Raw genomic sequence first — 469,915 nt, forward strand, 5'->3', positions numbered from 1 at the left:
CGAATTCCACAAATTTACAACCCTCAGCGAAGAAATTCCTCATCTCAGTTTTAAATGGGCAGCCCTTTATTCTAAGATTATGCCCCCTAGTTCTAGTCTCCCCCATCAGTGGAAACATTCTCTCTGTATCCACCTTGTCAAGCCCCCTCATAATCTTATGTTTCGATAAGGTCACTTCTCATTCCTCTGAATTCCAATGCATAGCGGCCCAACCTACTCAACCTTTCCTCATAAGTCAATCCCCTCATCTCCGGAATCAACCTAGTAAACCTTCTCTGAGCTGCCTCCAAAGCAAGTATATCCTTTCTTAAATATGGAAACCAAAACTGCACGCAGTATTCTAGGTGTGGTCTCGCCAAAACCCTTTATAACTGCAGCAAGACTTCCCTGCTTTTATACTCTGTCCCCTTTGCAATAAAGGCCAAGATTCCATTGGCCATCCTGATCACTTGCTGTACCTGCATACCAACCTTTTGTGTTTCATGCACCAGGGCCCCCAGGTCCCGCTGTACTGCAGCACTTTGCAATTTTTCTCCATTTAAATAATAACTTGCTCTTCAATTTTTTTCTGCCAAAGTGCATAACTTCACACTTTCCAACATTATACTCCATCTGCCAAATTTTTGCCCACTCAGCCTGTCTATGTCCTTTTGCAGGTTTTTTGTGTCCCCCTCACACAATGCTTTTCCTCCAATCTTTGTATTGTCAGCGAACTTGGCTACGTTACACTCAGCCCCTTCATCCAAGTCATTAATATAGATTGTAAATAGTTGGGGTCCCAGCACTGATTCCTGCGGCACCTCACTAGTTACTGATTGCCAACCTGAGAATGACCCATTTATCCCGACTCTCTGTTCTCTGTTAATTAGCCAATCCTCAATCCATGATAATATATTACCCCCAACCCCATGAACTTTTATCTTGTGCAGTAACCTTTTATATGGCACCTTGTCAAATGCCTTCTGGAAGTCCAAATACACCACATCCACTGGTTCCCCTTTATCCACCCTGTTCGTTACATCCTCAAAGAATTCCAGCAAATTTGTCAAACATGACTTCCCCTTCATAAATCCATGCTGACTCTGCCTGACTGAATTATGTTTTTCCAAATATCCTACTATTGCTTCTTTAATAATGGACTCCAACATTTTCCCAACCACAGATGTCAGGCTAACTGGTCTATAGTTTCCTGCTTTTGTCTGCCTCCTTTTTTAAATAGGAGCGTTACATTTGCAGTTTTCCAATCTGCTGGGTCCTCCCCAGAATCAAGGGAATTTTGGTAAATTACAACCAATGCATCCACTATCCCTGCCACTACTTCTCTTAAGACCCGAGGATGCAAGCCATCAGACCCACGGGATTTATCCGCCTTCAGTCCCATTATCTTACTGAGTATCCCCTCCTTAGCGCTTGTGATTGTGTTAAGTCTCCCCCCTCACTCCCCCCCCTCCCCCCTCCCCATAGCCCCTTGACTATCCACTGTTGGGATATTTTTAGTGTTCTCTACCATAAAGAGTAAGACTTCTTTACTCTTATACCTCAATCCTCTTGTAATAAAGGCTTTCATACCATTTCCTTTCCTAATTGCTTGCTGCACCAGCATGTTAACTTTCTGTGATTTGTGTACAAGAACACACTGGTCTCTCTGAATACCAACATTTCCCAGCCTCTCACCATTTAAAAAAATGCCATATTTGTTCATGTTCTACTTTGGGAATGGTTTAAAGGATTGTTTCAAAAATTTACCAGTTCATGTTTTGATGGTGCATGTAAAGTCCTGTTTTGATCTGCCTGAGCTAATGGCTCTGGTTTCTGTGCTACTCTGTTTTTCTTGCAGCTACTCTCATCCAAAGGGCTGCATTGGGCGTTGTAGAGGAGGCCAAGGATGAGTTTCCAAATCTGACATCATTGGTGCAATCCCAGGTATATTATAGCCACCTGAGGAATGAAAATTGGTATTTCTACTGAAATGATCTGTAAACGGGAGTAACATAAATAAATATATGGATTGTAGTGTTCACCCCTAAACTGTTTATTGCACCAACTGTACTTTTTTAAGGCAGTGTTGTCCAATATGTTAGCCACTAGCCACATGTGGCCAATTGGCAAATCAGATGAAGCTGTTTGCATTTTTGATTACCAAATAAAAACCGTTAGTGATAGACACCGTTGTTGGACATGTGGTCTCAATACTCATATCCACACGGTTTATCATGTGTACTTTAATCTTTTTGTGCAATTGCTGGTAAAATAGCAAGATGATGAAAAGCAGAGAGTGCGAGTGTTTTTTGATCCTTATATGTATATGCTTTACTTCCTTGGTTACTGCATATTTGTTATCTGCTAAAATGGTGTGTAACGTGGGTGAAAATGTGTGGCTTCAGCACCATGGAAAAACCATTGACATTGTAAGGAAAGGTCAGTTTGGCCAATCGAATAATCGCTGCAAGCCAGCAGAAAAAAGCAAGCACAACCAATAACTAGCAGCTCCAGCAGGGCAGATCATGGCAAAGAGCAAACAGCATCCAGTCGTGATCTACAGAGATAGCAAGATGGGTCTGCCACATCTTGTTGTGTGAGTCAACATTCTCAACAATGACACAGTCAAAGTATCATTCACAACTGCTGGGCAAAAGATGAGCTTTGTCAAAATTCCAAACTTTGGTGGAAGAGAAAGACTGCAAGGTTTCACACTAAATGGTGGTAGATGTTTGTTAAGTAAATATATATAAACATATATATATATATAAAGTACATTTAGTTGTATAAGACGTTTTCTACTAAATTTAGTGAATGTGACTAAAATGGTGCTGCTATAGCCACAACTGTAGCTGGTCAACAATATCTATTGGACAACACTGTTTTACGGGACTGAGCTTGCTGCAAGCAATGTAAAGATGTATTTGTGAGCCGTATAATGGATGGATGCGCATATTTGTACAGCCAAAATGGCCAACATGCTCCATCCTTTGTTTCTGATTGGTCCCTTTGGAGGATAAGCCACACCCTGAAGTTTCACAGGAATGTGTCACTGGAACTGCCCATCCCAAGGCCTCACCAACTTTGCAAATTGTAACTTGATCCTTGATCACTTTGACTTCCTGAAGCGACAGAGCTCCCCAGAAGACAGCAAGGGCCAGCCAAAGTCCCGTACCCCAGTCCAAGTATTTCCCTCCCCCAGCCCGAAGTACCTTACCCTAGTCCAAGTACATCCGTTCCCCAGCCAGTCCCGTACTCCAGCGCAAGTGCATGCCTGCCCCAGTCGAAGTGCCTTACCTCAGTCGAAGTACACAAGTACATTCCTCCCCCAGCCAAAGTCCCGCACCCCAGCTGAAGTGCCTTACCCCAGCGCAAGTACATCCTCCCCCACAGGCTCTCTCTCTCTACCCCCCCCCTCCCCAATGGGCTCTCTCTCTTCGCCCCGCCCCACCCCACACCAGCTCTCTCTCTCTCTCTCCATTTCACCTCCCCACTGCCGCCACTCGGGATTCGCAGCTCGGGGCCCCCGGCTCAGCGGGAGGCTCGGGCCCGATCGGAAGCTTGGGACTCGCAGCTCAGCAGGATGCCCGGTGAACGGTCGGTCGGAGGAGCAGCAGCTCGGTCGAAGAACCCGTGGAGCAACGACGTGGTGGGACTGATCGCAGGGTCCCACTTCCGGTTCCGGTTCTGGTTCCGGTTTCGGGGCGGAGTCGCAAGAGGACGCAGGTGCAGAAGGACAGAAAAAGTGCAGTACAAATTGTTATGTATTGTCCATGTACATTAAATGTATAGTTACAATGGTGCGCCACAAGGGGCACTGTGGTGGGAGACCCGAAAGTACCTGCGAGACAGAGTATAAAAGGCTGCCCACCACACCTGAGGGACACTCTGGAGTTACAAAATAAAGGACCAAGGTCACAGCAGTTACTACAACACCAGACTGTGTGGAGTCAGTGATTTGAGTGCTATCACAAATTGACGACGAGGACACAGACGAGCTCTTCACGCAACCATGGCTACTTTGGGCACGCTAAAGGATTTCACAGAGGGTAATGACTGGGATGCCTTTACGGAAAGGCTCGAGTACTATTTTATAGCAAACGACCTGACAGGGAACATGAACGCACTGATAGAGAAGCGTAAGGCGATATTGCTGTCCAGTTGTGGAGATGAGGTTTACCATCTTGTCTGGGATTTGCTGGCACCCGCGAGCACCAAGGACAAGTCATATGAACAGCTGATTGAACTCATTCGAAACCAACTGAAACCGAAGGAGAGCATCCTCACGGCCAGGCACAAATTCTACCACCACTGCAGACCTGAGGGCCAGGATGTCACAAAATATGCTGCAGACATCAGGAAACTTGTGGCGCCGTGCAATTTTGGCACACACCTTAACGAGGCGTTGCAAGACATCTTTGTTATGGGGATTGGCCATGAGGGTCTCCTTCACAAGCTGCTATCTACTGAACCTACAGTCAGCCTGCAGCAAGCCATCAACATCAGCCGGGCATTTATGACCTCGACTTATAGCACCAAGCAGATGATCCACACAGTCTCGAACCCGGCAGGTACTATTCACAGGGTAGCGCCCGTCACGGACAAAACTGCAGAACGTGGCTCTGCCCAGGGCAGAGAGCACCGACCTCAGGGTCCTGGAACTCAGAGTCCATGGAGGGGGACTAATCGAGTAGCACCATGCAGGTTTGCGGAGTATACGTGCAATACCTGCCACACGAAAGGCCACCTTCAGCGTATATGCAAAAGAAACACGGCTCACCGTGTGGCTGAGGAGATGATAGATGATCTGTTATCCAGCGAGGAGCATTGCGGTTTGGCTCGACGGGCATCCCAGCCCCAGGTAGAAGAAGATGATGCGTTTGGACTGTATACATGTACCGACGATTCAGCCCCAGTGATTATGGAAGTCAAGATTAACGGAGTCTCAGTGAGTATGGAAGTGGACACAGGGTCGGGTCAGTCGCTGATGAGTCAGGAAACTTTTGATAAACTGTGGATCAACCCAGCTGCACGACCCAAGCTGGTCCCGGTCACGGCGAAGCTGCGTACCTACACCAAGGAACTGATACCTGTTCTTGGCAGAGCGGATGTGCAGGTATCTCACGGTGGCGAGACGCACGGTTTACCTTTGTAGATCATTGCAGGTGATGGGCCGACGCTACTTGGCAGGAGATGGATGGGGAAGGTCCGTGGGAGCTGGGAAGACTTCATTCCTCCACAGACCGCTGTTCCCCGTGTTCACAGGCAGAGCAGGCCTCCACCTTCGGATCGGGTGGCAGTGAAGGAAGCGTGTGTGGGGTTGGGCAGAGCAGCGGTGGCCATCGACTCTCCCCTGCAAAGTCTGAGAGTGAGAAAGAGGCGCTGGAACCAGCACCAGCGCCGACCGAGCTGGAGAAGAGAGAAGGACTTCAACGGGCTGCTCCAGCAGGCACCGTCGGCCCGCAGGCAGAGGCGGCCGTTCACGGGGCTTGCAGCAGGAGGACCGGTGAATCGGCAGTTCCGGGAGCGGGACTCGCTCGGTGACGTCGTGGGGGCCGGTGCGTCGAGAGAGAGAGAGAGGGAGAGCAGGCAGCAGCACAGCGAGTTCTAGATGGCGGCGAGCCTCGTGGCAGCAGAGTTCTGCAGAGAGAGGCAGGCAGGCACCAGCAGAGCACCTAAAATGGCGGCGCCCAGTAGAAACCTCGTGGGAAAAACAAAATGGCGTCTTAAAAGGGAAATGTACCCGGGAGTCTTAAAGGGGCCTTACACTGTTGGTGGTCCCCACAAAGAGACTTTTGTAAGGGCAAGAGTGAGTCAAAATGATTACTGTGATTTGTATGATGACGTGATTTATGACAAGAGTTAATATTTTGATGCTAAAATGATTACTGTGATTAAAATGATTGATATGATTGGTGAAAAGAGTTAATATCACAATGCACAGTTAAAAGGGTTAATGGATCTGCTACTAACATGACTAATGGATTAATGCGATTTCTGATTTTATGTGATTTATGCAATTGTTCAGCGGCTGCAGTCAAGCCGCAAAGGCAACTATTTTCTGAGAACAGAGGTAATGCACTAGTTGCCATACCCTGTCTCAGTGCAGCCCATTGCCTCGGGCAAAAAGGGGCAGTATGCCACCACCATACCTCACCCAGTGGAGCTGGGATTTAATAACTGTTCAGTGTACCTGCAACTTTTTGATATAACTCTTCAACACATCTATATGTATCATACAAATGTACTGTCTATGTGTACCTGCTTTCTACTGGAGATTATGTTTGTGTACTTGTATCACCCGTATAAGGACTGCTAATACCACATGCTTGCACCGGATCGCAAGCATAATCTCTACATGGGGGGGCGGGGGGGGGGGGTAGAGGGAAGTGGATGGTCATGGACTCACACTCACAAATCAACCAGGACGAACAAGGTCGAGGTTACCGGCAATTTGCTTTTGGAACTGGGGGTGGGGGGGTGGCAGAGTGAGATGTTATGTATTGTCCATGTACATTAAATATATAGTTACAATGGTGCGCCACAAGGGGCACTGTGGTGGGAGACCCAAAAGTACCTGCAAGACAGAGTATAAAAGGCTGCCCACCACACCTGAAGGGCACTCTGCAGTTACACAATAAAGGACCAAGGTCACAGCAGTTACTACAACACCAGACTGTGTGGAGTCAGTGATTTGAGTGCTACATACATCACACAAATAGTCAGTCCCATAAAGGAGACTGCTCAGGAGGTTGTTCAATACAATGTTTATTATATGAGTGAAGGACAAATGAATTTACTCTGAATTGTCTGTGTAACACTGGTGAATTTTGTTTGTGAGTTGTATAGTGTATATAGCTGTTTATTTTTTTAAATACCTCTGGTTAGAATGTTATCTTACATAGATGGAATAAATTTAATATTCCATAAATGAGAAAAATAGTAGTATATTAACAGTTTCAGGTAGGAAAATATCCAAAAGCCATCTAGTCCACCTATCCAATATTCCCTTGGTGGATTTGCAATAAACCTGAATCCCATTTGTTGACAAAAGCCTGTCAGGTTTCTTCTTGAAATTCATGAAGGTTTCCTGTTCTTTTTCCACACATATCTGTTCCACCTATCTATCATCCTTCCAGTCAAAAAGTTTCTTAAATTCTGCAAATATGTGAAAAAAAACTAATTTGAATCCAATTTGTTCAAATTTCTCATAATTTTAAACACTTCTAAACTATCCCCTCTCAGTATTCTCTTTTCAAAAGGGAAAAGACCCAGTGTAGTCAATCTTTCCTCATATATCATCCCCTTAATGTTTTGGGATCAACATGTAGCCCTTCTTACCTGCTCCAATAACTGAACATCCTTTATGAAATAGCGAAACTAAAACTGCACGCAGTACTCCTGATGTGGTCTTAAATACAGTTTTAAAATGACATCTCTGGATTTATGTTACATCCATTGCTACACATCTCAGCATTCTGGTCTTGAGTTCCCGCTAGGGGCACAATTAGCAATTTACACTCAAAATGCACCCGATACTGCGCCTGTCTGGTCGAGGTGGAATTACGCCCAATTTTCCACGGAAACTCATTAGCATAAGCCCCAACATTAAAACTCCCATGAATCAGTGCAATGAAGCAATGTAATGGATCGTAATCAATTTGTGGCTGGAACAGGGCCAATGGGCCGAAAGATGCTAGGATAGGGTAGTATATAAGGCAAGGTTAAAAAAAATAGTCCCTCTGAATGAGGCTGTAGAATATAAGGTGTACAGCACTTATCTCATAAGAACATCAGAACATAAGAAATAGAAGCAGGAGTAGGCCATACGGCCCCACGAGCCTGCTCCACCATTCAATAAGATCATAGCTAATCGACAACGTCAACTCCACTTTCTCGCTCGATCTCCATATCCCTTGATTCCCCTAGAGTTCAAATATCTATTGTTCTCAGCCTTGAATATACTCACAGTCTCAGGGGCTGAAATTGCCTCTTTAAGGTCCAGGCAGTAATTGGGCGGTAAGGTCTTTCTGACTGGGGGCAGGTGGATGGGCTGATCCAGCAGAAATTGCTCCCGAGCTGGGGGCGGCAGAAACAGGTTCCCTTACCACCCGGCAGCAACCCCTTTCCGCCCACAAGGTGAAATTGCCCTGCGTGAACAGAGCCACCGCAATTTGGTGCCCCCGACAGCTATTCCCAGTGGGACGCTGCCAGTGGCTGGGCGGCATGTCCGCCCTTAAAGATGAGGACGCACCGCCACGGCCGCCATTTTATTTTAATTGTCGGCCAGCTCTGGACTCTTCGGTACTATTGGTCCAGCCGAAGTCTTCCCTGGTGGCCTAGTGAGTGCCACTAAAGTGGCTGCAGAGCTCGCTGCGGCCCTCCCCTTTACGACGCAGCTGAAATTGCCCCTTTCCTTAAGGCCTGTTACCACCGGAAATCAGTAGCCATGCTGTGGAGTGCAATGGCCGCCGATTTTTCGTGTAATGGCCACCATTATCAAAATTCCGCTCCAGCGGTATCCTATCGGTGACCCGCTCCCCCCCCCCCCCCCCATACCGCTCCGCTACTGCCAAACCGACCCAAGTTTGTCATCAAAGTGCGAATCATCGATGTTGCCGCCCAATGGTGAAATTCTGCCAAGAAAACCTTCCTCCCGCCGGGCGGTGCCAAAACCAGCTTTTTTGTGACAGTGCAGTGAGGCTGTGGCCTTCTAAAATGGCGGTGCAGCTCCCATTAAAGGGGAGGCTGCATTGCCGCTGCCACCATGTGTTTTTTTTGTCGGCCAATTGCCATATCGGGCCGACAATTATGCCCCCGGGTTTGACCGGGCCGCCAACAGGCAGCCCGGCACCCCCTCTTGGGTGCCAGGCCACTGTCCTGGCCGAAATCCTCCCTGGTGGCCCAGTGGACCGAACTTTTCAAATCACGCAGGCTCTCTCCTTGAAGTGAAGGGGAGAGCCATGGTGACGCGGCGCCATGATGACATCATCATTATTGGTGTAACTCACTTGCACCTAAAATTCCATAATTTTCTTTGCACTATTTGACTTGGTTCCACTCTGATTAGCTGTTATCTGGGTGGAAATTAGACGGAAATTCCAGACCCATGTTGGCTTTTTTAACTGCTTGCAATCATTACGCTAATGGTTTCAGTGACCAAAACCCCCGAGATCTCTCTTCTGTTCTGTAACTTTAAATAGCACATAATCCACAGCAACCTTTCCTCGGCAAAATGTTATAACCTTACATTTCATTTAGTGGGAGGGTGTCATCAGGCCTCAGCCAGGTTTCTGTCAAGGTCGATGTTATGTATTTAAGCCCTTGTAACCTGCATCACACCTGACCACCAGAGGGCCTACCTGTTGGAGTCCCAAGGGATCCCAGCAACCCTTGGGAGCACAGTATATAAGCAGGCCACCCATGAGGTACCTGCACTCTGGAATTGTAATAAAGGAACTAAGGTCACACTTGCTCATTACACACAGTACTCAGTGTGACCATTTATTATGAGTATAACAATTGGCGACGATGTAACGAACAACCACGCGAAAATGCAAAGAACAGTCGGCATCCTGGAGAAGTTCTCAGAAGGGGACGATTGGGAGGCCTTCATGGAGACACTCGACCAATACTTCGTGGCCAACGAGCTGGAAGAGGACGAGAATGTGACCAAACGAAGGGCGATCCTCCTAACTGTCTGTGGGGAACCTATAGTCTCATGAAAAAACCCCTGGCTCCGGCAAAACCAACAGAGAAATCCTGCAAAGAATTGTGTCCGGGAACACCTAAATCCTAAGGAAAGCTTTTTGAAGACGAGAAATCGGTTCTACATGTGTCAACGATCGGAGGGCCAGGAAGTGGCGAGCTACGTCGCTGAACGAAGGCGCCTTGCAGGACATTGTGAGTTTGAGGGATTCCTAGAACAAATGCTCAGACTTTTTTGTACTGGGCATTGGACATGAGACAATCCTTCGCAAACTGTTGACTGTAGAAACTCCGAATCTGAATAAAGCCATAACGATAGCCCAGGCATTTATGTCCATCAGTGACAACACCAAGCAGATTTCGCAGAACAGAGAAGTTTCGGCCAGTACTGTGCATAAAGTAACGTGGGTTTTGAGCAGAAATGTACAGGGCAGGACGTACACGCCGGCTGCTGTGGCCCGACTTCAATTGACCTAGAGTCCGCCATCATCTGTTAATGTGAGGCAGTTAACACCCTGTTGGTGCTGTGGAGGTGATCATCGGCCCATCAATGCTGCTTTAAGCACTATGCGTGCAATGGCTGCAGAACAATGGGACACCTCCAACGAATGTGCAGGCGAGCTGCAAACCCTACACACCACCACATCACAGAGGAAGATCGATCCACAGTGGATCAGACGGAATTGGAAACTCGTACTGAAGAGGCAGAGGTGTATGGGGTACACACGCTCACGACGAAATGCCCACCAATAATATTGAAAGTTGAACTGAACAGTATTCCAGTGTTTATGGAGCTGGACACGAAGGCAAGTCAGTCCATATTGAGTAAAACGACCTTCAACAGGCGTGGGGAAAGAAGGCACACAGGCCCAAACTCAGCCCCATTCACACCAAACTAAGGATTTACACCAAGGAACTAATTCCTGTAATTGGCAGTGCAGAAGTCAAAGTCTCCTATGATGGAGCAGTACACGAACTCCCACTGTGGATTGTGCCAGGGGATGGCGCCAAGTTGTTTGGCAGAAGCTGGCTGGGGAAAATCCGCTGGAATTGGGACGACATCCGAGCGCTTTCATCCGTCGATGACACCGCATGTACCCAGGTTCTAAGCAAGTTCGTTATTCGAGCCAGGCATTGGAAGCTTTTCGGGGGCAAAAGTGCAGATCCATTTGGTTCCCAGTACGCGACCCTTCCACCATAAGGCTCAGGCGCTACCGTACATGATGCGTGAAAAAGTGGAAATCGAACTGGACAGGCTGCATCATAAAGGCATCATCGCGCCGGTGGAATTCAGCGACTGGACCAGTCTGATTATTCCAGTACTCAAGGAGGACGACACGGTTAGAATTTGCGGGGACTATAAAGTAACGATTAACCATTTTTCGCTACAGGACCAGTACCCGCTACACAAAGCAGACGACCTATTCGCGACCCTGGCTGGAGGAAAGACATTCACTAAGCTGGACCTGACTCGGCCTACATAACGCAGGAGCTGGAGGAGTCTTCGAAAGACCTCACCTGCATCAACACGCACAAAGGTCTGTTTATCTACAACCGGTGCCCGTTTGGAATTCGGTCGGCCGCAGCGATCTTCCAGCAGAACATGGAGAGCCTACTAAAGTCGGTTCCTTGCACAGTGGTCTTCCAGGACGACATATTGGTTACAGCTCAGGACACCATGGAGCACTTGAAGAATCTGGAGGAGGTTCTCAGACGGTTGGATCCCGTGGGGCTCAGGTTGAAATGCTCGGTGTGTTTTCCTGGCACAGGATGTTGAATTCTTAGGAAGGAGAATCGCAGCAGATGGCATCGGACCCACCGACGCCAAGACGAAGGCCATCAAAAACGCGCCAAGACCACAGAACATGGCGGAGCTGCGGTCGTTCCTGGGACTCCTCATCTATTTTGGTAATTTTCTACCTGGGCTAAGCACCCTGCTAGAACCCCTACATGCGCTACTGTGCAAGGGAGATGACTGGGTATGGGGGAATTCACAAGAGGCTGCCTTTAAGAAAGCCAGAAACTTATTGTGTACTAACAAACTGCTTGTCCTGTATAACCCATGTAAACGATTGGTGTTAGCTTGCGATGCGTCGTCATACGGGGTCGGGTGTGTTACAACAGGCTAATGAATTGAGAATTTTGCGACCAGTTGTATATGTATCCAGGAGTTTGTCTAAGGCTGAAAGGGCCTACAGCATGGTTGAAAAAGAGGCTCTGGCGTGCGTTTACAGGGTAAAAAAAATGCACCAGTACTTATTTGGCCTCAAGTTCGAGCTTGAAACTGACCACAAGCCGCTATCCTTGAAGAGCAAAGGGATTAATACCAATGCCTCTGCCCGTATCCAAAGCTGGGCGCTCACGCTTTCGGCATACAACTATGTAATCCGCCACAGACCAGGCACAGAGAACTGCGCAGATGCTCTCAGTCGGCTACCATTGCCCACCACCAGGGTGGAAATGGCACAGCCAGCGGACTTGCTCATGGTCATGGAGGCATTTGAGAACGAAAAGTCCCCTGTTACGGCCCGCCAGATCAGGACCTGGACCAGCCAGGATCTTTTACTGTCCTTGGAAATAAACTGTGCCCTCCATGGAAGCTGGTCCAGTGTCCCAGTGGAGATGCAGGAAGCGATTAAGCTATTCCACAGAGGCAAAGGTGAGCTGTCCTTGCAGGCGGACTGTCTTTTGTGGGGCAATCGCGTAGTCTTGCCCAAGAAAGGCAGAGACACATTTATTTGCGAACTGCACAACACCCACCCAGGCATCGTAATGATGAAAGCCATAGTCAGATCCCACGTGTGGTGGCCTGGCATCGACTCAGATTTAGAGCCATGCATGCGCCAGTGCAACATTTGCTCTCAGTTGAGCAATGCACCCAGAGAGGCACCGCTAAGTTTGTGGTCATGGCCATCCAAACCATGGTCGAGGATCCATGTCGACTATGCGGGCCCATTCCTCGGCAAAATGTTTTTGGTTGTAGTGGACACTTACTCAAAATGGATTGAATGTGCAATAATGTCTGTAAGCACATCCACGGCCACCATTGAAAGCCTACGAGCCATAGTTGCCACGCAAGGCCTGCCTGACTACAGCGACAATGGGCCATGCTTCACCAGTGCTGAATTCAAGGAATTCATGACCCGCAACGGGATCAAACATGTCACATCTGCCCCATTCAAGCCCGCATCCAACGGCCAAAGAGGGGAGTACGGTGTTCCAGGTCAAACTGACCAATGGTCAAACGCACAGAAAATACTTGGACCAAATCAAATTGCGGTTTACCAACAGCTACGAACAACCTGAAGAGGACACCACCAACTTTGACCTTCCAACACACACACACAAGTGGCAACTGACATCACAGTTGACCACGAAACTGAACTCATCATCCCCAGCAGCCCGACAAGGCCGGCTGCCCAACAGCCCAATGAAGAACTGACCAACCCACCCACACCAGCATTTGTACCAAGACGATCGACAAGGGAGCGCAAAGCCCCAGATCGTCTCACCTTGTAACTAAGTGTATTGTTGACTTCACGTGGGAGTGATGTTATGTATTTAACCCCTTGTAACCTGCATCACACCTGTTCACCAGAGGGCCTACCTGTTGGAGTCCCAAGGGATTGCAGCATCCCTTGAGCGCACAGTATATAAGCAGGCCACCCACGAGGTACCTGCACTCTGGAACCTTAATAAAGGAGCTAAGGTCACACTTGCTCATTACACACAGTGCTCAGTCTGACAATTATTATGAGTGTAACAGTCATAATGTCGAATAAGCTCGTGGATGGCAAGGGCCTTGCTCACAATTGAACTGACATTCTGCAGAGAGGGGCGTTGATGGAGTCCTCAGGGTTAGCATTGGGAAGGGTGAGTGGAGCAGAAAGTATTTAGGAAAGATTAGCCCACAGCTGGCAGGCTGCGGGAGGGGGAGGGGAAGGTCAGCGAAGGAGTAGGCAGTTGGGGTTTCTACTCATAAGGAGGCAGCGACGAGTGCCTCAATGAGCCTTTCTGAGGATACCAAGCAAAACTGCAGGCTTATGTCAGAGGGAGTCAGCCTAAGGCAGCAGTACGGTAGCATAGTGGTTATGTTACTGGATGAGTAACCCAGAAGCCAGAGATGCCAGTTCAAGTGGGGGAACTTAAATTCACTTAATTAAATAAATCAGGAATAAAAAAGCTAGTGTCAGTAATGGTGACCATGAAACTACCGGATTGTCGTAAAAAGCAATCTGATTCACTTATGTACGTCAGGGAAGGAAATCTACCATCCTTATCTGGTCTGGCCTATATGTGACTCCAGACCGACAGCAATGTGGTTGACTCATAACTGCCCTCTGAAATGGCCTAGCAAGCCACTCAGTTGTACCAAACTGCGCTGAAAAACAATAAGAATAAAACCGGATGGAACACCCAACATCAAGCTTGACATCAGCTTTGGAAACGAGAAACATAAAAAGTAGGTGCAGGAGTAGGCCATTCGGCCCTTCGAGCCTGCACCAACATTTATTATGATCATGGCTGATCATGCAACTTCAGTACCCCATTTCTGCTTTCTCTCCGTACCCCTTGAAAGCCACATCTAACTCCCTTTTGAATATATCTAACGAGCTGACCTCAACAACTTTCTGTGGTAGAGAATTCCACAGGTTCACAAATTTCTGAGTGAAGAAGTTTCTCCTCATCTCGATCTTAAATAGCTTACCCCTTATACTTAGACTGTGACCCCTGGTTCTGGACTTCCCCAACATCGGGAACATTCTTCCTGCATCTAACCTGTCCAATCCCGTCAGAATTTTATATGTTTCTATTTCTTCTAAATTCCAGTGAATATAAGCCTAGTCAATCCACTCTTTCTTCATATGTCAGTCCTGCCATCCCGGGAATCAGTCTGGTGAACCTTTGCTGCACTTCCTCAATAGCAAGAATGTCTTTCCTCAGATTAGGAGACACAAACTGTTCACAATATTCAAGGTGTGGCCTCACCAAGGCCCTGTACAACTGCAGTAAGACCTCCCTATTCCTATAACTCAATTCCTCTCGCAATGAAGGCCAACATGCTATTTTCTTTCTTCACCAGCTGCCTTACCTGCATGCCAACTTTCAATGACTGATGTATAAAGACACCGAGGTCTCGTTGCAGCTCCCCTTTTCCTAATCTGTTACCATTCGGATAATATTCTGCCTTCCAGTTTTTGCCACCAAAGTGGATAACTTTACATTTATCCACATTATACTGCATCTGCCATGCATTTGCCCACTCACCTAACCTGTCCAAGTCACCCTGCAGCCACTTAGCATCCTCCTCACAGCTCACACCACCACCCAGCTTAGTGTCATCTGCAAACTTGAAGATATTACATTCAATTCCTTTGTCCAAATCATTAATGTATATTGTAAATAGCTGGGGTCCCAGCAGTGAAACTTGCGGTACTCCACTACTCACTGCCTGCCATTCTGAAAAGGACCCGTTTATTCCCACTCTTTGCTTCCAGTCTGCCAACTAGTTCTCTATCCACGTCAATACATTAACTTCAATACCATGTGCCTTAATTTTGTACACTAATCTCTTGTGTGAGACTTTGTCAAAAGCTTTTTGAAAGTCCAAATACACCACATCCACTGGTTCTCCCTTGTCCACTCTACTAGTTACATCCTCAAAAAAATTTGAAGATTTGTCAAGCATGATTTCCCTTTCATAAATCCATGCTGACTTGGACCGATCCTGTCACTGCTTTCCAAATACGCTGCTATTAAATCTTTAATAATTGATTCCAATATTTTCCCCGGCACATCCAGCCTTTTCGACACTGCAAAGTCCTCCTCACTAACATTTGGGGACATGTGCCAAAATTGGGAGAGCTCTCCCGCAGACTAGTCAAGCAACAACCTGACATAGTCACACTAACAGAATCATAACTTTCAACTAATGTCCCAGACTCCTCCATCATTATCCCTGGGTATGTCCTGTCCCACTGGCAGGACATACCCACCAGATGTGCCGGCAAAGTGATAAACGGGAGGGAGGGAATAGCCCTTGGACTCCAGACCCATGAAGTCTTATGGCTTCAAGTCAAGCATGGGCAAACATAGAAACATAGAAAATAGGAGCAGTAGTTGGCCATTCAGCCCTTCGAGCCTGCACCGCCATTCAATATGATCATGGCTGATCCTCCATTTCAACACGATATTCTCACTTTCTCCCCATACCCCTTGATGCCATTTTTGTCTAGAAATCTATCTCCTTCTTAAATATATTCACAGCCTTCTGTGGCAGAGAATTCCACAGGTTCACCACCCTCTGAGTGAAAAAATTTCTCCTCATCTCAGTCCTAAATTTCCTACCCCGTATCCTGAGACTGTGACCCCTTGTTCTAGACTTCCCAGCCAGGGGAAACATCCTCCCCGCATCCAGTCTGTCCAGCCCCGTCAGAATTTTATACGTTTCAATGAGATCTCCTCACATTCTTCTAAACTCTAGAGAATACAGGCCTAGTCGACCAAATCTCTCCTCATACAACAGTCCTGCCATCCCAGGAATCAGTCTGGTGAACCTTCGCTGCACTCCCTCTATGGCAAGTATAACCTTTCTTAGGTAAGGAGACCAAAACTGCACACAATACCCCAGGTGTGGTCTCACCAAGGCCCTGTATAACTGTAGTAAGACATCCTTGCTCCTGTACTCAAATCCTCTTGCAATGAAGGCCAACTATCATTTGCCTTCCTAACTGCTTGCTGCACTTGCATGTTTGCTTTCAATGACTGGTGTACAAGGACACCCAGGTCCCTCTGTATATCGACATTTCCCAAGCTATCACCATTTAAATAATACTTTGTCTTTATGTTTTTCCTACCAAAGTGGATAACTTCACATTTATCCATATTATACTGCATCTGCCATGTGTTTGCCAACTCACTCAACCTATCTAAATCACCTTGCAGCATCCTCCTCACAACTCACAATCCCACCTAGTTTTGTGTCTCAGCAAACTTGGAAATATTACATTTGTTTCCCTCATCCAAATCATTTATATATATTGTAAATAGCTAGGGCCCAAGCACTGATCCCTGTGGTACCCCATTAGTCACTGCTCGCCAAGCCGAAAAAAACCCGTTTATTCCTACTCTCCGTTTCCTGTCAGTTTATCAATTTTCAATCCATGCCAGTATATTACCCACAATCCGATGTGCTTTAATTTTGCACACTAACCTCTTAAATGGGACTTTATCAAAGGCCTTCTGAAAATCCAAATACACTACATCCACTAGTTCTCCCTTATCTATTCTATCAGTTACATCCTCAAAAAACTCCAGTAGGTTTGTAAAACACGATTTTCCTTTCATAAATCCATGTTGACTTTGTCTAATCCTGTTGATATTATCTAAGTGTCCCGTTATCATATCCTTTATAATAGACTCTAGCATTCTCCCTACAGATGGTGCGGTCTGTAGTTCCCAATTTTCTCTCTCCCTCCTTTTTTAAATAGTGGGATTACATTTGCCACCCTCCAATCTGCAGGAACTCTTCCATAATCTATAGAATTTTGGAAGATGACAATGAATGCATCCACTATTTCTATGGCTACCTCTTTTAGTACTCTGGTCTGCAGATTATCAGACCCTGGGGATTTATCGGCTTTCAATCCCATTAGTTTCTCCAGCACTATTTTCTTACTAATAATCATTCCCTTTAATTCCTCTTGCTCACTAGACCCTTTGGTTCCCTAGCATTTCTTGGACGTTACTTGTGTCCTCTTCCGTGAAGACAGAATCAAAGTATTTATTTAATTGTCCTTGTTTCCCATTATAAATTCTCCCATTTCTGACTGTAAAGGACCTACATTTGTCTTCACTAATCTTTTTCTTTTTACATACATAGAAACTTTTGCAGTCAGTTTTTTATGTCCCTTGCAAGTTTACTCTCATACTCTATTTTTCTCCTCTATCAATCTCTTGGTCCTTTTTTGCTGAATTCTAAATTGTTCCAAATCCTCAGGCTTGCTACTTTTTCTGGCAACTTTATATCCTCTTTGGATCGAATCTTTGTTAGCCATGGTTGGGCCATGTTTCCTTTTGTGTTTTTGCACCTGAAAGGAATGTATAACTGTTGCAATTCATGCATTCGTTCCTTAAATGTTAGCCATTGCCTATCCACCGTCATGCCTTTTAATAAGTCTTCCCAATCTATCATCGATAATTCATTCCTCATACCTTTGTAGTTTCCTTTGTTTAGATTTAGGACCCAAGTTTCGGATTGGACTACTTCACTTCCACCTTAATAAAGAATTCAATCATATTATGGTCACTCTTCCCTAAAGGACCCTGAACAAGACTGTTAATTAACCCCTTCTCATTGCAAAATACCTAATCTAGGATAGCCTGTTCCCTCCTAGGCTCCTCAACGTACTGATCTAAAAAACCATCTCGTACACACTCCAGGAATTCATCTTCCACAGTATTATTACTAATTTGGTTTGGCCAGTGTATATGTAGATTAAAGTCACCGTACTGTAGTACTCTTGTTACATGCATCTCTCATTTCCTGTTTGATGCCATCCCCTACATTACCACTCCCTGATCAACGGATCCATCACAGACCCAATCCACGTCCGGACCGGGGTCAAGCAGAGCTGCGCCATCACGCCAACGCTCTTCTCAATCTGCCTCGCTGCAATGCTCCACCTCACACTCAACAAGCTCCCCGCTGGAGTGGAACTAAACTATAGAACCAGTGGGAACCTGTTCAACATTCGTCGTCTCCAGGCCAGATGCAAGACCGTCCCAACCTCTGTCATTGAACTACAGTACGCAGACGATGCTTGCATCTGCGCACATTCAGAGACTGAACTCCAAGTCATAATCTTCACTGAGGCATACAAAAGCATAGGCCTTACACTAAACATCCATAAGACAAAGGTCCTCCACCAACCTGACCCCTCCATACAGCACTGCCCCGCAGTCATCGAGATCCACGGTGCGGCTCTGGACAACGTGGACCACTTTCCATATGTCGGGAGCCTATTATCAGCAAGGGCAGACATCGACGACGAGATTCAACACCGCCTCCAGTGCACCAGTGCAGATTTCGGCCGCCTGAGGAAGAGAGTGTTCGAAGATCAGGCCCTCAAATCTGCCACCAAGCTCATGGTCTACAGGCCTGTAGTGATACCTGCCCTCCTGTATGGCTCAGAGACATGGACCATATAGAGAAGACACCTCAAATCGCTGGAGAAATACCACCAACGATGTCTCCGCAAGATCCTGCAAATCCCCTGGGAGGACAGACGCACCAACGTTAGCATCCTCGATCAGGCTAACATCCCCAGCATCGAAGCACTGACCACACTTGATGTGTTCCGTTGGGCAGGCCACATTGTTCGCATGCCTGACACAAGACTCCCAAAGCAAGCGCTCTACTTGGAACTCCTATACGGCAAGTGAGCCCAAGGTGGGCAGAGGAAACGTTTCAAGGACACCCTCAAAGCCTCCTTGATAAAATGCAACATCCCCACCAACATCTGGGAGTCCCTGGCCAAAGACTGTCCTAAGTGGAGGAAGTGCATCCGGGAGGGCACTGAGCACCTCGAGACTGGTCGTCGAGAGCATGCAGAAACCAAGCGCAGGCAGAAGAAGCGTGCGGCAAACCAGACTCCCCACTCACCCTTTCCTTTAACGCCTGTCTGTCCCACTTGTGAGAGAGACTGTAATTCCCATATTGGACTGTTCAGTCACCTAAGAACTCATTTTTAGAATGAAAGAAAGTCTTCCTTGATTTCGAGGGACTGCCTATGATGATCATGACTGTTTGGAGGCCTATAGACAACTCTCACCAATGCTTTCCGCTCCTTGGTGCTACTTAGCTCCACCCAGACTGATTCTATGTGTTGATTTTCTGAGCCAATATCCTTTCTCACTATTGCTCTGATTTCATTCTTTACTAACAACGCCACACCACCCCCTTTTTCTTTTTGCCTGTGTTGTGTCCTTACACACTACAGCAAATCAACACGAGGCACACGCTGGAGACAAGGTCACTCTGTGACCTGTACCTTTATTCACAGGACCAAGAAGTGATGACCCTACGTGGGACCTCCCTTTATATACCTGCATGACCAGGTGAGGAGTGTCTCCCACAAGTTCACCCCCTGTGGTCAAGGTGTGCATTTCTCAGGTGTACACAGTGTATAGTGTTGTTACATAAAGGTTACAGTTATGTGAAGGTTACAAACATGACATCACCTCCCCCCAACGTCTTTGGGTCAAAGATTGAGTCTTTCAGGAGGTCGACGCTCTCTCGTGGAGCGCCGCAGTTGGGGCTCTGGTTGTTGAGCCTTGGCATGCGTCTTTGTCACCTGTGGTGATTCCAACCTGTCCGGGCTGACCGCAGGGACTGTGCATGCTGCTGATGGTTCTTGTTGCTCGTTCACTGGCAGTGGTGTGGGCAGCATCTCATGATTTTCCTCAGGTTCCTCAGTGTTGATGCTGAACCTTTTTTTTTACTTGGTCCAGATGCTTGCGGCATATCTGCCCATTGTTGAGTCTGACTACTATGACCCTATTCCCCTCTTTACCAATTACAGTACCCTCGAGCCACTTGGGCCCCACAGCGTGATTAAGATCAAATACAGGGTCATCGATTTCTATCCATCTCCCCTTTGAGTTACAGTCGTGGCACTCATTTTGGGACTGGTGCTTGCCCTCAACAATGTCTGACAAGACTGGATGAATGAGGGACAGCCGAGTTTTTAGTGTACGTTTCATGAGTAGTTCCGCTGGCGGGACCCCCGTGAGCGAGTGCGGTCGGGACCTGTAGGCCAGCAGGAGGCGCGATAGACAGTATTGAAGGAAGGGTCCTTGAATCCGGAGCATGCCTTGCTTTATGATTTGGACTGCACGTTCCGCCTAGCCATTGGAAGCCGGCTTGAACGGCGCTGTCCTGACATGTTTGATGCCATTACCCGACATGAACTCGCGGAATTCATAGCTAGTGAAACACGGGCCGTTGTCGCTAACTAGGATGTCCGGCAAGCCGTGGGTCGCAAAGACCGCACGCAGACTCTCCACTGTGGTGGATGTCGTGCACGAATTCAATATGATGCACTCGATCCATTTCGAGTATGCATCAACAACAACGAGGAACATTTTTCCCATAAATGGGCCCGCGTAGTCTATGTGAATCCGTGACCATGGCTTGGTGGGCCAGGGCCATGGGCTGAGTGGGGCCTCCCTGGGGCCATTGCCCAGCTGGGCACACGTTGTGCACCTGCGAACACAGTGTTCCAGGTCTGCATCAATTCCCGGCCACCATACATGTGACCAGGCAATGGCCTTCATAAGCACGATGCGTGGGTGCTCGCTGTGGAGTTCCCTGATGAATGCTTCCCTACCCCTCTGGGGCATGACTACCTGGCTGCCCCATAGTAGGCAGTCGGCTTGGATGGAGAGCTCATCCATCCGTCTGTGAAATGGTCTGACCTCTTCAGGGCATGCTCCGTGTGCGGGCGCCCAATCCCCAGTCAGGACACATTTCTTAATCAGAGATAGGAGGGGATCTGTTTGTCCAGGTTTTGATCTGGTGGGCTGTGATGGGGGAGCCTGCGCTGTCAAAGGCATCGACAGCCATGACCATCTCAGCGCTTTGCTCCGCTGCCCACTCAGTGGTGGCCAGTGGAAGCCTTCTGAGTGCGTCAGCGCAATTTTCGGTGCCGGGCCGGTGCCGTATGGTGTAGCCATACGCAGCCAGCTTGAGAGCCCATCGCTGTATGCAAGCTGACGCATTGGCATTGACAGCTTTGCTGTCAGACAACAGGGATGTTAACGGCTTGTGGTCCGTTTCTAACTCGAACCTTCTGCCAAAAAGGTACTGGTGCATCTTTTTCGCCCCGTGGACACGTGTGAGTGCTTCCTTTTCAACCATCCCATACCCGCTTTCTGCTTGGGTGAGCAACCTGGAGGCATAAGCCACAGGTTGGAGTTGGCCCTCATCATTACTCTGCTGCAACTCGCACCTAACCCCATAGGATGATGCATCGTATGTCAAAACCAATTTCTTACAGGGGTCGTACAGGGTCAATAACTTATTAGAACAAAGCAGGTTCCGCGCCCGATTGAAAGCCCGTTCCTGACAGTCCCCCCAAAACCAATCGCAACCCTTACGCAGGAGCACGTGTAGCGGCTCCAACAATGTACTTAAGATCAGTAGAAAGTTCCCAAAATAGTTCAATAGTCCCAGAAATGAACGCAACTCTGATGTGTTGCCGGGTCTGGGTGCACGACGGATCGCCTCCGTTTTGGATTCGGTAGGCCGGATCCCATCTGCGGCAACCCTCCTGCCCAAAAACTTGACCTCTGGGGCCAAAAACACACACTTGGACTTCTTTAGTCGCAGGCCTACCCGGTCCAGTCAGTGTAGCATCTCCTCCAGGTTGTGGAGGTGTTCCTCGGTGTCTCAACCCGTGATAAGGATGTTGTCCTGAAATACGATTGTTCCGGGGATGGATTTGAGCAGGCTTTCCATGTTCCTCTGAAAGATAGCGGCCGCTGACCGAATGCCAAATGGACATCTGTTGTAGACAAACAGCCCCTTGTGCGTGGTGATGGTGGTCAGTAGCTTGGATTCTTCGGCCAGTTCCTGGGTCATGTAGGCCGAAGTGAGGTCCAACTTGGTGAACAGCTTGCCACCTGCCAGCGTGGCAAAAAGATCCTCCGCTCTCGGAAGCGGGTATTGGTCCTGAAGGGACAATCGGTTGATGGTGGCCTTATAGTCGCCACAGATCCTGACCGAGCCATCCGTTTTTAGAACAGGGACGATGGGGCTTGCCCAGTCGCTGATTTCAACAGGCAAAATTATGCCCTCTCTTAGCAACCTATCCAACTCACTCTCAATTTTCTCCCGCATCACATACGGCACAGCTCTGGCTTTATGGTGCACTGGTGTGGCGTCTGGGGTGATGCGTATCACTACTTTGGTGCCTTTGAAAGTCCCGACGCCAGGTTGAAATAATGACTCGAATTTTTGTAGGACCTGTGAGCATGAACTTCGCTCCACAGCTAAAATGGCGTGCACATCCCCCCATTTCCAGTTCATCTCGGCTAGCCAGCTCCTCCCCAAAAGCGCGGGACCATTTCCCGGGACAATCCAGAGTGCCAGCCGGTTCTGAGATCCATTATGTGTGACCACCAACATTGTACTGCCTAGCACTGGGATGATCTCTTTGGTGTTTGCGTGTCAATGCGTTCTAGTTTGGGTCTGCTAGCTCTGAGTGGCCACAGTTTCTCGAATTGTTGGACACTCATAAGTGACTGGCTGGCTCCTGTGTCCAGCTCCAAGTGTTTAACAGTACTCTCATCATCATAGGTGGCGTTTTTGTGTATGAGCTGTGGATGTTTGCCACCTGGACCCGCTGAACTTCAGCATCCATTGCTGTGTCCCAGGCATACCCCTGCCTTGCAGACCCCTCTTGTGGTTCATCCACTTCATAAACCAGCCTCGCTGCAGGCTTCCTGCACATCCTGGTTAAATGTCCACTCAAGTTACAATTTCTGCAGATGAATTCTTGAAACCGGCAGGTCTTCGCAGCATGTTTGCCCCCGCACCTCCAGCATGAGCTGAGATTGTTGTGAACAAAAGAGCTGTTACCAGGCATTCCGCTCTGATTGTCTCTTTGATTACTCTTGAACACTCTGTTTGTGCGTGTCAATGGTCCCATCCCGGGACGTATTGTCCCTTGCGATGGTGTACATGTCTGTTCAACCTGCCATTGTCTCTGTTGAGGACCCGCCCTATAGTCTCTTACTGCCTGGTTGATGTCAAATTGCCCTTGCCTGCCTGCGGGGTTCTGAGTCGCGTTTACCATGTTAACTCCCTGCTCCATCGCCACGTTGGGAGCAGAGTTGCGCGCATATATGATCTTAGTTTCCTCCTCCCCCGCCATGAAGGTTTGAGTCATCAACGTCGCTGCTTCCAAGGTCAAGTCCTTGGTCTCAATTAGCTTCCTAAAAATCCCAGCATGACCAATGCTCTCAATGAAGAAATCCTGTAACATCTCCCTCCTGCAGGCGTCTGTGAACTTACAAAGACTGGCCAAGCGCCGGAGGTCCACAACGAAGTCCGGTATGCTCTGCCCTTCCCGACGTCAGTGCGTATAGAATCGGTGTCGGGCCATGTGTATACTACTTGCCGGTTTGAGGTTCTCACTGATCAGTTTGCTGAGCTCCTCGAAGGTCTTGTCCGCCGGCTTCTCGGGTATAAGCAGATCTTTCATCAACGCATACGTCTTAGGTCCACAGCTGGTCAGTAGATGCGCCCTTCGCTTGTCAGCCGCTGCTGCTCCCAGCCAGTCCTTCACGACAAAGCTCTGCTGGAGCCTCTCAATGAAATCGTCCCAGTCCTCACCAACACAGTACCGTTCCTTCGTGCTACCGGTGGCCATTCTCTTGAATCACTGATTCCCGTTTCTCGTCGCCAAATGTTGTGTCCTTACACACTACAGCAAATCAACGAGGCACATACTGGAGACAAGGTCACTCTGTGACCTGTACCTTTATTCACAGGACCAAGAAGTGATGACCCTGCGTGGGACCTCCCTTTATATACCTGGATGACCAGGTGAGGAGTGTCTCCCACAAGTTCACCCCCTGTGGTCAAGGTGTGCATTTATCAGTGTTGTTACATAAAGGTTACAGTTATGTGAAGGTTACAAACATGACAGCCTGTCCTTCCTAAATATTGAATATCCTTGGATATTCAGTTCCCAACCCTGGTAACCCTGCAACCATGTCTCTGTCATTGCAATTATATCGTATCCATTTACACTGTTCATTTGTCTACCTTATTACAGATGCTTCGTGCATTCAGATACAATGCTTTTAGATTTGTCTTTTTAACATTATTAGACATCTTAACATTATTTTTTACTATAGTCCTATTTGTCTTATCGCTATTTTTTCTTACCTGGAACCTATTTGTTAGTGCACTCTTTTGTTTTTATGCTCTGTCCCTTTCCTGACAAAATCTGGTTATCCTTACCACAATCACTTTCCTACATTGCTTCCTTTTCTTTTTCCTTTAGCATTCTAGATTGCTCTCTACTGTGGCCGTCCTCTCACCCCTGCTGCCCCACCCCCCACCCCTTATTTATTTTAAATCCCTGTCTACCTCCCTGCTTAGTCGGTTCGCTCGAACTCTGGTCCCAGCGTAGTTCAGGTGCAGTCCGACCCATGGAACAGCTCTCTCTTTCCTGAGTATTGGTGCCAATGCCCCATGAATCGAAACCCACTTCACCCACACCAAACTCTGAGCCACGCAGTCATCTCCCTGATTCTATTGACCCTATGCCAATTTGCTCGTGGCTCAGGTAATAATGCAGAGATTACCTTTGTGGTTCTGCTTTTCAATTTAGTCCCGAGCTACTCAAACTCTCTCAGCAGAAACTCTTTCTTAGTCCTGCTTATGTCATTGGTACCTACGTGTACCACGACAACTGGATCCTCCCCCTCCCACTCCAAGTTTTTCTCCAGCCCGGAGGAGATGTCCTTTACCCTGGCACTGGGTAGGCAACACAGCCTTCGGGACCCACGCTCTCGGCTACAGAGAGCCCTATCTATCCCCCTAACTACACTGTCCCCTACTACAACCACCTGCCTCTTTACTCCCCCCACTTGAATGGCTTTCTGCACCACGGTGCCTTAGTCAGTCTACTCGTCCACCCCGCAATCTGTACACTTGTCCACAAGGGTTGCAAGAACCTCAAATCTATTGGACAAGTGCAGTGACTGAGGCTCCTGCAATACTACCTCCTGGATCCCCGTACCTGCGTCACTCGCAGTCACATCCTCCTGTCCCTGACTACATGTCAATTCTAAAGTATTTAATTTAGAGGGTGTGGCTGCCTCCTGGAGCAAAAGGTCCAGGTAACTTTCTCCCTCCCTGATGTCTCGTAATGTCTGCAGCTCGGACTCCAGCTTCTCAACTCAGAGCCAAAGTTCGTCAAGCCGCAGACACTTAGCGCAGATGTAGTCATCCTGGACCAAAACGTCCAGAAGCTCCCACATATTGCAGCAGCAACACATCTCCTGTTCTCCCATTATTTAATTTAATTAATTAGTTGTTAATCAAAGTATTTACCTTATATTGTTTATTAAATTAGTTAAATAAATAAAGGTTAGTTTTTAGAATTTAGTTATATTCTGTGTGTTAATTTAAAAGAAAAACTGCGCCCACAATCACTAACAATCACTTACCTGCCTTACCTGTGATGGCACACTGCAGAGTTCTCCCCACCCGGAGCCGTGCAATCTCCTGGGAGAGGCAAAAAACCAGAAATAAACAGGCCAATTGGGAAAAAATCTGGGAAAATTCCTCTCCGACCCAACCAGGCGATCGAAAGTAGTCCAGGAAATCACACTGGCCGTATTAGATTACTTGAAGTTGCAGGTCTGCTGCGGCTTTTATCCCCACTCCCAGACCTCGGTCTGCTCCTGCTCTGGTACGCTGCTGCTCAAACTCTCAGTGTCCCACTCTGTGCTGCTGCTTTTCAAGGTAACCTCCTGTTGATTACCACCTACCACCCTCCTTCAGCTGATGAATTAGTAATCCTCTATGTTGAACACTACTTGGAAGAAGCACTGTGGGTAACAATGGCACAGAATGTACTCTGGGTGGGGGGCTTCAATGTGCATCACCAAGACTGGCTCGGTAGCACCACTACAGACCGAGCTGGCTTAGTCCTGAAAAACATAGTTGCCAGACTGGACCTGTGGCAGGTGGCGAGAAAACCTACCTGATCTCGTCCTCACCAATCTACCTGTTGCAGTTGCATCTGTCCATGACAGTATTGGTAGCAGTGACCACAGCATAGTGCTTGCATATCCCTCACTCTACCATTACCATCAAGCCAGGGGATCAACACTGGTTCAATGAGGAGTGTATAAGAGCATGCCAGGAGCAGCACCCAGGCACACCTAAAAATTAGGTGCCAAGCTGGGGAAGCAGTAACACAGGACTACATACATGTTAAACAGCATGTTATTGACAAAGCGAAGTGATCCTGCAACCAATGGATCAGATCAAAGCTCTGTAGTACTGCCACATCCAGTCATGAATGATGGTGGACAATTAAACAGCTAACAAGAGGAGGAGGTTCGGTGAACACCCCCATCTTCAATGATGGCGGAGCCCAGCATGTGAGTGAAAAAAACAAGGCTGAAGAGTTTGCAACCACCTTCAGCAAGAAGGGCCGAGTGGCTGATCCCCATCAGCCTCCTCCTGAGGTCTGCACCATCACAGAAGCCAGTCTTCAACCTGTAGTGTATATAGGTGTTATGTAATGATGTATGTATCGTCCCAGTACCTTAAATGTAATGTAAGTACTATGCCACACCACAGAGGGCGCTGCGGTGGGAAACCCTGGTAGTACCTGTAACAAGGACGATATAAGGGTGACCACCACACCTGGGAGGCACTCTGGAGCTGAACAATAAAGGACGAAGGTCACAGCAGTTAGACTTACACCAGACCGTGTGGAGTCAGTGATTTGTGTGCGACATACACCACATTGGCAACGAGGAAGCGGACGAACTCCACACAACCATGGCTACTCTGGGCTCGCTAAAGGATTTTACCGTGGGCAATGATTGGGAGGCCTTTACGGAAAGGCTCGAGTACTACTTCACAGCAAACGACCTAACGGAGGACACATACGCAATGAGAGAGAAGCGTAAGGCGATATTGCTCTCCAGTTGTGGAGATGAGGTTTACTGTCTCGTCAGGGATTTGCTGGCACCTGGGAGCGCCAGGATCATACGAGGCGCTGACTGAACTCATTCGTGACCAGTTGAAACTGAAGGAGAGCATCCTCACAGCCAGATACAAATTTTACCATCACTGCAGACCTGAGGGCCAGGATGTCACCAAATATGCTGCGGACCTCAGGAGACTCGCGGCGCCGTGTGATTTTGGGGCACACCTTGACGAGGCTTTGCGGGACGTTTTCGTTATGGGGATTGGCCACGAGGGCCTCCTTCACAAGCTGCTGGCATGGAACCCACAGTCACTCTGACAAAGGCCATCACCATCAGCCGGGCATATATGACCTCGACTTGCAGCACCAAGCAAATGATCCACACAGTCTCGAACCCGGCAGGCACTGACCACAGGATAGCGTCCACCACGGACAAAACTGCAGAACGTGGCTCTGCCCGGGGCAGAGAGCACGGACCTCGGGGTCCTGGAGCTCAGAGTCCGCCGAGGGGGTCCAATCAAGCAGCACCATGCTGGCGTTGTGGGGGAAGCCATGGGGCTCACCGGTGCAGGTTTGCGGAGTACACGTGCAATACCTGCCACGTTAAAGGCCACCTTCAGCGTATGTGTAAAAGAGATCAGACTCACCATGTGGCTGAGGAGATGGGGGATGATCCACTGTTCAGCGAGGAGCAGGTAGAAGAAGATGAGGTGCTTGGACTGTATGCGTGCACCGACGATTCGCCCCCAGTGATAAGGGAAGTAAGAATCAACGGAGTCCCTGTTAGTATGGAAGTGGACACGGGCTCGGGTCCGTCGTTGATGAGTCGGAGAACTTTTGATAAACTGTGGATTAACCCAGCTGCACGACCCAAGCTGGTCCCGGTCACGGTGAAGCTGCGTACCTACACCAGGGAACTGATACCTGTTCTCGGCAGAGCGATGGTGCAGGTATCCCACCGGGACGAGACGCACGCTTTACCTTTGTGGGTTGTTGCAGGCGATGGGCCGACACTCCTCGGCCGGAGGTGGATGGGGAAGGTCCGTGGGAGCTGGGAAGACTTCATCACCCCACAGGCTGCTGCTCCCCGGGGTGCTGCCGTGCCCCAGGTCCCCAGAGAGCAGCGCCGACCGAGCTGGAACTGCAGCCTCAATCCACCCACAGGCAAGTCCCAGGCCCGGACCTCACACAGAGACCCTGCAGCCTTAATCCCCACAGGTAAGTCCCAGGCCCGGATCTCACACAGAGACCCTGCAGCCCCAGCCCCCACAGGCAAGCAGCCCTGCACAGAGGGGCCTAGTGGGGGGGGGGGTGAGCCGGCGGGGCGTTGCGGGTGGGGTGCTGAGGGATCCAGGGGCCGGCGGTTCGGAAGAGCCCCGCAAAGGAAGAGGCCATTGGGCGGCCCCCTCCCCCCGAGGAGCTGGTAGCGTCGGGCGGCCATGGCAGCCGCGGGGGAGGCGGCAAGTGCGGCCGCTGGAGAGGCCACGACGGCCGCAGGAGAGGCAGCAAGTCAGGTGGCAGCGGAGGGGAGCGGAGGGGAGCGGAGGCTGCGACGGCGGAGGGCATTCGGAGCGGCGGAAAAGAAGATGGCGGCGGCATCGTGTCGGAGCTGCAGAGCATCAAAGATGGCGGCGCCCAAGGAGAAGCCTCGTGGAATCCTCCTGCATCAAAGATGGCGCCTTAAAGAGGAAATGCACCCGGGAGTCTTAAAAGGGCCTTAAAAAGAGGTGGTCCCCACAAAGGACTTCTGTTTGGCAGAGCGAGTCTAAAATGAGCAATGTTAATGTGAGATAGTGAATTTATAATAAGAATTACCTTTTTTATGCTGAATGGCCACTGTATTTGTGTAAAATAATGGATGAAGTACAATTAATGATAGCGGCTAACAAGGAAATCAAGGTTCCGCTACCAGTCAATAACCAGTTAATGTACCAGATAAAATGTACCATACTAACGCACTGTCTATGCCCACCTGCCTTCCGTTGGACAAGTGTGATGTTATGTAATGATGTGTGTATCGTTGTCCTGTGTCCAGGTGGGGGGGGGGGGGGGGGAAGGTGATGTTATGTAATGATGTGTGTATCGTCCCAGTACCTTAAATGTAATGTAAGTACTATGCCACACCACAGAGGGCGCTGCAGTGGGAAACCCTGGTAGTGCCTGTAACAAGGACTATATAAGGGTGACCACCACACCTGGGAGGCACTCTGGAGCTGAACAATAAAGGATGAAGGTCACAGAAGTTAGACTTACACCAGACCATGTGGAGTCAGTGATTTGTGTGCTACATACACCACAGTAGGCATCTTTAGTAATGACTCCACGAGGCAGGGTATGATACTTAAACTGTGTAGACCTGTCGTCCTTTATTTGCAGCCTCTGAGTGCCGACAACAAGCTGTGAGTTCCCTTTTATACTGGGTTACCTGCCATGTGCAGGCAACCCCTAGGTCTCCAGCAGCAGCACCCCTCTGGTGTACCGGTGAGGTGTGTACAGTATAAGGGTACATTCAATGTGGCATAACAGTGTTACAGACATCACACAGTAAACAGACATGCATACACAACAATCCTAGTTGACATGACCAGGGGAGGTGATCAGTAGTGGGCTATGGGAGGTTGTGGTGAGGGTTGTGTGGTTGCCAGGTGTGACCCCTGTGCTTGAGGCTGGCCTCGTACGTTTCCCCTCCCTCACACACAAACCAAGTGGGTGTCACTGTTGTGGGATCCCACGATGAGGTAGCCATGGCAGCAGTGGGTGGTGTATATACACTGTGATGTGGGTAGTTGTGGGGTGGTGGGCAGGGCCACAAGACTGGGTGGGCTCCTTGTCCACCAATTGGGATGAGGGTCAGGTCATCCCAGGGTTTTCCAGGAAAGCTGGAGGGTATTGGCCTCATGCTCCTGGTGTTGGCCCAGGTGTCCAGGGGCTGTAGGGCTGGTCTGGTGCAGGTTGCCATTGGTGGTGGCTGGGCTGCCCATTGACCACTGTCCCTGTAGTGGGTTTGCTCCCACTGCCTGTGTGTGTGTCCTGCAAGGGGCATCACATTCATTCCAAAGGTCCAGGCTATATGGTCAGGTAACCTGCTGGACCTGGGGGTCTCCCACAGGGCGATTCCATTGGCATTAGCATGGTCCCTGTAGGACCCAATGTCCTTTGACAGTGTCCTACCGGTATACATGACACCTTGGCTCTGATCACATATAGTCGAGCCTGCATTATACATTTGCATTTGCATCACTTTTGGGTGTCCTGGTTTCAACAGGCATGGTTACATTAGGCGTTTCACAATCTCGATCATTACTGTTAAGCATAATAAACTTATTCTTAAGCTTACTGACACCTGCATTCATATCACTAGTCATATTAGTTAAACCAGCATCACAATTCACGGTCACATTGCATACATTTTCATACTTGCACCCTTTAATCGTATCTTTAGCTTTAAAGTTCGTGTACTCAAATAGTTGAAACTTCCCCTTTAAATTTTTTTGGTTACCGGTCTCCTTTAAGGGAGCCTTCAAATCCGATTGGCCACTCGGTGTCATGTGATGCTCCTCCATGCTCACTGGTGGCATGGCAGTGGCCATTTTGATTACGTGTTTCTCCTTGTGCTGCTGGTGCTGCAGCCATTTCCTGGCTTTCCTGCAGGAGGGCTGTGGTGGTCTTTTCTTCCACAGGGCCACTTCGCCTGATGTGGACCCGATTCATCCAATTCCTGCCCAGCAGCGTGGGACCGTCACTGGCTACAATCCACAGGGGGAGTTTGTTCAACACGCCGCCCTGGGAGACCTGGACGTCTACACTGCCAATGATTTGGATTTTACCTTTGGTGTAGGTGAGCAGCTTTACCTGGACAGGAGACAGTTTTGGTCGAGTGGCAGGATTTCTCCAAATTTTTTCAAAGGTCATTCGGCTCATCACAGACTGGCTCACCCCTGTGTCGATCTCCATGGAGACTGGGACCCCGTCGATGTCCACTTCCATCATCCACGGAGAACTTCCGGTGGAGCAGGTAAAGATTCCATACTCTTCTTCCAGGGTTTGAGCAGCTTCATCTTCATCTGTGTCGGAGCCCCGGTGATCAGCCAACTCATCAGAGACGCGGTGAGTACAGCCTTTTCTGCACATTCTCTGAAGGTGCCCTTTCTCTTTGCAGCCTTTGCATGTATAGTCTTTATAGCGGCACTGGTGAGCCCTGTGGTTTCCTCCACAGCGCCAGCATGGGGCCATCCGGTTTACCTCATGTGGTGGACTCAGGGTTACGGGACTCGTGGCAGCATTTCTGCTTTTAGAAGTGTCCATGTGGTGCACTGCGTTTGCTGGTTTAGAGTCCTGGGTCAGTATTCGCCTGGAGTCGCTGGCCGAAACCATGTAGGCCTGGCTCACTTGAATTGCTTTCTGCAGGGTGACCGTGATGTCAGCCGAGATCAATTTGTGTAGGAGGCCTTCGTGGCCGATTCCGATGACAAATATGTCCCTTCGTGCTTCATTAAGGTGGTCACCAAAATCACACGGTGCAGCTAGTCTTCTTAAGTGTGCAGCATACTTGGCAATTTCTTGGCCCTGAGGTCACCGGTAAGTGTAGAACCGGTGCCTGGCTGTGAGGATGCTTTCTTTCGGTTTTCGTTGTTCCTGTATGATTGTTACAAGTTGCTCTTAGCTCTTGGTGGTTGTCTTCTCCGGGGCTAGTAAGTCCCTGATGAGACCATAGATGGTGGGCCCACAACTGCTAAGCAGGATGGCCCTGCGTTTGTTCGGTAGTGTAGCTGGTGTATCCCCGTCCAGGTCATTGGCTATAAAGAAGTGTTCCAATCTTTCCACAAAAGCATCCCAATCTTCTCCCTCTGTAAATTGCTGAAGGTTGCTGTGGTCAGACATGTTGAGCGTGTAGTTTGTGACCTCGTATTCCCGTCGCCAGTTGTAGCGTATATAGGCACCTTTAGTAATGACTCCACGAGGCAGGGTATGATATTTAAACAGTGTAGACCTGTAGTCCTTTATTTGCAGCTCCTGAGTGCCGACAACAAGCTGTGAGTTCTCTTTTATACTGGATTACCTGCCGTGTGCAGGCAACCCCTAGGTCTCCAGCAGCAGCACTCTCTGGTGTACCGGTAGGGTGTGTGCAGTATAAGGGTACATTCAATGTGGCATAACAGTGTTACAGACATCACACAGGAAACAGGCATGCATACACAACACAACCAATTCAATTCACTCCATCGGAAATCAAGAAATGGCTAAGCTTACTGGATGCAGCAAAGGCTATGGGCCCTGACAAAATTGTCGTGTTGAAGATTTGTGCTCCAGAACTAGCCATGCCTCTAGCCAAGCTGTTCCAGTACAGCTACAACACTGGCATCTATCCGACAATGTGGAAAAGTGCCCAGGTATGTCCTGTCCACAAAAAGCAAGACAAATCCAATCCAGCCAATTACTGCCCATTAGTGTACTCTCAATCATCAGCAAAGTGATGGAAGGTGTCATCGACAGTGCTATCAAGCAGCACTTACTCAACAATAGCCTGCTCACCGATGCTCTGTTTGTGTTCCACCAATACCACTTGGCTCTACACCTCATTACAGCCTTGGGCCAAACATGGAAAAAAGAGCTGAATTCCAGAGGTGAGATGAGAGTGACTACCCTTGATATCAAGGCGGCATTTGACTGAGTGTGGCATCAAGGAGCCCTAGTAAAATTGAAGTCAATGGGAATCAGAGAGAAAACTCTCCACTGGCTGGAATCATACCTAGCACAAAGGAAGATGGTGGTGGTTGTTGGAGGCCAATCAGCCCAGCCCCAGGACATTGCTGCAGGAGTTCCTCAGGTCAGTGGCCTAGGCCCAACCATCTTCAGTTGCTTCATCAATGGCCTTCCCTCCATCATAAAGTCAGAAGTGGGGATGGTCGCTGATGATTGCACAGTGTTCAGTTCCATTTGCAACTCCTCAGATAATGATGCAGTCCGTGCCCACATGCAGCAAGACTTGGATGGCATTCAGGCTTGGGCTCATAAGTGGCAAGTAACATTCGTGCCACACAAGTGCCAGGAAATGACTATCTCCAACAAGAGTTTAACCACCGCCCCTTGACATTCAACAGCATTACCATTGCTGAATCCCCCACCACCAATATCTGAGGGTCACCTTTCACCAGAATCTAACTGGACCAGCCACATAAATAGTGTGGCTACAAGAGCAGGTCAGAGGCTGGGTATTCAGCTGGGTCTCACCTCTTGACTCCCCAAAGCCTTTCTATAATCAACAAGGCACAAGTCAGGAGTGGGATGGAATACTCTCCACTTGCCTGGATGAGTGCAGCTCCAACAACACTCAAGAAACTTGACACCATCCAGGACAAAGCAGTTCGCTTGATTGGCACCCCATCCACCACCTTAAACATCCACTCCCTCCACCACCGGCGCACCATGGCTGCAATGTGTACCATCTACAAGATGCACTGCAGCAACTTGCCAAGGCTTCTTCGACAGCAGCTCCCAAACCTGCGACCTCTACCACCTCAAAGGACAAGGGCAGCAGGCACATGGGAACACCATCACCTCCAAGTTCCCCTCCAAGTCACACACCATCCTGGCTAGGAAATATATTGCCGTTCCTTCATCATCGTTGGCTTAAAATCATGGAGCTCCCTCCCTAACAGCACTGGGGGAGCACCTTCACCACATGGACTGCAGTGGTTCAAGAAGAAGGCTCACCACCACCTTCTAAAGAGCAATCAAGGATGGCAATAAATGCTGGCCTTGCCAGCGAGGCCTACATCCTGGAACAAATAAAAGAACAAGGAGAGAGTAGGAAGGTTGAGGAGTACTGAAGGGTTTGTGTATGGATTTGTGAGGGCAGAGTACCTGAGAGTTGAGAAATTAAAGCAGGCATAATGACAGGGGAGAGAGGTTTAGAAAGAGTAAAGAGAAAAGAAAAAAAAGGGGTGACAAAAGGAGAAATGGGAGTAATTGGCTCAGGTCCGGAGTGGCAGCCAAAACGGCATGTGAGTGGACACATGGAATCTCACCCATTGTAACTATGGTGGGAATATACCAAATTTACCGGAAACTCTTCGGGGACCTTATTACACTGCCATTTGAAGTCCCTGGGGTGGGGAAATCAGGGGCAAAATTGGCCCTTTTTATAGCCCCTTTTTCAGTCAGGGAAGGGGGGCGCTATCGCCATCCTGGGAAATTGCCCCGGAGGTTTTGGGGGGGAGGGGGTGGGCGCTGTCCCAACAGCACCGCACCCCGCGATTAGCGCCCTGGGCCAGTGGGCAACCGGCGATAACATCATCGCCGTTCACGCCAACCCCTTTGCGCCCCACGGTGGAAATTGCCCTGCGGGTCGCGAAGCTGGCAGATGTCCGCTGTCAGGGCACCCTTAAAGGGGAGGCCTTTTGCACCAGATCTCCATATCCCTTGATTCCGCAAGACTCCAAAATCTATTTATCTCAGCCTTGAATATATTCAGAGACTCTGCATTCACAGCCCTCTGGGGCAGAGAATTACAAAGATTTACAGCCCTCTGAGTGAAGAAATTCCTCCTCATCTCTGTCTTAAATGCTAGCTTTCTGTTTTTCTTGCATGAGGACACACAAATCTCTCTGGACATCATCAATTAAAAGTTTCTCACCATTTAAAAAATCATCTGTTTCTCTATTCTTCTTACCAAAATGAATAACCTCACATTTCCTTACATTATAGTCCATCTGCCACCTTGCTGCCCACTCACTTAGTCTGTCTATATCCCTTTGCAGATGCTTTGTGTTCTCCTCACAGCTTACTGTCCCACCTAGCTTTTTATCGTCAGCAAACTTGGATACATTACACTCAGTCCTTTCATCTAGCTCATTAATATAGATTATAAATAGCTGAGGCCCCAGCACTGATCCTTGTGGCACCCCACGAGTTACAGCCTGCCAACCTGAAAAAGACTTGTTTATCCCTACTCTCTGTTTTCTGTCCATTAAGCAATCCTCTAACCATGCTAATACATTAGCTCCAATCCTATGATCGCTGATCTTGTGTAATAACTTTTTATGTGGCACCTTATCCAATGCCTTTTGGAAATCCAAATATACTACATCCTCTGGTTCCCCTTTATCTACCCTGCTAGTTACATTCTCAAAAAACTCTAATACAAAGCAACAAAGCGGACTGGCCAACCCAGCAGCATATGTGGGAACCACCAGGATTATGGTCCAGTAACAGGGCCATCAATCAAGTAGACTGCTTTGCCTTGGATGGCGTTAAACGTTTGAACATTCTGTTGTAGCTGCATCCTTCCAGGTAAATGGTGACTTGAGCCTTATAGATGGTGAAGAGGCATTGACGTGTCAGGAGGTGAACCATTCACCACAGAGTATCCAGCTTTGGTCCTGCTCTTGTAGCCACTGTGATAATATAGATGGTCCTGTTAAGTTTCTGGTCAAAGGTAACCGACAGGAAATTAGTGGTAGGGAATCTGTGATTGTGGTGCCATTCAAAGTCAGGTGAAGGTGCTTGTAGCTTTTGTATTAGTGATGGTCATTGCCTGACACTTATGTGGCACAAATGCTATCTGCTACTTATCAGACCAAGCCTGCAAGTTGTCCAGGTCCTGCTGTAGGCTGGCAATGTTGTGAATTCCTAGGCCAAGCTCAACCTCACTTGTATACCACTCCAACTCTACTTCTATTGGATCTACCTGCCGGTGGGACAGGATATACCCAGGGATGGTAATGGAGGAACTTAGATTGTTGCCTGCCGGATATGACTCTATCAGGCTTTTGCTTGACTAATCAATGAAACAACTCTCCCAACTTAAGCACCAGTCTCTAGATGTTGGAGAGTAGAACATTTCAAGGTCAACTGGGCTGAGCCTTGCCTGAATCTTATATTGATCTGATGCCTGGGACCATTTGATATTTGTCTTACTGCTCTGGATTTTACCAGTGCCATAAGCTCTAGGCTACTGTACTATTAGATACACACACACACAACAAAGTCTGATAAAGTGCACTTCTCTATCAATTGTCAGGAACTATACACATGGAGGAGGTAATATGCACAGTAAGCAAGCAGGAATTGTACTTCAGTTAGAGGCTCTGAAATTACTCCAGTTGAGATCCTGGTGGCTATGCTGACCTTGTGCTTGATGGTGCCCTCCACCAGTGATTCTGCTAGAGATTGCACAAGGGCCTCACCTGCAAGCCACTTTAGAGAGTAATTTTAACCTAATCTGCTTGGCGGGAAACTGATAGGATCGGAATAATGACCAATTTAATGGAAAGTAAAATCAGGTGGAGTTAAAATTACCTCTCATGTGTATCTCTGGCACCTGCCTGCCAGAAACTCTGGCAGCTGCCCACCCATAGGGATAGAGGTTGCCCAGGTCACCCCTCCACCTGACTAGGACCAAGGTCATATCCTATCAGCTTCTTGAGCAAGGGTCTGGGAAAAAGTTTTTTTTTTAAAAACCTTTAAAGTCTGATGTTGCAGGCAGCGTGCCTAGCTTGGACCCCACTGATGGGCACACATATGCCCTTGTGGAGGCTGGTATACCCTCATTCACTCTGTTTTCCTAAACAAAACAGGTGAAACGCCCCACGAAATTTTGGCACTAGGTTTGGTAGAAAGATTTAAAATTTGTAATTGATTATAAAAACAATGCATAAGCTGTCCTTTAAATCAGCTCAAATGTTATCATGTGCAATCCCCATATAGATTTAAAAATCTGAACTTTTACTCTTAAAAAGTTGCTTTTTTAAAAAAAAAAGCATTGTATTGGCTGCTTTTGCTGTATTTGGGAACATTGGTTTAAACTTCTCTCTTGTAACCCAACTTTGTTTCCGATTGTTGTGAATATTTATGATCCAGAATGTTGACATAGAGAGACAGTGACTTTTTCTTTAAACATGTCTCTACTCAAAACACATAGGGCTAGAAATTCAGCTCTCAGCGAAAACAGTACTTTTTCGCCAAAATTACCGTTATTGCTTCGCTATCGCTATCAGGCCAGAAATTCAAGCCTTAATTTGTGCAGAGGTAAAAATTGACATTGCACGAAGATTCGTAGCGCAAACCATGATCCTCGCCAACTTTAGTCCGAGGCCGATACCGCTGCGAGTTGGGCCTTGGGAGGGCGGAAAAACACCTAAAAATAAATTGGAAAAAAAACATTTACATAACACTTTTCTATCGAATCGCTGAAAAAGAATTAAAAAATAAAAACTTTAACTTACCTTTTTGCAGGTCTTCATACTTACCGCTGCTGGCAGGGCTGCTATGAAAGGTTTTTCCCTGTCGGTATTCTGAACGTAGAATACGGGTGCGGAAAGAGCCAAATTTTTAGCGAAAGCGCTACTTTGTGTCTTGCACTGCAGCACTCCTCTCTCCAGCGGTATGTGGAAAGCGTCACCGCAAAATGTCACCGAAATTCCCACCAACTGGGTTTTCGCCAAATATGGTAAAATATCACCAAAAACCCAGTCACGAAGTTGGCGAATTTCTATGTGACCTGTGCAGTTACAGAACTATATCTGCACATTCTCAAAGTTATTGCATCTGCAGCATATTTACATCCACCAGTTGCAGTGAAATCTCACTGAGAAGTCAACTTTTAGTGTTTGCAGTAGATATGGTGATGTGGGAGGTATATCAACAGATTTTACATACGCAAGTGCACTGTCTTATGCGCTTAAACTGTAAATCTTTAACTGATGAGTATTGTTTCATCACAGAAAAGAGAACTAGTATTAAAAAGATCGAGAAGCGTAATGTCTAATGTCATGAGCATACACAAAGGTGAGGACCTTGCTAATGGAATGACCAATATCTTCAAATTCAGCAGATTAACACCTCAACTTCTGCAGACTCAGCACCTTCAGAAAACGGGGAATCTGCACCACACCTCCCATCAACTGATGACAGCCCAAGCACAAGTCAAACCGTCTCTCCCGGTAGGAAATTTGCTTTGTTATGGAATTTATTACGAGACAGATTACTGTTTGTAAGGGTCACAGTGAAAAGCAGAAGAGTGGTCAGTTTGAACACCCATTGCTGGAGGGGGCTCATCAATCTTTCGGTGAAATGAGATGTTTTAGCCCGACTTCAAGGAGGCCATTTCCCATTAGACACTGCAAACTCCTAAAGGAAGACATCAGCTCAATTGTAACTGAGCTGAATTGCGATTTTTGTTAACCTTTGTTTTGTCTAAAAATGATTTTAATTTCAGTTATATCTGCAATTAGGAGATTAACTCAGGTCAAGAGCAGAGAGAAATCACAAGGGGGTGAATTTCCATGCAATGACTTGCACCGCATTTATGCCAATGGAAAAACTTGTGCTGCGAATGGTCTGTAGAGGCAATTACTTGAGATTTTCCTGGGTCAGTTCATTTGCATATCCATTGGAGTAGTGATTAGTGGAAATCCAATGCCAGATGGGTATAATCTGCTGAAGTGCATGGAATTTAGAGGGTAACGTGTAGAAGGAAGAACTTGTACTATATTTCACCTTTTACAACCTCAGGACACCCTAAAGCACTTTATGGCCAATGGAAGTACATTTGAGATAATCATTTTTGTAATGTAATGGCAGATAACTTGTGCACAGCAAGGTCCCACAAACAGTAATGAAAGAAATAACCGATCATCTGTTTTTGTAATGTTGGTTGAAGGATAAATATTGGCCTGGACACATTAGCAACAAGAATAGACCATTCAGCACCTCAAACCTTCTTTGCCATTTAATTAGATGATGGCTGATCTGCATCTCATCTCTTGATACACTTACCTAATAAAAATCTATCAATCTGAGTCTTGAACATTTCAATTGACCCAGCATCCACAGCCTTTTAGGGGAGAGAGTTCCAGATTTCCGACTACACTTTGTGCGAAAAGTGCTTCCTGATTTCACTCCGAAATCGTCTCGCTCTAACTAAGATTATGCCCCATTGTTCTTGATTCCCCTCACTAGAGAAAATAGTTCTCCATATCTACCCTATCAGATCCTTATAACATTTAAAATATCTCGATCAGATCACACCTCAATTTTCTTTACTCAAGGGAATACAAAATCAGTTTATGTAACCTATGCTCATTCCCGGCATCATTGTGGTGAATCTGCGCTGCACCACCTCCAAGGTCACAGTATCTTTCCTGAAGTGCAGTGTCCAAAATGGGATGCACTGCTTCCACATTTTTGTATTCCAGCCCCTTTGAGATAAAGGCCAATATTTCTGATTGTTTTTTGTAACTGTGCTTGCTTTTAGTGATTTGTATAAATGGACATCTAAATCCCTTTGCTCCGGCACATCTACTAGCCAACTATCTCTCACAATACTGGCCCTTAGGTTGCACCTAGGAGAAGTGCTAGAATAGATGAAAGAAAGATCTGTGTAACCACCGAGGGAAATCATGGTGTTATGAAAGAATAAATTGACTTGAATTCACTGTGGATTTTATTGTAAAATAGAATGTACACTGATGTCTTGCTTTCGTTGTCATGGAGTTTAAAGTCGTACAGGAAAGAGAAATTTATTCAGTACTATTTTATTGTATCAGGTGATTACTACTGGCACTTTTATGTAGCGGAGCAGGCTCGAGCAGCCAAATGGCCTACTCATGCTCCTATTTCTTATGTAAAGAGGGCTAATGTGTTACATTGTTGCAGAATTGTCGCTGCGAGTTCTGCAATTTTAGTTGGGCCTGTATTTTATAGTCTCTTGAACAATCTTAGTTCAAATGAACTCTATTTATTTAAGAGATCAGAGACAGCCATGTGCAGATTAAAATGGAGTTCCTCATCAGACAAGCTGCTTTCTTAAAATACAGATCCAGGACTCTAGACCTCCGAGCTAGAGGGCGCTATACATTATATTGTTACACTTTCCTTTCATAAGAAACAAATTGGATTAAAGTGAATAATATAAACTGGTAATTAACTTCTTATGAATACATGTAGTAAACAACTACAAGTTTAACAAACAACAACAAAAATCTTGTCTTATTGTTTCTTTATCCAAGTGTTGCATATTTCACACGTTGAAACATAGGGCCGATTTTCAGCACCTTACCACCCGCTGCCGCCGACTGCCGCCCACATTCCTCTTGCAAATCTGCCCAGTGCCACTTTCGGGGTGGTCTGGAGCGGGCGGGAGGGGAAAGCCGCCGGGAACCGCCCACTGATGTCAGCGGACAGCCGAGTGGTGCAACTGACCTCCCGCCCGCCGAGCTCCCATATTCCTGTGGGCGGGAGTCGGCGGAACTCGGTGGCAGAACAGGGGTGGACTGCTGGCTGGAGGCTGGTCTGTCCCCGACAGTGAGTCTGAAAACCTGAAAAAAAGGTAAGTGAACATTTTTTTAAAACTTTTCAACAGCGACTTACCTGCATGGGGTCCCCTGAAGGTCTTTAGATAGTTTTTGTATTTTTTGTTGTGATTTGTTTCAAGTCTTCGACCCTCCGTGGGCCTGACTCCATCCTCGGCGGCACTTGGGCGGCAAGTGCATCTGCCGCCAAGAATGGGACCTCCCGCCCGCTGACACCCAGATTGGCGGCGTACATCTTCCATTTGCCGCCCGCCGACCTTCGAGGGACCTTCTTCATGAATATCCCGCCCAAAGTACCGTCCGGTACCTCGGCGGCCATTGGCGGTACTTTGGGCGGCACTTGGGGGGGCGGAGGCCTTGCTGAAAATCAGCCCAATAGTCTTTTATGTCACTGTTCAGTCCTGGCCAGTAAATGGATTCTCTGGCATATCGAAGAAAGCTCTCGACGCCAGTGTGAGCAGCATGGAGTTGCTGACGAATGTCGGATCTCAGGGGTTTTGGTATGACACAGCGATAGCCTTTGAAGACTATGCCATCCTGTGTTGTGAGCTTGTCACAAACTTTGAAAATACATGCGTTTCAGGCGGGCATTCATGTGTTGTTTCTGGCCATCCCGTTGTGATTTGTTGTATGACCAATTGTAGTGTGCAGTCGCTTGCAGTTGCTCATTGTATGTTAGTCAGTCCTTGTTTGGAGAATGGGAGAAAGTCCACGTGGATGCATTCCACTGCAATTTCAGTTGGTAATCGCTCCACATTTTCGAGGTATGCGCGGGAGAGAGTATCTGCTCGGTACATTTCTTTTCCTGGTTGATACTTTATTTCTATCATATTGGTTGAGTCGAATGAGCAGACGTAGCCGCTTGGGTGCTGCAGATAACGGCTTGCGTCGTATGGCATCCAAAGGCTTATGGTCTGTCCATAGCGGGATCTTGCGGCCGTATACATATTGATGCTTTTGTTCCATTCCGAAGACTTGAGCAAGCAGCTCCTTTTTGATTTGAGAATTTTGCGTTTCTGCTGGAGTGAGCGCTCGGCTCGTGTATGTGATTTGCAACAGGGACAACCAAAGGACGAACCCAAGACCCTTGCTCAAAGCATCTCCTTGACCTTCGGTTGCAAGTTTGGGGTCAAAGTACTTGAGCACTGGAGAATCTGTCATGTGTTGTTTGATAGCTTCAAACGCTTTGTTCTGTTCTTCAGTCCATGTCTTTATGAGTAAACCATCGCAGAGGCTCGCTGAGGTCTGAAAGATCTGGCAAGAATTTTGCAAGGTACTTTGTCATGCCGAAAAATCGTTGTACACCTGCGACATCCTGTGGTTTCTGCATTTCATTGATTGTGACCACTTTGCTTGGGTCGGCTTTGAGTCCATCACTAGACAGTATGTGTCCCATGTATTTCACTTGGGAGCTCTTGTATTCAAACATCGAAGTTTAGTTTGATGTTTCACTCTGCATCTCTGCATGAATTTGCATAAGTTTGCGTCATGATTGTGATTGGCCTCTAAGTGTCTCACCGCGTCCAATGATCAAGATATCATCTGCAATCTTGTAGACTCCACCTAGACCCTCGAGGTTCTGGTCAGTTTCTGTTGGAAGATATCCGGGGCAGGACTGATGTTAAATGGCATTGTACTATATCAATATCGTCCCCATGGAGTCTGGAAGGTCGTGAGGTAGGAGGACTCTGTGTCTAGTTCACATTGTAAGAAGCCCTCCTTGCAGTCTGCTTTAGTGAAGACTTTTACATTTGACATCTGTGGCAAAATGTCATTGATTACAGGACGTGGATAGTGTCCAAGTTTCAGGGCATTGTTCAGATGTTGAGGGTCGATACATACTCGTATTTTTCCATTTGGCTTTTGTATAGTCACTAGACTGGATACCCAGTCCGTCGGTTCAACAACTTTCATGATGATTTATCCTTCTTCCAAACGATCGAGTTCCTCTTTCCGCGTTTGTTTGATCGCTATTGGCACCCGTCTGGTTACGCATTGTGGACATCAATTTTTGACGCTAACGAGATGTAGCTGTTGGGCAATGCGTAAGCCAATCAGTGGTGCACTTTGGTCCTCAATGATCACAAAGGGCATAATGTACTTTTGCTTGTTCTTTGTATTTCCCAATAGCACATTACAAGTTCCTACCACAGGAATGGTTGCATAGTTGTCATATAGTGACAGTGTTGTCCTAGATTCTTTTATCTTTAAGCCTTTAGTTAAGTATCTAAGAGGTAGCACATTGCATGTGGCCTCACAATCTATTTTCATTTTTACCATTTGACCTTTAATGGAGAAGGTAGCCATAATCTTGTTCGGATACTTTCTGTCAGCTTTGTCCTTGATTGTGCGATCAACTTTACGAAGCATCTTTATAGTCATGACTTCAAAATCAGAATCATCACTGGTTTCATATAGTGCATGAACTTTTGACTTGCCCTTATATTTAGGGTTATGTGCAGACTTCTGACTTGATCCACTCTGTCTGCACTTTTGAAAAAAGAGATTTTGTTTGCCGCAACTTGTGTAGGCCTTCCCATATGCTGGGCATTAAGTTTTTGACCGCTCATGTCTTTTGCCACAATATTTACAGTTGTTCGTGAACTCTTTGTCTGTGAATTCTTTCTTTGTGGGTCAGGGTTTCAGTCTGACAACTTCAGAGTCCAAATCTGGGGGTTCATGGATTTAATTTGTGTAACTGTGGCCACTGTAGCTTTACAGAGCATCACACATTTATCTAGTGTTATGCTTGAATCTTGCAACAGCCTCTTACGCAGAGTGTTATCAGATATTCCGCAGACTATGCGGTCTCTGATGAAATCATCCCTCAAATTGCCAAAATCACAAGTCGATGCTAGCTCCCTCACTTTCTCAAGAGATCTGTCAAACCGCTCGTCCCCTTGTACACGGTTGTTAAACTGGTATTGTTCATAGATGATGTTGGTTTTATCTTTACAGTGCTCTTCCCAAAGCTTTAAAATAATTTCAATTTCGTGTTTGTCTTCCTCTGATTCGTAGGGAAGATTATTGTGGATATCTAGGGCATCTCTGCCAATGTCAGTGATAGATGTTGCAACCTAATTCTATCTGGTATTTTCACAATATTCGTGCTAATTTCATAACTGTCCCACAGCTGTTTGAATTTTTTCCAGTTGGCTTTCAAATCGCCAGTCACCTGAAATGGAGGTGGGAGAGGAATGCACGCGGGAGTTGGCACCGTGGTGGTCATGATAGCTCACTACAGTTTAGGACTTTGAGTTTGTAGGTGCTCGACGGTGTCCCGACCCGTGACCAATATGTCGTGCTGAAAAACCACTCCGTGGTACCGACTTGAGTAGGCTCTCCATGTTTCTCTGGAAGATCGCTGCAGCCGACCAAATTCCAAATGGGCATCTGTTGTAGATGAACAGACCCTTGTGCGTGTTGATGCAGGTGAGGCCCTTCGAAGACTCCTCCAGCTCCTGCATCATATAGGCCGAAGTCAGGTCGAGCTTGGTGAACGTCTTGCCTCCTACCAGCGTCGCAAATAGGTCGTCTGCCTTAGGTAGTGGGTATTGGTCCTGTAGCGAGAAACGATTAATAGTTACTTTATAATCGTCGCAAATCCTGACCGTGCCATCACTTTTGAGTATGGAACAATCGGGCTGGCCCACTGAATTCCACTGGGGAGATGATGCCCTCGCGTTGCAGCGTATCCAGCTCAATTTCCACTCTCTCCCTCGTCATGTGAGGTACCACTTGCGCCTTGTGGTGAATGGGTCGTGCCTCTGAGACCAAGTGGATCTGCACCTTCGCCCCGGAAAAGTTTCCAATGCCTGGCTCAAAAAGGGAAGGAAATTTGTTGAGAACCTGGGTACGTGAGGCCTCATCGACATGTGATAGCACTCGGATGTCATCCCAGTTCCAGCGGATTTTGCCCAGCCAGCTCCTTCCAGTGTGGGGCCATCGCTCGGGATAATCCAGAGTGGCAGTTCATGCACCATGCCCTCGAAGATGACCTTGACCATGGCGCTGCCCAGGACAGTGATGAGCTCTTTGGTGTACGTTCTCAGTTTCGTGTTGATGGGGCTCAGGACTGGTCTGAGTGCCCTGTTGCACCATAGTCTCTCAAACTTTTTACTCATGATGGATTGGCTAGCGCCAGTGTCCAGTTCCATGGCTACGGGTAAGCCATTCAATTTTACATTTAGCATTATAGGTGGACATTTCGTCGAAAATGTGTGCACCCTGTGTACTTCAGCATCTGCCTCCTCTCTCCGAGGCTCAAAATTGCTTTGATCCACCATGGACCGATCTTCCTCTGCGATGTGGTGGTTAGCAGGTTTTGCAGAGCTTGCAGCTCGTTGGAGGTGCCCCATTGTTCCACAGCCTTGCATTCATCCTTTGAGTCATCTGGGTCACCTGAGGCCTGCTGGCAGTTGCAGACTCATGGTTTCTGCCCTGTACATTTCTGCTTCCAAACACAGTTCCAGTTATTTTATGAACATAAACGCCTGTGCTATCGCAATGGCCTTACTGAGAGTCGGTGTCTCTAGTCAAAGTTTTTCATCAGATGGTCTCGTGGTCAATGCCCAGTACAAAAAGTCTCTGAGCATCTGCTCCAGGTAGCCATCAAACTCACATTGTCCTGCAAGTCGCCTTAGCTCGGCGACGTAGCTCGCAACTTCCTGACCTTCAGATCGCTGGCACGTGTAGAACCGATACCTCGCCACCAGCACACTCTCTCGGGTTAAGATGCTCCCGAACCAGTGTACACAGCTCCTCATACGACTTATCTGTGGGTTTCACCGGAGCCAGAAGAATCTTCATGAGGCTGTAGGTCAGTGCCTCGCAGACCATGAGGAGGACCGTTCTCCTTTTTGCAGCACTTCCTTCTCCGTCCAGCTCATTGGCTACAAAGTACTGGTCTAGCCGTTTGACATAGGCTTCCCAGTCCTCACCCTCCGAGAACTTCTCCAGGATGTATCTTTGCGTTGGATTCGTATACTCGTCGCCAGTTATTGTGTTTCTAACACAGATGAGACTGCACACAGGAAGGTTAAAGTAACAGTGATCTCAGTCTTTATTAAGACACTCCAGAGTGAGGAACAGGCCTTAGGGGCCAGCTTATATACAGTGCTCCTAAGGGATGCTGGGATCCCTGGGATTTCAGGGGATGCGCTCCCTGGTGGCGGAATATGGGAGTGGATGCTTTATGATACACAACAATGCCCCCTAGTCCTAGAGTCCTCAACCAGCGGAAATAGTTTCTCTCTATCTACCCTATCTGTTCCCCTTCTTCGATCAGATAACCTTATCAATTCTAGGGAATACACCCCTAATTTGTGTAATCTCTCCTCATAACTTAACCCTTGAAGTAAGCTATGGTAAGCTATAACCAAGTATGACACATGATCTGAAGCATACTGTCTTGGCAAAAAAAAACATGCCTTTAAGACCCCAATTGTCCTCTCAATTATCAATCTTGTGGGGACATGTGCCACACAGTAAATGCTCCTCTGCTACTGTCAGGCCACTCTTTGATGGGAACAAGGAATAAGCTTTGTTAACCAAAAGCCTCTATTGATCTGATTTTCTTCCCTGAAGAGTTCAGGACAGGCCGAATTTCAACAGATGAATAAGAACATAAGATTGAGGAGCAGGAGTAGGCCATATGGCCCCTTGACCCTGCTCCTCCATTCAATAAGATCCTGCCCTATCCCCATATCCCTCGAGTCCTCTCGAGTCCAAAAATCTATCTATCGCAGCCTTGAATATACTCAACGACTCAGCATCCACAGTTCTTTGGGTAGAGAATTCCAAAGATTTCAAAACCCTGAGTGAAGAAATTCGTTCTTATTTCGGTCTTAAAAGATCAACCCCTTATCCTGGGATTACGCCCCTAGTCTAGACTCTCCAGCCAGCGGAAACAGCCTCTCAGCATCTATCCTGCCAATCCCGCTCAGAATCTTACATGTTTCAATGAGGCCCAATCAACTCAATCTCTCCTCATAGGACAACTTATGAATGCATTGTGATAACTTCCAGCATATCTTATATTGACATGTAGGATTCTTTGCATGTTGTCACACAGAATCTATACATTGAGGAAGTCGAAACTCATCTTTTTAAATAATTTCATCCTTGGACAAGGCCAGCATTTCTTACCCAGCCCTCTTTGTCCTTGAGAAGGTGGTAGTGAGCCACCTTCTTGAGCCACAGTAGTCTATGTGATGCAGGTACTTACATAGTGCTGATCGGTATGGAGTTACAAGATTTTGAAGGAATGACAATACATGTTCAATCAAGATGGTATGTGACTTGGAGGTCTTGGTGTTTACATGCACCTACTGCCCTTGTCCTTCTAGGTGATGGAGGTTGTGAGTTTGGGAGGTGCTGTCAAAGAAGCCTTGGTGAGTTGCTGTAGTGTATCCTGTAGATAGTACACACTGCAATCATGTTACACTGGTGTTAGAGGGAGTGGACATTTAAGGTGGTGGATGGTCTGTCGATTAAGTGGGCTGCTTTGTCCTGGATGTGTCGAGCTTCTTGAGTATTGTTGCAACTGCACCCATCCAGGCAAGTGGAGAGTATTCCATCACATTCCTGACTGATGCCTTATGGAGATGGTGGAGACGATTTGGGGAGTCAGGAGGTGAGCCACTCACCACAGAATACATAGCCTCTTACCTTCTCTAGTAGCCACGGCATTTATGTGGCTGGTCTAGTTGAGTTTCTGGGTCAATGGAGAGCCCAAGATATTGATGATGTGGGATTCGGCAATGGTAATACCATTGAATGTCAAGGGGAGGTGTTTAAATTCTGTCTTGTTGTAGTTGGTCATTGCCTGGCACTTTTGTGGCACAAATGTTATTTGGCACTTGTCAGCCTAAGACTCAATGTTGTCCTGTTGAAGGGGTTGTATGTTGAAGCTCACAAAGCATCATAGGTGCTGTTGATTCCGCCCTGGACTTTGAGAAAGTCAACAAACCCATCAAACTAGATGGCTTTATTTCGTTGCTGCCTTGTGGTGTCAAAGCTGATGAATCCCTCAGCTCTTCTGTAAAGTGTTCCAGTGACCCAATAAATCATGCTGATACTGAAAGAGCAGTACAGGCAGATCAGCACTGATTCAGGTTGCTGTGCAGTAAGGGGCAGAGCTCCTCTATTGCTTCTTTAGTAAAGGGCACTACCGTATATGTAAACCTTCACTAAGTCCCACTTTTATTGTATGGGGTCGGGGTGGGGCTAATATCTGGTGGCCTCTATCCTCTTTAAATGGTGCCTGACTCTCCATGGCTCCACCCTGTGCTGCTCTTCCTCCTCATTCAGCATGACAATAGCATATAAGGTATGCTCATTGGGAATGGCATAGCTGTTCCTGAAAAGCCCCACTGCAGGTGGGTGTCGGAGGTGGGGAGGAAATTTGATCTTTTCAGAAGCAGTCAGAAGCAAGTTTACATCTGTGAGGCACAATGGCAAAAACATTGCTTCAATAAGTTGCTCCTAGCTGCAGAAATCACTAGTGAAACTCTCCACACTTTTCAGGCTCAGATTTCCTTGCTTCTGCTTGTCTCAGCTGATCCTGGCAAAGTCATGGCTTATAATTCTCAGTCTAAGTAACCCCGAGTGCTTTGCAAGTGTAAAAACAGGAAACACAGTGCCACTGGTCCTCATTATAATTTATTCAAATGGTGTCACTAGGGAGTCAGCAGGTGGATTGCGCGAGACGGCCAATACGAGGGACAGAATTCAGGGATCTATTTTGGGGTGCAAAACCAACGTAAGTGCTTCTGTCCTATCTTCAGATTAGAAGGTTATTTGCTCCAATTTTCATTGAATTATGCTTGAAATCTCTGCCCCAAAATGCATAAAGTAATTAAAAGATGTTTTTCATGTCATATCGAGATATCAGCCATGAGCCTTTCTTTTTAAGTACCAGAGAAAAGGGTGCTTCTTATTCCTCTATTCTGCTGAGATTTTTGGTGTTGGCTGAGCATTGGTGCTGTATCCAATGCTATCATTCCAGTGATATTCGCAGTCTTGTAGGATATAGTGCCACTTTAAATTTAGTCTATGAGGTGAGGAGTGAGCTTTTGATCTGCCTTTCCCTGAGCCCTTGGTCATGGTTGTCCAGCTGCAGCTCCTCCATTCCCATTAGCTTATACTATCCAGGCTAATGAACTGTCAAACCCCTAAAATTATTTGGCTTGTCACTTGCCACCAGCCCACCTATATCCATAGTGACTGGAACCGACCCAGCAAACCCTCCGCCTAAAATCACCTTTGTCTCCAGTATCCCAGAAAGCTTCCACCAATTGTTACACCCCCCCATTGCCGGTTTCTTTCTTTTTTTCTCCTTGTCTCTAATGGCAGTTGGTCATAATCCCACCATTCACACCCTATCTCGACTAATATTTTTCTAACTCCTGGCATTAGCATTTGAATTTGGGCCATCATCCATTTTGTCTCTCTAATCTCTCTTGTCTTCCAGCCTATCACAGACCTTCCCTTTTGTTCTTTCTTCCTCTCCCCCTTTTAGTGCTTGTTAAGAATCCGTTCTTTCCGAACACTCTCCAGTTCTGATCTGAAACATTAACTCTGCTTCCTCTCCACAGATGCTGCCTGACCTGCTGAGATTTCCAGCATTTTCTGTTTTTATTCCAGATTCCAGCATCTGCAGTATTTTGCTTTTGTGTTACAGATCAAGGTCTGCCTTGACCAAGCTTTTGGTCATCTGCCTTAATATCTCCGTTTGTAACTCAATGTCAAATTTAGTTTGATAATGCTTCTGTGAAGCGCCTTGGGACGTTTTATTACATTAAAGACACTATATTAATGCAAGTTGTTAATAGTTTATCAGGGTTAGTGGCACCAATTGCTCTCGTAAGCGGATCCCACATCCTTTACATACCAGAGTGGACCCGCACTGCCCAATATGACACAAAATGGATATGATGAAAGTGAAATTGATCTTCGGCAATAGCGCAACATGGGCTCATAGCGAATTGGCAGTCTGTTTTACACCACACTCAATTTTCTTTTCCATCGACTTCAGTGAAAAAGAAAATTGGACACCATTTAATATGGTTGATGATTTGCTATACGCACGTGTGGCACTACTGACGAAAACCAGTATCACACCTCATGTCTTTAGTACGTGCCCTCATGTATTCCTCCAATATTTTAGTACACAGACTGGTTTACACTTCAGGGAGATGAGGCCAGAATGAAACATTAATCTATTTTATTTATCAGACAGAAAATTCTGTCCCTCTCTTATCTGCCTGTGTTCACAACCAGAGGGCAAGGCCTAGACAGGCAGCCTTGGCCCAGTGCTCCAGACTAGGGTCTTCCCAATACAATGGTCATGAGGTGCTTATTGATTACTAAGACAGGCTAATGAATTGTTTAATGGAGTTAAGTTTCCATGGGGGTTCTTCCACTTATCCACCGTAACTTTGATGGAAGAGCCACAGAAATCCCGTAAAAAGTGTAAACTGTGCTTATGTTGTTTTGTGGGATTTCTGTGGCTCTTTCTCAAGTTTACACTGGATAAGTAAATGAACCTCTGCAAAAATTCATGCCAATTTGTTTTTAATCATTGGGGAAACAAGCAAATGCCCTGGCCGATAAGCATTTTAACCATCTTTTGTTTCAGTGCTTTTTTAATTACTAAAAAGTGAATACACTTTGCTTTAAAACTGCAACATTTAAATATAACTTTTCTGTGAAAAATGGTTAAATAATTCTGACACGTAATACTGGTACCAGTCAAAGAACTGCATCACTACCCAAGAGCTTGGCCAAATGCTCCATACCAATCAGTTTCAAGCAAGAGAAGTTACGACTGGAATAGTGGTGTTCCTTTCTCATGTCAACAAGCTTGTAATTCTTTTGTCAGTGCCTTTATATGATACAAACCTTCTGGTTCCACGGATCAGATATTCCTACCAATCTATTTCTTAGAGAAATAATCACTTCAACCAAACTCTTTGGATTTATCTGATAAGTATCTACCATTTTACAGGTATGCTTTGAATGCAGGTATCTCATTTGCCTCAAAATGCCCACTCTCATCCCTTGAGGATACTACTATCCAGTAGTTAGGATCATAATGGTATGAGGCAAATATACAAGAAGCAGAAATTGATTACATGAGCTGTAGGTTTGCTTTATTCTTGTGTTTGAGTCCTGACCTTAACAGGGAAAACCCTCATGTCCTTTTAAGTGGTGCAGCCTCCACTAGCCCCTTATAAGTTCAAACATGTTAGAAGGGGAGGGGCTGGGGCCAGGGACCCCTACATTGGAATTTCAGCTTCCCTGGCATTTAAAGGAACGAGCATAGTATTGGAGGTACGCCCAGTGAGATAAGGTGTAAAAGGCAGGAATGGGCTCCGCTGGGGAGAATCCAGATACAACCTACCATTAGCAAACATAACATCAGACCATGGACGGGGCTTTCAGGTTGCTTATTTTAATGAAAAGTAATAACAAATTACACACTGGCATGAATTATAAATTGTACATCCCCAGATTATAAATTACTCATCTCCAGACCACTGATAGTGTTTTTAGACAAATGGTGATTATACGTACTATTTGCATCATTGCAATTACTCATACTGGGGAGTTTGCAAAGGCCATAAACATTTGGGTGAGGTGTGTGGGGGGTCTTAGAAACAACACTAAAACCTCCATTTATTTTGCACTTGAGCAATGGTAAGACTCAAAAGGCAAAAAATAAGTTAATTCAATTTGAAAATACTTTAAAATATGTATCTGTTTACCTGTTATAATTAATGTTAGCATAATGAAGACATTTACCACAATGGACTGTAGATCCACCAACTCATTTAAAGTATATCATAATGTGTGATCTTGTGCTGGAATGCTCTGCCTCAGCAACAATCCACAATATAATGCTGGGAGAAGGCAGCCTATGCATATGGCAAACCTTCACAAAAGACACTTGGTGCTGGATTTTCGTCTTTTCCGATTTTGGGCGTTAATAAAGATACTGCCTGAAAAACATTTGTGCCCTCGACTGGGAAGTTCGGTAAAAAATGAGATTTCATGATCGGGGGCATTAAATCAGGCATTACTCAACAGACTTTGTGCGCCCGAGCCGAAAATCTTGGAGTTAAAAATATTTTGTTGTTGTTTAGTGGCCTGCAACATAATGTTGTATATTGTATGGTTTTATTTTGATGGGGGAGTTTTTGTGATTTTGTTGCTGGAAATTTTATGATTCTTCATTTGCCATTGGTGTCTTGTTCACTGGAGATGTGCCTTTATGGGGGCACATAGCGTGCCCAGTATTAGCTCCATCCCTCAGTTTCCTCCATTTAGGAGAGCCGGTCCATTATGAATTGTGATGTGTGACTTTTGGTCCAGCAGCATCTCCACGCTGCCTCCCCTGTGGATGGTGTGGCTATCCAATGGGGGCCTCGCCAGGCTCCTCTTAGTTGTCCTCCTCCTCCTGAGGTGGGCATGCAATCCCCACTGACAATGCATGGCCCCTCATGATGGCCAAGTTGTGCAACATGCAGCACACCACAATTAATTCGGATACCTGTTCAGGGAAGTGTTGAAGGCTGCCTCCAGAGTGGTCCAGGCATCAGCCTGCCTGTAGGAGATAGCATAACTCTGTCAGCGCTTCCTTTCGGAAGTACAGCCTTCTCACACACTGCTCCTCAGAGAGCTGGAGGTATGAGCATTGGTGCCTGTAAACCCATGGGGGATAATCCCTCCTCCCCTGATGTCTTCAGCCTTTTATCATCCATGGGCCAACACGGCTAAGAGCCCTTCTTCTAGCTTGATGCTGCCTGGCAATAGCATGGAGCATGATATGCTGGCGAACTAGTAATGCTCCCATTAAATTTTCTCACACCAGGTAAGGGCAGATAAACGTGACGTTTGCAAGTCAGAGCTTCACGCAGCGTGATGTGCACAACCGATACAGGTCAATGTATCTGCGATGTAGGATTCTCCTCCCTCCATTTAAAAATGCTGCCAATACCACCTGCTGCACCCTGGGAATGCCTGGTTTTTCAGAGGTTTTCTGGCGTGGGCGTTAAATGAGGCATTGGGGTCGAATTTTGCATCCGGAGCGCAAGCGGAGCGTTGCACGATGACTGATGTCATGATCTCTGTGAAAGTGGCGGGTAGGGCGATAAGTTTTTGTGCCGCTGAAAACCACGAGCCGAATTTACCGGACGGATGTTAAAACCTGGACACCCAGCGTAACACCCAAAAACAGCATTTACCGCCCGGCTGGGGCGCAAACAGAGATGCAAAAGAGCCTAAAATCCAGCACTTGATCTTCCCACCTTCACTTTCAAATTGAACCCTTTGGACTCTGCCACTATTATATGCTTTTCTTTTTCTTTTTTGAAAAGATGGGGAAGGACCGCCTGCTGAACGCAATATTCTTTCCTGCAAGGATTGTCATCACTAACTTAGTGTATGCTTCTTATGCAATAATAATCTGCATGGTAGGTAAGCAATTATACAAATTCATTTTCAACAATCCTCTCTTTTTATTAAATGTACTCTGTTGAATAAGTATTTTTTCTCAATCTCCACATAGGCAACCTACAGCAAAATGGCAGTGGGAGTATTGAAGGAATTGACTTTAGTTCAGTCTGCACAACAGGAAAAAGACAGCAGCAGAGAACAATTGATACGCTTTTTCAAAGCACCACACTACAAAGAATGGTTCTCCATTGGAAACAAGCAATTTAGTTCCAAAGCATTAAACATCAGGCTAGATAAGAAAGCAACACATGTACACAATGGAACTGCTTAAAACTACTTTGTTGTACCAACTAGGAAGATTACGGATAACCAAAAAAGGATCAGCACATAACTTTCTAATTGTAGTGTAGCTTGCAGGGCTGCTTTGTAAGATCTAATTGTTTTCATTGATTGTACTGGCACTGAAAGAAGTAAAGCTGGTTCACAGAATTTCTTTGGTCATGTTTATTTCTAATTGGTCACCTTGGAGGACAAAACCTGATTTCTGATTGGTCCCCCTGGAGGACAAGACACATCCAGCAGTTTCTTTGGACTGTATAATTAGATCCTGCCTGCCTAAGTAATCAATTACTTTGCAAAGTGTAATTCAAGCCATTCTGACTGCTAGGCTCCAGACAGAACAAAGCTCACATAGAACTGGGTAAGACCTTCTCCCACACCCCCCGCCCCAAACAAGTTTCTGCATCCCCTACCCCACAAGTTCCTAACCTACCTCCCACCCCCAGGTTTCTGACCTTTTCCCTCCCCCAAAAATTTCTGTGCGTGAAGAACATGTTTTAATATAATAAAGCAGTGCCCAATTTTCAGCTGAATAAATTTCATCAGATAAACAGTGGTGGGAGAAAGGAAATGTTTTGCTGCAGTGAGAGATCCTGGCACAAATGCTGGGACCTGCCCGCTGGTGATCTCTGATGTTGACCTTGCCAAAGTTGGTCATCTACTTTAAATAGACTGGGTCCAGAGAAGGTTTAAAATTTCAAACTCTTCGGGGATCCACACCTAGACTCCCAAAGCGGACCCTACATAAACCATTCAGCTAGCCAGTATGTCTGCCTTCATTCAGTCTATCAGTGTACCTTGATGTCTCCCTGGCCTGGGAACCCTCGACCCAGTTCCACCACACTCTTTCCCCCACCCCCCACACACCAGAATCCTTTCTTCGGGCAGGCTGAGACTCTGGCCCTAAAATGGCCCCACAGAAACTGTCGGGGAAGGCTCAGATGCGGTAATCCAAATCCTGGTCTAATTCATGCCCCCCTACTCTGGATTTACAGTACGAGTGTGCCAGAAGGGCCTCACTCTGATCAGTATGGTGGTTGCATAAAATGTTGGGGTCTATGAATAGAGAGATTAAGGCAAAAATTAAGTTAAAAAATAGGCTTGTGATAAATATAGGAGGGATGGTCCAGAAGAAAACAATGAGAAATAAAAATAGAAAGGAAGCACAAAGTGAAAAAAGGAGTATAAAAAAATGTTGATGGTCTACATAAAGGTTGAAATAGTAAGGCTGTTTTAAGCACTCAGGAAGTAAAATAATAGTCAAAGGGTTGAAATCATTTAGCGATGAGTCATCTTATAATTGAGTGAAACAATGGCAGAAGCACTTAAGTATTTTGTTTCAATTTTTACACAAGGTGAAAGTGAGACTGTAAGAGTACCTGAGGAGGATGTGGAAGAGTAACGGGAAATAAATATTCAAATGGAAACTGTAGGATGTGTTTAACAAATTGGTGCTCTCTTGTATTAAAACATTTAATAGGAATAGGTTATGAGGCCCAGATATGCATCCCAGAATGCTGAAGAGGGTGGGAAGAGGACAGTAGAGGCACTAATGTAATTACCCCAAACTCTTCAGAACAGAAATAGTGTCAAAAGACTGTCTGGCAGCAAGTTCAAAAAAGAGGAAAGGGAATTATTGGCCAGTTACTTGTGGATAAACTTCCAAGGTTCCAACTTACAAATTCAGAAAATCAATGGGATGGAAATCCTACATGGCCTGCAGACTTCCACAGGCAAATTCATGGTATGTGACCCTGGCATGCAAAGCTCTTCAAGGAGAGCATATATTTGTAGAATCTACCTCAAATCTTTGATGGAGTGAAATGGGGTAATCAGCGACAGGCAACATGGATTTATGAAAGACAGATCATGCTTGACAGATTTACTTGGATCTTTTGAGAAAATTACTGAATATATAGATTAAAGGAATGCAGTGGATGCTATATAGATAGATTTTTTAGAAGGGTTTGATATGGTGCCACACAGAAGACTGAATGATAAAAATGGGGAAACATGGGATGGATTTTCCCCAGATGCCCTCCAGACAGCTGGTTGGCAGAACATGTTGGCCAGTTGCCCAGTAGTCCTGCCAGGAGGCCCAATCCATTTTCAGGACCAGGCCTCATTTGTATGGGGCCGGTGAGCAGCAGCCAGAAACTAAGTGCAGTCAACTAGAAGAAGGTAGGTTTCCAGAGATGCCCTGATTGGTGGAGATGGGAAGCCAGAGTGTCAGCGGCCCTGCTCCTCCAAAAATGAAGAGCAACTTTCCTTTTGTGACCTCTTCGACCCAGCCGCCCACTGATACTGGCCAGAAATATTGCTTCCAGTGGTTGGGGACTTGGTAACAAGAGGACATAGATTTAGGAATATCACTATGCACTATGAGGAATGGGGAAGTTAGAATTTTTTTTTTTCCATACAAAGGGTTATAAGAAATTAAACTAGGTAGCTCCAGTTGAAGAAATCAGTATCAGCACAGGCATGATGGGCTGAATACCTTCCTTCTGTGCTATAATTTTTATAATTATATATTTAGTCAAAACTTGACCAGAAGAAATTTTCAAGGCATGACACAATTTATTCTCTCATTGCATCAAATGGGTGCCAATAAAATGGGGCTTTAAAATTTGGATTTAAAGCAAAACTGGGCTAGGCTCTGAAGTCCAACATAGTTAAATAATCTGCTGATGCTCATTCCCAGGCTAACACGTGAACACCAGCCAGGTAGATGAGTTGCCGGTCTAACTACCCCACCATCAAAGAGGAGAAAATCTGGAAATAAAATTACACAATTTGTTTCATTGTTTACTCGTTACACGTAAAGTGAATGAGTATCAGATTTGATCCCTGGTCTTTGCTGAATTCACTGATTGCACAAGGTCACAATGAAGGCTCTACAATTAACTTCAATTAGGGTGGGAAAGAACTGTCATGGATCCCTCACCTCATTACTATCAAATGACCCTGCTAGAAATTCCTTTGTGTGTTGATAATGGGTGAGCGTAGGATTAGGCTTGGCTGTGTTACCCCGGTCAATTAAATAACCTATCAATCTTCATAGATCATACCTGAGGAATGACCACTTGGAGGAGATGCTGGAGGGCTCATAATACCCACTGCAAGAACTAGTGTGGTTTGGAAATGAGGGGAGTAAAGGGGGCGATATTATGGTCTGGAAAAATAATTGAAATAGCAAAAAAACATTAAAATATTTGTAATTTTAAAAACGTTCATTTTTTACCATCTGCTAAATCACATTAATTTACCACAAATTCACAAGGCAATCGCCCTGCTTCCAAAATATTTAAATAATTTGAAGAAAAATAGCATGAACATTGAGCAAAACTATACATTTTGAGTGAGACAGGTTAAGCTAGACTGAAAGGTCTTGCCTTTCCTGTCTTGTTAAGTTCGAACATCAGTATAGGTTTTAAGCATTTCACATATTCGGCAGATAAATATCTGATGCAACAAACACCAGCAATAGATTTTTAAATTTGGTTTTGTACTTTGTCTATACTTGGAATAAATATGTTTTTTTTTTGCTATATTCTCTGCTTTTTTCAGGAAGATGTTGGTATTCTGATAAATAGCAACGTGTCATCTCTGCAACATGAAGACACTTTCACATGGGATAGCGACTAAAGGATTTCCTTTGATAGAATTATTAGACAAAAGTGGAAAAAAAATGACATTTGCCTTAATATGTGTGCCCATAAGGCCTACGGATGTTTTTATTCTAAGTCCTAGATTGTACCCGGTTAATAGTTTCCATTTCATTTATTTAATTCAGTCTTTCTGTTTCCTTGGCTTTTTACATTTTCCTATATCTCTAACAAAAAATTCAAATTGCTGTAGTACTTGATTATTACCACTGAGTAGCGCTGTAATTAACTTTTTTTGTCAAAATCCAATGTTAGATCATTCTAATGCTCTCTGGTGACTGTCATGGAGCTCCAGTTCAACAGAAGGAAAGCTTTGGACAATAACGGACCATAATTTGCTGCAGCCAGCAATGAAAGGTGCCTGCCATTAGTTAGACCAAATAATCATCATGATATTTTGTGCTGCAAGTTGCTGAAAATGCGAGCTGATAACGTCGCAGCGAGATAACCAAGCATCTGAGACCTGGGTGAACAGGCCAAGCAACCGTGTATCTCATTAACCAATCAGATTGAAGGATTGTGAAATTAACAGCACAAGGAGGAGAAAGAAGTGTAAATATAATGGGTGAATTCAATACCAAATTGGATACAGAAAGAGAAATAAAGAAATATTGGATTAAGAGAGAGAGAAAAAGAGACAGAAAAGAAAAGTTAAGAGTTTTAATTTTAAATTTGCCATTTTTTAAATCTTCAACAATTAAAACCTGAAGGAATGAGACTCCCCACTTGTAATTGTTAATTTTCAGTGTCAGAGAGGTTGACTGGCAGTAATTAACACTTCCAACATCATTAAAAGGGTATTTAGACTGAAATGGACAAGACTTAACTTTTTGTGGCGAGTTTAGTTCGTATCTACCATGCACGTACAGCAACTTCACATCATTCAATGCATTACAATGGTGAGCTGGATGGCGAGATGCCAATTTTGCAAAGCGAATGGGGGAGTGGTACATCTCAGACATCAACTTTTGGATTTCTGCATTTAATCGAGCAGCTGCCCTCGCCTGAAGTTGCTGTATCATTTGCACATGAATAATGGTGAATGCCATTAGCCTCATCGTTATTTTGACAGCAAATTAGGGCTAGACTTTCCACTTCACATCGCCCATCTATGGCCCATATAATCACCCAAAATGGATCTCTATCGCCCATTTTGAGGAAAAAGTGGAAAATAGGCCAGAAATATTGCCGGAAAAATAAGCCCCCAAGTTTCGGCTCACTTCGCTGAACTGATTGCCAAGCTGATCGCCCACACAAGGCCCATCCCAACTTTCGGCACATTGTCATCATAAGGCCGGGCTGATTTAAGGCCGAAAACATCGCTGTGAAATAGTTGCTTTTCCTGAGCTTCACAGAAGGAAATGGGCACTACGGGCACCATTTTGAAGAGCGGAGGAAGGGGGGAGACAGCCACAAAATCGTGCTTAGATAGTTGTGAGTGATTTATGGGTCCTGTATAGATATATCTACTCAGATTATTAATTATATATTGGATTAGGCATTTTTTAGTGAAAAGTTCTTTTATAGCAATTGAAAATAATTATTGATAGTAATGGGGCCTCTGCTTTCTGCGCCATTACTCGTAACTGCTCACAAGCTGGTTTCTGAAAGGATCAATCAAAGAGGTGGCAGAGAAATGCATAGACAGAGACAGAGGAAACAGAGGAGGCGAGCGTACAGCCAACAAAGATACTTGGAAAAGCAATCTTACCTCAACTTGTCTGAAAATGCGAGTCTAAGGAGGCTGTGCTTCCGGAAGGAGGTCATCAAGGGGGATCTGCAGCCTTCCAGCACCATCAGAACCACACTGTCCGTTGAGGTGAGGGTTACTGCAGCCCTAGCCTTCTACGCATCAGGATCTTTTCAGGCTTCAGCTCTCTCTTAGCACGCCACACAGTGCTGTATTCAGCAGATGATTGAAGCCCTTTACGCTCGCAGGATGGACTTTATAAGTTTCCCTCTGACCAGGGAGGCACAGACCGGTAAGGCTTTGGATTTCTCCAGAAAAGCAGACTTCCCCAAGGTGCAGGAAGCAATAGACTGCATGCACATCGCCCTGAAAGCCCCCTTAAAGAACGAGGAGGTGTTTCGTAACAGAAAGGGATTCCACTCCCTAATTGTGCAGCTTGTTGTCGACCACAAACAAATAATCATGACAGTAAATGCTACATTTTCTGGCAGGATCCATGATGCGCATATCCTATGTGAGAGTGTTATCCCTGACCTGTTCGTCAATGAGCCTGAAGGTCACAATTGGATGCAGGGAGATAAGGGATATGGCCTTGCCAGTTGACTGATGACCCCACTGCATAATCCCGTCACTGAAGCAGAGAAACGTTACAATGAACGCCACATAGCGACACGCAATATTGTCAAAAAGACAATTGGAGTCCTAAACCAGCGCTTCAGATGTCTGGACCATTCTGGTGGCAGCCTACAGTACCACCCTGACCAGGTCGCTGAGTTCATTGTGGTGTGTTGCATGCTGCATAACCTAGCTATGGAGAGGACAACTAATGCCAGATGGGGATGAAGGTCCACCTCCAGAAGGAGGGGAGATGGAAGAGCCAGCTGGCAAGGAGCAAAAGGAGGAGGAGGAGGAGCAGGAGGAAGAGGCAGCTGGTGAGGACCTCAGGGAGGACCAGTCTGGCAATGTAGCCATGGTCCTACCGACTCCCGCCACCACCCCCCCAGAAGAACAGTACCCTGTGGGAGTTACGCGGCTGCAAAGCTGTTGCGTTAGCAATTGATAAAGGAACACTTTGCATGAACTTACATTGGAGATCGTCACATTTACATCTAGATTAACAATTATGTTTATACAAAAGTTGCATTTGCATTGAGTTGCGTTGAGTTACATTTTAGCCTTGACTGCACTGGCCTGTCCTTTATAGTGCAGCATTTGCATTAATGTTTAACTTAAATAATGTTATTACAAGAGAATAAAGATGTAAAATTATTCAAAATGCCTAAGTTAACTAACCTTATCAGTGAATGCACAACAATTATTATCAAAATCATTATTATATAAAATCATTAGCAAAATTTATTGCAAACAGAATTCTTTTCAAACACCCTCCTCCCCACCCCCAACTATGAATGAACATTTAAAATAATCTAACATACAATGAACAATGATCTCTCCTCTCTCCTCTCTGCCTTCCTCCACTTTCTATCCTCTTTCTCTTTCTCTCTGCCCCTCCCTGTGCCTTCTGCACATGTGTGGATGACCCCTGACCTCCGCCGACCTCCCACACATGCCCAGAAGCCCGTTGCTAGGGAAGCTTTTTGACTTCCTCTTTCGGTGGGCGAACGCGACTTTGCCGAAAATCACATCGCCAATTCCACATCGCCAGCCTAAGGCCAAGTGGAAAATCGGACAAAAAAAAAAGGGCCTTGTACCAGTGATCAGTAAGGCTGAGATGTCCTACATCGCTGGAACAAGGTCCATTTTTGGGGGCGATGGCCCCCTAGTGGAAAGTCTAGCCCAATGAGTTTGTAAGATCAATTTTACACAAACCAGCACAAGAGAAAATCAGTTGAAAAGTTGTATATAGTAAAATGGAGAGAAAGGGACTGCCAGAGGCCTACAAAAGGAGTGAAATGAAATCCTTAAATGGGTGGAACATGGGCAAAAAAAAACCTGCTGGCGAATGGTTAGTGACCAGTCAGAGAATACTTGCCAATTACACCGCAGGTATAATCGGCAAGCACAGTAGGAACACGCTATGCTCATTTGACCTCATGGATCTGTAGAGTTGTAAATAGTATTGCATTATTAGTGGGCTTATTATTCTGAGGTTCCTCTGTATTGATAATGAATAACTTGACACATAGCTCTTGCAAAATTTAGTACGGTAAGCCAGAGGAGAAATATTATTAATGCTTGGGTCCTGCTCCTTTAAAACATACATTTCCCCAATAAAGGTCATAAATAAAAAGCTTATTTTTAAAAAAACTTCAGTAATAATAGACTGGTTGTCTGTTCAATAGCAGCAACCATAGAACAACATATACCTCTTTAATACTATTATCACTAAAACCTGTCACTAGCTTCGATAAATGTCAAGATACAAGAATGCACAAGTCAGCACAAACTGCACCTTCTAGTCACAGTGCATACAAAAAGGGTAAAGAGAACAAAGAAACAAGGATAAGAAAAGAAAAAGGGAAACAAAAATAAGATGAAGAAAATGATGAGAAGAAAGCAAACCAAAAGAAGAAAGCTAAAATAAAGTGAAATGTAAAAAGAGGAAAGGATTGAGTGTGCAGTGAAAGTACCACTCACCTCTTATCAGACTTGGGGCTGTGTGTTTCCAGTTGCTGAGCCCAGAATACAGATTATGCTTTGCCATCGATCTGCACTTTCAGGGGCTCTTGGTGACCAGCATTACACTGTGAGGGAGAAAGAGAGCCCAACATCATCTCTGGAATTCTGGACCTGTCAGTGGTGAGGAGGTCAGTGAATCCTTCTCCTCTATCTTCTCACTAACAAATTTAGGGGCTTCTTTCAAACACCTCAATCTCCCTGTCCCATAGAGGTTTGTTTTAAAATAATTATTATGTGGACTCTTGCTTTGCATTATTAGGCACTGTTGAGAAAATGAACATCAGTGCTTAAATGTTAACAGGAGCAACAGGTCACAGCTGGAGCTAGAAATTCCTGCTGCTATTGCTTCACTCACAGAGGAAATCGTGTACTGTATTAATTGGCCCTTAAGACATTTAAATCGTTTTTAATTTCCTTTAAACTTTCAGAGCATATATTAAACATCACAGGAAAACTAAAAATAAATATTCCACTCATTAGTGTTTGCTCCCTGACTGCCACTGCCACTAACAATCACGATAATTGGTACTGAGAGCAAATGCGAGCCACAGGTAGGTCATCTACACAGTGCTCAATGTCTAATGACATTCATTGCCTCACCAACTAATTCCTGGTCAGCTAGTCAATTGGGGACAGTATTCCAGCAATCGGTATTTGGCAATGTGTACGTTATAACCAGCTTCTAAACTTAGTATATGCTGCAATTTTTGAAAAAGATAAATAGTATTTGAAAAAGCTACATGGTTTATTTTATGGACCAGTATGAATGTAATTTGAGAATCCAAGGTTGAAATCTTTATTTGGGTGTTTATATATGAATTTATTTAAAACTGGTATGATCTTATTGAAACATATCAGATACTGAGGGGGGCTCAACAAGGTAGATGCAGAGAGGGTGTTTCCCTTCGTGGGGAAATCTAGAACTAGGGGGCATAGTTTCAGAATAGGGGTTGCCCATTTAGAACTGAGATGAAACGCCCCTTCGCGCCTGCACCACCATTCAATAAGATCATGGCTGATCATTCCCTCAGTATCCCTTTCCTGCTTTCTCTCCATACTCCTTGATCCCCTTAGCCGTAAGAGCCATATCTAACTTCCTCTTGAATATATCCAATGAACTGGCATCAACAACTCTGCGGCAGGGAATTCCACAGGTTAACAACTCTGAGTGAAGAAGTTTCTCCTCATCTCAGTCCTAAATGGTTTACCCCTTATCCTTAGACTATGTCCCCTGGTTCTGGACTTCCCCAACATCGGGAACATTCTTCCTGTATCTAATCTGTCCAGTCCTGTCAGAACTTTATATGTTTCTTTGAGATCCCCTCTCATCCTTCTAAACTCCAATGTATAAAGGTCCAGCTCATCCAGTCTCTCCTCATACGTCAGTCCTGCCATCCCGGGAAACAGTCTGGTGAACCTTCGCTGCACTCCCTCAATAGCAAGAACGTCCTTCCTCAGATTAGGAGACCAAAACTGAACACAATATTCCAGGTGAGGCCTCACCAAGGCCCTGTACAACTGCAGTAAGACCTCCCTGCTCCTATACTCAAATCCCCTAGCTATGAAGGCCAACATACCATTTGCCTTCTTCATCGCCTGCTGTACCTGTATGCCAACTTTCAATGACTGATGAACCATGACACCCAGGTCTCATTGCACCTCCCCTTTTTCTAATCTGCCGCCATTCAGATAATATTCTGCCTTCGTGTTTTGGCCACCAAAGTGGATAACCTCACATTTATCCACATTATACTGCATCTGCCACTCGTTTGCCCATTCACTTAACCTGTCCAAGTCACCCTGCAGCCTTTTAGCGTCCTCCTCACAGCTCACACCAACACCCAGCTTCGTGTCATCTGCAAACTTGGAGATATTACACTCAATTTCTTCATCCAAATCATTAATATATATTGTAAATAGCTGGGGCCCCAGCACTGAGCCCTGTGGCACCCCACTAGTCACTGCCTGCCATTCTGAAAAGGACCCGTTTATCCTGACTCTCTGCTTCCTGTCTGCCAACCAGTTCTCTATCCACGTCAGTACATTACCCCCAATACCATGTGCTTTAATTTTACACACCAATCTCTTATGTGGGACCTTGTCAAAAGCCTTTTGAAAGTCCAAATACACCACATCCACCGGTTCTCCCTTGTTCACTCTACTAGTTACATCCTCAAAAAATTCTAGAAGATTTGTCAAGCAGGATTTCCCTTTCATAAATCCATGCTGACTTGGACCGATCCTGTCACTGCTTTCCAAACGTGCTGCTATTTCATCTTTAATAATTGATTCCAACATTTTCCCCACTACTGATGTCAGGCTAAATGGTCTATAATTACCCGCCTTCTCTCTCCCTCCCTTCTTAAAAAGTGGTGTTACATTAGCTATCCTCCAGTCCATAGGAACCGATCCAGAGTCGATAGACTGTTCAAAAATCATCACCAATGCATCCACTATTTCTAGTCAGTCCATAATGAGCAAAAAGGCCTTCGACAGGCTGTGGTGCAACAAGGCACACAGGCCCAAGCTCAACCCCATTCACACCAAGCTAAGAACCTACACCAAAGAGCTGATCCCTGTAATTAGCAGCGCAGAAGTCAAAGCCTCCTATGATGGAGCAGTGCACGAACTCCTACTATGTATGGATCATGCCAGGGGATAGCCCTACACTGTTTGGCAGAAGCTGGCTAGGAAAAATCCACTGGAACTGGGACGACATCCGAGCACTTTCATCCGTCGACGACGCCTCATGTGCCCAGGTTCTCGGCAGAGTTCCATCGTTGTTCGAGCCAGACATTGGAAGTTTCTCGGGGGCGAAAGTGCAGATGTACTTGGTTCTCGGTACACGACCCATCCACCACAAGGCACGCTCGGTACCGTATATGATGTGAGAGAAAGTGGAAATTGAGCTGGACGGGCTGCAGCGAGAAGGAACCATCGCGCCGGTGGAATTCAACGAGTGGGCCAGTCCGATTGTCCCGGTATATAAAGGTGATGGCATGGTCAGAATTTGTGGTGACTATAAAGTAACGATTAACCGTTTTTCGTGACAGGACCAGTACCCGCTACCCAAGGCAGACGACCTATTTGTGACCCTGGCTGGAGGAAAGACGTTCACCAAGTTGGACCTGACCTCGGCCTACATGACACAGGAGCTGAAGGAATCTTCGAAAGGCCTCACCTGCATCAACACACACAAAGGTCTGTTCATCTATAACAGATGCCCATTCGGGAGTCGTTCGGCCGCGGCAATTTCCCAACGGAACATGGAGAGCCTGCTAAAGTCAATTCCATGCACGTGGTTTTCCAGGATGACATACTGGTCACAGGTCGGGACACCATCGAACACTTAAAGAATCTGGAAGAGGTTCTAAGTCAGCTAGATCGTGTGGGACTGAGGTTGAAACGCTCGAAGTGTGTTTTCCTGGCGCCAGAGGTCAAGTTCTTGGGAAGAAGAATCACAGCAGACGGCATCAGACCCATCTACGCTATGGCGGAGGCCATCAAGAACGCGCTGAGACCACAGAACGTGACGGAGCTGCGGTCGTTCCTGGGACTCCTCAACTATTTCGGTAATTTCCTACCCGGGTTAAGCACCTTGCTAGAACCCCTATATGTGCTACTGTGCAAGGGAGACAACTGGGTATGGGGACATTCACAAGAGACTGCCTTTGAGAAAGCCAGAAATCTGTTATGTTCAAACTGCTTGTTCTGTATAACCCATGTAAACGATTAGTGCTAACTTGCGATGCGTCGTCATATGGGGCGGATGTGTGTTACAACAGGCTAAAGAATCGGGGATTTTACAACCGGTCGCCTATGCATCCAGGAGTCTGTCCAAGGCCGAAAGGGCCTACAGCATGATTGAAAAAGAAGCTCTGGCATGCGTTTACGGGGTGAAAAAAATGCACCAGTATTTGTTTGGTCTCAAGTTTGAGCTAGAAACTGACCATAAGCCACTCATATCGCTATTCTCAGAGAGCAAAGGGATTAACACCAATGCCTCGACCCACATCGAAAGATTGACGCTCACTCTGTCGGCATACAAGTGTGTAATCTGCCACAGACCGGGCACAGAGAGCTGCACTGATGCTCTCAGTCGGCTATCATTGCCCACCACCGGGGTGGAAATGGTACAGCCTGCAGACTTGCTCATGGTGATGGATGTATTCGAAAACGAAAAGTCACCCGTTACGGCCCGCCAGATCAGGACCTGGACCAGCCAGAAGGGTAACTTTGAAGGTATGAGGCGTGAATTGGCTAGGATAGATTGGCGAATGATGCTGAAGGGGTTGACTGTGGATGGGCAATGGCAGACATTTAGAGACCGCATGGATGAACTACAACAATTGTACATTCCTGTCTGGCTTAAAATAAAAAAGGGAAGGTGGCTCAACCGTGGCTATCAAGGGAAATCAGGGATAGCATTAAAGCCAAGGAAGTGGCATACAAATTGGCCAGAAATAGCAGCGAACCTGGGGACTGGGAGAAATTTAGAACTCAGCAGAGGAGGACAAAGGGTTTGATTAGGGCAGGGAAAATGGAGTACGAGAAGAAGCTTGCAGGGAACATTAAGACGGATTGCAAAAGTTTCTATAGATATGTAAAGAGAAAAAGGTTAGTAAAGACAAACGTAGGTCCCCTGCAGTCAGAATCAGGGGAAGTCATAACGGGGAACAAAGAAATGGCGGACCAATTGAACAAGTACTTTGGTTCGGTATTCACTGAGGAGGACACAAACAACCTTCTGGATATAAAAGGGGTTCGGAGGGTCTAGTAAGGAGGAGGAACTGAGGGAAATCCTTATTAGTCAGGAAATTGTGTTGGGGAAATTGATGGGATTGAAGGCCGATAAATCCCCAGGGCCTGATGGACTGCATCCCAGAGTACTTAAGGAGGTGGCCTTGGAAATAGTGGATGCATTGACAGTCATTTTCCAACATTCCATTGACTCTGGATCAGTTCCTATGGAGTGGAGGGTAGCTAATGTAACCCCACTTTTTAAAAAAGGAGGGAGAGAGAAAACAGGGAATTATAGACCGGTCAGCCTGACATCGGTAGTGGGTAAAATGATGGAATCAATTATTAAGGGTGTCATAGCAGTGCATTTGGAAAGAGGTAATATGATAGGTCCAAGTCAGCATGGATTTGTGAAAGGAAAATCATGCTTGACAAATCTTCTGGAATTTTTTGAGGATGTTTCCAGTAGAGTGGACAAGGGAGAACCAGTTGATGTGGTATATTTGGACTTTCAGAAGGCTTTCGACAAGGTCCCACACAAGAGATTAATGTGCAAAGTTAAAGCACATGGGATTGGGGGTAGTGTGCTGACATGGATTGAGAACTGGTTGTCAGACAGGAAGCAAAGAGTAGGAGTAAATGGGGACTTTTCAGAATGGCAGGCAGTGACTAGTGGGGTACCGCAAGGTTCTGTGCTGGGGCCCCAGCTGTTTACACTATACATTAATGATTTAGACGAGGGGATTAAATGTAGTATCTCCAAATTTGCGGATGACACGAAGTTGGGTGGTAGTGTGAGCTGCGAGGAGGATGCTATGAGGCTGCAGAGCGACTTGGATAGGTTAGGTGAGTGGGCAAATGCATGGCAGATGAAGTATAATGTGGATAAATGTGAGGTTATCCACTTTGGTGGTAAAAACAGAGAGACAGACTATTATCTGAATGGTGACAGATTAGGAAAAGGGGAGGTGCAAAGAGACCTGGGTGTCATGGTACATCAGTCATTGAAGGTTGGCATGCAGGTACAGCAGGCGGTTAAGAAAGTAAATGGCATGTTGGCCTTCATAGCGAGTGGATTTGAGTACAGGGGCAGGGAGGTGTTGCTACAATTGTACAGGGCCTTGGTGAGGCCACACCTGGAGTATTGTGTACAGTTTTGGTCTCCTAACCTGAGGAAGGACATTCTTGCTATTGAGGGAGTGCAGCGAAGGTTCACCAGACTGATTCCCGGTATGGCGGGACTGACCTATCAAGAAAGACTGGATCAACTGGGCTTGTATTCACTGGAGTTCAGAAGAATGAGAGGGGACATCATAGAAACTTTTAAAATTCTGACGGGGTTAGACAGGTTAGATGCAGGAAGAATGTTCCCAATGTTGGGGAAGTCCAGAACCAGGGGACACAGTCTAAGGATAAGGGGGAAGCCATTTAGGACCGAGATGAGGAGGAATTTCTTCACCCAGAGAGTGGTGAACCTGTGGAATTCTCTACCACAGAAAGTTGTTGAGGCCAATTCACTAAATATATTCAAAAAGGAGTTAGATGAAGTCCTTACTACTAGGGGAATCAAGGGGTATGGTGAGAAAGCAGGAATGGGGTACTAAAGTTGCATGTTCAGCCATGAACTCATTGAATGGCGGTGCAGGCTAGAAGGGCCGAATGGCCTACTCCTGCACCTATTTTCTATGTTTTCTATGTTTCTAGGATCATTTAGTGGTAAAAAACTGTGTCCTCCATGGGAGCTGGTCCAGTGTCCCAGCGGAGATGCAGGAACAGATTAAGCCGCTCCACAAGGCGCAAAGACGAAATGTCCTTACAGGCAGACTGTCTTTTGTAGGGTAATTGCGTGGTCTTGCCCAAGAGGCAAGAAAGGCAGAGAAATGTTCTTACGCAACCTACACAGCACCCACCCAGGCAATGTAATGATGAAAGCCATAGCCCAATCCCATTTGTGGTGGCCCGGCATTGACTCAGATTTAGAGTCATGTGTGCGCCAGTGCAACACTTGCTCTCAACTGAGCAATGCACCCAGAGAGACACCGCTAAGTTTGTGGTCATGGCCCTCCAAACTGTGGTCTAGGATCCATGTTGACTATGCGGGCCCATTTCTAGACAAAATGTTCTTGGTTCTTGTGGATGGTTATTCAAAATGGATTGAATGTGTAATAATGTCTGTAAGCACGTCCACCCCACCATCGAAAGCCTATGAGCCATGTTTGCCACACATGGCCTGCCTGATGTCCTAGTCAGCAACAATGGGCCGTGTTTCACCAGTGCTGAATTCAAGGAATTCATGACCCGCATTGGGATCAAACACATCACATCTGCCCCGTGATGTTCGGGAGGGCATCAAACAGGAAATTAGGGGTGCATGCAATAAAGGTGCAGCAGTTATAATGGGTGACTTTAATATGCACATAGATTGGGCTAACCAAACTGGAAGCAATACGGTGGAGGAGGATTTCCTGGAGTGCATAAGGGATGGTTTTTTAGACCAATATGTCGAGGAACCAACTAGGGGGGAGGCCATCTTAGACTGGGTGTTATGTAATGAGAGAGGATTAATTAGCAATCTCGTTGTGCGAGGCCCCTTGAGGAAGAGTGACCATAATATGGTGGAATTCTGCATTAGGATGGAGAATGAAACAGTTAATTCAGAGACCATGGTCCAGAACTTCAAGAAGGCTAACTTTGAAGGTATGAGGCGTGAATTGGCTGGGATGGATTGGCGAATGATACTGAAGGGGTTGACTGTGGATGGGCAATTGCAGACATTTAGAGACCGCATGGATGAACTACAACAATTGTACATTCCTGTCTGGCATAAAAATATAAAAGGGAAGGTGGCTCAACCGTGGCTATCAAGGGAAATCAGGGATAGTATTAAAGCCAAGGAAGTGGCATACAAATTGGCCAGAAATAGCAGCGAACCTGGGGACTGGGAGAAATTTAGAACTCAGCAGAGGAGAACAAAAGGTTTGATTAGGGCAGGGAAAATGGAGTATGAGAAGAAGCTTGCAGGGAACATTAAGACGGATTGCAAAAGCTTCTATAGATATGTAAAGAGAAAAAGGTTAGTAAAGACAAACGTAGGTCCCCTGCAGTCAGAATCAGGGGAAGTCATAACGGGGAACAAAGAAATGGCGGACCAATTGAACAAGTACTTTGGTTCGGTATTCACGAAGGAGGACACAAACAACCTTCCGGTTATAAAAGGGGTCGGGGGGTCTAGTAAGGAGGAGGAACTGAGGGAAATCCTTATTAGCCGGGAAATTGTGTTGGGGAAATTGATGGGATTGAAGGTCGATAAATCTCCAGGGCCTGATGGACTGCATCCCAGAGTACTTAAGGAGGTGGCCTTGGAAATAGTGGATGCATTGACAGTCATTTTCCAACATTCCATTGACTCTGGATCAGTTCCTATAGAGTGGAGGGTAGCCAATGTAACCCCACTTTTTAAAAAAGGAGGGAGAGAGAAAACAGGGAATTATAGACCGGTCAGCCTGACATCGGTAGTGGGTAAAATGATGGAATCAATTATTAAGGATGTCATAGCAGTGCATTTGGAAAGAGGTGACATGATAGGTCCAAGTCAGCATGGATTTGTGAAAGGGAAATCATGCTTGACAAATCTTCTGGAATTTTTTGAGGATGTTTCCAGTAGAGTGGACAAGGGAGAACCAGTTGATGTGGTATATTTGGACTTTCAGAAGGCGTTCGACAAGGTCCCACACAAGAGATTGATGTGCAAAGTTAGAGCACATGGGATTGGGGGTAGTGTGCTGACATGGATTGAGAACTGGTTGTCAGACAGGAAACAAAGAGTAGGAGTAAATGGGTACTTTTCAGAATGGCAGGCAGTGACTAGTGGGGTACTGCAAGGTTCTGTGCTGGGGCCCCAGCTGTTTACACTGTACATTAATGATTTAGATGAGGGGATTAAATGTAGTATCTCCAAATTTGCGGATGACACTAAGTTGGGTGGCAGTGTGAGCTGCGAGGAGGATGCTGTGAGGCTGCAGAGCGACTTGGATAGGTTAGGTGAGTGGGCAAATGCATGGCAGATGAAGTATAATGTGGATAAATGTGAGGTTATCCATTTTGGTGGTAAAAACAGAGAGACAGACTATTATCTGAATGGTGACAGATTAGGAAAAGGGGAGGTGCAAAGAGACCTGGGTGTCGTGGTACATCAGTCATTGAAGGTTGGCATGCAGGTGCAGCAGGCGGTTAAGAAAGCAAATGGCATGTTGGCCTTCATAGCAAGGGGATTTGAGTACAGGGGCAGGGAGGTGTTACTACAGTTGTACAGGGCATTGGTGAGGCCACACCTGGAGTATTGTGTACAGTTTTGGTCTCCTAACCTGAGGAAGGACATTCTTGCTATTGAGGGAGTGCAGCGAAGGTTCACCAGACTGATTCCCGGTATGGCGGGACTGACCTATCAAGAAAGACTGGATCAACTGGGCTTGTATTCACTGGAGTTCAGAAGAATGAGAGGGGTCCTCATAGAAACATATAAAATTCTGACGGGGTTAGACAGGTTAGATGCAGGAAGAATGTTCCCAATGTTGGGGAAGTCCAGAACCAGAGGTCACAGTCGAAGGATAAGGGGTAAGCCATTTAGGACCGAGATGCGGAGGAACTTCTTCACCCAGAGAGTGGTGAACCTGTGGAATTCTCTACCACAGAAAGTTGTTGAGGCCAATTCACTAAATATATTCAAAAAGGAGTTAGATGAGGTCCTTACTACTAGGGGGATCAAGGGGTATGGCGAGAAAGCAGGAATGGGGTACTGAAGTTGAATGTTCAGCCATGAAATTGAATGGCGGTGCAGGCTAGAAGGGCCGAATGGCCTACTCCTGCACCTATTTTCTATGTTTCTATGTTTCTATGTTCAAGCCTGCATCCAACGGCCAAGCAGCACGGGCAGTTCAAACCATCAAGCAAAGCTTGAAACGTGTGTAGGAAGGCTCCCTGCAGACCCGACTGTCCCGGGTCCTGCTCAGCTACCGCAGCAGACCCCTCATGCTCACCGGGGTTCCCCCAGCTGAGCTGCTCATGAAAAGGGTGCTCAAAACAAGGCTCTCTCTTGTCCAGCCTGACCTCCGTGATCACGTCGAGGACAGGCGGCATCAACAAAGCATGTATCATGATCGCGCAAACTTGTCATGTGATATTGAGGTCAATGACCCTGTGTTTGAACTCATTATGGACATGGTCCCAAATGGCTTGCTGGCACTGTCATAGCCAAAAAAGGGAGTAGGGTGTTTCAGGTCAAATTGGCCAATGGACTAACGTGCAGAAAGCATTTGGACCAAACCAAATTGCGGTTCACCAACAGCTACGAACAACCCGAAGAGGACACCACCAACTTCGACCCTCCAACACACATACAAGTGGCAACTGACATCACGGTTGATCACGAAGCTGAACTCACCATCCCCAGCAGCCCGGCAAGGCCAGCTGCCCAACAGCCCAGTGAAGAACCAACTAACTCACCCACACCTGCATTTGTACTGAGACGATCGACAAGGGAGCGAAAAGCCCCAGATCGTCTCACGCTGTAAATAAGTGTACTATTGACTTTACGAGGGAGTGATGTTATGTATGTAACCCTTGGCAACCTGTATCACACCACCACCAGAGGGCCTATCGGTTGGAGTCCCAAGGGATCCCAGCATCCCTTGGGAGCACTGTATATAAGCAGGCCTCCCACGCTGTACCGGCACTCTGGAGTCTAATTAAAGGATTTAAGGTCAAACTTACTCATTGCATTACAGTATTCAGTTTCATCCTTTATTATGAGCATAATAGAACTGTTCTGAACAAATCACAGCGGTGTGGGCGCCATTTTTAAAATCGCAGGTCGCTTCATTCAAAAGGCTGCTTCAACTTCGGGGGAGTTTGGATTGACTCTGGAGTTCTTCTCAGGTGAAGTGACTATCTCAACAGACATCTTTCAGACTCTAGACTATTGGGGGTTTACTGTAGGTGCATTTTAGTGAGGAAATTACTGCTTCTGATCAATCGCTATTATACTTTCATTGCAATGGGGCCAACCATTTCTCAGCCTGCATCGATTAATACATAGATGCTGCAGAGTGCACTTGGCTTAATGTCTAATGCACATCATTATGGCCCCAAGTTTCCACATGATTTGCTCCTGATTTTTAGGAGCAACTGGTGGAGAACGGACTATCTTAGAAATCGCAATTTTCCACATTTAAGTTTTCTGCAGTTCTAGTCAGGTAGAACAGTTTCACTTTTGAACAGAATTTTTTTTTCAAAAGGGGGCGTGTCCGGCCACTGACGCCTGATTTGAAAGTTTCCACAGTGAAAACGTACTCCAAACTAACTTAGAATGGAGCAAGTGAAGATTTTTGTAGGCTTGAAAAAACCTTGTCTACACATTAAAAAATCAGGCGCAGGTTACAAATTAGGCGTCCGGAACGAGGTGGGGGGGGGAGGGGGGTGGAAGGGAAGTCATTACATTCTACAATAAATCCTTAGTTATACTTATACAAATATTATACAAATAATTCCAACCTGAATAAAAATTTATAAGCAAAGAAAAGATTAAATAAACCATGTTCCTACCTGTGAGAAAGTGCTTCAGGCAGGGAGAAGGCTGCAGGACGCCTCACAAGTTCAGGCAGCCATTCCCGACGGCATGTGGGGGGGAGGAGGCAGTGAGGGCCCGACCGACGGCAGTGGGGGGGAAGCAGGGAGGAGGCAGTCGTTCCCGACGGCAGGCGGGGGGGAGGAGGCAGTGAGGGCCCGACCGATGGCAGCGGGGGGGAGGCAGTGAGAAGGCTGCAGGAAGCCTCAGAAGTTGAGGCAGCCATTCCCGATGGCAGGGGGGAGGCCCCCCCTGCCGTCGGTTGGGCCCGTCGGGAAACGGCTGCCTCAACTTCTGAGGCTTCCTGCAGCCTTCTCACTGCTGCAAGAAGCCTCAGTGCTGATCATGGAAGGACAATGTGGTTTTATTAAAAAATGTTAAAAATTGAACAGCTACAAAGAACGACAAAAATGGCCGAGTGCCAATGTTTTCTTCACACTGCGTGTGCGCGAACGCTCCAATGCGCACGCGCAGGGTTGCCGGCACGAAAAAACTAATTTAAATGGTACCCGCCCCCTCCTACTTACAAAATCGGCGCGAGTGGTAGGCTCCGCCCCCTGGGCGCCGCGCCAAGCTGACATCGAGCTGCAAAGCGCTCGAGAATAGCGCGGTTTTTTTCAGGCGCCGTTTGCGGTGCGAAAAACAGGCGCCCAGCTCAGAGGGGCGCCTGTTTTGCCGCGTGTGGAAACTTGGGGCCAAAGTGCCCAATTTAAGATGTGCCAGAATGAGGAGGAGGTCCAGACCATACACATCCCGCACTTACAGGAAGAGGTCTTACCTCAATGTATCAGAGCACACCTGCCTTCGGAGACTGCACTGTCACAAAGTGGTGATCAATGAAATATGCAAGCTCATCAGGTCACGTATGCAGCCTGCCATCAGGGCATCAGTGTCGGTGGAGGTCAAGGTCATCGCGGCACTGTCTTTCTAAGCATCCGGTTCCTTTCTGGCCACCGCGGTTGAAATTTCCCCTCTGTCTCTCCATGCCACACATCGCTGCATTAGACAGGTCACGGAGGCCTTGTACGCGCGTCGGATGGACTTTATCAGCTTCCCCATGATTATGGAGGCTCAGACTGACAGGGCTGGAGCATTCTACCGCATTGTTAAGTTCCCAGGGTGCAGGGAGCAATACAGTGCACTCACATCTCCATGCGGGCACCTTCTCAGGACGCAGAGCTTTTTCGTAACAAAAAAGGATTTCACTCCCTGAAGGTCCAACTCGTTGTCGACCACAACCAGATCATAATGGCAGTGAATGCCAAATGTCCGGGCAGCTTCGATGAGGCTCACATCTTGTTTGAGAGCGCTGTCTCTGACACGTCTCCACATGTCAGCCACAAGGACAATGCCGGATGCTTGGTGACAACCGATATGGCCTAACCACCTGGCTGATGACCCCCCTGCGTGACACCACACCAGGCCGAGAAGCAATACAACCAGAGCCACAGAGACACACGCTTTGTGGTCCAGAAAACAATAACTATGCTTAAGCAGCGTGTTAGATGCCTGGACCACTCAGGAGAAGCTACAATACACCCATGAGCAAGTAGCTAAATTTGTGGTCGTGTGCTCCATGCTGCACAACCTGGGTATCAGGCGGGGACAAGATTTGCCAGAAGGGACTGATGCTCCACCTCAGGAGAGAGAAGCAGAGGAGGACGAGGGGCTGGACGCTGACCTAGGGCCAGACAATCAGGCTGACAATGCAACCATGCCCCGCCACCCCCTCCAGGCCGCAGGAAAGCGCCCGTGGTGGCTACATAGCTGCAAGACTCTTACGTCAGGAGCTCATAACTCAAAGTTTTTCCTGAAAGAACATTGCTGTGAGTGACAACGCTGACACACTGCTGTGTGTGTGCAGCTCAGATATCAATGGTGCCCATCACCTTGGTGCCAGTTAAAGTTTAAGCTGATTGAAGTTAAGTTTTATTTAATGCTTTCATGTTAAGGAATCACCAGTGTGTAACGGTCTAGCTATCTGAGACAATGCGCAACAAGGTTATGTTGAATAAAAAAACTTTTATGCGAACATTGGTCTGAAATCATAAGTATCACGGCCAAAAACACACCACCTCCGTCCACACCCCACTTTTTAGATGATTGACATCAATCAAATGGTCAACATGTCCAGCAACACAGAATACAAATGCAAAGCAGGAGGGTGGCCCGCTCCCCCATACATTACAACAAATTGCATACACCCAGATGGAGATATAACACAGCCATCACCTGCGGACATACACCTCACTTTCCTTCCCCCCTCCCCTTCTTCTTCCCACCTCTACCCCTTCCCCTCCTCGCTCCACGCCACCTGGCCGAAGAGCTCCTCAGGCGGTGCCTCATTGGGGGGGATGAAGGCAGAGGCGGCAGTTGCACAGGTATGGGAGTGGGGGTGTGCCGAGGAGGCAACATTCTCGGATCCAGAAGCAGGATCCTCTCATCTGTCGTTCGCAGTGGTAGTGCGGAACCTAGGGGTGGAGTGCCGCACTCCGGGACCACTGGGAGGCCTTGCCAGCAGTGGTCCTGGCTATCGTCTCCAGGGCCTCCGCTATCCACGGAGCGAATTCAGTCATGGTGGCCAGCTGTCAGGATGTCAGGATATGCCCCACACAATGCATCGAGGATCTGGTCACCAATGTCTACAGTCCTCCTGGAAAACTGTACCATCTCTCCACTCTCAAGTGGCGCTCGTGGACCAGACCTGCCATGTCCACGAAACCTCCGCGGGGTGCCCTGTGGTGAGGTGCTTGGGGCCGGTACCTCCAGAGTGGAGGCGGGAATGACCGGAGGAGCATTAGATGGCCTTGGGGTAGAATGGCTTCTGGAGCGTGGCGATACAGGTTCCTCGAAGTCTGTGCTCTCATCCGTAGAGAAGACCCAGCGGATCGACGGGCGAGAATCTGAGCTCCTCAGCACCAGATGTAGGATCGTCCGGCGAGTCCAGCCCCGCACCCCCACCTTCTGGCCTCTGTGGTCTTGCCTGTGTAAGCGCTGCTGGCTGAGCTGCAAAACACAAATGAGATTATTAGAGGAGAAGGGGGTGCTAGGGTCACAAGGTGATTCCAGCACTACACACAGCATATGCACGACAAAAGCACCACTGCTATCAAAATCATCAGAGATCACATTTCATGACCATCAACACATTCTGCAGTGCAATGATTTTCATTAGGCCAGCTTTATTTATAGGACAATTTTAGAAACCATCTATCATATATGATTGTTTGGATATGAGTGGGTGTGGCATCTATTGACTTTACATCACGCAATGGTGTAAGCTTTACTCACGTTGCATCACTGCAGGGTCTGCAGATGCTTGCGTGGCCATCCGGGGGTGCTTCCCCACGAGCGTGAGCACCCACTCCTCCATCTCAGTGATGTCACTGGGCACTGGTGGCCCCCCACCCGTTCACCTCTGCACGGATCTCATCGTCGATAGCTTCTTCTGTAAAAGGTAACAGGACAACATGGCATGAGATCATTGTGTGATATCATTGCTAGGTACTGTCACAGAGACCGATACAACACATAACCGACAGATGTAATCTTGATTATTATGATAATTATCATTCTTTACCTAAAGACTTGCACCGTGACCGCAAGCTTTGAGTAAAACATTCCCGGTAAAAGTGATAGACCTCACATCTGCTGATAGTCACTCATGACTCTTACAAATCAAATTATATAAATACATAAGTACATGTAAATCAATGTAATACTTACTCTTGCGGATTCCACAAGGTCGTTCCATCATTTGCGGCATTGGTTGCCCTCACACACCTCGTTGGCCGCCGACGAGACCACCTCTGCTATCTTGGCCCATATCTTCTGGTAGGCCTTTGGTGTGGGTTTCCCATGTCCTCCCTGGGTTAAATAACCCCAGCGTAACTCAACCTCCTGCAGAAGGGAGGCATTTGCCTCGTCCGGGAACCTCCTCGCTCTTTTGCGCCCTCCAACATGCTCCTCTCCCAGCTCACTGCTCTCACCAGCATCAGTCTCCACAGCGTGCTGTGTCGCCTCCTCCTTTCCCTCCATTATAGGCACCAAATTCAGGCAAATATCTGGTTGGTAACAGCTAATTTTTTTTCCCCTATTTGCTCTAAAGCTCGAAACTCTCCCTCTTTCCTCCCAAAGCAGCCACACCAGACCCACACACGCCTTCACTCCCTCTCAGCTCCCTCTCTGTCTCCTCTTCTGCGCATGTCATGTTGACCTTTGACCTCCTGATTCGTGGGAATCGAGCATTGCCATGCTGTTGCTAAGGACGGTGACACTTTACGGCAGAAGGTCAGGGAGATTTAACACTACCGCCCATTTCATATCGCTCATGGTAACACCCAATTTCAAAAATGGAGACTAGGGGCTTTGAGAATGGGTGACAAGCCGGCGATCTGAAAACCCATTATTTACCGCCCACGCCAGAAATACCACCCAGTTTTGGACGATCTGCACAAAAGTGTAAATTCTAGCCCGATGAGTTGGTCTGTTTCAAATTTACCAATTTAACACGGTGATCGCACCAATGTGCACAGTCCCTTTAAACATTCCAAACAAAATTCATAAATGTATCAGTGTTCAATTAACATTACAATATGATCTAATCACCCTTGTGGAATCCCTTGGTGCCTGATTCGTGTGCCCTTTCCTGCTCTAGTGCTCCTACGCAGTGCTCCCCCAGTGGCTGCAACAGGGCTGGTGGAAGGCTGCTGAGTTTCAGTGGGGGAGACTTCAGATGGCCTTGCAGGATGACCTCGACCAGCTATGGACCTAGGAGGCCTGGCTGTAGACTGCACCACCTCGGCATGGATGGCAGCAGTCTGGGTTGGCTGGCTGACAGGCAGTGGCAAGACAATGACAGAGTGGCAGTGGTTGGAATAGGAATGCTGTCATCCTGAGAGAGGACAGCAGGTTCCTGCACCACAGACCCACTGACATTACCTCGGGGTGGTGCCCCATCATTCCTAGCAATCTGTTGGAGGAAAGATTGATGGTCTGCTGCAACAGTCTGCAAGCCCCTTTGGACACTTGTAAATCCAGTGATGACAGCAGCAGGCTGAGCTTGGGTGGCAGCATGAGAGCAGTCTGAGCTTCCACTGCAGCACTGTGGTGTTGGGTCACTGCTGCCTGTGCTGCAATGGAAGCTGCGACATTGCCCATCACACCCCTTATCACACCCTATCACAGACCTTCCCTTTTGTTCTTTCCTCCCTCCCCCTTTCACTACCCTTGCACTTCCTTAAGAATCTGTTACATCTCGAACTTTTCCAGTTCTGACCGAAGTGTTACAGACCTGAAACATTAATTCTGTTTCTCTCCACAGATGCTGCTTGACCTGCTTTCCAGCATTTTCTGTTTTTATTACATCATGTCTGGGTCGACACGGTATCTACTGGAGTTGTTCATCATTTCCAGCCTGAAAATCATGGGCTCCCAGCTCTGCACAAAGCCCTGTCCAATGTTGGAGCCAGATTCCTCCATGCTCCTTGACCGTGACAAGAGGTTCTCTGGCGGGCTTGCCATTGCACCAAGCATTTCCCTGTGCATGGCCATCATCATTCTTCTGAAGGCCACCCCATCAAGGTCATTATCTGAGTCATGTGCAACAGAATTCGTGTGGGAACTCGTCCTCCAGGGAGCTGGCTCCCGAGCTACCCTTTCCCCCGGCTTTGCTGCATCCCACTCATGCCCGGTGTCTCACCATGTGCAGATCCCGCATCCATACTACCCTCTACATTCCGCACAGTGCCAGTTTCTGAGCTAGTGTCTGTGAGTGTCAGATATAGTGACGGTAGTCTTCCTCTCCACTCTCCTCCATGACTTGGGGGACAGGCTGGCGTATTGGCAGTTCTGAAAGCAGAAAGGCACAAGGGTCAGATTGTGGTGAGGGGCGGGGGGCAAGCAAGATATCCATGCATACACCATCAGCAGCTTGTAAGTGAGAAGAGATTGTGGGATGAGGGGCAAGTGGGATGTAAGAAGAAGGATTAGGAATGACCATACTGTTATTGCCAGCGAGGGCTTCAACTTCACCCGTTGCCAAGACCTTGGTGACTTCCTCTCCAATGATGTCGAGCACCATCTCTTACAGTTGGCTGAAAGTCTGTATTGTCGCTTGGCCACCTCCCATCTGCCGCTGCTCCCGGTGGTTGTGAGTCACCTTGGCCTGCAAGAGAAAGGGAAGTATGTCAGTGAGTGTGGTGCAATGTCTTTGGATGATGTCCCTGCCATAGTTGAATAGCTGTCAGTGTGTGCAAGGTGTGAGATGTGGGTGTGATTGTTGCAGCAGTGGTAAAGTTGTGAGGTTGAGGCTATGATTGTGAGGTAGTGAGATTGTGAATGGTGATAGGTAGAGATTGTTGGGGGTGTGGTGCATTGGTGGGATATGGCATTTGCTGATGCCTTCACTCACCTTGACCCGCTGTGTGAGGTCATTAAACTTCTTTTGGTGCTGTATCCAGGTCCTTGGCACAACACTGTTGGCTGTGACATAGGCAGCTATCTCTTGCCAGAGCCTTCTGTAATTGGGCTTTAATGGCTTTCTGCCACCCTTCTCCGTACTGCCACAACCAAGGCCCCAAGAGCCGCAACCGAGAACCTTCAGGCTCTTTCCCTGTGTTGCTGTTGTTGTTGCTGTGTCATGGCTTCTGCCTGCAATGACAATAACATGCTACTGCATCAAATTGTCATTTATGTACTTTTGGGATCACAAGCCACTAGATGGCGTCACTGTTGGAGACCATTGAGCTGCACGCACGTGTGTGCAGCCCAAGTATAAAAGGCCAGCAATTTTGTATATTAGTCACTTTGGGCCTTAATAAAGCAGAGCCAAGGTTATACCTCTTGGAGTTAAACAGTACTCAGTCTAACAGTTATTGCATACATAATATTTGGCGACGAGGCAACAAGAACCTTGTGCAAAAATGAGCACAATTGGATTGTTGGAGCGATTTGTGGAAGGAGAAGATTGGGCAGACTTTGTGAGCTGTTTGAGCCAGTTCTTCGTGGCCAACAAAATGGAGGAGGTCGGTGACGCAGATCGGCGCTGGGCGGTGTACCTCATGGTTTGCGGTCGAAAAATTTATAGTCTGATAAAGAATCTACTCCTGTCTGTGAGTCCAACAGAGAAGATGTATGAAGAATTGTGTACACTGGTACAGGACCACCTTAAGCCAGACGAAGGCATCATCATCTCGAGATACAGATTTTATTTGCATGTTCGCTCAGAGGGCCAGAATGCGGTGGAATTCGTTGCCGACCTGAGACGTCTAGCGCGACCGTGTAAGTTCGGGGCTGTGTTGGCAGACATGCTGCAGGACTTCTTTGTAATTGTCATCAACCACGAGGTGATCCTGCATAAACTACTGGCGGTGGAGACGTTGGACTTGAACAGGGCCATCACAATCGCTCAGTCATGCATGATGACAGATAGAAGTCTAAAGCAGCTATCAGTGAAAAATCGAAACTCGGCAAGTACTGTAAATGTGATTGATTCGGCGTTCAGCAGAGCAGCACGTGGCAGGGCCTACCCGACTGCGTACGCGAAACCTGTGGCTGCCCAAAGTCTGCCAGCGGGAATGCATCCAATTTCTCCATGTTGGTGTTGTAGGAGAAATCACCGGCACCAACAGTGCCGATTTAAGCAATATAGTTGCAAAGGCTGCCTGAGAGTGAGGCATCTCCAGCACACGTGTCCGCAGATGAGCATCCATCATCATCATAGGCAGTCCCTCGAAATTGAGGAAGACTTGCTTCCACGCCCAAAGTGAGTTCTTTGATGGCTGAACAGTCCGATACGAGAGCCACAGACCCTGTTACAGATGGGACAGACATTCGCCGGGGGAGGGGGTCAGTAGGGCTGGTTTGCCGCGCGCTCCTTCTGCTGCCTGCCTTGGCCTCTTCATGCTCTTTGCGTTGAGACTCGAAGAGCTCAACGCCCTCCTGGATGGACTTTCTCCACCTCGGGCGGTCTGCGGCCAGGGTCTCCCAGCTGTTAGTGGTGATGTCACACTTTACCAGGGAGGCTTTGAGGGTGTCCTTATAATGTTTCCGTTGTCCTCCTTTGGCTCGTTTACCATGAAGGAGCTCCACATAAAGCATTTGCTTAGGGAGTCTCGAATCTGGCATGCGTACTATGTGGCCTGCCCAGCGAAGCTGATCGAGTGTGGTCAGTGCTTCAATACTGGGGATGTTAGTCTGGTCGAGGACAATGATGATGGTGCGCCTGTCCTCCCAGGGGATTTGCAGAATCTTGCGGAGACATCGTTGGTGATATATCTCCAGCGATTTGAGGTGCCTTCTATACATCGTCCATGCCTCAGGTCCATACAGGAGGGCGGGTATTACTACAGCCCTGTAGACCATGAGTTTGGTGGTAGATTTGAGGGCCTGTTCTTCAAACACTCTTTTCGTCAGACGGCCGAAGGCTGCGCTGGTGCACTGGAGGTGGTGCTGAATCTCCGCATCAATGTCTGCCTTTGTTGATAAGAGGCTCCCGAGATATGGGAAATGGTCCACATTGTCCAGGGCCGCGCCGTGTATCTTGAAGACTGGTGGGCAGTGCTGTGCGGCGATGACAGGCTGGTGAAGGACCTTTGTCTTACGGATGTTAAGTGTAAGGCCCATGTTTTCATATGCCTCAGTGCATACATTGACTATATGCTGGAATTCAGCCTCTGAATGTGCACAGACGCAGGCATCATCCACATACTGCAGCACAACGACAGAGGTTGGGGTGATCTTGGACCTGGCCTGGAGGTGGCGTACGTTAAACAGCTTCCCACTGGTTCTGTCGTTTAGTTCCACTCCAGCGGGGAGCTTGTTGATTGTGAGGGGGATCATGGCGGCGAGGAAGATTAAGAAGAGGGTTGGAGCGATATCGCAGCCCTGTTTGAACCCGGTCCGGACGTGGATTGGGTCTGTAATGGATCCGTTGGTAAGGATTATGGCCTGCAGGCAAAGGATGTTGACAAACTTTTGGGGGCATCCAAAACGGAGGAGGACACTCCCTAGATCCTCACGGTTGACAGTGTCAAAGGCCTTTGTAAGATCGAAAAAGGCCATGTATAAAGGTTGGCGCTGCTGCCGGCATTTTTCCTGCAGCTGTCGTCGTCTGTCGTGCCTTGTAGGGGATGAAATCCGCATTGTGATTCCAGGAGGAGCTCCTCGGCCACAGGGAGAAGACGAGTGAGGAGAACTCCAGCGACAACTTTCCCAGTGGCTGAAAGCAGGGAGATTCTCCTGTAGTTGCCGCAGTCGGACTTGTCACCTTTTAAAAAAATGGTCACAATCACTGCATCTCTGAGATGTCCCGGCATGCTCTCCTCCCTCCAGATGAGAGAGATGAGGTCATGTATCCGCGCCAACTGCGCCTCTCCACCTTATTTTAGTGCCTCAGCAGGGATTCCATCCGCATCCATAGCATTGTTATTCTTAAGTTGTTTTATGTAACAACATTACAGACGGCTCAAGGCTCAGGTCCAACAAAAAACCCGGGACCTAAAGAACAGGTGGTGGATGGAGAAAGCACAGGAGATACAACAACTGGTCTACAGCCACGATATGCGAGGATTCTTCACTGCAGTCAAGGCCACCTACGGTCCAAACTCCCAAGGCCCCACCCCACTCCTCACCAAGAATGGGAAAACACCCAAGAAGGACACCGAGGCTGTCAGGGCCTGATGGAAGGAGCACTTCGAAGATCTCCTCAATCGAGACTCTGCCTTTGACTTGAGTGTTATCGATTCCATCCCGCAGCATGTGACCAGCCACCAACTCGGTGAAGCTCCAATGTTGCACGAGGTAAGCAAAGCAGATGAGCAAGCGTGCTGTGACACACCACGTGGAGGATGATGGTCAGACTGGTTCGGATCCGGATATGCAATCCGAGATACCAGAGGACGAAGTGTATGGACTGTACTCGTTCCTAACTAAGAGCAAACCGATAATGATCAACGTGAAAGTTAATGTGGTGCCAGTATCGATGGAACTGGACACGGGGGCGAGTCAAATCGATAATGAGCCAGAGGGCATTTGACAAGCTGTGGGATACTAAGGCTGTGAGGCCCAGGCTGTGTCCAGTCAATGCCAAGTTGCGCACGTACACCAAAGAACTCATAATGGTGATTGGCAGTGCCACAGTTAAAAGTGTCGTATGGCGGTGTGGTTCATGAGTTACCGCTATGGATTGTCCCAGGCAATGGCCCAACGCTGTTCGGCAGGAACTGGCTTGAAAAAATCAGATACGACTGGAACCACATCAAGGCGTTGTCATCGGAGGAAGATACATGTGCCCAAGTACTGAGCAAGTTCCCCTTGCTGTTCGAACCAGGCATCGGCAACTTCACGGGTGCCAAGGTGCAGATCCACGTGGACTCGGATGCAAGACCCATCCATCATAAAGTTTGGGCAGTTCCGTATATGATGAGGGAGAAGGTCGAAATCGAACTGGACAGACTTCAGCGTGAAGGGATCATATCACCGGTTGAATTTAATGAATGGGCCAGCCCCATTGTTCCCATGTTGAAAAGTGATGGCACAGTCAGAATCTGTGGAGACTACAAGGCTACGATCAGGGTTTCAAAACAGGATCAGTACCCGTTACTGAAGGCTGATGACTTGTTTGCAACGCTAGCCGGGGGGAAGTCGTTCACCAAACTGGAATTGACATCGGCCTACATGACACAGGAGCTGGTCAAGACGTCGAAGAGACTTACGTGCATTAATATGCATAAAGGACTGTTTATTTATCACAGGTGCCCTTTTGGAATTCGCTCGGCTGCAGCAATATTTCAGAGGAACATGGAGAGTCTACTGAAGTCCGTTCCCAGAACCGTCGTGTTCCAAGATGACATCCTGATCACCGGTCGTGACTCCGAGAAACATCTGAACAACCTGGAAGAGGTTCTACATTGTCTGGACAAAGTGGGACTCAGACTGAAACACTCAAAGTGCGTCTTCATGGCACCAGAGGTCGAGTTCCTGGGGAGGAAATTTGCTGCTGACGGCATCAGGCCCACGGACACGAAAACCAAGGACATCAAGAATGCACCCAAGCCACAGAATGTGACAGAGCTGTGTTCGTTCCTGGGTCTACTCAACTATTTTGGTAACTTCCTACCTAAATTGAGCACCTTATTAGAACCACTGCACATGCTGCTAATAAAAGACAACAACTGGGTGTGGGATGCGTCTCAAGACAGAGTTTTTGATAAAGCCACTAATCTGCTTTGCTCCTACAAGCTGCTGGTACATTGTGACCCATGTAAATGTTTAATATTGGCTTGTGATGCTTCGTCATATGGAATTGATTGCGTACTCCAACAAGATAATGAGTCGGGTAAACTTGAACCTGACGGGTATGCTTCAAAAAGTTTGTCTAAAGCGGAAAGAACCGGAGGTGGAAATGCCACAACCAGCGGACCTATTGTTAGTTATGGATGCTTTTGAGAGTCAAGGAACCCCTGTCATGGCTCAACAAGTTAAGACCTGGACCAGCCAGGTCACAATTTTATCGGTGGTGAAGAGTTGCATCCTCAAAGGTGATTGGTCTGTCATACCCAAGCAAATGTGCGAGGAGACCAAACCTTACATTCATCGCAAAGACGAACTGTCTATTCAGTTGGATTGTATACTGTGGGGCAATTGTGTTGTTCTGCCCAAGAAAGGAAAAGAGAAATTTGTACGTAAACTACATAGCACACATCCCGGCCTCAACCAGCCCCAGCAGGACACACACAGCAGGCCTCAAGCAGCCCCAGCGGGACAACACAGAGCGGACCCTGAGCAGCCCCAGCAGGACAACACACAGTGGGCCCTGAACTGCTTCAGCAGGACAACAAATAAGCGTTACCTTGCAGTTGCCGAAGGAACCCTGCGCCGACCGCTTCTGTCCCGGGCCGGAGCGACCTCACACCAGCCCGCTTCTGTCCCTGGCAGAAAGGACTCCACACCTGCCCACGCCTGTCCCTGTGGTCGCACACGAGCTGTTCATTATGCCGGCAGATTCTGGGATGTCGAACCGGCCGAAGGGACTCCGAGGCCAGCGTTCAAACCAGCCGAAGGGACTTTGGGCTGGCGCTGAACCGGCCAAAGGGACTGCGGCGGCGGCGTTCAACCCAACGTCTTAAACTCCCAACCAACTTTTAATCAATTTTTAAACTTTTAATCAACTTTTAAACTTTTTAAACAATTTGGGAGAACTTTTAAAAATTACATTTTAGACTTTTAATCAAAACACTTTTAAACATCTATTATTGATTTACATCTTTGACTTTTTAACAACCTTTAAAAACTTTTTAAACTGGGGAAACTTTTATAACCTATTATTGATTTACATCTTAGACTTTTTAACAACTCTTCGAAACTTTTTAAACAAATTGGGAATCTTTATCAACTTTTAACTTTTAAAATAACTTTAGAAGTCACCTTCCTAATGCCTGCCCCCCAACCAAGCTTCGGGCCATCTACCATCAATGGCACTACTCGGTGCTGAGCTTGCGGCCAACACTTCGCCGTAGGCAATTAGGCTTATAGAGCTGTGCCTGGTCTCCAGTTGTCTTGGACCCCCTTGCCACTGGACCAAGACCTTGTTTAGCTAAGCCCATGTGGTTGTCAGTGTGCAGCAGCCACTCCATGTTAAAAGAACTTACGCACAGGCATCTTCCACTTCGTCAGTATGAAGTTCCGGACCCAGAACATTAGGACCCTCATGGACAATCCCAGCAGCAACAGGCCAGAATGCCGCACCGCCATAGTTGCCCGGGAACTCAGACGTTTTGACATTGACATCGCCGCCCTAAGTGAGACCCGGCGGGCAAGGGAAGGCCAATTGAAGGAACATGGTGGAGGTTACACCTTCTTCTAGAAAGGGAAACCAGAAGCAGAACGCCACCTTCATAGAGTCGGCTTTGCCGTCAAGAATGAGCTGGTGGACCGCCTCAAAGACTCCCCCTGTGGGGTTAACGAACGCCTCATGATTTTTTGTATTACCCTATCCCAGAACAAATGTGCCACAGTCATCAGTGCGTACGCCCCTGCACTCGATGCAACAGATGAGGCTAAAGAGGGTTTTTATTCCAACCTTGAGACATCCTTGCCCTGCGTACCCACGGGTGACAAATTGATCCGCCTGGGAGATTTTAATGCCAGGGTCGTCAAAGACACAGCCCTCTGGGGAGGCATGATTGGCAGGGTAGGGAAAGCCAATTCCAGCGGTACCTTATTTCTGACAAAATGTCTAGAACATGAACTTGCCATCAGCGACACCCTGTTCCGCCAGAGGGACAAATACAAGGCATCGTGGCAACACCCTCGCTCCAAACACTGGCACCTGCTTGACTATGTCATCATCCGAGCCAGGGATCGCAAGGATGTGCGCATCGCCCACGCCGTGACAGGAGCTGACGACTGCTGGACGAACCACCGCCTAATCCGATCCATCAGCAATATTAACTTTGCCCCAAAGCAGAGGGAACAGCAGAAGCAGTTCCGCAAAAAAGTTAATGCCGGGGCACTTAATGACCCAGCTAAGAGAGCCCTATACAGCCAGCGCCTCACAGCCAATCTGGCGTGCCTTGATGACCCTGAGATGCTGAATGCCCACAGCGCTTGGTCTGCCCTTCAGGCCTCTATAACCAGTGCCTGTGAAGAGACACTTGGTCACTCAACCAGAAAACATCAGGACTGGTTTGATGAAAATGATCAGAAGATCGAAGAACTAATAGATCGCAAGCGCAGAGCATTTCTGAGCCTCAAGCAACAACCCAACTTGAGAGCTGCAAAACAACATTATAGATGGCTCAAGGCTCAGGTCCAACAAAAAACCCGGGACCTAAAGAACAGGTGGTGGATGGAGAAAGCACAGGAGATACAACAACTGGCCGACAGCCATGATATGCGAGGATTCTTCACTGCAGTCAAGGCCACCCACGGTCCAAACTCCCAAGGCCCCACCGCACTGCTGGCCAAGAATGGGGAAACACTCATCAAGGACACTGAGGCTGTCAGGGCCCGATGGAAGGAGCACTTTGAAGATCTCCTCAATCCAGACTCTGCCTTTGACTCGAGTGTTCTCAACTCCATCCCGCAGCATGCGACCCGCCACCATCTCAGTGGAACTCCAATGTTGCATGAAGTAGGCAAAGCCATAAAACAGCTCAAGAATAACAAGGCTACGGGTGCGGATGGAATCCCTGCTGAGGCACTAAAGTATGGCGGAGAGGTGCTGTTGGCGCAGATACATGATCTCATCTCTCTCATCTGGAGCGAGGAGAGCATGCCGGGAGATCTCAGAGATGCAGTGATTGTGACCATTTTTTTAAAAGGGGACAAGTCTGACTGCAGCAACTACAGGGGAATCTCCCTGCTATCAGCCACTGGGAAAGTTGTCGCTGGAGTTCTCTTCAATCGTCTTCTCCCTGTGGCCGAGGAGCTCCTCCCGGAATCACAATGCAGATTTCGTTCCCTGCGGGGCACAACAGACATGATCTTTGCAGCGCGTCAGTTGCAGGAAAAATGCAGGGAGCAGCGCCAGCTCTTATACATGGCCTTTTTCGATCTTACAAAGGCCTTTGACACTGTCAACTGTGACGGTCTATGGAGCGCCCTCCTCCGTTTCGGATGCCCCCAAAAGTTTGTCAACATCCTTCGCCTGCTTCATGATGACATGCAAGCCGTGATCCTTATCAACGGATCCATCACAGACCCAATTCACATCCAGACCGGGGTCAAGCAGGGCTGTGTCATTGCTCCAACCCTCTTCTCAATCTTCCTCGCTGCCATGCTCCATCTCACAATCAACAAGCTCCCCGCTGGAGTGGAACTAAACTACAGAACCAGTGGGAAGCTGTGTAACCTACGCCGCCTCCAGGCCAGGACCAAGATCACCCCAACCTCTGTCGTTGAGCTGCAGTATACGGACGACGCCTGCATCTGCGCACATTCAGAGGCTGAACTCCAGGATATAGTCAATGTATTTACTGAGGCATATGAAAGCATGGGCCTTACGCTTAACATCCGTAAGACAAAGGTCCTCCACCAGTCTGTCACCGCCGCACAGCACTGACCTCCAATCATCAAGATTCATGGCGTGGCCTTCGACAACGTGGACCACTTCCCATATCTTGGGTGCCTCTTATCAACAAAGGCAGACATTGATGCGGAGATTCAACATCATCTCCAGTACGCCAGTGCAGCCTTCAGTCGTCTGAGGAAAAGAGTGTTTGAAGACAAGGCCCTCAAATCTACCACCAAGCTCATGGTCTACAGGGCTGTAGTAATACCCGACCTCCTGTATGGATCTGAGGCATGGACGATGTATAGAAGGCACCTCAAGCCGCTGGAGATATATCACCAATGATGTCTCCACAAGATCCTGCAAATCCCCTGGGAGGACAGGCGCACCAACATCAGTGTCCTCGACCAGGCTAACATCCCCAGTATTGAAACACTGACCACACTCGATCCGCTTCGCTGGGCAGGACAAATAGTTCCAATGCCAGATACAAGACTCCCTAAGCAAATGCTTTATGTAGAGCTCCTTCATGGTAAACGAGCCAAAGGAGGACAGCAGAAACATTATAAGGACACCCTCAAAGCCTCCCTGGTAAAGTGCGACATCACCACTGACACCTGGGAGACCCTGGCCAAAGACCGCCCAAGGTGGAGAAAGTCCATCCGGGAGGGCATTGAGCTCTTCAAGTCTCAACGCAAAGAGCGTGAAGAGGCCAAGCGCAGGCAGCGGAAGGAGCGCGCGGCAAACCAGCCCCACCGATCCCTTCCCTCGATGAATGTCTGTCCCACCTGTAACAGGGTCTGTGGCTCTCGTATCGGACTGTTCAGCCATCAAAGAACTCACTTTGGGCGTGGAAGCAAGTCTTCCTCAATTCTGAGGGACTGCCTATGATGATGACACATCCCGGCATTGTAATGATGAAAGCTATCGCCAGGTCTCATATATGGTGGTCGGGAATTGACTCTGAGCTGGAATCATGTGTGTATCAGTGCAACACTTACATGCAGCTCAGCAAAGCACCAGCGGAATCGCTGCTGAGTCGGTGGTTGTAGCCGTCCAAACCATGGTCCAGGATCCACATAGACTTTGCAGGTCCCTTCCTGGGGAAGATGTTTTTAGTTGTGGTGGATGCATATTCGAAGTGGATAGAGTGTATAATCATGTCATCCAGTACATCCACAGCTACGATTGAGAATCTCAGTGTCATGTTCATGACACATGGTCTGCCTGACATCGTTGTTTGCGACAATGGATCGTGCTTCACCAGTCAGGATTTTCCAAGAGTTCATGAAACTCAATGGTATCAAACATGTAAGGTCAGCACCGTTCAAACCTGCATCCAATGGGCAAGCAGAACGTGCTGTCCAAATCATAAAGCTGAGTATGAAGCGTGTAACCCAAGGGTCACTGCAGACCCACCTGTCATGCATATTGCTTAGTTACAGGACAAGACCACACACGCTTACTGGGGTCTCGCTCGCTGAACTAATGATGAAGGTCTTAAGACCAAGCTATCTCTTGTACACCCTGACTTGAATAATCATGTTGAATATAGAAGACAAAGTCAGCAAGGGTATCAGTCAGCAGCTGTGTCACATGATATTTCTGTAAATGATCCTGTATATGTTCTGAATTATGGTCAGGGTCCCAAGTGGATTGCTGGTACTGTCATGGCCAAGGAGGGCGACAGAGTATTTATTATCAAGCTCAAAAATGGGCAAACATGCAGGAAACATATGGATCAAACAAAGCTGCGGCACACAGACGAACCGGAACAGTCGGAGGAAGAGACAATCGACGACCAACCAACCTACCCCCAGTCACCAGAGGACTCAGTGGTCATCAGTGAATCGGGACTTTCAATCATTGACATGTTCAATGAAAATGGACTTTCAATCCCTGACATGGCCATTGCCACTCCCACCAGGTCAGCCACCCAGCCACCAGTCACAACAGACTCTGAACACTCACCCAAGGCTGGAGTTGAACTGAGACGATCAACCCGGGAGCGTAAAACACCGGACCGTCTCAATTTGTAAAAGACTGTGTTAATATCTCAGAGTGGGGTATTGTCATGTATGTACTTTTGGGATCACTAGCCACTAGATGGCGTCATTGTTGGAGGCCATTGGGCTGCACGCACGTGTGTGCAGCCCAAGTATAAAAGGCCAGCCATTATGTATATTAATCACTTTGGGCCTTAATAAAGCAGAGCCAAGGTCATACCTCTTGGAGTTAAACAATACTGAGTCTAACAGTTATTGCATACACAACACAAAGCATCTCCCCTTTAAGTACAGGAGACTAGGGCAAACATTACTGGCCATTAGACTGCACTCGATATTAGCGCACCTGTTGAGCACTAAGCCAATCAGCAGTCTGCTTAGCACTGAGATCAGTGCTCCAATCATTATAATGAGCAGGCAGCATGAGTTTTGCATGCTGTCTGCACCACTTTGAACGGACGCAGGCATATAGCGCTGGCCTGCGACACTGCCTGTTTTTGGGCCATTTCCAATTTCTTGGTCTCCGTCACTTTAAAGAAGAGTAAACTTAGGGGGAATTTGATAGTGGTTTATAAGATAATGGTGGGATTAGATGGTGCTTGTGTAAACCACTTATTTCAACCGAATAGGTTCGGAATAACCAGGGATCACACGTTATGTAAGGGAAGAACTAGGTTAGATGTTAGGAAGTTCTTCTTTTCCTAGAGATAGTGGAATGGAGGAACAGGTTGCCAGCTCGTGTGGTGGAAGCTGATTCGCTGAATTCCTTCAAGCATGAGCTGGGCCTGTTTCTAGCTGGGTCAGAGATCAATTTGTACCCTCTACGTACCTTGTAATGTGAATCAGGACCAGCGTGGGGGTTTCCTAGACCAGCTTCGATCGCCTAATGGGGTTGGAGAGGAATTTTTCAGATTTTTTCCCCCCCTAATTGGCCTGGGTTTTTATCTGGTTTTTCACATCTCCCAGAAGATTACGTGGCTCCGGGTAGGATTTGGAGTGGATGTAATGTGAAACATAAGGTATGGGACCAGTAGATCTTTTACTGTCTATAATTTAGGTTATGTTCGTAATAGTCAGAGGAGTTGTAAATGGAACTGAACACTGTAGAATCATCAGCAAACAGCTTCACTTCTGACCTTATGGCAGAGGGAAAATCATTGATGAAGCAGCTGAAGATGGTTGACTATGGACACTTCCCTGAGGACCTCCTGCAGTGATACCCGGGGCTGTGACGATGGCCTCCAACTACAATCACCTTCCTTTGTATCAGGTATGACTCCAGCTACTGGAGAATTTGCCTCTTGACCCCTACTGACTTCAGTTTTGCTCGGTCTCTTTGGTGCCGTACTCAGTCGAATATTGCCATGATGTCAAGGGCAGATACTCTCACCTCTTCTCTGGCATTCAGCTCTTGCATCCATGCTTGGATCTAAGAGGTTTGGAGTGGAGTGGTTATGGTAGAACCCAAACTGAGCATAAAGGTTATTGGTGAGTAGGTGCCACTTGAAGGCAGTATTAATTACTCCTTCCATTACTTTGCTGATGATTGGGAAGTGGCTGATAAGGCAGGAATTGACCAGGTTGGTTTTGCTGTTTTTTTTTGTGGATATGGCATACCTGGGCAATCTTCCATTTATAATAGGTAATGCTTATTAAAGTCTTGCCATTCACACTCACCTTACTCCCGATTAGAAGTACTGTTTTAAAGACATTTTAATGTTTAATTTAAATAGAAAGAAAGATTTGCATTTATATAGCGTTTTTCACGACCACCGGAAGTCTCAAAGCACTTTACAGCCAATGAAATACTTTTGGTGTAGTCTTTGTTGTGAAGTGGAAAATATATAAGTATAGTATAATGTAAATATAAGTAGAATAGCAAATAGTGAACTGTGGAATATCGTATTATCTAATTCCTACCGAAGACTTTCATAACTTTTTCCTCGGTTATATAGTTTTATTGCTTGGTTAACATTGCTTTTTGCTTGTTTAACCTACTTATCTATCATTGTCTTGTTTAATACGGAATATATATATTTTTAGAAATCATTGCGAAGCTTTGCCGCAATTTGTTCGAGGGGTAGATCCCTCTATATTGTCCCTAATCTGGTATAATTAAAGGTAAGGTCACATATAAGGTGAACAGGAACTAGATTAATTATACACCTAAATATAATTACACCATCTGAAGTAAATTCTATTTTACCCGAACAACAATAATGTCACCAGATCGTCTGGGAGCATGGAAACTGAAGAATGCCTTTTCATTCACAGCATTTTAGAACAAGAGCAATGAAAACGATATATTTGAATTCAAAAGCAAAATACTGCGGATGCTGGAATCTGAAATAAAAACAGAAAATGCTGGAAATCTCAGCAGGTCAAGCAGCTTCTGACGAGAGAAACAGAATTATACAGATCTGTGACCTGAAGGTCTCTGAAGAAGGCTTGCAGACCTCAAACGTTACTTTGTTTCTCTCCACAGATGCTGCTTGATATATTTGAATTAACTGGCTCAAGTGGTATGTTAGCTTTTCAGCTAACATGCATCTCTCCATCAAGTGACACGAAAAACAAGTGGGCACATTTTAAATTTAGTGTTGCTGCATCCAACAAACACACGACCAGAATTTGCTTTTAAACACTTCTATCAGCATATTAAATTAGCATAGCCACCGTGAAGGAGAATGAGAGTTTACCATGTTAGATAGTTTCCTGTAGTGATTATGTAACAGCGGGCTTTAGAGCATCGCCCCAAATCGGGTACCATTGTAATTCTGAATTTGCAGATACATGTTTACAGTGAGCGCAGTGGAATTGAATTTGTAACACCGCATTATTAAATTTCATACAATATACAGATTATGTAAGAATAACTCTGATTTCAGTTTGATGTTATCCCAGACAACCGGCAAACAAAATATAGAGCCATTTTTTACTCCGAAATCACCAGAAATAAGATAAAAGATGGCTTTTGGATTTCATTCTGTACACCGACAGATTACGTTTAATCAGGATTGCATGTATTATTCAACACAATGGTCGACTCTAAACATATAACTGTTTTAAACTGAAGTAAAAATGCTGACGCTTTATAGAACAATAATCTCATGAACATACTCGAACCTTTATTTGAGGCAGACGTCAAAAGATGTTAAACCTTTAATTCGGGAGACCGCTGCAGTCTGCATCCAAGCCATTTATATTAAAGCTTTTGAACTTATTGCACGACAGCAACAAGTCGACAGAGACGTCAAAAGCGTTGCTTTTAAAAAGGTCTGGAATGTGTATCAGTGTTGAACTGAGATTGCCAGAGAGACACCAATGCATTTCACAGCAGAGACATCAGTCGCGCTCTCCCGCCAACATGAAACATTGAGTGACTTACACTGGTCGTGTCGTCGGATGACGCGGATAATATACATATATTAGTACAGAATCATCTCGGTCTCCGAATCTTTCGGTTCGACCGCACTGATCGAGAAAGTTAAGTTTTACACCGAATCAAGACAAATTTATAACCGAAATTACGCTTTGTGTAATGGAGACTGTGATTCCCTTCGACAGATCGGTTCAAAGAAACTTCTCTTCTCTGGATGTCTGGAGTATGAATTCATCAGGTAATGTGAGCGAAGTTTTTGAGCACCCCCTGTACAACAGACAGATCAGGATCATCTCCATGACCGTCATTTTTGCCCTGGCTTTGGTTGGGAACCTGGCAGTGCTGCATAGAATCTGCTGCAGCAAAAGCAAGAGGCGGAAAATTGATTTCCTCATCACTAACCTGGCTGCGGCGGACCTCTGTGTCTCTATTATAACCCTGCTGTCTCAGATCATTTGGGAAGTGTTGGAAGACGAATGGCTGGCTGGAGATCTTGCTTGCAGATTTTTCAAAGTTTTCCAGGTCTTTGCACTGATTGCTTCTTCCTGCATCATAGCGATCATTGCGTTTGAAAGGCACCATGTGATAGTCAACCCACTGGACGCTCCTCTCCCCACCAAGGTCTTGACCATCGTGGCTTGGATCAGTGCTTTCGTGCTCTCCATCCCCCAAGCCTTTGTCTTCAAACTGGCTGTACAGGAAGACAGAGAGAAATGCTTGAGCACGTTTGGGCACCTGCCCAAATGGCACTTCCAGATGTATATCATATTTGGAGCTATTACTGTCTTCTTTGCCCCCTTTTGCATCCTGTGCGTGGCGTACACGAGAATCCTCTGGACCATTTGGAGGAAAGAACAGCATATCGGAAATTGCAATCCAAGTAAAAACATTGACCAAAAGCAACAGAGGAGACCAGTCCGAATCATCGCTACCAACAGCTTCATTCCAAGAGCCAAGGTAAAGACACTGAAGATGACCCTAGTGATTAGCATACTCTTTATAGTCTGTGGGTTACCTTATTTTATCATAGAGATGAAAGTTGCCTTTGGGGCCATCACTAAAATAGACGCCGAGGTGATTGCAGTCATGGGAATCTTCGTGGTTTCCAACAGTGCCGTCAACCCATATGTCTACCTATTCTTTAAGACCAACAACGTCTATTTGAAACGACTGGAGAAGAACGTGTGCTTCTCCTGTCTGAAATATTACAGAGAAAACACATTCCACAGGGAGCTGTGCGCAGTTGGGAAACGAGTAGAGCACTCCAGCACCACCACATCTGATGCAGACGCCATCCATTCCGTTTCCTTTGGCAAACCTCCGTCTCCCAACAGCGAGCTCGCATCCTGTGATAGTTCTGTCTGAAGAGTGCCCGATTCAACTAACACTGCTGTTCATTGCTGTTGGTGATCGTTGTTATTCACTTTCTTAAAATACATTGATTATTTTTAGAGAACCCTTTGGACTTTTCCAAGCAAGTATATATATCATAAGGAAATGTAAAATAGTTAAACCTTCGATTATTATCATTGTATTAAATTGTTGTTTGGCTTTGAATATTTTGCTCTTTTCAGGACTGTATAGAACAGTGCTGTTCTTCCTGTTAGCGATATGATCCGCTCTCAGGTTGGGCCTCCACGCTGCCCCCTGGGCGGCCTCCACGCTGCCCCCTGGGCGCCGCAGCTCCGCTCCTTTTATGGCCCCGACCTGTGGCTGGTGGTTTCTGCAAAGAGATTGTAGAACAACGTGATCACCAGGAGAGGCGTGAGTTCGGGGCTCAGAAGAGGCGAGGGCCCAAGGACAGCACGGGCCAGCCCACACTGCGATATGTGTGCACACTTGGTCCGTGCAGCAGAGCTGGTCTCCAGTCGTCTTGGTTAATCCTTGCCACTGGACCAAGATCTAGCTCTGTCAAGCTGAGTGGTGGCTGGTGTGCAACAGCAACCGCGTTAAAGAAATCCACGCACAGGCATCTTCCACTCTTCAAGATATAGTTCGGGACCTGGAATGAAACACCTGTGAACTCATCCCTTCTTGGTGTGGAAGAAATGATCTGCTGCTTGGATGGGTTGTTCGCCTTTCACTTTCTTGTAGGCTGGATACAGTCTCCAATATGACCCGAAAGCTCCCGAGTCTGTTTTAATTTTGGCAGAATTAATGTCTACTAATCTCTGCCGCACTTTAATCCAGCACCTCACCGGCTGCAGGTTGCACATACTTGCATTTCATGTTTCAAAGTGTTTATCTAAAATGTAAAGTATGAAATATTGGAATACCTTCAAAGGCTCTGTGCTTTAAAAAATCAGTTTACGACAATGCAAGGAAATTATGCTATTTGTTACAGAATTATTGTCATGCTTCTCTTGCAATTTTTTTCACAGCTTAAATGTAGATCAATAATGTTTCCAAACATTTCATGTAAGCTCAAAAATTGCTATCAAAATAATGGTGAGGCTACTACAGCCTACCATTATTTAAGTGCAAATGCCACAGCACAACAACTTCAGGTGAGGGCAAATGCACAATTAAATGCAGAAATGGAAAAGTTACTGTTGGAGATTCACCGCTCCACAGTTAACTTCAAAAAACAGCATCTCACTGTCTGGATCTCCATTCAAAGGCATTAAACTGCGTGAAGTTCCTGTACTTGCACTGTAGATACCAAGGAAACTCACCACAGAAAGTTAAGTCAAGTCATTTCAAGTCTTATGCACCTTTTTAATGATGTGATAAGTCTTAAATACTGCCAGTCAACCTCTCTGGCACTGAAAATCAACATTACAAGTGTAAGTCTCATTCCTTCAGTATCTAATTATACTATAGAAGGCACCTTAAGTCGCTGGAGATATATCACCAACGATGTCTCCGCAATAGAAAATAGAAAAATAGAAAATAGGCGCAGGAGTCGGCCATTCGGCCCTTCGAGCCTGCACCACCATTCAATAAGATCATGGCTGATCATTCACCTCAGTACCCCTTTCCTGCTTTCTCTCCATACCCCTTGATCCCTTTAGCCGTAAGGGCCATATCTAACTCCCTCTTCAATATATCTAACGAACTGGCATCAACTTCTCTCTGCGGTAGAGAATTCCACAGGTTAACAACTTTCCGAGTGAAGAAGTTTCCCTTCATCTTGGTCCGAAATGGCTTACCCCTTATCCTTAGACTGTGACCCCTGGTTCTGGACTTACCCAACATCGGAAACATTCTTCCTGCATCTAACCTGTCCAATCCCGTCAGAATTTTATATGTTTCTATGAGATACCCTCTCATCTAAACTCCAGTGAATACAGGCCCAGTTGATCCAGTCTCTCCTCGTATGTCAGTCCTGCCATCCCGGGAATCAGTCTGGTGAACCTTCGCAGCACTCCCTCAATAGCAAGAACGTCCTTCCTCAGATTAGGAGACCAAAACTGAACACAATATTCCAGGTGAGGCCTCACCAAGGCCCTGTACAACTGCAATAAGACCTCCATGCTCCTATACTCAAATCCCCTAGCTATGAAGGCCAACATGCCATTTGCCTTCTTCACCGCCTGCTGTACCTGTATGCCAACTTTCAAAGACTGATGAACCATGACACCCAGGTCTCGTTGCACCTCCCCTTTTCCTAATCTGCCATCATTCAGATAATATTCTGTCTTCGCGTTTTTGCCCCCAAAGTGGATAACCTCACATTTATCCACAATATACTGCATCTGCCATGCATTTGCCCACTCACCGAACCTGTCCAAGTCATCCTGCAGCCTCCTAGCGTCCCTCTCACAGCTCACACCACCACCCAGTTTAGTGTCATCTGTAAAGATTTGTCAAGCATGATTTCCCTTTCATAAATCCATGCTGACTTGGACCGATCCTGTCACTGCTTTCCAAAAGCGCTATTTCATCTTTTAATAATTGATTCCAACATTTTCCCCTCTACTGATGTCAGGCTAACCAGTCTATAATTCCCCGTTTTCTCTCTCCCACATTTAAAAAAAAAGTGGTGTACATTAGCTACCCTTCAGTCCATAGGAACTGATCCAGAGTCAATAGAGTGTTGGAAAATGATCACCAAAGCATCCACTATTTCTAGGGCCACTTCCTTAAGTACTCTGGGATGCAGACTATCAGGCCCTGGGGATTTATCGGCCTTCAATCTCATCAATTTCCCTAACACAATTTCCTTACTAATAAGGATTTCCTTCAGTTCCTCCTTCTCGCTAGACCCTCGGTCCCCTAGTATTTCCGGCAGGTTATTTGTGTCTTCCTTTGTGAAGATGGAACCAAAGTATTTGTTCAATTGGTCTGCCATTTCTTTGTTCCCCATTATAAATTCACCTGATTCTGACTGCAAGGGACCTATGTTTGTCTTCACTAATCTTTTTCTCTTCACATATCTATAGAAGCTTTTGCAGTCAGTTTTTATGTTCTCAGCAAGCTTCCTCTCATACTATATTTTCCCGCTCTTAATTAAACCCTTTGTCCTCTGCTGAATTCTAAATTTCTCCCAGCCCTCAGGTTTGCTGCTTTTTCTGGCCAATTTATATGCCTCTTCCTTGGATTTAACACTATCCCTAATTTCCCTAGTTAGCCATGGTTGAGCCATCTTTTCCGTTTTATTTTTACTCCAGACAGGGATGTACAATTGTTGAAGTTCATCCATGTGATCTTTAAATGTTTGCCATTACCTATCCACCGTCAACCCTTTAAGTATCATTCGCCAGTCTATTCTAGCCAATTCACGTCTCATACCATCGAAGTTACCTTTCCTTAAGTTCCCAGTTAATTCAGAAACCCTAGTCTCTGAAATAACTGTGTCACTCTCCATCTTAATAAAGAATTCTACCATATTATGGTCATTCTTCCCCAAAGGACCTCGCACAAGAAGATTGCTAATTAGTCCTTTCTCGTTACACATCACCCAGTCTAGGATGGCCAGCCCTCTCGTTGGTTCCTCGACATATTGGTCTAGAAAACCATCCCTCGTACACTCCAGGAAATCCTCCTCCACCGTACTGCTACCAGTTTGGTTAGCCCAATCTATATGTAGATTAAAGTCGCCCATGATAACTGCTGTACCTTTATTGCACGCATCCCTAATTTCTTGTTTGATGCTGTCCCCAACCTCATTACTACTGTTTGATGGTCTGTACACAACTCCCACTAGCGTTTTCTGCCGTTTGGTATTCTGCAGCTCTACCCATACAGATTCCACATCATCCAAGCTAATGTCCTTCCTTACTATTGCGTTAATTTCCTCTTTAACCAGCAACGCTACCCCACCTCCTTTTCCTTTCTGTTTATCCTTCCTGAATGTTGAATACCCCTGGATGTTGTGTTCCCAGCCTTGGTCACCCTGGAGCCATGTCTCCGTAATCCCAATTATATCATATTCGTTAATAGCTGCCTGCGCAGTTAATTTGTCCACCTTATTACAAAATACTCCTCGCATTGAGGCACAGAGCCTTCAGGCTTGTCTTTTTAACACACTTTGCCCCTTTAGACTTTTGCTGTAATGTGACCCTTTTTGATTTTTGCTTTGGGTTTCTCTGCCCTCCACTTTTACTTTTCTTCTTTCTATCTTTTGCTTCTGCCACCATTTTACTTCCTTATGTCTCCCTGCATAGATTCCCATCCCCCTGCCATATTAGCTTAACCCCCCCCCCCTCACAGCACTAGCAAACACTCCCCCTAGGACATTCATTCCGGTCCTATCCAGGTGCAGGACGTCTGGTTTGTACTGGTCCCACCTCCCCCAGAACCGGTTCCAATGTCCCAGGAATTTGATTCCCTCTCTCCTGCACCACTCCTTAAGCCACGTATTCATCTTAGCTATCCTGCAATTCCTACTCTGACTAGCATGTGGCACTGGTAGCAATCCTGAGATTACTACCTTTGAGGCCCTGCTTTTTAATTTAACTCCTAGCTCCCTAAATTCAGCTTGTAGGACCTCATCCCGTTTTTTAGCTATATCGTCGGTACCTTTATGCAACACAACTGGCTGTTCACCCTCCCCCTCCAAAATGTCCTGCAGCCGCTGAGACATCCTTGACCCTTGCACCAGGAAGGCAACATACCATCCTGGAGTCTCGATTGCGGCTGCAGAAACGCCTATCTATTCCCCTTACAATAGAATCCCCTACCACTATAGCTCTCCCACTCTTTTTCCTGCCCTCCTGTGCAGCAGAGCCACCAATGGTGCCATGAACTTGGCTGCTGCTGCCCATCCATGATGAGTCATCCCCCCCAACAGCACCCAAGGCATTACATCTGTTTTGGAGGGAGATGACTGCAGGGGACCCCTGCACTAGCTTCCTTCCACTGCTCTGCCTGATGGTCACCCATTCCCTATCTGCCTGAGTAACCTTTACCTGCGGTGTGACTAAATCACTAAATATGCTATTCACGACATCCTCAGCATCGCGGATGCTCCAGAGTGAATCCATGCGCAGCTCCAGTGCCGCAATGCGGTCTGTCAAGAGCTGCAGCAGGATGCACTTCCTGTACATGGTCGTCAGGGATACTGGAAGCATCCCTGGCTTTCCACATAGCACAGGAGGAGCATGACATGGGACTGGGCTCTCCTGCCATGACTTAGATCCTGCAAATCCCCTGGGAGGACAGGCGCACCAACATCAGTGTCCTCGTCCAGGCTGTCATCCCCAGTATTGAAGCACTGACCACACTCGATCAGCTTTGCTGGGCAGGCCACATAGTTCGCATGCCAGATACGAGACTCCCTAAGCAAATGCTTTATGCGGAGCTCCTTCATGGTAAACGAGCTAAAGGTGGGCAGCGGAAGCGTTACAAGGATACCTTCAAAGCCTCCCTGGTAAAGTGCGACATCACCACTGACACCTGGGCGACCCTGGCCGAAGACCGCCCGAGGTGGAGAAAGTGCATCCGGGAGGCTGATGAGCACTTCGAGTCTCAACGCAAAGAGCGTGAAGAGGTCAAGCGCAGACAGCAGAAGGAGCACGCAGCAAACCAGCCCCACCAACCCCTTCCCTTGACGAATGTTTGTCCCACCTGTAACAGGGTCTGTGGCTCTCGTATTGGACTGTTCAGCCACCAAAGAACTCACTTTGGGAGTGGAAGCAAGTCTTCCTCGATTCCGAGGGACTGCCTATGATGATGATGAATTATAGTTGGAGATTTTTTTTTAAATTAAAAATTAAAACTTTTCTTTTTACTTGTTCTTTCTTTCCCTTAATCCAACTTTCTTTCACTCTTTATTTTATATTCTGTACCTGATTTGACATTGAATTTACTATTCTAACTTATACTTCCTTGTTCAGACCGTGTTCACAATCCTTCATTTGGTTAAAGAGATACGGTTGATGGTTCTGTTCACTCAGATTCCAAATGCCCTGTAGAGGCCGCCACGTTGTTTCCATCTCGCACTTCCAACAACTTGCCACACAAAATATCACGAGAATAAATGAGCAAAGGCAAGTCTAACTAATGGTGGGTACCATTCGTTGACCAGTTACAGGAATTTTTGGGCCATTATGGCCATTTAAGTCTCCCAACTGAAATGCACAGGGTCATGGAAGACACATAGCCAATACGCACACTATTATTTCCTTCCTTCCTTATGCCAAAGTACAACCACACATGGTTAGATTCAAAGTTTATCTTGTGAAGAAATGCAAGCAGAGTCTCTGTCCTACCAGCCATGGCCACTGTTACTTATAGGTACAATACCATAATTACATTTGATTTTAAAACTTGCATTATTTAATTTATATTTATTTTGCAACACTTTGGCTGTATCATACACCTTTTCCTGGTTTATAATTCGCAGTAATTCCATTACCTCAGGACATCCCAAAGCACTTCATAGCCAATTAAGTAATTTTGAAGTATAGTCACTGTTGCAATGTAGGAAATGCAGCAGCCAATTTGCACACAGCAAGCTCCCACAATAATGAGCAGAAAATCAGATTTTTGTGTGATATTGGTTGAGAGATAAATATTAGTTTGGACACTGGGGATAACTCCCCTACTCTTCTTTAAAATGCCATGGGATCTTTTACATCTAGCTGAGAAAGCAGACAGGACCTCCATTTAACACCTCATCCAAAAGACGGCACCTTCGATAGTGCAGCATTCCTCAGCCTCAATTATGTGCTCAAGTCTCTGGAGTGGGATTTGAACCACTCAATCTCTGACTCAGAAGCAAGAGTGCTACCAATGAGCCATATCTGACACCTCAAGTTGGCCATTATATGCTGATAGCAGGAAAGTTATATGAAGTATAAAAGCAAATAATTTAAAGTCATCTGTTATTCTGTAGCTGCTTTATTCAAAATACACCTCTTAACATTAATATATTTTTTCACAGATTAACGTGGTTAGAAATGTAGTTCAGAGCAGTTGTACAGACATGTATGTATTCTTGAGCTGGTGGAACATTAATGCATAAAGAAGCCCCCACCCAAAGGTATATCTGCAATTTATCCCTTAAGCAGGTAACCTTTCTATAATACCAGTTGATCTCCCATGGCCTTTCATTTAGAGAATCAAGGTCGGTACAGTGCTTTATTGTGATGTTCCCAAAAAATGTGATGAAAATACATGTTAAAATGGTGAACAGAAATTACTACAGTACTATAATACAATGGAAATTAAAAATGAATGGAATAAACAGAAATTAGACTAGAACTAAAAGTTATTATTTTTTGACACCATACAATCATAATAGGATAATTAATCCACAGAAACCAATACAAACCACATGCATCACAACTAAAGGCACACTGCAGCAAAGCTAAGTAGGCACTAGTGAATTGATTAATAATGAAGGACCAGCCATTGTTATCTGAATCGATAAATTCATAGAGTAGCAGACACCAGAATTTAATAAATTAAGATACCAACCACTATAGCAGGGATTTAAAAAAATAATGGAGAAGACATGGCTTTGGCCTTCCAATGTTTAATTGGAGGAAATTGAGATTCATCCACGGCTGGTTGTCGGACAAACAGTCTAACAACACAGAGTCAGTAGAGGGGTCGAGAGAGGTAGTAATGGTGGAGGTAGAGCTGGGTATCGTCAGCTTACATCTGGAATGTGACATTCTGCCTTTGGATGACAAAGCATGTAGATAAGAAATAGGACCAGGCCAAGGATAGATCCTTAGATAACTTCATCAATAATGGTGCGGAGATGAGAAGAGAAGCTATTGCAGGCGATTCTCTGGCTACAACTAGATAGATAAAAATGGATCCAGGCGAGAGCATTCCAACTCAGCTGGACAGTGGAGGAGAGGCATTTGAGAAGGATGGCATGATGAACCATGTCAAAGGCTGCAGAGAGATCGAGAAGGATGAAGAGGAATAGTGCACCATAGTCAGTCACAGAGGATGCTATTTGTGACTTTGATTAGGACCATTCAACATGGAGTTAAGGGAAAGATGGGCACAGATTTTGGAGGTGACAACACATTCAAGGACTTGCGAGGAAAGGGAGGTTGGAGATGGAGTGGTAGTTTGCAGGGAGAGAGGGGTTATGGGTGTTTTTTGAGGAGGCGGGTGGCGATGACAGATTTGAAAAGGGAGGGGGACATTACCTGAGGTGATGAAACCATTTACAATTTCAGCTAGCATAGGCCCAGGAAGGGAAATTGGGCAGTCAACAATTTGATGGGAATAGGGTCGAGAGCGCAAGAAACGGGTCTCATGGAGAAAATGAGCTCAGAGAGAGCATGAGAGGAGATAGGAGAAAAACTAGAGAGAGATGCGAGTTCAGGACTAGGGCAGGAGGGGAACCTTGGATAGGTGAGCAAAGGGAAGGGTAGGATACAGCAGAGGGAGCTAAATGGATAGTCTCAATCTTAGTGACAAAGAAGTCGATTAGTTCCTCGTACTACCTCATTAACTAACATCATACCCTCCAGTGCGCCAGCGCAGCCTTTGGCTGCCTGAGGAAAAGTGTGTTCGAAGACCAGGCCCTCAAATCTACCACCAAGCTCATGATCTACAGGGCTGTAGTGATACCCGCCCTTCTGTATGGCTCAGAGACATGGATCATGTACAGTAGACACCTCAAGTCGCTGGAGAAATACCACCAACGATGCCTCTGCAGGATCCTACAAATCCCCTGGGAGGACAGATGCACCAACATCCCCAGCATTGAAGCACTGACCACACTTGATCAGCTCTGCTGGGCAGGCCACATTGTCCGCATGCCAGACACGAGACTCCCAAAACAAGCGCTCTACTCGGAACTCCTTCATGGCAAACGAGACAAAGGTGGACAGAAGAAACGTTACAAGGACACCCTCAAAACCTCCCTGATAAAAGTGCAACATCCCTACTGACACCTGGGAGTCCCTGGCCAAAGACCGCCCTAAGTGAAGGAAGTGCATCCGGGAGGGCGCTGAGCGCCTCGAGTCTCATCGCCGAGTGCATGCAGAAGACAAGCGCAGGCAGCGGAAAGAACGTGCGGCAAACCTGTCCCACCCACCCCTTCCCTCAATGACTATCTGTCCCACCTGAGGCAGGGACTGTGGCTCTTGTATTGGACTGTTCAGCCACCTAAGGACTCATTCTAAGAGTGGAAGCAAGTCTTCCTCAATTCCGAGGGACTGCCCATGATGATGACCCTATTAACAGTAATGAGGCCTGAGGACCAATTTCAAGCAGTCTTTGGGCCGGCCACTTTAGGCATGCATTGTTGTTTCATGGTCATAGTCAGAAATTAACCAATTTCTTCCTCAAAAGGATATTGGGTGGGTTTCATAGAAATTTACAGCACGGAAGGAGGCCATTTCGGCCCATCGTGTCCACGCCGGCCGACCAAGAGCTATCAAGCCTAATCCCACTTTTCAGCTCTTGGTCCATAGCCTTGTATGTTATGGCACTTTAAGTGCATATCCAAGTAGTCAGCCTACCTAGGACATTCAATTAATATTGAAGTCCTTGATATTACTTAGCTTCGTGCCAATTGGGGAGGGCATGCTGTTCATTTCTTCCTTTGTGAATACTTAGAGGAAGTAATCATTCAGAATATTTCATCTTTAGTTTCACATATTTTTGCATCTTTTAGTGTTTGCACCTCTTTTCTGATTGCTGTCTTACTATTGTAGTACTAGAAAGAACTGTTTTACTAATGTGCTTATCCTCTGCTGTGTTTTTTCTAGGTCCCTCTTTGCCCCTCTGATCACCCTTTTAATGTTTCTGCATTTTATATTCATCCCAGTGCTAAGACTTCTAATTTATATATGTTGTCATTAACGAATACCAAGTCAAGACATCACTGCTTCTAGTGGCTTTCTTGACAGACTTAGTCATGAAGTCTTGCATCACATTGATTAACTCTGACAATATAGCACTTGGATTTTCCTAGTTTATATTTGAGATGTGTAGCTAAAATAATCCATTTTGAAACTTACCCTCCCACAGATCGAGTTAATTTACCTTCCAAATATCCCTGATAATATAGGGCTGCAACACCTTCCATACCGTAATTTCCATCCTTTGGATTTAACCATGTCTCTGTCATTCTGTTTTGATGAGCTAGTTTATGTGAAGGATGAAGAAGATTAGGAGGTTTGCAAGGACAGCACTGGAATAATAAAGACTGGAGGTGATGAAGGCATGTATGAAGGTTTCAGTCATGGATGTACTGAAGTAGAAGTGGAGGTGAACAATGTTCGAGGTAAAAGTAGCTAGTTCTTGTGGAGAAGAGAATATGGGGTTAGAAATTCAGTTCAGTGGAAATCAGAACCTGACACTGCAAACAGTCTGACTGGTGAGGACAATGGAGTCAGTGGTGAAGGAGTGGAGTTTCCGGTGGGGCCAAGGATGATGACTTTGGTCTTTCCAATTTCTAGTTAGAGGAAATTATGACTCAGCCAAGACCGGATGTCAGACAAGTAGTCTGACAGCAGAGGCAATGGACGGGTTGAGAAAAGTGGTGTATAGGTAGCAAAAACAGAAAATGTTGGAACTACTCAGCAGGTCAAATAACATCTTGGAGAGAGAAACAGAGTTAACGTTTCAGGTCGATGACCATCAGAACAGGTATAGGTAGCACTAGATGCCATTGCTTTACATGTGGAAGCTGACCCCACATTTGTGGATAATGTCTGCACGGGACAGCAACTAGATGAGTAAGAGGAGAGGGCCACGGATGGATCTTTGGCAAACACTGAAGGTAATAATACAAGGATGCTATAATATATATAAAACTATACATCAGTAGTTGAAGATAACCACCTTTTAATAGCATTTTGATAAGCTACAGGATCATTTTGCCAGCTCTGGTGCCATCTGAGGTTGGCAATAATATCTGTGTAATTCTTTCCGAGACTTTCTTTCCATTTGACAAACTGAAGTTTGTTGTATTGATGAACAGATTTGGACACTTCTGGGTAATTTAATATAGAGCGAAGTTTTCTATCAAGAGTGCTTGTAACTTCTGAATACTTAGTAGCTACATTTGTCAATTCATCTGGATCAGCTGACAGATCTGGAGAGAGATAGAAAAAATTAACAAGACACTGTCAGGACAAATCCTTTTTAAAAACTTCATGGTAAAAGGATAGATGCCATACTGAACAAATAGAAATTCTCACGCTTCATGTCAGGAGGCCTGTTGATGATAAATGTTCATTAAAAAAAAGTTTTCAGAATATTTACCACACCAAAACATAGCAAGTTTCAGGCAGGAGAAGACCTTCGATCCATCTCAGTAATCTCATGGTGCATTTCTAATAACTCCAAATCTCAGGTTCTTGTCAACAAATATCAGGTTCCTTCTTGAAATCCATTTGCCCAGATCTTGCTGACAAAGAAAATGCCATCTGAACGGCGCACGCCATTATTAATCTGCAAATCGGTCTGCAACTTGTGGCAAGAAAGAGATACTGCATTAATTGCAAGTCGCCACAAGTTACTGACTGATGTGTGCTGCTGCTCCTCCATTAGCTTTGTGAAAACGACATCTCACCCTTAAATTTCATGATTTTCATGAAGTTGCTGCATTTGTACATTAATTGCCCATTAAACTCACCATCATAAGTCAAGTCTAGTAATTAACAGCTCAAGTACCCTTTTAACAATGTGATAATTGTTAATGACTGCCAATCAACCTCTCTTGCCCAGAAAGTTAATCCTTTAATCTCATTGGTTAAGGAGATACACTGTCTGTTCCATTGTTCACCTGCTGCCTTCATTGCACTGTCATCAGCTCACTTCCAGCAACTTAAAAGTGCACAAACAAGTCTAATAGGGCACGTTGCAAGATGCCCTGCTCCAGCAAAATCTGGCCCATTAATCTGTTATATGTGCTGTCCATCCTTTCAGTAAAAAATGCCTTTTCTATTTTCCTTTGTTGTCCTTTATTTGTAAATATTGCCTTTTGCGCTTAAATTCTGTACATGGCAGAAAGTAATAATTGGATCCAATTTGTCCCAATCTTTTATAATTTTAAACACTTCGAGCGAAAAGATCCTGGGTAGTCAATCTTTCTTTATATGTCATTCACTTAAGTTCTGAGGTCAACCGTGTCGCTCTTCTCTGGACCCCCTTCAATAACTGAAAGTGGGCACGCAGGTAAAGCAGGCGGTAAAGAAGGCAAATGGTATGTTGGCCTTCATAGCTAGGGGATTTGAATATAGAAGCAGGGAGGTCTTATTGCAGCTGTACAGGGCCTTAGGGATGGCTGGACTGTCATATGAGGAGAGACTGGATCAACTGGGCCTTTATTCACTGGAGTTTAGAAGGATGAGAGAGGATCTCATAGAAACATATAAGATTCTGATGGGACTGGACAGGATAGATGTGGGAAGAATGTTCCTGATGTTGGGGAAGTCCAGAACCAGGGGACATAGTCTTAGGATAAGGGGTAGGCCATTTAGGACTGAGATGAGGAGAAACTTCTTCACTCAGAGAGTTGTTAACCTGTGGAGAGTTTTGTTGATGCCAGTTCACTGGATATATTCAAGAGGGAGTTAGATATGGTCCTTAGGGTTAAGGGGATCAAGGGGTATGGAGAGAAAGCAGGAAAGAGGTACTGAGGGAATGATCAGCCATGATCTTATTGAATGGTGGTGCCGGCTCGAAGGGCCGAATGGCCTACTTCTGCACCTATTTTCCATGTTTCTATAACAGAATATGTAGCATATAAGAACATAAGAATTAGGAGCAGGAGTAGGCCATACGGCCCCTTGAGCCTGCTCCGCCATTCAATATCATGGCTGATCTTCAACCTCAACTCCGCTTTCCCCTCTGAACCTTCCACCAATCACCTTAAACCTATTGCCCCTCGTAATAGACATAGACCCTTGCTATCCACTATATCCAGGCCCCTCAAAATTTTATACACCTCAATGAGGTCCCCACTCACCCTCCTCTGTTCCAATGAGAACAAACCCAGCCTATCCAATCTGTCTTCATAGCTAAGATTCTCCATTCCAGGCAGCATCCTAGTAAGTCTCCTCTGCACCCTCTCTAGTGCAATCATTTCCTTCCTATAATACGGTGACCAGAACTGCACACAGTACTCCAGCTGTGGCCTAACCAGAGTATTATACAATTTAAGCATAACCTCCCTGCTCTTGTATTCTATGCCTCGGCCAATAAAGGCAAGCATTCCGTATGCCTTCTTAAGCACCTTGCCTGCTACTCTCATCACCTCTTATTCTTCTCAGTATCGACCCAATCTACACAAGCTCTCATCATAGGACAGCCCTCTCATCCCAGGAATCAATCTAGTGAACCTTTGTTGCACCTCCTCTAAGGCAAGTATATCCTTCCTTAGATAAGGAGACCAAAACTGTGCACAGTACTCTGTGTGGTCTCATGAACTATAAATATCAAGAATATGTCTTATCACCTTTGTTTTTGAAGGCTAGCAATTGTAGCAAGAGTTCCTTACTCTTGTACCCCCAACCTTCGAGCAATAATTGTCTGCTGTAACTGCATGCTAAACTTTGTGTTTCTTGTACTCAGACACCTAAATCCCCCTGAACACCAACTAAATAGTTTCTCATGATTTAAAAAAATAATCTGCTTTTCTATTCTTCCTACCAAAGTGAATAAGCTCATATTTCTCCACATTATACTCCCATCTGCCACCTTATTGGTCACTCATTTAAGCTATTTATATTCATTTACATTCTCTTTACATCCTCCTCACAGCTTTCCCACCTAGCTTTGTATCGTTAGCAAACTTGACTACATTGCACTCGGTCCCTTCATCGAAGTCATTAATATAGATTGTAAATAGCTGAGGCCCAAGCACTGATCCTTGCCACTAGTTACAGCCTGCTAATCTGAAAATGACCCATTTATCCCTACTCTGCTTCTGTCCATTAACCAATCCTCTATCCATGCTACTACATTACCCTCAACCCCACGTGCCCTATTCTTGTGCAACAACCTTTTATTGGCACCTTATCGAATGTCTTCTGGAAATCCAAATATACTACATCCACTGGTTCCCCTTTATCTACCCTACGAATTACATCCTCAAAAAACTCTAATAAATTTGTCAAACACTATTTCCCTTTCACAAAACCATTTTGACTCTGCTAATCATATTATGATTTTCTAAGTGCCATGTTACCACTGCTTTTGTAATGGATTCCAGCATTTTCCCAGCTAACTGACCTGTAGTTCCCGTTTTTTTCTCTCCCTCCTATCTTGAATAGCGGGGTTACATTTGCTACCCTCCAATCTGCCGGCAGCATTCCTGAATCTAGGGAATTTTGGAAGATTCCAACCAATGCATCCACTATCTCTGCAGCCACTTCTTTTAGCACCCTAGGATGTAGGCCATCAGGTCCAGGGGATTTGTCAGCTTTTAGTTCCATTAGTTTCTCAAGTACTTTTTCTCTACTGAAATTAAATACTTTTAGTTCCTCACTCTCATTAGCCCCTTGGTTCTCCGCTATTTTTGGTACACTTTCAGTGTCTTCCACTGTGAAGACAGATATTTGTTTAAAGTCTCTGCCCTTTCCTTGTTCCCCAAAATAATTTCTCCTATCTCAGCCTCTAAGGGACCAACACTTGCTTTTGCCACTTTTTACATATTTATAGACGTTCTTACAATCCGTTTTTCTATTTTTTGCTAATTTACTCTCATTCTGTTTTCTTCCTTTTTATCAGTTTTTTGGTCATCCTTTGCTGGTTTCTAAAGCTTTCCCAAGCCTCACGCTTACTACTATTCTTTGCAACATTATGTCTCTTCTTTAAATCTAATACTATTCTTAGCTTCTTTAGTTAGCCACAATGTATCACTTTTCCTGTGGAGTTTTTAATTTCTTAATGGAATGTATATATGAGAATTGTAGTTGAGAATTTTGGAATATTTCTTCAAATGTTCGCCATGCTTATCTGCCGTCTTACCTTTTAATCTAAGTCCCAATCTAACTTAGCCAACTCGCCCTCTCATACTTATGTAATTGAGTTTGTTTAAGTTTAAAACCCTAGTTTCAGATTTAGGATGCACATCTTTCAGACACTTTGGCCGCGATCTCGCCTACCGTGCGTGTCTAGGTCGGCCAGGATCGGTGGCGGGCGCTGAAGCCATTCCTGGCTCCAGCCCGCACTGTATGAAGAATCTTCTGTTGATGGGGCTTGTTAAGCCCGCCCTGCGAGGTCCCTGGCCAATTGAAGGAAGCGGGTCTGATGGCAGCATTTGATGATGCGTCATCAGCCGGTTTCCTTAAAGGGACCATGGCCACATTGATTTGACAGTTATTCTGCCAATGTTCTGTAGCATTGAGAGTTCTGATGAAGGGTCATCGACCTGAAACTTTAACTGTTTCTCCATCCACAGATGGTGCCTGACCTGCTGAGTATTTCCAACATTTTCTGTTTTAATTTCAGATTTTCAGCAACTGCAATATTTTGCTTTTCTAATATAAGATTACTTATTACATGTAGTAAAAATGTTCGATTGCACCATTATCATCAGAAAGCATGGTGGCATGTTCTTTACATAGAAACATAGAAAATAGGTGCAGGAGTAGGCCATTCAGCCCTTCTAGCCTGCACCGCCATTCAATGAGTTCATGGCTGAACATGCAACTTCAGTACCCCCTTCCTGCTTTCTCGCCATGCCCCTTGATCCCCCTAGTAGTAAGGACTTCATCTAACTCCCTTTTGAATATATTTAGTGAATTGGCCTCAACTACTTTCTGTGGTAAAGAATTCCACAGGTTCACCACTCTCTGGGTGAAGAAGTTTCTCCTCATCTCGGTCCTAAATGGCTTACCCCTTATCCTTAGACTGTGACCCCTGGTTCTGGACTTCCCCAACATTGGGAACATTCTTCCTGCATCTAACCTGTTCAAACCCGTCAGAATTTTAAACGTTTCTATGAGGCCCCTCTCATTCTTCTGAACTCCAGTGAATACAAGCCCAGTTGATCCAGTCTTTCTTGATAGGTCAGTCCCACCATCCCGGGAATCAGTCTGGTGAATCTTCGCTGCACTCCCTCAATAGCAAGAATGTCCTTCCTCAAGTTAGGAGACCAAAACTGTACACAATACTCCAGGTGTGGCCTCACCAAGGCCCTGTACAACTGTAGCAACACCTCCCTGCCCCTCTACTCAAATCCCCACGCTATGAAGGCCAACATGCCATTTGCTTTCTTAACCGCCTGCTGTACCTGCATGCCAACCTTCAATGACTGATGTACCATGACACCCAGGTCTCGTTGCATCTCCCCTTTTCCTAATCTGTCACCATTCAGATAATAGTCTGTCTCTCTGTTTTTACCATCAAAGTGGATAACCTCACATTTATCCACATTATACTTCATCTGCCATGCATTTGCCCACTCACCTAACCTATCCAAGTCACTCTGCAGCCTCATAGCATCCTCCTCGCAGCTCACACTGCCACCCAACTTAGTGTCATCCGCAAATTTGGAGATACTACATTTAATCCCCTCGTCTAAATCATTAATGTACAATGTAAACATAGAAACATAGAAAATAGGTGCAGGAGTAGGCCATTCGGCCCTTCTAGCCTGCACCGCCATTCAATGAGTTCATGGCTGAACATTCAACTTCAGTACCCCATTCCTGCTTTCTCGCCATACCCCTTGATTCCCCTAGTAGTAAGGACCTCATCTAACTCCTTTTTGAATATATTTAGTGAATTGGCCTCAACAACTTTCTGTGGTAGAGAATTCCACAGGTTCACCACTCTCTGGGTGAAGAAGTTCCTCCGCATCTCGGTCCTAAATGGCTTACCCCTTATCCTTAGACTGTGACCTCTGGTTCTGGACTTCCCCAACATTGGGAACATTCTTCCTGCATCTAACCTGTCTAACCCCGTCAGAATTTTAAATGTTTCTATGAGGTCCCCTCTCATTCTTCTGAACTCCAGTGAATACAAGCCCAGTTGATCCAGTCTTTCTTGATAGGTCAGTCCCGCCATCCCGGGAATCAGTCTGGTGAACCTTCGCTGCACTCCCTCAATAGCAAGAATGTCCTTCCTCAGGTTAGGAGACCAAAACTGTACACAATACTCCAGGTGTGGCCTCACCAATGCCCTGTACAACTGTAGCAACACCTCCCTGCCCCTGTACTCAAATCCCCTCGCTATGAAGGCCAACATGCCATTTGCTTTCTTAACCGCCTGCTGCACCTGCATGCCAACCTTCAATGACTGATGTACCATGACACCCAGGTCTCTTTGCACCTCCCCTTTTCCTAATCTGTCACCATTCAGATAATAGTCTGTCTCTCTGTTTTTAACCACCAAAGTGGATAACCTCACATTTATCCACATTATACTTCATCTGCCATGCATTTGCCCACTCACCTAACCTATCCAAGTCGCTCTGCAGCCTCACAGCATCCTCCTCGCAGCTCACACTGCCACCCAACTTAGTGTCATCCGCAAATTTGGAGATACTACATTTAATCCCCTCATCTAAATCATTAATGTACAGTGTAAACAGCTGGGGCCCCAGCACAGAACCTTGCGGTACCCCACTAGTCACTGCCTGCCATTCTGAAAAGTAGCCATTTACTCCTACTCTTTGCTTCCTGTCTGCGAACCAGTTCTCAATCCACGTCAGCACACTACCCCCAATCCCATGTGCTTTAACTTTGCACATTAATCTCTTGTGTGGGACCTTGTCGAAAGCCTTCTGAAAGTCCAAATATACCACATCAACTGGTTCTCCCTTGTCCACCTTACTGGAAACATCCTCAAAAAATTCCAGAAGATTTGTCAAGCATGATTTCCCTTTCACAAATCCATGCTGACTTGGACCTATCATGTTACCTTTTTCCAAATGCGCTGCTATGACATCCTTAATAATTGATTCCATCATTTTACCCACTACCGATGTCAGGCTAACCGGTCTATAATTCCCTGTTTTCTCTCTCCCTCCTTTTTTAAAAAGTGGGGTTACATTGGCTACCCTCCACTCGATAGGAACTGATCCAGAGTCAATGGAATGTTGGAAAATGACTGTCAATGCATCCGCTATTTCCAAGGCCACCTCCTTAAGTACTCTGGGATGCAGTCCATCAGGCCCTGGGGATTTATCGGCCTTCAATCCCATCAATTTCCCCAACACAATTTCCCGACTAATAAAGATTTCCCTCAGTTCCTCCTCCTTACGAGACCCTCTGACCCCTTTTATATCCGGAAGGTTGTTTGTGTCCTCCTTAGTGAATACCAAACCAAAGTACTTGTTCAATTGGTCTGCCATTTCTTTGTTCCCCGTTATGACTTCCCCTGATTCTGACTGCAGGAGACCTACGTTTGTCTTTACTAACCTTTTTCTCTTTACATATCTATAGAAACTTTTGTAATCCGCCTTAATGTTCCCTGCAAGCTTCTTCTCGTACTCCATTTTCCCTGCCCTAATCAAACCCTTTGTCCTCCTCTGCTGAGTTCTAAATTTCTCCCAGTCCCCGGGTTCGCTGCTATTTCTGGCCAATTTGTATGCCACTTCCTTGGCTTTAATACTATCCCTGATTTCCCTTGATAGCCACGGTTGAGCCACCTTCCCTTTTTTATTTTTACGCCAGACAGGAATGTACAATTGTTGTAGTTCATCCATGCGGTCTCTAAATGTCTGCCATTGTCCATTCACAGTCAACCCCTTAAGTATCATTCGCCAGTCTATCCTAGCCAATTCACGCCTCATACCTTCAAAGTTACCCTTCTTTAAGTTCTGGACCATGGTCTCTGAATTAACTGTTTCATTCTCCATCCTAATGCAGAATTCCACCATATTATGGTCACTCTTCCCCAAGGGGCCTCGCACAATGAGATTGCTAATTAATCCTCTCTCATTACACAACACCCTAAGATGGCCTCCCCCCTAGTTGGTTCCTCGACATATTGGTCTAGAAAACCATCCCTTATGCACTCCAGGAAATCCTCCTCCACCGTATTGCTTCCAGTTTGGCTAGCCCAATCTATGTGCATATTAAAGTCACCTATTAGGGTCAGGAGGTGCAGTCCTGCTCCTGCTGGCTCCACATTCAGGCAAGTATATTTCAAAAACTTGTTGTTAACTAACAACTGTCTCAGGTCAAACCAATCTAACTGGGAGCCTCAATTGTATGCATGTGTTTGCATATACTAATGATCTAATGCTCGAGGTATGGGCACTGCATGCCGATTTTTGTGTCCTTTCCCATCGCACTTTTGGCTGGAATTAGTAGGCCAATTACTGCCCGAAAAACAGCGCTGCACGGTTTTATTTCTAGTCCATTGTTTCCTAACCAAAACTTTGCCCTCAACCGACATCCCCAAAAGTAGATTAACTGATCATTCACCCTACTGCTGTTTGTGGAACTTTGCTATGCACAAATTGGCTGTTGGGTTCGCCTGCACAACAACAATAGTGATGACACTTCGTAAGCCATTCATTGGCTGTGAAGTGCTTGGGGATATTCCGAAGTGATGAAATATGCTATATAAATGCAAGTTAGTTCTTTGTTTCTCGCCTCAAATTGGCAACTCACTGTTGCGGTGATGTGAAAATTGTTCCCTTCACTAAACTTAACATAATAAGAACATAAGAAATAGGAGCAGGAGTAGGCCATTTGGCCACTCGAGTCTGCTCCGCCATTCAAGAAGATCATGGCTGATCTGATCTTGGCCTCAACTCCACTTCCCCATAACCCATGACTCCCTTATCATTCAAAATTCTGTCTATCTCCACCTTAAATATATTCAATGACCCAGCTTCCACAACTCTCTGGGGTAGAGAATTCCAAAGATTCACGACCCTCAGAAAAAATTCCTCCTCATTTCCGTTTTAAATGGGTGACCCCTTATTCTGAAACGATGCCCTCTAGTTCTAGATTCACCCACGAGGGAAACATCCTCTCTGCATCTACCCTGTCAAGCCCCCACAGAATCTTATACGTTTCAATAAGATTACCTCTCATTCTTCTAAACTCAAATGAGTATAGGCCCAACCTTTCTTTGTAAGACAACCCCTTCATCTCAGGAATCAATCTCATGAACCTTCTCTGAACTGCCTCCAATGCAAGTATATACCTCCTTAATTAATGAGACCCAAACTGTACAGAGTACTCCAGGTGTGGTCTTAGTTGTAGCAGGACTTCCCTTCTTACTATATTTGACTTCAAATTAGCACATTTGGACCTGATTCTTACACATAAGGAATGGTACACAATAAGGTTTTAAGAAAAGTACAAATCTATTCTCACTTTTCACCATCAATTGTACACCTTTTTTGGAGAGTGATCGATCCTCAAAGTCACTGTTAAACATTTATGAGTAGCCTATTGGCCCTTTCTACCAACATTACACCACTTATTCATCTACATTTATTGTTAAAATAACAAAGAGGAATGTCAAACTCCAAAAGGGAACTTTGTCCTTGTACTTCTTCATTAATGTGATTGTCATTTTAAGTAATGATTCAGATAGTGATTGTACCATATTAATACACAAGACAATCTCTTACACCAACAATATTTTTTGACATTCAGCAACATTACCCATGATTTACTTATGGAAAATGATGTAGGATGGCAAATGTTAAAAGTAGAATTGAAAGAAGCTCAGTTATAATCAATACAACCTTTTCACAGTTTTGCATTTGTATAGTGCCTCAGATGTGAGATTATTTTGCACTTGTGATTCATGAGTTCTTTTGGCACGGACCAATGCATTTTATTTTCGTATGCCTCCTTCATAATCTGAAAAATGTAGTCAACAGGAGTTGAATAGAATAGAATGCAAATATGCTGATGGGAAACATCATGATTATTGAATCAGAATTGATGCGAGTGGTATCAGACAGGAAAGTCACCAGCACTATAGCTACCTCACTCATTTACAGTAGCTATCTCAAAGGAGCCAATTTTTGCCTTGTGAATATCCCTTCCATGTGCACCAGTTTATGAGGCATTATGGCTTGGTAAAATAGGACAGAAACCCATAATGCTAGGTCTTATCTTCTGTGTATGACAAATTTCTGGAGGTCCGATGCAGATGGAGAACGCAAAAGCTACAATATAATATTTAAGTGTGGGAGTGATGTAATAATGGCTTCTGTGTACCTTCTCAGCTTTTATGCTAGGCCGATGCCACTTCCAAGTTATGCCCATATAAATGAGTGCCCAGTGCTGCTAGGCACTGAGCTGTACATGATGCAAGCATAAAAGACCTTGTAAGAAGATTAATTCCAACAGTGTGTAGACCATTTCATGCCAATATTTCTTATTTGATTTTATTTGCACTTTAATTCGCATGAGCATTCTGAAAATTGTTTTAAGTTTTGTTTTGCCCCCAGCACAATAACTGGTACAAAAGCAAAATACTGCGGATGCTGGCATCTGAAATAAAAACAGAAAATGCTGGAAATCTCAGCGGGTCAGGCAGCATCTGTGGAGAGAAAGAGAGTTAACGTTTCAGCTCGATGACCCTTAGAACTCTCTTTCTCTCCACAATTACTTGCACCATTTGTTTTGCAATGAGAATACCCCTACTTGAAATGCTTGTTTAAAAAAAAAGTGGAGGGATGCCAAGGTGCTTTGAGCTCGACCACCAATTCTTGCACACCTGCATCTGCAGACAGAGGTGAACATCCCTCATTTGACAGATGATCAGTGCATCTAGAAATGCAAACTCTGAAGCTAGGTTGTGATAGCATACCTAATGGCAGATAGGTATGCAGCCCAATCACAGTACATCCTTTTTTCAGTGATACCGTGTGAAAGAACGCATGCCAGGATGATCATGAGGCAGCAAAGTTACCTCATGAAAATGCCACAATAACTGGCAATGACTGTGGGAAATGCCTCGACAGGATTTTCAGGATAGCCTGATGAGGAACTATCCCATCTGCAGCAAGGACACCTGCAACTACAATGCAGCACAGGGCTACCAGTCAATGACAGTCGTGGTCAGCTGCAGCCAATTACTTGTATCCACCGCCTTATAGACATGCTGCAATGCTGACCTACAGGAATGGAGTACAAAGGGAGCCTTCATTGTAACCACCTCAAGCAGCACCACCCTTCATCTCGGCAGCCATCAAACAGGGTGTTGGATGCTGTACTGCTTTATCACTTGTCTGTTAACTCATGTCTGCAGCTTGTTTCTTTTGCCTTCATTTTTGCCTGTGGCCCTTAATCCTCTGCCCCTTCAGCCTTGGAAAAAGCTGTTAAAGTGAAATGCCTTCTGAGCTTTTCTATAGGCTTTGACATTTTTTAAATCACTATTGTGATACTTCCTTTCAATTGTCCTCATTCCTTTCAATTGCAGTAACATGCATTTTTCTGTTCCATACACCTACCCAAATTTGCACTTGGATCTGTGAATAATTATGCAAAGTTGATACACAAAATTCAAATACATTAGCATATTATCTATCATTCTGGTTTGATTTGCACCAGTTCTTAAACCATTTAAAGCTAACTAAAAGTGGCCCAAAAAATGAGAAAATCTTGGCAAGTTTAGTGCATACATAAATGCTTCAATTAAAAAGATTATTGAGATGATGTATCATCTTCCACAAATGTGTGAAAGGATATATGGACATGCACTTTTTTCCCCCCAAAAGCAACCTAATTTTTGCGACAGTATGGCACTGGTGAAATTCAATTGTTAATTTTATTGAGCTGCCAGGTTATTAAAGGACAGAAATATGGGCATAGAAACAGGAACAAAACATAAATACCACCTGTATCCAATGGTTTTAGGAAGATTTGAAAGGGAAAAGTCTCTTCTAACAGGAAGCTTACGCATGCAAAGATAATCAGATTTACTAGTGCGTGAAAATGTTTCACAAATGCACAGTTTAACTATGTTATGTAATAAAGGTGCTCATGCCAAAAGGAAAAAAAATAAAGAGTGTAGTTCAGAACAAGTCAGATATGATGGCCTGAAATTTTGTGGGGGTTGAGCTGGTCTCCCACCGCAACTCTGACGTAACACCCAGGGAAATGGTGTAAATGTCTGTCCCCTGGGGTTCTGCTGGTCTCCCACCAGAGTGTTACAGTAGGTACAGAATTTCAAGAACCTCAGACATGTGAAAGAGGAGATTGAGTAATATTGCTGAATATTTTTATGAGTGCAATTTTTGCTGCCCTACTTATTATTTCCATGGTGATTACAAGGCAGAATCTGTTGTTGTAACCATGGAAAGTTTGTCAGCTAATTAGAAAATACATCACTACGCTGCATGATTACTGTATGGGCAGTATTTGTATTTTTAAAATGAGTTATAAAGGTCTTGAGCACTGGTGTTTGAGATGAATGGAGATGGTAGTGATGAATTTATGATGGCAAGATTCAGCAGGAATTGGTTAGAAGATACTACTAGCAGTATAAAGGAAGATTTAAGAGTGTACAGAATATGGAAAGGAAAATGTCTTTCTAAGGAGGTTTCCCAACATACAAATGTCTTAAAATAATTGTTTTTGGATTGTTTTTGGCTTTGCTGTGTTGAATTATTTGGTAATTAAAAGTTCATAGTAATAATAAAATAGTGCTAGGAAAAGCCAAAGTTGTACTGAAACATCAAACACTCGGTGTGTGAGGGAGGGCGCTAGTGGGCTTTGAACCTGCAAGACTGAGGTCGGACTGGTTCACTGATGCTCTTTTGTTCTTTTTAGATAGTGAATATTTGGGGGTTGCGGTAGACTTTTCTAATGTGACTTATGTGTCTGCCTTGGAGGCAGTGTAAAGGAGCACAAAATAGTTAGGGACCACTGGAAGATTTGCTCTGTGGTCCGCCCATCTTAACAGTCTACTCTCTTTCTCGCTATTTGATAATTTCAGCTTTTCTTGGTTAGTCTCTTAGGGCTCAAAATTGGACAGGAGTTGCTCTTTTTTTTGGAGTAACTTGGTTTTTCTGGCGTTAAGTTAAAAATCCCCACTTTCCCCAATAAACTTGCTCCAGAGTAACTGAGTTAGTTACGATTTTTTTAGTTTCGTTTTTTTCTTCTCAAAAGGGGGCATTTCCCAGTCACCTACGCCGGTTTTGGCCATTTAGACCACTTTGGCCAGCTAATAGTTACTCCAAATCTACTTAGGCCAGCGTATGTGGCCACTTCCGAAAACTCTCGCGGAGAGTTAAGAAATCAGTGCAGATTTGTACATTCTAAAGCACCAAGAATTACAAAGCACTAAACAATGCACAAAAGGTAATAAGCATTCAATAACAAATAAAAAATAGAAGGAAGCAGAGAGGACCTGCACCTAAAGCACCAAGACCTACAAAGTTTTAAGGAAAGATTAAAAGAAAATAAAGGAACTCGGCAAACATAAACTCCGCCTGTTTACCAAAAACATTGCCTCTTGCTTTACTATAAGAGGTTCCGCCCGACCAAACCCGAAATGAAAAAATTCACCAAACACCAATGATTAAACGTTCTACTCAACCCCAGCAAGGCTTAATTAAAACCTATTTAACACTACTCTTCCTGACATTGACCCTGGCCATCTTAATCATAGTAGTTTAAACTACGAACACAAGCAGCTACTTACACAGCGGGCCGGTGCGGGAGACCACTCGTCCAGGGATAGGGGCGGCAACTGCGAGTATGGGGTCCCTCTCACACAGGCTGCAGGAAGCGCTGGGGGCGAGGAGCTACTGCGCATGTGCGTACACTCGAACGCACATGTGCGCACACTCGAACGCGCATGTGCAGACATCCCGGCACTGTTTTCAGCGCCGGGATGCTGGCTCTGCTCCCAATCCACTGGCCTCGCTACGCCACCACCGAGGAGAGGCCGGACAGCGACCAAAGTCGGAAGGAAGATTTTCGGCGTGCTTGGAGTCGTGGAAAAGCGGCGCACCTTGGGTGAGTGCCAAAAATCAGCAGGGGATAAATTTTGAGCCCTTAGTGCCTGTAACTTCACTCTTTGTTGACTGTATCTATTACTCTTTGAAGTTTCTCTTTTTTCATCTACTTGCGGCCCTCTAACTCTCTCCTTCTCCAAGCTTTTCCCTTCCTTCCTCTTGCAACATTATGTCAAAGATCCAGCACTGTGGAAAGTTGTAAAAGGCAGCAAGCACGAATGTGCTGGATGACCAAGTTAGAGAGGTGGAGAGCACAGGGCAGCTGGAGCTGGCATTGGAAGGTGGGGATGGACAACGTCATTCACATGAATATGTCTGTGTGCCCATGCATACATTCTTCACAGCAAGTCTGTGCTAGGATAAGTCCTGGATGCAGGAATATGGACAGATGTGATACTCTCCGTTAACAGCAAAGGGTTTACCTGAGATCGAGGCAACTGTATAGGGTATTGGTGAGGCCGCACCTGGAGTACTGCGTGCAGTTTTGGTCACCTTACTTAAGGAAGGATATACTAGCTTTGGAGGGGGTGCAGAGACGATTCACTAGGCTGATTCCGGAGATGAGGGGGTTACCTTATGATGATAGATTGAGTAGACTGGGTCTTTACTCGTTGGAGTTCAGAAGGATGAGGAGTGATCTTATAGAAACATTTAAAATAATGAAAGGGATAGACAAGATAGAGGCAGAGAGGTTGTTTCCACTGGTTGGGGAGACTAGAACTAGGGGGCACAGCCTCAAAATACGGGGGAGCCAATTTAAAACCGAGTTGAGAAGGAATTTCTTCTCCCAGAGGGTTGTGAATCTGTGGAATTCTGTGCCCAAGGAAGCAGTTGAGGCTAGCTCATTGAATGCATTCAAGTCACAGATAGATAGATTTTTAACCAATAAGGGAATTGAGGATTATGGGGAGCGGGCGGGTAAGTGGAGCTGAGTCCACGGCCAGATCAGCCATGATCTTGTTGAATCGCGGAGCAGGCTCGAGGGGCTAGATGGCCTACTCCTGTTCCTAATTCTTATGTTCTTATGATCTTATGTTGCCTAGAAATTACGATCGGATGCTTCCCGTGGGCGAAAAATGTCTACGAATTTACCTGGTGGTCCTGGGCCTCTACATGGACGTATTCCAGGGATTTTAGCATTTCGTACGTGTCCCTGGGATCACGCGGGCCGGCCCAACCAATCAAAGTAGAGGAAATTCCCATTCATATTTATGGCGAGTTCCATATATACAGAACTCACCATAAGTACGAATGGGAATACTCCAAAAACACACAAGCACTTAAAATAAATTAAGAAATATCACATATTTAAAATTAGTCAAAATGGAATGTAATTATTTAAAACAAAAATTAAATTTTTTGAAATAAAATGTATATATTTGAAAGGGTATAAAAATAAACTTACCTTATTTAATAGTATTTTAAATGTTTAAATTATTGAAAGTGTATTTTTCTGTCCTTTAAAAGTCTTACACCCCTGCTTTTATCAGTCGTAAGAATTTCAAGGGCATTTGCTGGGCAGAGGTTGGGCAAATAAACAGATTATCTGGTCATTATCACATTGCTGTTTGTGTGAGCTCGCTTGTGTGCAATTTGGCTGGGGCGTTTCCTGCATTACAACAGTGACTAAACTCCAAAAGTACTTAATTGGCTGTAAAGTGCTTTGAGACAGGCGCTATATAAATCCAAGACTTTCAAATAGCCCAACTCTCCGCCTGCGGAGGCCTTTTTCTTCCGGAGAATTCTTGACAGATCGCAAGTTCCAGGTTTAGGCGCATGTGCTTCGCATGCCTAAACCCGAAACTTGCGAGGCCCCTACGGGCACGTGTGCACCTCGTACATGCCCGTAGGGGCTGCGAATTCAGGGCCAATGAGTTTATGCTGACTTTTTTAATGAATTACTGAATTTTTTAAAGCATTGTGATAAAAGCTTATTTTCAGGGATATAAAATTGGGTGGTGAAGAAATGTAATTGTGGTTGTATAGAAAAAAAAACTTGTGGCGGAATAAGATTTGTTCAATTATAAAAATGACCGATCAGAAATAACAAAAGTGATGCTTCTGGGATCGCACTGGTTGAATGGACAAGGTGAAGGGACAGTAAATCGGAGATGAAATTAGTTGACATTCTGGGATATTAAAGGATAGTGGTCTCTGGTTCAATTATCTGATTGATTAAAGGGACTTTACAACACTACAAGACACAAACATGCAATTAATAATTACATATTAATTATTTATTTAACTAAATACTATACCAACGGGAGGAATGGTCAAGCAAAAGAATACCATTTCACATTACTAATTAATGATTTATCACAAACATAATCTTGGGATTCTACTAATTATAAAAAAAGAGAGCAGTACTTCGCAATAGTGTTGCAACCTTATAAACACACTCACAGCCCCCTATTATTTTCTCTACTAATGGATACCTTCAGAGATAATCTAGATTGTAGATTAGTAACCCCTCTATGTTCCATTGATCCAGAACCCTGCTTTGTTTGTAATCACCAACGGGTTATAAGAGTTGATTTGACAATTTTAGCAAGGAAACTGCACGCACTGCGATGAGGTTTAAGACAGGGATACAATACTATGGCCTTGATTTTATAATCTGCGTGCTTTAAGAGTGTTTCCTGCTGGGAGTATGAAAATGCAGAATCACTGCTATAATATTTAAAGATATTGGCCCGGAATTTGCGATGGGTAATAACAGTGAACCAACAGCCCCTTTGAAACTTACCGCAACTTCAGGATGTAGCATGTGCGCATCCCAACACGAAATCCTGAAGTTGCAGTCAGTCATTCACTGCTCTGACATTGAATGCATTGTCACGCCTCCCCCGCTACAGCCAGCAATCAGAGTAATCTATCAAATCAGGGAAACAGATGAAAACATTGCCTCTTCTGTGGTAATACTGCTGTTAAATGCCCCATTAAAAGTTACACCCTTTTGGAGTTGGTGTAACTGGGGTTTGAACAGCATATTGACTACTGAACAAACATGGCCCTGAAAACCGAATTTAAATTTTGTACAGTGTCAAATTTATCCATTTTAATTAAAATTAAAATTTAAGAAACTTGAAAAATGTTTAACTTAAAAAAAAAGTTTGTTCATCCTTATTTCAGGTTTACTTTTTCACCATGTGAGAGCCCCAATTTTGTTTTGCTCTCGCTATCATTTTTAAATAGTTAGAATCAAATGAGCTTACCCACTGCCTAGTTTGCTGTCTGAGAGAATTCTGGCTTTTGATTGACTGCTTAGAAAGCTTGTTGCCATCACTGCAGCTCGCATTAGAGATCCCCCATTAACTTGTGTTGATTTCAACTGTCGGTAAAGTTGAATTTCTCGCCACAGTGATCGCGAGATCTTTGTGGGAATCTTACTTTGGGGCCAGCGGCGAATGCCTTTGCTTCCCGGCTGACCACAAATTACAGGCCATTCATTGCAATGTGTTCGACTGTATGGAAATGGATGACATTTAAAACATTACTGAATCCTTTCATCCTCACTGCAAGTGGTATCAATGTTATTGCCCCTGTAATTAAATATAATAATTAGCACTGATTGAAGTTAAATATGTAGGAACTACAGAGTAGTCCTTTAAGTGGTCAGAAGTCATTACCTTTGCAGGAAATTACTTCAAACAGAATTCTTTTTAATGCCATGATCTTAAATCAGTTTCATATTCAGTCCATTACCATGATACTGGTATAGTACTGCATAATATATGAATTTTATTGATAGTCACCTTTCAATTATTTATTTAAAAGCGGACATTTTTACAAGTACTTTGGACAAAAGATTTGTTACTAATTTCAACTTAAAATCAGAACTTTACAAGCATAGTCTAAATTTTAAAAATTCAACATTTTAAAAATATTGCGCTGAAAGCCGGTCCCGTCCACAAAGCTGACTACGTCCCCAGATCGAATTAATCACCATTGCGAGTTTCTGCTAATTGCGCCCATTTGCGGGCCTTCGAGAAGACTCTTAAAATTAAGCTGTTTTTTTTTTTTAGGTGCAAGGACACTAATAGGTACCTTTTCAAAACTTTTAAATACTAAAAAAAATAATTTATTAAGAAATTGACTACTTTACACCAATGAAACTAGTAAATAGTTTTGTAAAGTCATTTAAAAATAAGGTTACTCACAAATGGTGGACTGGACACTGATTATAAATGCTTATTTTTGTGATACTCATTTTCAGCTGTATTAATTAAACTGCACCAGGTTACCACTCTGAAATATACCAAGGAATATTTTTAATGCAAAAAAATATTAAAATATTACATTCTAAATTGCTGCCCGATTGTGCTGGTTCATGGCAGATTTTACATTCAGTGATATGCAAAAGAGTTTGAGCAGAAAATTGAGTAAACAAAAAATATCACTTCTGAAAACTAGTGCAATTTGTACCCGGATAATCGGTTGCACCCAAAACTCTACCCCAATATGCTTAACATGTCCAACCAATGCAAAGTAGCAATCAACAAAGCCAATAGAATGTTGAAACTGAAAGATATATGGATGATCGACATTTAAAAAGAAACAGAAAAATAGGAAGGAAAGACTTTAAGAGAAGGGAGAACCATCCGTGGCTAACTAAGGAAGTAATGGATGGCATCAAATTGAAAACAATGGCATACAAAGTGGCCAAGGTTAGTGGGAGCCCAGAGGATTAGGAAACATAATAAAACCAGCAAAAGACGACTAAAAAAAATAATAAAGGGCCCAAATTTCCCCATGAGTTGCACTGTTTTTTTTGGTGTAACTTGATTTTTCTGGTGTATCTTTTTAGTTGCAAATATGGCCATTTAATTTGCACCATGTAAGTGAGTTAGGTTTTTTGTAAGATCAGTTTTTTTTCCCCAAAAGGGGGCGTTCCCAGCCACTTACACCATTTATGCCAATTTGGCCAGAAAAAAGTTGTATTAAACTTAACTTAGGGAAGCGTATGTGTCCACTTTTGTCCGCACAGAAAGACCTCCCTTACAGTTAAGGAATCGGCGCAAGTAATTACATTTAAAGCACCATCATGCATCAAACAAGGCACAAAAAGTAATAAGCAATTAATTAATAAAATAGAAGGAACCCTGCCCCTAAAGCACCAAGACCAAATTAATAAGCAATCAATAAATAACAAATAAAAAAAATAGAAGGAACCCTGCATCTGAAGCACCAAAATCAATCAGTAAATAATAAAAAATAGAATTCCTATCTTAGGGAACGCAGTGGGCTGCCGATGAGGGAGCCCATTCAGCCAGGGCTAGGGACGGCATGCTTCAGCCCCTCCCACACAGCCTGCAGCGTGTGTTTGCAGAAACGGCCTGCCAGGAGCTACTGCACATGCACGCAGACTCTAGCACGTATGTGCAGAGATCCCGGCACTGTTTTCAGCGCCGGGACCTGGCTCCGCCCCCAATCCATTGGACCATTCCGCGCCTTGACAGAGGACAGGCTGGGGAGTGGCCAAAGTACGGAGGTCTTTTTTCGGCGCGCTTGGAGGCGGACAAAAGCGGCGAAGCTCGAGTGAGGGCGCCAGAAAAAGAGATTAGGGAAATTTGGGCCCAAACAGAGGGAAGATAGATTATGAGAGTAAACTAGCAAGAAATATAAAAACAGATAGTAAGAGTTTCTACAGGTATATTAGAAAGGAAGAGAATAGCTAAAGTAAACATTGGTCCCTTAGAGAATGAGACTGGGGAATTAATAATGGGGAACAAGGAAATGGCAGAGACTTTGAACAAATATTTTGTATCGGTCTTCACGGTAGAAGACACTAAAAATATCCCGATAATGGATAATCATGGGGCTATAGGGAGGAAGGAAAGTAAAACAATCACCATCACTAAAGAAAAAAGTACTCGGTAAAATAATGGGATTAAAGGTGGACAAGTCCCCTTGACCTGATGGCTTGCATTCTCGGGTCTTAAAAGAAGTGGCTGCAGAGATAGTGGATGCATTGGTTGTAATCTACCAAAATTCCCTGGATTCTGGAGAGGTCCCAGCGGATTGAACAATCACAAATCTAATGCCCCTATTTAACAAAGGAGACAGACAGAAAGCAGGAGCCTATAGACCAGTTAGTCTAACGTCTGTTATTGGGAAAAAGCTGGAGTCCATTATTAAGGAACCAGTAGCAGGACATTTGGAAAAGCATTACACAGTCAAGCAGAGTCAGCATGGTTTTATGAAAGGGAAATCATGTTTGACAGATTTGCTGGAGTTCTTTGAGGATGTAACATAGAAATCTACAGCACAGAGGGAGGCCATTTCTGCCCATCGTGTCTGCACCGGCCAACAAAGAGCCGCACGGCCCTCGGTCAGCAGCCCTGAAGGTTACATATAAACTTATGAACAATCATCATCATCATAGGTGATCCCTCAAACGAAGATGACTTGCTTCCACATGGGTTCACAGATGTTTCAATGAAGGACCCGATGTTCCAGTCCTGAACTCCAATTGAAAGGGTAGAGGATGCCTGCGCATGGATTTTTTTAACGTGTGGTGACCCTGGCCATATTCAATTCCCTGCAGTACTTACCATCATATCTGCGCCAGCCAACAAGAGGTTATCCAGTCTAATCCCAATAACCAGCTCTAGGTCTGTAAACCTACAGGTTACAGCATTTTAGGTGCCCATCCAAGCACCTTTTAAATGTGGTGAGGGTTTCTGCATCCGCCACTCTTCCAGGCAGTGAGTTCCAGACCCCCATAACCCTATGTGTGAAGAAGCCCCCCCTCAAATCCCCTTTGAACCTTCTACCAACCACCTTAAAACTATGGCCCCTTGTAATAGACTCCTCCGCCAATGGAAATGGGTTCTTGCTATCCACTATATTTAGGCCCCTCAAAATTTTGTATACCTCAATGAGGTCTCCTCTCAATCTCCTCTGTTCCAATGAGAACAAACCCAGCCTATCCAATCTGTCCTCGTAACTAAGATTTACGCAGACGCTGCCTGGAATGGAGAATCTTAGTTATGAAGACAGATTGGATAGGCTGGGTTTGTTGTCATTGGAACAGAGGAGGTTGAGAGGAGACCTCATTGAGGTGTACAAAATTTTGAGGGGCCTAAAACTTCTTAATCATACTCCCTATATTCAAATCTAAATCATTGATATATACCACAAAAAGCAAGGACCCAGTACCGAGCCCTGCGGAACCCCACCGGAAACACCCTTCCAGTCACAAAAACATCCATCAACCATTACCCTTTTGCATCCTATCTCTAAGCCAATTTTGGATCCAACTAGCACTTTGCCCTGGATCTCATGGGCTTTAACCTTCGTGACCCGTCTACCATGTGGGACCTTATCAAAAGCTTTGCTAAAGTCCATATGCACTACATCGTACGCAATACCCTCATCGACCCTCTTGGTTACCTCTTCAAAAAATTCAGTTAGTCAAACACTATCTTCCCTTAACAAATCTGTGCTGACTGTCCCTAATTAATGCTTGCATTTCCAAATGTAGGTTTATCCTGTCTTTCAGGAATTTTTCCAATAATTTTCCCACCACGGAGGTTAGGCTGACAGGCCAGTAATTACACGGCCTATCCCTTTCTCCCTTCTTAAACAAGGGTACCACATTAGCAGTCCTCCAGCAACATGCCCAAATCCAAAGAATACTGGAAAATGATGGTCAAGGCCTCTGCTATTTCCTCTTTTACTTCGCTCAATACCCTGAGATGTATTTCATCCGGGCCTGGAGACTTAACTACTTTCAAAGTTGCTAAACCCCTTAGTACTTACTCTCTCACTATATTTATTTCATCCAGAATATCACACTCCTCCTCGATAGCAGTATCTGCATTGCCCCTTTCCTTTGTGAAAACAGATGCAAAAAGTATTAATTGAGAACCATACCAACATTTTCCGCCTCCACACAAAGATTACTCTCATGGTCTCGAATAGGCCCTAGCTACCCTTTCTTTAGTTACCCTCCTGCTCTTAATATAGTTATGGAACATCTTTGGGTTTTCCTTAATTTTACTACCCCAGAATTTTTCATGTTCTCTCTTAGCATTTCTAATATCCTTTTTAATTTTGCCTCTCAACTTTCTATATTCCTCCAAAGTTCTATAGTATTTAGTCATCGGTATAGGACATAAGCTTTGCTTTTATTTTATCCTCCCCTGTAAGTCGCTAGACATCTAGACATAGAAACATAGAAAATAGGTACAGGAGTAGGCCATTCGGCCCTTCGAGCCTGCACCACCATTCAATAAGATCATGGCTGATCATTCCCTCAGTACCCCTTTCCTGCTTTCTCTCCATACCCCTTGTTTAGATAAGGGCCATATCTAACTCCCTCTTGAATATTTCCAATGAACTGGCATCAACAACTCTCTGCGGTAGGGAATTCTACAGGCTAACAACTTTTGAGTGAAGAAGTTTCTCCTCATCTCAGTCCTAAATGGCCGACCCCTTATCCTAAGACTATGTCTCCTGGTTCTGGATTTCCCCATCATTGGGAACATTCTTCCCGCATCTAACCTGTCCAGTCCCGTCAGAATCTTATATGTTTCTATGAGATCCCCTTTCATCCTTCTAAACTCCAATGTATAAAGGCCCAGTTGATCTAGTCTCTCCTCATATGTCAGTCCCGCCATCCCGGGAATCAGTCTGGTGAACCTTCGCTGCACTCTCTCAATAGCAAGAACGTCCTTCTTCAGATTAGGAGACCAAAACTGAACACAATATTCCAGGTGAGGCCTCACCAAGGCCCTGTACAACTGCAGTAAGACCTCGCTGCTCCTATGCTCAAATCCCCTAGCTATGAAAGCCAACATGCCATTTGCCTTCTTCACCGCCTGCTGTACCTGCATACCAACTTTCAATGACTGATGAACCATGACATCCAGGTCTCGTTGCACTTTCCCCTTTCCTAATCTGCTGCCATTCAGATAATATTCTGCCTTCGTGTTTTGCCCCCAAAGTGGATAACCTCACATTTATCCAAATTATACTGCATCTGTCATGCAGACATCCAGGGGTCTCTAGAATTGTTATTCCCAACCTTTTTCTTTAAGGGCACGTTTGACCTGAGCCTTCTGGATCTCCTCCTTGAATGCTTCCACTGTTCCGACACTGATTAGCTGTTTCCAGTCCAGGGTGGATAAGGGAGAACCAGTAGGTGTGGTATATTTGGATTTCCAGAAGGCATTCAATAAAATGCCACATAAAAGGTTACTGCACAGGATAAAAGCTCACGTGGTTGGGTGTAATATATTAGAATGGATAGAGAATTGGCTAACTAACAGAAAACAGAGAGTCAGGATAAATGGGTCATTTTCCAGTTGGCAAACAGTAACTAGTGGGGTGCCGCAGAGATCGGTGCTGGGTCCTCAACTATTTACAATCTATATTAATAACTTGGATGAAGGGACCGAGTGTAATGTAGCCAAGTTTGCTAATGATAAAGATGGGTGGGACACAAAAAATCTGCAAAGGGATATAGACAGGCTAAGTGAGTGGTCAAACATTTGGCAGATGGAGTATAATGTGGGAAAGTGTGAGGTTATCCACATTGGCAGGAAAAATAAAAAAGCAGATTATTTTTTTAAAAGAAGAGAAATTACAAAAAGCGCAGTACAGAGGGACCTGGGAGTCCTTGTGCATGAAACACAAAAAGTTAGTATGCAGGTACAGCAAGTAATCAGGAACGCTAATGGAATGTTGGCCTTTATTGCAAAGGGGATGGAGTATAAAAGCAGAGAAGTCCTGCTACAGTTATACAGGGTATTGGTGAGGCCACATCTGGAATACTGCGTGCAGTTTTGGTTTCCGTATTTAGGAAAGGATATACTAGCTTTGGAGGCAGTTCAGAGAAAGTTCACTGGGTTGATTCCGGAGATGAGGGAGTTGACTTATGAGGAAAGGTTGAGTCGGTTGGGCCTCTACTCATTGGAATTCAGAAGATTGAGAGGTGATCTTATCGAAATGTATAAGAGTATGAGGGGGCTTGACAAGGTGGATGCAGAGAGGATGTTTCCACTGATAGGGGAGACTAGAACTAGGGGGCATACTCTTAGAATAAGGGGCCGCCCATTTAAAACTGAGATGAGGTGGAATTTCTTCTCTCAGAGGATTGTAAATGTGTGGAATTCACTGCCTCAGAGAGCTGTGGAAGCTGGGTCATTGAATAAATTTAAGACAGAGATAGACAATTTCTTAACCGATAAGCGAATAAGGGGTTATGGGGAGCGGGCAGGGAAGTGGACGTGAGTCCATGATCGGATCAGCCATGATCGTATTAAATGGCGAAACAGGCTCGAGGCTATATGGCCTACTCCTGCTCCTATTTCTTATGTTCTTATTTAACTGTACGGGGTATTGGTGAGGCCACACCTAGAGTACTGTGTACAGTTTTGGTCTCCTTATTTAAGGAGGGATATACTTGCATTGGAGGCAGTTCAGAGAAGGTTCACTAGGTTGATTCCTGAGATGAAGGGGCTGACTTATGAAGAATGGTTGAGTAGGTTGGGCTGATACTCAATGGAGTTTAGAAGAATGAGAGGTAATCTTATTGAAACATATAAGATACTGAAGGTAGATGCAGAGAGGATGTTTTCCCTCGTGGGGAGTCTAGAACTAGGGGACATAGTTTCAGAATAAGGGGTCGCCCATTTAAAACTGAGATGAGGAGGATTTTCTTCTCTCAAAGGGTTATAAATCTGTGGAATTTTCTGCCCCAGAGAGCTGTGGAGGCTGGGTCATTGAATATATTTAAGGCGGAGAAAGACAAATTTTTAAGCGATAAGGGATGAAGGTTTATAGGGAGCGGGCAGGAAAGTGGAACTGAGTCCAAGATCAGATCAGCCATGATCTTATTGCATGGCAGAGCAGGCTCGAGGGGCCAAAGGCCTACTCCTGTTCTTATTTCTTATGTTTCTTATGTTCTTGTGTAATAGGAAGGGGAAGGGAAACACACGAGAAAAAAATTAAAATGACCTAAAAAATACTGGTTCAAAACGGGATATGGCAGAAGTTTTATTAGCATGACATAATCAGGCATAATGAGACATCAAAGACACTTATGGGACACAGAAAGTGTGTGAATTGTTGAAGGGAATAAGGGAAGAGACAGGAAGAATTTGAAGCACTAAAATGGTCTATGAACTCGCCTGAAGAAAAAAAAAAATCAGTACGATGTTCGGACAGAGAATCTCCATCCCAAAGCACCATCTGGCTCCTTCCCCTATCCCTGAAATGCTGGTACACCCATTTCAGATTTCTAGCACTTCTTGCCGAAGAGAAAGTGAACGCTATAGTTAAGGTCTGACATTATTAAAGTCAATATTAAAGCCGGAGGGCTGCAAAGTATCTGTTAGAAAGATACAGTGCTGTTCCTGGTATTGAGCTTGGAACAGTGTAGAAGGCTAAAGACAGAGAGGTCAGAGTGGGAGTGGGATGGAGAACTGAAGTGACAAGTGACAAGAAGCTCAAGGTTGCATTGAGGACAGAAGGGAGGTATTCAGCAATGTGGTCACCTAACCTTTGGTCTCTCCGGAGACTGTATAAAAAGTAATTACCTGTATGTTCTTTTCAGTCTTTCTATTATCAGCAACAACTTGCATTTGTATAGTGCCTTTAACATTGTAACATCTCCTTAGACAGGGTAAAATGGACTGAGTGATAGAAGAATTAGATGAGGTGAGTGCTGCATTTGGCATAGCCTATCATTGGCAAAAAACCAGAGGCTGTAGGGCTCAATTTTCCCGTGATTTGCGCCATTTTTTGGAGCAGGCTGCTCTTTTTGGCCTAAGTTGAAAATCCAGTTTCCCCAATCAATTTGCACCAGTGTAACTCAGTTAGTTACGATTTTTTTAGGTCAGCTTTCTTTTCTAGCCAAAGGGGGCATAACCAGTCACGTGTGCCAATTCTGGCTATTTCGGGAAATTTGGCCAGCTGAGAGTTACTCCAGTTGTGCTCAGGCCAACGTTTGTGGCCTCTCCAGAAAAACCTTCTGGAGAGTTAAGAAATCGGCGCAGGTAAGAAAATCGGTGCAGCAGATGACCGGACACACTAAAAGAATTGAAAAACACATAGCAGCAACTTACCTCCAACCCCGCCCAAAGGCTGTCCGGTCCCATTCTCGGTCCCCGGTTCACACACACACACACACACACACTCACAGGCTGTCTGGTCCCATTAGAGTTAGAGAGTTAGAGTTAAAGTTAGAGAGAGAGAGAGAGAGAGAGAGAGAGTCAGAGAGAGATAGAGAACACCGAACTGTGAGAATGGGGACCGAGAATGGGACCGGACCAGCAAGCCCTTCGGGCTATGTTTTTCAATTCTTTTAATGTGTTGGGAGCTGGCTGTATGCTTCACTTTGCAGCCTCAGCTTGCATTGGTGTCCCTGGTTACCATGGCAGCCCGATCTTTTTGGCGCAGATCAAGGCTCCACCCCAAAACTAAAGGTCGGGTTACGCCACGCCAAAATCAAGAAATCCAATGGGTAAACTTAGAATGGGGCAGTAATTCCGAAGAGGACTTCCCACGGGCAAATCAATAAAGAATAGAAATAAAATGCGCACTTAGCTGAAGCTGCTGCGCCCGCTGGAACTCTCGATCTACAGGACTCCTCTCCCTGCGACGCGCAGCACGTGCACGTCGGGACGTCCGCAGGAGTCACGTGTGCCTGGACACCCAATCACAGGTAAGTATTTTCTCATTCATTGTAATAGGAGTTTTGGATGTTACGAAACTCCTATTACAATGAATGAGAAAAACCCCAAAACTCTCAAAAAATACATAAAACATTTAAAAAACACCTCACACAAACTAATAGAAATGTAAAATGTTACACATGTATTTTAAAGAAAAAAACTGCCTATTTAAAAAAAAACGTTAGGGTTAGGGTTTAAAATAACATTATCTGAGTGGGCAGGGTTTTAACATAAATGTGTTTTTTAAATTTTTATTTTAATCATGTTTTTTCTATGTTTTTAAACTCTTGCGCCTGTAAAAGTAGCCTATGCACCTGCTTCTTCAGGTGCAAGCGTTTTGAGGACATTTGCCGTGCAAGATATGGGTAAATAGCCCAAACTTCCATATACAACTGTCCTCGCACCTGATCTGGCTATGATCGGTCAAGCTCCAGCTTGACAGATCGGAAAAGCCAGTTTTCAGCACATGCGCATTGCGTGCTGAAAACCGGCTTTTCCGATGCCTTCCCAGGTCTGTAGAAACTTCGTACGGGCCCGAGACGTCGGAAATTCTGTCTCGTTATTTTTTTTTTGGCATACTTAGGCCCCTAAAAATCGGGCGTAACTCTTCAAGTACGCCAAAAAAATGCTTTGGGAAAAACTGAGCCCGATATTTACTCTTTGTAACTTTACAATGTTTTCACATGGCACCTATTGCCAATAAATGCTGCTATACATTTTGCTCATGAGCTATTCACTGTGATCCACTTTATTTATTTAATAGGTTCAGAGAAATGGGTTAAAGGCTTGAGACCAAAAGTAGCTGCAAGAGAGTTTTTGATTTAAGCACTATTATAGTAACTTAGAGAACAGTCCCACTGATTAAAATTTAAATAGGTCACAGTAAAAGGATACTCAGTCATAAGAATTAGCATTCTGTATCTACTCTAATAGGTAAGTTCATGATACACCTCATCTGTTAATTAGCCACGAGTGTGTGAAATGGCAGGAAAAATGCTTCTTGCTGGGATGATGACAGTTGCATCCACATTTACATTTAATAGGGAAGGGAAATTATTAACACAAAACACATCCACAACTGAATCACCTTGCAGGCTAATACTTTGCAGCTGCAATTTTGTATTTTCAATGTTAATTGAAGTAAAACAATTACAAAAATAACAGGTTTCATGTTATTTAAAAAGTTAAGCTCTTCAAAAACTTTTGATTCTAAATGTTGCTGGTGGGAGACTGGCAATCAATGTTTTTAATAATAGGGTAACTATTATTATCTGTAATCTGATTCCACTGAGAACAATCAATTATAGTTTCAGGACCTTGTTGTGCTCAGTATTTTTATGGTCATCATTTATATATCAGAATTCTTGGGAACAAGAAATAGTCAATACGTATAACATACAGAACATAAAATGTTACAGCATTGTACAGGTATTTTGGCCCATCGAGTCTCAAGTCTACACTATTGTTTTCTCCACATGAGCCACCAATCCAATTCCACTCTCCTGCTCAATCTCCATACATTTTAATATTATTATTTTTCAATCAACTATCTAACTTCCTTTTAAAATAATTTATGGACTCTGCTTCAACAATAACTTTGTGACAATGAATTCCATGTTTTAACCATCCTCTGTAAAGATACTTTTCTAACTTCCCCGTTAAATTTTATTTTTGTGATGATCTTAAATTTGTCCCCTCTCTTTTCTGCCTCACCAACCAGTGGAGATGAGCAATCAATCATAACCTTCATCTGACAAAAGGTCATTGACCTAAAACATCAACTGTTTTTCTCTCCACAGAGATGCTGCCTGACCTGCTGAGTATTTCCAGTATTTTGTGTTTTGATTTCAGATTTACAGCATCTGCAGTATTTGCTTTGGTATAACCCTTCATATCTTGGAGGACCTCCATCAGGCCATCCCTTAATCTTCTCAACTCCAGTGAAAAAGCACAAACATCTGAAGTATATTCAGAACGGTAACTCCTCAACCCTGAGACCTATCTATCTTTCCCACTGATTTGATATTCTTTCTATTATGGATGCTCAAAATTGTATACATTACTCAATGGCACCCTAACTAAGTCAGTTTCTGTCAAATACATTGGACAGTTAAGCTAATATGAAATCAAGAAATAGTGGATAATAGAATGAAGCCAAAAAGGTTTTCTCCCTTTGAGAAGCAGTTACTTTTTCTCCTAATTTTCTCCCTCTTCTGAAAGCATCTCGTCACAGTTCCAAGAAGGTCCTCACAACTGAGCTTGACTACATCCTCACTCAATTCAGTGTTCACAAATATGTGTTTTGTGAACATGATTAAAACCAGGAACCCTGGCTGAATTTTACACTCCTTAATGAAGAGAAGCTATACCCCCATCACAGCCCTGGCTGAAAGCTAATGCATCACAATTAGGTATCAAATTTGGGAACTTTCTGGTCTGTATGGGTCAGTCCTACACCAGGCTGTGCATTTACAGAAATACTTCTATTCCAACCTTTTCCAAAAGGATTTAATTCCAAATCTTGTTCAATGTAGATTGCTAACCCATTTTTGGAATACAGATCAATTCCATCAATGTCAATGAATTTCCAGAGGTTCTTCTACATGTCTGCCATAACTTTGGCGGGGGAGCTGCATAAGCTTCAGGTATGTGTTTCTAGAGATGGTTCAGGATTTCTTCCTTTGCTTCAATTTGTCAAACACCCAACTGAGAAAGCAGTTACTTAATTTCTGGTTCCAATCTTTAGTTAATGATAAGGATTGATAGTGCATTACTCAATACACCTAGCATTGCTGCATATTAGCTACCCATATTATTGGTGCTGGGCCTGCTCAGCACCCATTGTGTATTGCACTTTATAAGGCAATCCAGAAGTGCCTGTGGTGGTGTAAACCTGCATACCTGTTGTGTGCAATGCTCATTAAAGCAATCAAATGATGTAAATGAAGCCATAACTCCAAATGTAGTTAAAAGGTTTGAACAGTGCTCTTAGCATCCATATTAAATGGGTGCTGCATGGGAGTCACGATCGGCATGTTACGTTTTTATCCTTGACGTGGACTCATCCTTTTGTTACTTGTTGCAAGTAGCTAGTGTGCTTGCTACCAACAATTTACAGAAGAACATAAGAAACAGGAGATGTAGGCCATTCTGCCCTTCGAGCCTGCTCCGCCATTCAATAAGATCATGGCTGATCTTTTACCTCAACTCCACCTTCCCGCACTATCCCCATATCCCTTGGTTCCCTTATTATCCAAAAATCGATTGATCTCGGTCTTGAGTATACTCAACGACTAAGCATCCACAGCTCTCTGGGGTAGAGAATTCCAAAATTTCATAACCGTTTGAGTGAAGAAAGCTCTCCTCATCTCAGTCTTAAATGGCCAACCTCTTATTCTGAGACTAGTTCTAGACTCCCCAGCCAGGGGAAACATCCTCTCAGCATCTACACTCTCAAGTCCCTTAAGAATTTTATATGTATCAATGAGATCATCTCTCATCATACTAAACTCTGGGGTATGAGAATAGAATGGCAGCCAACATAAAAGGTAATCCAAAAATTTTCTATAGGCATATAAATAGCAAAAGGATATTAACAGGAGGGGTGGGGCTGATTAGGGACCAAAAAGAAACCTATACATGGAGGCAGAGAGTATGGCTGGGATACTAAATGAGGAAGAAGATGCTGCCATTGACATAGTGAAGGAGGAGGTAATGGAGACACTTGATGAGATAAAAATTGATAGAGGTATTAGAAAGGCTGGCTGTACTTAAAGTAGATAAATCACCAGGAGCGATTGGGATGCATCTTAGGATAGCTGAGGGAATTGAGAGCAGAAATCGTGGCGGTACTGGCCATTATTAAACCAATCCTCCATAGATACGGGGGTGCTGCCAGAGCACTGGAGAATTGGAAATGGTACACCATTGTTCAAAAAAGGGTGTAAAGATAAACCCAGCAACTACAGGCCAGTCAATTTAACCTCAGTAGTGGAGAAGCTGTTAGAAACAGTAATCAGCACCAAAATTAACAGTCACGTGGATAGAGGTGGATTAATTAAGGAAAGCCAGCACGGATCTAGGCAAATCGTGTTTAACCCACTTGATCGAGTTTTTTTGATGAGATAACAGAGAGGGTGATGAAGGTAATGCAGTTGACGTAGTGTACATGGATTTCCAAAAGGTGTTCGACAGAGTGCCACATAATAGGCTTGCCAGCAAGGTTGAAGCCCATGGAATAAAAGGGACAATGGCAGCATGGATACGAAATTGGCAAAGTGACAGGAAACAGAAAGAAGAGATGAACGGTTGTTTTTCGAAAGGTATTCAGTGGTGTTCCCCAGGGGTCAGTTCTAGGACTGGACATGGACTATGTACAGCAGGCACCTCAAAGCACTGGAGAAGTACCACCAACGCTGCCTCTGCAAGATGCTGCAAATCCATTGGCAGGATAGGCACACTAACGTCAAGTGTTCTCACTCAGGCCAACATTCCCAGCATCGAAGCATTGACCGCGCTCGATCAGCTCTGATGAACGGGCCACATCTACTGCATGCCAGACACTAGACTCCCAAAACAAGTGCTCTACTCAGAGCTCCGACACGGCAAGCGAGCCCCAGGTGGGCAGAGGAAACGCTTCAAGGATACCCTCAAAGCCTCCTTGAAAAAGTGCAACATCCCCACCGACACCTGAGAATCCCTGGCTCAAGACAGTTCAAAATGGAGGAGAAGTATCCGGGAAGGCGCCGAACACCTCAAAGTCTCTTTGCGCTTGGCTACCGCGTGCTCCCAGCAAACAGCGGAAGGAGCGCAGGACAACCCAAGTACCCCACCCATTGTCCCTTCAACCACAATCTGCCCCACCCATGACAGAGACTGTAGGTCCCGCATTGGACTCATCAGTCACCTGAGATTACAATCAGTGTGGAAGCAAGTCATCCTCGACTCCGAGGGATTGCTCAAGAAGGATTCTAGGATCACTGTTTTTCTTTATATTTATATATATATATATATATAGTCATGACTTGGACGTGGGTGTACAGAGCACAATTTCAAATTTTGCAGATGTCACAAAACTTGGAAGTATAGTGAACAGTGAGGAGGAGGGTGGTCGACTTCAGAAAGGCAGTCAGGCTGGTGAAATGGGCGGACATGTGCAGCTGAAATTGAATGCTGAAAAGTGTGAAGTGATACATTTTGCTAGAAAGAATGAGATGACATATAAACTAAATGGTACAATCCTAAAGGGGGTGTACGAACAGAGATACTTGTGGGTATCTGTGCACAAATTGTTGAAGGTAGCAGGGCAGGATGAGAAAGAAGTTAAAATGGCTTATGAGATCCTGGGCTTCATAAATATTGATATAGAGTACAAAAGTGTGGAAATTATGATGAACCTGTATAAAACAGTGGTCCGGTCCCAACTGGAATACTGTGTCCAAATCTGGGCACCACATTTTAGGAAGGATGTGAAGGCGTTCGAGAGGGTGCAGAAAAGATTTACAAGAATGATTCCAGGAATTAGGGACTTCAGTTACGTTAATAGACTGGAGAAGCTGGGGTTATTCTCCTTGGAGCAGAGAAGATTAAGAGGAGATTTGATAGAGATGTTCAAAATCATGTATTCTGTCCGTTAACCAATCCTCAATCCATGCTAATATATTACCCCCAATTTTGTGTAATACCTCTTGTGTGGCACCTTATTGAATGCTTTTTGAAAATCCAAATACACTACATCCTCCTTATCGACCCAGCTAGTTACAACCTCAAAAGCAGATTTATCAAACACTATTTCCCCTTCAAAAATCCGTGTTGACTCTGCCGAATCATATTATGATTTTCAAAGTGACCCATTAACATGTCCCTAATAATAAATTCTAGCATTTTCCCTGCTACTGAGGTCAGGCTAACTGGTCTATAATTCCGTGTTTTTTTTCTCCCTCCTTACTTGAATAGCGGTGCATCTTTGTGTTTTGGGGTGTTTTCAAGACTGAACTTACTCAGATTCTTTATAGCTGTACCCTATCTACTCTATGTGCTGGTTTCCCCACAGAACTGTCATTGTGTGCTTCCTATATAGGCATTGTTGGTATCCCTCTAGGCATCCCTCTCTGTATGCAGGTTCTGGAGGAGGAGGATCAGAGGAGGCATGCAAGACCTCAAGCCATCATGCAGGATCTAACCTTGCATCACCACCCACATCCACAGGCCAAGGCAATCATACCTGGACATAATCCAGGAAATCTACATGTGGAGATTGCGATTTCCAAAAAGGCTGCGACAGAAGTTTTCAGCTAGACCCAGAAATCATTTCCAGTATGGGGATGACTATGTCAATGGCAGTCAAGAAACAGCTGGCTTACATTGACAGGGTCATTTTAAGCAACAACAGAAAATTTAGATCACATCTCCCAGTCTGCCGTACACAGCTACATCATGCAGGCCACAGTTGTTTTTCCAGGTCAGTCAATTATCAATTTGCCAATAGAAAACATCTAAAAATGCAAACGATCCCTGCACTTTTACTATTTAGCTTGATTCCCAAAGTACTGGTCATTATTGATGGCACAAATGTGATCATACAGACACTTAACCCAATGTCATGAACAGAATGGTTTCATTTCATGGATGAGCCACTGGTCTGTGACTACTTCCAAATGAAATTCATGTTAAAGTACCAGTTAATCAAAACAATTATTTGCCCCTACAGTGTGTGGTGCAGGTGTTCAGTATGTTTTATCTCAGTGTTTCTCCTTTATGACAGTCCATGGTGTGTGTCTTCTACTTCCTAGCCATATGGTCCCAAGTGATTCCTCAGGGGGAGAAAGAAGCAAGGTGGATAGCTGCAGAATGTCAATGTCTGTTTCTATAAATGGAGATAGCTCAGTATCTCTGCAGTGGACAGCCCTGCAACAACAGGAATCACAGATGAAATATGGAATAGCTGGCTGGGCCTGCATACTAACTGGCATGTCTGCAGTCATTTAAGCAGGACAGTTAGGTACTATGGATTTGGCATCATTGTGCCCTACTGCTAGATATTCCCTTCAACATGTCCAGAGATCTGTATGGAAGCAAACTGCCATGTAGCAATGAGATTATTGAGGCCCTGCTGTATGGCTTTCTCTATCTGATTCTCTAACATGGTGATTCCAGACCAAGATAAACTGCTGTAGTTTTTTGGAGCTCAAGGTCTCTCGCGTCTTAGTTAAAGCATTAATGGTGTAAGCTATGCACAAGCCTTACAATCTTGGTCAAGGGGAGTGTGCTCTGCTACAGAGAGCCCCTGTAACTGTTCTGAAACCCCACACACATACCTCCAATCTGTAACATGTTCCCTACTATTTTTTTGATGAGGTAACAGAAGCTGGATGAGGGCAGTGCAGTTGATGTTGTGTAAATGGACTTTCAAATGGTGTTTGATAAAATACCACATAATGGGCCCAAGTTTCCACATGATTTGCGCCTGATTTTTAGGAGCAACTGGTGGAGAACGGACTATCTTAGAAATTGCAATTCTCCACATTTTTTTTTCTGCAGTTCTAGTCAGATAGAACAGTTCTACTTTGGAACAGAATTTTTTCTTCAAAAGGGGGCGTGTCCGGCCACTGACGCCTGATTTGAAAGTTTCCACAGTGAAAACGTACTCCAAACTAAAGTAGAATGGAGCCAGTGAAGACTTTTGTAGAACTGAAAAAACCTGTTCTACACATTAAAAAATCAGGCGCAGGTTACAAATTAGGCGCCCAGAACGAGGTGGGGGGGGAGGGAACTCATTAAATTCTCCAATAAATCCTTATTTATACTTCTACAAATATTATACAAATAAATCCAACCTGAATTAACATTTATAAGCCAAGAAAAGATTAAATAAACCATCTTCCTACCTGTGTGAAAGTGCTTCAGGCACCGAGAATTCTGCAGCCGTTCGTGCTGCTGAGCGGGAGAGAGAGGGAGGGGGAGAGAGAGGGGGGGGAGAGAGAGGGAGGGGGGGGAGAGAGAGGGAGGGGGGGAGAGAGAGGGAGGGGGAGAGAGAGGGAGGGGGGGGAGAGAGAGGGAGGGGGGGGAGAGAGAGGGAGGGGAGGGAGAGAGAGGGAGGGGAGGAGAGAGAGGGGGGGGGAGAGAGAGGGAGGGGAGGAGAGAGAGGGAGGGGGGAGAGAGAGGGAGGGGGGGAGAGAGAGGGAGAGGGAGGGGGGGAGAGAGAGGGAGAGGGAGGGGGGGAGAGAGAGGGAGAGGGAGGGGGGGAGAGAGAGGGAGGGGGAGAGAGAGGGAGGGGGGGAGAGAGAGGGAGGGGGGGGAGAGAGAGGGAGGGAGAGGGGGGAGAGAGAGGGAGGGGGGGAGAGAGAGGGAGGGGGGAGAGAGAGGGAGGGGGGGAGAGAGAGGGAGGGGGGAGAGAGAGGGAGGGGGGGAGAGAGAGGGAGGGGGGGAGAGAGAGAGAGAGAGAGAGGGAGGGGGGGGGGGGCGGGGAGCAGGAACAGGAGCGCGGGTCGGGTCGGGTCAGTCGGGGGGGGGGTGGAAGCGGGTGTCGGGTCTTGGGTTGGGGCGGGGGAGCGGGTGTCGGGTCTGGTCGGCTGTGGGGGGGGGGGGAGCGGGTGTCGGGTCTGGTCCGGAGGCGGGGGGGGGAGCGGGTGTCGGGGGCGGGGGGGGGAGCAGGAGCTGGCCGTGGGAGAAGCCTTATTCACGCAGCCCCAGTGAGGCCATTCAGCCAGGGCTAGGGGCTGCGTGCTTCGGGCCCCTCCCACACAGTTCGGCGCCTGGAGCTACTGCACTTGCGTGCCGACTGTAGCGCGCATGTGCAGAGGTCCTGGCACTGTTTTCAGCGCAGGGACCTGGCTCCGCACCCCCACAGCTCGTGCTGGCTGCGCCGAGGGCCAGAGGGCCTGCAAGTAGGTGGTGAATACCGAGGATTTTTTTAAGCGCTGTTTTAGGCACGAAAAACGAGCGCCCAGCTCGGAGGGGCGCCCGTTTTTTTTCTTGTGGAAACTTGGGCCCAATAAGACTGGTTAGAAAAATTGAAACCATGGGATTGAAGGGGCAGCAGCAGCATGGATACCAAATTGGCTAATGCAAGAATAAAAGTGTTTATTAATGATTAAAATTGATTCTGTCTATATATAAATGTTAAAAGTGTAGGTTATACGGAAAGGCCTGTTTGTGTTGAAACAAAATGAAAGCCCACAGGGTTGCCGCATGGGTTTTATGTATTGGAAAGCCATTAAACCAATCAAAGGCTGAGCCAGACCAGACAGCCACATGTGTGAGGAGAGCCAATAAGGAATTGCCCTGGAACCAAGGTCCAATCGGAGGCGTTTTGAGGGACAATGGTTTTGAGATGCATAAAGAACTCAGGCAAAGATCTTTTCTCCCCCTCACCATAGATGGGACATTGTGTGTGGGTCACAGATTATTAACAAGTTTATTGGTTATGAAGTGAGTAGTGACAGTGTCGTGACTTCCGGATTTCTGGATCACGTTCTCGCTCTCAACTTCCCACCTTTAAACCTGGATCACGTCCTTCCACCATTCCCACGGTGCTCTCTGTACACTTTACGCCCACCGAGTTCCTGACCTCCTCTCTCCAACCCCTCCGATTCCCCCCTCTCTCCCTCTGATCTCCCCCTCTCGCTCTGATCTTCCACCCCTCTCCCTCTCTCTGATCTCCCCCCCCGCCTTTCCGATCTCCCTTTGATCTTCCCCCTCCCTCCGATCTCCCTTTGATCTTCCCCCTCCCTCCGATCTCCCTCTCCCTCCGATCTCCCTTTGATCTTCCCCTCCCTCCGATCTGCCTTTGATCTTCCCCCTCCCTCTGATCTGGCCCCTCTCTCCCGACCTCCGATCTGCCCCCTCTCTCCCTCCCTCCGATCTGCCCGCTCTCTCCCTCCCTCAGATCTGCCCCCTCTCTCCCTCCCTCCGATCTGCCCCCTCTCTCCCTCCCTCCGATCTGCCCCCTCTCTCCCTCCCTCCGATCTGCCCCCTCTCTCCCCCCCCTCCGATCTGCCCCCTCTCTTCCCCCCCCCTCCGATCTGCCCCCTCTCTCCCCCCCTCCGATCTGCCCCCTCTCTCCCCCCCTCCGATCTGCCCCCTCTCTCCCCCCCTCCGATCTGCCCCCTCTCTCCCTCCCTCCGATCTGCCCCCTCTCTCCCTCCCTCCGATCTGCCCCCTCTCTCCCTCCCTCCGATCTGCCCCTCTCTCCCTCCCTCCGATCTGCCCCCTCTCTCCCTTCCTCCGATCTGCCTCTCTCTCTCTCATCTGCCTCTCTCTCTCTCAGCTCCCTATCTTCCCCCCCCTCCCCACCTCCGATCTCCCCCCCCCCCCCGCTCCGATTTCCCACTCTCCCTTCCCCCCTCCGATCGCGCCCCCCTCTCTCTCTTCCCCCATCTCCCCCTCAGGCCGATCTCCACCCTCCCTCTGATCTCCCGCCCTCTCCCTCGCTCTCGCTCTCTAAAACCCTCTCTATCTCCCTCTGACTCCTCGTCTCCCCCCTTGCTCTGATTTCCCCATCTCTCTCCGATTCCCCATTTCGATCCAAATCACTTCGTAAAAGGAGACGACCCACACAAAAATTCCCTTTTTTTTTCTCCCAACCACTTAATTAGATTTTTTGCGTTATTTACGAGCAAATTTGCTCAGAATTAGAACACTTATTTCAAGTGAGAAATCAAACAAAAGTCAATAATAAATTTCAAAGCTATAAAGATTAAGCCCAGTACTCTTAAACATTTTTATAAACAAAATGTAAAGACACAAACACAAAGGAAAATAAATAAATTAAGCTAAATATTGTATTTCTTGTGGAGGGGGCGCAGTACCCAACACTGTCACAGTTTCTGTCTGTACTGAAATCTTCTTCAAAATTCCTGTTGTTGGCCTGTTCAACAAACATAAAAGCATAACAGCCAGAAGGTTACCTTTAAAGTTGCGTCAGCCCAGATCGGAGGACATCAAATAATTATTAGGGTAGCAGAGAAGATGGTTATAATAATTGACAGAGAAACACCTTTTCAGTTATATAAGCATTCAACTATATTCACTCACACTTAAAACACCACAAGGTTACTGAAATATTAATGTTTGCTGTAAATTCTATGTAATAAATCTATGTCATCTTCAATGGTAACGAATCTTTGAATTAGTAAGTAAATGGAAAATTAGTGGATTTTTGAGAGATCAGAAGACATCAAGATAGGATGGACTGGGAAGGGATAAGGAGTGGGGTGGAGGAAGAAGAGAGCTTGAGGAAGGAGGAGGAGTGAAAATGTAGAGGGAGGAGAGGAGCAAAGATGGCGAGGGAGAAGGGGAGGATGCAGGGTAGTCATTTACTCCAGAGCAGCATAGACATAGAGGAGAACAGATGAGATTTATGAAATAATGAAAGGGTTGGATTGCATGACTATTGATAGATCGCCTGAGGCCTAACCAGTAGTCTATAAAGGTTTAGCATAACCCTTGCTTTTGCAATCTATACCTCTATTAATAAAGCCAAGTATCCCGTATACTTTAAAAAAAAAAGCCTTCGCAACTTGCTCTGCCATCTTCAACGACTTGTGCATATATACCCTCAGGTCTCACTGTTCCTTCACCCCCTTAAAATAGTATAATTTAGATTATATTGCTTCTCCTCATTCCTCCAACCAAAATGTATCACTTCACACTTCTCGGTGTTAAATTTCATCTGCCAACCTGAAGCATATTGTGGCAGCCTGGACGTACAGCATCAAGTGAAGTAAATCTGCCATCCCTGGCCTCCCAGGCAGCAATGTGGTCAGATGCTGATGCTCTCTGTCCTGTGCAGCATCAGGTGATTGTGGAAAAGGTTGGTGGTATTGTTAGTGCTGCTGGTGTGCCTGATACTGCTGATGTTGGGACTGATCGTGGTGGGATTCTGAGAGAGTATAATGGGCACCCAAGCTGATGGAATAGATGACAGGTGAAGTAGAGATGACAGAAGTGATCTGTCCAATCTGTCAATGCTGAGAGAGGTAATGAGGTCAGACTGGTTGAAGACTTGTGAAAAACTTGCAACCTGGTGAATCTGTTGTGGAAATGCAGTGAGTAAGAGTTTGTGGCTGAGGGAAGATATTTCTGCAAGGTGAGAGCTTTTACTTATTTGAAGCTGTCAACTTAACAGCTGATTCAACGGTCACTGAACTCCCACCTCAGCTTGACAGACATGCTCCACGACCAGCGTGGACCCTGTAGGTGAGCTAAAAAATGTAGACGGTAAGCTGAAATTCATTTTTAAGTGGCTCGGAACAAGTCACTAATTACCTGAATTAGGTCACTCGATTTGAACCCGCCGCTACGTGTCAGCGCTGACAGACCAGACATCGGGGAAATGCCTGTGGCAGCGAATTCACAGTGGGCTCCTGACCAGCTGGGAATAAAAAAAACACTTTCCAACCTGACCCCCCCCCCCCACCACCAACGCAAAATCCAGCCCAATGTTTCCGGTCGATGACCTTTGGAAAAGTTAGATATATGACAAGGTTTTAAAAGCAAGCGCAGATGCGCTGAAAGGGGGGAGAGGAGGACAGAACAAAGGAGCTATGGGATAGGGTGGAAGGGAGGATTGATTAAATGGCAAAAGGAGATGGTAATGGGACAAGTAAGGAAACAAAAGATTGGTCTAGAAGAGGTGTAAATGGGAATAGCAGAATCAACAACAGCTGCCATCTGAAAAAATGGGAGCAGTGGTCATGATCTGAAATTGTTGAACTCAATATTGAGTCCAGAAGACTATAAAGATTCTTTGGGTAAATAAGTTTCTGCAGAATTCCCTATTGGATTTCTTGGTGACTATCTTATATTGATGGCCTCTAGTTATGCTCTTCTTCACAAGTGGAAACATTTTCTCTGTATCCACTCTATCAAAACCTTTCAGAATTTTAAAGACCTCTATTAGGTCACTCCTCAGCCTTCTTTATTCAAGAAGAGACCCAGCTTGTTCCTCCTTTCCTGATATGTATACCCTCGCATTTCTGGTATCACCCTTGTAAATCTTCTCTGCACCCTCTCCGGTGCCTCTATATTCCTTTTATAAAATGGTGACCAGAACTGCTCTAAATGTGGTCTAACCAAGGTACGATGCACAACTTGCCTACTTTTCATTTCTATACCTCAAGAAATAAAGTGCTTGTGCTTGATTTGCTTTTTTTTTTATGGCATTGCTAACCTGTGTCGCAACTTTGAGTGATTTGTGTATTTGTACTCCGAGATCCCTTGTTCCTCTACCCCACCTAGACTCGCACCCTCCAAGTAATAAGTGACCTCCCTATTCTTGCTACCAAAATGAAATACTGTACTTCACATTTATTTGCATTGAACTTAATTTGCCAATTATATGCCCATTCTGCAAGTTTATTAATGTCCTGTCATTTGTTGCAGTCCTCCTCAGTATTGCCTATCCCCTCCAATTTGGTGTCATCTGCAAATTTAGAAATTGTGTTTGATTCCAAAATCTAAATCGTTAATATAAATTGTGAACAACAGTGGTCCCAGCACTGATCCTTGTGGAACACCACTACCCATCTTCTGCCACTGTGAATAGCTACATTTTACCCCTACTCTCTGCTTTGTCTTGAAGCCAGCTAGCTATCCATTATGCTGCTTGTCCCCTGACTCCGCATTCTCTGACCTTGTTCATCAGTCTAGAATTTAAGACAGCAAATCTTGTAAGCGCTCAAAAATCTCAGAGACTTTCTAGCTTGAATGAAATGGGGAACATGTGCAAATTGGCAATAAATACATTTTTGTAGATACTCAGTTTGAAAACATGAAATTTATACATAATGTTTTTCAGAGTCAATAATTTTGCTGCATTATAAAAGAGAGTTGAGAATCCATAAAGTTATTTTAACCAGACTCACCAAACAGCTGGGAAGGTACAGAAATGCCATCTGCATAGGCTACATACTTCCATCTGCCAGTTCTAATCATATAGGTGGAGGCATTTACATTGCAGCCATGAAACTCACTGAAAATCCAGTCAGGTCGTGGAATTTTTTGAGAAATTTCCTCTCCAAATCCTTTCAACAATGGGAGCAGAGGATAACCATTTAGATTTCCAGGAAGAGGAATTCCAGCAATGTCTAAATGGAAAATGAAATTGTTGCTTCAAATGAGTTTGAGAGTGACTGTAATGAATTATAATTCTGTGCATAAAGAACTATTTGCATTGACATTATCAGTTAATAGAAATCCATTCAACATTTGGCTAAAAAGGAACAATGAAGCTACAGTTTCTGCTCAATGCCAAATTGGTAAAGGGAACATTTTGCTTGCTGAAAGTCTGTTACATACTGATAAGAGGTATATAAACAGTGTATAAATGTTACTTTCTATTGTGTTATTAAATCACTTTGTACTGCTTAACAAACAATTGAATTCTGCTTCTTCTCAACCTTAGCTGCTTGTATTAAAACAACTAATCGCAAGAAAATTCCACCATCTCCAGGAGCATCTCGCCTTTAACTGATGAGCACAAAACAATTCTAAAACCACACTTTATTTTTTCAGGTAGGTCAGAATTCTTGGAGAAGGAAGTCATTGCTGGGGAATTTAAAAGATTGATACCCAGTGTCCGCATCAGACACTCCCAGGTCAGGTGCTACATGTAATGCAGAGCTCCTTCTACTCTACCCAAAAGGTGAGTTTCCAGGTGTTACCTGATAGGGCATTTAATGGAAGAATTGTTAATGTACATGTGCCAAGCAGCAAAAGCTAATCAGTAGCTTCAAAAGTAGACGCAAGCCCCCAAAAAAGCTGACATCTCCAACAGTTGTGACGTGAAGAAAATAATTACTTGGGCTTTGTACCTTAAGCCATAGGTATATACAACATTCCTTCACTTGCATTGATAGAAAATAAAACATAAAAAGCATGAAAGCCTAAAGAGGAAGTTCAAATGTTTGAGGCACAAAATTGGTGGTACATTGGCTGGGAGTGGGAGTGGGGATGGGGATGCTGGTTTCAGGTGCACAGTGCAGCTGTTCTACCAACTTTACGTTCGTTTCAGGCAGAAGTCGAAAATTGGCCCCAAAGTGGTCAAGGCAGTAACTATTGGCTATACAAATGCTGTATTTTTCAAACTCTATTTCTGTGACAAGATACACAAATCAGGGTGGTTGAAATGAATAAAATGACTTTCTAATCTGGTTGACTCTCAAAACTTGGGCATGGAAAACAGAAGAGCAAAATCCCATTAATAATAAGGTTTATTATTGCCCTTGTTCTAATGAGTAAATTCCGGTCAAATACCAAAATGTTTATATATCTAGAATCTCTGCATCCTTGATGCTAACTTAATGCCAAATTATGGGTGATGTCCAACAATTGGAGCTGGTTTGAGACTAGCCAAATAAAGACCCTTTGAAGTTTAATTCAAGAAAACTTTCATTCTTCAGTTTAGGATGAATTAAAATGCAGATTTCAGAGGTGTATGCTATGGGCATAATCTACATTACCAAACATCGACTAGCAGATATAATTCTATGTAAATTATTTTATTCCTGTTAATCTCAGGTACTTAAATGCTTTACTCACTGAGAAGAGTTGGATAAATGTCCACAAGAGATACCAAATTTGAAATCTGTTGTCCTCCTGAGATGCCTGGTCCAATCATCAGTAAAGGAACATGAGAACTTCCCTCATACATACTCATTTTATAGAACTGACGATGCTCCATTGCCAGTTCACCATGATCAGAAGTAAAAATTATATAAGTATTGTTTTGGAGCCCAGTGTCACGAAGAGCTGTTAAAATCTCACCTGTGTAAATAGAAACAATTATTCAAATGTAATAATTCTAACTTGGCTGGAAAATTCATTATACACAACACAAAAAATAAAAAACTTTAATTTTACTTTGTCGAAAGTCTTATGGGTGGGGGAATTGCCCCCTTTAAGGCCTGGGTGGTAAGGCCTTTCTTACCGGGGGCGAGCAGATGGTCCAATCCATGCGAAATTGCCCCCGGGCCAGGGGAGCGGAAACAGGTTTCTGCCGCACCCGGCGTTCCAATCTGTTGTCGGGCAACGCCGACTCCTTACCGCCCTATCAGTTACCTGTTTCCCCAAAGACAAACCTTCTGTCTTTCATCTTGTGACTAGTGAAAGTGGACATCCATTTTGACCCTAGCTATATTTAAGAAAATCAAAATAAAACAAAACATTTCCCTATTTCCAGAATCAGCAAAACCAATACTATCCCTCTTTGGCTTCTGCCAGCACCTCTGTGCTACCGGCTGCATTCCATCAATCTCTCCACCTTTCTCCTTAGGCTAATCCCAGAAGTGTGGAACCTCAGCAACCTGTTCAACCGTGAGCTGAGCTTTCTATCCCAAATCAAGTTTGTTGCCAAGGCCACTGGCTTTCACTTCCAAAACATTGACCATCTATACTCCTCTCTTATATTCAAAAAGGAGTTAGATGAGGTCCTTACTACTAGGGGGATCAAGGGGTATGGCGAGAAAGCAGGAATGGGGTACTGAAGTTGAATGTTCAGCCATGAACTCATTGAATGGCGGTGCAGGCTAGAAGGGCCGAATGGCCTACTCCTGCACCTATTTTCTATGTTTCTATGTCTATGTCTATGTTTCTTATCCATGCTTTAATCTCTAAGATTGACTTCTCCAATGATCAGTCTTCTCACCAGCCTCTCCAGCACTATCTTCCACAGAACTCTGAGTACTGCATCATCTCCCACACAATGTCCAGTATATCCATCACCCTTTTGACTGTGCATTCTGCCTCTTCCAACTTTCCCTCTGCTGAGTTTTCACTTTCCACCTTAAGCACTCGTTGATATTTTCTTTACACATGGTGCACAAGAGCAATGTTATTTCAGTATTTAACGTTGTGCATCTTTGTTTTTGTTATCTATTAGAAATAATTAATACCGTAACATATGTGGTGTTTAGAAGCTGACTAGATAAATATGGATTGTTCTTAGTGATGGAGGTGGATAGCATTTCAAATGATATATAAATATATTTTAAAACATGAATAGTTTTCAGAAGTTGGGATTTTCACAGTCACAAAATATTTCTTACAGTAATTTTATGTCCAAAAGGAAGTTTATGTTGAAATTCAAATTTTAATTGTCCATTAGGTTTCAAGCTTTACACTGTGGAGGTAAAACATGTCTCAGTTAAAGTTAAAGGGGATATTGCATCTATATTGGTGATGTGTTTGTAGGTGGGCATGTATAATTATTTTTGCTTCAATTTAATTTCAAGAATTCTGGTGTGCCTTGAATTGTATAATGTTCGCAGATAATTGCTATGGCAACAGGTAGCATGCTTACAAATGCTTAAAGCCAGCATGGAGGGATTTATTTTTATTTTATGTCCGTTCTGTAACTGGTATTGACATCACAGAAAGCTCAGATGCTATGGTTACTGTTCACTTGTGCCGAGATCACAGCCGTGACATTTTTTTTCCTCATTAGTCATCAACAATTGTGGGAAATTAGTAACGGTTGAATTATTCTCACATGCATGGAAATTCTAAGCTTGATTTTAACCATGCCACCCTGTGGGAATGGGGGCGGATGGGTGGTTAAAATGGCAGTCAGGTACTTCCTGCTGTATTCCTGACATGTTCGCACCCCCCGCCATTTGAATTATGCCGATTTTGGTGTCAGGAAAGATGCCCGTCACAGGCAGATGAGGGCTTCATAAAATGTAAAAGTCATAATTCTGATCCTAACTCAACTTTAACCCGCACAAGTCACACATAATATAAGATTCGCCACTGAAATCTGGCAGCAAGTAGCAGTGCGGCCCTGGTAAGTATGAATTTAAAAAAAAAATAAAGGTTTCCTTAAGGGCCCCTGCCCTGAACTTCCTTCCTCCTCCTCTGAACATGATGCTTTCCAGGCTACACTGCCTCACTGATCACTTAGTACCAGGGACCATTCCCTCGGGGTCCCAGCCTCCTGCCGCATAAAATCCCACTCCCACCCGCCAGCTGCCTACTGATTCCCGCCAGTTTCAGTTGGAAGTCCATCCTCCAACATGGTAATGAGGCAGGAGAGTTAAAAATGGCCTGGGCCTCATACAGGTGCAGTCATGGATGCTTCCTACCCGCCCGGCCCCCCACATGCCGCATTCATGCCCCGAGTTAAAATCGGGTTTCTGTATTCCACGTATTTGAGATAACCATTTATCACATGTCACTAACTGCATGTTGTAGAAATCAGGTTACCCGGTGTAAAATAATATATTTAAATTAAAAATAAAACTATTACTGCTTTGTACAATAAGCTGCAAATAACAGTACCGACACCCACCAATAACTTGCCATTTTATAATACCTCACATGACAAAAATAGCTCTTTACAAAAGAGAAAGGAGAATAAACTGCACTTATTTGCTACCTTTATTGTAGAAAAATGTCCAATGACATTTTGCAAATGAGAACAATGAACACTAAGCATAAGTGGGAGAAGTGACCAAAAGGATCAATAGAGTGTGAGTAAGCAGCAAGACAGAAGGGTATGGAAGGAACTGGTGCGCTGATGCAGCTGCAAGCTCAGTCCATGATGATAGAGATGTATCATGGATGCACAGGAGGCCAGAGTTGGAGGACTTAAGGGCTCAAGATGGAACACAAGGTCTTGACATAGGGTGGAGCAACACAAGAAGGGTTTGTAGATGAAGATGAAAATGTTGAAGATAGCATGTTGAGGGATAGAGAGTCAATGTAGGTTGGCTAAGATTGGAGTAATGAGCAAGTGGGGTTTAGTGTGGGACAGGATTCAAGGAGAAGAATTCTGGTTGAGCTGAATTATATAGAGGGTAAAATTTGTGGGTGGCCAACAAGGAAGGTGTTTGTGAAAATCGAGTCGAGGTTAGAAAAACATGGATAAAGGTTTTAGTGGCAATAGGAACAAGCTGTGGGCGGAGATGGGTGATATGGTGGATGTACATGCAAGTGACCTTGATGCTGACGAGGAAATGAGGTTTGGAGCTCAGCTCTGGGTTGAGCAGGGCACCAAGGTTGTGCACCATATGGTATGGAATTTTTACTGCTGGCCAAATATGATGGCTTCAGTCTTCCGAATGTTCACTTTGGGGGAATTTGGGCTTACTTACAACTTGCTGTTGGATAGCCAACCTAACACAAAGATAATCGTGGGTCGGGAAGGTAGAGCTGGTGTCATTGGCATACATATGGAAACTTATTCCTTGCCTATAGATTTTGTAATTGAAATACATGTAAATGACAAAAATGAGGAACCAAGGATAAAATTGAGGGGTGACCTTGAGCAAAAGCCATTACTGGAGATGCCTTTGATGTGCTGGGACAGGTAGGAGTGGAGCCACGCAAGAGGGATCATGTGGAGGTGGATCATGGACAAAAGGTGGTGGAAGACAACATAATCAGCAGTGTCGAATGCCACAGGGGAGTTAAGGGGCCAAGGAGAGATTAAGATGTAGTCACAGTCATAAAGAATATTGTTAGCTACTCTGACTTTAACAATCTTGATTCTATGGGTGTGGAGGGAACCAAACTTAAGGTGTTGAAACAGGGAATTGTGGGAGAAATGGGCATGGAGTAGGGAGTAGACAACAAATAGTATACAGTAGACACCTTAAATCGCTGGAGAAATACCACCAACGATGTCTACGCAAGATCCTGCAAATCCCCTGGGAGGACAGACGCACCAATGTTAGTGTCATCGATCAGGCCAACATCCTCAGCATTGAAGCACTGACCACACTCGACCAGCTCCATTGGGCGGGCCACATTGTTCGCATGCCTGACACGAGATTCCCTAAGCAAGCGCTCTACTCGGAACTCCTACACGGCAAGCGAGCCCCAGGTGGGCAGAGAAAATGTTTCAAGGACACCCTCAAAGCCTCCTTGATAAAATGCAACACCCCCACCGACACCTGGGAGTCCCTGGCCAAAGACTGCCCCAAGTAGAGGAAGAGCATTCGGGAGGGCGCTGAGCACCTCGAGTCTCGTTGTCGAGAGCATGCAGAAAGCAAGCGCAGGCAGCGGAAGGATCGTGCGGCAAACCAAACTCTCCACCCACCCTTTCCTTCAACGACTGTCTGTCCCACCTGTGACAGAGACTGTAATTCCTGTATTGGGCTGTTCAGTCACCTAAGAACTCACTTTTAGAGTGGAAGCAAGTCTTCCTCGATTTTGAGGGACTGCCTACGATGATGGATGGAGACAACAAATTTAAGGATCTTGGACGACAAAGGGAGATTGGAAATGGGGTGGGGAGTCGGCGAGGATAGCAGTTGGGCATTTTTGAGGAAATGGAGCTAATGGCAGTTTTGTAGAGTAGGAAGATGGTACCAGAGTGGAGGGAACAATTGACAATGCCAGTGAGCACAGCAGCATGGAAATGCATTTGAGCAGCGAACTACTGGATGAGGATAGTGGAAAATCATCTGTTTACTCCACCCATTTGGTGCAAGAAAAACCCAGCTGCAGCATCCATTGAAGTGACCAGATGTTCTATGGTTTACTGTAAAGTGCCGATGTAATGCACTAGAATCCAACGGAGGTCTTACTTAGCAATCCTGGTAAGGTTATTGCAGTTTTTCTAGTACTATAGCCAGGTTCTGGGATTAATTCTGCAGCCACCCCTCTCCATGCATCCTGACATTTAACAATGGCTGTCTGAGGGAAACGGGACTTCTCTCCTGAAGCCTTGGCTTTTTCAATGAGTATCTCCACCACAGTATCAGAAAAACGGGGTGCCCTGGCCGTTGACATCATGCCTACTGCTCCACAACATGCATCCTTTCCTCCACCTCACCTGTTAAGAGGTGCAAACTGGCTTTAGGAAATGGCAGGCCCACTGGATTTCCAACCCTCCCAAATAGTGAGCTGCCTACATACAGAACAATTAGTGCTGGCAGCTCACCTCTCAAATTGAAATGAAGCCAGTCTCTTGCCCATGTCATTGGGTGAGCAAAGCAGATGCACAAAACAAAAATCTACCAATATTTCCAAATGGCAGTGATTTAAATCTAGATTCAATTGACTTTGTTCACCCCTAGGATTGGGAATGGTGGGGGGAAAAAAAAGGAAATTAATACCACCAAGTTTATAATACAGTGACATCAATGAGTTAAATCCATAACTAATTAATTTTGGTATGAATTTGCAGGATAAGCAAGGTAATTAGTGTGTATTGAATCACTACCACCCACTGCTACACTTCACTGTGTTATATGCAACCTTTCAGAAGTAGTGAATCACTTACCAAGCATCAAGTCTGTTTCAGCGCACATTGCATAGTAAAATGCTCTGATGTTCTGAATTTCCCGATTTGTGAAATTGCCAGTACAGTTCTTGGTATAGGAGGAATAAAAATCTACAGGATGCATTTCGGAGAACGAAAGCCATTTTGGAACCCTGATTGATTTATATTTCACCTGCAATCACAAAAAGATACTGAATTATGCACCCAGAAGTGGGTGAAATTAAGAATGTTTCAACAACTTTATATTGAATGTTTCATTAGTTTAAGTGAAGTAAAATCCATTATAAATGTTGTTTATGTATCTATTACAGATATAAAGAGACGAGCTTGGAAATGAATTTAAAGACATTTGGGCCTGAAATTCCGATCGAGGTCTTCCCGTGGGCAAACTACTGAAAAAAGGTAAAAAAACTGAGCACTTACCTGAAGGTGCTGCGCCTGCTCGAACTTCTGAACCTGAGGCCTTCACTCCTACGCATCGGAGTGCGTGCACATCAGGACATGCACAGGGCTGGAGCTGTAGTCACATGGCTCTGGGCAGCCAATAAAGGTACAGTATTTTCTCATTCATAATAATGGGAACTCCGTAAGTTGGAGTTCCCATTATTATGAATGAGAAACCTCCCCAAACACACAAAACACGAAGAAAAATAGAAAAATACACTACATATTTAAGAATCATTTAAATTAAAGTTCTTATATAAAAAAATATTTTCCCGACTCTCTTTAAAGATGCCTTAAAATAAACTTACCATTGTGGGGAGGGTTTTTAAACAATAAATATGGAAATCTTGCCCTACAAGTGTCCTCACTCCCGATATGCGCGCGATCTGTCAAGCCAGAAACTTGACAGATCGGAAAAGCCCGTTTTCAGCGCATGCGCATTGCACGCTGAAAACCGGCTTTTCCAATGCCTTCCCGGGTCCATAGAAACTTCGTACGGACCTGGGACATCGGAATTTCAGTACCAATATTTATTGCAACCATAAAATCTTAATGTGGTGGCAACCAAGTTTTCCAATGGCTTAAATATTAATATTCATTCCTAAATAGTTGCTGACAGAGTAAAAAGATATATTGGCATAGCATTTGCTGGAAAAATATTGGAGAGTTCATGATGCTCACCATTATTAGTGTACAAGAAAACCAGTAATTTGTGGCGAGGAAGAGATATGGTGTGAGTTGCAAATCATCACTATTGCTTGACTATTTGCATCGATACCCTTGCAAAAAATGGGATCTCATCACCAACCCTTCCCCCCCGCCCTTCCCGGCCATGGGCTTCAAGAAATTTCAGAATTTGCACTACAAATACGAATTAAACTCGCCGCAGAAAATTAGAGCTGTTATTTCATGGTGTAAGGATCCTGTTAATGGAACGATTCATGGTCCTGACGGGCCAACCAACCTTGGAGATCCAGAAAAGGAAAGAACTGAAACTGTGGAGTCTCACTCCTGTAAATTTAAAAAAAAAATCTTACTTTTCCTGTGTCTCTTTTTTTCCCTCCCTCTTAATCCAATGTTTCTTTCCCTTTCTTTATTTCGCTTTCTATATCTAATTTGACTTTGATTCATCCTATTTCCTTCTCTGGCATTTGCTCGGTTTCTTTCTCTATCATTAAATTTCTTTGGTTAAGGAGATAGAGACTATTGTGTGCACCAAGGTCCTAAGATACCCGTTGACCTCAAAATTAGCAATTTGCACTTTCAGTAATTTACGGCGCAAAAATAATTGGAGCTCCTGCAAAAGTTATCGCCTCAAACGCTGCGCTACGCAATTTCTATGTGAATATTGTGCACAGTTTTGGTCTCCTAATCTGAGGAAGGACATTCTTGCTATTGAGGGAGTGCAGCGAAGGTTCACCAGACTGATTCCCGGGATGGCAGGACTGACACATGAAGAAAGACTGGATCGACTAGGCTTATATTCACTGGAATTTAGATGAATGAGAGGGGACCTCATAGAAACATATAAAATTCTGACGGGATTGGACAGGTTAGATGCAGGAATAATGTTCCCGATGTTGGGGAAGTCCAGAACCAGGGGTCACAGTCTAAGGATAAGTGGTAAGCCATTTAGGACTGAGATGAGGAGGAACTTCTTCACTCAGAGAATTATGAACCTGTGGAATTCTCTACCACAGAAAGTTGTTGAAGCCAGTTTGTTAGATATATTCAAAAGGGAGTTAGATGTGGCTCTTACGGCTAAAGGGATCAAGGGGTATGGAGAGAAAGCAGGAATGGGGTACTGGAGTTGCATGATCAGCCATGATCATATTGAATGGTGGTGCAGGCTCGAAGGACCGAATGGCCTACTCCTGCACCTATTTTCTATGTTTCTAGCCCTAATTTTTATTGTTTGGAGATTGAAAACCAGAACTTTAGAGCATGTGGAGAAGACCTAATTGTATTAATTTAAAATTAATAGAAAGTGTTTATTGTAAGGGCAGCAATTTCAAAAGACTTATACTATGGAAAAGTCTAGGTTTGAAACAGACATCTGCAACAACATGGTGGCGCAATGCACTAGGTCCTCCAATCTGAACTTGCACCTGTAATCCTTCACTCATTTCCCATTCTCAGTCAGTTTTGAAGGCACCAAGCAGAAATCCAGTAGTGGGAAATGCTATGTATATCTTTAACTGAACACTAGATGACCCTCACATGGGAGTAAGAACATTGTAACAATTACATTTCAATGTCTTCTCTTGTATTGCTTTTGTTATTCTTTGATATAATATTCTAGAGGGTCTGGAAATAAATTAATTTGAGTGTTTATTCGGACATAAAAAGGAAGATAAAGAAAAAAAGATTAAAATGAATAGACTGTTCTGAAGCACATCCTGTGTGCTTCATAGGTACACCAGGTAGAATAATAAGCTTGACAATATAAAATATATATCCACTTATGAAAGACACATTCTGAAATGGATATACAAGGACAGACCTGGAGACATTACCTCATTAACCTTCCATGATAAGAGATAAGAAATATAGTAGGTATATAGGAAATAAGTCAAGAATAAGGGGGGTGGCATTAATTGATGGTGGGCAATTTTACAATTAACAAAAAATACTTTTTTGATCAAATACAAGTATGACAACAATTGTGCAACACTTGAAATATCAGGAAATTAGGTCTATTTATTAAGAGTATAGCTGGGGCCAGCTTTACCCAAGGTTCTGAATTAAAATATAGTGGCAAGCAAAACATATAACGCATATGCAGATTTTAAAATGTTAAATACAAGTGAACAAGGTTTATTTACAACCACCATAACTATTTTCTTTCTAACATCCCAGTTCAGGAACAGCTGAGAATGCAACTCAAACATGTAACTGAAGGAGAGGAGAGGCTTCTCCTTCAAGTAATCTCTCCAATTGCATATCCCTGTTCGATTGCCTATCTGAGCCAAATGAACAACTCCACTACCATTAAAACTGAAACCAGTTTATTAGCAAGAGAACACCAACTGCTTCCTCAGGGTTGTCTGGTGTGCACAGTACAGAATATTGTTTCAAAACAATCAAACACAACAACCTTAGCAGTTCCATACTTTAACATTAATATAATGTCTTAAAACTATGAACAATAATTTTAAATTAAAAAGTGAGTAACTAAATACACCTTAATAAAGTAGGGGAATTAAGTGAGCTCTGCAGTGTACCTTCTTAAGCCAGTAGGGAGATGTTTTAAATGTGGATCCTCCACATGCGACTCCCATACTTGGGGTTGGATAGGGATGAGGCAAAATCAGACCCAAGCTAAGAACAAATGGTTGATCCAACTGGGTTGCTTTGTATCGTATCCATTCAGTTGCTTTATCTATATTCTGCCAGTCACGGTCCATGATTCTTACAGTCGATTCATTACCAATCAGAACTGTTGTCGGTCTACCTTCCTGTCTGAGCAAGAACTTGACATCCCTTGTCCAGGCTTCTACACGGTTACTGAAGTCAATGAGAAATGGTGTTAGACATATGGAACATATATGGGTACTCCTGTGCTTTTGTTCTTGCCTATGCATGAACAAGTTATTCTCATAAGACAGAATTGCTAATTGTAATACAATACATAAAAATAAACTACAGGGAATTATTAAGAATTTCCATTAAAACCAACAGTAGCATCGCTTGCCTTGAACCAAGGCTTGATGACTTAGAAATAGGTCAGGGAGCTGCTGTTGTGTCTTCCTGTTCACTTCCAGTCTTAACCCATTTCCCTTATCACACATTTTGATAAATACACTTGAATGAGTGCAAAGGTTGGTGGAACTGACAAGTGAAAGATGAGCTAAAAATTAAACCATAACTAGAAGAAAAAAAAAACTTAAAATGGGGACGTATTTGTTTCCTATTGTTTAATGGCAGGTATGCAACTGTTGGTCCAGTGGTGGATATGTGGATATACTCTTTGACCACCTTGATTGTCTATTGGGAGGTGCAAACATATTCCCCAACACTCTAGCAGAAAAATGCATGAGTATCTCCTGCTCGTCAAAGGAGGCTCAAGCACCAGCATGTAATCAGGATCCAGCCTTGATTTCTGAAACCAAAAATCTAAAATCTTAGCCCCAACTTGCTAACCATCAGAAATTAATATTACCATTCCATATAAATATAAATTGCTTTTAAAGTTACTTATTAGCCCTCCTGACAACAGAGAGTAAATTATTTGTAAATACACAAGTGATACAATAAAGATTGAGGAAAAATAATCAAAATATAAACTATAAAGTAGGGAGATAAACTAGACGTCAAAACAGTTAAGTATCAAAAGGAGCTTAAGCAGATATCATACATACTTTCACCATTCAGTAGACTTGGTGTCAATATTGTGGAGTCTGGAAAATCCTCTTGTAGGACCGGCATGAAATGAGCAGCCATTCGGGGGGGGGAGGGGGGTTTCGCAGCATTGCCACGCCCCACGATTAGCGCCTTGGGCTGTTGCAAAACCGCCGATGACGTCATCGCCGTGCGCACCGACCCCTCACCACTCACTTCGTGCCCCGCAGGGGAAATTGCTCCTTGGGTAGCGAAGCTGGCAGACTTCCATCGCTGGGGCGCCCCTTAAAGAGGAGGCTTTTATTGCCCCGAGCCGACATTTTAATTTGTCGGCCGACTCTTGGGTGGACCTGACAATGGTGGCCCTCGCGTCGATCGGGCAGCCAGCCACTCCGTTTTGGGTGGCCCGGTTGATCACGTCTTTGGTGGCCCACTGGTGGCTACCAAAGAGCCTGCAGAGTGCGCAGCGGCCTTCCCCTTTAACTAAAGGGGAGGGGTGTGGTAGCACGCTACGTGGATGGTCCGACTCAGTGGGTGTAGCGCTGGCCGACTCAGTGCCGGGTTGCCGCCCTGGGAGCGCCCCTTCAATGAAGTGGAACGCTGGAGACAATGCTCCGTTTGTTTCAGGGGCGCACAGCCCAATTCCGTGTCGGGGCGGGACTTCCGGGCTGGGCGCAGGAAGTCCTGGCCCCGGAAGGTTACCACTCCCAATCGGGGAGCAGGCAATTTTGGCCCCTGTGTCTCTTAAAGCTAGGAAGATGTCATCTGCATACTTAATAGCTTGGAGATTGTTGGAGAAAGATAATTTGTAAATATGTTGAAGAGAGTTATAGCAAGAATATGTCCCTGGAAGAATCCATTCTTCAAGATCCTCCATGTGCTCAGTTTATTGCCCAGCATTACCTGGAATTGTTGGTCTCAAAACATCATCAACATAGTTATGACAACCCATTGAGGCAACATCTTTTACACTTTGACCAGTAGACCAATGTGCCAAATGATATCATATGCTGCTGTCAAGTCAAGAAACACGACCCTTATCTTCTACTTCTGTTGGAAACAATTTTCTAAATAGGTGCTAAGAGCAAGAGTGTGGTCTCAAGTGTTCCTGTTTGGTCTGAAGCTTACCTGGTCACCCTCGGAGCCTGCTCCATTGTGGGCGTGATACCTTGCAGACGTTTGTAAGCATAGCTCAAAGTGATATCAGATGGTAGCTAGCTGGGAGGCCCTTCCCTGGTTTGGGTATAGCTATTACCCTAGTTTTCTGCCATATCTTAGACACCACACTCTCTTGCATGACACGGGACAAGAAAATTGACAGCCATTTTATGCTCTTTTTAAAAAAAAAAATTGTACTAGAATTGCTGGTCAATGTCGCAAGCTTTTCCTGCTTTCACAAAACACAAAAGTCCGAATCTGGACAACCGAATCTGGTTGCAGTGGTCCTGAAGCAATGAGTAACTGCACCACGTTAGTGTGCCACTCAGCCATACAAATCTTAAAGGTCTCAGGTTTGATTACTGGGCTGTGTGGAGGTGCAATGAGGCTACTTCAATTAGCCTAAACCTCCTTGAGCAAGGGAAGGAAAAAAGATCAGCCACTGGTTCCTTCTCTAGCTACTTGAACAAGAATGGGCCATTGCTACCCGTGGAACCATGCTCCAAGTGCCATCACATTCAGGAAAAGAGTAGTCAGAAGAAATTAGAGGGAAGGAAAATGTCAATATTTTCAACATCTACAAATAAAACACCTATGATTATTACCAAGCTGTATATATTCTCACTTTAATTGTAGATATACCAAATTGATGTTGCATCAGCCTTTCCCTGCACTCTGATATGGACATTATAGTAGACTACAGTATTGTGGGCACATCGTATATGTAATATTTACAGTACAACCTCAGCTATCCAGACAGATTTTATTGGAATGGAGGTTGAACTTTGAAAAGCAGTATGGGAACAAAGGATTTGCTAGATGAAAAAAGACCAAGGTTCATCTAGTTCACCTCATGAGGTCTACCAGAAACGAAATAAAAAGGGCACCTCCCAACATAATCAAGTGGGCAGCCAGTCAATAATATTAAAATGAGGCTCACGAGTTAAATTTAACCGCCCCTCACGCTGGCAACTTGATGGGGTCTTGATGAGCTCTCCAATCTCCGCCTGCCTGATTCCCGCTCAGATTTAAAATTGAGGCTATAGTAATGTCACCAAAGAGGCCATTCAACCCAACTTATTTGTATTAGCTCTACTTACATATCAGAAATAACCATCTATTCCTATTTCTCTGATCTTTCCCTGTACTTACGGGTGCACAAAGCTAAGAAGTACTCCAACTGTGGCTGAACCCCTGAGCCTGAATTTGCGGTCGGAGGCTTCCCGCGGGCGAATGCCTCCGAACCGCAAGAAAAGTACCAACCTACCTGATGGTCCCGGAAGTTCGAACACTTACGCATGCATAAAGGCGCATGTATCCCAGGGTCGCATGCGGTTCGCAAGCGCCTCTGGGATCACGAGGGCCAGCCCAACCAATCAGAAAGGGGAATCCCCATTATGCTCATGGGGCTTCCACTTACGAACGGAATCCCCATAAGCATGAACAGGAATCCTCTAAAAAACACAATTACACACCAGTTAAATAAAAATTATATGTTCAAAATTAATTAAAATACAATTAAATTAAATATTTAAAACAAATTACATTTTTTGAAAAATAAATTTAAATGTTTTAAAGGGGCTAAAATTAAAATAAACTAGTTTTAAAGTTTTTATATGTTTAAATAATTTAAAAAATAATTATTTTTATACTTATTTAAACTCTTAAGCTGGTAAGATCCAGCCAGGGCTCCAGTGGATCGGTCAAGCTGAAACTTGATAGATCACAAGTTCCAGGTTTTCGTGCATGCACATCGCACGCAGAAATCCAGAACTTGCAGGGCACTTAGGGCCACGCATGCACTGCATACGCAGTCATAGGCCCTGGAAAATTCGGGCCAATATCACTATTAGAATGTAGGAATTTATAATAGTGAAGGTGAACACAAAAGTGTGCCAAAAACATGACAACACGAAGATTTTCTGGACAGTAAGTTTGTGCAGACATGAGGGCCAAATTGGATAGCCTCCGAAAACAGCCACGGGGTCGCGATTAACCCGTGCCGTTGATTGAAATGCAGGCAGCACACTAACTTCATGCTACCTGCTCATTATAATGATTTCTGCTTGCAGCCACGCGCTAACCGCGCTGCTCACTTTGCTGCACACATCAGCAGGGGGCCCAAAATCGTAACTTCCTAGTCTGCACTGCTTAATGCTAGCCTTCACCTCAAAGAGGGAGGCGCAGTGTGGCTGGAGCAGGTGCTGGGAGTTGTGCAGAAAGTGAATCTGTCATAGGAGACAGTGAAGAATGGCACAACATGGGAGAGAGCAGCCTCCAAATTTTTGGATGCTGCACTGGAGGTCTTGGTGGAGGAGATGGAAAGGAGGAGAGATGTCCTGTACCCATGGGGGAGTGGGGGGGGGTGTTGGAGGGGGGCCAGGTCTTCCAGACACATGGTCAAAAGGTAGTTGGGGCAGATAGCTGTAGAAGTCAATGCCAGGAGTCAAGCCCCGAGGACCTGAATGCAGTGTCATAAGAAATAAACGACCTCCCACGAGTGGTCAAGGTCAGTGAATGTATCTTCAAATGTCATATCCTACCAACTGCACCACTGCCTCAGCCACTGCTTAATTCACCACACCTCCAGCAGCCACCTACCAACAAACTCTATCAATCAGGACTCATACCTAACATTCATATGCTTCACCTCACCCTCACAAACTTAGCACTGCTGCAAGGCTCATATCCACATTTTACAACTTGCACACATCGACAGCTATTCAACCATAATACCCACATCACACAAACAGATTGCACGACACTCACTGACACACTTCCTTCTTGCAGGGCAAGATGGCGCACAACTGGAGACAGCAGCAGCTAACCAGAAGGGGACAGGCAAACCTGTATGTTGTAACCCCCATGGAAGAAACGGAGCTGGCCATTATTAGAACGGCCTCATACCTAATCCTGCCTCTCACATCTCACTTCCGCCTCATCCCACATTCTCTGATTTACAAGCTGCAGATGGTGTAAGCAGCACCTCTTACTTCCCTCTCCCTTCACCACAGCCTTACCCTTGTACCTTTTTCCTTTCAGATAACCAAGACATGCAAACTGGCCAGGCAGTGGAGGAACACCAAGAAGCAAGTGAAGAAGACACAGCACCATCATTTGATTTCACACTCACAGCCAGTAGTTCAGTTACTGACACTGCGCATATCTTAAAGAATAGATTAAAGGCAGCAGCTGCACATGTTAAGACACTAAGCCACGAGTGTGCTGCAACCAGTGCAAGGATAGCACGTACCAGCTCGCCAGCAGGGAAGTGGTGGCCAACTCTGTTTGCACACTTGTGGGCCCAACCACGATGCAGCGTTTAATGGCTGATGTCACAACTTCCATTGCAGCACAAGCAGTGGAAGCTCAGACTAGCGTCATGCAAGGTCAGCTTGCTGCCATGGAAGCTCAGACTACTGTCTTCATGACTATGGATTACAGTGCTCAAAGGGGCTTACAGGGCATCACAGCAGTCCAGCATTCTGTCCTCCAACAAATTACTAGGATTGCTGAGGCGCTACCCCAGGAGAGTGGCAGCAGCCCCATGAAGCACAAACCCGCTGTCCTCTCTCAGGATGACAGCATTTGTCCTTCCACTCCTGCCACTCTGCCAGTGCCTTTGCTGCTGCCCGTCAGCCAACCAGTCCAGATGGCTACCACCCATGTTGAACTGATGCAGTCTACAGCCGGGCCTTCTAGGCCCAGAGCTACTCTAGGCCATCTGCAGCCTCCTCCACTAAAAGTCAGCAGCCTTCCACCAGCCATGCGGCAGCTACTAGGACCAGACCAATATCCCCAGCATTAAAGCACTAACTACACTTGATCAGCTCCACTGGGCAGGCCACATTGTTCGCATGCCAGACACGAGACTCCCAAAGCAAGCGCTCTACTCGGAACTCCTTCACGGTAAACGAGCCAAAGGTGGCAGAGGAAACGTTACAAGGACACCCTCAAACCTTCCTTGATAAAGTGCAACATCCCCACTGACACCTGGGAGTCCCTGGCCAAAGACCGCCCTAAGTGGAGAAAGTGCATCCGGGAGGGCGCTAAGCACCTCAAGTCTCATCACCGAGAGCATGCAGAAATCAAGCGCAGGCAGCGGAAAGAACGTGCGGCAAACCAGTCCACCCACCCTTTCCCTCAACGACTAGCTGTCCCACCTGTGACAGGGACTGTAGTTCTCATATTGGACTGTTCAGCCACCTAAGAACTCATTTTTAGAGTGGAAGCAAGTCTTTCTCGATTCCGAGGGACTGCCTATGATGATGACTGCGTAGGAGCACCAAGACAAGCAAAGGCACACAGAAGACAGGCACTAAGGGAATGCACAACAGTGATTCGTTTACGTTTGTTTGCAATATGGCAGGATTTCATTTATAAATTATGTTTGGAATGTTTATTTTATGGTGGCTTTCATTTCAGCTTTGTGGCCAAGCGAATGCTGTGATGGTCAGTGACAGAGGGAAGGTAAAGTGTGAGACTGTTGGTGAATGGGGAATTTGGGTTGCAGTTACTGCACTCGAATTAGTTCTTCATGAACAACCCGGGCAGAAAGGAGCCATCGAGATTGCATCCTCCCTTCCACCTTCTCATCCTTCGTCGTTCGCCATATAGCTAGTGGCAAGGGCTGTCCCTTCATAATGGCAAGGTTGAGTAGCATGCAGCAGATTACCATGAATCTTGACACCCGCTCTGCCGAGTACTGCAGGGATACTTAGATGTCCAGGCAGCAGAAGCGTTGGTCCAGGCAGTCGAAGCGTTGTTTCAGTACGCCAATAGTCTGTTCTATCACAATTCGTGTGGCAGCACGGCTTCCATTGTATGCATGCTGCACACATGTGCGTGGGTTGTGCATCGGAAAGCCATGTCATCAGCAGGTCACCCAATAGCCAGCCTCTAGTTTGTCATAGTGGCTCAAATGCAGCTGATATAGTGGACTGCCACAGAATGAAGGCATCATGACTGCTGCCAGGATACCGGGCATTGACCTGTGTAATTCGCTGCCTATGGTCGCACACCAGCTAGTGTCAAGGTAGTGGAATCCCTTTCATTTCCGGTATATGGCAGAGTTGACATGTGGTGCACGCAAAGCAATGTGTGTGCAGTCAATGGCACCCTGTACTACTGGGAAGCCTGCAATCCTAGCGAAGCTGCACGCTTGCTGTGTCTGCTGCTTTCTGGCAAGAGAGAATGAAATGTAGTTAGCTCTCAGTGACTTTTTATGATACAACGGTGGATGGCAAACTGTGAGATGTTGCAAATATCTCCAGCACCGAAGGAACCAGACGCATAAAAGTTAATCGCTATGGTCACCTTCAAAGCCATTGGCAATGCGGTCCTTGCCCTGCTCTGAGGTTACAATTGTGGCTTCAGCAGGTGGCGATTTCAGTGAGGACGTCCTTTGTGAAGCGCAGACGTCTCACACATTGTTCGACGCGGAAGTTGAGGTAGGAGAATTGCTCTCTGATAAGGCCTCTTGATGAGAGCCCTTCTCCCCGCCCTCCCTCTTCTGCAGTTTGTTCTGCATGTGTGGCCTCTGCTCATTCTCCCATTCATGCTGTACTCCAAGAAGAATGCTTACTAGTGCACCCGTGCAGAAGCTTTGAAGTCAGCAAAATGTCCTTCAGCATCTGCCACATCATTCCTGTAGACTTTTGCAACTTGAAGGAACTATGGAAAGCACCAAACACTTGTAGAATCGTAGTTTCAGCCAGAAGAAATCAACCAGCAACCAACATGTAGGTAGTTGATGATCCCTTTAAATAGCGCTGATGGGTGATCCTGCTGCTTAACAAGTGTTCATTTTGTGTGAGGTTAAGAGAGGGCATTGGCTGGAGCATTGCATGCTGATTGACATCATGATCTGCCTGCTTTGCATACTTCTGGTGGATGTCAGTTGTGTGCGCGTCAATGCCCTTACTATGATGGCATCCCGCGTGATTCATGGTAGTAGTGTGCGCACGTGCATAGGACAGCTATTTGGTCCCCAAACGGGCTCTACCGTGCCCAATATTTGTAATGCATAATCATAGAATCATACAATGGTTATGGCACAGGAGGCCAGTCGGCCATCGAGCCTGTGCCGGCTCTCTGCACGAGCACTTCAGTTAGTCCCACTCCCCCGCCCTTTCCCCGTAGCTCTGCAATTTTTTTTTCTTCAGGTAGTTATCCAATTCCTTTTTGAAAGTCACAATTGAATCTGCCTCCACCACCCTTTCAGGCAGTGAATTCCAGATCCTAACCACACGCTGTGTAAAAAAAGTTTTACCTCATGTCACCTTTGGTTCTTCTTAAATCTGTGTCCTCTGGTTCCCAACCCTTCTGCCAATGGGAACAGTTTCTCTCTATCTACTCTGTCTAGACCCCTCATGATTTTGAAAACCTCTATCAAATCTCCTCTCAACCTTTTCTGCTCCAAGGACAACAACCCTAGGAAGGGTATACTTGCATTGGAGACAGTTCAGAGAAGGTTCACGAGGTTGATTCCTGAGATGAAGGGGTTGTCATATGAAAAAAGGTTGAGCAGGTTGGGCCTATACTCAGTGGAGTTTAGAAGAATGAGAGGTGATCTTATTGAAACATAAAATATTCTGAGGGGTCTTGACAGGATAGATGCAGAGAGGATGTTTCCCCTCATGAGGGAATCTAGAACTGAGGGCATAATTTCAGAATAAGCGGTCACCCATTTAAGACAGAAATGAGGAGGAATTTCTTCTCTGAGAGAGAGGGTCATGAATCTTTGGAATTCTCTCCTCCAGAAAGCTGTGGAGGCTGGGTCTTTGAATATATTTAAGGTGGAGATAGCCAGATTTTTGAATGATAAGGGAGTCAAGGGTTATGGGGAGCAGACAGGGAAGTGGAGTTGAGGCCAGGATTACATCAGCCTGATCTTATTGAATGATGGAACAGCTCGAGTGGCCAAATGGCCTACACCTGCTCCTATTTCTTATGTTCTTGCCAAAAATTGGCATGCAATGCCCATACCTCAAACGGGCATTAGATCCTTCGTATATGCAAACATATGCATATGACTGAGGCTCCCAGTTAGATTGGTTTGACCTGAGGCAGTTGTTAACAAGCTAAGTTTTTGAAATGTACTTGCCTGAATGTGGAGCCAGGAGGAGCAGGACTGTTCCTGCTGACCCTAGATGTAAAGAACATGCCACCATGCTTTCTGATGATAATGGTGCAATAGAACATTTTTACTCCATGTAATAAGTAATCTTATATTAGAAAAGCAAAATATTGCAGATGCTGAAAATCTGAAATAAAAACAGAAAATGCTGGAAATACTCAGTAGGTCAGGCAGCATCTGTGGATGGAGAAACAGTTAAAAGTTTCAGGTCGCTGACCCTTCATCAGAGCTCTCAATGCTGCAGAACATTGACAGAGCAACTGTCAAAATTAATGTGGCCATGGTCCCTTTAAGGAAACCGGCTGATGTCGCATCATCAAATGATGTCATCAGACCCGCTTCCTTCAACTGGCCAGGGACCTCGCAGGGCGGGCTTAGCAAGCCCCATCAACAGAAGATTCTTCATACAGTGCGGGCTGGAGCCAGGAATGGTTTCGGCACCCGCCACCAATCCTGGCCGACCCAGACACGCACGGTAGGCGAGATCGCGGCCAAAGTGTCTGAAAGATATGCATCCTAAATCTGAAACTAGGGTTTTAAACTTAAAACAAACTCAATTACATAAGTATGAGAGGGGCAAGTTGGCTAAGTTAGTTTGGGACTTAGACTAAAAGGTATGATGGTAGCTAAGCATGGCGAACATTTAAAGAAATATTCCAAAATTCTCAACGAATATACATTCCATTGATAGATAAAGTGATACATTGTGTAACTAAAGAAGCTAAGGATAGTATTAGATTTAAAGAGGCTTATAATGTTACAAAGAATAGTAGTGGTGGAGATAGACAGATTTTTGAATGATAAGGGAGTCGAGGGTTATGGGGAGTGGGCAGGGAAGTGGAGTTGAGACCAGGTTCAGATCAGCCATGATCTTATTGAATGGCGGAGCAGGCTTGAGGGGCCAAATGGCCTACTCCTGCTCCTATTTCTTATGTTCTTATATTCTCCAGTCTATCCACGTAACTGAAGTCCCTCATCCCTGGAACAATTCTTGTAAATCTTTTCTGCACCCTCTCTAAGGCCTTCACATCCTTCCTAAAGTGCGGTGCCCAGAATTGGATATAATACTCTAGTTGAGGTCGAACCAGTGTTTTATAAGGGTTTATCATAACTTCCTTGCTTTTGTACTCTCTGCTGCTATTTATGAAACTCAGGATCCCGTAGGCTTATTTAACCACTTTCTCAACCCGCCCTGCCACCTTCAACGTTTTGTGCACATATACCCCAGGTCTCTCTGTTCATGCACCCCCTTTAGAATTGTACCCTTTAGTTTATATTTCCTCTCCTTGTTCTGCCTACCAAATTGTATCACTTTGCACTTTTCTGTGTTAAATTTCATTGACCACGTGTCCGCCCATTCCACCAGCGGACACATGGCAGATGAAATTTAACACAGAAAAGTGATATCTATTAGTTGTTGCTCCATGTCCTCCTTTGGCACTCCTGCAATCTTTTCTTCACCTCCTTTGCAAATATAGTAGCAACATACTTAAGTACTCACAGCATTCTTTCCTTCACTACTTTCTGATTAATTTGTCCCTTAGTCGCTCCACTCATATTTTGGTGCTCCTCTTGATTTTAATGTATTTATGAAAGTCAATGCTATTACCCTTTCTGTGAATTGCCAGTCTTTTTTCTATACTCTGACCCATTCATGTCTCCTTTTTTGACTCTTCGATGCTTTTGGTACTTCTGGTTTTCTTCTGTATAAATCACCATATTATATAAATGTAACTATTGTAGCAGCCTTAATTTTATTATATGCCTCCTGAGACTTTATTTTTGAACTAATCTCCTTTTTCATCCACAGTGCACTGGTCTTTGCTGCAATCCCTCTACTCTTGGTAGAAATTATTTAATACGGTACCCTACCAATCTTGTACATAAATATTTCCACTGCTATTCTACCTATTTTTTTTAATACAATTATTGTACACTTCTTGAACATTTGCTTTTAAAAACAAAATCATTGCTTTTGAGTACATTTTTTTTAATTGATTTTAATTGTAAACATGTAAATCTATATTTACGTCACTTGCTTGTTCCAGTTTGTTACCCAGAGCCAAGTCTATTTCCCTTCCTCCTTGCACCTACAATGTCCTAACTTGTAATGAGCAGGGTAGATATGGGGAAACCAGTGGATATAGTATATTTGGATTTTCAAAAGGCATTTTGACAAGGTGCCACACAAAAGGTTTTTACACAAGATAAGGGCTCATGGGGTTAGAACATAAGAACATAAGAATTAGGAACAGGAGTAGGCCATCTAGCCCCTCGAGCCAGCTCCGCCATTCAAAAAGATCATGGCTGATCTGGCCGTGGACTCAGCTCCACTTACCCGCCCGCTCCCCAAAACCCTTAATTCCCTTATTGGTTAAAAATCTATCTATGTGTGATTTGAATATATTCAATGAGCTAGCCTCAACTGCTTCCTTGGGCAGAGAATTCCACAGATTCACAACCCTCTGGGAGAAGAAATTCCTTCTCAACTCGGTTTTAAATTGGCTCCCCCGTATTTTGAGGCTGTGCCCTCTAGTTCTAGTCTCCCCAACCAGTGGAAACAACCTCTCTGCCTCTATCCTGTCTATCCCTTTCATTATTTTAAATGTTTCTATAAGATCATCCTTCATCCTTCTGAATTCCAACGAGTAAAGACCCAGTCTACTCAGTCTACTCAATCTATCATCATAAGGTAACCCCCTCATCTCCGGAATCAGCCGAGTCAATCGTTTCTGTACCCCCTCCAAAGCTAGTATATCCTTCCTTAAGTAAGGTGACCAAAACTGCACGCAGTACTCCAGGTGCAGCCTCACCAATACCCTGTACAGTTGCAGCAGGACCTCCCTGCTTTTGTACTCCATCCCTCTCGCAATGAAGGCCAACATTCCATTCGCCTTCCTGATTACCTGCTGCACCTGCAAACTAACTTTTTGGGATTCATGCACAAGGACCCCCAAGTCCCTCTGCACCTCAGCATGTTGTAATTTCTCCCCATTCAAATAATATTTCCTTTTACTGTTTTTTTTTCCCCCAAGGTGGATGACCTCACATTTTCCAACATTGTATTCCATCTGCCAAACCTTAGCTCATTCGCTTAACCTATCTAAATCTCTTTGCAGCCTCTCTGTGTCCTCTACACAACCCGCTTTCCCAGTAATCTTTGTGTCATCTGCAAATTTTGTTGCACTACACTCTGTCCCCTCTTCCAGGTCATCTATGTATATTGTAAACAGTTGAGGTCCCAGCACCGATCCCTGTGGCACACCACTAACCACCGATTTCCAACCCGAAAAGGACCCATTTATCCCGACTCTCTGCTTTCTGTTAGCCAGCCAATTCTCGATCCATGCTAATACATTTCCTCTGGCTCCGCGTACCTTTATCTTCTGCAGTAACCTTTTGTGTGGCACCTTATCGAATGCCTTTTGGAAATCTAAATACACCACATCTATCGGCACACCTCTATGCTCGTTATATCCTCAAAGAATTCCAGTAAATTAGTTAAACATGATTTCCCCTTCATGAATCCATATTGCGTCTGCTTGATTGCACTATTCCTATCTAGATGTCCCGCTATTTCTTCCTTAATGATAGCTTCAAGCATTTTCCCCACTACAGATGTTAAACTAACCAGCCTATAGTTACCTGCCTTTTGTCTGCCCCCCTTTTTAAACAGAGGCGTTACATTAGCTGCTTTCCAATCCGCTGGTACCTCCCCAGAGTCTAGAGAATTTTGGTAGATTATAACGAATGCATCTGCTATAACTTCCGCCATCTCTTTCAATACCCTGGGATGCATTTCATCAGGACCAGGGGACTTGTCTACCTTGAGTCCCATTAGCCTGTCCAGCACTACCTCCCTAGTGATAGTGATTGTCTCGAGGTCCTTCCTTCCCACATTCCCGTGACCAGCAATTTTTGGCATGGTTTTTGTGTCTTCCACTGTGAAGACTGAAGCAAAATAATTGTTTAAGGTCTCAGCAATTTCCACATTTCCCATTATTAAATCCCCCTTCTCATCTTCTAAGGGACCAACATTTACTTTAGTCACTCTTTTCCGTTTTATATATCGGTAAAAGCTTTTACTATCTGTTTTTATGTTTTGCGCAAGTTTACTTTCGTAATCTATCTTTCCTTTCTTTATTGCTTTCTTAGTCATTCTTTGCTGTCGTTTAAAATTTTCCCAATCTTCTAGTTTCCCACTAACCTTGGCCATCTTATACGCATTGGTTTTTAATTTGATACTCTCCTTTATTTCCTTGGTTATCCACGGCTGGAGGCAAGATATTTATATGGATATGGAAATGGTCCATTTTCAGGTTGGCAGGCTTTTACTAGTGGGGTGCTGCAAGGGGCTTCAGCTATTTGCAATCTATATTAATGACTTAGATGAAGGGAGCAAGTACAATGTATCAAAATTTGCTGAAGATACAACGCTAGGTGGGACAGTAAGCTGTGAGGGGGACACAAAAGGCTAGACTTTCCTCTCAGATCGCTAGGCCCCAGAAAATGGGTGATGTTCCAGCCTTGGCGATGTGTCAGCCTTCATGATCGCTGGAACATCGCCCATTTTTGGGATCACGACTTTCGGCCCAGCGATGCGACATGGGCCTCAGAAATGTGGAAGGCAAAGCTTCCCGAGCAACGGCCTTCTGCGCATGCATTTTCTTTTTGGTAAACAGGTTTTTCCGGAGACCAGGGGGGTCATCCACACATGCGTAGAAGGCAAAGGCGGAGGGAGAGAGAGAGAGGGGGGGGGGAGAGAGAGAGAGAGAGAGAGAGAGAGAGAGAGAGCAGAAAGGAATGAGAGAATAGACTGGGAGTGAGAATTAGAGAGAATTGATATAAAAAAGTAATCTTCAGACGAAAGTGCCCATGATGTGGAGGAGGGGAGGAAAAGGGCTAAGCCGTTCAGTGATGAGGCATTAGTCCAGGAGGTGCACTCCCGATGGGCCCAATTAACTTGGGGTGGGTGTGGGAAGCCCCCACCCTGGCCGTGTCAGAAAATCTGGACCAAGATCACAGACATGGTATCGTCGGCGTCCCATGAGGCGAAGGGGTCCGACCAGTGCCGGAAGCGCTGGAACAGCTTGGTTGCTTCAGCAAGAGTAAGTATAGATTTTATATTGTAATGATGCGAATTGTAATTATAATGTTAAATCTCCAGGATTGAAATTAAGCTTGTTATTCTTACATATATTAACTGCTAAGATCTGGACAGGGCTGTGAACCTGTGCCCTTTTTAAGTCTTTCTGGCTGCTGTCACTTACACAGTGACCCAGTATGGACTGGGAGAATGCTGCCCTTGGGAGACTTTGGGACATTAAGCTCCTGTCATTGCCGAGTTCACCAGCTATCCTGATTCCCACCACCCCCGGTGGCCCTTCAATGGAGATCGTAGTCAAGAGAGAAGTTTGTCAAGCATTAGCTCCTAAACACGATCTTTGTTATAACTGTGCATCCATTGTGGATAAAAACCCTATTAGCATATAACGTTAGCGACTGCTGTCTTTCCATAATAGTAGCTAGTCAATGAGCTTATGCCATGCTCTTTTCATGTTTGCAGAAGAAGTTTGCGAAGAATCGTTCAGAACGCAAGCGAACCGGAGATGGCCCTGCACAGCTGGTAACCCTCAGCGAGTTGGAGGAACGCACTGAGGCACTGGTGGGAGGCCACACACGGTCGGCCACCCATAGTGAGGCAGAGCCCTCGCTTGCATCACGTGAGTAATGTGTCAAGCAGTATTATATTAAAGTAATGCAACGTCATTTCATTATAAGAATGATGTCATGTTATGCATGCAGCTATCCTGATTCCCATGTAGCCTCTGTGCTACCATCAGGTTGACAACATAAGAGATAAGAGCAGGAGCAGGCGATTTGGCCATCTGTCCCCTTTTCTATCCGCTCCCCATAAACATTCACTCCCTTATCATTCTGTCTTTCTCTGACTCCAGAGCTCTCTGGGTCACTGAATTTCAACTTGGATTTACCACCATATGTACTACCGTGTGATGCGTTGTTGTGTAACGTCTCTTGGTCTCGTTTAGTGTAGTGGTGCTGTTTCTCCTTCGTATGCCAACGCAACGCAAGAATGTGTACCCTTCCGTTCTAATGAGCTCAATTGTTTTTTTGCAGGTCCACCAACACTCATGCGCAGTGAGGCCGAGGCATGACCAGAACTCCTCCCCCTTCCGATACAGGGGAGGACGAAGACAGTAGCGACCCTAAGGAGGAAACTGAAGAGGATGCCCCTAACTTCGCCATCTCTGAAAATGATGTACCTACGGGACCTGCAGCCACAACGTTGGTTTCGACGGACAAGGTAGCGGGACCAAGCGATGTGCAGCCGGCGACGCCAAGGCGTTTAGTGCTCACGCCGACCCCATGAAGGTTGGGTCAGCTAGGTCAGCACACGCCTCCTCTGGCCGATTGGATCGAAGGCTTGACCAGACTGTGCGGGAGTGACGCGATAAGTCACGAGGTACTCCAGGCGTTTGTGGTATTCACGAGGGACATGTCACGGTCGTCTGCTCGCAATTCGGAGGATTCCATGGATTCATCGCCAGGCTGATTGTCCTCCCCGAGGTCCTCACCAGCCTCCTCCTCGTCTGCCTCTTCCACCTCCACTCTCCTGAGGTGGACAGGCAGCCCCTTCTGGCAATTGTTGTTCTCTCCTTATAGCTAGGTTATGCAACATGCAGCACACCACAATAAACTCAGCAACCTGGTCAGGGTGGTATTGTAGGCTTCCACCAGAGAGGTCCAGGCATCTGAAGAGCTACTTCAGCACTCCAATTGTCTTTGACAATATTGCGTGTAGCTATGTGGCTTTCGTTGCAACGCTTCTCAGCTTCTGTCTGGGGATTACGCCGGGGGTGGTGGTCATAAGCCAGCTGGCAAGGTCATTTTCCTTTATCCCCCAGCATCTCAACCATTACCTCGTGGCTGACTATTAAACAGGTCAGAGACAGCGCTCTCACGCAAGATGTGCACATCATGGTGCTGCCTGGAAATTTAGCATTAACTGCCATGATTATTTGGTATTTGGTTGTGGTCGAAAACGAGCTGCAATTTCAGGGAGTGGAATCCCTTTTGGTTACAAAACACCTCCACGTTCTGTAAAGGTGCTTTCAGGGCGATGTGCATGCAAGTCTATTGCTCCCTGCACCTTGGGGAAGTTTGCTATTCTCGAGAAATCCAAAGTCCTCCTAGTCTGCGCCTTCCTGGTCACAGATGTCACCAGCTGAAGCCCGAAAGGAGCTCGATGCGTAGAAGGATAGTGCCGCAGTAACCTTTACCTCAAGGGGCAGTGCGGTCCTGATGGTAGGCTGCAGATCCCCCTTGATGAGCTGACATCTCTCATCAACGACCCCCGCATTAGTCTGCCACCTCTTCGATTGGGCCCTTCACTAAACCCAACTTCAGACTCCAGCATGTGAGCATTTACAAGTAATGGTAGAGAAGCTACAGACTCCATCACTATCCTATATATAACTATAAATGACCTTTGTACTAAAATAAATATAAATATAACTGAGAGTGGATAAATCAGTAACTTAAAGGCCCTTAAATAACTCTCAAATTATAAGACCCTTCTTTAAGCACTTCCGATCAGCCCGGCAATGTGTGGGCAATGTGCCAAAAGTTGCACTGGGCGATGTGTGGGTGATCACCTCACCGATATGACACAAAAGTTGGGCCGGCAATTTTCTGGCAATATTCCCCGTCCCAACTTTCCATTTTTTAAGCGAAATGGGCGATAGCCTGCCTTTTTGGGCGATATATGTGCACTAGCCCAACGATCTCAAGTGGAAAGTCTAGATAAGAGTCTGCAACGCAATATAGCCAAGTTAAGTAAGGCAAGAAATTGGCAGATAGAGTATAATGTGGGTAATTGGTAGGAAGACTAGAAAAACTGACTTTTAAAAAAATGGTGAGAAACTATTAAATGTTGGTTTTCAGAGGGATTTGGGTGTCTCAGTACACAAAACTCAGTTAACATGCAGGTACAACAAGCAATTAGGAAGGTAAATGGCATGTTGGCCTTTATTAAAAGGGAGCTGGAGTAAGAAAGCCTTGCTGCAATTGTACAGGGCTTTGGTGAGACCACACCTGGAGTACTGTGCACCGTTTTGGTCTCCATACCCAAAGAAGGATAGGCTATTGAGCTCTGTTAAGGGTTAAGAATGGATCTCGGAATTAAAACGAGCTGACATAGGCTTTTGTAGTGGTCAACTTTATAAGGGTGTTTAAAGGGAAATAACATATCAGAATGATTAATTGTTACAAGCTGCGTAACCTGAGGACAATTACAGGAAGCCCAATTACAGGAGGCCCAACTGTTGAACCACAGGAAACCCAGCGGGGCAGATAAACAGGACAAAGGGTCAAAAGTGACACAATGGAAAAACTCCATCTGGTCAAGGCAAGAGACATAAGATCACATTCCAATGTGCTAATGCACTTTTGGGACACAGTGAGGTTTATGAAAAAGTACTGGAGATAGGCAGGGTCAGGATTGTACCTTTACTTTGAGTGACAAGGGTTTTGATCATTCAAATCAATGTATGTCTCATGTATTGAATGTTTGGCCATTATAGGCCGAGGAACTGTATAAAAACTGTGTTTTCTTTGTTCAGAGACAGCAAGTGAGGACAGCTCAGCAACAGGTTGACTGCAGACTTGTCTCTCCCTTACAAGAAATTAAAGACTATTTGAATCTTCGAATCCAGACCTGGTGTTGAGTGTTAATTTTAAATACTCCACTACAGGATGCAACAAAGGTTCACTAGATTGATTCCTGGGATGAGAGGGTTGTCCTAAGAGGAGAGATTGAGTAGAGTAGGCCTATAGTTTAGAAGAATGAGAGGTGATCTCATTGAAATATACAAGATTCTGAGTGGACTTGACGGGATAGATGCTGAGAGGCTGCTTCCCCTGGCTGAAGAATCTGGAACTAGGGGGCATAGTCTTAGGATAAGAGGTTAGGCATTTTAAATCAGGCTCTCAGTGCAATTGGGAACCTGAATTAAATTTAACAACTACCTGCTGGGTTTCTGAGGGCTTGAGAAAGCCAGCAGTGAAACGGAAGCGAGAGCTGATGGCTCCAGCAGGTCAGTGACTTTTAGAGCACGCCTTGTGACCCAAGAGCAGGAAGAGTGCTGCCCCCGCCCCCTCGAGGAAGCCATTGGCCACCCTTCTGTGGATCACAGCCTCTCCTTGATGCCACAATTGGCGCGCCCCCGCCCCCCACCCACCCACCCCAACACAAAGCATGAATCTCAAGTCTTCTACTGAGCTGTGACCCCCCACGAAGCCCTGATCTCTCACTCTTGCTTCCGATTGCTGGCCTCCGATTCTCCCCCCGCCCCAATCTCTTCCTTCCTCAATTGCTGGGGACCCCTGGCTGCAGCCGCCTGTTGCTGCTGGTTTCCCATCTGGCACCCGGCCAGCCACTCTGGCCAGCTGCTGGGTGGAAAACAAGAGAAGAAAATGAGAATGAGGTCCTGTGTCAATATCGGCAGGAACACTGTGTCCCACCCCCACCACGCCCAACCATCACTATCACCACCACCTCTGTGTCCCACAACCGCTGACACGTCCTGCCAACACAGCTATCTTCGCGTCCTGCCACCGCCACATCCCTCCACCACCATGTCTCACCCCCGCTGCCACCACCTCCACCTGCATATCTCACAACCACCTCCGTATCTCACTACCACCTGGTCTCACCACCAACACCTCCGCGATCCAGCCTCGCCACTTCCCGCCACCATCACCACCAGTACGACGAAGTAAAACATCCCATGCACTTCACAGGGGCGTTTTAAAACAAAATTTGATATCGAGCCACATAAGGAGATATTAGGGCAGGTGACCAAAAGATTGGTCAAAGAGGTAGGTTTTAAGGAGTGTCTTACAGGAGGAGAGATAGAGAGGCAGACAGGTTATGGCAGGGAATTCCTGAGCTTAGAGCTTAGGGTCTTGGCAGCTGAAGGCATGGCTACCAATGGTTGAGCGATTAAAATCAGGAAAGTTCAAGAGGCCAGAATTATAAGAGTGCAGATATCTTGGAGGGCTGTGGGGCAGGAGGAGTTTACTGAGATAGGGAGGGGCAAGGCCATGGAAGGATTTGCAAACAAGGATGAGAATTTTAAAATTGAGGCGTTGCTTAACCAGGAGCCAATGTAGGTCAGCGAGCAGAGGAGTGAATGGCACTTGTGAGTTAGGACACGGACAGCAGAGTTTGGATGACCTCAAGTTTACGTGGGGTAGAACGTGGGAGGCTGGTCAGGAGTGCATTGGAATAGTCAAGTCTAGAGGTAACCAAGGCTTCAGCAGCAGATGAGCTGAGGCAGTTGCGGAGATGGGTGATATTATGGAGGTGGAAGTAGGCTGTCTTAGTTATGTGGTCGGAAGCTCATTTCAGGGTGAAAGATGACACCAAGGTTGCAAAAAGTCTGGTTCAGCCTCAGGCAGATGCTAGGGAGAGGGATGGAGTTGGTGGCTAGGGAACGGAATTTGTGGCGGGAATCGATGACAATGGATTCGGTCTTCCCAATATTTAGTTGGGAGGAAATTTCTGCTCATCCAGTACTGGATGTTAGACAAGCAGTCTGACAAACATTCTGCATTGGAGAGGACAGGGCAGGCAGTCTGCCAACTGACTATCATACTCTTATCTTATAGTCCATAAGCATTCAAGAGGACCCCACTGGAGATTCCTCATCTTATTTTTCATTCTCACAAATTAGACTCAAGAGATTGTTTCTTTCCATTCTGATGCTGCACTTTCATAGATTTGATAAGGCTGACTTGCAGAAAATAAATGATCTAAATGCATCTTATACCTTGTATACTTTGCAGAAATCTGTGGGGCCGAAATTCGCCATCCTTGAAGGGCCGGCTACCGCAGGGTTTGGGCGGCCGATCTGAAAAATTGGCGCTAAAGGAGTTATTGGTACGGTGAGGTCACTGGAAAACGGCCACGATTTTCAGCAACAAAAACCAAGGACTTCTTCAGACAGTGCATCCACAAGGTTTTCCAGTCGGTGCATGAACGCGACACCATTGGAGTTTCGTCTCGATCGGGGCCGTTTGGTAGGTAAATAGTTTTATTTGTTTTGGCTCCATTAAACCTGCTGAGTGCTGTGCAGAGGTTTTCACAGACCTTTGTATAACTTTCGGGTCTGACTCTTTAGTGGAAGCCTGTAGGCCTCATTGTGGGCTGCAGAGACCTGCTTGACAGTGTTCACCCTGAGGATAGGAGGAGTGTTGGGAGGGCGACACCTGGTCAGAAGCAGGGCTGCACGCAGGAGAAGGTGTCGCCGTCAGCTTACCATGCAGAGAGGCAGCGAGCAAGGGAGGCAGCAGCCATGGCTTCACAACAGAGAGAAGGGTATGCAGATGTGCGCAGACCTGCAGCCAGAGAGGGTGGCCAGGAGGGAGACGACATCAGGAGGAGGGTGAGAGATGCTGACCCCCCCTCGCACTCCCCTCTCCAAATACTGGGAGAGGAGCCTTTCCAACAAGAGCCTCCAGAGGAGCCTGATAATGAGGAGGACCAGGGAGATGGTCAGCAGGCAGCTGCCAGGGGAGGAGGACCTCAAAAGGGTCGACAGACCTCAGTTCTCCTTCCGCCAGGTCAGTGATGAGCAATGATTGCGAAGGCTACGATTTCGGAAAGAAGTACTCAGGAGCTCTGCACTGTCCTGCGAGAAGATCTGCAGCCTCAAACAAGGCTCAGGACCGCCCTCACTGTGGAGACCAAGGTCACCATCGCCTTGAAATTTTACGTCATGGGGTCTTTCCAGTCTGCCACTGGATATTGGCAACATCTCACTATCCTTGGCACATCGGTGCATCCGGCAGGTCACAGATGCACTATTGAAGCACTGACCACACTCGATCAGCTTCGCTAGACAGACCACATAGTTCGCATGCCAGATACGAGACGCCCTAAGCAAATGCTTTATGCGGAGCTCCTTCATGGTAAACGAGCTAAAGGTGGGCAGCGGAAGCGTTTCAAGGACACCATCAAAGCCTCCCTGGTAAAGTGCGACATCACCACTGACACCTCGGAGACCCTGGCCGAAGACCGCCCGAGATGGAGAAAATGCATCCGAGAGGGCGTTGAGCTCTTCGAGTCTCAACGCAAAGAGCGTGAAGAGGTCAAGCGCAGGCAGCGGAAGGAACACGCGGCAAACCAGTCCCACTGACCCCTTCCCTCGACGAATGTCTGTCCCACTTGTAATAGGGTCTGTGGCTCTCGTATTGGACTGCTCAGCCATCAGAGAACGCACTTTGGGAGTGGAAGCAAGTCTTCTTCGATTCCGAGGGACTGCCTATGATGATGACAGGAGAAGGGTCCAGTACATCTCCTTCCCGATGACAAAGGACAAACAGGTGGAGCGGCAGGCCGGATTTGCCCAAATGGCAAGCTTCCTGAGGGTGCAGAGTGCCACTGACTGCACACTCGTTGGCTAAGGGCACCACATCATCATCCCGAGATCTTTGTCAACTGCAAAAGCTTCCACTCTCTGAAGCGCAGCTCGTGTGTGACGCAGCTTGAGCGTCGGATCCTGGCAGTTGATGCGAGGTACCCAGGCAGCAGCCTGATTCGTTCATTCTGCGCCAGACCAGTATGCCCGCCGTCTTGACCGGCCCGAATCAGGATTGCGGTTGGCTGCTCAGGGGCAAGGGATATCCCCTGTCCACTTGGCTGCTCACTCCACTGGGGAACCCCAGGACAGTGCCAGAGCATGCATACAATGATGCTCATTGTGCCACCAGGTGCATCATCGAGTAGTGCATAGACATCCTTAACATAGAAACATAGAAAATAGGTGCAGGAGCAGGCCATTCAGCCCTTCTAGCCTGCACCGCCATTCAATGAGTTCATGGCTGAACATGAAACTTCAGTACCCACTTCCTGCTTTCTCGCCATACCCCTTGATCCCCCGAGTAGTAAGGACTTCATCTAACTCCCTTTTGAATATATTTAGTGAATTGGCCTCAACTACTTTCTGTGGTAGAGAATTCCACAGGTTCACCACTCTCTGGGTGAAGAAGTTTCTCCTCATCTCGGTCCTAAATGGCTTACCCCTTATCCTTAGACTGTGACCCCTGGTTCTGGACTTCCCCAACATCGGGAACATTCTTCCTGCATCTAACCTGTCTAAACCCGTCAGAATTTTAAACGTTTCTATGAGGTCCCCTCTCATTCTTCTGAACTCCAGTGAATACAAGCCCAGTTGATCCAGTCTTTCTTGATAGGTCAGTCCCACCATCCCGGGAATCAGTCTGGTGAATCTTCGCTGCACTCCCTCAATAGCAAGAATGTTCTTCCTCAAGTTAGGAGACCAAAACTGTACACAATACTCCAGGTGTGGCCTCACCAAGGCCCTGTACAACTGTAGCAACACCTCCCTGCCCCTGTACTCAAATCCCCTCGCTATGAAGGCCAACATGCCATTTGCTTTCTTAACCGCCTGCTGTACCTGCATGCCAACCTTCAATGACTGATGTACCATGACACCCAGGTCTCGTTGCACCTCCCCTTTTCCTAATCTGTCACCATTCAGATAATAGTCTGTCTCTCTGTTTTTACCACCAAAGTGGATAACCTCACATTTTCCACATTATACTTCATCTGCCATGCATTTGCCCACTCACCTAACTTATCCAAGTCACTCTGCAGCCTAATAGCATCCTCCTCGCAGCTCACACTGCCACCCAACTTAGTGTCATCCGCAAATTTGGAGATACTACATTTAATCCCCTCGTCTAAATCATTAATGTACAATGTAAACAGCTGGGGCCCGAGCACAGAACCTTACGGTACCCCACTAGCCACTGCCTGCCATTCTGAAAAGTACCCATTTACTCCTACTCTTTGCTTCCTGTCTGACAACCAGTTCTCAATCCACGTCAGCACACTACCCCCAATCCCATGTGCTTTAACTTTGCACATTAATCTCTTGTGTGGGACCTTGTCGAAAGCCTTCTTAAAGTCCAAATATACCACATCAACTGGTTCTCCTTTGTCCACTTTACTGGAAACATCCTCAAAAAATTCCAGAAAATTTGTCAAGCATGATTTCCCTTTCACAAATCCATGCTGACTTGGACCTATCATGTCACCATTTTCCAAATGCGCTGCTATGACATCCTTAATAATTGATTCCATCATTTTACCCACTACTGAGGTCAGGCTGACCGGTCTATAATTCCCTGTTTTCTCTCTCCCTCCTTTTTTAAAAAGTGGGGTTACATTGGCTACCCTCCACTCAATAGGAACTGATCCAGAGTCAATGGAATGTTGGGAAATGACTGTCAATGCATCCGCTATTTCCAAGGCCACCTCCTTAAGTACTCTGGGATGCAGTCCATCAGGCCCTGGGGATTTATTGGCCTTCAATCCCATCAATTTCCCCAACACAATTTCCCGACTAATAAAGATTTCCCTCAGTTCCTCCTCCTTACTAGACTCTCTGACCCCTTTTATATCCGGAAGGTTGTGTCCTCCTTAGTGAATACCGAACCAAAGTACTTGTTCAATTGGTCTGCCATTTCTTTGTTCCCCGTTATGACTTCCCCTGATTCTGACTGCAGGGGACCTACGTTTGTCTTTACTAACCTTTTTCTCTTTACATACCTATAGAAACTTTTGCAATCCGCCTTAATGTTCCCTGCAAGCTTCTTCTCGTACTCCATTTTCCCTGCCCTAATCAAACCCTTTGTCCTCCTCTGCCGAGTTCTAAATTTCTCCCAGTCCCCGGGTTCGCTGCTATTTCTGGCCAATTTGTATGCCACTTCCTTGGCTTTAATACTATCCCTGAAGCAGAGGTTCCAGTGTTTGGACCGCTTTGGTGGCAACTTGCAGTACTCTCAACCATAATACTTGCAGACCATAATCGTCATGGTCTGCTGCATGCTGCAGAACCTGGCCATCATGAGGGGACAGCCGCTGGAGGTCGAGCCAGCAGTACCACCTGAGGCGGCGGCGGCGCAGGAGGATTCCCGTCGCCCTCAAGCTAGTAGTCGTCGTCCCCCTCGCAACCCGGGAAGGGAGGTGCAGCTGCGTCTCATAGCTGCTTGCTTCAGATAATCCCATCCATACATGACCCTTCAGGTCCCACTTTCAATAGCCATCGCAATGAGTGCCTTAAAGCAGAATTGCCCACTCCCAAATGAAACACCTGGCCAGATATGTGTGCCAAAAATATTTATTCAATTATCCAAATCACTGAAAAAACAGAACATAAAGAATATAATAATACTGTAATCATTTTTTACCCCTGTGCATCTTATTATAACACCTGTTACGCATGACTACCCCAACACTACACCTAACTGTCATCCCTGATGCTGCATCATGGGTCCGGGAAGACTGCTGTGGTTGTTGTCTGGGACCGACAGCTGTCCTTCTAGGATGCCCAGAACACCTCTGGGCCTAGAAGAGCCGGGTGCAGACTGGCCAGCACCCTCCTGGGAGGATGCGCCCTCACATATATGCCTGACACCTCCCCTGCAATCTCCCTCCAAGCATTTATGTACTGGCGATCTGCCAGGTCTCCCCACGTCAGGACATAGTAGTATTCTTCTGTCCTCCACACCGTCCATCAGTATCTCCAGCTCCATATCAGTGAAACTGTTGGCTCTCCTTGCACCTTTTACACCAGCCATCCTTCCAACCTCTTTCCACCCTTAGGGCCTTGCCGCAAATCCTGGCCTTTTGCTGACTCGTTAGAAACTCTTACCTGCATGCTGAATTTCTCAGTGAGCATAATGCTTAAATTAAGACAGCCACACTGCTGAAAAATCCACTTTGGAAAGGTTCATTAACGCTGGAACCCATTTGTTCACTTTTGGAGCTGAATATGACATGGCCCAACCACGAAAACATTTTGGCGTTAATGGTCCCAAAAAGGTGGGGGGAGCACCAGCTTTCCAGCGGTACTGAATTTCGGGCCCTGTATCTTTTATATTTCAACAGAAATGCATCATCTTTGCAGCTTTTACATCCAAATGGAATTATCAATTAAGATATGAATTATTAATAGCTACTGCCATCAGGGAAGGTACAGCTGGTTGCAACTTAAAAATTTCATTTTTTTTTAAAAAAGAAAAAGACCACTTGATTATAAAAGGAAAGGTAGCTAACATTCTTTCCCTGAATAAGAAATAAATTTCCCCCCAAAATCTTTCCTACCTTACTGAGTGGTGTCCAGAAGTATAATCAGTCTTTCCATACACTTTTGTGTAGTAGCCATAATTCTGCAGGATTTTCATCCAGGTAGGATAATCATGGTCCAGGCACTTGTAATTATTCCAGGATTCCGTTAAATGAACAAAGCGACCACTCCACAAGGCTTAAAAAAAATATGGCTTTTAATATAAAATCTTTATATGCAGCAATGAAATTAGTAAAAATTGGCAATGCACAAGAAAAGCTATAGATATAGGTTTGGCATACATAAATGATTTATAAAGTCAGATCAGATGTTCAAAACTATCTTAAATCTGTGTTCTCTAATTATCAACCCTCCTGTCAGTGGAAACTGTTTCTCCCTATCTACTCTATCAAAACCCTTCATAATTTTGAACACCTTCCTAAAACGTGGTGCCCAGAAATGGACACCATACTCCAGCTGAGGCCTAACCAGTGATTATAAAAATTTAGCATAACTTTGTTTCTTCTCTACGCCTCTATTTATAAATGATTGTTAAAAATAAAAATTGTTCTCATTAGGGCTGTGGATTTGTGCTCTCCATTGCTTTCCATTTCTGGCATTATTAGTGCTGAGAATTTGTGCTCTCCATTGCTTTCTATGTCTGTCATCCAGTCAGTTAGATACAGAACAAAGCTCCTTCCACCTTGCCCCAAACTCATTGTGTTTTTTTCCCATTTCCCACACCAAACAATTTAATGCTCATAGGTCAAAAGTACAAAATTGCTGCTAATTTGCATTCATTGGCTAACAGCAATTTGTCAATTAATGTCAAATTAGCAGCAGTTTTTACTTTGGCCTATGAACACTGGAAAATGGATCGAGTGTGTCCGCGTTTATTTCACAAAGAACACTTAGAATAACATTTTCTCTCTCTGCTAACAGATTGGGTTAGATTTGAATCTAAATCCCAAAGGTTAAAAGGCCAATACCTAACCCACTATGCCACCCACTTCCTGATCAATTCTTTCATCTTGATTATACCACTCCTTGTATCGGTTCTGGAGTGGTATTACTAGTGGAAACCCTTGATTTCCCCAACATCTATCTAGTTAAACTGTTGTATTCCTCAAATATTACCAGTAAACATGAATTTTGCAGCATGAACAAATCAGATGTTGCAGTAATAATGTAATGTTCTGTGCATCACTGACAACTTCCATACTAAAGGAGTGCAATTCCTTCGAGTTAATGTAAGCCACAAGGTTTAAATAAAATGCCCATCTCTGTATACTTATATCTGAATATACAATGTCATTTCAGGAAATCTTACAAGTGTGTAAAACTTTTGCTACTGTACTATCTATTCATCTATTATCTCTGAAAATTTGAAGAATCCACTATCAAAGCTTCAGTTGTCTCCTGTATACTAATATACATGTAAACAGTAGGCCACTAGAAACAGAGTCCAGAGGTGCAGCCTGTCACAAACCGTTTAAACAATATACTCCGCCGGGAAATCCTTATTAGTCAGCAAATGGTGTTAGGGAAACTTATGGGACTGAAGGCCAATAAATCCCCAGGGCCTGATCGTCTGCATCCCAGAGTACTTAAGAAAGTGGCCCTAGAAATAGTAGATACATTGGTAGTCATTTTCCAAAATTCCATGGACTCTGGATCAGTACCTATGGATTGGAGGGTGACCAATGTAACCCCAATTTTAAAAAAAGGAGGGAGAGAAAATAAGGAATTATAGACCAGTTAGCCCAACATCGGTGGTGGGGAAAATGCTGGAATTAATTATTAAAGATGTAATAGCAGCGCATTTGGAAAGCAGTGACAGGATCGGTCCAAGTCAGCATGGATTTATGAAAGGGAAATCATGCTTGACAAATCTTCTAGAATTTTTTGAGGATGTAACTAGTAGAGTGGATAAGGGAGAACCAGTGAATGTGGGGTATTTGGACTTTCAAAAGGTTTTGACAAGGTCCCACACAAGAGTTTAGTGTGCAAAATTAAGGCACATGGTATTGGGGGTAACGTATTGACGTGGATAGAGAACTGGTTGGCAGACAGGAAGCAAAGAGTAGGAATAAACGGGTCCTTTTCAGAATGGCAGGCAATGACTAGTGGGGTGCTGCAAGGTTCAGTGCTGGTTACAATATACATTAGATGAAGGAATTGAATGTAATATCTCCACGGTTACAGATGACACTATGCTGGGTGGCAGTGTGAACTGAGGAGGATGCTAGGAGGCTGCAGGGTGACTTGGACAGGTTAGGTGAATGGGCAAATGCATGGCAGATGCAATATAATCTGGATAAATGTGAGGTTATCTACTTTGGTGGCAAAAACAGGAAGGCAGATTATTATCTGAATGGTGACAGATTAGTAAATGAGGTGCAATGAGAGCTGGGTGTCATGGTAAATCAGTCACTGAAGGCAGACATGCAGGTATAGCCGGCAGTAAAGAAAGCAAATGACAAGCTGGCCTTCATAGCGAGAGGATTTGAGTATAGGAGCAGGGAGGTATTGCTGCAGTTGTACAGGGCCTTGGTGAGACCTCACCTTGAGTATTGTGTGCAGTTTTGGTCTCTAATCTGAGGAAGGACGTGCTTGCTATTGAGGGAGTGCAACGAGGTTCACCAGACTAATTTTCGGGATGGCAAGACTGATATAAAGAAAGACTGGATCAGCTAGGCTTTAAGGCCCCAAGTTTCCACATGATTTGCTCCTGATTTTTAGGAGCAACTGGTGTAGAACGGAGTATCTTAGAAATCGGAATTCTCCATATTTAGGCCCCAAGTTTCCACACGCGGCGAAAAAGGCACCCGAAAACGGCGCCTGAAAAAAAACGCGGTATTCTCGAGCTCCTTGCAGCTCGATGTCTGCTTGGCGCGGCGCACAGGGGGCGGAGCCTACCACTCGCGTCGATTTTGTAAGTAGGAGGGGGCGGGTACAATTTAAATGAGTTTTTTTGGTGCCGGCAACCCTGCGCGTGCGCGTTGGAGCGTTCGCGCACGCGCAGTCTGAAGTAAACATTGGCACTCAGTCATTTTTAAAAGTGCTGCAGAAAAAGTGAAAATTTGTTTATTGAACCCTTGCAAAGGCTTGCATTTTAATTTTCTTGATATTTCTGTGTGTGAGGGAGTGCTTTTAGCAGCACTGATGAATAAATCACCTGCTGAATTAATGTTGGCTCTTTAATCAGTGTTACTGCAGCAACTGTGCATTTTAATTCAGCCTTTACAACTCGTTACCATTTCAATCTCCACCACTCATTCTGTAATTGAAGATAGACTGTGATAAACGGGACACATGCACTTGTTTGAGACTATTCAAATTCTTTGTAGCTGTTCAATTTTTAACATTTTTCAATAAAACCACATTGCTCTTCCATGATCAGCACTGAGGCTGCTTGCTGCTTCTTGCCCCTGCCATCGGGACCGACGCCACACCGCTGCCTGAAAGGCCTGCCTGAAGCACTTTCACACAGGTAGGAACATGGTTTATTTAATCTTTTCTTTGCTTATAAATTTTTATTCAGGTAGGATTTATTTGTATAATATTTGTATAAGTATAACTAAGGATTGATTGTAGAATTTAATGACTTCCCTTCCCCCCCCACCTCCCCACCTCATTCCCGACGCCTAATTTGTAACCTGCGCCTGATTTTTTAATGTGTAGACAAGGTTTTTTCAAGCGTACAAAAATCTTCACTTGCTCCATTCTAAGTTAGTTTGGAGTACGTTTTCACTGTGGAAACTTTCAAATCCGGCGTCAGTGGCCGGACACGCCCCTTTTGAAAAATAAATTCTGTTCAAAAGTGAAATTGTTCTACCTGACTAGAACTGCAGAAAACTTAATTGTGGAGAATTCCGATTTCTAAGATACTCCGTTCTCCACCAGTTGCTCCTAAAAATCAGGAGCAAATCATGTGGAAACTTGGGGCCTTAGTTTCCTCCAGTTCTAGTCAGGTAGAACAGTTTCTCTTTGGAACAGAATTTATTTTTCAAAAGGGAGGGTGTCCGGCCACTGACGCCTGATTTCAAAGTTTCCACAGTGAAAACGTACTCCAAACTAACTTAGAATGGAGTAAGTGAAGATTTTTGTACGCTTGAAAAAACCTTGTCTACACTTTAAAAAAATCAGGCGCAGGTTACAAATTAGGCGTCGGGAACGAGGCGGGGGGGGGGAGGGAAGTCATTAAATTCAATAATCAATCCTTAGTTATACTTATACAAATATTATACAAATAAATCCAACCTGAATAAAAATTTATAAGCAAAGAAAAGATTAAATAAACCATGTTCCTACCTTTGTGAAAGTGCTTCAGGCAGGCCTTTCAGGCAGCGGTGTGGCGTCAGTGTCTCGACAGCAGTGGCAACAAGCAGCCTTCGAGCTGAGCTGCGGTGCTTGAGGCAGGCCTTCATTCCCCGCGAAGATGCAGCACCCGGACGGACTTGAGGCCATTCGGCCACGCTTATGGGGCGGCGTCAGTGGCTCGAAGGCAGCCGAATAATCAGGAGCGGACGTGAGGCCATTCGGCCATGGGATTGCAGCGGCATCAGTGGCTGGCCGGGAACCGAAGAAAGAACAGCAGCAGCCTTCGAGCTGTGAGGGGGACTGACTGAGGTCATTTGGACAGGGAGAGGTAGCCACATCGACATCTTTATATTTAAATTTGCAGAATGGGTGCTGCATTGTCAACACCACATATTATGCAATGGTTTGCTTCCTCATGCAAGAAATTCTTTGTTCTTGGTGGACGTTGATCCATTGCAAAGTTGAATTGGCACTTTTATTTCTCCAAACACACAGTCCTTAATTTGCAGGCACCGGTTCTGCAAGTTTAGCAGTGAAAAGCTGAACTCACTGATTTCAGCAGGTGATTTATTCAGCAGTGCTGCTAAAAGCACTCCCTCACACACAGAAATATCAAGAAAATTAAAATACAAGCCTTTGCAGGGGTCCAAGAAACAAATCTTCACTTTTTCTGCAGTATTTTTAAAAATGGCCAAGTGCCAATGTTTACTTCAGACTGCGCGTGCGCGAACGCTCTAACGCGCACGCGCAGGGCTGCCGGCACCAAGAAGCCTCATTTCAATTGTACCCGCCCCCTCCTACTTACAAAATCGGCGCGAGTGGTAGGCTCCGCCCCCTGTGCGCCACGCCAAGCAGACATCGAGCTCCAAGGAGCTCGAGAATACCGCACTTTTTTTCCGGCGCGAAAAACAGGCGCCCAGCTCTGAGGTGCGTGTGGAAACTTGAGGTCATACTCACTGGAATTTAGAAGAATGAGATGGGATCTCAGAAACATATAAAATTATGACGGGACTGGACAGGTTAGATGCAGGAAGAATGTTCCCGATGTTGGGGAAGTCCAGGGGTCACAGTCTAAGGATAAGGGGTAAGCCATATAGGACCGAGATGAGGAGAAACTTTTTCACCCAGAGAGTGGTGAACCTGTGGAATTCCCTACCACAGAAAGTTGTCGAGACCAGTTCGTTGGATATATTCAAGAGGGAGTCATGGCCCCAAGTTTCCACACACGGCGAAAAAGGCGCCCCTCAGAGCTGGGCGCCTGTTTTTCGCGGCGAAAACGGCACCTGAAAAAAAACCGCGGTATTCTCGAGTTCCTTGCAGCTCGATGTCTGCTTGGCGCGGTGCACAGGGGGCAGAGCCTACCACTCGCGTCGATTTTGTAAGTAGGAGGGGGCGGGTACAATTTTAATGAGGCTTCTTGGTGCCGGCAACCCTGTGCGTGCGCGTTGGAGCGTTCACGCAGTCTGAAGTAAACATTGGCACTCGGCCATTTTTAAAAGTGCTGCAGAAAAAGTGAAGATTTGTTTCTTGGACCCCTGCAAAGGCTTGCATTTTAATTTTCTTGATATTTCTGTGTGTGAGGGAGTGCTTTTAGCAGCACTGCTGAATAAATCACCTGCTGAAATCAGTGCGTTCAGCTTTTCACTGCTAAACCTGCAAAACCGGTGCCTGCAAATTAAGGACTGTGTTTGGAGAAATAAAAGTGCCAATTCAACTTTGCAATGGATCAACGTCCACCAAGAACAAAGAATTTCTTGCATGAGGAAGCAAACCATTGCATAATATGTGGTGCACCCATTCTGCAAATTTAAATATAAAGATGTCGATGTGGCTGCCTCTCCCTGTCCAAATGGCCTCAATCAGTCCCCCTCACAGCTCGAAGGCTACTGCTGCTCCCGACCAGCCACTGACGCCGCTGCAATCCCATGGCCGAATGGCCTCAAGTCCGTCCGGGTGCTGCATCTTCGCGGGGAATGAAGGCCTGCCTCAAGCACCAAGGCTGCTTGCTGCCTGCCCCTGCCGTCGAGACCGATGCCACACCACTGCCTGAAAGGCCTACCTGAAACACTTTCACACAGGTAGGAACATGGTTTATTTAATCTTTTCTTTGCTTATAAATTTTTTATTCAGGTTGGATTTATTTGTATAATATTTGTATAAGTATAACTAAGGATTGATTGTAGAATTTAATGACTTCACTTCCCCACCCCCTCACCCCCCCCCCACCTTGTTCCCGACGCCTAATTTGTAACCTGCGCCTGATTTTTTAAAGTGTAGACAAGGCTTTTTCAAGCGTACAAAAATCTTCACTTGCTCCATTCTAAGTTAGTTTGGAGTACGTTTTCACTGTGGAAACTTTCAAATCCGGCGTCAGTGGCCGGACACGCCCCCTTTTGAAAAAAAAAATTCTGTTCAAAAGTGACCTGACTAGAACTGCAGAAAACTAAATGTGGAGAATTCCGATTTCTAAGATACTCCGTTCTACACCAGTTGCTCCTAAAAATCAGGAGCAAATCATGTGGAAACTTGGGGCCTAGATGTGGCCCTTACGGCTCAGGGGATCAGCGGGTATGGAGAGAGGGCGGGAGTGGGGTACTGAAGTTGCATGATCAGTCATGATCATATTGAATGGCGGTGCAGGCTCGAAGGGCCGAATGCCTGCTTCTGCACTTATTTTCTATGTAAGCAATATATGTGACAAACAAGTCTGCAGTGAACAGAATCACACGTTTCATGCTTTGCTTGATTGTTTGAACCACACGCTCGGTTTGACTATTAGACGCAGGTTTGAATGGAGCAGACCTTACATGTCTGATACCATTGAGTTTCATGAACTCCTGAAACTCAGGACTTGTGAAGCAAAATCTGTTATCGCTCACAACAATGTCAGGCAAACCATGAGTAACAAACATAACACGAAGGCTCTCAATAGTAGCTGTGGACGTACTGGATGACATAATAATACTCTATCCACTTCAAATATGCATCCACCACAACAAGAAACATCTTTCCCAGGAAAGGGCCCACAAAATTGATGTGTATCCTCAACCATGGTTTAGAAGGCCATGACCAAAGACTCAGCAGAGATTCCACTGGTACTTTATTTAGCTGCATGCACGAATTGCACTGATGCACACATTATTCCAGATCAGAGTCAATTCCAGGCCACCAAACATGAGCCCTGGCAATGGCTTTCATCATGACGATACCAGGATGAGTGCTATGTAGTTCACGTACAAGTTTTTCTCTGTCTTTCTTAGGCATAACAACACGATTGCCCCAGAGTAGACAATCTGACTGAATGGATCGTTCATCTTTGCGACAGTTGTAAGGTTTGGTCTCATCACATATTTCCATAGGTATTGCAGACCAATCACCACTGAGGACATAACATTTCACAACCGATAAAATAGGATCATGGCGGATCCAGATCTTCACTTTTTGACCTATGACAGGAGTTCCTTCACTCTCAAAAGCATCCATTACCAACAGTAGATCTGCAGGTTGAGGCATCTCCACTTCAGGTGTGGGCAACGGGAGACGACTCAGTGCATCGGCACAATTCTCAGTGCCAGGTCTATGACGAATAACAATCATAGGCAGACAATGTCAACGCCCTTCTCTGGATACGGGACGATGCATTGGTATTAATAGCTTTGTTTTCCGAAAACAATGAAATGAGGGGCTTGTGATCCGTTTCAAGTTCAAAATGAAGACCAAACAGGTACTGATGCATCTTTTTGACCCCATACATAGGCCAAAGCTTCTTTTTCTACCATGCTGTAGGCTCTTTCTGCCTTTGACAAACTTTTCGAAGCATACGCAACAGGTTGTAGCTTACCCGACTCATTTGCTTGTTGTAGTATACAGCCAACCCAATATGAAGAAGCATCACAGACCAATATAAGACGCTTACATGGATCAGTGAACAAGCAGCTTGTTCAAACAGAACAGATTCTTGGCTTTCTCAAAAGCTCGATCTTGAGATACACCCCAGACCCAGTTGTCACCTTTTCTGAGCAGCATGTGCAGTGGCTCTAATAAAGTGCTCAATCTGGGTAAGAAATTACCGAAGTAGTTGAGTAGTCCAAGGAATGAATGCAGCTCCATCATATTCTGAGGTCTGGGTGTATTTTTGATGGCCTTGGTTTTCGAATCAGTAGGCCTGATGCCATCAGCAGCAACCTTCCTCCCCAGGAATTCAACTTCAGGTGCCATGAAGACACACTTCGAACGTTTCAGCCCGAGTCCCACTTTGTCCAGATGATGTAGGACTTCAAGATTGTTCAGATGCTCAGCAGTGTCGCGACCTATGCCCAGAATGTCATCTTGAAACATGACAGTTCTAGCTAGGAACAGACTTCAGTCGACTCTCCATGTTCCTCTGAACTATGGCTGCATAAAAGGACACCTGTTGTAGACAAACAGTCCTTTATGGGTGTTGATGCAGGTGAGTTTCTTCGAAGTGTCGACAAGCTCCTGTGTCATATAGGCCGATGTCAGATCCAATTTAGTGAATGACTTTCCACCAGCTAGCATGGCGAACAGGTCATCAGCCTTCGGTAGCGGATACTGATCTTGTTTCGAAATCGGTTAATCATAACCTTGTAGGTCTCCACAGATCCCGACAGTGCCATCACTCTTTAACACAGGAACGATAGGACTGGCCCATTCGTTAAATTCGACAATTGATATGACCCCTTCACAGAGTCTGTCAAGCTCAATTTCGATCTTCCTCATCATACGGAACAATTCGAGCTTTATGATAGACAGGTCTTGCATCAGAATCCAGGTGAATCTGCACCTTGGCTCCAGTAAAATTGCCAATGCCCAGTTCAAACAAAGAAGGAAACTTCTTCAGCACTTGAGCACACGAAGTGTCATCCACCAAGGACAACGCTTTGATATCATTCCAGTTCCACTTGATTTGAGCCAATTCCTGACGAACAGCTTTGGACCATTGCCTGGGACGATTCATAATGGTAAGTCGTGAACCACACCATCATACAACATCTTGACTACTGCACGACCAATCACCGGTATGAGTTCCTTAGTGTAAGTACGCAACTTGGCATTGACTGGACTCAGCTTAGGCTTCACAGCCTCAGTGTCCCACAGCTTGTTGAATGTCCTTTGGCTCATTATCAACTGACTCGCACCCGTGTCCAGCTCCATTGCTGCAGGCATGCCATTTAGCTTAACATTAATGATTATTGGCTGGCTCTTTCCCAAGAACGAATACAGACCATACACTTCCTCCTCGGGTTGTGTATCCAGGCCAGAACTGGACTGGTCATTATCAGCAACGTGATGAGCGGCAGCACGCCTGCTCAGTTGTGGGCACATTCTCTGAAGATGCTCCACTTTCGAACAACCTTTACAGATGTACTGTTTAAACAGACACTGACGAGGCCGATGATTGCTCCCATAATGCCAACAGGGTGAAATCAGATTCGTACCAGTTGGCGGACTTTGAGCAGCTACAGATTTCACATAAGCAGTTGAGTAGGCCCTGCCATAAGCAGCTCTGCTAGACGATGACACAATCTTGTGTACAGTACTTGCCGTGGAGCTCCGACCCTTCGATGATATCTGCCTTAAATTATCTTCATTAGTCGCCATGCATGCTTGGGCAGTCGCGATGGCCTTGCTCAAATCCAGCGTTTCTGCAGCCAATAATTTCCGAAGGATCACATCATGGTTAATGCCTATCACGACGAAATCTCACAGCATGTCTTCCAACGCGTTTCTGAACTTACATAGCTCAGCCAGACGCCTTAGGCCGGTGATGAAGCCTGACACATCCTGGCCCTTGGCACGAACGTGTGTAGAAGCGATAGTGTGAGATGATGATCCCCTCTTTTGGCTTGAGATGTTCACGCATCAGAGTGCACAAATCCCCATACTCATTGTCCGTTGGACGTGCAGGCAAGAGAAGATTCTTTGAGGCCATAAATTTCTGGACCACAAACGGTGAGGAAAACTGCTCTGCACCTAACTGCGTCACCAGCTTCCTCCATTTTGTTGGCCACAAAATACTGATCCAGGCGGTCGATAAAATCCGCCCAATCCTCGCCATCCACAAATCTCTCCAGAATTCCAATGGTGCCCATTGTGCATGCGAAGGTTCTTAAGTTACCTTGTCGTCAAATGTAATGTACATAATGACTCAAAAGACTTGTTACTGTATACTCACTCAGGTGCAAACCTGGTTCAACTTTATTCGCACCTAAAGTGCGCACATGACATGGTACTCGCTCTTATATACCAGGGCCCCGTGCACACACACGTACAGCCCGATGACCTCCGGCAGTGGCGCCCCCTGGTGTCTAATGACTCCAAGCATCAATACATAACACATACATAGTAAAACATCCCAAGACACTTCACAGTGGCATAATCAGATAAAGATGGACACCAAGCCAAAAAAGGAGATATTATAAAGGGGTTTTAAAGAGAGTCTTAAAGGAGTAAAGGGCATTTCAGAGCGAAGGGCCGAGACGGCTGAAGGCTACGATTGATGGGGTGAAATCAAAGGACAGTGTTGGAAGATGGCAGTGTTGGGGTAAAATAGCGACCACGGATTCACAGATGAAAACTTCGGTTCACCGGTTTTATTATTCGAACATGCTCGGGAAATGTTCCAATGAACACTTCAAAGTACAAGAGTTCTACAAGCATAGTTATACAATTTTTCGATTTGTGCAACCCTCCTACAAAACCACCGATTGGCCTACGGCTCAGACTGGCTCAGAATGATTCTCCCCCATCTGTCCATCTCTCATGGTGTCACCCTTCTGGAATGTGTTCAACTTTGCCTCAGTTTCTCATGACGTGTTGATGGGTATGCTATCTTTCTAGGATGTTGGTTCTCCACTGCCCTTGTGTTTCAGTACTGAGTGTATGTTTTCATCTTCTATTTGCTGTGTTAAGGGTCAATGCAGTGTTGGCTACTTCAGATGGTTCATTAACCATCAGGCATTGCTGCCTTCCTCTTCTTAATCCAATGTAAGTGAGTGTATAAGCGTGTTTTACATACATAAGCGAGTTTTATATAATCGGTCAATATTACAATCCATACTGTAAGACAGAGGAACTCCCGATTCCTCAGAACCTCCTAATTCCCTTATGCTTCTTACTCAAGTGTACTTTTTTCCCCCTTACAGCAGTATTTGCACTGGAGAGGATGTGTGTTGGAAGCATTGCTCCTTTCCTCCTTCAGCCTCTGCACTGAGCAAACAATTGATGTTCAGTGATTTCAATCTCATGTCATTCAAAGTCATGATGTCAATGCAATTGTCCATAATAAACTCATGGATTGCATAGACAAGCGTATACACATTTTGGAGGGAAATGCGGAGGGGTCGTTCATTTTTGATCTTCTGGTAGAGTCCAAGGGGATGGGATAAGTGTGACGGGAAGATTGGTGAGATTAGCCTTTACTGGGCAAGGTGGGTGGAAAAGTTGGCAGTTAAAGTTGCTGCTCATAAAGGAGGCAGTGATGGGTGCCTCAACGGGCCCTTTGGAAAATGCAGATAGAGACACAGAGGAATAGCTGTGGAATTATCTAAAGGATTTTTCAAGCCTAGGATGGTGGTAGGTGAGTAGGAAAACAGAGGAGTGATGGGTTGCATTAACCATTGAGAGGAAGTATTCAAGAGCAGTGAAATTAAAGGAGGCTTGACTGGATGACAGGACACAGGGCCAAGAAGAAAAAAAGGATTGAAATAATGAATTTGGATTTGGAGTGGCAACCAAAATGCGCATCAGATTTCACAGGCATATCAGGGATTAGGAATGATTTTGTCGTGGTCGTAAACAGAGGACAAGGAGGAGACAATATGAAAGAGTCCAAAGTTAAAGTCTGAGGTCCAGTGGTAGAATACATTAATATTTAGAATAGTTAGTTAATTAAATATTTCTAACGAGGAGATCTGCCATGGCATTAATCAGTCAGTCCAAGATTTTATAAGAACAATGCCATATAGTATTACCAAGCACAATAACTTGTCAGCATTGGGGGTAGTCCTGAGATCTGGAAAAACTGGGAGGGACCCATCTAACATTCCTCAGGTGGGGTATCAAAGTTTAGCAATATTCTGAGGGGACTCTGGGGATTTCTGAGATAGGGGTCCCTGGGTTCCAGGAGCACTGGAGGAGGTGGTTCTAAGAACTATATAGAGCAGTTCCTGAGAAAGATATGCTGAGATCCAGAAGTATTGGGGAGAGAGGTGTTGGGCTCTGGGAATACTAGCTATGGTCCTGGGATCAGGAAGCACTTGGACTATGGTCTAGGGGATTGTTCGCACTGCAAGAGTATCCTGGGATCTTGGTATGGGAGTGGGAAATCATAACATTGTATTTTGAGTTAATATGGGGCATGATTTCAAAGTGCAGCTGATTTATAACTTCTTATGTACCATGATAGAATTAAAGGAGTTAATATGAAGCAAAAAGTTGGACAAAGATGTTTTACCAACTCACTTTTTCCTCGAAGTAAGTACTTCAGCCTGTAAGCAGTCAGGTCCAACAAGTCAATGACCTCACCAGGTTGTAAGAAACCAGAATCACATAATTTGCTGAGTCAGTGGACTCTTCGGGTATAAATGCAGACTAAGCACATGCTCTCTTTGTATTGCGGCCTTTTTTTTGCCCAAAAAGGTCTACATCCATCTGAAGAAACAGGGCCAATACAGCAAAGCTGAGTGATAGAGGTCTGAAGCCAGAGGAATAATAACTGCTAAGCCTTGGGTTGGCTAGATGGCAGATTGTGTTGTAAAAGGTAGAGAGCAAGCCTAGGTGTTTATTAAAGCCTTAGGTTATAGCAGGGCTCAAAGTCAAACACTAGAGATAGGAATGCAATACCACAAAAAAAAAACAGGTATAAGAATGAGTCTTCAAACACAAGGAAGTATAAAGCCCTGGAACTAAGCCAGGACAACAGTAGGATTTTAGAGTGTATATTTGTGAATAAGTACCTATACTGGACTATGCCTTTAAATAAATATTAAGTTTTTGGAAATCAAAGTATTCTTGCCTGTTGTTGCAATATTCGAACCATGGTTTTTTCAGGAGTCTCAAATAAACAGTAAACAATAAATAGTTGAATTAATAATTTTTTTCCCCAGCCAATACCTACATTTCTCCTGAAAATATAATTTTCTGCCTGGGAAGTTCCCTCCTATTTCCTTTCACTTCTTAACAAAGATGTAACAAACCTATGCAGGGGACTGCAATTCAAATTTGCCCACAATTTTTAAATTGACAATTCTGAGGAAGAATTCTTTTCACGCATTTGCCATTTATTTATCCCGTTTATCCCTTCATATGGCCTATGATTTACCTAATAACTTGTCTACTTCAAAAATCCAAAAAAGTCTTTGGATCTTTCTTGTATTAGCAAAATGAAATGTGCAGAAAATACAATGGGATAGAAATTCCGACGTCCCAGGCCTGTACGAAGTTTCTACGGACCCGGGAAGGCATTGGAAAAGCCGGTTTTCAGCCCGCAATGCGCATGCGCTGAAAACCGGCTTTTCTGATCTGTCAAGCTGGAGCTTGACAGATCGTAGACATATCGGGAGCGAGGACATTTCTTGGGCAAGATTGCGGGATTTACGCATATCTTGCCCAGCAAATGTCCTCAAAAATCTTGCGCCTGAAAAAGCAGACGCATAGCCTACTTTTATCGGCGCGTGTTTTAAAATATACAAAAACACAATAATTAAATTATAAACACATAGTTTATTGTTAAAAACCCTCCCCACTACTGTAAATTAATTTTTAACCATAATTAAAAAACCTTTTAAAAATCGGGAAAATATTTTATTTTTAAGACATTATGTAGTATTGTTTTTTCAAATATAGTGTTCAGAATCCAAAAAATAAATTTAAGAAAAAGTCAGTCTACTGGTTTACTGTAGTTAATGTTGATAGAATCTCATAAAATAGAGATGTATGCTGGAAGAAATGATGTCTTTTACAGAAGTATAGAAAACCAGCAATGTATTTAAATAATAGGCATTTTTGTTAGGCTTTGAATGGTTTGTAGTATAGATCAGATAGAATTGAAAGGAAAGGAGGAAAGGTACTCATGGGGAAATACAAATATTTTGAAACTATAATGCTAAGCTGATCTTTCAACTCGTGGAACAATTATCCTATGTGGCAGTAAGAGATGAATATATAAAGTTGACAATCAAACTGGTTTGAAAACTGAAGCATATATTTTTTTCATTGTTTTGAATACCTGTACTTATCTTTTCTGCTTACCAATCCAACACCTAAACTTTTAATTTAGGTTAATGGATAAATGCCTATAATGAATTTGGATTGCTTTTGCTTTGATGTTATCTTATCACCTAAGGTTCACTGTTGACGTCAACAAGGTAGGTGGTGTAAAGGCTAGTGGGATCTTACCTAGCAACACAACAAATTATACCATTTGATGTTGCTGTAAAGGTCAAGAGTTATAAAACTAGCATTTCTGTTGGTTTGCATGAACTAGATTTAAAGATCAGGATAAAACTGCAATTCCACATGTTTTGTGTTCTAAAATTAGTTATTACAGAGGAATTAAACAGTTATGAAGACAACTTTTTAAAAATGAGATCTTCAGTCAAAAATTGCAATGAGGTAGTTGTGACTGTTGAGTTTTAAAACTGTGCAGGTAAATAAACAGAGAAAATCCATTATTAAAAACATGAGAAAGATAATGTATGAATATTTTACATTGGCCCAGAAATTCCTCTGGGAGTCTTCCCGCGGGCAATTGCCTCCTCACGGGAGATTTTTTACGAAAGTACCTGGTGGTCTAGGAGGCGCCCTGGATTCCGGTGGGGAGGCCTTTGTAAAGTCCTTACTCTACTGCATGAAACCACACGAGGCACATTCTGGGGACAAGGTCATTCTGTGACCGTAACTCTTTATTCCAGGACTCCAGAAGTGATGGACCTCCCTTTATATACCTGTGTGATCAGGTAAGGAGTGTCTCCAGCAAGTTCACCCCTTGTGGTCAAGGTGTGCATCTAGGTTGAGTGTATACAGTAATACAGTGGTGTTACCTTGTGGTTACAAACATGACATCACCTCCCCCCCCCCCCCCAAAAGTCTTCTTAGGATCATAGGTTTAATCTTTCAGGTGGTCTACGCTCCCTCGTGGAGCATCGCAGTTGGGGCTGAGTCGCATTGATGATATTGACTCCCTGATCCATCGCCGCGTTAGAGGTAGAATTGCGTGCGTATATTATTCTTGTCTCTTCCTCCCCTGCCATGAACGTTTGAGCCAACAACGCTGCCGCTTCCAAGGTCAAATCCTTGGTCTCAATTAATTTGCGGAAAATCCCCACATGACCGATGCCCTCGATAAAGAAGTCCCTTAGCATCTGCCCACTGCAGGCGTCTGTGAACTTAGAGGCTGGCCAAACGCCGGAAGTCCGCAACGCTCTGTCCTTGACGACGTCGGTGGGTGTAGAATCTGTGTCGGGCCATATATATGCTGCTCGCCAGTTTGAGGTGCTCCCCGATCAATTTGTTAAGTTCTTCAAAGGTTTTGTCCGACGGCTTTTCGGGTGCTAGTAAGTCCTTCATGAGCCCGTAAGTCTTTGGACCACAGCTGGTCAAAAGATGAGCCCTTCGCTTGTCGGCCGCTGCATCTCCCAGCCATTCTTTGGTAACGAAGCTTTGCTGAAGCCTCTCGACAAAATCGTCCCAGTCCTCCCCAACACAGTACTGTTCATCTGTGCCACCGGTGGCCATTCTTGTGGGTCGTGAATTCCCGTTTCTCGAGCGAATTGGACCGGCTGTTGATAGAGGGCATCATCTCGCCTGTTGAATTCAGCGACTGGGTGAGCCCCATCGCTCCCGTTCTAAAAGCGGATGGCTCGGTCAAGATCTGTGGCGACTACAAGGCCACCATCAATAGGGTGTCCCTACAAGACCAATACCCCCTACAAGACCAATACCTGCTCCCAAGACCGGAGGACCTCTTCGCCACGCAGGCAGGCGGCGGCAGTTCGACATTCCCCAGGCAGCAATAGATCCCAGAGTAGGACCTCAACAGAGACAATGGCAGGCTGAACGGACATTCACGCCATCGCAGTGGACAATGCAGCTCGGGATGGGACCATTGACACCCACAATAATAGGGTACTTAAGAGCAGTCAAAGGGACAGTCAGCGCGGAATCCCTGGCCATTGTCCCTTTGTCCCCAACAATGGAAACTTTAACTCATGCTGGAGGTGTGGGGGAAAACACTCAGCCAGACCTTGCAGATTCCAACAGTTTGACCGCAGAAACTGCAATCTCAGTGGCCATTTAGCTCGAATGTGCAGAAAGCCTGCAACCAGACTAATATATGAGGCAGATGGACCAGAAGAGGGTTCTTTGAGGCAGGATGACTTTTGGGGCAAATCGATGGACGCCGAGGTTCAGCGGGTCCATGTGGCGAATATTCACAGCTCATACACCAAACGAAACCGATGATGATGAGGGTTTTATTAAACGGCATCCCAGTATGCATGGAGCTGGACACTGGGGCCAGCCAGTCACTCATGGGCGTTCAGCAATTTGAAAAGCTATGGCCGCTCAAAGCCAGTAGACCCAAATTAGCACGTATTGAAACACAATTACGGACTTACACCAAAGAAATCATTCCGGTGCTAGGCAGTGCAATGTTGGCTGTCACACACAATGGGTTAGTGAATCAGCTGCCACTCTGGATTGTCCCGGGCAATGGTCCCACACTGTTGGGGAGGAGCTGGTTAGCCGAGATGAACTGGAAATGGGGGGATGTTCACGCAATGTCATCGGTGGAGCGAAGTTCGTGCTCACAAGTCCTTCAACAATTCGAGTCACTATTCCAACCTGGCGTCGGGACATTCAAAGGCACTAAAGTAGTGATACCCATCAACCCGGACGCCAGGCCAGTGCACCACAAAGCCAGAGCGGTGCTGTATGTGATGCGAGAAATAAATCAAGAGCGAATTGGACCAGCTGTTGAGAGGGCATCATCTCGCCTGTTGAATTCAGCGACTGGGCGAGCCCCATCGTTCCCGTTCTAAAAGTGGATGGCTCTGTCAGGATCTGTGGCGACTATAAGGCCACCATAAATCGGGTGTCCCTACAAGACCAATACCCACTCCCAAGAGCGGAGGACCTCTTCGCCATGCTGACAGGCAGCAAGTTGTTCACCAAGTTGGACCTCACTTCAGCCTATATGACCCAGGAACTGGTCGACGAATCCAAACTACTGACCACCATCACCACGCACAAGGGACTGTTCGCTTATAACAGGTGCCCATTTGGCATTCGATCAGCGGCCACGATTTTTCAACATAACATGGAAAGCCTGCTTAAATCCATTCCTGGAACGATCGTATTCCAGGACGAAATCCTCATCACGGGTCGAGACACCGAGGAACACCTCCGCAACCTGGAGGAGGTGCTACGCTGACTGGACCGAGTAGGCCTGTGACTCAAGAAGTCTAAATGTGTGTTTTTAGCTCCTGAGGTTGAGTTTCTGAACAGGAGGGTTGCTGCAGATGGGATTCGGCCCACTGAATCCAAAACAGGCGATTCGACGAGTACCCAGGCCCTGCAACACATCGGAGTTGCGTTCATTCCTGGGACTGTTGAACTATTTCGGGAACTTTCTGCCTAACTTGAGCACGGTGTTGGAGACGCTACATGTGCTCCTGCATAAGGGTTGCGATTGGTTTTGGGGGGACTGTCAGGAACAAGCTTTCGATCGGGTGCGAAACCTACTTTCTTCAAACAAGTTGTTGACCCTGTACGACCCCTATAAAAAATTGGTTCTGACATGTGATGCATTGTCCTATGGGGTTGGGTGCGTGTTGCAGCAGGGCAATGCTGAGGGTCAGCTACAACCTGTGGCTTATGCCTCCAGGTTCCTCTCTCAAGCAGAACGGGGATATGGGATGGTCGAGAAGGAAGCGCTTGCATGTGTCTATGGTGTAAAAAAAATGCATCAGTACCTCTTTGGAAGGAAGTTTGAATTAGAGATGGACCACAAGCCATTAAAATTTCAGACAGCAAGGCTGTCAATGCTAATGCATCAGCTCGCATACAGCGATGGGCTCTCACGCTGGCTGCTTATGACTACTCCATCCGGCACCGGCCCAGCACTGAAAATTGCGCTGACGTGCTCAGCAGGCTCCCACTGGCCACCACTGAGGGGGCAGCTGAGCAAAGCACCGAGATGGAGAGTGACACAGTTAATTCAGAAACTAAGGTCCTGAACTTGAGGAAAGGTAAATTCGATGGTTTGAGGCGTGAATTGGCGAGAATAGACTGGCAAATGATACTTAAAGGGTTGACGGTGGATAGGCAATGGCAAACATTTAAAGATCACATGGATGAACTTCAGCAATTGTTCATCCCTGTCTGGAGTAAAAATAAAATGGGGAAGGTGGCTCAACCGTGGCTAACAAGGGAAATTAAGGATAGTGTTAAATCCAAGAGGTATATAAATTGGCCAGAAAAAGCAGCAAACCTGGGAGAAATTTAGAATTCAGCAGAGGAGGACAAGGGTTTAATTAAGAGGGGGAAAATAGAGTACGAGAAGCAGCTTGCCGGGACTGAAAGGTAGCTAATGTAACACCACTTTTTAAAAAGGGAGGGAGAGAGAAAGCGGGTAATTATAGACTGGTTAGCCTGACATCAAGCAGTGGGGAAAATATTGGAATCAATTATTAAGGATGAAATAGCAGCACATTTGTAAAGCAATGATAGGATCGGTCCAAGTCAGCATGGATTTATGAAGGGGAAATCATGCTTGACAAATCTTCTGGAATTTTTTGAGGATGCAACTAGTAGAGTGGACAGGGGAGAACCAGTGGATTTGGTGTATTAGGACTTTCAAAAGGCTTTTGACAAGTTCCCACACAAGAGATTGGTGTGCAAAATCAAAGCACATGGTATTGGGGGTAATATGCTGACGTGAATAGAGAACTGGTTGGCAGACAGGAAGCAAAGAGTCGGGATAAACGGGTCCTTTTCAGAATGGCAGGCAGTGACTAATGGAGTGCCGCAGCGCTCAGTGCTGGGACCCCAGCTCTTTACAATATGCATTAATGATTTAGATGAAGGAATTGAATGTAATATCTCCAAGTTTGCAGATGACACTAAGCTGGGTGGCGGTGTGAGCTGAGGGGGGGACGCTAAGAGGCTGCAGGGTGACTTGGACAGGTTAGGTGAGTGGGCAAATGCTTGGCAGATGCAGTATAATGTGGATAAATGTGAGGTTATCCACTTTGGGGGCAAAAACACGAAGACAGATTATTATCTGAATGGCAGCATATTAGGAAAAGGGGAGGTGCAACGAGACCTGGGTGTCATGATTCATCAGTCATTGAAAGGTGGCATACAGGTACAGCAGGTGGTGAAGGCGGCAAATGATATGTTGGCCTTCAAAGCTAGGGGATTTGAGTATAGGAGCAGGGAGGTCTTACTGCAGTTGTACAGGGCCTTGGTGAGGCCTCACGTGGAATATTGTATTGAGTTTTAGTCTCCTAATCTGAGGAAGGACGTTCTTGCTATTGAGGGAGTGCAGCGAAGGTTCACCAGACTGATTCCCGGGATCGCTGGACTGACATATGAGGAGAGACTGGATCAACTGGACCTTTATACATTGGAGTTTAGAAGGATGAGAGGGGATCTCATAAAAACATATAAGATTCTGACGGGACAGGACAGGTTAGATGCGGATAGAATGTTCCCGATGTTGGGGAAGTCCAGAACTAGGGGACACAGTCTTAGGATAAGGGGTAGGCCATTTAGGACTGAGATGAAGAGAAACTTCTTCATTCAGAGTTGTTAACCTGTGGAATTCCCTGCCGCAGAGAGTTGTTGATGCCAGTTCATTGGAATATATTCAAGAGGGAGTTAGATATGGCCCTTACGGCTAAGGGGATCGAGGGGTATGGAGAGAAAGCAGGAAAGGGATACTGAGGGAATGATCAGCCATGATCTTATTGAATGGTGGTGCAGGCTCGAAGGGCCGAATGGCCTACTCCTGCATCTATTTTCTATGTAATGCGTTTGGGAAGCTAACAAGACAAGGGAATACACAATGGGGGAAAAATTGCAGTCGGAGGCTTCCTTCAGACGAACGCCTCCAACCCGAAATTTTTTTTGCGAAAGTACCTGGTGGTCAAGGAGGCACCTTTGATTCCGGTCGGCGGCCTTCATTCGATGCGCAGCGTATGGGGAGATGACTTCCCTGTACGTAGGGAAATGCTGGAGTCACGTGAGCCTGGACCACCAATCACAAGGTAGTATTCTCATTGATAAAAATGGCATTTCTGTTTGTGCGAGATCCTATTGCAGGTTCAACCTCCAAAATCCGGAGTTCCGGAATTCAGAATGTTCTGGATATCCAGACTCCCCTCGCTCGCCCCCCCCCCCCCCCCCCCCCGCCTCGGTGAACCGACTTCGCACCGGACCAACTTCGCCCGCTCTGACCTCGACCCGGCCCCCCTCCCTTCCCTTTACCTCGGCTGCCCGACCTCACCGACCTCGGACCAGATAAGGAACTTCTCCACGGCGGCGGGGCCCCGCCGGAACAGATCCTCGGTGGCGGGGCCCCGCCGGAGCGGGTCCTCGGCAACAGGGCTCGCCTGAACACTTCCTCGGCGCTTGGGCCTGCCCAACGACCTCATTGACGGGGCCGGCGACCCGAACAGCTCCTCGGCGAGTACCCACTCCTTTGACATTCTGAAATCCGGAAATTCCCGAACCTGTGCTCGGATGGTTCCGGATTCGTGACGTCAGAAAGACGTTCCGAAGTCCGGAAAAACACAAAAACCGGCTCGGCCTCAGTCCCGAGGTTGCCAGATTCGGGAGGTCGAACCTGTATTATCAATGAGCAAACCTTCCTAAAACAAGAAACACAGAATAATAAATTAAAAAAAACCTCATTTAAAATTAATTAAAATTAAACATAATTAAATGTTTTAGAAAAAAATATATAAATTTTGAATTTTTTTGAATGTGTTTTAATAGGGTTAAAAATAAACTTACCTTAATGGACAGGGTTTTTAAACATAAAAATGTAAGATTAAATTTAATTTTTATATGTTTTTAAACTCTTATGCTGGCAAAAGCTATACGCCTGCTTTTACCAGGCGTAAAAGTTTGAAGGACATTAGTTGGGCAAGAGATGGGCAAATAGCCCAATCTCTCCCGCGCGAATGTCCTTCTCCCAGGGATGCGGAGAATCTCGCAAGAGAAATCTTGACAGATCGGAAAAGCCGTTTTTCGGCGCATGTGCATCTCACCCCGAAAACCGGCTTTTGCGAGGCCTCAATGGGTCCGTGAGGCCTGAATTTTCAGCACAATAAATGGTAGGACACTGAAGTGTAGAGGAACAGAGGGACCTTGGCAGAGATCCCTGAAGGTAGCAGGACATGTAGATAAGGTGGTTAAGGCATACAGGATATTTCCTTTATTAGCCGCGGCATCGAATACAAGAGCAGGGAGGTTATGTTAGAACTGTATGAAACACTAGTTAGGCCACAGCTAGAGTACTGCGTACAATTCTGGTTACTATAATTACAGGAAGGATGTGATTGCAGGGTACAGAAGAGATTTGAAGGATGTTGCCAAGATTGGAGAATTTTAGCCGTGAGGAAAGATTGGCTCGGCTGGGGTTGTTTTCTTTAGAACAGAGGAGGCTGAGGGGTGATTTAATTGAGGTGTATAAAATTGAGGGGCCTGGACAGAGTGGATAGGAAGGATCCATTTCCCTTAGCAGAGAGGTCAATAACCAGAGGGCATAGATTTAAAGTAATTGCTAAACGGATTAGAGGAGAGTTGAGGAGAAACGTTTTCACCCAGAGGGTAATGGGGTTCTCATCTGGTTTGAACAGAACCTGTGGCAAGAGTTAATTCATTGTAATCAATAAATAGAGTACATATATGCAGAAATCGCTCTAATCAGATGGATAGAACCGACAATCACATTTAACTGATCTATCTTCTATAGTATGCGAACTCAAGGCATATGCTCCAAAATATACCATTTACCATAATAACACAGAACAATACTTGTATACAGCAAATAAGAGATCCAAGAGTCTAATTATGTGTGTTGTTAAGTGGGGCCTTTATGGGTAGATTCAGTAAACAGTGCCACAACGCTATGGGGGTAATTTTGATTCTGGATGATAAAGTGAAGCAGGCAATATTGATTCAGCAACCCACTATACATCACTCCTGATTGTCATCAATGAAAATGAAAACCAGGAGAGATGTATAACAGGAGGGTGAATCAATATCACCTATTTTACTTTATCACAAATAAATCAAAATTACCCATTACCACTCAAACAAATGATAATTTTTAGCTGGCTTGCCAAATCATTGCAGATTTAACCAGAGGCACGTTTGGAGTGAGCTGTGTTGTGGGGCAGTTGGGAACCCCACCACAGGGAGATCAGCAGGACGCCATAGCCATTTTAACCCCAGGGCCTCCTTTATATAATCCAGGACAGTTTCTATGTTTCCCACCCAAAACCAGGGAGAGTGAGGTTAGAGCTAGCAGGCGGGATCAGAAAATCGGGTCAGGAGCCTGTGGGGACCCATGGGAAAATTAGCACTGGGCTCAGCATTGGCAGCCAATGTCAGCTAGAATTGCCAACCCTCCTGCATTATTCAGGAGTCTCCCGGATTGTCTGGGAGTCTCTCGGAATGGGGCATGGTTCTCCCAGACACTGCTATTAGCAGGAGATCCTTGAGCTTTAAATTTCACCTTGTGACTTCACTGGCTGCACTCAGAAAAATCTCTGGCTCAGTGACATCAGCCACCGCACCACGCACCACGCGTCGCCCCCACCCTCCCCTCCACTTCAGCTCCACAGAGAGCCAGCTCCTGCTTATGGGGTGACTGGACATAGGACCAGCTGGTGTGAGGTGAAAGACAGGAATCGAGTCAGGTCGTGAGAAATAGAGCAGGGAGAGGTGCAGGACTAGGGTGAACACCCTTGCACCATTATCTCCACTGCCCCCCCAAGGTTGTGCATATAGTCAGCACATCTCCAGTAATAGATTCTCTTCATGTCCCCACACCATCACTTCCAGAGTTCATCATCTAAATACTGTCCCTTAGTGACATCATCTGATATCAGTATTAATGTGAAAGCTGACAACAACTGCATTTATGTAGTGGAGTAAAACATCCCAAGGTGCTTCACAGGAGCGTATCAAACAAAATTGGACACCGAGCTACATAAGGAGATATTAGGCAGATGACCAAAGCTTGGTCAAAGGTAGGTTTTAAGGAGCATCTTAAAAGAAGGGGAGAGAGGTAGAGAGGCGGAGAGTTTTCGGAAGTGAAGTCGTGATCTTATGATCTTGGCAGCTGAAGGCGCCGCCAGCAATGGTAGAGCAAATTAAATTGGAGTTATGCAAGAGGCTAGAATTTGAGGAATGCAGAGATTGCAGAGGGTTGTAGGGCTTAAAGAGGTTACAGAGATATGGAGGGGCGAGGCCATAGAGGGTTTTGATAACAAGGATGAGAATTTTTAAAATTGAGTTGTTGCCGGACCGGGAGACAATATAGGTCACCGAGCATAGAGGTGATGGATGAATAGAATTTGGCGCGAGTTCGGATACGAGCAACAGAGTTTCGGATGAGCTCAAGTTTATGGAGGGTGGAAGATGGAAGGCTGACCGAGAACATTGCACTAATCAAGTCTTGAGGTAACAAAGACACGGGTGAGGGTTTCAGCAGCAGATAAGCTGAGGCAGGAGAGGTGTCTGACGGTGTTACGGAGGTGGCAGCAGGTGGTCTTGGTGATGGCACAGACATATAGTCAGAAGCTCATCTCATAAGTAGGAGCAGAAGTAGGCCATTTGGCACATTGAATGGCAGTGCAGACTCGATGTGTCAAATGGCCTACTACTGCTCCTATTTTCTATGTTTCCATGTAGCGGGTGTTGCGGCTAGCGCTTACACGCTACAATGCCCCTGCAGTAAAAAGGAGGCCGCTGCGCACTCTGCACGACCCTTTGATGGCCACCACGGCAGAGTGAGACTGGGCCAGCAGCCTGGCTCCCAAGACAGAGTGCCGGGCTGCATGATGGTGCCATGGTCGGGCTGACCAGAGAGTCGGCCGACAAATAAAGGTGACATCCCGGAGCGCTCCAGGCCTCTCTGTTAAACAGCTGATTATGGAGTTGGGCCAGGGCAGTGAGGGGTCGCTGTGCACGGCGATGACATCCTCACCAGTTGCGCGGCAGCCTGGGGCACTAACCGCGGTGTGCAGCATTGCTGGGACAATGCCTCCCAAACCTCTGAGGCAATTTCAAGGGAGGCGGAAGCACCCCTCTGCCCCAGGCGAAAACTGCCTTGCGGTCCGTTGGCGCACCCCGGAGGTGCTAAAAGGGCGCAAAAAGCAGCAATTTCACCCCCAATGTCTTCTGTTTTCCCAATATTCAGTTGGAACAATTTTCTGCTCATCCAATACTAGATGTCGGACAAGCAGTGTGACAATTTGGAGACATTGGCAGGGTTGAGGTGATGGTGAGCTTGAGCTGGGTGTCGTCAACGTACATGTGGAACCTGATGTCGTGTTTTCGGATGATATGCTGAGGGTCAGCATGTAGATGAGAAATAGGAGGGGGCAAAGCATCGATCCTTAGGGGATTCGAGGTAACAGTGCGGGAGCGGAAAGTGAAGCCATTGCAAGTGATTCTATGGCTAAAACTGGATAGATAGGAATGAAACCAGGCAAGTGCAGTCCCACCCAGCTGGCTGACGGAGGAGAGGCGTTCGAGGAAGATGGTTTAGTCAACCGTGTCAAAAGGCTGCAGACAGGTTGAGAAGGTCAAGGAAGGAAATTTACGACAGTCGCATAGGATGTCATTTGTTACTTTGATAAGTGCTATTTTAGTACTGTGGCGGAGTGGAAACTTGACAAAACCTAGGTCCAGCTTTCCATAAGAAATCGGAGCAGGGGTAGGCCATTTGGCCCCTTGAGCCTGCTCCGCCATTCAATATAATGGCTGATCTGATCATGGACTCAGCTCCACTTCCCTGCTCGCTCCCCATAACCCTTTACTCCCTTATCACTCAAAAATCTGTCTATCTTCACCTTAAATATATTCAATGACAGCCTCCGGGCTCTCTGGGGGAAAGAATTCCATTGATTTACAAGCCTCAGAAAAAATTTCTTCTCATCTCAGTTTTAAATGGGCGGCCTCTTATTCTAAGACTATGGGCTAGATTTTGCATTTTTATACAGATTGCCCAAAAATGGGCGTTATTTCCAGCGTGGGTGGTAAAAATGGGTTTTCAGATCGCCAGCTTGTCGCCCATTTTCAAAGCCCCTAGTCTCCAATTAAAACATTTGGCGTTAGTGAGCGATATGAAATGGGCGTTAGCATTAAATATCTCTGACCTTCTGCCATAAAGTGCTGCTGTCCTTAGCAACAGCATGGCAACGTTCGATTACCGCGATTCAGGAAGTCAAGGGTCTTCATTACTTGCGCATAAGAGGAGAGAGAGAGAGAAAGGGAGCAGAGAGGGAGTGAAGGCGTGTGTTGGTGTGGTGTGGCTGTTTGGGAGGAAGGAGAGAGAGAGTTGAGCTTTATAGCAAATTGTGCCAAAAAAAATGAGCTGTTACTGTTATGTCTTTAATATTCTTATGAATGACTCCACGAGGTCTAGTATTATACTTGAGCTGATGTGACCTTAGTCCCATTTATTGTAATTCCAGAGTGAGGCACAAGCATGGTGGGCAACCTTTTATACTGGGCCCTGCACACCTATGCAGGTGACCCTCAGGTCTCCCACCGCAGTTCCCTCTGGTGGCACACCTTATGTGACGATACAATTAGTATACATGGTCTACATACATGACATCACTTCCTCCCCCCCCACCCCCCAAGTCTTTAATGCAAACTGACTCGTACATTGACGGTGACCTGGGCTTTGCTCTTACTGGTTGACCATTGGAGGGTCGCTTCTAGCTTGGGTGGGTTGGTAGTGAGATTTGTTGCCAGTTGAGGTCCCTGTGGTTTATGGTTGTGAGTCCATGACTACTTCATTCTCTCCACCCCTCCACCCCCCCCACAGAGATCATGCTAACGGCCTGTTACATGCAAGTTGCAATCAAGTTCATCACATGGGTTTTACATTTACACATTGGTACATTTGTTGGGTGGATTACAGTTGCGTTTTTTGTGTGTGTGGTACATTTACATGATCAGTACAGGTATATCCGTACGGGTACACAAGGACAGTCTAGTTCCAGCACAGCCGGATGAGATCTGGGTCATCTGGTGGCAGCGCAATGCCCCATGCTAGTGGGTCTGTGGGCGAGGTGAGCTCATTTTGCTCGATGCCGGAGCTCAGGGCTCTTGCAGTTACTCCTAGTGTTGGGCAAGCCCAAAGACAGCTGATGTGTCTGTGACCTCCCTGTCCTTTTCGTTTGCACAGTGTCGCTGCTGCTCCCTGGGAAGCGGTCTGAATGAGTGAGCGTTTCATCTAAGCGACAGTGGGGCTGCCTCGTCTTGTCTAGCAGTTCACAGGGGACTGCTGAGGGCACTGTTGTGAGCACTCTCTAGTTTGGGATCCTGACTGGTCTAGGTCCCGTTCGGAGGAGCCGTTGTAGGTGACCCTTTGCTCTTGGGCATTGCCGTGGTGGCGATTGGGTTTGTGGGTTGCACCTTTTCCATCCAGGTGGTGGGCGACGGTAGCCGACTGCGAGCATAGGCGCAGTTTACTGTTTCTGGCCCATGGCGGTTCATGCCATCGGGTGCCTGCAACGTTAAATCGATCTGAAGCAGGGTATCGCTATCGGTGCCTCTGCTCTCCGGGAATCATTTACTCTGCGGCTTGTCTACTTCTGTCAGCTATGGGGATACTTTATGATGCATTGTTCTGGTCCCGGGGATGCAGGCTACAGCATTGGGTAGCCCGCTGGACCTGTATACGACCGCTAGGTGTTCGCCCACGACATTGGCTGATTGCAATTTGTACCCGACATCGCTTAACAACATTTTGCTCGTTACAGCTGGACTTTTACATTGGTTACCAATTTCAAGCAGTACATTCAAAAATGGCAGGTTGCTGGCCTCCTTTAAAATGGCCTTACTACTTTTACACGAATCGTCTTCCTTGTGTGGAACCATGTGTCGTTGCTCCATTGGCGCTGCATCCCATGGTTTGGACACCATCTTTTCCCTGTCCATGATGCCGCGCTCTTCTTTCCCAGGGATTCTGCCCCTGAAGCTGGGAAGGCGCCCTCAGATCCAATCTTCCTCCCCAGGAGTCCTGCCACTGAAACCGGGAAGGTGCGTTCGGGTCGTCTCAGCCAGATCATCGCCACGCAATCGTGATGAGCGGTCTGTGCCTCGGGGGCTGCGCGGATCTGCTCTCTGGTGCCTGGTCCAACCAAAGGTGGGGCCTTGCTCTGCCTCTGAGCATGGGGGACGTCAATCGCTGGAGGGATGAAGTCTTCCCAATTCCAATGAATCTTCCCCATCCACCTTCTTCCAAGTAGCATTGGTCCATCACCTGAAACAATCCACAAAGGTAAATTGTGCACCACGCCATCGTGGGATACACTTACATCCGCACAACCAACAACTGATATCAATTCCTTGGTGTAGGTGCGCAGCTTTGCCCAAACCGGAACCAGCTTGGGTCGTTCAGCTTGATCATTTATAGCCTCTCAAAGGCTTCCTGGCTCATTACTGACTGACTCGCTCCCATGTCCACTTCCATGAAGACTGGAATGCTATTTATCTCGACTTCCATCGTCACTGGAGGACAATCTGTGGTGCAGGTATATACTCCCTACACTTCATCCTGGGACTAGCCATCTCCTCATAATCCGCACTGGATTCACAGCCATCTGCTGACTCCTCTTCCAGGTGGTGAGTCAGAGCTCTTTTGCATATTTGCTGGAGGTGGTCCTTTGTGCTGCAGCCTTTGCACACATTGGGCTCAAGTTTCGGGCCGCGCCTAGAACGGTGCAGCTCAGACAGCCACACCTGTTTTCGGCACAGAAAAGCACATCAAAAACTCACCGAGTAATTCTCCGATTCAAAGCTACTCCTTTCCAGCTCAGTGCGGCGTGGAGAGATCTGCGGGGGATGGGGCCAAAGCGTGGCGCCGATTCTGTGACTACAGCGGGGTGGGGGGGGGGGGGGGGGGGGGAGGGCGGGACTAGGTCGGTGAAGACGGCGTCGTGCCGGCAGCCCTGTGCATGCGTGCTGGAGCGTGCGCGCATGCACAGTGTGAGACAAACATTGGCACTCGGCCATTTTTAAAGGCAAATGAGGAAAAGTGCTGATTTATTTTGTGGAGCTGTGGAAAGGCTCGAGTGAATTTTGCTGATTTTTTGTGCCTGAAGGAGTGCTTTTAGCAGCACTGTTGAAGAAATCACCTGCTGAAATCAGTGAGTGCTGCTTTTTGCTGCTAAACTTCCAGAACAAGTGCTGCATAGGTGCATGCAAAATAAGGACCGTGTGTTTTGAAAAATCAGAGTGTCAATTAAATAGAGCAATGGAATAACAGCCATCAAGAAAATAAAGAATTTCTTGCATGAGAAAGTGGAGACATTAGCTAACTTCATTGAGCAGAGATGGCAGGAGCTGGATACCAGCAACAGAGGTCGCATAAAAGTGCCACCCAAAGAAGTGAAGAAACGCTGGAACCAAGTTGCAGAAGATTACTGCGCAGTGGTGCCTACCAGGAGATCTGAAAGCCAGTGTAAAAAGAAATGGCATGACCTTGGTCAAGTAGTTAGTGTAAGTAATATTTTCATTTTTCAATGGAATCGTAATTGGAAATGTGACTATCTGTATATGTCCCACCCTGCAGAAAGATGCACACTGTAAAAAGTTATATTTTAATCTTTGCAGAAGAAATTGGCCCACAAAAGGGAAAGAACTCGAACAGGAGGCCCGCCAAATCTGCATCCACTGACACTCTTGGAACAGAGGGTAGCTGCTATGATGAGTCGTACATGGAGGAAAGCAATCAGTACAGCACAAGCTGGGCCCGCACGCGAGGAAGAGGGTAATTCCTGAAAATGCATCGTGGCCCTTCAAATCAACCTGCTGCCTGGCCTGCTTTGTGTGAGAGTACTCATGCCATCCATCCTGCCCCCTCCTCTGCTGTTAAACATTTGACTGTTCTGATATATTTTGCAGATGATGATGCCAACCCTGAAGATCCAGAACAAGAACCAGAAGAACCAGATTCGGACGATCCAGACTGGCTGCAGGCGGCGATGACTGAAATGTCTTCAGGGCAGATCTTCCAAATTAACATTTATCAGCCCACATTAGCGGGCATCAGAGTTTCAACCCCTTGCATAGGTTCTGGTTCCACCTTCCATGCAGTGAATTGATGACGAACCATTGCATAATCCGTGGTGTTGATAATGCAGCACCCATACTTGAATTACAAATTAAACTTTTAAACTTGCTGGCTGGCTCTCCCTTCCGGTGCTTTGTACGCCTCCCATCTCCTGGCCGAACGGCCTGGCAGCCTTAAAGATAACTTCGCAGCTCGGGAGGCTGCTGTGCTGCTTCAGACAGGTAGGAAAATTCAATTTTTTAATTATTTGCTTTATTTATCATTTATTATCAGGATTGCTCTTTATTTGTACCAGTGAAACTGTTAAATGCTTGTAAAATTTAATTACTTCTCCCCCCCCCATCTCTCGTTCCCAACGCCTGATTTGTAAGTGCAGGCAAGGTTTTTCTGAGCGTACTAAAATCTACAGTTACCCCATTCTAAGTTAGTTTGGAGTAAGTTTTCACTACCTAAACGTGCAAAACAGGCGTAAGTGGCTGGACACGCCCCCTTTTGAAAAACAAATCTGTTCTACAATGAAATTGTTCTAACTCACTAGAACTGAAGCAAACTAAATGCCGAGAATTGCAATTTCTAAGATGCTCCATTTTAAACTAGTTGCTCCAAAAAAATAGCAGCAACTAAGGCAGAAACTTGCCCCCATAGTCTCTGAACCGACACTGATGAGCCCCGTGATTATCTCCGCAACACCAGCATGGTGCTACTCGACTTACGTTTGCACCCCTCGGCGGATTCTTAGTTAAAGGACGCAGGGGCCTGTACGCTATGCCCTGGGCAGATTTACGTTCTACAGTTCTGCCTGTGAAAGGCGCCATTCTATTTCCAGTACTTGCCGGGTTTGAGTCCTGAGAGTGAGTCATCATCTGCTTGGAGCTGCAGCTTGAGGTCCTAAATGCCTGGTTGATGCTGATGGCCTTCTGCAGAGTGATGGTGGTTTCTGCAGACAGTAGCTGTGACGAAGGGCCTTATGACCGATGCCAATTATGAAGACGTCCCGCAACGCATCGGCGAGGGATGCGCCGAATTCACACGGTCCTGCCAGTCTCCTAAGGTCGGCAGCGTACTTCGCGATTTCCTGGCCCTCAGGGCGGCGGTGTGTATAAAATCAATGCCTGGCCATGAGGATGCTCTCCTTCGGTTTGAGTTGGTCCCGAGCACTTTCAGCTCCTTGTATGACTTGGTCGTTGTTTTCTCTGGTGCAAGCAAGTCCCCGACGAGGCCATAGACCGCAGGCCCACAACTGGTCAACAGGATAGCTCTGCGCTTATCTGCCAGCATGGCCCAATCATCGCCTACCAGGTCGTTTGCTACGAAATATTGGTCGAGCCGCTCCGTAAAGGCTTCCCAATCTTCATCCTCAGAGAACTTTTCTATTGCACCAATGTTAGTCATTTTTGCGTGAAAGTTCGTATTCTCGTCGCCAGTTGATATGTCTTTAATACTCTTATGAATGACTCCACGAGGTCTGGTATTGTACTTGAGCTGCTGTGACCTTAGTCCCATTTATTGTAACTCCAGAGTGAGGCACAAGCATGGTGGGGAGCCTTTTGCACTAGGCCCTGCACACCTATGCAGGTGACCCTCAGGTCTCCCACTGCAGTGCCCTCTGGTGGCACATCTTGTGATTATACAGTTAGTATACATGGTCTACATACATGATAGAAACAACCCTATATCCTCTCCATCACAACACCCCCTACTTCCACTTCTGTAACATCGCTCATCTCCGCCAGACCTCAGCTCTTCTGCTGCGGAAACCCTCATCCATGCCTTCATTACCTCGAGACTCGACTATCTGAATGTTTTCTGGCTGGCCTGCCATCTTTCACCCTTCGTTAACTTGAGCTCATCCAAAATCTGTTGCCCATATCCTAACTTGCACAAAATCCCGTTCACTCCATCGCCCCTGTGCTCACTGACCTACATTGGCTCCCGGTCCGGCAATGCCCCGATTTTAAAATTCCCATCCTTGTCTTCAAATCCTTCCATGGCCTCACCCCTCCCTACATATGTAACCTATTCCAGCCCTTTAACCCACCGAGATTTCTGCGCTCCTCTAATTCTGGCGTCTTGCTCATCCCTGACTTTCATCGCTCCACCATAGACAGCCATGCCTGCAGCTGCCAAGGCCCTAAGCTCTCGAATTCCCTCTCTAAACCTCTCCACCTCTCTATCCTCCTTTAAGATGATCCTTAAAACCTTCCTCTCACCTGTTCTAATATCACATGTGGCTCAGTATCAAATTTTGTTTGATAATCGCTCGTGAAGTGCTTGGCACGTGTTACTACGTTGAAGGCGCTATATAAAAATGCAAGTTGTTGTAGTTGTCTTAATCCGATAAGTCAGTGAATAGCTGAGCCATACAGGTCAGAATGGTTCCAAATTTGAACCTCAATCTGTGCTACACTTCCTATTAAAGAGCACGTGTATATGCTGAGTGGTGATATGATTGTGCTTGGCTGTGATGACCCCTCCACTAAATAATTGGTGATATTCAAGCAAGGATTTTCCTCAGCAATGTGATTGCCGCCAGAAGTGGGGCAGGGCAGAATCCCTGCCTGCCCGATTGCACTAGATTATTTTCTGGTGGTGTGATGAAGTAAAACATTGTGGCTCCAGCTATTGGAAATGCTTATCAATAGGAACTCACCCGCTTTTGCGGGTGTGAAATAGCATGCTGCTGCAGGATTTAGATGCTTGCAGCAGCTTAAAGGGCCATCATCATCAGAAGATTTTTTGCTGGAAACCATCAGACAGGTCTGCTGTGACAGGAATAGTGTTATATATGCAGACTATAGATATATTCTCTGTGTAGTCACTGTATAGTTGCATAAGATGGAGACATGTTGCCTGATGTACTATCAATGAGGTTTACACTGTTTATATACTATGCTGGCACCACTAGAGGGTGCAACTGGTGGAGACCGGGGTTTCCTGCCCCTGTGGCAGAGGCTGTCCACCAGAGGGCACTGCAGTGGGAGACCTGAGGGTCACCTGCATAGGTGTGCAGGGCCCAGTATAAAAGGCTGGCCACCATGCTTGTGCCTCACTCTGGAGTTACGAATAAAGGACCAAGGTACCTACAGTTTGAGTGCAACACATTGTCTCGTGGAGTCATTCATAAGTGCATTACAGACATAACCATCAGAACCCCCCTGCTTCACAGGTGCTGATATGGAAGTTGTTCTGCAGTATTTCAGGTACAAGAGGGAGAAACTTTTTGACACTGATAGGTGCCAGGCTCTAAGCAGCGCAGCAGCAAACCAGTGGAATGAGATTGCCAGCAGTCAGTGCCAACTCCAGTATTTGGAACATAGACATTCAATACCACTTCCTCCTCACTGTGTTAAATTGCTTTAAGAGCTTATTACTAATGCCTATGAGGTAGCATGGTGCCCTTTACACCCCCAGCCTTCACTCATATTGCTATATGCAATCATCCCACTAAATGCCTCGCATGGAATGGAATTGTCTGTTTCATCTGCGTGTCAGCACCCCATTATGGGCTGCATGCAGACAACAAGGTTTTGCTGCATCTTATCGTTAGTAAACTGAATTTGGCCATTTTTCCTTCTTTTTCTCGTGCAGTATAGCTCACTACAGTCATTAGGGATGGGTGGTGAACCTTAATGCTCTGCTCTGTCATCCCCTCCGTGGAGCTAGCATTGCAGCTCCTGAGCATGTAGAGGTAGTTGGTGAGAGGGAAGTAGGAAAACAGAAGCTGGCTGCAGGTCAGTGACATTCTGCTTCTCATCACACTGTACCCTGGACAACCTCTCAGCTAACTCCTTCTACAGAAAGTCTCATGTGAATTCTGCTCCTCAGCAACCCACTGTAAGCTCTCTTCCTCTTATAGATGGGCCTGAGAAAGCAGCAGTTAAAGGAAAACAAAGAACCAGACTACTCTGCTCCGGCCCTGTCAGTGGTTTATCTGTTAATCATTCTGGCCCTCCAAGCATCAGCTCAGAGTCATCCCTTGGTGTGGTGAGGTGGCGGGAGGAGGTGGGGTTGGGGGGCAGCTGATTGGAGCAATTCAAGAGTAAGTCAGAAAGGAGTGTGCAGTGTATTACACATAAGAACATAAGAAATAGGAGCAGGAGTAGTCCATTCCATGATCAAACAACTTGACCAAATAGATGAGAGGGCCACATATCTTCACCGCACTTTCTGATAACCACTTTAACCATTTATGGTGATGGTTCTTCACTCTCTCCTTCTGATTCAATGTCACACTTCTCTCTCTTACTCTACCTACATCATGATTCGCTTTCTGTCTTAATTATTTCATTTCTACTGACTGTGCCAAGTATGGCTTTAACAACGAGAATCTGGTTCATGGCTGTTGTTTGAGAAACAACTCTGCTGGTGTTCTACCAGTAATTGTACGAGGAGTATTACGATAAATAATTAGAACATTTTCCAATTTGTGGTCCAACGATAACTGCCATTTCTTTGGATTTGAATCCAACATTTACAATTTTTACTGTGCACTCTGCTGCTCCATTTGAAGCAGGGTGGTACGGTGGAACTTGAGTATGTTTCACACAATTTGAATAAATTTAAGACAGAAATAGACGGTTTCTTAGTCGATAAGGGGTTATGGGGAGCGGGCGGGGAAGTGGAGCTGAGTCCATGATCAGATCAGCCATGATCTTATTGAATGGTGGAGCATACTCAAGGGGCCATATGGCCTACTCCTGTTCCTATTTCTTATGTTCTTATGCAAGATCACCTAAACTCCAATGTGTATGGGCCCAACCTATCCTCATGAGTCAACTCCCTCATCCCTTGTGAACCTTCTTTGAACAACCTCCAATACAAGTTTATTCTTCCTTAAATACAGAGACCAAAACTGTATGCAGTACTCCAGGTGTAGCCTCACCAATACCCTGTACAGTTGTAGCAAGACTTCTCTGTTTTTATACTCTATCCCCCTTGCAATAAAGGCCAACCTTCCATTTGCCTTCCTAATTACTTGCTGTACCTGTGTACTCACTTTGTGTTTCATGCACAAGGACCCCCAGGGTCCCTCTGTACTGCAGCATTTTGTAATTTCTCTCCATTTAAATTATAATTTGCTTTTCTATTTTTTCTGCCAAAGTGGATAACCTCACATTTTTTCACATTATACTCCATCTGGCAATTTTTTTCCCCACTGACTTTGCCTGTTTATATCCCTTTGCAGGTTTTTTGTGTCCTCCTCACAATTTGCTTTCCCACCCATCTTTGTATCATCAGCAATCTTGGCTACATTACACTCAGTCCCTTCATCCAAGTCATTAATATAGATTGTAAATAGTTGAGGACCCAGCACCGATCCCTGCGGCACCCCACTAGTCACTGTTTGCCCACCGGAAAATGAACCATTTATCCAGACTCTTTGTTTTCTGTTAGTTAGCCAATCTTCTATCCATGCTAATACATTATCCCCAACCTGTGAACTTTTATCTTGTGCAGTAACCCTTTATGTGGCACCTTATCAAATGTCTTCTGGAAATCCAAATACACCACATCCACTGGTTCCCCCTTATCCACGCTGCTCGTTACATCCTCAAAGAACTCCAGTAAATTTGTCAAACATGATTTCCCTTTCATGAAACCATGCTGACTCTGCTTGATTGAATTATGCTTTTCTAAATTCCCACTACTGCTTCCTTAATAATGGACTCGAGCATTTTCCCAACGACAGATGTTAGGCTAACTGGTCTATAAGTTTCCTGATTTTTTTAAATAGGGGCGTAACAGTTGCAGTTTTCCAATCCACTGGGACCGCCCCAGAATCCAGGAAATTTTGGTAGATTACAACCAATGGATCCACTATCTCTGCAGCCACTTCTTTTAAGACCCTAGCATGTAAGCCATCAGGTCCAGGGGACTTGTCCGCATTTAGTCCCATTATTTTACCGAGTACTACTTCATTAGTGATAGTGATAGTTCCTTCCTCCCTATAGCCCCTTGATTATTCACTATTGGGAAGTTTTTAGTGTCTTCTACCGTGAAAACCGATACAAAATATTTGTTCAACGTCTCTGCCATTTCCCTGTTCCCCATTATTAATTCCCCAGTCTCATCCTCTAGGGGACCAACATTTACTTTGGTCACTCTTTTCCTTTTTATGTACCTGTAAGAACTCTTTTTTTATATTTCGTGCTAGTTTACTTTCATACTCTACCTTCCCTCTCCATTTTTTTTAGTTGTTCTTTATAGATTTTTAAAGCTTTCTAATCCTCTGGCCTCCCACTAGTCTTGGACACATTGTATGCCCTTGTTTGCAATTTGATACCATCCTTTATTTCCTTAGTTAACCACGGATGGTTATCCCTTCTCTTACAGTCTTTCCTTCTCATTGGGATATATTTTTATAGTTATGAAATATCTCCTTAAGATATACGAGAGCTGGGTGTCATGGTTCATCAGTCATTGAAAGTTGGCATGCAGGTACAGCAGGCGGTGAAGAAGGCAAATGGTATGTTAGCCTTCATAGCTAGGGGTTTTGAGTATAGGAGCAGGGAGGTCTTGCTGCAGATGTACAGGACCTTGGTGAGGCCTCACCTTGAATATTGTGTTCAGTTTTGGTCTCCTAATCTGAGGAAGGACATTGTTGCTTTTGAAGGAGTGCAGCTAAGATTCACCAGATTGATTCCCGGGATGGCTGGTCTGACATATGAGGAGAGACTGGATCGACCGGGCCTTTATTCCCTGGAGTTTAGAAGGATGATAGGGGATCTCATAGAAACATATAAAATTCTGACAGGACTGGACAGGTTAGATGCAGGAAGAATGTTCCTGATGTTGGGGAAGTCCAGAACCAGGGGACACAGTCTAAGGATAAGGGGTAAGCCATTTAGGACTGAGATGAGGAGAAACTTCTTCACTCAGAGTGGTTAACCTGTGGAATTCCCTACCGCAGAGAGTTGTTGATGCCAGTTCGTTGGATATATTCAAGAGGGAATTAGATATGGCTCTTATGGCTAAAGGGATCAAGGGGCATGGAGAGAAAGCAGGAAAGGGGTACTGAGGTGAAAGATCAGCCATGATCTTATTCAATGGTGGTGCAGGCTCGAAGGGCCTACTCCCGCATCTATTTACTATGTTTCTATGTTTCTAAATGTCTGCCACTGCTCATCAACCGTCCCATACTTTAATCTATTTTCCCAGTCCACTTTAGCCAACTCTGCCCTCATACCTTTGTAGTCTCCTTTATTTAAGCTTAGGACACTGGTTTGAGATCCAACTTTCTCAGCCTCCAAATAAATTTGAAATTCAACCATGTTATGGTCACTCATTCCTGGAGGATCCTTTATTACGAGATCATTTATTAATTCTGTCTCATTACACAGTACCAGATCTAAGCTAGCCTGCTCCCTGGTTGGTTCCGCAATATACTGTTCAAGGAAACTGTTGTGTATGGAGAAAGAGTCAGACTGAACACTGTGAGCTCAAAGTAAAGTGTGACCGTAGTCTTTTATTGCAGATCTCCAGAGTGCCTCTCCAACCTGTGAAGCCTCCTTAAATACCTGTGCCCCCAAGGGATTATGGGATCCCTTGGGACTCCGGGGCATGAGCCCACTGGTGGCTGTACAGAGTAAATACAAGTATACATATATAACAGAAACTATCCCGGATGCACTATGAACTCTTCCTCAAGACCACCATGGTCAATTTGCTTTGTCCAATCAATATGAAAGTTAAAAGCGCCCTTGATTATTCTATTCCTTTATTTCTTGACTTATACTCTGCCCAACAGTGTACCTACTGTTAGGGAGCTATAGGTTATGCCCACCAGCGACTTTTTCCCCTTATCTCCAGCCAAACTGATTCAACATCTTGATCCTCTGAGCCAATATCATTTCTCACTAATACACTGATCTCATCTTTTATTAACAGTGCTACCCCACCTCCTTTTCCTTTCTGCCTGTCCTTCCGAATTGTCAAATATCCCTGAATATTTAGTTCCCAGAACTGGTCACCTTGCAACCACGTCTCTGTAATGGCCATCAACTCATCTATTTTGTTACGAATGCTATGTGCATTCAGATGAGGAGCTTAAAAAAAAATGTTAAACCATTTTTTCCTGCTTTGACCCCACTTTCTGATTCACCTTTATGTTTATACATTCTGTCCCTTCCTGGCATGCTCTGGTTTTCATTTCCCTCAGTGCTGAACTATTGCCTTCTCCTTGTTCTTTGACGTTTTAAATTTTCGCTCACCTGAATCCTCTCCCCGACTAATTAGTTTGAAGCCCTCTCTACAGCCCTAGTTATTTGATTCACCAGAACCCTAGTCCCAGCACGGTCTAAGTGGAGCCTGTCCAAACGGAACAGCTCCCACTTACCCCAGTACTGATGCCAGTGTCCCACGAACCAAAACCCATTTCTCCCACGTCAATCTTTGAGCCAAGTGTTTAACTCTCGGATTTTATTTACCCTATGCTAATTTGCTCATGGCTCGGGTCGCAATCCAGAGATTATTACCTTTGTGGTTCTGCTTTTTAATTTGGCCCTTAGCTGCTCATACTCTCTCAGCAGAACCTCTTTCTTTGTCCTATCTATGTTGCTGGTACCCACGTGGAGTGCTGCAAAATGCTATATAAATGCAAGGGATACTTTCTAATTCTGTTTGCACAGAATGTTTGCTCGATAGTTTGATTTAGTATGCTTAGTGCATTCTGGAATTGAAGAGGAATTACTGAGAGTTAAAGACTGCATTAGAGGGAGCAGCGTGGGCGGCCTGGTCTGGAAATCGGCGCGGTCCCGGCCTGCAAGACCATCATCGGGCCGGGGCCATCAGAGGGAGCATGCGGCGGCATACTACTGCAGGAGAGAGATGGCTGCGAAGTCAGGTCGCTCATTGCAGTGCGGGCAGGCACAGCAGGAGGGGCGAAGGAGCGACAAGAGTTTGTAGAAGGAAGTGACCGGGGCCCAGGAGAAGCGCAAGTCTGAGACCCAGAAGAGGCGAGGGCTCAGGTGCAGCACAGGCTAGCCCACAATGCGATTTTGTGCGCGCGCTCGGTCTGTGCAGCAGAGCAGGTCTCCAGTCATCTTGGATAACCCTTGCCACTGACCTAGCTCTGTCAAGCCCGTGTGGTGTCTGGTGTGCAACAGCCACCACACGTTAAAAAAAATCCAAACACAGGCATCTTCCACCCTCCAAGATGTAGTTCGGGACCTGGAATATTAGGTCCTTCATTGAAACACCTGTGAACTCAGTCCTTTTTAGCGTGGAAGCAAGTCATCCTCATTTCAAGGGACTGCCTATGATGATAATGACCCACGTGGACCATGACAACTGGATCTTTCCCCTCCTACTCCAAGTTTCTCCATCCCTGAGGAGATGTCCTTAACCGTCGCACCAAGCAGGCAACACAGCCTTCGGGACTCACGCTCTTGGCTGCAGAGAACTCTATCTATCCCCCTAATGATACTGTTCCCTACCACTGTTTCTTTTTACTCCTCCCACTTGAATGGCCCCCTGTACCACAGTGCTGTGGTCAGTTTGCTTATTCTCCCTGCAGTCCCTGCTCTCGTCCACACAGGGAGTAAGAGCCTCGAACCTGTTGAACAAGAGCAAGGGCCGAGGCTCCTCCATCACTCCATCCTGAGTCCCCATACCTTCCTCACTCTTGGTATGCCACTCGTGTCCCTGATCACGGATCGAATTTGAATTAATTACTCTAATTGATGTGACTAGCTCCTGGATCGCGGCGTCAAGGTAACTCTCCCCTTCCCTGATGCGTCGTAGCGTCTGCAGCTCAGATTCCAGCTCATCAACACTTTACCGAAGTTCCTCGAGCTGCAGATGTGGTCGCCGTGGACCTCAATGGGGTCAACCATCTCCCATATGCAACAGAAACACACCGCCTGTTCTGCCATCTCTAATGTATTCAATTAATTAGATTTAGTTTTTAGTTATTAATCCCAACCCCTAATCTAAGGCCCTTAATTTAAAGCAAGAAAAGAGAGAAAAACTCACCAATCACTTCCCTGCCTTCCTGTGACATTGAACGTTGTCGCTCTGTTCTCCTTTGTCGCCCTCTCTTGCCTGCTCGTGCTGTTCTGTGCGGGGGCTGGGCTGCTCGCTCTTCTATCCCTGCTGCTCCTCCGGTGTTCCCTCCTATGTCGGGGGTGTCGGCGCTGTGTCGTCATCACCTTTTTCAACTGCGTTACTGCTTCTGTGATGTCAGAATGCTTGTCCGACATCCAGTCCTGCATGAGCCGCAATTTCTTCCAGATAAACATTGGAAAAACCAAAGTCATCGTCTTCCATCCCCCTTCCCAGCCACTGTCTCAGAGCGAACCAGACTGTTTGTAACATCGGCATCCTATTCAACCCTAAGCTGAGCTTCCAACATCATATCCTCTCCATCACAAAGACTGTCTACTTCCACTTTCTTAACATTACCTGTCACCGCCCCTGCCTCAGCCCATCGACCACTGAAACCCTCATCCATGCCCTTGCCATCAGGCACCTATTCCAATACTCCCCTGCAGGCTCCCATCTTCCATAAATTTCCATCCAAAATACTGCTGCCGTAACCTATCCAGCGCCAAGTTCTTCTCACCCACCACCCCTGCACTCACTGACTAACATCGATGCCCAGAACATCACCATCTCAAATTTTAAATGATCAATTTTGTGTCCGAGTCCCTCCCTGGACTCGCCCCTCCCTACTTTTGTAACCTTTTAAAACGCTTCAACCCTCCAAAGAACTTTGCATTCTTTCAACTCTGGCCTTGTGCATTCCCCACTCCTCTTGCCCCATCATTAGCAACCGTGCCTTCAGCCATCCAGACACTATGCTCTGGAATTCCCTCCCTATTCCTCTCTGTCACCTGACACTCTCCTTAAAACCCATCTGTTTGACTAAGCTTTTGGGGACCCCTCTTAATATTTCCCTTGGATCGGCAGTGATGTTTGTGTGATTACACTTCTGTAAAGCACCGTAGAACATTTTGCTTTGTATACAAATGCAAATTATTGTTGCTTGATTCAGTGAAATCAATGCATTTATCTAAATAGTCTAGAATCCTATAGTTTATGAAATTGTTGGAAATTTCATATTGTTGCTGTTTTGGTTCTTCAAGATATTTCAGCATATTGTGGTGTCTGTGTTTATAGGTGACACCGTTCAAATCAGGAAGCTCCACAAAAGAGAAATATAATCAGCCAGGTTACAGCAACTGAGCAAGAATGAGGGAGCAGATTGGAAGCTAGATGCAGACAAGCCAGCAAAAGGAAAAGGCTGTTACAAAGGAAAGCGAGTAACTTAATGCTGACAGACAGCCTGAACAAAATTGCCACATACATGTAAACAAGCAAAAATTATTCCGCAAGTGGCACAACATCTCCAAATGATTGTTTACTTAAGAAAAACAGCCGCTGATAAATAAACCCGTGGTATGAAATATACACACATGGACAAATATTTTTTTTAAATGAGACATATTCACTATGAGTCGATAGCCTTAAAGTATAATAAAGTTATTCATGTTCACCGAGAAATTATTGCAGCAAAAATTTCCTGTCTATTACATCATCACCTCTTAACAAGAAGTCTAGTGTTCTATGCTATTTCCAGTCCTGGCAGGTTTACTTAGCCATTTGTTCCAAACATCGATTATGCAACTTTGAATCCTACATCATCCATCTTTCCTTGTTGTTCCGCTGGACATAAAGGGATAAAAAATCCGCAGCCCTTCCCGCATTCCCCTGCCATAACTTTGGCGGGAGTGCACCGGAAGGGCCACAAGTGACTCGAGTACCGGGATACGCAGAGGCCCAGCCTTACTTTGGGATTTCTAGAAGGAAATGTTGGGGTTTTAGCCTCAAACAAGGACATTAGTGTAAAAGGAGATGGGTTTCGGGGTGGGGACTCCCTACATTGGGGGTTCCCACCTAAAGAAACACAGTGTAAGCAGAAATAAAAACAGAAAATGCTAGAAATCTCAGCCGGTCAGGCAGTATCTGTGGAGAGAAAAACAGAGTTAACTTTTTAGGTCAACAACCCTTCATCAGAACTGGCGAATGTTCGAAAAGAACACATTCTTAAGAAGCACTGAAAGAGGGGATTGGAAGAACAAAAGGGAAGGTCTGTGATAGAGTGGAAGGCTGGAGAGATTAGAGACACAAAAGGGATGATGGGCCGAATTGAAATGGTTAGAGTTAGAAAAATGTTAATCTAGATAGGGTGTGACTGGCAGAATAATGACCAGCTGCCACTGGCGACAAGAGAAAAAAAACATAAGCTCGAGAGGGCGGGGAAGGGAGCCAAACATGGGTAGAGGTTATGCTTTGAAATTGTTGAACTCTATGTTGAAGGCTGTAAAGTGTCTAAATGAAAGATGAGGTGCTGTTCCTCGAGCTTGCATTGAGCTTCATTGGAACAGTGCAGGAGTCCGAGGACTGAGATATCAGTGTGGGAGCGGAGAATTAAAGTGATAGGCGACCGGACGCTCAGGGTCACACTTATGGACTGAACGGAGGTGTACCGCAAAGCGATCACCCAATCTGCGCTTGGTCTCCCCAATGTAGAGACCACCACATCGTGAGCACCTGGAAGGAGTATTTGGGGCCCTGGATAGTGGGAAGGGAGGCGGTAAATGAGATAAAAGGGCAGGTGTCGCATCTCCTTCGCTTGCATGGGAATGTGCCGTGGGAAGAGGAGGGGGTGCTTGGGGGTGACTGCGGAATGGACCAGGGTGTCGCGGAGGGAGCGGTCCCTTCGGAATTCTGAGGGGGAGGGAAGGGGAAGATGTGATTGTTGGTGGGATCACGCTGGAGTTGGCAGAAAATGATCCGTTGAATGTGGAAGCTGGTAGGATGAAAGGCGAGGACAAGGGGAACCCTGTCATGGTTCTGAGGGGGAGGGGAAGGGGTGAGAGCGGAGGTGCAGGAAATAGAATGGACATGGTCGAGGGCCTTGTTAACCACGGCAGAGGGAAATCTTCGGTTGAGGAAAAAGGAAGACACGTCAGAGGCACCAGTGTGAAAGGTGACGTCATCAGAGCAGATGCGACAGAGACTGAGAAACTGGGAAAATGGAATGGAGTCTTACAGGATGCGGGGTGGGAGGAAGTGTAATCCAGGTAGCTGTGGGAGTCAGTGGGCTTATAGTGGATCCTCATCGAAAGCTTATCCCCAGAAATGGAGACAGATAAGTCGAGGAAGGGAAGAGATGGACCATGTGGAGGTGAGGGGAGGGTGGAAATTGGATGCAAAGTGAATGACATTTTCTAGTTCATGGCAAGAGCACGAAACGGCACTGATACAATGTACCGGAAAAAGAGGTGAGGGAGGGGACCCGAGTAGGACTGGAACAAAGAATGTTCCACATAACCCACGAGAAGTCAGTCATAGCTAGGACACATGCGGGGTTCCCATGCAACACCTTTAATTTGGAGAAAGTGAGTGGAGTTAAAGGAGAAGTTGTTCAATGTGAGAACAAGTTCAGCCAGGCGGAGGAGGGTGTTGGTGGATGGGGACTGGTTGGGCCTTTGCGCGAGGAAGAAGTGGAGCGCCCTCAGACCATCCTGGTGGGGGATGGAAGAGTAGAGGGATTGGACGTCCATGGTGAAAAGGAGACAGTTGGGGCCGGGAAACCGGAAACTGTTAGTGACGGGGGGCACCGGAGGAGTCATGGATGTAGGTGGGAAGAGAGTGGACAAGGGGAGAAAAAAAAGTCGAGATAGGAAGAAATATGTTCTGTGGGGCAAGAACAGGCTGAAACGATGGGTCTACTGGGGTTTGTGGATCTTGGGAAGGAGGTAGAAGCAGGCTGTGTGGGGTTGGGGGCTGTGGAGGGAAGATCTCCAGAGGAGGTGAGGACAGTGACTGTCTGGGAAATTATGGCTTGGTGTTCAGTAATGGGGACATGGTCCAGGGGAAGGTAGGAGGAGGTGACAGAGTTTTGCCAATCAGCCTCTGCAAAGTAGAGGCGGTTCACCAAACAACAACAGCGCCACCTTTGTCAGCAGGTTTAATGACAAGATTGGGGTTGCACCTGAACGAGCGGAGTGCTGCAAGTTGAGATAGAGGTAGGTTGGAGTGAGTGAGGGGAGCAGAGAAATTGAGATGGCTGTTGTCCCGTTGGCAGTTTGCAGTGAAGATATCTAGAGAGGGTAAGAGGCCAGAGGGAGGGGTTCAGGTAGAGCAAGAATTCTGAAAACGGGTCAGCTGTGCAGGGGGAAGACTCCTGGCCGAAGAAGTGGACACAGAGGTGAAGGCGGCATAAAAAGAGCTCAGCATTGTGCGGAGCTCGAAATTCATTGAGGTGAGGGCGTAAGGGGATGAAGCTCAGGCCTTTGCTGAGGACTGATTGTTCAGGGTCAGAGGAATAGTAAAAACCCGGCAGGGGGTGAGATTGCAAGAAGGGATTGGATTAGCGGGAGTTGCACTCGCCGACACATTCACTTGTACTTCTTTCAATTTAGTACAGGGTATACTGTATTCGCTGCTCACGATGTGGTCTCCTCTAATTTGAGGAGACCAAGGGCAGATTGGGTGACCGTTCTGCAGAACACCTCCGTTCGGTCCGTAAGTGTGACCCTGAGCTTCCGGTCGTCTGTCGCCTTAATTCTCCACTCCCACTCCGATATCTCCGTCCCCGGACTCCTGCAGCTCCAATGAAGCTCAACGCAAGCTCGAAGAACAGCGCCTCATCTTTCGTGTAGGCACTTTACAACCTTCTGGACTCAACATTGAGTTCAACAATTTCAGAGCATAAACTCTGCCCAACTTCGGCTTCCTTCTCCCCCCGAGCTTATGTTTTTTTAAATCTTTGTGTCCAATGGCAGCTGGTCATTATTCTGCTATTCACACCCTATTTAGACTAACCTTTTTCTAATTCCGGCCATTACCATTTCAATTCGGCCTATCATCCCTCTTGTCTCCTAATCTCTCCTGCCTTCCATCCTATCAGAGACCTTCCCTTTTGTTCTTTCTTCCCCTCCCCCTTTCAGTGCTTCTGAAGAATGTGCTCTTTTCGAACATTCGCCGGTTCTGACAAAGGGTCGTCAACACGAAACATAAACTGTTTTTCTCACCACAGATGCTGCCTGACCCGCTGATTGCCAGCATTTTCAGGGTTTTTTTTTCCAGATTCCAGCATCTGCAGTATTTTGCTTTTGTACAGTGTAAGCAGAGGCATGCCTGGTGAGACCACCAAAGAAAAAGGAAATGTGTGCCCATGTATAATTTATTTTGGAAGGGTAGGAGGGAAAGGGGAAAGTCACAACAACTCTTCCCCCAAATTAGCAACCTCCACCGTAATTTTGACCTTTGGTCAGGTCTGCTCTATAACCCCCTGCTCCAGTGACATGACTGAGGTTTGTAATTTGTTGCGTGAGAAGTCAAGTCCACCAATCAATATTTTTCAGTCTGGAGAACACCACTTCGGAGCATAATGTGAAATGCTATGTTGGGCTCAGAATGGCTAGGCAATTTTTGCAGAAGTATGTTTATTTTTAACCATACCTGCTCGAGAAGGGCAACAGATTGGAGAGTTGCTGTAGGCATTGAGAAAAACAGCACCATTGTCTTTCATGAAGTTTATGTTGGGAAGTTTTATTGTCTGGTTCTGTGGGCCAAATGTCAATCTTCCATCCTAGGAGGAGATTCAGGGAAAAATATTAATTAATATCAGTCAAGTAGAATTTTAATCAAATTCCTAATCCTCAAAAGAAAATGTTGAATATTTTTAAGATTCAAAAACAAAATTAAATTCCTATTTGAGAATGAAATATTGCAATGATGTTAAACTTTTATACCATAAAAAGAGTTATTTTTCCATTCATGATTATCAAATAAATAACCAGATAATTTGTTTTTGGTTGTGAGGTTGGAGTGAAGAATGTTGGTCAGGATACCAGGCGAACTGCCTAGTCTTCTTCAAACTGTACAATGGGATCTTTTGCCTGAGATTATCGATGAAGCTTCATTTAATGCATAATTCAAAATATGCCACCTTTTACTAGTTTGAACCTGTGTCCTACTCTCACAATTTAATATAAATTAGAATTGTGGATATACCGTTTCCATTCCATTGAAGAAAAAACTCCTAGATGCCTCCTTTCTAGCCTAAAATCTCAGTCTCTCCAGTCTTTCTATACAACTCAGACTTTCATTAGAGATCAGCCTCATGGTTCTTCTTTTCACTGCCTCCCAAGTTTGAATGTCTTGTTCATTTCTTTGCAACCAGAAGTAGGCACAGTACTCAAGGTCTGATCAGAGCACTGTACAGTTTGATCACGATTTCCTCTCACTTGTATTCTACTGTTTTGACTGTGTATTCAACATCTCATCAACTTTAATACAAAAACAAATTACTGCAGATGCTAGATATCTGAAATAAACAGAGTTAACGTTTCAGGTCGATGACCTTTTGTCAGAACTAGAAAAAGTGAGATGCGCAAGAGGTTTTCAAACACGAGAAGGGAAACAGAAAGCAATGACGATGAACAAGATAAAAGAGACAATGAAAGTCCCGTCGGAGAGAACAGCAGCACCTTTTCAAGGTGGGAAGAAATGTTAACCTGAAATGCTAACTCTATTTCTATTTTCACAGATACTGCCTGAACTGCTGAGTATTTCCAGCATTTTCTGTTTTTAATCGCATTAACTTTGTTGACTGTTGCTCTATATTAGTGGGTCGAGTCCATAAAAACACCTGGATCTTTTTTGGCTTCATCAGTAGCTATTTCAACATCATTTATGGAGTATGTGTTATCCTCATTTTTCCTTATGTGCAATATTTTACACTAGTCTGCCTCTGCTCATTCATATTTTGTCCAATTCATTCTGTAATTTCTAAATTGCCTCCTTCAATTCCACTGCACAATCCAGTTTGGTATCATCTGCAAATGTGATCATTTTGCATTGTGTTTCTGAATCTAAATCAATAATGTTAGTTAGAAACAGCAGTGGTCCTAAGTCAGAGTACTAGGGTACCCCATTCAGTAGTCTTCATCCCCACCTCAGACGAAAACAAACTTGGATTTTTGCAGCAAATTTCATGACCTCACATCATCCCACAGCATTCACAGCCAATGAAGAATTGTTGAAGTATAGTCACTGTTGTAATGGAGGGAACAACAGCAGTCAATTTGCAAATAGCAAGGTTCTACAAACAGCCATGAGATAAATGACCAAATAATCTGTCTTTGGTGGTGTTGGTTGAGGGATAAATGTTAGCCAGAACATGGATGACTTCCTGCTCTTCAAAACAGCCCATGGGGTCTTTTATGTCCACCTAAAAGGGCAGATGGGACCGAGGTTTAACATCTCATCCAAAAGATGGCATCACCAACAGCAGAGTACTCTTAAAGTACTGCATTGAAATGTCACTCTAGTCACCCTGAATTGAATGCTCAAGTCTCTGAAATGAGGCTTAAACCCAAAACCTTCCGAATCAGAAGGAACAGTGCTACCACAGAGTTTACAGCATGGAGTTTAACTACTGGCATTTCATGTGGAACTTTGCCAAAAACCTTTTGAAAAATCTAGGCACGCTGCACTGTAAGGCATACCACAGTCCATTTGAGCAGTCCATTTGAGCGGTCACTATGTCAAGGAAGTTGGTTAAGCAGGATTTTCCCTCTACGAATCCAAATTAACTGCAGTTTATTACAGAAATAAGGCTGAAGTTTCCTCCTAATAAATCGGTTCAGGAATTGAATAAAGACTAATTAGGGGTAATGTCAACTTTGGGCGATGGTGTAAAATGGGTGATATCAATTCAGCAGCACATTATACATTTCTTCCAATTTTCAAAATCAGGAGAGATGTATAACGGGCAGCTGAATCGATATTGCTCGTTTTACACTATCGCCCAAAGTCAAAATCATGTCTTAATTGCATCTGCAGTAGCCTAAGTCTGTTCCGTCACCCCTTTTGAATACGTGCACCACATTGACCCTGAATTCGCGGTTGGAGCCGTACCTCCGGAGTACGCCACCAACCCACAAAACATCAACGAACTTACCCCCCGGCTCCACAGGCACGAAGAGTTTGGGTCTGGGCCTTCAGACTAAAGGTCCACGGCTCCCAGAGACGCAGGGTTTGGAAGCGCCCCTGGGATCATGTAGGCCCAGTCCTCCAATGAGAAAGGAGGATTCCATTTCAGTAATTTTCAAACAGAACCCCTAATAATTAAACAATTTAGACAACTCAAATATCTATATTTTTAATATTCATTCCAGGATGTGGGCATCACGGACAAGGCCAGCATTTAATGCTCATCCCTAATTGTCCTCGAGAAGATGGTGGTGAGCCGCCTTCCTGAACCGCTGCAGTCCTTGTGGTGAAGGTACTACCACAGTGTTGCTAGGGAGGGAATTCCATGATTTTGACCCAGCGTCGATGAAGGAACGCCGATATATTACCAAGTCGGGATGGTATGTGACTTGGAGGGGAACTTACAGGTGATGGGGTTCCCATGCACCTGCTGCTCATCCTTCCAAGTGGTAGAGGTCGTGGGTTTGGGAGGTGCTGCCAAAGAAGTCTTGGTGAGTTGCTGCAGTGCATCTTGTAGATGGTACATGCTGCAGACACATTATGCCGGTGGTGGAGGGAGTGAATGCTTAAAGTGGTGGATGGGGTGCCAATCATCGGGCTGCTTTGTCCTGGATGGTGTCGAGCTTCTTGAGTGTTGTTGGAGCTCCACTCATCCAGGCAAGTGGAGAGCATTCCATCACACTTCTCAAGAGAGGAGATATTTGCCGCAGAATACCCAGCCGCTGACCTGCTCTTGTTGCCACAGTATTTATGTTTCTGGTCAATGGTGACCCCCAGGATGTTGATGGTGGGGGATTCGCCGATGGTTTTTCCGTTGAATATCAAGGGAAATGTTTAGACAGTCATTGCCTAGCACAAGCCCAAACCTGAATGTCGTCCAGGTCTTGTTGCATGCGGGCATGGATGGCTTCATTTTCTGAGGAGCTGCGAATGGAACTGATCATTGTGCAACCACCAGCAAATATCCCCACTTTTGACCTTATGATGGAGGAAAGCAGCTGAAGATGGTGGGCCGAGGACACTGTCCTGAGGAACTCCTGCAGCATTGTCCTGGGTCTGGGATGATTGACCTCCAACAACCACAACCATCTTCCTTTGTGCTAAATATGACTGCAACCAGTGGAGTGTTTCCCCCGATTCCCATCGACTTCAATTTTACTTGGGCTCTTTGATGCCAGACTCGGTTAAATGCTGCCTTGATGTCAAGGGCAGTCACTTTCACCTCACCCCTGGAATTCAGCTATTTTGTCTATGTTTGGACCAAGGCTGTAATGAGGTATGTACTGAATTTCAAATGTAATTAAAAGTCCCTTTTTCACACTAAATACAATAAAAATTTAGTTTTTGGAAAAATAATTTTAACATTTTAAACCGGGCCAATATTTGCATAAACTAATTTTAAGTGTTTGGACATCATTGTTTACTTAAAAAAAATTATTTTACATTTATATTAACCCTTACACTGATGGAAACAGGCCCAACACCTGCTTTTACCAGCGGAACGAATTTAGTGGGTAATTGCTGGGCAGTAGTTGGGAAAATAGCCTGGGTCATCGACCTGAAACGTTATCTCTGTTTCTCTCTTCACAGATGCTGCCTGAACCCCTGCAATTTCCAGTATTTTCTGTTTTTATTTCAGATTCCAGCATCTGCAGTATTTAGCTTTTGTAAAAGTGATTTCTCAGTCGGTTCATATGATCTGTCAAGGCGATCTTTGACAAATCGCAAGTTCCGGGTTTTCGCGCATGTGGAACTTGCGGGGCCATTCTGAAGACAAGGCAAATTCTGGCCCTTGAGCAACTGGTGCCTCTCCCAATGTCTATTGACTCCCACGTAATGACTGTCAGTGCCTCACAAATCTTCGCCCTAGTCTCTGGGATAAATAACTCATCGCCCCCGGGATTTGTTTCTTTTAAGTTCTCATAAAAAAACGATTTAACTTATTAGGACAAGTCACTGATAGGTTCCAGGGAAAAGCACTCCTGTCGTTATAAACCCGCGTACCCTGCCTCACCGTGAACCAGGGTGTAAGCAGGTGTTTTGACATTCCGGAGCTCTGTACGCAGGAAGCACGGGAAATAAACTGATAAACAATCCACAAGTTTGTGCATTTCATCTAGTCCACAATGCGAGCTGGTCGCAAATGATAGCTCGCACTCTTGCCAACGCTGATTCCAACCAAACTCCTTACCAGAGAGTCACAGGTGAGCAGCACTATGTTGGGAGCCGGCACTGGCATTTGCCGCTCCCGTGCGGAACCCCGGCAAGTACCGGAATGGCAGCGCCGGCTCTCCGCGCTGTGAAGGGTGAGCACAATCCAGAGCCGCAGGACGGCGGTTACAATGGAAGGGTTTGAACCGAGCGAACGCTCCATGGCAGCGGGCGGGCAAGCAGACAGGCTTCCAAATACAACTCCCATCGGTCCCCGCGGGATCGCGCTCACCATGGTCACGTGATCCCACCGGCACCTTTATCATTTAAAAACAATTAAAACAAAGGGAAAAGAGAGGCCTGAGGGGGATTCCGACCAACGGATCGATGCTGTAATCTATTATTATAATAAAAGTCCGAGCTTAGCTGGAGTTCAATTTAGCCCCTCCCCCCGTGATTACGTCAGGTGAGCTGCGGAGGATGCTGGGAGCGGGCTGTGGTTGGAGTTGCTGCAAACACTGATCCGGTAAATGTTTGGCATCCCGTCTGCAACTTGCGTTTAGGAATAGTTTCGGGGAAAGTAGCCGTAAAAATGATCAATCACGTTGGCTGTTAGAAAAGTCCTGGCGTCAGTGGGAGTAGTAGTTTGTGCTTCAGGGTCAGTGATTGGAGCAGCAGCCCTTTATTAATTCAGCTTTTGGAGAGACTGAAGAAGCTGGGATTGTACTTCTCAGAGCAGAGCAGAGCAGAGAAGGTGAAGTGATTTAATGGAGGTGTTCAACATTATGAGGGGTTTGATAGGGAGAAACAGTTTCTTAAGAACATAACATAAGAAATAGGAGCAGAAGTAGGCCATTTGGCCCCTCGAGCCTGCTCCGCCATTCAATAAGATCATGGCTGATCTGATCATGGACTCAGCTCCACTTCCCTGCCCGCTCCCCATAACCTTTTATTCCCTTATCGCTCAAAAAATATGTCTATCTCCGCCTTAAATATATTCAATGACCCAGCCTCCACTGCTCTCTGGAGTAAAGAATTCCATAGATTTACAACCCTCTGAGAAGAAGTTTCTCTTCATCTCAGTTTTAAATGGGCAGCCCCTTATTCTAAGACTCTGTTCCCTAGTTTTAGTTTCCCCTATGAGAGGAAATATCCTCTGCATCCATCTTGTTGAGCCCCCTCATTATCTTATAAGCTTCAATAAGATCACATCTCAATTTTCTGAACTCCAATGTGTATAGGCCCAACCTACTCAGCCTATCTTCATAATTCAACCCCCTCATCTCTGGAATCAATCTAGCGAACAGCCTCCAATGCATGTATATCCTTCCTTAAATACGGAGACCAAAACTGTACGCAGTACTCCAGGTGTGGCCTCACCAATACCCTGTACAGTTGTAGCAGGACTTCTCTGCTTTTATACTCTATCCCCATTGCAATAAAAGCCAACATTCCATTTGCCTTCCTGATTACGGGCTGTACCTGCATACTCACTTTTTTGTGTTTCACGCACAAGGACCTCCAGGTCCCTCTGTGGTGCAGTACTTTGCGGTTTTTCTCCATTCAAATTATAATTTAAACAGTGGCTAGTCAAGGGGGTGGGGGGGAGGAACTTCATACAATCACAATCACTAAGGAGGTGATACTCAGTGAGATAATAGGACTAAAGGCTGAAAATTCCCTGGACCTGATAGCTTGCATCCTCAGGTCTTAAGAGAAATAGCGGCAGGGATAGTGGATGCATTGGTTGTAATTTACCAAAATTGCCGAGATTTTGGGGCGGTCCCAGCAGATTGGAAAACTTCAAATGTAACACCCCTATTTAAAAAAGAAGGCAGACAAAAAGCAGGAAACTATAGACCAGTTAGCCTAACATCTGTGATTGGGAAAATGTTGGAGTCCATTATTAAAGAAGCAGTCTCAGGACATTTGGAAAAGCATAATTCAGTCAGGCAGAGTCAGCATGGATTTATGAAGGGGCAGTCATGTTTGACAAATTTGCTGGAATTTTTTGAGGATGTAACAAACAGGATGGATAAAGGGGAACCAGTGGATGTAGTGTATTTGGATTTCCAGAAGGCATTTAACAAGGTGCTACATAAAAAGTTACTGCACAAAGTAAAAGTTCACGGGGTTGGGGGTAATATATTAGCATGGATAGAGGATTAGCTAACTAACAGAAAATAGAGAGTCGGGATAAATGGTTCATTCTCGGGTTGGCAATCAGTAACTAGTGGGGTGCTGCAGGGATCAGTGCTGGGACCCCAACTATTTACAATCTATATTAACTACTTGGAAGAAGGGACTGAGTGTAACGTAGCCAAGTTTGCTGACGAGAAAAAGCAATGTGTGAGGATGACACAAAAAATCTGCAAAGGGACATAGACAGACTAAATGAGTGGGCAAAAATTTGGCAGATGGTGTATAATGTTGGAAAATGTGAGGTCATGCACTTTGGCAGAAAAAAAATCAAGGAGCAAGTTATTCAAATGGAGAAAAATTGCAAAGTGCTGCAGTACAGTGGGACCTGGGGGTACTTGTGCATGAAACACAAAAGGTTAGTATGCAGGTATAGCAAGTGATCAGGAAGGCCAATGAAATCTTGGCTTTTATTACAAAGGGCATGGAGTATAAAAGCAGGGAAGTCTTGCTACAGTTATACAGGGTATTGGTGAGGTAACACCTGGAAGGAATACTGCGTACAGTTTTGGTTTCCATATTTATGAAAGGATATACTTGCATCGGAGGCAGTTCAGAGAAGGTTCGCTAAGTTGATTCCAGAGATGAGGGAGTTGACTTATGAGAAAAGGTTGAGGAGGTTGGGCCGCTACCCATTGGATTTCAGAAGAATGAGAGATGATCTTATTGAAACGTATAAGATTATGAGGGGGCTTGACAAGGTGGATGCAGAGAGGATGTTTCACTGATAGGGGAGACGAAAACTAGGGGGCATAATCTTAGAATAAGGGGCCGCCCATTTAAAACTGAGATGAGGAGGAATTTCTTTTCTGAGGGTTGTAAATCTGTGGAATTCGCTGCCTCAGAGAGCTGTGGAAGCTGGGACATTGAATAAATTTAAGACAGAAATAGACAGTTTCTTAAAAGATAAGGGAATAAGGGGTTATGGAAAGCGGGTAGGGAAGTGGACCTGAGTCCATGATCGGATCAGCCATGATCATATTAAATGACGGAGCAGGCTCGAGGGGCCGTATGGCTACCCCTGCTCCTATTTCTTATGTTTTCTATTATTTCTGCCAAAGTGGATAACCTCACATTTTCCCACATTATATTCCATCTGCCAAATTTTTGCTCACTCACTTAGCCTGTCTATATCCTTTTGCAAATGTTTGTGTCCTCCTCACAATTTATTTTCCCACCCATCTTTATATCTTCTGGCAGGAGGGTCAGGAACCAGAGGACACAAATTTAAGATAATTGACAAAAAAAAAAGTGGGGATGGTGGATAAGACTTTTTTAATGCAGCGCGTTGTCATGATCTGGAATGCACTGCCTGAAAGAGTAGTGGGAAGCAGATTCAATAGTAACTTTCCAAAGGTAATTGGATATATATTTGACAAGGAAAAAATGCAGGGCTATGGGGAAAGAGTGGGACTAATTGGATAGCTCTTTCAAAGAGCCTGGACAGGCAGCAGCCCTTTATTAAATCAGCTTTTGGAGAGACTGGAGATGCTGGGATTGTTCTCCTTAGTAGTTTGTGTGTGGTGTGTTGTATATGCTTACTTTAATGGATCATAAAGATGGTACAGGTACTCGGTTTTCCCACTGTCTTAAACAGATTTGCACATACCCCTTTGATTTAGGTAGGCACAGTTAATAAAAGAATTGGAATAAAGTCATACCTATTGACATTAGCCTGTAAAGCACGAGCCGCTCCAAGTATGCGATGACTTCGAGGTGGACGACTGGGTGATGTCATCAGGATCCAGGTTGCCGTTTGGAGCGTGGGCAGGAGCATCGGCTGGGCCCTGGTAAAGCAGAGGAGCATGGAAGGTCGTGGTGGACTTGCGATGAGTGATCAGAGTGGAGGAGTGATGAGGGATTGTGGCTGAGATGTGGTTGGAGATCGTGGCAGAGGTGCGGCGAGTGTTTTTGTGGCGGAGGAGTGGTGTGGGATCGTGGCGGAGGTGCGGCGAATGTTTGTGGCGGAGGAGCGGTGAGATATCGTGGCGGAGGTGCAGCTAATGAGGGTACGAGGCCCAGAAGAGCCGAGGGGCCAGCCCACGCTGCGATATGTGTGTGCGCTAGGTCCGTGCAGCAGAGCAGGTCTCCAGTCGTCCTGGTTCAACCCTTGCCACTGGCTAAAGGCCTAGCTCTGTCGAGCCTGTGTGGTGGCTGATGTGCAACGGTCACCACACGTTAAAAAAATCCACGCACAGGCATCTTCCACCCCCTCAATTGGAGTTCAGGACTCTTGTGGACTCTTGTGGAAGCAAGTCATCCTCGTTCGAGGGACCGGCTATGATGATGATGAGCTTGTAAATGAGTTTGTCACGGTACTTTAAATGCCTGCAGTTGAGCTATACTACATAATATTGATTCACATAGAGGAAGTTTGGGATATTTTCTCAAAGTATGAGGTTTGGCAAATAAACTCTCTTTCCCCCCACCACCCTCTCTTTCTAAAGCAGTCTTGTTTGTAATTTATTAGGTTATATTTATACAATTATTTTTCCATTTTGTTTCTGGTTAATGGTTCTGTTAGATTTTAGATTGAGGATCAAGTCAATGAATCTTATCGCCAGGTATGTTTCTGTTGCCCATCTTGAAATAGAGGAACTAAATCTTCTGGCTTCCAGGAAATCAGAATTGTCCAGTGTTCATTTAGCCACTAACTCCCAAGTGCATCACACATCTTATATCTTGGAAGTACCCTGAGGTATAGTTAATTTGTCTCAAGCATCAATTGGTTTTCACTCCTTTTGCCTTTTTGGAAGTTCTGCTTCACTGACTTCAAAATACCTGCTCAAACAGAACTTGCATTTGATAGGAATAAAACTGCAAATGGAGGAAATTGAAACAAAAATAGAAAATGCTGGATATGTACAGATGATCAGTCAGCATTTGCAACAAGAAAAGAAGACAAGTTAATGTTTTGGGTGTGACCCTTCACCAGAACTGAAAGATAAGCAAACAAAGGTGCTCCGCAGCATGTCAGTCAATTAATTAATTTTTAAAATGAAGTTACTGTTTAGGTGTAAACATCAACTAATTTACAGATGGCAAGGTCCCACAAACAGCAAATGAGATGAATGACCAATTTATCTGTTTTTGCTGGTGTTGGTTGAAGGAGAAAAGTTGGCCAAAGGACAAGTTTTTCTTTAAATCATGACATGGGATCTTTTAAGTTTATCTGGGCCTTGGTTTAATGACTTGGCTGAAAGATGACACCTCTCAATGTAGTATTCAGTACTACACTGAAGTATCATCTTAATATGTGATAAAATCTCAGAGTTGGGCTTTAACTTATTAGTATGTGAGTTGGAAGTTGATTCATTGCAAAGCATTTTGTGTTTAGTTTTCATTTGTTGCACTTAGATATGTATTTTCCTTTATGTCCCATTTATTATTTTTGAAGGATATCCATTTATTGTAAGGATGTCTTTATTCTTGAGTTTCCTTCCACACCAGACCACATAACATTGAGGTTTATCCACATACAATTGTGTACTAGGATATGGTTCCATGTCAGTGCTGTTTCCCAAGTCAAATTTAAAGTTATTTTATAATGGCGCTATTTCCTAGCTACTTCTATTCCCTGAACAGTAACTTGTTGACTCGAGGATCAAAACCAGAAAAGAGCCTCCTCTTTTGGGCACCTTGAGTCAGGAAAGCAGCGCTCAGTACTACGCTGAAATGTTGAGGAGCTCTTCAAGTCCTTCCCACTTTGGCATTCCAGTTTGCATTGGTTGAAATATCTCTTTCTCCCACAGTACCAGTAATATCTCCTATTTCTTGCTCATCTCAAAATATTGTTAAATTAAATTCAGCCCTAAAATTGAAGTGTAGTACCTGGTGTAAAACCTATATATATGTTGTGCTATAATTCCTGTTCCCTATTTTTGTAGGAAAATGTCCAGTAAAGAAATCAAAGCAACATTGAAAAATGCAAGGGAAGCTATTAGAAATAAAGAATATAAAGAAGCACTGAAGCATTGCAAGGTACTGTCGGAAATTTTTTTGAATGGCATGGTTAATTTCTACTTTAATATTGTTTCATGTATGACATTTTAGCTTTTGAAATTGCACACATTTCTAAATGCTAAGATTGTTATATTATTCTAGTATTGTGCTTTTGTAAAATTGAATGCATCCTTATCAAGATTACATCAAAAAATATTGTGATTTGTACAGCAAACTAATGAATTGCCAGTTATGTTGCTTATAATAAGTCAGATGATGCACTGTTTTATAACGTTAGGAGCACTACACACATGCACAAAATGGGCTCAATTTTGGCCACTAGAGATTTCTGGCATATTTACCAGAGGTGCACCAGTTTTCCACATGTGGAAGTGCGCCAAAAATCTTCCGGCTGATTTTGGCCGCTGTCCCGGGTCTTCTAGCTGCTGGCGTGGCGTAGCGACTGTGGGCGGAGCCAGCGTCCTGCGCTGGAAACAGTGCCGGGACGCTGGACATGTGCGTTAGAATTGGGATTGCTGTGATCGCGCATGCGCAGTAGAATCGGGTCAGCCTCCCGATACTTTGCCACGTTTCTGCCCAGCCCAGCACAGCCTCTTCCTTCACCCTTCTCTTCAGCCTCCCGATACTTTGCCGCGTTTATCCCCAGCCCAGCTCAGCCTCTCCCTTCTCCCTCCACCCCCCCACCCCCCCATCCTTCTTTTCAGCCTCCCGATACTTTGCTACTTTGCCACGTTTCTGCCCAGCCCAGCCTTCCCCTCCCCCCACCCTTCTTCCCTTTGGCCTCCCAATGCGTCTTTGCCGGCCGCCCCTTTCCCAGGCCGAATGGCCTCCCGTACAGGCCAGCCCACTGCCTTCCCCGGCCGAGTTCAATTCAAGGTAGGATTTACTACAATTATTTGTTATTCAATTGTTTACCTGAGTTCTTTATTTTTATTGAGTTATTTCAACTTTTATTTGCAATGTTTGGTGCTTGGATGCAGGTCCGTACTTACTTACCTGTGCCGATTTCTTAACTGCCCGCAAGGTTTTTCAGAGCTGGCCACATACGCTGACCTAAGTGGATTTGAAGTAACTTTTAGCTGGCCAGAATTGCCTAAATGGCCAAAACTGCCGTAAGTGGTTGGGAACGTCCCCTTTTGGAAAAGAAACTTGAACTAAAAAAAAATCTTACCTAACTGAGTTACTCTGGAGCAAGTTGATTGGGGAAAATGGCGTTTTTTAATTTACGCCAGAAAAACTAACTTACTCCAAAAAAATTGGAGCAAATCATGGCCAAAATTGGGCCTTATAATCTGTTGCAAAGGTGCAATTGTGCAACAAAGCTTACCCTTTTTTTAAGATGATTACATTTAATTGCTATAATTAGGAGATCCTGATATCAATTGGGTTAATTGCTGTTGTTGAAGGAAGTTTGTAGATTGGCAAGCGCTTATAAGTTTCTAGGTCAAAGATCAGAAGAAACCAAGGTGAAATGAATGCCGGTGGTGGGGGGGGGGGGGAAGAGGGGCGGTCGGAGGAGGAAGGGGCGCCTCACTGTCCTGTAGCCTCGCCCGACTGGTTTCTCTACACTTTATTTTTGGATCCTCTTGTTGGTATTGAGTTCCTTGTTTAAGAATTGTCAAAAAATAAAATGAGGAGTGGCTTAGCTAGTCACGTGATTTTAGTAAAATCCCAGCCAGTTGATTTTGGGGATCCATGATGAGGCAGTAGTTGTGAGCCTGGTGGATGAACTGGTGCTACAATAAAGACTCTGTGAAGAGAAAGAGAAGCTACCTTTCTGCCTTCAAGCAACCACAACGAGAGCACTTTTTCTCTTTTTCTTTAATTAAACTACTGAGCAGAGGGGAAAAGGCCCCTTCCCCCATTGTTAAAAAACTCAATTAAGAGCTCCCTCTGCTCAAAAAAGGAGGCCAATTAAGACCTTAAGGCCTGAGACTTCAGGTGCATGTAGCCCTTAAAGGGACCCTGCTATGGTGAGCCCATCTTCACCAGTGGCGGGGCCAGCCTGGACCTATGTGCGTGTGACAGCCACTCCTGCTGCCCCGTCACCTTTTAAACTTATAACTAAAAGCATTGGGTCAAGAGTTACACTCACCCCAATATGACCATCGAGGAGTGCATGAAGGCAATGGCTGGGGTTGTTGGCCCCTCGGCCATTGTCGCCGCCTCCAAAATGTATGGGAAGGTTGTGTTCTTCCTGGAGTCGGAGCAGGCCGTGTCCCTAGCCCTTAATAAGAGGCTCATGGTGGCCGGGACCTTCCTGCCGGTGGATCCCCTTGAGGCCACCGTGCAGAGACTTGTCATTTCCAAGTCCTGCCCTTTGTTCCTGGTGAGCTCCTCCTCCCCCACCTACGTCAACTGGGGAAGGTGAGGTCGAGGAAAATGCCCATCCTGCTCAGCTTCAGGGAAGTCGGCCTCCGTCCTCTCCTTCCGCTGCCAGCTTTTTGTTCAGCTGGCATGGGAGGAGGCAACAGAAGGTACCTTTTAATATAGTCTGAGGGGACCGCCTACCGGACGCCTATAAGGAGATGGGGCATGTACACAAGAGCTACCCTGCCTCCAAGGCCGCTAAAACAACCAAAGCTGGTGCAGCCGCCACTTCTCCCCCTATTACTGTCCGCGTGCGGGCGACGTCGGGGGCCAATGCCATTATGGTCTCTGGAGGAGGGGGGGGGGGGCGGGGCGGTGCGGTGCAAGGGAGAGCATCCATGTGGAAGGATGGCGCAGTGTAAGAAAAAATACCTGCAGGCGAGTCCCCTCAGTGAGCCAAACAGCCCCATCACTGTGCTCGGCCCCATTATAACACCGGAAAAGCAAGGCATCTTGGGACCGCTCCGGCGGAGAACTTGCTCCCTGTAGTTGGGTTCGGGCAGGGTAAAGAGAAACAGAAGGAGGGAGCGGAGGTGGAGACCTCGGCAGACTTGGAGGACTCCCTGCCTCTGCGGCCCTCCGGACAAAAAAGGAGGCACCACTCCAGAGAAGCAGAGGTGGACCAAGGTCCCTCCATGCAGGAGGATCTGGCGCGGGTCCCCCACTGGTCCCAACACGTGCCGTAGGCGGGAGTCGTCTGTCCAGAGACAGTGAGAGAGACAGCTACGGCTGTCGAGCCTGTGCCTCCTGGGGTTGGGGAAGAAGCCCTGCCCGTTATGGGGGTCGCGGAGCCGCCAACAGAAAATAAAAACATGATAGTCGCCGGGTCGAGTGTCCTGGGGACTGAAGCGGGCGAGGCTGAGCCTGTGCCCGCCCAGTTGAACATTGACATCCCTCAGGATATGTTCGACCTAGTCTCAAATTTTTCACCAGAACCCCCGCCCACTGGGTCAGAGGGTGGTGGTGGGAAGGGGGAGGTCCCCCTATCTCCATCCCTGACGTTGGTACCGGGTATGTTGGAGGAACTGGAAATGGCTTTCTCCCCTGTTTCTCCATACACCCGGTTCCTGGGGTGAAGTGTGCCCCCGATCTGCTGCTGCCTCCTGACCCGGCACCCCCGGAGGAGCCCAGGGAGGACGACTCTGCTGTCGATCCTGAGGGTGGGATTGGAACAGAGGTTGGGCCAGATGGTGCCCTCTGTAGCGTCCAGTGTTGGGGCGTACGCGCTGATGACCGTAGCACACTGGTTCCGGGCTAGAGTGAGCCGAAGAGTCATGAGACTTTCGCATATCCCGCAAGGGGAGTCTCTGAGACGGCCCACCAGCTCATTCTTGATGGTGAAGCCCACTCCATGGAGGCGGCCTTCTTCTGGTTTGCCTTTCCAGAAGAAGGTGTAACCACCATCTTGCTCTTTTCTTTTAATGTGGGGTGGCCATTGCACACCAGTTACCACACGGGCTTAGCAGAGCGAGGTCTTGGCCCGTGGCAAGAGGATCCAAGATGACTGGAGACCAAGCTCTATTGTATGAGCCGAATTGCCTATAGTGGAATGTGAGCCGTAAGCTCGGCGCTGAGCAGTGCCTTTCGGAGAGATGGTGAGAGATCTGAGGTGTGGAGAGATGGGGGTGAGAGACTTGAGGCAGTGCTTCCCTCTCCCAGGTATTAGCTCCCGGCTGAAGGCAGACATTCGAATGGCCAGAGATGCAGTTCAGAGAAGAAGAAGGCAAAGTGGCCACCGCCATTACACGCACCACGTGCTCGACAGGGGTTATGCCGCGATTCCTCCAGCTGCTTTTGCCTCCGCAGTTGAGCCGGACTGGCGACCAGAGGGAGGCCGAAACGTCACCAGAGTCGGATGCGGTGAGAGAGGGTAGAGCTGAAGCGTCGGGTGTGAGGGCAGTGAGAGAGGGTAGAGTCTGAGATGCCGGCGGGATCGGGTGTGAGAGCGGAGAGGGTTGGGTTCAAACCTGTGGTTGGAGTTGATCGGAGGCTCCCCGATTGCCGTCGGAGATTGAGAGGAGCAGCTGAGTCGGCCACATCCAGTGGGGGAAGCGAAGGTCTTGGCGACAGAAAGGTCCGGTACGCTGGAAGATCAATCTGGGTGGAAAATCCGACACTCATTGATGGAGTTAAGGAGCAGGCGTGGATGGGCTATCTGCTCCACGGTGACGTGCAAGCCGTGATCTTGACCAATGGATCCACCACAGACCCAATCTACATCCGGACAGGAGTCAAGCAAGGCTGCGTCATCACTCTTTTCGATCTTCCTTGCTGCAAATCACCCTTAGCAAGCTCCCCACTGAAGTGGAGCTAAATTATAGAACAGATGGGAATCTGTTCAACCTCCGCCGCCTCCAGGCCAGATCCAAGGTCGTCCCATCCTCTGTCATTGAATTACAATATGCAGACGACACTTGCATCTGCGTACACGCGGAGGCCGAACTCCAAAGCCATCGTCAACACATTCACCGAGGCGTACAAGAGCATGGGCCTTACACTAAACATCAGTAAGACAAAGGTCCTCTACCAGCCTGACCCCGCTACACAGCACTGCCCCCTCCCCGATTATCAAAATCCACGACGAGGCCTTGGACAACGTGGACTATTTTCCATATCTCGCGAGACTACCGTCAGCAAGAGCAGACATTGATGATGAGGTCCAACACCGCCTTCAGGGCGCCAGCGCAGCCTTCGGTCGCCTGAGGAAGAGTGTATTTGAAGACCAGGATCTCAAAGCTCGCACTAAGCTTATGGTCTACAGGGCAGCAGTGATACCCGTCTTCCTCTCTGGCTGAGATGTGGACTGTATACAGCAGACACCTCAAAACATTGGGATAGTACCATCAGTGCTGCCTCCGCAAGATCCTGCAAATCCATTGGCAGGATAGACTCAGCAACATCCGTGTTCTCGCTCAGGCCAACATAACATAAGAATTAGGAACAGGAGTAGGCCATCTAGCCCCTCGAGCCTGCTCCGCCGTTCAAAAAGATCATGGCTGATTTGGCCGTGGACTCAGCTCCACTTACCTGCCCGCTCCCCATAACCCTTAATTCCCTTATTGGTTAAAAATCTATCTATCTGTGATTTTTGAATACATTCAATGAGCTAGCCTCAACTGCTTTCTTGGGCAGAGAATTCCACAGATTCACAACCCTCTGGGAGAAGAAATTCCTTCTCAACTCGGTTTTAAATTGCCTCCCCCGTATTTTGAGGCTGTACCCCCGAGTTCTAGTCTCCCCGACCAGTGGAAACAACCTCTCTGCCTCTATCTTGTCTATCCCTTTCATTATTTTAAATGTTTCTATAAGATCACCCCTCATCCTTCTGAACTCCAACGAGTAAAGACCCAGTCACTCAATCTATCACCATAAGGTAACCCCCTCATCTCCGGAATCAGCCTAGTGAATCGTCTCTGTACCTCCTCCAAAGCTAGTATATCCTTCCTTAAGTAAGGTGACCAAAACTGCACGCAGTACTCCAGGTGCGGCTTCACCAATACGTTGTACAGTTGCAGCAGGACCTCCCTGCTTTTGTACTCCATCCCTCTCGCAATGAAGGCCAACATTCCATTCGCCTTCCTGATTACCTGCTGCACCTGCAAACTAACTTTTTAGGTCCAAAAAGAGTTTCATGCACAAGGACCCCCAGGTCCCTCTGCACCGCAGCATATTATAATTTCTCCCCATTCAAATAACATTCCCTTTTACTGTTTTTATTTCCAAGGTGGATGACCTCACATTTTCCGACATTGTATTCCATCTGCCAAACCTTACTTAGCCCATTCGCTTAACCTATCTAAATCTCTTTGCAGCCTCTCTGTGTCCTCTACACAACCCGCTTTCCCACTAATCTTTGTGCCATCTGCAAATTTTGTTACACTACACTCTGTCCCCTCTTCCAGGTCATCTATGTATATTGTAAACAGTTGTGGTCCCAGCACCGATCCCTGTGGCACACCACTAACCACCGATTTCCAACCCGAAAAGGACCCATTTCCCTGCTTTCTGTTAGCCAGCCAATTCTCGATCCATGCTAATACATTTCCTCTGACTCCGCATACCTTTATCTTCTGCAGTAACCTTTTGTGTGGCACCTTATCGAATGCCGTTTGGAAATCTAAATACACCACATCCATCGGTACACCTCTATCCACCATGCTCGTTATCCTCAAAGAATTCCAGTAAATTAGTTAAACATGATTTCCCCTTCATGAATCCATGTTGCGTCTGCTTGATTGCACTATTCCTATCTAGATGTCGCGGTATTTCTTCCTTAATGATAGATTCAAGCATTTTCCCCACTACAGATGTTAAACTAACCGGCCTGTAGTTACCTGCCTTTTGTCTGCTCCCTTTTTTAAACAGAGGCGTTACATTAGCTGCTTTCCAATCCGCTGGTACCTCCCCAGAGTCCAGAGAATTTTGGTAGATTATAACGAATGCATCTGCTATAACTTCCGCCATCTCTGGGATGCATTTCATCAGGACCAGGGGACTTGTCTACCTTGAGTCCCATTAACCTGTCCAGCACTACCTCCCTAGTGATAGTGATTGTCTCAAAGTCCTCTCTTCCCACATTCCCGTGACCAGCAATTTTTGGCATGTTTTTGTGTCTTCCACTGTGAAGACCGAAGCAAAATAATTGTTTAAGGTCTCAGCCATTTCCACATTTCCCATTATTAAATCCCCCTTCTCATCTTCTAAGGGACCAACATTTACTTTAGTCACTCTCTTCCGTTTTATATATCGGTAAAAGCTTTTACTATCTGTTTTTATGTTTTGTGCAAGTTTACTTTCGTAATTTATCTTTCCTTTCTTTATTGCTTTCTTAGTCATTCTTTGCTGTCGTTTAAAATGTTCCCAATCTTCTAGTTTCCCACTAACCTTGGCCACTTTATACGCATTGGTTTTTAATTTGATACTCTCCTTTATTTCCTTGGTTATCCACGGCTGGTTATCCCTTCTCTTACCGCCCTTCTTTTTCACTGGAATATATTTTTGTTGAGTACTATGAAAGAGCTCCTTAAAAGTCCTCCACTGTTCCTCAATTGTGCCACCGTTTAGTCTGTGTTCCCAGTCTACTTTAGCCAACTCTGCCCTCATCCCACTGTAGTCCCCTTTGTTTAAGCATAGTACGCTCATTTGAGACACTACTTCCTCAGCCTCAATCTGTATTACAAATTCAACCATATTGTGATCACTCATTCCGAGCGGATCTTTTACTAGGAGATCGTTTATTATTCCTGTCTTATTACACAGGACCAGATCTAAGATCGCTTGCTCCCTTGTAGGTTGTGTAACATACTGTTCTAAGAAACAATCCCGGATGCATTCTATGAATTCCTCCTCCAGGCTACCCCGTGCGATTTGATTCGACCAATCGATCTGTCGGTTAAAATCCCCCATGATTACTGCCGTTCCTTTTTCACATGCCTCCATTATTCCCTTGATTATTGTCCGCCCCACCGTGAAGTTATTATTTGGGGGCCTATAAACTACGCCCACCAGTGACTTTTTCCCCTTACTATCTCTAATCTCCACCCACAATGATTCAATATTTTGTTCATTAGAGCCAATATCATCTCTCACAACTGCCCTGATATCATCCTTTATTAACAGAGCTTACCCCACCTTCTTTCCCTTCTTGTCTATCCTTCCAAATTGTCAGATACCCCTGTATGTTTAATTACCAGTCTTGGCCACCCTGCAACCACGTTTCTGTAATGGCCACCAAATCATACCCATTTGTAATGATTTATGCCGTCAACTCATTTACTTTATTTCGAATGCTGCGTATAGAGTGTTTTAATACCCAGCATCGAGCCTGGTGAATGCTTCAATCAGCTCTGTTGGGCGGGCCACATCGTCCACATGCCCAGCATGAGATTCCCAAAGAAAGCGCTCCACGCGGAGCTTCGACTTGGCAAGCGAGCTCCAGGTTGGCAGAGGAAACACTTCAACGATACCTTCAAAGCCTCCTTGCAACATCCTCACCAGCACCTGGGAATCCCTGGCCCAAGACCGCCCAAAATGGAGGAAGAGCATCCGGGAGGGCGCTGAGCACCTCTAGTCCCATCGCCGAGAACAAACAGAAACCAAGCGTAGACAGCGGAAGGAGCGTACGTCAACCCAGGCTCCCCACCCACCCTTTTCTTCAACCACTGTCAGTCCCGCATTGGACTCCTCAGTGACCTGAGAACTCACTTTGAGTGGAAGCAAGTCATCCTCTCCTCCGAGGGATTGCCTATGATATGCTATGATAACCAGGAACTCATCAGGATCTGGAACAAAGTCGCCTCCAAGCGCAGTTCTCCCCCATCTGGAGTGGTGACTATCATTCGGGAGCCACTGCTCAGGAATCCGTACCTCCACGACCACTGTTTTAGGTGGCAGGCGGACGAGAGGGCTGTATTTGGCAAGATGACTAGAATCAGGGACCTACTGGATGGCGGAGGAGCGGGTTGGCTGGTGCCAGAAGAGTTGTCACGACGCCTATCCTGGGCCGACATCCAGCTCACGGCCAATGCCATCGATTCGCTAAAAATGGCACTGGGTCCTGACTCCACTAGGTGCGTCGAGAAAGCTCAAGCACGTGGGGCGATCCTGTCCGAACGGAATTCCTCATTGGCGCCAAGCCCCGAAACCTCCCTCTGGAGTCGGCGCCTCACAACTTGAGTCTCCTCTGGGGAAGTCCCCTCTGTGCCTTTCAGTTCTGCGCGAAGGAGATTCCTGTACAGGCTGCTCTTGCATACCCTCCATTTTGCCATCCTCATCTGCAGTCCGAACATGCCATGGTGCACCATCTTGCCGTCTGGAGGAGGCGGGGGTCCCCAATGGAGGACTCTCTCTGCGGGAGTCCTCCCTTTATTTATTGGCGACTTGGCTCAGTCCCGTACAATAAGCTTTTAAGTCGGTTCACGGACTCCCAGGTCGCCTGCAATTTCTGCGGTCTGGAGAAGTCCATGTTCCATGTGAGGTTGCAGCCTCTGTTCCATTATTTCAGGGGGCTGCTCTTCAGTCCCATGCTCCTGATCTTTGGGCACCCGTTGCGGGCAGGTCGGAGAGCCTCCTCGTAGGACTGCTCCTTGGCCTGGCCAAGGTGGCCATTAACAGATCCAGGCAGCGGGCGGTCGAGGGGTTGTTCAGCCCGACTGCCTGCCTCTCTTCCGTGGTTACATTTGCACCAGGGTGTCTCTGGAACTGGAGCGTGCAGTATCCACCAGTACGCTCGCAACCTTCCGCGAGAGGTAGGGACTGGAGTGCATCATCACCCCCGGCAACCAAATTTTAATTTGACCATTTATTGTTTAAAAGTTTTATTAATTTGTCGGTTCTAGTGCCCCTTTAATAAGGGGGCACTTGATTTAAAGTTTCAACCAAAACAGTTGTAGAGCTGTTAAGTTGGGAGTGGCTTAGCCTGTCATGTGATGTTCACAAAACTCAATAAAACCCCAGCCAGTTGGGTTTGGGGGATCCATGATGAGGCAGTGGTTGTGAGTCTGGTGGATGAACTGGTAGTGTGTAGTATGCTTGTTAAGCCTTTTGCTGATAAATCAACTAGTTCTCAATAGCAATGTGTTTCTATGAATTCTTAAGCAAAGAACCCATGAAGCAAATACATTACAACCAGGATTGTCACTCCTGGTTACTATCCAGCTGGAACTTCAACTCTTGCTGAAAGTTGGAAACATAGAAAATAGGTGCAGGAGTAGGCCATTCGGCCCTTTGAGCCTGCACCACCATTCAATAAGATCATGGCTGATCATTCCCTCAGTACCTCTTTCCTACTTTCTCTCCATACCCCTTGATCCCCTTAGCCATAAGAGCCATATCTAACTCCCTCTTGAATATATCCAATGAACTGGCCTCAACAACTCTCTGCGGCAGGAAATTCCACAGGTTAACAACTCTCTGAGTGAAGAAGTTTCTCCTCGTCTCAGTCCTAAATGGCCTATAACTTATCCTAAGACTGTGAGGTCAAGTTTCGGCCTGAGTTGCTCCTATTTTTTTGGAGCAACTAGTTTAGAATGGAGTATCTTAGAAATTGGAATTCTTGGCCTTTAGTTTGCTCCAGTTCTAATGAGTTAGAACAGTTTCATTTTAGAACAGATTTTATTTTTCAAAAGGGGGCGTGTCCGGCCACTTATGCCTGTTTTGCAAGTTTAGGCAGCGAAAACTTACTCCAAACTAACTTAGAATGGAGTAAGTGTAGATTTTTGTAGGCTCAGAAAAACCTTGCTTACACTTGGAAATCAGGCGTATGGAACGAAAGATGGAGGGGGGGGGGGCTTACAAACATTAAACACTTCACTTTTACAAATAAAAAGCCATCATCAATATTAAATGATAAATAAATCAATCAATAAATCAATCCAAATAAATTTTAAAAAAAATAAAAAATGTAAAAAAAATTAAAAATCACTCAAGTAAATTATTTCTACTCGCCTATCGCAGCATCAGGGAGGGGGCTGGGGGAAGCGGATGATGGGTGGGGGGGGGGGGGAGGGAGGATGAGGTGGGGGGGAGGAGGAGAAGATGATGATGAGGAGGAGGGGGGGAGAAGATGATTAGGAGGAGGGGGGAGAAGATGATGATGATGAGGAGGAGGAGGGGGGGTGGGGAGAAGAAGATGAAGAGGGGGGGAGAAGAAGATGAAGAGGGGCGGAGAAGAAGATGAAGAGGGGGGGAGAAGAAGATGATGATGGGGGGGGGGGAGAGGAGAAGATGGGGAGGGGGGAGAGAAGATGGTGGGGAGTGGGGAGAAGATGATGGGCGCAGCGGCGTGGGGGGGGGGGAGAGAGAAGATGATGGGCGGGGGGAGAAGAGAAGAAGATGGGAGAGAGAGAAGAGAGGAAGATGGGGGGGGGGGGGGGTGGCGGCGGGGGGAGAGAGAAGACGATGAAGAAGAAGCCGGGGCCCACCGAGGACTTCCGGCGGGGCCTGCAAGCAGCCGATTCTGGGCTGCCGAAGCCGCTGACTCTTCGGGCGAGGCCCACCCCCAGCGAGAGGCCGGGCGAGCGGGCCCCGCCACCAAGGTAAGATGCGTAGGCCACTCGACCCGGGATAGGGACGACGTTCCTTCGGCCTGGGATAGAGTCATAGCCCCGGAGACAGGACGCGGCAGCTACTGCGCACGTGCGCAGCTGCCGGCACTGTTTTTGGCGCAGGGCTGTAGCTCCGCCCCCAGCAGCTCCTGCTGCGCAGCGCCGAGGTGGAAATGGGCCTACAGCTATCTGAAAATTGCGAGGTAAGTATTCGGCGCAATTTTTGTTCTATAATTTAGGCAGGCCTCTCCAATGTGCGCCGTTCTAGCGGGCGGACGAAACTTGACCCCTGTGTCCCCTGGTTCTGAACTTACCCCAACATCGGGAACATTCTACCCACATCTAACCTGTCCCGTCCCGTCAGAATCTTATATATTTCTAAGAGATCCCCTCTCATCCTTCTAAACTCAAATGTATAAAGGCCCAGTTGATCCAGTCTCTCCTCATATGTCAGTCCTGCCATCCCGTGAATCAGTCTGGTGAACCTTCGCTGCACTCCCTCAATAGCAAGAACATCTTTCCTCAGATTAGGAGACCAAAACTGAATACAATATTCCAGGTGAGGCCTCACCTAAGGCCCTGTACAACTGCAGTAAGACCTCCCTGCTCCTATACTCAAATCCCCTAGCTATGAAGGCCAACATACCATTTGCCGCCTTCTCCGCCTGCTGTACCTGCATGCCAGCTTTCAATGACTGATGAACCATGACACCCAGGTCTCGTTGCACCTCCCCTTTTCGCAATCTGCCGCCGTTCAGATAATATTCTGTCTTCGTGTTTTTGCCCCCAAAGTGGATAACCTCACATTTATCCACATTATACTGCATCTGCCAAGCATTTGCCCACTCACCTAATCTGTCCAAGTCACCCTGCAGCCTCTTAGCATCCCCCTCACAGCTCATACTGCCACCCAGTTTAGTAGGTGGTGGTATGAGCTGTGAGGGGGATGCTAAGAGATATTACTTGGAGATATTACACTCAATTCCTTCATCCAAATCATTGATGTATATTGTAAAGAGCTGGGGTCCCAGCACTGAGCCCTGCGGCACTCCACTAGTCACTGTCTGCCATTCTGAAAAGGACCCATTTATTCCGACTCTCTGCTTCCTGTCTGCCAACCAGTTCTCTATCCAAGGGGGCCAGATGGAGGGGTACCAGATGAGGAGAGGATTGGGGTTAATTGTGAAGTAGTGTTTTGTCGCTGTTCAAGCTCTCATGATAAATGGCCACCTAACTGAGGAACCACAGGGCAACTATTAATAGAATTGTATCCCAGAGGAATGCTGTGTTTAGCAGCTGATGAATAAAGGAAACGAATTGCATGGAAAATAAGTTTCTCAATTATATGAGTGAATTTTCTCCATTACTTCCCAAATTCCCCTGAAGGCAGTATGTTGTGTTGAGTTAATGATTTCATGACTGCCTGCAACTCTTTAGTACTTCCTCTTCGTGAAGTTTTAAAACAATGCACTGCATCAGAGACACAGGCCCCAATATTAACGGTGAGGTAGAAAAGGTGCGTGGGAGCCCAGCAGTGGGTAAGGAACTTGGCATGGCTGAGGCCTAATTTTGAATCAATTAATGCAGACTGGCCGGTAGCTGGGATCAGAAATTAATGGCAGGAAGCCGCATCCGGGGATCTATGGGAATGGGTGGAGGGAGATATGAGGTCGGGAGACATGAGCGGACAGGATTGTGATTGTTAGGGGGGGGAAGCATAAGAGGTTGGGCCACGATCAGGAGGTGGGGCAGAGGCAGAAGATTTCCTTGTCGGGCCTGCCTGGAGCACTCTTCATCCCCCTGGCCCATAGTAAGTTTAGAAACCGGCAAAGTTTTAAAACTTACCCGGGCCTCTTCTGGTCAGTCGGCTCCTCCTGCCCCATTGCGTGCTGAGCAGCAGACATCACAGGACTTCCCCTCTGGTGAGATTAAAAATAGGTTGCTGTGCCGATGACATCATCGGGCCGTGCCTCTTGCGTGTTAAATAGGCCCCCACCTGCTTTTAGTGGGGTCCTCATCCAGGGCTTGAATTGCCGCTGTAAATATTACGGCAGCTTGGAATGGGGTGTGGTTTGGGTCGGGTTGCTCAAACCTGATATTTTAACCCCTGTCCTGCCGATCAGTTAAAATCAAGGCCGCAACGATTCTCCTTGCATTCAAGCTTCTCGAGGTCCTTTTTCTAGTGTCCAGAGTGAAAGACCACTTTTTGTGGTTTCCTTTGAAGTACTTTTTAAAAAAAAATTGTAGTCGCTTGTGTAATGCTTCCTACAATGCAACAGTGACTACATGTCAAAACGAGTGCTTCATTAGCTGATCTGAGGGTGTGAAAGGCGCTATATAAGTGCAAGTCTTTTGTTTCTTTTGAAAGACTTGGCATTTTGAACTAATGCAAGACCTTCAAATCATAGAAATTTACAGCACAGAAGGAGGCCATTTCGGCTCATCGTGTCCGCACAGGCCGACCAAGAGCTATCCAGCCTAATCCCATTTTCCAACTCTTGGTCCGTAGCCCTGTAGATTACGACACTTTAAGTGCACATCCAAGTACCTTTTAAATGTGGTGAGGGTTTCTGCCTCTACCACCCATTCAGGCAGTGAGTTCCAGACCGCCACCACCCTTTGCATGAAGAAATTTCGCCTCCAATCTCGTCTAAACCTCTTGCCAATTACTTTATATCAATGCCTCCTGGTTGTTGACCCCTCTGCTAAGGGAAATAGGTCCTTCCTGTCCAGTCTATCAAGGCCCCACATATTTTTATACAGCCCAATAAGGTCTCCTCTCAGCCTCCTCTGTTCCAAAGAAAACAAACCCAGCCTATCCAATCTTTTCTCACAGCTAAAATTCTGCAGTCCAGGCAACATCCTCATAAATCTCCTCTGTACCTTCTCTAGTGCAATCACATGTTTCATGTAAGATGGTGATCAGAACTGCACGCAGTATTCTAGCTGTGGCCGAACTAGTGTTTTATACAGTTCAAGCATAACCTCCCTGCTCTTGTATTCTTTGCCTTGGCTAATAAAGGCAAGTATTCCATATGCCTTCTTAACCACCTTATCTACCTGGCCTGCTACCTTCTGGGGTCTGTGGACATGCACTCCAAGGTCCCTTTGTTCCTCTACACTTCTCAGTGTCCTAACATTTAATGTGTATTCCCGTGCCTTTTTAGCTCTTCCCCCAATTCGTTACCTCACACTTTTCTGGATTGAATTCCATTTGCCACTGACCCGTTCACTTATATCTTCCTGCAGTCTACAGCTTTCTTCTTCATTATCAACCACACAGCTGATTTTAGTATCATCTGCAAACTTCTTAATCATACCCCCTACATTCAAGTCTCAATCATTGATATATACCACAAAAAGCAAAGGACCTAGTAGTACTCAGCCAAGTGGAACCCCACTGGAAACAACCTTCCAGTCATAAAAACACCCATCAACCATTACCCTTTGCTTCCTGCCTCCTGAGCCAATTTTGGATTCAACTTGCCACTTTGCCTTGGTTTCTATGAGCTTTTACTTTCATGACCAGTCTGCCACGTGGAACCTTATCAAAAGCTTTGCTAAAATCCATATACACTTCACCAAACGCACTACCCTCATCGACCCTCCTTGTTACCTCCTCAAAAAAATCAATTAAGTTAGTCAGACATGACCTTCCCTTAACAAATCTGTGCGGACTGCCTTGATTAATCCGTGTCTTTCTAAATAAAGATTTATCCTGTTCCTCAGAATTTTTTCTAATAATTTTCCCACCACCGAGGTTAGGCTGACTGGCCTGTAATTACTCAGTCTATCCCTTTCACCCCTTTTAAACAAACTTACAACGTTAGCAGTCCTCCGGCACCATATCTGTAACCAGAGAGGATTGGAAAATGATGGTCAGAGCCTCTGCTATTTCCTCTTTTGTTTCAACACTGTTTCTCTCAACATGGCCCCTCGAGCCTGCTCCGCCATTCAATAAGATCATGGCTGATCTGATCATGGACTCAGCTCCACTTCTCTGTCTGCCCCCCCAAAACCTTTTACTCCCATATCACTCAAAAATCTGCCTATCTTTGCCTTAAATATATTCAATGACCCAGCCTCCACAGCTCTCTAGGGCAGCAAATTTCTTGGATTTACAACCCTCTGAGAGAAGAAATTTCTCCTCATTTCTCCCTAGTTTTAGTTTCCCCTATGAGTTGAAATATCCTCTCTGCATCCACCTTGTCGAGCCCCCTCATTATCATAAGTTTCAATAAGATCACCTCTCAGTTTTCTGAACTCCAATATGTGTAGACCCAACCTACTTAACCTATCCTCATAAGTCAACCTCCTCATCTCCAGAATCAACTTAGTGAACCTTCTCTGAACAGCCTCCAGTGCAAGTATATCCTTCCTTAAATACTGAGACCAAAACTGTACGCAGTACTCCAGGTGTGGCCTCACCAATATCCTGTACAGTTGTAGCAGGACTTCTCTGCTTTTATACTCTATCCCCCTTGCAATAAAGGCCAACATTCCATTTGCCTTCCTGATTACTTGCTGTACCTGCATACTAACTTTTTGTGTTTCATGCACAAGGACCCCCAGGTCTCTGTACTGCAGCACTTGGCAATTTTTCCTCCATTTAAATTATAATTTTCTTTTCTATTTATTCTGCCAAAGTGGATAACTTCACATTTTCCCATATTATACTCCATTTGCCAAATTTTTGCCCACTCACTTAGCGTGTCGATACCCCTTTGCAGATTGTGTGTGTCCTCCTCACAATTTGCTTTCCCACCCATCTTGGTATTATCAAAAAACTTGGCTACATTACACTCGGTCCCTTCATCCAACTCATTAATGCCCCGGAAATTTCGGTCGGAGGCTTCCCGCGGGCAATTGCCTCCGACCTGAAACATTTCTACGAAAGTACCTGGTGGTCCGGGAGAAGCCTGCGATTCCGTTGGGGACGTCTTCTCTTCCCACGCTGTGAAGCGCACTCCCGTCCTCCAGGTTCCCATGCAGAAGGTGCCGTCACGTGTGATTGCTCAGCCAATCAGGTACTATATTCCACAGCTTTCCCGTTAATAGCAATGAGAACTCCATAGCTACGAGTTCTCATTGCTATTAATGGGGAAAAAAAACAAACCCACTAATAAAAAATAAAAAAGACTTCACATCATTAAAATTAATTGCAATTAAAGTTAATAAATGCCTTAGAAAAAAACAATATTTTTCCGATTGTTTTTTTTTAAGTTTTGTAATTTGGGTTAAAAATAAACTTGCCTTAGTGGGCAGAGTTTTTAAACAATAAAATGTGTTTATTTAATTTAGTTTTATTATATTTGTGTGTTTTTAAACACTTATGCCTGTAAAAGTAAGCTATGTGTCTGCTTTTTCAGGCGCAAGAATTTTGAGGACATTTGCTGGGCAAGATAGGGGTAAATACCGCAATCTGGCCCAAGCAAATGTCCTCGCTCCCGAGATTGGAAAAGCCGGTTTTCAGCGCATGCGCATTGTGCGCTAAAAACCAGCTTTTCCAGTGTCTTCCCAGGTCCATAAAAACTTTGTAAAAACCTGGGAGGCCGCGATTTCTGGGCCATTATAAATTGTAAATAATTGAGGACCCAGCACCGATCCCTGCGGCACCCCACTAGTCACTGTTTGCCAACTGGAAAATGACCCATTTATGTCTGTTTTCTGTTAGCATGGATAAAGCATTGGTTAACTAATATATTACCCCCAAACCCGTGAGCAGTAACCTTGTGCAGTAACCTTTTATGTGGCACCTTATCGAATGCCTTCTGGAAATTCAAATACACCACATCCACTGGTTTCCCCCTTATCCACCCTGCTCGTTACATCCTCAAACAACTCTAGCAAATTTGTCAAACATGATTTCTGTCATGTATGCATGTTAATGTATGTACTGTAATACTAGACCACTGAATGTACCTTCACCCTGTATACACTATACCTGTACCACCAGAGAGTAGTGCTGCTGGAGACCTAAGGATCACCTGTGCACTGTAGGTAACCCAGTATAAAAAGGAGCTCACCTCTTGGTGTCCTCACTCAAGGAGCTGCAATGAAGGACTAAGGTCACCACAGTTCAAATACTATACTCTTGCCTCGTGGAGTCATTATTGGAGTGCTTGCATATACCACAATTTCTCTTTCATAAAACCATGCTGACTCTGCTTGATTGAATCATGCTTTTACAAATGTCCTACTACTGCTTCCTTAATAATAAACTCCAGCATTTTCCCAACGACAGATGTTAGGCTAACTGGTGTATAGTTTCCTGCTTTTTGTCTGCCTCCTTTTTTAACAGCCGGGGATACATTTCATCCGGGCCTGGGGATTTATCCACTTTCAAAGCTGCTAATCCCCTTAATAATTCCTCTCTCACTATGTTTATTTCATCTAATATTTCAGACTCCTCCTCTCTGATTGCAATGTCTGTATCGCCCCTCTCTTTTGTGAAAACAGCCGGAATGTATTTATTAATAATCATACCCACATCTTCCGCCTCCATACACACATTACCTTTATGGTCTCTAATAGGTCCTACTCTTTCTTTAGTTATCCTCTTGCTCTTAATATATTTATAAAACATCTTTTGGATTTTTCTTGATTTTACTTGCCAAAATATTTTCATGCTCTCTCTTTGCTTTCCAAATATCCTTTTAAATTAGACCTGCACTTTGTATATTCTGCTAGGGTTTCTGCAGTATTGAGCCTTCGGTATCTGTCATAAGCCTCCTTTTTTTTCTTTATCCTAACCTGTATGTCCCTTGACATCCAGGGGGCTCTAGATTTGTTAGTCCCATCCTTTTTCTTTGAGGGAACATACTTGCTTTGAACCCTCAGGATCTCCTCTTTGAATGCTTCCGCTGCTCTGACACTGATTTACCTTTGAGTAACCTTTTCCAGTCCACCTTGTGTGGAAGTAAAGTGGGATTGGGTGCCCATGGTGAATTATAAACAACTTGTATTATATAGCTCGTTTAACATAGTAAAACATCCCAAGGCGCTTCACAGGAGCGTTATCAAACAAAATTTGACACTGAGTTACATGAGATATTATGGCATTGGTCAAAGAGGTAGGTTTTAAGGAGCGTCTTAAAGGGAGAAAGAGAGGCGACGAAGTTTAGGGAGGGAGCTCCAGAGCTTAGGTCCTTGGCAGCTGAAGGCACAGCCACCAATGGTGGAGCGATTAAAATCGGGGATACTCAACAGGTGCAGATATCTTGAAGGGTTGCAGGGCTAGAAAAGCTTACAGAGATGAAGAGGGGCGAGGTCATGGAGGGATTTGAAAACTAGGATGAGAATTTTTAAATCGGGACGTTGCCTAACCGGGAGTCAATGTAGGTCAGCGAGCGCAGGGGTGATGAGTGAACGGGACTTGGTGCGAGTTAGGACACGGGCAGCAGACCTTTAGATGACCTCAAGTTTGCTGAGGGTCGAATGAGAGCGGCTGCCTAGGAATGCATTGGAATAGTCAAGCCGAAAGATAACAAACACATGCATGACGGTTTCAGCAGCAGATGAGCTGAAGTGGGACGGAGTTGGATGATGTAACGGAGATGGAATTAGGTGATCTTGGCGATGGCGTGGCTATGTGGGCGGAAGCTCATCTCTGAGTCAAGTATGACACCATATTTTGTTTTCCGAATTACATGTAGGATGTCCATCACATCACTTCAAAAGATGGTTGATGGCAATCATACTGGATACTTCAACCAACAAGACTACCAAACAGATTATTCATATGTAGTCATTCACAGAAATAAAGCAGCAACAGTCAGTTGTTGAAGTCAATTCAAATAACTCAGCAGCTTTGAACCAGTTCATGAACAAATTAAACAGTTGAGTTCCTTTGGCTTTTTTGCAGATCTTTCAAACAAATGATAGAACACTTTTAGGAAGTTGCTGATCCCTACTGCTTAGTCTTTCTAAAAATTACATAGGCATTTTGGTCAGAGAGCTGAGTTTTTCCTCTGCCTCTCCAAACTTAAGTCAAAATCTGTATGTCACGCCCATTCTTGTATATCAACAAAACTCCTTGATATAGACCGGTTAAGTGATTGGGCAAGGTGGTAGATGGAGTATAATGAGGAGAAGTGTGAAATGTTCCACTTTGGTTCGAAGAATGGAAAAGCAAAACATTTTTTAAAAGGTGAGAGATGAGTGATTGTTGGTATTCAGAGGGATTTGGGTGTTCCTGTACATGAATCACAAAGTTAACATGCAGGTACAGCAAGCAATTAGGAAGGCAAATGGTATTTTAGCTTTTATTGCAAGTAAAGAGTATAAGAGTAAGGAAGTTTTGCTGAGACCACACCTGGAGTTTTGGTCTCCTTAGGAAGGAAATACTTGCCTTAGAGGGTATGCAACAAAGGTTCACTGGTTTGATTCCTGGGATGAGAGGGCTACTCGATATGGGGAGATTGAGTAGAATGGGTCTATATTCTCTGGAGTTGAGAATGAGAGGTGATCTCATTGAAAAGTATTACATTCTTAGAGGGCTTGACAATGTAGATGCTGAGAGCTGTTTGCCCTGGCTGGAGAGTTGAGAACTAGGGGTCATAGTCTCTGGATAAGAGGTTGGCCTTTTAGGACTGAGATGAGAAATTTCTTCACTGCGGGCTATGAACCTTTGGAATTCTCTACCTCAGAGGGCTGTGGATGCTCAGTCGTTGAGTACATTCAAGGCTGAAATTGACAGACTTTTGGTCTCTAAGGGAACCAAGGGATATCGGGATAGGGCAGGAAAGTGGAGTTGAGGTAGACGTTCTGCCATGATCTTATTGAATGGCGGAGCAGGCTCAAGGGGCCGTATGGCCGACTCCTATTTCTTATGTTCTTATGAAGCAACATTACCTCACTTTTTTGTAATTCCTACCCGCTTGAGATAAAAGCCAACATTCTTTTAGCCTTTTCAATTACTTTTTGTACTTGTACAACATCAGCTTTTAGTGATCTGTGAATATGGGCATTCAAATCTCTTTACTCCTCTGCAGCTAGTCTCTCATCATTAAGAAACCAGGTAGGGAAGGATTTGAAGGTAAGAATGAGAATCTTAGTCAATCAGAAGCCAGTGGAATTTGGCGGCAGTGAGTGGTTGAATTTTGGGTGAGGATATGGGCTTTGGAATTCTGAGTGAATAGTACAAGCGCAGAGTCCAGCAAGGAAAGTGTTCAGAGAATTCCAGGTATGAGGTGATAAAAGATGTGGATTGGGATTTCAGTGACTTATGAGGAGAGATAACACCAGAGGTGAGCAATGTTGCAGAGGTAAAAGAAAGTGGCCTTGGTGACGGATACTATGTGAGGGAGGATGCCAATCTGAGGATTGAGTATTGCATCAAAGTTTCAATAACTTTGGTCAAAGCCAAGGGGGCAGCTGGGGAGAGAGACATGAAGTTGAGGCTAGAGACACGTCGTTCTTTGCAGGAGCCAAAGAAGCTGGCTTTGGATTTACTGACATTAAGCTGGAGGAGTTAGAAACATAGAAACATAGAAAATAGTTGCAGGAGTAGGCCATTCGGCCCTTCGAGCCTGTACCACCATTCAATATGATCATGGCTGATCATTTTTGCAACTTTAGTACCCCATTCCTGCTTTCTCTCAATACCCCTTGATCCCTTTAGCCGTAAGGGCCACATCTAACCCCCTTTTGAATATATCTAACGAACTGTCCTCAACAACTTTCTGTGGTAGAGAATTCCACAGGTTCACAATAACTTATTTTAATTTTTAATAATGCAGTACGGAGAGGAAATGGATAAAATGCAGACAAAACTTTTTGTGTCACAGTCCATACATGTGTACTTTCCAGTAAACTCACTGAATAACAGTTGGAGGAGGAACTGAAATGAAGCTCAGGCCAATTTTAGTGGCCTGATTGCTGGCCAGGATGGCTTATTTCAATCCTGGGTGGTGCTTTTTTAAATTTTTTAATTTTCCTGGTGCATTGTTCTGATCACTTCTGAGAATGGAATACACGTGCATTTGGACAAAACAGAAAATACTGGAAATCTCAGCAGGTAAGGAGAGGAAGCAGAGTTAATGTTTCGGGTTGATGACCCTTCGTTGTGTTGGTATCAGGCAGTTCTAGGTCAATTGCAGCAAAGCTGAATGCAAAGTAAGGTTTGTTTAACCCTGCCGTAACAATTTGCTGTTACCTCTGCCTGAAAAAAGCACTGCCTGCTGCAAGTATAAATGGTTTTCATTTCACATGCCATTCAACCTTGTGAAGTCTGAGTAAGATTGACAATTTATACCGTAAGCCCACACACACTTTGAAATGAGTTGTGATCACTACATGTCATGTATGACTTCTAAAGTCAACAAGTGACTTAAATCATGCGCTTTATCTGATTAGTCTGGCCTGGATTCAAATCCATGCCCAAAAGGGGAAAGAATATCCATTCCGATAGATAGCTGGATTATAGAATATATTTTATTTTTGCATCCATATTGAAGAACAAACAGCAAACTTTAAATTTGCTTCTGTACTTTATCACATATATGAAGAATATATAGGTATCTAAATGAAGAATAACAATCAGATTTCTAGTAGGGACAATCTCTACCTACTCTAAACTGTTATTACTTACACTTATGTTCTAATTGTGCAGGCTGTGTTGAAATCAGACAAGAATAACTACAATGCTTGGGTTTTTATTGGAGTTGCTGCAACAGAGTTGGAACAGCCTGACCAAGCGAAGACTGCGTATAAAAAGGCTGCAGAACTTGATCCAGACCAGTTGCTGGCATGGCAGGTATATATCGGTGATCAAATTGTGTTCTGACAAACAATCCTATTTTGTGGATGTAAAATTGTATCATACAATATGTGGGTTTAAATATTTCCTTTTGTACAAACCTGCTTCAGTTGTGTTACATCGACACAGAAAACTAAGACTTGCGACTAGTGAGTTTCCCCAAAAAAAGGCGTTGTTTATAATGGCCCTGAAATCCCAGTTCCTCCTTCCCGTGGAGTTCGACTCAGTTCTAGAGAAAAGATGTGCATTTACCTTTTACTGCTGCGCCCATCAGAGATCCTGGTCCTGAGGCTGCCTCCTCCGTACGCATCGGAGTGTGTGCACATCTGGACGGATGTCGAGCTGGAGCTGCAGTCACGTGGCACTGGGCAGCCAATCCACCAAAGTATGTTCTCATTCATAATAATGGAAACTCAGTAAGTAGGCATTCTCATTATTATGATTGAGAAATATTAAGTTTTTTAATTATGGTTTAAAATAAACTTACATTAATGGGCAGGGTTTTTAACATCAATGTGTTTTTTAAATTTTATTTTTTATATGTTTTTGTATGTTTTAAAACTCTTACACTGGTAAAAGGAGGCTATGTGCCTGCTTTTACTTGGCATAAGAATTTTAAGGACACTTGCAGGGCAAGAGATGGGCAAATACCACAATCTTGCCCATGCGAATGTCCATGCTGCCGAGATGGTTGGATCTGTCAAGCTAAAACTTGATAGATCAGAAAAGCCGGTATTCGGTGCATGCGCATTGCGCGTCGAAAACCGGCTTTTGTGATACCTTCACGGGTCCGTACACACTTCGTACAGAACCGGGAAGGCCAGGATTTCAGGACCTATGTCACTGTTAGCAGAAACCCAAGTATTAGTCAAGCTACATGATAGTTAACACAGGAACAAAATGCATTTTTCTCATGTGATAGCTTCAGATACCAATCACATTTTCATCCCATGCATGAGGGGAAACTTGTGAGTTTTATTTTATTAATAAGATATTGTATTGTGAAGACTACATACATCAGATCTCCTTTGGTACTGATCAATGGTCTCTGTTCTCTGTGACTGTCATCTTGTTGTTGGTTGTGTGTATGTGTGTGTCTCCTGTTTATGCTTTTCTGTTCCTCTTGTCTTCTGCTTTTCTTTCTCTTTTACCCTGTCAATGTTTCTGTTCTGCTTGGTTTTTGTTTTGCTTTTCATTTCAGATGGAAGGAGCGGGTGGTGTGGCATAAAACAATTCTCAGTTCCCATTGTGGTGCTGGGAACTAGCTAAGAAAAGTGGTGTGAGGCAGCAAGACTAATGAAATGAGAATGGGGTGGATCTTAATGGGGACCATGGTTGGAAGTGGGAAGCAGGAAAAAGAGTGGTACAGATTAGGGCGGGGACTTCAGCAGCAGTTGGGAGCAGGCAGGTTGACCTTGAGGGAATGTATGGGCAGCAACTGCAAAGGGGGAGAGGAGAAAACTTTGAGAGAGGCAAGGGATTTAGCATCTTTGAAAGTGATAAATCCCCAGGACCGGATGAATTGTATCCCAGGCTGTTAAGAGAAATGAAAGAGGAAATAGCAGAGGCTCTGACCATCATTTTCTGGCTACAGGTGTGGTACCAGAGAACTGGAGGACTGTTAACATGGTACGTTTGTTTAAAAAGGGAAAAAGGGATAGACCGAGTAATTATAGCCAGTCAGCCTAACCTCGGTGGTGGGAACATTATTGGAGAAAATTCTGAGGGACAGGATAAATCTACTTTAGAAAGACACTGATTAATCAGGGACAGTCAGAATGGATTTGTTAAGTGAAGGTCATGTCTGATTTTTTGAGGAGGTAACAAGGAGGGTCGATGAGGGTCGTGCATTTGATGTAGTCTATATGGATTTTAACAAGGCTTTTGATAAGGTTCACATTGGCAGACTGGTCACGAAAGTAAATGCCCATGGGATCCAAGGCAAAGTGACAAGTTGAACCCAAAATTGGCTGAGGCAGTAATGGTGGATGGGTGTTTTTGTGACTGGAAGGCTGTTTCCATTGGGGTTCTGCAGGGTCCAGTACTAGGTCCCTTGCTTTTTGTGATATATGCCAATGATTTAGACTTGAATGTAGGGGACATGATTAAGAAGTTTGCAGATGGTAAAAAAATTTGCTGTGTGGTTAATACTGAGGAAGAAAGCTGTAGACTACAGGAAGATATAAACGGACTGGTCAAGTGGGCAGAACAGTGGCAAATGGAATTCAATCTGGAGAAGTGTGAGGTAATGCATTTGGGGAGGGCTAACAACGCAAGGGAATACACATTAAATGGTAGGACACTGAAGTGTAGAGCAACAGAGAGACCTTGGAGTGCATGTCCACAGATCCCTGAAGGTAGCAGGACAGGTAGATAAGATAGTTAAGAATGCATTTGGGATACTTGCCTTTATTAGCCGAGGCATAGAATAATAGAGCAGTATGCTTGAACTGTATCAAACACTAGTTAGGCCACAGTTAGAGAACTGCGTGCAGTTCTGGTCACCACAATACAAGAAATATGTGATGGCACGAGGGAGGGTACAGAGGAGATTTACGAGGATGTTGCCTAGACTGAAGAATTTTAGCTATGAGGAAAGATTGGATAGGCTGAGGTTGTTTTCTTTGGAACTGTGGAGGCTGAGTGGAGAGGTTATTGAAGTGTATAAAATTATGTGGGGCCTAGATAGAGTCGATAGGAGGGGCCTAGATAGAGTCAATAACCAGGGGGCATAGATTTAAAGTAATTGGTAGGAGGTTTAGAGGGATTTGAGGAGAGAATATTTTCACCCAGAGGGTGGTGAAGGTCTGGAACGCACTGCCTGAAAGAGTGATCGAGGCAGAAACCCTCAAAGCATTTAAAATGTACTTGGATGTGCACTTTAAGTGCTGTAACCTACAAGGTTACGGACCAAGAGCTGGAAAGTGGGATTAAACTGGATAGCTCGTTGCCGAATGGCCTCCTTCTGTGCTTTAAATTTTTATCATTCTAAGAGAGACGAACTGGGTAGAAAGTGGGACTGGGAGCAGGTAGGTGTGGTTGAGTGAGGGTAGCTGTGACCACAAGACCTTTCTATATACTGTCCTTCATCCCTGCACATCTTTGGTGCTCATCCTAGTCGGCACCCATTCTACCAATTGCTCCTTAGTAATTAAAGGTAGCCTGTAGCATCAGATTGGGAATTGCCAATTTGTCCTATGGCATTATAAATAGACAATAGTACTATCGCGTTGTCTACATTACAACAGTGACAACCTTTCAAAAGCACCTCATTGGCTGTAAAGCACTTTGGGATATCCTGAGGTCGTGAAAGGCACTATATAAATGCAAGTCTATCTTTTATTGCTGGTTTTAAAATTAGTGCTGGGTACTGGTGAATAGAAAGCTTCACCGGTTGGGCCTGGTGTAGATGTTTTACTCTCAGACTGCTATGGAGCAATGTAACTGGAAATGTTAACTAGAAATACAGGCCTGGCGTTTCTGCTTTAAGTACAGCTGAAAATGGGTTTATCACAAAAATAAGCATTTTTATACAGTGTCTAGTCCACCACCTGTGAGTAACCTGATTTTAAATAACTAAAAATGACTTGAAAAACTATACAGAACCATTTGCTCGTTACATTGGTCAGTTTCTTAAATTCAAAATGTTCCTATTGGCGTTCTTGCGCCTAAAATAAAACAGCGTAATTTTAAGGCCTGCAAATGGGCACAATTATCGGAAACTCACAATGGTGATTCATTTGATCTTGGGGTGTGGTCAGTTTTGTGCGCGGGGCCGGCTTCTAGCGCAATGTTTTTTTTTTAAACTAGTGCAAAAGATCGCAGAAACGCGATTTGGGCTGGACATAATTTACGCTTTAAATTTCTCGATCTTTTGCGCTGGTTTGGCCAATTTTGGGTGAATTGCACTGCAAGTATCAGCACAACCTAGCGGAAACTCCTGCCCATAGTTCTGATCAGTATTTCCCCTCTATTTTTTGGCTGTGTGGATCCTTTAACAGTGATTCATGATTGCCTGAAATATGTTTTTGGATTATTGCACTAGCTGTTTTCTTGGGTTCAGCATCAACAGTTGCTTATATAATTGGACCTCTCGTCTCCTACATCTGGAGTGCACTTTTTTCCTGTCCAATGTCTCAGTAGTCTATAGTGAGAGCCTGGAGTTGTAACATACACCCTTACTTTGTACTGGCACCACATGAATACCCTACATTTAGAATGGTGGACTGGATAAACACGGGCACGGGCTTTGAGCCAGGAATTGGTTTTATTTACATAAGATACATGAATGAACAGTACACAGTTTAACATAGTGAACCGGCATGGGCTCGATGGGCCGAATGGTCTTTTGTGCAGTAACCATTCTATTATGATTCTCTGATATAATTTTCTGCACTCCATATGTAAAACAGCGTGGACACCACACACTTTCTCGCTTAACACAAACCTCACTTACGATAAATCTTCTCTAGGTTACCTCCCTCATCATCATAGGCAGTCCCTCGGAATTGAGGAACACTTGCTTCCACTCTTAACATGAGTCCTTAGGTCGCTGAACAGTCCAATACGAGAGCCGCAGTCCCTGTCACAGGTGGGACAGATAGTCGTTTAGGGTAAGGGAGGGTGGGACTGGTTTGCCGCACGCTCCTTTCGCTGCCTGCGCTTGATTTCTGCATGCTCTCGGCGATGAGACTTGAGGTGCTCAGCGCCCTCCCGTATGCACTTCCTCCACCTAGGGTGGTCTTTGGCCAGGGACTCCCAGGTGTCGGTGGGGATGTTGCACTTTATCAGGGAGGCTTTGAGGGTGTCCTTTTAACATTTCCTCTGCCCACCTTTGGCTCATTTTCCGTGAAGGAGTTCCAAGTAGAGCGCTTGCTTTGAGAATCTCATGTCTGGCATGCGGACAATGTAGCCTGCAAAGCGGAGCTGATCAAGTGTGGTCAGTGCTTCAATGCTGGGGATGTTGGCCTGGTCGAGGACGCTGATGTTGATGCGTCTGTCCTCCCAGGGGATTTGCAGGATCCTGTGGAGACATCGTTGGTATTTCTCCAGCGACTTGAAGTGTCCACTGTACATGGTCCATGTCTCTGAGCCATACAGGAGGGTGGGTATTACTACAACCCTGTAGTCCATGGACTTGGTGGTAGATTTGAGGGTGTACTCACGATAAAATAGCCTTGCTGCTCATGACTGCAAGCTACACACACAGATTAAAAACTGATTCCCACTATGATTCTGTGACAGGAGGGCTCTGACCACTGAACTGTCAATCAGAGGACTTCAGCCAATCAAAGATCCTTCTGTTTTCTCAAAAATCCTATTATCAGCTGTCAGTCAGTACACAAACTGGGCAATTATGCTTTGATTTGTGACTACAGGACATATGAACATCCTGAAAGAAAGGTACCAGATCATAGTTTAACTAAAACAAATAGCAAGTCATCAATATTTAATGAAGGCAATCTCTGACAGTGACCTAAGATGCTTGTCATTGATTGCTTTAGTTTTATCCAATTGAACTTTCTATTGTCCTGGCCTTAACAATTAGCATTTATGAAGGATACTGCAGTCAACTCATCTAGAACTGAATTGATGTATTCTCCTTTGAAAATTTCAGACTGTTTTAGCCTTTACACGCTGATGCTAACAATACAAAAAGCATGTTAAAAATTGAATATCAAAAATACATTTTTGTCAGTCACTAAAATGTCTCGTTCTTTAAAAGCAAGCAATCAATGCCACTTTGTGTAAAAGAAACATTAATTTCACTATCTTTCAATTAAAAATATGTATTCGCAATTTTCCTTTCACTAGAAGGCAACCAGTGAACAACCAGAAAACGAATCAATCCTGCAGGAGGGACAAATTCAATGCCCTATAAATTTTTTTATGTTTGTTCCCCATTACACATAAAAGGAACTATAACCTAAACATTTAATAAAATAAATAATTCTTGAAATAACATCATCAAAACTACCTGTTGTATCTTCAAAATCGCTCCAGCCAATTCTCAGTAAACAAATTGGTGTTGCAGCCTACATATAGGTTGGGAGATATACAGAAAATACCCACAAACTCAGGACAAGAATTGGAGGCAAATAGAGAGATACACGATGAGAGGTGTTTAGAGAGGTGCAAAAAGAGAGGAAGGCAAAGTACAGAAAGTCATACGGAATATGTTGGATAACAGGGCAAGATAAGGAACTCTTGAGGAAGAGAGGGATTTTGTTCCGATCAACTTGTAGTTTAAAAAAATAGATATTTATTGCATTGAGGAATTGAATCTGCTTAATATCTACTTTACAAATTACCTGTTGGGGTACTTGGATTGTGTAAGAGATGTCAGATTTTTGGAAGAAGAAAGGAAAGGAAGTTAAATAATGTTACGGGAGGGCAGCAGCCGGGGTGTGAAAATTGCTGCAGAGCCCTAGGTTAGTGAAGGGAAAATCAGCTTGGGTTCCTGATCCGAATAGCTATACGTACAGTGAACCTTACTGGAAGTGCGTGGATGTAGATCTTGGGTGAGGGCAGAATGGGGCTCGGCTGTAATGTCCTGTATCGTTCGTAGTACATCAGTCATTGAAGGTTGGCATGCAGGTGCAGCAGGCGGTTAAGAAAGCAAATGGCATGTTGGCCTTCATAGCAAGGGGATTTGAGTACAGGGGCAGGGAGGTGTTGCTACAGTTGTACAGGGCATTGGTGAGGCCACACCTGGAGTATTGTGTACAGTTTTGGCCTCCTAACCTGAGGAAGGACATTCTTGCTATTGAGGGAGTGCAGCGAAGGTTCACCAGACTGATTCCCGGGATGGCGGGACTGACCTATCAAGAAAGACTGGATCAACTGGGCTTGTATTCACTGGAGTACAGAAGAATGAGAGGGGACCTCATAGAAACATTTAAAATTCTGACGGGGTTAGACAGGTTAGATGCAGGAAGAATGTTCCCAATGTTGGGGAAGTCCAGAACCAGAGGTCACAGTCTAAGGATAAGGGGTAAGCCATTTAGGACCGAGATGCGGAGGAACTTCTTCACCCAGAGAGTGGTGAACCTGTGGAATTCTCTACCACAGAAAGTTGTTGAGGCCAATTCACTAAATATATTCAAAAAGGAGTTAGATGAAGTCCTTACTACTAGGGGGACCAAGGGGTATGGCGAGAAAGCAGGAATGGGGTACTGAAGTTGAATGTTCAGCCATGAACTCATTGAATGGCGGTGCAGGCTAGAAGGGCCGAATGGCCTACTCCTGCACCTATTTTCTATGTTTCTATGTTTCTATAAGCGTCCCAATGTTTTCACATCGGCTTGCATCCATTGATATCGAAATCCCGATGGAGAAATGTGAAACTTTTTCATAGCAGAGGTTAATGCAAATTTGTCCATTTTCCCAGTCTTCCGCCTCCAATCACAGGGCGTGGAACTGAGCTTTAAGTTTAACAGCTACAAGGAAAATGCTAATTTTAAGGTGGTATGTGCATCTCAACAGGTTAGTGTGCTGATACCTGTATACTCAACGTACATTATGTTCTAGCCAGTCCCAATCAGAGCCAAAGCACTTTTCCTAAAAGAAAATTAAAATAGATCGTTGATTGTCATTGCTAATTGCAGAACGCATTGACATGATCTGAGAGTATTATGCTATCAGTTCTTTTAATTGAACATGAGTGCTTCACATTGGACCAGTCCTTTTGACTGAGTAATATTGAAGAGTTATAATTCAAAAATGTCTTTTTGGCAAATGCGTTCAATTAAAACATAAAAATTGAATATTTTCATTTATAGAGCAGAGGGACTATGAAGATCAATCTAACAGAAATTCAGATGCAGGATTTTTTTTTTTAAGAGATATAAGTTAATTCTATAAAACCAAAGAAAATGAAAATTGCAATCTATGGCATACGTACTGGATTACAATACTGTGCAGAAAGTATACCGCCAGGCCTATCATCTGAGTGCTGAGTTTAAATGGTCTTCCATTTAACATATATCAACACAAATGACATGCATAGTGGTTTTCATTTCTTGCATTGTGACATCATAAAGTTCAATTGAAATGATCTCATAGTATGATATATTTTATTTATATAGAACACAAGTCTCTGACTGTTTATTAAAGGTTAACCATATCCTTTCTTACGGTTTTGTGCCTTGTATTACCTTTTATAGTTACAATTTAGCACAATTGTTTCTGTATAATCTTTTTCAGCTATCCATACAGCATATATATATACAATGTAGATATTTTTATTTATATATAGATAAAATATGTATATTTTTTTGAATATGTATACACACACACACATTTTGTCTCCTACCTGCCTCTTTCCAGTGTGATTCTGTGTTATCCTGAGATGCATTATGATCTTGGGATTTGTGAATGACTTCAGCTAATTGTTGCTCCATATGTCATTCAGGTAGTACCATCCAATCTTGTATCTCAGCTCTTCATAAAGTGCAGTCTCTTAGCAGTCTTTTATTTAATCCCTCAAAATATTTTCCAAAGATTTTTGTAAGTCAAGGAGGATTTAAACACAAGGATGATCATTTAAAGTTGAGTGGGACTTGGTGCAGGATAGGATACAGGCAGCAGAGTTTGGATGAGCTGAAATTTACACAGAATGGAAGGTCCGCCAAAAGAACATTGGGATAGTCAAGTCTGGAAATTATAAAAGTATGGATAAAGGTTTCAGTGGCATGTGGTAGGTGTGTTGGCTGGTGATACGGCAATGGAAGTAGGTCTTCTCAGTGATGGAGAAGATATAGGGTCAGAAGTTCAGCTCAAGGTTGAATAGGACACTAAGGTGACAAACAGGTGTTTCACCCTGATAGTGTCTGGGAAGTACTCCAGCCCCCCATCCCTCCCTCCCTCCCACCCGCGCCCCGCCCCCCCCAAACAAAAAAGCACGCGTTGTTTTAAAGGAGTAAAAATGCGAGTAAACTTTCTTCTATAAATTCTAATAATTTTTATTTGCATATGCAGTGTGAGGAGGAATTAGAAGTTAATACAGTTTTGATTTCTTTTCAGGGGTTGCTAAATCTGTGTGAGAAGAATGATACATCTGATAACAAGCATGAGCTGTTGGGAATTTACCAAAAGCTAATGGAACTGTATGAAAGGTAACCTGGCTGAATTTATTGGACTTGTGTTTGCAGTAGAGATAAGTATAGTTGTCTAGGTTTGCTGAAGAACTGTTGCTCTTTGCCTGTGCCTGCTCCTTTGTCCCTTTTTTAGGAGCACAAAGCCTATGTATGAACATAGAAATGTTGTCTAACGGTTGAATCAAATAAGTGTTTTTTTTTCTTGTGGATCTAGTGCACAGATCATATTTGCATCAACATCGTCTTTATTTTGCATACTGCTTTTTTTGCTTTAATCTCAACTTTATTAAAAAAAAGTTTTCAGACACAAATAAATTGAAGTGTGCAATGTATATTTAAAAGTTAGATATGTAACAGTAAAACCACAATCATAAGCTTATTCATTAGAAATTGATGCAGCATGATCAATCTTAGGTATTACTTGGTTGACTTTATCTTTTATTTAAATGATATATTTTAATTTACTATTCTGAAGCCACTCTCCAGTTCAATTTTTTCCATGGAATAAGGTGGCAAATCTGATTATTGGCCTGTTGCTCCTGATTTATTAACACTTGCCCTATTTATTTCGTGGAACCATTTCCAAAGCAAGCGATATGATTCAATTGCAAGTGTTTCAGATTCTCCTGTTTACGCTGGGATGAATTCACAGACTGGGAGGAACACCTACTATATGCATGTGTGGTTGCTCTCAAATCAAATTTCAACTACCATTCCGACTCTGGACCTTTCCCCAAGACAGAAAGGTCTGTACATGCCTGCAATGTGAAAATTATAATGGTGCCTTGTACAGGTAGCCTGAACACCTGGATTGCACAAGTAGGTTGAAATTTCAGGCATTTCTCGCCTGTATAGACCTTCTCTCAACTTGGGGATAGTTTGTCCAGAATGGGAAAGTCACAAGCATGACTTTGTGAACAGCACCTGAATGATTTTGAAATATAAATGGAGTATTGCATTTCAATTTTGTCTTCCACAAGCGCTGTAATCTGTTTACTCTCGCCAACAAGCGAATAATCAGAAGAAACTCTAAGACAAATGATGTAGTAGCAACATGGTCACGGGAGTGAAATCACTTTCGAGATAGTATCATCCTATGCCTCCAGAAGTAAAGTGATAGAGAAAACCAATTGCTACCACCCCAGTGTGTGGCATCAGATTCAATGTTTTGATTCTGAACCTTCTGCCCACCCGACCTTCCCTCATTAATCTGGGAAAGTCTGTGGCCGAATAATAAGTTACAAAGATGACTTTACAATAATTGTGTATGTAGAAGATCACACACATCTCACAAATGCACAATTCTTTTTGTTACCTAGTCTGTCCCACAGTGTAAACTAGCTGAATTTACTCATGTGAACTGGCTCATGTTATGGACTAATTTACATTGATTAATGTGTGAACAATTTATCAAAGTGCTACAGAAGGTTGGAAAACAATCATGAAAGGTAGGCATACTTACTGTAGCTCATGATGGCGTGAGGTTTTCAATGTAGTTGTGAGGAGGCGGGAAACATTCACACAGCCTACCGTTTTCTCTAGCATGTGGGTGAGAAAATGATTCTGCCCTAGGAGCATGTTATGAGGGGGAATTCCCTGGAAAAAGTTTCATTGCAAGAACTTGGTTAAATTTGATAGTGGAGTAAGAGGATTTTTGAATTATACTATGGACTGTAAATTAGTCAGAAGTATCTTAATACTTGGTTCCATTCTTATCTATCTAATCGTAACCAGAAAAATCTCCTGCAATGGCTTGTCTTCCCACTCCGCATCATTACCTCTGGTGTCCCCCAAGGATCTGTTCTTGGCCCCCTCTTATTTCTCATCTATATGCTGCCCCTTGGCGATATCATCTGAAAACACGGAGTCAGTTTCCACGTAAGCTGACGACACCCAGCTCTACCTCACCACTACTCTCAACCCCTGTTTGGTATCTAAATTGTCAGATTGCATGTCCGACATCCAGTACTGGATGAGCAGAAATTTTCTCCAATTAAATATTGGGAAGACCGAAGCCATTATCTTTGGTTCTAGCCACAAACTGCATTCCCTAACCCCTGACTCCATCCCTCTCCCTGGCATCAATCTGAAGTTGACCAAGACTGTTCGCAACCTAGGTGTCATATTTGACCCTGAAATGAGTATCCACATATCCACAGCATAACTAAAACCGCCTTTATCCACCTCCGTAGCATTACGTGCCTCCTCCCCGCCTCAGCTCTTCCGCTGCTGAAAACCTCATCCATGCCTTTGTTACCTCTAGACTTGACTACTCCAATTCACTCTTGACTGGCCTTCCACACTATGTAAACTTGAAGTCATCCAAAACTCAGCAGCCCGTGTACTAACCCCCGCACTGTCAAGATCACCCATCACCCCTGTGCTTTCTGACCTACATTGGCTTCCAGTTAAAGAACACCTCGATTTCAAAATTCTCATCCTTGTTTACAAATCATTCCATGGCCTTGCCCCTTCCTATCTCTGTAATCTTTTTCAGCCTTACAACCCCACAAGATGTCTGCGCTTCTCAAATTCTGCCCTTTTGAACATCCCTCATTGTAACTGCTCAACCATCAATGGCCGGGCCCTAAGCTCTGGAACTCACTCCCTAAACCTCTCCACCTCTCTACCTCTCTACCTTGCTTCCCTCCTTAAGACGCTCCTTGGAACCTACCTCTTTAAGAAAGCTTTTGGTCATCTGCCTTAATTTCTTTTATGGCTCGGTGTCACATTTATCTGTTTTGTCTTGTAACACTGCTGTAAAGCGCATTGGGACGTTTTACTACGTTGAAGGCACTATATAAATCAGTTACTATTATTAATAATAAAACTGCATTTGGTGTTGTGGGCTGAACGTCTTCGTCCATATTATAATTCCAATGTCCTCTTCTTTCCATCCTCCAACCAGATTCAAATGTTGGTGGTGTTTATTTTCAGGTGCTCCATAGATTATTTGTTTGCACAACCATATAATTTCAAATATCTTTTTCTTGCTTTGTAGTTCTGATAAGCAAAAATGGCATGAAGTCTGCCTAAAATTAGTTGATCTCTATCATCAAGAAAAGAAATATCTAGAGGTGAGTATATTTAAATATCCAAGGATAGGAACAGCTTTAAGTGTATTTTCTACTTTTATTATGGAGCATTAGTATATTGTAGTACATTGGGAAGATCAGCATAAAATGCTTACATAGGGTATACAGCACAGAAGCAGACCATTCGACCCAACAGTCCATGCCAGCGTTTATGCTCCACTCGAATCTCCTCCCGTGTTTCCTCATCTAAATCTATCAGCAATAACTCTCTATTCCCTTCTCCCTCATATGCTTGTCGAGCATCCCCTTAAATTCATCTATACTATTCGCTTCAACCACTCTCTGTGGTAGCAAGTTCCATATTCTCACCTCTCTGCGTAAAGAAGTTTCTTCTCAATTCCCTATTGCAGAAAATAGTGTTTCACTCACGATTGCTCTTGTTATTTGTTATTTTCCAGGTGTTTGGGGCACTGGCAAGGCCACATTTTTTGCCCATCTCTAATTTCCCTGCTGTTAGGCCTTCTCCTTGAATTTTGTGGTGATGGTTCTTCCTTGATGGTATGAGATAGGGAATTCCAGGATATTGACCCAATGACCATGAAGGAACTGCAATAAAAGTCAGGATGATGTGATGCTTGGAGGGGTACATGACGGTGATGGTATTCCCACAACATTACTGCTCTTGTCCTTCTCTGTTGGAAAGGTCACAGGGAAGGGAGGTGCTATTGAATTACTGCATTGTGGTGGTGAATTGGCAACATTTTAATACTTTTTAAGATTACCATAAATTTGTGCAATTTTGTTACCATGTTTCTGATTAGTGCAGTTATCAAATTATAACCTTTCATACTTTTTCACATTATCAGCACCTCTTAATCTTAGTGAATTAGACCTTAAACTCCTCAAGTCTCTCTTAACTGTAATCCCCTCATCCCTGGTAACATCTCTCTTGCAGGTTGCCAAAACATGGAGTCGACTGATACAGCTAAAACAAAAAGATGGGGCTAATAAACAAGAACTCCATCAATTATGGAGGAAGATGATCCAGTTACTTGCAGACAAAGTAGAGAATCAGGATAATGAGACCCAACAACTGGTAAAGACACCTCGCGTTAATAAGATGTTTGTTATCAGTAATTATATTTAATGAGTGTTCAAATGAATAATATACGACGGATTATAAGAAATAAATTCAAACTTTTGTATAGATTTTAGTTTTCCTCCAAAGAGATAAATATAGAAGTTTATCTTTTAAAAGCAAATTTAATTCAATTGTTTTGCTGTACAGAATTGAAATTTGTGGTTACTGTTTATAGAATTAAACCACCAACCATTTGGTACAATAGCTAAAACTAGGGTTGCAAACCCTCCTGGAATGGAGGATTGGTCTGCCGGATTGGAAACCTGGGAGACAAGTACATTGCATTCCATTTGCACTTTCACTTCTCATGGATCAGAGACAGGCCTGAACTGCGAATCAGAGAACTCTTAGTGATAATTAATTTTATTTATTGTTTCCCTGCTCCAATGCCGTTATCCCCAACCCCAATCTTAATAGAAAAGCAAAATACTGCGGATGCTGGAACCTGAAATAAAAACAGAAAATGTTGGAAATCTCAGCGGGTCAGGCAGCATTTGTGAAAAGAAACAGAGTTAATGTTTCAGGTCGATGACCCTTTGTCAGAACTAGTGAATGTTCGAAAAGAACAGATTCTTAAGGAGCACTGAAAGAGGAAGGGGAAGAAAGAACAAAAGAAAAGGTCTGTGATAGGGTGGAAAGCCAAATTGAAATGATAATGGCAGAAGTTAGAAAAGGATTAGTCTAGATAGGGTGTGAATGGCAGAGGTTATCTGAAATTGTTGAACTCGCTGTTGAGTTCAGAAGGCTGTAAAGTGCCTAAACAAAAGATGAGTTGCTATTCCTCACTTACGTTGAGCTTCATTGGAACAGTGTAGGCGGCCGAGGATGGAGATGTTGGAGTGGGAGTGGATCCGTTCTGCAATTCTGGGACTTAAAGATGGATGTATCTACCCAGCATGCACTGCGTGCTAGAATACGCCCTATTATATTTAGAGGAAATTGGCGTGTAGCCATCGAAAGGGCTCTTTGTGTGTCGGCTGGTGTTTTTCTTCGAAGTTGTTTTTCTTCATTCAACAATCACTCTGTTGACAGAAATAAGTAGTCAGTTGAAACCTTGCATATCAAAAAATTCCACTGACTATACTTTAATATAATGTCATATAAAAATGTTACATTTCAAAAAGAGAATTTGAAAATTGTAGAGGAGCATTTAAATTTACTCTTGGGAAAAGGAAGGAGGTAAAGAATTTCTTCAAGGTACTGCCAATGGCTTAAATGGGCAAATGAGCCTTGCCAACAGAAATCTAGCCAATCAGGACTCGCCTGCAATAATATTCATTTTGAACTTCTTTGAAAGTACTTTGATGGCCACTTAACTATAGCATTGAAATTCCACAGCCTGATTAACTGACAGCGACGTTTATCTGATTTTGAGTGAGTTTTATTATCTTGCGTGCTAGATTCCAAGTATTTACTCTCGTATGTAATTGACATTTGAGTTTTTAAATTGGAAACAAAGATTAAACTACAATCCAAGTTTTACAAATTGTATACATCATGTACTTTTGTAGGTTGGATGAAAACTGTGGGGCAATAAGGGATTAACATTTGCAAACTGCGGGCAAATGTGATCAGATGTCACGTGATCGGATCGCCAAGATAATGTTAAAACAGAGTTGGCAACCCTAGCTGAAACTGGTTTTTTTTTGTCATTGTTATGAGTCAGAGGTAAAGCCTCTATGACTTATTATAATGACAACAACAATCCGATTTAGCTACTGTAATACATTTTTACTTCAAACCAGCAAACTCTATAAATTGTGCAATTTAGAAAGAAGATTTGAATGTGGGCGAAAGACCTGCTTCAGGAGGGTGAAAGTAAATCTGATTCTGGTCTTATAACATAGAGTTTGAAAAAGTAATTTATATAATTGAAGACCCTAAATAGAGATTAAAGATTAAGGTAATTAGTTCTTGTTAAAAAATTTTGAGGGTTGCAAGTGCCTTTTCAGCCTCGGCTCAGTGGTAGTAATCCTGCTTCAGAGTTAGAAGGCTGTTCTTGGGTTCAAGCCCCACTCTAGAATTTGAGCAGATAATCTAGTCTAACAATGAATGCAGTACTGAGGGAATACTGCATTGTTGGAGGTGCCATCTTTAGGATGAGACATTAAATGAAGCCCCGTCTGCCTTTTCATATGGATGTAAAAGATCCCATGGCACTTTTTGAGGAAGAGCAGGGGAGTGTTCTCACTGTCCTGGCCAACATTTATCCCTCATTTAACACCTCTGAAACAGATTAAGTCATTTATTTACTTGCTGTTTGTGGGACCTTGCAGTATGAAATTACGCTGCTGCATTTACCTACATTATGACAGTGACTACAATTCAAAAGTACTGCATTAGCTGTGAAGCGCTTTGGGCCATCCTGAGGTTGTGAAAGATGTTATTTAAATGTAATGCTTTTCTTTTTGTTCGAAGTGCATTGCTAACTCTCTCTCTCTTTTTATGTGTAGTTGATAACTGCTTTTGAAAATGTCCTTTCATCCCTGGATAAGATTCCAAGTGATAACCATCAGAAGTTTTCCACTGACTATATTAAATTTCTATCAAAAGTAAGCTTGCTCATCACTAAAATCTTCAACTGAAAGAGAAAGTGGCAGTCGTAATTATGGTTTGTGCTGTACATTATAATACTTAGACACAGACTTTCAAACTTGGATCGGGAAATCTCAGGATTTCTGATGCATCATGAGAACAGTGTCATTTATTTTGCTGTGTAATGGAAAATATTTTCAGCAGTGATGATTTCCTTTGGAAGTTGATGCTGTCTCTTGGAAGTTAAGACAGTGTCTCTGTGAATGTGTCTGTATTTGCAGATCGTCCCTGGAAATGTTTCAATATTTGCAGTGGTCCCTTCCCCAGAAAAGGTTAAATGTAAATAGTATTGTACTTGTGAGCATGCCTTTGCTATTTTATGCTACTATGCAAAAAATAATTAATTTCCAATTTTTTAAGATGCTAACTTCCTCAACTTAATTGAATACATTACTTAAGAAATGCTTTTTTATTTTATTTTTGTTAAAGTAGTATAACATCAGAGGCTCAGGTTTTTGAAAATAGAACTAATATCTTTTTTAAATGTCTTTGTTTCAGCTGCCACATGAAGAAGACAAGCTAAAACTAGCTTGCGAAGTTTTGATAGCCCAGTATCCTAATTCATCATCTTCACTAGAAGTACTTGGAATGCATTTTATCCAGACAGGTAGTTATTTTTGTGGTTTCAAAATAATAGCATGTTTTGTGTAGTTAATGCGTGGTGGTTAAGGTGTCTTTCCACAGCATAAAATTATCCGTATTTTGATACAAATTGCCAATTTCACATAGACAATAAGGAACGATAGCACGAGAAATTAAAAAATTCATATTGATACCGCAAGAGGTACTGTCTTGCAGTTGGGCTAAGAAGCATTGTTGAGATAGAACAGAAAGAGTGTTCCCTCAGGCAATGCTAGATTAATTTAAGTGCATGATCTTGACTCTTAAGTGCAAAATGTGGGAAGGAGCACAATTCCCCAACACTCAGACTTTTCAGCTTGAGGATAGAAATGGCGGCCCAGAAATTGCAGTTGGATGCCTCCGACCACAATAATTTCCATGAAGGTACCTGGTGGTCCTGGAGATTCAGCGACCTGCAGTCCTGGGGCTCTACGCGAAGCCCAGTGTAGGGGCCCACGTGTCCCAGAATCGTACGGATCTCTGGGATCACATGGGCTGGCCTAACCTATCAGAGTAGGAGAATCCCCATTCATTCTTTTGGTAATTCTGTATGTATGGAGCTGCCCTAAGTATGAATGGAAATACCCTCACAAACATTGAAAATAAACTGCTTTTACCAGCGTAACAATTTGAAGGACATTCGCTGGGCAGGAGCTGGGCAAATAGCCCAACTCTCCACCCACGGAAGCCCTTTTCCTTCGCATGCGTGTGATCTGTCAAAAGGAATATGCGCTGTGTATGAGCTTCGCATGCCTGAACCCGGAACTTTCAGGGCTCCCACGGGTGATTTCAGCCCCGACATTTCCTCCGATTCTCAAAAGATAAAGGCCTGGATTTTACGGTCAGCAGTGAAGTGACGGTGCTCGCCGTTGGCCTCTAAGAAAGCTACCCACAAAGATCTAACGATCTCTGTGGCGTGGATTTCATCTTTCTTGATATTAATTTGGTTCTGGCGCCAAGTCTAGGGGATCTCCAATGTTCAGCAACAGTAATGTCATCAAGCTGGCTAAGCAGCCAATGACATTGAAGAATTCTTACAGACAGCAAACCAGGAAGTAAAATGCACTTTTTAATCATTTTACAAGGAGCGAAATAAAGATTTGGACATACACATGTGATTCAAGGTAGAAGCTGAAATATCATAAATTAAAACCATGGAATATTTATCATCATGGAAAAATTTGACATGACACAAATAGAAAATTAGATTTTCAGGGCCAGACAGTTGTTCAGCAATTGTTATGACTCCATACGCTGTTTAAAAACTCAGTCACACCTCATTGAATAAGGCTTAACTTTTTAGGGCGTTTTTAAACAATGATATTACAGCGTAAAAGGGCAAGTTCTCGTCAGTTCAGTGAATTCAATTGATTGCCGGCTGTGGAGAGCGCGTAGAAGAGCAGGGAATGACTTACAACAACTTCTGGATATCTGCGTTTAATTGTGCATTTGCTTACACAAGATGTTGCTGTCAGTTTCACAGTTGTAATGACGCGAACGCTGACAGTTTTGCCGTCATTGCAACTGCAAATTCCGGCCAATGTACTTTGAAAAGAGTAGGAATGTAAATTATTGATCCAGAACTGTGTCTTATAGGTTTTATCTTGAAAATAAATACATGGTATAGGTTAAAGACAAGTATTCCAGGTTAAATTGTGCTGAAAAGCTTCTAGATCAACAAGCTTTAAATTAATGGCGTCCAACATTTTCAGTGCATTTAGTGATGTAATGCTTTGATCAGTTCGTACTTTTGCAGATGTTATTTGTAGTTGGTGCTTTTTCTAAATATGCTCCTGTGCAACAAATATTTGTTCAGTCCTAGTGTCCTTCACACACTTTAGGAGCTTGCCATGATACCGTTACTGGCAAACTTCTACAGTGTACAGAGGATGCCTTTATTTGAAGAATGCAGTGGTGATTAATCTGTGCATTACTGAAGGATTCTGTTACTGTACTGCCCTCTCATTTTAAACAGAGTGCTTTAATGAAGAGGCTTTGCAGTGTTATACAAGACTTAATAAAATGGATCCAACAAATGGGCTAGGCCTTATTGGACTTGGGATCAAAGCTATGCAAGAAAAAAAATATGAAGAAGCAGCAAAGAACCTTACTGAAGGTAGTTATTTTGGGGGGATTACACTTTTTGGGGAATTGTGCTTGTGTGGTAAGAAAAAATCTATCAGAAAAATAGAATACACCATGAATAATGTTTCTGTGGTTCAACAATCCTCTGAAAATGTATCTGATCGCTCTCTTTCCCATGCATTTTAACTGGAATTGCTAATTAAGCAAAAGTTTATATTTTAATGTCAATTTTTTTGTTTACAATTGAGCTGTTGATTGTGTTGACTTTTAGACCACTGCATTTTGTATACTTCCTTTTCACTCTGGGTCCTGTGCTCACATTAATCCAAATTCAGGAGTTATGCGGTCTACCAGCTGTAGGGGTCCCACCTGAAATTAGTTTGACCAGTTCCAACCCAGTTTCTAATGGATTCTGGCTCTAAGCACAAAACTGTCCGAAATGCACGCACGCACGCACACAACAGGTTCATTTAAAGAGAGTGATGCATGCGTGAAGTGGAAAATGAAAAACGTTGGGGTTAAATCAAGCTGTCAGGGCAGAGTATGATGACCTGCACATTATCTGCCTGATGTGGGTATCTGGCATTGAATGTTCCAAGTATACTGTGCACAAGTTACTTGATTTACCCAAGAGGGATTCTGGATCACCTGTGGCAACTACCAATGTTCTAAGCCTCCTTCTGACTGCATGGTTTAATTGCCCTGTCTGTAGTAGTACAGTCGGAAGGTTTAGTCTGCAGCAAGAGTTGGGAGCTGGTACTGATGATCTGAGTTCATCCTGGATGACTTGTATATAAATGGAAATGTGTTTCATTCTTTAGCACTGACATAGTTCATTTTTAATGAGCGCACACATTCACTTCAAATAAAATAGAAAATACATAAAATGTATTTATAACAAATTGGAATGAATTTCAAATGCATATGTGCAGTTTGGGATGTGGTGTGATTGGATATTTGAATGATCTTTAGTACAAATAACAATTTCAAAACATTTTGCAATGTTAATTCTTAGTAGCAAAATTTTAAAAATTAGCATAGAATAGAATGAAATGATGGAGAAAAGATATTTTGCCTTGTGTACTATTCAGAATCCCACAGCTCTGGGATATCCTCCATTTGGCAGGCAGCTACAGAAACCTACATAGACCATTAATTTTCACCACCCCAGAGTTTAGTGCCAAGTCCATGTCTACTCGCTGTTTAGTTAGATTTATTTTCTCTTTGGATGCATCAGTTGAGTCTATAAATGTATCCTTTGGCAATCTGCTTTAAAAAAGATGACACTGTATAACTACTTTCAGTATTTTACTATGTTTGGTTGCTGCTATGATCTACTTTTCATTCTGGTACATATATACACTAGTCATGAAACAGATAAATGTGATAACTGAAACTTGTTTTTTCCTTTTGCCTGTTTTTCTGTGTGCCTCATACGAGATCTGAGAGGAATGTTACTTCTATTGCAGGGTTAAAGCAGGCACGTTCAACAACTATAGCTTGGCTTTATTTAGCAGAGATCCAACTCCGGATGCACAAGTACAAAGAAACAATTATCTCTTGCAGGCAGGGTAAGAAATATTCTTTTGTTTGGATAAAAAAATGAGCATATACTAATTGATCTCCCATAGCGATATTCCTGGATAAAAGTGAACTTTTTTCACTTTCTGTATGTCTCCTATGCTAATTTTTCATTTTCCCTTTCAAGCAGTCGCTCATTGTCCATATCTCTGTCTCAAATTTTTTCTCATTTTATCTCTTTAAGAGGCATATGTACTCATAAGAATATAAGAAATAGGAGCAGGAGTAGGCCATTTGGCCCATCGAGCCTGCTCCGCCATTCAATAAGATCATGGTTGATCTGATCTTTACCTCAACTCCACTTCCCTGCACACTCCCCATAACCCTTGACTCCCTTATTGTTCAAAAATCTATATCTCCACCTTAAATATATTCAATAACCCAGCCTCCAAGCTCTCTGGGGTAGAGGATTCCACAGATTCACGACCCTCTGAGGGAAGAAATTCCTCCTCATTTCTGTCTTCAATGGGCGACCCTTATTCTGAAACTATGTCCCCTAGTTCTAGATTCTCCCACGATGGGAAACATACTCTCTGCCACTACCCTGTCAAGCCCCCTCATAATCTTATACTTTTCAGTAAGATCACCTCTTCTTCTAAACTCCAATGAGTATAGACCCAACCTGCTCAACCTTTCTTCATACGACAATCTCTGGAATCGACATAGTGAACCTTCTCTGAACTGCTTCCAATGCAAGTATATCCCTATATCTCTCCTTTAAATAAGGAGACCAAAACTGTACGCAGTATTCCAGGTGTGGTCTCACCAATGCCCTGTACAGTTATAGCAGGACTTCCCTGCTTTTATACTTCACCCCCCCACCCCCCGCCTTGCAACAAAGGCCAACATTCCATTTGCCTTCCTAATTACTTGCTGTACCTGCATATTAACTTTTTATGTTTCATGTACAAGGATCCCCAGATCCCTCTGTAGCGCAGTATTTTGTAATCTCTCCATTTAAATAATAATTTGCTTTTTTATTTTTCCTACCAAAGTGGATAACCTCACATTTTCCCATATACTCCATCTGCCAAATTTTTGCCCACTCACTTAGCCTATCTATATCCTGTTGCAGATTATTTGTATCCTCCTCACAACTTGCTTTACCACCTGTCTTTGTACAATCAAAAAATTTGGCTACATTACACTTGATCCCTTCATCCAAGTCATTAATATAGATTGTAAATAGTTGAGGCCCCAGCACTGATCCCTATGGCAGTTACAGTTTGCCAGCCTGAAAATGACCCATTTATCCTGAATCTGTTTTCCGTTAGTTAGCCAATCCTCTATACATGCTAATATATTACCCCCAACCCCATGAGCTCTTATCTTGTGTAGTAACCTTTTATGTGGCACCTTATCAACTGCCTTCTGGAAATCAAATACACTACATCTACTGGTTCCCCTTTATCCACCCCACTAGTTATATCCTCAAAGAACTCTAGCAAATTTGTCAAACACGATTTCCCTTTCATAAAACCATGCCGACTCTGCTTGACTGTATTATGATTTTTTAAATGTCTTGCTACTACTTCCTTAATAATGGACTCCAGCATTTTCCCAATGACCGATGCTAGGCTAACTGGTCTATAGTTTCCTGCTTTTTGTCTCCCTCCTTCCTTAAATAGGGACATTAATATTTGTGGTTTTCCAATCCACCGGGACCGCTCCAGAATTTTGGTAGATTACAACCAATGCATCCACTACCTCTGCAGCCACTTCTTTTAAGACCCTAGGATGCAGGCCATCAGGTCCAGGGGACTTATCCACCTTTAGTCCCATTAGTTTGCCTAGTACTCTTTTATATGTTCATCATTATGATCTGGTTAATATTGCTATGGCTCTGCGTGTGGCTGCAAAATATTTTTCACCAATTTATGCACACATCTACAAATTTTACTTGTTTGTTCTCGTTCCTTGATATATTCTGTACCAGTCATGCTGGAAAGGATACCACCAAGCGAACTGTCAAGAGAACCATTTTTTATTTGTTGTTTTCACCTGGAAAAGCAATGTCCTGAGGCCTATACTCAGCCTTGTCGCTGATACAGCTAGATTTCTGAACTGCCATTCCCCCACCCCATCACAAATATTTTTTCCCTCGTTGTGCCATTTTATCAGACTATTTAAACAATTTCAAATGATCACAACCAATAAAAGCTCATCTTCCTCTTCCCAAACTTCCTCTCAGCTTGTTCCTGTACCCACACTGCCGGTGTACTATGCTGCTTTTATTTTATAATGGAAGAGACAATGAGAACGATAACTCCTAGCAAATTATAAAAGCAAAATACTGCAGATGCTGGAATCTGAAATAAAAGCAGAAAATACTGGAAATCTCAGCGGGTCAGGCAGCACCTGTGGAGAGAAAAACAAAGTTAACGTTTCAGGTCAATGGCCCTGTGTCAGAACTGGCGAATGTTCGAAAAGAACATATTCTTAAGAAGCACTGAAAGGGGGAGAGGAATAACAAACAAAAGGGAAGGTCTGTGATAGGGTGGAAGGCAGGAGTGATTAGAGACACACCAAGGAATGATGGGCCGAATTGAAATGGTAATGGCCGGAGTTAGAAAACGGTTAATCTCGATAGGGTGTGAATGATGGAATAATGACCAGCTGCCATTGGAGACAAAGAGAAAAAGCATAGGCTCAAGGGGACGGGGGTGGGGGGGGCGGGGGAGGGATCATTCTGCAGTCACCCCAGCACCCCCTCCCCTTCCCATGGCACCTTCCCATGCAAGCGCAGGAGATGCAACACCTGCCCTTTTACCTCTTCCCTTCCCAAATACTCCTTCCAGGTGAAACAGCGATTTACTTGTACTTCTTTCAATTTAGTGTACTGTATTCGCTGCTCACGATGTGGTCTCCTCTACATTGGGGAGATCAAGTGTAGAATGGGTGACTGCTTTGCGGAATACCTCCGTTCAGCCTGAGCTTCCGGTCGCCTGTCATTATAATTCTCCATTCCCATTCTGATATCTCCGTCCTCGGGCTCCTAGACTGTTCCAATGAAGCTCAACACAAGTTCAAAGAACAGCACCTCTTCCCCAGGGCCCGACCTCCATCCCCGCCCCCTCCCCTCCTCCACCCCCACCCCCGCTGCGGCCCGACCGATCTCCCCTACCCACCTTCCTTGGCCCAGGAAAAGGCGTTCCGAAATCCGGAAATATCCGGAACCGCCTCGGTCGCGAGGTTTCCGGATTTCAGACGTCACACCTGTACAATTTTTGGAGATCTAAAATGAATTGATTAGTAATAAGAATTATTTGTAGTCTGAGAAAATCCATTAACTATACCGTTATTCTGGTGGTTCATGTTACTTTATAATGTGATGTATAAAACAATATTTGTTGAAAACTTCCCTCAGGAAATTGAAACTTGACCTGAGTCATTGTTCCATCATATCCCATGGTGTATTCAGCTTGCTCAAAGCCACTCATTCAATGTAGATTTAAAAACCTATTAGATGATGAGTAGATAGGTTCAATATTTCTGTAACTTTTTTGACTTGTATCTTAAAGTGTGTTTTAATTTAAGCAGTGTTTAAAGTTATTGGTGTGTTGGTACTGTTCTGTTCAGTTAAAAAAATATATTTATCACAATGTACTCTTACAATCTTTATATCCTGTTTATTTGTACTAGTTAGATTATTTATTTCACGCTTTAACCGTAGTCAAGAAGGCAGCAGGTGACCTGTCGCCACCAGAGCCACAATACTGGCCTCTAGAAGCTGCATGGGATTAACCGCCAGTGTCATCTCCTCCTTGCCCCCCACCACCCATCACCATTTCTTCACTCTCCAATCCTAAAAGGAAACACCTAGTGTCTCCAATATGCAAGTGGATGATACTGAGTAGTAAGCCACATCCTAAAATTCTAGAGTTCAACATATTGGTGCGCCATGACATTGCACTACCTATGTGTACAGAGACAAATAAAATTCATTACACTCCTTGGGGCTGGATTTTTGGCTTAAGATTTCGGGAATTTAATGGCGGCGGGGCAGTCCTGATACCACCTAGAAAACTTTTATGCCTCGGTCTGCAAAATTGGGCAGCTGGGCCCCGAGTGTGGGGCAGAGCACTAAGGGAGGCGTTGCACACCTTTCTTGGGACGCTTGGCGGCTTCGCATGCGAAAATCCTGAGCTAAAGAACGGGCCTCGGAGTGCTCTGAGAGGTCTGGGGTGGAAAAAAAACACCAAAAACATTTCCAAAAAAATACTTCACGCCTCCATCACATAAATCTCAAAAAAAAATCACACTTACCTGAGGTCGACATTATTTACCTCTCTGCAGCAACTATAGCTTAGACCACCCGTTTTCACAAGCGGTCCCAGCATGTCACTCTATGCAGTGCTACAGGTTGGGTATGAAGCAAAAATCGATCCGGTGTCACAACCAGGGGCGTTGCACACCAGTTCGCCTCTTCTGGACGGTAATGCTCCACATCCTGCCGAAACTGGCCCCGAAAACTGGAAGCGAGAACGGAGGCGGCCAGGAGCGGAAAATCCAGCCTCTTGTGTTTCTGGTTCGAAATGATCTCATTAAGTTCCAGCTGTAAATTTGTTGATCCAATATTAAGACTTTTGTATATATATTCACTGGAGACAAATTAGGAGCTGAAATTCCCTTGAGTTTTCAGTTTCTCTTGGTTGTGATTCATGCTTGTAGGTCTGAAATGGTTGGAAAGCAGTGTTCATGATGGTAACATTCAGCAAAAATACAAGTTGCTTCATTTGCAAGCAGAAGCTATGGTCCGATCTGGTGGCCCAAATAATGCAAAGGAAGCCTTTGACATCTTAGAACAGGTATGACACTCTGACAGAAAGTCCTGCGCTGTTCCCAATGTGACGTCCTTAAGCTTTTACTATTATCGTTAATATAAATTGCATCTACAAGTTTTGCAGATGATTACTGGTGTGGAGGTGGGGATGAATCTGATTACTTACCCAGTGGATCGCTTGATGTAGTACTTCATATTTTAACTTTCATATTGATTGGACAAAGCAAATTGGCCAGGGTAGCCTTGAGGAAGAGTCCAAGTCAGCATGGATTTATGAAAGGGAAATCATGCTTGACAAATCTTCTAAAATTTTTTGAGGATGTAAATAGTAGGGTGGACAAGGGAGAACCAATGGCTGTGGTGTTTTTGGACTTTCAAAAGGCTTTTGACAAGGTCCCACACAAGAAATTAGTGTGGAAAATTAAAGCACATGGTATTGGGGATAATGTATTGACGTGGATAGAGAACTGGTTGGCAGACAGGAAGTAAAGAGTAGGAATAAATGGGCCCTTTTCAGAATGGCAGGCAGTGACTAGTGGGGTACCGCAAGGTTCAGTGCTGGGACCCCAGTTATTTACAATATACATTAATGACTTAGATGAAGGAATTGAATATAATATCTCCAAGTTTGCAGATGACACTAAGCTGGGTGGCAGTGTGAGCTGTGAGGAGGATGCTAAGAGGCTGCAGGGTGACTTGGACAGGTTAGGTGAGTGGGCAAATGCATGGCAGATGCAGTATAATGTAGATAAATGTGAGATTATCCACTTTGGTGGCAAAAACAAGAAGACAGAATATTATCTGAATGGTAACAAATTAGGAAAAGAGGAGGTGCAACGAGACCTGGGCGTCATGGTTCATTAGTCATTGAAAGTTGGCATGTAGGTACAGCAGGCGGTGAAGAAGGCAAATGGCATGTTGGCCTTCATAGCGAGAGGATTTGAGTATAGGAGCAGGGAGGTCTTACTGCAGTTGTACAGGGCCTTCGTGAGGCCTCACCTGGAATATTGTGTACAGTTTTGGTCTCCTAATCTGAGGAAGGACATTCTTGCTATTGAGGGAGTGCAGCGAAGGTTCACCAGACTGATTCCCAGGATGGCAGGACTGACATATGAAGAAAGACTGGATCGACTAGGCTTATATTCACTGGACTTTAGAAGAATGAGAGGGGATCTCATAGAAACATATAAAATTCTGATGGGATTGGACAGGTTAGATGCAGGAAGAATGTTCCCGATGTTGGGAAGTCCAGAACCAGGGGTCACATTTAGGACCGAGATGAGGAGAAACTTCTTCACTCAGAGAATTGTGAACCTGTGGAGTTCTCTACCACAGAAAGTTGTTGAGGCCAGTTCGTTACATATATTCAAAAGGGAGTTAGATGTGGCCCTTCCGGCTAAAGGGATCAAGGGTATGGAGAGAAAGCAGGAAGTTGCATGATCAGCTATGATCATATTGAATGGTGATGCAGGCTCGAAGGGCCGAATGGCCTACTTCTGCACCTATTTTCTATGTTTACATAGAGTGTATCCAGGATAGTTTCCTTGAACAATACGTTGCAGAACCAACCAGAAAGTAGGCTATCTTAGATCTGGTACTGTGATGAGACAGGATTAATAAATGATCCCGTATTAAAGGATCCTCCAGGAATGAGTGACCATAACATGGTTGAATTTCAAATTCAGTTGGAGGGTGAGAAAGTTGGATCTCAAACCAGTGTCCTAAGCTTAAATAAGAGAGACTACAAAGGTATGAGGGCAGATTTGGCTAAAGTGGACTGGGAAAATAGATTAAAGTATGGGACTGTTAATGAGCAGTGGCAGATATTTAAGGAGATATTTCATAACTCGCAACAAAAATATATATCAATGAGAAGGAAAGACTAAGAGAAGGGATAACCATCCGTGGCTAACTAAGGAAATAAGGGAAGTTATCAAATTGAAAACAAGGGCATACAATGTGGCCAAGACCAGTGGGAGGCCAGAGGATTAGGAAACTTTTAAAAGCCAGCAAAGAACGACTAAAAAAATAATATAGAGGGAAGATAGATTATGAAAGTAAACCAGCACGAAATATAAAAACAGATAGTAAAAGTCTTTACAGGTACATAAAAAGGAAAAAAGTGCTCAAGTAAATGTTGGTCCCGTAGACAATGAGACTGGGGAATTAATAATGGAAAACAGGGAAATGGCAGAGACGTTGAACAAATATTTTGTATCGGTCTTCGGGGCTATAGGGAGGGAGGAACTTAATACAGTCACTATCACTAAAGATGTAGTACTCAGTAAAATAATGGGACTAAATGTGGACAAGTCCCCTGGACCTGATGGCTTGCATCCTCGGGTCTTAAAAGAAGGGGCTGCAAAGATAGTGGATGCATTGGTTGTAATCTACCAAAATTCCATGGACTCTGGGGCGGTCCCAGTGGATTGGAAAATCGCAAATGTAACGCCCCTATTTAAAAAAAGGAGGCAGACAAAAAGCAGGAAACTATAGACCAGTTAGCCTAACATCTGTCGTTGGGAAAATGCTGCAGTCCATTATTAAGGAAGCAGCAGCGGGTCATTTGGAAAAGCATAATTCAATCAAGCAGAGTCAGCATGGTTTTATGAAAGAAAAATCATGTTTGACAAATTTGCTGGAGTTCTTTGAGGATGTAACGAGCAGGGTGGATAACGGGGAACCAGTGGGTGTGGTGTATTTGGATTTCCAGAAGGCATTTGATAAGGTGCCACATAAAAGGTTACCGCACAAGATAAAAATTCATGGGGTTGGGTGTAATCTATTAGAATGGATAGAGGATTGGCTAACTAACAGGAAACAGAGAGTCAGGATAAATGGGTCATTTTCCAGTTGGCAAACAGTAACTAGTGGGGTGCCGCAGGGATCGGTGCTGGGGCCTCAACTATTTACAATCTATATTAATGACTTGGATGAAGGGACCGTGTAATGTAGCCAAGTTTGCTGATGATACAAAGATGGGTGGGAAAGCAATTTGGTTGTGTCCTCTTCACAATCTACAAAGGGATATAGACAGGCTAAGTGAGTGGGCAAAAATTTGGCAGATGGAGTTTAATGTGAGAAAATGTCAGGCTATCCATTTTAGCAGAAAAAATTGAAAATCAAATTATAATTTTAATGGAGAAAAATTGCAAAGTGCTGCAGTACAGAGAGACCTGGGGGTCCTTGTGCATGAAACAAAAAAAGCTAGTATGCAGGTACAGCAAGTAATCAGGAAGGCAAATGGAAGGTTGGCCTTTATTGCAAAGGGGATAGAGTATAAAAGCAGAGAAGTCCTGCTACAACTGTACAGGGTATTGGTGAGGCCACACCTGGAGTACTGCATACAGTTTTGGTCTCGGTATTTAACGAAGGATATACTTGCATTGGAGGCTGTTCAGAGAAGGTTCACTCGGTTGATTCCAGAGATGTGGGGGTTGACTTATGAAGATAGGTCGAGTAGGTTGGGTTTATACTCATTGGAGTTTAGAAGCATGAGAGGTGATCTTATTAAAACAAAAGATAATGAGAGGGCTTGACAAGGTGGATGCAGAGAGGATATTTCCACTCATTGGGGAAACTAAAACTAGGGGTCATAGTCTCAGAATAAGGGGCTGCCCATTTAAAATTTAGATGAGGAGGAATTTCTTCTCTCGAAGGGTTGTAAATCTATGGAATTATCTGCCCCAGAGAGCGGTGGAGGCTGGGTCATTGAATATATTTAAGGCGGAGATGGACAGATTTTTGAGCGATAATGGAATAAAGGGTTATGGGGAGCGGGCAGGGAAGTAGAGCCGAGTCCATGATCAGATCAGCCACGATCTTATTAAATGGTGGCCTACTCCTGCTCCTATTTCTTATGTTCTTCTAACTGGATTTCTACAGTTTATTTGCCAAAAATATTGTAATTTTAAATTTTTCAGAAACTGTCAACCTTTTGGTTTAATATATTGCTCTTTTATAAACTTGCGCGTTGCCATGAACACATGATGAGGTGTCATGGTTGTGTGTGATCATAGTGCTGCTGAATCCTGATCATCTGTTGCACTTAACATTAAACAGCAGAATTTAGTGTTAGACTAATATGTTCCACTTACTGCTAATATCTCCTTTTAGTTCACATACTTAAGGGAGGTTTTATAATCACTTTGAGTTGATTCTGCTACTTTGTATGAACTCAGAAATAAATCAATGGGCTAGAAATTCGGTTCTCAGCGATAACAGAATTTTTTCGCCAAAATTACCGTTATCGCTTCGCTGTCGCTATCGGGCCGGAAATTCAAGCTTCAATTTGCGCAACGGTAAAAATCGGCATTGCATGAGAAATCACGGCACAAACGGCGATCCTCGCCAACTTTAGTCCGAGGTCAATACCGCTGCGAGTTGGGCCCTTGGGAGGGCGGGAAAACACCTAAATAAATTAAATAAATAAATAAATTGGAAAAAGCAAACAAAAAAAATTCTCAAAACATTTACAAGACACTTATGTATCAAATAGCTGCAAAAGAATTAAAACAAATAAAAACTTTAACTTACCTTTTTTGCAGGTCTTCATACTTACCACTGCTCCAAGGGCTGCAATGCAGCTTTTTACATGTCGGTCTTTTTTGAGCAAAATATGGGTGTGCACCGAGCCAAATTTTTTGCGGAAACGCTATTTCGGGTCTTGCATGGTGGCGCTCCTCTCACCAGCAGTATTTGAAATCCGCCACCGCAAAACGTCGCCGAATTTTCCGCCAACTGAGTTTTCGCCAAAAAAGGCGAAATAGCACCAAAAACCCGGTCACAAAATCGCCGAATTTCTAGTCCAATGAATCTACCAATTGAGCAAGAGTTACTTTGTCCAGAGTAGGAATTGATATGTTCCAGATAGGTTAGAAACAATCAATTATCTTTGTGTAATACGGTGGATGTTGCTACCTTTCCAGCTTCCTAACACCAATGAACCAGTACGACTTGCCATGAAAGGACAAGCTTATTTGAACAAGGGTATGATGAAACAAGCATCTCAGGTTGGTTTGTACTTCAAATTGCTAAGTAATGAAATGTAAATGTGCATGAAGTTAATGTTCCAACATTATTTTCATTTTGCGAATGTAACTGCAGCCTGCTGTTTTAAATACTAGCATTTTATTCCTAGTAAATAGGTGGGGAAAGAATTGCAGCACTAAAATTAAAATTATAGTAAAATGATGTATATATAATTGAGATCTTGGTGTTTTTGCTGATGTTTCTTCCCATCAGTAACAATCCAATTATATTACAGATAATCAGCAGAATTTTGAATCTTTGCTGAAAGATTAAGTAATTTTTCCTCCATTCACCTGATAGATTGCAACAGATCTTACCGATTCTTATCCTGATCTGGCTGAGACATGGGAACTCCAAGGCCTTATTAATTATATCCAAAAAAATTATATGCAGGCAGAACAAAGGTAAGAAAGGTCATTTAACTTTGAGCTCACCTTGTGCTTACAAACAACAACTAAGGTACTTTTTTCTTAACAGAATTATGTATGATAAGTTTGATGTTAAAAAGAAAAGTTCCATGTAGTGAAGATGTGGGTTTAATTTTTCAATTTAGAGAATTAGCTAGATCTGAATTATAAAAAATCTTACTAAGGTTAGCAAACCAAAAGCATTAAAAGCAGAATAGTTATGAAGCTTGTATTGCTAATGGCAATTTTTTATAAAGGGGGCACTACTGAATTTAATTTCCCTTCCACCTCCTCACCTCTCCCCACTTCTGCAGTTGTCTCTCTTCTACAGGAGTGCAGACTGCACTGTACCATTGATGCCAGTAGCATTTTGATACCTCACTCAAATAGCCATCTTTCCTTTGTGAATCTGGATAATGAATATTGGCAGTCTGTTTGAACATGAGTGGTCTTCCAGCTAAGGCCAGTCTTGTTCTTGCCTGACATCTACACGTGGTTGCAACCAAGGTCATTCATTATATGAGAGTCAATAGTGCGGACCCCGATTTGTTTTGCCCATCCATTTTCTCAATCTGAGAATGGGTAGCTCAGCCCAGAGATCAAACCTGGGAACGTCCAGATCAATGGTTCAGTAGCGCACCATTGTTCACTCATCCACCAGTTGATCTCCTGTGGTGTTATACATGGGGAGTCAAGATCAAGTACATTATTCAGGTCAAACAATTTAGTGGACGGGAGCATAATTGGAACCGGGGAGGAGAGGGAGACTGTCAAGAGGATCATCGAATCATAGAAATTTACCGCACAGAAATTTACCCACAGAAAGAATCTGGAAAGTGAATATTGGCAGTCTGTTTGAACATTCTGTCTGCCGGCTGATCCAGCCTAATCCACTTTCCAGCTCTTGGACCATAATAGCCCTGTAGGTTACAGCAGTTCAAGTGCATATCTAGGTATTTTTAAATGCGGTGAGGGTTTCTGCCTCTACCACCCTTTCAGGCAGTGATTTCCAGACCCCAACCAGCCTCTGAGTGAAAAAAGTTCTCCTCAAATCCCCTTTAATCCTTTTACCAATTACTTTAAATCTATGCCCCTTGTTATTGACCTCTCTAAGGGAAATAGGTCCTTCCTATCCCTCTCTATCTCGGCCCCTCATAATTTTATACACCTCAATCAAGACTCCCCTCAGCCTCTTCTGTTCCAAAGAAAACAACCCCAGCTTATCCAATCTTTCCTCATAGTTAAAATGGATGGGGGGTGGTGGAAAGGCAGGAAAACAATCTCAGCTGGGTGGGTGGGGAGGGTGCGGGAGGAAGGCGGCCCATTTTCTCTGCTGATAGATCTGCCCTTCCCAACCACCAGGTTTTCATTGAGCATGCTGAGGTGGGGATAGATGTTATATGTGCAGGAATAAGGGCGAAGCAGCAGTCGATTCAGGGATGGAGTGCATTCATGTCGACAGGAATTTGAAATTTTAGGGGATCGACTTGTACGCGAAAAGGAGAAGTATAATCTAAAGGTAGTTTGTTCCATTCATGGCAAGAATAAATTGCGGCCTAAAAGATTCTTGGGAGGGAGACCAGTTGTTGCCATGAAGCCTGAACGTAAATACAGCAGAAGGGTGTGAAGGGGAGTTCACAGTCTCACGTTTGGTGGTGGAGGGAAGGAGTAGGAAGAGACCTGCACGGTTGAGGAGGCAAGGTGCCGGCGAGATTGGTGAGAAGGACAAGCCAAGCACTCACTCTGAGCAGGGATACAGACCTTGAGCAAAAGTGGAATCTGAGGATGGACAGGGAGCTTGGTGGGAAACTGACAGCTCCAAGTGACCTGTACAGCAGCAAAATTTTACTTTACTATCACATTTCCTCTATCTTTTTCACATTTCTTTGCCAACACTTGAGGCTCAGAACCTTAGCTTGCTGATTGGCGCCACCAAGTGGCAAAAGCAAACCAGTCCATGCAGACACAAACTCAATATAAAGTATCAACTATAGTTAATGGTTGCTAACCTCAGCTAAAACTTTAACATCAAAAAACCCTATGTCACACTACCATCTGCAAGTATGTTTAATGTAAAAATGTCATAAAGATAGTTGATGGGTTTTCAATGGATTTTGAAGTTGAATGTTGTGATCTGCCTACCATTTTTCATTTCTAGTAGCCATATACATACTATTACTAAAGACAGTTGAAAATAACACATTTACAAGTAATGTAAAACCATCTGAGTTCAGATGATTAATATAAAATTTGCCCTTGTGCAGTATTATGCACCAATGATTTATCACTATTTTGGCTCAAGGTGAAGCTAAATCGCTGACATGGTAACGTTTCCAAAATGCTCTTTCATTGCTGTCTGATCTGGTGACTTAAAAAAATCGTGAAATCAACTGCATGACAAAATTGCCCAGAATTTTAAAATTTGATGTGATGGGAAGGAACATGACATCCTCTATTGGCGCCACCAGGTGGCGAAAGCAAACTACTCCATGCAGACTCAAACTCAATATAAAGTAGTAGCTACTGCATCAGTTGTAAGGGAATTACTACAGTTAGTGGTTGCTAATTATTTCCTCTTTGGAAAAATAAAGCCGAATAACATTTTGACTTGTATCCCTACAGTTTCCAGAAAGCTGTCAAAATAAAAGCAGACTGTGGAGAATATTACTACTACCTTGGATTAACTTACTGGTTCATGGGGGAGGAAATGAGAAAAGACAAAACTAAAACTGCTACACATTTGTTAAAGGTTTGTGAAACCACAGTGATCTTTTATACAATGTACAAATTCTACAGATAAATACAGGTGCAGCGTCAAAAATCCAGAGTTCCGGAATCCAGAATGTTCCGGAATCCGGATTCCAGACCGATCGGTGGCAAGGTTGTCAGGAATCCGTAAAATATTCCAGAATCCGGACCCGTCGACCTCGGGGCTCCACCCGCTGCCTGACTTCTGGCCTTGCCCCACTTGTCGCCCCGCTCGCCTTGCCTCTTGCCGACGCTGGCCTTACCTCACTGCCACTCATCTAGCCTCGTTCGCCGCCACTGCCCCTACCTCGGGGCCTCCTCCGCGGCAGGGCCCGCCCGGACACCACCTCCGCGGCGGGGCCCGCCCGGACACCACCTCCGCGGCGGGGCCCGCCCCCCCCCACCCCCTTCTGACGTTCCGAAATCCGGAAACACCCGAACCTGGGATCTGGTGTTTCCGGATTCATGACATCAGAAAGACGATTGTAAGCCCGGAATCCGGAACGGCCTCGGTCCGAGGGTTCCGGATTCTCAACACTGCACCTGTATGTACTTGTTTCAATCCATGCTGATAATAATGTATAGATAATGTGTTACCTGACCCATTAAGAACACACCTAATCACGTTGAACGATCTTCCTCCAGCATCTAATGTGTGTAGATAGATACAGAGGAATGCCATTTAATCCATCTTATCTCATCACTTAAAGATGACTCTGCAATCCCTTCCAATTTTGTTATTCTGCTGCTCGTTAAGTAATTCGTCTCCACTACTCTACCCAGAAATCTACATTTTTATTCATTCATGTGGGTGTTGCTGGCAAAGCCAACATTTATTTTCCATTTCTAATTGCTTTTGAAAAGGTGGTGGTGAGCCGCCTTCTTGAACCGCTGCAGTCCATGAGGTGAAGGTACTCCCACAGTGCTGTTAGGGAGGAAGTTCCAGGATTTTGACCCAGTGACGTTGAAGGAACGGCGATATATTTCCAAGTCAGGATCTTGTGTAACTTGGAGGGGAACTTGGAGGTGATGGTGTTCCCATGCACCTGATGCCCTTGTCCTTCTAGGTTGTCGAGGTCAGGAGTTTGGGAGGTGCTGCCGAAGAAGCCTTAGAGAGTTGCTGCAGTGCATTTTGTAGATGGTACACACTACAGCCACAGTGTGCTGGTGGTGGAGGCAGTGAATGTTTAAGATGGCGGGTGGGGTGCCAATCAGGCGGGCTGCTTTGTCCTGGATAGCATCGAGCTTGAGTGTTGGAGCTGCAATCATCCAGGCAAGTGGAGAGTTTTCCATCACACTCTCTACTTGTGCTTTGTAGATAGTGGACAGGCTTTGGGGAGTCAGGAGGTGAGTCACTCACTGCAGAATACCCAGCCTCTGACCTGCTCTTGTTGCCACAGTATTTATGTCCAGTTAAGCATCCCAATTCACCACCCGTTTTTCCTCTGCCTTGTGCGCAGGGAAGAGAGCCGGTCCCAGATCTATGGACAGGCTATTTCATGCAAGTAATAACATTCAAACAAATGTATTATACAGAGAAATTGAGGATGAATGAAAACACACAGTTGTAATCCATCTATCAACTTGCTTATCCTTCAGTCTCTGTTAGTATGTTTAATACTACCTAATCGTGCCTTCAAAATCTTGAAGAAAATTACCATTTTGATGACGTAAACCAAGTTTTTTGTTTCAAACTGTTGCCAGTTTCACTTCTGACTTGGATACAGACTTACTTATCTTAAAACTTTTTTTCCCAACTGCAGGCTGCCAAGTTGGACACATACAATGGAAGAACATTCTGCTACTTGGGCCACTACTATCGAGACATAGTACAAGATAAAAGCAGAGCCCGAGGCTGCTACAAAAAAGCCTTTGAATTAAACAACAGTGATGAAGAAGCAGGAGCAGCAGCAGTTGATCTCAGTGTTGAACTTGGAGATATGGTACTAACCATGCTTACCTTATTTTTTCAGAATACCTTTCACTGCTCAAGGATTTGTGATTGAAACTAAAAGTTAGAATTGTAAATTGGTTTCTTGGATCACAGTACTCCACACTAAATGTATCAGCCTGGCTTAGCAGTAGCATTTTTGACTCTGTTTTGAAGGTTATGGGTTTAAGTTCCATTCCAGGACTTGTGAACATAATCTCGGCTGACATCTCATTGTAGTGCTGAGGGAGTCAAAGATGCAGTCTTTTGGATGAGATGTTGAAGCAAGGCCCTGTCTGCCTGCTCAGGTGATGTAAAAGTTCTGCTCTCCTCTAATTTTGCCCTCTTGAGCATCCCTGATTATAATCACTCAACCATCGGTGGCTGTGCCTTCAGTTGCCTAGGCCCTACGCTCTGGAATTCCCTGCCTAAACCTCTCTGTCTCTCTACCTCTCTTTCCTCCTTTGAGACACTTCTTAAAACCTGCCTCTTTGACTAAGCTTTCAGTCACCTGCCCTAATTTCTCCTTATGTGGCTCAGTGTCAAATTCTTTGTCTCATAATACTCCTGTGAAGCGCCTTGGGACGTTTCACTACATTAAAGGTGCTATATAAATACAAGTTGTTGTTTGTAGGACTTTGCTGTGCATAAATTGGCTGCTGCATTTGCCTACAAAAAAAACTACATTTCAAAAAGTAAATTAGTTGGAAAGTCTTAGTGGTAAGAAATGCAATGTAATTTGTTTTAAACATTTTTTCATTTTTTTAATTTGTAAACAGCATTATTTTAATCTGGTATGATTCAAGTATCTGCATATTAACAGTGACTACACTCTAAAGTAATGCATTAATTTTGAAATGCTTTGGGATATCCTGAAACACATGATAAGATGCTACTTCAATAAAGGTGTTTTTTTTTCCCAAACAACCATCCTTTGTAAGTATAGACAGTGAGTGTTAGTCAGCTGTTCAACGTGAGAGCATTACAGCTGAGAGATATCCTGTCCTAACCTGATATTCCATCGTGTCCACTTCCAGCTGGGTCACTGGATAATGATCAGACACTTGAACTGTAGCTGATTTTTGTTTTTCCTCCCTCCCCACCCTTTAAACAATCTGCTGAGGCTGAGCTTAATATCACTACTGCCACTCCAGTTGACATCAGTTAACTCCGCAGACCCCAGGGATTAAACTGGTCACCTTTCTAGTCTGTATTACACATGTTGCATTAACCAGGGGAGCTCTTATTGTTAAAACTTCTATATTTACCCATATTGTAATTTTTGTATGTTTAGTTTTGTCAGAAAAATGTTGACATTAAATAGGTGTTGACATTAAACTTGCATTTATATAGTGCTTTTAACATAGAAAAAAAAAACCAAAGTGCTTCATAGGGACATAGTCAAAAAATGAACGCTGAACTAAAGGAGATTAAGAAGGGTGATCAAAAGCTTAGTCAGAGATGGGTTTTAAGGACGGTCATAAAGGAGTTATGACAAGCAACTATTTTTAAAGGTACTTTTTCTTTTTCCTCCTCTTCCTTCCTTATTGTATCCCTGCATGGAACTGTGTGAATGTTATAGGGTGACTGTCACTGTTGCTTTATTTCCCTGTTGTGACAAAATAGCCGGATGTGCACTCAGTATCTTCTAATAATGGCACAGCTGATAGCAGTAATCCAGTATTTGTGGGACCAATGCCCTACATAAACCCATAGTGCAACAAGTTCTTTAATACAAATAGAAAATACTGGAAATACTCAGGTCAGGCGTCATCTGTGGAGAGAGAAACCGAGATAACATTTCAGGTCGATGTCAGAACTGTAAAAAGTTAGAGATGTAACTGGTTTTTAAGCAAGTGTGGGGGTGGGGGAAGGGAGGAAAGAAGAAAAGGGAAGGTCTGTTTCTATATGTCACTAACATTGATCGGATAAAGATTGTATAACATAGCCCAGACTATGTTACTGTATCCCCAAACTTCATAAGATCTTTTCCCGTGTGCACCAGTGTGATACCTTTATTTTTCTACATTGCTCTTCCGAGATGCCTCTCTGCAGGACTGTCAATGTGGTGAATTGTTGGTAGTTTTTGTCCTGTAGAAACTGGATTGAGACACCCAAAATAATTTTACAGAAAGACTCTGTCTTATTTTCTTCGTCTGGACTGGATTTGAAACAATACCAGATGCAAAGGACATTAGCTCGGATTTTGCATTAATATTAACGGTAAAGCCTTCAATGCTCACCGTTCTTACGGAGTAAATCAGACAGCAACTTCCGGAGTGTACGCGGAAGTTCGGAAATTGCGGTCAGAGTTATCCTGTTCCTCCACAGGCTGCGCTATAACAGAACCTCGCCAATAGACTCGGCATTGAAATACGTGCAACGGCGTGAAGTTGGGGTAGTTGCCCATTAGGTTCCCACTAAACACGACAGAAAAAGTTAGGACGGGTACATTCAGGAGTAAGTGAATTTTTAATGGCACAATAAGTGATAATTACTGCCAAACAATCTCTCTGGCTCTGAAAACTTAATTTTACAAGTGTGGAATCTCATTCCCTCAGAAGTTAATTAGTGTTGGAGATTTTTTTTAAATTAAAATATTTATTTACTTTATCTGTTTCTTGTCTCTCTCAATCCCTCCTTCCTTTCGCAATCTTTATTTCACTTTCTGTGCATGGTTTAAATGTAATAGATACTTCCTACTTTATACTTTCTGGTTTAAACTCTACGTGTCTCAGTGAGGATTCTTCAGTCTGATTTGTTGAAGAGCCTCACTGTTGCTTGACCAGCTCACAGATGCTCTGTAGAAAGCGTCATGCTGGATCAGATACCAGATTAGAGCAATTCTCTGCTCAAAAGCCTGCAAGAATTTTGTGGCCGGCTGTCAACAAGGTGAACAGCAAGCATTGGTCCTTCACCGCTGACTGCTAAATACAGGCCAAGGTTTTAACTTGCTGCATTGCCAAATTAGCCCAGTATGGCAGTTTGCAAATGTTAAAGCTTACTCTGAACGGTGACCAGTTGTAGAATGGCATTGATCATAACTGAATAAGCCTGAAACCGAGATGTTAATCCTTTTTGTCTGAATGATGGAAGACACCAGGCCAATATTAGGGAGCCTTAAATGGGAGAAAATCGAGATAATTGGTGGAATTGAAGTAGAGGTTTTTGCCTGATTCTTGTTTGTTATTACAGGTCCATTACATGGCTCATCACATACTAGTAGTGATTCTGTTTAGCAAAACATTGGAAAACTTTTCATATTTATTTTTTTTTTCTTCTAGGAAACTGCTCTTGCAATTCTGAGAACAGTGACTGATCAGTCAAGTGCTGGGGCAGCCAAATGGGCTTGGCTTAGACGAGGACTTTATTACATGAAAGTCAACCAGAATTCCCAGGCTGTTGCGGAGTAAGATTTGCTATATGTTTGAGCAATGGATGGTTAGCAGTTTCATTAGAAAGGGATTAAGGTAGCAAATGGGATGGTGGGTCTCCTGTATGAGAGGAGCTGAGAGAGGACATAGAGGGAGATGTGAGAAATGGAGGAGGTACAGGTCTAGCATGGGTGCCCTGGTGAGATGGACGAGGAAGGAGAAAATCAGCAGAGGCAGGTGAGCAGATGATCTCTATTTGTTGGTTATCCATGAGCTCCTCATAATTGTTAGAAGTGAGGGAGGATGAAACAGGCATTTAAGCAGGTTAAGAACATGAGAAATAGGAGCATGAGTAGGCCATTCGGCCCCTCGAGCCTGCTCCGCCATTCAATAAGATCATGGCTGATCTTCTACCTCAATTCCACTTTCCTGCACTATCCCCATATCCTTTGATTTCATATTCAAAAATCTATCGATCTTTGTCTTGAATATACTCAATGACTGAACCTCCACAGCCCTCCAGCGTAGAGAATTCCAAAGATTCATCATCCTCAGTGAAGAAATTTCTCCTTATCTCAGTCCTAAATGGCAGCTCCTTTATTCAGAGACTGTGAGCCCTGGTTCTAGACTCCTCAGCCAGGGGAAACATCCTCCCTACATCTACTCTATCAGGCTCTTTAAGAATTTTGTATGTTTCAATGAGATCACCTCTCATTCTTCTAAACTCTAAAGAATATAGGCCTAGTCTACTCAATCTCTCATCATAGGACAACTTCCCCATCCCAGGAATCAGTCTGATGAACCTTCACTATACTCCCTTTATAGCAAGTATATCCTTCCTTAAGTTAGGAGACTAAAACTGTACACAATATTCCAGGTGTGGTCTCACCAGGGCCCTTTATAATTATAGTAAGACTCGTACCTCATTTTAACCATTGTTTATTTTTCTCCATTTCTGAAGGATATTTAAATAGTTGATGGATGCATGAGCTACCTCAGAATTTAGTCACCATCTTCCAAATGCCATTGAGAGGGATGAACAATAAAACTAAAAATATTGTACAGACAGAAAACTAAAAACATACAGATTGTTGTAGACATTGAGTCACAGCTAGGAAAAGGTTTTAACATTTTTGGCTTTATATGTATTCATAGTGTTAAATCCTCAATCAGGTCTGTGACTTAGTGGTATAGTATATTATTTGGGTTAAAGATTACTCAGTGAATCTATTTTCGCCTCCATCTCTGAGGGATTGAGATTTTTACAGTAGCAGGAAAATAGCTTTGGGAAGAACAGATCTAATGACAGTGTTGTTCTGTGACTGTATTCTATGCATTGAAGGCTACATTTGGTTATAATACCAAAGTTAATGATCTGTCCTTTTTTTCCAAGTTTACAAGCAGCTTTGAGAGCAGACCCGAAAGACTCAAATTGCTGGGAATGTTTAGGGGAGGCTTATCTCAGTAGAGGAGGTTACACTGCTGCCTTAAAGGCCTTCACAAAAGCCAGTGAACTGAATCCACACTCCGTGTACAACATTTACAAGATAGCAGCGATCAAACAAATTCTTGGCAAGTACGCAGAGGCAGTCACAGAGTACAAACAGATAATTAAAAATTCAAAAAATTACGTTCCTGCCCTCAAAGGTAAGTTTGTTTTTCTTATTTCTTCTCTTAACTTATTCTCTGTGAATACACATTGGCCCGGAATTTGCGGTAGATTATGCATTCACTATTAATACAGTACCCCTTTGAAACTGACTGCAACTTCAGGATTTAGCGCATGCGCATCCTAACGTGGAAATCCTGAAGTTCTGACACTGGCTGAGCTGTGGCCTTCCACTCCTGCCCACATAGCCAGCAATCAGTGAAAGTGACAAAAACTTTGGCTTGTCCACCGTAATATCACTGTTTAAAAGTTAAACCCTTTTAGATTAGGTATAACTAGGGGTTTTAACAGTGTATTAACTGCTAAACAAATGTTATGGCCCTGAAAAACTAATGTTAACTTTGTGGAGTGTCAAATGTATCCATTTTAATAATTATAATTTTTTTTAAGTTTCAAAAAATATTCTTTTCTTTTAGAAGTTTGTTCATCTTTATTTCAGGTTTATCTTTTCCCCATGGGAGAGCTACAATCCTTGTTTTGCTCTCTCTAACATTTGTAAAAAAAAAAATTAGAATAAAAGGAGCTTCTTCACTTCCTAGTTCCTGGTCTGTGTGAATTCTGCATTGTGATTGGCTGCTTAGACAGCTTGTTGACATCACAGCAGTTTGCACTAGGGTATTCCCATTAACTTACACCGATCTCAACTGAAGGTTGGAAAAGCTGAACCTCTCGCCACAGAGATCACGAGATGTTTTTGGGAAGCTTACTTCCGGGTCAATGGCGAATGCCATTGCCTCGCCACTGACGACAAAGTACAGGCCATTGTATATTTTATTTCTGGTGCAGGTGCACAAATAAATTAAAAATCCTTCAAAACTAATGATTCAATTTTTATTTGACTTATCTCACTTAATCCTTTTACTGTGTGACCTAGCTTAGACAAGGTGAAGGCTAGTGATACTTCCTATAATGGCCCTACCATGTTTCAGGATTTTTGACTATTTCAACATGGAAGGATTTGGGTATCTTTTTAAAAAAAATATAAGGGTCGGTCTTGACTTTTGGTGCACCAACTGGCAGAGCACACTGGCTAATTGCCTGTACTTGTGGCGAAGAGATGGCTGCAATTTTAAGCTCCGGCCCAGGTTATTTTTATGGCACCAGGAGTATTCGTGCTCTTCTGGGTCCCCCCCAAAAAATACTTTCAAACTTGCCTTTGCTAGGCCTTTTGTGTTCAGTATTTGGGAGTATTTACGAACAGGACAGGCTTTCCCTCGAAGATGTTCCACAACTTGCTTTTTGTGGTATATATCAATGATTTAGACTTGAATGTAGGGATAATGATTAAGAAGTTTGTAGATGATACAAAAATTGGCTGTGTGGTTGATAATGAAGAAGAAAGCTGTAGACTTGAGAACAATGGTAAATGGAATTCGATCTGGAAATGTGAGGTAATGCATTTGGAGAGGGTTAACAAGGCAAGAGAAATAGAAATTAACTGGTAGGGGGCTGAGAAGTGTAGAGGAACAAATGGACCTTGGAGTGCATGTCCACAGATCCCTGAAGGTAGCAGGCCAGGTAGATAAGGTGGTTAAAAAGGCATATGGAATACTTGTCTTTATTAGTCGAGGCATAGAATACAAGAGCAGGGAGGTTATGCTTGAACTGTATAAAACACTAGTTAGGCCACAGCTGGAGTTCTGCGTGCAGTTCTGGTCACCACATTGTAGGAAGGATGTGATTGCACTAGAGAGGGTACAGAGAAGATTTACAAGGATGTTGCCTGGACTGGAGAATTTTAGCTATGAGGAAAGATTTGGATAGGCTGCGTTTGTTTTCTTTGGAACAGAGGAGGCCGAGGGGTGATATTGAAGTGTATAAAATTATGAGGGGGCTAGATAGAGTGGATAGGAAGGACCTATTTCCCTTAGTAGAGGGGTCAACAATCAGGGGCACAAATGTAAAGTAATTGATAGGAGGTTTAAAGGGGATTTGAGGGGATTTTTTTTCACCCAGAGGGTGATGGGGGTATGGATCTCAGTGCCTGAAAGGGTGGTAGAAGCAGAAACCCTCAACACTTTTAAAACTTACTTGGATGTGCACTTGAAGTGCTGTAACCTACAAGGCTACAGACCAAGAGCTGGCAAGTGGATAGGCTGGATAGCTCTTTGTCGGCTGGCGCAGACACAATGGGCCAAAATGGCCTCCTGTGTTGTCAAGCCCGTGTGGTGCCTGATGTGCAACGGTCCATGCACAGGCATCTTCCACCCCTTCAATTGGAGTTCAGGACTGGAATATCGGGTCCTTCATTGAAACATCTGTGAACTCATGTGGAAGCAAGTCATCCTCATTCGATACACTGTCTATGATGGTGATGAAATTTCTATGATTCTGTGAACTCTCCCAGAAAGGAGTGCTTTATTTTTCTCTCCCTTTTAAGAAAAGGAGATTGAGGGAACATCACTGAGGAACTTAGCCCAATGTAATTGAGCTGTTATAAAACTTTCAATATAATGTTGCTTTAGTTATGTTCAAACTCAGTGGTGACCATGCTTTTCTTTATGACTATGTGATTCATTTTAACCATTGTTTATGAAATTTAAGTTATGGTACTATTCTGGTTGTAAGTTGGGGCCATATTTTGGTCATTTGGAACATCATTTGATCAAGTACTTTAAATACTAAGAAGCACTGAGATATACCTGTAAAGCAACTTACAGCTTTTTTAAGAGACAAATAGAAAGGTCCAGATAAAATAATCATCAAAGTTATTATTCTGGCAGCTATGGTGGGTCAGTGTACCAATTTAGTAAAGCAGTCAGTGAGTTCCTAATTTCAGTTATGGGTGAGTACCAATATGTTCCAAGCAGGAGGAAGCGCAAAATTATTGGTGAGTCACCTCAATTCATTCCTGCTTGTTACCTCAAGTCATTTACAAAACAGCCTTCAACAACAACTTATAGTTCTAAGCTCTCCTCACATACAAGAGGTGTTTCAGAGCAATTCATGGGGTGGAGCGAAAAAATTAACATTGTGCAGAATGAAAAACAAAAGTGTTGAAGGTTGGACCAAAAGTAGTTAGACTTTGGGCTAGATTTTCGGTTGTCACTGAAAACGGTAGTTTTACGCTAAAGTTACCGTTTTTAGGCCTAAATTTAGGCCTTTATGGGGCGCTTCGGTAAAGTCAGCGTTGCACGAGTTTTGGCAACTTTAGTTCAGGGCCGGTAGCACTGCGAAAGAGGGTGGGGGGGTGGGGGGAATTGCATAAAACATTCTCAAAACCCTTACCTACTAAATCGCTGAAAAATAATTAAAAAATAAATGGCCTGAATTTGGTCAACCGCCGGCTGCTGCCGAGTTTTCTCGGCGGTCTCCCTGTTTTGTCGCCGCTCTCCCTTTCATGCGAGTTTGGTGAGGCCCTCACGATGACGGTTTGAAAAGATCGCTGGGGATCGTCTGCTGGCGTGCGCCGGCTGCAACGCCGATAAAAGTCCTCCCGCCCGAGATTCATACAAACGGTCCTCCGCTCCAGCAGGAGAAAAGATCACCGCGTGGAAACAGGTCTTACCTGAATGGTAAGTATGAAGACCTGCAAGAAAAGGTTAGTGATATGTTTTGCTTTATTTCTTTTGCAACGATTTTGTTTGGCAGGGTCTTCTGAAGGTTTTGTTGTTTATTTGTTCCGTTTTTTTTTGTGCGTTTTCCCCCCCTCCCTGGGCCCAATTCTAGCCTCGGCAATACTTCGCCGTGGATCGCATTTGCTGCCCAGAAGCCAACCTACCACTCGCTGCCATCCAGAATTGCCGTATGATGCCCATTTTTTCCGCTGGGCGTTTTTTGTCCCATTTCTTTCACCAAACTTCTGCCCAAAGCACCGTCAGGTTCTTAGCGGTCTTTTCGACGGTAAATGGGCGGAGCTTAGGTATGACCAAACTCAGGCCCTTGAACTTTAGCTTACCTTTTTTGCAGGTCTTCATACTTACCGCTGCTGGCAGGGCTGCAACGACAGGTTTGACCTGTTGGTATTCTGGGCGTGGCGGAGAGTGCCGAAAATACGATAGTAATGCAATCTGCGGCGTTTCACGTCGGCGCACCTCTCCCCAGCGGTATGTGGAAGCGCCGCCGCAAAAAGGTGCCCAAAGATCCCACCAACCGGGTTTTCGCCATGAAGGGTCAAATCGCGGCAAAAAACCCGGCCGCAAAGTCGGCGCAAATCCAGCACTAAAAGTATAGTTGAAGGGAAGAGATTTTAGGAGGCTGCGGAAAGCAAAGTGGGAGATGGCAGGATGGAGGAATTTAGAGAGGCTGTTTGGAACTAAAAGAATGGTCACTGTTGGAGCAGAAAGAGTAGGGAATGAGGAATAAGCTATTGTTTGTGGATAGTGCATGTAGGGACATATGGGCTGAGGATGTTGCTGAGCCAAACTGCACCAAGGTGCTGGACAACTTTAAAGTTGAGGTTAAGGATAGTAGAGGAATTGATATAGGACAGTTATTCACACTTGGTCAGAGAATAGCATGTGATGCGAAGAGACAAAACAGGAGGAAGAAAGTTTCTGTGTATCTTGCGAAAAAAGCATATTTAGTAACCGAGTCATGTAATTATTTGAAACATATAAGCTGAAATAGGGGTATTTCTTGTAAGTCTTTAATCAAGAATAAGGCCTTTGCAAAGTTAAGACTGACTGCCTCTAGGAAGCCACTAATATAATCTTCGGACTAAGATGGGGAAGTGGGAGGAAATCTGTGCCCTCTGCAGAAATATAGTAGCATTCAAAATTAAGTGGAAAGATGACAGGAATCCCTTCATTTGAAGGGAGAGAAACAAAATTCCGGCAATTCAGTCTATATACCAAATATTTAACAGGACCTTCATCTCTGTTTTTAATAAATTAGCATCCTCAAATCACATGGCTTACTTGTGCATTTCTAGGTCTAGGTGAGTGCTACTTAATGATGGCACGAAGTGCCCTCAATGATTGTTTAGATGGAAGAGCTTTGGATTCAGCAGAACAGGCACTTCAGTATTTAGCTGGGTGAGTAAAAATAAATGCTTATTTTGGCCAAGTGGTTAAACAAATATAACGGTCTTTGAACTAGGCTCTTTGAATACTTTGTTAGAAGCTGCCAGGCACATAGATCAGTAGTTCAGAACACTACCCTGCGTTCTGGTACCCTTCACACCAGTAGGAAAACAGGATACTTTTATTTGCAAACTATTTTCTTTTTCTTTTATGTCTGCTGTAACAGCTTCAACAAGCAGAGTAGAGGGATGACTGGGTGATACTAAATATTTAGCAAGCGCTCTACTCTGAACTCCTTCACGGCCCCTGATAGGGTGCAACATCCCCACTGACACCTGGGAGTCCCTGGCCAAAGACCGCCCGAAGTGGAGGAAGTGCATCTGGGAGAGCGCTGAGCACCTCGAGTCTCATCGCCGAGAGCATGCAGAAATCAATCGCATGCAGTGGAAAGAGGGTGCGGCAAACCTGTCCCACCCTCCCTTTCCCTCAATGACTATCTGTCCCACCTGTGACAGAGACTGTGGCTCTCGTATTGAACTGTTCAGCCACCTAAGGATTCATTTTAAGAGTGGAAGCAAGTCTTCCTCAATTCCGAGGGACTGCCTATGGTGATGATGACTGTGATGTGGGTTTCCTGCTGCAATTCCTCTCCCCCTTGCTGACTTCCTGATCTCAATTGAAGCAATAAGTGATGGTCAGCGTGCACACACCAACATTGCTTCATTGTAAGTGTTAGTGCAAATTTTTGAGTTTTTTTAAGGGAAACAATAAAGAATAAATGATAAAACAGCATTATTTTTTATTTAGGGAAAGATTCTCATCTATATAGTCCCCTATTGTGTGTCTGAGGCTGAACCAGACTGTTCGCAACCTTGGTGTCATATTTGACCCTGAAATGAGCTTCCGACCATACATCTGCAGCATAACTAAAACCGTCTAGTTCCACCTCCGTAGCATTGCCCGTCTCCGTCCCTGCCTCAGCTCATCTGCTACTGAAACTCTCTTCCATGCCTTTGTTACCTCTAGACTTGACTACTGCAACGCACTCCTGGCTGGCCTCCCACATTCTACCCTACATAAACTTGAGGTCATCCAAAATGCAGCTGCCCATGTCCTAACTTGCACCAAGTCCCGTTCACCCATCACCTCTGTGCTCACTGCCCTACATTTGCTCCCGGTTAAGCATTGCCTCGATTTCAAAATTCTCATCCCTGTTTACAAATCCCTCCATAGCCTTGCCCCTCCTGATCTCTGTTATCTCCTTCAGCCTCACATCCCCCTGAGATGTCTGCGCTCCTCAAATTCTGCCCTCTTGAGCATCCCTGATTATAACTGCTCAACCATCAATAGCTGTGCTTTCAGCTGCCTAGGCCCCAAGCTCTCGAGTTCCCTTCCTAAACCTCTCTGGCTCTCTACCTCTCTTTCCTCATTTAAGGCGCTCTTTAAAACCTACCTCTTTGACCAAGCTTTCAGTCACGTGCCCTATTTTCTCCTTATGTGGCTCAGTGTCAAATATTTGTCTTATAACACTCCTGTGAAGCACCTTGGGATGTTTTACTGCGTTAAAGGCGCTATATAAATACAAGCTGTTGTCTCATTCAGCCCAATGTCTCTGCTAGCTCTTTGCCAAGGCAATCCAAAACTCATTTTACATTCCAGCACACTCCCCCTAGCCCTTTATCTTTCCCTGTTTCAAATATTTATCAATTTCCCCTTAATGATGCAATGGTCTCTGCCTCAACCACTTCCTGTGAAAAAAGCATTCTATGCCTTTGGTAACCTCTCTTCTCTCAATGACTTCCCAACCCAACCAGAGGAAATAGTCTTTCTCTCTTCACTTTATCAAAACTCTTCATAATTGTAAAAACCTCTATTAAATCTCCCCTCATCCTTCTCTGCTCCAGTGGAAATAGTCCCAGTATTTCAAGTCTCTCCTCATAACTATAGTTTTCCATCCCTGGCACCGTTTTGTGCACCTATGCAGTACAGTTTCTATAGCGTTAATGTAATTTCTGTAATGCGGTGCCCAAAATCGTACCCAACATTATAACTGTAAACTTATCAATGCTTTGTACAAATGTATTATTATATTACACATCATCATAGGCGGTCCCTCGAACGAGGATGACTTGCTTCCACACCAAAAGGGATGAGTTTGCAGATGTTTCAATGAAGGACCCGATATTCCAGTCCTGAACACCAGTGGTGGAAGATGCCTGTGCGTGGATTTTTTAACGTGTGGTGACCGTTGCACACCAGCCACCGCACAGGCTTGACAGAGCTAGGCCTTTATCCAGTGGCAAGGGTTAACCAGGATGACTGGAGACCTGCTCTGCTGCACGGACCTAGTGCGCACACATGTCGCAGTGTGGACTGGCCCGTACTGCCCCAGAGCTCTCGGCTCTTTTGGGCCCTGTACCCCCATTTGCCACACCTCCGCCACGATCTCTCGCCGCTCCTCCGCCACAAAACATTTGCCGCACCGCTGCCACGATCTCTCACCACACCTCCACACCAAACATTTGCCGCACCTCCGCCACGATCACTCGCCGAATTTCAGCCATGATCCCTCACCGCTCCTCTGTCCCAAAAATCCACCACATTTCTGCCTCGATCTCTTGCCGCTCATCCGCCCCGACCTTCCCACCCCTCTGCTGTACCTGGGTCCCGCCGATGTTCCTGCTCACACTCCAAACGGCAACCTGGATTTTGATGACGTCTCCCACCTTGAAGCCTTCGCACACTTGGAATGGCATGCTCCAACTCTTATACTCCCGACCTGCAGTGGTATCCTCTCGCAGGTCGAGGTGGCCCACGATGTTGCAGAGCCTGCACTCCAGCTCTTGCACTCCCGACCTGCGGTGGTGTCCTCTTCTAGGTCGGGGTGGCCCACAATTTGTATATATATTACACATATACTCAATGGCCCACAATTTGTTGTCAAAATTTATGTGCAAGCGCTGCAGCAATTTCAGGTGAGGGCAGATGTGCAGTTAAATACGGAAATCCAAAAGTTGCTGTCCGAGATGTGCCACTTCGCCGTTAGCATTGCAAAAACGGCAGCTTGCCGAATGGCTCGCCATTGAAATGTATTGAACGGAGTGAAGTTGCTGTAGTTGCGCGGCCGATACAAACTAAACTCGCCACAGAAAGTTAAGTCTTGTCCATTTTAGTCTAAGTACACTTTTAGTGATCTGATAATAGTTAATTACTGCCAGTCAACCACTCTGGCACTGAAAATTAACTGTTAAAATTGTGAAGTCTCATTCCTTCAGGTTTTGTGTTGGAAATTTTAAAAATGGAAAATATTATTTTTTTTAACTTTTCATTTCTGTCTTTTATTTCTCTCTCAATCGAGTCTTTCTTTCCCTTTCTTTATTTCTCTTTCTGTATCTGATTTGACATTCTTGGTCCTTGCACTGATAATTTCACAATCCTTTAATCTAATTAGTTATGGAGACACACAGTTGCTTGTCCCGTTTGGTCAGATTCCAGGTGTCCAGTTTCTCTCGCTGCTACGCTACCAGCCCTATAACAGCAAATTATAGCCCTATATGTCCATATTTATAAAACACAAATTGCTGTTGTCTTAATTTTAAATGGCTTTATCTACTTGGACTTTCAGGGCATGATGTATTTGAACCTCTGGTTGCTCTGTTCATCCGCACTCCCTCAGTATTTCACTGGCATGTCAGCCTAGATGAAAGAGAGAATTTGCCTTTATATAGTGCCTTTTAGATCCTCAGGATGTCCCACAGTGCTTTGCAGCCAATGAATTACTTTTGGAACGTAGTCACTGTTATGTAAGCAAACGTAGCAGCCAATTTGAACACAGCATGGTTTCACAAACAGCAACAAGCTAATGACCAGTTAACCTGCTTTTGTGGGTGGTAATTGAAAGAAAACTCTCTAGCTTTTCAAATAGTGTCACGAGATCTTTTAGATCCACCTGAACTGGCAGATGGGACCTTGGTTTAAATTTCTCATCCAAAAGACGGGACCTCTGACAATGCAGCACTCCCTCGGTACTGCACTGAAGTGTCTGCCCAGTTCTTGCAGTAGAGCTTGAACCCAGGACCTTCTAACTCATTGGTGAGAGTGTTACCACTGAACCAAGCTGGCACAAGTTCCACCACAACTGTAAGAGAAGGGGACATGGATAAAAACTAGTAAAAAGACAGCTCAGTGTTTGATATTTGAAAGTACCATGCAAAAAATGATGACTACTTGGAATTGTCTTCCAGGCAGTTTAACAGAAGCAAAAACTTATTCAGTTGCCAGATGGATGCTGTTTTGGTGGAACTGTGTTTCTATGAAAGGATCAGCTGGATGGACAAATGGGTTCCTTCATCTGTCATTTTTGTGAGCTGTTAACAGCTTTAAAACTAATCAAAGAAAGCTTCAAGTGTTCTTGTTTTTTAAAAATACATACATTTTGATGGCCTTGAACTTTAGTTAAAAGCAACTACTTGTAAGTGATACTGTATTTAAGTGTTTACATTTTACTATTTCATCTTCCATTTTATTGCAGAGCTGTACAGTGTCGACCTGATGTATCCTGTCTTTGGAAGCTAATTGGAGACACGTGTACCACACTCCATGTTTTGTCACCAGCAAATGTTAACATTCAAGTCTCTGCCATTCTTACTGGAGACAATGAAAAGAGTAATGTGCAGACTTTAAACAAAGATGAACTACTTTGTCTAGGAGCAAGGTAAATTACTTTAAATCAAAAAAGAGGCATATTTTCATCTTTTAAAAGTAGTTTCACTTTTTATAACACTCCCGCCAATATACTTTTTATCCCGCCAATATACTTTTTACAACGCTCCCTGCCATCATAGGCTGTAAATTAACTTAGCAGAAATAAACTTAAAACTTTAAAAATACACTCACCGGCTACTCACCAATCACTCTTGTGCCGACGTCACACTTACAGCTGTGAGAAGGGATGATATGTTGGAAGGATCATCAAATGAGGCCATATGGGTTGAATTCAAGAATAAAAAAGGGACAATCACACTGCTGGAAGTGTATTATAGACCCCCAAACAGGAGATAGAAGAGCAAATATGTAGGCAAATTTCTGAAGTGCAAAACCTATAGGGCAGTAATAGTAAGGGATTTCAACTACCCTAACATTAACTGGGATAAAATTATTATGAATGGGAAAGAGGGTGCAGAATTCCTAAATTGCATTCAGGAGAACTCTTTTAGCCAGTAATGCAACAACCTCAACAAGGGAGGGGGTGGTTCTGGACTTAGTTTTAGGGAATTAAGCTGGGCAGGTGGAAAAGGTATCAGTGGGAGAGCATTTTGGTGCTAGTGATCATAATTCAGTTAGATTTAGGGTATTTATGGAAAAGGACAAAGATAGACCAGGCATAAAAGTTCTCAATTGAGGAAAAGCCAATTTTGCTCGGCTGAGATGGATATTAGGAAAGCAAAGAGGAGAGCATGAAAACATTTTGGCAAGTAAAATCGAGGAAACCCCAAAGATGTTTTATAAGCATTAAAAGCAAGAGGATAACGAGAGAACGAAGGGGGGCCTACTAGAGACCATAAAGGTAATCTGTGTGTGGAGGCAGAAGACGTGGGTATGGTTCTTAATGAATACTTCGCATCTGTTTTCACAAAGGAGAGGGGAGATGCAGACTTTGCAATGAGGGAGGAGGTGTGTGAAATATTAGACAAGATAAACTTAGTGAGAGAGGAAGTATTAAGGGGCTTAGCAGCTTTAAAAGTGGATAAATGGCCAGGCCTGGATGAAATGTATCCCAGGCTGTTAAGAGAAGCAAAAGAGGAAATAGCAGAGGCTCTGACCATCATTTTCCAGTCCTCCCTGGCTACAAGTGTGGTGCTGAAGAACTGGAGGACTGCTAACATTGTACCCTTGTTTAAAAAGGGAGAAAGGGATAGACCAAATAATTACAGGCCAGTCAGCCTAACTTTAGTGGTGGGAGAATTATTGGTAAAAATTCTGAGGGACAGGCTAAATCTTTATTTAGAAAGACACTGATTAATCAAGGACAGTCGTCTCGGATTTGTTAAGAGAAGGTCATGTCTGACTAACTTAATTACATTTTTTGAGGAGGTAACAAGGAAGGTCGATGAGGGTAGTGCGTTTGATGTAGTGTATATGGATTTGAGCAAAGCTTTTGATAAGGTTCCACATGGCAGACTGGTCACGAAAGTAAAAGCCCATGGGATCCAGGGCAAAGTGGCGAGTTGGCTCCATAATTGGCTGAGGCAGGAAGCAAAGGATAATGGTTGCTGGGTGTTTTTGTGACTGGAAGACTGTTTCCAGTGGGGTTCTGCAGGGCTCAGTACTAGGTCCCTTGCTTTTTGTGGTATATATCAATGATTTGGACTTGAATGTAGGGGTATGATTAAGAAGTTTGCAGATGATACTAAAATCGGTTATGTGGTTGATAATGAAGAAGAAAACTGTAGACTGCAAGAAGATATCAATGAACTGGTCAGGTGGACAGAACAGTGGCAAATGAAGTTCAATCCGAAGAAGTGTGAGGTAATGCATTTGGGGAGGGCTAACAAGGCAAGGGAATACACATTAAATGGTAAGACACTGAGAAGTGCAGAGGAACAAATGGACCTTGGAGTGCATGTCCACAGATCCCTGAAGGTAGCAGGCCAGGTAGATAAGGTAGTTAGGAAGGCATACGGAATACTTGTCTTTATTAGCCAAGGCATAGAATACAAGAGCAGGGAGGTTATGCTTGAACTGTATAAAATATTAGTAAGGCCACAGCTAGAGTACTTTATGCAATTCTGGTTACCACATTACAGGAAAGATGTGATTGCACTAGAGAGGGTATAGAGGAGATTTACGAAGAAGTTTGAAGAATTTTAGCTATGAGGAAAGATTGAATAGGCTGGGTTTGTTTTATTTGGAACTGAGGAGGCTGAGTGGAGAGGTTATTGAAGTATATAACATTATGAGGGGCCTAGATAGAGTGGATATTTCCCTCAGCAGAGGGGTCAACAACCAGGGAGCACAGATTTAAAGTAATTGGTAGGAGGATTAGTGGAGATATGAGGGGAAATGTTTTCACCCAGAGGGTGGTGGGGGTCTGGAACTCACTGTGAAAGTGTGGTAGAGGCAGAAACCTTCACCACATTTTAAAAAGTACACGGATGTGCACTTGTAGTGTCTAGGACTACGGACCAAGAGCTGGAAAGTGGGAGTAGGCTGGATAGCTCTTTGTCGACCGGTGCGGACACAATGGGCTAAAATGGCCTCCTTCAGTGCTGTAGATTTTTATGATTTCTATGATTTCTATGATACTCTATTATACTGTACTCATCTGCAAGTCCATAAGGGGTATTTGTAATAGTTTATCCTGCTAGTGAGAAGTGGCAGCACTTAACAGAAAATTGCCGGCACCATGTATTTGTAAAATTACCTCTGCAATTTCAAATAATGTACAATTTCTATTCCTTAAGTATCCGCATACAAATTAAAAAGGCAATCAGTTAACCAAAGAAGAAAACATGTCATTTGGAAGCTATTTCACTCTTGATTGCTTTGCACCTATGGTGGTCCTGGTACTTGGGTGATTCCAGAAGTATGGAATTATTTTTTCTACTTCTATAATTCAATGTAACTATTATCTTCCAACATAATTCCCAGGTGACCAGTTACCCCTTAACATTAGAATTGGTGGGCAAACCATCTGATTGAAGCCTTCCCACCTGATTATACATTCCATCATTTGTCCCACCAAAGTCACTGTACTAGCGTAATCCTAGTTACTATTACACCTTGGCCTCTCCCCACTCCTCAGGTACCTTCTCTTTCAAACATTTTGCCTTGTTCCATCTCTCCTGCCTCTCATTCAAAATCCTTGTTGTATACTGCCCTCCCAAGCTCCTTGCTAACTGCCTCATTAATATTACTTCCTTTCTCTCCTTCCTTAGCCTTTGCACCGAATGACTCCTTATCAGTAACTTCAAACTATAACTAAATTCACCTAACCCTTTTTTTTACTCCGATTTCTCCTCGTTTCTTTACTTAATCTCACCATTCACATAAACTCTGTCATCCATATTCACAGCCATCCCCTTGCCTCACTATCTTTTGTAGCCTCTCTTCATCTAAGGTTTCAATCACTGATATGGCTGTATCTTACCATGTCTTTGTCTACCTCAACATTCAACTGTGGGGGGAAAAAAATGTTTTGCTTGCTCTCTCGTTTTCTTTCTCTCTCCCAATTCTTGCTCTTTTGGCCTTCCTACTGCACTTCTGTCCCTGTTGACCCCACCTATATCATTGCCCTTGGTCCCAGCAAATCAATTATTGTCTCTGACCTTGTCAAGGTGTATACCTGACCTCTTGGGTCTCTGAAATCAGAAATGTTGTAAACTCGAGCATACCTGGCACACAAACAGCCTTTGTCATTCATTGCCAGATTTGATTGACCATATCAGGCTTTCCTTTGCCTCACCTGTGTTAAAACTGCCAACTATTCCAAAATCATCCTTGAGGGCAAGGAAAACCCAAAGATCCTCTTCTCTATGACTAACTACTTCCTGATATAGGTTGTGGCCATAAAAGGAGCGGAGGTGCGGCGGCCTGGGAGCAGCGTGGAGGCATGCAACTTCAGGGAGCAGTGCGAGCTGGTGCAGGAGGGCGACGGCATCAAAGTCCAGGTCGGTGATTGGAGCGTGGGCAGGTACAGCAGGAGTGGCGAAGTCAGGGAGAAGGAGCGGCAAGAGACTGTAGAGAGTCGTGATCGAGGCCCAGGAGAGGCGTGAGTTTGGGGCCAGGGGCCCAGGGCCAGCACGGGCCAGCCCGCACTGCAATACGTGTGCGCACTAGGTCCGTGCAGCAGAGCAGGTCTCCAGTCTTGGATAACCCTTGCCACTGGACCAAGACCTAGCTCTGTGAAGCCCGTTTGGTGGCTGGTGTGCAACGGCCACCACACATTAAAAAAATCCACGCACAGGCATCTTCCACCCTTCAGGATGTATTCGGGATCTGGAATATTAGATCCTTCATTGAAACACCTGTGAACTCATCCTTTTTTGGCGTGGAAGCAAGTCATCCTCGTTTCGAGGGACTGCATATGATGATGATGACGACTTCCTGAAGCTCTCTTCTGCCCTTTCCATCCTCAGCTCCGATATCAAATGCAAGGAGTTGAGAATCGATCTCTAAGATTGAGACCATTCCTGCAACTGGTTCTTCCCCTTTCTGTCCTGGAGATTCGCCATTTCCTCTCTTTCTCCCGCCCCCCCCCCCTGCAATTCTTCCAGGCCTGGTGACTAATCAGTTTGTAGTTTCTGTCCCACCTCCTCCATTGCCCTCTCCAAGCTCTTCTCTTCCAAGCGGGTCAGCTCCTGCTCCCTTAATTTCCTACACCTGACTCCTGATCATTTATTTACTCCTAATATTTTGAACAGTTTTCTTTCATCACACATAATCCTCCTCCCTTTAAAACCAATCACCACTCCGACTAAAACTCCCTGATTATGGGTATAGTGTTGTGGTGGTTAGCAACTCGGAAGTAATGAGTTTCAGTCCCACCATGGCAAGCTGTGAAATTCAGTTCAATTAAATCTGATAACTTGTGAATTGACACCAAACAAAATTGACTATAAAAGCTACCAAATCCCATTTGGTTTACTAATGTATTTCAGCTAAGGGAACCAACAGCCCCTTATCTGGTTTGGTTAACATGTGACTCCAGTCTGACAATGTGACTGACTCATATTGCCTTCTTAAATGCTCTAGCAAGCCAGTCAGTTGTGCAAAATATTGTTACTAAAGGTCCACCATTATTCTGTTGGTAACTAGCGCTGGGCAATAAATATTGCTTGTCAGCCATCGCTCACATCCCGAGAACAGTTTAAAAATCCCTCCAGTCAGCTTGCTCCCACATCACAGACCTGAGTCACGAATTACATCCTGTATAACTGCGACTTTGTGGTGTTTTTCCTCTTTGTTCTTCTCAATCATGCTAACGGGCTAAAATTTACATTACTGACTAACAGTTCTTGAAACTAACCCACCACTAACCTTTTCCTAATATAGCCCACGTATTCATGTCTCAACCTGCCTAGTGTCTCGCATCCTTTTCTGAAAGTGATACTACTTTGCCTCACTGACTTTGAAATTAAAGCTTCTGCTGATTGCATTTGTTCCAGTTAGAGAGGAAACAAAAACGTGATTTTTCCCACTGCTCTGTGTGTTAAGAAATAGATGATTACACGTCAATCGTATTTTCTGGCCAGAATGCCTGCTGATGTCAATAAAAGGAAGCCATTTTAATATCACGTGTGAGAATGTCTAACACGTACTAGCGAACCCTGCTGTCTCAAATAGATACAGTATGCAAGAAACACAATTCTGTTGTCCACTTTTTCTGGTCCCAGCTACTGGATCTAATTTCTAATCCCAGATGGCGTGTATGTTGTGGGGAGCTAACCTCTTCCATGCCAAATTTAATTACATCACAATATAAATTAACCTAAAAGTTATTTTTTGTGGCATGGGAATTTAATAATTGCAATTTATTTTCTCCTAGGTGCTATGGGCGAGCCCTTACATTGATGTCTGCATCTGCCAATCTGTGGTGTGATCTTGGCATGAACTACTACCGACAGGTGCAACACCTGGCCACCGCAGGAAAAGAGAATATCGTGTCTGAGTTACTGGAAAAATCACTGCAGGTAAATGATTAAAAAACATAAATGACCCTAGCTTAGAGCCTGCAAATATCAACAGATTTTCCCATTTTTAAAATGAAAAATTTTGGTGCAGTGAATTTTGTTATTTGATGCTGTTTTTCTGCATAAAATTATATTGTGCACCACGATTGCCACCGTACTGCCAGTGGCCAGCACTCACTTTTTTTTTTACATGAAGAAATATCTGTATTGCTCACTAGTTGCAGCTATATCCACAATAGAAATTTGTGTTTTAATGTATTGCCTTGCCAATGTTAAAATAAACCCCAAAAATCTGTTGAGGTAGGTGTAAACAGTCTTCTGATCAGTTGTTGCCCTCTATACAGTACCTAACACATTTCAGTAGATTGATTCTTCGAGGAGCCTGTCGGAATAGACTTCAATTCAATCTTGCACTTACCAGATTGCATAACTTAAGTCTTAGTCATGGAGCTGCAAGTTAATATAAACTGTGGAGATAAATATAAACTTTGTCTGCTTTTCAATCTTATCTTATCTTCTTTTAATGCTTAACTTATCTTCTTTTAAGTTGGATATAATGATGTGGAGTTTTTTTGCATGATTTCCACCCAGACAATTGCTTAATCTGGGTGGAATCAAATCAAATCGCGCAAAAGATTATCGAATTTTAAGTGAGAGTTGTGCCCATATCTACTTTAAGCTCAAGTATCTACAATCTTTTACGCTAATTCAACAGCACCTTCGCCGAACTAATCCCCGCCCAAAAATCTGGCCACGTCCCCAGGTCGGAAAGAAGAATTTGCCAATTACTCCCCAAGCAGAAACTCCAGGCCAATATGAGTCAGATTTTCCTCTTGATTCGACATAATGGGTCACCTCGATGCAGAGTGTTGGGGAAGATCACATGTACTTCCCGGAGCCCAGCTGATTTATTTTAATGTGCTTAAATCAATGGACAGAAAATCAAATAGACTCTATTAAGCATGTGCGATCCTCTCGATTTTTTCCTTTGCGATGACCAAGTGACATTAGAGGGAAATCTGCCCCTAGGTATTAGCTAACTTATATTTCCATTTTTTAAAGTTTCATGTTACTGCAGTATTTTTTTTTAAGTAGAGTGTATGTTTATCCAACAGTGCCTTAAAAAATCTGTGATGTTGGACAGCAAAAATCATCTATACTGGAATGCACTTGGAGTTGTTGCAAGTTACAAAGGTACTGCCATATAGGGGTCAAGTTTCGGGCCGCGCCTAGAACGGCGCAGCCCCACGAGACACGCCTGATTTCCGCGCTCAAAACCGCGCCTAAAACTTACCTCGGTATTCACCCCGCTGCTGGAATGTTCCAGGCCCTTGGCGCAGCGCAGCACAAGCTGTGGGAGGCGGAGCCAGGTCCCGGCGCTGTGAACAGTGCCGGGACCTCGGCACATGCGCGCTAGAGTGTGCGCACATGTGCAGTAGCTTCAGGCCTCCGAGGCTGTGTGGGAGGGGCCCGAAGCATGCTGCCCCTAGCCCTGGCCGAATGGGCTCGCTGGGGTGGCGAAGATCGGACTCGAATCTCCCTCCTCTTCAGCTCCGGGTCCGGACCGCCCCCCCCGCCCACCCTGTTCAGCTCCCGCTCTGCTCCAGCTTCCCCCCACTTCAGGTCCGGTCTGATCCGCTCTCCCCCTCCCATGCCCAACCCCCCCCTCTCCTGCACGTCCTTGGCGGGGCCCGCCCGCCCGGCATCTTGCTGGGGGCGGGCCCCGCCCAAAGTCTTCGACCCAACTTCCTCTCGTCAGCCAGGCCCGTTCAGCCTCTTTCCCCCCCCCACCCCACTCCTCTCCTCCCCCCCCACCCCACTCCTCTCCTCCCCTCCCCCCCCTCTTTCCCCCCCCACCCTCCCTTCCTCCTCCCTCTCTCCCTCTCCTCCTCTCCCCCTCCCTCCCTCTCCTCTCCCCCTCCCTCCCTCTCCTCTCCCCCTCCCTCCCTCTCCTCTCCCCCTCCCTCCCTCTCCTCTCCCCCTCCCTCTCCTCTCCCCCTCCCTCCCTCTCCTCTCCCCCTCCCTCCCTCTCCTCTCCCCCTCCCTCCCTCTCCTCTCCCCCTCCCTCCCTCTCCTCTCCCCCTCCCTCCCTCTCCTCTCCCCCTCCCTCCCTCTCCTCTCCCCCTCCCTCCCTCTCCTCTCCCCCTCCCTCCCTCTCCTCTCCCCCTCCCTCCCTCTCCTCTCCCCCTCCCTCCCTCTCCTCTCCCCCTCCCTCCCTCTCCTCTCCCCCTCCCTCCCTCTCCTCTCCCCCTCCCTCCCTCTCCTCTCCCCCTCCCTCCCTCTCTTCCCCTCCTTCCCCCCCTCCTCTCTCTCCCCTCCTTCCCCCTCCTCTCTCTCCCCTTCCCCCCCTCCTCTCTCTCCCCTTCCCCCCCCTCCTCTCTCTCCCCCTTCCCCCCCCTCCTCTCTCTCCCCTTCCCCCCCTCCTCTCTCTCCCCTTCCCCCCCCTCCTCTCTCTCCCCTTCCCCCCATCTCTCTCTCCCCTTCCCCCCCCATCTCTCTCTCCCCTTCCCCCCCATCCTCCTCTCTCTCCCCTTCCCCCCCTCCTCTCTCTCCCCTTCCCCCCCTCCTCTCTCTCCCCTTCCCCCCTCCTCTCTCTCCACTCCCCCCCTCCTCTCTCTCCCCTTCTCCCCTCCCTTCCCTCTCCCCTTCCCCCCTCCTCTCTCTCCCTTCCCCCCTCCTCTCTCTCCCCTTCCCCCTCCTCTCTCTCTCCCCTTCCCCCCCTCCTCTCTCTCCCCTTCCCCCTCCTCTCTCTCCCTTTCCCCCTCCTCTCTCTCCCCTTCCCCCCCCTCTCTCTCCCCTTTCCCCCCTCCTCTCTCTCCCCTCCCCCCCTCCTCTCTCTCCCCCTTCCCCCCTCCTCTCTCTCCCCTTCCCCCCCTCCTCTCTCTCCCCTTCCCCCCCCTCCTCTCTCTCCCCTCCCCCTCCTCTCTCTCCCCTTCCCCCCCTCCTCTCTCTCCCCTTCCCCCCCTCCTCTCTCTCCCCTTCCCCCCTCCTCTCTCTCCCTTCCCCCCCTCCTCTCTCTCCCCTTCCCCCCTTCCTCTCTCTCCCCTCCCCCCCTCCTCTCTCTCCCCTCCCCCCTCCTCTCTCTCCCCCTCCCCCCCTCCTCTCTCTCCCTTCCACCCCCTCCTCTCTCTCCCCCTCCCCCCCTCCTCTCTCTCCTCCCTCCCCCCTTCTCCTCTCTCCCTCTCCCCCCTCCTCTCTCTCCCCTCCCCCCCTCCTCTCTCTCCCCTCCCCCCCTCCTCTCTCTCCCCCCTCCCCCCCCCTCCTCTCTCTCCCCTTCCCCCCCTCCTCTCTCTCCCCTCCCCCCCCTCCTCTCTCTCCCCCTTCCCCCCCCTCCTCTCTCTCCCCCTTCCCCCCCCCCTCCTCTCTCTCCTCCCTAAGAGAGAGAAAGAAAAAAAGAAGAGAGAGAAAGAAAAAGAGAGAGAAAAAAGGAAAGAGAGAGAAGAAGAGAACCCCTCCTCTCTCTCCCCTTCCCCCCCTCCTCTCTCTCCCCTTCCCCCCTCCTCTCTCTCCCCTTCCCCCCCCCTCCTCTCTCTCCCCTCCCCCCTCCTCTCTCTTTCTCCCCGCACCCCCTTCTCTCTCTCTCTCTCTCCTCTCTCTCTCTCTCTCTCTCTCTCCTTCCTTTCCCTCCCCCCCCTCTTCCTCCGCCCACCCTCTGTCTCCTCTCCCTTCCCTCTTCCTCCGCTTCCCTCCCCCCCCCACCCCTCGCTGTCAGAAACACAGAGACACAGACAGCGAAAGAGAGCGACACTGGTGGGGGGAGGGGGAGGACGGGCACGCTGTTGGAGGGCTCCCGGTGCTGCAGTCGGTGAGTAGAAACTTAATTTTTTATTTATTGATTTTTTTAATTTAATTTATTATTTTTTACTTTTTTGATTGATTTATTGATTTATCATTTATTATTGACGATGTCTCTTTATTTGTAAAAGTGATGTGTTTCATGTTTGTAAACTTCCCTTTCTCCCCCCCCCCCCCCCCATCTCTCTTTCCCTACGCCTGATTTCTAAGTGTAGGCAAGGTTTTTCTGAGCATACAAAAATCTACACTTACTCCATTCTAAGTTAGTTTGGAGTAAGTTTTCGCTGCCTAAGCTTGCAAAACATGTCCCCTTTTGGGAAAAAAAAAATCTGTTCTAAAATGAAACTGTTCTAACTCACTAGAACTGGAGCAAACTAAATGCCGAGAATTGCAATTTCTAAGATACTCCATTCTAAACTAGTTGCTCCAAAACAATAGGAGCAACTCGGGCCGAAACTTGACTCCATAGAGTTTGGTCTGGAGGTTAAGAACTGACCTTTTTCAAACCTATTTTGAAGTTGTGTTCAGTTTTCTTTTACAAACTAAAACTTTGGTCGGCTAAATTTTGTAAAAAGCTATTTATTTACAATATAGTTTTGTCAGCGTAAAATTAGAAAAACTACATAACCGTTAAATAACATTTTAGATTAGGTTAAGTAATCATTTTTACCATATTTTTCTGATGAAGGTATTGAAAATTATGCCCTTGCACAACATGCATTTGTCAAATCTGTTCAAGTTGAACAAAATGTAAGTATAGTCACAACTTTCGTTTTTACATTTTCCAGTAAATTACTGTCTACTGTTAATTCAAAATCACTTTTTGCTCAAAATATTTGGAATTTAGTCATATGATGTAATTTTAACAAAAACTTTAGGCATTGTTTGCAACAATTGCAATTTGAATTAAGATCATTTAAATTAAGCAACTTTGAGTTAAGAGTTAACTTTTTTTTAAATGTTTCTAATTGTACATGCTTCAAAGTAAAGATGCAACAACAATGCTTAAACATTGACTTTTCAAGTGTGATGATCTCTTGTACTAGAATGTAGTGGCTTGGACCAACCTGGGGGCAACTTATTTGAAGAATGAAAGTATTGAGGTAAATATTGAGAACGGCAGTTATTAAACTACGATAAAAGTGATAGTTAAGCTAATTCGATTTATCTAGTAGTCCTGAAGACATTTAAGGTCTGTCCATAGTATCTCTACTGTATTACACAATCTTAGAAAATATTTATAGTTCAATTGCTGCAACAATATAATAATTGTTTTAAGCATTATCATTACTGTATGTGTTTCTCATATTTCGAATTTAGCTTGCCCATGAAGCCTTTAAGGTAGCCCAGTCTTTGGAGCCCTCATATGTTATGTGCTGGATTGGACAGGTAGATCATTTATATTTGTACAATTTTATATTAATTGAAGTAAGTTAAATATATTGCAATTATTGTATCAAAACTAGTACACCTGGTGTAAAATTCAACTGAAGGGGTGGAAACTGGATAGATTGTGGAATTCATCTATGCTGAACTCCCCCAGGGGAGTTATTCCCAGTGTCCTGGCCAATATTTATCCCTCAATCAACATAACAAAAAAAACAAATTAGCTGATCATTATCACATTGCTGTTTGTGGGAGCTTGCTTGTGCGCAAATTGGCTGCCGTGTTTCCCACATTTACAACAGTGACAACACTCCAAAAGTACTTCATTGGCTGTAAAGCACTTTGAGACGTCTGGTGATTGTGAAAGGTGCTATATAAATGCAATTCTTTCTTTTTTATATGCTGTAGCAGTGGTAGCTTCTCTCAATTTATTGAGGGACCTCTTGTACAATAATTTTTCCACATTCTTTGATCAAGTATTACAGCATTGAGAATCTGTAGACTTGTCATACTTGTTCTGTGGTATGATTGATATTGAAGAATTGAAAGAGTTAAATGAGTCTACAAGTTGGCAATAAAAATGAAGACTCAAATGTAATAGTACTCTCTTTAATGCAGGACAAACAATATGCTTAACCTACCTTTTGAGCGCCTGTCTGCTTCTTCCTATCTCAATAATTTCCACATGGGTCATCATCACTGGTTCCTCTCTTCCTTTGTTGACTACAACCATAAGGGTTATAAAGTTGTATGCTTATACCTCAGTTTAATAGATTGCATACCTTTTGTAATGTCTTTCATGGAATCATAGAAATTTACTGCTTAAAAGGAGGCCATTCGACCTATCATGTCTGCCAGCTGAAAAAAAGTTATCCAGCCCAATTCCACTTTCCAGCTCTTGGTCTGTAGGTTACAGCACTTCAAGTGTATAGTCAAGTACTTTTTAAATGTGATTTCTGCCTCTACCACCCTTTCAGGCAGTGAGTTCCAGATCCCACCATCCTCTGGGTGAAAACATTTCTCCTCAACTTTCCTCTAATCCTTTGAGCAATTACTCTAAATCTATGCCCCCTAGTTATTGACCTCTCTGCTTGGGGAAATAGGTCCTTCCTATCTACTTACTCTATCTAGGCCCCTCATAAATTTTATACACCACAATCAAGTCTCCCCTCGGCCTCCTTTTGTTCCAAAGAAAACAACCGCACCCTATCCAATCTTTTATCATTGCTAAAATTCTCTAGTCCTGGCAACATCCTCGTAAATCTCCTCTGTACCCTCTAGTGCAATCACATCCTTCCTGTCATGTGATAACCAGAATTGTACACAGTACTCTAGCTGTGGCCAAACTAGTGTTTTATACAGTTCCAGCATCACCTTAATTAATTAATTGAATTAATTCATAATTAAATAAAAGCAGCAGACACAATGCTTTGGGTGCACAACACACTATTTAATTGTCAGTACCGTTATGCTAAATACCATTGATTTATGCTATTTATCGGAATATTGTATTTTTACCTTCCATAAATATTCTCTACATATGTTGGCAAGGAATTTGCTTAATTTATTACATATATGTATTTTTGCAATGCCAGTCTCAATTTCCAGTTATTTAATTTTGCAGGCACTTATTGCTGAAGCTGTTGGCAGCTATGAGACAATGGATTTGTTTAGACATACCACTGAGCTTGGCGTCAATGTAAGTATTCTTTTATCTTAACTTTACTTACTCGGCGATAAATGAGCAAAGATAGTCTGTACAACTGTCAAATTAATTTGATCATCCTCAAATGGCACTGATTAGATAATTGTGAGCAAGGATACCTCTAGGTTTCTGAGAACTAGGACCCTTTCATTACCTTGAACTTAAACTTTTAAATTCAGTTAATTAAATAAATCTGTAATAAAAAGCTAGTATCAGTGATGGTGACCATGAAACTACCGGATTGTTGCAAAAACCCATCTGGTTCACTAATGTTTTTTGGGGAAGGAAATCTGCCATCTTTACCTGGTCTGGCCTACATGTACCCACAGCAATGTGATTGATTCTTTACTGCCCCTGGAATGGCCTAGCAAGCCAGTCACGAAGGCGGATTGCCACCACCTGCTTGAGGGCAATTAGGGATGGGCAATAAATGCTGGCCTTGCCAGTGCGCCCACATCCCATGAACGAATAAAAAGAAAATAAATTGGGCCAAGATTTGCGTCAAAATAATGCTAAAGCTAATGGTGCTCACAATTATTTATACGTAAATGGTACAGCAACTTCAGGCAAGGGGCAGATGTACGGTTAAATGCGAACATCTAAAAGTTGCTGTCCGAGTTGCGCTGCTCCGCCATTAGCTTCGGAAAAACAGTATTTCACTGTCTGCCTCACCATTCACGTGCTTTGAACGTCATGAAGTTGCTGTATTTGCGCAGTAGATACGACCTAAACATGCCGCAGATAATTAGGCTTATTAATTAATAGCGTAAGTGCCCTTTTAACAACCTGATAATTGTTTATTACTGCCAATCAACCCCTCTGGCACTGAAAATGAACTATTACAATTGTGGAGTCTCATTCCTTCATGTTTTGAATTTTTCGGGGAGATTTTTAAAAAAATGTATTTTTTCTTGCTTTTCCTTTCTGTCTCTCTTTTATCTCTACTCTTAATCTAATCTTTCTTTTCCTCTCTTTATTTGTTTTCCTGTACCTGATTTGGCATTGCTTTCACCCCTGTTCATTCACCCTCCTTCTCAGTGCTTCCTGTGTTTATTACCCAATCCTTAAATATAATCAGTTAAGGTTGCCCTGTTCACTCAGGTCTCTGATGCCGTTTCCCTCGCTGCACCATTAGCACTGTGCAATTTCAGCAACTATTTAGGCAAATTTTATTGGAACTGAACGATGCAGGGGCAAGCATAATTAACGGCGGACACCGTTAGATTCCCTGCGACTGCAAAATCTGGCCCATTGAGGATTTTTGTATGTGCGTGTATAAATTTAGTCAAGCTTGAAACTAGTTTTATGATTCATTGCTAAGTCAAGTTAAATTTGAGGTCGGAGCAGATGGAAAGGGAATGTTTAAATTTTGCAAGAATTTATTAAACCTGAGTTTATTTTAATTTTACAATGTAATGAGAAATTAGAAAAAAGTTATTTTTTTATACAGACTGAAGGATCTAAAGGTTATGCACACTGGGTGTGTGCAACACTGCAGGATAAATCGAACAGAAATTCAGAACTGTACAAGTACAACATTGTACAGATGAATGCAATATCTGCTGCACAAGTTGTCATGAGCAAGTATACAGGTATGGTAAAATATATTTGACAAGTTGGGGCACTTACTAGTCAATTGATGTCCAAATCTGCTTTATTGAGAATATTTTCTAACATAGCATTATTGCCAAACTATGAATGCATTCATTAATACAAGAGTGTGGTACAACATGATTAAATATTTGACATTGCCGTGGCAATATTCAATGATTGAGGTCTATTGCAAAACTGTCACACATCCTAAAAATGAAAAAACACAGAAATATTGTTGAGTTTGAGAACTAGTGCTAATTTAACTAATATTTACTAAATATCAATAATAATAACTTGTATGTAGAAAAATGTCCCACGGCATAATCAGATAATAATGGATGCCAAGCCAAAATATAAGATAATTGGGGGCGACCGAAAAGTTGGTCAAAGAGGTTGGTTTTAAGGGAATGTCAAATGAGGAGAGGGTTGGAGGAGTTTAGAGAGAGAATTTCAGAGCATAGGGCCTACACAGCTGAAGGCACAGCCTTCAATGATGGGGTGAAGGGAGAGTGTAGATGCGCAAGAGGAACAGAGAGTTCTGGAAGAGGTTGTCGGGCTGGAGGAGATTAGAGATAAGGAGGGGCGAGGCCAAGAAGGGATTTGAACACCAGGATGAGAATTTTAATTTGGAAATGTTGGGGATTGGAAGCCAATGTAGGAGTGATGGGTCAGCAGGACTTGGTGAGGGATAGGATACAGACTTTGAATGAGCTGGAGTTTACAGTGCATGAAGGCTAACAGGCTGGCTAAGAGAAGGGATGTTGAGTTGTGAACAGCTTGCTGAGACTGGGGTCAAGGTGAGCTTTGGAGAGGACATAAGCAGAGATGGAAGAGAAACTGAAGGCAGATTTGGGATTAGGGCGGGGGGGGGGGTGATCCTGGGCGAGGTTTGACTTACTTGGGAAAGGGACGGAAGCAGTAGAGGCAGCTGAAGGCAGTCTCCACCTGACTGACCGTGATACATGAGTTCCTTGCACTTGTTTTTGGAAGTGAGGGTAGAGGAAGCAAATAAGATTAGACTGTTGGTAGTGGAGAAAAGGAGCCGGGGTTATCCTTACTCTCGAGGATTATTAATGTGGTATTCTGGGTGGAGGAGAGTGAAGCCTGATGGTGCTTGATATGTTACAGCCAGATCTGGTGGTGGATGGCGAAGCTAGTTGTGCACCAGTTATGTCAAGTCTGCACCCCTTGGACTTGAGAGTCATCGTCTTTCATATGGTAGTAGCAAATCAAATGTCAAAATCTAAGTTGGATATCTAGGCCAAAGCTTCCGGTGTAACAGCGTGGATATCTTGTAGGCCGCCTGCAAATTTTCTCTGAGGGCAGTGCTCAATGATGTGCTCCAGGATTAGGAGGTCCACAGTCGCGTGATGGGGATGCTTTAATCTACCATCTATGGAGAAGGTGGCAGCATCTACCATGACCAGTTCTGAAGCAGTTGATGGCTGTCCACTGTTTGTGAGGAAGGTTTGATCCTTCAGGTTGTACTATGGGTTCTTCAATAAGGAATCAATTCCATATGTTGCATTTCTTGAGTGAAACAGGAGACCATACCAGGGGCAGCAAACAGGATGGTAGAGAGTAAAAGTTTTATTGAGGACAAGGGAATCTGAGTGAATGGTTGAGCAGATTGACACTTGTAGAATTGTCATGGTGAATGAAAGGACTAAGACTTGGCTTGAAAGTGCAATTGAAAGTGACCTGGGACAAGAGTTTTTTTCCCAAGGGCAATTGCAGAAGGAAGTGGGATTTGAAGGGGGGGTATCTGGACGTGGGTAATGATGGATAAAAGGAAGTGGTTGGAGATGGCCTTTTCTTGATCAAGACCATTGAAGTAGAAAGGCCACATGAGATGGCAAGGTCAAGGGGGTGGCTATGAGTATGGGTAGAGGATTTACACGGAAGGGAGAGGTTACAGGAGGGCAGTAAATTCAGAGGAGAGAAGGCAAGGTGAGATGCAAGGAGGAGGTGCCTGAAAGCTAAGAGAGAGATCAAGGCATGGTGATGAGGACCACACTGCCACTATGGACCAACTGGTGGAAATTACAGCCAGGAGGACAGAATTTAGTAATGGGCAATGGTCCAGAAATTGGGCTACTTACCACCACCCGTTTGTACCGCTATCCTGGCAAAAAATGGCGGCTGGCACTCTGGCGCCCTTCACTGGCTCGGGGCTCGGTGGCCACCATTTTGGTGAGATGTAAATGAAGAGTATGTAACGTCAGTTTGCGGGCGATGCTGATTTAATGCCATGCCTACAAACTCCGACCTAACGCTGAGTTCAATGCTGGGTCTTAAGCTCGCTCTGAAAAGCGAGCATTCAGCAGACTGATTGGAACACACATCTTTCAGGTAAGTTTGCATTTAAGCTTTTAGACTGGATTTTTTAATTTTATTGAAGTAGTAGCTTGGTGCAATACATGATAATTTCTTTTTAAAGTGTGCAGTGAGTGCTGCTGGATGCTTGCAAGGCCTTGGATGGTAAAGGAAGGCCTCTCAAAAGACAGAAAATGCTGAAAATCCTCAGCAGGCCAGGCAGCATCCGTGGAGAATTCACATCTCGGGTCGAGTTGCTGCCTGACCTGAGTATTTCCAGCATTTTCTGCTTTTACTTCAGATTTTCAGCATCCGCTCGCAGAGGGAAGAAGACAACGCAGAAGGAAGACTGCAATCCAGGCATTCTCTTTCTGGCCAGGATATCCGGCAAGGAATCATCCACCTGCGGTCCCAGTGACCATAACTCCAATTATCCTTTCAACATTAGTCCCGCACCTTACTTGGCCACAATGTTGAAATAATAGCCACCACAAAGCAAACTTTCCAATACAACTTTATACATCTATCCATCCAGTATGACATCAAGAAATCAACTCATCACCCTTATGCATTCCCTTAGTGACTGTCTTGCGTGTGCCTTTGCCTATTCTAGTGATGTCACGCAGTGCCACCCCAGTGGTTGCAGCATGGCTGGCGGAAGGCTGCTGATTTTCAGTGGGGGACACTGTAAATGGCCTTGCTGTGGTTAACCTTGAGGAGCTGGTGGTTGGGATTGTGAAATTGAGTGACTATGTTTCTTCTTCACTCTCCTCTCCCTCTTCTTGGTCAACCACTGACTGGGCAGGCTGCATTTCTTGGGTGTATGAAATGAGGAAGGCACAAGGATAGAGTTTTGTTGAGGGGAGGGTGGGAAAGCAAGAAGTGCATGCGAGAAGGAGGATAATTTATGAGGATACCAGCATCTTGTATTCTTTTAGGCCCACCACTGTCCTAGGGCTCAGCCGTGCCCCTGCCAAGAATGGTCTGTACCATTTCCTCCAAGGGGGTGAGGTGAAGCTAGGAATGGGAGGTATACCTCATTTGTGGTACAAATTGTTGGTAGGTGAATGACTGGGGGGAGGAGTCATGGATTGAGATGTGTGTGAGGCTAGTGGTGCAGTTAGTAGGAGACGATACATTCAGTGACCTTGACCACTGGTCTGAGGTCATGAAGCAGCTTTGGGTACTGGAGCCAGGTAGTGAGGGTGACACTGATGACATTGACGACCTTGGTGATCTGGTCCCACATGGTTCATTCTGGAGGGCCTCCTGGCCCTTGTGGGTAGAGTACCTCTCTTGCAGTGTTGATCCCCTGCACAAAGCTGGAGTGCTGCGTGTGAGGTCCTGGGTGGGTACCCCTTCACTGGCTTGCTGAGCCATTTGGGCTGGCGCAGAAGAACTTTTCCAATGTTTTACTGTGTATAAGAATTCAGTTTTAAGAGCTGAAGACTCCCATTTGGGAATTCTTTTTAATGTTAATTTTTTTTTCAGAAGGCTAAATACTGCCTCTTTTGCAGTAATGATTTATATTTTTTTCATTTCAGAAGGCAGTTCCCCTTTAAGAGTTTTCTGAAATGACAGCCTCACTTTCAAAACGGGCTGTTCTTGCTGTACCGACACTGGCCACGCTACATTGGGGCCTCCTGGTGGGACAAATGCCACCAGGATGGCGTTGCACAGTGAGTTTAGCACTGAGCGAATGTTAATTAGTTCCCAGTGCCAATTTACCGGTCCTGCTAGCGCCAGCAGTTTTGGCGGTTGTTAACTAGCAGATTTTTAGCATGTCAAAATTTTTAGCCCAAGGTGTCAGCATCCATCAGCCAATTTTCAGTCAAATCTATGATCATGCATTCATCTACAATAAAGTTGTGGATGAAAAGGGCCTTGTTCACAAGTGAACGGGCATTCTAGAGGGATAACATAAGGGATGGTTTTGTATAGTTTATTTTGTTTGGACAGGATAACGGAAGATTGTTTCATTTTGTTGTTTGAACAGAGAGAATTCAGACTGATGCAACAGCTTTCACAATGTTGGGTTACTTAAATGAGTATCTAAACCTCAAAAAACAAGCAGGAGAGGCATATCACAGGTAAGGATTGTGTTTTAAAGCAAAATATATCTGCACAAGTTTAAAAGAAAGAAGGCCCTGAGACAAACATGCTTAAATGCTACCGAGTTGCTTTAAAGTGGTTTCTCCATAAACTGTAAATAATGAGCAATGCATAAGCCTATCTTGGGAATCAAAAAACCCCACCTCGCATCCATTGTATCGGGTCCCAGGTGCTTGGTAGCGGTTGTCTGCAAAAGCCCTCTCCTCTGCTTGTGGATACGGCAAGATAAAAGTTAACAGAGACACAGGCATGATCAGGTCTTTAAACAGAAAGCTGCAAGGATATGCTTGCAGCAGGTTCAGAAATTTAGCATGCATGAAGTTAGTAAGCAGTTATTTTGTTTAAGTTTAGTAAGGTGACCCACTGATGTAGAGAAGTGTAGAGTATTCATTATTTTGTATTATTATGAAAAGGCAAGTTGTACTGATTGAATTGAGTCTGATTGTAGCTGCTGCTCTGTATGTTTACTCGGTATGAAATAAGCCTGCTTATCGATTCGTATATGATCTCGTCTTACCAGGTGTTTTCTTGGTCTACCTCCAAAAAAATTGGAGAAGCATGTGGGGGAATGTGCAAAAGAAATTAATATCGGGTTCAGTTTACAAGGGGGTGCTATCATTATAGGCATGGGTTACTTTATCGTATAAGTAGCTATTGGGTAGAGAGAGTCTACTCCAGCGAGTATGGGGCATGGGATCCACTAATGGGAGCGGTTGACACCACTGAACCCAAGAAGATATCTACAACAAACTTGAATTCATAAGAGAGGCTACAGATCCTAAATGTAATCACTGGGGAATAAATATTACCTTTTTAACAAAATATTTTGCAAAAGAATTCTGTACAAAAGCAGAATAGAGTCCATTATTAAAGAAGCAGTAGCAGGACATTTGGAAAAGCAAAATTCGGTCAGGCAGCGTCAGCATGGATTTATGAAGGGGAAGTCATGTTTGACAAATTTGCTAGAATTCTTTGAGGATGTAACGAACAGGATGGATAAAGGGGAACCAGTGGATTTGGCGTATTTGGACTTCCAGAAGGCATTTGACAAGGTGCCACATAAAAGGTTACTGCACAAGATAAAAGTTCATGGGGTTGGGGGTAATATAATAGCATGGATAGAGGATTGGCTAACGAACAGAAAACAGAGAGTAGGGATAAATGGTTCATTCTCGGGTTGGCAATCAGTAACCAGTGGAGTGCCGCAGGGATCAGTGATGGGACCCCAACTATTTACAATCTACATTAACGACTTGGATGAAGGGACCGAGTGTAACGTAGCCAAGTTTGCCAACGATACAAAGATGCGAGGAGAACACAAAAAATCTGCAAAAGGACATAGACAGGCTAAGTGAGTGGGCAAAAGTTTTTCAGATGGAGTATAATGTTGAAAAGTGTGAGGTCATGCACTTTGGAGAAAAAAATCAAAGAGCAAGTTATTTATTTAAATGGAAATATTGTAAAGTCCTGCAAGTACTGCACGCAGGTATTCCAGGTGTGGACACACCAATGACCTGGTACAGCCTGTAACAAGACTTCCTGGCTTTTACCAATGGAATCTTGGCCTTTATTGCAAAGGCGATGGAGTATAAAAGCAGGGAAGTCTTGTTACAGCTGTACAGGGTATTGGTGAGACCACACCTGGAATACTGCGTGCAGTTTTGGTTTCCATATTTACAAAAAGATATACTTGCTTTGGAGGCAGTTCAGAGAAGATTCACTAGGTTGATTCCGGAGATGAGGGGGTCGACTTATGAGGAAAGGTTGAATAGTTTGGGCTTCTACTCATTGGAATTCAGAAGAATGAGAGGTGATCTTATTGAAACGTATACGATTATGAGGGGGCTTGACAAGCCCCCTCATAATGCAGAGAGGATGTTTCCACTGATGGGGGAGACTAGAACTAGAGGGCATAATCTTAGAATAAGGGGTCGCCCATTTAAAACTGAGATGAGGAGAAATTTCTTCTGAGGGTTGTGGATCTATGGAATTTTCTGCCTCAGAGAGCTGTGGAAGCTGGGACATTGAATAAATTTAAGACAGAAATAGACAGTTTCTTAACCGATAAGGGAATAAGGGGTTATGGAGAGCGGGTAGGGAAGTGGACCTGAGTCCATGATCGGATCAGCCATGATCGTACTAAATGGCGGAGCAGACTCGAGGGGCCGTATGGCCTACTCCTGCACCTATTTCTTATGTTCTTATGAAGCAACAAGCATGCTCACCGAATAAGCTACTAGCTGTGAATAACTTAACTTCACAAGTGCTCTCAGATGTCTTTGTGTGTAATGAACCGTATAGAAATGTAAAATAATTCAAAGACCATGTATGGAATAGACTCGTGTTTTAGTCAATTAAATCTCAAATTGGAAAACTTGTTAACATGGCTGGCAAGTTCCATTAAGTTTCAACACCAGCCTTGAATTGTGTCTCTTTTCTTCCCCAACTCTCCAAAAAAAACATTAAAGGGCCAGAAAGTGCTTCTAAAGTCTTAATTTTTGATTTTGCTAATTTTTAAGACTCTCATTTCATTGTTGTATTGCACATAATTTTAGTAAAGTGACTCTGTTCTAAATCCAGGAAGTATCAACATTCTCTCATCAACAGGTCTTGGTTTGGAGTTTGGTGCACTTTGAAAACATGCTCTCGTCCTCCTCCCCATTTGCCACAATGTTGTATTCCCCTGCTTCAAAATTTGTTTTATGTGGCCCTGATTTTTAACTTCTGTTAACTCTAATGCTTTCAAAAATAGCAATTACATTTGAAAATTTTCGGTATATTCCCAGCTGTAATGAAAAGTACAGTTCTTTTCTGATTTCTGTGCCAATATCACATCTTAAACATAGGCAATTACAAGTAAGGTAAGTGTAGAGCAGCCATATTTGTGATACAGCCCATAATCCCACTGTGGACCTAGAAGGCCTCTCTTGCAGCCCACAGCAAGTCTACCCATCCTAAACTTTTAGGGGTGTCTCGCTGGAAAACAAAAAAGCAAAATAACCCAATAGAGCTGCTACAATCTGCATTCCCAGCCTGAGTGTGGTTTCTTGAGGCCGTACTGTTCCAGATCAGGTTTCCTGCTGGTCTATCACAGTGGTGGGCAAAATACGGCCCACCAGTCCATTCTACCTAGCTCGCTGGAGCTTGAACTGTACATTCATCTGAGTCTTGCGAGGGGGGCCTCGAGGCGAGCTCGCTCATATTTACTGCGGCCTGGGAGTAGGCTGCAACCCTGAACCGGGGCAACTTAAAAAAAATAGATAAATAATAAAGCAGCCGGGACTGCTGCTGTATCTGATGCAGATGTACTTCCCTTTTGAGTCTCCGAGCCAGCCTAATGTCTGTCTGCAGCTCTCCCGCTCTGGCTCTGTGAACTAGTTTTCTAAAACCCACGAAATCGGTTGCTCATCGCTGGTTTGTGGGGGTGCTGCTGTGCATGCACATAGGATGCTCTTCCTCCATTGAGCCATGGCTGCTCTTACCAAAGAAAGAGACCGGCGCTGCGTCTTTTCTCTCCCAGTAACCAGAGTACGACGGCAGGGCAATTCTCATCACCGTCTCAGACACGGGAATGGATCCTGGAGCACAAGGACTCCAAGTAATGTGATTGTAGTTCAGGTCTTGCGAAGCCTCGGGCTCCCATACTCAGCACACTAAAATGAGAACACCTTTTGCGTCGGAGACCCTACAGACTCGAGCCATGTAGACTTTTAGTACAACATATGATCGATCGATCAATCATTTCATTCATTTAATAATGAAAAATTTTACTATTTTACAGTACGTTTTGTGTATTTAATCTGACTACTATCCGAATTTATGTTCATGCAATGTTTATGTTTATGCAATGTTCCCTCTAAATCTTTTTGCTACAGTCCCTTTAAATTTGCTGCACAGTGTCACTTCCAGCGGCAGGAGCTGGTGAGCAGCCTGTGCGGGACCTCAAAATTGGTGCGCAGCTGCAGACCTTAAGGGGTACATTGGTGTGCGGCCCTCAACAGCTCACCAAAACTTGTTAAGTGGCCCTCCAGCCCAAATAATTCCCCACTCCAGGTCTAGCATCACTGTTTTTTCCATGGGCACACTAGCAGGGTTGGATACCTAACTTGAGGGTCACCTTTCAAGTATTTATTAAAAAAAATTATGCAGAGTAAAGTTTTTAAGGGGCATATAAAATGGGGAATTATTAAAACAAATTATCCCCCTCTAGACTTGCCCTCCCCTGTAATAAGCAGATCATTGAAGTAAAAGTGGTGAAGAAAGGAAAAATTATGGCCCGAAATTTGCAGTGGGTAATAACAACAAATGAACAGCATTCGTTGTTATTACCCCTCTGAAACTTAGGATTTGGCGCATGAGCATCCTAATGCATGAATCCTGAAGTTGCGCTCAGTTATTCACTGCTCCGACATTGACTGCGCTGTGGCCCCTGTCCCCCCTCCCCCACAGCCGGAATCAGTGATACTGACGAAGACTTCAGCTTTTCTGCCATAATATTTTTTTTAATATTCGTTCCTGGAATGTGGACCTCACTGGCAAGGCCAGCATTTATTGCCCATCCCTAATAGCCTTGGAGAAGGTGCTGGTGAGCCTTAAACCACTGCAGTCCTTGTGCTGTTTAGGAGGGCATCCGGATGGTGTGTAACTTGGAGCGAAACTTGCAGGTGATGTTATTCCCATGCGCCTGCTGCCCTTGTCCTTCAAGGTGGTAGAGGTCGCGGGTTTGGGATGTACTGCCAAAGGAGCCTTGGCGAGTTGCTGCAAATCATCTTGTAGATGGTACACACTGCAGCCACGGTGCAGACAGTGAATGTTTAAGGTAGTGGGCGAGGTGCTACATAAGAACATAAGAAATAGGAGCAGGAGTAGGCCATTTGGCCTCTCGAACCTGCTCCGCCATTTAATAAGATCATGGCTGATCTGATCATGGACTCAGCTCCACTTTCCTGCCCGCTCCCCATAACCCTTTATTCCCTTATCGCTCAAATATCTGCCTTAAATACATTCAATGACCCAGCCTCCAGAGCTCTCTGGGGCAGAGAACTTCATAGATTATACAACCCTCAGAGAAGAAATTCCTCCTTATCTCAGTTTTAATTGGCGGCCCCTTATTCTGAGACTATGCCCCCTAGTTTTAGTTTCCCCTATGAGTGGAAATATCCACTCCGCATCCACCTTGTCGAGCCCCCTCATTATCTTGTATGTTTTGATAAGATCACCTCTCATTCTTCTGAACTCCAATGAGTACAGGCCCAACCTACTCAACCTATCTTCATAAGTCAATCCCCTCATCTCTGCAATCAATCTGGTGAACCTTTTTGGTTAGGTCTAACTGAGGTTTTAACAGTATATTGACTGCTAAACTAATGTTATGTCCCTGAAAAACATTTTAATTTTGTGCAGTATCAAATGTATTCATTTTAATAAAAAATACAATTCTTAAGAAACTTTAAAAAAAAAATTATGTTTGTTCATCTTTGTTTCAGGTTTACCTTTACCTCATGTGAGAGCTCCAATTTTTGTTTTGCTCTTTAACATTTTTTTAAAGTTAGAATAAAAGTTGCTTATTAATTTTCTGGTTCCCAGACTATAAGAATTCTGCATTGTGATTGGCTGCTTAGACAGCTTGTTGATGTTTCAGCTGCTCGCACTAGGGGATCCCCATTAACTTGCACTGATCTCAACTGAACGTCAGATCGCGAGATCTTTGTGGGAAACTTACTTTGGTGGGCCAGTGGCAAATGCCTTTGCTTCACTGCTGACCGCAAATTACATGCCTATGAATTTTGTATCTATTATATTTCAGTTGTCCTGTTCCTAAATTTGCAAAATAATGCACATATATGGTCTATGGAAGGAGCTGGATTGATGGATGGTGTCAAGATCTTGTATTATGCTAGCTCTGTGCCCAAGGCTTTTACACAAGGACCTGGATTAAGCAGATCCTCACGGGCTTCTATATCTAGGGTTTCGTTCTTGCATGATAAGGTTGCGGAGAGAAGCAGCTTTTGGTGAAGCTCTGGACTATCATCACCTGATGGAACCATCATTTAATGTGGTATTGTCCATGTACATGCTGGGGCAAGTGGCTGGTGACCATGCACATATGTTTTATGGTGAGCTGTGTTGCTTGCCATATCACTCGTGAGGACCTGATATTCACAAAAAAGGCTCACATGCTAGTCAGTTGTTTAATGGTCATCTAGTAAGTCTGCTTTGGCAAGAGAGTTCTGGAGTTGAGGTGGCTCCAAGACATATTTGATGGAAATTAATAACCAACAAATTTAATTAACTAAGAGTAGGAGGAGGCTCATGTGGAGCATAAACGCCAGCATAGACCAGTTGGGCTAAATGACCTGTTTCTGTGCGGTAAATTTGATGTATATTTTTGCTTTGGAAAACTTTTCTTTGTTAAGACAAATATTTGTTGTTTTCATTTTCAGAGCAGTTGTGCTACTACAGAATACTGAAGATGAAGAAAAACTTAAGTATGCTCGCAGAAATTGGGCTCGAGCTTTATGGTAAGTTATTATGAGTGTGCTGAATAAAGTGTGTTTAGAAGGTCATCTCCCATTTAATTTCTGAAGATCATTCTAATGACAAATTTAGTTAAATGTCATTACAATATATTTAGAATCTAATATCCAAATCCAATTTTTTTCTTAAACAAGCACATAAAATGTTCAGTTTATTTTATGAAAGTTGGCTGCATCTAGTTAATCTTCCTTTTCTGGCATCACTTTTACCATCAACAATTCTCTAAATCTAATATGAAAACAATTCTCTTGTCAGACTGAGTACTGAATTGGTGTTTTGAAGTCTCTTCAGGGATATGTGTATATATTTGTATACGTATAAAACATACTTCCTTTCTATTTAGGTATTACTAAATTTGTGTATAAAAATAGGGGGTCGTTACTCCTACTGCATATATAATACTGTGCATATTCTTGGGCATCTGTGTTCCTGGTTCTTCGGCTGCAATTAAAAAAAGCTTTGGAATATTTTCTAATTTGGTGGTCTCTTACTAATATAGCATGAAAAATAATCCTAATCCATTTTTTTTGGAGCAACTTGATTTTTCTGGAGTATCTTATTAATCCCCATTCTGCACATTTAATTTGCGCCAGTGTAAGTGAGTTAGTTAGGATTTCTTTTAGTTTTGTTTCTTTTTCAAAAGGGGGCGTTACCAGCTGTTTTGGCCAGGTAAGCCAGTTTGGACAGCTAATAGTTGCTCCAAACTAACTTAGGCCAGCATATGTGGCCACTTGTGGCCGCACAGAAAACCCTTGCGCAGAGAAATCAGCCCAGGTAGCCAGAGATGGGGGGGGCAAGGGAAGTGGAGAGAACCTTGCAAAGCACTAAAAATCTTCAACAACATTCAGAAAGCATAAAAACCATCAATAATAAATAAAACTTAAGTCCTACCTTCCTAACTCGGCCCCCTGAGGGACTTGACTTCTCGCCGAGCGACTGGACTTCCCTCTAGGGAAGGCAGCGGCAGGCCACTCGGCCAGGGATAGGGGCGGCGAACATCGGGTCGTCCCTTCGACCAGGGATAGGGGTGGCAAGCATCAGGTCTCGCTCACAGCCTGCAAGACGTGCTGGGAGAGCGAAGAGCTACTGTGCATGCACTCAGACTCCACCACGCATGCGGACATCTGCCGGCACTGTTTTCAGTGCAGGGCTGTAGCTCCGCTCCCCACTGCACTATATACGCCACGCCAGGACCCGGGACACACAGCAGAGCGGCCAGAATTGTGAGTACATTTTTTGGCGCCCATTTGAGCGCACAAAGTCGGGTTAGTGCGTCAGAAAAAGGGGTTGGTGAAATTTGGGCCCAAAAAGAGTACTAAATGATATCCCATACTTCTAGATTTTCTGTGCACCATTCTCTGTATCTGCATCTGCAGATCAAAGAAATCTTTGCTCCTCAAGTGCATGAGTATGCCCAATTGCAATTTAAAGTACAGATTAATATGAAGACATTAGTTGCATGATTAGCTTGGTTATTATTGAATGTTTATGTGGCTTAATCTTTAAAAATAGTGTGTTGTTCTGTTCTATATATAACTGTTTATTAGACTATACCCTGCCTTTCATTTGTGCTCCAGCTTCTATCACAATTCAGAAAAAGATCTCCTTTGGAAACCTGAATGTAAAGATTTAGAGACAAAACTTTTATGAAGATTCAGTATTGCCTTATTTTTAAAAATAACTACTTGTTCTTGGAAAATGGTGCCTGCTTGTTCAATCTCCGCTTATTTCCAGACATCAAATCCCATCTTCCTGAAAACTGAGCCCTATAAAGGCATATGCTCTCTTCCCATTTATTCAATTTGTTCCGGCACTTCTCATATGAACGAGAGTGCACATGTTTGAATCAAGTAACTTTGTGTTAGACATTTCCACACTGCATCTTGTGTACGTGTTAGGCATGCACATTGGCTTTTCACATTTCAGTGGAATCGAAAGCTGCTGAAGTGTTAGACATTTTACCCAACTGTGCACATATTCAAAAAAGCTTACTTGTCTGAGAGGTCAGACTTGTAAGAAGAAGTAAAATGATTTCAATGCACTTTGTAAATCTTGACATACATCGGATTGGGGTGTTGAATGGATTCCAGCTTTTATACCAAAATCATCATACTTCACTCACCTATTTGGGTATACATCTGTGGAGACAGAACTGTAAATCGAAACTTTGCCTCATTTGTAGATGCATTTCTATTTAACACTAATGGCAGTTTCACAGCCTTTTGTCATATTTCTGTTGCAAAGTTGGCATCTGCTTGCTTACTACTGCAATAAATGCACAACGTGTTAAGTTATCAAATACTCTAGCAGACTCGAGTATTCACACTCTATGTTCCAATACTGAGCCTGGTTTAGCAGAGCAGATATTAATCATTACAAGGAAAGTGGGAAATTATAACTATAAACTTGGTATGAATTATTGATTATTAAAAATATTCTTGGTCTTGAGATGTGGCAATTTTGTATTTTTTCTTTTGTAAATTTATAAGCAATATTCAAGTAATCAATCCTATAAAACTAATATAAGGGCAATCTATGAACTTTGTGATCTGCAACTAATTCTTTACATTCGTCAGATGAATGCTTATCTTTTAGCAATTTGAAAAATATTTCCCCCTTATAATACACTGCATTGATGTTGCATTTGGTAGCATGAAGCTATTTCTAAGGCATTTTTTGTGTGACAGAAAACCATCTATCTTTGTATGGGAATAGAGAGAATCAGGAAGGAAGTTAGGGTTTAAATTTGACACGTACTTAATATAGTGAAATCTCTAGCCTAGTTAAAAGTTCTCTGGTTCTGTTAATATGTTAGATTTAATCATATCCCACTGCTTTCTATTTTTTTTAATATATTTTTTTGGTGAATGTTGTGTTTGGTGCTTTTATGTTGGTGAATTAACCAAAGGTCAGATTCCTGCCAGCTGCAGTGTGACTGTCCTGAAGAGCATTGATCATTGCTTAACGTATTTATTTATCTTGTGGTTTGGAACACATGCGGTTTGAAGATGACCTTGCTGCTACATCAAATTCACCCTTTTACTCTTCAGTGCTGCAGGTCAATATCAAGAGGCCATCCAGGCTTACATGTCGAACCGGTTTGTGGAGTTTGATGACATCACTGGTCTTGCTCTGGCTTACTTGAAGAAAGGGCTTCTTCAGAAGAGTGCCAAAGGTAAAGCTCATGGAAAACGAATCTGTCAGCTTGATATTTCTGTGCAATACGTTGTGCATTATTCATTAGTCCAAAAGTATAGGTGTGCATTTCAGTTTAACCAGAATTATTAAATACATAGAAATAAGCTATAAAAGATGTATGAAACAGTTTATAAACAAAATTACAATCTCCAGGATGGGGTGGGGTTCTTAATTAATGGATTCAGTTTACTTACAACAGTGGTTGCCTATGTGACAAGTCACTGCATTTTTTTGAAGTAATTCATTGTGTGAATCCGGTTTAGGCATTTCACAATGGTAAGGCACTATATATATGGCAGCTTGCAGAAAGTGATGTAATATTTTCAATTTATCGCAATAATTTGGATCAATTAATTCTCGCATACTATGGGCCCAAATTTCCCCATGAGTTGCACTATTTTTTTTGGTGTAACTTGATTTTTCTGGTGCATCTTTTTAGTTGCAAATATGGCCATTTAATTTGCGCCAGTGTAAGTGAGTTAGTTAGGTTTTGGTTAGGTCAGTTTTTTTTTTTCAAAAGGGGGCGCTCCCAGCCACATACACCATTTATGCCAATTTGGCCAGAAAAAAGTTGTACTAAACTAACTTAGGGCAGTGTATGTGTCTACTTTTGTCCGCACAGAAAGACCTTACTTACAGTTAAGGAATCAGCGCAAGTAACTACATTTAAAGCACCATCGAGCACAAAAAGTAATAAGCAATTAATTAACAAATAAAATAGAAGGAACCCTTGACCTACAGCACCAAGACCAAAGTAATAAGCAATCAATAAATAACAAATAAAAAAAAATAGAAGGAACCCTGCACCTAAAGCACCAAAATCAATCAGTAAATAACAAATAAAAAATAGAACTCCTACCTTAGGGAAGGCAGTGGGCCGCTGATGAGGGGCTAGGGCTAGGGACGGCGTGCTTCGGCCCCTCCCACACAGCCTGCAGCGCGCATGTGCAGAGGTCTCGGCACTGTTTTCAGCGCCGGGACCAAGCTCCGCCCCCCTCTCTTCTGCGCCACGCCAACTCCACAGACGGCCCGAGAATCGGCCATGATCACGTGGATTTTTTTTGGCGCTGCTTCTGAGTTAAAATGTCGGCGGGGGCTCGGAGGCGCGCTGAAAAAACCAGAGGGCCAAATTTGGGCTCTATAATCCTTTTGTCTTAAATTTTTAACCAAGTAACTGCAATTCCTATTATGCATTCTGTTTGTGTACTTTGTATTCTATTGAGATATATTGATAAGTTGATGTATGTGTATTGTTGAAAGTTTTTTGGGGGAGTTAATTTACTGAAAACTCACATACATTTTGGCTCATTTATGTTTTGCCAGTTTATAAAAAGGCTTTAACTGTTGCTCGCACGGAGAAAGAGAAAGCTCATATACTGATTGCACTTGCAATGATTGAGTTCAAGGAGAGCAGAATGGACAATGCCAAGACTTTACTTTTCAAGTGGTGAATATCTGGGAAACATAATTCATGTTACATTGCCATTTTGAGATGTTTGTATATTTCTAGTTCTGTTTATTGTAGTTTGTAGATATTGGTAATTAGAGGAATTTGAATTACATTGTATCTAATGTACAAAATTTGAATATCTGTAAAAGCTATGAAAGTACCTCTGTTCGAGGTATAAATGCACAGGTGAATGTGTACTTTTGCACGCATGGTATGATGCACTTAACGTAAAGGAGTTGTCATTTCTGCACACGTGAAGAGAAAGAGAAGTCCACCAAATGAAATAATATTTTGCAGATTGCCTCACTACTAGAGTTCAGGTGGAATGCCAGCTTCTCGGCTGAATTTTAAAAATCTAACCTACCAGAACCTCAGTGCCCTTCACAGTATGCAGTATTCCAGATCAAGATTAGGCTTTTCGCTCTATTGCAGTATTTTCCTGTGGATTTTGAGTTTACCTGAGCACTTGTACACTTTAAGGCACAATGTTAAGATGTCTAATAATGTTAAAAAGACAAATTTAAAAGCATTGTATCTGAATGCACGAAGCAACTGTAATAAGGTAGACGAATTAACAGCGCAGATAGATGTAAACGGATACGATATAGTTGCAATTACAGAGACATGGTTGCAGGGTGACCAGGGTTGGGAACTGAATATCCAAGGATATTCGATATTTAGGAAGGGCAGGTAAAAAGGAAGAGGGGTGGTGTGGCGCTGTTAGTAAAGGATGAAATCAGAGCAATAGTGAGAAAGGATATTGGCTCAGAAAATCAAGATGTAGAATCAGTCTGGGTGGAGCTAAAGAGCAGAAAACATTGGTGGGAGTTCTCTATAGGCCTCCAAATAGTAGTGGTAGTGTAGGGGGACGGCATCAAACAGGAAATCAGAGATGCATGGAGAAAGGGTACTACAGTAATTGTAGGTGACTGTAATCTACATATAGACTGGCCAAATCAAATTAGTAATAATACTATGGCAGATGAATTCCTGGAGTGTGTACGAGATAGTTTTTTAAACCAGTATGTTACATGTCCTTACTGAGGATTGGGAGCAGTTTAGAATTCAGCAAAACTGGACCAAAAGATTGATTAAGAGGGAAAAATAGACTATGAGAGTAAACTTGCAAGGAACATAAAAACCGACTGCAAAAGTTTCTACAAGTACGTAAGAAGAAAAAGATTAGTGAAGACAAATGTAGGTCCTTTACAGACAGAAACGGGAGAATTTGTAATGGGGAACAAGGAAATGGCAGAACAATTAAATAAATACTTCGGTTCTGTCTTCACCGAAGAGGACACAAAATGCTAGGGAACCAAGGGTCCAATGAACAAGAGGAATTAAAGGAAATGATAATTAGTAAGAAAATAGTGCTGGAGAAACTAATGGGACTGAAGGCTGATAAATCCCCAGTGCCTGATGATCTGCATTCCAGAGTACTAAAAGAGGTAGCCATGGAAATAGTAGATGCATTGGTTGTCATCTTCCAAAATTCTATAGATTATGGAACAGTTCCTGCAGATTGGAGAGTGGCAATTGTAACCCCACTATTTAAAAAAAAGGAGGGAGAGAGAAAACGAGCCAGTTAGAATGACATCAGTAATAGGGAAAATGCTGGAGTCTATTTATTATAAAGGAGGTGATAACGGCACACTTAGATAATATCAACGGGATTAAACAAAGTCAACATGCATTTATGAAAGGAAAATCATGTTTGACAAACCTACTGGAGTTTTTTGAGGATGTAACTGATAGAATAGATAAGGGAGAACCAATGGATATAGTGTATTTGGATTTTCAGAAAGCCTTTGATAAAGTCCCACAAAAGAGGTTAGTGTGCAAAATTAAAGCACATAGGATTGAGGGTAATGTTTTGGCATGGATTGAACATTGGTTAAATGAAAGGAAACAAAGAGTAGGAATAAACGGGTCTTTTTCGGGATGGCAGGCAGTGACTAGTGGGGTACCACAGGGATCAGTGCTTGGGCCCTAGCTATTCACAATATATACAAATGATTTGGATGAGGGAACCAAATGTAATATTTCCAAGTTTGCTGACGACACAAAACTAGGTGGGATTGTGAGTTGTGAGGAGGATGCAAAGACACTGCAAGGCGATTTAAGTAAGTTGAGTAAGTGGGTAAATACATGGCAGATGCAGTATACTGTGGATAAATGTGAAGTTATCCACTTTGGTAGGAAAATCATAAGGACAAAGTATTATTTAAATGGCGATGGCTTGGGAAGTGTTGATGTACAGAGGGACTTGGGTGTCCTTCTCACCAGTCATTGAAAGCAAACATGCAGGTGCAGCAAGCAGTTAGGAAGGCAAATGGTATGTTGGCCTTCATTGCAAGAGGATTTGAGTACAGGAGCAAGGATGTCTTACTACAGTTATATAAGGCCTTGGTGAGACTGCACCTGGAGTATTGTGTGCAGTTTTGGTCTCCTTACCTAAGAAAGGATATACTTGCCATAGAGGGAGTGCAGCAAAGGTTCACCAGACTATTCCTGGGATGGCAGGACTGTGGTATGAGGAGAGATTATGTCAACTAGGCCTGTATTCACTAGAGTTTAGAAGAATGAGAGGGGATCTCATTGAAACGTATAAAATTCTGACTGGGTTGGATAGACTGGATGAGGGGAGGATGTTTCCCCTGGCTGGAAAGTCTTGAACAAGTGGTCACAGTCTCAGGATACGGGGTATGAAATTTAGGGCCGAGATGAGGAGAAATTCTTTCACTGAGGGTGGTGAACTTGTGGAATTCTCTACCACAGAAGGCTGTGAAGGCCAAGTCACTGAATATATTTAAGAGGGAGATAGATTTCGAGACACAAAATACATCAAGGGGTATGGGGAAAAAGCAGCAATATAGTGTTGAGATAGAGGATCAGCCATAATCATATTGAATGGAGATGCAGACTCGAAGGGCCGAATGGCCTACTACCGCACCTATTTTCTGTTTCTAAAAAGACAAAAACCAGTGGCTTTTAAATAAGATCTGGGCATCCATGCAATTCTTAATCAGACGTCTTTGTTCTTAGGATGTGAGTGATGCTAGCAAGGCTGCATTTATTGCCCATATGTAATTGACCTGATGGGCTTTCTTCTTGAACCGTCAGTCATATGTGCTGCAACCACAGTGCACCAATGATGAAGTAGTTGGTATCGGGTCCCGTGGTAAGGATGCTGATCAAGGGAAGTGCTCTTAGATTTAAGAGCTCCCTGATTGTTGCAGCTGCACCCATCTAGGTGAGTGCTGAGTATTGCTCCACACTTCTGACTTAAGCCTTGTAGTCAGTAGGTTCCGGAACTAAACTACTCATTGCAGAGTATACAACCACCACCCTGCTCTTATTGCCATGCTGTTTACATAGCTGGTCCAGTTAAGTGTCTGGTCAATGATAAACTCCAGGATGGTGGTGGGGGACTTGCCAATGGTGGTGCTTTGAAGGTCGGGCATATGGTTAGGCTTTCTCTTGTTGGAGAGTGTCATTAACTGGTGCTTAATTGGCACAAATATTACCTGCCACTTATTATCCAGGATCCGTTGTAGGCTAGCGAGGGCAGCTTCATATCTGAGGACCTCCAAATGAAGCTGAACGCTGAAATAGTCAACAAACAACCCCGACTTCTGAACTTATGAAGGAGGGAAGGTTATTGGTGAAGCAGCTGCAGATGGTTGGGTCAAGGGCACATTGCTGGAGCTGCGATGGTGGGCCTCCTAACAACCTGTTGTTTGTGCCAGTTATGACCCCAGCCACTGGATCATGAATGGATCTATATTTCCAATGACTACAGGGAGAGGGAGGGAGGGATGGACAACTCTGGGAAGACAGATCACGTTCTTCCAACCTCCCTACAAGGAACATCGTTGGTGTGGATAATATCCAGAAGTCACGACATTGTCACTATTCACTTCAAACCCAACAAACCTGTTAACAATCTGTACACAATGCCCCTTCTATGGTGGTGGGGCGGGGCGGGGGGGCTGGGGAGGATGCATGTGCTGGGGTATGGCACTTTGGCTGGGGGAAGGATGTACTTGGACTAGGATAAGGCACTTTGGCTGGCCCTTGCTGTCTTCTGGGAAGCTCGGTCCTTTGTCGATTCAGGAAGTCAAAGTGGATCAAGTTACAATTTACAACGTCAGTGAGACCTTGGGATTGACGGTTCCAGTTACACATTCCTGTGAAGCTTCAGGTTGTGGCTTGTCCTCCAAGGGGACCAATCATAGACAAAGGGTGGAGCATGTTGACCATTTCGGCAGTACAAATAAACGAGTCCATGATTTAAAAACAATGAAGATTGAGGAAAGGGATTCCAACTTAACCATTTCACCATGGACATATTAAGCTACTTCTGTGGACTTAGCTAGCTTTTGTTTCACAAGATAAGGACCAAAATCTCAAGACTTTTGTAAAGTGAATTAGAAATTGTTTTTAATTTTAATTTTGAATTTTTGTGCTAAATCAAGTCAAATTCACAATTGTGCTAGAGAATCAAACATTTTCCAGTTTCTGGCATCCAGTGTCAATATTAAACACTATTAGATCAAATACAGGACAGCCAACTGCAAAGTAAATTTCCTCTACTCAAACAATGTGCTTCAGCTTCAACCTCAACCTCCAAAGAGCACTCCTAACTGCACGATTGGGACATTTCATTCACCACCTATACTTGTATTCTTTGAATGGGCTTAACAATTGATACCAGTTTGGAACAGTTTTGTAATATGGGCTCCTGTCTACTAAGAACTGATATGAGACTCCCCAACTTGATAGTGTGAAACATTTGCAGCCAGCAAGGTCAGGAAGTCTTTATCCCCATCCTATTAGTTTTGACATCATTTAAACTCCAGTTCCACATATGAAAAGGATGACCACAGCAGGACATAATCTAGGCTGACATTTTAAGTGCTTCAGTCCCTCAGTTCTGCAGTGAAGGATATGCCATTCTTTGGATGAGATAAAAAAGACAATGGTCGGAGTTTTAATCAGGAGGCGGGAAGAAGAGAACATTGAGGGGCCTGGAGAACTCGGGGCCTGATTTGCATTTGAAAAGTCTGTTTCCCCACCCTCAGCCATCCAGATGGAGAGAGTTGCTAGCTGTAGGCCTGCGACACTAGGCCCTTTAGAGGAGGGAGGGATTGGGTGGAGGCCTGGGGGTGGTTGGGGGCTGGACTCTAGCATCGATGGGGTGGAGGGTGAGAACGTCAGGAACCAGCATCAAGGGACCGAGGCGGGGAGGAGTGGTTGGGGGTGCATCAAAGGATTGGGGCTGGAAGGAGAGAACATTGAGGCGCCTCGAGAATGATCTGGGGGGGAGGGAGAGAACATAGAGGGACGCGGAGAATGATTTGAGAGGTGGGGGTGGGGGGGGCGGGGAGGGAGGCCAGGAAAATGATCAGAGGCCTCATGGCGGGGTCTCCGATTGCAGGGGTGGGTTAGGTAGGGACGCTGGATCCAGGAGTTATGTGTAAAGGCACTTGACTCCTGGATCCAACAGTCCTCGCCTTCTATTAACTGTCGGGTTTCCCAAGGCCTGCGGAACCCGACCAGCTACAGTTACATTTAAAATGCTGGTTAAATCTGAGGCATGCCAGCCTCATTATAATATTTAAATGGCCACCCTGCCTCCTGGGAGTGGGTTGGCTGCCCACCCACTGCCTGTCCCTGTTAAAACTGGGTGGATGGGTTGGAGACAGGTTCTGTAGGGATTCAGATTTTTAACAATTTAAATTCCCACCCAACCCACCTGTTTTATGGGGTTAAAATCCCACCCAGTTTTCTTTCCTGCCTGTTCAACTGGTTCAAGTTGATGCTAAAGATCCTTTGGCACTGTTCAAAGAGCAGGGAATTATTCCAGTCTCTTGGCCAATATTTCCCTCATAACCATAGAATTAAATAGAATGTACATCACGGAAACGGGTTCTTCGACCCAACTGGTCCATGCCGGTGTTTATGCTCCACATGAGCCTCCTCCCACACCTCTTCATCTAACCCTATTGGCATAACCTTCTGTTCCTTCTCATTCATGTGTATGTATCTAGCTTCCCCTTAAATGCTTCTTTGCTTTTTGCCTCAATTACTCCTTGTGGCAGCGAGATCCACATTCTAACTACTTTCTGGGTATAGAAATTTCTCCTGAATTCCCTATTAAATTTATTAGTGACTATCTTATATTTATGGCCCCTAATTTTGGTCTGCCCCACAAGTGGAAACATCTACTATCAAACCCTTCAATAATTTTAAAGGCCTCTATCAGGTCACCTCACAGCCTTCTCTTTTCTAGACAAAAGAGCTTGAGCCTGTTCAATTTTTCTGATGGGTATAACCTCTCCGTTCTGCTATCATCCATATAAATTTTACTTGCACCTTCTCCAGTGCTTCTATATCCTTGTTATAATATAACAGAACCGTGCTCACTACTGTGTGGCCTATACAAGTTTGCTTTTTTTCATGGCTCTATCAACCTTCATCGCTGCTTTTAGTGACTTGTGTACCCCTAGATCCCATTCCTCCTCTACCCCATTTAGATTTATTTTCCAAGGCGTATGTGGCCTCCTTATTCTTCCTACCAAAATGCACCACCTCATATTTATATTGATATTAATTTGTCAGTTACATGCCCATTCTGCAAATTTATTAATGTATTATTGTATTTTGTTTCAACCATCCTCAGCATTAATTATTCCCCCCCAATTTGGTGTCATCTGCAAATTGTGAAATTGTATTTCTGATTCCCGAGTCCATATAGTTTATATAAATAGTGAACAATGGTAATCCCAGCACCAGTTGTTGTGGAACACCACTTCCCACTTTTTGCCAGGCATTAAATAAATTCTTCCTCCCTCTTTTCTTTTAATGTATTTAATAATTGTGGTTGTATTAGATAAGTAGATTTTGAAAGAATGCCAGTTCTAAATGCTGACATCTTAGAATAGCATAAACTACAACGTTAATTTTGTTCTGGTTTTATTTTATTTTAACAGCTCGATGCTGAAGGAGCCCAGTATAGAAAGTCTGCAGGCTTTGTGTGCTTTGGGCCTGTCGAAGAAGGATACCACCCTCACTACAGCAGCACTTAATGAACTGTTCAAACATTGGGATAAAAACAATTCAACTTATGAAACCTGCCTTCTTTCTTCAGGGATGTTTTCTTTGCAAGGTAACAGTTTGGCTATACAGAGACAGGCAGCCAAAGCTGTTCATAGGTAAGGAAAATGTGTGTAAAATCCATACTTTAATATATAAACTAAATGCTGTAATTTTTTGCACTTAAAAAGTGATATGATTTGAAATCTTTATCTCCCTATAATATATATCCCAATAACAAAATAATTACCATATATATACCCCTGTGTGCAGTTTTGAATATGTTGTGACAGTAGATCCTGACTTCATAACATCCACACTACTCTCTTGGCATTGCTTTCTATTTTGAAATTTTAATATGTTAGGATACAGTGTAATTAAAAGGCTGCAATTTAATCGGAATTAAAATGATGTTCAGAACTATTCCAAATTTGCCCTTGCAGCATGACATTTGAAACATTTAATTTAATTTACATTTATTACTTCTAATCATTCAGAATTGCATATGTATTTGGCATTCATCATAAGTGACATTAATAGAAAGTTGAAGTTTTCCTTATGATTCATTTTGGAACAATTTATAGAAGATATAAATCAATCAGTGGCTTAAAATAAAAGTCCAGTGGGACTGATCATATAAATCATCATCATTGCTTGAATGAGTTACGACCACTGTAATACAGTGGGTTATTTTGAGTAAAACATTGGCCCAAGCCGGTATTAATGTATTTAACTTAGTTTATCTTTCAAGGATTTAATTATTGGTTCTGGCAGGATGTAGTATTGTGCATTCAGTGAAAGACTGCAGAGATGCAGGATGATGTGGAGTTTTCCAAAATCATTAATGATGATTTAAAAATAAAATGCAAAATTTGAAGCCTAAAAAAATTTGAAATAAGATTTATGTAAAAGAACAGGGTGATTTACAAAAATTAATCAATTTTAAGAACAAGGAAAATTATGTATATCAGAAAGCCAGCTGTACAGACTCAGTTGCCTAAATGTTATAGTTTAGCCATGAATGACTAAAAACGAGTGCAAAGCTCACCTGAAGCTTAGTGTGTTGACTGCATGGTAGTTTTACTTGGTGAGCTTATTATCAATTATTTACAGTTCCATCCTTTGCCAAAGCTGAAAGGGGAGAGGCATAAGAAAGGATAGGAAAAATGAAGTGATAGAAAACTAAAGTGATGGCATGAAATGGAGTCTTCAGGCAAGTGATGGAACAGCCCAGTACCTGACTATCAGTTCGATACCTATAGAAGTGATGCTGCATGAGGTGCGAGGCAAGTGGCCCTGTTTGCCATATCAGGGTACAATCTCCATCGGTCAGCATTGCAGAATTGCTGGAAGGAGGTGGAAACTGGTGAGAGGCCGCTGCTGATCATTGTTATCAGTAACAGTGCCTATTCTGCATGTCCTTACAGCAGATTGCACAGCTCTACATCAGGTCTCTGCTGACCTGGAGCCTGTTGCCTTGAGTCATTGCCAGATGTTGCTGGTGGTATCTTGGTTGTTGTAATATAAATTCTATAAAGGCAAAGTAGATTCGAAATACAAGCTTTATGTTACCCACTTCTTGTTGCTGTGACAAGTGGTCTCCATTTTGAAATGTATGGATTAACCCCTGTAAGAAAGAATATTTGGGGGACTCTTGGTGCTCCTTACAGATCTTGGTATCATGCAGTCTAAACTCTTTTTCAAAAAGTATATTTGTACATTAATAGAAAAAATTATAATTTTATTACAAATTTTAAAAATCATTCTCCTCCAGCAATCCAGCTGACCCTGCCCTTTGGACATTATTATCCAGACTTGTTCCTCAACATACTCCCCAAAAGGCAGAAGTAAGTAGTCTATATTTTTGTTTAAAATCCTATTGCCAAAGGTGAATGTTTTTTCTAATACTTTACTAGCAGGAGAATTTTTTATGTTTTCATATATCTCACTAGGCTACTTATGATCAGAACGATGACGTACATGAGGTAAATTATTTGTGAGTTGCAAGGAATCTTAAGGTTGTTGCTGTCTCAAAGTTGATGGTAACAGATCAGTAGGAAGGCACAGAAGAATGTGATTTGAATGGGCAGGTTTCACATTAGGGACTGATGTAATCTACTTGTGCAGAGGTGGGAATACTCTAATATGAAGTGCACTAGTTGCTAACTATTACAGTAGCAAAAGCACATGTAAAGGGAGAGATACGACACAAACTGTATCTTAGATTTTTCCTTAAGGAATTGTGGTTTGAAGTATAGCGTCCCTGCAAAGTTCTTAGCTGGACATGGAGGCCGAAGTCTCCTAACCAACCTTTATATACAACTTACCCTTCAGAAACACCACACCCCAAAGGGATCCAGAAATACCCACAGTCACCATAATTCTGTTAATATGTTCAACACGGGAAGATTCCAATAGGTCTGTCAGTCCTTGGCACGTCGGAAAACACTCAGGAATGCTAATTATAGTAAAGCTATGGACCCTGTCAATATCTGTGATGAAGCGCATTCCTCCCCCAGTCACGAGCATATCGTAAGAAAGTAATGGAATATATGCCAGTTATAGTGAATGGACTTCAGTCTATGCTGAAGAGCTACCAGGTTGTTTGGGTCCTCTTCCTTGAGGCCTATACAACTAGATTTCCCCCTTCCCCAATAAACAGTTCACCACACCCATAAATGAAGGAAGATTCCCTCATACTTCCAGGCACTGCAAGAACAGTAACTCACTCCCACTACCTTCCCCCATGACCACAGTCAGAAATACCTCCTGCTCTACCATGGGGAACAGGAAAATGGCAGAGATGTTGAACAAATATTTTGTATCGGTCTTCACGGTAGAAGACACTAAAAACATCAAAATAGTGGATAATCATGGGAGGGAGCAGTAGAACTACTAAAGAAGTAGTACTCAGTAAAAATAATGGGACTAAATGTGGACAGGTCCCCTGGAGCTGATTGCTTGCATCCTAGGGTCTTAAAAGAAGTGGCTGCAGAGATAGTGGATGCATTGGTTGTAATCTACCAAAATTCCCTGAATTCTGGGGAGGTCCCAGTGGATTGGAAAATCGCAAATGTAACGCCCCTATTTAAAAAAGGAGGCAGACAGAAAGCAGGAAATTATAGAGCAGTTAGCCTAACATCTGTCATTGGGAAAATGCTGGAGTCCATTATTAAGGAAGCAGTAGCAGGACATTTGGAAAAGCATAATTCAATCAAGCAGAGTCAACATGGTTTTATGAAAGGGAAACCATGTTTGACAAATTTGCTGGAGTTCTTTGAGGATGTAACGAGTAGGGTGGAGGGGAAACAGTGGATGTGGTGTATTTGGATTTCCAGAAGACATTCGATAAGGCTACATAAAAGGTTACTGCACAAGATAAAAGTTCACAGGGTTGGGGGTAATATATTAGCATGGCTAGAGGATTGGCTAACTAACAGAAAACAGAGAGTCAGGATAAATGGGTCATTTTCCGGTTGGCAAACAGTAACTAGTGGGATGCCGCAGGGATCGGTGCTGGGGCCTCAACTATTTACAATCTATATTAATGACTTGGATGAAGGGACCGAGTGTAATGTAGCCAAGTTTGCTGATGATACAAAGATGAGTGGGAAAGCAAATTGTGAGGAGGACACAAAAAAATCGGCAAAGGGATATAGACCGGCTTAGTGAGTGGGCAAAAATTTGACAGATGGAGTACAATGTTGGAAAATGTGAGGTTATACACTTTGGCAGAAAAAATAGAAAAGCAAATTGTAATTTAAATGGAGAAAAATTGCAAAGTGCTGCAGTACAGAGGGACCTGGGGGTCCTTGTGCATGAAACACAAAAAGTTAGTATGCAGGTACAGCAAGTATTCAGGAAGGCAAATGGAATTTTGGCCTTTATTGTGAGGGGGATAGAGTATAAAAGCAGAGAAGTCCTTCTACAACTGTACAGGGTATTGGTGAGGCTACATCTAGAGTACTGCGTGCAGTTTTGGTCTCCGTATTTAAGGAAGGATATACATGTATTGGAGGCTGTTCAGAGAAGGTTCACTCGGTTGATTCTAGAGGTGAGGGGGTTGACTTATGAAGATAGGTTGAGTAGGTTGGGTCTATACTCATTGGAGTTCAGAAGAATGAGAGGTGATCTTACAAAAACATATAAGATAATGAGGGGGCTCGACGATGTAGATACAGAGAATGTTTCCACTCATAGGGGAAACTAAAACTCGGGGGCATAGTCTCAGAATAATGGGCCGCCCATTTAAAACTGAGATGAGGAGGAATTTTTTCTCTCAAAGGGTTGTAAATCTGTGGAATTCTCTGCACCAGAGAGCTGTGGAGGCTGGGTCATTGAATATATTTAAGGTGGAGATAGACAAATTTTTGAGTGATAAGGGAATAAAGGGTTATGGGGAGCGGGCAGGGAAGTGGAGCTGAGTCCATGATCAGATCAGTCATGATCTTATTCAGAGGCGGAGCAGGCTCCGGGGGCCGTATGGCCTATTCCTGCTCCTAGTTCTTATGTTCTTATCTAACACTCACAATAGTGTAAGCTGTACCAATACAGTCTTTGTATCAAGATATGTTCCTGCAAATACTTTATAAACAAATGTAAAATTGTTCATTAATATGGGGGTGGGGGGGTTGGGGGGAAGAAAGGTATTTGAATTGAACTGCTAAGAACTATGGTATTATGTAGTTTAGTTTTGTACAGTGATATGATCAGATGCAGTACCTTGCCCTTCTCAAACAAATCTTTCTCTTTGTAGGGTGGTGCAGTGGCTGGCAATATTGCACAGATTCTAAGTTCTCATCATACAAAGGTAAATTCAAACAAAAACAGTATTTAATCTGCTATTTGTGTTTATTTCTCAGACTAAAATCACCAATTGCAACTCTTAGGGCCCAAGTTTCCACACGATAAAAAACGGGCGCCCCTCCGAGCTGGGCGCCCGTTTTTCGCGCCTAAAACGGCGCCGGAAAAAAAACTCGCGATTCTGGTGAGCCCTGCAACTCCATGTCTGTTTGGCGCGGCGCCCAGGGGGGCGGAGCCTACACTCGCGCCGATTTTGTAAGTGGGAGGGGGCGGGTACTATTTAAATTAGTTTTTTTTCCTACCGGCAACCCTGCGCGTGCGCGTTGGAGCGTTCGCGCACGCGCAGTGTGAAGGAAACATTGGCACTCGGCCATTTTTGTAGTTCTTTGTAGCTGTTTAATTTTTGAACATTTTTTAATAAAAGCACATTGCATCAGCACATCAGCACTGAGGCTTCCTGCAGCCTTCTCACTGTCTCCTTCCCGCCCGCCGTCTGGAACGTCTTCCTCCCCCCCCCGCCCTGCTGCGTTCGGGCGGGCGGGCCCACACTCCCTCCTTCCCACCGTCGGGAACGTCTTCCTCCTTCCCCCCCCCCCCCCCCCCCACCTGCTGTCGGGAACGAACTTGTGAGGCTGGCTGAAGCACTTTCACACAGGTAGGAAGATGGTTTATTTAATCTTTTCTTTGCTTATAAATGTTTATTCAGGTTGGATTTATTTGTATAATATTTGTATAAGTACAAATAAGGATTTATTGTAGAATTTAATGACTTCCCTTCCCCCCCCCCCCACCTCGTTCTGGACGCCTAATTTGTAACCTGCGCCTGATTTTTTAATGTGTAGAACAGGTTTTTTCAGTTCGACAAAAATCTTCACTTGCTCCATTCTAAGTTAGTTTGGAGTACGTTTTCACTGTGGAAACTTTGAAATCAGGCGTCAGTGGCCGGACACGCCCCCTTTTGAAGAAAAAATTCTGTTCCAAAGTAGAACTGTTCTACCTGACTAGAACTGCAGAAAACTTAAATGTGGAGAATTGCGATTTCTAAGATAGTCCGTTCTCCACCAGTTGCTCCTAAAAATCAGGCGCAAATCATGTGGAAACTTAGGCCATTAATGTTACAAAAGAAAAACTGTTACGCTTTATGTCAAACAGCTTAACATTGAACATTCATGGTTTAGGGATTTTGGGCCCAAATTTCCCCATGAGTTGCACCGTTTTTTTTGGTGTAACTTGATTTTTCTGGTGTATCTTTTTAGTTGCAAATATGGCCATTTAATTTGCGCCAGTGTAAGTGAGTTAGTTAGGTTTTTTGTTAGGTCATTTTTTTTTTTTCAAAAGGGGGTGTTCCCAGCCACTTACACCATTTATGCCAATTTGGCCAGAAAAAAGTTGTACGAAACTAACTTAGGGCCGCGTATGTGTCCACTTTTGTCTGCACAGAAAGACCATACTTACAGTTAAGGAATCGGTGCAAGTAACTACATTTAAAGCACTGCCAAGCACCAAACAAAGCACAAAAAGTAATAAGCAATTAATTAACAAATAAAATAGAACCCTGCACCTAAAGCACCGAGACCAAAGTAATAAGCAATAATAAATTTAAAAAAATAGAAGAAACCCTGCACCTAAAGCACCAAAATCAAAATAACAAATAAAAAATAGAAGTCCTACCTTGGGGAATGCAGCGGGCCGCCGATGAGGGAGCCCATTCAGCCAGGGCTAGGGACGGTGTGCTTCGGCCCCTCCCACACAGCCTGCAGCGCGCGTTTGCCGAAACGGTTTGCCAGGAGCTACTGCACATACGCGCAGACTCTAGCGCGCATGTGCAGAGGTCCCGGCACTGTCCCTTGCTCCGCCCCTCTCTCTCCATTGTACACCACGCCATCTCCACAGATGGCCCGCGAATCGGCCATGATTGCAGAGAGTTTTTTCGGCGCTGCTTCTGAGGTAAAATGTCGGCGGGGTCTCGGAGGTGCGCGGAAAAAAACGGAGGGCCAAATTTGGACCCAATGTGCCTTAAATTTTTTTTTTAATCTCTTCTAGAATGCTCTTTTGTTCAGTGCTGTAAATCAGTTGGCAGCAGGTAAACATGCAGCAGACGATAAAAAGAACAATGCATTAAAGACTATCCAAAAGGCAGTCCATCTGTATCCAGGTAAGAATGCCAGTCTATGTTTCAAATTAAAGCAAAAAATAATTAAATAATTTCCCCCTCTCTTTCTCTCTCCAACTGTCCCCCCCCCCCAAAATATGTGTTAAATATTCAAAGATCATACAGGTACAATGTCCCGAATCCGCCAACCTCGGGGCCAAGTTTCGGGTATTTCCTGATTTCAGAGCAGAAAATCCGACGTCCCGAATCCAGTAACCTCGTGGACAATTTTAGGGTATTTCCGGATTTCGGAGACAAGCCGACTTCCTGAATCCGGCAACCTCGGAGACGATTTCCGGGTATTTCCGGATTTCAGAGAAATCTGGCTACCTCGGGGCCAGGCCGGTTTTCGTATTTATATATGAAAAGGTATGTACTCAAAGCATGAAATAGAATAAATAAACAGCACAGGTATAAAACAGACTAAATAAAGGTTTTTATTTGGTAAACAGTACAGGTATGAAACAGAATACAGGTACCCTGTAATGTATAAAGAATAATATTCTTCCTGTGATCCACTTCCTAAGTCAGTTGCACAGAACTAGGTACAGGTTACAATTGGCTGGAGGGAGAGCTTCGGGTAGAGGGCTCGGCTTTGATGTCTGGAGCTGAAGATTGGGCAGCAATAGGATTTTCAAGTGTGGAAATTGCTGGTGAAGTTGGAGGCTGTCGGTCTTGGGCACTCTGCTGCGATAAAACAATTAACAACATTCACCGATATTAATTTTTCATGAAGTTTATTTACCCGCGTTATTTCCTCTTCACTTATGAAGTTTTGTTGCTTAAGGGTGTTAATTAATTCATGACAAAGATTGATAGCTTTGTCAATGGATACATTTTCCACTTGATTATCATCATTAGCATCGTCATCATCACTGCTTTCATCCTTTTCCTCTGGATGCAAAACCATACCCACAATTTCTTCATCTGTCACTGCATGCACAACGGGAGCATCATTGTCTATGACCATGACTTCTGTGACATCGTCCTCACTCAATGTTAGCGCAGCTTCACAAGTCAGCCCTTTTGCGTATTCTAAAAGTTCAGCAATCATTTTCTTCTCTCTGGACACATGAAAACCTTCAAAGTTATCAGCAGCATCATCGTCATCTTCACTAAACATAGTTGCTGGCCAAGCATTATTCAAGATGTTTCTAGTTACCTCATTCCACGCATCCGCAGCTACCCATATGGTGTCCTTCTCAGAGAAACCTTTTGAGAATGCTGTTATTCCCATGCCACTGTTCACAGCAGTATGCAAATACCTCATGAATTCATTTTTGTAGAGACACTTCATTGATCTCAAAATTCCTCGGTCCATTGGCTGTACCAGTGATGTTACATTGGGAGATAAATAGATTCCATGGACATTATCCCTTACTAGAAGTTCAGCATCAGGATGTGCTGAGCCATTGTCTAGCAGCAAGAATATTTTGCAGTTTTCTTCAAGGCCAGCTGCCGTGCAATGAGCACACACCTGGGAAGAGGGTTGGCACAGTGACGCAGCCCTGCTTGATCCCGATCCGGACATGGATTGGGTCTGTGATGGATCCGTTGGTTAGGATCACGACTTGCATGTCGTCGTGGAGCAGGCGCAGGATGGTGACAAACTTTTGGGGGCAGCCGAAACGGAGGAAGACGCTCCATAGTCCCTCGTGGTTGACAGTGTCAAAGGCCTTTGTAAGGTCAAAGAAGGCCATGTACAAGGGTTGGTGGTGTTCCCTGCATTTTCCTTGTGGCTGTCGCGCTGTAATGTAGTATCTCCAAATTTGCGGATGACACTAAGTTGGGTGGCAGTGTGAGCTGCGAGGAGGATGCTATGAGGCTGCAGAGTGACTTGGATAGATTAGGAGAGTGGGCAAATGCATGGCAGATAAAGTATAATGTGGATAAATGAGGTTATCCACTTTGATGGTAAAAACAGAGAGACAGACTATTATCTGAATGGTGACAGATTAGGAAAAGGGGAGGTGCAACGAGACCTGGGTGTCATGGTACATCAGTCATTGAAGGTTGGCATGCAGGTACAGCAGGCGGTTAAGAAAGCAAATGGCAAACCAGTCCCACCCACCCTTTCCTTCAATGACTCTGTCCCACCTGTGACCGGGACTGTAATTCCCGTATTGGACTGTTCAGTCACCTGAGATCTCACTTTTAGAGTGGAAGCAAGTCTTCCTCAATTACGAGGGACTGCCGATGATGATGACCTGCCTGGGGAACAAAATGCTTCTCAAAGCAGTTTAGAAAAATTATCCTGGTTACCCAATGCTCTCTCATTAGCATAATATTGCACTGGGAATACTCTCACGCCCTTGACACATCTTGGACACTGGCTTTTCCTGATGACCGTAAGCTTACATTTCTATGTCCCATAGAAACTAGGTGCAGGAGTAGGCCATTCGGTCCTTCTAGCCTGCACCGCCATTCAATGAGTTCATGGCTGAACATGCAACTTCAGTACCCCATTCCTGCTTTCTCGCCATACCCCTTGATCCCCCTAGTAGTAAGGATTACAACTAACTCCTTTTTGAATATATTTAGTGAATTGGCCTCAACAACTTTCTGTGGTAGAGAATTCCACAGGTTCACCACTCTCTGGGTGAAGAAGTTTCTCCTCATCTTGGTCCTAAATGGCTTACCCCTTATCCTTAGACTGTGACCCCTGGTTCTGGACTTCCCCAACATTGGGAACATTCTTCCTGCATCTAACCTGTCTAAACCCATCAGAATTTTAAACGTTTCTATGAGGTCCCCTCTCATTCTTCTGAACTCCAGTGAATACAAGCCCAGTTGATCCAGTCTTTCTTGATAGGTCAGTCCCGCCATCCCGGGAATCAGTCTGGTGAACCTTCGCTGCACTCCCTCAATAGCAAGAATGTCCTTCCTCAGGTTAGGAGACCAAAACTGTACACAATACTCCAGGTGTGGCCTCACCAAGGCCCTGTACAACTGTAGCAACAACTCCCTGCCCCTGTACTCAAATCCCCTCGCTATGAAGGCCAACATGCCATTTACTTTCTTAACTGCCTGCTGTACCTGCATGCCAACCTTCAATGACTGATGTACCATGACACCCAGGTCTTGTTGCACCTCCCCTTTTCCTAATCTGTCACCATTCAGATAATAGTCTGTCTCTCTGTTTTTACCACCAAAGTGGATAACCTCACATTTATCCACATTATACTTCATCTGCCATGCATTTGCCCACTCACCTAACCTATCCAAGTCGCTCTGCAGCCTCATAGCATCCTCCTCGCAGCTCACACTGCCACCCAACTGAGTGTCATCCGCAAATTTGGAGATACTACATTTAATCCCCTCCTCTAAATCATTAATGTACAATGTAAACAGCTGGGGCCCCAGCACAGAACCTTGCGATACCCCACTAGTCACTGCCTGCCATTCTGAAAAGTACCCATTTACTCCTACTCTTTGCTTCCTGTCTGACAACCAGTTCTCAATCCATGTCAGCACACTACCCCCAATCCCATGTGCTTTAACTTTGCACATTAATCTCTTGTGTGGGACCTTGTCGAAAGCCTTCTGAAAGTCCAAATATACCACATCAACTGGCTCTCCCTTGTCCACTCTACTGGAAACATCCTCAAAAAATTCCAGAAGATTTGTCAAGCATGATTTCCCTTTCACAAATCCATGCTGACTTGCACCTATCATGTCACCTCTTTCCAAATGCGCTGCTATGACATCCTTAATAATTGATTCCATCATCTTACCCACTACCGATGTCAGGCTGACCGGTCTATAATTCCCTGTTTTCTCTCCCTCCTTTTTTAAAAAGTGGGGTTACATTGGCTACCCTCCACTCGATAGGAACTGATCCAGAGTCAATGGAATGTTGGAAAATGACTGTCAATGCATCTGCTATTTCCAAGGCCATCTCCTTAAGTACTCTGGGATGCAGTCCATCAGGCCCTGAGGATTTATCGGCCTTCAATCCCATCAATTTCCCCAACACAATTTCCCAACTAATAAGGATTTCCCTCAGTTCCTTCTCCTTACTCGACCCTCTGACCCCTTTTATATCCGGAAGGTTGTTTCTGTCCTCCTTAGTGAATACCAAACCAAAGTATTTGTTCAATTGGTCTGCCATTTCTTTGTTCCCCGTTATGAGTTCCCCTGATTCTGACTGCAGGGGACCTACGTTTGTCTTTACTAACCTTTTTCTCTTTACATATCTATAGAAACTTTTGCAATCCGTCTTAATGTTCCCTGCAAGCTTCTTCTCGTACTCCATTTTCCCTGCCCTAATCAAACCCTTTGTCCTCCTCTGCTGAGTTCTAAATTTCTCCCAGTCTCCGGGTTCGCTGCTATTTCTAGCCAATTTGTATGCCACTTCCTTGGCTTTAATACTATCTCTGATTTCCCCTGATAGCCACGGTTGAGCCACCTTCCCTTTTTTATTTTTATGCCAGACAGGAATGTACAACTGTTGTAGTTTATCCATGTGGTCTCTAAATGTCTGCCATTGCCCATCCACAGTCAACCCCTTAAGTATCATTCGGCAATCTATCCTAGCCAATTCTCGCCTCATACCTTCAAAGTTACCCTTCTTTGAGTTCTGGACCATGGTCTAAATTAACTGTTTCATTCTCCATCCTAATGCAGAATTCCACCATATTATGGTCACTCTTCCCCAAGGGGCCTCGCACAACGAGATTGCTAATTAATCCTCTCTCATTACACAACACCCAGTCTAAAGATGGCCTCCCCCCTAGTTCCATATTGGTCTCGAAAACCATCCCTTATGCACTCCAGGAAATCCTCCTCCACCGTATTGCTTCCAGTTTGGTTAGCCCAATCTATGTGCATATTAAAGTCACCCATGATAACTGCTGCATCTTTATTGCATGCACCCCTAATTTCCTGTTTGATGCCCTCTCCAACATCACTACTACTGTTTGGAGGTCTGTACACAACTCCCACTAACGTTTTTTGCCCTTTGGTGTTCTGCAGCTCTACCCATATAGATTCCACATCATCCAAGCTAATGTCCTTCCGAACTATTGCATTAATCTCCTCTTTAACCAGCAATGCTACCCCACCTCCTTTTCCTTTTATTCTATCCTTCCTGAATGTTGAATACCCCTGGTTGTTGAGTTCCCAGCCCTGATCACCCTGGAGCCACGTCTCTGTAATCCCAATCACATCATATTTGTTGACATCTATTTGCACAGTTAATTCATCCACCTTATTACGGATACTCCTTGCATTAAGACACAAAGCCTTCAGGCTTGTTTTTTTAATACCCTTTGTCCCAGCTGCATTTGCACAAGCAAGTACAGTCCATCTATCTTTGGCATCTTTTACACCCGTTGGTGTGATTCTTCTGCTATTGGTAATGCCTTTCTCGGTATGTAGCGCCAAAACAGTGCTGTCTCGTTGGCATTATAGATTTGCTCAGCCGAAAGGTTTTCATCAGCAATTAGTTTAACGAACTCATCTATATAACTTTCAGTTGCCTCATGATCTGCTGAGGCTTTTTGACCACATACTTTCAATTGCCTGACGCCAGGACACCTTTTAAATTTGGTTAGCCAACCTGAAGAGTTGTCACATGGAGTTTCAATCTCCAGTTCTGCGTGGAATATCTTGGATTATTGCATCATCATTGGGCCAGACAAAGGAACCTTTTCACTTCTCCTCTGTCGCCATCACTCCATCATTACTCGATCCAACTCATCATTTTTAGATTTATGCATAGTTTTTCTCGTACGCATTTCTTTCTCAACGTCACTTTCTGCATGAAACTTCATGATCTGTTCTTTCGGTTTTTTTATTTCATAAATGGTGGCGATTCCAACACCATATTCTTCACTCACTCTTCTCACTGAAGCGTCTCTATCTAATCTCTGGAGTAACTCTACTTTATTGGCAATTGACAATGAATTATGCTTCCTCTTTGCACTACCTATATTATCCATTGGGGGTATCTGTTGGCCTTTTTGACATGGTTGCAATGGCAAACAACACAAATTCACAATACCTTTAAATTGGAAAAAACACCACACCGCTTGAGTCAGGTCAGGTGGGGCCTGATCGAGGGAAGTACGTGGGTCAGGTGGGGTCGGCTCGGGTCACATATGGGTTAGGTCGGGACGGCTCAGGTCACGTGTCGGTTCGGTCAGGTCAGCACTGGTCACGTGAATCGAGGTCGTGGTTAATTCGGACCGATCGCAGGTCTGTAATGTGCCGCTTTAATGTCCAGTTTTCAGACAAAATTTACGGATTCCGGACAACTCCTTCTGCAATGCGCAAAATGCCCGATTTTCGGACAATATTTACGGATTCCGGACAACTCCATCTACGATGTGCAAAATGTCCAGTTTTCAGACAATTCCGTTTTTTGGAATTCTGGATTCGGGACGTTGTACCTGTATAAGGGGAGATTTTCCATTGCATTCAAGACATTTTGACAGTAGAACAGCATGTTCCATATAATATAGTTTCTCTCTGCCCACCATTTTTTCTGTTTTTATTAGCTTCGGGCATTTTTTCCAAATCTAGTTAGTCATGAAATGTTCATGTCGCCCTTCATCTGGATTCATGAGCTACTTGATATGCTAATTGACTTGATGTGTGTGCCATCAAAGCACAGCATGGGCTTTTGCTCTGGCTTCATCTTTGTTGAAGGTTCAATGAGACACTCAGCATTATTGGAAGGCAATTTGCAAAAACAAATCTGCAAACATTAAACTTAGGATCCTCATGGTAAATTTGAGACAAAATTGACATGCATCTACTAAGATTACTAGTCTCAGAAAAACCTGATAAACCCACATATAGTCCACTAGATCTTCCAATGACTTCACATCCTTGGTTCTGTTATCAGAGCTGATTTTTACTCTTGAGTATTGGTTATCGGTCTATTTGGCTATACACTCAGTATTAAGCATCTCATGCTCGTTATATAAAGATTTCTAGTGCTGATTGAGCAGCCACTCTCCACCAAGAATTGCTGGAATTGAGTCAGCTGAGGCAACAGGTTACCACATCAGCCAACCTCATTTAGTTTCAATCTATCAATAGTATCACAAAATTACATAGAAATTACAACACGGAAACAGGGCGTTCAGAACAACTAGATTGTGTTTATCCTCCATACGAGTGAGTGTAGTCCTAAACCCATCTGCCTGCCCTATTCCCATAACCAACCACCTATTCTAACCAAAATATTGACATGGCCTCTGCTTCAGTCACTAACACTGGCAATGCATTCCATAGCTTTAAAACCTTCTGCATAAAGAAAACATATTTATTTTTCCTATTCTCAGCCCTAAATCTCTTGCATTTAATCTTATATCTATGTCCCATCATTCAAACCTCCCAATCATTGGAAACGGTCTATTTCTATCTGCTCTTTTCCATCCCTTCATAATTGTAAACTCCTTTATCAAATCATCCTGGCCCAGAATTTGTGGTCGGAGGCTTCCTCAGATCGGAAATTTTTTTATGAAAGTACCTGTTGTTCCCAGAGTTTCTGAGACTTCTGGTCCTGGGTCTCTTTGCGAAGGCCTGCGTAGAGGCCCATGTATCCCAGTAGCGTATGCACTTCGTACGCATCACAGGTTGGGCCGGCCCACATGACCCCAATCAGAATAGGAATATTTCCATAAGTATGAATGGGAATACTCCCAAAACACACAAGCATTTAAGATAAAAAAATGTTAGTCACATATTTAAAATTAATCAAAATGGAATTTAATTAATTATTTAAAACAAAAATGGTATTTTTTGAAAAATAAATTTATGGGCTAGAAATTCGGTTCTCAGCAAACAGTATTTTTTTGACAAAATTACCGTTTTTGCTTCACTGTCGCTATCGGGTCAGAAATTCAAGCTTTAATTTGCGCAGTGGTAAAAATCGCCGTTGCATGAGGATTCACGACGCATACCGCATCAGTCTTCCCTGCAACATATATTCCATCCTTCGTGAATATTGGCACTGCTCCTTTTTTTACCTATTCCGTCCTGCCTAAAAATAGTATAACCCAATATTTTTATTTTACACTCCTGCCCAGTTTGCAGCCAAGTTTCTGTTAGCGTTAGTAAATCTGTATCTCCCTGTGATGTAGTTGCTTCAGATTCCCCCAGTTTATTTCCCACACTCTAAGCATTACATTACATTTTTTTTCTTTGTATTTAATGCTACTACTTTTTCCTTGATTTTTGTCCCAAGCTAACAGCTCATTCCTGTCTTAGTCTTTCCTCCTCTTATAACCAATCAATTTGATTTTATTTTTAGTCCTTTCGTCCTTCTGCACGTTATCCATTTTGCTACATTATTTTTAATTGTCTATTTACCTCCCCGCTCTACTTTGCTTTTTTCCCCATCCCTTCCTTCCTAGCTTGAATCACTGCTCACTTCCCTATTTATCTATCTTGCTAGTTTGTGTAGCTTCCTTCTTGTTCAGATGTGACCCACCTTTTGGTATAGCTCCCATCTTCCACAAAACTGATACCAATGCCCCATGAAACAGAAACCCACTTTTCACAACACACTTTTAGCCATCACCTTGAGCTCCCTAATTTTCCTATCTATCCCTGTTCTAGCATGTGACTGGGGGGGTAATCTAGAGATTACCACTTGTGAAGTCCTGTCCTTAACTCCTTTTGCATGACTTCAGGCCTTTCCTTTCATGTATTGTTGGCTCCCTTGTAGACCATGACAATTGGCAACTCTCCCTCCCCTTCCATAATTATTTCCAGTTTTTCAAAAATGTCCTTTATCCCACGCTAGGGTGCAAAAAGCATCCTGAACACTCAGTCTGGACTGCAAAAGACTAATGGCTGCCTGCCTTAGGGCCATCTGGCTGCTATCCAAATTCAGACCCAACAGATGGTTTCCAGTCCCTATAAATAATGGTTACTGTCCTTTTTTCCTGCAGGTTTGCCCTTTTGAGGTTTTACTGTTTCAATTGTTACAAGCGTAAAGAGGATTATAACTAACCATGAAATTCATTTGAATATGATTTTCAATACAAACCACAAATGCAAACAATATGCATAATTTTTAAACCTTGAATTATAATTTAGTAATCGCTTCTATTTTCAAAATCCAGAAATGATCTTATCTGTGAATCAGGCTGTTTGCAATCACTGCTGTGCTTAATTTCCTTCAATTCCTGCTTTGCACCGCTGTAGTAATGTTCTTATCCATTAAATGGCTGTTCAACTACTTTAATAGTACAAAATAAACATTATTGCAGATAAATCCTGATTAGCCTTATTGTAGAAATTTGGCCAATGATATCTGATTGAACAAACTTACCAAATAGAAAACTGAAATAATAAGGATGGCTTGATTCAACATTTTGGTTTCTAAAAGCAAAAACCATTGCCTTTTGTTGCCATTAAATGTAAAATTAAAATTAAGATAATGACCTTGGTATTTCCATGTTTTAGAAATCAAAACAGCAGTAAGGCAGACCATCATTCTGCTATGCTATATGTAGTAGCAAGAAAAAATAATGAATGCTGTTGCCTGGTACTTACTAAGACTTAAGTAATTGTATTTTTTTTATATACTGGACTTGCTTTTATTTTGCAGATGATCCTGCTGTGTGGGCCAGTTTAATGGCAGCCTGTCACATAGAAAAAACATTATCACATTTAAAAGATATGAAACCAAAGCAAACTGCATTAGAGGAGCAGTTTATTACAGTAATCACAGCAAAAGGTAAGTGGTGCATTTTCCAACTTTAATTTACATGGTAGGTTGCCTATAAGGATTCATGTGTATTCTTTCATTTCAGTACTCCATGTACTCTGAGCTGAGCTTCAAATCCAATCTATCGCTTACTTCAATCTCCATGGCATTGCCTAGCTCTGCTCTTATCTTGCTGTAGCTGAAATCTTAGTCATACTTTCATAACCTTAATTAAGATTTGACTTCTCCAATGCCATTCTCATCCGGCTCCCTCTCGCGCCTGCTGGTCATAACTATACTGTTTGTAAATATTTCCGTTGTCTTCTACATTAACCTGTTGTATCTGATATCTGTGCTATTGTTTTGTTTCCTGCTAAAATAAGGGAAATACAGGTACAACATCTGAAATCCGGAATCTTCAACACAGAGTCTGTGCTGGTTTTTGGGTTTTTCCGGAATTCAGACAAGAAAATCAAGTCTGAAATCTGGAATCCTCAACTGAATCCGTGCCGGATTTCGGGTTTTGCCAGATTTCGGACCTCGCCCCTCGCACTGGTGCTCAGGGCTATCCGGAGCCGAAGGGAAGGATTCCCGACCCCAGTGATAGCTCAGCCCCTCCAGGGTCAGTGAGCCCGGTGGCTGGTCATCGATGAGCGGGTCCCTGGGTGAGTGCGGACTGTTGGCGGGGTGCCACACAGAGGGTGGGTGAGGTGCTGAATTTCCATCACTCGCTCATCTCATCTCTACACCCTACATTCACGCCGCTCCTCTGATTCCCGTGGCCCCCCGGCGCTGCGCTTTTTACCTGTTTCCTCATCCCTCGCTGCCCGATGTCGCCATCTTGGCTGCTTCAAAAATGTCCATTTTTCAGACAATAATTCCGGACGACTCCATCTGAGATGCGCAAAATGTCCGGTTTTCGAACATTTCTGGTTTTCGGAGTTCCGGATTCGGGACGTTGCACCTGTATTCAGAGCACCCTCATTTTAATGCAAAGTTAATTATTACAGTTTTTATATAGCTCTTAATAGGCCTGGAAATCCTGACCTCCCCAGGTCTATATGGAGTGTGTATGGACCCGGGAAGGCATCACAAAAGCCAGTTTTCGGCGCATAATGTGCATGCGCTGAAAAACAGCTTTTCCGATCTGTCAAGCTGGAGCGTGACAGATCCTCTATATCTCGAACGAGGACATTTGCAAGGGCAAGATTGCGGGATTTACCCATATCGTGCGCAGCAAATGTCCTCAAAACTCTTGCGCGTGATAAAAGCAGGCGCATAGCCTAGTTTTAAAGGCGTATGAGTTTTAAAAGATACAAAAGCATAATAAAATTAAATTTTAAAAAAAATATTTTATTGTTAAAAACCCTGCCCACTAAGGTAAGTTTATTTTTAACCCTAATTACAAACTTTTTTTTAAAAATCGGAAAAATATTTTTTTTTCCCTAAGGCATTTATTAACTTTAATTTCAACTAATTTTAATTATGTGAGGTGTGTTTTTTTATTTTTTATTGTGTTTAGTGTGTTTGTTTATTTTCTTCTCATTAATAGCAATGAGAACTCGTAGATACGGAGTTCTCATTGCTATTAATGAGAAAGCTGTGGAATACTGTGCCTGATTGGTTGAGCAGTCACACGTGACTGCACCTTCTGCATGGGAACCTGGAGAACGGGAGTGCGCTTCGCAGCACGGGAAGAGAAGGCCTCTGCACCGGAATCCCACGCTCCTCTGGGACCATCAGGTAATTTTGTTAAAATTCTCCGGTCGGAGGCATTCGTCCAAAAGAAGGAATTTCAGAACCATAGTGTTTTTCGAGTGTGAGGAGTTCTCTTTGGTGTATAATTTGAATATTTGTATTACTTTATAGTAGAAACAGAGAAGACCATACCAGCTCTCTATCTTCAATCCCTAGAGAACTGGTCCCTGCAGCAGGCTGCAACTGGACTAAAAGAAATGGGCAGACATTCTGAAGCTGAAGCATTCTGCACTAAAGTACTGTATAATTCAAACAGCAGCTTTAATATATGCAGCAGTTTAATTTATTACTGTGTAGGGTGGTGGTTGTATTAATAATCTTCAGGCCAAAATATTCCAATGTATTTCATTAATTTTTTTTTGAAACTTAAAAAAAATTTAATGTTGAAAATAACTATACAGGTTGAACCTCCCTTATCCAGAACTTCCTTATCTGGAACAACCCCTCATCCAGAACCATTCCCGGCCACCGGATGGCACATACGCAGAACTCTGACATGAACAAATTGAAGTCCTTCCTCGCTGCCGACTTCCGCAATCGCTGGCCTGACCCCGCCATCCACGCCACCCCACAATCTCTCTGCCACACTCGCAGCACCAAGCCAGCCAGCCCTGATATTCACTTGCACAGTACCTGTACCATCCAATTTAATGTGACCACACCTTGTCCGGAAAAATCCCTTATCCAGAACAGGCCCAGTCCCAAGGGTTATGGATAAGGGAGGTTCAACCTGCCTACTCCATTGTCAGGTCTGTCATCTTGAGTAGTGACCTGAGGAGCCATTTTATTCAGTCATTACTGCCACCACACCAGTGAAATTTTAGGTATGCAGTTTCAGATCTTAGAGACTTGGAAGAACATTTCCTGTCACCATCTATAATTCAACTTGCCACTGAAAGTTGCTATATGGTTTAATGTAACAACAACTTGCATTTGGATAGCACTTTTAATGTAGGTGACCACTCTGAAGGTACTTCACAGAAGTGTAATCGGACAAAATTTGACACTGAGCCAAAGAAGGAGATATTAGGAGGAGTGACTAAAAGCTTGGTCAGAGGTTAAAGGTGGTTTTTGAAAGGAGAGAGGGAGTGTATAGATTAAAGATGTTCTTTTTATTTTTAAAAAATGCTTTGTGATTTATTGACAGGCTGCTTTATTTTAGGTTCTGAAGAGGCACCCAGATCACCCTGCGGTATTCTTATTGCTGAGGCAGGTTCAATGTGAACAGCTCTTGCTTTCACAACAGCAGCTTCCAGATACAGTTTTAGAAGAACTAAAGAAGGCAGTGATGTCGAACTTCACATCAGTAACAGCTTGGCATGTATGTTTTGAGTTGTGGCTGTGTGTTACTGTAATGGTCCTTTTTTTTAGTTTGATTTGTTGTTATGGCTGTCTGAGCACTAGTTTCAGGTCAGTAATTTATAAACATTTCCTAGCTTTTCAAATCTGTTCATTGGGCATCCCACTCCAGATAAAAATATCCTTAACTTAAACCATCAGCGCTTTTTAAACCTCAAAGTATTCTCCACTCAATCATTGATTTCTTTTGCAAATGGACATTGAGAACCATCTTGAAGAATCATCACCTGTTACTTTTAAACTTGATTAAGAAGCTCAAAGGGGTTATGCTGATAGTTAGATGAGGAAAGACGGGAGGTGGCTCCAGAGGAGCATAAACACTGGCATGGACTTGTTGGGCCGAATAGCCTGTTTCTGTGCTGTATATTCTATGTTATAGTTAGTGAATGCCTTGTACTGTGTCTTTAGAAATCAAATCGCTGGAGAAATACCACCAGCGTTGTCTCCGCAAGATCCTGCAAATCCCCTGGAAGGACAGACGCACCAATGTTAGTGTCCTCGATCAGGCCAACATCCCCAGCATTGAAGCACTGACCACACTCGACCAGCTCTGTTGGGCGGACCACATTGTCCACATGCCTAACACAAGACTCCCAAAGCAAGCGCTCTACTCGGAACTCCTACACGGCAGGCGAGCCCCAGGTGGGCAGAGGAAACGTTTCAAGGACGCCCTTAAAGCCTCCTTGATAAAATGCAACATTCCCACCGACACCTGGGAGTCCCTGGCCAAAGACCGCCCTAAGTGGAGGAGCGGCATCTGGGAGGACGCTGAGCACCTTGACTCTCGTCGCCAACAGCATGCAGAAAACAAGCGCAGACAGCGGAAGGAGCGTGCAGCAAACCAGATTCCCCACCCATCCTTTCCTTCAATGACTGTCTGCCCCACCTGTGACAGAGACTGTAATTCCTGTATTGGACTGTTCAGTCACCTAAGAACTCACTTTTAGAATGGAAGCAAGTCTTCCTTGATTTTGAGGGACTGCCTTTGATGATGATTCCCATCAGTTTGTGGTCTATTGGGGAAGGTGGGCACCCAAGATGTACCCCAGATGATGCAGATGTCCACCTGATTGTTTTTAAATCCCCAGGACCCTGCTAAATTTGCCAGGGTCGGCAGTGGAGTCCCTGAACAAGCACATTCCTTCCCCCACCCCCCAAATCGGATCTGGATTTTCTTTTTCAGACTAATATTATGGAGGTGAGGCAATGTAGAAATCATGCCCACTCCTACAACACTGATTTCAGATGCCATTAGTTTCCAGCCAAACTTTTAAGTGATTTCTCTTTGGACCCTAATTTCATTATTCTTCACCCAGGGGCTGTGCTTTACTGGACTTGAGTGCTTAATGCTGACCGAGTACTCAGAATGGAAAATTTGTTCATCCAGCACAACTGCTTCCTTCACCTCAAACTCAAAACTAAGTGTGTTTTTGAAAAATAGAAACTGCATGTTGCATTTCATTGGGTGGAACTTTTGTGCATATTGGTAACATTTCTCAGTTAATCAAGAATTTTCAGTGCTGGAGAGCTTAAATTGACAATTTACAGGAAATGACACCTGAGTATAACTCAGAATTTCACTGAAAAATCTTATCATTAAAGACTACAGTTAGCACATACAGATTCACGGTCACCTGTTTTAATTATAGTGTACTCTCCCATTAAGACTTGTATTTCAGAAGCATTTGAGAACCTGATTTACCACAACACAGCACCTAATGCTATTAAATCAAAATCACCAGTGGAATATTTAGTTAAACATATAGACAGCAATCTGTTCATCTTTTAATGTCTGTTTCCCTCTAGTGGCTGGCAGAAGTATATAAATCTCAGGGTTTAATGGTATCCGCAGAGATGTGCTACAGGCAGGGATTGCAGCTATCTTCGCAGCAAGGCGATATGAATGGCAAGTTGTCGAGTCTGCTCCGATTAGCACTGCTTGCACTCTCTCTCAGTACGGTAAGGATTTCATAATTAACTGCAACTGTAAATTGTTTTGGAAGTGATGGCTGCCTTTGGTGTGATGATGCATGCATACCACAAGTGAAGGTTTTCCTGTTTAGTACAAATGACTTTAAGCCCCATTTGTTCCTGCACTCGGAATCTTGTGACTAGATATTCCTTTAATAGAACAATTGAGCTTTCTTTGTCATTTCTAATCTTGAAACAGGTTTGATGTTTTCCACCCTTCCTAGATTTTTTGATGATATAGCACTTTTTATTTTACTCCCTACCTTTCTCCTCGTATAGCTGAAGGGATGGAATATAGACCTGTTCTCCCAACACCACCAGTTTTACAGGGTGTGTGAGAGGGTTTGGGTGACTGAGCCTTCAACTTTGTCCTCCACCCTGTGAAGAAGCAACCTGGGTTTTTTGCTTTACATTTCCCACTATGGCACAATTTAAATCAGGAGCTTGCATCAAGGAGAACCCCAACTCTTAATTTACATGCTACACAATGTACCAGCAGTCTTCAGCCAAGAAATCAAGGGCAGGGAATATTTGCAAAAAATGTATCAGTTGAACTATGACATAAATACTGTGGCCACAAGAGCAGGTCAGAGGCTGGGTATTCTGCAGCGAGTGTCTCACCTCCTGACTCCCCAAAGCCTTTCCACCATCTACAAGGTACCAGTGTGATGGAATACTCTCCACTTGCCTGGATGAGTGTAGTTCCAACAACACTTATGAAGCTCGACACCATCCAGGACAAAGCAGCCGCTTGATTGGCACCCCATCCACCACCTTAAACATTCACTCCCTCTATCACCGGCATACCGTGGCTGCAGTGTATACCATCAACAAGTTGCACTGCAGCAACTCGCCAAGGTTTCTTCGGCAACACCTCCCAAAACGTGATCTCTAACACCTAGAAAGACAAGGGCAGCAGGCATGGGAACACTATCACCTGCAAGTTTCACTCCAAGTTGCACTCCATCCTAACTTGGAAATATATCGGCATTCCTTCATCGTCGCTGGGTCAAAATCCTGGAACTGCCTCCCTAACAGCACTGTGGGAGTTCCTTCGCCACAAGGACTGCAGCGGTTCAAGAAGATGGCTCACCATTACCTCGAGGACAATTCGGGATGCACAATAAATACTGGCCTTGTCAGTGACGTCCACATCCCGGAAAGAATAATAAAAAAAGACTTATGTGGTTGATAAAAAGACACCAGGAGCAGCCTCAAATCAGTCTAACCTATGGTTTTGACATGCACTTAATCAGTTCAATTAAGTGACCAGAATACTCAAGTCACCAACTTGGGTGATTTTTCTTTTAAATAATTTTTTTTAAATAATAAACTACAGGCTATTTTTATTAGTAGGAACATAAGCAGACATCCAATCCAGCAAGTAAATTGTCATAAAATGTGGTACAAATAAACATAAGAAATAGGAGCTGGAGTAGTCCATTCGGCCCCTCGAGCCTGCTCCACCATTCAGCAAGATCATGGCTGACCACCTACCTCAACTCCACCTTCCTGCACTATCCCCATATCCCTTGATTCCCTTAATATCCAAAAATCCATCGATCTCCAACTCTGGGATAGAGAATTCCAAAGATTCACCACCCTCTGAAGAAATTTCTCCTCATCTCAGTCCTAAATGGCTGACTCCTTATTCTGAGACTGTGACCCCTGGTTCAAGACTCCCCAGTCAGAGGAAACATCCTCCCTGCATCTACCCTGTCAAGCCCTGTAATAATTTTGTATGTTTCAATGGGGCTAGAATTTCAAAAAAATCCACCAGCGCCGGATTGCCGCCCAAAATACCACTAAGTTTTTTTTTAATTACCGCGGGTGAAAAATTCCACAAAAAAAGGAAAAAATTCCGTCCGGAGGAAAAAATGGAACTTACAACCCCCATTCTCGACGGAAAACGCGATCCTGGGCCAAATGGACAGTAATTACTAAAATTTAGACCGAGGCTGCAGGTTGGGCCTAGGAGGGAGGAAAACAGAAAAAATATTTTTTCCAAAAAACAGAAAATAAAAAATCAGAAAACATTCTCGGGACCTTTTTCAACTTAATCGCTGTAAAAGCATTTTAAAATAATTATTAAAAACTCTTAACTTTTTTTTGCAGAGCTACTTACCTACCGCCCAGCTCCGGCTGCCTTTCATGGGCATTTTTTTCAATCTTGCCTACGGGTTACCGCTGAGCCCAAACTTGGACGGTAGCGTTTTTTTCGATGGTGCATGCCGGCGGTCTGTACCCCGGCGGTATTTCGAAACCGTCGGCGGAACTCTTTGTGGTTTTCCGCCCAAAACAACCAATAACACCGAGAAACCGGGCGGAGATGCCGTGGAAATTCCAGCCCAATAAGATCACCTCTTATTCTTCGAAACTAGCGAATTAAGAACCTAATCTACTCGAGATCTCCTCATATAAGATGGGGAAAATAGAGTATGAGAGGAAGCTTGCCGGGAACATAAAAACTGACTGCAAAAGCTTCTATCGATATGTGAAGAGAAAAAGATTAGTGAAGACAAACGTAGGTCCCTTGCAGTCGGATTCAAGTGAATTTATAATGGGGAACAAAGAAATGGCAGACCAATTGAACAAATACTTTGGTTCTGTCTTCACAAAGGAAGACACAAATAACCTTCTGGAAGTACTAGGGGACCAAGTGTCTAGTGAGAAGGAGGAACTGAAGGATATCCTCATTAGGCGGAAAATTGATGGGATTGAAGGCCAATAAATCCCCGGGGCCTGATAGTCTGCATCCCAGAGTACTTAAGGAAGTGGCCCGAGAAATAGTGGATGCATTAGTGATCATTTTCCAACAGTCTATCGACTCTAGATCAGTTTCTATGGACTGGAGGGTAGCTAATGTAACACCACTTTTTAAAAAGGGAAGGAGAGAGAAAGCCGGTAGTTATAGACCGGTTAGTCTGACATCAGTAGTGGGGAAAATGTTGGAATCAATTATTAAGGATGAAATAGCAGCGCATTTGGAAAGCAGTGACAGGATCGGTCCAAGTCAGCATGGATTTATGAAGGGGAAATCATGCTTGACAAATCTTCTGGAATTTTTTGAGGATGTAACTAGTAGAGTGGACAAGGGAGAACCTTGTGGTGTATTTGGACTTTCAAAAGGCTTTTGACAAGGCCCCACACAAGAGATTGGTGTGCAAAATCAAAGCACATGGTATTGGGGGTAATATACTGATGTGGATAGAGAACTGGTTGGCAGACAGGAAGCAGAGAGTCAGGATAAACGGGTCCTTTTCAGAATGGCAGGCAATGACTAGTGGAGTGCCGCAGGGCTCAGTGCTGGGACCCCAGCTCTTTACAATATACATCAATGATTTGGATAAAGGAATTGAGTGTAATATCTCCAAGTTTGCAGATGACACTAAACTGGGTGGCGGTGTGAGCTGCGAGGGGGACGCTAGGAGGCTGCAGGGTGACTTGGACAGGTTAGGTGAGTGGGCAAATGCATGGCAGATGCAGTATAATGTGGATAAATGTGAGGTTATCCACTTTGGGGGCAAAAACGCGAAGACAGAATATTATCTGAATGGCGGCAGATTAGGAAAAGGGGAGGTGCAATGAGACCTGGGTGTCATGCTTCATCAGTCATTGAAAGTTGGCATGCAGGTACAGCAGGTGATGAAGAAGGCAAATTGTAAGTTGGCCTTCATAGCTAGGGGATTTAAAGTATAGGAGCAGAGAGGTCTTACTGCAGTCGTATAGGGCCTTGGTGAGGCCTCACCTGGAATATAGTGTTCAGTTTTGGTCTCCTAATCTGAGGAAGGACATTTTGTTATTGAGGGAGTGCAGCAAAGGTTCACCAGACTGATTCCTGAGATGGCAGGACTGACACATGAGGAGAGACTGGATCAACTGGGCCTTTATACATTGGCGTTTAGAAGGATGAGAGGGGGTGTCATAGTAATTCTGACGGGCCGGGACAGGTTAGATGCGGGTAGAATGTTCCCGATGTTGGGGAAGTCCAGAACCAGGAGACACAGTCTTAGGATAAGGGGTAGGCCATTTAGGACTGAGATGAGGAGAAACTTCTTCACTCAGAGTTGTTAACCTGTGGAATCTCCTACAGCAGAGAGTTGTTGATGCTAGTTCATTGGATATATTCAAGAGGGAGTTAGATATGGCCCTTGTGGCTAAGGGGATCAAGGGATATGGAGAGAAAGCAGGAAAAGGGTACTGAGGGAATGATCAACCATGATCTTATTGAATGGTGGTGCAGGCTCGAAGGGCCGAATGGCCTACTCCTGCACCTATTTTCTATGTTTTATGTTGATTGAAGGATACATATTGGCCAGGACACTGGGGATAACTCCCCTGTTCTTCTTCGAAGTAGTGCTATGGGATCTTTTATGTCAACAAGGCCAACATACCTTTTGCTTTCCTAATTGCTTGCTGTACCTGCATGTTAACTTTCAGTGATTCGTGTAAAAGGACACCCAGGTCCTTCTGAACACCAACATTTCACAATCTCTCACCATTTCAAAAAAAATACTCTGCTTTTTTAATTTTCCTACCAAATAAGATAACTTCACATTTCTCCACATTATACTCCAAATATTTTTGCATTCTCTTTTTAATTACCTATCAAAGAAATCAAGGAGCAGTAGCAAAATCAGAAAGAAAGGAAATACGGGTGCTTTAGTATATCCTCCTCCCCCCACCCCACCCCCCGCCCCTCCCCCAATAACTCCCTCATATTCCCTGACTCCAGGACAAAAGGAAGATCCTGGAAAACTATGCAGTAGACAATCTTCCCCCTACAGCATAACAACTCTACATCTTAACCCTGATACAATTCTATCCTCTCCGTATTACAAAATGCCAGTGTCTCCAGATTCATTATTCTCAAGAACCACATTCACAGAATGGAAATACATAGGTGACTCCATTGAGTGTCATATCAAGACAAGGAGTCTGTTTGATTTCACCTCTAACATTAATCTCAACAAGCTTATTTTAGAATCAGTACCAGTAGCGATGCCCTCTGCCCTGGTAACTCCCCCATCCCCCCCCCCCTCCCCCAAAAGAGGGTAATGCTTCAATATTTGAATAAAGGTGCCCTCTTCTGAGTCACAATACCTATGCTTAATCCCTAATTCATAGCCCAATGTGGCCAATGTAAGCAAGGTATAATAGAATCTGTGGTGGATTTCAACTGTATCAACCTCATCTGTACACTGCTGAATACAAAAGATTCATTAGACCAAATTATTGGCCAGTTGAATTATGTGGAATCAAGTGCAAGCTCCTTTTTCCAGAGTTTTGGGGTTCTGTAACTTACACTTTGAATATCTTATAGGGTTTAATCACAAAATGTGGTTTGTTGTTTCTTGCTGGATAAAGTTTTAACATCTGATAGATTCAAATGTTGCCTACCGTCCCAGAAGTGATCATTTAGCATTCTAAACTGACAAAACTTTAAAAATTGATTGAGTTAGCTTAAATCACCTGTCGGAATGCTTGAAGAAGCTATCCTTTGAATAGGTCCTTAATATAATTGATTGCTACTTTCACCCAGTCATGAAACTTTAATAGCTTATAATTTATAATAAGCAACTGTCATAGAATGTGATGAGTAAATCTTAAACCAATGATCATCGGTAAGTAAATGTTTACAAGAGTAGTGTAAAAGTACTGCACTCCCTTCCTGCTCTGACCAGCTCACCATCTTTAATTATGAGACATGTTCACAAGTTTGGATCCAGTAGACAGCAACACATTCCTCGTCATGCCTGTCTGCATTTTGTTTAAACTTAATCTGAGGGTTTTCATTCATGAAGGAAGTTCAGAACATCTGAGTATTATGTTCATCTTGAGAATGTTCACCTTACCTGATGAGATGAAGTATGCAAATACTTGCCATCTCAATGTTTTTGGTAATAGCAACTAGTTAACCCCTAATAACCAATTTGCCTTGTAACAATAATTACGTCCAAGTAAACTGCCTCTTTAGTAGACCTATGTTAAAACTGGAAACTGAAAAATAAGTGAGCCCTTAAACTGAGAAGTTGTGGGTGGGGGAGGAAGGAGAGCTAATTGATAGAATACTTAAGTAGTTGTTTTGAAAAGCTGAAAACTGGTGGTGATCATACAAGGCAAGCGCCACCAGTTTTCATCTCTTTCCAATTCAAGTGGTCAAATGGATTTGCTAATTTTTGTCGGTTCAGTGAAATATCACATTTCCATGATAAGTTTTGATATAATTTGCCAAACAGACTAAGCTCTATTTTAAATGAAGTTCGAGTCTAGCCCTGTCCAATAAGTTTAGCATAAAATATATTGACCACTGGAACAGATTTTACAAACCTGGAAAGTAAGGTAGTAAATTATCTAATTCTTTCGACCTCTTGATGTACCTACCCAATCCAATACCCCATGATTGGGTTGAACAATATTATGTATAATAGTTTCACACTTTGACTCTCTTCTTTGTTAGATTAAACTTCAAAAAAATCGATGGACGTCACTAGTAAAAGAAGCAGCCAGTGAAGCTCAAAAGATCTCTTTCTGTCCTCTTGCTGGCCTATTCCAAGCACTCCTGCAATTTATAGTTAAAATGGGAGCAAGGTAACAATACAACTTTACTAGAATGTGTAGATTTCATGAATGAAGTTTCTTGGATCATTCTGAGTTATATTTTTCAAAATGTTAATATCTTTGTGAAAAGTAAAATGTGTCTTTTGTATGACTGTTCACGTAATGGAAGACCACAACTGTATATTGAGATGAGGCAGTTTGGGTGGGGAAGGTAGTAGAAAGTATAGTCAATCATTAGACTCTAATCTATTGACTTCATTTCCAAACTCTGAAGGGTTTTAGTGCCTAAATAGTACAATTGAGTTGCTCTTCTTGTTTCTATCATACAGGGAGACTCGGCGGCTGCTGGAGAGAGTGGTATATCAGCCAGGTTACACGGAAAGCATTGCATCAGTTGCACGTTGGTACCTCCTCCGACATTTGTGGGCCAAAAATGACGACGAACTTATCACAGTAAGATTAAACTAATTGATAACCTTTTATTTTTCAACAGGCAATATTTTTCAGTTGATGTCGCTAGCATTAATCTTAGTTATAAAGCGACAATGAAGTTTAATGCTAAATTAATCATTTTGTGCTATAATGATCAAGCCATAAAAAAAGCAAGAACTTACGTTTACATGGTACCATCCACAACCTCAGGACATCCTAAAGTACTTCAGTTAGTGAATTACTTTTAAAGTGTTCTCACTGTTGTAATGTAGGCAAACTCAACATCTAATTTACACACCACAAGATCCCACAACAGCAATGAGATAAATGACCAGTTAATCGGTTTTAGTGGTGTTTAATGGATCATTGTTGGCCAGGACACTTACTGAACCGAATATTGGTTTACATGCACCTGGGCAGGACCGGAACCAATATCCTAGGGGGAGTGTTTGCTAGTGCTGTTGGGGAGGAGTTAAACTAATATGGCAGGGGGATGGGAACCTATGCAGGGAGACAGAGGGAAATAAAAAGGAGGCAGAAGCAAAATATAGAAAGGAGAATAGTAAAAGTGGAGGGCAGAGAAACCCAAGGCAAAAAACAAAAAGGGCCACATTACAGCAAAATTCTAAAGGGGCAAAGTATGTTTAAAAAAACAAGCCTGAAGGCTCTGTGCCTCAATGCGAGGAGTATTCTGAATAAGGTGGATGAATTAACTGCGCAGATAGCAGTTAACGGATACGATGTGATTGGCATCACGGAGACATGGCTCCAGGGGGACCAAGGCTGGGAACTCAACATCCAAGGGTATTCAGCATTTGGGAAAGATAGCCAGAAAGGAAAAGGAGGTGGGGTGGCGTTGCTGGTTAAAGATGAAATCAGTGCAATTGTAAGGAAAGACATTAGCCTGGATGATGTGGAATCGGTATGAGTGGAGCTATGGAATTCCAAAGGGCAGAAAATGCTAGTGGGTGTTGTGTATAGACCACCAAATAGTAGTAGTGAGGTTGGGGACAGCACCAAACAAGAAATAAGGGATTTGTGCAATAAAGGTACAGCAGTAATCATGGGCGACTTTAATCTACACATTGATTGGGCTAACCTAACTGGTAGCAATGCGGTGGAGGGGGATTTCCTGGAATGTATTTGGGATGGTTTTCTCGACCAATATATCGAGGAACCAACCAGGGAGCTGGCCATCCTAGACTGGGTATTGTGTAATGAGAAGGGACTAATTAGCAATCTTGTTGTGCGAGGCCCCTTAGGGAAAAGTGACCATAATATGGTCGAATTCCTTATTAAGATGGAGAGTGACAAAGTTAATTTGGAAACTAGGGTCCTGAACTTAAGGAAAGGTAACTTCGACGGTATACGGCGTGAATTGACTAGAATAGACTGGCAAACAATACTAAAAGGGTTGACGGTGGATAAGCAATGGCAAACATTTAAAGATCACATGGATGAACTTCAGCAAATGTACATCCCTGTCTGGAGTAAAAATAAAACTGGGAAGGTGGCTCAACCATGGCTAACAAAGGAAATGAAGGATAGTGTTAAAGCCAAGGAAGAGGCATATAAATTGGCCAGAAAAAGCAACAAACCTGAGAACTGGGAGAAATTTAGAATTCAACAGAGGAGTACTAAGGGTTTAATTAAGAGGGGGGAAATAGAGTATGAGAGGAAGCTTGCAGGGAATATAAAAACTGACTGCAAAAGCTTCTATAAATATGTGAAGAGAAAAAGATTAGTAAAGACAAACGTAGGTCCCTTGCAGTTGGATTCAGGTGAAATTATAATGGGGAACAAAGAAATGGCAGACCAATTGAACCAATACTTCGGTTCTGTCTTCACGAAGGAAGATACAAATAACCTTCCGAAGGTACTAGGGGACAGTGGGTCTAGTGAGAAGGAGGAACTGAAGGATATCCTTATTAGGCGAGAAATTGTGTTTGGGAAATTGATGGGATTGAAGGTCGATAAATCCCCGGGTACTGATAGTCTGCATCCCAGACTGCTCAAGGAAGTGGCCCTAGAAATAGTGGATGCATTGGTGATCATTTTCCAACAGTCTATCGACTTTGGATCAGTTCCCATGGACTGGAGGGTAGCTAATGTAACACCACTTTTTAAAAAAGGAGGGTAATTATAGACCGGTTAGCTTGACATCAATAGTGGGGAAAATGTTGGAATCGATCATGAAGGACGAAATAGCAGCGCATTTGGAAAGCGGTGACAGGATCGGACCAAGTCAGCATGGATTTATGAAAAGGAAATCATGCTTGATGAATCTTCTAGAATTTTTTGAGGATGTAACTAGCAGAGTAGACAAGGGAGAACCAATGGATGTGGTGTATTTGGACTTTCAAAAGGCTTTTGACAAGGTCTCGCATAAGAGATTGGTGTGCAAAATCAAAGCACATGGTATTGGGGGTAATATACTGACGTAGATCGGGAACTGGTTGGCAGACAGGAAGCAGAGAGTCGGGATAAATGGGTCCTTTTCAGAATGGCAGACAGTGACTAGTGGGGTGCCGCAGAGCTCAGTGCTGGGACCCCAGCTCTTTACAATATACATTAACGATTTGGATGAAGAAATAGAGCATAATATCTCCAAGTTTGCAGATGACACTAAACTGGGTCGCGGTGTGAGCTGTGAGGGGGACGCTAAGAAGCTGCAGGGAGACTTGGACAGATTAGGTGAGTGGGCAAATGCATGGCAGATGCAGTATAATGTGGATAAATGTGAGATTATCCATTTTGGGGGCAAAAACACGAAGGCAGAATATTATCTGAATTGCGGCAGACTAGAAAAAGGGGAGGTGCAACGAGACCTGGTTGTCATGGTTCATCAGTCACTGAAAGTTGGCATGCAGTTACAGCAGGCGGTAAAGGCGGCAAATGGTATGTTGGCCTTCATAGCTAGGGGATTTGAATATAGAAGCAAGGAGGTCTTACTGCAGTTGTACAGGGCCTTAGTGAGGCCTCACCTGGAATATTATGTTCAGTTTTGGTCTCCTAGACTGAGGAAGGACGTTCTTGCTATTGAGGGAGTGCAGCGAAGGTTCACCAGACTGATTCCAGGATGGCTGGGCTGTCATATGAGAAGAGACTGGATCGACTGGGCCTTTATTCACTGAAGTTTAGAAGGATGAGAGGGGATCTCATAGAAACATATAAGATTCTGACGGGACAGGTTAGATGCGGGAAGAATGTTCCCGATGTTGGGGAAGTCCAGAACCAGGGGACATAGTCTTAGGATAAGGGGTAGGCCATTTAGGACTGAGATGAGGAGAAATTTCTTCACTCAGAGAGTTGTTAACCTGTGGAATTCCCTGCCGCAGAGAGTTGTTGATGCCAGTTCACTGGATATATATTGAAGAGGGAGTTAGATATGGCTCTTATGGTTAAGGGGATTAAGGGGTATGGAGAGAAAGCAGGAAAGGGGTACTGAAGGAATGATCAGCCATGATCTTATTGAATGGCGGTGCAAGCTTGAAGGGCCGAATGGCCTACTCCTGCACCTATTTTTCTATGTTTCTAATTCATGCCATGATTTGACTCAGTTGATAACATTTTCATCTCTCCCTGTTCCACCCCTCTCCTTTAAAATTCTCATCGTCTATTGTAGTCGATCATGCTTCTTCAAAAGGTGCCGTAGAATTTTTTTACAATGACCTGAACAGATTCATGGGGCCTTGGTTTAACGTCTAAAAGATGGTACCTCTGACAACACCGCACTTCCTCAGTACTGCATTAAACTATCAGGCTAGGTTATGTGCTGAAATCTTCAAGTGGGACCCACAACTTTCTAATGCTGGCAATTGCTACCAACTGAGCCAAATCTGGTCATGATTTCTCCAACAAGCAAAGAAAATAATGTTTACTAGGTGCATTTGAAATACTCTGGACATAGAGGAACTGAAATTCTTGTAGGTAGGAAGGCAAAAAGTGGCTGGATGGCCCAGGAATTTGAGGCGAAACCCAGATCAGCCAGGTTGCCACCACGTGCATTCTGCATCCAAAATTCAGCTTGGGTAGGGCGAGTCTGTCTTCTATCGTCTGTCCATTGGCAGATTTGGGAGCAATCTCTGGCTGCCCCAAGAATTCTGGCCAGCGTGTCTTCTCTAGGTCCAGCAGAAATCATGCCTGCTGAAAGCTGGCATGGGTTCTATTGGAGACCTAGTAAAGGCCTTAGAAACAGTAAGAGGTGATGGTTGAATGTTACTCCTTAGCTGCAGGAGTAACACAGACAAGGAAAACTAGTCCCCAATGACCCCACACATGCACTTGCAGCAGCTGTTGAATCCTTCTCATGAGCAGTAATGCTAGCTTTTTGTTTGCATCTTTGTTTTCCTCATTCGCCCACACCCCCAACACAGGCTGCGGTCAATTGTAGCAACCCTACCACTGCTGCGACTGAGCTTAGTTAATTTGGCACCTGGGTATAGAGCCTGGGACCTTCCTGATCTGTGGATCAGCTACTTACTGGATAAACTTGCATTCCAGGGGTCTCAAAAAGGATCTTCACTGGCTCAAAATTGTTTTTGTTTCAAATTAATCTACTGTACTTCCAGGTTTTACTTCAAAATGCCAAAATGAAAGGAGATTCCAGAATGGAAGAGCTGTACAAGAAGCTTATTGAATCATCCTAATAACTAAACAAAAACAAAGATCTGACCTCGAATGCTTGTACAATTAAGTCTTGCATAGGAATTGTAGCTGTGGCCACCTATTACTTGGACTAATTGTCAAATAGCAGTACCTATGGCTGGCTTTCGTTGGAGCAATATGACTACAGTACCATTCATTGCACTTTTGGTATATAAAAAAACATTGCCAATATCTAGATCTATATTTTCTCTTCTATACTACCATCAGATTGTCCTGCATTTTGTATCTTAAAAGCTGAGAATTTAAGTATACTGTCATGGCCAAGCAGCATGTTGATTTCTTTACTTTTGATTGAATGCTTTTATTGTAACTTGACCAATGATCTGTAATATTTCAGTATGAATACAAAGAAACAATCATGTTTGAACATTTATTGAAGAGGTTCAGTGTAATGTCACAAATAAACTATGCATTGTCATCATGATTTCCTATTGAAACCTGTAGTTTATATTAAAAAATATTTTGCATTTTTTTTCTTTTGGCTATATTATTTAGTTTCACAGAACTGTTGATTACTGTTATGATGTACATGACTGTTAATGTCACCTCTATAATGGACTCAGTTGCTTAAGACAGAAATGTTGTTTGTGCTTTGCATCAAATGTATTCAGGTATGTCAAATTTATTACAGAATAGCAAATATGTAAATTCTGTATTGGACTGAAATAACCTTCAAAAATGCTGCTTCAATAAAGAAAACAACTTGATCTGCAGTAATCCTTAAATATTTTTAAAGATTGATCTTATTGGAAAAATATTACTCTGATGTTTTTTTACCTACAGCTTTTCTTCAATTGGTTCATTATCTTATTGACCCTATAAAAATTCAAACGACTTTCTAGAACAATTGTGCTCTACTCTGGGGCCCATTCTTTGGACCTTTTTTTTTAAAACTGCTGTACAGAATGGATGATTTTCTATTTTGTATTAGAACCAATTCAAAAGTTGAGGACAAGTCAACCTGACCTAATTCATCTCTAGTGGGCAACTGTCAATGTCTGGACACTCTGTCCTTTCAGCTGGGGAATGGCATTTGGCAGGAGTAATCTAGAGGGAGAAACTGTTACCTTAAAATGGAAGAAATGGGAAGTAATTTTTCAATGTTGACTAAAGAACATTCATTCTCCTAATTGAAATCTGATTTCTGGTGAAGCAGTATCTCCAGAAGTGGACTTTATTTTCTTAACTGGATTTTGAAAAATCCAAATATTATGGAGCATTTTTATAGTAGTGTCAAATTCAAATAACATTTACAAACAGGCCTTGTGGACCTTGTTTACCAGTTTTAAAAACTGAGTAATGAAGCCTGCATTTTAACCTGGAGGCTTTAAAGAGGTCAAGAAACATACCATGGTCAGTCATCAGAATATGGGGATTAGTGACTTTGACCTCAGTAGTGAGAGTGGGGGGAAAAAAAGATCGACAGGACTCAAATGGCGTGAGATGGGCACCGAGTTGGGAGGCAATGTCAATGTTCCAGGATTGTGGAGAGGAATGGAAAATGAGATGCTGGGGTCGGGTTGGAGGAGGTTGTTTTTTTTTAAAGAACAGTTTAATTATGAAAACTGTAGGAACAATGCCTGAGATAAGGAACTAGTTTACAATGTTGGTAAGCATTGAGCCAAGGAAAAGTAGTTGAGTAGTCAGGAGGGAGGTTAAGGGAGTGGGTTTTATACAGCCAAGGAGTCGTTTGAGAACTGAGTGGAGATAAGAGAGAAAGTAGAATGTTGTTAGGTTAAAACAGGGTTTGGGGTAAGCTGGGTGTGGTCAGGAAGGGTAGGACGTATTGGGACTGTCCAAATTTTGAGACATGCATGAACTTATAACTGGCATCAGATGTGAGGATAGTGGGGCATCACAATGGTCAGTTTGTAACAGAAATAAATAGTAATACCTTTGTTGATCTCAAATATTTAACACTTGAGGGATACTGTGACATGAGTCGGCAAAATGAGATCGTTCGACCAAAAAAATGGTAGTGTAAAACATTTGGATTATAAACAAAATAGCACATTATCCAGTACTTTCAGCTCAACAATTCTGATTGAGGATGTTTCTAATTGTGATAGAGACTGCAAGTTCCTAGCACTGTGCCTGATCAAAGAACCCAACAATATTAATTGGGAGGAGACATCAGAACTGTAATAACACAACTTTGAAACAGCACATGAGACCAAAATGTGCAATAATTTATAATGCACACTATTGAAAAGACAATTTCTTTAAGTTGTTAATACTACATAGAAAATAGGTGCAGGAGTCGGCCATTTGGACCTTCGAGCCTGCACCACCATTCAATAAGATCATGGCTGATCATTCCTTCAGTACCCCTTTCCTGCTTTCTCTCCATACCCCTTGATCCCTTTAGCCATAAGGGCTATTATTTCTAACTCCCTCTTGAATATATCCAATGAACTGGCATCAACAACTCTCTGCGGCAGGGAATTCCACAGGTTAACAACTCTGAATGAAGAAGTTTCTCTTCATCTCAGTCCTAAATGGCCTCTCCCTTATCCTAAGACCATGTCCCCCTGGTTCTGGACTTCCCCAACATCGGGAACATTCTTCCCTCATCTAGCCTGTCCAGTCCAGTCAGAATCTTATATGTTTCTATGAGATCCCCTCTCATCCTTCTAAACTCCAGTGTATAAAGGCCCAGTTGATCCAGTCTCCTCTCATGTCAGTCCAGCCATCCCTGGAATCAGTCTGGTGAACCTTCGCTGCACTCCCTCAATAGCAAGAACGTCCTTCCTCAGATTAGAAGACCAAAACTGAACACAATATTCCAGGTGGGGCCTCACCAAGGCCCTGTACAACTGCAGCAAGATTTCCCTGCTCCTATACTCAAATCCCCTTGCTATGAAGGCCAACATACCATTTGCCTTCTTCACCGCCTGCTGTACCTGCATGCCAACTTTCAACGACTGATGAACCATGACACCCAGGTCTCGTTGCACCTCCCCTTTTCCTAATCTGCCGCCATTCAGATAATATTCTGCCTTCGTGTTTTTGCCCCCAAAGTGGATAACCTCACATTTATCCACATTATACTGTATCTGCCATGTACAGTAGATATAAATAGACCACATCCACTTGCCTAACCTGTCCAAGACACCCTGCAGCCTCTTAGCGCCCTCCTCACAGCTCACACCGCCACTCAGTTTAGTGTCATCTGCAAACTTGGAGATATTACACTCAATTCGATCATCTAAATCATTAATATATATTGTAAAGAGCTGGGGTCCCAGCACTGAGCCCTGCGGCACTCCACTAGTCACTGCCTGCCATTCTGAAAAGGACCCGTTAATCCCGACTCTCTGCTTCCTGTATGCCAGCTAGTTCTCTATCCACATCAGTACATTACCCCCCAATACCATGGGCTTTGATTTTGCACACCAATCTCCAGTGTGGAACCTTGTCAAAAGCCTTTTGAAAGTCCAAATACACCACATCCACTGGTTCTCCCTTGTCCACTCTACTAGTTACATCCTCAAAAAATTCCAGATTTGTCAAGCATGATTTCCCCTTCATAAATTCATGCTGACTTGGACCAATCCTATCACTGCTCTCCAAATGCGCTGCTATTTCGTCCTTCATGATCGATTCCAACATTTTCCCCACCACCGATGTCAGGCTAACTGATCTATAATTACCTGTTTTCTCTCCCTCCTTTTTTAAAAAGAGGCGTTACATTAACAACCCTCCATAGGAACTGATCCAGAGTCAATAGACTGTTGGAAAATTATCACCTATGCATCCATTATTTCTAGGGCCACTTCCTTAAGTACTCTGGGATGTAGACTATCAGGCCCTGGGGATTTATCGGCCTTCAATCCCATCAATTTCCCCAACACAATTTCCCGCCTAATAAGGATATCCTCCTTCTCACTAGACCCTCAGTCCCCTAGTACATCCGGAAGGTTATTTGTGTCTTCCTTTGTGAAGACAGAACCAAAGTACGTGTTCAATTGGTCTGCCATTTCTTTGTTCCCCATTATAAATTCACCCGAATCCAACTGCAAGGGACCTATGTTTGTCTTCTAATCTTTTTCTCTTCACATATCTATGTTAGCATTGTTGGGTATTATAATTTCAACAAAATAGTAAAATACTTGAGGTATGTGGACATAGTAACCAAACAGAATTTCTGCACTTATTCAATAGTATGATGTAATCAAATTTCAGTTTTTATAATTAAAAAGGACATTTTCTGTCACCCAAAATACACACATCAGCTGACTGCGAAATTAAGTTTTTTGGTAAGATAATTTAAATACTACAAATCCATTTATTTTCTTTTAATTGTGATCTTTTAAATTAAAATACATGTAAATAGTGCAAATGATTATTGCAGTATTTGACAGCTAAATTTAAATGCAAGTGTACTTGCATTTTTAATGCCACTAAATCTGAATGTCATAACTAAAATAGTTTGCTTTTAGAAGTACAAATGTAAAGATCTTGGGTTAATTGTGTGAGTAAAATAAATATTTTTGCATAGATTTTGCAATAACTGCACAATGTATGGATATTCTTTACAAAATTATACATTTAAATTTAGTACCGATGAAGGATTTCTGATCTGACTAGGATTTGACAAGGATATTAAGGGTAAAAGAAAAGTTGGAAATAATTCTTCCCGTGTTTCTAATTTTTCTTTCATCATTTAGTCTTGCTGCAGCTGCAGTACCCTTTTGTATTTCCCACTTCATAAATATACACTTTAAACAAATGTATTCTCATTAGTCCAACAACTCAAGTGGTTCCAATAATAAAGCTATCATTAAAAATCTTGAGCACTAGGGCTGCCTTTCACTGGAACTTAATTGAATTGGTTGAGTATTGACCACTGATTAGTTTTCTGGGATAATTCATCTTTCCATTTTAAATTAAGGGAAAAGTAGCTAAAAATCAGAAAATCCTCTTTCTCTCCTCCGCCTCCCCATATAAATAGATCTGTGGCCATATATCTCTATTCAGATGGGATTTGGCAGTACTAAATGATGGGAAATATCAAATCATTTCTTTCTGGATGAGATGATCCCAAATCAGGTCCATTCTGTGAATTTAAAACCATAATCTTATATCGGAGCTCCAATAAATATAAACTATGCGTTGTGGGCTTGTGGTGCATGAGATCTGAATTCCTCAATGGGTTTGTGGTCTTCATTTGTTTACAGATATCTCCGATCTTATTTGGAATTTTATGCATAGTTTTTAAGGTCAATTATCTGCCGCCTGATTCGGTTCAAGTCTTTCTGGACCTTTTCTTTGTCCATTTTTATCTTCTTATCACTGATTTCGCTCAGTGAACTGATTGATTCCTTAATGGATTGAAATCCTGTCAAAGAAGAAACATTTCATGTATTGAATTAATTCTAAAATGCATTTGTTTAATTATCCATTGATATAATGGCACATAATAAAATATTGAGGTAGACATGCATGTTAAACTCATGACCGGTGTAAAAACTAACCTTTTTAAAAGTTTTGGCCCCACTAAATATCCATATGAAAGACAACTGCATAATTAACTTTTTACTTCAGCTTGATCATTATTATCTAAGGAAATCATGCTGCAGTGAAATTATTTAACCACTGTAGAAAAATAGCTGGTACATAGTTTAAGTATACCCTTTTAATGCGAGAAACTAATCGGCTACTAAAGTTTAATTTTGTATTTGAGGGATGACCACCTTATGTAAATATAGTGGTTACTATGTAAATGGATGATTAGTTAGAATTAAAGATTGTGTCGTGAATTTGTTTTGGACTTGCATATGTGAGCGTCATAACCAAGTCCATATATCAAATCGGAGAAGAGCTTTGGCCCAGATTTTGCTGGAGCGGGACATCTCGCAATGTGCCCTTTTAATTAGACTTGTTTAGGTTTTTACACTTTTTGCCCACAAAGTTGCTGGAATTGCAACCTGATTACGGCACAGCAACAGTGGATCTGGGACTTTGGTGAACAATGTGTATCTCCTTAACCAATGAGATTTAAGGACCGAGAAATAAACAGGAAGGACTGAAGTACGGTGAATTGGAGTGGGTGAATTCAATAACAAATCAAGTACAGAAAAGAAAGGAAAGATTGGATGTAGAGAAAAAAAAAATTTCACAATTTAAAATGGCATTTTTAAAAACAATTCATAACCTGAAGTAATGGGACTCCACACTTTTAATTGTTCACTTTCTGGATGAGAGAGGTTAATTGTTAGTCATTAGAAATTATTGACCCGGAATTTGCGGGCCGCGGCAAAGCAAAGGTGTTTGCCACTAGCCCCAAAGTAAGCTTCACACAAAGCTCTCATGATCTCTCGCGGTTCGGATTTTCCAACGTGTAATTCTAATCAACATAGTATAGTGGGAATCCCCTGGTATGAGTTGCTGTGACATTAACAAGCTGTCTAAGCAGCCAATCAAAATGCAGAATTCTCACAGCGAACAAGGTGGTGAGTAAGTGTAAGGGGGAAAAAAGTACACTTGAGTAAGAAGCACAAGGGAATTAGGAGGTTCTGAGAAATCAGGAGTTCTTCTGTCCTTTATATGGATTGTAATTGACCGGTTATGTAAAGCACTCTTATACTCGCTTACATTGGGCTAGTATTTTAAAGCAGTTAGAGGGAGCAAAACAAAGATTGGGTCTCATGAGGAAAAGGAAAACCTGAAATAATGAACAAACAAGTTTTTTAATTTATTAAAATGTATAATTTTGATAGCACAAAATTAAAATTAGTTTCTCAGGGTCATAACATTGCACCCAATCCCTTTGGGTCAACATTTCAATGGGATATTTAACGGTGTAATCACTGCAGAAGAGCTTAAGTTTTCATCAGTTTCCCTGATTTGAGAGATTTCACCTTCTCCATAGAAGGAAGATTAAAGCGTCCCCATCATGCGACTATGGAACTCCTATCAGACCCTGGAGCACATCATTGAGCACTGCCCTCAGAGGAAATTCACAGGCAGCCTACACGATATCCATGCTGTTACAGCAGAAGCTTTGGCCTGGTTATCTGACTTGGATACTAACATTAGATACGAAATAAGGCTTACTGCCGGCTCTATTGGGGGTGGAGGCATAGTGCAACATGCATCGAAGCGACTGACAGACAACAACTTCAGGATATCCACATTAGGCTGCGCGTGTGCTAAATCCTGAAGTTACAATCAGTTTACAGAATATCCCAGCAATTAAAAAACTCTTATCTATTATCATACCACCCGAACCAGTTCAAATGAAATGAACCACTCACCTTCTCTGTATTCATTCTTTATGCTTTCTAACTCGTACCAGATGTTCTTCTCTACTTTGGCAAGTTTTGCATTTATCTTCGTTTCAGAGTACTTCATTCTGTTGGTGTCAATATCTTTACTTTGTCTGTCTTCCAGTTTTTCTAATCTCACAGAGATGTGGTTAAATCTCTCTAGTATTTTCTTCTCTGTCAGTTCCTATGAAACAATCACAACTAAGCTAACTACGTACTCAAAAAATATTGTTACTGCTAGTTCTCCACAGGTTATGCTTCAGTTCAATACTCTTTAAAATGGATTTGTTCCCCATTTGTAGTTTCCACGCACCATTTATAGGGCTTCTCTGAAAGTTACTGGCAGGAAATGCCTGAGAGCAGCCTAGTAATTACTACCCTAATTACTCATCCCTTCATGTGCTGAAATGCTCAGTTTCTCTTCACCAGCATGGATAAGTTCAGCAACCCAGCAATGTGGGAGATCCCATCTGTTCCCACATAATCCATGGAGCAGCAGCATCTTGGTATACCAGGACACTGCATTGTTAAAATGGTTATTTTTGTTAGAATTAAATTGAGTTGCAAATTTAACGTTCATCAGATGGAACAACTAGAATAAAATGCTTCTATGTATATACAGAAAATCATATTTGGGCACTGGTGCTGGAATCCAACTCTTGCTTGATATTCAAAGCATAGCATACATCCTTTCTCTATTTTGTAATGGTGTGCTCCCATTGGGAAAGGAAGGGAAAAGGGCAGTATCCATCCTACAAGAATGCTAGTACTTCCCACTGAATAATTATGGAGCTGCACTCATGGTAGCAGTACAGGCAGACAGTCTTGCTTACTCTACCTTCCCAGCTCAAGGAGGAAACCTACTAGAACAAGGGTGCCCAAACATTTGAATCCATAAGCTGCATGGATATGCACTATGGAAACTTGGGGACAATATGTAAAGTTTAAGGTGGGACATTTTTTTAGTTTTAAGTTTATTTCTGCTAAGTTAGTTCTTAGTCTATAAAATAAAGGCATGGCAGGGCAGCTCAGTCCCATGGAGTACACATTCTGTGTCATGTGGAAAGTCCTGGACGCTTCGTATAGCTTCCATGACCACATGTGCAGGAGGTGTTACCAGCTGCAGCAACTCAAGCTCTGGGTTTCGGAGGTGGTCCCCCCACAGCTTAAGAGTGTGCAAGCAGAGAGGAAATGGGTGACCGCCAGACAGAAGAGGACCACCAGGCAGGTAGTGTAGGAGTCCCTTGAGTGCATCTCGCTCTCCAACCAGTATTCTGTTCTGAGTACTGGTGGGGGCGATGGTTCCTCTGGGGAGTGCAGCCAGAGTCAAGTCTATGGCACCAAGGGTGGCTCAGTTTCACAGGGAGAGAGGAGGAAGAGTGGAAGAGCAATAGTGGTAGGAGATTCGACAGTTAGGGGAGTAGACAGGCGTTTCTGTGGCCACAGACATGACTCCAGGATGGTATGTTGCCTCCCTGGTGCCAGGGTCAAGGATGTCACCGGGCGGCTGCAGGGCATTCTGGGAAGAGAGGGTGAACAGCCAGAGGTCGTGGTCCACATCGGTACCAATGACATAGGTAGAAAGAGGGATGAGGTCCTGCAGACAGATTTTAGGGAGCTAGGAGAGAGATTAAAAAGCAGGACCTCACAGGGAGTAATCTCTGGATTACTCCCGGTGAGTACAGAAATAGGAGGATAGAGCAGATAAATGCGTGGCTGGAGAGATGGTGCAGGAGGAAGGGCTTCAGATTCCTGTGGGACCGTTTCTGGGGAAGGTGGGATCTGTACAAGCCTGATGGATTGCAACTCAACAGAGCCAGGACCAATATCCTTGTGAGGGAATGGGGCGGTGGGGTGGGGGAGGTTGCTAGTGCTGTTGGGGAGGATTTAAACTAGCTTGGCAGGGGGATGGGAACCTGAGAATAGATTCAGTATGGAGAGAAGCAAAGCTGGAATTAAAAAGAAAAAAGTAGAAAGTGAATTTGGAAGACAGAGGAAACAAGGGATAGAAAATAGACAACAAGGAAGTTTGTCAGTGCTAATTGGTATATACTTCAATTCAAGGAGTATAGGGAATAAGACAGATGAGCTGAAAGCACAGATAGATACAAGGGAGAATTATATTATGTTATAGCTATTACTGAGACATGCCTGAAAGAAAGGCAGGTATGGCAGCTCAACATTCCTGGTTACAGGGTTTTCAGATGGGATAGAGATGGGGGTAAAAACAAGGGGCAGTCGCAGTATTGATTAAAGAAATAATTACATCTGAGGAGGGATGATATGTTGGAAGGATCATCAAATGAGGCCATATGGGTCGAATTGAAGAACATAAAAGGGGTGATCACACTGCTGGGAGTGAACTATAGACCCCCAGACAGTCAGAGGGAGATAGAAGAGCAAATATGTAGGTAAATTTCTGAGAAGTGTAAAAACTATAGCGCCGTGATAGTAGGGGGCTTCACATACCCTAATATTAACTGGGATAAAATTAGTGTGAAAGGTATAAAGGGTGTGGAATTCCTAAAATGCATTCAGGGGACCATTTTTAGCCAGTATGTAGCAAGCCCAACAAGGGAGGGGGCGGTTCTGGACTTAGTTCAAGGGAATATAAAAAAGGAGGCAGACAAAAAGCAGGAAACTATAGACCAGTTAGCCTAACATCTGTGGTTGGGAAAATGTTGGAGTCCATTATTAAAAAAGCAGTAGCAGGACATTTGGAAAAGCAAAATTCGGTCAGGCAGAGTCAGCATGGATTTATGAGGGGGAAGTCATGTTTGACAAATTTGCTGGATTTCTTTGAGGATGTAACAAACAGGGTGGATAAAAGGGAACCAGTGGATGTGGTGTATATGGACTTCCAGGAGGCATTTGACAAGGTGCCACATAAAAGGTTACTGCACAAGATAAAAGTTCACGGGGTTGGGGGTAATATATTAGCATGGATAGAGGATTGGCTAACTAACAGAAAACAGAGAGTCGGGATAAATGGTTCATTCTCGGGTTGGCAACCAGTAACTAGTGGGGTGCTGCAGAGATCAGTGCTGGGACTCCAACTATTTACAATCTATATTAACGACTTGGAAGAAGGGACTGAGTGTAACGTAGTCAAGTTTGCTGACAATACAAAGGAAAAGCAATGTGTGAGGAGGACAGAAGAAATCTGCAAAAGGACATAGACAGGCTAACTGAGTGGGCAAAAATTTTGCAGATGGAGTATAATGTTGGAAAGTGTGAGGTCATGCACTTTGGCAGAAAAAAATCAAAGAGCAAGTTATTATTTAAATGGAGACAGATTGCAAAGTGCTGCAGTGCAGCGGGACCTCGGGGGTACTTGTGCATGAAACACAAAAGGATAGTAATCACATACACCAAGTGATCAGGAAGGCCAATGGTATCTTGGCGTTTATTGCGAAGGCGATGGAGTATAAAAGCAGGGAAGTCTTGCTACAGCTATACAAGATATCAATGAGCTGGTCAGGTGGGCAGAACAGTGGCAAATGGAATTCAATCTGGAGAAGTGTGAGGTAATGTATTTGGGGAGGGCTAACAAGGCAAGGGAATACACATTAAATGGTAGGACACTGAGAAGTGTAGAGGAACAAAGGGACCTTGGAGTGCATGTCCACAGATCCCTGAAGGTAGCAGCTCAGGTAGATAAGGTGGTTAAGAAGGCATACGGAATGCTTGCCTTTATTAGCCGAGGCATAGAATACAAGAGCAGGGATGTTATGCTTGAACTGAATAAAACACTAGTTGGGCCGCATCTAGAGTACTGCATGCAGTTCTGGTCACCACATTGCAGGAAAGATGTGATTGCACCAGAGAGGGTACAGAGGAGATTTACGAGGATGTTGCCTGGACTGGAGAATATTAGCTATGAGGAAAGATTGAATAGGCTGTGTTTGTTTTCTTTGGAACAAAGGAGGTTGAAAGAAGACCTTATTGAGGTGTATAAAATTATGAGGGGCCTATATAGAGTGGATAGGAAGGACCTGTTTCCCTTAGCAGAGGGGTCAACAACCAGGGGCATAGATTTAAAGTAATTGGTAGAAGGTTTAGAGGGGTTTTGAGGGGAAATTTCTTCACCCAGAGGGTGTTGGGGGCCTGGAACTCACTGCCTGAAAGGGAGGTAGAGGCAGAAACCCTCACCACATTTAAAAAGTACTTGGATGTGCACTTGAAGTGCTGTAACCTGCAGGGCTACGACCAAGAGCTGGAAAGTGGGATTAGGCTGGATAGCTCTTTGTCGGCCGGTGCGGACATAATGGGCCAAAATGGCCTTTTTCCGTGCTGTAAAGGATGATTTTATGATTCTATGAAATTTGGAAGAGCTCCATTTGGGGTGCTAACTTTTAAAAGTTGAAAAAATTAGTGCCAGGCGCTAATGTTTTATTAACATTTTTAAAATGTGGCATTTGTGCTCCAGGAAGTGGAGCGCTAAATTAAGCATTCCATTTCCTTCCTAGAGTGCAAGAGGCAGCAGGTGGGGCAATAAGTGTGCTGCGTTGCACAATGGGCCATGCAGCGCTGCTACGTTGGATGGCTCCTTCCCTCCCTTAAAGCCATATTCTTCTGTTACTATGGTATCTTCCAGGAAAGCAAGTAGAACCAATGACATATTATTTCCTCAAGCCCCTTTCCTCACCTTCAATGCCAAGTGTGAAGAGCTAATAGATTTCTCAAGATGTAAGATTGAGACTATCCATGCAGCTGCCTTTGCTTATCCTTCTCCCCAATCTCTCACTCTACTTCTAATTCTCTGTCACTTTTCAGTTTCTGTGTCATAAACTCATCTCTTCCAAGAGGCCCAAGTCCTGCTTCCTCAATCCCCTCCCCACTCAACGTACTCCTCCCAGTTCTAAGCTAGCCAACATTTAATGGCCCCCTTTGTTCCTACATGATCCCTTTTCTGCACGAAACTGCAGTCATCACTCACCTCCTCAAAAAAGTCCACCCTCGCTACTTCGATTCTCTCCATCTATCAACCCATCTCTAATCTCTCTTTCCTTCCCAAGGTCCTTAAGCGTGTTATCTCCTTGGTCCTTAAGCATGTTATTTCCTAAGGCAATGGTTATGTTTCCAAAAACTCCCTGTTTGAACCACTTCATTTCAGCCACCACTTTGCTGTCGCGCTAAGACCACCCTGGGCAAAATCACGAATGATAGTCTCTGTGACAGCACTGTATTATTCCTCCTTGTCCTCCTTGATCACTCCACAGTGTTTTATATGGTTGACCACACCATTCTCCTCCATCACCTATCCTTTGTCCAGCAGTGTTGCATTACCTTCACATAGTTCCATTCCTATTAGTGTGAATGTAGCCAATGCAAATCCAGCAATGGATTCTCTTCTCACCCCCACTGTCACCTCTGAAGTCCTCTAGGATCTATCATTGGCTCCTTTCACTTACTAGTCTTCCTCCATAATCTCCAACTTGTTCAAAACTCAGCTGACCTTTGCTGCCCTACACTAAGTCCTGCTCACTCATGAATCCCTATCCTCTAGCGCGTTAAACTTAAAATCCGCTACCTCATCTTGAAATTCCTCCATGGTTTTGCCCCACCTTATCTCTGCAACCTCTGCAAAGTGGCATGGGATGTTTTCTACACTAATGGTGCAAATTCTTGTTCTATAATTATGAAATGGTTTTGTAGCACATGGATGAGTTACATATTTCACATGCATTGTGTTGAGATTTATTACCATCATGCAATTTTCCATGTGAAGTAATATAAAGCAAATTGCTTACAGTTTTCTCTTGCATAAAATGTACTAAGTGGTCTATTCTCTGTCCTTGCTCGGTCTCTGTTTTATTCAGTTTGTGTTCTGCCCACTTGTGCTGGTTTTGTATCTGTGCACGCACCTCGGTCAGTGCAGCAGTAACCCTGGAAAATGGTTGTTTAGTGATTATTTATATCATGTTTGTGAAATTAATGTAACATTCCAAAAATGGTTTACAAGGCTACCAACAGATTAGGCACAGTGTCAATAAACTAAAAAATAAAGCAGATGAACTTAAGCTTATAGTGTGGTTCTGAGGCGATTCTTGGAATTCTTTCATGGTGTCAACATCCTTGCGACTTCTGAGCATTACAGCTGACTGTAAGGGCAGAATCATCTCAGCAATAGCCATGGCTACTTTTAGAGGAAAAGGAAGAGGGCACTTTGGAGCAATGTGAGATACTTCTCATTATAAAAAGGGTGGTAGAAGGTCTTGACAAACATCTACAGCCTCGCTAGTGCTTCAGTTTAATTTTGCTTGTGCTGCATTTTTATATCAAAAAACATTTTTCAGTTTGGTTCTATGGGCCCAAATTTGGCCAGGAGTTGCTCCATTATTTTTGGAGCAACTTGATTTTTCTGGAGTATCTTAAAAATCTCCATTCTGCACATTTAATTTGTGCCAGTGTAAGTGAGTTAGTCAGGATTTTTTTTAGTTTAGTTTTTTTTTCAAAATGGGGCATTACCAGCCATCTACATCTGTTTTGGCCATTGAAGTCAGTTTGGACAGCTAATAGTTGCTCCAAACTAACTTAGGCCAGCGTATGTGGCCACTTGTGGCCGCACGGAAAACCCTTGTGGACAGTTAAGAAATCAGCGCAGGTAGCCTCCAAATGACAGTGTTATGATAGGAGTGCTAGTTTTTTATTTAAACCCCAAACAGCGAGATTTTACAGGGTGTAGGTGCTATCAGCCTGATTAAACTGAGTATGCGGTTTTTACAAGAATAAAAATGATCTTGTAATGAAGGCTGAAGTATAGGGGCCACTTAAACAAGGGGAGGGTTTTCTTTGTAAATAATAGATCAAGAGCACCAACGTTCTCGCCCAATGGATTCGAGTTCGGCATCACACCACATTAGATTTTGACTTCTGCAGCACCAAAGAATTGCCCTGACTAGGTTTAGAAATTTAAAACGTTAGACTTAACAAAAAAAAGCATGTCAAAATGTAAACTTAAATTTTGGTGTTCAGCATTGCGTAGTGTGACTCTGATAACTAGTAATATTTTAGAATTCTATGCGGTAGTGTGTGACCTGTAAGATACTGAAGATAGGGAATTTTTAGTAAAGATAGCTAGATATTAAAGTACTGGAAAATCTTTGAAGATTCTTTCTCCTCCTCCCCCCCTCCCGATCAAAACTCTTACCCCCACCAACCGATCAAAACGCTTCCTCCAACCAACCTGTTTCTTGTAGCCCTCAACGCGGAAAGGCAGCGGCAGGCCTGTGTGGCAGGCCACTCGGCCCAGGATAGGGGCAGGATGTGTTGGGTCCCACGCTGCAGGCATCAGCACCACCATCATGAGAGGAGCTACTGCGCATGCGCGAACATTCTACTGCGCATGCACTGTTTTCGGTGCAGGGCTGTAGCTCCACCCTCCCACTCCACAAGAAATGCCGCGCCAGGACCCGGGACATGCAGCAGAGCGGCAAGAATTGTTAGTAAGTTTTTTGCCGCCATTTTGAGCGCACAAAGTCGGCGCATCTCGGGAGAGTGCGCCGGAAAAAGGAGTTGGGGAAATTTGGGCCGTATATTTCTCAAGTTAGCATTAACCTATCAGTTAGGAGTCTGTGTATGACAAAGGTACATTGTCATCTTCAATGTTAATAGTCTGATTTGTGTTATTGTTCACATTTAATTCCCAAATCCCTCATTACATCTTAAAACAATGCAGTTAGAATAGTTCACAAGAATTCATCATCATCATAGGCAGTCCCTCGGAATCGAGGAAGACTTGCTTCCACTCCCAAAATGAGTTCTTTGATGACTGAACAGTCCGATACGAGAGCCACAGACCCTGTTACAGGTGGGACAGACATTCGTCGAGGGAAGGGGTCAGTGGGGCTGGTTTTCCCCGCGCTCCTTCCGCTGCCTGCACTTGGCCTCTTCATGCTCTTTGCGTTGAGATTCGAAGAGCTCAACGCCCTCCCAGATGGACTTTCTCCACCTCGGGCGGTCTTCGGCCAGGGTCTCCCAGGTGTCAGTGGTGATGTCGCACTTTACCAGGGAGGCTTTGAGGGTGTCCTTATAACGTTTCCGCTGTCCTCCTTTGGCTCATTTACCATGAAGGAGCTCCGCATAAAGCATTTGCTTAGGGAGTCTCGTATCTGGCATGCAAACTATGTGGCCTGCCCAGTGAAGCTGATTAAGTCTGGTCAGTGCTTCAATACTGGGGATGTTAGCCTGGTCGAGGACACTGATGTTGGTACGCCTGTCCTCCCAGGGGATTTGCAGGAACTTGCGGAGACATCGTTGTCACAAGAATTATTATAGTAATAAAAACCTAAAAATTGGATCAATGCACATTCTACATATTGTAAAATGTTTTTACTTGAAATCTAGAAGCTGAAGTTCATGTTGTTGCTCTCCTCTTGCAGCCTTTAATTTAGTATTGTGCTCATATTTCGAGCTGTCTATTTTGCTCAGTAGTTGCATCACCTGATGTAAAATCAATGAAACAGATGAAAATATTTCAATGATCTAGCAAAATTAACATTTTGCTGATCATCCTTAAAATATTGCACTTCAAAACACTTTTCCCCTCTCTATACATTAATAAGGAAAGTTTACTCCCACTCTGATTTAAAAGATTTCAACAACACCAACAACTTACATTTATATCAAGAATTCTATTTACAAGACGTAATTAAAAAAAATTCTACCAACCTTAATTTCCAATTCTTTCATTTGGACTTCGAGGGAAGACGTAGCATCTTGAATTTCTTTCTTTACTTTTTGAATCTCACTGCTGGTTACACTGGCATCCCCAGCAAGCTTGGAGATACTGGCATCACACCTTGTATTGGAAAACAACATTTTAAAACCACCTCATTAATTTAAATGGACAGAAAATCAGGCAGGCTTCCTTATGGATGTGCAATCCTTCCCATATGATTTTCCTACATGCTCTTCACTTGGGTGATCACATTCTCCCACGTACCTAAATCTGCCCCTAATCTTCAGGAGATTATCTTTAGAATGAGATTGTTCTTGCATTAGGAGCCACCTCCATACAACAATAACCTCAGCTGAGACACAGAGATCAGGAAAACAAAGGTAATGAGGAAACTGAGGAAGGCAGGGAAAACAGAGATAGAGAAGAAACTGTGGACTATCCATTAATTCCATCAAGGAAATGGGAAGCCAGCTAGTACAAAGACGAGTAAAAAAAAAAGTTTAAAAATAATAATTATAATTCTTAGTTGTATAGCTTACCTTTTAATGGAGTACCAGAAACCAGAGAAAGCATTATAGACTTCATCAGATGCTATTTTTATGAGCAGCTGGAAGAAGTGCGTAGATCGAAATCTCAATGGTTCACAAAATCACAAAAAGCCATGAGATTTCAAGAAATTGCACAATTGGCAATTCTGTCAGATTTTTCACATAAAGATCAGTAATAATTAATTAAGAAAAAATTTAACCACCATATATTATCAGCTGCTGTTTGATAAAAAGTGAAAATGTGAAACCTCACTAAGTAGAGTCTATTTAGTATTCTCAGTTACTTGAAACTCCCAATACTGGAGCATTTTATAAATTTTGTAGAGACAGTAGTTTTTATTCTTCTGGTGCTCTTAACATTTTCATTCCTTTCTAGTGATTTTTAGCTGGGAATTTGTGCAGTTTGGAATCTTGATTGTCAAACACTATACAGCAGACCACAGCTCAGCCTTTGCCTGTATATATATATATATAAATGACACATACTAAAGAACCGTAGAATACAAATTATATCTCACATGCAGAATGATGTGAGCAATAAATTATTGTCCACACCATAAATGAGGTTTGATTCAAATCTCACATGTCTTATTTATATCATACATTGGATAAATAATTAAAATAACATTAAATATAACTTCAAATACAAACTTAATTGTTGTGCCAATTGTAAAATGGTCCTGGTGATGTTGCTGCCCATGGGATTTTACTCCCATGATGCTATTTGTTTCTTATTGTGTTGTAATTATCATAAAATAGATAAAGAATATTTCTGAGATGACTGTGGGGGTAAAATTGGGCATGGGTAGCTATCCAAACCAGGTGGAATCGCATTTCCACCTGACACGCCAGATAGTTAGTTCTATTGAACAAGCAACCAATGCGATGGGGGGGGGGGGGGGGGAGGAGATGGTGGGGGGGGGGGATAAGGAGATTGGGGGGGGGAGAAGGAGATTGGGGGGGGGGAGAAGGAGATTGGGGGGGGGAGAAGGAGATTGGGGGGGGGGAGAAGGAGATTCGGGGTGGGGGGAGGAGATTGGGGGGGGGGAGGAGAAGGGGGAGGGAGGCTGAACGGGCCGGGCCCGAGACTTCGGGCAGGGCCCGTCCCCAGCACCAGATTTACAGGTAGGTGGCGTTGGGTCGGGTCGGGGGGATGGTGGGAGGGAGGTTGGTTCGGTTCGGTTCGGGTCGGGGGGAGGGAGGGAGAGGGAGGTCAGCTTGGATCCAGTCCGGGGGCGCGGGGGAGCGGGAGTTGGGTCGGGTCCAGTCGGGGGGGTGGGGGGGGGAGCGGGAGTCGGGTCGGGTCTAGTCAGCGGGGGGGGCGGGGGGGAGCGGGAGTCGGGTCGGGTCCAGGTCCAGTCGGTGGGGGGGGCGGGAGTCGGTGTCGGGTCGGGTCGGGTCCGGAGGCGGGAAGCGGGAGTCGAGTCGGGTCGGCAGGAAGCAGGAGCTGGCCATGGGAGGAGCCTTATTCACGCAGCCCCAGTGAGGCCATTCGGCCAGGGCTAGGGGCTGCGTGCTTCGGGCCCCTCCCACACAGTTTCGGGCGCCTGGAGCTACTGCACTTGCGTGCCCACTGTAGCGCGCATGTGCAGAGGTCCCGGCACTGTTTTCGGCGCAGGGACCTGGCTCCGCCCCCTACAGCTCCTGCTGCGCTGCGCCGAGGACCAGAGGACCTGCAGGGAGGTGGAGAATCTGGAGATTTTTTTTAGACGCACTTTGTGGCGCGAAAAACGGGCGTCCAGGTCGGGACTGCGCCGTTCTAGGCGCGGCTCGAAACTTGGGCCCAAAGAAACTGTCAGGATTCTGACCAGACCCTCCAGAATGGTGTTTACTCTTGTAAAATCCTCAAAACAAGAGCTGATTATATCATGATATGAATGAGCTCAAAGTGTGATCTTTTCCTCAGGTATGTTACCCTGCTGTTTTGTGCTCCAGCCCTATACCTGGCAACTCTTCCACGAAGGTCCCCAATACCAGCCAAATGCTTGTGGTTCAGGCTCTGAACTGCAACGCTAGTTCCTGCAGTCACACCATCTCTTGTTCTAATCTGCTCTTCCAGAACCTAGGAGGACATCACATAATTTCTGTTGCATTTAACATATTCAAGGAAAAACATTTAACATTACATTTCCAATGCTTTTTTTAGGGGAGGAATTTTTTGCAAGGTAAGGAAGGTGTGTGTATGGATTTTCTATCTTTTGCACCCTTTGTCAGCACCAAGCATTTCAGGGTGAAATAAAGAACAGTTTAAGTGCAGATTAAATCTCCTTCAATGCTGCTGCAACATGTGTCTATAACACTGAACAGCCCCTCAGCTGCATCAGTGTAATACTGGACCTCTCTGAATGAAATTCCCAAATAACACTTAATTGAAGACAATGATGTCATGTAGGCTTATGCCCATTAGGAAACAAATTGGAAGCGCCTCAGATTAATTTCACGCAGGACACTTACTATCAAAGGGAAAGGAGTATCTTAAATCAGTTTATTCTTCATTCAAATCCATATCCAGAAATGAGAGAACAGTGCGTTAACCCCATGTATCATTTCATCTCCTATTCAATGTTTTTGCTGTTATTTAAAAGTATTCAATAAGGAGGCACCACAGTGAAGTCAAACACCTCCTTGCGGGATGGAGGGAAAACCTCAGTGATATATGTAAAGACTAAGGGCCCAATTTTGGCCATGACTTGTATCAATTTGTTTGGAGTAAGTTGTTTTTTCTGGCGTAAATTAAAAAATGCCATTTTCCCCCAAAAATTTGCTCCAAAGTCAGTTAGGTCTGATTTTTTTTGGTTCAGTTTTTTTTTCCCCCAAAAGGGGGCATTCCCAGACACTTACGCTGTTTTGGCCATTTATGCCACTTTGGCCAGCTAAAACTTACTCCAAATCGACTTAGGTCATCGTATGTGGCCAGCTCTGAAAAACCTTGCGGGCAGTTAAGAAATCGGCGCAGGTTAGTACATTTAAAGCACCAAGACTTACAAAGCACTAAACAAACCACAAAAAGTAATAAGCAATCAATCAATAACAAATAAAAAATAGAAGTCCTACCTTTATGCCAGAATTAAGATTTATTTTAAAGCTCCCCCCCCCCTCACCCCAATCATCAAAATACTCTATCTCCCCTCCAATCAAAATACTCTTTCTTCCCCCCACCCCCCGCCAAAACACACTTCCCCACCCCCCTCAAACATTCTTTCTCCCCCCCAAACACTCTTTCTCCTCCCCACCCCACAAACACACTTTCTCTCCCCCGCCCCCAAAAAAACTCTCCACCTCCCCCCCCCACCCCAATCAAAACTCTCAAGCACAACCATCAATGAATAAAAAATAAAACTGAAGTCCTACCTCATCCCGGGAACTCAGTGGGCCGGCCGGCCAGCCAGTGCAGGAGGCCACTCGGCCAGGGATAGAGCGCAGCGAGATCGGGGCATCCCTTTGGCTGGGGATAGGGGCTGCAAGCATCGGGTCCTGATCACATCCCGCAGGACACGCTGGGAGGGCAGGAGCTTGTGCGCAGACTTCATTGCGCATGCACGCAGGTGCCGGCACTGTTTTCGGCGCTGGCCTGTTGCTCCGCGCCCCCCCCCCCCATTTCACAATGCACGCCACGCTGGGGCTCCAGGACTCAGAAGAGCGGCCAGGATGGGGTGACTTTTTTCCGGCGCCGTTTCCAGCGCGCAAAGTCGGCGCAGTTAAGGTAAGTGCGCCAAAAAAAGGGGTTGGGCAAAATTGAGCCCATCCAGCAGAAACCTCCTAGTGTGCATAAATGATGTGAGGGCTTCAAACTTTAGTTTTCATGCAATAAGAGGAACTATATAAAGGGCTATAGCATCAGTTTGACACTGTCCTCAGGCCTCGGTTGTTTACATTGATTTTCACTTGAATTACACAGGTTTTTATGTTTCAGCGTATGTTAATGGATTTATGGAAATTTCGGCATAACTCAACAATGGGGAAATTGGTATAAATTTCAACATAACTCACATGAGAAATAAAAGAACAAAAATTAAGACATAAAATGGAGAACAAAAACTGATTAATAGAGGGAAATTTACCTTTACCAAGATATTGTCAGATAGCGAATCAACAAGCCATTTTACATCTTGCTTGATTTTCTTTTTTATAATGGAAATGTCGATTCGCTACCATCCATCTTTTTGCCCCGATGATAAAAGTTAAAATTACCTGGATCAATTTTAATATATACTAGATTAATACCAGATATCTCTTGGAAGAATTGGCTTGAGGAACTTACCAATGCTGTAAGGAAGCTGATATGTGATTTACTGTAAAATGCTGCACATCAGTCTCCAAGTGGCAGACTTGTGGCAGTAAAGTAGATTGAACATGTGTGGTACTGAGTGAAATCTGGTTTTCTCTGAAGTTTAGAGCCACATTGACTGTGGGCAACATAAAATACAGTCCAAATGAGGCGGCTTCTGTCATGTATCTTACATTATTATATATAACTGTATCCTAACATGCTATACATGACTATAATAAGATATGACCTGTAACCACCAGCATACTTTACCACCGGGGGTGGGTGCACTTGCAAGAGACAGGTATATAAGGATAGGTCTCAGGCAAGTGCAGCATTCCAGAGCTGTGAAATAAAGGTGCAGGTCCAGAGTGACCTTGACTTCACTACATTCCTCGTGTGAATCTGTACTGAGGGGACAGGACTTTACAGCGGCGACGAGTTACGGGATTGCAGAATCCACAGAATGGCGAACAACGGATCAGATGAAAAGTACAATGCGGGAGACAATTGGGAGGACTTTATAGAAAGGCTCCAGCAAAGCTTTGTAACCAAAGACTGGTTAGGCGACAATAAGGCAGACAAGAGAAGAGCCCATCTCTTGACCAGCTGTGGCTCGAAAACATACGCTTTAATGAAGGATCTGTTGGCACCCGAGAAACCAGCAAGCAAGTCATTTGAAGAATTGAGCACACTGGTAAGAGACCACCTGAAGCCAGTGAGCAGCCTACACATGGCCAGACACACGTTCTACAACTACAGACGCTGTGTGGGCCAGAGCATACCCGACTTCGTGGCGGAACTTCGGAGGTTGGCTAGTTTATGTGAGTTCTCCGATGAACGGAGGAGAGAAATGCTGAGAGACTTTTTCATTGAAGGAATAGGCCACGCAGGCATATTCCGAAAGCTCATAGAGACAAAGAACCTGACCTTAGAGGCATCAGCACTGGTTGCACAGACATTCTTGGTAGGGGAAGAAGAAACGAGGTTGATTTACAATGCAGGTACGACAACTAACGAAATATCGGAAGAAGAAGTTCACAGCACTAAACAAGCTGCTACTCCCACACACAGACAAAACTGGGAGAACAGGCTCTCGACAGCAAGCAGAAGCCATCAAGCTGCTATCCCCATACACAGACAAAACCGGGAGAACAGACTCTCGATAGCAGGCAGAGGCCATCAAGGGCCACAGGAACGGCCGTTCACACCTCATCAACCCACAATGCGAGCAATCAACTACAAACTGAGAGAAGCTCAAGAGAGATCAGCCAGACGCAGCTCATTCTTTGGGAACTCTGAACAATGGAACAGGTCTGTGCTGGAGGTGTGGGGGTGGGCACTCGTCAAGGGGATGTTGATTTCAGCAGGCTGTTTGCAGAAATTGTGAATATACAGGGCATTTGGCCCGCATGTGCAAAAAAACGACAACTCGACTGGTATACGAATCAGATGGGTCGGAAAGCGAACCAGAAGATGGTGGGGACAGTACCCAGGACACCGGTGTACAGCGGGTCAACACGATCAATGGCCGCTGCTCCTACAACAGGATGCCTCCTATAATGATGAGGGTCCTACTCAACGGGATATCTATCAACATGGGGCTGGATACGGGAGCGAGTCAATCTCTCATGGGCGCTCAACAATTTGAACTGTGGCCGCATAAAAGAGACAGATCAAAACTCACAAGGGTCGACACCATACTAAGGACCTATACCAAAGAAATCGTACCAGTCCTCGGCAGTGCCATGCTCTCTGTCACACACAAAGGGACAGTGAACCGACTTCCCCTGTGGATTGTCCCCGGAGACCCCCCAGCACTGCTAGGGAGAAGCTGGCTGGCAAAACTAAACTGGAAATGGGATGATGTCCATGCCATGTCATTAGAGGAACGGACCTCCTGCTCAGTTATAAAGCGATTTGAACATCTCTTTCAGCCAGGTGTGGGCATTTTCAAAGGGGCCAAAGTCAAAATCTACATCACACAGGATGCTAGACCGGTCCATCACAAGGCCAGAGCTGTACCCTATGTGATGAGGGAAAAGATTGAACACGAACTAGACAGGCTTCTGCGGGAAGGCATTATATCACCTGTGGAATTTAGCGACTGGGAAAGTCCCATCGTCCCGGTCATGAAGCCTGATGGATCCATACGAATCTGTGGGGACTACAAATCTACCATAAACAGAGTCTCCCTACAGGACCAGTACCCGCTGCCCAGAGCGGAGGACTTATTTGCCACATTGGCTGGAGGTAAACTTTTCTCAAAATTAGACCTCACATCTGCATATATGACGCAGGAATTGACCGAGGAATCCAAGCTACTCACCACCATCAACACACATCGAGGCCTTTTCATGTACAATCGATGCCTATTCGGCATCAGGTCGGCAGCTGCCATATTCCAGTGCAACATGGAGAGTCTGCTCAAGTCCATCCCGGGGACGGTTTTATTTCAAGACGACATACTTATCACGGGCAGGGACACCAACTCCCATCTCTGTAATTTGGAGGAAGTACTAAAGCGGTTGGATCGGGTAGGCCTACGAGTCAAGAAATCCAAGTGCCTGTTTCTCGCACCCAAGGTTGAATTTTTGGGCAGAATGATTGCCGCTGATGGAATCCGCCCAACAGAGTCCAAAACAGAAGCAATTCGCCTGGCACACCCAGGCCCCGGAATGTCTCAGAACTGCGCGCCTTTCTCGGGCTACTCAATTACTTTGGAAACTTTATGCAGAACTTAAGCACGCTGCTGGAGCCTCTCCACATGCTACTCAGGAAGGGGTGCGATTGGTTTTTGGGGAACGCCCAGGAACGCGCCTTCAATAAGGCACGCAACCTTCTGTGTTCCAACAGTGTTTTGACTTTCTTTGACCCAGGTAAAAAGCTAGTTCTTACATGCGATGCGTCAGCGTATGGGGTCGGGTGCGTTTTGCAACATATCAATAGTGCGGGCAAATTACAACCCATAGCTTATGCCTCCAGGTCACTTTCGCGGGCGGAGCGCGGGTACGGAATGGTAGAGAAGGAGGCGCTCGCGCGCATGTACGGTGTCAAAAAGATGCACCGATACCTTTTCGGGGCCAAGTTCGCGTTAGAAACTGACCACAAGCCCGTCACATCCCTGCTATCCGAGAGCAAGGCAGTAAACGCCAATGCCTCGGCGCGAATTCAATGGTGGGCACTCATGCTGGTGTCCTACGACTATACCATAAGGCACAGACCAGGCACAGACAACTGTGCCGACGCACTCAGCAGGCTACCCCTGGCGACCACGGAAGGGTCTGACGAGATAGTCATGGCAATCAATGCCTTGGAGTCCACAGGTTCGCCCATGACGGCTCACCAAATTAGAGCCTGGACGGCCAGCGACCCCACGTTATCCTTAGTAAAAAGATGTGTCCTAACCAGTGACGGGGCAGGCATCGCGAGCCTCTGCCCAGAGGAATTAAAACCCTCTCACAGGCGCATGCATGAGCTATCACTACAAGCAGACTGCCTGATGTGGGGCAGCCAAGTAGTCATGCCTCTGCGAGGCAGAGAGGCATTTGTCCGGGAGCTCCACCGCGAGCACCTGGGGATCGTTCTCATGAAGGCCATAGCCAGATCCCACGTCTGGTGGCCTGGTATTGATGCGGACTTGGAGCTCTGTGTCCGAAAGTGCACCATTTGTGCCCAACTCAGCAATGCCCCCAGGGAGGCTCCACTGAGCCCCTGGCCCTGGCCTACCAAACCGTGGTCGCAGGTGCACGTAGACTATGCGGGCCCATTCATGGGCAAAATGTTCCTCGTAGTTGTAGATGCATTTTCAAAGTGGATTGAATGCACCATTTTAAACTCGAGCACAACCTCCAGCACTGTGGAGAGCCTCGCAACCATGTTTGCAATGCACGGAATCCCTGACACATTGGTCAGTGACAATGGTCCGTGCTTCACCAGCGCAGAATTCCAAGACTTTATAATTGACCACGGCATAAATCACGTCAAGATGGCACCATTCAAGCCGGCCTCCAACAGCCAGGTGGAGAGAGCAGTGCAAATCATTAAACAAGGCATGTTTAAATTCCAAGGTCCCACGCTGCAGGGTCACCTGTCGCGACTGCTGCTGGCATACAGATCTCGTCCGCACTCACTGACTGGGATCCCCCCGCGCAACTGTTGATGAAAAGGACTTTAAAAACAAGGCTCTCATTAATCCTCCCAGACATGCACGAAATTGTTGAGGCAATTAAGCTGACTGAGTACCATGACAGAAATTCGAGGGGGAGATGGAATGAGATAGGGGACAAAATGTTTGTACTAAACTATGGCAGGGGTCCCAAATGGCTTGCAGGGACAGTAACGGGCAAGGAAGGAAACAGGCTACTGGTAGTACAAATGGACAATGGCAAAACCTGCCGGAGGCATGTAGACCAAGTCAAAAGCAGATTTAGCAACAACACTGCGGAACCAGAGGCAGACTACAATGTGGAACTCGCACCACACCTGGTGGTCAGACAGAGGGAACAACCTGAGGAAAGGGCAATCCCAACAGACAGCCCAGGCGAGTCAACAATTAATCGAAACAGACAGCCCAAGAGAGATACCAGCAATCACACCGAAAGAAAAACAGTCACCAAGGCAAACAACTGAACCACAACTCAGATGCTCCATGCGAGAGCGTAGACCACCTGAGAGACTGAACCTATAAAGACAATAAGACCTTGGGGGAGGGTGATGTCATGTATCTTACATTATTATATATAACTGTATCCTAACATGCTATACATGACTGTATTAAGATATGACCTGTAACCACCAGCATACCTTACCACCGGGGTGCACTTGCAAGAGACAGGTATACAAGGACAGGTCTCAGGCAAGTGCAGCATTCCAGAGCTGTGAAATAAAGGTGCAGGTCCAGAGTGACCTTGACTTCACTACATTCCTCGTGTGAATCTGTACTTAGGGGACAGGAATTTACAGCTTCACTCATACTAGCTCCATAATGATATTAAGAGCATCAATCTCTCTATTGATTGTATTTAGCAACACAAAAGAAGTACCTCTATGTCAGTGCTTAGTTGTTTGAGGATACTGGTTATAACTTGTATGTGGTTTTCCAGCAGCTGTTGAGATACTCTCTCTACTGGGTAGTTGCCCTGGTTTCCTCTCAAGTAGGAAATAATGTCCTCTTTTATCTGAAAAGCCTGGTCGAGAAGTGTTGCAGTGGTCCTTTCCTGGTTGGATATACGTTCATCCATGATTTGCAAGTGGCTTTTAGGCACCATGGGAAGTTGCAGAAAGGCGTGGTCTCTGGATAACCTAAATAAAAAGAAGTACAGTGAATTCATTTTACCTCACATAAAGCTATCATTTATGATAGCACGGTATTAAAGGAAGGTACGTTTGGCAAACCTTTTATTATCTATTTAAAAGTCTTGAATACAGTATGCTTAAACATGTCATGCTTAAACTTGCTATTTCTTATCCTATTTCATAACTTTATCTTAGGGTGTTCAGTTTGGGTTCTACCAGAATCATTCACCTTTAGACCTCTTTCTAGCCTTGATCCAGGCATGGTCACGTACTGAATACCAGAGAGATGAAAGTAACTGCCCTCAAGATCAAGACAACATTCAACTGAGTATGGCAAAGCTGAGGTCAATGATGGGCGGTGAGGTCAAAGGGAAAAGCCTCCAGTGGCTGGACTGTCATGTATGTAACCTTTATGTAACAACACTGCAATACTGTATATATGTAAGAAATGCACACCTTGACCACAGGGGGTGAACTTGTGGGAGATACTCCTCACCTGGTCATCCAGGTATATAAAGGGAGGTCCCACACAGGGTCTTCACTTCTTGGTCCTGTGAATAAAGGTTCAGGTCATGGAGTGACCTTGTCCAGAGAATGTGCCTCGTGTGGATTTGTGGTATTGTGTAAAGACTTTACAGTGGTGACGAGAAACGGGAATCAACGACCCACGAGAATGGCCACCGGCAGCACAGATGAACGGTACTGTGTTGGTGAGACTGGGACGATTTCATTGAGAGGCTCCAGCAGAATTTTGTCACGAAGGACTGGCTGGGGGATGCAGCGGCCGACAAGCGAAGGGCTCATCTGCTGACCAGCTGTGGATCTAAGACTTACGCGCTCACGAAAGACCTGCTAGCACCCGAGAAGCCGGCGGACAAAGCCTTTGAAGAGCTCAGCAAACTAATCAGTGAGCACCTCAAACTGGCGAGCAGCATACACATGGCCCGACACAGATTCTATACACACTGATGTCGGGAAGGACAGAGCATACCGGATTTTGTTGCGGACCTCCGACGTTTGGCCAGCCTCTAAGTTCACAGACGCCTGCAGGGGGGAGATGCTAAGGGATTTCTTTATTGAGTCATTGGTCATGCTGGGATTTTCAGAAAGCTAATTGAGACCAAGGACTTGACCTTGGAAGTGGCGACGTTGATGGCTCAGACTTTTATGGCAGGGGAAGAGGAAACTAAGATAATATATGCGCACAATTCTGCTTCCAACGTGGCGATGGATCAGGGGGTCAATATCATAAACGCGACACAGAGCCCCACAGGCAGGCAAGGGCAGTTCGACACACCCCAGGCAGCAATAGACCCAAGAGTAAGTCTCCAACAGAGACAATGGCAGGCTGAACGGACATTTACGCCTCCCCCAATGGACAATGCGGCCCAGGATGGGGCTATTGACACCCACTAACAGGGTGCTCAAGGGCAGTCAAAGGGACAATCAGCGAGGAATGCCTTGTAACAGCTCTTTTGTTCACAACAATGGGAATCTCAGTTCATGCTGGAGGTTTGGGGGTTTCAACAGTTCGTCTGCAGAAATTGTAATTATAGTGTCCTTACACCTTACTATAGAATCACACGAGGCATGTACTGCAGACAAGGCCTCTACGTGACCTGAACCTTTATTCCCAGGACCAAGAAGTGATGACCCTCCGTGGGACCTCCCTTTATATATCTGGATGACCAGGTGAGGAGTGTCTCCCACAAGTTCACCCCCTGTGGTCAAGGTGTGCATTACTCAGGTGTATACAATGTACAGTGTTGTTACATAAAGGTTACAGTTGTGTGAAGGATATAAACATGACATCACCTCCCCCCAACGTCTTTGGGTCAAAGATTGAGTCTTTCAGGCAGTCTACGCTCTCTCGTGGAGCGCCGCAGTTGGTTGGGCCTTGGCATGCGTCTGTCGCTTGAGGTGATTCCGGCCTGTCCGCAGGGACTGTGCATGCTGGTGAATGTCCTTGTTGCTCTTTCTCTGGCAGTGGTGTGGGTAGCATCTCATTCCTCAGGTTCCTCAGTGTCCATGCTGAACCTTTTCTTTACTTGGTCCAGATGTTTGTGGCATATCTGCCCATTGTTAAGTCTGACCACTATGACCCTATTCCTCTCTTTGCCAATTACAGTACCCTCAAGCCACTTGGGTTCCAAAGCGTGATTGAGAACGAATACAGGGTCATCGATTTCTATGCATCTCCTCACTGAGTTGCGATCATGGCACTCGATTTCGGACTGGCGCTTGCCCTCAATGTTTGACAGAGCAGGATGAATGAGGGACAGCGCATTTTAAGATTGCATTTCATGAGTAGTTTCGCGGGCGGGACTCCCATGAGCGAATGCGGGTGGGACCTATAGGCCAGTAGGAGGCGCGATAGGTGGTACTGAAGGAGGGTCCTTGAATCCGGAGCATGCCCTGTTTTATGATTTGAACCGCACGTTCCGCCTGGCCATTGGAAGCCGGCTTGAATGGTGCTGTCCTGACGTGTTTGATACCATTACCAGACATAAACTCCTGGAATTCATAGCTAGTTAAACACGGGCCGTTGTCGCTAACCAGGATGTCTGGCAAGCCGTGGGTCGCAAAGACCGTACGCAGACTCTCCACGGTGGTGGATATCGTGCACGAATTCAATATGATGCACTCGATCCATTTCGAGTATGCATCGACAACAATCAGGCAAATTTTTCCCATGAGCGGGCCCGCGTAGTCTACGTGAATACGTGACCATGGCCTGGTGGGCCAGGGCTACGGGCTGAGTGGGGCCTCCCTGGGGGCATTTTCCAGCTGAAAACACGTCGTGCACCTGCGAACCCAGTGTTCCAGGCCTGAGTCAATTCCCGGCCACCATACATGTGTCCGGGCAATGGCCTTCATTAGCACGATGCCTGTGGAGTTCCCTGATGAATGTTTCCATTCCTTTCTGGGGCATGACAAACCCGGCTGCCCCATAGCAAGCAGTCAGCTTGCATGGAGAGTTCATCCATCCGTCTGTGCAACGGTCTGACCTCTTCAGGGCATGCTCCGTGTGCGGGCGCCCAATCCCCAGTCAGGACACATTTCTTTATCAGGGATAGGAGGGGATCTCTGTTGGTCCAGATTTTGATCTGGCGGGCTGTGATGGGGGAGCCTGCGGTGTCGAAAGCCTCAATGGCCATGACCATCTCAGTGCTTTGTTCCGATGCTCCCTCGGTGGTCGCCAGTGGGAGCCTGTTGAGCATGTCAGCGCAATTTTCGGTACCTGGCCGCTGCCGTATGGTGTAATCATACGCAGCCAGCGTGAGGGCCCACCCTCGTATGAGAGATGACACATTAGCATTGACAGCCTTGCTGTCGGACAACAGGGATGTTAGCGGCTTGTGGTCCGTTTCTAACTCGAACTTTCTGCCGAAAGGGTACTGGTGCATCTTTTTCACCCCGTAGACACATGCGAGTGCTTCCTTCTCAACCATCCCATATCCCCGTTCTGCCTGGGAGAGCGACCTGGAGGCATACGCCACAGGTTGTAGTTGGCCCTCATCATTATTCTGCTGCAACACGCACCCAACACCATAGGATGATGCATCACACGTTAAAACCAGTTTGTTTTTTTTAAACAGGGGTTGTACAAGGTCAACAGCTTGTTAGAACAAAGCAGATTCCACACCCGATTGAAAGCCCGTTCTTGACAGTCCCACCAAAACCATTTACAACCCTTACGCAGGAGCATGTGCAGCAGCTCCAACAACGTGCTTAAGTTCGGCAGAAAGTTCCCGAAGTAGTTCAATAGTCCCAGAAATGACCGCAACTCCGATGTGTTGCCGGGCCTGGACACACGACGGATCGCCTCCGTTTTGGATTCGGTAGGCCGGATCCTGTCTGCAGCAATCCTCCTACCCAAAAACTCGACCTCTGGGGCCAAAAACACACACTTGGACTTCTTTAGTTGCAAGCCTACCCGGTCCAGTCGGCGTAGCATCTCCTCCAGGTTGTGGAGATGTTCCTCGGTGTCTCGACCCGTGATAAGGATGTCATCTTGGAATACGATTGTTCCAGGGATGGAGTTAAGCAAGCTTTCCATGTTTCTCTGGAAGATAGCGGCCGCTGACTGAATGCCAAATGGACACCTGTTGTAAACGAATAGCCCCTTGTGCGTAGTGATGGTGGTCAGAAGCTTGAATTCTTCAACCAGTTCCTGAGTCATGTAGGCTGAAGTGAGGTCCAACTTGGTGAACAGCTTGCCACCTGCCAGCGTGGCAGAAAGATCCTACACTCTCGGAAGCGGGTATTGGTCCTGTAGTGACACTCGGTTGATGGTGGCCTTGTAGTCGCCACAAATCCTGACCGAGCCATCCGCTTTAAAGGACAGGGACGATGGTGCTTGCCCAGTCACTGAATTCAACAGGGGAAATTATGCCCTCTCTTAGCAGCCTGTCCAACTCACTCAATTCTCACCCGCATCACATACGGCACGGCTCTGGCTTTGTGGTGCACTGGTCTGGCGTCTGGGGTGATGCGTATCACTACTTTGGTGCCCTTGAAAGTCCTGACACCTGGTTGCAAAAGTGGCTCGAATTTCTGTAGGACCTGTGCGCATGAACTTCGCTCCACAGATGAAATGGCGTGCACTCCCTCCCATTGCCAGTTCATCTCGGCTAGCCAGCTCCTCCCCAAGAGTGCGGGGCCATTCCCCGGGACAATCCAGAGTGGCAGCCGGTTCTCCGATCCATTGTGTGTGACCACCAAGTTTGCACTGCCTCGTACTGGGATGATCTTTCTGGTGTACATCCGTAGCTGCGTGTCAATGTGTTCCAGTTTGGGCTTGTTAGCTTTGAGTGGCCATAGTTTTTCAAATTGTTGGGCACTCATAAGTGACTGGCTGGCTCCTGTGTCCAGCTCCATGCGCACCGGGATGCCATTTAATAAAACTTTCATCATCATAGGTGGCGTTTTGGTATACGAGCTGTGGACGTCTGCCACATGAACCCGCTGGACTTCAGCGGCCATAGCTTTGCCCCAAGCATCAACCTGCCTTGCAGACCCCTCGTCTGGTTCCTCTGCCTCGTAAACTAGCCTCGCTACGGGCTTTCTGCACATTCTGGCCAGATGTCCACTGAAGTTACAGTTTCTGCAAATAAATTGTTGAAACCTACAGGTTTTCGCAGCATGTCTGCCACTGCACCTCCAGCATGAACTGAGATTGTTGTGAACAAAGGAACTGTTAACAGGTCTTCCTCTCTGATTGTCTCTCTGATTATTCCTGAGCACTCTGTTGCTGAGTGTCAATGGTCCCAGCCCGGGACGCATTGTCCCTTGTGATGGCGTGAACTGCTGATCCCCCTGCCATTGTCTCTGTTGCTGGCTCACCCTAGACCCTGATGCTGCCTGGGCGGTGTCGAATTGCCCTTGCCTGTCTGCGGGGTTCTGGGTCTCGTTTACAATGTTAACTCCCTGGTCTACGTTGGAACCAGGGCTGCGCGCATAAATTATCTTGGTCTCCTCTTCCCCTGCCATGAAGGTCTGAGCTATCAGCGTTGCCCTTTCCAAAGTCAAGTCCTTGGACTCAATAAGCTTCCTGAAAATCCCGGCATGACCAATGCACTCAATGAAGAAATCCCTTAACATCTCCCCCTGCAGACGTCTGTGAACTTAGAGGCTGGCCAAACGCCGAAGGTCCGCAACGAAGTCCGATATGCTTTGTCCCTCCCGACGCCGGTGTGTATAGAACCAGTGCCAGGCCATGTGTATACTGCTCGCTGGTTTGAGGTGCTCACTGATCAGAGTGCTGAGCTCTTCCAAAGGACTTATCCGTCGGCTTCTCAGGTGCGAGCAGGTCTTTCATCAGCGCATACGTCTTGGATCCACAGCTGGTCAGTAGATACGCCCTCCGTTTGCCAGCCACAGTCCTTCATGACAAAGCTCTGCTGGAGCCTCTCAATGAAATTGTCCCAGTTCTCACCAACACAGTACTGTTCCTGTGCTACCGATGGCCATCCTCGTGGGTCGTTGATTCATAGAAACATAGAAACATAGAAAATAGGTGCAGGAGTAGGCCATTCGGCCCTTCTAGCCTGCACCGCCATTCAATGAGTTCATGGCTGAACATTCAACTTCAGTACCCCATTCCTGCTTTCTCGCCATACCCCTTGATCCCCCTAGCAGTAAGGACCTCATCTAACTCCTTTTTGAATATATTTAGTGAATTGGCCTCAACAACTTTCTGTGGTAGAGAATTCCACAGGTTCACCACTCTCTGGGTGAAGAAGTTCCTCCGCATCTCGGTCCTAAATGGCTTACCCCTTATCCTTAGACTGTGACCCCTGGTTCTGGACTTCCCCAACATTGGGAACATTCTTCCTGCATCTAACCTGTCTAACCCCGTCAGAATTTTATATGTTTCTATGAGGTCCCCTCTCATTCTTCTGAACTCCAGTGAATACAAGCCCAGTTGATCCAGTCTTTCTTGATAGGTCAGTCCCGCCATCCCGGGAATCAGTCTGGTGAACCTTCGCTGCACTCCCTCAATAGCAAGAATGTCCTTCCTCAGGTTAGGAGACCAAAACTGTACACAATACTCCAGGTGTGGCCTCACCAATGCCCTGTACAACTGTAGCAACACCTCCCTGCCCCTGTACTCAAATCCCCTTGCTATGAAGGCCAACATGCCATTTGCTTTCTTAACCGCCTGCTGCACCTGCATGCCAACCTTCAATGACTGATGTACCATGACACCCAGGTCTCTTTGCACCTCCCCTTTTCCTAATCTGTCACCATTCAGATAATAGTCTGTCTCTCTGTTTTTACCACCAAAGTGGATAACCTCACATTTATCCACATTATACTTCATCTGCCATGCATTTGCCCACTCACCTAACCTATCCAAGTCGCTCTGCAGCCTCACAGCATCCTCCTCGCAGCTCACACTGCCACCCAACTTAGTGTCATCCGCAAATTTGGAGATACTACATTTAATCCCCTCATCTAAATCATTAATGTACAGTGTAAACAGCTGGGGCCCCAGCACAGAACCTTGCGGTACCCCACTAGTCACTGCCTGCCATTCTGAAAAGTACCCATTTACTCCTACTCTTTGCTTCCTGTCTGACAACCAGTTCTCAATCCATGTCAGTACACTACCCCCAATCCCATGTGCTCTAACTTTGCACATCAATCTCTTGTGTGGGACCTTGTCGAACGCCTTCTGAAAGTCCAAATATACCACATCAACTGGTTCTCCCTTATCCACTCTACTGGAAACATCCTCAAAAAATTCCAGAAGATTTGTCAAGCATGATTTCCCTTTCACAAATCCATGCTGACTTGGACCTATCATGTCACCTCTTTCCAAATGCACTGCTATGACATCCCGTTTTTCGTCGCCAAATGTAGTGTCCTTATACCTTACTATAGAATCACACGAGGCATGTACTGCAGACAAGGTCACTGTGACCTGAACCTTTATTCACAGGACCAAGAAGTGCTGACCCTGCTTGGGGCCTCCCTTTATATACCTGGATGACCAGGTGAGGAGTGTCTCCCACAAGTTCACCCCCTGTGGTCAAGGTGTGCATTACTCAGGTGTATACAGTGTACAGTGTTGTTACATAAAGGTTACAGTTATGTGAAGGTTACAAACATGACAGGGACTGTCAGGAACGGACTTTCAATCGGGCGCAGAACTTACTTTGTTCAAATAAGTTGTTGACCCTGTACGACCCCCGTAAGAAATTGGTTCTGACGTGTGATGCATCGTCCTACGGGGTTGGGTGCGTGTTGCAGCAGGGTAATGCTGAGGGCCAACTACAACCTGTGGCTTATGCCTCCAGGTCGTTCTCTCAAGCTGAACGAGGATATGGGATGGTTGAGAAGGAAGCACTCGCATGTGTCTATGGGGTGAAAAAGATGCATCAGTACCTTTTTGGCAGGAGGTTCAAATTAGAAACGGACCACAAGCTGTTAACATCCCTGCTGTCAGACAGCAAGGCTGTCAATGCCAATGCTTCAGCTCACATACAGCGATGGGCTCTCACCGGCCCAGCACCGAAAACTCCGCTGACGCGCTCAGCAGGCTTCCACTGGCCACCACTGACGGATCAGCGGAGCAAAGCACTGAGATGGTCATGGCTGTCGATGCCTTTGACAGCGCAGGCTCCCCATCACAGCCCGCCAGATCAAAATCTGGGCCAACAGAGATCCCCTCCTATCCTTGATTAAGAAATGTGTCCTGACTGGGGATTGGGCACCCGCACACGGAGCATGCCCCGAGAAGGTCAGACTGTTTCACAGACGGATGGATGAGCTCTCCATCCAAGCCAACTGCCTACTATGGGGCAGCCGGGTAGTCATGCCCCAGAGGGACAGGGAAGCATTCATCAGGGAACTCCACAGCGAACACCCAGGCATTGTGCTGATGAAAGCCATTGCCCGGTCACGTGTGGTGGCCGGGAATTGATTCAGACCTGGAACACTGTGTTCGCAGGTGCACGACGTGTGCCCAGTTCAGTAATGCCCACCAGGCCATGGTCACGTATTCACGTAGACTACGGGGGCCCGTTCATGGGAAAAATATTTCTCATTGCGGTTGATGCGTATTGATCAAGTGCATCATTTTGAATTCATGCACGACATCCACACTGTGCAGTGTGCACGCACGGTCTTTGCGACCCACGGCCTGCCGGACATCCTTGTTAGCGATAATGGCCCATGTTTCACAAGCTACGAATTCCGGGAGTTCATGTCGGGTAATGGCATTAACCATGTCAGGACAGCACCTTTCAAGCCAGCCTCCAATGGCCAGGCAGAACGTGTGGTCCAAATCATAAAACAAGGCATGCTCCGGATTCAAGGACCCTCCCTTCAATGCCGCTTATCGCACCTCCTGCTGGCCTATAGATCCCGACCACACTCACTCACGGGGGTCCCGCCCGCGGAGCTACTCATGAAACGAACACTCAAAACTCGACTGTCCCTCATTCATCCAGTCCTGTCCAACATTGTTGAGGGCAAGCGCCAGTCCGAAAACAAGTATTATGACTGAAATTCAAGGGGGAGATGTATAGAAATTGATGACCCCGTATTTGTTCTCAATCACTCTTTGGGGCCCAAATGGCTTGAGGGTACTGTAATAGACAAAGAGGGGAATAGGGTCATAGTGGTTAAACTTAACAATGGGCAGATATGTCGCAAGCATCTGGACCAAGTAAAAAAAAGGTTCAGCATGGACACTGAAGAAGATCATGAGATAGTATTCACACCATCGCCAGTGAATGAGCAACAAGAACATTCAGCAGCATGCACAGTCCCTGCGGTCAGCCCGGACAGGCCAGAATCACCACAGGTGACAGACACACATACCAAGGCTCAACAACCAGAGTCCCAACTGCGGCGCTCCACGAGAGAGCGCAGACCACCAGAGAGACTTAACCTATGATCCTAAGATGATGTTGAGGGGGAGGTGATGTCATGTATGTAACCTTTATGTAACAACACTGTATATATGTAAGAAATGCACACCTTGACCACAGGGGGTGAACTTGTGGGAGACACTCCTCACCTGGTCATCCAGGTATATAAAGGGAGGTCCCACGCAGGGTCATCACTTCTTGGTCCTGTGAATAAAGGTTCAGGTCACACAGTGACCTTGTCCAGAGAATGTGCCTCGTGTGGATTTGTGGTATTGTGTAAGGACTTTACATGGACGTATCTGAGACAAAGAAAACTGGCTGTGGTTGTTGGAGGCCAATCATCACAGCCGCAGGACATCACTGTAGGAGTTCCTCAGGGGGCTGTCCTCACCCAAATTAGTTTCAGATGCTTCATCAAAGGCCTTACCTCTATAAAAAGGTCAGGAGTGGGATTGTTCACTGATGATTCTGCAGTGTTCATCTCTATTCACAACTCCTTTGATAATGAAGCTTATTCGAGCCTACAGCAGGACTTGGATAACATCCAGGCTTGGGCTGGCAAATGACAGTTAAGATTCATGTCATGTATGTCAGGGGATTCAGGGAAGGGACAACAAGGTAAAGTACATTCACTTCCAGTGATACCACCATCACTGAGTCCCCAACATCAGCATCCACCAGAGGTATAACTGAACCAGCCTTATGAACAATGTGCGTAAAGAACAGGCTCATCCCCCGAGTGCTCTAAATCTCTTTGCCATCTACAAGACTCCAGTCAGGAGTGTGATGGAATGCTCAGCACTCGCCTGGATGGGTGCAGCTGAAACAACAATTAAGAAGCTTGACACCATCCACGACAGTGCAGTCCACTTCATCAGTGCCCCTGACACTGGAATGAATATTCAGTCCTTGCACCACTGCATACTATGGTTGTATGGGAAAGGCACAACTATTTGCAATGATACAGTTCAGAGATGCTAAATACAATACACAGGAAAGTGAAACTTGATTTACTAAACTTTGGCCCATTTTAAGGTGCTTACCAATATAAAACTACTTTAATGAAATGACTGAAATTTGTCCAGAGAAGTATCAAGCTGTGTATAATTCACTCAAAAAGCTCTTTAATAAGATGTTCTTTAAGACTAGGTTGATTTAAAACATCGATTCCTGCTTCTTGGACTTGCTGGAGTTTGGCTTCGGACTGAAGTTTGTCTTTAGCTATTTTCCAGGAGAGCATACTATCTACAGGATGTACTGGAGCAACTCAAACTTATTTCAACAGTATCCCCCAGCCCTGTGATCTCTAGCACCTAAAATGACAAGAGCAGCATCACTTCAAAGTTCCTCTCCAAGTCACAAACCATCCTAATATCGACACAGACTGCTGTTCCTTTATCATCAGTGGGTGAAAATGCTGAAATTTCTGACATAAGACCATTTTGAGGGCACCACGAGAAGGACGGAGCAGTTCAAGGAGAAGGCCCAGAATCACCACCTCAGGCAACGAGGGATGGGAAATAAATACAACCTTGCTAACATCACCCACAGAAGTCATATAAAGATAAACATTTGCAGCAGTTACTTAAAATTAAGCAGCAGCAGATCAGAATTGAGAAGGTAGGGAACATTTAACCAAAAATTAAGAAAAGCTACTAGAAAGTTATCAATGAGAATACTAATGATGTGAAAACAACCAATTTTGCACAAGCAGCCAGGGACATAAGGGCTAGACTTTCCATTATTGTGCAGATCAACCAAAAATGGGCATTATTTCCAGCATTGGCGTTTATTATGGTTTTTGAGATCGCTGGATTATCACCCATTTTCTAACCCTCTGGTTTCCACGTTATAAAATGGGCGTTCGCGGGAGCGATGTGAAATGGGTGTTAATGGTACTTTTTTGCCCTTCTGTCATAAAATATCGCCGTCCATAGCAACGGTGATCAATACATATGAGAGAGAGCGCGCGAGAGAGAGAGCAAGAGAGAGAGAGCGTGCGAGAGAGCGAGAGAGCAAGCGAGAGAAAAGAATTGAGAGCACAAATAACTTTGTTTGCACGGAGATTTTGGGAAAAAAAATTAAAATGGAAGGCATGGAGGAGGCGACACAGCACGATTTGGAGGGTGAGGACGCTGGCGAGAGCAGTGAGGTAGGAGGGGGACGAGAAGTGGGAAGACAAAAATGAGCTCGGAGATTCTCCGACAAGGCAAATGTCTCTCTCTTGCAGGAGGTGGAGTCACGCTGGGGTCAATTGACCTGGGGTGGGTGTGGGAAGCCCACCCCAAAGATTTACCAGAAGATTTGGGCCGACATAGCCGAGGTGGTCTCGTCGGCGACACACGAGGTGCATGAAGGCAACCAATGGCTCAAGCGCTGGAACGACCTGGTCGGATCCATCAGAGTAAGTATTACATTTATTTACATTTACTTATATATTTCTATAATTTGAATTGTAAGTGTAATGAGTGATTAAAATCAGATGTGATGTCTTGCACTTATACCGGGAAGGTTTTACTCAAAGCCTGCGTTTACGGTGTACGTCTTTAGGTAAATAATGATAATTATCATAATAATGATAACATCTGTCGGTTATGTTTTGTATCAGTCTCTGTGACAGTACCTAGCAATGATCTCATGCAATGTTGTGCTGTTGTTACCTTTTGCAGAAGAAGCTTTCGAGCAGCGGTGCACGGGTGGCAGGTCACCAGTCATCAGCGAGCTGATAGGACATCGAGGAGCGGGGGTTGGCACTAATGGCGAGCCATCCCCGGTCGGCTACGCAAGCAGCAGCAGAACCTGATCTGATGCCACGTGAGTAAAGTATACACCATTATATGATGTAAGTCAATACATGCCACACCCAAACAGCAATAATATATGATAGATGATTAGTGTTATCTAAATAATGATGTCCTCATGAAAATCATTGTAATGCAGAGTTTGGTCATGTTCATGAAATGTGATGTCTGAGATGATTTTGATAGTGGTAGTGCTTTTGTTGCGCATATGCTGTGTGTCGCGTTTAAATCACCCTGTGACCCTAGCATCCCCTTCTCCTCTAATAACCTCACTTATGTTTTGTAACTCAGCCAGCAGCGCGGACCCATGCAACACCACCGAGCCAAGAAGGATCGCTGGGGATCATCAATCTGGTGCTAAGGAGTCCAGAATCTCGCCCATGGAGCTGCAGGGTGCCTTCTCCACGGATGACAGTGCGACTTTGAGGAGTCTGCATTGACAAGTTCCATCATCTATGTAAACCCGACAACATCTAGTGCTCCTGCGGCCATGTCCTCCTCCACCATGGAGGTAGTGGGCACCTCAAGTGTCTCCATGCCGGTGCCGACCCAGCGGAAGTTGGTTAGACACAGCAGGGCTGCTCCACAAGCAGCAGATCTCAGCGGGGACATGGTACACTTGTCCAGGAAGAGTGTTGTGATAGGTCCAGAGAATGGGGGGCATATCCCAACAGCTGGCCAGCATGTCTGCCACCATAAAAGAATATGTGCCGTGGATGGCGGAGGCCCTGGAGGTGATAGCCAGGAACGCTGGTGCCAGAGGGCGACCAGTGGTCCCAGAGCGTGGCACTGAACCCTAAGGTGCCACACCCCCATTGCCAACGACACGAGAGCCAAGAAGAAGCTCTTGCTTCTGGCTCGGAAGCCGTTCCCCTCCTTGGGACTGTCCTCTCCAGTATCCGGCCAACCAATGGATCTGCCGTCAACCCCCACAATGAAGCAGCACCTGAGGAGCACTTCGGCAAGGCGGCTTGGAGTCAGGAGGGGAAGGGGAACGGGTAAAGGTGGGGAGAAGTGGGGGGTGGGGAGAAAGGAAAGTGAGGTACATGGCCGCAGGAGTTGTATTGGTCAGTTTTTTTATGTTGTTGTTGCTATTTTGTTGGGAGGTTTGGGGAAAAGGGGGGGGTACATTGTTTTTTTTGCATTTGTGTTCTATGTTTATGAAGTTTTGTTGGAAATGGTGAAAAAATTAATGAATGATATAAATTGTTCTGTATCTACAGCATGCACTCCCATGTTCTGCCACCAGGGAGTGCATCCCCTGAAGTCCCAAGGGATCCCAGCCTCCCTTGGGAGCACTGTATATAAGCCACCCCCAAGGCCTGTTCCTCACTCTGGAGTGTCTTAATAAAGACTGAGGTCACTATTACTTTAACCTCCCTGGGTGCAGTCTCATCTGTGTTAGGAACACAATAACTGGTGACGAGTATACGAATCAAACGCAAAGATGCAGCAAACTGTAGGCATCCTGGAGAAGTTCTCAGAGGGTGAGGACTGGGAAGCCTACGTCGAACGGCTAGACCAGTACGTTTTAGCCAATGAGCGGGACGGAGAAGGAAGCGCTGCAAAAAGGAGAGCGGTCCTCCTCACAGTCTGCGGGGCACCGACCTACAGCCTCATGAAGAATCTCCTGACTCCGGTGAAACCCACAGATAAGTCGTATGAGGAGCTGTGTACACTGGTTCGGGAGCATCTTAACCCGAGGGAGAGTGTGCTGATGGCGAGGTATCGGTTCTACACGTGCCAGCGATCTGAAGGTCAGGAAGTGGCGAGCTACGTCGCCGAGCTAAGGCTACTTGCGGGGCACGGAGTTTGATGGCTACCTGGAGCAAATGCTCAGAGACTTTTTTGTACTGGGCATTGGCCATGAGACCATCCGGCGAAAACCTTTGACTGCAGAGACACCGACCCTCAGTAAGGACATTGCGATAGCACAGGCGTTTATGTCCACCAGTGATAACACCAAACAAATCTCTCAGCACACAAGTGCTAGCAATGTTCATAAATTAACTGGAACTGTGTTTGCGAGCAGAAATGTACAGGGCCAGAAAGCACGAATCTGCAACTGCCAGCAAACCTCAGGTGACCCAGATGACAGAGTCCCCAACAAAGGATGAATGCAAGGCAATTCACACACCTTGTTGCCGTTGTGGAGGCTTCCATTCAGCCTATTCATGCTGCTTCAAAGGGTATGTTTGCAAGAGTTGTGGAAAAATGGGGCACCTCCAACAAGCTTGCAAACAAGCTGCAAGTTCTGCAAAACCTGCCAACCACCACGTGGCAGAGGAAGATCGGTCCATGGTGGATCAAAGCAATTTCGAGCTTCAGAGAGAGGAGACAGATGCTGAAGTACACGGGGTGCACACATTTTCGATGAAATGTCCACCTATAATGCGAAATGTAAAATTGAATGGCTTACCCGTAGCCATGGAACTGGACACTGGCGCTAGCCAATCCATCATGAGTAAAGAGATGTTGGAGAGACTGTGGTGCAACAAGGCATTCAGACCAGCCCTGAGCCCCATCCACACGAAACTGAGAACGTACACCAAAGAGCTTATCACTATCCAGGGCAGCGCCATGGTCAAGGTCACCTACGAGAGCATGGTGCATGAACTGCCACTCTGGATTGTCCCAGGCGATGGCCCCACACTGCTTGAAAGGAGCTGGCTGGGCAAAATCCGCTGGAACCGGGATGACATATGAGCGCTATCTCATGTCGATGAGACCTCATGTACCCAGGTTCTTAACAAATTTCCTTCCCTTTTTGAGCCAGACATTGGAAACTTTGTCATTGGAAACTATTACAACAAGCTAATGTTGCGGAGAAGTTGCAACCTGTCGCCTATGCCTCCAGGAGCTTGTCTAAGGCCGAGAGGGCCTATAGCACGATTGAGAAAGAGGCATTAGCGTGTGTGTTCAGGGTAAAGAAAATGCATCAGTACCTGTTTGGCCTCAAATTTGAGCTGGAAACCGATCACAAAGCCCCTCATATCCCTGTTTGCTGAAAACAAGGGGATAAATACTAATGCCTCAGCCTGCATACAAAGGTGGGCACTCACGCTATCAGCGTATAACTATACCATCCGCCATAGGCCAGGCACCGAGAACTGTGCGGATGCTCTCAGTCGGCTACCATTGCCCACTATGGGGGTGGAAATGGCGCAGCCCGCAAACTTGTTGATGGTCATGAAAGTGTTTGAAAATGATAAATCACCTGTCACGGCCTGCCAGATTAGGACTTGGACCAGCCAAGATCCTCTGTTGTCCCTAGTAAAAAACTGTGTACTGCATGGGAACTGGACCAGCATCCCCGTTGAAATGCAAGAGCCAATCAAGCTGTTCCAGCAGCAAAAGGACGAGCTGTCCATTCAGGCAGACTGCCTGTTGTGAGGTAACTGCGTAGTGCTACCCAAAAAGGGCAGGGAGACGTTCATCTCAGATCTCCACAGCACACACCCAGGTATAGTAATGATGAAAGAGATAGCCAGATCCCACGTGTGGTGGCCCGGTATCGACTCTGACTTAGAGTCCTGTGTACGGCAATGCAGCATATGTGCTCAGATGAGCAACGCGCCCAGAGAGGCACCACTAAGTTTGTGGTCCTGGCCCTCCAGACCATGGTCGAGGATCCATGTCGACTATGCGGGCCCATTTCTCGGTAAAATGTTCCTGGAGGATGCTTTTTCAAAATGGATTGAATGTGAAATAATGTCGGGAAGCATCGCCACCTATGAAAGCCTGAAGGCCATGTTTGCCACTCACGGCCTGCCTGACATACTGGTCAGTGACAACGAGCCATGTTTCACCAGTGCCGAATTTAAAGAATTCATGACCCGCAATGGAATCAAACATATCACGTCGGCCCCGTTTAAACCAGCCTCCAATGGGCAGGCAGTACAAACCATCAAACAGAGCCTTAAACGAGTCACAGAAGGCTCACTCCAAACCCGCCTGTCCCGAGTACTGCTCAGCTACCGTATGAGACCCCACTCGCTCACAGGGGTGCCCCCGGCTGAGCTACTCATGAAAAGGACACTTAAAACCAGACTCTCGCTGGTTCACCTCAACCTGCATGATCAGGTAGAGAGCAGGCGGCAGCAACAAAATGTAAATGATGGTCGCACCACTGTGTCACGGGAAATTGATTTGAATGACCCTGTGTATGTGCTAAACTATGGACATGGTCCCAAGTGGATCGCGGGCAAGGTGATAGCTAAAGAAGGAAGTAGAGTGTTTGTAGTCAAACTAGACAATGGACAAATTGGCAGAAAGCACCTGGACCAAACGAGGCTGCGGTTCACAGACTGCCCTGAACAACCCACAGCAGACACCACCTTTTTCGAGCCCACAACATACACCCAAAGGATCAAGGACACCACCCCGGACCAGGAAATGGAACCCATCACGCCCAACAGCCCAGCAAGGCCAGGCTCACCCAGCAGCCCTGCAGGGCCAACAACACGCCAGCCCAGCGAGGGCACAGCCAACACACCAGAACAGACAATTGTACCGAGGTGGTCCACCAGGGAAAGAAAGGCTCCCGATCGCCTTACCTTATAAATAGTTTTCACTTTGACTTTGGGGGAGGGGGGTGGTGGGGAGTGATATCGTGTATCTGTAAAGCATGCACTCCCATGTTCCGCCACCGGGGAGCGCATCCCCTGAAGTCCCAAGGGATCCCAGCATCCCTTGAGAGCATTGTATATAAGCTGGCCCCTAAGGCCTGTTCCTCACTCTTGAGTGTCTTAATAAAGACTGAGGTCACTGTTACTTTAATCTCCCTGTGTGCAGTCTCATCTGTGTTAGGAACACAATATAAAATGTTATAAATTTGTTGTGAGCTGGGGTGTTTTTTTACAGTTATAATTATGATTTCATTAAATGTTTTTTATTTCACATAACATTGGTGCGCATTGTCTCAGATAGCTGCACCGTTACAAACTGGTGATTCCTTAACATGAAAGGGGATAATTCAACATCACTTGAATCAACTTAAACTGTCACCAAGATAATGCACACCATTCATATATGAGCTGCAGATACAGCAATCTTGCAGCTTTGTAAATACCACCAGCGTTATTTCAAGCAAAGCGCACATTTATGAGCTGCTGACCTAAGAGTCTTGCAGCTATGTAGCCACCACGGGCCCTTTCCTGCAGTCTAGAGGGGGGCAGGGGCATGGTTTCAGCGTCAGCCTGATTGTGTGAGTCGAGGTCAGCGTCCACCTCCTCGTCCTCCTCTTCCTCTCTCTCCTGAGGTGGACCGGCATTCCCTTCTGGCAATTCTTTTCCCCTCCTGATAGCCAAGTTGTGCAGCACGCAGCACACCACCACGAATTGAGCTACCTGCTCAGGGTGGTATTGTAACTTACCTAAGTGGTCCAGGCATCTAAAGTGCTGCTTAAAACAGTCCAATTCTATTTGAGATGATATTGCGTGTGGCTATGTGGCTCTCGTTGTATCGCTTCTCGGCTTCTGTCTGAATGTTACGCAGGGGAGTCATCAGCCAGGTGGCGAGGCCATATCCTTTGTCACCAAGCATCCAGCATTGACCTTGTGGCTCATTGTTAAACAAGTCAGATACAGTGCTCTCACGCAGGATGTGAGCATCATGGATGCTGCCCGGAAATTGAACATTCACTGCCAGTATAATTTGCTGGTGGTTGACAATGAGTTGCACATTCACGGAGTGGAATTCCTTTTGTTCCGAAAAACCTCTGCATCCTGAAAAGGTTCTCGCATAGCGATGTGCATACAATCTATTGCTCCCTGCACCTTGGGGAAGTTTGCAATTCTGGAGAATCCTAAAGCCCTCTCAGTCTGTGCCTCCTGGTCATAGGAAAGTTGATAAAGTCCATCCTGCATGCATAAAGGGCTTCGGTCACCTGCCGAATGCAGCAATGTGTGGCATGCTGAGATATAGCGCAAATGTCGCCAGCTGAGGCCTGAAAGGAACTCGATGCGTTAAAGGAAAATGTCGCAGTGACCTCAACGGACAGAACGGTCTTGATGGTGCTGGCAGGCTGCAGATCTCCCCTAATGAGCTGGCATATCTCACTGATAACCTCTTTCCAGAAGCGCAATCTCCTAAGGCACGTGTTATCAGACAAGTTCCGGTAAGACCGCTTCTCCCTGTAAGTGCGTGGGGTGTAAGTTCTCATGCCTCCTCCTCAGTCTGCTATCTCTGATTTGGTACATAACACTCTTGAATATACCCTCTGCCATCTCTAGTCTGCAGCATGTGCGTAGTCATCAAGACAGGCTGAGAAATTACAGGCCCCATTACAATATCAATATTAGACCTATTGTTCAAACAATAAATTTACCTACTAGAACACCTAAAATAAATTCAAATTATCTGCAGAATGATAAGATGTTTGTTCAGATGTTCAAATCACCTTAAAAGAACTCCAGAGTACATCAAAACTCCCCAGAAGTTGAAGCAGCCTTTTATATGAACCAACCTCCGATTTACAAAATGGAGTCCATAATGCTGGGTTTAATTCAGGTGAGAGCAACTTTTTCTCAGCGTTTCTTTCAGCGAATGATATTTTCGGCGATATGTGGGCAAGATGCCGAAAGTAACACTCGGCGATATTATGGGCGTTATTTTTCATTTTTCTGATGTTTTATGGCAGGAAAAAGTGGGCGGGCGGTTTTATTAATTCTCGGCATTAACTAAATGCTGAAAGTAACACTGGCCGATAAGTGAGTGATAAATGGGTGTTAGTTTCCATCCTTTAGTGAAATGGGCGATATCGGCGCAGTATACCTCACCTCAATGTTAAAATGGACGTTAAGTGGGCAGTAGCAATGCAAAACTAATGGAAAGTCTAGCCCAATAACTGGTCAGGAAAATTTATCAATAGGAGAAACATGGACACAAACCAATGACATCACTCAAGATACATAGATTTTTAAAAATATATGTCTTTTTTCCTTCAGCATACTGACTACAGACTTAAGATAAGGGGGCTGAAATTACCTCTTTCCTTAAGGCCTGTTACCACTGCAAATCGGCTGCAATGCTGCAGAGTGGAGTGGGTGCTGACTTTTCGTGGAATGGCTGCTGATAGCCCAATTCCCCTGCCCAGGTTTTCCGGCGGTGCCCTGATTTCTGCCACCCCACCCCACCCCCCACACCACTCCGCTGCTGCCGGTCCATCTTAAGTGCATCATCACCGTGCACACCGCCAATCTAGCCGCTGCTGACATTCCCCTCGGAAAATCTTCAGTTCAGCCGGCTCAAGAGGCTACCTTAACCACAGCTACGGTAAAAAACCATTGCAACTTGCGCCCCATTTTGGGTGGGAGGCAATTTCTACCCCAAGGTTTCTAATATACCAAAAGCACATGATTAAACATACCCATAAAACAGCTTTTTGTCTTCTTGAGGTACCTCAGTAATATTTTCAGTTGGAAGCTTTGGTCTCTCTTGCAATTGATATTTTTCCCTGACCTGTTACTCTATCAGCTGAAGAGAGGAACAATTACACCTCTGCCTGCAATGCCTATGTTAACAGTCTGAGTTTGTGTGCAGAATTTCACAGGATGTATCAGTATGACTATCAGTGCAAATGGAAGTATGTGTCCCTTTCCTTAAGCTATAGCGTGATAGGTAAATTTCCTATTCCAAATGATTTGAAAATGAGCTGAATTTGAGGGGTTTTTTGGGTAATGTTTCACACTTAAACTATTACTAAGGGCTAGAATTTGGTCAAAAACCACCACCACCAGATTACCACTGAAAAAAAACGCTATGATTATTTAATTAAGATCTGCAGAAAATTAATCAACAAATGTAAAAAAATATGCCCGGCGGGAAAAATCGGTGTTCCATGTGAATTCTCGGCGGAAAATTGATTTGAAAACAAACTGCAGGGTGAATTTTAAAAGTTTTGAGTAAAACTATCAGCCCCTTTTTAATGCAAGATAAATCATGAAATTAACTCTGGATTCTGTTACTGGTAGATCTTTAGCATTTAGCTCAGCGTTTACTTTTAGATCCCTCCTTGTCCACCTCCTTCACAGAAGCCCCTCCTTCACAGAAGCACTCTCTGCAATCACAGAGACTGACCATAGGCTCAATATAAGGTTTCTAGGGTGGGGGGGGGAACTTACTGGAGGTGTTCATAGATCATTTTGGTTTATCAATATAAATTGGCCTCTGTCTTATAAATCTATAAACTTTATACATCATAAGTGAGCTCTAAAATTATTTCCCATACATTTTCAGTTTCATGAGTTGCATATCAAAATCAGAAGGATGCACAGAACCATAAGTTGATATATTTGAAAGTATAAAATATTAAAAAAACATTTTTTTACTCTTATTACAAAATTATTGGCTATCAAATCAATGGAAACCTTGTTTTTTCTATCTAATGTTAGTACACTAATAGAACAGCTTTCTTGTTTGTATTCTAATAGCCAAAAGCAGTAAAAACAATATTTGTATAAGCACAGGCTATCTAATGCTGACATATTGCTTGACATGTACAGTTGAACAAGCTGTGCTTCCCATTCTAGTCCATACAATGAACTGATCATTCTAGTTCACCCCTTTCAATTACTGTACCTTTATCATACCACAAGTAAAGCATTATTTCAGTCACTTACATCTCTGGTATCTGAATCTGCAGGAAGTTTTCTCTGGACATTTTTATAAACAAAGTTCCAATTATTCATCAGCACTCTAAAACAGGAGAAGACAGAAAACAATGTTTTAAAATGTAAGTTACGTTAGGTATCCCAATTTCACTCTGACTAATTCATTTGATGTTTGATTTCAGAATCCCAGTACCTTAAGCCACACCTCACAAATTTAACACAGAAAACATATTTACATGCGGCACTATCCATCATATCATATACAATCTACTTTGCTTGAATGTTATAATACTTCCAGTTACTCTTACACATTATGGCAAATTGTATTTTCTATGGGTTGCCTGAATTTTTAATTATTTCTGAAATACCAGATTCCAAATTTGTCTCACCAACAGCTAGACTTAAAGTGCTAATTAGTATTTCAAAGTGGGGTTGCTATGTACAATCTCAGACATTTCAGGTTATTGTGAGAAGATGGCTCCTTGCAACATTTGAGGGTTCAGGTGTGTTTCATTGATGATAGGGAGTATCCTACTACTGCATTAAACAATAGTGATTACAGCTGTCAGCTCAATAGCCATTTCTCAAACTCTTAAAAAGGAGAAGTCACCGAAGTGGCGTTTCTCTCTCGCTCTCTTTTTCTCTCTGTGACAGAAAATGTTTTGTGCTTTTGCAGCAGCAGCTTAGCTAGAGAATGTGGGCACATATTTAGAGACTTAGCAAGCTGCATATTTAATGTTTTACATAATTTGGGAGCATAGAAAACTCTATTGTTCTTACTGCAAAAATTGTATATCGTTCCTTTGTGTATTATATGTAAATAAATCAGTAGATGGTCTGAAGTTGTGCTTTGGCGCAGTAAAGTGCTATTTCAGATCACCTTTCATAAAATGAGAATTCACATGGTAACATGTGTCTTATTTTAGCAGCAAGTTTACAGAGTATGGCTTCTCCCTTGTGATTCTCAGTCTCACTTTTATTTAACTAGGTATCAGGCAAGAAAGAAGCTATTTAGATCACTTATGGAAGCGACACTGAACCTGAGAGAATAACTAGTACAAAAGAACAAAAATTGTGACAAATGGATCACTTCAAAAAGGTAGCACATCAATATATATCACAACGACTGCACAGGGAAACATTTTAAAATATTTTTGTGATAGCTGGATTTTAATATAGTCAGTGGCACAAGTGCTCTACGAACATTGAAGATTACTGCTGGCAAGTCCTGCATTCATAAGTAATCAAGCACATGGGTCACACTCTCTTTGGTTGCAAGTTGCAACCATACACATTAGGCAGTATAACTTTGGGCTGCCCAGTGATAATTGCTTCCACAAATACTGGTGGACTGAGACGGTAATTTGTTGATTAGAGTTGGTCAAGCACTGGAAGAGTTCTTATTAACAGTTGTTATTATTTCTCAGCTTGTAGAGAGAAAGGTGTTTGGAGTGTCTTCCCCCTTTAATAAGGGGGCACTTGAGTTAATGTTTGTTTTGTTTTTGCAACAAAAAGAGTTGTAGAGGGGAAGGAGGTTGTTAGAGGCCTGGATGCAAATTCAAACTGAAATTTGCATTCTAAACCCTTCAAGATTCACTATAAGTTGATCTGAGAGAGTCTGCTCTGCTGGTGACATTTCAGTAGCTAAATGTCTCTTCTTAGGCAGTCGCTCGTAGTCGAGGATGACTTGCTTCCACACTAATATATGTTCTCAGGTGACTGAAGAGTCCAATGTTGGACCTACAGTCTCTTGTCACAGGTGGGGCAGATGGTGGTTGAAGGGACAGGTGGGTAGGGTGCCTGGGTGGTCATGCGCTCCTTCTATGTTTGCACTTGGCTTCCGCTTGCTCCCAGCGAAGACATTCAAGGTGGTTGGCACCTTCCTGGATGCTTTTGCTCCACTTTGAGCGGTCTTGGGCCAGGGATTTCCAGGTGTCAGTGGGGATGTTGCACTTCAAGGAGGCTTTGAGAGTGTCCTTGAAGCGTTTCCTCTGCCCACCTGGGACTCACTTGCTGTGTCGAAGCTCCAAGTAGAGCACTTATTTTGGAAGTCCAGTATCGGGCATGTGGACGATGTGGCCCATCCATCGGAGCTGATCGAGTTTGATCAGTGCTTCGATGCTGGCGATATTGGCTTGAGCAAGAACACTGACATTGGTGTGCCTATCCTGCCAATGGATTTGCAGGATCTTGCAGAGGCAGCGTTGGTGGTATTTCTCCAGTGCTTTGAGGTGCCTTCTGTACATGGTCCATGTCTCTGAAACATATAAGAGGGTGGGTATCACTACTGCTCTGTAGACCATGAGCTTGGTGCTGGGTTTGAGGTCCTGGTCGTCAAACACTCTCTTCCCCAGGGCAACCAAAGGCTGCACTGGCACACTGAAGGCGGTGTTGGACTTAGTCATCGATTTCTGCCCTTGTTGACAGTAGGCTCCCAAGGTATGGATAAATGGTCCACGTTGTCCAAGGCCTTGTTGTGGATTTTGATATATCCTTGGTCTGTGGTCACCTTACTTAAGGAAGGATATACTAGCTTTGGAGGGGGTACAGAGACGATTCACTCAGCTGATTCCGGAGATGAGAGGGTTACCTTATGATGATAGATTGAGTAGACTGGGTCTTTACTCGTTGGAGTTCAGAAGGATGAGGGGTGATCTTATAGAAACATTTAAAATAATGAAAGGGATAGACAAGATAGAGGCAGAGAGGTTGTTTCCACTGGTTGGGGAGACTAGAACTAGGGGGCACAGCCTCAAAATACGGGGGAGCCAATTTAAAACCGAATTGAGAAGGAATTTCTTCTCCCAGAGGGTTGTGAATCTGTGGAATTCTCTGCCCAAGGAAGCAGTTGAGGCTAGCTCATTGAATGTATTCAAATCACAGATAGATAGATTTTTAACGAATAAGGGAATTAAGGGTTACGGGGAGCGGGCGGGTAAGTGGAGCTGAGTCCATGGCCAGATCAGCCATGATCTTGTTGAATGGCAGAGCAGGCTCGAGGGGCTAGATGGCCTACTCCTGTTCCTAATTCTTATGTTATGTTGATAATTGGGGGGGGGGTGGTTGGGGGCAGTACTGTGTGGTGGGGGCAGGTTGGTAGAGGACCTTTGTCTTACGGATGTAAGGCCCATGCTCTCGTACATTTCAGTGAAGGTGTTGATGATGGTTTGAAGTTCGACCTCAGAGTGTGCGCAGAGCAAGCATCGTCTGCATACTGTAATTCAATGACAGAGGATGGGATGATCTTGGATCTGGAGGCGATGGAGGTTGAACAATTTCCCGTTTGTTCTGCAGATTAGTTCAACTCCAGCGGGTAGCTTCCTGAGGGCGAGATGGAACATTGCAGCAAGGAAGATCGAGAAGAGGATTGGTATGATGACACAGCCTTGCTTAATCCCAGTCTGTACGTGAATTGGGTCTATGGTGGATCCGTTGGTCAGGATTAATATGTCCTTACTATACAGTATAAATGCACACGAGGCCCATACTTGAGAGAAGATCACTCTGTGACCAGTTGCCTTTATTACCAAGACCTCAAGTGATGAAGGTGGGTGGAGCTTCCCCTTTTATACTTGAAAGTCCAGGTTAGGAGTGTTTCCCACAAGTTCACCCCTTGTGGTCAATGTTCTCAAGGTGTACAACTTAGGTCAGCTTATACATGGGTTACAATGATAGTTGAATACATGACAAGGATCACGGCTTGCATGTCATCGTGAAGCAGGCGGAGGATGGTGACAAACTTTTAAGGGCAGCTGAATTTGAGGAGGGCACTCCATAATCCCTCACGGTTGAGTGTTGAAGGCTTTGTGAGGTCAAAGAAATCCATGTACAGAGGTTGGTGCTGCTCCCTGTATTTCTCTTGAACTTGACGTGTGGTGAAGATCATGACCTTGGTGCCCCTTAGTGGGCGGATCCGCATTGCAACTCTGGGAGGAGCTCTTCAACTACAGGGAGAGGGCGATTGAGGAGGATTCTTATGATGACTTTCCCTGTACTGCAATCGGACTTGTCACCTTTCTTGAAAATGGTCCCGATTACGGCGTCTGAGTTCCCGACATGCTCTCCTCCTTCCAAATAAGAGAAATTATGGATTCGCGCCAATAGTGCTTCTCCACCATGCTTTAGTGCTTCGACGGGGATTCCATCTGCTCCCGTTCTTCAACTGTTCTTCAGTTGTCGGATGGCCTTTTCAACCTCATGCCGGGCTGGGGTTGTGCTGAGGTGGTGGCGGGTAGCATGCTGTGGGATGGAGTCGAGGACACTCACACTCTGTCAATCTGCTCTGTCATTTCCATCAATGTTGCCCCAAAACAGTGGCAGCAACAGACACACTGCTGCAGGAAAATCAACGCTGGAGCACTCAAAGACACTGCTAAGAAAGCACTATTCAGCCAGCGACTCACAACCAATTTGACGACGCAGTGAACCGGAGATGCAGAGTGTCAACAGTGCCTGGTCTGCCCTCAAGGCCTCCATAACCAGCACCTGTGAAGAGACGCTCGGTCACTCGATCAGGAAACATCAAGTCTGGTTCGACGAAAATGACCAGGAGATCCAGGAGCTAATAAGCCACAAGCATTCTTGAACTGGAAACAGCAACACAACTCTAGAGCAAGAAAGCAGCTCTATTGACATCCGAAGGCTGAGGTCCAACATAAAACTCGTGACCTAAAGAACAGATGGTGGGTGGAAAAAGCTCAGGAAATCCAGCAACTAGCCTAAAACCATGATGTGTGTTGATTCTTTGGCGCAGTCAAAACCATCTACGGCCCAAGCACCCAAGGTCCTACCCCACTGAGGGCCAAGAACAGAGAGGTACTCATCAAGGACAGAGAGGCAGTCAGTGCCCGCTGGAAGGAGCACTTCGAAAATCTCCTTAATCGAGACTCTGTCTTCGAGGTGAGTGTCCGCGACTCCATCCCGCAGCTGAATGGAAGGGCATGATGTCAGGTGCCTTAAGGATTGGATGAATGACAACAATATTTTTGATGTTTTGGAGATATGAGTGACACTGGCAAGGCACTGTGTGTTGCTCATCCCTCGTTGCCCTGAGGGCATTAAGAATCGACCATGCAGTGTGGACTCCTTTTAATCTCCAAAACCAGTTGAGGTAATGGAATGAATGACAAGTTGACTGTGACAGCCTCCCTTTGCTGAAGGACATTCGTGAACCAGTCTGGGGCTTTCTGATGCTGGTCAAGAAATGACCACATTTGTTGTAATTCAATGTCATTACTTCCCAGAGTGGGACTTGAAGCACAGCCTGCTGGTTTGATCAGTCCAGTACCATAACTACTAGGTTACTGAACTCTCTGAATGGCTCTGTGGTAATTGTGATAGTAACAATGTAAAGCAATCACAGTTCTGTTTTAGTGATTGATTTTATCAGTTTTTGTAAATACAAGGTATGTCATTATCGGGTTTGCAATTTCGGGGAGAATGGGTGAGTTTTAGTGCAGTCAGTGTTTCACGTAAAATTGGCCGATCGATGTTCACGTCAGTCTAACCTGGAAACTCTATTGTTTGGCACTTCCCGACAAAGTTACACCACGTGGGAGCAGTCAAACGGAGAATCCAGTAGACAGACAAATTGCATTTTTACAGGGCGATTACGAGGAAGAGCATCAAGGTAAATAAAAACGTATTTTTCAACTTTAAAATTTATTGAACAAATTATGCCAAGTCCGATTGTGCCAATTGAAACTCGTTTTTCTCTCATTATTATTCTATTAACAAAACCACTCACCCGATAGTTTGGGGTTTTGTCCCATAGGCTCCCCGGTGATCGGCAGCCCTTCAATACGGCAGCAACCACATCGAGCGCTCTGCCAATGGACAAAGCTAACATGTAATCGGCACGGTCAACTTGTCATTCATTCCATTGGTTTCGAAGATTAAAAGGAGAAGAAGAACATAACCTATGCTGGGCTCAATCAGTAAAACAACCCGGGTCAGTTTCCCGGAAGCCCAGGTCTGATGTGAGCTTGTTTACTGTTGTTTCCAAGTTACTGGAGAATGGTTACCACTCAATGGTCATTGCACTGAGTGACAGGAAGGAGAAAGGATCTTTCGTTTCCAGCAGCAGTTGTGATTTTTTAAAAAGCATTAAAGGCGAAAATCGAACAAACTGTTATCTTTATCCCGGCGCTGTTGTTTCAAGTGCACCCGATAAGATTGCTTTTGGAAAATGCACTGAATTCGTTTAAATTCTCAACAGGAGGTTTCTTTTTTTTAAACTATGAATTTCAATCGACTGCCCATATTTATAAGTTAGTGCTTTTTAAAAGTAAAACATATGAAAGCAGAAATTATAAAGTACACCGGCTGATTATACACCAGTTGGATGGTTGGGTTGCTTGTAAAACTAAAATCAGTTTTTACTGATCGGGTCGATTGTTTGCTTTGTAATCGATTACAAGTTATGTTTCGTTAGGCAAAATTGTGTTCATTCATTGCGGCATCCAGCCTACTTCGTCAGGTTGAATCTTTGATTTCCAAGGGTATGACGATAACTATGTCTTCCATTCCTTAGTGAGAAGATGTCGAATGGACCGAGGAAGGGCTAGGTTCTTCCACAGGAATGCAGCTGAGATCAGAAACAGACTGGGGAGACATCAAACTTACCTTCACTCCACTCCACTCCCACTCCACTCCTTTCATCCCCGTGGTGTCGTATGTTGCTGTTTCAGAGACCAGCGCATCTTTTATGGGAAAATTGGACACATATTCGAAAGACTTGCATTTATATAGCGCCATTTCACGACCACCGGACGTCCCAGAGCGCATTACAGCCAATTAAATACTTTCTGAAGTGTAGTCACTGTTGAAGCAGAAGATAAAAGGCTGTGGGGAAAGTGCAGTGTAGTGGGGTTAGTTTCCACTTGCTCCAGCAGAGAACATGTACAGTGGATCGCTTAATTTTATCCAGATCTGACCAAGGGTTATCAACCTGAAACGTTAATTCTGTTTTTCTCTCCACAAATGACCTGCTGAGTATTTCCAGCATTTTCTGTTTTTATTTCAGATTTCCAGCATCTGCAGTATTTTGCTTTTGTACACAGTGAGCCGAGTGGCCTCATTCTCTGCTCTAAACTTTTACCATTCTTATATGGCGTGGGGTTTCTGCCTGGATAACACTGTAATTTGGATGGAATGGAATGAAATAATGTTAAAGATTGCAGAATTTTAACTGTGAGTTGCGCCCATAACCACATTATACTGGTTCAGCAGTCTATTTGCCTGAAGCAGTCCTGCCCACAAAACTGGCCATGCCCCCATGTTGTTATGGTAAATGTCCACCGATTGTCACCATTTGGGATGTTCATCACATTCCGCCCAGATTCTCCAGTGTACAGGCACCCATGGTGGCACTAACCCAGTGTTAATGACTGGACCAGCAGCCAACTAAAGCCTGGCCCAGGTCTCTTTCTTCCACTGCTGCTGCTGCAACTACTTGAAATTAATTCAGTTAAAATTAGTCCAAATTCAATCAATTGCAAGAAGAGCAGGGTACACCTGTGTGGCTTCAATTGAGTGCTAGTCACAGGCATACCATCCTCGCCGGCCGTCCGGACACGCCATGGCGTACCATCTTGCCGTCCGGAGGAGGCGGGGGTCCCCGATGGAGGGCACTCTACGCAGGGGTCCTCCCACTATTCATCGGGGACTTGGCCTGGAGGGTGGTGCACGGAGCAGTGCCGTGCAACAAATTTTTAAGCCGGTTCACGGACTCCCAGGCCGCCTGCAATTTCTGCGGTCTGGAGGAGTCCGTGTTCCATGTTTTTATTGAGTGCACGAGGTTGCAGCCCCTGTTCCATTATTTGAAGGGGCTGCTCCTGAAATTCTGGCTGCACTTCAGTCCCACTCTCCTGATCTTTGGGCACCCTGTGCGGAGGGGAGCGGGTAGGTCCGAAGGCCTCCTCGTAGGACTGCTCCTGGGCACGGCCAAGGGTGCCATCAGCCGGTCCAGGCAGCGGGCGGTCGAGGGGGTCGTTCAACCTGACTGCCTGCCTCTCTTCCGCTCTTACATCCGGTCCAGGGTGTCCTTGGAGATGGAGCACGCGGTGTCCACCGGTACGCTCGCGGCCTTCCGCGAGAGGTGGGCACCGGAGGGACTGGAGTGCATCATCACGCCCGGCAACCAAATTTTAATTTGATTTTACGTTTTTAAGTTTAATTTGTTTTAATTGCCGGTGCTTTTAGTGTCCCCCTTCCCTTTTATAGGGGGCACTGGGGAAAATTGTGATTTTAGTGCCCAAAAAAAAACCAAAAAAAGAAAAACATAAAAAAAAACAAAAAAAGGGGGGAAAAAAAAAAAAAGGGCCTTGTAAATGTCTGGAGTGTCACCCAGGTCGGGTGGCACCGTTTAATGTTTTATGTTTTGCAGGTGAACTCCAAAAAGAGTTAGTCACAGGCATAATGTACCAAGGGCAGATCAAAGCAGTCAATTGAAGGCAATTAGAAAGTAAAACCAAGAGCATTGAATCAATCAATTGAAGAATATCCTGTTCCAGTCACAAATCAATTACAATCGATTATGCTGCTTGATTGCCCTGATTTATGGGAAATTTTTATGTTTGGGCTTAAGCTTATAAGTGTGTGTGGAAATTGAGTAACTTCAACTTGGCAAAACCTATATATGGCAATGATATAACTGGAGATAAATTGAAGAGATTAAAGCTAGATCCAGAAGACAGTGCTTGAGTTGGAACGAAGATGGTATAAAATGTTTCACAATGATAGAATTGTGTGAGAGAAGGAGAAATTGCTTTATTGGCAAGAAATGATATAACAACTATAGAAAAAGCAGATAAAGCAGCAGAATTACAGAATCGGGGAATTTTACAGCACAGAAGGAGGCCTGTCAGCCTGTGTTGGCTCTTTGAAAGAATTGTCCAATTTAGTCCCACATCCAGCTTTTCCCCCATAACCCTACAAATTAGTTCTCTTCACGTACATGTCCAATTCCCTTTGAAAGTTCCTATGGAATCTGATTCCGCCATCCTTTCAGGTAGTGCATTCCAGATCTTAACAACCTCTGTCTGAAAAAATTATCCTCATTTCCTCTCTATTTCTTTTGTCAATTATCTTAAATCTATGACCTCTGGTTACTGACCCACTTGCCAGAAGAAACAGTTTCTCCCTATTTGCTCTATCAAAACCGCTCATTATTTTGAATCATCATCATAGGCAGTCCCATGCCTCAATTATGTTTCCCCTTAACCTTTTCTGCTCTAAAGTGAACAATCTCAGCTTCCACAATCTCCTGACATAATTAAAGTCCCTCATTCCAGGTATCATCCCAGTACGTCTCCTCTCCTTCCTAAAGTGTGGTGCCCAGAATTGTGCAAAATCCTCCAGGTGAGGCCTAATCAGTGATTTGTAAAGGTTTAGCAATTTATTCAGTGCTCTGATTTACAAAGCCAAGTATCCCATAGGTTTTCTTAACTGCCTTATCAATTTGCCCTGCCACCTTCAAATATTTGTGAATATGCGCACCCCTCAACATAGTACCATTTAGATTAAACTGCCTCTCCATGTTGTTTCTCCCAAAGTGCATCACTTCAAACTTATCTGCATTAAATTGCATTTGCCATCTGTCTGCCCATTTCCTCAGCCAATCTAATGCTTCCTGAAGTCTACTATTATCCTCCTCACTGTTTAATAGTTGGCAAGTTTGTATCATCTGCAAACTTTGAAATTGTACTCCATATATCCAAGTCCAGGTTAGATATATAGATATATATATCTTCTTCCTCGGAGTCAAGGATGACTTGCTTCCATACTAAAATGAGTTCCCAGGTGACTGATGAGTCCAATGTGTGACACAATTAATTCAGAGACTGGGGTCCTGAACTTAAGGAAAGGTAACTTTGATGGTATGAGACGTGAATTGGCTAGAATAGACTGGCAAATGATACTTAAAGGGTTGACGGTGGATAGGCAATGGCAGACATTTAAAGATCACAGGAATGAACTTCAACAATTGTACATCCCTGTCTGGAGTAAAAATAAAACTGGGAAGGTGGCTCAACCGTGGCTAACAAGGGAAATTAGGGATAGTGTTAAATCCAAGGAAGAGGCATATAAATTGGCCAGAAAAAGCAGCAAACCTGAGGACTGAGAGAAATTTAGAATTCAGCAGAGGAGGACAAAGGGTTTAATTAGGAGGGGGGAAGTAGAGTATGAGAGGAAGCTTGCTGGGAACATAAAAACTGATTGCAAAAGCTTCCATAGATATGTGAAGAGAAAAAGATTAGTGAAGACAAACGTAGGTCCCTTGTAGTCGGATTCAGGTGAATTTATAATGGGGAACAAAAAAATGACAGACCAATTGAACAAATACTTTGGTTCTGTCTTCACGAAGGAAGACACAAATAACCTTCCGGAAATAGTGGACCGAGGGTCTGATGAGAAGGAGGAACTGAAGGAATTTCTTATTAGGCCGGAAATTGTGTTCGGGAAATTGATGGGATTGAAGGCCGATAAAGCCCCAGGGCCTGATAGTCTGTATTCCAGAGTGCTTAAGGCCCTAGAAATAGTGGATGCATTGGTGATCATTTGCTAACAGTCTATGTACTGTGGATCAGTTCCTATGGACTGGAGGGTAGCTAATGTAACACCACTTTTTAAAAAAGGAGGGAGAGAGAAAGCGGGGAATTATAGACCGGTTAGCCTGACATCGGTAGTGGGGAAAATGTTGGAATCAATTATTAAAGATGAAATAGCAGCGCATTTGGAAAGCAGTGACAGGATCGTCCAAGTCAGCATGGATTTATGAAAGGGAAATCATGCTTGACAAATCTGTTGGAATTTTTTGAGGATGTAACTATTAGAGTGAACAAGGGAGAACCAGTGGATGTGGTGTATTTGGACTTTCAAAAGGCTTTTGACAAGGTCCCACACAGAGATTGGTGTGCAAAATTAAAGTACATGGTATTGGGGGTAATGTATTGACATGGATAGAGAACTGGTTGGCAGACAGGAAGCAGAGAATCGGGATAAACGGGTCCTTTTCAGAATGGCAGGCAGTGACTAGTGGGGTGCCGCAGGGCTCAGTGCTGGGACCCCAGCTATTTACAATATACATCAATGATTTAGATGAAGGAATTAAGTGTATTATCTCCAAGTTTGCAGATAACACTAAGCTGAGTGGCGGTGTGAGCTGTGAGGAGGATGCTAAGAGGCTGCAGGATGACTTGGACAGGTTAGGTGAGTGGGAAAATGCATGGCAGATGCAGTGTAATGTGGATAAATGTGAGGTTATCCAATTTGGTAGCAAAAACAAGAAGGCAGAATATTATCTGAATGGTGACAGATTAGGAAAAGGGGAGGTGCAACGAGACCTGGGTGTTGGCATGGAGGTACAGCAGGCGGTGAAGAAGGCAAATGGCATGTTGGTCTTCATAGCTAGGTGATTTGAGTATAGGAGCAGGGAGGTCTTACTGCAGTTGTACAGGGCCTTGGTGAGGCCACACCTGGAATATTGTGTTCAGTTTTGGTCTCCTATTCTGAGGAAGGACATTCTTGCTATTGAGAGAGGGCAGCGAAGGTTCACCAGACTGATTCCCCGGATGGCAGGATTGACATATGAGGAGAGACTGGATCGACTGGGCCTGTATTCACTGGAGTTTAGAAGAATGAGAGGGGATCTCATAGAAACATATAACATTTTGACGGAACTGGACAGGTTAGATGCAGGTAGAATGTTCCCGATGTTGGGGAAGTCCAAAACCAGGGGTCACAGTCTAAGGATAAGGGGTAAGCCATTTAGGACCGAGATGAGGAGAAACTTCTTCACTCAGAGTTGTTAACCTGTGGAATTCTCTACCGCAGAGAGTTGTTGATGCCAGTTCATTAGATATATTCAAGAGGGAGTTAAATATGGCCCTTACGGCTAAAGGGTTCAAGGGGTATAGAGAAAAAGTTGGAAAGGGGTACTGAGGTGAATGATCAGCCATGATCTTAGAAACATAGAAACATAGAAAATAGGTGCAGGAGTAGGCCATTCGGTCCTTCGAGCCTGCACCGCCATTCAATGAGTTCATGGCTGAACATGCAACTTCATTACCCCCGTTCCTGCTTTCTCGCCACAACCCTTGATCCCCCTAGTAATAAGGACTACATCTAACTCCTTTTTGAATATATTTAGTGAATTGGCCTCAACAATTTTCTGTGGTAGAGAATTCCACAGGTTCACCACTCTCTGGGTGAAGAAGTTTCTCCTCATCTCGGTCCTAAATGGCTTACCCCTTATCCTTAGACTGTGACCCCTCGTTCTGGACTTCCCCAACATTGAGAACATTCTTCCTGCATCTAACCTGTCTAAACCCGTCAGAATTTTAAACGTTTCTATGAGATCCCCTCTCATTCTTCTGAACGCCAGTGAATGCAAGCCCAGTTGATCCAATCTTTCTTGATATGTCAGTTCCGCCATCCCGGGAATCAGTCTGGTGAACCTTTGCTGCACTCCCTCAATAGCAAGAATGTCCTTCCTCAAGTTAGGAGACCAAAACTGTACACAATACTCCAGGTGTGGCCTCACCAAGGCCCTGTATAACTGTAGTGACACCTCCCTGCCCCTGCACTCAAATCCCCTCGCTATGAAGGCCAACATGCCATTTGCTTTCTTAACCGCCTGCTGTACCTGCATGCCAATCTTGAATGACTGATGTACCATGACACCCAGGTCTCGTTGCACCTCCCCTTTTCCTAATCTGTCACCATTCAGATAATAGTCTGTCTCTCTGTTTTTACCACCAAAGTGGATAACCTCACATTTATCCACATTATGCTTTCATCTGCCATGCATTTGCCCACACACCTAACCTATCCAAGTCACTCTGGAACCTCATAGCATTCTCGTCGCAGCTCACACTGCCACCCAACTTAGTGTTATCCGCAAATTTGGAGATACTAGATTTAATCCCCTCGTCTAAATCATTAATGTACAATGTAAACAGTTGGGGCCCCAGTACAGAACCTTGCGGTTCCCCACTAGTCACTGCCTGCCATTCTGAAAAGTACCCATTTACTCCTACTCTTTGCTTCCTGTCTGCCAACCAGTTCTCAATCCACGTCACCACACTATCCCCAATCCCACGTGCTTTAACTTTGCACATTAATCTCTTGTGTGGGACCTTGTCGAAAGCCTTCTGAAAGTCCAAATACACCACATCAACTGGTTCTCCCTTGTCCATTCTACTGGAAACATCCTCAAAAAATTCCAGAAGATTTGTCAAGCATGATTTCCCTTTCACAAATCCATGCTGACTTGGACCTATCGTGTCACCTCTTTCCAAATGCGCTGCTATGACATCCTTAATAATTGATTCCAGCATTTTACCCACTACTGATGTCAGGCTAACCAGTCTATAATTCCCTGTTTTCTCTCTCTCTCCTTTTTTTAAAAGTGGTGTTACATTTGCTACCCTCTATAAGCAATGTTCCTAATATCGATCCCTGGAGGACCTCAACGAATACATCACTCCATTCAGATAAACATCCATCACCATTACACTCTACCTCCTATCCCTTAACCAATTATGTACCTGAACTACCAGCATCCATTTAATTTCATGTGCTTCTATTTTCTGAATAAATCTGTTATATGGTACTTTATCAAATACCCTTTCAAAGTCCATATGCACAACATCTACTGCACTACCTTCATCAACCCTCTCTGTTACTTCATCAAAGAACTCAGTAAATCAGTGTCAGAGCAGTGGGATGCTTTCAAGGAGGAGATCCTGAGGGTACAGAGCAAGTATGTTACCTTAAAAAGAAAGGTTGGGGCTAACAAATCTAGAGCTCCTTGGATGTCAAGGGAGCTACAGGGTAAGATAAAGAAAAAAAGGGAAGCTTATGACAGATTCCGAGAATTCAATTCTGCAGAGACTCTAGAGGAGTATAAGAAGTGCAGGAGTGCAATTAAAAAATATATCAGGAATGCAAAGAGCCAGCATGAAAGAATGTTGGCAAGTAAAATCAGGGGAAACCCAAAGATGTTTTATAAATACATTAAGAACAAGAGGATAACTAGAGAAAGAGTGGGGCCTATCAGAGACCACAAAGGAAACCTGTTTGTGGGGCAGAAGATGTGGGTATGTTTCTTAAAGAATACTTTGCATCTGTTTTCACAAAAGAGAAGGCCGATGCAGACTTTGCAATGAGGGAGGAGGAGTGTGAAATATTAGATGAGATAAACATAATGAGACAGGAAGTATTGAGGGGCTTAGCAGCTTTGAAAGTGGATAAATCCCCAGGCCCGGATGAAATGTATCCCAGGCTGTTAAGGGAAGCAAAAGAGGAAATAGTAGAGGATATGACTATCATTTTCCAGTCCTCCCCGGCTACAGATGTGGTGCCAGAGGACTGGAGGATTACTAATGTGGTACCTTTATTTAAAAAGGGAGAAAGGGATAGACTGAGTAATTACAGGCCAGTCAGCCTAACCTCTGTGGTGGGAAAATTATTGGAAAAAATCCTGAGGGACAGGATAAATCTTCATTTGGAAAGACATGGATTAATCAAGGACAGTCAGCATGGAATTGTTAAAGGAAGGTTGTGTCTGACTAACTTGATTGAATTTTTCGAGGAGGTCACCAGCGGGGTCGATGAGGGCAGTGCATATGATGTAGTGTATATGGATTTTAGCAAGGCTTTTCACAAGGTCCCATAAGCCAGACTGGTCACGAAAGTAAAAGCGCATCGGATCCAGGCCTAAGTAGCAAGTTGGATCCAAAATTGGAAAATTGGCTCAGAGGCAGGAAGCAAAGGGTAATGGTTGATGGGTGTTTTTGTGTCTGGAAGGCTGTATCCAGTGGGGTTCCGCAGGGCTCAGTGCTGGGTCCCTTGCTTTTTGTGGTATATATCAATAACTTGGACTTGAATGTTAGGGGTATGATTCATCATGGGCAGTCCCTCAGAATCGAGGAAGACTTGCTTCCACTCTAAAAATGAGTCCTTAGGTGGCTGAACAGTCCAATACGAGAACCACAGTCCCTGTCACAGGTGGGACAGATAGCCGTTGAAGGAAAGGGAGGGTGGGATTGGTTTGCCGCACACTCTTTTCGCTGCCTGCGCTTGATTTCTGCATGCTCTCGGCGATGAGACTGGAGGTGCTCAGCGCCCTCCCAGATGCAGTTCCTCCACTCAGGGCAGTCTTTGGCCAGGGACTCCCAGGTGTCAGTGGGCATGTTGCACTTTATCAGGGAGGCTTTGAGGGTGTCCTGTGCCCACCTTTGGCTCATTTATCGTGAAGGAGTTCTGAGTAGAGCGCTTGCTTTGGGAGTCTCGTGTCTGGCATGCGAACAATGTGGCCTGCCCAGCGGAGCTGATCAAGTGTGGTCAGTGCTTCAATGCTGGGGATGTTGGCCTGGTCGAGGATGCGAATGTTTGTGCGTCTGTCCTCCCAGGAGATTTGCAGGATCTTGCGGAGACATCTTTGGTGGTATTTCTCCAGCAACTTGAGGTGTCTATTGTACATGGTACATGTCTCTGATCCATACAGGAGGGTGGATATTACTACAGCCCTGTAGACCATGAGCTTGGTGGCAGATTTGAGGGTCTGGTCTTCGAACACTCTTTTCTTCAGGCAGCCAAAGGCTGCACTGGCACACTGGAAGCGGTGTCGAATCTCGTTGTCAATATCTGCTCTTGTTGATAAAAGGCTCCCGAGGTATGGGAAATGGTCCACATTGTTCAGGGCCGCGCCATGGATCTTGATGACTGGGGGGGCAGTGCTGTGCGGCGGGGACAGGCTGGTGGAGGACCTTTGTCTTACGGATGTTTAGCATAAGACCCATGCTTTCGTACACATCAGTAAATAAGTTGGCTATGACTTGGAGTTCAGCCTCCAAGGGGGTATGATTAAGAAGTTTGCAGATGACACTAAAATAGGTTGTTTGGTTGATAATGAATAACAAAGCTGTGGATTGTAGGAAGATATCAATGTTCTGGTCAGGTGGGCGGAACAATGGCAAATGAAATTCAATCTGGATAAGTGTGAGGTAATATATTTAGGGAGGTCTAACAAGGCAAGGGAATATACATTAAATGGCATGACACTAAAAAGTATTGCGGAACAAAGAGACCTTGGAGTGCAGATCCACAGATCCCTAAAGGTAGCATAAGGTGGTTAAGAAGGCATATGGAATACTTGCCTTTATTAGGCGAGGCATGGAATACAAAAGAAAGGAGGTTTTGCTTGAACTGTATAAAACACTGGTTAGGCCACAACTGGAGTACTGTGTGCAGTTCTGGTCACCATATTACAGGAAAGCTGTGATTGCACTGGAAAGGGTGCTGAGGAGATTTACAAGAATGTTGCCTGGACTAGAGAATTTTGGCTTTGAGGAAAGATTGGAGATGCTGGGTTTGTTTCCTTTGGAACAGAGGAGGCTGAGGGAAGACCTGATTGAGGTGTATAAAATTATGAGCGGCCTGGATAGAATGGATAGGAAGAACCTGTGTCCCTTGGCAGAGGGGTCAACAACCAGGGGGCATTTAAAGTAATTGGGGGGAGGTTTAGTAGAGAAAAGAGGGGAAATTTCTTCATCCAGAGGGTAGTGGGGGTCTGGAACTCACTGCCTGAAAGGGTGGTAGAGGCAGAAAGCCTGAGCACACTTAAAAAATACTTGACTGCACTGAAAGTGCCGTAACCTATAGGGCTGAGGATCAAGAGCTGGAAAGTGGGATTAGGCTGGATAGCTCTTGTCCGGCCGGCGCGGACACGATGAGCTGAAATGGTCTCCTACCGTGCTGTAAATTTCTATGATTCTATGATTCTACGAACTCAATCAGGTTACTCAGATATGATTTGCCTTTTAACAATTCCATGCTGGCTGTCTCTTATTAACCCATGCTTCTCCAAGTGAGAATTAAATTTGTCCTTGGCAGTGGTCTCTAGTAGCCTTCCCACCACTGATGTTAGACCGATTGGCTTGTAGTTACCCACATTTATCCCTCTCCCATTTTTTGAATAGGGGTGTCAAATTTGCAGTCATCTAGTCCTCTGACACCATGCCCAAGGAGGATTGAAAGATCGTGATCAAAGCTTCTGCTGACTCTACTCTCGCTTCCCTCAGCAACCTAGGATGCATCCTATCTGGACTGGGTGACTTGTTAACTTTGAGTGATGCCAATCTATTTAGTACCTCTTTTTTATCTATCTAGGAAGACAGAAGGGGGATGAAGTTGAACCAATATGAATAGAATAGTGTAATGATGATGGTGAAAATAAGCAATTGAGTACCAGCATAAGGTAATGAGGGGTTAGTAAAAAAAATTGCGCTCAAGGATAATTTCATCATGCAACAGAGTGTTAGTTTGGTGACTAAAAGCAAGAGGTTGGTGTCGAGAGAAGTAGCAAAGTGAAATGCTTTAGAGAGGTCCTATAACAGCTGATGGCGCTGCAGCTGAAAATGGAGTGGAGAGAAGGGAGATGCAAAGGAGTCAGAAGAGAGGGGGATGTGTAAAGGAACATAAGGCTGAATGAGCTTGCAGAGTGTTATGTATGTAACTATGTAGTACTTGCCACCAGAGGGCGCAACTGTTGGAGTCCTAATGGTTACCTGCACACACGTGCAGGACCAGCATAAAAGGTTGGCTGCCATGTTGTTTAGGCACTCTGGATTGTAATAAAGAAGACTAAGGTCACACTAAGTTTAGCTCACAGTACTCAGCCTCGTGGAGTTCTTCTATACATAACAATTGGCGACGAGTAACAGAATACGAACCTTCAAGCAACTATGGCTGCCGTTGGAATATGAGAGAGATTCGTAGAGGGTAATGATTGGGAAGCCTTCGTCGAGCATCTCGACCAGTACTTCGTGGCCAACGAGCTGGAAGGAGACACTAACGAGGTCAAACGCAGGGCGGTACTCCTCACCGTCTGTGGGCCTAAATGCCACAGGAGCTGGCTGAATGTTCGAAAAGACTGACGTGCATCAACACAGACAAAGGACTGTTTATATACCACTGGTGCCCTTTCGGGATTCGCTCGGCTGCAGCCATTTTCCAGAGAAACATGGAGAGTTTGCTGAAATCTGTCCCGTGCACCATTGTGTTTCAAGACAACATCCTGATCACCGGTCTTGACACCATCGAACACCTCACAACCTGGAAGAGGTTCTAAGTCGCATAGACAGAGTGGGACTCAGGCTGAAACGCTCCAAGTGTGTTTTCCTGATGCCAGTAGTTGAATTTTTGGGGAGAAAGATTTCAGCAGATGGCATCAGGCCCACAGACTCAAAGACAGAGGCCATCAAGAATGCACCCAGACCACAGAATGTGACGGAGCTGCGTTCGTTCCTGGGACTCCTCAACTATTGCGGTAATTTTCTACCCGGGTTGAGCACGTTGTTAGAGCCTTTGCACATGTTGCTATGTAAGGGTGACGACTGGGTTTGGGACAAATCTCAAGGCACAGCCTTTGAGAAGGCCCGGAACCTGCTATGTTCAAATAAATTACTTGTACACTATGACCCATGTAAACGTTTAGTGCTAGCTTGTGACGCCTCATCGTATGGAGTCGGCTGTGTGTTACAGCAAGCAAATGTATCGGGCAACCTCCAACCGGTTGCATACGCATCTAGAAGTCTGTCTAAAGCTGAGAGAGCCTATAGTATGGTCGAGAAAGAGGCGTTAGCGTGTGTGTATGGAGTTAAGAAAATGCAGCAATACCTATTTGGACTTCGGTTTGAGCTTGAAACTGACCAAGAGCTGCTATTTTTGCTGTTTTCAGAGAGCAAAGGTATAAACACCAATGCTTCGTCCCGCATCCAAAGATGGGCACTAACATTATCCGCTTATGACTATGTTGTCTGCCACAGACCAGGCACTGAAAACTGTGCCGATGCTCTCAGCCGGCTACCATTACCCACCACTGGGGTTGAAATGGCGCAGCCCGCAGACTTGCTATTGGTCATGGATGCTTTTGAGAGCGAGGGGTCACCTGTCACGGCTCGCCAGATCAGGATCTGGACCAGCCAGGATCCTGTGCTATACTTAGTAAAGAGTTATGTTATGTCCTTACACTCTACTGCAAATCAACACGAGGCACATACTGGAGACAAGATCACTCTGTGACCTGTACCTTTATTCACAGGACCAAGGAGTGCTGACCCTGCGTGGGACCTCCCTTTATATACCTGGATGACCAGATGAGGAGTGTCTCCCACAAGTTCACCCCTGTGGTAAAGGTGTGCATTTCTTAGGTGTATACGGTGGACAGTGTTGTTACATGAAGGTTACAGTTACATGAAGGTTACATACATGACATCACCTCTCTCCCCAACATCTTTGGGTCAAAGATTGAGTCTTTCAGGCGGTTGACGCTCTCTTGTGAAGCACCGCAGTTGGGGCTCTGGTTGTTGAGCCTTGGCATGTGTCTCTGTCACCTGTGGTGATTCCGGCTTGTCCGGGCTGGCCGCAGGGACTATGCATGCTGCTGAGGGTTCTTGTTGCTCGTTCACTGTCAGTGGTGTGGGCAGCATCTCATGATGTTCCTCAGGTTCCTCAGTGTCCATGCTGAACCTATTTTTTACTTGGTCCAGATGCTTGGGGCATATCTGTCCATTGTTAAGTCTGACCACTATGATCCTATTTCCCTCTTTACCAATTACAGTACCCTCAAGCCACTTGGGCCCCAAAGCGTGATTAAGAACAAATACAGGGTCATCGATTTCTATACATCTCCCCTTTGAGTTACAGTCATGGGACTCATTTTGGGACTGGCGCTTGCCCTCAACAATGTCTGACAGGACTGGATGAATGAGGGACAGCCGAGTTTTAAGTGTACGTTTCATGAGTAGTTCCGCTGGTGGGACTCCCGTGAGTGAATACGGTCGGGACCTATAGGCCAGCAGGAGGCGCGATAGGCGGCATTGAAGGGAGGGTCCTTGAATCCGGAGCATGCCTTGTTTTATGATTTGAACCGCACGTTCCACCTGGCCATTGGAAGCCAGCTTGAACGGTGCTGTCCTGACATGTTTGATGCCATTATCTGACATGAACTCCCAGAATTCATAGCTTGTGAAACATGGGCCGTTGTCGCTAACCAGGATGTCTGGCAAGCCGTGGGTCACAAAGACCGCACGCAGACTCTCCACTGTGTGGATGTCGTGCACGAATTCAATATGATGCACTCGATCCATTTCGAATACGCAACAACGGGCCCGCATAGTCTACATGAATACGTGACCATGGCTTGGTGGGCCAGGGCCACGGGCTGAGTGGGGCCTCCCTGGGGGCATTGCCCAGCTGGGCATACGTCGTGCACCTGCGAACACAGTGTTCCAGGTCTGCATCAATTCCAGGCCACCATACATGTGACCGGGCAATGGACTTCATTAGCACAATGCCTGGGTGCTCACTGTGGAGTTCCCTGATGAATGCTTCCCTTCCCTTCTGGGGCATGACTACCCGGCTGCCCCATAGTAGGCAGTCAGTTTGGATGGAGAGTTCATCCATCCGTCTGTGAAATGGTCTGACCTCCTCAGGGCATGCTCCATGTGCGGGCGCCCAATCCCCAGTAAGGACACATTTCTTAATCAAGGATAGGAAGGGATCTCTGTTTGTCCAGGTTTTGATCTGGTGGGCTGTGATGGGGGAGCCTGCGTTGTCGAAAGCATCGACAGCCATGATCATCTCGCCGCTTTGCTCCGCTGTCCCCTCAGTGGTGGCCAGTGGAAGCCTGCTGATCGCGTCAGCGCAATTTTCGGTGCCTGGCCGGTGCTGTATGGTGTAGTCATATACAGCCAGCGTGAGAGGCCATCGCTGTATGCGAGCTGACGCATTGGCATTGACAGTTTTGCTGTCAGACAACAGGGATGTTAACGGCTTGTGGTTAATTTCTAACACGAACCTTCTGCCAAAAAGGTACTGGTGCATTTTTTTCACCCCGTAGACACATGCGAGTGCTTCCTTTTCAACCATCCCATATCCCCTTTCTGCTTGGGAGAGCGACCTGGAAGCATAAGCCACAGATTGGAGTTGGCCCTCATCATTACTCTGCTGCAACACGCACCCAACCCCATAGGATGATGCATCACATGTCAAAACCAATTTCTTACAGGGGTTGTACAGAGTCAACAGCTTGTTAGAACAAAGCAGGTTCTGCGCCCGATTGAAAGCCCGTTCCTGACAGTCCTCCCAAAACCAATCGCAACCCTTGCGCAGGAGCATGTGTAGTGGCTCCAGCAATGTGCTTAAGTTCGGCAGAAAGTTCCCGAAATAGTTCAATAGTCGCAGAAATGAACGCAACTCCGATGTGTTGCCGGGCCTGGGCGCACGACGGATCGCCTCCGTTTTGCATTTGGTAGGCCGGATCCTGTCTGCAGCAATCCTCCTGCCCAAAAACTCGACCTCTGGAGCCAAAAACACACACTTAGACTTCTTTAGTCGCAGGCCTATCCGGTCCAGTCGGCGTAGCACCTCCTCCAGGTTGTGGAGGTGTTCCTCGGTGTCTCGATCCGTGATAAGGATGTCGTCCTGAAATAGATTGTTCCGGGGATGGATTTGAGCAGGCTTTCCATGTTCCTTTGAAAGATAGCGTCTGCTGAACGAATGCCAAACAGACACCTGTTGTAGACAAACAGCCCCTTGTGCGTGGTGATGGTGGTCAGTAGCTTTGATTCTTCGGTCAGTTCTTGGGTCATGTAGGCCGAAGTGAGGTCCAACTTGGTGAACAGCTTGCCGCCTGCCAGCATGGCAAAAAGGTCCTCCGCTCTCGGAAGCTATTGGTATTGGTCTTGTAGTGACACTCGGTTGATGGTGGCCTTGTAGTCGCCACAAATCCTAACCGAGCCATCCGTTTCTAGGAGAGGGACGATGGGGCTTGCCCAGTCGCTGAATTCAACGGGCGAAATAATGCCCTCTCTTAGCAACCTGTCCAACTCACTCTCAATTTTCTCCCGCATCACATACGGCACAGCTCCGGCTTTGTGGTGCACTGGTGTGGCGTCCAGGGTGATGCGTATCACTACTTTGGTGCCTTTGAAAGTACCGACACCAGGTTGAAATAGTGACTCAAATTTCTGTAGGACCTGTGAACATGAACTTCGCTCCACAGATGAAATGGCGTGTACATCCCCCCATTTCCACTTCATCTCGGCTAGCCAGCTCCTCCCCAAAAGCGCGGGACCATTTCGCGGGACAATCCAGAGTGACAGTCGGTTCTCTGATCCATTATGTGTGACCACCAACATTGTACTGCCGAGCACTGGAATGATCTCTTTGGTGTACATCCATAGTTGTGTGTCAATGCGTTCTAGTTTGGGTCTGCTAGCTCTGAGTGGCCATAGTTTCTCGAATTGTTGGACAGTCATAAGTGACTGGCTGGCTCCTGTGTCCAGTTCCATGCGTACCGGGATGCCGTTTAACAGTACTCTCATCTTCATAGGTGGCGTTTTTGTGTATGAGCTGTGGATGTTTGCCAACTGAACCCGCTGAACTTCAGCATCCATTGCTGTGTCCCAAGCATAACCTTGCCTTGCAGACCCCTCTTATGGTTCATCCGCTTCGTAAACCAGCCTCGCTGCGGGCTTCCTGCACATTCTGGCTAAATGTCCACTGAAGTTACAATTCCTGCAGATAAATTGTTGAAACCTGCAGGTTTTCGCAGCATGTCTGCCCCCGCACCTCCAGCATGAGCTGAGATTGTTGTGAACAAAAGAGCTGTTACCAGACATTCCTCTCTGATTGTCTCTTTGATTACTCTTGAGCACTCTGTTAGTGAGTGTCAGTGGCCCCATCCCGAGACGTATTGTCCCTTGTGATGGTGTAATTGTCTGTTCGACCTGCCATTGTCTCTGTTGAGGACCCACCCTAGAGACTGTTACTGCCTGGTTGGTGTCGAATTGCCCTTGCCTGCCTGCGTGGTTCTGAGTCGTGTTTACCATGTTAACACCCTGCTCCATCGCCACGTTTGGAGCAGAGTTGCGCGCGTATATGATCTTGGTTTCCTCCTCCCCCGCCATGAAGGTTTGAGGCATCAACGCCGCTGCTTCCAAGGTCAAGTCCTTGGTCTCAATTAGCTTTCTAAAAATCCCGGCATGACCAAAGCCCTCAATGAAGAAATCCCGCAACATCTCCCCCCTGCAGGCGTCTGTGAACTTAGAGGCTGGCCAAGCACCGAAGGTCCGCAACGAAGTCTGGTATGCTCTGCCCTTCCCGACGTCGGTGCGTATAGAATCGGGCCATGTGTACACTACTCGCCAGTTTGTGGTGCTCATCGATCAGTTTGCTGAGCTCCTCGAAGGTCTTGGGTGCGAGCAGGTCTTTCATCAGCGCGTACGTCTTAGGTCCACAGCTGGTCAGTAGATGGGCCCTTCACTTGTCAACCGCTGCCGCTCCCAGCCAGTCCTTCATGACAAAGCTCTGCTGGAGCCTCTCAACGAAATCGGCCCAGTCCTCACCAACACAGTACCGTTCCTCTGTGCTACCGGTGGCCATTCTCGTGAGTCGTTGATTCCCGTTTCTCGTCGCCAAATGTTATGTCCTTACACTCTACTGCAAATCAGCACAAGGCACATACTGGAGACAAAGTCACTCTGTGACCTGTACCTTTATTCACAGGACCAAGGAGTGCTGACCCTGCCTGGGACCTCCCTTTATATACCTGGATGACCAGGTGAGGAGTGTCTCCCACAAGTTCACTCCCTGTGGTCAAGATGTGCATTTCTTAGGTGTATACAGTGTACAGTGTTGTTACATGAAGGTTACAGTTACATGAAGGTTACATACATGACAAGTTACGTCCTAAATAGGAACTGGTTGGCCGTTCCTGGGGAAATGCAAGATGAAATTTCACCGATGCAAAGATCAAATGTCCATCCAGTCGAATTGTCTCTTATGAGGTAATCCTGTGATTTTGCCAAAAAAAGGCAGGGAAATGTTTATACGCGACCTACACAGTACCCACCCAGGCATTGTCATGATGAAGGCAATTGCCAGGTCACATGTTTGGTGGCCCGGCATTGACTCGGACTTGGAGTCATGCGTGCATCAGTACAACACTTGCTCGCAACTGAGCAATGCACCAAGAGAGGCTCCACTGAGTCTGTGGTCATGGCCCTCCAAACCGTGGTCCAGGATCCACTTGGTTTTTCTGGCCCCTTTCTAGGAAAGATGTTTTTAGTTGTAGTGGATGCTTACTCCAAATGGATTGAATGCGTAATCATGTCATCCAGCACGTCCACAGCCACCATTGAAAGCCTCCAGGCCATGATCGCCACCCATGGCTTGCCCGGCGTCCTTGTCAGCGACAATGGACCTTGTTTCACCACTCGGAATTCAATCAGTTTATGACCTGCAATGGCAGCAAACATGTCAGGTCTGCTCTGTTTAAGCCCGCGTCTAACGGTCAAGCGGAGCGGGCAGTCCATGAAATCAAGCAGAGCATGAAACGTGTGACGGATGGCTCCCTGCGGACCCCCTTGTCTCGCATTCTGCTCAGTTACCGGACGGGACCCCACTCGCTCACCGGGGTTCCCCAGGCAAAATTGTTAATGAAGAGAGACCTCAAAACCAGGCTCTCCCTAGTCCACCTGGATCTCAATGATCTCGTGGACCCTGTCAGAACACATACCACGATCGCATGGCCGTTTCACGTGACATTGATGTTAACGACCCTGTGTTTGGCCTGAATTACGGTCATGATCCCAAGTGGGTTGCTGGCACTGTTTTGGCCAAGGAAGGGAATAGGGTGTTTATAATCAAACTGTTAAATGGCCAAACGTGCAGAAAGCATTTAAATCAGACCAAATTGCAATTTACTGACAACCAGGAATGACTTGAAGAGGACATCACCATCGACGATCCACCAACACACACCCAACTAGCAATCGACCTCACTGTCAATCACGAGGATGAACCCACCATTCCTGACAATCCAGTCAGACCAGCCATGATGCAGTGCAGCAATGGTCCGGCCAACTCACACACGCCAGGGTTTGAAGTTAGACGATCAACCAGGGAGCGAAGGGCTCCAGATCGCCTCAACTTGTAAATAACTTGTACCAAAGACTTTGGTGGGGGGGGGGGGTGATGTTATGTATGTATCTATGTAATACTTGCCACCAGAGGGCGCGACTGTTGGAGTCCTAATGGTCACCTGCACACACATGCAGGGCCAGAATAAAAGGTTGGCTGCCATGTTGTTTAGGCACTCTGGAGTTGCAATAAAGAAGACTAAGGTCACACTAAGTTTAGCTCACAGTACTCAGCCTCGTGGAGTTCTTCTATACATAACACAGAGAAAAGGAGGCGTGAAGTCAGGGAGGGATTTGTAGATTGGGACAAGAGTTCAAATTGATTTGTAGAGGGATAGAGAACTGTGAAGGTTGGCAGGGGCAAAGGTGAAAAGTGAATGAGAATTAGGCTGCGATTTTGCTGATCTCGGCAGGTCAGTGATGGGCGACATTGGTGGCGGATCTCAGCCCCGCTACTGTTTCCATCCTGGCCTCTGAAATGAATTTCCCCTGATTGGGCTTGTTAAGCCCGCCCAGCACATTTTCCAACCAATTAGAGGAAGTGGATCTGGTGACGTCATTTAATGACACAGCATCAACCGGTTTCCTTAAAGTGACCATGACCAACCTTTTTTTTACATTTGTACTGTCAGTGTTCTACAGCATTGAGATGCTGCAAACACTGTCAAGCACTAAACAGACATGCACCCAGGCTCTCCCATGACTCCCTCCATATGCTTATGGAGGGAGTCACAGCATGCAGGGAGGACCTCTTCCCTTCCCATGGGCGAAAGAGTCCTCCCCCTGGAGACCAACACAGCTTGGTTGCATATTGCAGTGGCGGGCACAAGCAGGAATGTGATCAGGAGGACCTGGGTGCAGTGCTGCAGGGAGACAGTCCCCGCTAAAAGGCGGCCGGAAATCGGACCAGCTGGTTGAGAAATTGTCAGACGTCTAATATGGGGGGCGGGGGGGAGGAGAGAGACGGAGTGGGGAGAGATGCAGGGCTGGAGATTCGAACTTGGGGGTGGGGGGAGAGTGGGTGACCGGTGATTAGGGGGAATCGGGACTTCATGAGGGAGGTGAGAGTGACAGTAAACTCGGGGTCAGGGAGAGGCAGACAGGGGACTGGTGGGTTGGGGTTGGGGCTCAGAGGGAGCGAGGGTGATTGTGGAATGGGGGTTCGGAGAAGGAAGAGGGGAAGACTGGAGGTCCGAGGAATTACAATGCTGGCGGGGGGGAAAAGAAAGACTAAGGAATAGGATAGGTTTGCAGCCTTGCTTTTTTGTAAAGTCGAGAGCAACAGCAGTAACATGGTAAGTGAGGGCAGTACTGAGAGAGGAGCAGCCAGTAAAGGAGTGAGTGAAACCTGGGGACTTTACTTTGGGTAAATAGTGAAAGATTGTTTTCACTGGTGGGAAAATGGAGACAGAGACGGAGACAGATGATTCTTACTGGAAGTGCCAAGGCGGAAAGATGAAGGAAGGTTTTGGCACCGATGTTATTAGATCATAGGATGCTTCACCACGAGTGTCTATTGAGAAAGAGACTCGATCATTATTTAAAAGGGAATGGGGTAAGTACTTGAAAAAGAGGAATAAAAAAGGATCTGGGGGAATGGGGTGATAGGAGAAAGCATCAACACTAGCACAGGATTGGGGCCGAATGTGCTGTAATTTCTTTCATTCTATGAAAATCTTCTTTATTGAATCTGAGCCCAGGGAATGGTTTAGAAATAAAAGCAGAGAATGCAGGAAACACTCAGCTGGAAATGATACTGATGCAACAGATGCTGCCTGACTTGCTGAGTGCTTCCAGCATTTTCTGTTTATCTTTCAGATTTCTCGCATCCGTTGTTGCTGAACTGAATTTAGGATGATGTGCCCTGTGAGAAGTCCCCCAAACAAAGAGCCCGCTGCCCTTTTTGAGATCTCTCGGTTTGGTTCAGGTGAAGTTCAAGTATACATCACCCCTGACTGAGGCTCCCAGTTCAGTCGTCACATTCACACAGAGCCAGAGACCAGGGAGATAGGGAGAGAGATCAGGCCTGTTAAATTGGCATTCACTGGGGAGCCTGACCGCACCTTCTCCAGTGCAGGAAACTCTGGATGTAGTTACAGGATGAATATCAGCGGGTTAAAAATTACTACTTGTTACAGGTAGGATATCAAGGTGTTGCACTTATTACTACCAGTTACATACAGACTATCAGTGAGTTATTGTATTACTGTTGGTTATGAAGAGAATCTTAGTGTTACCATTATTGTTGTTAGTTATCAGTGCAATTTCAGTGAGTAAATATCAGTTACAGATAGAATCAAAGGGGCCGAAATTTGGGTGCTTTGCGTCTCCCATTCGAGCCCGCGGGGGTGCTAATGGAGCGCAAATGAGTTTTTGCCCGGGCGTGGCGAAAACAGTGCCTCCCACTAAATTGGGCGGAGGCTTTGTGGCAATGCCAGCAGGTAGCACCCCGCTCAGCAATGATGATGTCATTGACATGCGCAATGCCCCGTTACCGTCCCAGAAGCTAAATTCGGTTGTGCCCCCGTCTTCCTGCCTGGCGCTGACAATGCAGCTGTCGAGTTTCAGTCAGGAGTCGCCTGGAGGACGCTATTTAAAGATGCCATGTTTGGAAAATATTTTGGTTGGCCATTACTGCTTGTAGCTTACTATCACATAGTCGGATAGACTGTTTGGCAGATTTCAGAGATTTTAGTTGAAGGAGCGTTCTGGCTGTTAAACATTCCTGTCTTTCATTGATGGCAGATTTGAAACGATATTTATATCATTTCATGGGGGCTGTGTAGGCACTTGATCTCCTGCTTCTACGTCACTATTGGAGGCAACTTAGGCTGAGAGAAAGGCAGGGAGAACAACAGCAAAATGTAGCCAGAAGGAGGAGGCCCAACAGGGCTGTCAACAGAAGTCCTCACCCTTCCAGGGTATCTGGCAGCAGTTCTCCTACATCAATTTTACTGAATAACAGTGTGTTCGAAGGCTGTGCTTCAACAAGGATGTGGTCACAGAGCTCTTCCATCTCCTGCAATCAGAACTTGAGCCTCAGACCAGGGTGAGGACGGCTCTCTCAGTGGTCATCAAGGTCACCATCAAGCTCAATTTCTACACCAGTGGATCCTTCCAGTGCGCAACGGTTCCGTTGCATTGACCGCTCGGGAGGAGTCCTCTAGAAATCAGCTGAGTGGGTGTCCCTTTTTGTCGTCGTCTGCTGCATGCTGCACAACTTGGCCATCATAAAGGTGCAGCCATTGCCACTAGGCATAGCTCCACCACCTCAGGAGGAGGAGGAGAAGCAGGAGGAGGAGCAAGAGGAGGATGAGGAGGAGGAGGAGGACGAGGAGCAGGAGCAGCAACCCCAGCAACAGAGGAGGCAGCCATTCAGTCGCGATTCTGCATGGGTGGTCTACTGCCGTTTCATCAGACTTCGGTTCCAGTGAATTCCATTCCACCTCCTGGTTCCTCGGCACATCCCCATCGGCACATTTACTTCCCCTTCCATACCACAGCCCCGAAACTGAAATGGGAGACACCACCAAAGATGCAACATTCCAATTAAAATTTATCTCATAACATTTAACAGTATCATAAACAACAAATATATTTAATAATCACCCTTGTGGAATTCCTGATATCCCCTCTTAACACTCGGTTTACCTATTCTACTGTTCTTTGGCAGTGTGTCCCCTGTGGCTGCAGCATGACTGGTGGAAGGCTGCTGTGTGTCAGGGCCAGAGACTACAGATGGCTTTGCAAGACGCACTCAACCAGGTCTGGGCCTGGAAGGCTCGGCTGTAGACTGCACCACCTCAGGCTGGGCGGCACAGCAGTCCGGGCTGGCTGGGTGACAGGCAGAGACATGTGCAATGGCGGAGTGGCAGTAGTGGGACAAGGAATGTTGTCATCCTGAGAGAGGGCAGCAGGTTCCTGCTCCACTGACCCACTGCCATTCCAGGGCAGCACCTCAGCATCTCCACCAATCTGCTGGAGTGCAGATTGGTGGCCTGCTGCAAAACCGTGAGATCCCCAGTGGACTGTGGTGGACCCAGCGGTGATGGCAACAGTCAGAGCACATGTGGCATCCAGCTGAGACTGCATGAGAGCAGTCTGAGCTTTGATGCCAACAAGCATTGTCTGCATTACAGCACTAAGATGTTGTGTTGCTTCTGCCTGTACTGCAACGAAAGCTGCCACATTGCCCATGACACGTGTCATGTGAATATAAGAACATAAGAACATAAGAATTAGGAACAGGAATAGGCCATCTAGCCCCTCGAACCTGCTCCGCCATTCAACAAGATCATGGCTGATCTGGCCGTGGACTCAGCTCCAGTTACCCGCCCGCTCCCCATAACCCTTAATTCCCTTATTGGTTAAAAATGTATCTATCTGTGATTTGAATACAATCAATGAGCTAGCCTCAACTGCTTCCTTGGGCAGAGAATTCCACAGATTCACAACCCTCTGGGAGAAGAAATTCCTTCTCAACTCGGTTTTAAATTGGCTCCCCCGTATTTTGAGGCTGTGCCCCCGAGTTCTAGTCTCCTCGACCAGTGGAAACAACCTCTCTGCCTCTATCTTGTCTATCCCTTTCATTATCTTAAATGTTTCTATAAGATCACCCCTCATCCTTCTGAACTCCAACGAGTAAAGACCCAGTCTACTCAATCTATCATCATAAGGTAACCCCCTCATCTCCGGAATCAGCCTGGTGAATCGTCTCTGTCACCCCTCCAAAGTTAGTATATCCTTCCTTAAGTAAGGTGACCAAAACTGCACACAGTACTCCAGGTGCAGCCTCACCAATACCCTATATAGTTGCAGCAGGACCTCCCTGCTTTTGTACTCCATCCCTCTCGCAATGAAGGCCAACATTCCATTCGCCTTCCTGATTACCTGCTGCACCTGCAAACTAACTTTTTGGGATCCATGCACAAGGACCCCCAGGTCCCTCTGCACCGCAGCATGTTGTAATTTCTCCCCATTCAAATAATATTCCCTTTTACTGTTTTTTTTCCCAAGGTAGATGACCTCACACTTTCCGACATTGTATTCCATCTGCCAAACCTTAGCCCATTCGCTTAACCTATCTAAATCTCTTTGCAGCCTCTCTGTGTCCTCTACACAACCCGCTTTCCCACTAATCTTTGTGTCATTGGCAAATTTTGTTACACTACACTCTGTCCCCTCTTCCAGGTCATCTATGTATATTGTAAACAGTTGTGGTCCCAGCACCGATCCATGTGGCACACCACTAACCACAGATTTCCAACCCGAAAAGGTCCCATTTATCCCAATTCTCTGCTTTCTGTTAGCCAGCCAATTCTCGATCCATGCTAATACATTTTCTCTGACTCCGCGTACCTTTATCTTCTGCAGTAACCTTTTGTGTGGCACCTTATCGAATGCCTTTTGGAAATCTAAATACACCACATCCAATGGTACACCTCTATCCACCATGTTCATTATATCCGCAAAGAATTCCAGTAAATTAGTTAAACATGATTTCCCCTTCATGAATCCATGTAGTGTCTGCTTGATTGCACTATTCCTATCTAGATGTCCTGCTATTTCTTCCTTAATGATAAGCTTCAAGCATTTTTCCCACTACAGATGTTAAACTAACTGGTTTATAGTTACCTGCCTTTTGTCTGCCCCCTTTTTTAAACAGAGGCGTTACATTAGCTGCTTTCCAATCCGCTGGTACCTCCCCAGAGTCCAGAGAATTTTGGTAGATTATAATGAATGCATCTGCTATAACTTCCGCCATCTCTTTTAATACCCTGGGATGCATTTCATCAGGACCAGGGGACTTGTCCACCTTGAGTCCCATTAGCCTGTCCAGCACTACCCCCCTAGTGATAATGATTGTCTCCAGGTCCTCCCTTCCCACATTCCTGTGACCAGCAATTTTTGGCATGGTTTTTGTGTCTTCCACTGTGAAGACCGAAGCAAAATAATTGTTTAAGGTCTCAGCCATTTCCACATTTCCCATTATTAAATCCCCCTTCTCATCTTCTAAGGGACCAACATTTACTTTAGTCACTCTTTTCCGTTTTATATATCGGTAAAAGCTTTAACTATTTGTTTTTATGTTTTGCGCAAGTTTACTTTCGTAATCTATCTTTCCTTTCTTTATTGCTTTCTTAGTCATTCTTTGCTGTCGTTTAAAATTTTCCCAATCTTCGAGTTTCCCACTAACCTTGGCCACCTTATATGCATTGGTTTTTAATTTGATACTCTCCTTTATTTCCTTGGTTACCCACAACTGGTTATCCCTTCTCTTACCGCCCTTCTTTTTCACTGGAATATATTTTTGTTGAGCGCTATGAAAGAGCTCCTTAAAAGTCCTCCACTGTTCCTCAATTGTGCTACTGTTTAGTCTGTGTTTCCTGTCTACTTTAGCCAACTCTGCCCTCATCCCACTGTCGTCCCCTTTGTTTAAGCATAGTACGCTCATTTGAGACACTACTTCCTCACCCTCAATCTGTATTACAAATTCAACCATACTGTGATCACTCATTCCGAGAGGATCTTTTACTAGGAGATCGTTTATTATTCCTGTCTCATTACACAGGACCAGATCTAAGATCGCTTGCTCCCTTGTAGGTTCTGTGACATACTGTTCTAAGAAACAATCCCGTATGCATTCTATGAATTCCTCCTCAAGGCTACCCTGTGCGATTTGATTTGACCAATCGATATGTAGGTTAAAATCCCCCATGATTACTGCCGTTCCTTTTTCACATGCCTCCATTATTCCCTTGATTATTGCCCGCCCCACCGTGAAGTTATTATTTGGGGGCCTATAAACTACGCCCATCTGGATCCACATGATTTCTCTGGGGGTCCAGCATTGTCTGCAGACAGCAAATGATGGGCTCCATGGTGTGCGCAGAGCTCTGTGAAATGTTGGAGGTGGACTGCTCCACACTCCTTACCATAGCGAAGAGGCTCTCGGGCACCCTTGCCATTGCACCTGTCATGTCGGTGTGCATGGCCATCACCCTTCTTGTGAACACCTCCCCATCGAGGTGCTCATCTGAGTCCTGTGCACAGAACTCGCGCGCAAACTCTCCCTCTGGGGAGCTAGCTCCAGAGGTACCCTTTCCCCTTGACCTTGCTGCAGCCCGCTAGTCCCCGGTGCATCACCCAGTGCAGACCCTTCTGCTAAGCTAACAGCTAAGGACCACGTAGTGCCAGTCTCTGAGCTAGTGCCTGCGGGTGAGAAATGCAATGACGCAGTAATTGGGTCCTCCTCTTCTCCCTCTTTAGTTTCGAGGGGGGGCGGGGGGGTGCTCAGGCACATCTGCCTCTGATTATCTGAAAACATAAATGGCACAAGACTCGCGTTAAGGTGAGGGCAGGGGAGCAGGAATGAAGCAAGGAAGGCAGAAAGTATCAGGAGCTGAAAAGTGATAAAGCCTTCTGGCATGAGGGGGAAGTGGGATGAGAAAAAGAGAGGGGCTGAAGACACCCTTGTCGCTCCCAGCAGGGTCGACATCTCCTCCGGCCACAGCATCCACCTTCTGCGGGTCAATGAGTCACAGCACTCGCTCCTCCAGGTCAGACAACTCCTGCAGTTGAGGTTCACCCCCGCCAGTCCTCAGCTGCTCCTTCCTATCATGTGCCATCTTGGCCTGTAAAAGAAAGGAGCTTGTGTGAGTAAGAAAGAGTCCAGCTATGTATGTGGGAGATATGCCTGCTGTCGATGAATAGCTGTGAATGTAGGCAAGGCGTGAGATGAGGATGTGAATTTGAGTAGCTGCACATGTTTGGTGGGGGAGTGGTGGTTTGCGCAGTCTGCACAGACATGTTCAGAGGCTGGTATGTAGGAGGTGTGGAAGTATGTACTCACCTAGACCATCCAACTGAGGTCGTTGAACTTCTTCCAGCACTGTGTCAGGGTTCGATCCACTACAGTGCTAGCCGACACCTCCTCGGCCACTTCCCTCCACATGGCCCTGAAGACCTGTGGCAATGGCCTGCTTCCAGATGCGAGGAACAGCTCATCCCTCCTTCTCTCCACTGCCCCCATCAATGTCTCCAATGCCACATCATTGAATCACCTTGCCCTCGCCATTGCAGCAGGATTTCCAGCAGTCATTCCAGAAATTTGTTTCAGTAGCTCACAGATCTCCCTCAAATGCCACACTGCTGAAATTGAGCAGGTGCAGCTTGATATAACCTCGCCTTTAAGAGCTGGAATCAGCCAGTGTGAAGCATTGAAGGATGATTGCTGAAGACAAGTCATCTGAAATTCAGTAGTGCTTTGTCATTCGCGGCCCACTGACGTAATTAGCACCTCACTTACTGCCCATCCCCTTCCTGGGGTGCTAAAGCCCAATTTAGCAGATATCCACAATCGGTTGTGACTGCCGCTAACTTTTAAAAGTTAAATTTTGCCCCAAAAGTTTTTTCCACATTAGATTTCCCCTGTAAATCGTTCCCCCATCATCAATTTCACCTATTCCCCACCCTCAGTTTCCCTTCTTCGCCTTCTCACAGAGTGGCGTCCTGATGGAACTTCTGACACAACAGCTGCTGGCCCAAAACTACAAGCAAAGATACTCAACTATAGGGAACCCAACCTTTATGAGGTAAATGCAATAACATCTACAGATGTCATGTGATCAGACATTACCATAATCAAACCTCGAGGGATATCTTTAACCAGAGTTGGCAACCATAAGCTTGAAGTGTGGGTGCGATTGATGATGATAGAGAACATAGGGTGAAGCAGGTGTAGTTGTGTGATGAGAAATTCAAAACTAATATGGTAGTTTTCAGCTGTCGATGGGCCTCCTGTGTGTTTTCAACATTTCAGATTTCCAGCATAGAGTTGCTGATGAAACAACAATTTTGAATGTGTCAATTTTAATTAGGCTAGGTCAGACTGAGCAAATGTTTCAAGACAGCACGTGGTGTCATCAGTGCCTAAACAGAGAATATTCCAAATAAACAGCAATGGAAAAAACAAAATGAAATAATGTCAATCATTATCATTCTTTTCGCGATTCCTGTTTGAGACAGAGATGCTGGTATTCGAATCACCTGAAGAGATGTGGAGCTGGAGTTTCTGCTAGTTTTATCAGCACAATCTGGGTGAAATTGGCCAAACCAACACAAAAGATCACGAAATATCAAGGTTAAGTTATATCAAACGTAAATCGAGTTTGCGTGATCTTTAATGGTGGTTTAAAAGTAATTTCGCCAAAAACTGGCCCTGCTCACAAAACTGGCCATGCCCTGGATTGAAATAATGAGAATGCCAAGTTTCCAACATTTGCGGCCGTTCTAGTAGACTCTACAAATTGAGCTCACCTACAAATTAGGTGCACAGGCACTAGTAGGCAGGTTCTAAAAGATTTTACATATTAAAAAATAATTAATTTACTAAGAAACTGACTATTGTACAGCGATTAAACTAATAATTTGTTCTGTATAGTTTAAAAAAAAAGTCATTTTCAGTGATTTAAAATCAGGTAGTGGACTTGACACTCTTATTTTTTGTTATTTTTTGTGACAAGCCCATTTTCAACTGGATGAATAAAAAGCCCTAGGTCACCACTCTTAAATATATCAATGAATATTTTCTAATGCAAAGAGAAAATAAATGATAATATTCTCTTACGCTGATCGATTGTGCTAGTTCATGGAAAATTTGTGATTATCTAAATGATTTTAGATGAAAATTTGCACCATAATTTCACTTCAGAAAACCTGCGCAATTCCAACCGCAATTTGCACCGTTTGTCGATTGCGCCTAAAGCGGAGAAAAATGCCCCATGATATCAAAGGTGTGATGACATGCCAGTTCCTTCTGTGTGGAATTATTAGGAGATTGTAGCTTCCCACAGTGCAGTCCGCGTGTTCTTTCTACTGTACACACTCAGTGGGGATACATTTACTATGGATGTTTTAACCAAATATAATGGCCCTGAATTCACATTGCTAAGGAGTACGTCACCAACATCCAAACTGAATCCGGACTTATCTTGTGAAAACCCCCCCTTTCGAGAAGTTGCTTTCAAACGCTGCAGAGTTGTGCGTAGCATCGTGCCCCACAGATCCCAACAACGCACCATTGTGTGTATGGAAACCTGGGATCACATGGGGTGGTGCTACATTCACTTCCTGATTCTTAGCCAATCAGGAAACAGAGGAGATTGCTGCTTTTCCCACAACTCATTTAAATAATTTAGCAGCCAGAAATGCTATTTTGTTAATAAATTACGATCAGTGCAATAGTATTTAATACACAATCCAAGATTTCAACATTATTCGAATTCAATCAAACACTGAAAAATCTTGAGATACTTTTTACTGAATGTGTACTTAAAACCATAAAACTCAATTAGGATGTTTTTTATGCAAAGCATGCAGCTGAATCAACATTAGCCCTTTAATTCTGGGCCATGACAACATACACCTATAATTACAGTCTTATAGTCCTATTAAATTTGTTTCTCCTCTATTAGACTGACTAACTTTTGAATCATTTAAATAATGGGCTGTAAATTGCGGCCTCTCCGGGTGCATACGATGTGCGTACACACCTGAAGAGGCCTTGCAAATGTCGGTTCTTGGCGGGCGATGCGCATGCACCAAGAACCAGCATTTGCGATCTGTCAAAATGTCTTTTAACAGATCGCATGCATCTCTGGGAGAAGGACAATCGCGCGCAGAGATTTGGGCTATTTGCCCAACTCCCGACCAGTAAATGTCCTTCAAACTCTTACACCTGGTAAAAGCAGGCATAAAGTCTACTTTTATCAGCATAAGAGTTTTAAAAGATAGAAAAATTACATTTTATCACTAATTTTTATATTAAAACCCCTGTCCATTAAGATACGTTTATTTTTACCCCTATGAAAACATTTTTCCAAAACATTTAATTTAATTAAATTTCAATTAATTTTAAATACGTGAGATGTTTTTTTATTGTGTTCAGCTTCTGTGTTTTGGGGTTATTCTCATTGATAGTAATGGGAGCTTGTACAAACGGAGCTCCCATTATTATCAATGAGAATACTCCATGTTCATTGGTGGTCCAAGCCCACGTGATCCCAGGTTGCGCTTACATTCCTGGGATGTGTGAGCTCATACGCTGGGCTGTGAAAGGAGGCCTTGGACCACAAGTATACGTTTCTCCGGGACCACCAGGTTCTTTCGTAAAAATAATTTTGGTCAGAGGCGTCCGACTGAAATTTTTTCCCCAATCTAAAATCGAGAGTTTAAATGGCTCATAACATGAGGAAATCATGAATGTGATTTAAATGCTATCGAAATAGAAGTTAGGAAATAATTAAACTGAAATTACAAAAGGCAAAGGCAGTGAGACAAGAAGGTCCTGTCTTTAAACTCGAACAAATGAAAGTTTCTTTCAAAGTTTGTATCCGCTCAGACACGAACCAGTGCTTCATTGTTAAGGTCTGTAGCATAGACCTAGCTCAACATTAATAACATTTTCTTATCCCCCCTCCCCTTAAGCTGCGCAGCAGGTTTCCTGAGCTTGTTTGCACCAGACTTGGGGCTAGATTTTATACTTTTGTGTTTATCGCCCAAAAATGGGCGTTATTTCCGGTTTGGGCGATAAAAATGGGTTTTCAGATCGCTGGCTTCTAGCCCATTCTCAAAGCACCTAGTCTCCATTTTTGAAAATGGGCGTTACCGCGAGTGATATGAAATGGGCGGTAGCGTTAAATCTCGTTGACCTTCTGCCGTAAAGTGTCGCCGTCCTTAGCAACGGCATGGCAACGCTCGATTCCCACGATTCAGGAGGTCAAGGGTCATCATGACATGCGCACAAGAGGAGACAGAGAGAGAGGGAGCTGAGAGGGACTGAAGGTGTGTCTGGGTGTGGTGTGGCTGCTTTGGGAGGAAGGAGGGAGACTTTAGAGCTTCACAGCAAATAGGGAAACAAAAATTAGCTGTTACCAGCCACATATTTGTCTGAATTTGGCCTATAATGGAGGGAGAGGAGGAGGCATCACAGCACGCTGTAGAGACTGACACTGGAGAGAGCAGTGAGCTGGGAGAGGACCACATTGGAGGGCACAAAAGAGCGAGGAGATTCTCGGATGAGGCAAATGCCACCCTCCTGCAGGAGGTCGAGTCATGCTGGGGTGATTTGACACAGGGAAGGCGTGGGAAGCCCATCCCAAAGGCCTACCAGAAGATATGGGCCGAGATAGCAGAGGTGGTCTCATTGGCGACCAATGACGAGCGTGAGGGCAACCATTGCTGCAAATAATGGAACGACCTTGTCGGATCCGCAAGAGTAAGCATTAAATTGATTTACATGTACTTATGTATTTATATAATTTGATTTGTAACAGTCATGAGTGACTATCGGCAGATGCGAGGTCTTCCACATTTACCGGGAATGTTTTACTCAAAGCCTGCGGTCACGCTGCACATCTTTAGGCAAAGAATGATAATTATCATAATAAGCAAGATTACATCTGTCGGTTATGTGTTGTATCAGTGTCTGTGACAAAACCTAGCAATGATATCACGCAATGATCTCATGCCATGTCGTCCTGTCACCTTTTACAGAATAAACTATCGACAATGAGGTCCGTGCAGAGGCAAACGGGTGGGGCGGCCACCAGTCCCCAGCGACATCACTGAGATGGAGGAGCGGGTGCTCGCACTCATGGGGAAGTACACCCGGACAGCCACGGAAGCATCTGCAGACCCTGAAGTGATGTCACGTGATTAAAGCTTACACCATTGCGTGATGTAAAGTCAATAGATGCCACACCCACTCATATCCGAACAATCACATATGATAGATGATTTCTAAAATTGTCATAGAAATAATGCTGGCCTAATGCTAATCATTGCAATGCAAATGTGTTGATGGTCATGAAGTCTGATGTCTGTGATGATTTTGAGAGCGGTGGTGCTTTTGTCGTGCATATGCTGTGTGTAGCGCTGGACTCACCTTGTGACCCTTCTCTAATAACCTCATTTGTGTTTGTAGCTCAGCCAGCAGCGCGGCAGCAGGCAAGACCACAGAGGCCAGAAGGTGGGGGCGCAGGGCCGGACTCTCCTACATCTGCTGAGGAGCTCCGATTCTCACCCGTCAAGCCACTGGGTCTGTTATCCACGGATGAGAGCGCGGACATGGAGGAACCTGCATCGCCACGCTCCAGAAGCCATTCCACCCCAAGGCAATCTAGTGGTCCTCTGGTCATTCCCGCCTCCACTCTGGAGGTACCTTGCCACAGGGCACCCCATTTGTCCCCAGGATGGCGCCGACCCTGCGGAGGCCTCGTGGACGCGGCAGGTCTGGTCCACGAGTGCCACATGAGGGCGGAGAGATGGTACAGTTGTCCAGGAGGACTGTAGACATTGGTGACCAGCTCATCGAAGCATTAGGGGGCATATTGCAACAGCTGGCCACCAATGACTGAGTAAATTCCTCGGATACCGGAGGCCCTAGATGCAATAGCCAGTAACACTGCTGGCACAGGCCTCCCAGTGGTCCCAGAGCGCAGCACTCCACCTCTAGGTTCCACACCACCACTGCGAATGACAGATGAGAGCAAGGACCAAGATCCTGCTTCTGCATCAGAGAATGTTGCCCCCTCGGCACCCCCCGTTCCCGTACCCGTGCAACGACCGCCTCTGCCTTCATTCCCCCCCAATGAAGCACCGCCTGAGGAGCTCCTCAGCCAGGCGCCGTGGAGCGAGGAAGGGAAGGGGTAGAGGTGGGAAGAAGAAGGTGAGGGGGGAAGGAAAATGAGGTGCAGGTCCGGTCTGTTATACCTCCATCTGGATGTGTGCAATTTATTGTAATGTATGAGAGCAGGGGACCACCCTCCTGCTTTGCCTTTGTATTGTTGCTGTGTTGCTGGACATGTTAACATTTGATTGATGTCAATGGTGGAAAAAGTAAGGTGTGGGCAGGGGTTGGGTGTTATTTCCTGTGATACTTATGATTTCAGACCAATGTTGGTATAAAAATTTTTTTATTGAACATAACCTTGTTTCACATTGTCTCAGATAGCTGGACCGTTACACACTAGTGATTCCTTAACATGAAAGGGTTAAATAAAACTTAACTTCAATCAACGTAACCATTGATGGCCACCATTGATGTCTGAGCTGCACACACACAGCAGTGTGTCAGCGTTGTCACTCACAGCAACATTCTTTCAGGCAAATCATTCTGATATCAGCTCCTCACATAAAAGAGTCTTGCAGCTATGTAGCTACCACAGGCCCTTTCCTGCGGTCTGGAGGGGGTTGTGGGCATGGTTGCATAGCCAACCTGATTGTCTGGCCTTAGGTCAGCATCCAGCCCCTCGTCGTCCTCTTCCTCTCTCTCCTGAGGTGGGCCATCAGTCCCTTCTGGCTATTCTTGTCCCCTCCTGATAGCCAGGTTGTGCAGCATGGAGCACATGACCACAAATTTACCTACTTGCTCAGCGGTTGTATTGTAGCTCCCCTCCTGAGTGGTCCAGACATCTGAAGCGCTGCTTAAACACAGTTATTGTTTTCTGGACCACATTGCATGTGTCTCTGTGGCTCCGGTTGTATTGCTTCTTGGCCTCGGTGTGGGTGTCATGTAGGGGGGTCATCAGCCAGGTGGCTAGGCCATATCGGTTATCACCAAGCATTCAGCATTGTCCTTGTGGCTGACTCTTAAAGATGTCAGAGACAGCACTCTCACACATGATGTGAGCCTCATCAATAGTGCCCGGACATTTGGCATTCACTGCCAGTATGATCTGGCTGTGGTCGACAACTAGTTGAACCTTCAGGGAGTGAAATCCTTTTATGTTATGAAAACGCTCCAGATCCTGAGAAGGTGCCCTCATGGTGATGTGAGTGCACTGTATAGCTCCCTGCACCCTCGGGAACTTAGCAATGTTATAGAATACTCCAGCCCTGTCAGTCTGAGCCTCCGTGGTCACGGGGAAGCTGATAAAGTCCATCCTACGCGCATACAGGGCTTCCGCAACCTGTCTAATGCACCGATGTGTGGCATGGTTAAACAGAGGGCAAATCTCGACCGCGTAGGCCCGAAAGGAACCGGACGCGTAGAAAGACAGTGCCGCAGTGACCTTGACCTCAACCGACACTGATGTCCTGATGGCAGGCTGCATGTCTGGCCTGATGAGCTTGCATATTTCATTGATCACCACCTTGTGGAAGCCAGTCTCCGAAGGCAGGTATGCTCGGACAGGTCGAGGTAAGACCTCTTCTCCCTGTAAGTGTGGGCTGTGTATGGTCAGGCCCTCCTCCTCATTCTTGCACATCTTAAATTGGGGACATAATGATGTACATCACACATTGAGCCATCTGCACTCTGCATTATCTGCGTATTAATCGATGCAGGCTGAGAAATGGCTGGTCCCATTGCAATGAAAGTATAATAGCGATTGATCAGAAGCAATCATTTCCTCACTAAAATACACCTAGAGTAAACCCCCAATAGTCCATATCTGCAAATGTGTCTGTTGAGATGGTCACTTCACCTGAGAAGAACTCCAGAGTCAATCCAAACTCCCCCGAAGTTGAAGCAGCCTTTTGAATGAAGTGACCTGCGATTTAAAAAAATGGCAGCCACACAGCTGGCTTTAGTTCAGAACAGTTCCACTTTTGCTGGGCAGTTTTTTTGGCGAGTGATATTGTGGGCGATGTGTGTGCGAGGTGGTGAAAGTGACGCTGGGCGATCTCCTGGATGTTAGTTTCACCAAATGTGGTCTTTACGACAAAAAAAAAATGGGCGGGCGGTATTATTGAATCCCGGCATTAATTCCGTGTGGAAAGTAATGCTGGGTGATATTACGGGCGTTGATTTTGCCCACTCTGATGATTCCGCCCCAAAAAAGTGGCCGGGCGGCATTATTTTTTTCCGGTGTCACGCACATGGGGATAGTAACGCTCGGCAATAAGTTTCCGAAAAATGCCCGTCAGTTTTCATTTTGTGGCTAAATGCGTGATATATGGGCATTATACGTCATTTCAGCGGTAAAATGAATGTTAAGTGGGTGTTAAGCTTGCAAAAAATGTGGAAAATCTAGCCCATAGACATTTTCAGGGTAATTAATGTGCAGTGGGTGGGCAATTAGCCCAACTTTTCACCAACACGTTAATTTGACTATATGCACTGTGTTTTTTCTGCGCCTGCATCCTCTAGACTCCGACCCTGATACCTCTCGCACATGCGCAGAATCCTCGGACTTAAAACTGGAACCGGCAGTGGGGCCCCGACCAGTGCACATGTAGCCCGCTGCTGAAACATTGCTTCCAGCCTTTGCATTATTGCGGCCTTCTGTGGGAGAAAAAACATCGGAGGTAGTGGGGGAGAGAGAGAGAGAGATGGCAGGTGGGCGGGCGGGGAGGGGAAGAGAGAGGCTGTGGGCGAGGGGGAAAGAAAGGCAGCGGGCGGGGGAGATAGGCAGCAGGGGAGAGAGACCACGGTGGGGGGGAGAGACACAGGGGGAGGGGGAAGAGAGATGGGGGGTAGAGAGAGACATGGAAGGGGGAAAGAGAGAGACACGGTGGGGGAGGGAGAGACACGGGGGAAGAGAGAGAGACACGGAGAGGGGGAGAGAGAGCTGGGGAGAGAAAGAGATGGGGAAGCGGAAGAGGGGATCGGAGGGGAGAGAGCGAACTCACGGAAGACGTCTCATGTTCTTCCAATCCCTGTTACACCCACAGTGGATGAAATCTGGAAGTCACAAAACTGTCGCTATTCACTTCATACCCAATAAACCTGTTAACAATCCATGACTCACACACAATGCCCCATCTATGCACTTGTGCTGGGGTAAGGGACTTCGGTTGGGAGAGGCAGCACTTGGGCTGGGGGTGTCAGGGACTTCGGCTGGGG

At 44.7% G+C, this 469,915-nt stretch overlaps 4 protein-coding genes across 5 annotated transcripts; 2 read left to right on the plus strand and 2 right to left on the minus strand.

The window, feature by feature from the left end:
- The first annotated feature begins 93,459 nt into the window (after positions 1-93,459).
- On the plus strand, positions 93,460-94,665 carry LOC139259474 (probable G-protein coupled receptor 150). Its single transcript, XM_070874975.1, has one exon. It carries the CDS (start codon positions 93,460-93,462, stop codon positions 94,663-94,665), a length of 1,206 nt encoding a protein of 401 aa, XP_070731076.1.
- A 9,095-nt stretch (positions 94,666-103,760) lies between these two features.
- On the minus strand, positions 103,761-232,881 carry arsk (arylsulfatase family, member K). Of its 2 annotated transcripts, none has more exons than XM_070884828.1 (8): positions 232,603-232,881; positions 227,874-228,003; positions 182,767-182,926; positions 157,138-157,420; positions 153,470-153,641; positions 147,784-148,008; positions 146,109-146,330; positions 103,761-105,760 (listed from the first exon to the last, which is right to left on the minus strand). In XM_070884828.1, exons 1-8 carry the CDS (start codon positions 232,855-232,857, stop codon positions 105,480-105,482), a joined length of 1,728 nt encoding a protein of 575 aa, XP_070740929.1. In that variant the 5' UTR covers positions 232,858-232,881; the 3' UTR covers positions 103,761-105,479. The 2 variants fall into 2 exon arrangements, with proteins under 2 accessions (XP_070740929.1, XP_070740938.1); XM_070884837.1 differs by lacking the exon at positions 103,761-105,760 and adding an exon at positions 143,030-143,110.
- Positions 232,882-233,035: 154 nt separating this feature from the next.
- On the plus strand, positions 233,036-381,913 carry skic3 (SKI3 subunit of superkiller complex). The gene is made up of 41 exons (XM_070884850.1): positions 233,036-233,088; positions 238,649-238,742; positions 260,751-260,894; positions 269,922-270,013; positions 272,997-273,072; positions 273,986-274,126; positions 276,625-276,723; positions 277,265-277,373; positions 279,363-279,503; positions 280,942-281,043; positions 285,725-285,861; positions 290,765-290,848; positions 291,168-291,271; positions 293,897-294,023; positions 295,786-295,965; positions 299,237-299,361; positions 300,720-300,973; positions 305,869-305,971; positions 310,491-310,673; positions 316,506-316,650; positions 317,766-317,844; positions 321,134-321,195; positions 321,492-321,548; positions 321,766-321,834; positions 323,456-323,530; positions 324,987-325,128; positions 329,442-329,535; positions 336,001-336,078; positions 339,145-339,269; positions 340,616-340,739; positions 347,738-347,959; positions 349,615-349,687; positions 352,597-352,650; positions 354,687-354,798; positions 364,364-364,492; positions 366,332-366,456; positions 367,383-367,541; positions 369,386-369,538; positions 376,011-376,141; positions 376,441-376,564; positions 381,115-381,913. The coding sequence occupies exons 2-41, from the start codon at positions 238,653-238,655 to the stop codon at positions 381,190-381,192; spliced, it is 4,701 nt and encodes a 1,566-aa protein (XP_070740951.1). The 5' UTR covers positions 233,036-233,088; positions 238,649-238,652; the 3' UTR covers positions 381,193-381,913.
- Positions 381,914-386,415: 4,502 nt separating this feature from the next.
- fam81b (family with sequence similarity 81 member B) lies at positions 386,416-434,830 on the minus strand. The gene is made up of 9 exons (XM_070875081.1): positions 434,699-434,830; positions 428,955-429,058; positions 407,026-407,284; positions 399,657-399,775; positions 397,156-397,285; positions 396,821-396,927; positions 394,236-394,371; positions 388,471-388,666; positions 386,416-386,552 (listed from the first exon to the last, which is right to left on the minus strand). Exons 1-9 carry the CDS (start codon positions 434,828-434,830, stop codon positions 386,416-386,418), a joined length of 1,320 nt encoding a protein of 439 aa, XP_070731182.1.
- Between the last annotated feature and the right edge of the window lie 35,085 nt (positions 434,831-469,915).

The sequence above is a fragment of the Pristiophorus japonicus genome, chromosome 1, assembly GCF_044704955.1.
Source record: "Pristiophorus japonicus isolate sPriJap1 chromosome 1, sPriJap1.hap1, whole genome shotgun sequence".
Lineage (NCBI taxonomy): Eukaryota > Metazoa > Chordata > Chondrichthyes > Pristiophoridae > Pristiophorus > Pristiophorus japonicus.

What these genes read in the sequence shown, in the direction of transcription:
- skic3 (XM_070884850.1), top strand. Translation starts at nt 238,653, where the DNA reads ATGTCCAGTAAAGAAATCAAAGCAACATTGAAAAATGCAAGGGAAGCT. An exon ending in ATAGTTAAAATGGGAGCAAG is followed by an intron (nt 376,142 to 376,440) that starts GTAACAATACAA and finishes TCTATCATACAG; the next exon opens with GGAGACTCGGCGGCTGCTGG. An exon ending in ATGACGACGAACTTATCACA is followed by an intron (nt 376,565 to 381,114) that starts GTAAGATTAAAC and finishes CTGTACTTCCAG; the next exon opens with GTTTTACTTCAAAATGCCAA.
- fam81b (XM_070875081.1), bottom strand. Translation starts at nt 434,830, where the DNA reads ATGGCGCTATATAAATGCAAGTCTTTCGAATATGTGTCCAATTTTCCC. An exon ending in AACTAAGCACTGACATAGAG is followed by an intron (nt 399,776 to 407,025) that starts GTACTTCTTTTG and finishes ATGTCCTCCTAG; the next exon opens with GTTCTGGAAGAGCAGATTAG. An exon ending in CTTCGTGGAAGAGTTGCCAG is followed by an intron (nt 397,286 to 399,656) that starts GTATAGGGCTGG and finishes TTCCAATACAAG; the next exon opens with GTGTGATGCCAGTATCTCCA.
- LOC139259474 (XM_070874975.1), top strand. Translation starts at nt 93,460, where the DNA reads ATGGAGACTGTGATTCCCTTCGACAGATCGGTTCAAAGAAACTTCTCT.
- arsk (XM_070884828.1), bottom strand. Translation starts at nt 232,857, where the DNA reads ATGGTGAGCGCGATCCCGCGGGGACCGATGGGAGTTGTATTTGGAAGC. An exon ending in TGCTCACCTGTGACTCTCTG is followed by an intron (nt 228,004 to 232,602) that starts GTAAGGAGTTTG and finishes ATCTCCTCCTAG; the next exon opens with GATGGAAGATTGACATTTGG. An exon ending in CATTTATCCAACTCTTCTCA is followed by an intron (nt 146,331 to 147,783) that starts GTGAGTAAAGCA and finishes TTTTCCATTTAG; the next exon opens with ACATTGCTGGAATTCCTCTT.